General features: G+C 47.4%; 7 protein-coding genes, 1 long non-coding RNA gene and 1 other non-coding gene across 20 annotated transcripts in view; 8 read left to right on the top strand and 1 right to left on the bottom strand.

Annotated features, from left to right (window-relative positions):
• SLC9B2 (solute carrier family 9 member B2) overlaps nucleotides 1–23,760 on the top strand; it is a 70,588-nt gene extending 46,828 nt beyond the window's left edge. For 4 of the 5 annotated variants that reach the window (XM_049709493.1, XM_049709492.1, XM_033427841.2 and 1 more), the window contains one exon: nucleotides 792–5,342. In XM_049709493.1, coding sequence (XP_049565450.1) covers nucleotides 792–1,013 — 222 coding nt within the window. In that variant the 3' untranslated portion in view covers nucleotides 1,014–5,342. Of the gene's footprint in view, nucleotides 1–791; nucleotides 5,343–23,690 lie in introns of those variants that run through there. The other variant, XM_033427842.2, reaches the window with a different exon arrangement.
• Nucleotides 1–71,207, top strand: part of SLC9B1 (solute carrier family 9 member B1) — a 73,353-nt gene extending 2,146 nt beyond the window's left edge. Inside the window, exons 1-12 of one of the 4 annotated variants that reach the window (XM_049709494.1) lie at nucleotides 7,133–7,259; nucleotides 23,691–23,760; nucleotides 26,088–26,226; nucleotides 42,952–43,122; nucleotides 44,318–44,460; nucleotides 45,534–45,661; nucleotides 59,085–59,260; nucleotides 63,525–63,631; nucleotides 64,517–64,666; nucleotides 67,931–68,039; nucleotides 68,590–68,726; nucleotides 70,808–71,207. In XM_049709494.1, the coding sequence (XP_049565451.1) occupies nucleotides 7,246–7,259; nucleotides 23,691–23,760; nucleotides 26,088–26,226; nucleotides 42,952–43,122; nucleotides 44,318–44,460; nucleotides 45,534–45,661; nucleotides 59,085–59,260; nucleotides 63,525–63,631; nucleotides 64,517–64,666; nucleotides 67,931–68,039; nucleotides 68,590–68,726; nucleotides 70,808–71,020 (1,557 nt within the window). In that variant the 5' untranslated portion in view covers nucleotides 7,133–7,245 and the 3' untranslated portion in view covers nucleotides 71,021–71,207. Of the gene's footprint in view, nucleotides 1–7,132; nucleotides 7,264–23,690; nucleotides 23,761–26,087; nucleotides 26,227–42,042; nucleotides 42,063–42,951; nucleotides 43,123–44,317; nucleotides 44,461–45,533; nucleotides 45,662–59,084; nucleotides 59,261–63,524; nucleotides 63,632–64,516; nucleotides 64,667–67,930; nucleotides 68,040–68,589; nucleotides 68,727–70,807 lie in introns of those variants that run through there. The other 3 variants (XM_004269687.4, XM_033427844.2, XM_033427845.2) reach the window with 3 other exon arrangements.
• A 4,638-nt stretch (nucleotides 71,208–75,845) lies between these two features.
• LOC117201220 (uncharacterized) lies at nucleotides 75,846–99,218 on the bottom strand. The gene is made up of 11 exons (XM_033427846.2): nucleotides 99,084–99,218; nucleotides 96,812–96,891; nucleotides 95,686–95,809; nucleotides 93,536–93,662; nucleotides 89,959–90,017; nucleotides 86,219–86,287; nucleotides 85,980–86,088; nucleotides 82,958–83,161; nucleotides 82,176–82,267; nucleotides 79,630–79,759; nucleotides 75,846–77,211 (listed from the first exon to the last, which is right to left on the bottom strand). The coding sequence occupies exons 1-11, from the start codon at nucleotides 99,150–99,152 to the stop codon at nucleotides 77,207–77,209; spliced, it is 1,068 nt and encodes a 355-aa protein (XP_033283737.2). The 5' UTR covers nucleotides 99,153–99,218; the 3' UTR covers nucleotides 75,846–77,206.
• Nucleotides 99,219–122,796: 23,578 nt separating this feature from the next.
• LOC101273854 (janus kinase and microtubule-interacting protein 1) lies at nucleotides 122,797–224,201 on the top strand. 3 transcript variants are annotated; one of them, XM_033427849.2, is made up of 13 exons: nucleotides 122,797–123,125; nucleotides 180,498–180,762; nucleotides 188,212–188,706; nucleotides 197,156–197,278; nucleotides 198,166–198,285; nucleotides 201,327–201,473; nucleotides 202,403–202,543; nucleotides 204,245–204,304; nucleotides 215,917–216,045; nucleotides 217,232–217,360; nucleotides 218,741–218,824; nucleotides 221,879–221,941; nucleotides 223,818–224,201. In XM_033427849.2, the coding sequence occupies exons 2-13, from the start codon at nucleotides 180,634–180,636 to the stop codon at nucleotides 223,989–223,991; spliced, it is 1,794 nt and encodes a 597-aa protein (XP_033283740.1). In that variant the 5' UTR covers nucleotides 122,797–123,125; nucleotides 180,498–180,633; the 3' UTR covers nucleotides 223,992–224,201. The 3 variants fall into 3 exon arrangements, with proteins under 3 accessions (XP_033283740.1, XP_033283738.1, XP_033283739.1); XM_033427847.2 differs by having other exon boundaries at nucleotides 122,798–123,125; nucleotides 197,156–197,365; XM_033427848.2 differs by lacking the exon at nucleotides 122,797–123,125 and adding an exon at nucleotides 132,343–133,786 and having other exon boundaries at nucleotides 197,156–197,365.
• A 2,291-nt stretch (nucleotides 224,202–226,492) lies between these two features.
• Nucleotides 226,493–228,519, top strand: LOC117201221 (uncharacterized). Its single transcript, XR_004483204.2, has 3 exons — nucleotides 226,493–226,594; nucleotides 227,340–227,393; nucleotides 227,925–228,519. It is a non-coding gene; the product is annotated as an uncharacterized LOC117201221 (long non-coding RNA).
• Nucleotides 228,520–233,749: 5,230 nt separating this feature from the next.
• LOC117201237 (janus kinase and microtubule-interacting protein 2-like) lies at nucleotides 233,750–254,289 on the top strand. Its single transcript, XM_049708914.1, has 5 exons — nucleotides 233,750–233,920; nucleotides 235,323–235,400; nucleotides 238,235–238,438; nucleotides 248,425–248,490; nucleotides 254,239–254,289. The coding sequence occupies exons 1-5, from the start codon at nucleotides 233,750–233,752 to the stop codon at nucleotides 254,287–254,289; spliced, it is 570 nt and encodes a 189-aa protein (XP_049564871.1).
• A 4,494-nt stretch (nucleotides 254,290–258,783) lies between these two features.
• C4H4orf50 (chromosome 4 C4orf50 homolog) lies at nucleotides 258,784–375,013 on the top strand. The gene is made up of 15 exons (XM_049708913.1): nucleotides 258,784–259,167; nucleotides 263,720–263,858; nucleotides 267,074–267,693; nucleotides 268,028–268,184; nucleotides 276,452–276,563; nucleotides 277,642–277,769; nucleotides 279,247–281,787; nucleotides 289,166–289,339; nucleotides 293,715–293,771; nucleotides 296,398–296,580; nucleotides 303,481–303,529; nucleotides 305,464–305,585; nucleotides 308,554–311,509; nucleotides 342,880–342,972; nucleotides 367,409–375,013. The coding sequence occupies exons 1-13, from the start codon at nucleotides 258,872–258,874 to the stop codon at nucleotides 308,797–308,799; spliced, it is 4,824 nt and encodes a 1,607-aa protein (XP_049564870.1). The 5' UTR covers nucleotides 258,784–258,871; the 3' UTR covers nucleotides 308,800–311,509; nucleotides 342,880–342,972; nucleotides 367,409–375,013.
• LOC117201253 (U6 spliceosomal RNA) lies at nucleotides 366,845–366,951 on the top strand. Its single transcript, XR_004483254.1, has one exon. It is a non-coding gene; the product is annotated as a U6 spliceosomal RNA (small nuclear RNA).
• A 4,121-nt stretch (nucleotides 375,014–379,134) lies between the features above and the next one.
• CRMP1 (collapsin response mediator protein 1) lies at nucleotides 379,135–447,036 on the top strand. 3 transcript variants are annotated; one of them, XM_004269623.4, is made up of 14 exons: nucleotides 379,135–379,612; nucleotides 402,985–403,073; nucleotides 408,023–408,207; nucleotides 411,812–411,976; nucleotides 417,727–417,788; nucleotides 419,701–419,781; nucleotides 425,299–425,367; nucleotides 426,655–426,775; nucleotides 429,422–429,578; nucleotides 432,466–432,607; nucleotides 433,276–433,446; nucleotides 439,218–439,397; nucleotides 442,059–442,224; nucleotides 446,040–447,036. In XM_004269623.4, exons 1-14 carry the CDS (start codon nucleotides 379,232–379,234, stop codon nucleotides 446,129–446,131), a joined length of 2,061 nt encoding a protein of 686 aa, XP_004269671.2. In that variant the 5' UTR covers nucleotides 379,135–379,231; the 3' UTR covers nucleotides 446,132–447,036. The 3 variants fall into 3 exon arrangements, with proteins under 3 accessions (XP_004269671.2, XP_012388393.3, XP_049565004.1); XM_012532939.3 differs by lacking the exon at nucleotides 379,135–379,612 and adding an exon at nucleotides 383,589–383,846; XM_049709047.1 differs by lacking the exons at nucleotides 379,135–379,612; nucleotides 402,985–403,073 and adding an exon at nucleotides 405,626–405,855.
• The last annotated feature ends 4,597 nt before the right edge of the window (nucleotides 447,037–451,633 follow it).

Raw genomic sequence — 451,633 nt, 5'->3', positions numbered from 1 at the left:
GATATTTGTGGGCAATGAGTCGTCTCTGCCATTGTGTCTCATCCACACTGATATTTTCTCTTCTGTTTCATTGCTATGTTCTGTGCCAATAAGAGGATAACCAGATTGATTAATGTATTTTCCCCATGTGCACTGATAATATTGCATTTTGTCTCTAAGAGTTTTCATAATACTTCCCAGTAGATAAATTTTAAACAAAACATTTCACCAACTCCTAAGGCAAAGAGTTCATCAAATTCCTAATAAGGTTAACTTCAAGTTTCAAAGGTACCTACCACTTTCAAGTTTCTTGATGTTTAACAATTAGCTTAGGCTCTACAGCAATATTCTTATGTTTTTTCATGTAAAATTTCACCATCTTCCAGTAAGTATCACTGCATTTTTTCATCTTGTCCTTTCTTAATTCCAAATTCCTAAAGACAAAAGAATGAGATGACCATTCAGTAACTTTCAACTTTACTCAGGAGGAATTTAGTATATAGAATCTTGTTATAGTTAATTAATATCCTAAGTCTGTATTTGCCTTGTGTTCTGAAATATATTTGCCTGATATTTTTGTAAGTTTACCTTATGCAAATAGGTACATATGAATCATCATTCTTTCCCTATGCAAGGGCAGGGAGAGCTTTTAGATCATTAAAATCAACTGTAGTACACTTTGAAAGAAGACTAATAGAACTTTGTCAGTTGAGCAGAAGAACAAGAAATTTGTTTTTGCAAATGATAAAATAACCGTTTTTTCTATGTGCTTGTCTTATCATGCTTCCAACTTTACCTTTAAACTTTTATAGGCTGCAATAGGATCTGTGGCTTTGGACACAGCAAGATCACATGGCGAGAAACAGTTAGAAGGATATGGAATGGATGTGTTGACAGTGGCATTTTTGGCCATCCTCATCACAGCCCCAATTGGAAGTCTACTTATTGGTTTGCTAGGCCCCAGACTTCTCCAGAAAGCTGAACATCAAAATAAAGATGAAGAAGATGAAGGAGAGACTTCTATACAGGTTTAGAGGTGAAAAGAGAGAATGCCGAATATAGTCATCAGAAAGCTGCTCTCGGAGGCAACTTTTATCCATATGGATATTGACATATGTACTGTTTAAGCTTAAAATGTACTAGAACCAAGAGTGGCTGTTTCTCTAAACAGCATTTTTAGCCATTACCCTTTCCATCTGGGGGGGATGGGGGTAATGTTCTACATCTCCAACCTGATCTCTGCCTTTTTTTTTCTTTCACACACTATTCATCATTATATCTTAATTTTTATAGGGACATATACACTTGAATGTACTACCACAATTTAATTGCAGTGTCCTGTTCTGCTAACCAACAGCTTGCTCTGACTTACTATTACCATCACAGTTTCACGGTTCATGGTCACCTGGCCTCTCATGCCTTGAATTGCTTTGGGCTCCTCTTTTCTTTTTTTAAAATACCATAACACAATCCCTCTTCAATTTCTATCAATCTCTACACCAGCCTCATGAATATCATATTAATCAGGGTCAGGTAAGCTGCTATAATGAAGAAACGAAAAATGAAGTACTTAAATAGAGAAATTTATTTCCCTCTTATGAAACCAGCTGACAGTGTTACTCTGCTCATGCAGTCTACTCAGAGACCCATGTCCTTCTGTCTTGAGGCTGTGCCATGCCCTAGCTTAGGACAAAGGTTAAAGATGTCTGTCCCCTTTCTAGTCCTCAGGAAGAAGGAAAAAAAAAGTCCAAGGCAAGCAATTTATTTTTAAGGACATGCTGTGGAGTTGGACACATCTTTCCTCTTACATAATGTTAGTGAAGCCCACACCCCACTGTGAGGAGGCTGAGAAAGTGTCTCTCACTAAGCATTCACATCCTGGGAGATGGGAAGATCAGATTGGAGAGCCAGAAGTACCAATGTGTTGGGTGTTGCCATCACCTAATAGCATCTTCTTACAGGTTAACAAGGACCATGTAAAGTTTGTAACTTTAACCAAAAGAGTGACTTCTGTGGCAGGAATTTCAGGGATTGCAACATGCTAGTAGAGAAGATAAGAAGAAAGGCTTATCTGCAAAAGTCACATTTTATCCCACTTGATCAACAGAACGTCTCTGCTTTTGTGTGTCACCCATTAAGTTCCTCTACTCTAGGTCAACTCCTGCCTAGTTGTTAGAATAATCATGTTTAAATAAACATGTCATTAGACTACCTAAGGGTCTGATTTATTAGCAGACAAACATATGAGCAAACTGTAAAAAGGGATATAAGTGCTCTGACAGAAGTGCGAATAGGGTACATACACCCTTCATTTAGTTGTTAGGCTAACATCTCATATTGAACTAATCTTATCATTAGACTACTGTTGCAGCCCCTTCCACCATGACATTCACCTCTGTTCAAAACTAGCTTAATTTTTATTAAGCTAACATATTACGAAGCCATAGAATCTTCACTTTTATGTCAGCCTGACTCTGGTTACTTTCTGGGACTGTATTCCCTTAGTGTTTATGTTCTCAATTTGGACTGGATTAATGTATACCAAAGTTCAGATGGATGAACTTCCTTGGCCAGGTGCACCTTGGGGGTAGCACCATAAACTTAATGCTCACCTGGTCCTCTACTTTCACAAGCTCTGAAACTAGATTCATCCAACAAATACTTACTGAAAGCCTTTGGTGACCCAGGCACATCATGAAGACTAATATTGTTTCCATCTTTAAGGATCTGACAGTCTGATAGAGGAGAGCAACCACTAAACAAGAGATTGCAAAACAGTATGATACGTGCCATGATGCAGGAAGTAGAGGGGCGCCAGGGAGGTCGTAGCAGGAGCACCTTATCAATCCAGGGGGAGGTGCAGTTTAGACACAGCCTCCAGAGAAAGTAGGACTAGGGTTAGGACATGGGGGATGATTAGGACTTAGCAAAAGGCATGTGAGGCCCAAGGGTGCTGCAGTCAGTGCTGGTTCCCATGTTCACCAGTAGCTCTTCTCCATGTAACAGGCTTTGAATACTTTTTAACTAATACAAAATACAGTTAGTATAAGTAAATAAGAATGTTGTTATAAATATTCAAGGCCCCAAAGAAGAATTAGAAATGGAAATTTACAGAATGTAGAAATAGTTGAAGAGCACAGTAAGCCACTGTCATAGCCTATGCCATTTTCAGAGCATGCGGCTACTTCCTACCTCTACTCTACACCCAAGTCTCTCTGGCTGTCTGTCCAGTATTGGTCTCTGCAGGGCTCACCATGAAGTCTCAGGTTTGTCACCACATTGTAAGTCACAGCTCTTGACTTGGCTGGTGAACTCAGAGTTAATTTGATACAGTGTTGACTCAAGCCAACCAAACTTACTCCACCCACCCAACCACAGATAGGAACCATTACTCTAACCTCTAGGTGCCTGAAAGAACGGTGTATGTACACTATACATACTTCTGTCATAGTACTTATAGTCCTTTTTTCAGTTTGTTTATATGTTTGTCTCCTATTAAATTAACCCCTGAGGGGTGGGAACCTTATCTTGGTCATCTTTGAATCCTCAGCAGTTTGCACAGGGCATGGAGCACGGTGGGCATTTAGTAAATTTTTATTAACTGAGTCAGTGAGGAGATTCTCTTTCAGTATCAGAAAACTACCTGCCACATAACAGTTTAGATGTTAGGCTGCTTAGTCTATCTTAGTCTGCTTGGGCTACTGCAACAAAATACCATAGAACTGAGTGGCTTAAACAACAGATACTTATTTTCTCACAGTTCTGGAGGCTGGAAGTCAAACGTGAAAGTTGCCAGCCTGATCAGGCTCTAATGAGGGCTCTCTTCGTAGCATGCTAATAACCTCCTTCTCGCTGGGTCCTCACAGGGTGGGGTGAAAAAATGGGGATGGAAGAGAGTGTGCAAGCTCTCTGGTGTCTCTTCTTATAAAGGCACTAATCCCACCATGAGGGCTCTACCCTCATGATCTTATCCAATCTAATTACCTCTTAAAGTCCCCATCTCCAAATGCCATCACATTGGGGGGTTATGGCTTCAACTTATGAATTTGGTGGGGGGATACAATTCAGTGCACAGCAAGGGTGTCATACTTCCAAGGACAGTGCTAAACAAACACTATAAATTCATGTTCTTCAAGATGCCTATTTTTCCTAGGGTTGGTACCATCATTCTCCCTTTGAGAAGTGTTTGTTTATTGTCTGTTTGTTTGTCTTTAGGCAGACTGATTAGGCTTCAGCTCTTCAAGTTATTTTCACAGTCCAGTGTTTTTCTCTCTGGTATTAACTCCATAACATTGATTGGACTTTAATGTTCTCAAAATGTCCTCAGTCTTATGTTTGCAAGTGATCTCATCCATTACATTCTTTAAAAATGGTACTGATTATTTTTGTCTGATTACAAAATAATACACTTTCATTGCAGAAAATTTAGAACACAGAAAAGAACAATAAAGAAAACTGAAACTAATGTAAACACCCATTTTATTTTGATTCTTTTAAATTTTACTCTTAATGTAAACACCCATTTTATTTTGATTCTTTTAAATTTTACTCTTGCAGTTCTGGGGGTTGTCTTATTTTCAGAACGATATATCATCCACCAAATTCATTGGGTGAAAGCCAACATAAATACATTTGACCTCTGGGAAGGCATATAGATTGAAGAATTTTTGTTGTATACGATGAATCCTAAGCCTTCCAAAAAATAATTTATTCATCTGGTAATATTCAGATATTCATTTTGCAATGAATAAAACAGATAAATCCCTGCCTTTATGGAGTTATGTTCTAAAATCCATTCATTCACTCACTCAGAATACACTTGTAACTTGGCTAACTATGTGCCAGTTTTGCTAGGTGCTGGGAAATACAGTGATGAAGAAGATATTCAAGGGTTCTGTTTAATGGAACTTGAATTCTAGTGGGAGATTGACTCTGAGGGGAATACAAATGTGAATAAGATACTTGCCTTCAAGAACCTTACAAGGCAGCAAGATGTGTACAAATAGCTGTAATCCAAATGAATGATTCAAAACTGTTCTCAGTGAGGAAAACTTCTTAAAGGAGGTGATACTTGAACCGGACTTTGAAGAAAGGGTATGATTTGGATTGATGAGTTGATATTAGGGAGTAAAGCGAAGAAGGGAACAGCTAGGTACAGGGCTGGCATATTAGCCAAGTGTGAAAACAGTAAAGCCTGGGGTAAACGGCCGACACTTAAGGTTGATAACGGGAATTAGTGAGAGGTAAGACTGGAAAAGAAAATTGGCACTTAAATCATACCAAATAGATCATTGGCCAAATTTCTATTTTTATTGAAGTGCTTTCAGAAGTACAGAAGATAGTTTTGAAACTTTATACAGAAACTTTATACTTTATACAGAAGATATTTTTGAAACTACTTTCATATCCAATTTAGTAAAAACTGCTGTAATGAATAAGGTTCTCTTTGTTCCTCAAAAGTTTTTTTTTTTTTGCTTTTAATGGCATTGTTGCAAATATAACCAATTTAATTGCTATGAACTTACTATTGACTTTTTTTACCAAAAAAGCTTCAGATGTTTCTTTAGCTGCTTTTTAAGTGATTATTAAGTTTGTATTATATTGTCTTTAAATAAATGAAGGACATTATTTTTGAAATGTTTCAGGACATTATATTTCTATATGAATAATTTAGTTCTCTGTTAACAGATGGGAATTTCTTCGTGCCATTTTGGGAGCAAGTGATATCACATGCTTTAGTTGACTAACTCAAATTAAATATGGCCTGAGCCCTCTGACCTGGTGAGAATTCTGAAACTCTGTTGATGTGCCCTCCATCTTCCTTAAATTGACCCTAAAGCATTTGACCTCCAGCAGTCCATTGCATCTGGGGCACAGAATAGTGTCCTGGAGGCCAGCAGATTCCTCTCAAAGGTCCTTCTTCCCAGCTCTACCATTTGTTCTTCATCCCAGTATCCTTGGGGATCTCCTTGCTTTTTCCTTCCATACCATGAGAACAAAGCATTTCCTTAGCCGTATAATCACAAAAGACCTTGTCTACTCTCCTAAAACAGGAAGAAAATGACTTTAAATCCTTGCTGAGCTGTCTACGCCATGCTGAAAGTGGGAAGGGGTTACAATAAAAAGAGAATTTTTACTCAGTCGCCCCAAAAAGAGTTGTAATTTGAATGAGATCTTAAATGATAAGTAAGAAAAGGAGAGAGGGAACACTCCGCATAGACGAAATGACTTTAGAAAAAACATGGGGTCAAAAAGGAATACAGCGTGTGCAGGAGAAAAAGTTGTTTGGAGTATCAGGAGAAAAAAAAACAGGAAAGGTCAGTTTGTCTTTCTAAGAAGTTTAGACTTTCTCCAATAACAGTTGTTTTCGTCTATATAATAGGAAGCTTGGGGATTCCATAGAGGAAACTTGAAGTCCACCTTTGGCACTGAGAACCCAAAGCTTCTGGGCCCACCTTAAACCAGAGCAGTTCTGCTTTCATTGTTTCATATGAAGATTTCCACATAAGATTTCATGGTGCCGGGGACAAAACTAAACAAAGGTTTTACACTGATAACAGAATATCGTCTGTTTACTTTGTATCAAGCCCTGTTGCAGACACTTACCATGCATCAATTCATTTAGTCTCACACCACCACCACATCCTTTACAGATAAGAAAACCCAAAACTCAGGGAGATTATGTATTTGCCTGTGGTCCCAAAGCTACAAAGTGGCAGTGCTGAAATTTGAGCGCAGTCCTGACCCCAGAGACTATGTTATTTTAAGACTGCACTATATTTAAGTTTACGTAAGAGGAAATATGATCTGAGTTTTGACAAGTTACTTCTGGCACGCGCAGACCCTGGCGCTGCTTTTTGGCTAATGCCCCTCCGAAGTCAACTCCGTCCCTTGACTTTACAACACAATAGGTCAGTGTTCTCAGACATGGAAAGGAAAGGGTTGAACAGACTGAAAACACACCGGGCGGTCGCGGAGAACACCAGAACCCTACGGCTCCGGGACCTGGAGAAACCAGGACGCCACTTAGATGCGTCAGCCCCGCCCCGCCGCCGCCAGCCCCGCCCCGCCGCCGTCAGCCCCCACTCGTTGCCATTAGCCCAGCCTCGTTGCCATTAGCCCCGCCCCGCCGTCGTCAGCCCCGCCCAGAAGCCGCTGTCGCGCAGCCCACTGCGGTCTCCGAGGTTCCGCCACCTGTACCCCAGAGCTGCGCGTGGGCTTTGCGGCGGTTGCTGGGCGCCAGGGCCGCTCCCGGGGCAGCGGCGGATGCTAAAGGAATTGTATGTACGGCCTATTTGTCTTTACTGTCCCCTTTGGCACTAGTCCCCTGTCTCCCGCGGTCTTTCCTCTCTGGTAGCCCCCAGGAACGCCTTTCCGTCCCCTTCAGTTCTAGGGAGCGTAGTTCTAGGGGGCTTCTTTGCCTGGCGCTGGGGAAACAGTCACAGACCTCTTTCTCTCCTCTCCCTGACTCGTGTCTTTACTCCCTCACCCCACATCTCTCTTCTTTATTCTCTCCCTTCCTCCTGCGTTTCTTTCGTTTTACAGGTACTCGCAAGTAAGAAAATGTCTGTCAGTCAGGACTGACTGAAAAATTAATTTTATTAAGCGCAGACTACTGTACAAATGGTGCATATCGGCAAATGAACGTTCGTAAGCTCCTGTGATTGGAGATGTGTTCCAGGATTGGTTGCTGATCCTGGGAAGGCTCACCTCCCTCCTCCCACGCCCCTCACTCCGCCTGTTCTATCACAGTGGACAAGCCCTTTAGATCAGTGCTTTTGAAGGATTAAGGACAGTTGTTGCACAGGTACCACGTGTCAGGCATATCATGTAGGAGTCCTTATAAGAGCTCTGCAGGCCCATAACTGGTCACTGATGCCCCTCTGTGTGTGTCCTGTAGTCTATGAAAGATCAGATGGGGTGATGGAGAGGGAAGATTGGCTTGGGTGGCACTGAGAGAGGTCACACCTCACTCTGTCATTTTTCATAGGTGTAAATAGTATTGTTATTTGTTATTGTTATTCTGTTACTGCAACAGAAGTGTGGGAAAGTGACACTTATTACTATCACATTTAAGAATTCATGCACCAGACATTTTAGACACTATCTGCCTATGAAATGGATATTCATATTTATGACCTTCTGTGAGTACTAGAATTTGTACTACTGGTTTTGTCAGTTGACTCTCTGTTGTCATAAACTCCTGGCCAGTACCAGACAAAAGGAAAGAGGCAGGTGTAACAATAGCAATATATAAAGTAATATTTTATAGCACTTCTCATTTTGTATATTATTTTCATACTCATCCTGTTTATATAGCCTATGAGATAGAGTTGGTTAACAAAACTCCATTTTACTGAAGAAGGAACTAAACACTGAGATTGAGCAGTATGTGGAACATAGTACAATATACATTCAGTAAATATGAGAAAAGGGATAAATGGATGAGATTTTCAAGAAGCCATGTCTTATTCACTTTTGTATTCTCCAAACCCAGAGGTAAGACTGGCAACAGTAAGCCCACAGATGTGGGTTAGAGAGGTCGAGTGACTCGCTCAGGGACAGGAATGCATCACATATTTTTAGGGCATCTACTGTTTTGCCAGACACTGTGAATACGATGGTTAAAAAGACGCAAGATTCCTGTTCTCATGGAGCTTAAATTGTAATGAAGATAGAAAATAAACAGGTAAACAATATGTGAACAAAGAAATCTTGGATAATGGTGAGTGCAGTGAAGAAGTAAAACAGTGTGAGGTGAGAGGACCTCAGGGAGGGGTTACTTGAGATTGATTGGTTAGGGAAGGCCTCCCTGAAGAGCTGACATTTGTGCTGAGACCTCAGTGATATAAAATAGACAGCCATGGAAATATTTGGGACCAGAGCAATGCAGGTAAAGGAAACTTCAACTACAGAAGCCCAAGGTAGGAAAGAACTTGACTCTTTCAAAGAATATCATAAAGAATGCTGTAGCTGGGATGTAGAGAAAGTGGGACAAGATGAGCTTGGAGAGATAGTTAGGAGCCAAAGCATAGATAGGGGCCAAAGGGCTTTGAATCAGCCATGGGGCTCTACCCATGGGACAGGTTAGGAATTTATTTAAAGTATGATAAGAAACCAGTAGGGGGTTTTTTGGAAGGGAGTAATATAATCTGATTTATTGTATAAAGGTTTGTTCCGCCTGTTACATGGTGAATGGGTCATAGGGAATGGAAAGCAGCATTAGGAGAAGACCCTTGTGGTAATCCAGGAAGGAATGACCATAGTTTTGGCTAAAGTGGTATAAACATGGATGGATGTGAGATATATTTGGTGGCAGAGGCTACAGACTTGGTGATGTTTGAAATATAGGGGTGAGAAAAAGAGAGAAGCTCCTAGTGGATGGTTTTGCCATTTACCAAATGGAAAAGACCGGAGAAGAAAATGTGTAGAGGGGGGACTGTTTTTATTTTGCTCACCTTATGTTTGGTCTGCTTACTAAAAATCTAAAGTAAGCTCTGAGTCTTGAGTTCTGTGTATGGAACCAAAGATATAAAGTTGAGAGACATCAGGATGTAGATAAAACTACCTAGGGATAGTGTGTTCATAGAAAGCATTCCAATGATTAGAGGTAAAGCAGAGGAAAAGAAGCAAGCAGAGGAGATGGAGAAAGAGTAGCCAGTGAAGTAGGAAGAAAGTCCGAAGTGTGTGGTGACTTAAAAAGCCAAGACTACAAAGCATGGCCAGTGGTACTGAAATGTGGTGAGAGGTGAGGTAAAATAAAAAAATCTGACTTGAATTTTGACAAGCATAGTGAAGAGTAAATGTGATGTGAAGAAATGGACATAACACTGTAGACATCTCAAGATATTTCACTGTGAAGAAGAACTGAGAAATGGAGGTTATAGAAGAATATATGGGGTCGAAGTAGGATTCTTAAAGATGGGGATACTTAAGTATGTTTTTAGCCTAATGGAAATGACCCAGTATAGAGGGGAAAAATATAGTATAAGAGAGAAAACGTATATCTCAGGAGTGGAATCTTTGAGAAAGTGAGAGGGGATGGGATCCAGGGAATATGTAGAAATGTATGTTGGCTCAGGAACATGAACATAAAATTTATAGTAACGGGAAGAAAGAGAGTATAGGTAGAGATGCAGATACATGAGTAGATTCAGTGATCAGAAGATGAGAGAGTTTCTGCCTGAAGTTAATTCTCTTTTTCTCAATGAGCATAAAGAAAGTATGAGGCAGGATCAGTAGAAGAGAGGTGGAATGTTTGGATAAGAGGCTAAGGGGTGAAGAAAAGACATAAACTAGTCATTTCGAAGATAGAAGGCAGTCATACTTGTCTTAGTCCGTTCAGGCTGCTATAACCAATAAAAAAAACATAGTCTGGGTGTCTTATAAACAGATTTTTTTTCTCACAGTTCTAGAGGCTGGGAAGTTCAATATCAAGGTGCCAGCAGATTCAGTTTCTGGTGAGGGCCCAGTTCTTGGTTTATAGATGGCTAAAAGAGGCAAGAGAGCTCTCTGGGTCTCATATAAGGGCACTAATCCCATTCGTGAGTGCTCTGTCCTCATGAACTAATCACCTACCAAAGGCCCACCTTCTAATACCATCACATTGGGGGTTAAGATATCCACATATGGAATTTGAGGAGTTACAAATATTCAGTCTGTAGCAATACTAGAGAAACATAGTAGCATAGCTGGGCAGAATTGAGTGGCCATTTCATATTTGTGGCCTTGTGAGTGAGTAGCTGAGATAGGGTGGAAAAAAGATCAAAGGAGCCAAGGAGATCAAGGAACTGAAAGTCCAAAGTGGTGGGTGGGTAGACTACCTGGGTATAAGTGATTAAGTTAGTAGCTAAACTAGTCCTTGAACTCAGATACCCTGACTTTCCAGCTCAATGGGTTACTATTTTACTGAGAAATGGCTCAGATCATTACTCTTTTGTGCCACCTACCCTTCCAGTTAACATTTTTTTAAAAATTGTGGTCTGATGGTTTTTGGCCAATACATTTAAATTCTAGACTTTCATAGGCTAGTGTTTCTGACTCTCTTGTCCCTTTAATATTTAGTTGTTAAATATTTTGGCTGTTTGTGTGTGTGTGTGTGTGTGTGTGTGTGTGTGTGTGTGTTTTGTTTTTGTTTTAACTCAGATTTTTTGAGATATAATTCACATACCATACCATACATACCAAATTCACCTATTTAAAGTATACAGTTCAGTGCTTTCGGTGTATTCACAGATATATATAACCATCACTACAGTTTTAGAATATTTAGAATATCTAGAATATTTAGAATATTTTCAATATTTTCACCCCTTACCCTAAGCAACTACTAATCTACTTTCTGTCTCTATAGATTTCCCTATACTGTACTTTCACATAAATGGAAGCATATAGTATGTGATCTTTTGTGATTGACTTTTTTCACTTAGCATTATGTTTTCAAGGTTTATCACAGCATGTATCAGTACTTCATTCTTTTTATGGCTGAATAATATTCCATTGTATGGATATACCACATTTTGCTTATCCATTCATCCGTTGATGAATATTTGGGTTGTTTCCACGTTTTGGCTATTATGAATAATGCTACTATAAATATTTGTGTACAAATTTCTGTGTGGACATATGTTTTCTTGAGAATATACTTAAGAGTAGAATTGCTGGGTCATATGGTAACTATGTTAAATCATTTGAGAAACTGTCAGCCTGTTTTCCAAAGTGGCTGTACCATGTTACATTATCACCAGCAGTATACGAGGGTCCCATTTCTCCAAATCCTTGTCAACACTTGTTATCTGACTTTTTTTTTAAGTGAGGTATAGTTGATATACAATATTACATAAGCTTCAGGTGTACAACATAGTGATTCACAATTTTTAAAGGTTATACTCTATTTATAGCTATTGTAAAATATTGGCTGTATTCCCTGTGCAGTACAATATATTTCTGTAGCTTATTTATTTTATACATAGTAGTTTGTACCTCTTAATCTCCCACCCCTATACTGGTGCCCCTTCCCTCTCGCCACTGGTAACCACTAGTTTGTTCTCTCTATCTGTGAGTTTGTTTCTTTTTTGTTATATTCACTAGCTTGTTTTATTTTTTAGATTCCACATATAAGTGAAATCATATAGTATTTGTCTTTTGTTTTTGTTTTTTTAAACATTTTCATGAGTACGTGTTTATTAAAGTACAAAAGCCTACCTTTTAAATAGTAAAGGGAAGATGAAGGATGAGATTTGGAACTCCTGTTGCCTATAGAGCTGGGATGACAAGTAACAGGGAGACCTGATCTGTAGTCACCCTAATAACAATAATAATAATTGCATTTGGATACCCCTTTATATTTTATGTTATGCTTTTATTTTCTCTTATCTCATTTGATTTTGTAACTACCTTTTTCAGATGAGAAAACTGAGACTTGGAGAGGTTAAGTGTCTTGACTAAGGACACATACCTAGAAAGTGGCAGAATTACTAACCATGGTGTTCTGACAATAAGTCCCATATCTTTCACTATAGTAGTTTGCCTCTTCACTTTTTACACTCCATTATATCCAAAATGATAACAAAGAAAAGCTCTGCTAAGTAGAAAGTAATGGCTGGCTGGAGTCCACTTACAATGTGAGAATGTTTTGTATATGTTTAAAATCCAACAGTTAATGGGATTAGATATTTATCTACCACCTATGGTGTTAGGTAATTCAAAGAACCCAGAAATGATTATGAAATCAGCACTGATTCAATCTACCAGGAAAATAAATGGAAATGCGAGTCACTGAGAAGCATTTCTTGGACCCCATGTACCATACGTGCTTCCACAATACCCTATAGTGACTAAATTCTATATAAAGAATACAGTACCGGTTACATAGTGCACTCTCAATTAATATTTGTCAAGTAAAAGAATGATGGTAGTTAAACAAGCACTTACCATACTGGGGTGGATGCTGCAATAAGAATGCATACTGAAGGGAGCTTCTACAAGAATGACTCCTTAAACTATGTAGAATTAGCTGGGAAAAAAGCAGGGGTGTTGGGTGAGGAGGCAACATACAGAATGTATAAAGTCTTGGGGATGTGCGGCATGACAAGTTTGAAGAACTACAGTTTAGTACGGTTGAAGTTTAGAATGCCAAGTGAAGAATGAGGAGATACACAGGGACAAGATTAGCCCTTATAACAGAGGGCTCTGTAAGCTGAGTTTGAGGAGTTTGGACGTTTCTCTTCTATGGGATGCCATTGAAGAATATTAAGCAGGAACTTGCTGTAATCACTGTACATTTTAGAAGATGCATTATGGAAATTACAGGGGGGAGTACCAAGGCTGGACATGGAGAAAACAGTTGGAAAGACCATTATAGTGTTTAGAGGGAAAGGTGCTTATGGCCTGGACTGGGATAGTGGCAATTTATATGGAGAAAAGTGGGCAAAATTTTTTAATATTTAGGAGCTTGTGTTATCATGATTTAGTAACTCACCAGATGTCAGCAGGAAAGAAAAAGAGGGGAGAAGGAATGACTCCTCAGTTTCTAATTTGAGCAACTAAGTAGATGGTAGCTTCATTCTCTGAGATAGGAAATTCTCTGAAGAAGGAATAGATTTGGTGGGGAAAGGTCTTGGGTTCAGTTGTACATACATTGAGCTTAGCTTAATATGCTTATAAAGGTGATCAAGTAGAGATATTCAATATTTAGGTAAATATACTAGTTAGAATCTCTAGGTCTTCTCTAGGCCAGGCTCATCAGCTTATTGGTCATTGGTAGTAAAATAAATGTCTTAAAAAATAGAGAGAGAGTGACAAGAAAAAAGGGCAGAAGGCAGAATCCCAAGGAACCTCAACATTTAAGGGACAGATAAAGGAAAGGAAGCTTGTAAAGAAGGCCAAGGATAGACAACTAGAGAGGGAGAAGGAAGGTAGAGCAAGTGACAGAATGATGTGAGAATTCAAAAGGGAAGATGACTTCCAGTTTGGGGTATACCTTGCAGGAAGCTTTTCCTGGAATACCCTTAAGCAACAGATATAATTTGCAAAGAAGAGATGCAGTGGGAAGGTATTCCAAGCAAATAAGAGAAAACAAATAATGCATAGGAGAGCAGTTAACAGTTTAATTTGACTGAAATACAGGGTCAAGAGAGCTACAGAGGAAGCTGACAAGATGGTTTGATGCCATGTTGTGGAAAACCTTGGATTCTGGACAAGTTGTTAGTAACTTTATTCTATGGGTGAGAAAAGCCATTGTGTTTGGTACTAAGAAAAAGACAGGAATATAAAACATGCTCCGAATCGTGGAATACCTTACCATTTTATTGTGGAAACAAAATCTAGGCACCTGAAAGGAATAAAAGTTCAAGATAATATCTGATTAATGAGAACAAACACTAAATACTATAGTAATGTTAATAGTGGCAGAGTCCATTTGAATTGGAGTAGTAGTGTCCAGATTTGTATTGTCCTAATTAAATAGTAATGTCAGCTAGTCATTGTCTTAAAAAAAAAAAAGTGGGGCTTCCCTGGTGGCGCAGTGGTTGAGGATCCGCCTGCTGATGCAGGGCACACGGGTTCGTGCCCCGGTCCGGGAAGATCCCACATGCCACGGAGTGGCTGGGCCCGTGAGCCATAGCCGCTGAGCCTGCGCGTCTGGAGCCTGTGCTCCGCAACGGGAGAGGCCACAACAGTGAGAGGCCCGAGGACCGCAAAAAAAAAAAAAAAAATACAGTATCTGAAATAAAACATTCACTGGATGGACTCAATAGCAGAATGGAAATGAACTAGGAAGGAATCAATGAACTTGATGATAGATAAATAGAAATCATTCTCACTGAAAAACAGAGTCAAAAAAAGACTGAAAACTAAAATGCACAGAGCCTCAAGGACCTGTGGGACACTATTATGGAGTCTACAGCCTAATGAGACAAACACAGTAAACAGTCACTCTAATCAATACATGACTACAAACTGAGAAAACTGCTGTGAAAAAAATGATCAACATTCTATAAGAACATAAAAAACTGGACCTTACTTAGTCTATGGGCAGTGGTGGTGTCATAAATATTTCTCTGAGGTCCTTGAGCTGAGGGATTAAAAAGGAGTTAGCCAAATGAAGGGGAGGTTGGTGGAGAGTATTTCAGTTGGAGGGAAAAGCAAGTATTAAGGCTCTGCAGAAGGAATCTAGCAATTTCAAGGACCTGTAAGAACATCAGAGTGGCTAGGAATGGAAAAAATGAATGGGGAATGGTATGAAATTAGGCTTGAGAGAGACCCATGGACTACATTGTGCAGAATCCTGTAGGATTATCATTGCAATTAACTGGATGTTTATTCATATGTTGATATCTTAATCCCCAAAATGATGGTATTAGGAGGTAGGACCTTTGGAAGATAATTAGGTCATGATGGTAGAGTCCTTATAAAAGGGATTAGTACCCTTATAAAAGGGACTCCAGAGAGCTCTCTAGCTGTCTCTTTGTCATATGAGGATACAATGAGAAGTCAGCAGTCTGCAACCCAAAAGAGGGCCTTCACCAGCCATGCTGGGACGCTGATCTTGGGACATCCAGTTTCCAGAACTGTGAGGAATACATTTCTGTTGTTTATAAGCCACCCAGGATTTGGTACTTCGTTGTAGTAGTTTGAACACAGCCATGTTAAATATTTTTGTCTTTATCCTAAAGCCAGTAAGGAGTATTGGGGCACTGAACCAGTGAACTGAAGTGAGGATTGAGGGCAGAACCTTCCTGACCCCCAACTTTTAGCAGTTGATGAGAGAAAATGAGTCTGCAAAGAAGACAGGAAAGGAATAAGAAGAAAGATGAGGGGTGGGGTAAGAGAGTGGTTTAATAAGAGTGAAAAGAAGAATGTTTCATCATGTCTTATGTTCACTTGTGGATTACTTATGACCTTAAGTAGAATACTTTGTGGAGTGAAAGGAGTAGAACCTCAAGTGGTAAGTATTGCTGAGTGAGTGGTTTGTGAGGAAAAGAAGACTGTGGTGAGAACCACCAACTCTGCAAAAAGTTTACTAGTAAAGGGAAGGAGCAGCTGAATGGGGATGTGGGTTTCTAGGAAACTTTTATTAAGATGAACTCATTTAAACGTCATTGGGAAGGATCTAGTTGAAAGGAAGTGGGAGAGGAGGAATAGTTGATAACAGGCAGAGAAGGATCATTGATGATGTAAAATTCTTGAGAATACAAGAAGGAATATAATCCAAAGTACAAGTGCTCTGCTTGCCTTAGGAGGAAGGACACTTCCTTTAATGTAAGAGGGAGAGAAAGATTTGTAATGGAAGTTGGAGGTAAGGTTATCTACTGAGAATGAGGGGTTATATGTGGAGCCACGGTAGTAAATGCATTACCCAAGTGTATGTTTAAGACTCAGAAGGATTACAAACTTGGGAGTCAGCTGTTCATGTCTTTGGTGAATAATGGAAAGGAACCAAGATAAGGTCAGTAAATAACAGTGACTGGAAGAGGGAGAAAGCGGTATTGCCAAACTATACAAGCTTCAAAGAGGCAAGGTTTTTAAAAAGTAATGTATATAAATAGCAGTTGTCAGAAGGAAGTAAGCAAATAAATAGCTATTATGAAAGAGGACTGTAGGGGAAGTAGTATGCTTAAGGGAAGGGCTTGGTAAACAGCTATTATGAAAGAGGACTGTAGGGGAAGTAGTATGCTTAAGGGAAGGGCTTGGTTTCAGATAAGACACAGAATTTGAGAGAATGTTCTGAAGAGGTTGAGAGTTTGATAATTCTAGCAGAAGTTCCAGAGTGCTCAGTGAAAGGGGTTGGAGGGTAAGAGGCCCGTAGAGGGATCTTAACACCTTTATAATTGATTTCCAATGAGCTATTTCTAAATAATCGTAGCCTTCTCTGACTTATTCATTATTTACACCCTATTTTCAAGTTTTTCCTAAGGCCCTTATTTTTAATACTTTCTTTTCTAAAATAGACAAACCAAAAAGTTAGATAGATACTTGATAGATTTTCTCTTCTTTTTTTTAAAACAGATTTAAGTTATAATGGCCATTTTCTAAACGTTAGCATCTAAACCCTGTGAGAGCTTTGTCTATGTCTGACATAGTGTCTGATATATTATAAGCACTTTAGTTTTAAGAGTGTGGGCTCTGGAGCCAAACTGCCTGATTTTGGCCCCAGCTCCTTTATTTATACCTTTGTGACCTCGGAAAAAGCACAGACAGTGGGAGTGAACCAAGGGGAAATAATGTATCTCTGACCTGGGAAAAATGAGTGAGGTTATCGTAATTTGTCGGGGGCATCATCTAAGGCAAAATTCCTAGAGAACTATTCCCTAGGAACCAGAACAAATTGAGATAAAACTGAGTGTTACAAATCTACCTCAACTGAGCTCAGTCTCTGATTTCCTTAAAGTGATTAGCACTCCCCCCCACCACACATTTCTTTCTGGAAGAAGATAACATTTGGAGACTGTACCATTTCTTATACATGTCAAGTTTTCAATAAAATTATTAGCCATGCTAGCTTTTAGACAATCCTTTATGACCACACACCAAGACAGAAAATTGAAAATAGAAACATGTTCAAAGATGACCCAGATTTTTGAGTTAGGAGACGAAGATGTTAAGATGACTATGATTGTAAGACCTCAAACTATAAAAGTCTTTGAAGAAAAAATAGGAGGAAAGCTTCATGACTTTGGATTTGGCAATGATTTCTTGAATGTTACACTCAAAGTACAGGCAAAAAGAAAAACTAGATGAATTGGACAACATCAAAATTAAAAACTTTTGCACATGGAAGGACACTATCAACAGAGTGGAAAGGCAGCCCACAGAATGAAAGAAAGTATTTGCAAACAGATAAGTGATTAATAGCCATAGTATTTAAAGAACCCCTACAACTCAACAACAAAAAACAATCTAGTTTTAAAATGGGCAAAGGACTTGAATTGGCATTTCTCCAGAGGAGATATATGAATGGCCAATAAACACAAGAAAAGATTCTCAACATCACTAATCATTAGGGAAATGCAAATCAAAACACCACATTGAGATACCGTTTCATACCCATTAAGATGGCTATTAACAAAAAACCAAAATAACAGGTGTCAACAAGTGTGTGGGGAAATTGGAACCCTTGCGCATGGCTGGTGTGAATATAAAATGGTATAGTCACTGTGGAAAACAGTATGGCAGGTCCTCAAAAAATTAAACGTAGAATTACCATATGATCTAGCAGTTCTCCTTTGTACATATGTATGAGAATTGAAAGCAGACTTTGAACAGTTATTTGTACATCCATGTTTACAGCAGCATTATTCACAGTAGCCCCAAAGGTGAAAACAACCCAAATGTCCACCAACAAACGAAGGGATTAAATTCATAGCTTTTGCCCAGTCCTAAGGTAGAATTCCATGATTCCATTGCATTCTGGTACTTGGATGTGACCAGTGGCTTCAAACTCATCATCTTCCCCTGCCACTGAGCAGTCCTGGCTTCATCTCTCTCTAGTTGTATGACCCTGGGAAAGCCACTGACCCTCCAGTCCTCAGAGTCCTCATCTGTTCAATGGGGGGAGGTGGGTAGTGATATGAGGGAAGCAGACACATACCATGTATGTAGTACCTATCTCGGGGTCTGGTACATTGTAAGCACTAAATATATGATTGTACTTATTCATTCAGCATCTGTTCATTCATCAGCACTGGTTTTAATTAATTCCACAATAGGAAGCATGGATGTAGTCCTAACCCACTACTTGCAGGCTAATTTTCCAGGAAAACGATCATCTCCCACTAAATCGAGTAAATAAGATGCTACAGTATGGCTGTTTCCTTTGCATTTTATGTTGGTGTATTGCCATCTAGTGGACAATGCACAAGTTACAAGCAAAAGAGGAAAAGGGCGCGCAGAGAAAGGCGATAATCCTAAAAGAAATGTTTACCGTGCAGATTGCTCCAGAGCATTGTTGGATTTCAACAACTATCTGAAAAACATAAATAACAAGTTGTGTTCTGAATAGAAAATAAATTGTAAATGAACACTATAGTATGTTACCAGCTTATAATCTTACAATCTCTAACTTGTTCTAAGCAAAATAAAAAATAAAAGAATCAGCATTCTTTCCTGCAACTGACCGCTTTTCTCCATTTGAATTCTCCGTGCCACATATTGGATGGGAATCTAAATCATAAGGAAGCCACTCAACCAGGGGTTAGACCTCCTGACTTCTCTACCTTTAACTAGCTAAGCAACTCTGTTTTCCTTTCTGAGTATGTTACCATTATGGAGTGCTTACCATATGCTTGGGACTATGCTGAATATTTTATTTGCATTATCTCACTTAATCATTAAATTATTAATAGTGAACCACTAAAAAAAAGAGACAGATGAAGGGGGTAAACAAAATATGGTATATACATCAATGGAATATTATTCAGCCTTAAAAAGGAAGGAAATTCTGATAAATGTTACAAAATGGATAAATTTTGGAGACATTATACTAAGTGAAATAGGCCAGATGCAAAAGGACAAATATTGTATGATTCCATTTATATGAGGTACCTGGGGTAGTCAAATCATAGAGACAGAAGGTAGAATGGTGGTTACCAGGGGGTTTCAGGAGGGGAGAATAGAGAGTTATTGTTTAATGGATACAGAGTTTCAGTTTGGGATGATGAAAAAATTCTGGAGATGGGTGGTGGTGATGGTAGCTTAACAATGTGAATGCACTTAATACCACTGAAATGCACACTTTAAAGTGATGGATTTTATGTCATGCATATTTTATCAAAAGAAAATTTTTTTTAGTGACTATAATATCAGTCAAAGAGAGGGAAAATATATTATCTTCAAAGGAGTCATGGTAAGAATGATAATTAAAGTCTTAACAGAAATCATGGGAGCCAGAATGCAATGGAACATTTTTTAAATGCTTACAGAAAATAACTTCTAGACTAGAATTCTGTATCCAGTGAGAATACCCTTCAAAAGTGAAGGTGAAATTAGCACATTTCAGACAAATAAATAATGAAAGGGTTTATTGTCAACAGATCTATAGTAAAAGAAATACTGAAAACGGACAATACCGAGGTCATCAAGGATATTGAGCAACTATAAAGACAGGTTACAACCAGTGCAGTAAAGAAAGAAAAGGAGATTAAATGCATAAATAAAACTTGTATACTTACTTGTATACTTAGAAAATCCAAAAGAATCTACAGACTATTAGAATAAAGTGAACTTATTAAGGCCTGCATATAAAATAAATAAACAAAAATTACTTGTATTTCTGTATATCAGCAAAAACAAATAATGAATTTTTTAAATGATACTATTTTGGTAACATCCAGAAAAGCATCAATGCCTAGAAATAAGCCTACCTAGAAATAAGCCTAATGAAAGATGTGCAAGACCTCTAAATTCTGTTTAGAGTTTTACAAAACGTTATTAAAATAAAGAAAATCTAAGTAAGTGGAAGGATATACAGTGTTCAAGGACTGACATACTATTAAGATATCACGTTCTCCCCAAACTGATCTGTAGATTCAGTACAATTTCAGACAAAATTCCAGCAGGTTTTGTGTGTGTGTGTGTGTGTGTGTGTGTATTTGTGAATTGACAACTTGATTCTAAAATTCATATGGAAATACAAAAAGCCAAAGAGTCAGTCCAACTCTATCAACACCTATTATATAAGCACTAATGTGGTGTTGGCATAAGGATAGAAAAATAGGCCAGTGGACCAGAATAGAATCCAAAAATAAATTCACATATATGTGGTCACCTTATTTACAACAAAGGTGACCCTGAAGTGCAATGGGTAAAGGATGGTCTTTTTAAATTAATGGTGCTGAGTCAATTAGATATCATATGGGAAAAAAAATCAGTTTTTATCTTTTTCTCACACTATACATAAAAATCAATTCCAGATGGATCATAGACTTAAATGTAAAAGGCAAAACTAATGCTTCCAGAAGAATATGTAAAGAGATATCTTTATGATCTTTATGATCTCAGGGTTGGCAAAGATTTCTAAAACAATAAAAACTCCAGCCATAAAGGAAGAAGAGAACAAATTGGACTAAATTAAAGTAAAAACTTCTGTTCATTCAAAGACATCATCAGAGTGAAAATGCAAGCCACAGAGTAGGAAATGATATTGGCTATTTATATATTCAAGAAAAGATCCATTCTAGAATAGATAAAGAACTCCCAACCAATCAATTAGAACAATACAGGCAATACATTTTTTTAATGGGCAAGAGAGTTAAACAGATACTTTACTAAAAAAGATATTTAAATGGCCAATAAATATATGAAATATATTAGTCATCAAGAAAATGCAACTTAAATCCATAATGCAGTATCACCAGAACAACTAAAAGGAAAAAGACAGATGATGCCAAGGTTAATAAGAATTTGAATAATACTAAAGAGTATTTGGTTCAAATTCCAACTATGCTACTTGCCAGCTGTGTGACTTTGGGAAAATTACTTAAAATTCCTGGGTCTCAGCTTCAACATCTGTAAAATAAAGATAATAATAGTAAATAATTCGTAGAGTTGTGAGAATCGAATGAGATAATTCCTGTTAAGTGTTTAACAGTCCAAGTTGTGTCAGCTGTTATTATATCATTTAATCCTCACAATAACCAATAAATTAAGCAATATTATATCATTATTTTACAGATAAGGAAATTGAGGCCTAGGGAAATAAATCACTTCTATCTCGGCTTCAAAGTTCTTGCTTTTAGTTACTATGCTAATTGGTAGTTACCACCTACCAATTCCACTTTTGGCAAATATATAAAGAGAGTTTTGAGTAATTGCCAGGCACAAATATTGCTTGACACAGTATCAAGCTTCTCTTATAGCTCCTAACCTATTAAATTTATTATTCAGACCCCTTATCTAGGTTTTCAAGCTCTAATGCACTGTTTGCTCCCCTGTATCCCAAGTCCTGCCATCCTAATCATGACATAGTTGCAGATCTTAAAATAAGCTGCTTGGTTTCTTGATATCTCTCCTTGTATGATTCTTTTTTTTTTTTGCGGTACGCGGGCCCCTCACTATTGTGGCCTCTCCCATTGCGAAGCACAAGCTCCGGACACGCAGGCTCAGCGGCCATGGCTCACGGGCCCAGCCGCTCCGCGGCATGTGGGATCTTCCCGGACCGGGGTACGAACCCGTGTCCCCTGCATCGGCAGGCGGACTCCCAACCACTGCGCCACCAGCGAAGCCCCTTGTATGATTCTTGATGTTATGTTTGCATGCCCCTAGTCCATCTGCCTAGTTATGGGTCACAATTTGTCCTCATTCAAGTCACAGTTGAAATGTCCCCTTGACCACTGTGACATGCTGGTTTATTTTCTTCAGTATTTAATTGCAGTCTGAAAATATTGTTTATTGTCTTTCCCTTCCCCCCTACAAGAATATAAGCTCCATGAGAGTAAAAACCTATATTCCCGTTTTGTTTTGCTGCTTTTATCTTCAGAGTCCAGAAGAGTAGGCATTCAGAACTTACTGAGTGGGTGAACTTTGTGCCCTGACTCTTGTGTACTGGAGTTCAGATTTTTTAATGGTGCTAACCCTCAGCCTGTCCCTTGAGAACCTGAAACAACTTACGTGATTCACCCACATTCCTCGTTCATAGGGCTTACTAACACTTAGCTACTGGTCTAACAGCTAACAGGTAGTCATTCTAATAATTCTGATATTCCCTTTAACTAACATGGAGTTTTACTTTAAAAGGACTTAGAGATCTCATTTTTTCATCAAATTTTAAAAAATAACTATTATTTTCTGTTTTAATATCATAAATTCAGTTATGATTCCTTATAGGATTTTACACAGTAATATTTTACTTCGTAAAGTGAGACAATATAGGTAAGCACCCAGCATATGGTAGGTACTCAGATGTTAATGTACCTTTTCATTAAAAACTTTCATTATTAAAATTGCTTGCCTTTAAAAAATATATATAGATACTTGAAGCACATTATTATCAAATACTTAAAAATTAAAACTTGAAATCTTTTTGTCTTCAACAGTAACTCAAGAATTGAAAGATATTTTTAAGGCAAAGATACTCTCCCTCTACTCAAAGGCAGCAAAGATCACAGAGAAGGTAGAAACAACAGATATTTTAAAATAAATGTTTCCAGAACTAATTCTCCTCTTGATATGGTTCTAGTTCACTGTTTTTTCCTAGTTCATTCTTATTCAAAATAAAACCTATTTTATTTTGCTTAATGTTGAACCCACAGACATTTCTAATGGACCATGTATAAAGACAGCATGCTTATAAGATGTAGGTTTTAATGTAGTTGATCACATTTCATTTAAAATTTTTTTAGAGTCTTTTATTCAGGAGTTGACTGACTAGAGTAAATCAATGATGGAAATTAGCTCAAACATATTATTTCAGTGCATGAAATAAAGAACTAAGTTTTCTGATATATGCTTTTAATATACGGCCCAGGATTATGAACTACTGAGAAGTATTAAATTGTTTTGTGATAATGATTTTTAAAATTTATGCACATGACTTTGGTTAATAACTTTAAAATGAATATTTGGACTATTTTTACTATAAAGATATCTGACTTGACTGTGGTGAAACTTTATGCTAAAAAATTATTTAAAAATTAATCCCACTTAACCGTGTTTGTTTTCAGATGGATTTATAGTCCTTTTTTCTTTCTTTCTTTCAAATTACTTTTAAACATTAGCATGTACACCACAGATCCAAAAAATGAACATTTGGAGGATAAAAACATCCAATCATCTACAACTCCTCAGGTAAAAAATTAAAACTATATTGTAACATATGACATGAAAACAATCTGATGTTAAAATTTATTTTTGAAGTTTACTTAATAGGTTTTTATATATGTTTGGTTTAAAAGTGATAAGTGGTCATTTTATACTATGAAACCATAGAAAATGAATTCATAGCCCTATACTTATTGAATGTGAAAGATATCCATGACATATTGTTAAGTAAAAAAGCAGATTATGGAACACTAGTATATTTACATTTTTATTAATCAATAACACACATACTCTCTCTCCCTTTCTCAGTCTCCCTCTCTCTTTTACATACATGCACACATTTCTAGATAAATATATATCAATATGTTAGCAATGGTTAACTCTGAATAGTGGGATTTGGAATGACTTTATTTTTTTCTGCTTATCTATATTTTTTGTTTTTCTAGCATGATCATGTGTTACCTGGGTATTTAAAAAATAAATGATTCAGGCTAAAAAAAAAAAAAAAAGAAGTGGTCATTTTAAAATAGCTAGTTTTAATATGTCCCAAGAAATGGGCAAAAGGAATGAAAACATGGAAGGGGTGACTATAGATTATTTTGGAACCAAAGAGGCAGATTTTAGGAATAATGAAAATTTGGCTTACTATTTCTTGCCATGTCCAGAATAAAGTTAGTAGTTTAGAGTAAAAGAGGTAAAGAAAAATCTAAATTAATTAAAATGTGCTGTACATTCGAAGGAGACCCAGGTTTTTATTTTTGCAAGTATGTAGAGTAAGTCATTAGACCTTTTGTTGACCTAGTTTTACTAAATATTAATTGCTCATAATTAGAATTATAAATTGTTTATTTTTATTATTTTTTCTCTTTTTTTTTTTTCGGTACACGGGCCTCCCAATGCCGTGGCCTCTCCCGCTGCGGAGCACAGGCTCTGGACAAGCAGGCCCAGCGGCCACGGCTCACGGGCCCAGCCGCTCCGCGGCATGCAGGATCCTCCCGGACCCGGGTACGAACCCGCACCTCCTGCATCGGCAGACGGACTCCCAACCACTGTGCCACCAGGGAGGCCCCTAAATTGTTTATTTTTTAAATAGAGGTTTCTACAGTTCTTAAGGGCCAAAAAAGTCCTTTTTAAAAAATGTTTAAAATATTCACCATTGATCCTAATTACTTTATCTGTAAAGACTTCATCTTACTCTATGTAAATTTATTATAAATTCTGAAATAATAAAACTTAAAATAATATGGTTTTATTGTATATGACCTTTCACCCACCCTAATCAAAACTCACCTTTGTGTCTTTACCCTGAACCTTTTGTATAGTGACAGACTTTCCAGAAAAAGGTCTCTATATCAGAACTCCAACAGATTAATCATGATCCGGTTTAAAGAACTTTGATTTTAAAGAGCTACATAATTCGTTTACACCAGCTTCTATGGTGCCTCTGTCTCCCTAGTCATTAAATGCTTCCTCTTCCTTTCCTTATTCTGTCCAAGCTCTCTAGCCTTTGTTACCATTTCTTGTGACAATGTGATGTTCTCTCTCCACTGCACTCAAAAATATTATCAATACACTCAAAGCATTGGCCTGCATGTCCACACACGTACATGCATACGCACACACACATGCATCATGATAACAGCAAGGATGTTTGAATATCGCTATTCCATGGTTAACTATTCTGTTCTGTTTCTTTTTAATCTTTTGTTTTGGTTTGGTTTTTACCTTGGGAGAAGCCTTTCAATATTCTCACAAACTAAAGGTGTCTTTTTCCCTCCTAAATCAGCAGTTTCATTATTAGACTAATTACCATTAAATACTGGAAGATTGAGGTATACCCATAAACCATCTAAATATGTTATCTATAAATAGTAGTGGAAAAAGCATGAACACTGAATTTCTGAAAGCTTGATCTGTTTTCTTCTCATTTTTCTTTGTTATATAATTTTTCAGATGAAATGAATCCAAGTTAAATTATATTTCACCTCCTTTCCAATTTAGTTGCATTTTAATTCTACAAAAGTTTTGCTGAATGATGTTTGGGAGTTAGACTAAGTAGGGACAGTTTTAATTATTCTGCCTGCACTATAGGCGTACTTATTCAGTATACATAAATCACAAATGAATATGGCAGGGAGGCAGCTCTACAAAAGGCTAAATCAAGGTGCCCTACAAAATACACTGTTGTTACCTCCCCAAATACCTATTGATATAGAGCATGAATATTATTTTCTATGTATAATTCTCCATGTTCACAGTAATAATATGAATTTAATTATTAAATTTGGTTGTCTCCTACATTCATAAAATTGTACAAGTATATTTCTTAAAAGACTTTCTTGTTTTTACTTCAGATCCTCAAAGCTAGTGATACTAATGAACATGAAGAAACTAAGGAAACTGTCTTGTCAAAAACAGAGGAAACAAAACCACAGATGGAAAAGAAGTGTTCTTGTCCTCCACAAGGAACACTGAATGAAACTATTACAAATGGTATGTGAAATAAGATATGTAAATGGATAGAAAATGAGAAATATATTTGATAAGTATTAAAATACAAGCCAACAAAGACACTGCTTAATCTATACACTCCAGATCAGATGAGCAGCCCTGTTTACAAGCAATATGTGGACAAAGAAGAAATAGTTCCTTAAATCTGTCAAAAATAATAATTGCTTAACAGATCTATATTTTAATGTTTTTCATGACTTTTTATGTTAAATTTTGGAAATTAGAAACAGAAGTGATAGAAAGATTTTTATTTAAAACCTACTTTTGACATTTAGTTTTAAGTAGCTAGAAGGAACATTATATTTCTGCCAATATTAAGGTTCTTATTTAAATTAAGCCCCAAATTTTATGCTGTCTTAAAGAGTTGTGTAGAACTTGCTTTCCCACTAAAATTTTAAAGCATCTCATTGTCACCAAATATTTATAGAAGGTTTTTTCCCCTAGATTTCTATATGATTAAACTTGAGAGAGAGCGAGAGAGCGTTTGACCTCTAGAAGTACAGATCTCACAGAAAACAAAAATTAGATTAAAATATGATGAAGGATTAGTATTTGAAGTTTACATTGTTTTTCTTTGCTGCTTGCTAACTTTAAACTGAAAATTTTATTAATTGATGTAGTAAATTCATTTAGGAAAAGTTGCTTTTTAATTAAAATCAGTATTCTTAAGGCCCTGAATCTAAAGTAAACTTGAACATCTGCCAATGTAAGTGACTGGACTCCTTTCTGCACATAGGTCTCACATACACATCCCCATGACTTTATTTAGGGGGCAGTTTCTATACAGCAGTTGTTAGAAGTAGGGCCGGTGCATGTGGAAGAGAGGGAAATGTATTGGTCACCAAAGATTATCCATTGAGGTTGAGGACTGTGGTTTGCTCAGGAACTAGTTGAGGAGTTTCATAACAACAAACTTTGATACTTATAACTGGTTTCCCCCTTTGTTTTCCTTCATTTTTGATTTTGCAAATTTAGAGAAATTCATAGGAAAAAGGAGCTTCATGTTTCTATCTTGGGGGTCTATATTCTTGTACTCTCTTTTTCAATCTGTCTCTCTCTCTCCCTCTCACATACACACCCTATTTTCAAACTAAACAAACTCTTAAAAGAGTGTATACTCTGGATAATAGAAAGAAATAGAGCTGCGGTTTGTCAACAAGTCATGTTTAATTCAGCAATCCTGCAGTGCACACAGGTTAAATTAAATAAGAAATCTAAACTTTCAACCACATGTAGAAATCAGTCTCATCACTTTTAATCACACTGTTTATATCTTACTTGGAGGTTGGCTTCCCTAATCACAAAGAAATGGATACTCTAGGGCAATAAGTTTAGGTTTTAGGCTATTGCTCCTTTTTGTTTCTTTTTAGTTTACTTTGAATAAAGGTACTAACTTATTTCCATTATTTTTCCTTTAAATAAATGAAAGGGTAGCTTTATTATACATCCAACTATGATTTTCAAATAATCTTGGAACCAAATTTCTCCATTAAAATCTTACCACTAGTTTCATAAAGTAAGCAGTCTTGGTAGTTTAGAGCTCAAAAATAATATCCCAGACAATTCCAGTTTCTGATCCAGCATCATCACTCCATCCTTGCAACAAATAAAGAGCTGAACAAACTGAAAAATCATCAACTCTTCTTAGTTCTGTCAAAGAAGTGAGGTCACAGGGCAAATTACTGCCCCCCAAATTAGAGACAGGTTGATACAGAGAATCATAAGTTAGAGCAGAAACCTCTGCGGGAACCAATAGTGAGGGTAGGAAATTTGTCAATTAGCTGGAAGCTCAGTGTGGGCAAGTCTGAGAGTTAAAAACTATAGTAGGAGCCCAGTCATGGTGTTGGGGGACATCCTTTTGTGAGTTGTACCTCCAAGAGCCATCTGTCAGGGAGAGAGGAACGGTAACCACTGTGAAATACAACAGAGATCCTGTTCTTAATAAAACCTGCCTTCAAGAGAAACTGTAATATCAGAGTATAACCTGTGGGGACTTTATTAGCCTAACCAACTAAGGAGAAGAGAAATACCCAACTCCAGCCCTCTCTAGCCATACCATACAACCTAAGGGGGTGAAAAAAGAAAAAAAAACCCTGAAAAGAACTTGTGAAATTTACATACAGGCTCACTAAAAGACTGAGGCCTAATCATAGGACTATAGAACTCTTCTTCTTCCCCTACAGCTTACCGTCACATTACCATAGGTCCTTTTACCAGCACATCATGTTCCCCTTTAAACAAAAATATATAAAATGTATTAAAAGGCACAAAACACGTTTTGAAGAGACAGAGAAAGCATCAGAACCAGACCCAGATATGGCAAGGGAGTTGGAATTATGAGACCATGAATTTAAAACAGCTCTAATATACTAAAGACTCCAGTGGAAAGGTAGACAACATGTAAGAACAGATGGGTAATGTAAACAGAGAGAGGGAAACTCTAGAAATCAAAAACACTGTAACAGAAATGAATGCCTTCAATGGGTTCATTAGGAGACTATGCACTGAGGAAAGAATCTGAGCTTGGGGATTTGTCAACATAAACTTTCAGACCACAATGGACTTAAAAGTATGATTTATTAACAGAAAGGCAGCTAGAAAATCCCAGAATACTTGGAGATTAAACAATATACTTGTAAATACACATGGGTCAAAAAAGAAACCTCAAGAGACATTTTTAAATATTTTGAATCAAATGAAAATACAAGCTATCAAAGTTTGTGAGATGCACTGAAAGCAGCACTTAGAGGGAAAATTATAGCATTGAATGCATATATTAGAAAAGAAGAAAGGTATAAAGTCAGTTATCCAAGCTTCCACCTTAGGAAACTAGAAAAAGAAGCAAAATAAATTCAAAGTAAGCAAAGGAAAAGAAATAATAAAAATTAGAGCAGATATCAATAAAATTGAAAACAAGAAACAGAGAAAATCAATGAAACCAAAGGCTTGTTCTTTGAAAAGATCAGTAAAATTGATTGCCTCCAGCTAAGCTAACTAAGAAAAAAGAAAACATAAATCACATATCAGAAATGAGAGCGGGAACATCACTACAGATTCCATGGGCATTAAAATGATAATAAAGGAACATCATAAACAACTCTATGTCCACAAATCTGATAGTTTAGAAGAAGTGGACCAATTCCTTGAAAGACCCAATCTACCAAAATGCACACAAGAAGAAATAGATAACCTGAATAAGACTATACCAGTAAAAGAAATTGAATCAACCATTAATAACCTCCCAAAACAGAAAGTATCAGACTCAGATGATTTCACTTGTGAATTCTACTAACTATTTAAGAAAGAAATTATACCAATTTTCTACAATCTCTTCCAGAAGATAGAAGCAGAGGGAAGCCTGCCAACTCATTTTATGAGTCTAGTATTACTTTCATACCAAAACTAAAGACATTAGAAGGGGAAAACGAACCAATATCTCTGATGAACATAGATGCAGAAATTCTCAATTTGTTGTAATTCTCTATATTAGCAAATAGAACTCAACAACATATAAAAAGAAGTATACTTTACAACCTTGTGGGATTTATCCTTGATATGCAAGGTTGGCTCACATTTGAAAATGAATTAATGTATTCCATCACATCAACAAACTAAAGAAGAAAAATCACATGATTATATCAACAGATGCAGGAAAAGCATTTGACAAAATCCAATACTCATTCATGATAAAAACTTCAGCAAATTACAAGTTCTTTGTCAACTTGACAAAGAACATCAATTAAAAATCTATAGCTGCCATCATACTTAATTGTGAGGGAATAGCTTTCCCAGTAAGATCAGGGACAAGAACATGATGCCCTCTCTCGCCGCTCCTTTTCAGTATTGTACTGGAAGTCCTAGCTAATATAGTAAGACAAGAAAAGGGTATAAAAGGCATACAGACCGGGAAAGAAGATATAAAACTGTCTTTATTCACACATGACATGATTGTCTATGTAGAAAATCTAAAGAATCTAGGGGAAAAAATCTCCTGCAACAACTAAAAAGTGAGTATAATAAGGTTGCAGGATACAAGGTTAGTATACAAAAGTCAGGGTTTTTTTTCCTATTTACCAACAATGAACAAATGGAATTTGAAATGAAAAACGTATCACCATTTACACTAGTACTCCCCAAATGAAATACCTTCATATAAATCTAACAAAATATGTACAATATCTACATGAGGAAAACTGCAAAATTCTGAAGAAAGAAATTTAAAAACTAAATAAGTGTATAGATTTTACACGTTCATGGAAGACTCAATATTGTCAAGAAATTAGTTCATCTCAACTCGATCTATAGATTCAATGCAACTCCAATTAAAATCCCCACATGTTGTTTCATGGTGTCGACAAATTCATTCTAAAGTTTATATAGATATTGCAAAGACCAAGAATAACTAACACAATATTGAAGGAGAAAAATTCAAAATTGAAGAACTGACACTACTCCCCTACAAGACTTACTATAAACCTACAATAATCAAGAGAGTATAATTTGGTGAACAGGATGTAAATATATTAATGGAACAGAATAGAGAGCTCAGAAATAGATAAACATAGTCAGCTGAGCTTTGACAAAGGAGCAAAGGCAACCCAATGGAAGAAAGATAGTCTGGTGCTAGATCTACTGGATATACACATGCAAAACAAATTAATCTAGATCAGACCTTATGCCCTTCATAAAAATTAACTCAAAGTGGAACATAGACCTAAGTGTAAAATGCAAAACTGTGAAACTCATAGAAGTTAACATAGGAGAAAATCTAGATGACCTTAGTTATGGTGATTACTTAAAAACAAAACAAAACAGGGAAGGCACAATCCATGAAAGAAATAATTGATTAGCTGAACTTATTTAACATTAAAAACTTCCACTCTGTGAAAGACAATGTCAAGAGAATGAGCACACAAGCCACAAACTGGGAGAAACTTTTACAAAACACACAACTGATAAAGAACTATCCAAAATATACCAAGAACTTTTAGAACTCAACAATAAGAAAACAGACAACCTGATTAAAAATGGGCAAAAGACCTTAAAAGGCACTTCACTGAAGAAAATATACAGATGGCAAATAAGCATATAAAAATGTTCTCAACATCATATGTCATTAGGGAATTGCAAATTAAAACAACAAAGTACCACTGCATATCCATTAGAATGGCCAGAAGTCCCAAACACTGACACCAGATGCTGGTGAAGATTTGGAGCAACAGGAACTCTCATTCATTGCTGCTAAGAATACAAAATAGTACAGCCAATTTGGAAGACAGTTTGGCAGTTTCTTACAAAACTAAATATACTCTAACCATGTGATTCAGTAGTCACTCTCCTTGATATTATTTACACAAATGGGCTAAAAATTTATGCCCACAAAAACCTGCACACAAATGTTTATAGCAGCTTTGTCCATAACTGCCAAAATTGGGGGGCGGGGGGTGCTTACACTGTTGGTTGTATCATACTCCTGTTTTTTTCCCAAACTCTCCATCATCTCCTAAAATTTTTGTTGTTAATAGTACTTTATTGAATTATAGTCAACATACCACAAAGTACAAAGATCTTAAGTGTACACAGCTCAATGAATGTAGACAAATGTATACATTTGTCGAAAACCATTGCTCACATCAAGATAACATAGAAAGGTCTTGCAACAGTATGACTTTCTTTATCCCTCTTCTGCCCTTGTGCTAGATTTATCATATATTTTACTTCTACATTCTTATTATTTTTGCTTTAAAAAAACAAAAGTCTTTGTTTTAAGTTTAAAAAAAATTCCCTTATATTTGTTCACATGTTTACATTCTCTAGTTCTCTACATTTCTTTCTGGCAATCTGGGCTTCCATGTGGGATTCTTTCCCTTCAGCCTAAAAAACTTCCTTTAATGTTTCTTGTTGTGTAATTGTGCTAGTAATTAATTCTCTCAGCTTTTATTTGTCTGAAAATGTCTAATTTGGCCTTTTTAAAAATTGAAGTACATTTGACATATAACAGTTTCAGGTGCATAACATAATGATTTGATATTTGTAAATATTGCAAAATGATCACCACAATAAGTCAATCATTCATGGTTAAAAATTTTTTGTGTGATGAGAGCTTTTAAGATCTACTCTTAGCAACTTTCAAATATACAATACAGTGTTCCTAACTATAGTCACCATGCTGTACATTACTTCCTCATGACTTATTTTGTAACTGCAAGTTTGAACCTTTTGACCCCTTCACCCATTTACCCACCCTCTTACCCTCTGCCTCTGGCAACCGTCAGTCTGTTCTCTACATCCATGAACTTGATTTTTTTTTTAATTCCACATATAAGAGAGATTATATGGTATTTGTCTTTCTCTGTCTGACTTATTTCTCTTAGCATAGTGCCCTCAAGGTCAGTCCATCTATGTTGTAGCAAATGTCAAGATTTTCCTCCTTTTTTGTGGCTGAATAGTATTTCATTATATATACATATATATACTATATATAGTACTATATATATATGTATATGTATCTACCATTTTTAATCCACTTATTCATTGATGAACATTTAAGGTGTTTCCATATCTTGGCTGTTGTAAATAATGTTGCTATGGACAGGGGGATGCTTACATCTTTTTGAATTAGTGTTTTCTTTGGAAAAATACCCAGAAGTAGAATTACTGGATCATATGGTAGTTCTAGTTTTAATTTTCAAGGAACCTCCATTCTGTTTTCCATAGTGGCTACATCAATATACATTCCCACTGACAGTGCATGAGGGTTCCTTTTTCTCCACATCCTTGCTAACATTTATTACTTGTGGTCTTTTTGACTATAGCCTTTCTAACAGGTGTGAGGTGTTATCTCATTGGGTTTTTTTTTTTTTTTTTTTTTTTTTTTTGCGGTCCGTGGGCCTCTCACTCTTGTGGCCTCTCCCGTTGAGGAGCACAGGCTCCGGACGCGCAGGCTCAGCGGCCATGGCTCACGAGCCTAGCCGCTTCGCGGCATGTGGGATCTTCCCGGACCGGGGCACAAACCCATGTCCCCTGCATTGGCAGGCGGACTCTCAACCACTGAACCACCAGGGAAGCCCCTCATTGGGGTTTTGATTTGCATTTCCCTGATGATTAGTGATGCTGAGCATCTTTTCGTGTACCTGTTTGCCATCTGTATGTCTTCTTTGGAAAAATGCCTATTCGGATCCTCTGCCCAATTTTTAATCGAATTGTTTGGGGTTTTTTTGCTATTGAGTTGTATGAGTTCATTGTATATTATGAACACTAACCACTTATCATATATATGGTATGCAAATATTTTCCATTTGGTAGGTCGCCTTTTCACTTTGTTGATGGTTTCCTTTGGTGTGCAGAAGCTTTTTAGTTTGATGTAGTCCACTCCCCACCACCTGCCCTTTTTTTTTTTACTTCTGCTGGCTTTGCTTTTGGTGTCAAATCCAAAAATTCATCACCAATATCAACACTTAATACCTATGTTTTCTTCCAAAAGTTTTATGATTTCAGTTCTTATCTTCAAGTCTTTAATCCATTTTGAGTTAATTTTTATGTATAGTGTAGATAGAGGTCCAGCTTCCTTCTTTTGCATGTGACTGTTCAATTTTCCAAATACCATTTATTGAAAAGATTGTCCTTTCCCCATTGTATATTCTTGGCTCCTTTGTCATAAATTAGTTGACCATATATCAGTTTATTTCTGGACTCCAGAATAACAAATGACCCAGTGATCTGTGTCTGTTTTTATGCTAATACCATACTATTTGATTACAATAACTTTGTAATATAGTTTGAAATCAGCACACATGATACCTCCTTTGTTCTTCTTTCTGACCTTTATTTTTGAAGTATATTTTTTGTTGGGTATAGACTTCAAGTTCACAGGCCCTGTTTCCTTTAAGCCCTTTAAAGCTGTTCTTTCATTCTCTTTTGGCTTCCTTTATTTCCAATGACAAGCCAGCATAATTCTTATTGTTGTCCCTCTAAATGTAATTTGACTATATTTTCTGGATGATTTAAACTTTTTCTTTTCATCTTTGATTTCTACAGTTTAATTATAATGTGACTAGGCATACTGTTCCTTGTATTTATCCTGCTTGGGCTTCACTAGACTTTTTGGACCTGTGTATTGTCTTTCATCAATTTTGAAAAGTCATCTTCTCTTCAAATATTTATACTGCTCCATTCTCTCTCTCCTCTTCTTCTGGGACTTCAATTATACATATGTCACACCATTTCATATTGTTTCATAGGTTTTTTTTTTTAAATTAATAGCATTTTAAAGCAATTTTTTTAGATTTACCTAAAATATGAGTGGTAAGTACAGAGAGTTTCCATTTAACCCTTTACCCCCTCATACACACATACAGTCTCCCCTATCACTAACACCTTACATTAGTGTGGTATATTTGTTACAATTGATAAACCAATATTATACATTATTATTAAAGTCCATAAATTACATTAGCGTTCACTCTTTGTGTTCTGCGGGTTTTGACATATTTATAATGATATGCATCCACCATTACAGTATCATACAGAATAGTTTCAGTGCCCTAAAAATTTCCTGTGCTCTAGCTATTCATTCCTCCCTCCTCCTGGAATCCCCTGGCAATCACTGATTTTTTTTTTTTTTTTTTTACTGTCTTCATAGTTTTATAAACTTTAAGAAGTCCTCTTTATTCCTGGAGACTTTCCTCCCAGAGACATCCTTTTCTGCTTCCACCTATGTGGCTGTTTTCTAGGTCTGTGGAAGACTGTCATCCTAGAGCTTCCTTTCAATGCCCTCTTGGTTTGGATCTACTGTTTCCAAGATTAAAATCCTTCATCTTTCCTGGTTTCCTCCTGGTTTTGCTAGCATACATCCTCAAGTAAGTGCCAAAAAAAAAGGATACATGACAGCTAAACTTTCAGAGACCTCACATATATGAAAATGTTTTTATTCTGCTCTCACATTTGATTAGTTGGGTATATAATTCTAGATTAGAAATAATTTTTCATAGAATTTTGGAAGGGTTTATCTGCTGTCTTCTAGTATCTAGAGTTGCTGCTAAGAAATAGTATATAAATCTGTTTATGATTCATTTGGAAATGGCTTTTTTCAAGGTATCTAGAAGATTTTAGCATCTTCTCTATGTCTTTGCTTTTGCAACATTTTACAGTGATAAGTGTAGGTATGGATCTTTTTTCATGCTTTGTATTGAGCATTTAGTTGACCTTTTCAACCTGAACACTAAGAAAGTTGCATATTATTTCCTTGATAATTTCCCCCCTCCCCTCCTTTTTTTTTCTTTATTCTCTTTTCTGGTCAGATATTGGATGACCTGGATTGGTTTTTATCTCATATTTACCACCACTTTATGCTGCTTTCTGTTCTAGGAGATTTCTTTACTTCATTTTCAGTTTTTCATTTTTCCAGTTTTTCATTTCAGCAATCATATTTATTTTATGTCCAAGAACGCTTTTTTGTTCTCTAATTGTTCCTTTCATATGGTATTCTATTCTTATTTTATGTAAATTCTCAGATCTCTGAGAATATAATTTAAAATTTTTGTTTTATTTCATTCTGGTCCCTAAATTATCGGTTTCTTCTGAGGAAAGTTTTTCAGTTTGTTTTGCTTGACTTTTCCTTTTCTTGCTGCTGGGTTTTGTTTTATGTTAATGATCCTCAGTTGTCTGATACTTAAGAAGGAAGGTCTCAATAGCTTATGCAGATATACTATGCTGTTGTGATGGTAGGACCTGTTGTCAGGTCCCCCCTCTGAGACCATCTTCTGCCTGGGACAGGGCAGGACAAAGCTTTATTGACCGATGGGCTTTAGTTTGTGGTGAATGGACATAGAGCTGACTATGAAGTTGTGGGCTTTTCACATGCCAGAATGAGTTGTTTTCACTCTGGAACTCCAACAATCACTCTTAAAGCTTTAGCTGTCCCTTAGGTAATCCATTCAATGACTAAAAGTATGATAAATGTTAGCAGTTTCTAAGCACAGGAATGGAGAGAGGAGTAGAGCTGCTGACTGATGCTGTTGTACCACGTACAAACCCTTGATTAATTTCCCTTTTTTAGGCCCCTTTTCTCACTCCTTCCTTTAGCTGTATACTATTTCTAAGCTCAGATTTTCCTCCAGTTTCTATTGTCAAATGGATTTCTTTTGTAGGTACCTCGCATATTTAAGGCTGCAGCTTTCTCTACCTGTTTCCATCCTTCAACCTGGTCCTATCTGCTTTCACCTCCCAGAAGTGTGTGACAACAACTATCTCTTCTCCCTTAATTCTCTTCATGGTGATATGTTTTTTCCTTTTTATATTTCTATACTTTTATTTCAGTTAAGCTTTATATGCCCTGTCTGCCATCTTGAACTAGCTTGGTTTTGTTCTTATGTCCTTTTCTTCCTTCACTTAATCAAAACTCTCATTCATTTAGTTTATCAGCTCTCAGGTTGGTGTTGGGCAAGACAGCAAAAAGATTAATTTCAAACAATGTGCTTATTTATGCTAATAAATATCTGGTTAGTAAAATTTCATGAAATATTACTAACTTTAGGAAAAAATATATGAGGCAGAGAAAAATTTTGTAGCATTGCTGGAAGAAAGATGTTAGGAAGACTAGAACCCAAGAAATCATCATAGGTCCCTTACAGTAATTTTCTGCCTGAAGCAGTCTCCTCTTCACTTACATCCAGGTATAATTTTTTATTTCAGCTGTTAAAATGGGAGCTGGGAAACTACAGCCCATAGACCAAATCCAGTCCCCTACTTGTTTTATAAAGTTCTATTGTGCTAAAATGGCAAAGTTGGGTATTTGTAACAGAGGCCATATGACTCACAATGCCGAAAATATTTACTGTCTGATCCTTTACTGAAAAAAAATTTTGATCCATCTCCTAGAAGATCATTCCTGTACTATACCCCCTTTATTTCCTCTTTCAGGAATTGAGCTGCAATTTCATGAGTAACCTTACAGCCCAAATTTCTCTATCACCTCAGATATAATCTGGGTGGACACCATAAAATCAAAGAATCTTTGTACCTTAAATCAACTGAATTCCATCTTATTTTACTCCCTCTTCCCAGTAACATAGTAACTAAACTTGTTCTGTATACAGCACTCTTATTTTTTAAATAGCAAACATTTGATATTGGTCTATTTGGATTTTTCCTTCCTTCTTGAATCAGTTTTGGTAATTTATGTCTTTCTAGGAGTTTGTTTATTTCATCTAAGTTGTCTAATTTTTTAGCTTGAAGTTGTTTATAATATTTCCTTAACATTCTTTTAATTTCTGTAGGGTCTATAGTGATGTTTCCTCTTTCATTTCTGATTTTGGTGGTTTGTGTCTTCTCTCACTTTTCTTGGTCACTCTAGCTAAAAATTTATCCATTTTGTTGACTTTCTCAAATAATCAATTTTTTGTTTCATTGATTTTCTTTAGTGTTTTACTATTTTCTATTTTATTATTTTCTACTCCAATCTTTTTAATTTCATACATCCTGCTTACTTTTGATTTGGCTTTCTTATCTTTTTCTAACTTTCTAAGATAGATGTTGTGATTGTCAATTTTAGATTATTTATTTCCTTCTAATATATTTTTAAACCTATAAATTTCCCTCTACACACATCGCATTCCTTTAACATTGATATATTCTGTTTTCATTTTTATTCACTTTAAGACATGTTGTAATCCCCTTGTGTTTACCTCTTTGATTCATGATTACCATTTACATGATATATATATTTTATCCTTTTATTTTTAGCCTGTTCATTTCACCTGAAGTGTGTTTCTTATAGACGCCATATCGTTGGATATTTTTTTAATCCACTATGACAATCTTTGCCTTTTGATTTTAGTCCATTCACATTTAACATAATTACTGATATGGTTAGACTTATGTCTACCATTGCATTATTTCTTATTTGTCATATCTTTTTATTTTTCTCTTCTTATTCTACTGCTTCTTTTGTTTTAACCAAGTATTTTTAGTGTATTATTTTAATTTCTCTGTTAATATTTTAGCTGTATTTTAGAGGCTTTAGTGTGAATGGTTTCTCTAGGAATTACCATAATCACCTTCAACTTTTTATAGCCTACTTCAGTTTAATATTGACATAATTTGGTATTATATAGCAGCTTTGAGCCAATATACCTCTATATACTATAAACTCAACAATATTTTGTTATTCTTATTGCTTTTAAAAATCTTAAGCTTTTTTAAAAAAAGTTGAGATGAAATGAGAAAAACATATACACAATCTTTTATACTTAGACATTTATTTATCATTTTCAGTGCCCTTTATTCTTTCTTATTGGTTCAAATTACCTTGTGTCATTTCCTTTCAACTTAAAGATTTTCTTTAGTATTTCTTCAGCAAAGATGAATTTTCTTTCTTTCTTTCTTTATTTGTCTGAGAATGTCTTTATTTAAGCTTCATTTTGAAGGATGGTTTTACTGGGTATAGGATTCTTGATTGACAGTTTTTTTTTTTTCTGTACTTCTGAAATGCCACTTTACTGCCTTCTGGCCTCCGTTTTTCCTGATGAAAATGTTGCTATTAATTGTATTATTGTCCCCATATGTAATAAGTCATTTCTCTTGCCACTCGCAAGATTTTTGCTTTGTCTTTGGCTGTCTCTGGTTTCATTAAATTTGGAAACTTGGACATTATATTTTCAAATATTTTCTCCCCCTTTATCTCTCTTCTCCTCCTGGGACTCCCCTTATGCATATGTTAATACTCTTGATGGTATTCCATTGCTATCTGAGGCTCTGTTTATGTTTTTCTTCATTCCTTTTTTCTTGTTGTTCTTCAGATTGATTAATCTCTATTGATCTATTTTCAAGTTTGTTGATATTTTCTTTCACAAGCTCAAATATGCTGTTGAGCCTCTCCAGTGAATTTTTCATTTCAGTTGTTGTATGTTTCAATTCTAGATTTTCTTTTATTAAAAAAATGGAAGTTGGCCTGCCTAAAGTTATGGAGCTGCATTAGATAATCTCTTATAATTTTTTAAATTCAATTTATTTAAACTAAAAACAAAAACAGTTCACCCATTTCTCCCATGCCCATTTTCATTTTAAAGTAAATTTTATCTCTTTATTGATATTCTCTATTAAATGGCACCTTTTTATCGTATTTTAATTGTTTATACATATTTATAATAGCTGTTTTGAACACTTTGTAAATCCAACACCTGGACTCACTCAATATCTCTTGATTGCTTTTTTCCTGAGTATATATCATACTTTCATGTTTCTTTGCACATCTAGTAAATTTGGTTGAAAATTAAACATTTTAATTACACATTATTGCAACTTTGAATTCAGTTTTACTTTTTAGGGTTTTTGTTGTTATTATTATTGTTGTTTTGGTAATTCACATGTACTTAAACTGTGGATTTTAACCTGCCCCATGGTTTGCAGCAGCCAATGGTTCTTATCAGTTTTTTGTTTGTTTATTTTTTTGTTGTTAGCCTACCTTCCTAGCGGTTTCCCTTTTGTCTGCATAGCTTAGTAGTCACCTAATGATTTTCGAGTGACATAGTGTTCAGGCCAATAAGTCTTCCACCCTCTGCCAGGTGATCTGTAGGTGGGTTGAAGAATGCATTTAAAGTTCCTGCTAGTACTCAGATCTCACATCATTTTTCTCTTTTTGCCATACTCCTTGAGTCTTCCCTGCATTTGCATACTTGCCCAACTAGCCATGGATATGTAGAGAACTTATTTCAACCATTCAATACCTCTTTCATATCCAATATCTCCCAGTCACATTTTTGGCTGGTCTGCCACTTGCCTCAACTTGGACTGCAACCTCAAACTAGCAAAACTGCATGTTTTCTCTGTCCATTCCCAAACCAGTCTGCCACTTTTAGCCAGCAAGGTCATGGGTTTTCAGCCTCCACTCCATATCAAATCCACTCCACCTCCTCTGGCAGGAAAGCTGCTGGTTTTTACTTCCAACTCCATGCTGGTATAACTAGTTTTTCCCAACTGACCTGAAGTGGGGGAGAAGGGTGAGAAGAATGGTAGCAATCCCAAGCAGGAAGGCCTCAGACTTTCAGTGATCCTACCCAAAACTCTAGCATTTTTTTCAAGAATAACTGCTTCTCAATTTGATAACTGCCTTTGGTCAGTTTTCAAGGTCCTGAAATGGTTGCTTTTATTATTTTATACAGTTTTATATGTAGACTTTTTTATTGAAATAAACTGTCAACTTCTTCATGTTATCATTGTTGGAAATCCCATATCCAAGTTATTTTTATATCCCCTGATTTAGCAATTTTGATTGGGTATTTGTTATACAATCAAACACTTGTTTAGACCAACCTACATGTTTACAATTCTTTTTGTTCATTTTTCCTTCCTTTATAGTCCTATGTCCTTATTCCTAAAGCATATCTTCTAATAGTTTCTCTGCCAGTAAAAATGGAATATATTCTTAGATATATTTGCTTGACAATATCTTTCATTTGTCCTTTTCTTGAATGATAGTTTAACTTGCTGCAGAATTCAACATTGGATATTTTATCTCTGTACTTTGAAGGCCTTATTTCATTATCTTCCAGCTTCTGTTGTTGCTGTTGAGAATTGAGAATCTGCTGTAATGTTTATTTCTTTATGACTAATCTATATTTTTCCCTCTAGATTCTTTAAGGCATTATTTTTGTTTTTGCTGATCTGTAGTTTCTCAACATTGTGTCTAAGTATCTATTTATTTTTATTTAATCCTGGTGAGAATTTATTTTACTTCCTGTGTCCAAATCAATACAGAATTGATTATGATTTTAATCAATTCTATAAATTTGTTAAGCCAATTTTCTTCTCAAATATTGTCTCTTTTTCACTCTTTCTATTCTGTTTCTGAAATTACTATTAGATATATTTTACATCTTTTCCAAAATCTAAATATCTCATATTTTCCATCTCATTTTTCTTGTTATGCTACATTCTAGGTAATTTCCTCATATCTACCAGTTTACCATATTTCTCTTTTCAGTTGTATCTAGCCTGCTGTTTAAGGTATCTAGTGATTTTTTAAATTTCAGTAATTATTTATGGTTTCTTTCTAAATGTTGTATTTGAGTCTTTTACAATGCTTCCAGGTATTTCTTTTCTTATGTCTTAAGTATTTTTTTAATTGTGTTGAGTTTCTTTGAAAATACATATTTTATATTGTCTATCTACTGGTTCTGTTAGCTGAAGTTTTTGGATATCTAAGCCCATTCTTTGTTGTATCTATCAACTTTTGTTCATGGGGATTACTTCTTATTTTGTAAGTTTTTATTATAAATTCAGATTCAGTGGGGTTTTGTCTTTGAGACTTTATGCAGTCTGGAATCAAGAGTGTCTATTAGGGATATTTTGAACTAGCATCTACCAAGTGCCCTAGGGATAAGTTCCATGCGAAGGTACACTTTATGCCAAATTCAGGGTTTGGGGGTTCCTAAACCATACAAATCATGTAAATTTGAGCCCCAAACATAAGTTAGTTGAGGCCTGTATGAATTCTCAGAAGTGATTTTGCCACCCAGAGACCAGCTAAGACAAACAATCTGCTTTGTCTTCTCCCTTTGTCAGTAGAATGATAATTTCTGGTTCATTCTTTTAGTAAGAGTTCAGTCCTTTAAGTATTCCAATTTTGTGGAGTGGTTACAGTCAGAGAGGAGGGGACAAGAATCTTATTTCTAACTTCCTGCCTTGAGTTTGTCAAAATTCTCCTCTTTTACCCTTGACAGATTGGTGCCACCAAAAAGGAGTCACAGCTAAAGAATACACTTAAGCTGTTTCAAGGACCTGAAAAAAACATTACAAATTATGATTCATAGTAAATGAAGGTAGCTATTTAATTTGCAGATGGCAGTTTGCAGTATCACCTTCTGTCCTTTATAGAAATCTATGAATTCCCTCTGTGAGTCGGGACTTTCCTTAGTACCTAGTTGACAGAAATAATATGTCTACTACCTTACCATTACTCATCCTGTCCACCTCTACTTCCTATACATAATCTAAGATACTTTTCATTCTCTCAAAGACCAGGTTTACTTTTTTCTCAGCCTTTGTCCCCTTTAATAATTTACACCCAAACATCAACTGAGTTATCCTTTCAATACAAATACTTAGTCTGCTGCCATTAAAAAATGTGGCACACTGTTTGTGACCACCTAGAGGTGTGGGATAGGGAGGGTAGGAGGGAGGGAGACGCAAGTGGGAAGAGATATGGGGACATATGTATATGTATAACCGATTCACTTTGTTATAAAGCAGAAACTAACACACCATTGTAAAGCAATTATACTCCAATAAAGATGTTAAAAAAAAATGTGGCACACTTCCACTATGATCTTCAATAAATTTGAGAACTCATCACAACAAATCATATTCCTGGTGAAAAATCTACTTTAAAATATAAAATGAAGTAAATCTCTTCATATTGCCATGACATTTAAAAAATGTCATATATTATGAGAAAGCTTAGCACTTTAAAGGATTCACATATAGTTTAAAACTATTTTTTAATAAAAATACTTTTTTTTAGATTGACAAGGACTTTGGAATATATGTTAAACAGACATTTCTTTAACCACACTAGCAAGCAACATTAGTGTACATTATGTATCATTATATAGGATTGGCTATTAATATATTCGATGAAATCAAATTCCTCTCACATGTATATATCTATGTCTAGGTAGATATATAGACATGCACTTTTTTATATTTCAGGAGCTATACTTTTTATGGTATGGTGTGTAACCTGGTCATTCTCAGGCCCTGAAGTTCTTCCTGGTGGAAGTTTATTTGGACTGTTAATTATCTTTTATGGTGCTGTTATTGGTGGGAAACTTTTGGAAAACATTAGAATACCTTCAGTGCCTCAACTTCCCCCTGTTCTTGGTAAGTGAATAATTAGCTCTCCTTTTTTTGTCATTGACCACATGTAAATTATGACTATATTGTAGTCAGAGTAGATATAATTTAGAACTATTTCAATGTAATATGATCTATATAGCTTTTTTATATGTGTACTTATTATATATGTGTAAATATAGCTTGTTTATAGAAGTATTTATTCTCTATACACACACAGATTTTTCCTGAAATATATTTTAAAATACTTTAAATATACTCAGTATATGATTCTTGGTGCTTTATCATTTAATAGGACATTTTTTACTTAACTTTACATATATTGTAGAAAAGGAAAAATTTGAAAAAAACTGAATTTTTCTGTAGATAACCTAATTCAAATACAATTACAAGGTTCAAATGTTATAGTGACTAGGGCACCAAAAGGTTTATAGTTTTGGGGTGAGCTGTTTGAGCATCTCCACTATGTATATTCATCAGTGCATCATCTGCCTAAACAATGGTACCCCCTATTTCTTCATCACCATTATTATAATTCTCCAGGTAGAGGAAAATTAGTGGAAGAACTTCTATCAGAGGTGTATTATATCTTCTAAGTATTCAATACATTCAAATATTTAGTTACTGTCAATAGAGGTAATCACTCTCGCTTATCTCTAACACCCTTTCTGTGTTCATAACACCCATTCAGCACCTGCCAAGTATTTACTGAATCTTTTCTCCTCCTCTCCAAAACTTCCACTTTTGTCCTAGCTCAGCCTCTTTGTTTCTAACCATTCCATGCACTATGGCAGAGCCTTCTATCTGGTCTCTCCTTCAGTTTTATGTCTATCTAATTTGCCAAGACCATCACATAGAAAATACAAGACTCATTATCTCACTTCCTGCCTAGAACTTTCCCATGGTGCCTTACTCTGCCAAAACAGGGGAGGGTAGAGGGTAGGGGTAGCTTTCCATGATCTGGCCCCTCCAGCCCATTCCCCACTCCCATCCTAGTCCTTTATGTTCCAGCAATACGGAATTACTTGTTGCACCCCATTGCCATATATCATTTCTTATATCCATTCCTTCATTTATGCTGTTTCCTCTACTTGCATGTAACCTGCCCTTCACCAAAGTAGCGAGAGACATAGTGTGTTTGAAGAAGGGAAATTAAACATTTCTGTTTTCTCTCTTGGGAAAATGAACTGAATCAGACATGGTTTATTTTCTTTCTTCTAAGGGATGTTACTGGCTGGTTTTACCGTTAGGAATGTTCCATTCCTCAGTGATCACGTCTGTATTAGTAGCACAATGTCTTCAACTTTAAGAAACACTGCCCTTACCATTATTCTAGTGCAAGCTGGGCTTGGACTCGATCCACAGGTAGATTTCCAATTATACCTTGAGTATAGTTATTTTCTATATTAGAGGCTGGTGGAAAAGAAAAAGAGGCAGAATTTTTCTTACAGCTGTTCCAGGTAGAGCAAAGCTAAGACAAAGAACAAAGATTTTGCAGAAACATTGACACCTTAATTTCTACTGCTGGATATATTACTGATATGAAGATAAATCTCTGTGATATAAGATCTCTATTGGAAATAATCTTTAATTATTTACATAGAGATAAATGTCCCGTATGCAACATTTGTATCATTTGAGAGTTGTGGCTCTTCTGTGGAGAACTGTTTATTTTTCTGTTAACAAAGGATAAGGTCATCCTGTAAAAGGTTATTGCTTTTGTTTTGTTTTCTCAGAATGATTAAGAATTTCAATAATATTATTGTTTCATGAATTTTTCCCACAGAACTTGTTCCTGATTATCTTTACATTTTTGTAAAAGCTAATCTTTTCAAATATTTCTTTAAATATTACTGTCTAGGGATCATAAATCTATTGGGGTTTTTAAAGATGGATATTCATGAATATACCAGCTATTCAGGATATAACAAATGTGGCAAATATATAAGACTGGTGGAAGTATCTTAAGAGCATAAATAATTATAGACAGTGATAATTTATTGTATTATCCGGTAGAAAATTTGAACCAATAAGAAAATTTAAAAGTTTTCCCTTTCAGTTAATTATGCAGTTTTTAAGTGATTTTCTCTTTTGGCATAATTATTACCGCTAATCAAACAGTTCATCCCTACAAGTTAACTGATGGAGATCCCTAAGATTCTACAGGATACTTTCATTATACTATTTACTAGGAAGATTAAGGGAGGTAGAAATAGTTATTTAATCACAGAGAAATGGGTCTTTTTTAATAATTAAAATACAAGTGTTTTATAAACTATGAAATAGTTTATAATCCAATATATGATGACATATAAAATGAGCTGCATTAGCATTTAAAGCCCAATGTGATATCTGGAATGTATTTCAATATTTGCTTAAAATAATTTTCTTATTGGCCAATATAGGTTTGTCTAAATGTGACTATGTTTATATTTCAGGCTTTGAAGCATTTGAAAGGAGTTTGTTTAAGATTGTCTATGGGTCCATGCCTCATAGAGGCATGTTCAACTGCTGTTGTTTCCCACTTCCTTATGAATTTTCCCTGGCAATGGGGATTTCTATTAGGGTAACTTTTTCTCATTTTTCTCTATGAAAATATTCAGTTAAAATTCTTGGTTTTAAATTATTGAAATATTCAGAATATTGTATAGACAAGCTTATCATTAAAATTATTTTCACAATGGTAGAAAATCTTGGAAATCAGTTGGTCAGAAACAGAGCCATGTCCTATATCTACTATATCCTTAACAAATATTCATAGTCTCTAAATGCTTAATGCCAAGATAGTTCACGTTATCAGTTTATTTTTTCCTCCTATACTGTAATCTATCTCTATTTTTAACCTATCTAATGACTTCTTCCTTATATACCATATGTACATAGATATAAAATCTGTATCTATAGTATGTAATATATGTATTATATATGAAAGATATTTTGTATAGATATAGATATTATAACAAAAAACAGCAAACACTATTTTCCTAGATCCAATGTCCCGACTATTATTATCCACCATCCATTTCCCTTCATGTCCAAATTCCTCAGAATAATAGTCTATAATCATTATCTCTATATCCTGAGCTTCTTTTCATTTTTCAATCCATTTAACTTTTGCCTCCACTTATCCATTCCAGTGGATGCCATGTGCATTTCTAAAAGATAAGGGCATTCTCTAACTAAATTAACAACAATTTCTTATTATCCTTAGGTGATTTTTAAAAAAATTTTGATCTACTCAATATTTGGTGGAATCTTTGAATCAGTCAAAGGATTGTGTATCCATTTTTTGTCCAGGTCTTGAATATATCTTTTATCTCTCCTCAGTTTTCTTTTATTATGTCCTTTTGTAACTCCCCCCTCCATATCTATTAAGTTTTTCTTTATACTTCTCATCTGCTTGCCTTTGCAGTACACACTGGAAAATTTTCTCTGCTCAGTTCTCTAGCTTATTAACTCACTCTACAGTTATGTCCCTATCACCTATTTATTTATTTAACTTTGGCAATTAATTGTTTATTTCTAAGGACAATAGTTAAATGTTATGAACAGATAGAGTATACTTTCATGATTCTGAGGATATTTAGTTATTCTGAAGTCATGTTCTTGTTGTTCTCTTTTTAATATATCTCTTTCCTTGGGTATAAATTATTCCATTTGATGAACATGGTGCCTCAATTCAAAGTGTTGGCTTTCCCCAAATATTTGGTGATACTTTAATGGGTACTCATTTTTTTAATTGAAACTTCCTATTAACCTGTGCTTTGTTTTATCTGTTTGCTATTGCCTTCTTGCAGGAAATAGGCCAGTCATGCTACCAAGCAAGTTTCCTTAGAAGCTGAGGCTGAGATTAAGATTTTTCTTTGGCCACACCTCGTGGCTTGTGGGATCTTAGTTCCCCACCCAGAAATTGAACCTGGGCCACAGCAGTGAAAGTGCCAAGTCCTAACCACTGGACTCCCAGGGAATTCCCTAAGATTCTTATGCAAATGATTTATTAAGGGAGCTCTCAGTAGAAACCTCTGAGTGAAGAAAGACAGATAGCAGTGTGGGAAAAGTCAGTGGTTCCAAAACTTTGCTACCCATTAAAATCACTTGGGGAGTTTTTGAAAATCCCAGAAATTAGAGGAGTGATGTCAGCAAGATGGCAGAATAGGAAACTCCAGGCTCACTTTCCCACATGGAGACACTCTCATAACAATATGAGGACCAGATTACCTTTATGGTAACTCCAGAACCACTTTAGAGGTTATATATAGCATTCCATGCAAGCACAGTGCCAAGAAGAGGCACAATGGAGCAATTAGAACATTCCATTGCACTTACCCCCCATACCCCATGTCCCTCCTACAGAACAAGGGCAATCAGGAGGAAACTCCCAACTTTTGAGTTCTCCCTCAGGAGGAAAAGAAAAAGCTGGAACATGCGTCTTATATTCTGGCTTTTAAAGAGGCTGCCCAAGGCACTGGTTTCTGTCTCATCTGACTTGGAACATTGACAGAAAAGAGAGTGGCACATTTTAGATGCCCGAGGTCCACTGAGAACAAAGGTGAGTCTTGTGCATTGCTTTACTCCAGAGATATTGATTGCAGTACTGCTGATAGATACCTGGGGTTACTCTGGAGTAGGAAAAAGCCAAAGTCCAGCTGGAGATAAATGCACCAAAGCCTGGAGAAGACACATTCCAGAAAGGTTTGAGAGACTCCCAGAATCGTTAGCTGGGATGATTGGTCTTTCCCTAGTGAAGAATTTCATAAAGACCAGGCGAGGTGGCTGTTTTTTCAAATATCCAATTTCCAACAAAAGATAACAAGGCATACAAAGAAACAGGGACTCAGGGCTCAATCAAAGGAACAAAATAAAATTCCAGAAACCAACCCTAAACAAATGGAAACGTATTACTCAACAAAGAATTCAAAATAACCATCATAAAGATGCTCAGTGAGCTCAAAGATGTTGCAGACATCTAAAAGAAACCAGGAAAATGATGCATGAACAAAGTGAGAATACCAACAAGGACATAGAAGCTATGAAAAAAAGAACCAAAAATAAATGCTGGAGCTGTAGAATATGATAACTTGAAAAATTGACTAGAGGGGATCAATAGGAGACTGGATTGGCTGAAAAAAAAGAATCTGAACTTGAAGACAGGTTATTTGAAATTATAGAATCATTGGAGCAAAAAAAAAGCAAGGAAAGTGAAGAGATCCTAAGGGACTTGTGGGATGCCATTTAATGGGCCAACCTATGCATTATGGGAGTTTCAGAAAGAGAAGAGAGAAATAAATGGTCAGAAATCCTATTTGAAGAAATAATGGGCCAAAACCTCCAAATTTGAGGAAGGAAATGGACATACAAATTCAAGATGATCAAAAAACTCCCATTAAGATAAAACCAAAGAAACCTACACTGAAACACATTGTACTCAAGCTGTCAAAAGTCACAGAAAGTGAGAATCTTAAAAACAACAAGAGAAAAGCAAGAGCTCCCTGAAGATAATAGTTGGATTTTTCAGTGGAAACCTTGCAGGCCAGAAGGGAATGGGATGATACATCCAAAATGCTGAAAGGAAAAAAAATGGCCAACCAAGAATACTATATCTAGCAAACCACATGTAAAAACTTCATGACGTTGAATTTGACAATGATTTCTTGGATATGACACTAAAAGCATAGGCAACAAAAGCAAAACTAGGTGGGACTGCATAAAACTTAAAAACTTCTGCACAGCAAAGGAAACAATTAACAAAGTGAAAAGGCAACACACAGAATGGGAGAAAATAATTGCAAACCATATATCTGAAAAGAGATCAATATTCAGAGTATGTAAAGAACTCCTACAACTCAACAAATTTTAAAAAATAACTAAATATTGGGCAAGGGATTTGAATAGACATTTCTATAAAGGACATATACAAATGGCCAAAAAGCATCTGAAAGTACTCAACATTTATAATCATTAGAAAAATGCAAATCAAAACCACAATGAGATAACACCTCATACCCATTAGGATGGTTACTATTTTTTAAAAAGCTAGAAAATAACAAGTGTTGACACAGACGTGGAGAAATTGGAACATTCATGCACTGCTTTTGGGAACATAAAATGGACAGCTGCTATGGAAAATAGTTGGGAGTTTCCTCAAAAAACTGAAAGTAAAATTACCATTTAATCCAATAATGCCACTTCTGTGTATATATCCAAAACAACTGAAAGTAGGATCTCAAAGAGATATTTGCATGCCCATGTTCATTGCAACATAATTCACAATAGCCAAGAGGTAGAGGCAGCCCAAATATCCATGGACAGATGAATGGATAAAGAAAATGTGGGATACACACACACACACACACACACACACAGAGAGAGAGAGAGAGAGGAATATTATTCAGCTGTAAAAAAGAAGGAAATCCTGTCTCATTCTACAGCATGGATAAACCTTGAGGACATTATGTTGAGTGAAATAAGCCAGGACAAATACTGTATGATTCCACTGATATGTCTAGAGTAGTCAAAATCATGTTAACAGAAAGTAGAATGGTGGTTGTCAGGGGCTTGGGTGAGGGGGAAAAGGGCGTTGCTCAATGAGTATAGAGTTTCGGTTTTGCAAGATGAAAAAGTTCTAAGTATATGTTACACAACAATGTGAATATCATTTGCACTACTGAACTGTACACTTAAAAATAAAGTTAATTTTATATTATGTATTTTTTACAACAATTAAAAAACTTTACAATATCCCAGTATTCATGTCAAACTTCATTCTAGATCAGATCAGAATGTCTTGGAATGTGAATCCAGGCATCCATATTTTTTAAAGATCCCAAGTACATGGTAAGATCACTGTCAGTGATCCCTGCTTTCTGATATTTAAACTTCTGTTTAAATGTGGGCTGGACTTACTGACTTGCTTCCAATGGACAGAATACCGCAGAAGTGATAGGATATTTCTTCTAAGAAGATTAGGTCATAAGAAGACAATGACTTCTGTCTTCCTTGTTCTCTCTTGCACTCTCTTTAATTGCTTGTCTTGGGGGAAGACAGCTGCCATGTTGCGAGCAGCCTTGCAGAGAAGCCCTCATGGCAAGAGGCTGAACCTATCAACGGCCATGTGAGTAAACTTGAAAGCAGATCTTCTCCCATCCACCTCATGAGAGACCTTGGGTAGGAAGAGGCATACAGCTAAGCCATACCCAGACTCCTGACCCACAGAAGTTGTGAGATAATAAATGTGTGTTGTTTTAAGCTTCTAAGTTTGGGCATGATTTGTTAAGCAGCAACAGATAAATAGGTGGTTCCAATGTGCAGTAAAGTTCAGGAACCACTGAACTGGGCAAATATGTGTTTTCAGAGAATTCTAGGTTCTTCTTGAGTCCCTAGGGAAATCTTGATTATAAACTGCACCAGAGAGGTTGTACAGCCAGAGGCATAGAAGCTAAACTGTTAGACCCTCACATCAGTCAGTCATTGGCAGGAGCTGTCTGGAAGGGGGAAGTGGTGAACTTCCTTAGCATCCACAGGTAAGCTCTTGTTATCAGGGCAAGGCTCCCAGAAAGCTGCAGTTGTCAGTGGTTAGCAGGCAACAAGCAGCAGCTGGGGCACAGGTACACTGGCCTGGCAAATGGGTTCTGGTGGGGACCACGCGCATCACTACTGCAGCATTTAGAAGGTGAATGTGGAAGAGACAAGGCAACGTTCTGGATGGGATATACGAACAGAAGGTATTCTGAGCAGGAATTTCCCCATTCCTCAGGGGTGTCATCAACCACCCCAGAAATTTTCTCATTTGCCTTTGTGACTTAGGTGCCCACACTCATTTTTCCTTCTTTTGGGCAGATGTCTTCCTTACTGACTTGTTCAAGAGGTAGGAATGGTGTGGAGACTACATCTGACGGGCCATTCTTATGGTGGTACTCTAAGTAATTACCATTTGAATTCCTCAGAGGTGCCTCCTACTCCCAGGATCTGCCTTCTGGGCTTGGGACATTTTTAGGAGTACACCATATCTTCTGTAGCAATCTTATACGCTTTTTGGCTTATGATTTCCTTTCTCAATCCTAAACCGTCTGTCTCTAATCTTCCTGTATACACTTAGTTTCTTGTCCATTGAGGATTCCTCTTTTGTCTTCTAGCTAGGTTATGGATTTTCCTATTATTTTCTTTTCTTTTTTAAAAATAATATATATTTAATAAAATTAGGGTTATATCATACATGCTGGGGTTTTTTGTTTGAATTTCAAAATTGTATTAAATATCACAATTCTAATAATTAAATATTAAAAATGACAAAATTAAATAGGAAATAATTTTGAATCTTAAATAGTAGTCCACGTTTACTTAGAGGAGGATGAGGAGGTAGTTTGAATTTTTTTTTCCCACCCCCCCACGGCTTTCCCCCCTTGGTGTCCATACGTTTGTTCTCTACATCTGTGTCTCAACTTCTGCCCTGCAAACCGGTTCATCTGTGCCATTTTTCTAGGTTCCACATACATACGTTAATATACGATATTTGGTTCTTTCTTTATGACTTACTTCACTCTGTTTGAGTCTCTAGATCCATCCATGTCTCAACAAATGATCCAATTTCATTCCTTTTTATAGCTGAGTAATATTCCATTGTATATATGTACCACATCTTCTTTATTCATTCATCTGTCGATGGGCATTTAGGTTGCTTCCATGACCTGGCTATTATAGATAGTGCTGCAATGAACAATGGGGTGCATGTGTCTTTTTGAATTATGGTTTTCTCTGGGTATATGCCCAGTAGTGGGATTGCTGGATCATATGGTAATTCAATTTTTAGCTTTTTAAGGAACCTCCATACTGTTCTCCATAGTGGCTGTATCAATTTACATTCTCACCAACAGTGCAAGAGGGTTCCCTTTTCTCCACACCCTCTCCATCATTTGTTGTTTGTAGATTTTCTGATGATGCCTATTCTAACTGGTGTGAGGTGATATCTCATTGTAGTTTTGATTTGCATTTCTCTAATAATTAGTGATGTTGAGCAGCTTTTCATGTGCTTCTTGGCCATCTGTATGTCTTCTTTGGAGAAATGTCTATTTAAGTCTTCTGCCCATTTTTGGATTGGGTTGTTTGTTTCTTTAATATTGAGCTGCATGAGCTGTTTATATATTTTGGAGATTAATCCTTTGTCCGTTGATTTGTTTGCAAATATTTTCTCCCATTCTGAGGGTTGTCTTTTTTTTTTTAACATCTTTATTGCAGTATAATTGCTTTACAATGGCGTGTTAGTTTCTGCTTTATAACAAAGTGAATCAGTTATACATATACATATGTTCCCATACCTCTTCCCTCTTGCGTTTCCCTCCCTCCCACCCCTCTAGGTGGTCACAAACCACCTAGCTGATCTCCATGTGCTATGTGGCTACTTCCCACTAGCTACCTATTTTACGTTTGGTAGTGCATATATGTCCATGCCACTCTCTCACTTTGTCACAGCTTACCCTTCCCCCTCCCCATATCCTCAAGTCCATGCTCTAGTAGGCCTGTGTCTTTATTCCTTCTTACCCCTAGGTTCTTCATGACCTTTTTTTTTTTTCTTAGATTCCATACATATGTGTTAGCATACGGTATTTGGTTTTCTCTTTCTGACTTACTTCACTCTGTATGACAGACTCTAGGTCCATCCACTCCACTACAAATAACTCAATTTCGTTTCTTTTTATGGCTGAGTAATATTCCATTGTATATATGTGCCACATCTTCTTTATCCATTCATCTGTTGATGGACAGTTAGGTTGCTTCCATATCCTGGCTGTTGTAAGTAGAGCTGCAATGAACATTTTGGTACATGACTCTTTTTCAATTATGGTTTTCTCAGGGTATATGCCCAGTAGTGGGATTGCTGGGTCGTATGATAGTTCTATTTGTAGTTTTTTAAGGAACCTCCATACTGTTCTCCATAGTGGCTGTATCAATTTACATTCCCACCGATAGTGCAAGAGTGTTCCCTTTTCTCCACACCCTCTCTAGCATTTATTGTTTCTAGATTTTTTGATGATGGCCATTCTGACCGGTGTGAGATGATATCTCATTGTAGTTTTGATTTGCATTTCTCTAATGATTAATGATGTTGAGCATTCTTTCATGTGTTTGTTGGCAATCTGTATATCTTCTTCAGAGAAATGTCTATTTAGGTCTTCTGCCCATTTTTGGATTGGGTTGTTTGTTTTTTTGTTATTGAGCTGCATGAGCTGCTTGTAAATTTTGTAGATTAATCCTTTGTCAGTTGCTTCATTTGCAAATATTTTCTCCCATTCTGAGGGTTGTCTTTTGGTCTTGTTTATTTTTGTTTTTATTTCCATTTCTCTAGGAAGTGGGTCAAAAAGGATCTTGCTGTGATTTATGTCATAGAGTGTTCTGCCTATGTTTTCCTCTAAGAGCTTGATAGTGTCTGACCTTACATTTAGGTCTTTAATCCATTTTGAGTTTATTTTTATATATGGTGTTAGGGAGTGTTCTAATTTCAGCCTTTTACATGTAGCTGTCCAGTTTTCCCAGCACCACTTATTGAAGAGACTGTCTTTTCTCCATTGTATATCCTTGCCTCCTTTGTCATAGATTAGTTGACCATAGGTGTGTGGGTTTCTCTGGGCTTTCTATCTTATTCCATTGATCTCTGTTTCTGTTTTTGTGCCAGTACCATATTGTCTTGATTACTGTAGCTTTGTAGTATAGTCTGAAGTCAGGGAGTCTGATTCCTCCAGCTCCGTTTTTTCCCCTCAAGACTGCTTTGGCTATTCGGGGTCTTTTGTGTCTCCATACAAATTTTAAGATTTTTTGCTCTAGTTCCATAAAAACTGCTATTGGTAATTTGATAGGGATTGCATTGAATCCGTAGATTGCTTTGGGTAGTATAGTCATTTTCACAATATTGATTCTTCCAATCCAAGAACATGGTATATCTCTCCATCTGTTGGTATCATCTTTACTTTCTTTCATCAGTGTCTTAAAGTTTTCTGCATACAGGTCTTTTGTCTCCCTAGATAGGTTTACTCCTAGGTATTTTATTCTTTTTGTTGCAGTGGTAAATGGGAGTGTTTCCTTAATTTCTCTTTCAGATTTTTCATCATTACTGTATAGGAATGCAAGAGATTTCTGTGCATTAATTTGCATTCTGCAACTTTACCAAATTCATTGATTAGCTCTAGTAGTTTTCTGGTGGCATCTTTAGGATTCTCTATGTATATTATCATGTCATCTGCAAACAGTGACAGTTTTACTTCTTCTTTTCCAATTTGTATTCCTTTTATTTCTTTGTCTTCTCTGATTGCCGTGGCTAGGACTTCCAAAACTATGTTGAATAATAGTGGTGAGAGTGGACATCCTTGTCTTGTTCCTGATCTTAGAGGAAATGCTTTCAGTTTTTCACCATTGAGAATGATGTTTGCTAAGGGTTTGTCTTATATGGCCTTTATTATGTTGAGGTAGCTTCCCTCTATGCCCACTTTCTGGAGAGTTTTTATCATAAATGGGTGTTGAATTTTCTCAAAAGCTTTTTCTGCATCTATTGAGATGATCATATGGTTTTTATTCTTCAATTTGTTAATATGATATATCACACTGATTGATTTACATATATTGAAGAATCCTTGCATCCCTGGAATAAATCCCACTTGATCATGGTGTATGATCCTTTTAATGTGTTGTTGGATTCTGTTTGCTAGTATTCTGTTGAGGATTTTTGCATCTATATTCATCAGTGATATTGGTCTGTAATTTTCTTTTTTTGTAGTATCTTTGTCTGGTTTTGGTATCAGGGTGATGGTGGCCTCATAGAATGAGTTTGGGAGTGTTCCTTCCTCTGCAGTGTTTTGAAAGAGTTTGAGAAGGATGGGTGTTAGCTGTTCTCTAAATGTTTGATAGAATTCACCTGTGAAGCCATCTGGTCCTGGACTTCTGTTTGTTGGAAGATTTTTAATCACAGTTTCAATTTCATTACTTGTGATTGGTTTGTTTACATTTTCTATTTCTTTCTGTTTCTGTGTTGGAAGGTTATACCTTTCTAAGAATTTGTCCATTTCTTCCAGGTTGTCCACCTTATTGGCATAGAGTTGCTTGTAGTAGTCTCTTAGGATGCTTTGTATTTCTGCAGTGTCTGTTGTAACTTCTCCTTTTTTATTTCTAATTTTATTGATTTGGGTCCTCTCCCTCTTTTTCTTGATGAGTCTGGCTAATGATTTATCAATTTTGTTTATCTTCTTAAAGAACCAGCTTTTAGTTTTATTGATCTTTGCTATTGTTTTCTTTGTTTCTATTTCATTTGTTTCTGCTCTGATCTTTATAATTTCTTTCCTTCTGCTAACTTTGGGTTTTGTTTGTTCTTCTTTCTCTAGTTCCTTTAGGTGTAAATTTAGATTGTTTATATGAAATTTTTCTTGTTTCTTGAGGTAGGCTTTCATAGCTATAAACTTCCCTCTTAGAACTGCTTTTGGTGCATCGCATAGGTTTTGGATCATCGTGTTTTCATTGTCATTTGTCTCTAGGCATTTTTTGATTTCCTCTTTGATTTCTTCAGTGATCTCTTGGTTATTTAGTAACGTATTGTTTAGCCTCCATGTGTTTGTGTTTTTCTACATTTTTTTCCCTGTAATCTATTTCTAATATCATAGCGTTGTGGTCAGAAAAGATACTTGATATGATTTCAATTTTCTTAAATTTACTGAGACTTGATTTGTGACCCAAGATGTGATCTATCCTGGAGAATGTTTCGTGCACACTTGAGAAGAAAGTGTAATCTGCTGTTTTTGGATGGAATGTCCTATAAATATCAATTAAATCTGTCTGGTCTATTGTGTCATTTAAAGCTTCTGTTTCCTTATTTGATTTCATTTTGGATGATCTGTCCATTGGTGTAAGTGAGGTGTTAAAGTCCCCCACTATTATTGTGTTACTGTCGATTTCCTCTTTTAGAGCTGTTAGCAGTTGCCTTATGTACTGAGGTGCTCCTATGTTGGGTGCATATATATTTATAATTGTTATATTTTCTTCTTGGATTGATCCCTTGATCATTATGTAGTGTCCTTCCTTGTCTGTTGTAACATTCTTTATTGTAAAGTCTATTTTATCTGATATGAGTATTGCTACTCCAGCTTTCTTTTGATTTCCATTTGCATGGAATATCTTTTTCCATCCCCTCACTTTCAGTCTGTATGTATCCCTAGGTCTGAAGTGGGTCTCTTGTAGACAGCATATATATGGGTCTTGTTTTTGTATCCATTCAGCAGGCCTGTGTCTTTTGGTTGGAGCATTTAATCCATTCACATTTAAGGTAATTATCGATATGTATGTTCCTATGACCATTTTCTTAATTGTTTTGGGTTTGTTTTTGTAGGTCCTTTTCTTTTCTTGTTTCCTACTTAGAGAAGTTCCTTATCATTTGTTATAGAGCTGGTTTGGTGGTGCTGAATTCTCTTAGCTTTTGCTTGTCTGTAAAGCTTTTGATTTCTCCATTGAGTCTGAATGAGTTCCTTGCCGGGTAGAGTAATCTTGGTTGTACGTTCTTCCCTTTCATCACTTTAAGTATATCATGCCACTCCCTTCTGACTTGTAGAGTTTCTGCTGAGAAATCAGCTGTTAACCTTATGAGAGTTCCCTTGTATGTGATTTGTCATTTTTCCCTTGCTGCTTTCAATAATTTTTCTTTGTCTTTAATTTTTGCCTATTTGATTACTATGTGTCTCAGCGTGTTTCTCCTTGGGTTTATCCTGTATGGGACTCACTGTGCTTCCTGGACTTGGGTGGCTATTTCCTTTCCCATGTTAGGGAAGTTTTCTACTATAATCTCTTCAAATATTTCCTCTGGTCCTTTCTCTCTCTCTTCTCCTTCTGGGACCCCTATAATGTGAATGTTGTTGCATTTAAAGTTGTCCCAGAGGTCTCTTAGGCTGTCTTCATTTATTTTCATTCTGTTTTCTTGATTCTGTTCTGCAGCAGTGAATTCCACCATTCTGTCTTCTAGGTCACTTATCCATTCTTCTGCCTCAGTTATTCTGCTATTGATTCCTTCTAATGTAGTTTTCATTTCAGTTATTGTATTGTTCATCTCTGTTTGTTTGTTGTTTAATTATTCTAGGTCTTTGTTAAGCATTTCTTTCATCTTCTGGATCTTTGCCTCCATTCTTTTTCCGAGGTCCTGGATCATCTTCACTATCATTATTCTGAATTCTTTTTCTGTAAGGTTGCCTATCTCCACTTCATTTAGTTGTTTTTCCAGGGTTTTATCTTGTTCCTTCATCTGGTACATAGCCCTCTGCCTTTTCATCTTGTCTATCTTTCTTTGAATGTGGTTTTTGTTCCACAGGCTGCAGGAATGTAGTTCTTCTTGCTTCTGTTCTCTGCCCTCTGGTGGATGAGGCTATCTAAGAGGCTTGTATAAGTTTCCTGATGGGAGGGACTGGTGGTGGGTAGAGCTGACTGTTACTCTGGTGGGCAGAGCTCAGTAAAACTTTAATCCACTTGACTGTTGATGGGTGGGGCTGGGTTCCCTCCCTGTTGGTTGTTTGGCCTGAGGCAACCCAACACTGGAGCCTACCTGGGCTCTTTGCTGGTGCTAATGACAGAATCTGGGAGGGCTTACACCAAGGAGTACTTCCCAGAACTTCTGCTGCCAGTGTCCTTGTCCCCACGGTGAGCCACAGCCACCGGCCGCCTCTGCAGGAGACCCTCCAACACTAGCAGGTAGATCTGGTTCAGTCTCCCCTGAGGTCACTGCTCCTTCCCCTGGGTCCCGATGCACACACTACTTTCTGTGTGCCCTCCAAGAATGGAGTCTCTGTTTCCCCCAGTCCTGTTGAAGTCCTGCAGTCAAATCCCACTAGGCTTCAAAGTCTGATTCTCTAGGAATTCCTCCTCCCATTGCCAGACCCCCAGGTTGGGAAGCCTGACGTGGGGCTCAGAACCTTCACTCCAGTGGGTGGACTTCTGTGGTATAAGGGTTCTCCAGTCTGTGAGTCACCCACCCAGCAGTTATGGGATTTGATTTTACTGTGATTGCGCCCCTCCTACCGTTTCATTGTGGCTTCTCCTTTGTATTTGGATGTGGGGTACCTTTTTTGGTGAGTTCCAGTGTCTTCCTGTCAATGTTGTCCCAGCTAGTTGTGATTCTGGTGTTCTCACAAGAGGGAGTGAGAGCATGTCCTTCTACTCCGTCATCTTGGTTCCTCCCTCTCCTATTATTTTCATGTCTTCATTTCAAATGGTTTTGAGATGGAGGTAAAGGCTGCAATTTGTGCTTGACCCAACATCTTGAATGAAATTTCTCTAGAGTTTTAACCAGCACTAAAGAATGTGTGAACATTTTTACCACCATTAAATGACATTCACTCAAGAGCAGAATTTTTGCATTCAAAGTCATTGTAAAGAGAAGATGTGGTACATATATATAATGGAATATTACTCAGCCATAAAAAGGAATGAAACTGGGTCATTTGTAGAGATGTGGATGGACCTAGAGTCTGTCATACAGAGTGAAGTAAGTCAGAAAGAGAAAAACAAATATCGTATATTAACACACATATGTGGGATCTAGAAAAATGGTACAGATGAACCTATTTCCAGGGTAGGAATAGAGACACAGATATAGAGAACAGACATGTGGACACAGATGGGGAAAGGGAGGGTGGGACAAACTGGGAGATTAGGGTTGACATATATACACTATCTAGTGTAAAATAGATAGCTAGTGGGAACCTGCTGTGTTGCACAGGGAGCTCAGCTCGGTGCTCTGTGATGACCTAGATGGGTGGGAAGGGGGGTGAGGGAGGTCCAAGAGGGAGGGAATATATGTATACATATAGCTGATTCACTTCGCTGTACAGCAGAAACTAACACAACATTGTAAAGCAATTATACTCCAATAAAAAAGTCATTGTAAAGGTTAATACATTTATTGTACAATTTACTATAAAACACTTTTGTTAAAAGGATGTTTTTAAGTTGGTTTTCAAAGATTTTTCTCTCAGTTTTGTAGTCAGTGCTGTCTCTCCTGCTGTTGTTGTCCCTTCCATGCTACGTTTGCAAGAAAAGGGATATGGTTTTGAGAAAGGCATTCCAACCTTATTAATAGCTGCCAGCAGTTTGGATGACATCGTGGCTATCAGTGGATTCAATACATGCTTGAGCATAGTCTTCTCCTCAGGTAAACAAAAAAATACAACAGCTACCATATAATTCATTGCTTTTTTTGTTCTTTAAACAAGGTTTGTGTCTTTGCCTCTGCATTTATTAATGAAGACTTTTCTATGTAACATCTTTTTATTCTTCATAGACAGCTCATTCTAGACCAGAGAAGGAATTTCAATGGGTTAAGATACCACTACTTAACACAAATGATTTCCTTTTAATAACTAAATATTCCAATTAATTTGATAACCCATATTATTACCATTTATCTGCTCTTGTTGCTTTGGAATTTTGTCACAGTTTTCAATAGAAAAATTTAGGCAGCAATATTATTAGTACTACTAATATATTGAATAGATATTTTGGAGATGTACCTTTCTGGCCATCATTATAAATAACTGGTTGCTCTGTTACTAAGCCAACTTAAATATATAGAGTGTGGACAAGTGTGTGTCTTTTTGGTAGTGATGGGACAAGATCCTGCAACAATTCTAAATCCCAAGGTGATATTTGGTCTTGAATGTCACTTTGCAGAAATTGTGAAAGTAAACACTCCACATTTAATAATGCATTAATTATCTGCCAGTGTTCGAAGTTCAATATTCTGTATTATTAAAGCACCAAAACATTTTAAGGCTGAGAAGTTATATATATATAGTTTCTCTTAAAATCATAAGATATAAATGAATAAGAAGGAAAAAAGGGAAAATATAGAAATAAAGTATGTAATAGTTATACCCCCAGGAATAATAATTGTGAATCTTTTGATGTAAATTCACCCAGACTTCTCCTTTTCTCCCCCATCCCCATCTATCTCTAGCTCTTTCTCTCCCTCCCAATATTCTTATAAAATTATTGAATAGTAACCATACTTTCTTATAACCTGAGTTGTTTTGCATTTACCTGTGTATTGCAAACATGTTCCTTTTCAGTAAATATTTCTATGACATTTGAGATGGTTGCATAGTATTCGATTGGCTGCATCATGGTTACTTAACATGTTGAAAATTGAAATTGACACCAGTATTTACTATTAAAATAATGCTTGGTTGAACAGCTAAATAGTTGTACTTAATCTTAATATTTTCTTAATCTTTTTTAATACTTTTTAAAAAAGTTTTATTCTTTGCTGTGTTGGGTCATTTTTGTGCACAAACTTTTCTCTAGTTGTGGCGAGTGGGGGCTACTCTTCATTGCGGTGCGTGGGCTTCTCATTGAGGTGCCTTCTCTTGTTGCAGAGCATGGGCTCTAGGCACCTGCGCTTCAGTAGCTGTGGCTCGAAGGCTCAGTAGTTGTGGCACACGGGCTTAGTTGCTCTGCAGCATGTGGGATCTTCCTGGACCAGGGACTGAACGCGTGTCCCCTGCTTTGGCAGGCAGATTCTTAACCACTGCACCACGAGGGAAGTCCCAATATTTTCTTAATCTTAAAAGAGAAATTATTGAGTTAAAAAGTATATAACATTCTAAGATTTTTGAAATATATTGCCACAATATCTTGTCCTACCAGGGTGCACAAGCATGCCACTTTCTCTTCACCTTCTTCAAAATTAGGTATTTACTAGTCCTTTTTAGCTTAGCTAATTTGACAGGTGAAGAGTGAAGTCTCTTTAAATGAAGTACTTTGAATACTAGTGATGTTAAACAAATGTTCGTGTTTATTGGCCATTAGCATTTTGGAATGTTTAATAGATTGCTTTTCTTGAAATATTTTGCCTATATCCTATAGGTGTGTTCATCATTTGTTCTTTTGATTTGTTAAGATTCTGCACAAAATTAAGAATGATAACCATTTGTTTTATATGCTATGGTTTTTGTAATTTGACTTTTAACTTTATCTCTTTTCTGCCATTCAGAAGTCCTAAATTTTTTATTGTCAGATCTGGCCACCTTTTCCTTCATGACTGGTATCAGTCATTCTTTCAAAAAATATTTTTTGTGCTCCTCTTCCATTGTACCAGCTACTGTATTAAACACTGAGGATCAACAGTGAACAACAATATTAGTTTTTATTGAGTAATTGCTTTGTACTTGCTGTAAGTTCTGTAGATGTTTTGACTCAACAGTCACAATAGTGCTATGCTCATTTTGCAGATAAGGAAACTAAGGAACAGAGGTTAAGTAATGTGCTCAAAGTCACAGATCTAATAAGTAGGGGAACCAAGATGCAAACCTAGCAGCCTGACCCCAGGCCCACACTTTTAACTACTATTCTATCCTGCCTCCCGACACAGCAGACAGAGAAGACCACGTGGTCAATGGTCTCAAGGGGTTTATATTAAACAAATAATTACAGATGTAATAAATATTACATAGCATAAGATGCTAGGGGAACATTCTACAGGAGACCAAACCTAATTTGAAGAGGACTGAAAAAGTGGAAACCAAGCAGGTACATGCTTAAAAATCCTCTTCCACCACATAACTACGTAAACTGTCTCTTAAAAGTTTAAGGACTTTTAAAGTTATATTTTACACATTAGATCTTCAAAGCATCTATATTTTGGAATATAGTAGATATTGAGATCTACCTTACCTTCCAGGTCAATTGGCCCTTTTACCATTATGTAATGTCCTTCTTTACGTCTTGTGACAGTATTTGACCTAAAGTCTATTTGTCTGATATAAGTATGACCACCCCTGCTCTCTTTGGGGTACCATTTGCATGGAATATCTTTTTCCATCCTTAAAGTTTATAGCAATCTGTTTTAAAATGACAACAACTTCAATTGCATTCAAAAGCTCTACTCCTCTACTCCTTTACCTCTCAGCCTCCTCACTTTATGTTATCATTGTCACAAATTACATTTTTTATATTATGTATCCATTAACATAGTTTTACAGTTATCTTTTGTGCTTTTTTTTGGCGGTACGTGGTTGCTTTTTTTTTTTTTTTTTTTTTGCGGTTCGCGGGCCTCTCACTGTTGTGGCCTCTCCCGTTGCGGAGCACAGGCTCCGGGCGCGCAGGCTCAGCGGCCATGGCTCACGGGCCCAGCCGCTCTGCGGCATGTGGGATCCTCCCGTACCGGGGCACGAACCCGTGTCCCCTGCATCGGCAGGTGGACTCTCAACCATTGCACCACCAGGGAAGCCCTGTGCTTTTATCTTAAATTCCAAAATAGAATTAAAAGTGATTTCCTTACCACCATTAAGGTATTACAGGATTCTGAATTCATCTATTTACCTTTACTGGAGGTTTATATTTAATGCTTTTGTGTTGCTGTCTAACATCCTTTTATTTCCACTTTAAGGATTCCCTTTAACATTTCTTGTTACGCAGGTCTAGTGGTGATGAACTCCATCAGCCTTTGTTTACCTGAGGAAGTCTTAATTTTGCCTTCACTTTGAAGGACAATTTTGTGGGATAGTATTCTTGGGTGGCATTTTTTTTTCAACATTTTGAATATATCATCCTACCTTCTTATAAGGTTCCTGCTGTGTAAGCCTCTGATAATTTTATGGGCGCTCTCTTATATATGATGTGTTGCTTTTCTCTTGCTGTAATATTTTAAATGAGCAGAAAGCCTTTCGGACTGTATATTGTTGTCAAATGGGTGTCTCTGTAGGGGATCAAGGTTCCGGGCTTCCCATTCTACCTTCTTACTGTTGTCACGCTCCACTTCTATTATTTTTAATGGGAAAATAGTTCTAAAATATGTATATTTACATACCTTATTGAGTTGAATACACAGAGCATAGCTGAACTTTTTTGTGTGACTCTGGACATTTTTTAAAACATATTACAACAAACTACATGTATCCATGAGACATTATATTGAAAAATCAGTTGATCCTTGAATATTCCTAGGATTGACCCTGGGTTAAATCTTTTTTTTATGCTGTTGTTGTTGTTATTAAATTGTCCTTTTTATGTTTAAATCATTTGTTTATCATAATATCAGAGGAAAACATTACCAACCTTGTGCTAGGTGCCAGAGGTTCTCCTTTGCCAGTCTCTGTGCGTTCTTCTACCTCACCTGGTCTTTTAGGTTGGGTGTGTAAAAGGAGCACATTGTGGCTTATTACTGCTTTGTTTTCTGGCCTATTTATTCAATGAACATTTCTGAGTTATATGTATTAAATCATTGGAGAGTACATATTCAATTTATCAAGTAGAAGTGTATATGTTTTCATGTGTTGGAACCTTAAAGGTCCATTTTGGTATATTTATTCTATGATACATACCTTTCTTTATGAATCACCTACATTTGATTTTCCGATGTGTTGGGTATGTGAAAATACTTCTCTATGAAATGTTTTTCTTATTGTGTGCCCTTACAGGTGGTGTACTTAACAACCTCCTGTCTGCTTTTCGGGATGTACTTGTTGGTGTGCTGGTAGGAATTGTTTTGGGAATGTTTACTCGATATTTTCCAAGTAGAGATCAGGTAAATAAAAAATAATCTATTGTTTGGAAGTACAGTATTTCTTTCAAAAGACATTTCTTTCAAAAATTTGAACTTTTAGAAGATCCATGAAATAATAAATTTAATATTTAGTTCTCTTTCTCCAAAAGAGGCCTCCAGTGCCTACTCTGCTTAAAACTGAGCACAGTTGTGATTGATCCAGGTCAGTGGCCCTAACCGAAGTCCCTGCTTCCTGATTAGGCAAATAAGGAATATCAGAAAAATGTACTTAATCCAGAGTACCTTCTCCATTCCATCCCACTCCTTTCTTCATTAAATTGCCTGTTGACTCCTGACATTTAAAAAAAAGTCTTTTTCCCTCAAACTTTACGTTGAACATTTTTGGAGAAATATATTCCCATTTATCTCTGCATATTTTCTGACTTAAATTCACTCCCTCTCCCTTTGACCAAGGACACACTATCAAACTCAACCCTTTCCTGCCCTAAAGGATATGCCATCACTCTTAGACTTCTGTAACTTCCATCTTAATTTCCCTGCAGTTATTGTCTTAGCTAAAAAGATATTCAGACATTTATCTTTAAGAATTCTTTGGATATGTTATATGGGACTACAGGTTATATGGGTCTCTTTTCTTTCCTTCTTCTCTTACAGTTAAAGTATTATAACCATTTTACTGATGTTAGTATCAGAGATATGGCAGAAGATGAAACTCAGTAATTGCAAATTTTGTCACTTGATACCAAGTTTGCTAAAATATGTGGTGAGAAAGTCAAAATTTTAGACATTATTCTATACAACATATGAAGACATGGTATCAAAGGGTCAATAATAAATGATAGATGATATGATAATTGTATTATATATTTAACATAAATTAATTTCCAAATATCTATCAAATTCTAGGGAGAGCTTGCAGTGAAGAGAGCGTTTCTTATCTTGAGTATGTGCGTTTCTGCTGTCTTAGGCAGCCATCGCATTGGTTTGCATACAGCTGGAGGATTATGCACACTAGTATTGAGTTTCATTGCAGGGACAAGTTGGTCCAAAGAAAAGGTGAATATTTTTAATACACCATTTTTTAAAAGATAAAATAACTGCATTTTTCTTACATCTATAATGGACATTTTAGGAAATCGCACTCTAGTTGGAAGATGTTCCATAAGTTTGTATCTTCAAGGAAGTGAATGAATCAGTCAAGGAAATAAAATACTTAGAAGAAGGACTACAACGCAATCAGAAGTTGAGTTATCACATCAGGCCTTTCTCTTTTTCCCAAGTTTAATGCAATAGGATTATATAACTTTTATTGATTTAATTATTTTATTTATTAAAATTTTAGTTATACAATTAATACATGCAAATATGCTCATAAAATATTAAAACAGTAAGAAGGGGACTTCCCTGGTGGCGCAGTGGTTAAGAATCCGTCTGCTAATGCAGGGGACATGGATTCGAGCCCTGGTCCGGGAAGATCCCACATGCTGCAGAGCAACAAAGCCCATGCGCCACAACTGCTGAGCCTGTGCTCTAGAGCCTGCGAGCCACAACTACTGAAGCCCGCGCACCTAGAGCCTGTGCTCCGCAACAGGAGAAGCCACCGCAATGAGAAGCCTGCTCACCGCAATGAAGAGTAGCACCCGCTCACCTCAACTAAAAGAAAGCCCGCACGCAGCAAGGAAGACCCAATGCAACCAAATATAAATAAATAAATTAATTTATTTTAAAAATAATAATTAAAAAAATAAATAAAACAGTATGAAGGCCCACATATGGAATACAATGTAAAAGACTCCCTTTCCCCCACCATTGCCAAATATCAAATCCCCTTCCCAGATCATTTCCTCTAATCACTCCTCTATCTGTAGACATCACTTCCATGTTTTGTTATTACAAACAGTACTTCCATGAACAATCCAATTCATGTGTGGTTTTGCAAATGTATAAGTACTTCTGAAGGAATAGATTTCTAGAAGTGGAATGGCTGGATTTAGAAATTGTACATTTCTATTTTGATGGGTACTGCCAAATTATCCCTAAAAAGGATTTTATTTACACTGTTTACTACCAGCGGTGTAGGAGAGTATCTAATACCTAAACCCATCAACAATCTTGGGTATTATCAATTGTTTTTTTTTTTTAACAATCTGATGGGTAAGAAACTATATTACATTGTTATTCTTTATTTATATTTCTCTGATTAGTAGTGGAGTAAGCTTCTATCCATATATTCTTTTATAACTACTTATTCATATTCTTTGCCCATTTTTAAATTGGTTTATTAGCCTTTTTGTTCCTAATTTATAGAGTTTCTTTATATGTTAGGGCTACTAATTCTTTGTTGTCTATATGTTGCGTGTAATTTTTGCTTATCTTCAACTTTTTTTTTGATGTCTTTTGTATGGCAGTAAAATTTCCTATAGTCAAATCTGTCAGTTTTTCCTTTTTGGTTTGGGTTCTGCATCTTGTTTAAGAAAAATTTTTTCATCCAAGATTATGAGATTATAAACATTATAACATCTTATATATTATCATCTAATACTTTGGTCGTTTGTTTTGTTTTTCATTTAGTTCTTTAATCCCTCTGGAATCTATTTTTGTGAATGATGTGAAGTAAGGATGTACATGTGTGTGTTTATATATATGTATTCATAGACATACATATATATATACACATACATATATATATGCATATGAATTGTATCGTCTATTTTTGCCAAAGTATTTATTGATTAATCCATCAATTATGCAATGACTTTTTAAGTGTCTCTTTTAACATGTGCTAAACTCCTATATATATATATGTATATATAAATTTACTTCTGGAATCTATTTAAACTTATCTATTTCTATGCCAATACCACTCTATTATTTTTTTTTTTTTTGGCGGTACGTGGGCCTCTCACTGTTGTGGCCTCTCCCGTTGCGGAGCACAGGCTCCGGGCGCGCAGGCTCAGCGGCCATGGCTCACGGGCCCAGCCGCTCCGTGGCATGTGGGATCTTCCCGGACCAGGGCACGAACCCGCGTCCCCTGCATCGGCAGGCGGACTCTCAACCACTGTGCCACCAGGGAAGCCCAATACCACTCTATTTTAAATCACTGTAGTTTTATGTCTCAAAATCTATATAGGAGATTCCCTCTTATTATACCTATTTTTAAATTATTTCTTGGCTGTTCCTGCCCATATTCTTTCTTAGATAAATTTTAGAATCAGCTTGAGAACTTCCCTATCCAAAAATCATATGGGCATTTTGTTTAGCATTCTGATAAATTCATAATTATAAGAGAAATTAAATCACTAATAATAAATTACAAATAAATGAAAACTACTGGTTTGTTTACATGATAAAGGAAATCAAATAGTAAAGAATAAATAGATTTTAAAGATTAAAAGTAAAAACTAGGATAATGTGCTACAAAGAAGAAAGAGTAATATTGATTTTCTTTTGTTACTTCCTTTTTTAAACTTACTTTTATAAATGGCAACCAGAAAACCTAGTCATAAGGGGAGTAGTTATGAAGATAGTTTATGCCTCAAACAAAGGATATTAAAGTTTTATGTATCTCCACCTGTAAAAAAAGATAAACCCAGACTGAGACTAAAATCTCTTCATCCAAATTCCTGGAAAAGAGCCAGAGTACTGTTATGTCACTAAGGGCATTTCCTATAACCATGTAATTGTGGAAGCAGCACTGGGGGGATTCATTCCCAGAAAGGGAAGCCAGGCAGGCAATCAAGTTAGAATCTATTAAATGTTTTGGTTTGGTTTTAAGGAGAAAGTAACTTTGATGTTTTCAATATGGCTCCTTTGGAAGCAGGCCTAACAGATTACCAGAATTTTTTTCCTAGTTGTTTAGGACGTATCAGGATTCACTTTCATGGGATTTGGTCCCAGGATAATTTTTAGTGGAGGTCTTCCCAACTCATTTTTGAGAGCTGAAATGTCTGAATGATCTTGAGTATGTTCTCATCAGGCATGATGTAGTTCTATCTCTGTTCAGTTGCCTTACAAACCAAAGATAGAACTCTTACTGTACCATCAGAACATGTGTGGAACTTCAAAGACCTTACTTGTTCCATGACAGAATTAACTAAATAATATTTTTATTTTATTGCTTTGTAGATTTCTTTTAATCAAATTCTACCTAGGTGTTTGTATAAAAGAATTAACCTACTCATTTAATTTTTATTGTTTTAACATTTCTTCTACAAATAAAATATCTTAAGTTTATTAAATGTTAAGAGAGACTTTAAACTTCTGAAATGCAAATAATTATATGTGTCACAATAACTGAAAATTTATTACCCTTTTCTACAGATTAGAGTCCAAAAAATTATTCGAACTGCATGGAATATTTTTCAACCTCTTCTTTTCGGTTTGGTTGGAGCGGAAGTATCTGTCACATCTCTTAAACCAAATGCTATTGGTAAGAATGATTAGAGGCACAAAAATATAAGATTTGAAAATATTTAAGAAAACTTTGAATAATTTTTATTTACAACATGTCTTTGAATGCTACAAGGACCTTCTTCAGAAGTACATGTGTAACATACATTTGTTCTTCCTTTATCCTGTATGCTCTTTGTAACCAAAGACAACCCTGAATATCTTCCCTGAGTGATCTGAGGAAATGGAGATTAGAAATTTTTCTGAGGGGAAATATTGGATACCATTAGCATCTTTTGAATACTTTCATTTATAGTAAAAGTTCAACATCTGTTAGCTCAGAATTAAATAAATGTAATTTATCTTATTTTTCACCATACCTCCACCATCATATTATCTCTTGCACTTTACATAGAAGCCTCAATCATATTTGTATTTTTATGATTATTGTTTTTACTTTAAAAAATAAAGATATACAGAGACACTAGCCCCAAAATGCTTTCAACCCATTTACAAATCATATCTCTAGGCATAAAGAACCACTATTTCCCAAATATTGTGTTATTCATGTTTGTTTTTATCTGTTGTAGGCATTTGTGTTGTTACACTGAGTTTGGCATTATTGGTTCGAATTTCTTTTACATTTGTATTGATGTCTTTTGCTGGTTTTAATTTTAAGGAGAAAATATTTATTGCTTTATCGTGGATGCCCAAAGCTACAGTCCAAGTAAGAACATATTAAGTCATTCTAATTATTTTAATGTTGATTTTTTTTTAAAAATTCTAAATGAAAAAAACATCCAGTCACAAAATATGGGCCATTAATCTTACTTTTAAAATGTTTGATTGATCGTAACTACTCATTAAAATTAATGTAATCTTTAAGAAACTCACTTTTAAAAGCAATTTTTCTGAAATTGAAAACTGTGCTTTTAATGACAAATACTTCCTAAACTTACAAAAACATTTTTCTATTTTCCCAAGATATAAAATAAGAGTATATCTGAATGCGCTGAAAAGGGCACATCATTACTTCTGGGCGTTCCTGCCAAATACACATAACGTCAATCTTATCATGAGAAAACATTAGACAAAAGCAAAGTGAGAGACAGTGTGCAAAATTGACCAGTACTCTTCAAAAGTGTCAAGGTCATGTAAGACAAAGACAGACTAAGGATCTGTCTCCCATAAAAGGAGACCAAGGAAACACTTACTAAATGCAGTGGATTTAGTTCAGGCATGGTCCAAAAAAAAGGACATTAGTTGGACAGTTGTTGAAATTTGAATGAGGTCTCTAGATTAGTGTATGTGTGTGTGTATATATATAATATATATTATATCAGTGTTAATTTTCTGATTTTTGGTTATTGTACTGTGGTCATACAAGAGTTAACATTTGGGAAATCTGGATGAAGGGTATATAGAAAGTCTTTGTATTACTTTTACAACTTATTTGTGAGTCCAAAATCACATAAGAAGCCCCAGAAAGTGAATGAACTTGGGAGTGGGGGGTAGGGAGCAGCAACTCTATGCATGGGGAGGAGCTGGTTGTGGGGCTGTAGGATGCTCTGAGGAGTGCTTTTCCTTTAGGTATCAGAGTGTGAGGTGTCAGATTTGTATTATATTTAAATCATTGTTTAAACACCTTTTTTTGATTATTAAAAAAAAGAGTATATCTGAAAATTGGAATTTTTGCATTTTGCTGAATATTTTAGAGCTAAGTGTTACGATTTTAAACTAGAGACATGTTGATTCTTTTTAAAATATATCTTTCCTATGCCTGCCACCCACTCTACCATACATGAATGCACATATATTATTTTTAATTATATATTTAATTTGTATGACTATTTGATTGATGACTGAATCTCCCCACTAGATTATATAGGAAGGATAGGAACAGTGCTTGTTTTTTCTGTTATTCTTTTTCCCTAGCACTTAACACAGTGCCTAACATGCAGGAGGTACACAATAAATAAGCATTGCATGCCTACAAGAATGAATGATGAATGAATGAAAGAGAGAGAAAAGCCAGACCTTGTAGTTTTGCTCTCGGATTCAGTGATAAGGTATTGCTACTTATTGTCAGACTGTTTAACCTGGCAATATAACGTCTTGATTTCCTGAGATTTTCTCCATTGTTATTCCAAAACAGAAGCTTGTGAGTTTCCATGCAACAAAACTCTCTATATGTCATGGTTAGAAAAGCAGGTCCTTGGGACCAGGCTGCCTATTTTGAATACCATGTTACTTGCCTATAACCTTAGGCAAGTTACTTTGTAACGTCTCAGTGCCCAGTGTATAGATTCCAAACCTCTTGTCAGTTTTACTGTATCACACTGCCTCCCAGTAGTAAGAACAAGAAGACAGACAACAAAATCCTAAAGAACCGTAAGAAACCTTAGCATTTTGTGTTGTCTCATTGTAGCCAGGAACCTAGTGGTACATGGTAAAGGCAAATATGCAAAGCTCTGGTTTAGGTGAAACTCCTAAGGTTCTGAAAATAATGTGAGCACTCAAAAAATATATTTAAACAGGGGAAAGCTGAGATGACAAGAAAACAAAAACAGCCCCCAAATGTCTGCACACTGGTTTGTCACTTTTTCACTCTCCTTCCAGATATATTTGCTAGGAAGAACACAGGATTGATGAGTAATTTATGAAAATTCTTCAACACTTTGTCTTGTCTCTTTTCTAGTAGTCTAGTGCTAGGTGTTATTTGTTTTAACAGGGCTATTTACTTTTATTATATGTTAACTCCATTTAACATTTTTCTTTATGCCTCATCTTTTTCTCCTCTAAATGTAGGCTGTTTTAGGTCCTCTGGCTCTAGAAAGAGCAAGAATCAGTGCACCCCATTTGGAACCATATTCGAAGGATGTGATGACAATAGCTTTTCTAGCCATCTTGATCACAGCTCCAAATGGAGCTCTAATTATTGGCATTCTGGGACCTAAAGTACTTACTCGCCATGATCCAAACAAAATGAAAGTGGAATTAGCAGGATTAGAACTTCATTAAAAAGTTGATTTGCCACCACCTGCCTGCTTCTCTTAATGAATTCTCTTACATGAGAGAAAAATTAAAAAGTACAAATATGTGGAGACTACACAGAACCAAGGAGTTACTAAATATATGATTTCACTACAGGTGTTTCCTATGACTTTTTATTCCAAAGTTAATTTAATAAAAATAATATAAAATAGAATGCCTTGTTAGTATTTATGTATTTCAAGAACAAAGTAAATTTATAAATACCCTAGGAAAGTTGAAAGGACTCTATCAGGTTGGATTTACTGTCACAATACAAACTAAGCATAATAAAAAATTAAATGAACCTAATGACAGAAAGATAAGATAGTATAAGTCTCTAAATAGGAGTAGAACTCTCCATCAGGTTAGTAATTCAGTTAAAAAGATTACCAGAAAAAAGAAATAAAAATGACAAGAATAAAACACACCAAATTTAAGTGGGTCAACTGAATGCATTTTAAATTCTGGTTTCACTAGTTTATACAGTGCTTTTCACCTGCATCCCATCACTTGGCTACATAATTTGTGGGGCCCAGTGAAAAATAAACAATGTGGGACCCCTTGTTTCAAAAACAGGGAAAAAGTGCAGTTAAAAGAATTAAAGTGTTTCCCTTTAGACTATTTTATTATGCACACAATATCATAAGAACAATAGTGACACATGACATGACAACATACACTTACAAATTGTAAAAATAAACTTTTGGTGTCATAATGTATATAATACAACAAATAATAGCTTATTAACATGATAGCTTGGTGCTAAGATTTTCCTGGCTGCTTCTGTGCAAATTTGTGTATTAGGTTCATCAAAATTTATACTTTTAGCCACTCATTTTCAATCGATATGATGGAAAGTGACATCAGTTGCTCTTGACAAAGGCACGATCACAAAACATTTTTGATAATTTTTCATTTTGAGAAGGAACTTTCTGCTGATACAACCATGATTGGAGCTGTTAAGAGTATTTTACAAGCTGTGATCACATCGGGATACATTTCTGATAAATTATTTTGAAATACAAATTCTAGTACATCTACAGCTGATGATTCTTGCAGAACGCTTTTTTCTAAAAAGATTTAACTCTTCATACAAATCAGTTTCATGTAAGCCTGAATTTAGTTTTAAATGTAAATGTGTACACTGATACATTGTAAATGTATCAGTGTATACAATGATATTTTAATGTTTACTGTCGGACATTTCCTGTAACTTCTGGAGGTTATACCAGAAACCAAAAGTGGCTTCATGACTTGTATATAGTTCAATCACCTATTTATGCATTCTTTCGCTATACCTTGAATTACAAGGGAAATTTATTTTTAAATTGTCTTCCTCTTTAATCATTGGTTCATCAAAGCTTTATATGGATATAGTGTTTTTTACCATCAAATGTGACAACATTTACATTTAATTTCTATTTATAAGCCTTTGGATATTCGTAGCATTACAATAGCTTTCAAAACCAGAGATTCTAAGTTCACTGACGAGTTCTAATAACTCCTGGCATGCTGTATTGCAATGTCCATGTGTTTACTTCAATTCTGTAATAATTTACTGACAAAGTTTACTGCCTGAGCCCCTGCAGTTCCTACCCTGGCCCTCAGGCCAGAGAGTTAATGTTTATGTAGGTCCCCCCCAGGACAGGCTCCAGGGATAGAGTTCCTCATCTCTCCTAGTGTCTCTCACTGATGCCACCATCACCACCAGCAACCCAGGCCCAGGTCCCAGCCCCGGTCACCCCCTATCCAGGACCCCACAGTGCCCCAGGCCACCCCAGGCATATGTGTATGTGTGTAGCCCAGCAACCAAGCTAACTGCTTGGAGCACTGCCCACTGTGCCTGTGTGCACTGCAACCTGGCACATCCCATGTGCATACTGTGTTGTCCTGCCAGACGTCAATTACAAAGCACAAGTTCAAAGAAAAAATTACTGACTTTCAAGATGGCAACAGCAAAGCATTAAACGAAGTCCTTCTGAGAGTGGGACTCTGAGACTTCAGAGGTTGCACACCTGTGAAGCCAGCCATGATGACCATCCTGGCTAATATTTACTGAACTCCCCACATGCCAGACCTGGTGTAGGAGTCCATGTAATCCTCACAACGATCCGATGAGGTCCTGCTATCACCCCCATTTTACAGATGGGGAAACTGAGCGTCCTGAAGGTAAAGTGACTTACTCAGGGTCACACAGCTAGCAAGTGGCAGTGTCTGCACACCCAGTCTGGCTCCAGAGCCAGTGCTCCTAACAGCTCAGCTGTACTTCTACTTCATTCTACAGTGGGAGGATTATCAACCACCTCTACTCTCAGAGTTCTCAGTGTCTCATCCACCACAGCCCATCCCTGCAGGCAGGCAGAGCTAGATGCCCAGCCCAGGTTTCTTGCCTCCCAGAGTGAACAGAGGAAAGAGTTCAGGCCAGGACTCCAACCTGCTCAGTCATAGATTCCGGTAATTGTACCTAAGGGGCCTGCAGTGAGGATGCCCAAGAAAGATTTATTTCACTGTAGCCATGACCTATTAGGAAGTCCTGAAATCAATTTGGTGGGCTGTGCCCAACAGTTTTAAAATATGAAATAGAAAAGAAGACAAAGTGTCAGAGTGTACCCCTGAAGTAGCGTGACTATCGTTTTGCATGGGTTCAGTTTTAACTCTATTTGTGTGTGCTGGGTCACACATCAATTCTATTTCTTTCTGTGCCTCCTTGAACACAAGTCCAGCTCAGATAATTACGTTTCAGCTCTGCTGGCCAGGGGGCATACCCAGTACAGTTGTCACTCCTGCAGTCTGAGGGCACCGTGGTCTCGTTGTGAGCCCCATCACCCCCAGTGATTTGGTTTCCCTGGGGTACTTCATGCAGAGGCTGGGCCCGGGCCTGTGGAGGCACCCCTCCTGGAGGGCCTCAGTGACTGGATCTGGAGGAAGTCAGATTTCTGGGCCAAGACTTGGGTTGAGGAGGGCGGGGCACCTAGAAGGAGGCTCCACTGAGCTCCTGCATCTGGACCTCTCTGCATCTGGACTACCCCAATAGCATCATCCCCCACCCAGCCCCGCATCCCATCTAGGACAGTGGCATGGGGTCCTGCACTGCCAGCGCCCTGGAGGGGCGTGAGAAACATAAACCCAAGCCAGACCCCATGGTGCCTGGTGAATGGAGTCACTTCAGCAAAGAGGCTCGGCCGTGGGGACGAGCATGAGACAGGCGACACACTCAGCACTTGTCAGGTGGTCGATCAAGGTCTTATTGTCACCATGAGTCCCAGAACGGATCCTGGCAGAGCGGTTGTCAGGGACAACAGGCACATCCACGTCCAGAGCCCCTGCAGCTTGCAGGCCCTGTGCAGGGTGCCTTATAAGGCATAGCTCCTTGGTGCTGGCATTGACCCCACCAGGTGTTGACATTCCCGTTTTACAGAGCAGAAAACTGAGGCTCAAGGAGGAAACGCCTTGCTCAGAATCCCGCAGCTGCTAAGTGGAGATAATACACGTCAGGGTGCATCTGGGCATTCAGACTTGAAGTGTTAGACCCGGGCTAGTCCAGCTCCCTTGCAGCAAGTGGGGAAACAGAAATGAAAGGATGGGCTCCAGGCCCCGCAGGGTTTTGGAAGCAGAGCTGAGGCTAGACTCAACCTTGCCCACCATCCATGGGTAAAGTTTCCACCTGCACCCGAGGAGGCCCGCCCTGCCTCTCTTAGGACCTGCCATCGCCTGCTTCTCTTGCTTTGGTGAAAAAGTCAGGGCCTCGGATCCTGGGACCTGGATATAGTTCAGGGGCCACCACCAATGTGCTGTGCAGCCTCCTGGGAAAAATCCACATGTTTTCCTGCCGATAAAATGAAGGGGCTGAGCTTGGTGAGTTACACAGCCAGCGAGGCATGCGTGTTAGGGCTGTCAGATAAAATATGTGTCCAGTTAAAATTTTCTGAACGATTTTTCAGTATGTCCTCAATACTGCATGGGACATACTTATACTAAAAGTCATTGTTTATCTGAATCCAAATTTAACTAGTGTCCTGTATTTTTATTTGCTAAATCTGGCAGTCTTCTTCGTGGTCTAATTTGGATAATCTGGGTGTTCTTATTCAGCAAGATTCAGGGAGTGTGACTTTGAGCTGTAGGTAAATGTGGGACAGGGTAACTAGGGAGGGAGGGACTGAGTTGTTTGGAAAGAGGCAGATGACCTTCCTCCTGCAAAGCAGCTACCAGTCCTGTAGGCCAATGCGGTTAAAGCAAAGAGCTGAACTTCCATAGGATACAGTTGTGATGGAAACCAAATCTGGCCCCCTTGCCAACAGCATCTCATCTCGGGCCAATTACTGGGCTCCTGTCTTTCCATAAGTAGGTAAGTGGCTCAAGCAGAGCTGCCTTGCGAGGGCACTGGGTGCATTAAGTGAAATGTGTACAAAGCACCAGGTACAGAGCAGGCTTTCAACAGCACGAGAGCAGCAGCTATCACCCCGGCTGAATGCTGCCATAAACAGGCTCGGAGACACTCCATCATCATCTGCTGAGCAGAGAGACGCTGGGCTCCTCCACAAGGACGCCGGCCAGACTGCACACAGACCTCCACAGGATCACGACAAGCTGGCTTCCTCCTCTAGAAATGGTGTCCACTGGGGCTTGCCCTCTGCCCTCCCATTTCTTCTCTAACTCCTTTTTCCTCACTAACCCAAACCAACTTTGCTCTGGGTGGTCCTGTTTTCACCTAAAATACATTTCCCAGCCTCCCTTGCAGCTGTCTTGGCCAAATGCCGCCATCTTGGTTCCTGAGATACCCGTGGAAGTTGCTTTCTGAAAACTCTTCTAGAAAGTGGGGCTTTCTGGAAGCTCTTTGTAAAAGGAGGCTGACCATCTGGAGCCTCCCTTTTGCCCTGCCCTTTGCCCCCAGCATGCCTGGAGTACAGAAGCAACGCTGGAGGTTGGAGAGCTGCCCTGGGGGCAAGGGATATACGCACAAGAGCCAGCGCTGGAGGGAACTGAGTAGAAAGAGGTGCCTGGGCCCCTCTGGGAAGCTGCTGTCCCTGTCCCTGCTGCTCACTGCTGGACCTTTTGTTATGTGGTGAAGCCACTGTGGTCGGGTCTTTGCTTCAGGCAGGCAGACCTAGTCCCTGATGTCTACACCCATGTGTGTACAGGACCCACCATGCCCCCTGCCCCCATTTTGTAGCTGTATATCAATTAATAGCCTATAAAGCCCTACAACAGCCCCATAACAGACACTGCTGGTGCCCTACCCACATCCCTTGTCCTTGCCACCCCAGGGGGCACACTGGCCAGCCTTCCAACTGCAGGGTCCATTTTCCTGCTCAAGGCTCTTCTGGCCTCCTGTGCCCCACCCCCCTTGTCACCTGCACAGCAGGCTGGAAGGAAAAGGAATTGACCCTTCCTGGAAGCCATCCTCCAGCACCGATGGAAGGGAGTTGGTGGATAAATACCCCACCTTCCAGGCCACTGCGTGGGAAGCTCTCAGGTATGGGTCCTACCCTGGCTCCCAGAATTTCCCTGGGGGTTCAGCCACAGTTTCTTGCTGACACAGTGCACCCTCTCATGTCTGTCCTCCCCTGCCTGTTTCAGTTCCCCACTCCCCTACTTGGATCACCTCCCAAACTACCTGCTTCGTGCAGGTCCTGATCTCAAGGTCAGCTTCCAGGGGACCTAAATGCATACAAGATGATTGTGTTACTCCATCTTCATCCCATCCCTTGAGGCTGATGGGCAGCAGTACTGTCTTTATAATTCAGTAGAGGAAACCGAAGTGTCCAAGAGGCTGAGGAGAGGGGCTGCTCAAAGTGCGCCAGAGACTCAGGGCTGCCGGGCACAGTGTGCCCTGCGAGCAGGTACGCACTGCACTCACCCTCTATGCTTGCAGAGGCAGACACACTCCACCAACATTTTCCCACATTAAAGCTGCTCAACTTTTAGTCCGTAGAGGGAACACTTACAGAGCAGACACTGCCAAGCCCCAGACAAAAGACAGATTGCGTCTGTTGTGCAAACACACATGCACAATTTATTTTTTCCTGGGTCAGTAGAGCCGTCCTGGCTGTCCCATCCGCAGGACCCCAGGATCTTCCACTCTTCCTCCACTGAGGGAAATACACCTTTAGAAGCTGACTCCCGTGTGTCCAGAATGCGTCCTGGGGTTCCGTCGGTGCGGGGGTGGGCACTGCTTTATGCTGCAGAGTTGGAAAGGGAGAGCAGACAGTTTACTGCCAGGAGAAAGCTATGGAGCCCAAGGGCTCCTTCAGATGAAGCACGATCCATGCTTGCTCTGCTCATCTCAGACATGCCTGCAGAGACAACTGTGCACTGGTCCCGGACAGAGAACTCGGACAGGGTCCTGGAGAAAGGGGTCTGAGAGGAGGGCCCACCTGGTGCTCCACTGGACACAACTCAGGCTTAGGCAGGATGGCTGGGTCACATCATCAGCCCCAATTTATTCCCCAGTGTCACCGTCTGAGACTTGGAGCTCTCTGAGGTCATAAAATGTCTCCTGGAATTTCTGGCTTCCCAGCACCGAGCCCAGGGCTCGGAGGATGTCTCTGGATGGAGTGAACCAAGTGAGTGGGCTGAGGGGAACCACAGGAAACAGAGGGTGGTGGGAGGAGAGAAGGAGCTGAACCTGCAAAACCACTTTCTGGACATTACTTGACACCAGATGCATTGATAAATTTGGAGCCAGTGATCAGTAAATGTTTTCTAAAAGCTGGGTTTCCTTTACATTATACTGTCCAGGCACCACATCCAATGCCTTCCATCATGCCTTCCCTGGGAAGGACACCCACGTGAGAACACGTGGACATCAACCAACCCCCAGAGCATCCTTCGTCTGCTCCCCAGAGCTGCTGCTGTCATGACTGCAGTAAATGGATCCAATTCACAAGAAAAGAAAAAGGCCACAGGGAGGGAGAGAGAGCCGGGGCCCATGGGCTTATCAACACTGGAGAACACACCTCCTACCTGCTTCCCACATCCAGTAGGAACCTGAGCCTGTGTAATCCTCCTTTCTTAGGAGCGCTCAAGCCTGGCCCGTTGCGGAGCACAGGCTCCGGACGCACAGGCTCAGCGGCCATGGCTCACGGGCCCAGCCGCTCCGCGGCATTTGGGATCTTCCCGGACCGGGGCACGAACCCGTGTCCCCTGCATCGGCAGGCGGACTCTCAACCACTGCACCACCAGGGAAGCCCCACTTACACTATGTAAGGATAAAAATTCACATGGAATCTGGCCAGGGCAAATGCTCTCAAGCGAGGATGGTGAGGAGAGGGCACGGGAGGGAAAGAGGCCAAGTCTCCAAATTTCCAAAGCAGCAGGACCTGCTCCATCCGCCTCACCGCCAGGGCCCTTGGCCTTGAGGCGTCGCTACTAATAGAGCAGGGATGCTCCACCCTGTGCCCAGATGTGATGTGTTCTGGAGTCACTGCTTCACCGCGATGTGAAACCCCAAGTGTCCCACCCAGCGTGAATCAGCAGGGGACTGGGGTGCTGTCCCATTCGTAGCAAACAGACAAGCTGTCAGTGAACAAATCCGTCTGATTCTCGCCTGCACAGGGCTGGTGGCCAGCCAGTAATGCACCAGTGAGGCTACGCCAGGTCTGAGAGTACTGACATCTGCCAGACTGATTGGTAAACAGCCACTGCCCATGAGCTGCCCAATCCAGCAGCCAAGGGGGTCAAGGCCTGGTCCAGCAGGAGCCCCAGGGACCCTGCTCTCAGCTCACGGCCAGCCATGTCTCAAGAAATTCCTGTTGTTAGTGATTTTTGACACTACCCCATTCATAAACAGATAGAAGACGGCTGGAAGGAAGGAGATGCAGGAAGAGGCGAGCAGTAAAAGCTTCTAGGGAGGGCTGGGAAGGGATCCGGCAGGGGAGTGGGGAGTGAAGGGGAATGGTCACGTTTTATGTTTCTCCAAAAGGTCACATTTAAATATTTTACCATGAAATGGTATTCATGATTTTTTTCTTCAAAGAGGAGTGTTTGCACCAGGCCTGCACAGGACACAGCCACGTATGTGCTCTATGCCCTCCCTCACCTCCTTGGTGCCAGGGTGCGGGGCTCCCTGCCTGCTGTGCCTCTGGCCCCTTCTTTGCCTCAGGAGTTTGGGACTGTCCTCTTGGGTCCTTCCTCTTTCAAGTCCTTCTAGAAGCCCACCTCCCATAGATAGAGAACTGCCTCCCAACTGAGTGCCCACAGCACCTTGTCCATGGAGGGAAGCTCTCCGCTGGGACACTGCACGCCGACAGTCTAGTGACTCAGGATCTGTCCACCTGATTAGAGCTTGAGGCCAGGGGCTTCTCCACCTCTTCATCCCCTGGCAGTGCCCAGCTCAGGGCCTGGCACCCAGTGGGTGCTGGATTTAGGATCACAGTATCATCGTTCATCTCCGTACATCCCCCAGCACCCAGCAGCAAACCTGGACGCACTGGCCATGTGGGAAGCATGCTGAGTAAAGATGTGGGGGACGCAGGCATGAATAAATGAATGGACAGGAACCTCTGGGCCTCGGTTTTATAGACCAGCGAGGACCTGGAGGGAGCATGCGTGTGGCCTGGGGAGAGGGGGAAAGGGACTGCCCCGGACGGCTGGCTCACTCGTGTCTATTACTCGCAGGCCGAAGTGGGACAGCATCAGGACCATGTTCAGGTTCTCAAACTCCTTCTCCAGGACGACCCCATAGGTCTTCAGGCCGGCCAGCTCCACCTCCAGCCTCTGCCGCCGGTTCTAAAAGAACAGCAAAGGGTTCAGGCAGCTAGCTCCAAGACTTTCCAAGGGAATGAATGAAAGAATGAATGAATGAACAAATGAACAAGTGACTAAATAAGTATATAAATATGTATATAAGTAAATGAACAAATAAATAATTAAAAGTAAATAAGTAAATAGGCCCCAAGTAGATAAATAATCAAATAAATAAACAATTAAACAAAGAGGGTCTTGCAGCTGCTCTCAGAATCCATGAACATAGTCAATCTCCCTTCCCCACACCTCCAGTAAGTAAAAGAGCTACCCCACTGACACAGCCTCCACTTGTCAAAAATCCTATTACTTCGTGCTGGACCCTTTATATCACTCAGTATCTCACCCTCCTGCTGAGGATGCGTCCCCGCCTGGGAAGCGAGGTTCCGGGGTGTCAGTGGCCTGCCCCAGCCCCATGACCACGGACGGGAGCCCAGACCCACAGCTGGGCCTGATTTCTGAGCCAGCCCTTCTCATGCTGCCATCTACAGGGCCCTGGGGGCCAGGATGACATGGGGCAGCCCCAGGGCAAGGGCTGTGTGTGCAGTGGGTGGGCTCCCACCCTGGAGAAGGCTTGACTGTGTGTCCCGCCCTCGGCCCCTCCCAGCATCCCTGGCAGGCAGGTGTGGTGGTCCTCCTCTAAGATGTGGGCTGGGAGTTCAGTGAGATGCCTTGCTAAGGAGGTCCGGGACAGTAAGGGACACCCCTCCCCACCCCGGCACACACTCTCCCTGCCGCCCAGGCTGCTAAGCGAGGAGCCCTGGCAGGGCTGATTTCCAGGGACCTATGTCAGGGGGGTCATTGCACGATGGCTTCAGATAACTGGGGTATTTCCTTTTTTTTTTTTCTAAACATTCACTGTTCTTCAAAATTCTGTAACAAAACTACACTCAAAGGAAACAGGAATTGCAGTGGAACTTTGTGGTGCACAGAAGTGTGGGATGAAGGATCTGCTGGAGGCACTGGAGGGGACAGCCCCAGAGGGCGATGCCATGACGCCCACTGGTACCCTGCCAGGTGGATCAGTTCATGTAATCGCTCACAACCACCCCATGGGGCGGACCTACTGTTCCCCCCAGTGGTGCATGGAGAGACTGATAACCGGGGAGGTGAAGAAATGAAGCGGGGAGCCCGAGGCACACAGCTGGGGGAAGAGCCTGGATTCCAACCCCGAGAGCCTGTGCTCGGGACCACAGCAGATGCCACGTCCTTTCTGGACCTCTTTAAGGCTTGTGCTTTTTAAGTAAGCACCAGACTTCTAGGAACCCCTCCCCAGGGAGCTCAAGGATGAGTGTAAACACTGACAAGAGGGTTCACAGTGTTATTATAATATAATGATTGGATGTAGCCGAAATGTCCACCAACTGGGAAACGGGAATCCATTATGGTTCATCCACATAATGACATATTTTGCAGTCATGAGAGGCAATTCTTACAAGGACATCGGAGGAGATGAAAAGGCTTACTTACTATGGAATGAAATGGCACCCGTAGGAATCAAACTGTGTGGGTTTTATTCCAATTTTTCCTTTGTCTCTGTCTCTCTTCCTACCTACCTACCTATCTCTACCTATTTAGATAAATACAGAGATACATAAATATATAGATAATATACAAATATATCTACGTAAACAGATTTAGGTATTTGTGGAAAACAAGACTAGAAGATGCTACACAAATGTTAATGATGCTTCTCTAATGATTGGATTTCATTTTTCTGAAAAATTTCAAAATGTCTTCTGAAATTTCAAAATTTTCTTTCAGGAATATAACTTAATTTTGTATTCAGAATAAAATAACACATTTAAAAATTGAGACTTTTTGCACGGTTTCACCACATCTTCTCTTTGCTTTCATCAAAACAGGTACCACCCATCAAGCATAAATGTGCACACACTTGCCAACTGAAAATTATTCCCAATCCACACCAGGCAACCCTCCTTGTGGTATGTGGTCCAGACCTCCTCTCATGGAACAGGATGCGAGCAAGGACGCTCGTCACACCCTAAGCTGTGGTCACGGAAGCTGGTGCAAACCGGGGCCCCCAACGGGGGGAGTGGGCCAGGGACGTGCAGTGGGTAGAGAAGTAACAGGCCGGATGCCACGGGGCAGCGTGGATGAACACGGAGCCTTGAGTGAAGCAAGCACGCAGCACAAGAAGGCTCACAGCACAATTTCTCTACGTCGGAAACACAAACACTCTGTATTTTACAAGAATGTATAACAAGTGTGCTCTAGCAGGAATGGTGGGGAGGCGAGTGGCACCTTGGTTTGTGATGCGTTATTTCAATCGGGCCACATGGTCTTCTTCCCCTGCCTCCCGACCCCACCAGGTAGGGCCCTGAGCTGAGCAATGGGGCTACAGAGATGGGACTGGGCACTTCCCTCCCGAGAGCCTCACCTGAAACTCCAGCAGCTGCCTCTGCAGGGCCTCCTGCTCTACTTGAGCTCTTTCTAAAGTCTTCCTCAGCTCTCTGAGCTCAAATTCTTTGACTGGGAGGAAAGGGGAGAGAAGGCTGTCTTTATCTGTTCTTTCCATCAAAAACCTCCCCTTCTCTTTGAACCGCACCTCACACAGGCAACAGCTGGGACCCTGACATGTACAGGGCATCCTCAAAACCCTTTTTAATATTGCCTATTTCATTCTCTGATAATATAAAGGACACCTATCCATTGAGGGAAATAAGAAAGGAATAAAGAAAAACAGCACCTTCCTCTTGCCTGCCAGAGGTAACCACTGTTAACATTTGCACAGATTCACATATGCATAATTTTATAAATACAGTTGAGATCATAGGGAAGTTATGAAGAACATGGGTCTTGGAACCCATCCCATCTCAGCTCACTATCTATACAACCATGGGCAAGTTACTTAACCTCTCCGTGCTGCACTTTTCTCATCTTTAAAAGGAGGTGATACTATAACCGACCTCACAATTAAAAGGTAATTTGTATAAACTTCTTAGACCTGTGCCTGGCTTCCCGGAAGCCCTCGGTTATTTCCCATCTGATTATTATCTTTACTTATTGTTATTCTCGTAGTTGCAACCTTTCCTTTTTGTTTTTTTTTTTGTTTTTTTGTTCCACTTAATATTATAACCTATTATGTAGGTTGCTCTTACTAGGATTATAAAACCCTCGGCCACCAAAGTTACTAGGGAGTTGTAGAACTTGACTACTCACTTTTCAGAAGTTTAAAGATGAACTCTTGCAAGAAACGTAAGTCAAGTGAAGCAAAACTCGTCTCTGGAATCAGGCCTCTGAGTGGAAGTGGATCAGGACACTCAGCTTCCTCCTCTGAGTCCCCTTTGTTCAAATTCTGACCTACCTCTCCCTCCAGAGGCTCCAGATGCTTCAAGCACTCAGCAGAATCTTTTTCAAATTCCCCTAAAAAGCAAAGAAATCCCGTGTCAAAGGTCAGCCCCTTGAGCATAAGATGAGTGGCTCCTCTGGGTCTGGCCCTCTGTCCAGATATGGGCAAGCCCGTCCCTTCCGAACCCCAGTCCCTGCGCCAGGTCCCCAGATGTACAAGAAGAATGTACTGGGACCAGTGCCAGATGGAGGGCAGCAAGGGAGGCTTCCTGGAAGAGGGGGTCCTTGACTGAGATGGGTATCTTTTTTCCAAACCACTTCATTGAGATCTAAATCACATACCATACAATTTACCCATTAAAAGTATAAAATTAAATGGTTTTTAGTATATTCAGATATGTGCAGTCACCACCACAATCATTTTTAGAACATATTCATCACCTCCCCAAGAAAACCCTGGTTCCATTTAGCCATCACCCCCCATCCCCCACCCTCCCTCAGCCTCAGGCAACCACTAACCTGCTTTCTGTCTCTACAGATTTCCCTATTCTGGACATTTCATATACACGAAATCGTACAATCGGTGGTCCTTTGTGACTGGGCTTTTAACTTACCATGTTTGTTTTCAAGGTTCATGTACATTACAGTACATATCAGTGCCTCACTCCTCTTCAGGCTGAATATATTCCACTGCACGAATGGACCATATTTTATCTATTTATCAGTTGATAGATGTTTGGGTTGTTTCCACTTTGGGGCTACTATGAATAATGTCGTCATGTACATTCATAATATTGTGTGAACATATATATCTTGTTCTCTTGGGTACATACCTAGGAGTGGAATTGCTGGGTCATATGGTAACTTTAAATTTTTGAGGAACTGCCAGACTGTTCAAAAGTGGCTGCCACATTTGATATTCCCACCAGCAGTGCATCAGGATGTGATTCCTCCATATCCTCCCCAGCACTTGCTATTATTCACCTTTTTGATAGGGTTTTGAAGGATGAATAGGAGTGAGACCCAGTACACAGAGGTGGGAAGGCCATTCCTATAGAAGGGCAGCTTGATGAAAAGAAATTACAGAGCAGGGAGCTACAGGGAACCATTAGCAGTTTGAGATTCCTGGAAAGTAAGTGGGGAGGTAGGGAGTTGCTTATCCGCTAAAGCCCCCAAGCTCATAATAATTACACAGTGGACACCCAGAGTGTGCCAGGCATCCCAGGATTAATTCATTTCCTTACGACAGCCCTGTGAGGTCAGTATTATTATCATTATTCCCAATTTTGCCCTTGAAAAAATGAAGGCAGTGGGCAGAGAGTTCAGCAAGGGTGATAAAGGCAGTAAGTGGCAGAGCAGGGATTCAAACTCAGGTCCTTAATGGTGACAGGGCGCTGCCCACCTAAGATGTCACCAAGGCGGGGATGACTGTTGTTGCCACAGAAAGGAGACATCAAGTATTAAACTACCAGAGCCTCCTATGGAGGCAGAGGGCACCCTAGTGGCTGCCCAGGACCATTCCTGCTCACGGGGATGGGTTCTGTTGCGGTGATGAAAATGTTGTAAACTTAATTGCAGTGGTGGCTGCACATGTCTGTGAATATACTGAAAACTACTCTCCGTGGGTGAGTTTTATGGTGTGCGAATTAGATCCCAATAACACTGTAAAAACAAAGAGCTCTGGGACCTTGCCCCACACCTGCTTCCCACCCTGGTTTTGCTGAGAGGGAGTGGAGAGCTGGGGAGGGGACCGCTCAGGTTCTTCTGGGGCGGTGACAGCAGAAGCAGGCGACTCCTGGGCTCACTCTCGTCTCAAGGGGTTGGCGGGATCCCAGGCAACGAGAGCCACATGAGATCCTGCTCCGAAAGGATGAGTGGCTAATGCCCCCTCCCATCAGGACCGAGACTCAGAGACCCAGAGACTCAGATACTGCAGCGGCTCAAAGCCCTGCTTTCCAACAATATCACAGCAATTAAGGCAGACATGGAAACGCTCTTGAGAGCCTGACTGTTAACATAAAACTGGTAGGCGGTTTAGGGAGAAGACGAAGCAAGGTGTGCCCATGTCTGTTTCCCTTTAAATAACTGCAAAGGCCCTCAGAGAGTTACATGGAATCAGAGCCACATGTATCTACGGCCTCATGGTCCCCTAGCACATGATTTTATAGATTTTGAAACGAGCCGTAATCCTCTCCAGCGGGTAATTTACACAGTAGAACTCTAGGCATATGGAGTGCACACATTATACTCAATTTCAGGTAATGAGATTCATTTTTACTTTCATTGCCATTATTCACCTTCAACAAGACATTACTGAAGACACTTGATTTCCTTACAAACCCCAGACAAAGGTGGGCCTCCTGTACATTTGTGCATTCCCTCAGCAAATGTCTATTGCAACTCTACTATGGGCAAGAGATATGTCCTAAACCACATGGCTCCTTCCTTCCAGGAGAGCAGACGTGTGTGTGTATGTGTGTGTGTGTGTGTGTGTGTGTGCGCGCGCACGCGCACACGCATGCACGCACAGTCATGACTGTGTGTGAGCGTGTCTTGTGTCTCTGCATGTATGTGCACACACACATGTTGCAGGGTGATGGTGACAGTAGCAGGGGATGATAATTACTAAGCAAAGGGTACATGTCACACCCTCAGGAGCCCCCCACCCCATGTCTGAAACCAGGAAAGACTTCCTGGAGGAGGTGACATCTCAGCTGAACCAGGCCTGCACACGGCTCTGATATCCATCTTCAGAAGAGCCCTGTGAGGCGGGTGATTTCAACCTTACTTTACAGATGAGGTAGTGGAAGCACAGAGAGGTTAAGTAACTGGCCCCAGCCCACTCAGCAAGCACGGTGCTGAGAAGGGGCTGCACTGACCAGAGGCTGGTTACCTGTGAGGTTCTGCAGGTGCTGCTTCCCCAGCAGGTGCTCCCGCTTGTTATGCAGGGAACTGAAGAACTGCCTGCAGGTCCGACAGTACAGGTCATCGTTCTCATCCCCCTGCGGACGGAGACGGTTTCTGGTGAGCAGGGAGGAGGCGGGATCCCGCCTTCTCTGAACATAAAATTAGCTTAAAACGGCAGATGGGCTTCAGCGAGGCCAGGCTGGGTCTTGCTAGTCCTTTTTTCACCTGTGAGATCGCTTGCCGGGTTGAGGCTTTTCTGAGCACAGCTGAGAATTTCAACTCATCCCAAGGCCTCTGTCACCGAGTGAGAGAGAAAGTGTTAGGAATGTGGCAAAGAGGGTACGACAGGGAGGTTTTGAGAATTGGTGGTGTTGTCTGAGTCCACAACCAATTCTGAGTTTTTCATATTTTCAAAGAGCTTGCTTTGAAAACATGAACAAAATGAACTCTGTGACTAAATGACAAAGATGTGTCCTTTTGTCAAAATACATATGTACTAACCTGTAGGTGCTCATATATCCATGGACTATTCTGGAAGAAGCACTAGAAACTGGTCAGAGTGGATGCCTTGGGATGCAGGTATGGGGCGGGGGAGTGAGGGACTGGGGCTCTGGGCACAGAACCCCCCTCCCATTGTAAACCTTTGTGCACTGTTTGCATTTATTTTTTTTTTTTTACCATGCACGTATGTTATTATTATTTTTTGTGTGTGTGGTACGCGGGCCTCTCACTGCTGTGGCCTCTCTCCTCGCGGAGCACAGGCTCCAGACGTGCAGGCTCAGCGGCCATGGCTCACCGGCCCAGCCGCTCCGCGGCACGTGGGATCCTCCCGGACCGGGGCACGAACCCGCGTCCCCTGCATCGGCAGGCAGACTCCCAACCACTGCGCCACCAGGGAAGCCCACGTATGTTATTTTTAAAAGAAAAACAGTTAATTTAAAAAAACATAGAGCTGTATGTATTTGCTTACATTTAGTTCAGAGACGTAAAAACTCCCCAAGCTCTGACAAGAGATGGTTCCTGTCACAGACTTGAAGTGTCCCCTGCTGCCTCGAGAGCTGGCGGGGAACTGACCATGCTCAGGACACTTTGCCACTCACTCTGCTTCTCAGGGATCCTCTCCCGCATCAGAGGGGCACTCCTTCAGCCCAGAGATGTGCCCCCAACTGGAAGAGTGTCTGTAGGGTTTCTTCCACACCCTCTGTGAGGCTTGCCTCTGCCTCTCACTAAATGAGCGGCAAGACGGGCTAAGAGAGGCCGGGAGCGAGGGGGCCCCAGGGAGCTCCACAGCGGGAAGATGAGGGCTGGCAGAGGGAGGGGGACTCGTCAGGAGGGAGCTTCATGGAGGAGAGAGAGGCCACTGCCGAGAAAGGGCCCCAAATGCTCACCGAGGCCAAGACATCAGAGCAAACATCCAAGCTGCACGTACACCTCAACAAAAAATTCCATCCTCTCACTTTTGCTTATAGAAATACGTCATTATTGTACGGGGCTTCCCTGGTGGCGCAGTGGTTGAGAGTCCTCCTGCCGATGCAGGGGACATGGGTTCGTGTCCCGGTCCGGGAAGATCCCACATGCCGCGGAGCGGCTGGGCCCGTGAGCCATGGCCGCTGAGTCTGCGCGTCCGGAGCCTGTGCTCCGCAACGGGAGAGGCCATAACAGTGAGAGGCCCGCGTACCGCAAAAAAAAAAAAGAAAAAAAAATATGTCATTATTGTAAAATTAATCGCACATAGCCCAGGGTGGTGGGGCTGAGCCTTTTAGGTTTGGTGACCTTTTGAACAATTATGGGAGGGACCCAAAACTCATTCAGGTAATCCCTAGTACAAATCCTTTCACAACCTGAAGCCAAGACTAGGAACCACTGTCAAGAGATAATGAATCACAAGGCACCCAAGAAAAAGTGTCCAAGAAAAACAATAGCCAGGAACCATTTATCCTATTTCTCCATTAAAGTGCGAGGTCTTCATCTATGAGAATCAGTGCATGTTTTTCTGCAAATTCAACTAGAGCAGCTGCACTTTCATTGGGTACCAGGCACTGAGCTACTGGCCCTTGGCCTCTTGGCTTCGTGCCCCTGCATTACCAGGCATTAACAGGGCAGCCCCATAAAGAGTGTGACACACGGTCCCACCTACGCTGGTGGACAGAGATATGAGACATGAAACAATAACAGTGACTAATATATTCCAGCCAGGCATGGACACTGCATGACTGACAGCTCTTACATCGTTCACAGTCATGTTCTGAGCTATATTTTGTTATGAGGAAGGCCAGCCTCAGACTTAAAGGTGTTTGACTAAGGTCACAGGATGGGTGAGGAAGAAAGGCAAGGATCTAAAAAAGCATGGTGCCTGCTGGCATCCCTCCATGGTGGGTGGGGGACATGGTGAGTAGGGAGATGGACGCCAGGTCATGGAAGGCAATGGGGAGCCAGCGCAGGCTCCAGGGAGAGGATGGTTGGGTTGGTGGGAGAGTAGCTGGCTGCGCAGAGCAGACCCCTTCAGGCGGAGGGGCTGCCGGCGGGAACTCCACTCATGTGGCTCCTTTCATAGCGGCTCCAGCCTGGGCCACAGAGGGCTGACCTTTCATGTGGACAATGGACCCAGGAAGTCCTTTGCCCTCTGTCTCAAATCATTTTCTAATGATAAAAGGTGGTGTACTTCAAACAATGTTTAAAGCTATTACAAATGCGTGTTGAAAGTAACAGAAAAGGGGGGGGTGTAAAGTGAAAAGTAAAAGGTACCCAGCTCCCACTTCTACTCACTACTACAAGAGCTTCTTGTGTAGTCTTCCAGAACGTTTCCATGTAAACACATCTGCCCCTTAAGAGTCACTTTCAATTGTTCTTCATTTGTTAAATATATACATTTCATCATCAATTAACTTCAAAGGGAAAACACCTACAAATTACACCTTAGCTCAGACCACCTGACAAGCCTGGTCCCCACTGCCCTGTCTTCGTCCCCATCCGCATACTGTCTGCTCCAGGCATCCTGAACTGCTCAGAGCCACACACACACACTGGGCTGCTTCCCATCCCCGGGCCTTTGCAATTCTTGTTTCCCCAGCCTAGAGCTCCCTCTGTGCTTCATTTCCACCTGGCCAGCATTTCCTCTAGGAATTTCCCATCTCTTCTTCACGAGCATCATCTCAGAATCACCTGCCTTGAGACTGACTCGCCCAGAGTCAGGGGCCGCTCTCACCGTGCACGTGTCTCCATCACAGCAGATCCTGGTGTGAAGTGTTGCACGCTTGCCAGTTTCCCCTGAACAGGAGCCGTGAGGCTGTGCTTCACCCACCTCCGCATCCTCAGCCTGGTCTCCCACCTCCCACTGAGCTGGGCTCAGTACATACTTGTCCAAGGAACACACAAAGAGAGGCCTCCATAAGGGACTGACGTGTGAGCCACACTCCAGCAATGCATGAAATCCTGTGCCCCGATGCTGTGGTTTCCTGGGGCTGCCATAACCAACTACCACGAACTGGATGGCTTAAAACAACAGAGGTTTATTCTCTCATAGTTCCGGAGGCGAGAAGTCTGAAATCAGCCTTACTAGACCAAAATTAAGGTGTGGGCAGGGCTTAGGTCCCTCTGGAGGTTCTGGGGAGAATCTGTTCTTGCCTCTTCCAGCCTCTTCTGGTGGCTGATGGCTTCCTTAGCTTGTGGCCGCACACTCCAATCTCTGCCAGTGGTCACATGGCTTCCTCCTCTTCTGTGTCAAGTGTCCCTCTCCCTTCCTCTTGTAGGGACACTTGTGACTGCATAATTTCCCTCCCTCAAGATCTTAACTTAGATCACAACTTCAAAGACCGACCGGTTTTTTGCCATATAAGGTAGCATTCACAGGCCCCAAGGATTAGGACCCAGATATCCTTTAGGAGGGACCATTTCTCAGCCGCCCACACCAAACGAGGGTGATTATTTTAAAACCACATCCCCCTGCCCCTCCAGCGAATACTTACGTCAATTGCTGAGAAGTCAAGGCCCTCACTCTCAAACTCACATCCTAGTGTACCTGTTCCTGATGGAGAAAAAAACAGCATCATTTTACAAAGCATCTGTCTCAGAAAAGGCCTCAGCCTTATTGCAGAAGCATCAACTCAAGGGTCAGAAGAGCCTTCTGAGGCTGAAAAGATTTATCCTAAGAGGTCTCCATGCTTCCTGCTGGAGGATCAGTGCTTGACTTCAGCTGCTCAATTTCAGTAGAGGTCTGAAAATCCCTTATTATAAACCAAGAGGAAAAACCGGATACCTCTGACCTCAGTTTATAAACACCTGGCCAGGTACGGAATGAAGATGAGAGAGAAACAAGGAAAAACACGAACAATTCATTTTTTATTAGCATGGCAGAATCTAGTGGTATTTTTAAAAACTATTAGAATTATTATATTTTTATATAGTAAACTTTTAAATTTTACTGTGTTTTAAATAAGACAGAAATACATCTTATTTAAAAACCAAGCTCTCTTGGGGCGGCCTTTCTTTGTAACACGCCAGCTTGTCACATGATGACAATCTACAAATAATCACAAAAATAAGAAGGCAGCAGAACTCCAGCATGGCTGAAGGATTAAGCACGATGCGGTGTTCTCTGCAAAGTCTGACATAGCATTCTTTTTCTTTTTTTTTTGCGGTACGCGGGCCTCTCACTGTTGTGGCCTCTCCCGTTGCGGAGCACAGGCACCGGACGCACTGGCTCAGCGGCCACGGCTCACGGGCCCAGCCGCTCCGCGGCATGTGGGATCCTCCCGGACCGGGGCACAAACCCGTGTCCCCTGCATCGGCAGGCGGACTCTCAACCACTGCGCCACCAGGGAAGCCCTGACATAGCATTCTTAGGGAGAAAAATATGAACAGGGAATGACAGCTGCTCATGGGGAGACCCTTAGCCAGAGTTCTCAGGGCACAATCGGCTTAGCTTTCACATTCACATGAGGACCAGAGGCCTCACAGCTCCCTCAGAACTATCCGACACCCCACTCTGCTAATACTAATTATATGCTAGACCAGTGGTTTTCAATGGATTATTTTTATCTGCAGGTGCTTGACTGAAAACAAATGTTAAGTGGAAACCCAAGAAATACAATGCGCCGGAGTGGAGCTGCCTGTGGACCAACTCAGCCCTCTGCTTGTTTTTTTTTTTTCTTTTTTGCGGTACGTGGGCCTCTCACTGTTGTGGCCTCTCCCGTTGCAGAGCACAGGCTCCGGACGCACAGGCTCGGTGGCCATGACTCACGGGCCCAGCCGCTCCGCGGCATGTGGGATCTTCCCAGGCCGGGGCACGAACCCGTGTCCCCTGCATCGGCAGGCGGACTCTCAACCACTGCGCCACCAGGGAAGCCCCTCTACTTGCTTTTGTAATTAAGTTTTATTGGCATGCAGCCTCACCCATTCATTAACATATTGTCTATGGCTGCTTTCCTGCTACAACCACAGAGTTGAGTGGTTGCGACATAGACTACAGGGTCCACAGAGAGTACAGTATTATCTAGTCCTTTACAGAAGTTTGCAGATACTCTCTCTGGATGAAGCTGTGGCAGAGGGGGGAGGCTCTTGCCCCAGTGCAGAGGGTATGAAGCACGAATTCTCACTGAACTCGCTGTGTGCCAGGCACTGAGCACCAAGCGCCTATGGTTTAACTCGTTTGATCCGCACCAGGCCCTGTGCAGGAGATCCTATTACAGCCCGACTTCCTATATGAGGAAACTGAGGCACTAAATGCTTTAGTGATTTGTGCAAGGTGGCAGAGCCAGGATTTGGACCCAGGCATTTGGACCGCTGAGCTCACACCTGACCACTGTGGAGGCGGCGCTCAGCCAGGCCCAGGCGGGAGTGAGAAGCGGCAAAGCGGAGAGCTGATGGGCTCTGCCGGGATGCCGGTCAGCCCCCAGCATGGGGAGGGCAGGAAGAACCCTCAGGATGGACAGTGACGGACCCCGCACCACTGGTGAGGACACCCCACGCTGCCCTGAGGCCATGTGCCCCTTGGAGGGGAATGTGCCACAGCTGGGGTGGCAGCCCTGAGTCTGAATGTAAACTGGGCCTCTGGTGGGCACTGCAGTTGATACAGCTTCCAGTGAGGATGGTAAAGACGGTGAACGAGAAGCGACCTCCCTGGTGAAGGCAGGGTCAGCAGACAATAAATGGAGTTCGCATCTCTGCCTTAGGCCTGCACCCCCAGAGGCACACTCTGAGACAAGGATTTTGCTGCAAGCGGGGGTTTTTTTGGACAGTGATCTCGGGAAATGCTGGTAGAGGAGTGGGGAAGTGGGTCGGGAAGGGGAGAAAGCCAGTATGGGGGGCCTTGCTGAGCAGAGGCCACTACAGTCAATAGGGTGCAGTCCCACCAGGAGCCTCGAGGGGGCGCATGGGACACATCTCAGCATGGCGGGTTGCGGGAGTTGGGGTGTTTACCTGCCATTCTTGCCATTCCTGTGCGCACTGGTTTAGGGATGCTCAGTGTGTTGATTCCTGATACATCAGGCCTGACTCCAGTTGGGCAATGCCGGGGCCTGCAGTAGGATGCTGTTGGCACGTGGGGACGTGCCACGTAGATGCTATGGGGAAGTGGACCCCCAACGTAATCAGAGTGTGGTCCCTGCACCAGCAGCCTCGGCAGCGCCAGGGGCGTGTTGGAAATGCTGACCCCAGACCTGCTGGGTCAGAACCTGCATTTTAACAAGACTCCCGGTGATCCAGGGTACTTTCGAGTTTGAGAAGCAGTGAGTTCCATAACTGCGGGTTCCTTTCCTCTTTCTAAGGACTAAAATGTAATCACTGGCCCAGCGCTACCTGACCGTTCTCTGACGTTCCTGAGAAGGAGGGAATGAGATGCCTCCTCATTAATCAGGTACAAGATGTGTCTCAACCCGGCCAGAAGAGCCGCAAAGGGAGACCGTGATGCCAGCGGCTTTGTTCGGGGCGTGGCTCTTCCCCCTCCCCCAGTTTTGTGGAGGTATAATTGACACGTTTAAAAATGTATACACTTAAAGTGTTCAAAGAGGATCTACTCAGTGAATTCAATACACAATAGCGAAAGGATAGTCTCTTCAATAAATGATGTTGGGAAAACTGGATAACCACATGCAAAAGAATGAAGTTGAACACTTATTTTACACCATACACAAAAACGAACTTGAAATGGATTAAAGACTTAAATGTAAGACCTGAAACTGAAAAAACTCCTAGAAGAAAATGTAAGGAAAAAGCTCCTAGACGCCAGTTTTGGCAACAGTGCTTTGGATATGACACCAAAAGCACAGCCACAAAAGCAAAAATAAACAAGTGGGACTACATCAAACTAAAAAGCTTCAGCAGCAGTCAGCAAAATGCAAAGGCAACCTACAAAACGGGAGGAGATACCTGCAAACAGTATATCTGACAAGGGGTTAGTATCCATAATACATAAGGATGTGAATGCTGACCAAGGCTGAGACTAACACAGAGCGTTTTTCAAATGTGCCTTCTGCTGTAAAACATCCCATAGCCTCAGGCCTGGGAGGCAGAAGCTGCAGCCCACCCCAGCCAGGCCCCACTCACCGCACAGCGCCTGCACTTTGTGCGCTGCCCGCCTGCGCAGGAAGGCTCGGTAGGCCTTGGAGCTCTGGTAGGCCTGCAGCTCTCGGATGTAGCGCTGCTTGTCTTCAACGGCCTCATACACATACCTCTGGAAGAAGGAGCACAGAGATTCTGAGACTCTCCTAATCCAGGGGAGGGGGGGCGGCTGGAGGTGTCCTCTTGTCCAACTTGCCTCAGTCTTTCTAGGATGGTCCCAAGAAGCTATTGCTCATCTTCTACTTGCACACCTCCTGGGATGAGAACCTCACTACCTAACAGCAAGTTCATTCCTTACTTGAATGATGCAGACCCCAGAACGTTTCCCTTCCAATCAGCTGGAATCTGCCTCCCTGTGGCTTTTACCATTCTGCTAGGTGTGGTCTGATGACTGTAGAGGAGGGTAGCACTCAGCTCCCCTCCCCGCCTTGAGGGACCTTACACTTCTATTCAATTATCACACAAGCAAACATCAGTGCTTAACTCTGTGCAGGGTCCTGGGTGGGGCACTAGTGATAGAGACGAATCAGACCCAGCCCCAAGCTACCCCATCTGCTACTGTTTTCCCTCCATCAGTTAACACCTGTCTCAACCTTCCTCCCCGGGCCAAATCTTACTAATCCTTCATGATCTATCACAGAACATTTACCTCCTCGAGCATCTTTCTCTGATGCCCCCAGGTTGACTCAGGGCACTCCCACACTGGTTTAGGTGCCTCCTGGAGACCCCCTGCCCCTGGCATAGACCTCTGTCCCAGGCACCCCTCACCATGGAATGTATGCGTCCACTTCGGAGGTCCCGACAGCCTAGACAGTGAGTTCCTTGAAGGCAGGGACTTGGATTCATCTCCAGCCACCGAGGCTGGCACCAGCTGGTGTAACCCAGGGACAACTAGTGTGTGTGTGTGTGTGTGTGTGTGGGGGGGGGTTATCTAAGGGTAAATTGGGAGCCAGAACCAGAGATGCTTGGTGGAGCCCCGCCTCTCTCCTCCCCGCAAGACCTAGCTCCAGCAGACAGCCAGGGCCCCAGTCTGCTCTTAGCCAGAGTCGGGGGGCCTGCCCAGACTGGGACAGCCAGGGCTCTTGCAGTTGTCTGACTGGCTACTGGATCTACTTCCTGAGTGTTTGCAAACCTGAGTAGCAAGGAGAGGAATGTTACTAGTTGACACCACGCCCCCAAAGTAGGATTTCTCTGAAACACGGGGTTGGCCAAAAAGTTCGTTCGTGTTCTTCCGTAAGATGATATGGAAAAACCGAAATGAAGTTTTTGGCCAACCCAATAGTTAATTTGAAGCGAGGGTTTTCTACAGCCAAAAAGTTGCAAGTGCAGGGGTTTAAAGAAGCTCATCTCAGAGTCTTTGCGTTTAACCCAAAGAAAGGACACTCCGGAGGCAGCAGGCAGTTCTGGGAGAAGTATGGGCTCTGGGGTCAGACATACTTAGAAGGAGTTTGGGAGGGATTTCGTAGGAAGCGATGCTGAAGCAGGCGTGTCTTGATCAGTGTGACTGGCATGTGGGGTGGGCTGGTGGCAGTTGACATTGGACATGAATGCCATGATAAAGGCATGACTGTATCCCCTACGTTAGTGTTTCTTCCCCTGTGACCCCAGAACATACTTCCCTAGGAGGCTAACAGGTGCTCTGTGTATAAGGGGTTCCATGGTGGAATTAGTTTGAGAAAGCCTCACAGGAGAGAGGACAGAGATTCTCACACCCCTAGAGTGCTCTGCTCCGTCTCTCCTTCCACATCTCATTCCAGGAGAGCACGGACCTCGCCTGAAATATTTTTAAGTGAGTAAAATTATATTAAAATGCTCCAAAAAAAATTCCTGCAGGGGGAAAAAAAGATCTGTTTCACTTGATTTACTCCAGAATTTCCTAAACTTATTGGACCATTTAGCCACGTTTCATGGATTCGCCCTTCCTCCTGACACAGTTTGGGAGATGGTGGACGCCAAAGCCACAGAGACCAGTCATTGCTTTGAAGGGGTGGGGCGAGAGGCACCTCCCACCCGCCTTCTGGCAAGTTCCCTCTGGCTCCAGTGTGAAGAGGCGGACCAGGAGGGAACAGCCCCTAATCAAGGCTGCAGACAGCTAGGCCCACTCCTCTGCGCATTCCACGCAGAAAAGGACTTACTTGCTTTTCCTCTTGGGGCAGCTGAGCCCACTGAGCGGCCAGCATCTTCGTGATTTCCGTGAAAGGCAGATCTGGGTGCCTGGCCCTCAGGGGGCTCCTCTGCTCATTTAGGAATATCACGTACCTGCACCAGGAACGGAACAAACACAACAGCTCTGAGCTACCGGCTGGAGCGGAGGCCGCGGGGCCTGCTGCAGCTACTTCCACTTTCAGGTTTTCATAAAAATAAACAGTCATGGGTTTGCCCATATTTTTCAATCTAACCAGTGAAATGGAGGTTAATCAAAAAGGGGAAAATATTTGAATGGCTGGCTTATCCAGAGACTGATGGAAGACCTAAGGGGGAGCCCCCCCCGATGGGAGGGGCATGAAGACTGAGTGGGCAACTCACTCAACCCACCTGAGCCTCAGTTTTCCCCTCTGTGTAATGGATATAACACCACCTGCTCATGAGGTTGTTGTGCGGCCCAAATGCTCCAGGTACAGGCCACCCTCCTGATCAGGGATTCGGGTCGAGGGAGAGGGAGAGAGGCTGTGGGCATTGGGGTGAGACAAACCCGTCTTTGGAACAAAAGCCACGTCCCCAGGAATTACAGGAAAACTGAGAAAAGACCTTCACCCTTAGAAATGTGCGGACCCTGAGGATAAAAGAGAAAAGCGCACAAGCTTCCAGAGGAGCAAAGTGACCCTCAGAGCAGTGGGAAGTGACTGGCCTGGGGCCTCTCTTCTGCAGCCTCCGATGGCAGGGGACAAGGGACGGACGGTCTCAGTGCAGTTGGTGGGGGAGGGGGCATTTTGAGCCTTGATGAAGGTTAACTAGCTCCCCTGAGGCCGTGGAGCAAGCCTGAAAGGGAAACCAGACCTGCTGGCCTCACAGCCACCCGCTTTCCCGTCTGTGAGCCAAGCCCAGCTCTCCTTTGAGCATCAGAACCTTATTCTAGCTTAAAGAACTAAGCAACCCTCCCTCACTCCCTGGCGTGTGAGGCCCCGTAACGATCAAGGGCCCTGAAAAACAGACAAAGGCTGAGATGGGATAAGAGGCCATCCAGGCCTGGCACACAGCAGAGGCCACAGGGTGAGCCCAAAATGTTACCTTAACATCAGTCAGGTAATCTCCCCATCTTACCCTGTCCTAGGAGCGCGGGGAACAGGAGGGTCCCTCGGGGGTTTCCTTTTCTTGCCTTTAGGCCAGCCCCCTTTCCTTTTCTGAAAGAGTAATACACAGAGGAAAACCTCAGGATTGTCAACAATGATTTACCATATTCGAATCACAGCCTACAATACGGCAACATACGAAAGTGTCCTCGTCACACTTCACCCACGCGGCTTCTGACCTCCCGGCAGCTCTGCAGCGTAGCAATAATCGTGCCCTGAAGATGAAAGAACCGAGGCTTGGAGGACATCATCGCTGCCCTGGTGTCCCTAGAAGGCGGGGGAGCTGGGGACATTCCCTCCCATTGTGTTACGACTGCACGCGCACATTGGGCACAATCAAGGAGGCAACGTGAGGTTTCTGTAACTCACTTCACAGTGGGTGGGGCCCGGCCTCAGCACTGGGGACAGGGTGTAAACATCTGAGCTTGCCTGGTGCTCAGCCCGGGCTCCCATCTCAGCTCTGCCACTTACCTGTTATGCAGCCTCAGGTAAATTAGTAACATCCCCATCCCTCCGTTTCCCCACTTGTAAAATGGGGATCACAAAAGTCTGAACCTTGTGGGTTGCAGTGAGGATTAAATGTGGAAATATTCATGTATTTCTTAGAACGGAGCCAGGCACCTAGTAAGTGCTCACTAAATGCAGGCTGCCACAATCGAATGCAGACCCCTCCCGTGGCAGCCAGCTCTCGGGAGGGAGACCCAAGCTGCCCCTCCCTCTTCTGTTCACTGCGTTTCTTGGGTCATTACAGTGCCTGTGCCCTTGCTGCCACTGAGGCCCTGTGCCATGTTCGGAGGATAGAGGGCTGAGTAAGACGCAGACCTGGCCCTCAAGCAGCCCAGTCTGATGCAGGAGGTCTGATGCATGTAAATAATGGCAACAATTCATTACAGGGATAACAGTTACAGAATGACAGCCTGGACACCCTTCCATTCACGTCTCAGTTTCAAATTTTCCTAAACCAAACACACACACACACACACACACGCCACTAATGGTGGAGAGCAATCAAAACGTGGCCTTAAAAACCTCTGTTTCAACTGTTTCAGCTTTCCAGTTTTCAAAACTCCCTCCCAGACATGCCCATTTTGGCCTTTCCAGGGCCAGGAGACATGCAGTTGGTCAGTGGCCCAGAAGGCTGGCTGGGTGAGGATCTGGCGCTGCCGCAGCCAGGCCACATGTGCTGGGGACCAAAGGACATAGGAGGTCAGGGCAGCACCTGGCATGGGGACTTGAGGAACAGGAGGGTAGAGCTCGGGCCAGGCAGAGGCAAAGAGCCAGGCTAGTAGCCACGTGTGTTAGAGAGAGACTGCTGCAGAACACCTAGCAAGGTGCTGGGCCTGCTGTAGGTGCACGACAGAAACGACACTCAGAAATGACAAGATATGACACTCTCCCTTGTTCACATCCTTGCTGATCCCTGGAGTCTGAAAGTGAAGGACAAGCCTTTCAGGACCCTGGACAGCTCCCGGGTCCCGCGGTCAGCTCTGATTCCATGCAAGAAAAACTCAAACCGTTTCTACAGTCCGGTTCACTGGGAGCTTTCCAACACACATGTTCCTGAATTCGAGTCTCACGTTCCCCACCAGAAGCAAATACTTCAATCACCCCGTGCCACAGGAAGACACTCAGAAAGATGAATGACTTGGCGGCTTCTGTTAGAGCCGTGCCTTCTGAGGGAGACCCCACAGCTGCCTGCAGTCACGTGGGATGTGGATCGGCTTGCCCAGCCGAGCATCACAGCTGCCACCTCCTGTCTGCCTGCTCAGTTCCTCTGCCGCAGCACACAGGGGAAGTTGTTTGTTTGTTTTTAATTGGAGGAACCACGTTCATTTATTGATATTTATTGTACTTCTTCTCTATATTCTAGTTTCATAAGTCAAAACTAAAACTAAAAACGCTTATCATTTTACTGCCATCTTTGGTCCTTTGTTTCAGTTTCTTTATTAAAAGAAAATCCTTCCTGAGTGTTTTCTTCGTTTGCCTGGAAACCATAGTTACGGAGACAAAGGCACTTGGGAAGGCTGCAGGGATACTTTTCTCTGAAGCTTTTTGTTCTCGCTGAATTTCTCACACAAGATTTATACCAAATTGACTCTGCCCTAAATAGAGCCACGTACACAGTGAGCTGATCATTAGCACAAGGTGTTACTACAGGGAGAGCATTTCCCACACACTGGAGTACATTAGTTTCAAAGGAAAAGCAGAAGTAGAACATGATTGAGCAAGGAAAGACTGATTACCAAAAAAGCGTAGTCAGCAGGAGAGCAGGAAATCCGTGGATTGGCAAAATTCAAGGGGAAAAGATCCATTTCAATTGGATTCTTGACCAGCACAGAACTCTCATGTTCAGACTGTAACAGACGGTGAATTTTGGATATCTGGTTTTATACACAGAATTTTCTTTTACAAAGAATATGTCCATTGGGAGTCAGCAGGGTGTAGCAGAAGGTATGAGGGGCTTGAGTGACAGATATGGGCTCACTCCCTGGCTCTGACACGCTGTAAGCCTGAGCCCCCATTACCTCTGCAGCTCCCAACTGTGACACAACAAAAGGCAGCACTGGGGTGGCTTTGTAGAGGGCCAGCACAGTCCCGGCACATAGCAAGGCTCAATGCAGGTATGTTCCTTCTCTCTATTGATAAGGTAAAAAAACTCAAGAACATACCAATGAACAGGATTCTACAAGGCAACTACGCAGATCTCAAGGAGAAAAATATTTCCGTTTATGCAACTAATCACGTCAATCATTTGGGAACCAGATCAAAGCTCAGATGATGATTATAATCATGGTTGGGAAAAGGATCTTGGCCCCAGTGGTTTTACAATCAACTCCCCCAGCAAAGTCCAGGTCCTGGTTTATTTTCCCACTTAGCCACACTGTGCACTCCACTCCACTCCTCACCAGCTGCTTTTCCTGCACAGAGAATGAACGGGGGTCATCTCCCAGGTGAGAACTGCTCACCTCATCCCAGAACCTTCACCAGAAACCCTAAGTTTCCTGGAATAGTTAGTTAGGCCCAGGAGCCAAGCTCTTTGAGATCGAATCCTGCTCTGCCATTTACTGTGTGACCCTGGGCAAGTTCCTTGACTTCTCTGTGCCTCACAGGGTTGAGAGGGTTTGAAGAGACAATGCCCAGGAGTGCCAGCCTAGAGCTCGGAGCACAGAACACACTAAACACGCGGGTGTTATCACTCATGTCACGATGCCAATGCAGCACGTGAGGCCCTCTGTGCCTGCCCTGGACCGCACTTGCCTTTCGCTCCTCTGCGTCCTGCTCCTTCGGGTCCCCCGGTTTAGCCAGCACAATGTGCTGAGTGGGCTGAGACACCAGGTCCCAGCAGCATGTCTGGATCACGGAGCTCCCAGGTAGTAGGCTGCCTGTCCCACTTGGAGATGGGAGAAGGAATTCTATGGGCGCTAGAACAACAAGAAACAGCACATAAGGTCAGAGACATTGAAATCGCCACCACCTCTGGAGTCCATCCAACACTCCAGGCACTCTGTGATATGCCATTTGCGTTTTCAAATGCCCACAAGTGACAGCAAATGCCTAAAACCTGAGCTGGTGGTCATTTCTCCGGGGCACAGATGGTAAGGACAGGGGAGGTGCTACACAGAAACAAGTCACTCCCTGTGAGCAGGGCAACCGAGCTGGCCCTCAGGTCCTGCTCTGTTGGACCTGCCTCACGGACCCTCGCCCAGGGGAGCATCGTGGTTAGAAGTGTGGGCTCTGGACTCAGACCGTTGGGGTTCAGCCCCCAGGTCCCATGAGTCAGCTTCACGCCAGCAGCAACACACTTCACTTGCTGGGACCGTGGCTTCCTCTTCACAATGTTAGAGCAAACTTCAGACCAACTTCATGGAGTTGTTGAAATGCCTGTTCACACCCCAGGTATTTACAGGATGCCTGCAATATGCTGGACACGGCAGACAACAGCGCATAGAACAGACAGATATCCAGTCCCCCCGGAGTTTACATTCTAAGGGTGGGAGATTACACTAAAACTTGTAGGGTCCTCAGAGCAGCACACAGCCCTCAGTAGGTTCTCAGTAATGTCACTGTTATTTTAGTGGCATTATAAATTGGTGCATTTACAGAAAACTATCCTTTGAGAATGTCAAGAAGGTTATCTGCGGTCAAATTATCCCCTGATCCCCTATGAAGTAGGCGGGATGGTAATTATGATCCCATTTTACAGATGGGAGAGAGGTGGGAATGGGACAATACATAGCTCAGATCTATTAAATGTATGCACGACCTACACACACACACACACACACACACACACACACACACACACACACACACACACACACACACACACACACACACACACACCTGTTTGTAGATGGAGAAACTGAGGTGCCTGGAAGCAAAGTGATTCCAGAGAGAAGCCTAGAATCACACAGGTGGGAAAAGTCAGGTGAGATCTTGAACCCAGGTCTCCTGGTTCCCAGCCCAGCGGTCTGTCCTCCTCCTCTAACCTGCACCCGCTATGGTTCCTCGTGCGGAGGGGAAGGTAATAACTTTCAAGTGACCATGCTCAAGAGTGACCCCATCAGTAGCCCATTAAGAACTACTTAACAATCACAATGCAGGCCCCCTGCCAAACAGCTCCAGACGCTGACTTGTCTTAGAGTGAGGATAGACAGGAAGGAATCCACTGACTTCCCTCTCAGCTTCCTGGGAAGGGGAAGTGCGGCAAATAGTGATGACAAAACCCAGCATTCTGGAATTTTCTTTGGCTTGTATCCACATGGCCAAGCCTGGTCCAGGCCTTGTAAGCCATCACTAGGACTGTTCTTGTTTTTTTAAATGGTATTTCTGTTTTGAACCATAACTCATGGGTATGGCTCAGAAATGGGGGGAGGGTACCGAAGGGTGATGGTAAAGGGTAGACAGTGCCCCTCCCTGGTCCTCCAGCACCAAGTCCCCTCCCTGGAGGCTACCGGCTAGGGGGCTCTTCACATGCCCTTCCAGAGCTAGTCTGTTCATTTACAAACACTCCTGTCCCCCACACAATGGCAAACTAGTTGCACTGCACTAAATTTACTCCTTTCATTTACTATGTCTTTGAGTTCTTTCTGCACCAGCCCATTTACAGCCGCTGCATTTTCTGGTGAACGGGCCACAGAGCAGTTAGCGGCCCCTAGTAACAGATGCAGGATACTCCTGGTTTGCACACATAGCTTGCATGCAGTGGGCTCTCTAGAAATCGGGTTGCTGGGTCAAAGGGCATGTGTGCTTGTAATTCAGATGGACGCTGGCTGGCACATACCCCTCCACAGGCTGGACCCACTTCACGCCCACCAGCAGCATAGGACCTGGCTTCCTCCTGAGGATCCCTGCCTCTGGGTCCACAGGTGAAAATCTCACCACCTCCCTCTCTGCTCATATCACTCTATGGCTCCCCCTGACTTCGGCATGGAGTCCAGGCCCCCTAGCCTGGTATCTGAAGCTCCAGGAGGCTGGGCCCTAATGACTCATCCAGCTGCACGCTCATCCAACTGATACAACTGACTCCAAAAGGTGGTGATGAAAATGTACAATAAGCAGACGCTTTATGCATATTATCCCGTTTAATCTTCAGCATGACTCTGATTACCATGGCAATATCCACAGATGGAGAAAGAAGTTCAGAGAGGTCAGTGACCTTCCCAAGTGTCCACAGCGGGGCAGGGCAGATGCGACCCCCCACCTTGGGTTGCCTGCTCTTCCCATCTCCCCAGCCATCTCACCAACAAGCAGAAATCCTCTCCCATCTAGTACAGCCCGACTGCTGATGCCCTGAGCCCACTGAGCGCAGCCCCAAATCTCCCCTGCCTTGCCTTCACCCTTTTCCAAGGATCCAGGAACAGCAGGAAGGAACCCATTTGGAGGACAGCTCTCAGTCGATTCATTCATTCAGTGGACAGACATTAGGACCAGTGCCAGGCCGCAGGCAGCGGCTGCAGAAACAGCAGTGGCTGACAATGCAGAGTGTAGGGAGCTCTAGGTCAATACCAAGTCCTAGTTCCTTGGAGGGCAAAAGCCATGGTGATTGCCTAATGCTGAGACTGTGGAACAGTCTATGACTTGCTCAAGCCCTTCAATCCAGAGACAAGTGGTGCCTGCCCTGGGGTACTGGCCTCCCCACTTACTGGACAGTGCAGTGGTCACCCCTATGCCTCAACCAAAACGTCTGGCCTCAGAGCCAGCGCTGCCACCTATTAGGCACATCATCTCTCGTTCCTCAGTTTTCTCAACTGTAAGATGGGACTACGAAGAGGTGGCATGGTTATTACAGTGCCTGGCTCCCAGATAGCAGGCTACAGCCAAGAACTGGTAGTATTCTAACGTCGTCAGAGTCTGCGTTGGAACGTGAGAATACAGTCTTCAGAGTTCAACTTTAGGCTCGAATGCCACCTGCCCGCAGGTGACAGAAACACATCAGCCAGGAGCAAATTACGGGATTTTCACTAAATTATCATACAAGGTCGGGAAACGGGATTTTCTGCCTAAAGGGAAGGTTCTGGACAGAAACCTGAATCTTTCCAGCGTCAGTTTCAACATTTGCATGGTAGACGCTGAAGCTCTGACACCCACCGACCTGGACTCGAATCCTGGTTACTCCCCTAACTACCCGAGGCGCTCGTTCAAGTCACTGAAAGCCCTCTGTGGAGCACAGTCCCTGCCCCCAGGTCGCCAGGGCGTTACACGGGACAGGTGAGTACAGGTTCTCTGAGCCGAGCGCGCGGCCCGAGCGCCGCACAACGCAACAGCTCTCCTGACCAGAGTCGCCCCCTGACGCGCACGCGTCCGCCCCCAGCAGCGACTGGTGACCGTGGCGGCGGGCCGGGATCGCAGGCCGGTTCCGGAGCCAGGGCCGCCCCTGCTTCAGTACTGGCGGCCGCGGACGGCGCCGGACCCGCTCTCGGGCGGGGGGTCTCAGGGACGGGGAAGAGGTCACCAGAGCGGGGACTGGGGCGGCGGGGGAACAGACGGGCACCTGCGCCGAGGGACGCGCGGGGAACGGACCGGCCCGGCGCAGGCCCCAGTCACGTGCCAGGGCCTGGGCACCGCCCCGGGCATTCACACCCGCGCCGCTGGGCTGGGCTGCACCGGGACGCGCCCACCCCGTCCCGGGGACAACCCCCCCCCCACTCCCGGGGAGTGGGGCGCGCGCGGCAGAGGGGAGGGGCCGCAAGTCCAGCCACTGACCCGCAGCCTGGCCGCTGTCCCGCTGCATGTCGCCCGCCCGCCGGGGCCACCACCCCGCGCCGGCGGCTCCGGGCTCGGCCCACCCGGTGCGCCAGCCCAGCGCCTGCCGCTCCGCCCCGCGCCCTCGGCTCCGTTTCCGCCCCGCCCCGCACGCCGTGGGCGGGCTCTCTGGAGCCGTCGTTCCCCGCGCTGTTGCCCGTCACAGGGGCGCGGGCTTTGTCCGCCTTGGACTGCGTCTGGCCGCTGAGACGTGGGCGGGCGCGTGGGTCGAGAGTCCCAGCCGCGCGGGGGAGCTCCGGGCTCCAGGCTTTCGGAGTAACCGGGGTCTGGGCGGGGCCAGAGCGGGAGGGGCGGAGGACAGGGCAGCCCCGCCCCGCGGCCGAAACCCCGCTTTGAGGCTGCGGGTCCCTCCACCCGCCCCGTCAGTTACGTAAGTGCCCCTATTTATACGTCTCAATATTTTCAAGGCACACAAGAATGCATGATACATTAGCACTGTGGCGAAATTAGAAAATCCAGAGCAGCCAGCCCCTCTCGCGGAATCCAGCACCTCAAAGCCAACCACCTGTAAACCCATTGGAGGGCCTCCTTTACGTTAAAAAAAATTTCAAAATGCACTTTAAAAGATAATTCTAAACATTTAGAGATAGCCACGAGCTCCACCCGCCTTCCAGTGGCAACACTTCCACGTTCGCATATCTCCTTTCGGTTTGTGGCAGGTGACCCGAAGGCAGTCATGGGCTCCACACACTCTCTGTGTGTAATTTAGAGGTTACCTATAGGAAGGAACGGTCCCTGGAGCCACACGGTCTGAGTCCACCAGCCTACCTCTGCTGGGTGACCTTGGGCTGGTTACTTCACCTCTCTGGGCCTCACTCTCTTCATCTGAGAAGTGGGGATAATAGTAGTGCCCATTAGATAGGACGGTTGTAGGATCAGTGACCTAATACTCCTAAAGTACATCAGAGGCAGTCAAGAAATGTGTCAGTTATTGTTTCTGAGGTTTTCTGCATGTATCGAGGGTAATGATCAGTAATCATGTAAATACATAATTTGGTCTTTTCATACTCCCCACAGCTCCCCACTCCTTTCCCTTGTTTTTATTTTTAACCAACCAATGGCTTCAACAAATAAGCCACTAAAGGTCTCTGTTCCTCAGTTTCTTCCTCTGTAGAATAAAGATAATATTAATAGCATCACAGGGATGTTTGAAGATTAAATGAGATGCTGTGAGAGGTGAATGTATAGAATTGTTGAGTACCACACCTGGTGCCTGGTGTGTATTTCGCGGCTAATGACATAAATAGCTGCTCTTACCACTGGTGTTGTCCATGCCCACAGGGAAGCCCCAGGGCTTAGTCAACCTGGACTGGGACTCCAGAGAAGGAAAGGATCCCAGGAATCCTGAGTACCAGCCCTTTTTTTTTGCCAGTGGAGGAAACTGAGTCCTGGAGAGGGAGAGTTGCTTGCCCAAAGGAAGCTCCTTCTACCTCCCCATGCAGCTTCTCAATTCAGTCTAATTATATGCAGCAAATACAGGAGGAGATCTCCTCCTTGCAAAACTGAGTAAAAAATATTCTCTTAAAATAAATCCTTGAGATTAGCTAGGAAAATTGTGAAAGAGAAGAATATTCAAGTGAGACTTGTATTTTCTTACATCAGCCTGTACATAAAGCCACTGGAATCTAATCAGTAAGGTGCTGATAGAGGAATGGATGAATACATGAGTGTAACAGAAGATGGAACCAAAATTAAATCCCAGAATACGTGTTAGTTAATTTTTATGACAAACATAATAGCTTAATTCAGAAAAAAGAAGAGAATGAATTATTAATCAATACTGCTAACTGGCTACCCACCTGAGAAGAAAAAGGATGGACTCCAATCTAATTTCAAATACAAAAGTAAATTCTAGATGGATTACAGACCTAAAGTAATAAAGGAAACAATAAAAATAATACAAGACATTGGGATCCCAATATCATGCTCAGCTAGATAGCTCAACTGGACCACCCTCTCAGATCAAAGTACAGAGATGGGAGATTGTTTACAACAAACTTAAAATGCCCTGCTGAACCCACGGGGAAATATCCCACACATAAAAAGAATAATCACACCTCCCACACACAAAAAAGAATAATCAGCCCAAAACAGAGTGGGTGTTAACACAGAAATCTGAGCTCCACAGGATACAACCACCTATAACATGAACTTCAAGTTTTAGGGACTCATGCTGGTTCAGTGGACCAATGAAGAAAACCTGCTCATACCTGCTGCCTCTGGGTGGAAAAACCACAAATGATATAAATAAATAGTTTCTCCTGAGAATTTGTAGCCAGAGGACTACTCCCATGTGTGTCTGGGGTTCAAATTTGCACTGCCCCCAAAGTAAACTCACCCATCAAACTGAATTAAAATAGTTGCAGGTTAGTATCGCCCCCTGGAGCCCAGAATAAGCAGATGCAAATGTTCTCTGGAGAAAAAGTATCTTCAATCCAGGCCCATCACCGTATACCATATATGAGCTCATAATAAAAATTACCACAGGCACGAAGAAATAATGCAATATAAGTGAGATTCTGAAGAGTAACATTAATTTAAATACTGAAGTATTTCTGATAGTAGACACATAATCCACAGACTAAAATTAATCATGTATAAACAAAAAATGTTAAAAGAAAAAATGGAATAAAAAGAGTTCAAAGAACAAAAGTCAAACAAAATAACCAGGAACATTTGAAAAAGAATCAACTAAAACATCTTGAAATAAGAAATATAATCACTGAAATAAAAACCTCAGTTGATGGGTCATATAGCAGATCAATTATCTGAAGAGAAAATCAGTTAACTGAAGGACAGATTTGAGGATATTACCCAAATGCAACTCAAAGTGACAAGGAAATAACAAATAGGAGAGAGAGCTTTGGAGGCACACATGATAGAATATGAAAGTCTAACGTCTGTCTAGTTAGAGTTCCACAAGATGAAAATAGAGAAAGTGGAGGAGAAGCTATACTTAGATGATGACTGAGAATTTTTCACAATAGTTCGAAGTTGCCAAATTTCAGATCTAGGAAGAACAACGTATAGTAAGCAGCATAAATAAAAAGAATCACACATAAACATATCAGATGGAACAAGAAGACATCAAAGATAGAGAAGTAAAAGACAGATATTCAACGGTTACCATATTTCATCAATTCTAAGTTGCATATTTTCTCACCATTTAACATGCATGACGTTGGGACCAATCTTATTGATAGAGTATTACGATTCTAATTGACAAATTGACAGAGTATTTCTTACTGGTAATAAAATATTGGTGGATCATATACTCAGTGATGTCTTAGAGTGAGTGAAATATGGTAGACTGGCCACAGACATGTCAACAGCAACAACGGAAACCCAAAGACAGAGACATGGTAAATTCAAGGTTCTGAGAGAAAATAAAAATAAAAACAGCATTTAGATGGCTGTTTCTGTCCCTGGGGAAAACTGGACAAACTATATGAAAAAATTGTTTTCAGATATTGGACAACAGACAGAGCAGAGCTCTGATCCCTGAAGGAAAAGAAGCAAATAAGGAAACTCTATAACCTGGCTTCCCGTCTGGAGGTACTTCCCCAAGTGCAGTGCAAGGAAGAGGAATCAGAGCAGGGCACACATTTGCTGAGTTGAGGAGAGAGAGAGAGAAGAGAGGGAAGCCAAGGCAGCTGGGACTTCAGAGGCAGAGAACCAGACATGAGAGGACTATGGGGAGAAAGATCTAGGACTCTACAGAGGGCTTCTCTCGTGTCTATGGATGAATAGTAAGCCAAGAATATATCAGATGAAACTTCTTGAGCTAAAAATCGAATAACTACTAGATCTCTCAAAGGGCTGGGAGACATTTGAAGTTTAATCAGTCAGAGCGGAAAGACTTTGTTGAATACCCCAGGGCATTGAGTAGAGACCCCAGAATGGCCATGCCTTAGGAATAGGGCCCACCTAGCGCTAATGTGAAAGCAAGCCTAGGACCCGATCTAACAGATAGTAAAACTAAACTTCAAAAGTATCAGACTGATCTGCAAGTAAATTAACTGTCTGACAGAAGAAAGCCAATCATTCTTTAAAGGAAGAAAACAAGGTCTTCCCTGGTGGCGCAGTGGTTGAGAGTCCACCTGCCGATGCAGGGGACACGGGTTCGTGCCCCGGTCCGGGAAGATCCCACATGCTGTGGAGCGGCTGGGCCCGTGAGCCATGGCTGCTGAGCCTGTGTGTCCGGAGCCTGTGCTCCGCAACGGGAGAGGCCAGAACAGTGAGAGGCCCGCGTACCGCAAAAAAAAAAAAAAAAAAAAAAAAGGAAGAAAACAAAAACTAAACACTCAGCAACATAACATTCACAGTGTTCAGCATCCAGTCAAAAATTACTAGACAAATGAAGAACCATGAAGATGTGAACATAACTAGAAAAAAAAAGTCAATAGAAAAAGATCCAGATATGACAGATGATGGAACTGGCATTCAAGGGCTTACAAGAAGCTATTATTAATATGCTTAAGGATGTAGAGAAAAACATGAAACCAATTAAGAGATACAGTAAGATGAAACAGAGAACCAAATGAAACTTCTAGAACTGAAACATGTAATGTCAGAAATTAAAATTCATTGGATAAGTTTCAGAGAAGATTATACCCTACAGAAAACGAATAGTGAATATGGAAACATAGTAATAGAAGTGATTCAAACTAAAGTACAGGAAAAAAAGCTGAAAAATGAATAATCCTCAGTGACTTATGGGATATCAAATGGCTATATAATTAGAGTATTAGAAGAAGTATAGCAGGAACTAATATTTAAAGAAATAATGAACAAAAAATCTAAATTTGATGAAAATTATAAACGCAAAAATCCAAAAAGCTCAACAAATCCCAAGCAGCACACACACACACACACACACACACACACCCAATGCACGTCTGAAATTGCTGAAATACGGGAATAAAAGAGAGAATCTTAAGAGCAGCCAGAGAAAATAGTACATCAAAAGAAGAGCAAAGGTCTAAGACCTACACTACCTGGCTTTTCAAGATTCAGTATGAAGTCTTATAACTGTGGTATTGGCATCAAAGATAGACAAATAGGTCAATGGAACAGAATAGACTCCAGACAGACCCACACATTATGTGGTCGATTGATTTTTGACAAAGGTGTAAAGAAAATTCTGTAGAGAAAGGACAGTCTTTTCAACAAATGGTGCTAGAACAATTGGCTATCTATATAAAAATGAATTTTGATCCATACCTTGAACCATATATGGCAATTATCTCAAAATGGTCATAGACCTAAATAAAAATAAAAATTATAAAAATTCCAGGAGAAAACATAGGAGAAAATTGTTGTGATTTGGGGTTGGACATAGATCTTAGGTACAGTACCCAAAGCATAAGACATTGATAAAACAGTGAAAAGGCAAACTATGGACTGGGAGAAATTATATGATTATATAAATAAATGTGAATGTGTGTGTGTGTATCAACTCCCACAATAAAACAAACAAACCCATTTAAAATTGTCAAAAGATTTGAATAGACACTTTACTAAGAAGATATACAGATAGCAAATAGGTACATGAAAAGATGTCAGAGCGTTAATCATGTAAATAAAAATGAAAATTAGAAGTACAATGACCTACCACTACATACTTATAAGAATGTCTAAAATTAAAAAGGCAGACCATACGAGGTTTTGGCGAGGTTGTGCAGGAACTGGAGCTCTCACGTGTACTGCTGGTGGGAATGTAAAATGGTACGACCACTTTGGAAAAGTTTGTCAGTTCTTAAAAAGTTAAACATACATTTGCTACCTGACCTGGATTTTACACTCTTAGGTATATACCCAAAAGAAATGAGGGTATATGTCCACACAAAGACTTATATACAAGTGTTTATAGCAGCTTTATTTGTAATAGCTGAAAACTGGAAGCAATCCAAATGTCCATTAACATGAGAACGGACAAGCAAATGGTGGTATATCAATCCAACAGGATACTTCTGAGCAAGAAAAGGAGTGAACTATTGGGCTTTCCTGGTGGCGCAGTGGTTGAGAGTCCGCCTGCCGATGCAGGGGACATGGGTTCGTGTCCCGGTCCGCGAAGATCCCACATGCCACGGAGCGGCTGGGCCCGTGAGCCATGGCCACTGAGCCTGCGTGTCCGGAGCCTGTGCTCTGCAATGGGAGAGGCCACAACAGTGAGAGGCCTGCATACCGCAAAAAAAAAAAAAAAAAAAAAAAAAGGAGTGAACTATTGACCAGTGCAACAACCTTGATGAATCTCAAAGTAACTGTCTAGTGAAACAAGACCAGGAAAGCGCCAGGGATGAGAGGTGGGTGTTGGGGAAGGGGAGAGGCAAGAAGGAGGCCTCACAAAACAGGTCCAGGAAGCCTTCGAAGGATGAATAGGTTCACTGTCTTGATTTGTGGTGATGGCTACACAGGCGTCTACACGTGTCAAGATTTATCTTCACTTTATATACGTGCAGCTTATTCTGTACTAATTTTCCTTCAATAAAGTTGTTACAAAAATAAAAACTATAATTGACAGTTTTAAGCAAAAATAATTACACTTTTCAATTTATAAGAAGTATAGAAGTAAAATAATGGGCAATAGCACAAAGGAAAGGATGGGAGAAGATTGAAGTATAAGGTTAAAAGTTCACACATTACATGGGAAGTGGTATGTGTTATTTGAACTAGACTGGGATAAAGATGCATATTATAAATTCTAAAATCAGCCAGTAAAAAAGTAAAATAGAGGAATGGCTAATAAGTTAATAGAGGATAGAAAATGGAATACTAAAAACACTTAATTTAAAATAAAGACGCAAAAGGGGAATAAATAACAAGTGGGAAAAATAAAAAGCAAATACCAAGATGGCAGACTTCAGCCCACCCGTATTCACAATGACATTAAAAATGGATGGATAACAACTCCATAGAAGAGGCAGATTGTCAACTAAATAAATAAGAAGACCCAGTGATATTCTGTTTATAAGAAACCGTTTTTAAACATGAAGAAAGATGGGCTGAAAGTAAAAGGCAGGAAAACAATAGACCATTCAATATTCTTAAGGATCAGGAATTTCACAAGGCTATATAAATAACAGAAAAACCCAGACTTTACAACAAGGAATGTTACCAGAGAGGTTGCATAATGATAGAAGGGTTAGTTCATGAAGAAGACGCGACAACCTTAATTATGGATATATGTAATAATAAAGCTTCAGAAAATAAATGGATCAAAAAGTGACAGAGCTGAAAGGAGAAATGGACAAATTCACAATTATAGTTGTAGATGTTTTTTGACCCCACTCACTCTCTTGATAATTGACAAAAATCAGTTGATACATAAGAAGATCTGAACAGCGCTATCAACCAACTTGACCTCACTGACATTCATAGAATCCTCTACCCAATAAAAGCAGATATTGCCTCTCTCCAAGTGCAGATGGAAAATTCACCAAGATAGATCCTGTGCTAGACCATAAAATACGTCTCAATAGGGCTTCCCTGGTGGCGCAGTGGTTGAGAGTCCGCCTGCCGATGCAGGGGATACGGGTTCGTGCCCCGGTCTGGGATGATCCCATATGCCGCGGAGCGGCTGGGCCCGTGAGCCATGGCCGCTGAGCCTGCGCGTCCGGAGTCTGTGCTCCGCAAAGGGAGAGGCTGCAACAGTGAGAGGCCCGCGTACCGCCAAAAAAAAAAAAAAAAAAAAAAATACGTCTCAATAAATTTAAAAGGGCCAAAACCATACAGAGTATCATCTTTGACAACAGGAGTATTAAAGCAGAATTCAGTAGCAAGAAGATGTATATAAAATCTTCCAACTATTAAGAAATTAAGCTACACATTTCTAATTAATACATAGGTCAAAAAAGAAATCAAGGGATTGACTGGAAACCAGGGGAAACAGAAAATATTTAAAACTGGATGATAATACATACTGTGTATATAAAATTAGTGATCTACTTAATAGGGTTAAAAAAAAGTAGAAGCCAGAATTAAAATACTGGACAAAAACTGTGTAACCTGAGAGAGAAGTGACTGAGGTTAAAGTACTATTGTTTGAGATGATGATTTAAGATTTTGATTAATTTAGGCTTTGCAAAATAAATATGGTAAAACTTCCAGGTGAATCACTGAAAAGATGGAAATAAATGATAACTTTCAAACAGAGGAAAATGGAATAAGAAAAAATCTCATGTCATCTAAAGAAGAAACAAAGAGAGAAAAGGGGGAAGAAAAAAAAAAAAAGCAAGACAAAATCAGTTGGGTAGAAATAGCTCCAAAGAGATCTATACTCACGGTCTGCCTAGATGAAGAAGCTGGCTGGGTAAGGATGGAGCGTTACGTTGTAAAAATTCAAAACCCAAGTATACAAGACACACCTAAAGTGTGAGAAGGACACAGGAAGGTTGGAAGTCAAAGGATGAAATAAAATCCATGAAGTAAAAGAAAGCTGCAGTAGCTTTTACTATTGGACAAAATAAACATTAGATTAAATCATCATTAGGATAGAGAGGATTACTACCAAATAATGAATTCGCTAGCAAGAGATCACAATCTACAACTGCACGCATGGTATATGAAACACAAATATATGAAAAAAGACGGAGAGAACTGGAAGGGGATATTGACAATTCCACTATCTTAGTGGGGCAGTTCAACATACCACTTTTTAAAATTTAATTTATTGTGGTGAAATATACATAACATAAAGTTTACCATTTTAACAGTACAGTTCAGTGATATTAAGAACATTCACGTTGACGTTGTGCAGCCATCACCACCATCCGCGTCCAGAACATTTTCATCACCCCAAACTGAAGCTTTGTCCCCATTAAACAATAACTTCCCATTTTTCATTCTCCCCAGTCCCTGATAACCACCATTCTACTTTCCGTCTCTATGAACTTGACTACTGTAGGGACCACATGTAAGTGCAATCACACGGTATTTGTCCTGTCATGACTGGCTTACCTCACTTAGCATAATGTCATCCACGTTGTAACATATGCCAAAATTTCCTTCTTTTATTGAGAGTCAATACTATTCTGGGGTGTGTGTGTATCACACATTATTTAACCATTTATCTGTTGATGGATACTGGGGTTGCTTCCACTATTTGGCTATTGAGATGAATGCTGCTATGAACATGAGTGTACAAATATCTGTTCAAGGTCCTGCTTTCACTTCTTTTGGGTATATACCCAGATGTGAAGTTATTGAATCATGTGGTAATTCTGTGTTTAATTTTTTGAGGAATCACCATACCATTTCCCACGTGGCTGCACCATTTTACATTCCCACCAACAGTGCACAAGGGTTCCAGTTTCTTCACATCTTCTCCAACACCTGTTATTTTCTGTTTTTTTGATAGTAGCCATCCAAATGAATGTGAAGTGTCAACATACCACTTAATAATTTATAAGCCAAAGAGTTAAAAGCTGATAAGGATAGAGAAGACCTGAACAACACAACTATAATCAGCTTTATTTAATGAACACATAGAGAATCCTCAACTTATCATATAAAGAACATTTATCATTTTAAGATACCATTTACAAGGACTTCCCTGGTTATCCGGTGGATAAGACTGCACACTCCCAATGCAGGGGGCCCGGGTTCGATCCCTGGGTGGGGAACTAGATCCCACATGCATGCCGCAACTAAGAGTCAGCATGCTGCAACTAAGAGCACTCATGCCACAACTAAAAAGATCCCGCATGCCACAACTAAACATGCCGCAACGAAGATCCCACGTGCTGCAACTAAGACCCAGCACAGCCAAAATGAATAAATAAATGATTTTTTTAAAAAAGATACCATTTACAATAGCAAAACAAAATGAGAAATACATTTATTGACAGATATGCAAGACTTTAACAGAGCAAATTGCAATTCCATATTGAAGGATGTTTAAGAAGACCCAAATAAATAGTGGGATTCATCAATAGAAGGACTTGATATAAGATGTCATATCTCTCCAAATTGTGTGGTAGATTTAATGCAGTTCCGAATACAATCCCCATAAGGTTCTTCGCAAAATTTGCAAAGCTAATTCCAAAATGTATATGGAAGAGCAAAGGGCTAAGAATAGCTTAAATGCTCCTGAAAAAGATGAACAAGTGAGGGGGGGAAGTGACAGATATTAAGACAGAACAAGTGACAGATATTAAGACTTACTCTAAAGTTAAAGTAATTATGACTGTGTGATATTGACACAGAGTTAGACAGATAGACAAATGGGACAGAATAAGCAGACCATGAATACATGGAAACTTGATAAATATCACAGGTGGCATTGCAGTTCACTGTGAGGAAGGATGGAGTTTTAAATAAGTGACGATGGGACAATTGGCTCTTCCCGTGAGGGAAGAAAATGAAATAGGACCTCTAGCTCACAGTGCACACAAAACCCCATTCCAGGGGCATTAATTCTTAAAACTAAAAAGTAAAACTTTAAAACATTTAGAAGGGAATATGGGAGAATATTTTGAGTGCTTCAAGATATGGAAGAACTTCTTCAACAAAATGGAAAAAGCAGAAATCATAAATGCAAATATTGAAAAAACAACTATATTAAAATTAATATTTTTATTCACCCAAAGGAAACCAAAGTAATGAGAAATGACAAGCCCTTAACTGAAAGAAGCTATGTGCAAAACACAGGCCCAGCAAAACATTAGTATATAGAAAATATCAACAATCCCTGAAAATAATATGAGAAAGACAACCCAATAGAAAAATAGGCAAGATACATGGAGAGGCATGTTCATTGATACAAAATGTGAGTAGCCAGAAATACACAAAGAGTTGCTGTCAGAGAAATTCACAATTCATTGACTCTGAGACACCACTTTACTCTCACCAGATTGGCAACAACTTAACATCCAGCCAATAGTACATGTTGGCAAAGATGAGGAGGAACTGGCTTTCTTGCAGACTGTTGGTTGGAAAATTAATTAGCATGAACATTTTGGAAAACTATCTGGCAGTTATCTTGTTAAGGTGAGGATATTCGTGACCTAGCAATTCCGTTCCTATGGTGTATACTCTGGAATAGAGGTTCTGTCTGTGAAACCAAGTTTTTTGTACATGCAAGAAAATCTAGGAAACTGCCTGTGGAGTCTAGGTGTCTTGGAGACTTTCTGACCACAAAAAAACCCTCAGAAACTATATAAAGAAAGAAAAAGAAAGTGAGAGCCGTTTACATGTTTGACTATATAAAAAGTTCGTTGTTGTGTGGCAAAGATGCCACAGGTGAAGAACTTGAGAGATGAAGTCTGGATCTGGAAAAAGTGCCTGAACAGTCATGACAGGCCGAGAGGTAACAGCTCGACTGAGCAATCTTAAAAACTGACAAAGGAAAAAACCCCAACTAAAAATGGGCAAAGCGTATGAACAGTTATCAAAAGAGCAGATCTAAAGTTATGTATATATTCAAATTCTGTCAAATTTCCCAATAGACAGAGAAACGCAAACTAGGATAACAAGGACATATCACTTTACATCCATCAGAATGGCAACAATTACAGCTCGCTGTATCGTCCGCATTGGTTGATGATGGGAAATAAACACATTGAGGTAGAAGGGTGAGGGGCCACAGAGTCTTGGGAAGTTGACCTCTCAACATCTACTAAAATAAAAGTTTAAACCTTCAAACCAGCAAGTCCATGCCTGGGAATCCATTTGTAGGATGATATGTGAGGACATGCGTGCAAGAGTATTTACTGTCCACTGTCCTAAGCTGACAAGGACAAAGAGGATGCCTACATCATGGAAGCCATCAGCCTTCCAACCTTTCAAAAGGATGAATCTAGTTCCCTCTAGATGCTAGTAGGGATTTTCGCCAGGTGTTGATGAGCATGAAAAGTAAGAAGCAGATAAATATGATTAGGATGGATTCATTTTGTAAAACAATGACCCCCGCAAACCCCTGTATGTGTGTGTGTATGTAGGCGTGTATGTATACAGTATATACTTTCAAGCATCCATAATAAAAATGTGGTGCATAAAAGGAGTCCATTCATGTAAGTCATTTGTATGTATCTGCACTGGAGGAGATGCATGAAGGCCTGGTCACCCGAGGGCCCATGGGGGTTACCCTGTGCAGCAAGATTCAAGGTGACCTTTGTTTTCCTTTTTGTATCTGCCTGTACTGTTTGAATTCTTTACAATGAGCATGTATTATTCATAGAACCAGAAATAGCCCACAGAAAACCGTTTTCATTGGAAGGTGGACAGGAGATGAAAGAAGCCTGTCTTGGCACAGGGACCTTGCTGCTGAGAAGGCTGGATGCCTCCACGCTGGAGGTGGTAGAGAACTTGGGTGTTCTGCCTGCCCCACCCGCGTCAAGGCTGCTCCACCCTGTTTCTGGAGGACAATTCCCCCCTCCTCCCGGTTCCATCTCCCTGTCCCAGGGAAGAATGCTGTCTGGTGCAAGAGCCTTGGTCAGCTATCTTAACGGTTACCACTGTCTTTTAAAACAACTTTTTATTTTGAGATAATTATAAATTCACATGCAGTTGTAAGAAAAAATACACAGCGACTCATTATACTCGTCACCCAATTACCCCCACTGGTAACACTTTGCAAAACTATAGCACAACATCACAGACCAGACAATCAATGTTGATACCAGCCATCCACCTTATTCAGCTTTCCCTGGGTTTATATGGACTCGTGTGTGCGTGTGCATGTGCGTGTGCGTGTTTAGAGCTCTGTGTGCCACCTCCACGGTCAAGATACAGAACAGTTCCAGACAAGGACCCCTCCTGCTAACCCTTTATAGTCACAGCCCCCTCCGCGACTCCTGGCAACCACGAATCAGTTCTCTATTTCTAGAGTTTTGTCATTTTGATAAAGTTATATAAATGGAATCATACAGCTGTTCTCACTCCCCATCATCCCCATCCTTTGCATTTGAAAGTGAATTGTTGGAGAAAATGGCCTTGGGGTCATAGAGACCTGGCTGTAATTTCCAGATCCTTTTTGTCAGAGTGACTTGGCCTCTCTGAGTTTCCACTGTCTCATCTAGAAAATGGGAATCACAGCACCTGCCCTGCAGGGATGGAAGGAGGTAAGCTTTTCAGCTATGTTTACCAGCAGTGTTACCGAGTACATTTAATAGCCCCGACCCCCTTTTAGGTGTGTCTTGATCGGAATCTATTTAAATAGGCAAAGCAGCCTGTGAAGTAGGTTCTGTTCCCATTACTCAGATGAGGGAACTGAGGTTCAAGGTAACCTAGGGACCAGATGGTGGACCCAGGATTCACATCCCAGACCATCTGGCAAGTGTGTGGTATGGCAGCCCTAGGAAACCAATAGAGATTCATATATATTAACTCATTTAATCCCCACCCAAAGCTAGGAGGTTATTACTATCATAAGCTCCACTTTACAGATGGGGAAACTGAGGAAAGTAAAAGGGCAATAACTTGCCTAAGGTCACCAGCTAGTAAGTGACAGAGTCGGGATCCAATGCAGGCAGCCAGGCTCCTGTGGTGGTGGGTACAAGCCTCAGGTTCACCCCGGCAGAATCCCCTCTCCAATGCTCTCATAAGTTCACAGCCTTCACAGCCAAGGGAGCTACAACTTCTTGGAGCAGCATCTCTGATGAGAGCCTTTGTCCTCATGATGCTGAGCTGAAACCTACCTCCCTGTGATGTCCAGGCCTGGGTCACACACCAAAAGTCCCACGTGCCAGGGAGGCCGCTTTGGAGGAGAGGGATGGGCTCTTGGCCCCCACGTTACTGCTTCCTGTGTCTGGGCCCTGGGGCCCCCTCATCCCTAGTGAGGAAGTAGTGATGGAACCTGACTTGTAGGCTTGTCCTGGGGGTGTGCAGTGAGCACACAGTGGCAGTAGGCGTGGATTCCCTGCAAAGTAAGGAGGGTAAAGCTGCAGGCTCCTCCAAGGCTGGGGAGGGCCTGAGCTCTGGGTTCAGGTGGTCACATAGTTTTGACAATTTTGCAAATGTGAGATATTTTAGCCACAGTTGGTCAAGCCCACTGCTAGGGCTGCCATAACAAAGTACCATAGACTATATGGCACAGAACTTATTTTCTCACGATTCTGGAGGCTATAAGTCCATGATCAAGGTGTGGGCAAGGTTGGTTTCCTCTGAGGCCTCTCTCCTTGGCTTGCAGATGGCCGTCTCCTCCCTGTGTCCTCACATGGCCTTCCTGTTGTGTGTGTGTGTGTCTTAATCTCCTCTTCTTACAAGGACACCAGTCATGTCAGATTAGGAAACATCCTAAAGACCTCATTTACCTTAATTAGCTCATTAAAGACCTTGTCTTTAAATACAGCCAGTGTTCGAGGTGCTGGGGCCTAGGACTACAACATATGAATTTGGGGGACACAGTTCAGCCCATAACACCACCGTCTCTTTCCCACTGGTTTCCCATCATCATACTCCTCATGTTGGGAGGTGCTGGCGTGGCTGAAGGCATTTTGGGGATGTAGCTGAAGGGAAGTTGAGTGGAGGATGTCTTGATGTGAGTTTAGTGGGCTATGTTTATATGGTCCTCAGCCAATCTGTGTAGGCCAAGTTATTGCTCCCTGAGCAGGTACGATGGCTTCCAGGTGTGCCCTTCCCCACACTGTGCCAATCCAGGGCCACCTGATGTCTGAGTAAGTGGGTAGAGGAGGAACGAGGTTTAAAAGGTAATTTTTCCAATGGGGAGACCTGGATTTGCAAACCTTCAGAGTCAGAAAGCAACCTTGGAATCACCTAATCCAGGGCCTCTCAGGCCTCAGCAGACATTGGAATCATGGGGGCACTTAGTAAAATACCGATTCCTGGGCCCTGCTATTCCAAGGCCCCACTTCAGAAAGATGTGGAGGAGCCCAGGCATCTGAATTTTTATATGTTTCCACATGTGCCTGTGAGGGGCACCAAGGTTTTGGAACTGCTGGCAGAGTCATCTTCTGGAAGATTTGTACAATTTCCAGAAGACTTATTTGAATCTGTACAATTGCCTTTTGTCCCCCAAATTAATAAAATCACAATGAGGAAACTGAAAAAAAAAGCAAGTCTTCCAAATCCTAGTGTTCATTTATGAAACAATGATAGAGGTCTTCCCAAATTTGACAACAATCCCAACAATGTACATGAATACTAATAATGAGTTATGAAGCTGAAAGAAAGTTTTCTAATTAACGTTTTATAAAAATCCATCATTAGGGACTTCCCTGGTGGTCCAGTGGTTAAGACTCCATGCTCCCAATGCAGGGGGCCTGGGTTCAATCCCTGGTCAGGGAACTAGATCCTGCATGCTGCAACTAAAAGATCCCACATGCTGCAACGAAGATCCCATGTGCTGCAACTAAGACCCGGAGCAGCCAAATAAATAAATATATTTTTTAAAAAATCCATCATTAGAGGAGTACTATGAATAACTCTCTATTTTCTCCATAGAAAAAAATATTGCGAAATTATTGTCCTATGAAGAGACAATCCCAAAAGATGAAAAAGCCAAAACAATGTAGAGAAAGATATTATAAAGGTGGATATCAGTTAATTAAAACATATTATTTTTCTGGATTTTTTAAATGCTTGTGATATCTGACAACTTGAAACGTTTAAACATTTGTTGTGATGTTTAAAATTATTCTAAATACATATTCACTTTTGTACTTAATTTTGTATTGTAATTTTAAAATTTCTTTTTCTTAAAGAGGACCTCCCAAATTGCGGAAGCTCCAGGTCCTGTGAAACCTGGTCCACCCCTGCTAGTTGCCAGCTCGAAATCCATTCTCCCCTCTTGCTCACCAACAGAACCCTGATTTAGTTTCAGGCAACAATGAACCCTCCTTACTTTTTTGTTTTTTAAATTTCTATGAAGCCAGGGGTGGCCATGTGACACTAACTTGGTTCAAGAACAGAGGTCTCTGGGAAGAGTTTCCAGGAAAGTGGTTAAAGGGAGCCAACTCAGTTGAGTTATGCCTTTTGCCCTTCTCTTTCTTTTTTTTCCTTAAAGATTATTTATTTATTTATTTATTTATTTTTGGCTGCATCAGGTCTTCGTTGTGGCATGCAGGATCTTTTGTTGTGGCGCGCGGACTCTTCCTTGCAGCGTGCAGACTTCTCTCTAATTGTGGCATATGGTTTTTCTCTTCTCTAGTTGTGGCGCGCAGGCTCCAGGGCGGGTGGACTCTGTAGTTGTGGCTCGCGGGTTCCAGAGTGTGTGGGCTCTGTAGTTTGTGGCACACAGGCTCTCTTGTTGAGGCGCGTGAGCTTGGTAGTTGTGGCACACGGGTTTAGTTGCCCCCTGGCATGTGGGATCTTAGTTCCCTGACCAGGGATCGAGTCCATGTCCCCTGAATTAGAAGGTGGATTCTTTACCACTGGACCACCAGGGAAGTCCCTTCCCTTTCTTCTTGACTGGTATAGTGATGAGATGCTGGGGTAAGGGCGACCATCTTGCCACCATGAGGCTATAATGAAGAAGAAAATTGTATGCTGAGGATGAAGCAGTGCAAACAGATAAAAGAAGGGATGGCTTACCTTTGGGTTTCTTGTTGAGTGAGAAAAAAAAATTTGTTTAGGCCACTGTATAGTTGGCATTTTGATTACTCACAGCCAAATATAATCCCTAACTATTGAAATATGCATGTATCAACGTACCCCAAACTGAGTGGCTTAAACAAGAGAAATTTATTGTTTTTCAGTTCTGGAAGCTAGAAGTCTGAGATCAAGGTATCAGCATGGCCATGCACCCTCTGAAGGCGCCAGGGAAAGGTCTGTTCCAGGGCTCTCTCCTAGCTTCTGGGGGTTTGCTGGCAATCTTTGGCATTCATTGGCTTACTGATGCATCACTCTGGTTTCTGCCTTCGTGTTCTCATAGCATTCTCCCTGTGTGTGTCTCTGTGTCTAAATCTCCCCTTTTTATAAGGACACCAGACATATTAGATTAAGGCCCACCTCACTCCAGTACAACTTCACCTTAACTAATTAATATGCAATGACCCTATTTCCAAAAAAGGTCACATTCTGAGATATGGGAGTTAAGACCTCAACATTTGATTTTTTTTGGAATTCAAGTCAACCCATATCACCAGGGCCATCCCTGATGCCTCTTCTCTCTGGGTGCCTCCTGTCTAAGCCTTGATCAAGTCTTGCCAATTTGATGCTTGACCCTCTCTGATGCTCCTCTTCCCTTGCCACCAAAGCCACGCCCACCCACCTCTGTGATCCATACTTGCCTTCTTCTTCAGTCCACAGTCCATAGGCAGCCAGTGCATCTGTTAATGAGAGTCTTATCTGTTCACAGATATTCCAGTTCTTCTCATCTACTGGGAACACGGGAGGTCTGCACTTCTCACCCTGATTCAAGTCAGGAATGGCCATGTGACTTGCTTTGGCCAATGAGCCATGAGGGGAAGTGATGTGTCTCTTCCAAGTGGAAACTTTAAAAGCCGGTACAATTTGCCACCTTTCATTCAAACTGCCAAAAATATTGTGGGTACAATACCCAGTTTCAGATACAGCCTCCATCAGCTTGGGCTCCTGATTCACTAGAGCAACCAGAGCCCCCTGTTGGCCCAGGTGGGATGTGTAGCATGAGCAAGATGGTGAGATTTGAGTTTGTTTGTTCCTGGGGCTTTACATAGCTCATCCTGACATGTACATTTTAAAAATATGAATCTGACAGTGCTCCTATAGACCACCTTCCCTAGTGAGACAGTCTCAGGATAAATTCCAAATTCTTTCCCATAGCCTATGAGAGCTTACATGTGCTGGCCTCTGGCCACCTTCCCAGCCTCAACTTTCCCCACTCTCCCGCTTACCTCTTTGTGACACAGACACCCACTTTTTTTTTATATTCTCAAATATGCCACATTTTCCTCCAGTCAAGGGGTTTAACACGTGCTGTTCCCTTTATGTGGACGCTCTTTCCTCCCTTCTCTTTGCTAGAATGTAAGCTTCAGGAGGGCAGCTGTTTGCTTTCTGTTTTTTCACTGCGGTATCTCTAGATCTTAATGGCTATCTGGTACATAGGACACATACCGGTACATAGGATATGTACCTGGTACAATAAATATTTGTGAAATGAGACTGAATGAATGAATCTTTGCCTAGCTAAATGCTACCCTTCCTTCAAGCCTCAGCTGGACATCACATCGTTCATTTTACTATTGTTTGGTGATGCTGTTTTGCCTAGTAGTGAAGCCTCTGGGCTCAGGAGTAAGACTCCTGGCTCTGCCATTAGCTGGTTGTGTTACCTTCAACATATTCATTTAACCTCTGACTTTCAAATTGTTATCTATACAAAGGGGGAAACATAGTACCATGGTGGTTGTGTCTTCTGGACCACGGATGGCCCAGGATGGCCACAGTCTCAGGTTATAAATATCAATACACTCTCTCCAAACTGGGTGTGAGTCCCCTGAGGGCAGGAACGAGCTTCCTGGGGCCCTTAGCTTTAGATGGAGCCGTCAGAGTCAGCCTCGACCCAGCGCTGGGCAGAGCGGCTAGGCTGATGGAGCTCAGCAGTAGGTCCCCCAGCCCCTCCCTGGCACGAGCCGCTGGGCCCACTGCGCACGCTCAGGCCTCCCCTAAACTCCTCTCGAAGCAGCAGAACAGCTCCCGGCCTCGGCCGCTGGCGGGGGCGGGGCAAGCGCCGGGGCCCACCCCTCCGACTGGCAGGAGGACGGACCAACCGGAGGGGCGCCCCGGGTGAGGGGCGGGGCTGCGCTGCGAGCCGGGCGCCGGGCTGCCGCGGGAGCTGCAGCCGGGAGTTTGCGGCACGCGCTGACCGGCTGCCCTAAGCACGGTCACCCGCGTCGCTGCATCTCAACCCCCGCCCCGCCGGGCCGCGCGCGCACATCAGCCCGTCTTCCTCATTTGCTTCTTACGATTTTTTTTTTTTTTTGCATGCATCCTTTTTCTGTTCCGTTTTGTCCTTTTTAAGGCGGGGGCGGCGGCAGCGTAAGCTCTGGGCGGGGAGGGGGGCGGCCGGAGGATGCGGTGCGGGGCTGCGCTCGCTACGCCCGCTGCTGCTGCTGCCCGGCTCGGGCCTGAGCACCGAGCAGGTGGGTACAGGTGCGCCGGGGGGGGGGGGGGGGAGGCGCGCGATGGCCAAAGGGGAGCCGCGGACTCCACGACCGATGGGCTGACCCATTGGCAAGGGACGCAGTGACCAGTGCCGCCCCGCCCCGTCTCCCACCTTCCCCGCCCCTCTTCCAGCCTTCGCGCCCCCATTTGATTACACTGCCACTCTTGCATCTCACCTCTGAGGTCCCGCACCCGCACCTTTCCGTTCCCATCCCCCAATCCCCTCCAAATCCCCCTGCAGTCTCCCAGACGGAGGACTCTGCGTCGCCTTCCTACATACACCCTCTCCTTCTCCCGCCCCCAGCCCTCTCTTTCTTATGCCACCCCCATTTCCACTCCTCTCCCCATTCCGTCTCCAAGCTAAGGAGGGGGAGGGGGATCCACCGGGTGCCTCCCGGGAGTGGCGCGGGGGGCGTGGCCGGCCGGTTCTTTCTGGGTCCCACCCCCTGAGTAGGTCTGGGTCCCACGGATCTCTGCCGAGGTGGTACAGAGGATGGAGCCCCGGGCCGCGCCGTGGAGGCAGAGGGCCGGGAGGGCGAGGCCGCCCCACCCCACGCACAGCACACGCTGCCGCGGCCTCTGCCACGCACACCCCCACGCTGCTCCGCCCACGTGGGCGCCGGGGAGGAGGCTGGAGAAATGCGAAGAAAGGCTGGTACCCACCCTCCTGCCTGGCCGGCGCGCCCTGGGCGTACTCTGTCTCCGGAGATGGCGCACAGAGATTGGCTCCCGCGGGGCCGGGCACCTTGCCGGACGCCCTGCGTTCAGGCTAGCGGCCGCTCGGGCCTGCCGCGCCTTCGCCACCAGCCGCCTGACTCCATCGCTCCATCACTCCACCCTCCTGGCTTCGGGCTCCTGAGCCGGCCTCGTCATCCCTGATAGAGGCTGCCTCCCAGGCTGGAGCCTTTCGCCTAAAGACACCCCCCTCGCCCCCGCACACACATACACCACCACCACCACCTCCCCTCGCCACACACTCTAGTCTACCCTTCTGACTACCTTCCGCCGGCCTCTGCCCAGCTCTCTAAGCTCCAGAGATACTGTATCTAACCCTGGTCCTCCTCCGCCCCCCCACACCCCTTCCATGCACACTCACAGGCACACTCTCCTTGGCCTTTGCTCGTGCTCTTCCCTCTCCGGGAACTCCCCTCCTTTAACTGGACAGCTCCTTCTAGAACAAGGCAGGGAGAGCCTCGTGCCCCACCTGAGCTTTCCTGTATGGCAGAGCTGGACATACTGCTGCCCTGTCTGATGGCCTCCGCCTCCCAGACCAGACTAAGAGGTTCTGGCGGAGGGCGGAGGAGCCTAAGCCCCTCGCAGAGGGATCCACCCAGAGTACATATCCGGCCTAAGTGGGGGGGCCTTCCCCCAACTCAGGGTGACCTGGTATGGGGCGGGGCTGTGGAAGGAGTTGGCTTCTTCTCCAGGGCCTTGGGCAGGTGGGTGGCTCTTCCATGAGCCCGGATGTACGAAGAAGAGGGACAGGTTTGGGGATGGGGTGGGATGGTCAGCACTCCCCCACTTCCCGTCCCCAGGATGCTTGCCCAGCAGGGCATTGTCAACTCCCAGAGACCTGCTGGTCTGAGCAAACTTTTCGTTTTGTACAACCCGATGGAGGTTTATGGATGGTTGCACAGTTTTTGTTGTTGAGACGCCTGCATGTGGTCTGTAATGCTGAACATCTCTGCTCAGAGTCTGGGGGCAGCTCTTGCCTTGAGTCTTATCACAGCAAGAAGCCCCTCAAAGGGTCAGAGTGTGGGTCCCACAAATGAGCTCATTGCCATTTTCATCCTTCACCAACCATCCATGGCTCCCACTGCCTCCATGACCTCACAAGTTCCTCACATCCCGGCTTCCCTGGCCCACCTCTTCCTCTCCCCACCACAATCTCAGCGACACATGCCAACTCTGTGTCCCCAGATGCATCTTCCCACTTAGGTTTTCCCCACGTGCTGTGTTTTCTCCCAGAAATGATCCCCTCCTTTGTCTGTCTGGAGAACTCCTATTCATATGACAAGGCCCAGCTCTCATGTTACTTCTGCCAAACAGATTGTGTAGTTCTCTCCCAGAACCTTATATCTGTACGTTGTATAGTATTTGTGTCATTTTTCCTTAAGCAGACCTTGCCCACCAGAGACTAGGAGCACAGTGAAGTCTGAGAGGCAGCCCCTCTTTGGTGGGGCTCCATCTTCCTGGGGAGGCCTTCACACTGGCATTGGTACTGCCAGCGCTGGAAGAGAGACATGCACAGAGGGAGAGAGCATGACAGCTGCCTTCCCCCGACCTGGAGGCTTCATGAGGAGGAGGCACGATGGAGCCCGCTGTCTTAGCACAGAGCAAGTTGGGGCTGGAGCGGAGGGAGGAACAGTTTCTGAGGAAGGCATAAACCAGCAGTGATTGCCGCCGTGTGCTATGCCTGTTTACCTCCCCGAGGACGGGCCCTCCCTCTCTCCAGGCTGTAGAGCCAGACTGCCTGGGTTCCCCTTCGGGCCCTGCCCCTTACTCATCTGCGACTGGGCAAGTGCTTCCCACCTGGGCTTTCTAACTAAAATGGGGTGCCTTCCTCAGAGAGATTGGGGGTGACTGCAGTGTATCCTGGTTCTTCTCTGTCGGCCTCCTTCCCCACTGTGGTTGGGTCAACCTGCAGGGCTTCTGAAGCTGGACTCACCTGTGCCTGTTCCTTATGGCTGTGTGATCTTGGGCAAGAGGATTAACCTCTCTGAACCTCCATATCCTGTACAAATGAGGGCAGTGGTCTGTCTTTGGCTGAGTTGGTGTGAGATCAGAAGTGTAGTCTCTGGGCATTGGAAGGACTTAAATAAGTGGTCATGACAAGGAAGGAGGGTGTCATAAGTGATTTGAAAAAGATAAATCCTTTAGCTTTGTCACAGAGCAAATGGCCTGGTTGGAGGCCCTCTTTGTCCTTCGCAAGCTAACAACGTCACGCCAATAAGCTAAATATTCAATAAGCAGGAATGAAAGATGAAAGGGGTGGGTGCCGTGTTGACTAATCCCAACTGTGCAGACTTGTGTGAGAAGGTGCTGAGAGCTACATGCAGGAATCCTGAACTCAGAGTCCACTGGTCCCAGAACAGTTCCTTCAATGCCTCTTTCATCTAGACTTTCTCCCTGCTCAGTGTTGGGGTACAGCAGTTACAATAATTTCCACCCAATTCTTAGGAAAACTCGTTAAAAAAATTTTTTTTTATTGAAAGATAGTTGATTTATAATGTTGTGTTAGTTTCAGTTGTACAGCAAAGAGATTTAGTTATATATATATTTCAGATTCTTTTCCATTATAGGTTATTACATATTATTGAGTATAGTTCCCTGTGCTATGCAGTAGGTCCTTGTTGGTTATCTATTTTAAGGAAAACTCTTAATGGAACTAGTGATCATGAGCAGTGGCCACCAGCTAGGTGAGGTGGGCTGGGAGGGAACAGGGCTGGGTTAGAGGAGCTGCATTGAGAACCACCTCACCCCTACTGGCTGTGTGACTTTGGGCAAGTCACTTAACCTCTCTGTGCCCAGTCCCTTTTCCTGTGATGTTCACATAGGGAAAATAGCTCTCTATTGTTGCTTAAACTCCCACTCCTGCCATGAATTATCTCATTTAAACTGCACAGCACCAGGCAGGGTAAGGATTGTGTGAGGCCCTGACAAGCAGGGGCTGTGTCTGGAGGTGGAGGCAGAGGTGGAATTAAGCAGTGTGTGTGTGTGTGTGTGTGTGTGTGTGTGTGTGTGTGGGCGGGGGGTGGGGGGGGTGTCTCTCACTCCGGAGCTTAGATGTTGTTCCATGAAGCATGCTGATTCCAGTAATGGAAAGAAAACCTTCCTACAGGGCTAGTGTGAGAAATCAATCAGAGGAGCCTTCTCAGTGCTTTTAATAGAAACATGTTACCTTAAAGGCAGTAGTAGCTATTGGTGTTGCTGTAGCCTGAGGTTCAGAAAAAAACCCCAAGGCAGGCTAGCAGTGGGACCTTGGCTTGCCACTCTAGCCCTGAATGCCTTCTGAAAATGTTTTCTTTGCTTATGCCTTTCCAAAGCCAGATGGACAGCCCAGGGACCATGGGCCAGCAGGGAGGGGCAAGGACAAGGAAGGGGGCGCTGAGGGCCTCATGGTGTGAAGGGCAGGGGTCAGGAGCCCCTCCTGTGGGAGGTGGGAGGGGCACCAGTGCTTGCAGAGAGTAGCCCAGGAGGTAATTAACATGCTGGTTCTGAATCAACCTGAAAGCAGCAGAGAGAGGGCGCAGGGGTGCTCAGGGTGAGGGAGGGGCCAGCTCCCCAGTGGGGACAGTGGCTCTGTTCTTGTCTTTGGTGATAGTATTTATTTTCAGAACCGCAACAAGGAGTACTGTGCCTTTCATTGGTCTACAGAAATGAATTGAGATAAATGCTGTTTTTCTTAATTGTAACAGTTAACATTGGCTGAGCACTTACCAAGCGCCAGGGTGTCTGCAAGCTACTGCTCATCGGCCCGCTGCTTGATTTTGTAAAGAAAGTCTTACTGGTACACAGCCATGTCCATTTGTATACCTACTGTCTATGGCTGCTTCGGCCCTGTACTGGCAGAGTTGGGCAGTTGGAGAAGACACCAGTAAAGCCAGAAACATTTACTACCTGGCCCTTTGCAGAAGTTTGCCACCCCCTGGTCTGTGCTCTCTCCCTGGTTTGAGTTCATTCAGTCCTGAACACAACCCCAGAGGGAGAAGCCCTGCATTTCCCATTTTACAGGTGGACACAGAGAGGCTGTGAAGCCTACCCAGGGTCACAGAACTGGTAACTGGGGAAGCAGGGATTTTTTCCAGCAGGGGAAGAATTTATATTTTTTATTAGCTTCTAACAGAATCTTACCATGTTCAGAGAATGTGGTCTGTATGATATCTATTTTTTTAAAATTTGTTGATAGTTTCTTTATGTCCTAGTACCTGACCAATTCTTAAAATATCTTTGTTTCAAATATATATACTATTTAATATTAACCATTTCTGAGGATATAGTTCAGTGGCATTAAGTACATTCGCATTGTTGGGCAACCATCACCGCTATCCATCTCCAGAACTTTTCCGTCATCCCAAACCGGCGGCCCATGTTCTTAACCATGACTCCGTCCTGCCTTGTGGGAGTTTTGTAGAAAAAAGCAAACATCAGCAGCAGCATAATTTAGCACAGGAGGCGGTGATGGCAGCCTTGGGTTTGAACGCCGGCTCTGCCGTATGCTGACCGTGGAGGATCGCCTGTACCCTTTGAACCCTCCACAGCTCAGTGTCCTCATTTGTGAAATGGGAATAACCCCAGTCCCCATCCTTGCCGTCCACGTGGGTGTAAGGCTGAAATAAAGAACAGAGGTGGGGCTTCCCTGGTGGCGCAGTGGTTGAGAGTCCGCCTGCCGATGCAGGGGACGCAGGTTCGTGCCCCGGTCCGGGGGGATCCCACATGCCGCGGAGCGGCGGGGCCCATGAGCCACGGCCGCTGAGCCTGCGCGTCCGGAGCCTGTGCTCCGCAACGGGAGAGGCCACGACAGTGAGAGGCCCGCGTACGGCAAAAAAAAAAGAACAGAGGTGAAGACCCAGCCTTGTGTGGTGGACAGTCGCTGTGATGCTGTTCCCTGGAATAGCCACACCCTTAATCAGTCGTTAGGTCGGTCTGTCCTCTCCGTGTGGCTCGTGGTGTCCCCTTTATCCTTTCCAGGTCTTGGAACCATCCTCAGGACCCGTCATGTGTCCTAAAGCCCCCAGCTGGACCTCAGAGGACCCATGTGCTGTGTGGAGGCAGGCTTCCTGCTGTGCTTTCTCCCCTGTGGCCCAGAGTTGGCTGAAGGGCCACTTTAGGGAATGAAAGGAGGTTCTGTTGTGGCCATCCCGGGGCTGCCAAGGGCTGCCCATTGTAGCAGTAATGCCCTTGTGTGTGCCAGGTCAGGGGATGCGCTGGCTCAGCCTGCTGGCCCCCAAGCCTCCACCTCGGCTGCATTTTGATTCAGGAGCCCTGGACTGGCCCCTCGTCCCTTCCTTAGGGCTGGTAGGGGTGGGACATACCACTGAGGAGAGTCCTGCTTCCTATGGAGGACAGGAAGACCGTGAGTATCACAGGCGTCGATAGTGGAGGTGAGAGGGATCTGGGAAAGTATCAATAGCTTTCTGCTTCTTTTAACGTTGGAAAGTCCGTCTTCTCTCTTTTCCTTTTCTATTCTGGTACTTCTGGAGGCTGATCACTCCTATCTGCTTTCTGAGACACGGGGTTTTATTTTATTTAACAGGATCATGACCTGACCGTTCTGTTGAAACAATTCTTTTTTCCTCCCCTTCCCCTTTTTTAAAAAATTGAGCTGAAATTCACACAATGTAAGATTAACCATTTTAAAGAATACAATTCAGTGGCATTTAGTACATTCACAGTGTTGTACAGCCAACACCTCTGTCTAGCTTTAAAACACTTTCATCATCCCCGAGGAGAACTCCCTCCTCGTGGAACACTCACTCCCCCTCCCCGTCCCTCAGCCCCTGGCAACCACCCATCTGCCTTCTGTCTCTGTGATTTCCCTGTTCTGGAATTTCATATACATGGGCTTATATAATATGTGGCCTTTTGTGTCTGGCTTCTTTCGTTCAGCATCATATCCTCAAGGTTCACCCAGGTCGTAGCATGTATCCGTACTTCAGTCCTTTTTGAGGCTGAATAATATTCCATTGTAAGGATGGACCACATTTTGTTATCCCTTCATTTGTTGATGGACTCTTGGGTGGTTTCTACCTTTTGGCTATTGTGCAGAGTGTTTGAGGCGTAGCTTCAAGTGTTAAAGCTTTCTTCTTGGGGCCTTGGCTACCAGGCTTCTGTTGTGGTGCTTCCACTCTCTCCTCCCACTGCTCTCTGATTCATCGGTTCAGCCACTCAGCAGATAGCTATGAATGTGCCCTCCTTGCCAGGCTCTGTGCTGGGAACCTCCAGCCTTCACTTGCTCTTGACATCCGGAGAATGGTTTGTAGATTTCTCATTTTCCAAGCCAGAGTGTGGGAGCGCCCTGAGGCAGGGAGGCCCGCCAGGGGCCAACCCGGTGGCCCAGAGAGGCAGCTGGCGCAGCATAGGGGGCCTTTCTGATGGTTCCTGGAATGCACTGGACTCTCCTGCCCAGAGTGTTGTGTCTGCTTCTTGCCGCCTGGCCCATTCATCTCCTGCCCTCACCGGAACTGGCTTCTTCTCACCCTTCATGTCTCAGCTTAAATGTCCCCTCTTTGGAGAGGTCTTCCCTGCCCTTCTCAGGTAGATGCCCGCCTTCCCGCTCCACTGTTATTCTCCCCTCTGGCACCCGTTTCTTCTGAAATCATCATGATCTGAAATGCGTTTTGTTTCCCCATTTGTGATCATTCCCCTGGTCCTCCTGAGCTAGAATGAAAGCACCGTGAGGGCAGGAACCTCGACTGGCATGTTTTCTATCTCTCAGCACAAGACGCTGGCGTGAAGTAGGTGCCCAAGGAATAATTGTTGTTTTGCTTAGAGCCAGATGTGCGTTAATTTCCTAACTCCACCTTGGTAGCTCGGTGATCTGGAGCGTGTTACTTCATCTTTCCAAGCTTCCCTTTTTTCTTCCGTTCAGTATGGAGAAGGTTCAGTGTCCCTAGCTCTTGGGGTTGGTGTGAAGGTCAGAAATAACTGTGCAGACGTCCCAGAGCATGTTGGTGTACAGGAGGTATGTGTCAGGTGGTGCTGCTGACACTGGCGGTTCCAGAAGTACTGGTCATAATGCTTGTGAACGGGCCGCCTAAGTCATATGTTCACTTGCCCTGGGGAATGGAAAACACACACTGGATTTCAAAGACTTTGTAGGAAAAAGAGAATGAGAAAGATCTCAGTAATAACTTTAACACTGATGACTTGTTGAAACAAAACCGTTTTGGATATGCCGGGCTAAATGAAATGTATCATTGAAATTAGTTTCGCTGGTTTCTTTTTACTTTTTTTTAACGTGGCTGCTAGAAAATTTAAATTTTTACCTGGGATTCACATTGTATTTTGGGGGGCAGTGGTGCTCTAGACGCTATGCTCCTCAGGGGCAGAGACCAGGCCCAGAGGATGGTGGCTCTGCCTTCTGTGAAGTATGTGGCCCTGGGCAAGTGAGTTACATTCTCCCATGTTTCAGTTTCCTCCTCTGTAAACAAGGCACTCAGTCTGATAACAAAGAGTGACAGTGCACATCTGTGGGCCTCCTGTGTGCCCCCGGAAGGAACTAGAGCCCCAGGAAGACCAGGCGCGGCAAGGTCCCTGCCCATGGCAGCTTTCATTCTGAGAGAGGGGAGACCCACAAATAAAACACAAACCCCATCACCAAGACTGTGACTGTTACCTGGAGAATATGAGTAAGGAGACTTGGTAAACAATCGCAGGGCGGTGAGAGCTGGGTCTCTAGCTGGGAGCCCTGAGGGCAGACCTCGTGAGGGGAACAGGCTGGATCCACATACAGCCTGGTGCGTGGTAGCCTCTCTGTAACTGGCGGCAACAGGATTAGGATGAAGAGCGTTGGGACCCTCTTCTGAGTCGCCTCCACTCAATGGCTCTAGCGTTTTTACTCCCTCCGCATAGAGTAACCGCACCAGAATTCTTCTGTCCTCTGAAGAGTTTGCATGTTCATTTCCCATGGTCTCTGAAGGCGGAGATCTCTCCATGCTTCTCAGAGCAGTGGGCAGGGCTGCCCAATGGCCAGAGCTGATTGCTCGAGGGAAGCTGATTCTCAGGGCCTGGCAAGGCCACCTCCATGTTTTGCGCATCTCCTCTGCTCCAGACCATCTGCTTTCTGCCAGACCTGGGAGGGAGTCTGGGTTGAACTCCACTCCCCACCCAGCCAGGAGCCTCGAGGGAGACAAAGCACATCACCCCTGGGAGTTCTGGTGTCCTGGGGGGTCACACCCCTCTCCCCAACCCAGGGTGCCATGTGTTCCACGTGGAGAGATGCCCGTGAAGGGCTTTGTCCAGGTTTTGCAGGGGTCAGCGGATATTGTCCTCCTTGTCTTCTCCATGCACACCTGCCTGCGAGTTGCTGGCCTTCTGCTGCTGCTCGGGTGGGGACTGAGGAGTGGATCGTGCTGACGTGTAAGTGGAAGTGGGTTACTGAGGGTTACAGCGAGTCTTCCTCTCCAGGCCCTGTTGGGCCCGTACCACCTCATTGGTGAAGAATGAATGACTTATTACCTGAGATTGCCCAGGTAGAAATGGCAGTGATGGGGGTCAGACCTCTGGCTACTCCAGTTGCTGATTACTTATGAAAAGAGTGCGGCCAGCTTAGCCTGTGTTCAGGGACCCCATGGCCTGCTCCCAACTCAATTCCCATGTTTCCCCTGGTGAATTGTACCCCCCTCCTAAGCACTGTCCCTTCTTCCAGACCCTTGCTTGCCAGCTCCCTCTGCCAGGAATACCTCCCTCCCTCACCCCCCCACCTGTGAATCCCTGCAGGTTCCATGGCCCGGCTTGGATGGTGGAGCCTAGGAGAGACCTGTTTGCTTACTCTACAAGTGAAGATACAGTGGATGAGGTCACCAGGGCTGGATTAAGATAGGAACAGCCCGGAGGCAGAGAGGCGGACTAAACAGGCTTCCGGCACTCTCCTGATCTTGCCAGGGTGGCGTGGCCTGCCCCTGCCTCTCTCCTCCCAGGCCTTCAGTAGAGCATGTTTCCAGCTGTACCATCTGCCTGCCATTCCTGACTGAGCCGGGCCTTTGCACATGCTGTTCCCTCTGGCAGATCTGCCCATTAGCCTTTCCTGCCCCCATTCACCCAGTTGAACATCCTCCACGTGTGCTTAAGATCCACCATCAGCCTTATTTCCTCCAGAAAACCTTCCTTGACAATCCTTCCGCATCCGCAGGCCAGGTCAGCTATGTCCCCAGGGTTCCCGGTGCTCCGAGCATCCCTCTGTCACTGCCCTGGATTCCGTATTCCAGCTGCCAGTGACTTGTCCGACTCTCCCACTAGACAGAAGGTTCTGGGAAAGTAGGGATGCTGCCTGGTTCACAGTGGGATTCCCAGCACCCAGCACAGGGTGAGGGGCACAGTAGGTGGTCAATCACTTTTGGGCTTTAGCCTTAATATTTGCTGTTTATAGTGTTATGACTGAATTGTTTTCACTTCTGGGCCAAGAAAGGAAAAAGGAATATGTTTCATATTCCTATAATGTTCGTGATGGGAGGGACTGTAACCGGGTGCCGTAGGTTCTTCTCTCTGTTGTTTGCATCAGGTCCACTCTGCCCTCAATAAGCCCCACTCCTTTCTCTGTAGCAGCCTCCTCTAGTGACATCAATTCTCCAAACCTCCGACCCCTCAGTACTCGTGGTTGAAACACCCCTGGTGGTTCTATCAGCCCAGAGATGACATTTGTGAAGTTTCTGTAGAACTCAGTAAAGCTACCCTTCCCCTGCGCACGGGGATTTCACAGCCTTGCAGTGCAGTCTGCGTTTTAGTTAAGGGCAAAAAAAAAAATGTTAGACAGCTGTTCTTCAGAATCCAAACCATGTTCTTGTGTTCACAGGTCATATTTCTTGTTAAACTGGTCTGATGTTTCCATTTCTCCCAAGCTGCACCTCAGAATACGCTTTGGAAGACACATCTTCTTTTTGGAAGTTGGCGGGGCTGCTTTGTGGGCCAGGGCAGCTGGGTGAGTGAGCTCATTAAGCCTGGCGGTAATTGAGTTTCTGCGGCAAGTCTTGGAGCCTTTCAGGATCAGGGCTGGAAGAGGTTCTTTTGCCAACCAGACACCTTATTTTAAACAAGGGCCCGGATGCCCCCAAATTATGTCTAATCTGTTTAAACTATTGGGCAAATGGGCACTTTACTTTTAGTATCTATCTCTCCCTGGAAGTGTACCAGATACCCAGGATGAGCCCAGTTTATGAGCGCCTGGGCATTGCAGATCCCCTGAGTTTTCTATAGGCATGGCTAAAGGTGAATGCAAGACACTTCATACCAAATACGCAAACAAGTCCTGTTGCTGGATAGGATATCGGAAATTGGGAGTGTTCCAGTCAGAAGATGGGGGAGGGGTGCTGGGTGCCCCAAACCTCAGGTGTTCACAACATAAATTGTGAACTGGGGATTTCACAATTCACAAGCTCCCAGATTGTAGTTTCCCTTCATATTTGTTGATGAACAGAGGGCATTGTAGGTAGGTCAACTAAGAGGTCAAGTGACAAGGAGATGGGGGGCGGGTATGAAATCACTCCCTGGAAGGGATGTGGGCTGATCAGTTTGTGGTGTCTCACCTGTTCATCGTAGCTGGTATAGAAAACCCCTCCGCTCACCAGATCTTTGTTAGCATCTGTGCCAGGTTCTGTGAAAGCAGTGCCGCAGCTCTTGAAAATATCCATGCTATGGACTCTGTCGTGAATTCCAACCATCCTTTCCCACCTTGGTCTGAAGCACTGAACTGTTATGACACTTTGTATCATCCCATGTCATGAAGGTGGTCCTCAAAACACCGTGAATGGCCCCATGCCTCCTCTTTGTGGGAAGGTCAAGTTCTAGCCTCAAATTGTCCAACCCAGGAATCTGGTAATGGACATTATTATAGATGATGTTCTATGACTATTGGGTGAATAATTCATTTGCTCCTGTTTACTGGAACCAGAGAGAAAAAAATCATGGTCGATTAGAAAATGAACCATTTTAAGAAACTAAAAATTGCTGGAGAGGTGATTTTGTTATCTGAATTAAAAAGAATAAGCTCTTTGAAGTTCTTGCTGTGACATATGCCCGATTCATTTAATGCAAAAGAACACGGTAAAGGAGGAATAGAGGAAGTAAACTGACATGAGACATGTAGAAAACAAAAAGTAAAATGGCAGAGGTAAACTCAACTGTATAAATAATAACATTAAATGTGAATGGATTAAACAACCCAATCAGGGACTTCCCTGGTCGTCCAGTGGTTAAGAACCTGCCTTCCAATGCAGGGGATGCAGGTTCGACCCCTGGACGGGGAACTGAGATCCCACATGCCGCGGGGCAACTAAGCCTGCATGCCGCAACTACTGAGCCTGCACGCCGCAACTACAGAGCCCACGCGCTCTGGAGCCCGTGTGCTACAACTAAAGAGAAGCCTGCGTGCCGCAACGAAGATCCCGCGTACCACAACTAAGGCACAATGCAGCCAAAAATAAATAAATAAATATTTTAAAAAACCCAACCCAATCAAAAGGCAGAGATTGTTACAGTATATTAAAAATGATCTAACTATATGCTGTCTACAGGTGACATACTTCTTTAGGCTCAAAGATACAAATAGGTTGAAAGTAAAAGGATGGAAAAAGATACATCATGCAAAGAGCAACCATAAAAAAGCTAGAGTGACTACACTGATATCATACCTATAGATTTAAAATAAAAAATAGAGATAAAGGGCTTCCCTGGTGGCACAGTGGTTGAGAGTCTGCCTGCCGATGCAGGGAACACGGATTCGTGCCCCGGTCCGGGAAGATCCCATATGCTGCAGAGCGGCTGGGCCCGTGAGCCATGGCCACTGAGCCTGTGCGTCCAGAGCCTGTGCTCCGCAACGGGAGAGGCCACAACAGTGAGAGGCCCACGTACCCCAAAAAATAAATAAATAAATAGAGATAAAGAAGGACATTTTATAATGACATTTAATAACATTTTACAATGATAAAAGGGTCAATCCATTAGGAAGATATAACAACTATAAACACACATGCATCTAACAACAGAACACCAAAATATCAATATTTGAAGCAAAAACTGATCTAAAAGAAGGGAGAAGTAAATAATTCAGCAATAATATTTGGATACTTCAATACCCTACTTTCAATAATGGATAGAACAACTAGACAGAAGATCAGTAAAGAAATAGAAAACTTGAAGGACACTATAAACCAACCAGACTTAACAGACACCTAGAGAATACTCCACCAACATAAGAATATACATATACACATATATATGTAGCATTGAGGTATAATTGATATAAACCATTATATTAGTTTCAGGTGTATAACATAATAATTTGATATTTGTATACATTGTGAAGTGATCACCAAAATAAGTCTAGTTAACATCCATTGCCACATATAGTTAGCAAAAATTTTTTCTTGTGATGAAAACTTTGAAGATCTACTCTCTTAGCAAGTTTCAGATATACAATATGGTATTACTAACTGTAGTCACCATGCTGTATATTGCATTCCCATGAATTGTGTATTTTATAACTGGAAGTTTGCGCTTGGTGACCTTATCCCATTTTGCCCATCTCCTGTCCCCCACCTCTGACAGCCACCAATCTGTTCTCTGTATCTATGAGGCTGGTTTTTGTTGTTGTTTTTTAAGGTTCTACATATAAGTGAGATCATGTGGTATTTTTCTTTCTCTGTCTGATTTATTTCACTTGGCATAATGCCCTCAAGGTCCATCCATGTCTCACGAATAGCAAGATTTCATTCTTTTTTTGTGGCTGAATCATACTCCATTTTATATCTATCTATTTCATAGTTTCTTTATCCATTCATCCGCTGATGGACACTTAGGTTCTTTTAATTTCTTGGCCATTGTAAATAATGCTACAATGAACACGGGGGGGTGTTTATCTTTTCAAGTTAGTGTTTTCATCTTCTCTGGGTAAATACCCAGAAATGCTGGATCATGTGGTGGTTCTATTTTTAATTTTTTGAGGAACCTCCATACTATTTTCCATAGTGGCTACACCAATTTACATTCCCACCCAACAGTGCACAGAGGTTCCCTTTTCTCCGTGTCCTCACCAAGAATATATATTCTTCTCAAGGGCACGTGGATCGTTCTCCAGGATAGACCATATGCTCAGCCATAAAACAACCTCGATAAACTTGAAAGGATAGAAATAATACAAAGTGTGTTCTCTGACCACAATGCAATGAAATGAGAGATCAATAGCAGCAAAGACAGGGCCTGGTCCATAGCTGATGTTCAGTTCCACCCTTGTAAGCCTGATTTCTACAGCCCCCGCTTTTTCCTCCCACCTCATCCTGCACCTCATTACTCCTAGCCACCTCTTTGACCCCAGTGAACTACTGACTTCCTTACCCACTGTTTCCAGATTCCATGTGTTTGCTGCCCCAGTCCCTGGAATGCCTGTTCCTCTGCCTTCCCCCATCCTTGCTGTCGTAGGAGGACCTACCTATCCGGGCTTATGGGACCACCTGCCCTAATGAGTCACAGTAAGCAGAGTTTGTAAAGAGTAGATTAGAGCAGTGGTTCTCCAAGTAGGGTCCTGGGCCAGCAGCATCAACGTCACCTGGGAGCATTTTAGTAGCGCACGTTCTCAGGCCCCACCTTGAGGGGCTGAGTCAGAAATACTGGGTCAGGGTGTAGCAGTCTGGCAATAGTTTATTTTCATATTTATTTTATGACTCTAAACTTATAGTGCTTCACGTCACGTCAGTCCATGAGAACAGTGAGGTTGCCTTGATGCATGTAACTTTCAAAATGAAAAGTTTGGGGTGACAGTAGTATTCTTAACAGCCATGGCACCCTGAGTGTTAATTGGGCTTTGTTGTGGTTGTGAAAATATTCTGTTCTCAGAATCTTTACCTACCACATTTGCAATCGGTAAGGTTTTTGTCAACAACTTGTCTTCTAGTTTCAGGATCCGTTTTGCTGGAGATGACAGGAGAGTCTCAACCCCAAGACGTGTATAAAACTGAGTATTCACCTGGCAACCCAGGTCCATGCAGTGGCGTCTACAGAGGGTCGACATTTGATGTGCAGCTCATTTGAGCTTGTATGCCGTGTTTGTAGTTTAAAATGATTCTACCTATAAAAAATAGAACCAAACATTTCTTGCTCCAGAACCCTGATCTCTGATACCCCTGAGCCTCTTCAGGGTGGACCAGGGCTCCATGGAATGTGGTTTGAAATCCAGGCCTGGTCACCATCTCCCAGTGCCCCAAAGTTCTGATGGTTCTGCTCTGTTTTAGGTACTGGCCACCATCCCTTTGCAGACACCTGTGTCTCTGTGTTGTCATGTGCCCATCAGTATCACATTGGTTCTGTCTCAACCTCCAAGTATCCTCATGTTCCTAAGACTGGGCCCTGGGAAGGAGGAGCCTCCAGGACTGTCACTGACTGAACTGAGCTGGGCTGGAGAAAGAGCTGCATTAGGACCAGCACTTGCTTCACCCCAGGTCTCTGTGAACAGACCTTGAGGGTCCAGTGCTCTCCGAGGACAGTCTGAAGGATCTGCCCACCCACTCCTTCCTCAGAATGGCTCTTGAGTTATTGGGAGTATTTGGGAAGACAAACAGTCATACCAAGAAAGGCTGATATCTTTCAGAAACCACACCTGGCTGTGTCACCCCTCTGCTCGATGGACTCCGCCGGTCCTGGGATGAAGCACACACTCCTTGTCACCACATCTGTGACCTCATCTCTCGATGCTCTTGCTTTTACCAATTATCTTAGTCTGCTTTGGCTGCTATAACAAAAAATGCCATAGACTGGGCGGCTTACATAACAGAAATTTATCTCTCACAGGTCTAGAGCTGGGAAGTATAAAATCAAGGTGGTGGCTGATTCTGTTTCTGGTGAGAGTTCTCTTCCTGGCTTGCAGATGACTATCTTCTCACTGTGTGCTCAGGAGGTGGACAGAGAGAGGAAGTAAGCTCTCTTGTGTGTCTTCTTATAAGGATGCTAATCCCGTCATGAGGGCGTAATCACCTCCTGAAAGCCTCATCTCCAAATACCATCACATTGGGGATTGGGGTTTCAACATATGAATTTGGGGGGGGGGGACACAGACATTCAGTCCATAACACTGTCCCCTACCATATGGAAGAGTCTGCCTTCCTTGAACCTGCCCTCCGTTCCTCCTGTCTTTGCACATCTGTACCCTCTCTGTAGCGCGCCCTTTCTGCCGCCTCTAGAGGTGGCCTAGGCTCATATCCTCGGGTACTTCCCTGACTCCCCAAGCCTTGCACATCTTTCTGTCCCAGCTTTGGCCATACTGTGGGACTGTTGTCTTTCACAGTTTTTCTTCCCCACTGGCTGGAGCTCAGGGCCTGGCTGGGATTCGTGTCTGAAGCCCCTGTGCACAGCACAGGGCCTGGTATTGGGCAGGCACCGGGATGTTGATTGAATGTGGTTCTCCGCTGCTCTCCCTGCCTAAATGCCATTCAACCTTCCTTAGACCCCTATTCCCTTGTCTGCATGTCCACATTTCACCCCTGCCAGGGCCCACTTCAGATGTCTCTTTTGTCACACCCTACTGGGACCCACAGCCCTGGTCTGCACTTAACACCTGGGTGTGCTGCACTCTGTTCCCTTGCCTGCCTCCCTGACTTGACGGGAACTCCTCACGCATGTGGGGGAACCATTGGGACACCCAGCCCTGGGCCAGCACATTCGAGGGATTCGGCAAATGTCTGCACCTCATGAAATCATCCTTAACCATCTTCCTTCCCGATGGTGGTAGTAACCTGGTAGTAAATAACCTGGCAGTAAGTTCATCTTGGTCCGAGCACCCGAGCCCTGTAATTAGTGTTCCGATTTGAGCCCCTTGTCTCTCCCTGCTTGCTTCAGCCTTGCCACCCTTTCCCCTGTCCTCCAGTTCTGGAGTCATTCGTAAGTGTCTGTTGAGGAGTGCCCTAGGCATATCGGACGACATTGAGTGGCTGGTGGAGAAAGGATGTGGAAACCACAAAAGAAGTTGCTCTTGGCTTGAAAGTCACGAGTCACACTGCTTGTTCTTAGTGGTGTGATTATGTGACTCATTTCAGGAGCGGTGGGACAGAAACAGCCTAATGGCTGAGACCTTTTCTGGGACTCCTTAAGGGGCCCTTGCACATCAATAAAGGGGAGATTACAAAATGGTGCAGGGGGTTTGCGAAGAGTCAGCACGTAGTAGCAGAAAGCAAAGGCTTTGTATTCAGGTGGGGACTCGAGCAAGTCCTTTACTTACTTTCAGCTGAAATTTTGTCCCTATAAAATGAGGAAAATAACATGTGCCTCTCCAGGACCTCGTGAGCACCAGGATTATGCGTGTAAGGACCTGGTGCGTTTTGGCTGCCTAAGGGATAGCAGCCATCTACCCCCAGGTATGCAGAATGGCTGAGGCTTCGTCAGTCTTATAAATGTATTTACTTTGGCATTTTGTGGATGAGGCAGTCCCTGGGCCACCCTAGTGGCTCTATCTTCACATTCTGGCTGGCAGAATGTCATAGGGCTGTGGAATAATAGAGAATCTGGAAAGTTTGGAACAGTTTCTAGTACAGAGAGACTGCTGTATAAGCAGGGACTGTTATTCCTGTTAACTTGGTGCACGTTGGTTGAATTGTATTGAATTCTGTCTGATGGAAGAGGAGTACGGGTGCTGCCACGATGCTTTGTTTTTCTTGCCGCACAGTTATTGTTCCCATTGCTCATCCCCACCTCAAAGTTTCTCTCCTGTTCAGCACCTGGTAAGATTTTACAGTGAAAAGCTAAAGAAAAAAGAAGACGTCACATGCACAGAATATTCCAAAGGAAGTGTCATCATGTTCTTGTAACTGTTGATAAACAACTATCGTTCCTCTATTTGATGAGAATTTTGTTATGGGGGTCCTGCATACGAGTAGCAATTTTATCAGATTGTGTTTGTGGGTGTGTTTGGTGTTTTGGTTTGGTAGGTGGTTTTCTGATGATATTGGAAGTTTTTCATGATTGAAAAAGTTTTACTGTTTTACAGAAGTTTTACTGTTTTATATATGTCACTCACTCAGTGACATTTGATTTGCTGTCAATATGCCTGGTTCTTGGAAGGTGATGGCATGATGTGCAGGAAGGAGCCTGGCTGTTCATTCCTAAAAATGTTCTTGGGTGCCTTCTAAGAGCATTCATGGTGCTGGGTCCTGAGGATAGAAAACAAAATTGACACTTCTTTGGGCACCTGGGAAGTGGCCTTAGAGTCAGACATACCTGGGTTCAGTCCTGGCTTTGCCACTTACAAGCCATGGACCTTGGGCAGGTGACTTCACCTCTCTGAGCCTCAGTTTCCTTATCTGTCAAATGGGGATAATACTGTTACTTGTTTCACAGGGACGGATGGACTGAGGATGGATTGAGATGGGTAGGCCCAGCACATCGCCTGGCACAGAGTAGGCTCTCATGAGTGGCAGCTCTTGGTTTAACTGCTGCTTTTAGGGCCCAGAGGAAGGAGTCCTGCCCCAAGAGTCCCATGCAGCCTGACTCGGGGCCACCCTGGGCCACTCCCTTTCTCTTGTTCTCCGGCTGGCAGGATGGGTAGGGTCACCTTTTGCAGAGGAGGTGGCTGTGTGTGGGGGTGAGAGGCCTGGTTTCCTGTGGGTTTGCGGCAGTATCCCATCAGGGTCTCCCAGGAGAGCACGGCCAGCGACCACCCCCCCCTCCCCCTTGGCCTCTGCCTTCCTGTCCAGCTCTATCCAGTCGGCCTCTCAGCAGTGGTATTTACTGAGTGTCCCCTGGGCAGGTGCTTTCTGCTTCTCTCTGGGCCCCTCAACCACCGTGTAAGAAGGTAGGAGGGCACAGGAGGCCCTGGGAGGTTACACAGTCATTGAACCGTCGAGAGCCTTGTCCTCTCTCCACCCACGCTGGCGCTTTCTGGGTGGGCTCAGAAAAGGTGGCTTAAGAGGCTGAGGTTTGGGTGTGGGTCCTTCCAAGAGCAGCTTCATGTGGACTGCCCAACAAGATTTCATTTCATGAAAAAAAGCAAAAACTGTTTGAAAAGCACCTCTAATCTTTATTCTTTTTTGCCCGCTGAACATATATGCTAGTTTTGTATTTTACTGGGGTCATACTGAACCAACTTTGTAGCCTGCCCTTCTTTTTAAATGGAGCAATCGAGGCTGAAGACTTCCCCAGGGCGTGGTTCCTTTGGGGCGGGGACAGGAAGCAGGCTGTGGGCGTGGCTAATGAGGTGGGCTGGGGACCGGAAGCGTAAGGGAAAGAGTCAGGCTCCACTTTAAAAGTCCGTGGCAGGAAGTGACGCAGGACTGGCCGGAAGTGGAAGGGGCAGGAATCGGAGTTGTCAGCTTCGGGTTAACGTCAGGGCTTTACTGAACAAACTTGCCTTTGGAGTTGAGGAGGCTTGGCATGGGGAGAGGAGAGGTGACCAGGCAGAGGGATGAGGGATGGCCTGCAGCGTGTGAGAGGCCCCGTGGCAGGACGGGGTCAGGTGCTTCCCAGGCCACAGAGAAGATGGTGGCTCTGACGTAGGTAGTGGCATTGGAGGGGAGCAGAGTCTGTGGCACTGACATTAAAGGGAACACAGCTGTTATTGTATGGCTGTTCTTTGGGCCCATCCGTGGAAGTCTAGACTCTGCAGGGGTCTTCTTAATTCATGTAATCCTTACAACATTCTCAGGAGGCAGAGTTTTCTTTCGTTCAGGTGACATGACTTGATTTAGGTCCTACAGGAAATAAGGGATGGAGCCAGGATTCAACTCTGGGTCTGACAGTGAAGTCCAGGCTTTTTTGGGAGGCCCAGGTTTTCAGGGGCAGGAGCCTTGGCAGTCATGGAGGACTTCCTGGAGCCGGTGGTGATGTGGCTTATACACCTTTACCAGGCTATGTATGAGGTAAGGGTAAGGAGAGCAGAGGATTGGGTTCAAATCCTGCCTCCCTGTACATTTGCATTAGACACACCATCTCTGGGCTCCATGTTCCATCTGTACAATGGGGAGGTGGGACCAGATGGCCTTTCTCAACATCCCTTCTAAGTCTCGGGCTCACTCCTTCTCTACAGCGATGTTTGCTAAATATTTTCCTCTTGGGGAAGCCTGACATCTGACTACCAACACTGTCTCTCTTCCTGAGCTCCCTTTCTGGTTCCAGGATGCCAGTGGGTGCCCAGGTAGGTGTTCCTGTTCACGACAACAAGGGCTGTGCCCTGCCCGCCATTTTGAAAGGCTCCAACTCTTTCTGGCCACCTGGGCTATCAGTGCTGCTAGGAGGTTCACCTGCTGGGTGACGCCATGAAGCAGGCCCTGGGGCCTGACAGATCTGTGTTCAAATCCCAGTCTTCTTGCATGTTCGGTGGAACCTTAGGCCAGTCCCTCTGCCTCTGAGAGCCTCCATTTCCCTATTTGTAAACATGGAGGTATTATCTCCCTTATCTCCCTTAGTCTCCTGACCTCCCTCCCCCATCCCCCCACCCTTGGTTTTCACCCTGAGGGCAGCGGGAAGCCAAGGGTGAGGTGAAGCAGGGCTGCTTCACATTTCTGCAGAAAAGCAGCCCTGTGGTAGGAATGATAAGGAGCTTGGTGAACCGTTTGACGAGATTTAAAAATAGATTAAAATGTAAAATACAGCTTAATTCAAGCTTTAGGAAATCTTCTTTGTCCCTCTCCTCCTATCGGTTTTGCCTCCTGAAATATTCACATCCGTGGCTCACCTCAGGCCTCTTCGTCCCCTACCAGGTGAGGACATAGCCTCAGCACTGTGCCTCTGGGGGCCCCCTCCAGGCAGCCCTCCGTGTTGACCCTGAGCAAGTGGTCTGAACTGCATGGGTATCTGACCTTTTCCTCCCAGGCATAAACCTTAACCAGTGGCTCCCTGCTGTGCTCAAGGTCACGTACTAGCCCTCTAGGGATTTATTGTGCTTCCTCCTACACGAAGAGCCTGTAATCACTCCAGGGCAGCACTGCGTCTTGTTCATCTCTATACCATCAGTGTCTGGGAAAGTATCTGACACTTAGTAGATTCTCAGTCAGTGGTAATGATGCTGCCTGTCTACTGAGCAGGGTACCTCCTCCACTGTTAAGAGTTTCAGTTACAGCCCTGTGGATGCCAGTATTATTATCTCTTATATGGATGAAGAAGCTGAAGTTCAGAGGATAATGGGTCTTGATGGGATTCAAAATGATCATTAAATAAATATATGGTTACTCTCTTAAGCTCTTTAAAGGGAGCCATGAGGCATCTATTACTTCAATTGGACAAAAAAAACCCTGAAGTCTTCCAGGTGCAGAGAGAGCCCAGGATAGGCAGGCATGCTGCAGATGTGGGTAGGGTCATGGGCTAGGGCAGCGTCCACCTGCCTGGGCAGAGCTCAGGGGGAAATCCTACCTGTGCCAGCCACACTGAGGTGAGTTCCCAGCTGAAATCAGGCCACCAGGTTTATCTCCTGTGCATAGCATATCAGCTATATCAGCATATAGTGACACTGAGATGCTTGTGGAATTCTTCATCACTTAGCGCCTGCCAATTTCTAGCCACTTTTATTTTTCCACTGTGAAAATTTTACACCATACAAAATTAATGGAAGTATTGCATAAAGAAAAAACACACCAGCATCCACCTCTATTCCTAGCACCCTCTGAACCACTGTTGTAATGTCCTTTCCAGCACTGTCCAGAGGCAGTGTGCATGTAGAGACCTGCATCGATGAAACATTTTGCCTTTAATGTGGGATGAAGGGATCTGGCTTGGAGCTCACTTCTTTGTGCCTTGGTTCTATCACTCCTGAGCTGTTGAACTAGGGAAAGTTTGTCAACCTCTCTGGGACTCCATGGCCTTAGCAGTCTGTCCCGTAGAGAATGCCATTGCTGGTCAGGGCCGCTGCTTTCTGACGTTGGTTGGGATGGCGGGTGAGGGGAGTCCGAGGGGATCTGTGGTAAGGGGGAGGTGGGGAACAGACGAGGAAGGGCTTTATCCAAGCCAGGGAGTTTGGTTTTCCCCCTGAGGCCAGTGGAGAGCCAAGGGCAGTCTACGAGTATATTTTACTATTTCTGACTCTTAGAAAAGTAGTGGTAGACACCCGGATCAAGAGGGCCTGCATCAGAACTCTGCGGCGCTCAGGGTGGCCGTGGACGTGGGGGCAGTTGGGGCTGCATGGAGTGGGGCAGGGGGTGAGGAAGTGGCCAGATCCCATCCCTACAGATGGGAAAACTGAGGCCCACAGCGGCTGTGTGACTTCTCCAAAGTGACTCAGCAGTTGAGGGGTGGGAGCCCAGGTCCCCTGCTTTTCTGCGCCATGGCCCACCTGGCCCACGCTGCCAAAGCCCAAGGACAGAAGGACCCCACTGTCCTGCCTGAGAGCGTGTGGTTTGTGTTTTCTTAGACACAGAGCTAAGGACCAGGGCTGGCATCGGCTGAGGGGTGATTTGAGACTGATCCTCGTTTATCGCTGTGCCCAGAACCCCTTCCAGCTGCCCTGCCCTGTTGTCAAAGATTATTCTGTACTTAATGATGTTTATTATTCTTGATTGTTATGTTTTACTTTTCCACTTGATTATTTGGGAAAGTTTGTTTGTGGTTTGGAGTACCTCTGACAGAGACACAGCTGCATCCTGCCAACAACTGCTATTTAATAAGTGCTGCGTGAAGAAAAAGCATCATTTTGCTACATAGGACATCATTGCAACAGTTGGTGACATTGGAATATGAAATGTATCAATGATAAAATTTCCTGGTTTTGATAATTGTGTTATGATTTCATGATGTCTTTGGCGGTAAGGGATGAAAGCGACAGCACTGAGCGTGAGATGTCATGATGTCTGCAATATACTTTCAAATGATTCATAAAAATAGACGTTTATATATAGAAATTATCTTTATAAAGTAGCTGTGGGAAAATGTGAACAATTGGTGAGTTTAGGTGAAGGTATGAGGAGTTCATTATACTATTCTTGGGACTTTTCTGTAGTTTCAAAACTTTGCAAATTGAAAAGTTTGTGAAAAATACTCCTAGCGGGAGAGGTGTGGTGAGGCTCGCCTGTGTCCACCTGTCCACCCTGGTGTCTCTGGCCTCTTCTGTGTCTCATTTGCCTCTAGGTGGAGAGATCTGCTCACCCCACAGTTCGAGTCTGATCAACCCCTTGGGGGCCAGTCTTGAAATAGAGGCACAGCCTTTTGACAAAATTCATTCTTCCCTCTATAGAGAATTCATTAGATTTTCAGAATCTTTGCTTTTGGGTCAACTTCCCCTAAAATTTTCATTTCCCTCCTTCCCTTACATTTTTTAAAAAGTTGTGTTGCCTTCCAAAATTACTAAAGTAGTATTTGTTATTTTAATTATTCAAACAGAGAAGAGAATAAAGAAATGAATAGACTCTATTTTTCTCCATCCAGTGTGGGGTAACCAGTGGTAGGTGGAACCCCCAGAACTTTCTCCCATGCTCGTGGGAACACATAGAAATGCACACACACATCTAGTAGGGCTTGGTGTCTTCTTTTCATTTTTTATCCTTTGTTAACCTGGGCTTCCTGCCTCTCCTTGAAGACATGACCTAGGGGCCACCTCCTCCAGAAAGCCCCCCAGACTCTGAGCGCTGACCTTACTTCATTGCAGTCATCTGATTACAAGCCGCCTCCCCTGCAGATCGTGGGTAATGCAAAGGCAGCAGCTGTTCCCATTTCATCGTCTGCACTCGAGCCAGGAGCCCAGGAGATGTACAGTCGGTGTTTGTAGAGTGAACAGAGGGCAGGGCAGGCATCCTGGGCGAGGAAGCCACATGACCAGAGCCTTGCAGGTAAGAGAAGCCTTCTCGTTCAAACACTCCTAGCCCCTGGGAAGAGAGTCCCAGGCCCCTGGGCATCTGGGGTTGGAAAGTCACTTTGGGGAACATGGTCACTGCCGCCCTGAGGCTCCCATGCCCGGGCTGATTCTGTCCTGTCACTAATGCCCTATGTGGGCCAGGCTGGTGAGATGGCCATGAGCAACCAAGGGCGGGCAGGGCTGGATCCTCTCTTCCATCCCAAGCCCCGTACAGGCTTGGCCCACTGGGAGTCTCAGGGGCGACAGGAAGAAGCCCAGGCCAGGGCTGGAGCAGCACAGGATTTAGACGTGAGCCTGGCCTAGTCTTGTTATCTTGCCATAATCCCGACTGCTTCCTCATTAGAGGCACTGCTTTCTGCATCTGGGATTTATTAATCTTATCTGCAGGTCGTCCGATTGGTGCCAAGGGACCAGGTCACTGCAAGCTGGAGGAAGTTAAAAATTTCAGCAGGATGTAAAGCTGAGGGGCTGGCTTCTCAGCCAGTGTGCTTGGGTAGTGCAGAGAAGAGCATCCCTTGTTCTGGGCAGCTGTCCCAAGCTTGCCCGCCAGTTCAGGCTGGAGGGGCCCTGGCTTATCTGATGGCGGGACTGTAGACATTAGAGCACTGGACCAAGATTTTAGACGATTTAGGTTACTGGAAGAGAGTGCGCTGCGAATTCCCTGGTGGGATGGTGTGCGCATGTGTCCTGGGAAGAGCGGTCATGGTCAGTGTCAATTGGGGAGCCTGTTAGAAATTAGAAATTCAGCTTTTCTGTTAGTTTTGATTATTAAATTATTAAATAGTTATTCAGTATTAATAGTGCTTGACTATTAAATGTCTTCATAGCTTTGTAGGAATATATACTTCAGCAGCTTTGAAATTAGCATTTTCCCTGTTTAATGGAGGCATAAGCTGAGTGGGAAAGTGACTTTGGAAAGTCAGGTCTTGTGGACTCATTCCTGATGCCATGCCAGGCCCCGGACCGAGAGTCGACAGTCGGAGATGAAAGAAGCACAGTCCTAACCTCACCTAGTCTAGGTGGTTTTTAGGTTTGTCCACCAGCGTGCAGGGCATGTAAAGCTTCCTCTTCTGTCTCCCACGCCCGTCACTATTTTGTATTCATTCCCATGGCGTTTAGTTCTGAACAGGTGCTGAAGTGAATTGAGTTGGGCTACATGACAGCAGGTTCTACATCCTTCTCTCCCTCTCAGTTTCTTGTCTGCTCGTCCACATAGGCTGACATTCTTTGATGGCTGGAACTGTACTGTGAATACCCAGTGGTGGTGCTGGTGGGGTGGTGGGGAGGGTGGTGACAGTGATGATGGTGCTGGTGGTGGCAATGGTGACGGTAGTGGTGGTGGGGAGGGTGGCAATGGTGACGGTATTGGTGGTGGCGGTGGCAGTGGTGGTACTGATAATGGTGTTGGTGGTAATTGTGATGGTGATGGAGGTGGTGGTGGTGAGGATGGTAACAGTGATGATGGTGCTGGTAGTGGTGATGGTGACGGTATTGGCGGCGGGGAGGGTGGTGATGGTGACAGTATTGGTGATGGCGGTGGTGTTGAGGGTGATGGTGGTGGTGTGTTGGTGGTGGTGAACGATGGTGATGGTGGTGGTGGTGGTGGCAGTGGTGATGGTATTGATTGATGGTGGTGGTGGTGAGGATGGTGGTGGTGGGGAAGGTGATGGTGGTGGTGAAGCTGATGTGGCAGTGGGGATGGAGGTGGCTGTGGTGGTGGTGGTGGTGTTTACTAAACTTAAAATTATGGGCCTGTCCGTACTAGGCACTCTTGTAAGCACTTTAGTTGTCTGAATCTGTTGCCTGCTCATAACAATCTATGAGGTTGTAACCATTGCTAGGCCCATTTGCCAGGTGAGATGATTGAGGCACAGGGACACACAGTTAGTGCATGCTAAAGTTGGATTCAAACCCAGATAGACTGGCTTCAGAGCCCACACTAAATCAGTTACCCAAGGATGATCCTGGGATCTCCAGCATCACATCACTTGGGAGCTCTGTGGAAATGCTGACTCATGGGCCCCGACTCATGGGATCAGCATCACTGGGGAGGGGCCAGCTAAGGGACATTCAAGGAGCTTGTCATTCTCATGCACGTTAAAGTTTGAGAATCACTGCATTAAACTGTCACCGAGTCCTGCTCTCAGTGGCTGAGTCAGCTTGTAACCAGGCTCATGTGACTCTGACCTTGTTACTTAGAGTAGCCTGCGTGCAGCACAGTAGCAACTTAAACAGGACCTGGGCCTCACCCCTGGCTGGATGAGAGCTTCTAATCCAAAGTGGGGGGAGGGGCAGGGAGAGGAGAAGAAGGGAGGGTCTTCTCACTCCTTACTGTGTGCTTAAATCACCTGGGCATCTTGTTAAAATGCAGGTCTGATTCAGTGGGTCTGGCGGGGGGCGGGGAGAGCTGAGACTATCTCTCGCAAGATCCAGTGATGCTGACGCTGCCAGCCTGTGGACCCACTTTGAGTTGCAAGGCCCTAGGCAAGAGATTCTCACACTTAAACTAGCATCAATGGCACCTGGAGGACTAGCTAAACTCACCCCCAAGTTTCAGATTCAGCAGGTCTGGGGTGGGCCTGAAATCTTGCATTTCTAACAAGCTACCTGGTGGAGCCAGTGCTCTGGACCTGGAGGCCACATCTGGAGCAGGCAGGGCCCGAAGCCAGCGACTTCAGCTTGGACTGCACGTTGGAATTACCTGAGGACCTTATAAAACCACTGAGGACTTAAAAAACCCCACTCCAAGACGCTGAGTCACTAGGACTGAGAGGGGCCTGGGCGCTGGGAATTCTCAGCCAATGTTGAGAACTGCTGCTCAAGCCTTTTTTTTTTTTTTTTTTTTTAACCCTAGTTGCCTGGGGAGGTGAGAATATAATACCATCTTGCCCCTGGAGAGTTCTCATTCTGTGGCCAGGTGGAGCCAGGCAGGGGCATGAACAATAAATTCTCCAGACTTTTCCGGTGGGCAGTGTGGCTGAGAACAGCTGCCCCGGACCTAGAGCTTGTGCCTGGCCCCTCGAGGCTTTTCTGCTGCCGGCAATAGGTCCTGAGGGCCAGCCTTGCATTCCTAGCCTCTAATTCCTTACCTTGGTGAGGTGAAGCACCTTGAAGTCAGAGACCTACACAGAGACTCCGCTTCTCCTGCTCCCCGCTGGGCTGTGTGACCTCCGGGAACTTACTTAACCTCTCTTGAAGTCTGTCTTCATCTATAACATGGGGGAAATAAATTATTTGCTCCAAAGAGTTGCCTGAGAAATAATGTTTATAAGCAGCTTGCACAGCACCCGACACCCGGGAGTCCCCCTCAAGATCAGTAGCTGCGTATATGTGGGTAGTACTGTTTATCAAGTACAGCAGCTCTCCAGCGTGGGGGGCAGGAGAATCACAGGGGGACTTTAGGAGCTGGGCCTCTGTGACCTTTATTAGCCCTCCAGGGCTTTTGGTGCACAGCAGTTTGAAAACCACTGATGTTATAATAATCTGGTGGCTATTATTAGCTAGTAGCTAAGAAGCACACCCAGATTTCTGGCCTGGGAGTCTGGTGGGGTCTTCTCTGGGCTGAGGAACATGGTAGAAGCACAGATGTGAAGGAGGGAGATGGGGAGCCCAGTTCTGGGCTACTTAGTATGAGGCATCTGGGGGTCAGCCAGGGGAGGTACAGATGGCAGTTGGGGACATAGGTCTGAAACGCATGAGAGAGTCCTATGCTGTATTCCTACCATCTCTGAGGAAAGGCTCTGGTTCTTCAGGACCTAGAGCTTCTTGCATTGCACTGTGACATTAGCAGTCGGTCGTACAAGCGAGATCCATTTGTGGGATCTATGGGGATGCTCTATGCCATGAACTGGCTCTGGGTCTCACTCACTGTCTGCCTTGTCCCTCAGGCTGTGGCTCTCAGCACTCTGACCACTGCCTCCCACGTGCTTTGTCAACCCCTGGCCTCAATTTCTTTGCCCTTCCTCCCCCGACACCCCCTCTGAGGCTGCCTCTCTGAGGCCATGGTTAATGGTTTAATGTCTCTGGTCAGATCTGGTCACAGCTGTCCTTTGCAGGCTCTGGGCATCGACATGGCGTCTCTCAGCCTTGAGAGTTTTGTTTGTTTCACTTGCCTAATGGTTAAAAGTCAGTTTAAAAATAAATCATATATGCTCAACAATGCTAATTGTTAGAGAAGTGCAGATCAAAACTACAATGAGGTACCACCTCACACCGGTCAGAATGGCCATCATCAAAAAGTCTACAAATAGGGACTTCCCTGGTGGTCCAGTGGTTAAAACTCCAAGCTTCCAATTCAGGGGGCGTGGGTTCAATCCCTGGTCAGGGAATTAAGATCCCATATGCTGTGGGACGTGGCCAAAAAAAAAAATCTACAAATAAATGCTGGAGATGGTATGGAGAAAAGAAGACCCTCCTATACTGTTCTTGGGAATGTAAATTTGTGCTGCCACTATGGAGAACAGTATGGGGGTTCCTTAAAAAACTGAAAAAAGTTACCATATGATCCAGGAATCCCACTCCTGGGCATATATTTGGAGAAAACCATAATTCAAAAAGACACATGCACCCCAATATTCATTGCAGCACTATTTACAGTAGCCAAGACATGGAAGCACCCTAAATGTCCATCAACAGATGAATGGATAAAGAAGATGTGGTACATATATACAATGGAATACTACTCAGCCATAAAAAAGAATGAAATATTGCCATTTGCAGCAATGTGGAAGGACCTAGAGATTGTCGTACTGAGTGAAGTAAGTCAGACCGAGAAAGGCAGATATCATGGTATCACTTGTATGTGGAATCTAAAAAAGAATACAAATGAATTTACTTACAAAACAGAAATAGACTCACAGACATAGAAAATAAATTTATGGTTACCAAAGGAGAAAGCGGGGAGGGATAAGTTAGGAGTATGGAATTAATAGATACACACTACTATATGTAAAACAGGTAACAGGATTTACTGTATAGCACAGGGAACTATGCTCAATATCTTGTAATAACCTGTAATGGAAAAGAATCTGAAATATATATATATATATATAAAACTGAATCACTTTTCTGTACACCTGAAACTAACACAATATTGAAAATCAACTATACTTCAATTAAAAAAAAAAAGGAAAACATCATGTATATATGTGTGCACACATACACAGAGTTTCCCAGGGCTGCTGTAACAAAGTACCACAAGCTGGGTAGCTTAAAACAGATATTTATTCTCTAGTGGGTTTAAAGTGCTGTCTCATTGTGGTTTTGATTTTCCTTAATGACTAGTGATGTTGTGCATCTTTTCATCTGCCTATTGGCTATTTGTATATATTTTCTTTGGAAAAATATCTATTCAAATCTTTTGCCTATTTAAAAATGAGGTTGTTTGTCTTTTCATTGTTGAATTATAAGAGTTCTTTATATAGAGTTCTGGATATAGGCCCCTTATTGGATATACGACTTGCAGATATTTTCTACTGTGGGTTTTCTTTTCATTTTCTTCATGCTCTCTGTATTAATTTCCTGGGGCTGCTGTATAACCACAAACTGGGTGGGATTTTCTTAAAACAACAGAAATCTATCCTCTCACAATTCTGGAGGCCAGAAGTCTGAAATCAAGGTGTCAGCAGGGTCATGTTCCCTCTGAAGTCTCGTCCTGGCTCTCCCAGCTTCTGGTGGCCCCAGGCATTCCTTGGCTTGTGGCCACATCAATCCAATCTCTACCACTGTTTTCACACAGCCTTCTTCCCTGAGTGCCTTTCTGGTGTCCTCTTCTCTTCTTATAAAGACACCAGATCCAGAATGATCTCATCTCGAGATCCTTAACTAATTATGTCTGCACATACCCTATTACCAAATAAGGACACATTCTGAGGTTCTGGTGGACATGAATTTTTGAAGGACACTATTCAAACCACTACAGTATCCTTCGAATTTAAAAATTTTGGTCAACTCCAATTTATCTATTTTTTTCTTTTCCATTTATGCTTTGGGTATCTTATCTAAGAAACCATTGCCTGATCCAAGGTCATGAAGATTTATTCCTATGTTTTCTTCTAAGAGTTTTATAGTTTTAGTTATTGCATTTAGGTTTTTGATCCATTTTGAGTTAATTTTTGTATATGGTGTGAAGTTCATTCTTTTGCTTGTGGATATCTAATTGCCCAAGCACCATTAGCTGAAAAGACTATTCTTTCTTTCTTTATCAACTTGTCTTGGTACTGTTGTTAAAAATCAAATGACCACAATGTAAACATTTATTTTTAAATTCTCAATGCTATTCCATTTATTTATACGTCTGTCCTTAGGCCAGTATCGTATTATCTTGATCACTGCGGCTTTGTGGTGAGTTTTGAAATCAAGAAGTCTGTGTCCTCAAACTTTTTGTTTGTTTTCAAGGTTGTTCATGTTGAAATGTGAATGTCAATGTGAATTTTAGGATCAGCTTCTTAAAGAAGTCAGCTGGGATTTTGTTAAGAATTGTGTTGAATCAGTGGGTAAATTTGGTCTTAACCATATTAAGTCTTCTGATCCATGAACATAGGATGCCTTTCCATTTATTAAGGTCATCTTTAATTTCTTTCAACAATATTTTGTATTTTTCAGTTTTTTACTTCTTTTGCTAAGTTTATTCCTGAACATTTTATTCTTTTACATCTTGTTTATTTTTAAAAGTTGTCCTAAAAGCAAAATTCCTCAGTGGAAAAGACTCCTCCAGTTTGAGAAATGATTGTTTCCCTCCTTTGAGTGGTGCTTCTGCTGAGAATTTTCCTTCTAAGCCGAGCCCAAGAATTGAGGCCAGCCCCAGGCATCAGGGGATTGTTCCATAAAGTCCTAGAAGCTCAGGTTGGAAGGATCTTATGGACCCCCTGGACCAAACTCTGCTTGGGCTCTAAATCCTCTATTGAAGTTCTGAGTTGAACTGAGAAGTTTTTCATTATCCCTCTGTTTATCCATGCATCCATGCATCCATCCACTCTCCCACCGCTTTAACCCCACCACCAGGGTATCCCATGTGCACCCTGTGCTGAGGGATAGAGACTAAGATGACTTAGACCCAGTCCCTGCCCTCCAGAAGCTCACAGTCTGCAGGAAATTAGGAGGCAATCCAGATGACAGCCTCAATGACTGTGGCAAAGCAGAGAGAGGCAGAGGTTAGGGGTGTTGGGGACAGAGGGAAGTCTTTATTTTAATGGGAATGACCCAAGTATATAAAGCTGACAGTGAGGTGCCCTGGAGGGAGGTGACACTGCAGCAACTGGGAGAAAGAAGGGAGGTTTGGGAAAAGATGGGGATGATAAGGTGTCCAGGGCCAGAGAAGAAGGGGGTGTTGATTTGGGGGCGTGGGGTTGAGGGTGACCCTGTCTGATTCTCAGTTCAGCTTGCTCTCTCCTTTATAGAAAAGTACCGTTTTCTTCTCTCTCCTGAACAGTCTGTGCTGTTCATTCCTAACTCCTTTTGTTTCAGTTATAAATGGAATCTTCCAGTTTTATCCACAAATTGGTTATTGCTGGTATATAGGAAAGAAGGCTATTTTTTGGGTCACTTAGCCCTATCCAACTACTTTGGGGAATTCTAGAAGTCCCATTAGTATATTTCAGACTGGACGTTTGACTTTCATCTTCTCAGTGCCATTGTGGCTTCTCTCCAGCCTAATTTCTTCTCCCTCTCTTTTTCTTGGCCTAAACCTAGCCCACCCCCACTCCATTTCCTGGTTCTTTTCTCCCTCCCTGCCCCTGATAGGAGCCTTCCACCTTCTCTTTCTAAGAATCCTCTTTGTTCACACAGCCTCCTTCCCCTGCCCCTAAATGGAAATACTTTCTTGGCTTATCCTACTCGTTAGGGCTGTGATGTCAGCGAGTGTCTCAATGTGGGGTTTTTCCCCTGAGAAACGGGATCACCCCGTTTGTGACCAGCTTTTCTCACATACACGGGTATACAGAAATCTTGCCGTGGCCTCTGCGGCTTGGACGTATTATGATTTATTTAACAAGTCCCTTATTATTCCCATCTTTATGGATTATCCCCTTGTCTGATTGTTCCCTTAGGAAAGATTCTAGAAGTGAAGCTACTGAGTGAAAGCAATCCATGTTTAAAAAGGTTGACAGAATTGCCAAATGGCACTCCAGAAGAGTTGCGTCAATTTGCACCCACCAGGGATGAATGAGAATAGCAGCTTCCCAGAACCTTGCCAGCAATGGATATTGCAGATCTTTGCCAGCGTGATAAATGAGAGTTCTCAGCCCTATTCTCACTCCTCTGATTGCAGTGAGGCTGAGCATCTTGTGGTCTGTGTACTGGCCACGTGCTTGTCTTCTCTGGAGAACTGCTTCTTCATTATTTATACTAATTGTTCTATTGATGTGTTGCTTAAAGCAGTTTTGATTTGTAAAGTCTCTTCACTAAAAGGGATATTAACCTGTGGTCCTTAATATGTTACAGATATTTTTTCCCAGCTTTTGGTCTGATGTTTTTGCTCTGTGATGCTTTTCCCCTCCGGAAGTTTAACAGTGGTGCCTTCCGTGGACGCTTAGACTGTTTGCCTCCTTTAATACTTGTTTTTAGGAGATTCCTTTGTTTTGTGTTTCTTTGGTTTTTTTAAACAAGTGTATTTTTAAATTGAAGTATAGTTGATTTACAATGTTTCAGGTGTACAACAAAGTGATTAGGCTACATACGTATATGTATATATATATGTATGTATGTGTATATATATATATATATATATACACACACACACACACATACACCTATTCTTTCAGATTCTTTACCATTATAGGTTATTACAAGATACTGAGTATAGTTTCCTGTGCTGTACAGTAGGACCTTGCTGCTTATCTGTTTTATATTTAGTAGTGTGTATCTGTGAATCCCAAATTCCTAATTTATACCCCCCTTTCCCCTTTGGTAACCATAAGTTTGTTTTCTAAGTCTGTGAGTCTGTTCCTGTTTTGTAAATAAGCTCGTTTGTATTATTTTTTTAGATTCCACATATAAGTGATATCATATGTATTTGTCTTTCTCTGTCCAACTTACTTCACTTAGTATGATAATCTCTAGGTCCATCATCTCTAGGTCCACGTTGCTGTAAATGACATTATTTCATTCTTTTTTAAGGCTGAGTAGTATTCCATTGTGTGTGTATGTATATATATACATACACACACACATATATATATATATATATACCACATCTTCTTTATCATTCATCTGTCAACGGATCTTTGTCTTTATTTCAATTTGTAATCCACTTGAAAGTTGTTTTACTGTAAGGATCTAGGTAGATACCCAGTTTTATTTGTTCCCAAATGGCTAGTCCTTTATCCCAATCCACTTGTAGTGCATGAGCTGTTCTCTGTCCCCATTTGTGTGTGTTAAATTCCTGTGTCCATCCTTGGATCTGTTTTTGGACTGTCTCTGCCATCTCACTGATCTGTTGAGCAGCCCACGTTTTACCCCTAAGGAGAGAGACACAAACTCCCAGTTTGAAGTTTTCAAACCAGATTTTTCTTTGCTAACTGAAAAAGATGGACTTCCTGTCTGAGAATGACAGCTGTTATCTGAAGGAACCCAAAAGATCGTCTGTGGGTGACCAGCCATATACCCCAGCCCCTCTAGAATGTTCTTATACCTTCTTTCTCCCTAATCATATCTCACCCGGGGCTCCAACACTAAACCTTTACTTAACCTACAGACATTGCTTGCCACCTCCTCTGCCAGGCCCTGTGCCGGGGCAGCCACACGAGTTAAGCAGGGGCTTCAGAAACCATGACCCCTGGTGCCTTTCTTCACCCACCACGAAGCCTTTGTGGACCTGTGTTCATTCGCAGCATCTCTGACATTCCTACTTGGAAGCAGGCAGGCAGGCAGACACCACCACCCCACTGCTGTCCCTATGCTGGAAGGCTCTTGGCCTTCAAGTGCTTTGTGTTCGAGCCTGTGGGAAGCTGGAACGTGCGTGGGGAAAGCTGGGATGTCTGGAGCACTCGCTCTGTGCTGGCCTTTATCTGTCCTCAGTTCTGACAGCATCCCTGTGAGGTGGTCCATTCTCATCATCCTCACTCTGTTGAGGCTTGGAGACAGTGAGAAGAGGGCAGAATAACCTGGCCAGGGTCCCACACAGGGGAAGGGGCGGAGCCAGCCTACAGCTGGGGCTCTGCCGTGTCGCACTGTTCTCCGTTCCTCTAGCCCTGGAAATGTGGCCCAAATAACTCTTCTGAAGTTGTGGAAGCTTAGTTAGCTCTTGCTCTTTGGGGGAGTAAAATGCTCCATAGAAGGAAAGCTGAGCTAACCCAGTGCTGTTGCTCTAAATGAAGACGTCATGCGAGTAGCTCTCCTCCCCAGAGGCACTGCAGGAGGGGGCTCTGTGCCTGGTGCTTTACAGAGAGGTGGATCTAACTGTGCAGGGAATGGGAAAACTAGACAGTTAGCCCCAGTTTACACACGAGGAGATGGAGGCTCAGAGAGCTTAGGTGACGTGTCCAGGGCAGCACAGGGAGACAGTGCTGGGATTCTGGCCCCAGTTCCTGGCTCTTAGCTGCTGTGATGGTTTGTGCCACTGACTCACGAAAAGGTCTGGGCAATGATGGATTTCAATCAAAAAAAAAAAGGCAAGTGTTACGATGGAAAGTAGGTGCTGAAGTTTTCCTGAAAGTTTGAGGATTTCTACTCATTTGTGTCTCCTAAATGTCACGAATTACCTTGTATAGAAATTGCTGCTATTCAGAGAATTTTCAAATGAATCTCGTTTGGTTCTCAGAACAACGCTGTGTAGTGGGCCGGATTCCCATCCCCAAGCCCTTCTTGCAGATGAGAGTAACCTGCCTAGGGTGTCCGACTTTCATCTAGCCGTGGGACCTGTTAAAGGACATGCAGGGCTGTAGAGCACTGGCCAAAGGGTGCCGGTCCTCTGAGTGCTGAGAGGTCACAAGAGGACCAACAGCTGTTGTGGACAGACCACGTGCCAGGCCGAACATCCAGGGGCGACGGGGCTGGGATGAACCCGAGTCTGGGCCAGAAGCACCCTCTGGCCCATCCTGCGGCCTCCAAGAATGTAGAGAAACCCTCCAGCCGATGCTGTCAGAAGTTTCCCAGGTGAAGACAGTTGAACAAGCCTGTCATTTGCATCAGATCTTGGTTTTGCATCTCAGCAGCAAAGGGTTGGATGACCAGGAGTACTGGGGGCTGCAGCCACAGGCTTAGGACAGATGGCATTGGATTAATTCTTGAAAATCATGAGAAAGGGGATGCACAGCAATCTGTTAGCTGTGTTGGCATCCGACTTTAATTTTTTAAAATCAGAATTATGTACTCAGTTCCCGTATTTTAATAAATCTAAGATGACAGCAATTGAGAGATGGCATCATTATCTTTGTACCACTAAGGAAGGGGAAGAAACAACGCTGCCAGCTAAACCATGACAGAGTTAGGTTGTAGGACACATTCTGATTTCAGAAATGTTAAAAAGTGAAAGGACGTGCAACTCAGAATCAATGCAGACGGCAGTGTTCATGTGTTTATGTGTTCATGTGCTGGTGGACCGCGTCCGAGGGCTGGTTCTGTGCTGGGTACAACAGGGTAACAAGATGTTCACAGGCCCTGCTCCTCAGAGGCACACAGATTGGTCAGTTATTTAGACCTGCCAACAGAGCATTGCAGAATAGTTTGTTGATTGATGTGTTCATTCAGTCACCAAATATTTCTCGAGCACCTGCCGTGTGCCAGGCACTGTTCTAGGCACTGGGGACCCTGTGGTGAACAGAACTACTCGCGGAGCTCACCCTTTCCATGGCATAAATATTCATCCCCAGCAGTGGTTCTCAAACATTACCATGCAGAAAACTCTACATGTAAAGATTCTGATTGCCAGGTCCCACTTCCAGACATTGTGTTTCATGAGGTCTAGGAGGGACCCAGGAATCCACATTTTCACACACACCCTGGGAGCTCCAGGGGCAGGAGGACTTCAAACCGAAATGTGATAAATAGAGTTTATGACTCTGTTAGCATGTTAACGACTTCATAGCATCCCACTGCGTAAATGCTCCTCAGTAGTTCAGGACGTTTGCTAATATTTGGATGTTTAGCAAATACTTAGTCGTTTCTTGTTTTCCTGTTAGAAACAACACATCCATGAATATCCCTGCAGCTAAATCCTTGCGTAACTCTCCCGTGGTTTCTTTAGGGTAAATTGGGCAGCGGTACTTGGGCTAACTTTCTAAGGGTGAGGTATGGGTCTGCCGTAGTTCTCCCAGCCCGTCCACCTGGGTTCCTTTGCCACTTGTTAGCTGGGCACTTTTGAGCAACTTCCTGAACCTTGCCATATTTTCTCATCCCTAAAACGGGACAATAATAGTGCCTACATTTTAGGGCTATTGTAGGGATTCGATGTAGGTGCTTAGAGCGGGACTGGTAAATGGTAACCAGGCTGTGTTATGTGCATATTAGCTGCAGTGCTGGTTGTGATACTGCCTGGCAGGTAGAGGGGCCCTGCTTTCTCTGCACGGTGTCTGGGCACAGCAGTGACTCTGGAAGGATGCTCTGGATACAAGCAGTCAAGCACATATGATTTGATGCTGGAGACTCACTTCGTCATCACGGATCCAGTTTCAGCCTGTCTCCCACATTGTCACCAGAAATTTTCTACCACGCTCGTCTGGAAGTGTTTCTCTGCTTGTGTCTCCTCCCTGACTTCCCACACTGCCTGAGGATGAACTGTAAATTCCTTACACACCGGACAAGGAAGGAAGGCCCTTTAGAACTTGGCCCCAGCCCCATGGAACAGCCCCCCGGACCCCGCCCTGCCCCGTGTGCTCTGTGCTGCTCTGTGAAGGGAGAGATTCTATGAGGGGAGACTTCCTGTGGGGGGTGATGGTTGAACTTGACCATCATTCCTGGGCCTTTGAGGAATGAATAGGAGTTTTCCAGGTGGAGAAGGAAGGAAGGGCTGTCCTGGCTGATGAACCGGCACATGCAAAGGTGTAGCTGAATGTTTGGGGTGATGTCAGTAGATCATTGCGGCTGGGTATGGGGTGTTGGGATGGGGCTCATAATCTAAATTGAGAAAGAGGCAGCTGGGGGCTGGGTTGGAAGGGGCTCCAGTTGCCGGGCTGCAGAGTCGGGCAGTGGTTCCTGCACGCGATGGACCCGGCATGGCAGGGCTCTTGAAGTCATGCTAAGGTTCCCCGTCTACCTTTTCAATAGGGCCTTTTTCTAGGCTGCAATCCACCTCCCCATTCATTCTCTATTTCTATTTTTTAGAGGACTGTAAACATCTGACAAACTCCTTGCCTAGTTGCTAAGGGCACAGAAGGCTTCCCTTCAGTTATTTAGCTCGTCGCAATACTGGGACTTGGAAGGCTACCAGTCCCTCTTTGCACTCTTTGTGGTAAATCCCTTCTGGGAATGCAGATGCGACATCTTGGAGGGCTTTTCTTGCAAAAGGTTTTGATGTGAAAGCGACCGAGTTATTAAAATAACTTAGTGGGCTGAAAAAATGCAGGCAGAGGACGGAGAATTAGGAGTAGCTCTCCCAAACGTAGCCTTTGCACTTTCACCGCTTTGTTTCTCTTCTGCATCCACCTGGTTTCCTGCTTGGCTCTGCTTCTGGTCCCCTCTCCCTCTGGGGTGGCCGTTTCTCTGAATGCAGCATTTATCAGCTCCGAGGAATGTAAGCTGGCTGCTTCCCGCTGCAGGTGGTGGAACTCAGTCAGGTTGGTCAGAGATGGAAAGGAGATGGACCGTGGATTGTCCCTCGTGTTCAGCAGCCAGTATTTAGTAAGTGCTTGCTGTATACAGGGCACCGGGCTAGACTCAGTGACAAGTGAGATGTGGAATCCAGACTTTCAGAGCTAAAGGGGCCTCGGGAGGGAGTGGTCACTTCATTAAGTATTTCTCCATGGGGCATGCATGGCTTTGTAGGTACGTGAGAAGATTTGGGGTGGCACTTGGACGTTTTATTTTAATAGGAATTATTTCCGCGTGTATTAGAGAAAGTATACCTAGCGCATTAAGCCTGTCATTTTGTGGCTATCATTGCTTAGAATAAAGCTGAAGCAGTGTATGTTTTTAAAAAGTCAGTCGTTTTAAAGGAAAATATTAAGCAAATAAAGGTAAGTTGCAAAGGGGTGTGAGGGAACTTCTGGGGGTTCCCCCAAACGTTTTCTATCTCAATTGCCAAAACCCTTTGAGCTTCCACTTAAAGTTGATTTTTAAAAAGTAGTACTTGTTATATGTATTTTATGCAGAAATTACAGCAGCTGCAACCGGATGACTGAAACACTGTCCAGCCCAAATGTACATTTTTCAAAGGATGAAACTGAGGCCCAGAGAGAGGCGAGACGTGGCCCGAGGTCACACAGTGCACTGAGGGAAGAATGGGGATCAAAACCCAGGGCTGGCGGCGCTCAACTCAAGATCCACCCCAGATCCAGCCTGCGACCAAGGCCTGTGTTAACAGGAGGCCGGGGTGCGGCAAGGTCTGGAGCTGAGGCGGCCGTGGCGGGGGAATCTGAGTGCTGGTGACGTGCAACAGGTGTTCGGGCCAGGTGCACGAAGGTCTGGGTGGGGCTTGAGTTTGAGGCCTTGTGGCTGGATTTGCCTGCTGAGTTGTCAAGGAAGGTGGGAGTGGTGGACATGCCTGGTTGTGGCTTGTTACAGCAAAGCAGATGGTCCTCGGGTTAGCAGGTCGGCGCTGTGGGTTACTAGAGTTGCTAAGGAATACCCACTCCTGGGACAATATTCTGAAGACATCCCCATGGCAAGAGTGAGGGTTTAGAAGTTTCAGGATCAAAGAAGGAGAGTTTAGGTTAACTTAGGGGTTAAAGCATCGTGTAAACACTCCTAGGTGTCCGATGTTATGGTTCTCTCTTGTTGACTGCCTGCATTCTGAGGGCTGACCCAGCTCCTCCGATGCCTGGTCTTACCTTTATGTTCACACGCAGAGAAGCTGCAAGATTCCTCAGCAGGTTGGTGGGGGTGGGGGGGTGGGGCGCTGGGAGCAGAGGCTCCAGGCTCAGGTAATGCAGCCTCCGCCAAAGAAGATGAAAGTCGGGCTTGGGTAAGTTAGGACAGTTCATCAAAGCCGCTGTGGGGTGTCGTGGCCAGAATTCGAAGAGATGTGGCTCTTTTGCTCCCATTTAGGGCATTGTCTGTCGATTATGCAGTTTTATTCCAAGTAGATTCATTGGCCTTTTTCTTTCTTCCTCCTTCCCTTCCTCCCTCCCTTAAGTGGCTTACAGTGTATCAGGAAGAGTGGTGAGGACTGTAGTCGCTACCGAGCCAACACAGGAACATCAGCTTATGTTTAGTGAGCGTATATCAGGTGCCCAGCACTCCGTTAAGCTTTTACTTATATTATCTCATTTACTTCTCGCAACAACACTGTGAGTTAGGTATGGTTGTTTAATAATCCCATTTTCCAGTTGTGTGTCCCCTGAGCTCGCCGGTGGACCACGTGCTTCAGGTGTAGAAGTGGGTGTCTTCTGTCTGGAGGCATGACTGTCCTGCTAAAACGGAGGAACCCCAGACGGGTGTAGGCAAATCATACCCGTTCTTTAACCGTCATGGTCTAGGAAGGTGATTTTAGAGACCTGCATTTCCAAAGGTGCTTTTCAAAGAGTTTGCTTCCTATCAGCAGCATCAGGGCCATTTTGGGGGCCCAGGTGGAGTCTGTCGGGTTTCAGGGAGGAAGACAGGCAGACGCTGATGCAGATGCTGCCGGCTCCCTGGGCTGTTCATCACGATGGAGAGGCCGTTTCAGGGAACACTGCTCAGAAGCCGAGAGTGGAAGCATGTGTCTATTCCTGGACGCGGAAACCACTCAGTTCAGCAAGCAGGGCCGTGTCCCTGCTGTGTCAGGCCGGAGACAGGGCCCTGGGGATGCAGAGGTGGATGAGCTGCAGACACTGCCCTTGAAGTTCAGGGCACAATAGTCAAGGTTTAGGTAGATTGAACCCTGATGGGTGGGTGCCGCTTCCCAGCCCGTGATCTTGGGTAGGTCACTTAATTTCTCTGGGTCATGGTTTCCCCTTCTCTGAAATGGGGGTGGGGTGGGGAGGGTGACAGCATCTCTTTCAAAGAATCATGACGATCACCGAGCACATAGCATGAGTCTGCTCTTGAGAGCTGCTCCTCTCTCTCTCTAGAATGTTCTGTGCTGTAGGAGCAGGGTGGGGACACTACCTGTCTCATTCACCTTTCACTCACAGAGCTTGGCATACAGCAAACTTTGTGGCATGTTTGTTGGAAGAATGAATGTGACAATGGCCTTGGAGAATTTGGAGTTTAGGCAAGTGGAGACCTGGGAAGGCGGGTCAGTGTTCTGGGCAAGCAGGGGCACAGAAGGAGCAGAGGTGCAGAGGAGGGGAGGCCGGAGGCCTGGGCAGGGGTGAGGAGAACGGCCCGGCTGGAGGGCGGGTTTCTGTAGTGAGAGTTGGCAGTGGGACGGGAGAGGTCAGCAGGGCTGTGCTGCAGATCCTGACCACCAGGCGGATGCTGTCACTGAGGTTCTGAGGCTGTCTTTTGGGTGTGGGTAAGAGATGTTTGGCCTCGTCTTCTCCAGCCTGGTGGCAAATGGAGGCCTGCTCTGTGCTGTTCGGGAGCTGAGAGGTACAGCCCTCCCCGCTCTTGGAGCTTACAGCCTGGTCAGGAGAAAAAGACACTGCAGGTGCAATGAGAACTTGATATAATTTGGACTTTGTGAGCAGATATAAATATTGATGTACAGCAGAAACTAACACAGCATTGTAAAGCTATTCTCCAATAAAGATATTAAAAAATAATGAATTTTAAGTTAGGTAATTTTTTGCCCTATTTTTTTAATCTTTGGAGGAGAGATGAACTTTCCTTCCATCTTGAGCACATGTGGCACAAACTGTGATTTGCAGTCAGATCTGGTTTCAGATCCTGGACTCAGTATTTCTTACCTGGGTGGCCTTGGGCCATGTCACTTGATTTCACAGAAACTCTCTTTTCGTGTCTATAAAGTGTGAGAGTCCTTCTTCAAACATAAGACTTGAGGGTCGACTGGGATGGTCTCACAGAGCTGGGCCTGGACTAAGTGCCCGCTCACTGCTGGGCCTTTCCTTCTGGGAAGAAAGGTTGCAAAGACGCCATGTGTTGGGTGTGGGGTGTGGGATTGTAAATTAATTTTGTTTTCTTTTCTGAACCCCTCAAATTTTTTCTTTGCTTAGCATGATTTTACTTTTATAATTAAGAATATGACTTATAAAGAAAAGCCTCAACAAGCAATCTGCTCATTTGGGTCCTTGCCTCTGCAGACTGGCCTTGTGCCCACCGGCGGCAGGTGCGGGACTCAGGAGCCCCATGCCCGTGGTGGGTGGATGCCATGTGCTGCTCCAAAGCTTTGAAACTTCCCAGGCAGCCAGAGAAAGGGAGATACTTGGACCCTGGTGCATTTGCAAAACCATTCGCTTACATGCTCATATGCATTTCCTGCAGTCCAGAAGCTGAAGCTTGAAATCCTCATTTGTTTAGGAAGAAACAAATGCAAAATGTCACCAGTCCTCTGCTCCAGAAAATCTGCTAGGTGTGAGCCAGCACTGGGGACTGTAAGTCAATCAGCTGCATGGAGCATCTCATCAGGAAATGCACCTGCCCCGCTCTTGGTCTGAAACTGACGCACCGTAGCCATCGCATCATAGCACTCCAGCTGGCATTCAGCTTGGAATATGCCAGAGTTCAGTTAGCATGTACTGTTACCCAACCCACAACAGTTCCAGAAAGCCATTCTGCAATGGAAATCCTGCTTGACTTTCATTCTGTCACCCACTATTCTCTGAGCACCTACTCAGCCCCAGGCACTGTGGTAGATCCCGGAGCACAAAGCTGACCTGACCAGGTCCTGGCACCTAAGGAGTGAATGTTCAGAGGAGGTCAGCTCTGGGAGGGCAAGGACTTCTGTCTGTCGGGTGGTCCCAGTGCTGAGAATTGTGTTCTTCAGAGTGGAGGCTCGATAAGCCTTTGTCAACTGGATGAATTATTGCGTGGGAACAAGTCAGTAGGTGATGCCAGCCCAGCATAGCCAGGGTAGCCCTGTCAGGAGGAAGTACGGGAGCTGTGGGTACCCTGAAGCGGATTATGGAATCTTCTGGGGGAGGAGCCTTGTGAGCTGAGAAGAAGACTGTGTCCAGACTGAGAACAGGGCCTCTGGTCAGAGGGAGGCAAGGAGGCAGAACCCACATTGTTAGCAATCATGCCAGTCCAGTGAGATGCACAAATACACCTGTGTCTTCTGGGCCGTAGCTGGGTGTTTTCTTAATTGTATTTTCCCATTGTTCATTCCTAGTGTATAGAAATGCAATCAATTGTTGTATACTAATCTTGTATCCTGCCACCTTGCTGAATTTGTTTATTAGTTCTAATAGTTCTGTGGGTTTTTTTTTTTGGAGGGGGGGGCGTCGATTCCTTAGGGTTTTCTATACAAAAGTTCATGTCATCTGCAAGTAGGGGTAGTTTTACCTCTTCTTTTCTGATATGGATGCCTTTTATTTCTTTCTTCTGGCCTTATTGCACTGGATAAATCTATAGTATAATGTTGAGTAGAAGTGATGAGAATAGACATCCTTGACTTGTTCTGAACTTAGAGGGAAAGCTTTCAGTCTTTTACCATTGAGTATGATTTAGCTGTGGGTTTTTGGTAGGTTTTTTTATTTGGTTTTTTATTTTTTTATTTGGTTTTTTTATTTGGTTGAGGAAGTTCCCTTCTGTTCCTGGTTTGTTGAGTGTTTTAACCATGGTAAGGTGATATGCCTTTTCTGCACTGAGATGGTCCTGAGGATTTTGTACTTTGTTCTATTAATATAGTATATTAAACAAATTCATTTTGGATGTTAAATCAACTTTGCATTCCTAGGATTAATCCCACTTGGTCACGGTGTACAGTTCTTCTTATATGTTGCTTGTTTGTTTTTCTAGTATTTTGTTGAGGATTTTTGCATCTATTTTCATAAAGGATATTAGTTTGTAGTTTTCTTATAATGTCTTTGCCTGGTTTTGGTATCAGGGTAATGCTGTCCTCATATAATGAACTGGGAAGTATTCACTCCTCTTCTACTTTTTTGGAAGAGTTTAGCATTGATTCTTCTTTAATGTTGGGTAGAACTCACCCATGAAGCCATCTAGGCCTGGGCTTTCTTTGTATCTAGCTGTAAAGTTTGTTTAATACATAACAGTTTTCATCTCTGTTGTGGCATTACAGTTTTACCTGGATTGGAAAGGAATGGCTAACAGGGCCAGGGCTTTTAAAGGATAAATTTACATCAGATTTGCACCCTTTTTTTTTTTTTTTGCGGTACGTGGGCCTCTCACTGTTGTGGCCTCTCCCGTTGCAGAGCACAGGCTCTGGACGCGCAGGCTCAGCGGCCATGGCTCACGGGCCCAGCCGCTCCATGGCATGTGGAATCTTCCCGGACCGGGGCACGAACCCATGTGCCCTGCATCGGCAGGCGGACTCTCAACCACTGCGCCACCAGGGAAGCCCCTGCACCCTTTTGATATAAGGATGCATAGGCAGGAATGGTAGATTTTTTTTTCTCCCCAAAATCAGACCTTTGGCAGCATCATGACAAAGCTCCTTCCTTTCTAACCCGTCTACCCACACCAGCCTTTGTGCTGAGCCTGGGTCAGCATCTCCCCTTTAATCTCATGGATGCTGTGAGGTGATTCTGTGGTCCCCTGTTCCAGATGAGGAGACTGGGGAGAAGGGAAGGTGCTCACCCAGAGCCATTAGCCAGTAAGTAGTGGGGGAGCGGACTAGCCTGGCCCCAGGCCCCGCAGGCCTTCCGTTGTCCCCTGATGACCAGAGAGAGTCACTGTGGGACTATTCTTTTTCTTCTCCATTTAAATAAAAAGCCGTGCTCCAGAGCAGCATGCATTAGGACCAGCTGGAGGACTTGTTAAACCTCGCGTTGGTGGGCGCACCCCCAGTTTCTGATTCGGTAGGTCGGAGTCGGGGCCAAAGGCTTTTAATTTCTAACAGGCTCCCCACTGGAGCTGATGCTACTGGTCCAAGGACCACACTTTGAGAACTGCTGTTCTAGGGGAGGCATCCAGACTAAGTTAAAATTTAAAAAAACCCAATTATCCAGAGGCTGTAGGTGAAGCTATAAGAGACTGAATGGGACCTGGGGTGGATACAGCAGCCCTGCTTCTTGTCTTCGTTTTGGAGTGTGAGGGGGCCCATGCTGGCCTCAGAGGGGACCTGGTCACTCTGATGAGCCCGTGTTCAGAGAGGGCCACAGAATGAGTCTATGGCAGCTGAGCCTTAAGCCTTGGTGATGGCAAAAGGAGGTCTCCCACTTCCAGATCAAAATTCGGACAGGGGGCCACAAAGCCCCTAAGTCTGTTCAGAAAGCTTTCAGAACATATCCAAAGGAAAACAAAAACGGGATAATAAAGGGTTAACGTTTTCTGCGAACTCTGCCAGGTGTCAGGTGCTGTGCAAAGTGCTTTACATGTGTTAAGTCATCTAATCCTCACAGGTGAAAGCTGTCATTGTCTCTACAGATGGGACGCTAAGGCTCAGAGAGGTCCAGTAACTTGCCCAGAGTCACCCAGCCAGGCAGGACCAGAGTGTGTGCTGAACCTGAGTCTCCCAGAGCCCCTGGAAGGCATCAGGGTAGTTTTTCTCTTTATGTAGATAGTGTAGTTGGAAACAAGAGGCTGTACACACGTGCATACGTGCATACACACACACACACAGTGCTGGACTAGGGAACCAGGATTCCAGGTTAACCTCTGTCATTTCCAACTGTGTCATTTAACTTTTCCATCCTTAGTTTCCTCATCTGTGGACAATGAGGTTGAGTTATTATCTCCGAGGTCACTGAAAACCCCACGATATCATTTGTCACTTCTTAGAAACCTTGCAAACAGCACTGGGAGTATTTAGATGAGTGTGTCTCTTGGTGGTTCAGTCGTATGATAATCTCAGCCCCTGTGGACTGCATGCTGATTGCGGCCAGGCCCTGTGCTAGGAGCTTTCCATCTTTGTCTCATGGAATCCTACATCAGACTCCAGAAGCCATGAACTTGACCCCTCTGCTAGCTGCCTCTTGAGTCTGAGAGCAGTGACTCCAGATATATTTTAAGATTCAAGATTGGAATGCAGATAGTACGTTTTGATATGTTAGCTTAAAAAATACCACTAATATGAAACAGAATCAAAATATACAGCTTTTGAATATCACCGAGTCTACTTAGAACTTTTATTGTGTGACAAATCAGCAGTGCTGTGGCTGAAGGTGCAAAAAAAAAAAAATGTCATTAGGAAGCACTAGTCTCAGAAAAAGCAGAATCTGAGAAGCTACCATTATGAAAACATAGGACTCCTGGGTTGGGCCGGCTAACCTTGCCTGTGCAGGTCTAAATGGGTACAAGCCCCTTGGAAAGTTTGTGAGGTTTGGCCAGTGAACCCACTCCTGGGAAGGGAATAATTCTAAATATGCATAAAAGTGCCTGCAAAGCGAGGGTCAGTACAGCTGAAAAAACGTTCATGTTTGTTCTACCCCCTCCAGTCTTTTTTCTCTCTGTGTGGATGAAATGGTTCCCTTCAAAAATTGCGACAATATTTTATATGCCGTTCCCATTACTTAGTAAATATACTGCATTAGTTTCCCATGGCTGCTGGATGAAGGGACCACAGACTGCGTGGCTGAAATGACAGAAAATTATTCTCTCGCAGTTCTGGAGGGTGGAAGTCTGAGGCAGGGTTGGTTCCTTCTAAGGCTGTGAAGGGGGATCTGTTTGAGGCCTCTCCCCCAGCTCCTGGGGGTTTTCTGGCCCTTCTTAGGGTTCCTTGGCTTCTAGCTGCATGCCTCTGATCTCTGTCTTCACACAGTGTTCTCCCTGTGCGCATGTCTGTCTCCAAATGTCCCCTTTTTATAAGGACACCAGTCATATTGGATTAGGGCCCATCCTGATGGCCTCACTTTAACCTGATTACTTTGGTAAAGACCTTATCTCCAAATAAGGTCACATTCTGAGGTACTGGAGGTTAAGACTTCAACATGTAGCTTTTTATAGGAGGGCGAGGAATTTAACCTATAACATATCAAGAACATTTTTCAATATCATTGAAATTTTCTTCTGACATTGTGGCTTTCAAATGTTTTTCAGCTGGCGTGGAATCCTTTTAACAAATGAAATCTTGAAGTCCATGTGAAACCCTCAAGTGCAGGTTAAAGTTGGGGAGGGAGAGTGGTGCCCAGGCTTTAGAGGAGTTCAGAGGAGAGCAGGGCTGGCCCCTGCTGTTGTGTGTGTGTGTGCATGCATGTGTGTATATGTCCGGGTATGTGTCAATGAGTATTAATTATTAATATTAATTAATGGGATGGGTAATAGTTAATAATTATCCCCACTGTTCCCAGAGGGGTGGGGAAATAAGTGATTTTTAATCTCATCTTTATCTGTCTTGTTCACATTTTCCATAATGAGCATGTAATACTTATTAATTAATTATATGTACTCATTAATGTTAATAACATTAATTAATAATTAAATTATGACTTAACAAGTTAATGCAACTCATGCTGTACTCACAACAACCCAGCCCTGTGAGGTAGGTGTTATTATTTTCATCATTTTCCCAGGTGGAGAAACTGAAGGCCAGAGAGGACAGGTAACCTGCCCAGAGACACACAGCTAATGAGGGGCAGCTAGCTCAGTCTGATGCCACAGTCAGCCCTTGAGAACCCTCCACTCCACTGCCATTTCTGAGCTTCTGGACTGAGAAATTCCATCAGTGGAGTGTAGGTGAGGCAGGCTCTGTTTGTGCTGAGCGTGAACAAAGTATTGGGTTTTGTGCTGTGTGATTTAACATTGTGTGTCCCCCTTTCATTTCAACTCAGGTTTCTGGGGCACCGCCTTTTTTTTTTTTTTTTTTTTTTTTGCAGTACGCGGGCCTCTCACCACTGCAGCCTCTCCTGCTGCGGAGCACAGGCTCCGGACACGCAGGCCCAGCGGCCATGGCTCACGGGCCCAGCCGCTCCGCGGCATGTGGGATCCTCCCGGACCGGGGCACGAACCCACGCCCCCTGCATCGGCAGGCGGACTCTCAACCACTGCACCACCAGGGAAGCCCTGGGGCACCCCCATTTTAATCTGTGTTCAGTTGCAGACAACAGAAGCCACTCTCTTGGGTTCCTTTAAACAGAGGGGTGTCGCACAGGGAAGCAGGTGCTGACAGCATGCTTGGAAGGTGGAGGAGTGGGGTTTGGGCTGGGCCTCAGGGTACCACCCCAGAGTTGCCCTCTGGGGAGCTGGGGGGTTAGAAGCCACTGTCCCAGGGCTACAGCTGCAAGCAGAGAGGTGGCCAGACCCCAGGAGCACCAGAGCATCCCATATCCTCCAGGCCCACACCAGCAGATGGGCGCCTGGCACCAGCACCTGGTTGCCCATTTATCCTGGAGTCAAACCTTGTGTTTATGAATGATTGAATGAATTGAATGAAGGATGGAGTGTGAGTCCCATGTGAAACGCTAGCCCCGATGGAGCTGAGAAGTGTAGATTTCAGCTTGCCAGCCTCCGCAGTTGACGTTGGCACGTTTGTCCCCCTAGAGGGTCATTTCCTCAGGGTATGAGAAAGTATGGCCAGACTTCTAAAGAGAATTTTGAAGAGCTCCTGCCTCTAACCTTTGAATGAATCACTGATGTCCTGGAGCAAAGGACTTGAAGGGTTCGTACTTGACACGCAGCATGTGCTGTTTCCCGGAGTGTGAGTCAACTTCGCAGGAACTGGAGCAGGTGTGTGGCGGTGATGGCTCCACAGGGCAGAGCCTTGTGCATTTCCTGAATCCCAGCGAAGACACAAGAAGTGCAGCCTAAAGCTGCTCTGGGCCCTGTTAGGAGAACAGCGACAACACGCTGTCTCTCAGCAGAGATGGGTGAGCCCACAGGACGGGCACTGAGAACACATGCAAAGCACCTGTCTGTTCACATGGAGGAGCGTGGAAGAGGCGGGGCTGCACGGGCTGTGTTCTGGGGCATAAGATGGGGAGTGCCCCAGGCAAGGCGACAAGCAGCCCCTTACTCTGAAAGTGTGGAGTCGGGTGGGAGGTGGGGGGAGAAGCAGTTATCCCTTCCTTGGGAGGGGAGAAGGGCCACAGAGTGGAGCAGAGGAGGCCGGAGGGAGCAGGCTGCGGAGTCAGGCCCGGTGGGATCGAGGCCCCCATTTCACCTCCTTGAGCCTCAGTTTCCTCAGCTGTAAAATGGGTAGTCAACTGAATTCCATGAGCTTGTTATGGAGTTTCAGTACAAAACTGTTTAAATGCTGAGTGGCTACATGGTTTGTTGCTGTTGTTTTGTTTCTGCAGGCTGTTCACAGAACAGAGCTTTCTGGATGCAGAGGACCTGCTGCCATGTGGGTTCTGGTCAGCTGATTTCTTTGTTTTTTCCTGGGCCGGCCATTTGTTTACCTTAGTTTGGCTCTTAACTAGTACTAAGTTTCATCAAAAGTAAGAAAAGCAAGCAAGAAAGGGCTAAGAGTAGGGGTGGGGTGGGGACGGCAGGGGCCCTTTCTGGCTGTGTGAGCATGGGCAGCGGCTCAGCCTCTCTGTGCTTCAGTTGTCTAATGTGCAAAGTATGCCAGATGAGCCTCCCTGTCAGGAGCTCGAGAGGGTTAGCGAGATGACTCTATGCAGACACTTAGCACGTTCTAATAGGTCCCTAATTGGTGCTTCCCTCATTCCTGCTCCTGGAGGGAAATATTACCACTGGGGTGCTGAAATAGGATCTTTCCAAAAGTGCTTAAATATTCTCACGGTTATTTGGGTTTAAACAGACCAAAATATGGATTCATAGATGCCTGCAGGAAACCAGAGCACTTCCATAAACATTGAAGGAATGGTCCATTCACTGTGTAATTTTCCACCTCCCACTATTTCTTAATTCCCAGGACACCAGTCTCTATCACGGTGTTAGGTGATGATTTGAAAACGTTTGTAAGAATTTCTGTGACAGCTAGCAGTTCTACTGGGCAGTGCTTTGGGAAGGAACCAGTGGACTGGGCTTTCAAAGGTTTGGGTTCAGGTCCAGGCAGAGGTGGGACTTCAAACATTCAATTACTGCTTCAGATATTTCTTGCGTTCCTTTCTCTGTTTCTTCTCTCTTCTCCTCTCATTATGCATATGTTACAGCTTTTGTAATTATCCCACAGTTCTGGGATATTCTATTCTGTTTATCTCAGAGTTGGTTTTTTTTTAATTTGCTGTTTACTTTGGAAAGTTTGTATTGATGTATCTTCAAACTCACTGATTCTTCAGCCATGTCCAGTCTACTAATGAGCCCATCAAAGGCATTCTTCATTTCTGTTACAGTGTTTTTGACCTCCAGCATTTTTTGCTCCTTTCTTAGAATTTCCGTGTCTGCTGACATTAGCCATCTATTCTTGCATGTTGTCTACTTTTTCCATTAGTGCCCTTAGCGTATTGATCAGAGTTATTTAAGGTTTCAGTCTTATAATTCCAGTATCACTGCTATATCTTAGTCTGGTTCTGATGCTTGTTCTGTCTTTTCAAACTTTTTCTGTTTGGTTGTTTTTTGTTTGTTTGTTTATTTTTGCCTTTTAGTATACCTTGTAACTTGTTGTTGTTGTTGAAAGCTGGCCAGGAAGTATTTGGTAAAAGGATTCTAAACCGGTTCCCACAGAGGTTTCTACTCCTGGGTTTCTGCTGTGTTATGTTGTTCTCTGTATCTGCCTGTCTGCAGTGGTTTGCCTCATGACCTCGGTTCTCTGACGGATATAAGAAAAGTTACTGATTTTCAGTTTGTTCAGCTCTTGTCTTGTGATGACTCCCAACTTCCTTACACACCAGACCAGAAACCAGAAGTTTGATTCCATTCTTTCTGTGTTCTCCATTCTCCCTCCTTCCTTCCCTTTTTCCTTCCCTCCCTCCCTTGTTTTTTTCTTCCATTTTTCCTCCCTTCCTTCCTCCTGTGTAGGGGTCCCCTCTTTTTCACTGGGCGGAACTTTGCCAAAGTGGCCACAGGGCAGGTAACTGCACAGTGTTGCCCTATTTGGGTTTCTCTGTTTTTTTTGGCAGGGGAGGGGAGCTGGCATCCATGAGTGCAGGTGTGGCCTCTGTGGGTCCTTGACTATGAGTCCTGGTGTTTCAGAGTCTGCAAATTCAGAGAGGCCTCCTGTCCCTGAACTTGGCTGTACTCTACTTCTTTGGGACATATCAAGATGGGCATGCTAGGACCAGGTGATGGAGGCTGTCCAAAGATCCCTGGGCTCTCCTGCTCCTGTTGAAGGGGGGTCCTCAGGGTCCAGCTGTTGCTTATGTCAGCTCCAGCCATTCACATGGTCTTGACCTCAGAGGTGACGATGCTGATTCTGTGACTGGGGTGACAATGGCAGGGGACGATGGCAGGTGATGCTGCCATCAAAAGGAGGGGGTGTTCTGACCTCCTAATACTTTTCTAGGGATTGAAGGGTGGTGGTCCTTGGAGAAATCTCACTACACCCTTCTTACAGCAGTTTTAAGGTGCAAAGGGCAGGTCTCCTCCGCAGCTGTGTATGGAGATACAGAAAAGAGCAAGGGAGCAGGGGTCTGAGAGGAGGGAGCGTTGGGCTGGAGAGGCCGTCAGCATCCCGAGGTGGGGGCGGGCTGGGGCGGGGCTACTCAGTGCCGTGGTCCAGTGCCCAGCGCAGTGCCTGCATGCAGGAAGTGAGCGGTGTGCTTGCGCTGAACAGATGAGGGAATGACGTGTTCATTCGGCTGAGCTCCTCTCTGCAACCAGCTACCCAAGGGCAAGGCCAAAGTCTTTGATGCTCATATCTTGTCATTTTGCTGAGGGCCACATTTGACTATGGGGGGTACCCATCTGGCACGGCAAGGGGGCCAGCTTGCAAGTGAGCCAGACCCACTATCCCGGGCACTCGCGTCTCTGTCCACACAGAAGTCAGTTCTTACGTAGTGATGCTCGGCTTCATGGTTGGGGGATTATTTTTACCAAGGACTCAGGAATCCTGCATCCCTTGAAGGATCTCTTGTGTCCTTCTGCCTGAACTTTGTAATTGTAAAGACACCGTGGGCTGGGTATGAAAGAAGGGTATGTGATGCTTTCACAGATGAGCAGATGTCCGGGAGGGGCCCTGATGTCGCCAAGCACCTGCTCTGGGCAGGCACTTTGCTTGATACTGGAGAGTCAAGTGAGTAGCTGAGAATCCGGCAGGGCAAGCAGACAAGGAGACGCGGCAATGGGGCAAGACGGCAGGGGCCTCGCAAGGCATCCTCGTTGATGTGCGGACTTTCCCCTGAGGCAGTGGGACCACAGCAGGTTGACGTGTTGTTTGATTCTTACTGTTGTTGTTTTGATTATTTTCTAGGCAGGGGTGCAATGTGGGCTGACTCCTGCTTCAGGAGGCTTCCTCTTGGTGGCTGTAGCTGGGTGACTGGAGTCGGGGGGCCAGGGAGACTGCTTGGTAGTCTGCCAGGCTGCAGGTGGCAGGTGCGGGGAAAGGGAAGGACGCTAGAGGGAATCTGACAGGTGGCACCGTGGGTTTGGGCATTGCCCGTGAGGGGCAGGCAGCAAAGTCAATGGTGGGAGGAGCGGCCCATGCCTGTGTGTCCCCCTGAGCTGGGGTTTGTCCAGTATATGAGTCCATTCTTTTCTCTCCACTTGCGGAAGCAAGTTTGCCACCAGCCGGGTTCCCCACTGTGGGGACGAACTCCCAGGCCCCAGGCTTCCCTTCACCCCCTCCTCTTTCTCTGTCCCTCTGAGCTCCATCCACCACACCATCCGCAGTGCCTGGCTCCGGGGGGTAGAGTGCTATGTCCTCACGTTTGGAAAAACACACCCACAGGAAACCGGTGCTGGCCGGCCCTGTCCCCATGGAGAGATGTCCCGTGCTGAGTACCTACTGTCTAGGACCTTCTCAACAGTGACAGCTCCACTTCACAGATGGGAAGACCGAGGCCCAGGGAACTCAGATCACAGACCGCAGACCAGAGTGACTGACTGGGATTTGCATCCAGGTCTGCCTGCCTCTTTTCTAACTGCATGCCCGCCTCGATTTGGGGCCTCAATTCCTCCATCCACAAGATGGGGGCAACAGTAGCACCTGCATCACAGTCATTGGGAGGCTTAGATGGATTTGTCCTGTAAGAGGCTGACCGTGGTGCCTGATGAGGGGCATGTGCCTTGCTCTTCTTATGCCTCGTCCCCTGGAGGAGAGGAAGGTGGGGGAGTGTGATGGGCATCTTCAGGCTCTAAAGGGCCTTCTTTGTGGCGGGGGAGTGGGCTTGTTTGGGGCAGCTTCCAGGTGCTGGAAGGCACTAACAGCAGAAGTCCTAAGGAAGCCCTTTTAATTTGTGTGTCTGCGTGTTTTGGGCTTGAAATAGGAAGTGCTTTCTAAAGTAGGGATGCCCTGGAGAGCAGACGTTCCCATTGTGGTGGTGTCTTCCTGTCCCTGGAAGGACTTTCAAGAGAGGCTGGAAGGCCACGTGTGGCAGCTCCCGCAGGGGAATGGCCAGGAGGAGGTGACCTGTGGGGCCTCTGGGTCCCAGGGTCCCTGCTCACTGACCTTGTCTTTGTTTGCGTTATTTTTTCATCACACATTGAAAAGCCCTGTTTCTGGGCCACTTCATGGCCTTCCAAGTACTGTCATAGCCATTGTCCCAGTTGGCCCTTACCAGTGTGCCGGTGGGGTCGTGCTAGTGACCTGACCAGTGGGAGTCAGAGGCTGCCCGCCGAGCTTCCCCTGCCAGGGCCCGCAGTCTCTGCCCTGCCACCCCAGGCCACAGCCCACACCCCCTTTCTCCTCTGCTTACCCCCATCCTTCCACAACAACCAGCTTTTCAGCAAACCCAGATGTGTGGCTTTTTAGTGTGTGTGTGTCTGTGTGTGTGTGTGTGTGTGTGAGCCTCAATTTCCTCATCTCTTAATCGGGAGAACAACCTTTGCTCTGCCTGCCCCTGGGTCACTCTGTGGTTTGGCCGCAGTGAGGTGGGCCATGGCGGGCAGCTGGTAAACCAGACTCAGATGGGGCTCGCCTGCAGTGACTTGGGTGCTCTGAACCCCTCTGAGCCCAGTTCCCTCGGTGGAACGATGGGAATGATGATCCTGTCAGCCTGTGGGCCTGCTGTGAGCGCACCTGCTCAGAGCCTGCCGATTCTGTGCTTGCCTTTGTTGTTGGTAACAGGAATTCTGAAGCACCCAGGCCTTCCCGAGTCATTGGAGGCTCCGAGGAGCCTTCACAAGACGCTCAGGACCCCTTCTGGGGAATCCCGACATGGAGGCTGGAGAGGCAGGTCTGCGCGTCTCAGAAAGGCTTTCCTTGGACATTCGGGGCCTCCCCATCCTCGTTGGAAATGCTGACCTAGTGCGTGTGGCGTGTATGGGATGTGTGTTGTGTTTGGAGGGTATGTGTGTGGTGAGTTTGTGGTGTTTGGTGTGCATCTGTGTGTGTGTGTGTGGTGTTTGATGCCTGTGGTGTGGTATGTGTGTCTTCGTCAGCTTGGGCTGCTATAACTGAACTCCATAGACTGCATGGCTTAAACAACAGGCATTTATTTCTCACAGTTGTAGAGGCTAGAAGTCCAAGATCACGGTGCCAGGATGCTCAGGTTCTTATGGGAGCCCTCTTCCTGGCTTGTAGACAGCTGCCTTCTTGCTGAGTCCTCACAAGGCAGAGACTACAAAGGCACTAATCCCATTCACGAGGACTCCACCCTCACGATCTAACTTTTTCCCAAAGGCACACCTCCTAATACCATCGCATCGGACATTAGAATTTCGACATACGAATTTTGGAGAGAGACATTCAGTCCTTAGCAGTGCGTATGTGTACTCACTTCTCTGTGGTGTATATGTGTGGTGTGTGCATTGTGTGTGTGCTTCTGTATGATGTGTGCATTGTGGTGTGTGTGCGTTTGTGTGGTGTGTGGTGTATGTAGAATATTAACAGAAGCCACCCCTCCCTGTCACTAGAGGGACCCTCAGATGTTTGTTGGGTGCAAAATGTATAACCTGAACTAGAAAAGGAGGTCAGCACAGCGCAGGCCCTGTGGTTGCAGAGTCCGTGGCTGGGAGACTTGGCAGCAGGGGGCTTGAGTCCCAGCTCAGTGGGAACGGGTGGCCCTCGGTGTAGGGAGGAGCTAGGCAGGGTCTTGGCTCCGGTGGCCCCTGGGATGAGAGGGTCCTAGGTGAGGGGTCAGCCAGCCCAGGCAGGGGAGCCCAGCTGCTGTGATGAATGACATCATTGGCCCGGCGGTGGGGGCCATGGGAGCCGAGGGCACCCCAGTGAGCTGGGGCTGGGCCCGTGGGGTCCGTGTGGGGTGGTGCCCACCCCACAGCCTCTACAGCTCAAGGCAAGCTCTGCCGACTGCCAGGTGGGCTCAGGGGAGTGGTGAGTTCTCCTCTCCCCACTGGGCCCCCCTCCCTGTGACCCCAGGCAGGCCTCCGATCTGTCTGGGCCTCAGTTTCCCCATCGGTAAAATGATTCTGTCTCCTGTGGCAGCCCCAACCCTGCTGGACTCGTGGCCCTGGATGGTGGCTGAGAGTCAGTCTGGTGAGGCTCGGGCTGCAGGGACACCCTGACCCTGCCTGTGGGGCGGAGAGGGCTGCCGGAGGAGGTGTGGCCGGAGTCGCGTGCTGGGCACAGTTAGGAGGTGGCCCTGTCAGGCAGGGAGAGGCACGGGCTGAGGACGGCAGGGGACGGCAGGTGTGGCACACGGGGGCCACCACTGGTTCAGGCCGGGCAGTGGATCAGGGCCCAGCACAGCGGGCTGCTTTCTGTGGCCATGGGCACTGTCCCCTGCAGGTTGTCAGCAGGGAGTGGCGAGGAGGGTCATCCCACTGCCCCTGGAGCCTGGGGGGGCAGGCAGTGTGCAGGCCAGGAGACAGGGAAGGCCACAGTCAGGCCAGCGGGACGGCCAGAGCCTTGGGAGGAGGGGACACCTCTGAGAACTGGTGGGAACAAGGCTTGGTGGCCGGACACTGATGGTCAGGAGCCCCGGAGTCAAGGTGAGGACCGAGCCGCCACACAGAGAGCTTGGAGCAGGGCCCAGGGAGCCGAGCGCTGCCAGATGTGCTGTTCTGTCATCATTTCTAAGACGTGGCAGCTCCGGGCTGCTGGGGTCTGTCACGGGACGCAGAGGCCCCGGCACCGTGGCCGCAGGCAGCCTGCTCTGGGGTTAGCCGTGGTGGCAGCCCTGGCGCCCACACCACCCCTGCGCGGCCCGCTCCACTCCATGGCTCGAGAGTCCTGGGTGAGGAGAGCGCAGAGGTTGGTGGCGGAGCTGGGCTGAGCGACTGAGCCCAGCTCCTTCTGGGTCCTCTTTATAGCCCTGAGCCCCGGAGCCCAGGATGTGTGTTAGGAAAACCCGACTCAGCTGACTTTATTTATTACATCTCATGAACTTTTTTTTTTAAACTCCCACTGACTCTCTTGCACCAACACTGTATAAGAAGAGTATGGACAGGTAGCACCTTATTAATTTGCTGTAATTGGAGAATGAGGTGTCCTAAGAATGTTAATATTTTAGGCCTTGCAGGCTTTTTACGTATTAAAGGTAATACGGAAGGTAATAAAAGTAATTATTATTTTACTCTCTTAAGTTTTGGGGGGGAAGGTATGGTAGAAAAATCTTTGCTCTCTTTTCATTCTCCTATCTGCGTGTTTGCCTTTTGCAGAACACCGTCTGCCGGTTTTTAGTTTCCTTCTGCTCTGGGCTGGGAGAACAGACAGCACAGCTTGCTAGCACTGTGTGTAAATCACGAGATAGTAGGCTCTGAGTGAGGGACAGGGGATTTGCCTGTGGTGTGGCGTGAGCTGGCTTATTACTGATGGGAAAGGAAGCAGGGAAAGAAGCAGGGCTCAGTGCTGAGAAGCTGGCTATCTTAAGTCATTCAACAAAGTGCTGAATGTGTCCCACGAGCGTTTTTCCCTTCATGCCCAGTGTATTCCTTTCCGGTGTCTGCCATAAAGAATTTCCACAAGTGGAGAGGCTTAAAACGACAGAAATTTACTTTCTTACAGCTTTGGAGGCCAGAGTCCAAAATCTGGCGGTGTCAGTGGTGTCGGCGGGGTGCTGCTCATTCTGGAGGCTCTAGGAGAGGACCCCCCGACCTCCTCCAGCTGCATCACTCCAATCCCCCCTCTCTCTTCACACGGCCTTCCCTTCTGCGTGCTCTCTGCTCTGTGTCTCTTTCAAGGGCGCATGTCACTGAATTTAAGACTCGCCCTCATCGTGGATGATCTCATCTTGGGATCTTTAACTTGATTACATCTGCAAAGACCCTTTTTCCAAATAAGGGCATATTCCCAGGTTCCGGGGAATAGGATGTGAACATGTCTTTTGGGGACCATCATTCAGCCCACTGTGGTCCTCATCAGCTAAAAGCTGACCCCTGTTGCTCGGGACCTGCTGCCCAACCAAGCATCCTCAGAGTTGCGCTTAAATTCTGTCCGGGGCCAGCATCGCCGGTGCATGGTATGGTTGTAGAGGCCGTCAGGGGGCTTCACTCTTGGTTTAATGCTCAGTGTCGTGGTCATGAAAAGCTGAATAGCTTTTGAAACAAGACCCTCGCATTTCCATTTTGCACTGGGCTGCACATTCTGTACCTGGCCTTGACTCTGTCCATGTCTCTAGGCCCCATGTGGTTGGGCAGTTTACTCCCCTTGTCTCCCTCTGCCAGTGACTTGGGTAATATTTGATAGAGGTCTCAAATACCCTGTTTACTATTTCTTTCCAACGCCAATCCCAATCCAGAGTTATTGTATGTATTCATTTCCGTAGTCGTCTCCCTGGCTAGAAAGTTCTATGATGGCTGGGACGCTGTCTGGCCCTCCATCGCATCCCAGGGCTAGCACAGGGCCGGCGCTGAGTATAACTTCTGGAGCGCACCTTCTCGGCTCTTCTCTCCCCGTGGTGTGGCATCGAGCAGTCACATCTCCTTGCTGAGACTCTCGGGCTTCTTTGTCAACACTGTGCTGTGCCGTGTTCTGTGGGGTGACAATACACAGTGCTACTAGCTGTCACTAGGGCCTGATTTTAATGGCTTTGGCTTTGACACCGTGTGGGCTGTGAGGGCAGCCCTACCAAATGGAAGGTCTGGGGTCCCCCAGGGAAATGTGAGTGTGGGAGGGGCCGTTAGCTTATCAGGGCATCCCGTTGGCCCCCTGACCAGCTCAGGCCTGGCCAGGCAGGCACAGAGGCCTGGAGGACTGCAGAGCACCATGCTTGGCTGTCACCTCCTCCAGGGACTGTGCTACTCCCCCAGGCTGGCTTGGGCACCAAAACTGGGCCCAGAGCTAGCAGTTCTGGGCAACCAGTGCTGTGCTAGTCCTTGGGGTGGGGAGGGAACCACTAACCTTTAGGGAGTCTAAAAGCCCAGTTTTCAGAGTGCGGTCCTTAGACTCTGCTCCTGAATCACCTGGGTGTGTGGATGAGACATCCAGGTCCCCCGGGCCCCTCCCCACAGGCCTCAAGCTTTGAGCTCTGTGGTCCCCCAGAATCCTGCCTTTGAATCAAGCACCAGGGTGACTGAGGCCCAGTCACACTTGCAGATCGAGGTCTATAGTTGCTTAGATGGCATGGTCTCATCTTGATGAGGCCAGGACTGGACCAGACAGAGCCACTCAATGAGGGGTGGTCACCTGGGAGACATGCAAATCAGATTCCTGGGGGTGGGCCCAGGACTCCGTCTTAACAAGCTTCCGAGTGATTCTGATGCGGCCCCTGTTGGAGAAGCCCTAGGTCAGTGTTGTGAATGGTGGGGCATCTTCGGGGTGAGTAGGTGCCCGGATCAGGGAGGGAGGCCTCAGCAAACGCTGCCTGCCATCGTGTTTGCGTGCCCCAGGCGAGGGGGCACCGGCCCCTCTCTCTCTGCTGACCTGGCTTCCTTCCTCCCCCAGGATCCCAAGTGATGGTGGTTTACGCACAGGGGGAGCTGAGCCCTGTGAGACTGATTAGCGCGGTGGAGCTGGGAGCGGCGCCTGCTGGCTGGCGGGAGTGAACACAGGATCTCAGCGTCTCAACCTGAGAGGAAGCATGTCTAAGAAAGGCCGGAGCAAGGGCGAGAAGCCTGAGATGGAGGTGGACGCGGTGCAGATGGCCAACGAGGAGCTGCGGGCCAAGTTGACCAGCGTTCAGATCGAGTTCCAGCAGGAAAAGAGCAAGGTGGGAGGGACAAGGGCCTCCTGGCTCAAGTGAGGGGTGGGCTGTGAACTCCCGGGGGACAGACTGCCCCCGAGGGAAGTGTGAAGGGTGTGTCCCAGGGCTGGGGTGGGGTTGGGCGCTCCACCTCTCTGAGCCTCAGCTTGCCTCACTTTAAAATGGGTATAACATCAGTGGTGGTACAGAGACCACCTGGATGCGAATCCTGTCCGCTACCCATCCCCCACCGACCCTCCCCGACATTTGGCTCTGATCTCGGACAAGGTACTTCACTCTCCACACCGTAATTTCCCTCACCTGCAAGATGGGATCATAACAGTACTACCTGATGGGCCAGTGGGCAGGAGTAAGGATGTAAATACGTATATCAATACGTAAAGCAGCGGTCCCCAACCTTTCTGGCACCAGGGACCGGTTTCGTGGAAGACGGGTTTTGCATGGACAGGGTCAGGGGTAGGGTACAGGCGGTAACGCGAGCAGTGGGGAGCCGCCACGGGGAGCGCCAGCTGAAGCTTCGCTCGCTCGCCCGCCGCTCACCTCCTGCTGTGCGGCCCGGTTCCTAACAGGCTGCGGACCGGTACCGGTCCACGGCCTGGGGGTTGGGGACCCCTGACATAAAGGGCTTGATTTGGAGCCTGGCTCTGTGATGGGAGCTGTTTTGCTCTCGTAAGGCAGGTATGAGCTTTGGAGCCAGTCAGTACGATGCCCCGTTGGGTGCCAATCAAAGTGTCGGCGTGATGGAGCCAGTCACAGTGGGAGGAGCCCAGGCTTCCTAATCATGCAGACCTGGCTTCAGACCTCACCTTGACCCCCGACTGGCTTCACGATCTTAGACAAGTGACATAAAGCCTCTGAACCTCCGTTTTCTCACGTGTAACATGGCATCACGATAACCACCCAGTTTAAGGTTGTCTTAAAGATCTTAGGTAATGTAAGCAAGAAAAGCCCATCCGGTGCCTGGGCGCTGCCCCAGTCCTCCTTGTTGGTGTGGTTCTGACTGGGTGGTTTGAGGGCAGAAGCAGGCGGGGTTGAGGTGCTCTCCTAGCAGGATGGAGCCGCCATTCGTGTGAGAAGAGAAGGAGGACGGGGTTAGGGCTTGCTCCTGGGGGGCCCGACGGAGGGGCTGGCCTTATACCCCAAGCCGTGCAGGTACCCTCCGGCCCTGCCCAGAGCACCTGAGGGAGGGGAGGGACTGTTTGGGGGATGGCAGCAGGTGTCTGGTTGAGAGCTGCAGTGCTGAGCGGGGTCCATCTCCCGGGTGGGGAGGGGGCTGGGGCTTGGTCCTTGGCTCTGACCCCAGCTCAAGACAGCTACATGGAGACCAGAGGCAGAGCCCCCGACCTGGGGCGATGAAGACTGGGCTCCTGGAGCTTGGGGACACATGTGCTGCCTCCCATCCCCAGACACTCAGAGTTCCAGGGCCAGTGCAGCCAAGGTGTTTCAGCACAGTTGCTGGTGGTGCCAGCCTGTCCACATCCTGTCCAGCTCAGGAAGGATTTGCCTGCCAGGATCCCCTGGGTTGTCAGCTGCACAGCTGGGCCTAGAGGGGCTGACCAGGCAGTAGCAGCAGCAGCTGTGGTTATGGGGAAAGCCGCACAGCCAACGTCATTCGGCCAGGTCTCCGTCCCACCTCCACCACCTAACTCGCCTTGAGGCCTTGGGGCAAGCCCGGTAGCTGCCTTATGCCTCAGTTTCCCTATCTGTTAAATGGGAACATCTGATGTGTCTGCTTCCCTGGGTTCTTTAAGGAATAAACGAGAGAGTCATATCCGGAGCCTGGGCACTGCCTGTCACATGTAGTTACTCAGCGGTTGGCAGACACGTGTCTGCTACACAGGCCACACCAGGTACCTTTGAGGGCCTCCTGACCCTCATAGTGACCTGTGAGGTCAGATGTGGCTTTCCCCACTTTATAGGTGGGCAAACTGAGGGTTGGAGAGGAGAGGTGGCTGGGCTGCTGTAACAAAGTACCACAGACCAGGGTAGGGGTTCAACAACAGAGATTTATTTCCTCACAGTCCTGGAGGCTGGGAGTCTGAGATCAAGGGGTGGGCAGGGTTGGTTTTTCCTGAGGCCTCTCTCCTTGGCTTATAGACGGCCGCCCTCTCCCTGTGTCCTCACATGCTCTTCTCTGTGTGTGTCTGTGTCCTAATCTCTTCTTGTCAGGGCACCAGTTGTATTGAATCAGGACCCACCCCCATGACCTCATTTAACTTAGTAACCTCTTTTAAGACTGTCTCCAAATACAGTCACATTCTGAGGGTCTGGGGGTTAGGACGGCCACTCAGGAATTTGGGGGGACACAGTTCAGCCCATCACAGCAGGTGTGCACAGTCACAGATCACACAGGTGTTGGCACTGGGTTGGAAGCCAGGCCTACAAGAAACCCAGTCTGTGCCTCCCCAGGCACCTCCTGCCTCTACGTGCCCTGGCTGCCCGTTTGCTCAGTCCAGCCACCCCATGGCCCTGCCGGGGGGCTTATCCAGGCCGCCACTGGGAGAGTTTCTGTTCTCAGAGAATTCAGCAATGTGCTTACTGGCTGGTATGAGAAACATAAGTGTAAACTTTGTGATTGCGTTTAACTGCTGTTTCTATATGATCTCATGATAACTGTTGCTGATGTATTTATAGTGTTGTTACTTTAGCAGAGGAGTCCCCATTGAACACCGCAGGGCGAGGGCATGTGGGGAACTTACCTGTTGGTTCATCCACACATTCATTGAGCCCCCAGCCCCCCGCCCCGTGCCTGTGCTCTGGGCCTGTGCTGGGCGTTTGGAAGTGACTCAGAAACGGCCCGCCCTCAGGCAGGCTGGGTGCTCAGATACTCAGGGAGCTAGCCGGATGACAGTACTTGGCATGTTGCACCAGAGATTTTAGGAAGCCATGCAATGGTCAGAGTGGCCCGAGAAAGCTTTGCAGGGGTGGTCTGGAGCTGGCTCTGAAGGATTTTGCTGGCTGGCCCAAAAGGTAGCAGGGCTCACACCGTTCCAAGTGTCTGGCATCACCTGGGAGTATGCGCAGCACCAATCAGGGTGCCAAGGCCACTGGGGCAGAGACCCTGACTTGTTGAGGCCCATGGCCTGGAGTGGGTGGGGGCAGAGAGGGCAGTGGTCAGCACATGGGCCCAAGCCAGGCCATGAAGGTTCCGGCTGCTGCCCAGCGCTCACCGAGCTGGTGATTCATTCGTTCTTGCAATGAGCAGCCCACCCTGGTCTGGATCTACACTGGGCCAGGGACTAGTCCAGCTACAGAAGTGAATCAGGCTTCATCTTGCCCTGCAGGGGCTGCCGGCTGCAGTGGGTAGGCCGGGAGAGTTGGAATTTGGGTGTGATGTGTGTGGTGATGGAGGGAATAATGCAGGGCTCTGGGAGCCCAGGGGAGGCCCTGACCCAGTCGGGGAAGCCTTCCAGGTCTCCTGGAGAATGGAGGGAAGGTGAGGCACAGGGACCAGGCAGAGGGACCAGCTAGCCTAGGAGCCGGCACCCACGTGGGGGCAGGGGGAAGGCCAGTGCCCCAGAACCGCGGTCACCCTCATGCCCCAGGGAGTGGATGCTGTCATTCATTCTTTACAAAACTGCCAGGCCCCTCAGCCTTTCATTCTTTCCTTTGCTCAGTCCGTGGCTAGTTATTGAGCACCTACTGTGTGCCATGTTGTGTCCCAGAAGCTGGGTTGCCCTGGAGGTCCTCTCCTGGAGCTAGTATCTAATGGGGGAGGCAGGGAACGAAGGCCAGGAGATTAACGTGTAATATTTATTCCATAGTGAAAAGTGCCAAGAAAGTAAGGCAGCAGAAGCTGGTGGAGAGTCGTGGGGCTGCAGTGGGGGTGGCTCTTTTGGGAGGTGGTCAGCAAAGGGGTGCTGCAGGGGGTGGGAGGGCAGGTCCTGCAGAGGCCTGGCTGGGAGCATTCCAGGCAGAAGGGCCGGCTTGGGGAAAGGCCGCAGGCGGGAAGGTGCCTGCGTGTCTGAGGTGCAGCAGCCAGGGACGTGGCTTGAGCTGGGTGGTCAGGGAGGAGGACCGGAGAGCCATCAGCCGGGGTCAGTCCTGTGGGCCGGGGAGGACGTGGGCTCGTATGCTGGATGCCACAGAGCCCTCGAGGGTGTTTTTGGTTTTCTTTCGTATTTTTACGTGTATCAGTTCAGTCATTTATATCACTATGAACACTATTTTACACTTCGGCTTATAATCCAAAAGTACTTTATTTTGTTGCTCAGACTGTTCTAGCTTTGGCCACGGGAATCTCTTTCAGTTGACCCCTGTGTTCCTTTGCACCCCATCATTGTGGCATTTATTTATTAATTTATTCTTGGGTACACCCTTACTTTCCAGTCCTGTAAGGTGCTCCAGGTTCGTCTTGTATATTCCCTGCCCCAGTCCTAGAGCCACTCATTTCTCCAAGGAGCCCTGGTCCCACTTATTAGAGAATGGCATGAGAAACCAGGATCTGGGCACTGGGTGTGCTCACCACTGCTGGCATGTCGTTGCTTCTAGGCTTAGCTGACAGAGCAAGGAGGTGTATGCGTATATACTAACCGTGTATGTGTACATATCTAAAATATTTCTAAATGTAGCATCTATATGTATATTAAGTTAAACATGAGTTCTTACCGATGTCCCCAGGCTAATCCACTAGCACCTGGATCCTCTGGCCTTCTCCCCTCGCTCATCCGTCCTCCCTCCAGCGGGGAGGGCCTGACCCCACCACCCATTTACTTAGTTATTCAGCACTCTAGTGGTTTCAGAACGGTTAACCCTCACCCCGTGGATTCAGAGGGAAGTAGAGGGAAACCTTCTAACGTGTGTGTTCAGAGGCCTATGCTGGCTGCTGGGAAGGACTAAAGGGCGAGTGTGCGGGGGCAGAGGCAGGGCGATGGGTGAGAAGGTGACTGCCACGGTCTGGCAGAGGGCTGCTGCCTCTGGCTTGGACCAGGGTGGTCGCAGGGAACGGGGAAAAGTGGTCTAGGCCTGGAAGTGGAGACCCGGCGCTGACAGATGGGCTGAGGAGTTGGGGAAGGAGCCAAGTGGAGGCTGACTTCACTGTGCCCACGGGCACTGGCGGTGCTGCCACAGAGTTCTCCAGGCCAGCCCCTCCCACCTAGATGCCTGCCCTTTGTTGGTCACTTTGCTCTTGCCACATTTAGAGCCCAGGCGCTGAGGCAAGGCTGGTAAGGGCCCCTCTCTCCTGCTGCACCTCTGGACTTGGGGGCGGGGCACAGCTTGGAGGCAGCTGGCGAGTCAAGTGGCACATGACTTTCGTAGACCTGCTCCACTCAATGGAGTAAGGAGCGGGTGCTCTGTGCCCACCAGGGGCCACCCCCGCCTCACTGTGCCACACCTGGCTCATGGCGCCTGGGCTCGGCCCTCAGCTTTTCTAGGCAGAGCTGGTGGGACCCAGCAGGGCCTTCTCCCGCAGCCCATCCACTGTTAGCCTCCCTGCCCTACACACGGGTGTCACCTGGCCCATCTCAGCTGGCCCCCTCTGCCCCTCCCAGGGGCAGGCCCGGCCTCACCCAGGCTGCCCTGCACACGCCTCTGCTCACGCTGGCCACATTCCTCCTTCCTTTACTGCCTGGGACCAAACTCCCCTTTATCCGCTCATCCGCTTTCAGCTTTCCTCCTCCCAACAGTCTTTGAGGGGCAGCTGTTGGTAGCCTTGTTTCCCAGGGAAGGGTCAGGAAGCTCTGGGAGGTCTGTATAGTCAGGGTTCTTCAGAGAGAAGAAGAACCAGTAGGAGAGAGAGATGGAGGGGGATTCGGTGTTTTTCAAGAAGGTGGCTCACATGGTCGTGGAGGCTGACAAATCTGAAATCGGCGGGGCAGATAGGCTGGAAATTCGAGGGAGCGTTGATCTCACAGTGATGAGGCAGAATTCCTTCCTCATTGGGGGACCTCAGTCTTTTCTCTGAAGGTCTTCAACTGACTTGGTGAGGCCCACCCACATTATACAGGGTCATCTGCTTTACTCCAGGTCTACTGATTTAAATGTTAATCACATCCTTAAAAATTCCTTCACAGCAACATCTAGACTGGTGTTTGGCCGAATGACCTGGTGCCACAGCCCTGCCCAGTTGACACGTAACATTAACCATCTCGAGGTTAAGTAGTTTGCAGAGGGAAATGCACTCGTCAGTGCAGATTCGGATTCCGACAAGATCCCATCCCTTTGACTTCAAATCACCGTCAGCATCCCAGAAAGTTAGAACAGTGTTGCCTCCTTAGAAGGAGAATGCCAAAAGCATTTAGTTCCTCCCTGGGGAGATCATGTTAAATATTTAAAGTTCTGGCTTCCTGGCACTCAACCCCTTAGGAAGAGGCCAATTCTAGCTCTTGGGTGAGATGAGCCCTCTGACAGGTCCGGTCCTTGTTTTATTTCTGTGATTATGCGTGTTTGATGTAAGGAGACATTGATCTTGTATCTTTGCCTGGCCAGGTTTATTTGCTCCTTTCCCTGATGTTATGAGTAAGGATTTATCAACCCGAGTGACATCGTAAAACTCCTCACCTAAAATTAATTTCAGCATGTTGGTGTTCTGTAGACTGTGGTCTGGGGGAAATGTTGCCACCTTGGAAGCAGCTCATCCATGAGAGACACATTGGTTTCTGTTCTTCGGAGATTGCTGTAATTTAGAAAACGAATGGGTTCCTGTGGAATGTGTGTAATTGTGTGATATTTGAAATAAAAAGATCGAATAAAGCCTTTTGGAGTGTTTGAAGAAGACACTCCCTTGGCATATTTTACAAATAATGTTTTTTTTTGCTGAATAGACGAATACCTTCTGGTGGGGTTAGCAGCCTGGCACCCGCAGAGCACTGGCCCTGGGGCCGGGCTCCTGGGGGTGAAGCCTGGCTCTGCCCCTTGGCAGCCCCTCATCCCAGGCAGGTCACCAGCGGCGCATCTCTGATGCTCGGCTGCCTTGTGGCAAAGCAGTTACCTCCTTCCTGGCTGCTGTGAGAGCTTCATGTGGGGGGGAGGGTCACAGAAGCCCCCAGCCCGGGCAGGAGAGCCACTCAGCAGTGAGGGCACCTCCACCCCTGCCCCTCTCTACGTCCACCTGCTCGGCCTCCTCTAACTCCAGAGTTCAGGGCATGGGCACTGGAAATGTGTTTCTGGTTTACAATCTGTTCTGCTCTGATGAGACAGATGATTTCTGCGTGGCATATTTTGTGACTGATAAACTGTCCTTCCTCGTAAATCTCCAAATTGGAAGGGATGTTAAAGCCTTACTCTCCTCTCCAACACCCTCAGATGTTTTTCCACGGCTGGGAACATCTCAACAAAATAGTAGGGAAGACTCTGCGTGGGACTGATGGAGGTGGCAGGAGGGGGAACTGGAGAGCGGGGACCGGGGGAGGGTCTCAGGGGCCTGTCACACACGAAGGGACACGGGGAGGTGGCGGCAGGCTTGGCTGGCTCCCCCAGCCCGGACCCTGACTGGCTCTCCCCCCACGGCTGCAGGTGGGCAAACTGCGCGAGCGGCTGCAGGAGGCCAAGCTGGAGCGCGAGCAGGAGCAGCGGCGACACACGGCCTACATCTCGGAGCTCAGGGCCAAGCTGCACGAGGAGAAGACCAAGGAGCTGCAGGCGCTGCGCGAGGTGCTTATCCGCCAGCACGAGCAGGAGGCAGCGCGCACGGCCAAGATCAAGGAGGGTGAGCTGCAGCGGCTGCAGGCCACGCTGAACGTGCTGCGCGATGGTGCAGCCGACAAGGTCAAGACGGCGCTGCTGGCCGAGGCGCGTGAAGAGGCGCGCAGGGCCTTCGACGGCGAGCGCCTGCGGCTGCAGCAGGAGATCCTGGAGCTCAAGGCGGCACGCAAGCAGGCGGAGGAGGCACTCAGCAACTGCATGCAGGCCGACAAGGCCAAGGCGGCCGACCTGCGCGCTGCCTACCAGGCGCACCAGGACGAGGTGCACCGCATCAAGCGCGAGTGCGAGCGCGACATCCGCCGGCTGGTAAGTGCGCTGCCCTCTCCCCCCCACCGGCTCGAGTGCGTACCTGACCTTCCGCACACGCAGCCCATCCTCCCTGCACACATGCAAGCCCTCCTGCACACACGCAGCCAATCCTCCCTGCACACACGCACCCTGCTCCCTCTTACGCACAAGCAACTTGTCCTCCCTGCACACATGCAAGCCCTCCTTCCGCACACACGCAGCCCATCCTTCCATGACGCATGCGCCGTGTCCTCTCCACAAGCAAGTGCCCCAGTCCTCCCTCACGGAGCAGTAAATGCCGAGTTTTGGGGACCCACTGTGCTCCAGGTATGGTTCTAGACCCTGGGGTTCCAACAAAGCCCCTGCCATCCTGGGCGTGGAATGGAAGCTTTGACAGGTCTCTCCTGTCTCTGGAAGACACCTAAGAAATTTAAGGACTGGAGGCAGAAGGACCAGGTGTTCTTTTTGGAGCCCTGGTCCAGCTGTCCATCCTAGACTGGTCACCAGTCAGTGACAGAGCATCAGTTCACAGCTTAACAAGCCAGTACCGAGAATGGCAGAAGAGATGCACTGATTTTAAATGTCTAATGTATAGAAAATCTAAGCACATACCGATACTAAGTTCTCAGAAGTATTCCCCAGCCCCTTTTCCCTTTGTGTGTGTAGGGGCGGCGTTATCACATAATAGGAAGAGAAGGCTTTGGAGAAAGTCTCTTCTGGGTGTGAATCCAGACTCCCTCACTCGTTAGCTGTGTGAGCCCAAGCAAGTTGCTTACGGTCCCTAAGCCTCTGGTGCCTCACCTACAAAAGGAGAAATAATCACGTATCTGTTACCGCATTACGAGAATTAAGTTAACTAAAGCATCTATCCGCAGCTTGTAGATTGTGTAATAGGAGACATGTAAAATATGTTCCTCTGTTACAGGAAATGTATATTTAAGGTAAATAAAATGGGGAAAAAACAAGTATTTGCACAAGAGACAGACTGAGCTTAATTTAAAACGAACCAAGGACTTGGTGTCTGTTTCCATTTCAGTGCCAAACAGAAGTATCCCCAGCTCAGGTAGTCTCAGTGTGTGGGGGCCACTTAGGAGAATAGAGTGAAAAGAATAAATGTCTATTTCTCCAGTTCTCCACGCATTTGATAAATGTCCCTTGTCAGACAGGCCTCTTGGCAATGTGTTCAGAAAGTGGCCTGCGTTTTGTTTCTTTGTCAGCTGGATTGGATTAGAAATGCAAAAGGCTTCCAGGCTTCCACTTACACATTTAACATGCCTCTTAAGAAACAGTCAAGAAGAAAAGGCAATTATGGTCAACGTGGGGCTATTGGACACATTCTTTAGACCAGTTAGGATTAGGTCTGAGAAGACTCCCCCCAATACACAGGGGCTTAAAATCTGGAAGTTATTTCTCTTTCATATACAAAATCTGTAAAGTGCTCCACAGAGTAGGGTAGGCCACAGGGCCTCTTACCTCTTCTCTCAGAAGGGGCTCTGGGATGTGGCCATGGTCCTCATGGCCCCTCATGCCATGGAGTGCCAGCCATCACATCTGCATCCCAGGTTGGCAATAGGAGGGCAGATGAAGGAGGGTATGGTCTTCATTTAAAAGCACTTTTCTTTCTGGAGGTTCTATATACCTCCACTTCCGTCTCTTTGGCCGGAAGTTACTTGCTCAGCCTCACCCAGCTGCAAGGGGAGCTGGGAAATGCATGGCAGCTCCTAATAAATCCTGGTATGGCACTCTGTTCATTTCCTAGGGCTGCTATAACAAACTCCATGGCTTATAACAACAGGAATTTATTCTCTCGCAGCTCTGGAGTCTAGAAGTCTGAAAACAAGGTGTCAGCAGGGCTGTGCCCCTCTGAGGGCTCCAGGGAAGAACCTTTTGTTTGCCTCTTCCAGGCTTGGGTGGTTGCCGGGAATCCTTGGTGTTCCTCGGCTTGCAGCTGCATGACTCCAGCCTCTGCCTCCACATGGCCTTCTCTTCCCCACGTGGCTGTGTCTTGTCGTCTTCTTATAAGGACACCAGTTACTGGATCTAGGGCCCACCGCCATCTGTTATGATTTCATCTTAGTTATATCTGTAAAGACCCTATTTCTAATAGGATCACATTCTGATTTTCCTAATAGACATGAAATTTGAGGGGGACACCATTCACCCAACTACAGGTACCAAGGAGGAGACGAGAATGGATCTTGGGGTAGCAGCTTCTTTTTCATTCTTTGATGCTCCAAACTTTGCAAATGAAGTGGAACTAACATTTATTCACAAATTGGTGGGTTCGTTGGGAGCTGACTAAACTGAGGTTTTCACTGAGACGAGTGTCCTGATGGATGTGACTGCTGAGAAATGCTTAGATTCTGTGCCTCTGGGGCTGAGAAAGGGCATAGTGAGGGCTTTGCAGGGGCTGACCCGAGTCTGAATCATGGATCTGCTTCTGACTAGTGTGTGGGCACATTCACCTCTCAGGGCCTCAAGCTTATCTGTAAGATGGAGTAAATAATGTCTACTTTGAGGGTCTTTTGAAGACTGAGAGAGAGAGTGTCTCTTAGGTACCAGTGTAGTCCTGAGCTCACACTAGCACGTAAGTAAAAAGTGATAGACGTCATCCAGACTGTTGTTCTTTCCCTAACTGTATGTCAGCTAGAATCTTATGGTTGCAAGGGACAGAAATTCCACCTCACACTAGCTTAAACCATGAGTCTGCCGGCTCTCATGACTGAAGTAGCAGGACTAGCCTCAGGCATAGCCCCAGTGGCACTAATGATGTCACCCCGGACCCAGGTTTCCCAGGCTCTGCTGTGTCCCCTGATGCATCATTCTCAGGCTCTGAGCTCTCAGTGTGCTGGTGAGATGCCACCACTGTGCCAGACCCCACATCCTCACAGGAAACAGCCCAGTTGATTTACAATGTTGTGTTAGTTTCTGCTCTACAGCAAAGTGAAGCTGTTATACATATACATATATCCACTCTTTCTTAGATTCTTTTCCCATATAGGTCATTACAGAGTATTGAGTAGAGTTCTCTGTGCTATACAGTAGGTTGTTATTAGTTATCTATTTTATATATAGTAGTGTGTATATGTCAATCCCAATCTCCCAAGTTATCCCTCCCCCCCTTTCCCCCTTGGTAACCATAAGTTTATTTTCTACATCTGTGACTCTATTTCTGTTTTGTAAATAAGATCATTTGTACCATTTTTTTTAGATTCCACATATAAGTGATATCATATATTTGTCTTTCTCTGTCTGACTTACTTCACTCAGTATGACAATCTCTAGATCCATCCATGTCACTGCAAATGACATTATTTCATTCCTTTTAATGGCTGAGTAATATTCCATTGTATATATGTACCACATCTTCTTTATCCATACCTCTGTCAAAGGACATTTAGGCTGCTTCCATGTCCTAGCTATTGTAAATAGTGCTGCAGTGAACACTGGGGTGTGAGAGAAGCTCTTTCTTAGCTCCTAAGGAGAAACAGGAGGGGCCTAGCAACACCCTCTTCAGGCCTGTTGGCTCTGATTGGGTCATGTATCCACCCCTGAACCAGTTACTATTAGGTGGCAGAGCCATGCAGGTGATGTGAGCCAATCAGGGCCTGCCCTGGGAACTTGGAGTGATTTCAGCCCCACCCCTCTCCTGAACCACATGGTGAGAGTGGGAGTGTGGGAGAAGGGGAAATGGATGCTGGGAGGCAACCCAGGAATGTCCAGCACACTCAGGTGTTGGGGTTTGGGGAAGCTTGAGAAGCTCATTGTCAGAGGTTTACACTGCCTCAGGTCCTCAGGGCAGGGGGCAAGATCACTAAGGGCCCAGCCTGGGGGCCAGACCAGAGTCGACAAATAGTGAGAGTAGCTGTGTGAGCTGGCAGGTCTCCTGACCTCTGCAGCCTCAGGACTCTGGCTGGGGAAATGTGACAACCTAGAAAATGTTGGCTCCACAATCTATTCCACATTGTCCATCCATTCCTGGATGCCATCTCCACTAGTGGAGACTGTTTTCTGGGAACCTTTCCCACATGATGGGGTGTAAGTCCTCTGCTCATTTTCTAGGATAAATGGGGAATCTGTGCTCTTCCAGGCTGAGAATTTGGATTTCCAGAGATGTCTTGCTTAAGATGCTGTTCTTTCTTGTGGGAGGAACTAGTGTAATGCAGTGGTGGAGACAGCGCTTCTGGGCTCCAGTGCAAAGCCAGGAGTGTGCAGCTGGGATGCTGAGGGGGACGGACTGGAGCCCTACCTGTTAACTTGTAACACCTCCCCAACTGGCACCACTGATTCCCCTCGATTTATCTTTTTCTCCTAGCATTAATCATGCTCTGATCTACTCCATGTTGACTTTTTTATTCTGTTTTCAGCTACCCTCCCCTCTGGAATGGAAGCTCTGAGGGCGGGGACTCTGTTTTGCTCATCAGTGTTTCCCAGCACCTGCTGATGGCACTCAATTCAGTATTTGTTGAATTAATTAAAGCATGTTTAAGTGGTTTCAATTAATGAACTTTCACTGGTTCACATTGCTTCTGGATTGAACCCTGCAGTGGCAACAGTGTTTTCTGCATCATCAAGTGCTCTTCCCTACAGCGGGGAGGTGTTCCCACCTCCGGCTCTGAAGAGCGGGGAGCTGCGGGTGACCGCCACCAGGGGGAGCAGCAGGCACATTCTGCAGCTGCTGCAGGAGAAGCTGCACCGGGCACACCCTTGGCTGGAGTTCCAGGAAACTGTCATGGGGAGGTGGTTGGGGAGTATCCTTTTTTCTTCTAAAGAAAGGCCACTCAAAGAGCTTGTCAGAGCTCTGGGACTTTGCTTGAAAGCCTCAGTCTGGAGGTTGGGGGTACCATTTGCTGCCTTCTGTAAACTGTATTTTGTAAGTTTTTCATGGTCTGCTGTTTAAATCAGATAGCCTTCTGTTATGCAGGAGCTAAAGTAGATTACTAGTGGCCGCTAACATTGATTGTGTGCTTGTAAGATGCCAGGCTCTGTGCTAAATTCTTCCCGTGGTTGAAGTCTCCCCCCAGTTGGACGGGGTGTTCTCAGTGTCCCCACATTACCGAAGCTGAGGCTAAGAGGGGTGGCCCAGTCTGCCCAGAGTCACACAGCAGGTAGGGGCGGGGATTTGAGCTAGCTTCTGTCTGCCCTCAGGGCAGGGCTCCTAACTAGCATTCTCTGCTGTAGCGATGTTTCAAGTTACAATCAGCTTTAGTTTGTTACCCTCTGAGAGTGTGATGAGTGAGAAGGGCATTTGTATTAGTTTCCTGGGGCTGCCTTAACAAATGGCCACAAACTCAGTGGCTTAAAACAACGGAAGTTTACTCTCTCACTGCTCTGGACTCCAGAAGTCCAAACTCAAGGTGTCAGCTGGGCTGTGCCCCACTGAAGGCTCTCGGGGAAGACCCGTCCTTGCCCTTACAGCTTCTGATGGCTCCAAGAGTTCCTGGGCCTGTGGCTGCACCACTCCAATCTCTGCCTCCCTCTTACATGGTGATAAATGGAATATTTCCTGCCATACCAATAAACAAAGGATGTCACAGTCATCAATGACTGCAGCCCTTCAACGTGAGCCGGTGAGCTCTGAGGAAACTCAAGGCTGACAAGAATACCTGCCATCTAGCAGCCCTCAGACTGCAGCCACTCCCTGCAGCGGTGAGCCCTGAGGAAACTCAGGGTGTGAAAATACAGGATACTGGCCCCAGGTAGCTGAGGTGCATATCAAAGGAATGATTTCAGTGAGCCCAGACTCTTGCATCTTCCCATACATAGGAAAGCACTAAATTCCTTTACTTGAGATATCTGGTTTTCTTTAATTAACAATCATCTTTTGACGTTCCCTACTACTTTGCCTTTGTCGCAAAAACTCCTCTATATCCTGGCTCCTCCCCTCGCCTCCTCCGAGCAGTTTCTCAGAGTTGCCTGAAACGCTGTCTCCTGGGCTGCGGTCCTCATTTTGCCCCCAATAAAACTTAACTCGCAACTCTCACATTGTGCTTTTTTTTTTAAGTCAGCAATGGCCTCCCCTCTGTTTTTTTTCTTTGGTCTGCGTCTTCTCTTTGTCCTATGAAGACACTTGTCATTGGATTTAGGACCCAGCCAGTTAATCCAGGACGATTTCCTCATCTTAAGATCCTTAATTACGCCTGCAAAGACCGTTTTCCCAAAAAAGGTCCCATTCACAGATATCTGAAGTTAGGATGTGGACATGTCTGTTTAGGAACCACAATTCAAACAACTGCAATATTCATTCATTCATTTCCTCAATATTTGCACACCTAATGGAAACAAAAGTCTAGGAAAGACAGGAACTACTATTTATTGAGACCTACTATGTACATGCAGCAATTATAATTAGAGCTAATGTTTATTTTATGCCTACTGCGTGCCAGGCAGTTTTTATGTGTTAATGTATTTCATCCTCAAAACATCCCTATTATTAGCCCCATTTCACAGATGGAAAACTGAGGCTTAGGAAGAAATCAAGTAACTAAACCGAGGTGACAGAGCCAATAAGTGGTGGCATCAGGGCTAGAACCCAGGCAGTCTGGACCCAGTGGCCTTGCTCCTAAGCAGCCTGCCTGTCTCTGCTGTACCCTTCAGCCCTCACAGCTCCCCTTCCAGGTGGATGTTCCTACATCCCCATTTTACAGGTGAGGAGCCTGAAGCTTAGAGAGGTTGAGTGACTTGCCAGAGGTCACACAGCTTGCCAGTGGGGATTAGTCTCCAGTTAATACTTTTTTACTCCATGCACAGTGCTTTTTCCTCTGTGCCACGTTGTTTTATATCAGTTGGCTTTAACCTTTACGTTGGGTAATCAAGGTAGTATCCACGTTACACTGCCTTACATACAGGCCCGCTCGTGGCGGGCACTCACAGGTATGTGTTAAATAAAGCCACATCATATAGACTTTATCCAGATTTCGTTGAAACCATCCTTACTAAAGCATTAGTATTCTTTTCAGAACTTTTTAATGTACCTTATCTCAAATAGAATTTATTCCTAAGTCCCATGATGATAGTAATCACTGTAGCCGAAACTCTTATGGTTTTTGTCAATTAATGAAACTCTAGTACTTGGGAAATTTTCTCTTTTAACACCTGTATTAGTTTCCTAGGGCTGCTGTTACAAAGTACCATGAACTGGGTGGCTTAAACAACAGAAATTTATTCACTCAGAGTTTTGGAAGCTAGAGGTCTGAAATCAAGGTGTCAGAGGACCATGTTTTCTGAAGGCTATAGGGGAGGATCCTTCCTGCTTCTTCCGGCTTCTGGAGGCTCCAGGCGTTCCTTGGCTTGTGACCACATCACTCCAGTCTCTGCCTCCATCTTCTCCCTGTGTGTCTCTCCTCTTATAAGGACACCAGTCGTTAGGGCCCACCCGACTCCACTGTGACCTCATCTTAACTAATTATATCCGCAAAGACCCTATTTCCAAATGAGGTCACATTCTCAGGTTGTAGGAAGGACATGGATTTAGGGGAGGGGCACCCCAGTATAGCACCCTTACTGGGGCAGTTTCCCAGCTGTTGGCTTTGTGTTCAGAAACAATCGAAGTGTATGGCCCGGGGCAGAAGCTCCCTCCTCCGTAAGTTTCTTTCTGCTTGGTTTCCTCTAGGGAATGTGGGGCGAGGCTGGGCTGGGGGAGCTGGGGCTCACGCTGAGGCTCGAATGTGGGGAGGCTGAGGTGCTTTGGAGGCCCCAGAAGCATCCAGTCGGCTCTCTGACCGCGGGACCCTGAGAGACGTCAGGGCGGAGGGAGGAGGTTGGAGTGTCAGCTGCACACGGGGAGTTAGCATGGGTGAGGATGCGGCTGGCTGAGGAGAGGATACAGACTGGGAAGAGAGCCAAGCCTTGGAAACTACAGATTTCGATGGTGACCAGGGCAGGGCGAGAAGAAGATGGAAACAGTGAAGTCCCACAGAGGGCGTGAGGGTGGGAGCAGTTCACGTAGCTGGAGTGGGCGACAGTGTCAGACGGGGTGAGAAGGAGAGAGGATGGAAAATTGTTCAGTGAGTTTGCAGGCCAGGAGAGCGTTGGAGACGTTAGCAAGAGCCGTTTACTGGAGGGGTGGGGACGTGGCCAGACAGGAGTGGGAGAGAGGACGACCAACTCTGTGAAGAAGCTGAGCTGCTGGAGGGCCAGGGGGTGATGGCTGGAGGGCCCTGGCAGGTCAGGATTTGACTTTATTTCATTAAGGGGAGAGAGACACGAGCACTGATCAGTTTCGAGGGTAAGTGTCTGGGTTGACCATCGTTGAACCCACAGCTCTGTGCTCCTCTGTGCTGGGGGTGGTGACGGCGGAGCAGGGCCTGGGCTGTGCACTATGGTGTCTCTCTGTCCTGTGTTGCTGAGTTCAGCTGCCCCAGGTCCATGGACCTGCTGAACCTTTCCCTGGGCCTAAGGCCAGCAAAAGAGAGCTTTCCCTGGTCACGAGCCCCTACAGTTGAATGCTTATTCTTTCTCTTTCCAGATGGATGAGATCAAGGGAAAAGATCGTGTGATTCTGGCCTTGGAGAAGGAACTCGGTGTGCAGACTGGGCAGACCCAGAAGCTGCTTCTTCAGAAAGAGGCTTTGGATGAGCAGTTGGTTCAGGTCAGAGAGGCTGAGCGGTACCACGGTAGTCCAAAGAGAGAGCTCCCACCTGGCATAGGGGACATGACCGAGCTCATGGGTGTCCAGGTGAGGGGCTCATGCAAGCACTGGGGCCTCAGAGCTGACCACCTACCTGTCCTTCCTCCTACTGGTCATTCTTCTGGCGAACTTGCCTGCCTGCCTGCCTTTCCCCCACCCCTCCCCCTTCCCTCCCATCCATCTGTGCGTCCTTCCTTCCCTCCCTTACCCCTTCCTCCCCAAACGTGGAGCTCAGTTGAAAAGAAATGAAAACATGAGTGCCGAGTATACAGTGAGAGCTCAGAAAGGGACCCAGTCAGATCAGTACATGACTTAAAGGCAGAGCTCTGCCCATGAGGAGAGCTCAGCCAGCAGAGAGGGCACCTGGGGCCACAGCTTGGTACTTATCAGGCACAGAGGAGGCCAAAGCTGCATTCATTCATTCATTCCCTCATTCATTCATTCACTAAATACTCAAGTGTCTGTTGAGTGTGCTGTGTGCAGACACCACGTGAGGTGCTGGCGTCTCAGCGGTGAGTGAGGTGGGCACAGTGCCTGCCCTTGAGGAGCGTCCTGGAACTCTGTGATTGTGCCTTTGTCAGAGATGCTTGGCGGGCAGGGGTTGGGACGGGAAGGTCCCCAGATACCACGTTCAGATGTCAGGCAGCCTCTGGAGGGTTTGAGGTCTTGTCGCCTTTGAGATGAAGTCTTTCCACATGTTGCTTGATTTGGGGGAGCCCCAGCATGGCGCATGGTCCTCCTAGTGAGGAGCTCACCTTTGCCCTCAGAGTTTTCCACAAAGGGTCCACAGAGCGCTTTGACTCAGTTAAGCTTTTTCAAAGTATGTTTGTATCTTGCTTCTTTTTTAGGATCAGCATATGGACGAGCGAGATGTGCGGCGATTTCAGCTAAAAATTGCTGAACTGAATTCGGTGATACGGAAGCTGGAAGACAGAAATACCCTCTTGGCAGACGAGAGGAATGAACTGGTAATCAGCCCCCAAGAGGCAGATGGCGCCTTGGGATGCAGGAAAGCAGCCCCGGGGCCACAAACCACGCCCTAAACAGGAAGTTAACGCACAGGCCATCTGCTTTTCTCTACTTTCCTTCTCATTTCTTCCTGATTAAAAATCTAACACTCGCTTGTTGAGGAAACCTGTTAGTGCCCTTGATTCTGTAGGAATTTATCCTGAGCTGACAATCAGAGAAGTTCAGTGAGGGGTGTGGACAGGGTTTTCACTGCAGTGTTGTTTATAGTAGCAACCAAAACCGAACCAAAACAAAACCAAGCCCCACCTAAGTATTGATCAAAATAATTATGGAACATCTATGCAGTGAGTTTCGTGCAGTCATTAAGAATGATGTTATAGGTCACATTTATTTGCCATAGAAATTCGTTCACGATGAATTAAATGATAAAAGCAGTCTACAGAACAAAAATACATTGTCATCATCCTGGATTTTGGAAGTTGTTTTAGGTGGTGTGATTATGGATAATTTTTATTTTTTGCTTATCTATTTACTTTCTTTTGCATAAAAGTTCACATATTTCTAATTTTAAAAGTAGTGAATGTGAACTTCTGGTTAAAAAAAATAAATCTCTAGTAAGAATAGCAATTTCTTGAATATGTTTAAGTTTGCTGGATAAACAATTAACCTAATTTTTATGTAGTGGTAGTCAACACGTGCAAATGTCTTGACAAGTGTCTCGTAATATTTCTCTTTATTCTAAATTTTATTATGAAAGTAAGTGTATCAATATATTTGAAAAACATGGGAGATGAAAAGTGTTAAAAAGTGTCACCTCTTCACAATTTTAACAGGATCAGAATAAATTCATTTCCTTCCAGTATTTTTAAAGGCATATTTTTATATAGTGTTCATCAGACTGTACATCTAATATTATGTCTCCACTTTTCATTTAAATATTCATGAGCTTAAAAAAAAAAATCCCTCATGAGAGGCAAAATAGTTTACTAAGTGGATTAGAAAAAAAAATATCTTGCTTGAAACAATGCAAACCTTCTGAAGTGTTTGAAGTAAGAATCAATAAGCTGGCCAGCACTGGGACCTTAAAATCATGGGGTGACTTCTGGTAACAGTTCGAGGTGATTCTCACGTGTTTTTAACGCTTATGCAAATATTTTGGCACCCACGAAGAGCCTTTTTTTATTGTTCTGTGGTTACAAACGGGACGTTTTCCCTGTGTAATATTGTCCCGCAGCTTGCTTTTTTCGCTCCCCAGATGCGTGAGATCCACCTTTGTCTTTGTAACAGCTGCATCATACTCTGTTGTGTAGCCAAACCATGGGTTATTCAACCATTCCTCTACTGGTGCAGATTTAGGCCGTTGCGCGTTTCCTTGCTGTTGTAAACAGTGCCTCACAGAAGATGCATTTCCGTCTTTACCGACTTGAACCTTTATTTCCGCAGGATAGATTTCTAGAGGTACAATGTATGAGTCAAGGTACATGTTATACTTTAATGGCTACCATCAGTGTTTTATCTTAACTTTCACAGCCTGGTAACCAAAAGCAGGGGTGTGCAGTCAGTCCCTCGTGTTTGGTTCTTGGTCCTGGCACTTTCTACGTGGTACATCACCCCACCTCTTTGTAGCCAGGTTCTTTGTCTGTGGAATGGGGATGGGGATGGGCCCCCTCCTAGGGTGGTGGTGAGGGCTAAATGAGAGGGGATGCCTGGAAGGTCCGAACATCGTTTTGGACACATGGCGAGTACTTGATAGATGCAGTGGTTCTTGTGATTGTCGTGATACTGATAAATATTTTAAATTGTTTATAATTTTCATCCATTAAAATGACCCTGCGAAGACTCTCACTATGCATTTAGTTCTCATAACAAGTCTCTGAGGCAGATACTACCATTATTCCCATCTTATAGAAGAGGGAACTGAGGCTGAAAACTCGGCCGTGGTCATGCAGCTAGTGTGTATGTCACGGAGGACACTGTACTCAGAAGGAAAAAGAGTGGGTGCCTCTAATGGAGCAGCCTCCCAGTCCCAGCTCCCCCTCCCCCTCCCCTGTCATCTCTCATGTCTCTGTCTCGCTGGACTGGCCTCCACACAGCAGTCAGAGTGATGGATTGTTCTAGAAGGCATTCCTGACCACAGAGTGCTCCTGCCTCAAAGCCCTGGGTGCGGCAGGAGTGTGGCTGCAGGTGGAAACAAATGGCAGAGCTCTCAGCTCCCTAAATCAGACCTCACCATGCCCGCCCCTTCTCTGCCCATCCCGCAAACTCCTTGCTCCCGCTGCACTCAGCGACGCGCCGTCTTCTTGTCCGTTCTGAACCCCTGGATGTGTGGTTCCCCGGCCTGGCGTGTCCACCGGCGCCTGTCTCACTGTGTTCTTACCTCTGTTACCGTCTTTGTCCTCTTCTCTCGTCTGTTGGACGGTCACCCCATCGTGTCATCCCTTTGACCCAGCTCCCAGCACAGGGCCCGGGCCCAAGAGGGGCTCCTCAGATGCTGATGGGATGAGAGAGACTGGAAGGACACCTCGTCAGTCATAGGGACTGTGCTCAGAGGACTCAGGGCGTGGCTCCAGGGCTGGATGGAGCCCTGAGCATTGAGGCTGGCATTGAGCAGGGCCAAGGGATCGTCTGTTGTCTGAAAAGTGTTGAGCTTTCGGCTAGGTCTCTACCTGGAGAGGAATGGTGGCCAGGAGGAGCTAGGTAGCTGGAATGACCTTTATGCATGTGACCCATGACCTCTGGGGGTTATGCCCAGAGGTAAAGGAAGTGTGGAAGAGGCTCAGGCCGCTTGCCGGCGGGGACGACCTGAGGGAGGTCTCTGGGCCTCCGTGTTGGGCTGCACCCCCTCCTGTTGCCCTGCCCGAGGCCCTCTCAGGCTCAGGTGGGAGCCTGCATTTGGAAGCCAGGTGTCTGTGGGCTCTTCGTGGTGTTTGCACCACCCAGGAGATGTGGTCCCAAGCAGCGGCAGCTCCAGGCCAGGGGGCATCTCCACTGGCCTCTGAGGTTGGCTCTTACAGCTGCTGCCCTCTCTGTCTGGCCGCAGCTGAAACGCTCCCGTGAGACCGAGGTCCAGCTGAAGCCCCTGGTGGAGAAGAACAAGCGAATGAACAAGAAGAACGAGGACTTGCTGCAGAGCATCCAGAGGATGGAGGAGAAGATCAAGAATCTCACGCGGGAAAACGTGGAGATGGTAAGTCATCGTCTTGGAGGCCTTGTCTCTGCCCGGGCTCCTCCAGCTCCTGGCCCTCACCGTACACGTTCCCTGGGGCCACCTCCTACCCACCTTCCCCAGGAAGCCTGCCGAGCGGTCTCAGTCTGCACCCGTCCCTCCTGCCTCTGTTCTCCACAGTTCACAGCACTGTGGGCATCTGTGCCTGACAGAGAGCCCGGGGCAGTCAGACAGTGGGTCTCCACCCAGGGTCCTTAGGCCCAGCCCTCATTCTCTCAGCTTCCTCATCTGTGAACTGGGAAGGAAAATATCAGTGCTGTGGGTTTAAGGAGAGGATGAGTGATGGCGTAAAACATTCTCACAGAAAACCCGGTGCACTGACGAAGCTCAGTACGTGAATGATTACAATTTTGCTCTGAGTGCTTTGAATTTGGGCCTTTTATTTGCTCCAACAAGAATGACTGGTCTTTGTGGTCAGGGTGGTGTCTTGCAGTTGATGGTTTAAGGAATACTCTGAGGTTCATTGTCTAAACTAGTGTCAGTCATGCCCATTTTACAGCTGAGAAGACTGAGGCTCCGGGAGACAGAACACCCTTCTCCCTCGCCCTGGCAGGTCCAGGTGTGAGTGTGTGTCGTTACCATGTGTTCCGTGCTCTCTTTCCCCAGCGACCAAGCTTTCCAGGCTTGGTGCAGACACCCACCTCTCCCCACCCCAGTGCCCACCCAGCCCTTCCTGTCAGCGTCGGGCACAGTCAGCCACACCTCGGGCCTGACTCTGGTCTGCAGCTGTCCACTCCTCCAGCTTGACGACCTGGGGGCTCTCATCCCTCCCTCCATTCTTCCATCCCATATCCCCAAGCCCACACTCCATGCCCTGACGCGCACCGTGGCTTCCTATCAAGTGTTGTGGATGAGTGGCCCTGCAGTGCCCTCTCTTCCCTTGGCTGCAGAAAGAGAAGCTGTCGGCACAGGCGTCCCTGAAGAGGCACACTTCCTTGAATGACCTCAGTTTGACGAGGGACGAGCAGGAAATCGAGTTCCTGCGCCTGCAGGTGCTGGAGCAGCAGCATGTCATCGACGATCTCTCGCTGGTATGTCTGCATGAGCGTGAGCGACAGCCCTCCGTGGGGCGCATGAGACCCAGGCCCCGGGAATGGCAGCAGGGCTGCAGGGCGATGCTGCTGGCAGGGTGGGATCTCACAGAGCTCCTCCTGGTGATGGGCACCTTCCCCCTTTGTTCTTCCAGAAAGCAGCCTCCACTTGTTTATATGACATCACTGGTATCTGGGAGTGGTTTTCATGGCTACTCTTTTTCTCAAATCTTATCCCTAGTTTGCTGCCATTGAGAAGCAGCATCAGTTTTTTAAAAAGAGCCTTCTGGCCTCTACAGAGTGGGCATGATCTGTCCCCAAGAAATCTATTTTCTTTTCTTCTAGCCTAGTTGTTGCAGACTGTGAACTTGAAAACTGGAACCTTGTGATCAGAGCAGAATTTGAAGGACTTGTTAAGACTCTGTGTGTGTGTGTGTGTGTGTGTGTGTGTGTGTGTGTGTGCGGGGCATCATTAAGGGGGTTGTATGTCTTAAGTAGGTGGAGTGTTACACCCAGAGAATTCTGCACCTCTTTGTGGAAGGAGCTTAGGAACCAGGAAGGGAGCATCTATAGTGAGCTTTAGTTGCATCTTAGAAGCAAAGTGTGTTCTGCTTGCCCAAGGGGGTATGTGATGCTTCCGTTAGTGGATCTTCAAAAAGTAGAAAAGCCAGTGATCAAAATTATAGAAAAGGCTTTGACTGTAATTGTCCAATTCATTTTGCTTTCCTATCTCTCTATCTCTACTCCTTCCTTCTCTCCTTCCACTCACCCATCCATCCTCCCTCCCATCCCTCCATCCATCTTCCCATCGTCCCCTTCCTCCACCCATCCCTTCTTCCCTCCATCCCACCTTCATTCCAACCATCATCTAATCATTTATCCTTCCATTCATCTTTGCTTCATTACACGAAAGTCTTTATGCCACATAAGATGAAAAAAACACACTCAACAAAACAATGATAGAGTTGAAAGAGGAAGATTAACAGATAAGACTAGAGAAAATGAAGATAGCAGCATCAGTTAAGATCAGCAGGGACACATGGGTGGACCATATGGGCTGTGGCCAAGCACCAGATTTGTCTCTGGGTTTCCTGGCAGCCAAAGAGAATAGGAACATTTGATTAGGAAGGAGAGAATTTACTGGTTTTATCTGGGGCAGAATGCTGCTACTCCTGCTACTACTCGATGGGTGCCATTTCTACTGACAAGAACCACAGGTACCCACAGTCTCTGAAGGGCGTGTTCCAGTCCATATAGCAAAGGAAGAACCTGAGAGTCAGAGAAATGAGGTGTGTCACCTGACCAGGAGGAGGCCCCATGGGGACTTGGCCCCAGCTCCGTCTGAGATCAAAGCTGCAAGCTTTTTTATTTTCTGCTGGGATCACTGACAGCTGATGTCTAGTCAACACTGCCTAAAGTTTTATAGCTTACAGCCCCAGAGACAGACAGGCTGGAGTTTTACAAGACTGGCACATCTTGGCATTTTTTCTGGGATGGTCCAAGTCCAGTTAACGGCATGGCTCTGTAGCTGTCAGTTCTGAGAAGCAGCCATGCCTTGGGTGTTCAGAACCTGGACTGACCCAGGCCTGGTGCAGACAGGTAGGCACAGCAGCATTGTAAGTTATGCCCTCTGAAGTCAGCTGGGTTGGTGGATGTGATGTGCGGCTGGCTGAAAATCCCAACAGTTGTGTTTCCTTCTAGGAGAGAGAACGGCTCTTGCGCTCCAGAAGACATCGTGGGAAGGGCCTGAAGCCACCCAAGGTGAGCGTGCGAGGGCGCAGCTGCCCTGCTTTGGCTCCATGCCAGCGTCTGCAGGGCGGATGGTCCAGGCATAGGGGGAGAAGCGAGCAATCCATAGAGGAGCCCTAAAGGCAGACACACTCACATCTCTGCATATTCGATGGTGAAAAACCTGTTATAACTACCTCTCAAAGCAACGTGGGGCTGCTTACTGTAATTTATTCATGGAAAATTTACAGATGAATTCTGTATTTAGGCCTCAGGGGACGCTCACCCCAAATTAAAAACTTAAATACTTAGACCTTTTGAAGGATTTAAAAGACACTTAGTCTTGGTGTATAACATCTATATCCTGTTTTGAAAACTCAGGAGCTTTGGGCTTTTTTGGAATGATACAGGATGCGTTCTTTTTGGAAAATGTGGTTTTGCCCATTTTATAGAGATGGTGTCCAAACGTCCAGTGAAGAGAGCAGAGCTGGGTTTGGAAAACTCGGATGCCCACAGGGACCAAGCTGGAAAGTAAAAGAACAAATTGGTATTTAAAAAGGACTTAGTTTGCATTAATACCCGTAAACATTTTTCACTTCCATGAAGCTGTGGGCCTGTTCTCCTTTTTATTGAACCAGATGCCCCTCGTGGTTTATCTTTGGGTAGAGATATGGTTGTAGAGAAATATTTCTCTCCTATAAAGAAAACAGCAGTGCAGATGTCTTACTGAATGATCACAGATATATGGCTTTCGTGTCAGGGTGACAATAGGGAGTGGTGGGGACTGTGGAAAACTGGGCCCAGACTATCAGCTGCTATAAGAAAGTGAGCCAGGTGGTATCAGATATTCCAGTCATTCAAGAGAAGTGGGACTCCTTATGCATTAGTTTCCTAGGGCTTTTGTAACAAAGTACCACAAACTGGGTAGCTTAGAACAACAGAAATGTGTTATCTCAAGGTTTTGGAGTCTAAAAGTCTAAAATCAAGGTGTTAGTGCCGTGCTCCCTCTGAAACCTGTAGGGGATCCTTCCTTGCCTCGTCTGAGCTTCTGGTGATTTACTGGCAATCTTTGGCTTTCCTTGTCTAAAAGCTGCATAACCACAATCTCTACTTTTGTTGTCACGTGCCATTTTCCCTGTATGTCTCTGTATCTCGTGGCTATCTTCTTATAGGGACACCAGTCACATAGGGGTCCACGCCACTACAGTGTGCCCTCATATTATTGCAATGACCTTATTTCCAATTGAAGTCACATTCTGAAGTACTGGGGGGTTAGGACTTTAACATATCTTTTTTGGGGGACTCAGTTCAACCCGTAACACCTTTATGTAAAATCTAAGGGTTGTAAATATTGGTGCAAATTGTTTATAGTATACTCTGTGGGCCAAATAAAATATATCTGTGGACCGAATTTGGACACATGCATAAGTGGTTATTTATACCATCTCATTTAATCTTCATAGCAACCCTGTGAGACTGGTGTTATTTTTTTTCATTTTAAAGTTACAGGAAGTATATAGATATAAAATTTAGAAATGAGTCAAAGAGGTAAAGTAATTGACAAGGCTGACCTTCAGCCTCAAGTCTTGGGCTCCAAGGCCCAAGCTCGTGCCACCAAGTGAAGTTGAATGAGATACAAATCTCTATGCACTGACATTAGAAACTCAGGAAAGGGAAGTGGTTCAGCAGAACTTGGTTATTTTTAAATATATATATTTTATTATGGAAGTAGTATAGCCACATTGTAGACTATCTGGGAGACAAGGGGTCCATCACAGCGGTACCTCCCCAGTGCAATCAATGTTGGCATTTTAACACAATCTCCGCTCCCCCCATCCTCATTCTGCTTCCATTTTTTTAAATAATGTAACTGTAGGGCTTCCCTGGTGGCGCAGTGGTTGAGAGTCCGCCTGCCGATGCAGGGGACACGGGTTAGTGCCCTGGTCCGGGAGGATCCCACGTGCCGCGGAGCGGCTGGGCCCGTGAGCCATGGCCGTTGAGCCTGCGTGTCCGGAGCCTGTGCTCCGCAATGGGAGAGGCCACAACAGTGAGAGGCCCATATACCACAAAATAAATAAATAAATAATGTAACTGTAATTGTAGAATACACTTTTGCACCCTGGGTGTTTACTTACTACTATGCTATAAAGCATTTATCCATGTTATGATGCTGTCATCATAAATGTGAATGTTCATGGCTACATAATCCATGGAGTGGATGGGCTATAGATCTGTTTACTGTCCTGTGTCTGCCGGGCATGTTTGCTTCCAGCTCCTCACGGTTGTGAATAATGCTGCAATAAATGTGTCTATGCTGAGCAGACCACTCTTCACGGGCCAGTTCTGCTGGATTCCCTGAGTGCTGAACATCTCATTGGGTGACCACCCTTTCCATCTTCCTGGACTTCCTTCTTCTGTAAATGTCGCCACAGCGAACTCTTTTTGTCCAGAAAACTGTGTCCATAGTCTGGATCGTTCCCGTGGGTAGATTCCCAGAAGTCAAAACGTGGGTCAGAGGGTGTGAAGGCTTCAGTCAAGAACATTCGCCCCCAGCCCCCAACCCCTGCTTTATAGAAGGGTTGCGTCATTTTGCACAGTTGCCAGTAATGTACACCAATGCCATTTTCACCACAGGACATATGTTTAAAAAGCAACAATCTAAAGGTGTTCAGTTTGTTGCACGAACTGGATGTGCTGCGGGCTCATATATCCCAGAAAGGTTTTCAGGAAACCCACTTTGGAGCCGTAACTATATTTTTCAAACCTTATCAGAATGCCTGGAATAAGAGAAGATTATGTTTCCCCTTTTCCTGTTTCTGAATGTGTCTATGGGAAGGAACTTTACAGGGGCCTAGAATGGGCTTGGGATTTGCTAGGCTTGCATGTACAGCCGGCAAGGAGGGCAGCACCTGTGTCCTGCTCACCACGTCCTGGTCACTGCCTGGCACAGAGTGGGTGGCCCTAAATAGCTGTTGACTCAATAAACAAATTGCTTTTACTGGAATGATACATTTGCCTGACACTGGGTCTTCTCAGGATGGGGATGTTTGGTCACTGTAATTGCAATAGTTTTATGCCACTGGAAGGTGGAGTTTGGGAACTTCTGTGGGAAATTTCCTGACCTGATTCAGGGTCTTTCCCACTTACTATGACCCACCAGCATCTTTCTTTTTCTCAAGGTTCAGTGTACAGCTGTTTCCCTTATGCTACTGCTCAATCCCAGCTTGTCGGGGCTGGATGGGATGTTATCTGGGTCCATCGGGGACCCGGTTAGGTTTTTAATTCTGCAGGGCTGCCTCTCAAGCTGGGCAACTTCCCTTCCTCCTCTCCACAGGCCGCAGGGATTCAGTACTTTCTTTTCTCTCCTTAAATGCCTCCATCGCACCCTGTCCCTTATGCATCCACGCACTTTACCGCTTTGTCCGGGTCCTTGCATGACACAGTGTCATGGTGAGCGCATTGAAGTTTCCAGAATTTTCTGGAAGTCTGACAGCCATCCCTGCTCTCTGGCTGTTGCAAGCCTCCCTGGACTCTGCAGTTCCCCCGAAGGGGCTCCTCTAATTCCACACCCACAGCCCAGTTGCTGCAGAAGTGCTGAGGGCAGAGCAGTGATGCCAGCCCTCATCTTCCAGGGGGCCATCCTGTCCCCGAGGGCTGCTGACCTGTCTCATGGGTCTTCTGGGGACAAGACTGGTGTTGGCTGTCCCTGCCCGGGGACCCTGCTAGTTCAGCCCCGGGTGGAGGTTGCAGGAGAATGACCCTGAGCGGTTCCTCGGGCCCTAGCCAGGGAGGGGGACTTGCTCTGCAGAAGGTCTGATCAGGGCCTAACTGGAATCAGAGCCCCGCCATGGAGTGGCGGGTGGTAGGGGGTCAGCTCGTGAGACCTGGCAGCAGAGAGCTGTGTCTTAGGAGAGAGCTGGGTGCGTGAAGAATGGCTAAAATTAGTACAGTTTGCTCACGCACCTTGAAAGGGGGGCTGGGATCTTGGATGAGGCTCAGAAACCGTAGCCTGGAACAGCGTGGGGGTCACACCGGCTCCTAGCTGTGTGGCCTTGAACTCTGGGAACCTCGGTTTCCTGGTTCTTACAATGAACATCACACCCATGAGATTAAAGGTAGCTTCTGGCTCCATGCCTGTTGTGTCGTCAGGGATCAGTAAATTATAATTTCTCTTTCTCCCTTCATCTTAAATCAGTAGCTTTCTTTTGGAGGGCCTTTTAGATGCAGGTTCCCAGGCCCTGCCCCTCCTCTCCCCCCCACTCTAATTCACGTCACCATCTTTTAGATAGAGACAGTCTCAGGTAGCAGTGAGGTGACATCTCGATGCCCTGTAGACAGCAGCCATCCTTTGAGGGGAGGTTGGGAAACATCAAAGCACCACCTGAGAATAGGCCCTTCCTTGGGTTCAAGCATCTGTTCTGTGGTCCCTTCTCCCAAATGGACCAGGGGTCTGCTGTCACCAGGACACAGTTCACACCTGGGGAGCTTCTGATACGTCACTTCTGGTCAGTGGCTCCTGCATCCATTCTGATAGGACACCTAGGGCCTATCCAAACTTGAGCTTGTGCCTCCAAGACCAAGCCTGCGGCCTTGTGGAGGGAAGGACCAGGGTCCCAGCAGCTGCTCTGGCACAGAAGCCAGGGTGCCGCACCTTAGCCTAGCTGGATGCCAGGCACTTTCCATCACGTGAATACATTTCCCATTTTTAAGTAGCCAAAGGAATCTTTTTTCCCCTTTCTGGTTGTTTCCACTTGACTTTGTTCCTGTACAACCCTTCCCCATGGCTCTGTCATCAGCCTTTGAGTGTGGAGAGGGCTGGATCCTGCCTCGTTCGTCCAGTTATGAGCAGCTCCCAGCACAGCACCCGGCCCACACAGTGGGGCTCGATCACATGGACTAAGTGAGCTATACTTCCTTTCAGTCCTGCTGGTCTGTGAGGCTCCCCGCGTGGCAACGTGCAGCCGAGGGCTTTCGCTGGGTGTTTCCTTCCCTGGACGGGACAAAGGCTTGTCCCTTCCAGGCTGGGCAGCACCCCTGTCACCCGACCTGGGGCAGCATTGCAGGTTGCTGGGCAATGGAGGGAGGAGAAAAAGCAGAGCTGCGGGCCTGACCTGGCTGCAGAGCCTGCCCAGGGCACCTCATCCCGCATAGCAACGCCCATGGGGACATCCAGGCCATACCTGAAGACTTTGGAATAGATAGGAGGTGATGGTGGTTCTAGGCAATGTATTCTAGCAGGGCAGGAAACCCCAACACGGGGAGTGAGCATGGGGGTGAGCCTCAGTCTTCGGAGAGGAGCCAACTGAAAGGCGGGTCTGCAGCTCCTGGCCTCCTGCCTGGTGTTAGGAGGGGATCCCAGACCCAGTGCTGAGGGGCTTGAGGCAAAGCTCCCTGATTCCAGACCCTCCTCTCTAGGCCTCTGCTTCCTCATCTGTCTCCACCATCTTCCTTTGGGCCCTCATCTGCTGTCCTGGGGTTATTGCCACAGCTCCCTGGCTGCTCCCCTGCTTCCAGCATCTTCCTCCCCCGAGAGCTGTTCAGAACGATCTTTTTATGGCACAAGTCTGACCCTGCCACCTTCTTCTTAGAAACCCTCCACTGGTTCCCCATTTCTTCTGGGCGCTTGCCTCCTGCCCAAGGCCTATGGTGGCTCGTGTCCTCAGTGGGCTAGGTGGTGAAGGCCAAGGTGGTGCAGCTCTCAGCCCTTCCCCTCCCCCCATCTCTCTCGCCATTGCTCCATCATCCGTGGAGCACCTGCCTTGGGCACAGCACAGTGTCAGGTGATGGGTGCAGAGGGGTGCCTCTGCTCTTGAGGAGCTTCCAGCAAAGGTGGGTCTAAGTAGGTCCAGGAGGCAGCCCCACTGGACATGTGTCATGGTGTCCACAGAGCCAGGAATCTGCTTGCAAGGCAAAGGTTGTCTTTCATTTTTCTTGAGGGTTCAGGTGTAGAGCAGCTCAGAGAGAAATCAGCCTTTAGGCTTATCGCAGAACTCCACAGTTTGCAGATGACTTGATTTCTAGGATTATCTCCCTCTTCCCCATTAGCCAAGATTTTTTCTATTGCTAGCGCCAAAAACTCAAAGTCATTTAAACAAAGAAAAAAATTTGTATAACTGAGAAGTTTAGAATGGTTTCAGGCACGGCTGGATCCAGATGCTCACACGATATTGCCAGGTACCTATCTCCATCTTTCAAATGTACTTTCCTCTGGACTGGCCTCTTTCTCAAGCAGGCTCTCCCATGTGGTGGCCCAAACAGCTTTAGCAGCTTCAGGCTGGCATTATACCTGTCTAGCAACCTTTGTGGTCAGAGGGTGTCTCTCCTTAGTGGTTCCAGCAAAAGTCCCAGAGCTGGTGCTCCTTAGCTCAGCCTGGTCACAGGCCCATGCCTGAACCAGTCCCAACTCTGCCTGGGTGGCAGCTCATTTGGAAGGATGACTTAAAGACTTAGCACTAAGTTGCATAGTATGACATGGTTACGTAGCTCATATCATGGCTACTTTGAAAGGAGCAGAGTATCAAACATTATTGAAGTTAAAATATGTATGAACTTGGCTATGTATATTTTTTCTTTTGTGAATTAATGTTGCTTTACTACCTTTTAATGTTGCTTTACTACCTTTCAAATTACAGAAGTTTTACTTTTTAATGGTAAGATGCCCTTTTTTAAACCCTCCATTAGGAGGGTTTTTTTCTTTTGATCTTATGCTTAGAGAAGTCTGCAAGAAACGCAAGGCCCTCGTAGGTGCCACATGGTGGGAAACTGAAGACCTCTCTAGTTGCAGTTTTTCTGTTGGATGATGGTTTCTTTCGGTTCGTATAAATGATAAAAGCAAATACTTACAGAAGAATTGCTGAGAACCCATGAGTTTAACTAGTCCGGGGCGTGTACAGGGTGGACGGGGATCAATAGAGAAATTTCCCAAGCCTCCCCGTTTTGGGCTCTGGTCATGAAGAAGCCTCTCTCAGCTTCATGGTTGCTAGCGCTGTTCCCGGGGGCCCTTGTGATCATCCAGGGACCCGGGCCCATGGAATGGCCCCGACAGCAGGGCGGCTCAGGGAACCTGGGGTCTGCGAGGAAAGCCCCCAGAGAATAAGCCAGACTGGAGGCCGTCCTCTGTGACTGACACGCCCAGGCCCGGCCCCTGGAAACCGGCTCCTCTCAGCCCACGGATCTGCCCCAGAGCTGGCATCCCTTTTAATAAAGGTGCATCTTCCGGAGTATCTTCATTCTCAGAGCTCTGCAGCAGAGAAGGAAGACGGTGGGCTTGTGTGGTCGAGGGAAGGAGAATGCTCTGGGGAAGAATCGGTGCTTCCTCCTAGGACTTGAGAGAGACCTAGAAATTGATGGCAATGATATGGCTTTCGGCTCCCTCGACACACACGGCTAGTGGGTCCTGCAGCCCCTCCCCACCATGGAGTATATCCTCTTTGTGCTGTACTTCTCCTTTTTCCTCTGTCTCTGCGCCCTGGTGTGCCTCTACTTTTCTGGCTGCCAGGAGATGACCTATAAGCATGACGGTGAGTGGCCAGCTTTGGGGGATAGGTTGTGGCCATGTGAAAGTAAGTGGCTATGATCGGGGAGCTCCTTCCTGTGACCACGATTGTTGGGAATGACACAGATGAGGAGAGAGGAGGCTGAGAGAGGCTGGAGTCAGTTGAAGGGTTGTTTATTTGGGGGGTGCCTCGCCTTTTCCTCTCCATCCCATGTGATCTGCTAAGAATGAGCGTCTATTCAGCACGTAAATGGAGAAGAAATGTTTATTTTTCTGTCAGTTTTTGCCCAAACTGCATTTCAAGCATTTGGATTAGTTAGTAAAAAGGTGTCAGCAAGGCAAGACTTTGGTAGTAAAGAAAATAGAAGTCTGGAGGAGTGCGCCCCTTTTATACAGAAAATGCACTTGGAATGGGCAAAGATGGAAATTTTATGCTCCTGAAGTGTCTTTTCATAAGAAATTCCCAGAGAATTTTTGAACAATGGAGGCTCCAAAAAATCGATGGTTTCTTTCATGCTTGACTTTTTAAAAGCCCATTATGAGCCGAGCATTTGAGGAAACAGTATTTGCAGGTGATTTTCCTCTCATTCCTTGGAGGCTGGTGTGGTATTTTGTGTATATGAAAATGCAGTGGAAGGCAGTGTTGCTTAGCCTCCAAGAAGACAGCCACCAGATTTTCACTTGAAATATTAAAATGTCTTTTTCTATCTTGTTGTTTTATTAATAAAGGCATAAATATACATAGTACATTCTGGCTTCCCATATAATACAGTCACTTAAAAAAACTAACCCTCAGAGGAAACAAACTAACCTCACCCATAAGTTATACAAGGTGGGGGGCAGGTCATAGTCAGCTCACTGCTGCCCTGGAAATTGTCTGTGCTGTGTATTTGCGGATTCATCTCCTTTCTGATTATGGGGGTATAATTTGATCCTTTTGTGTTTGATCCCCACTCTCAGAGCCGCTTCCTCCTTCCCTCACTGCAGCATGCTAACTAGGGTTCTTGGTCTCTGGGGCCACATGATACTTCAGGGGCTCCACTTGAGTCTGGGCAGGTCTGCTTTAAATGCGCGGCTGCGGCGTCTGTAGTTAATACACTGTACTAGGGCTCAGTAATTGAGTACTTAACTCGCAGTGCCTCAAGTTTTCAAAAAGCAGGTTGTCCTAGGTAATGGAACACAGAGTCATCACCTCCCAGCATGGCCCACGACACCTGCAGTGAGTGACCACCACTCAGCATTGCGTCCTGGTCGTGCGGAGACAGTGAGGCTTGCTGTTTCCTGGGGCTCCATCGGTGTGCCAGGCAGGACCCTCCCCGCATCACGGCTCGCTGCCACTCAGCACAACAGGCCTGTCCCCAGAGGCCTAGCAATTAGCAGTGTTTACAAGAAATGAGGTCAGCTGAGTGGCTGCCCAGAAAAATACGGAGCCTGAGGCTCGGGTGAACTGCGTGTGCGCAGAGGAGCTGAGCGCTGTAAATGCTTCCGCCATCAGATGTCATAGCCACAGCTCCCTGGAGATGGAACGTCTGGAACATCGCTGACACTTGAACTCAGGTGGGGTTTCTCAACCCAGGGGCAGGGGGGATTTGAGTGTAGGATTGTCTCCTCCAACCTCCACTCAGAAAGGAGCCTAATAGGGTCTCACATTCCTACCTGGTGGACTCACCTGGGGTGCACAGTCAGGTGGAGGCCCAGCTGATGCTGGCTGTATGAATGAGGGAAGGGAGGTCACGTGCAAACCCGACACTATTTGTGGGTAAACAGGTTTGTTTGGCATTGAGTTCATTGCAAATACTCATTGAACAACCGATATTTCTTGAGTGTGTCAGGTCCTGGGCTACAGTGGGGAAGAGAAGAGCCCAAATCCTTGCTCTCATGGAGCAAAATCCCTGTCCTCATAGGGCCTATATTCTAGAGGAGAAAGACAGCTAATAGACACATAAGCAAAATATGTCTTATGTTAGGTAGCGATGAGCACTATGGAGAAAAATAAAGGAAGGGGAACAGAGGTTGGGGTGGGGATAGGTTAGTCAGGACTTTGATGTGGTGGTCAGGGAGGTCTTTTTTAATGTTACATTTGTGCAAAGACTTGAGGGAAGGGAGGGAGAGAGCCTTGTGCATTCTGGTGAAAAGCATCTAGGCAGTGCAAAGGCCCTGTGGCAGGCATGTGGAAGGTGCAGGGGTGTGCTTGGCAGTGTGGCTGGAGCCCAGTGGTGAAGGGCATGAGGCCAGAGCAGAGTAGGAGGCAGGTCCTGCAGGGCCTGTGGACTGCAGTGTGGATTGACTTTTACTGAGGTATGGTGCAGAGCCGGTGGGCTTTGAGCAAAGGACCAACACGACCTGACTCTTATTTCAAAATAGTTCATCTGACCACCAGGGTTTGGGACAAGGGCAGGAGCCGGAAGGACAGTAGGAGGCAGTTTTTTAAATTTCAGTGAGAGACGATGGTGGCTTGAGCCAGGAGGGAGGCGCTGGTTCCTGGAGGATTGGATTCCGGGCTGAAGATGGAGCCAACAGGATTTCTCCCAGAGGCGTGGAACATGGGGGGCGGGGCGGGGCGGGGAACCTAGGTTTTTGGCCTGAGGAACTAAAAGTATGGAGCTGCCGGTGACAAGCACATTAGACTGTGGGAACAGTTGGTTTGGGGGTGCCCACTAGCCACCCATGGAGCTGTTGAGGAGATTATTTGGGAGTTCACGGGGCAGTACCTGCCCCTCCTGTATTAAATAAACAAAAAGGAGCGCAGGGTGAAAGCAGTTTGCAGAAACACGAATGCCAAATGCAAAGCCATTGTGGGTGACAGCGGTGGTCAGGTGCCTCCAGCACAGCCTCTTGAGAGACACTTACCGCACGAGATGACAAAGGAGCCCCTTCTTCTCCCTTCCCGATTCTGAATTATTTCCTAATCACGTTATTGATTGTGGTACCAACCGCATTTTTCTTACATCTGGGCACATGAGATTGTACACAAGCATTAGCTCCAACAGAGTGGGAGGCGCCCTGCGCATGTGGGGAGCGCCCTGACCCCTCCCTCTGTGTGTTGCGGGGGGACGGGCGGGGAGCGGGATCTGGGAGGAGTCGGTTCAGATGAACGGGTAGGAGCCTGGGCTTGGCTCTGGATTTAGTTATAGTTCTTTCTTCATGGTCAAGAGTATTCATTGATTGTAAAAACAAATGAAAATCCTTCTTTGAGGCTATTTTGGGGAAGAAAAGCGCCAGTGTTTCTGGACAAGGGATGTTGATCTGGTGATTGTGAGTTGACATCTGCAGCCCCAGGGGACAGAAGCTCTTTGTGGTAGCGACCAGGCCTGGTTTTGGTCTAGTTGTAGCCCCCAGGCCCAACCTAGTGTCTGACCCATAGAAGGCGCTCAGTCAGGTGTTTGCTGAATGAATGAATGAGTGAATGAGTGAATGAAGCCCCATCTCCTGTGATATTTGGGGTGGGAGAAGTGCTGGGCAGGGTAACCGGGAGGCCAGCACACACAGCATTTAAAATTGCCTCTGAATCTGAATATTGGATGTATGTGGGTCTGTTACGCTCTTCCTTCTCATTTTGTAAGTGTTCCAAGTTTTCCATGACAGACGGTTAAACTAAAATTGCCTCACGGGGAACGTCTGGTGAGGATCTGGGGCCCACATTTGTCCAGCTGGAGTCCCAGGGTCCACCCGTGGACAGTCTGCCTCACCACCTTCCCCTGTGCCTGGTCTAGAACACCACGTCTCACGTGGCTCCCCTCCCCTCCCCCTCCTCAGTACAGCAAGGATGCTGCTCACTCATACTGCCCTGGGCGTGGTGCTTGGTGACCTCACTTTGTGCCCACAGGTGAGGTGGGGGGTCCCATGTCTGTCCGATGGAGAAAGTAGCTGGCGCTCAGAAGGGCCAAGGGGCTGACTTGCAAAAGGTCATCAGCTCATGCGCCTGGAGCCAGGGTTGGGCCAGCACGCTCTGCGGCAACCCTCCACCCTCTGACCACCTTTGGCGCCCCCTTTCTCCCCCAGCCAATCCCAGACAGACCCTACGACCCACCTCCTGGGATGCCCCGTTGGCCCAGATGCCCATCGTAGCCCCCTCTGCCCCGGGGAAGACGGGATGGAGGATCCAGGTGATTGAGTCCCCTCCTCATGTCATGCAAATTGCCTTTTACAGAAGCATGTTGTGGAGACATTTTTTGGATTTGACGAGGAGTCTGTGGACTCGGAAACATTGTCAGAGACGTCCTGCAACACAGACAGGACGGACAGGGCTCCGGCCACGCCCGAGGAGGACTTGGACGACGTAAGCGGACCTCACCCTGGGGATGCTTGTACGGCGCCTCCCGCCTCTGGCCGCTGCAGGCATTGCTCCCTCACTGTGAGGCACGAACCCTGCAGGACCTGTGTGATCACAGTCCAGTGTCCAGGAAAGGTGGTCCCCACTTTCACAGGTTCCGAGAATGGTGATGGGGGCACTGGCAGCACGTGGGGGCCCCTTCCTTCCCCAGCACGGCTTTCACACAGGAGATCCTTGGCCACTGCGTTGTTGCTTAGCCTTTGTCATTGAAACTGCTGAGTGCCGGGCTGTTCCTCGTCCCCCTGTGCTCACACACGCACATGCGTGCACACGCACACAGACACACACACCACCCATGTATATGAAGACGGCATATCATTGTAGGAGAGGATCCAAGCAGCACTGAGAAGGGTAGAGAGCAGAGTGAAAGCCACCTGGATCCTCTCATCGTGGCTCAGCGCCCTCACGCTTTCCTGACTCTCCATCTGTGCACGCCCGCGTCCGTGACCGTGGCTCTGGTGAGCTGGAGCCACAAGGGAGGGAAGAGCAGCTTCACTTTCCCCCACCTCCCCCACCTGGTGGGGTTCACTCAGGAAACCCCATGAAACATGATCACGTCAGACACATGCTTTTTGATTTGCTCTTTTCACCAAGAATGTGTAACAGGCATCTTTCGACACCAAACACTGTGTTGCACATCACCCTCTGTCACGAGCAGATCCTCATGGATCTGCACGTGCCTCTAACCTAACAGGCCTCGATGAGAGGTGTTACACGGATTCCAGTTTCTCACAACTGCGGCGATGCTCTTTGAGTGGTTGTTTCCTTAGGAGAAACTCCCAGAATGAGGAGGGCTCCTTGTGCTGGGTGGGAGGGGCGCCCTTTACAACGTAGATACTCACCCAAGCAGTCGTGCAGTCGGGGCGGGCTCACCCTTGCTCGCCTGCACGTGACTGAGTGATTCCCGGGGTTCAGGGAGCTCCTGGGAAGGGCGCTGACGGCAGAGAAGGCATCTTGTCCCCGAGCCCTTCACTCCAGAGTTCCAGTTAGGTCCTGGCAGTGACCGGGTCATTATGTAACTGTTGGCAGCAGTCGTGAGATCTGGACATGCGCTTTGCCTGACTTGACCCTGGCATCGCAGTTCACGTCAAGTCACGCACTTCCTTGTGCTTTTCTTTTCCATGACGTTAAGACTACAACCCGAGAAGAGGCTGACCTGAGGTTCTGCCAGCTGACCAGGGAGTACCAGGCCCTGCAGCGAGCCTACGCCCTCCTTCAGGAGCAGGTGGGGGGGACGCTGGACGCCGAGCGAGAGGCCCGGGTAGGTGCGGCGGGCGGGGCGGCGAGCGTCTGGGCAGAGGCCGGGTGGCTCGTGCCCTTTCCGGCATCGGGATTCCATAGGGGTGCTGAGCGAGGATGGGGACGCCTAACAGCTTCCGCCGTGGCAACATTCCAGTGTTTAGCAAACCGGACGGGGACTATCTGCCCATCCTCAGTGTGACAGGGGAACTCGCAGAAGAAACGCTGCCGTTGCACACGTATCATGTGCGCCGTCCATTGGCAAGAACGGTTTCAGAACTTAAGACTCAGTGATGAAATCAGGCTCACTGTTAAACAGACTTCCCTCTCTCCTGGCTGAGGAGCCCTCAAGCCTGTCCGTAAGGAGCCCAGGCAGAGACGGTCGGGGTGTCCCAGCCCACACGGCGCTCTGCTGGACACCCAGGTCCGGGCCACGCCAGCCCTCGTGCTGGGCTGAGCTCTGCCTTGTAGTAATGTCCACTCACTGGCCATCACCCCACCTTCAGGAGTCACACAGACCAGGGTCTGCTGGCCCTTCCTTCTGAAGGCAAGGGGGACTCCCAGGGAGCACACCCGCTGGGGCCAACGTTTCACCCCAGCGCGTCCCCGTTTCATTCCCACAACAGCCCCGTGAGATGGGAGGTGGCGAGTGAGGCTGGGGGAAGGAAGCTTCTAGTGCTACAGTAGCGTTCCACCTGTAACCGATAGATTGGAGGAGGTATACTGCTGGAAGTGGTTTGGGCTGAATCGTGGTTTTCATTAAAAATTTCATCTACTTGCAGCATTTAAAAGTCAGGAGATTTCACATAGAAATCCCAATTCCTGGCTTCTCTCGAGGCCTCAGAACACCTGGCAGAACGGGGCTTCCCGTTCCACATAGTCCCATTTGGCCGCAACCACTGGGTGGCACTCCCCCTGAGATGGGACATGTGCCTCTGGTTTGCCACAGTCCCCACCACTCCCTATTACCCCACACACAGTTGGCTTCGTTCTTTATAGTAGCTGCCTGGTCCTTGGGGTATTTTGGAATTCAGCCCTTGTTCTAGGTGGCAAAGGCCCACGAGACGGGCTAAGCAATCATGAAAGTGTTGCTGGCATTCGTGATGCAGCCACTGCACTTGGTCAGCTGGGCTGGGACCTGACGTGAGTGAAGAATCTGGCCCCTTCTCCAGTCTGCAGACTTATTTCTAAACTGAGGCGGTAGCACTGACAGCCTCTCAAGGCCTTGCAGTTCTTACACACGTCACACCTGTAGGTGACAGAGGAACCAAGCAGGCCAGTTTGCACGTGTGCTCCTAAAAAAGGACCCGTTTCTTAGGACTGGATCCTGCAGCCTGGTCCTTTCCACTCTCCTGTCACCATCCAGGGTGACATGCTCACTTCCTGGTCTTTTTCATTTCAGACTCGGGAACAGCTCCAAGCTGATCTGCTGAGGTGTCAGGCCAAAATCGAAGATCTGGAGAAGTTACTGGTTGAGAAGGGACAGGTGAGCAGAAACGGTCATGTGTTCTGTGGCTGTTTACATTTCTGTTCCCTCGGTGGTGGCCCTGGGGCCTTGGTGCCAAGGGGACTATTCTGTGGATCTGCATCGTTCACTGCGGAGACAAGAGAAAAAAACACTAGCCGAGACCAGGCGAGAATATCCCAGCTCACGTGCCTCTTTACCAAGTTTTTAAAAATCAGACACGTTATGAGATCCTGACTTGGCTTTTTCTTTGTTTGTTTGTGAAATGCACAAGAATAGGAGACAATTCCAAAAGTAAAGTGGTCACCAAAATCTTTTCTGACTTGAATCTGGAAGAAAAGCTGGCATTGCCTATGAGGATTCAGTTGTGGAAAAGAACTGGTACCTGCAGCTAGCTCTGAGTGATGGCAGGCAGAGGCGGCCTCGGGATTCCATGCGGTGATTGCCACATAAAGACCTGGGCCCCGAGCTTCTCAGATTAAAGTCACCTCCGTTTGCGCTTTCTCTGAATTTGGTTAGGCATGAATTCTCTGAATTTGAATTCGTTGCATATGTTGACAGCAGGACACAGTCGAGAGGCAAAACCTGGGCCCAGACCCATCCCCTGGGGTGGGGGGACCCTGAGGGGCTCTGGGTGGAGGTCCAGCCTCTCAGAGGGTAGCATCTAAAAGCAACATGAACCCAGGGGTCAGTACGGGTGGGCCATGCTCTCCACGTCAGAACTCTCTGTGGAAAGAGATAACCGGGACTTCTCAGTGGCTTACCACGAGGTTTCTGTCCTGCTTGACGCGCTGCATGTCCTCCTGTAGGCAGAGGGTCTCCGCTCCATGTGGTCACTCAGGGATCCAGCACTGGAGGCAGCGCCATCTTGTACTGGCCTATCCCTAGCACATCCTCCTCGACAGGGGCCAGGAGAGGCTGTTCAGTGCCTCAGCCTAAACAGGCACACTTCCTGCCTCTTGTGAGGGTGCCAGGGAGTGTGTGGGCAGGTGGAGTGTGTGGTGGCACCACTGCCCCAACCCCAGGGCAGGAGGTGACATGAGGAGGTCTGGCATGGGCTACTAGAGGCCCTACGGTGGGACAAGGGAGTGGGGAGGTGGGTGTAAGGGAAGGGGTTGTAAGAGGCTCCAGGAGGGTTAACGGGGGCTCAGGAAGAGCTACAGAGCAGATGGCTTAGAACTAAGTCTGGTGTCCAGTCAGTGGGATGAGGGCTCAGGTTGTGACTGACATTCAAATGGAGGCAGCTGGCTAGTAACCAGAACTCAAGCCTGCACAGAGCAGTTCACTGTGGCAGCATTTATGCAGGACTGACTGGGCACAGGGTAGCAGCCAGCCCTTGGGAGCTGGTCACGTAACCATGGTCCAGAATCCTCTGCGGAGGCAGGAGTGCAGTGCAGGGCACACGCTGCAGCAAACCCACCACATTCCAGCCCCACCACTGACCTGTTGCACAGCCTTGGGGAAGTTACGTGGTCTCTTGTGCCTCAGGTTCCTCATCTTTAAAATGGGGCTAATAATAGTACTTAACACATAGGGGAAGGGGAGACTCAGCAGCAGCTGGGCGGAGTCCAGGTGAGAGATGAAGCTGTTTTCAGACTCCTGTCCTAACCGGCCGTTGACCTCAGCTTCCCTCTTCCAGGCTGAGCTCACAGATTGTAACTTACCCGACCACAGTCTACGAATAAGTTAACCTCCTACCTGAGGGTGCTAGACCCTGTTTGCGGGCCCACTCTGCCCTCAGTTCCTACTAAATGAAGAGGCCAGTTTGGGACAGAGCACATGGCCATTCATTTGGTGAGCACTTACCAGAGCCCTTGCCCTGCGCCAGGCTCTGGGCTTGGTGTGTGGGATAATGTATCAGTTAGCTATCGCCGCCTAACAAATCACCCCCAAACTTAGTTGTTTACAACAACTAAAATTTTATTTGGCTACAGTTTTATGGGTCAGCAGTTTGGGTTGGGCTCAGCTGGTGGTTCTGCTGCTGGTCTCACCTGGGGTCATTCTAGAGGCTTCATTGTTGGTAGATCAATTGGGGATAGATGGCCCCAGTGGCCTCTCTGTCCTGTCTTTGCATTGGTGCCAGCTGTTGGCCAGATTCTTATGGTCTCTCATCCTTAAGGAAGCTACCCTGGCTCCTTTACCTGGTGGTCTGGGGGCAGGAAGAAAAGGCAGGCCCCAAAGCACAAGTACATGCCACGCCTCTGCCTGTGTCACATTCACTAATATCCCAGTCACCAAAGCACGCTGCAGGCACGCCCAGCCTCGAGGTTGCAGGAAGAGATGCATCTCTCCATGGAAGGAGCTGCAGAGTCACGTTGCAAAGGGGCACAGAGATGGAAGGGACGTTGCCAACAACCTCCCACAGGAAAAAAGATGAATGGAACTGGCTCTGTCCTCACAGGGACTCAGCCTCGTGGGACCTACACGTGTGTCAACCCAGGGATGGCGCAGGGTGATAACGTTGGGTAGAAGGAAGGGAGGAAGAAAGTTCCCTCGTGTACTCCTTCATCCATCCCCTGGTGTTTATTGAGCACCAGCTGTGTGCCAAGCACCATGCTAGGCACTCAGGATGCTGGTGTAAAGACAGACTTAGCGCCTTGTGCTCCTGGAACTTTCCTGGACAAGACTTGTCCAGGCAAAGAGACTTGCTTAGGGCGTCACGGGCAGAGGGTCTAGGATGAGCAGAAATGTGTTACTGTAATGACTGCAGGTGTGTTGAGTGTGGGCAGACTCTTGGGGTGCGGCCTGGACGCTGGCCTGCGGGCCGCAGAGAACAAGCCAGGGGAGGGTCTGTTGGGGCCGCTCAGTCGCTGTACAGGTGCTTTTCTGTCAGTGATACAGACGCGCTCCCTGTGCTTTAAGGAACGTGAGAGGTGGAGGAGGGATGCGTCACGGACCCGCTGGTTCTCTTTTTCAGGTTTTGAGGGATGAAGCGATCGTTCTAACTGCTGTCCTTTTCTCTGACGTTTTCATAGAAAGTTTCATACGAAGTGACCTTTCCCACTGCCCCTTTATTTGTTATTTAACTGTCTGTTTGCTTCAAAGAGTGTGAACATATTTAGTACTTTTCCTTAGGATTCCAAATGGGTGGAAGAGAAGCAGCTGCTCATCAGGACAAACCAAGACCTGCTGGAAAAGGTATGTGCCGCAGACACCCTGACGCCTCCGCAGGGGGTCACCCTGACGCCTCCGCAGGGGGTCGTGGTATGTGCCGCAGACACCCTGACGCCTCCGCAGGGGGTCACGGAGCCCCATGGACTTCAGAGCCCTGCTCTGGCTGCGGGGGTCGGACCCGCGCCCCTCCCGGGGGCCCCTGGCCTGGGTTAGAGCACAGAACTGGGTTAGAGCACACTGCAGACATGACTGGGGCTGCCCATTCTTCTGATGCTGGGCTTCCAGGCCACCTCTGCCATTGCCCTGGGTTCCAGACCTCCTCCCCCGCCTGCTCCCCGTGCATGGGCCCGAGGCACTGGTTGGCAAGCAGGCCCTTGGCGGTCATAGTCCAATTCATGGACCGGAGGCCGTGGCGCTGGCAGAGCTGAGCCTGGCCTTCCCTCTCTGGTCATGGAACTTTCTGGTCAAGGAACTTGCCAGAGCTCTCTCAAGGAGTCAGCTTGGCGAGTAGATCTATAGCTTCGGGACAAGACTTTAGCTTTATTTTTTTCTTATTTGTGAACAATTAGTGCTTTTTTTTTTTTAAGTAAATTTACTGAGTCATGCAACCATCCCCTCAATGCCATTTTTATCTTTTAAAAAATTTTTTGGCTGTGCTGCACGGCATGCAGGATCTTAGTTCCCCAACCAGGGATCAAACCCGTGCCCCCTGTAGTGGAAGTGTGGAGTCTTAACCACTGGACCGCCAGGGAAGTCCCGCCACCATGCAATTTTTAGAACTTTTTCAGCCTCCCGTAAAGATCCCTCGTGCTCATTTGTAGTCTCTCCCCATCTCTCACCCTGCAGTCCCTGGCAACCTACTTTCTGTCCCGATAGATTTGCTTGTTCTGCACCTCCCGTACTAGTGGAATTGGACCTGGGTTAGGCCGTAGCTTCTAAGCATCCTAGAATGCCCCAACTGTATGAGCCCAGCCTTGCCCCCTTGGGTGGGGGGCCGCGGCCCTGTCCCAGCTCTGCACTGGCCCGCTGTGTGGCCATCCATTGTCCCATGTCTCTCCACAGTATCTGGGGCATTGGGACAGGACTGGTCATTGTCCTGCGAGGCAGCCCCGTGCGTTGGGAGAGATTTTGTATCCTTGGTCCTGCTCGCTATATTGGGAGACACGGAAAGCTCTCACAGTGTTTCCAAATGTCTCCCGGGGGTGGGGCGGTACCACCCCAGTAGAGACAGGAGGGAGTAAAGGTGACCGTGACGCACCGGGGCCCTCGTTTCCATGCATTGTCGTAGTCTCATTGCAGGCAGCCTAGTGGGGGTGGGGGGGCTGCTGTTTGCCTCTAAGGTACCGACAGCTATGTAGCTGGCCCAGGGTCTCCCAGGGGGGTTGGGACCCAGGCCATCCCCCTCCCAGACTGTGCTTTGGGGAGATCTGCTACCATTCGGGCTCCCCATAGGAGCACTCTGGGGAGTACAGGGTGCCTTCCTGCCGGACTCTGGGTGGGCTGACTGGGGGGCCGGGTCGGAAGGAACTCAGACAAGCTCAGGGATCACTGTTGCTTCCCCCACGACTGACCTTGGGGACGGGACTTAATCGCTTCATGCCTCGGTTTCCCTACCATTCGTGTATTCAGCAAACATCTGGCCCCCGTGCTGGGCCAGGCTCGGGGCCGCAGGGGCGCAGCAGGCGCGGCCTCCGTCTGTGCCATCCCCAGCTCCCGGAGCAGAAAAGGCCTTCTTCACCCACTCGCTGAAAGCCTCCCCTTCCCACCCGCCCCCTGGTGACAGCCCCTGTGTCCTCAGGCCAACACCGAGGGGGTCTGTGATCGAGGGACACATTCTCATGGCCCCTGGTGAGAGACAGTGGTTCTCCCACCCGTTAACCCACAGGTATTTCTGCTCCAGATTTACAGGCTGGAAATGGAAGAGAACCAGCTGAAGAACGAAATGCAAGACGCGAAGGATCAGAATGAGCTGTTAGAGTTCAGAGTGCTAGAGCTCGAAGTAAGAGACTCTATCTGTTGTAAACTCTCAAACGGAGCAGACATTCTCTTTGAGCCCAAACTGAAATTCATGTAAAGTCCCAGATGTTTTCAAGCATGTGTAAGGGGACGCGTGACACTTGCTTTCTTTTCTTTTTTTTTTTAAATCTGTATGTTCAGAATAATTTCACTGCCTTAATATGTTCTGGAGAGAATGCTCACCGAAGTCTTTGGACATGTACCAGAGCTAATATATTTATTGCCTACGGCTTGTTTTTGCACTTAATAAAATAATTTGTTTTTGCAATATTTTGCCTTTTTTATTTGTGTTTCATTTCCATAACTACTTCCTTCTTGCATGCATAGTCACCTGGTATGCATTCTGCAAACCCGGACAGAAGCACTGTTGCAATTAATAACACACCTTTTTAAGTGACCTTGCATGCATGAATCTCACCTTTTGAGAGAGCGGGGTCTGACCTGGCCCGCAGCTGACTCTATAATGTGTTTACTGCTAGTTTGGCCCATTTTCTATTTGCCAAGGTAAACACAAGGTAAGTAAACAGGGTGAAAGGAGGTATTTGCATAGGCGGTTGAGAAAGCTTGTAATGTTCCAACTCCTTGATGCAGTGAATACAGACATGGCAAGCAGGATTGGACTAACACAATTGTTGTTTGTAACTCAAATGGCAACTCAGAATGACTCTTTAGCGTGAAGGGAGATTGAATGTTGTTCACAGGTAGAAATCTTGTCCCAAATCTTCAGTGACTTCCCACATACACGGAGTTGGACCCAGTGTGAGGGATATCGATGGGATTATTGCTTCCTACTTGCCTTGCCTCGGGTGTGTTACTGTATTGCCTTGCTACCACTTCATACTCCTTTTTTGTTTGTTTCCATTTCAAAATCATCGACCTGTGAGACATCACCTGAGTTTGTGACTAGTTTTCTCTAAGCATCTGTGGTGACACGGCTCTGCTGTCCCTCCGCTGAAGCCTTTGCATGTCCAGAACCCTCAGTAAAAGCGAGCTCCTTGGCAATGTTGGTGTTTCTCTGATTTTGTTTTCTCCTCCCAGCCTCAGTTAAAATTCTGCTTGCACTGGAACTTCCCATCTTGTTCTTTGTTGTGCTGACATGGACCGTGGCCTGAATATCTCAGAACCAAGTGTTGCCGTGCGACTCAGCTCTTGCTTGAACCTGAACTGAGTCCTTCCTTCGTTCATGCAGCAGAAGTAGAAGTTAGGAAAGGTCATGGTTAATACTACTGCCACTGTTAGAAAACCTTTCACGTCTCTTTGTGTCTTTCTCATGAGAATTCCATAAGCATCGGTCGCTTTACTAGAACTTTCTTTGAGTGTCTCCACCATCCTTTGGAGCCATTGGAAACCAGTCTTTTGCCTTTTGTTCATAGAAAACATGAGCTTTCTTTTGTCACCTTTTCTGTGGAGACCCCATTTAAGTAAGCATTACAGGTAGGAAAGGCATCTGTAGCATGGAACCATTGTGAATTGTGGTGTTCTTGTCTAATAAGGTTTTCTATCTAAACCGATTCAAACCAGGTTAGGCAGATTGGGGCTTGGTGGAAATTAATTGAATTGATGGCCCCACCCTTCCTCTCTCCTTTAGAGCATCTGCTTAAGACCTGCCATCTGGTGCTCATCTTGGCTACATTTCTTAGCTGAACGGCTAAAGAAGCCCATTGGTTCTGTAGCTAGGTTCTGCAGGCATGGTCCAAGGCAAGCTTACTTACCATAATTTTGAGAAAATAAAAGCAGTTTGATTTCAAGGTATCATTTGGGAAAGGTCTTCTCTGCTGGCTGACCTGTCCATTGCTCAGGGTTTAAAGGCAGCTCTGTGTAGAAAACACATTTGAGACCAGAGTACTATTCTGCTGCTGTATTTTATTTCTGTAAGTAATTGGGCTTCTCCTGTCCTTTTTAAAAACTTGTCACTTTACACATGATTAATGTACTGCTTCTGGGAAAATGCTTGCTCTCCTTCCTGAGTAGTTGAGATTTGACTGTTAATCTAAGGCAGAGGTAGAATGATCATTGCAGTGTTAGTGCGGTTCAAAAACAAATTGTGAACAAAGTCAGCAGATTATATTGAAAAAGATGTGAAGCCAGGGTCAGGGTCCTGGCCCTGCCACTCACTCATGTGGGACCTCGGGGGGTCTCTGCCTCCCCAGCCTCCTTCTCTTTCTCCACAAAACGGAAGCAGTCATGGCTGCCTCGTGGGGTTGTGTGAGGATGAAATGAGATAACGATGATTTCTGCTGAAATTTCACGCGCTTGTTCTTCCCGAGTATTTCATGATGATAGTGTGACTTCCTGAGCTTCCATCAGCAGGTTAACTCAGGACACTCTGCTAACCACTTCTTCCCAGCTGATTAGATTAAGAAGTAACCCCGTGTCCACAGGAGATCCACTGTGGTGCAGACAGGACACAGTCTCCATCAAGATTGTAGCCTGAATGCGTGCTTTCTAGTAACACCTTTGCCAACTGGAATTCGTTGGTTTTTGCTGAGTAACGTGGGAAAATGGCAAGTGGTAAATAATCCAATAAAGTTCTGTTTTTAAACCAAATCTTTTCCCCAGGAGAGAGAGCGGAGGTCGCCAGCATTTAACCTCCAAATCAGCACCTTCCCCGAGAACAACAGCAGCGCCCTCCAGCTGTTCTGTCACCAGGAAGGAGTTAAGGTAGCGTGCCTGGGGGGTGCCCCCGCTCTACTACGGCCACAGCCTGCTCAAACGCTAGGCTCTGCTGGAAAGGGGATCGTGTGCCGGTGCCAGGGGTAGAAATGATTTTAACAAGATACCCCCGTCCCTCCACTATATTTTGAAAGTCAGAGTTCATTATTCCAGCGGGTCACCAAATGTTACTCTACTTGTACTCATGTTAAAAGAGCAGAGCCTTGGGATGCAGCCTTGAAGGTAACAGCTTGGCTACTTCCCAGCTCTGGCCTGTAACCTCTCTGACCCTCAGTCTCTTCATCTAGGAGAGCTGAGTGGCAACACCCACACCGTGAAGTGGGTGTGACAGTTAAATTAGATAGTGAACATGAAGGGCTCAGTGCAGTGCCCAGAGCGTGCTGAGTATTCTAGAGACAGTAGCTGTGGTCGTTCTAGCAGCTCAGTGTTTGCCGTGACCCTGGAGTCCCGCTAGGCCCGCGGGCACAGAGGGGTCCTTCTGACCCACAGGATTCCGTGAGCCTTTCTAGAAAGCGGTGTTTGTGCTGGCGTAAAACTCAGCCAATACGCAGCAGTTACCAGTCCTCCCTCCCTCCCTGAAGGAACTGCTAAGAGTAACTCTCTGCCCGGCCTTAGGCTCTAAGAGACGAGAAAGGGAGAGGTGTCTTATCGAGGACTGAGGGCTGAGGCCCTAGAGGTTGGTGTGCATGGTCTTTGTAGCTCACACAAAATGAACGTTGGACATCTTTTCCAGGATGTGAATATTTCTGAACTTATGAAGAAATTAGATATCCTTGGCGATAATGGGGTAACTATGAGCGATCGGTTTCCGGTTTCGTGTTCTTGTTTTGATTCGGGTGTACTCTGTGTGGCTTTTGTTTCGTTTCGTTTTAATTTCTTCCTAATTTAAGAGATCTACTAAGTACAATGTAAGGCTTTTGTATGGCCACATTCCTGCGTGGGTGGCTGGGTCCACATCCATCAGAAGTGGGGTTCTGAAGTTAGATCGTCCTAATAGCCCGTGAGTGATGAGGGGGGGAGAAAGCCTAAAAATGAATGTCCAGGAAGAAAGTGGAATCAGTCGAGGTTTCTGAAATCAGAAAGTGAGACTTCTGCCTTCTCAAAAGATCAGCTTGAGCAAGGCCCTATTTCTAAAAGGCTCAGTGCCACTACATGAGACATTCCCACCCCGAGGGCCAGTCCTCAGATATGTCACATCTGGTCCCGTCAGTGAGTGGGGCTGACCCTGGGGAGGCCGCTGTCAGCGTTGTGTAGGGCTGACTGTCTGCACGTGATGTGAGATCAGTGTAAAATGCCCTTGCCCATTTTTGTGTTTTAGAATTTGAGAAATGAAGAACAGGTTGCAATAATCCAGGCTGGAACTGTGCTTGCCCTGTGTGAAAAGGTAGAGCCCAGCGGCATTTCTGTCCATACACCGTGTCTGAGCTTCCCGGCACCATACAAGAAACTGTACATTGGCGTCTCGCTTTGTTCTGGAAGCATGGTTCTGGTCCGTCTGTGTCTGCATGCGCACGTGCATGCCTTTTTGTTTTCTGATTGAACGTCACTCATACTTATGGTAGAAAACTTAGAGACCGTGGAAGGAAATCGAAACCCCCTTCAAGGAAACCATCTGCGACAGTTGGGCTATTTCCTTCCAGTTTTTTCCCACGCCCTTTTAAAAAACTTGGTCAGGATCATACTTGAGTTTTTAATCCTGCTTCATAAGCTTCCACCATGAGAATGAACGGCCCTGCATCATTCCACCTGTAGCCACACGCTCGGTGCTGATTCTTTCTCTGTTAAGATATTGAGGGCGTTTCTGCTCTTTTTTCTATTTACCATCATGCAGCGATGAGCGTCTTTACCCATAAGTTTCTATCTACATATTAAAACACTTCTACAGGATAGAGTCTAGAAGTGGACTCACTGGGCTGATGGGTAAGAGAGTTTTTAAGAGCTTTCATGCTGTCAAATGTTTTCCAGAAAAGTGGTACCAATTCCCCTCCACCTGAGTGTTACCGCTGCCGGTTTCTTGTTCAACAAGGCATATATCACCACTAAGAACTCTGCTGATAGGATAGGCAGAAATTATATGATGTCATTATTTTAATTTTCATTTATTTGAGTGCTAGTGATAATGGATTTTTGTGTATTATCCATTTTCTTCTTTCTTGTGAATCGTAATTCCATTCCATTGCCCTTGTTTGTTACTTATTCATTCATACATTAATTCAATCATGCATTCATCTATTCACTTACTTAATACGTATTTGGTCATAACTATGGTTTTTCTTACCGACTTACCTATGTGCTTTACATACTAAATATAATAACTTACTGCTGTATTTATTAAAAATATATCCTGGTTTGCCTTTTCCATTAATTTAGGGTGTTTTAGGCATATCCAACTTGTTAATGTAGTCTGGTCTATAGATCTTTTTCTTTGAAAGCACTTGAGTTAAACTTTAAAGTGCTACTTATATCTTGATGAAGTCTTCATGATCTTAATCAGGATTCCTTCCAGAATCTTTGGAAGGGCATTTAAAATATAGTTTTCTTCCCTGAGCACCTGTCCATCCTTCCCTGAGTACAGGGCACTAGACGTTGGTAACAGACTTATGGCAAACCCTTGCTGAGGTCACACAGGTGGTTAAGTGGCGATACCCACATCACTGCTACTGTCACCTGGCTGAGTCTGTGTCCTCAGGTGGGCTGGGAGATGAGGATGACTCATACCTGGCTGGCTGGTGGCCCCTCAGATACAGGTGATGGTAAGTGTGCATTAGTAAACATCCCTCTCACCAGGAGAGCCAAATGCGACAGTGTAGCCTCCAGGGGGTCACGCAGAGAGCCAGCAGACACTTCCAGTTTATTCCTCGTTCACGCCAACGTGCACTGAGAACGAGCCTCCCAGCGCCCAGCACGCCCGGAGGACGTGGCGATGCCAGACCCAGGCCTCCTTCCTTATCCCCCGGAGGCCCCTCCTGGGCTGGCTCTTAGCCCCCCGCAACCCGCCAACTGCAGGGGCTGCTGCAGGCCAGCGCCTTCATCCCTCTGAGCCGCGAGCCTTGGAGAGTTAGTGTCAGGACCCCAGGACACGGCACTTCTAAATGGGACCGAGCCTCGCTGCCGAGCACCTGGGGCAAGGCTGGGGACTGAGAGGTGTTTGAGCGATGGTTGTGGTCAGTGAGCAAAGAGCAGCGACTGCCAGGGACTCGGGGTGGGGCTGGGGCAGTGGGCCTGGGGAGGGGGCTCTCCCTCTCTCCTGCCCCCAGAGCCTCCTGGAGGGGGGCAGACTGTCGGGAATCCCCAGCCCTCTGCCAGTTACCAAGTTCTCCCGCCCCGGGCCCTTCCCGACACTCTCCTCCCCACACCAGGTTCCAGACCCACGGCCTTGGCCCCAGCTCAGGCTTTCAGGGCTCCTCTTCTTCTCCACAACTGTGCAAGGTTAGCAGCACGGGTCCCTGGACACAGGACACGGGGCCTGCCTGGCATGCGGCTGCTGTCTGCTTTCACCCTGTCGCCCACCCCGTGCCCACCTGTACCAGCCCCTGCCGGCTGCTGCCTGTCTGCCAATGACCACAGAGCCCTGCCAAGCTGGCTGGCTGGCGCTACGCTCTGCACCCTAAACGCAGAGAGCTGTGCCGGCTGCCCTGGCCTGCCAGCTCCTCCCGAAATCCCACAAGGGTGGTGGCAGGAGAGGTGGTGCCCGGCGCTGGCCTTTAGAGGCCCGACTCTGGACCAGGTGAGAGGGGCCCAGTTCCCCATTTGGGACAGTCTGTGGGGACTGGACTTAGACTGGTGTTGCCTCATATCCTCAGGGACACTAGCTCTGCCGCGTGTCTGTGAGTGAAGGCCCAGTGTTTGGGAGGTGCTGTGTCTCCCCCATGGAGAGAACTCGGTGCTGAGTGCACTCCCGGAAGAAAAGTGGGTCAACGGGACTCCCCTGGGAGCACCTACAGGACAGCCAGGGTGTCCGACTGTCCGGTTTCCCCAGGATGCATGGGACTTTCAGTGCCGAAACGGGGACAGTTCCAGGCAAACGGGGGCGAGTTGGTCACCCCGGGGCTGATGGGTGCGAAGAAAATCTCGCAGTGGGGCTCAGAGGCCCCTGCGACGTCCTCAGTCAACCCCCCTCAACCAAGTTATACCTCATTTAAAAAATCGCGATTCAGTACTGGTATCTGACTGGCGGTACTGAGGTCCACTTCCATTTTCTATTTAGGAGCACAAGGCTCCTTTCACAGCCTGTGAGTGAAGTGCGACTCAAACTAGTTCGCATGTCCCTTGGCATTCCTGCTGCAAATGGCATCTTGCCCTGGGCGCTTGCCCTCCTCCCATCGCCACCTGGGGAAGCCCTGCTCTGTCTGGAAGGTTCAGAGAAACACATGCCGGCCCATCTCAGCGCCCTCCAGACCCGCCTCTGGTTAGCGGAGTCCAAGATTGGGGACGTCGCCTTGCTGCCTCAACCCAAACACACAGCACACATGGTGAGCAGAGAACATGGGGCGTCAGGGGGACTTACAAGTGATCACGAGTCATGCCTCTGCTCCCTCGAGTTCACGATCAATCAGAAAGATGGAAGTTTTTAAAAATCCACGCTCTCACTGGTAACAACAGATGAGAAGAGGCAGCTTAGGCCACAGGCAAGCTTTCTAATAGTTGGCCCAGCGTCAAGGCCTTAGGACCCTTCTCTGAAGGGAGGGTTGAGTGTTAGAGGGGGGAGGTCCCCCATTCCCCAGCTCTGAGATCAGGGTCCTGCACCTGTGGGCAAAGTGCCGGTTGGGGCGGAGGTGCACCCGCCACACCTCCCACGAGAGTCCTCTTCCCGTGCCCTGTGGGCTGACTCACTTCTCCCTGAGGGTTTGGGGGCAGGCAGGCACCCTGTCTCCACTCCCCAGGTTCTCACCCCGGAGCGAGGCCCCATAGACATCTGGCCGGACTCCGATAAGAAATCCATGCCCTCACACGCCCAGGAGGCCCAGGGCCAGCATTTTCTGTTCTCACTTTACTCTCCCAGTGGCTGAAGAGGACCTGTCAAGTTTTTTCTTTATGTGCATAATATGCCTGTCAAATCTTTGTTTTTTAACAATGAGAAAAAACTGGACATTTTGTTCTACAAAACCTAAGAGCAGCTTGTAGTGATTCAAAACTGGAATTTTTTTTCCATTTTATTTTATTTATTTTATGACTGCTTGCATTAGGATAGTAAAAAATGAAATATTTTTCATTCCTTGTCAAAAATATGCTTACCTGTCTCTAAGACATTGCACACCGGCTCAGCACCGTCTAAAGCAATGCTGCATTGGGTGCCTGCTTCTGCGGCTGGCTCTGGGGCCGCTCTTGGGGGCCATGCTAACATGGACTTTAGCGGGGAGGCTCTGTGGGCGGAGCTTTATCTAGGCTTGTTCCCACTATGGAGCCAGAACACACCCCACAGACCTCCAGACCCCTGCATCCTCCTTCCCTAAGCAAACATCTATTAGGTGCTTGCCTCATGCCAGGCCCTGTGCAGGGTAAGGAAATTTAACAGAACACATCCCATGTCGTGGGAAAAGGGAAACAGCAATCTGTCAGGTGAGTGCTGTGACAGGGGATCCATGGAGGGCACCAGGCCCCACAGACTCAGGAAGCCGGGCAGGCTTCCTGGAGGAGGCGACAGCTAACTCAGGTCCAGAGGCGGAGTAGGTAAAAAGGCCTGGGGCTGAAGCTGGGGATGGGAGAGGTGGTGATGTTCCAGGCAGAGAGAGCAGCATGTGCAAAGGCCCTGAGGTGAGGGAAGGCATGGCTGGTCCCCCAGCCATTGTCAGGAGCGATGGGATCTCCTTGGGGAGGCTTTCAGTGGGAGCAGGGAAGGTCCATGAGAGATGCTAAGTGTTTGGAGAGAACACGCTGGCTGGTAGGCAGAAGGGGATTTGGGGTCCGACGTGAGCCTGAGGGCTGAGAGGGGGCCTGCGCTGGGTGGTGGTGGTGGAGTGTGGTGGGTGGGGTTTTGAAACGGGAGGGGGTAGAACCAACGTTTGGGAAGTGAAGGGGGAGGAGCCGTGGCTGCTCCCAGTTCCCCAGTCAGGGTGAGCTGGGGCTTTTCCCATTCGAGGGAAGCCCTTTCTCAGGGAGCTTGAGGCATCGGGGTGTGGGGGGCAGATCTGGGCTGGAGGGGGACATTTCAGAGAGGGAGAGAGCATAGGGGAGGGTGGAACCCCCAGGGGAGTGCTGAGGAGAGGGGATGGGCAAGGGTGGGGCCTTTGAAAAGGGTGCCAAGAGTCCAGGACGGGCAGCCGCAGCCAGAGGAGGAGGAGGAAGGGTCTGGGCCGTCGGGAAGGGGCGCGTCCACAGGTGGGCAGCAGGCAGGCCCACGGCAGGGAGGTCGTCCGATGGCTTTAGCAACGAGGAGGTTGAATATACACATTTATACATGTTGTCAAACTGACACCCCTAAAACCTAAAACATCCCCACAGGGCATTAGCCAGGTGTGTGGACCTCCCACTGTGTCTCAGGTGGGCTTCTCGTAAAGAGACACCCACGTGCCTACACCTGAGGAACAGCGGCTCGCCTCCTGCTCACCCCCTCCCAGACCTGAGGACAGGCAGACGGACCCCCATCACCAGCCCATGGCAGGTGCCCCCGCCTGTGCTCTCAGGCCCTCACACCCTGCACGGCCAGACCCCCTTTCACGCCTGCACCCCGTGGTGCCCCCAGCTGCTCAGACACGCCCCAGTGGCTGCAGGGGTGCAGTCCCGCAGGCTGGGTTCGAAATCCCCACTTCTCACCTGTGTGACCTTGGACAAGTGACTTAACTCAGCTGCCATGTCTTCACCTGCTAAATGGGGAGATGCTGCCTTCTCCATGGGGTGGTCACGAGGGGGCCGGACGAGGTCCCAGGCGTGAAGCCGCCAGCACAGCGCTCGGCAGGGTAGAACCCAGGGAGGCTCGCCCGCCCGGCTGCGGGGATCCCAGGGCACACACTCGCAGCCTTCCACATGTATCCACCACGCACACCCACAACCTCCCCCACTTACAGGCTTGCCTGGGCTCACACCCCACACCTACCTGCATGCACGTACGCACGTGTGTGTACCCACGATCCCTGTGCTAACATCTGTCGAAGCTGAAACATCGGGATGGACTTGGAAATTCCATTTCGAGGACCACCTTGGGACATGACGGGGACCCTCTCCGGGCCAGGAGCCTCCTCTTGGAGGACGGCCCCCAGGGAGCTCTTGTTCTCACTAGCTGCGCGCTCTGTCCCTGCTGTTTTCCAGTGGCTGAAGCAAATAGAGGGAACGGAGGCGGCCCTGACCCAGAAGATGCTAGACTTGGAGAAAGAGAAGGTAAGAGATGCAACCCCCTAGGAGGGAGGGGGGTTGGCAGCTCAGAGAATTCGCTTCCCAGGAAGGCTTGGCGTGTGTTTCGTATTGATTTGCAATGCATTTCTAAATTTCGCTTTTGCTCTCGTGGCTGTTCTGTGTAAGTATCATCCATTCACTCAGTTATTCACTTGATACATATTTTTGGAGCCTCTGCTATCCTGGACACTATGTCAGGATTAGGGGTTCAGTAATGAATAGCGGGGTCCCTGCCTTGTCTAGCCTGCAAGCCCTTGGGGGTGTATGTGCGGGAGCTGGCAGCGGCAGCGTCGTGTGGGAACATTAGGGGAGGCACTTTGGTGGTAGGCAGGCACATGGACCAGGGGCTCAGGCACACCAAGGTGGAGCTCCAGGCTTCACTTGCCCCGTCTTGGCCATGAGTTTGGGAGAGACACACTAGACTTTGCTTCCTCATTGCTAATGGGGTTTCCTATCTCCGCCTCGCTGGGCCATAGGGATGAGAGATACTGGACACATGGCCCGTTTTCACGCTGTGCTTGGCACACGCGGTACCTGATAAACAGTGATGCCAGCTCTTCACCAGGTGCCGTGAGTGTACAGCGGGATCCATCTTCCCCAGCCTGGGGATGTCAGAGAAGTCTTCCCAGAAGAGATGGTTCTTGAGCCTTCAAAGACCAAATCGAGTTTTCTAAGTAGAAATGAGAGGGGAAGGACCAAGGAAGAGCCTAAGGCCTGGAAGCAGCGTGTTGGGCGGGAAGAGCCCTGGGCTGAATCACCAGGCCTGGGTGTCTAGTCCCACCTCTGTCACCAGTGAACTGTGGCATCTAGGGCAAGGCTCTGGTCCCCTCTGGCCCTCTGTTTCCTCCTCTATAAAATCAAGTGGCTGCAACTGCTGAGCTCTAAACCTGAAACCCTCCGATCAGTAATAAAAAAGGGATTTGGGTTTCGGAGAGATCACGCTTTCAGGGACTGAGTGACCAGAGGGTGGGGAGGATGCGTGCAGCAGTGAGAATAATCAGGAGGTGGGTGATGCCACTGGTGTGGGGAGGAAGAGCCACATCTGAGAACCAGCCGCATCCAGGGTCCCCCGGGATGTGACAAGAGGAATCGAGAAGGATTCCTGTAGCCCGGGGCGTGGGAACCAGGTCAGACACCTGAGAGGAAGGAAGCTGGGAGGAGTTGGGACAGGCTTGATCAAGGCTCCTGGGCCAGCGAGGCTCCTGCTGGGGATTCACGCAGGAGCAAGCAGGGCAGACCTGACATCCCTTCTCACCCAAGCACCTGGCAGGTCCCCAACTCGGTGGGACCGTCACTGTCCATCAAATGTGAGAAGGTTGGCTCTGAAGAGCTGCCCGGTGATGGGTTCTCACACTGACCTCGACCTTGGGCACCTGCTCTTTTTCAGGACCTATTCAGCAGGCAGAAGGGCTACCTGGAGGAGGAGCTAGACTACCGGAAGCAAGCCCTCGACCAGGCTTACCTGGTAGGACCGGAAGTGGGTTGCATGTTCTGATTCTTTAGACTCAGCATTACCGGCTGCTCTTCCTTTTGGGGCTGACGGCACATTTGGGGTCCTTGAAATGCCGCGTGGCGCGATACCGATGCCATCTCCACATTTCGACTGGTTTCAACCCGAATGACCATACAGATGAATTGTCACTTTTTCCAAATCAGTCATGATTTTTCAAAAGCATTTAGTTAGCTTGGTGGTTTCTTTGGGCATACTTATTCAGTTCTAGTAATCATTTGAGATGAAGGAAAAGAAACTTTCTGCTTATTAATATTTCTTATTAATATTTATTTATGCTTAAAGCCCAGAGCAAGTTTTCCCGTAAATAGCAAAAAGAGACAGTCACAGAGGAACAAAGGTAAAGCCATGAGTGGAGGGTGGGTGACGATCAGAACAAGAATTACTTGTTGTGAGGTCCTGTGCAGCATTGCGCCTGGGTCACAGAACTGGTTCTGGACTTACTGGTGATGAACATGAGGTGGGACCATGCTCAGGTTCATATGGCTTTGAGGGGGCATTTCCAGGATGTCCCCACAGCAGAGCGCACTTGGAGTTCAACACCGCTCTTGCAGGAAGAAGCAGTGAGTATATAGAGTCTGGAGCAAGGCTTTGCTCAGGTCATTTGTAGCTAACATCATTTTACAGAGTGGGTTTGTACCTAAGCAATGCAGAATCAATAACTAAAAGTCCCCGTCTCCATGAAGACAGAGAGTAGGACGCTGGGCTTAGCACAGGTGGGAGATTCTGGACTTGAAGGCTGGTCCACCTCACTGCGACCCTCGAGCCTTTGTATCCAGGCTCTGAGGCTTGAATCCCCAGGGCAGGGGGCAGCAGATGGAGAAGGTCAGGACGGTTTGGGCCTCATCAAGAAGTGGCATTTCCCCATTCAGTTCTTACTTCTGGGCACGTGCTGTTAAGGGCAATTTAGAAATGAAAACATACTCATCCTTTTCTTCCCTCTTTCACTTTTTTGGGTTTTCCTTGATTCTGTACATTCTCCATCCTTTTGCAAGTGCCCTTTGCCGCTGCACTATACACCACCTCTGTCCTTCCCTGGCCTTCCCCAGAAAGTTCTGAGGAATATGATTTCAGGAGATAACGTAGAAACGCATGGCCCCAAAAGGAGGGAGAGGCTGCCGGAGAGTAAGTTTGGAAAACTCTGAGGACTTCTTGGGTCCTAAAGGATGGGCTGAGACTTCAAGAGGAACAGAGCAAGCCATGTCCAAGTTCAGTGGTTCTTGGGGCCCTCTTTCAAGGGACATCTCGCAAGACGGGTGTTTCCCAACGCACTTTGGAAAACTTGGTGTCCGCCTTTGGCTCTCTAAGTGCCATGTGCAGAAAGGCCCTTGGGGACCCTGAGTCCAGGTTCCACAGAGGAGGCCCCTGGGCGTGCTGATCCTGCCACTGGGTAGAAATGACATTCTTACCCAAAGAATATTCCAAAGCCTCAAGTGGGCTTTCAGGCACATGACGAGATTGGAGCTGTGATCAGTGCTCGGCTGATCTGAACGGTCAGGGAAGAAAAGTCTCCAGAGGGTGGCAGTGCCGTGGCCGCGGGCAGAAGGGAGGACAGCAGGTGCCAAAGTCACACCTGTGTTCCTTTGTCGTTGAGCTGAGTGAGATGGTGCAAGGCCACAGTGGAGCTTCCAGAATTGGGTGGTGGGGTCCTGGCTGGAAGCTGGCCACATGCGGGTCTCCTAGGAGCCCAGCTGCTGCAGGGGGAGGGGGTGGCCAGCAGGCACAGGCAAGCTCCGGCTCCACGTGGATCCCTTGGCTGTGTCAGTGGACAGATTCCCACCTTCTAGTTTCCCAGGGGCGACGACTAGGGTCAGGACAGGGGAATTTGATGCCTGCTGGCTAAGATCGGTCTGATGGGCCTGGAATTCCCTTGCGGGGGAGGTTAGCACAGCCATGCTGAAGCCGGGGAGGCTGCAGGAGCAGGTGGCCACAGGCACAGAGGGCCACCCGTGTGGACCCACTGCTTCAAACCTCCTCCTGCGGCTTCATAGCAATTACCATTAAAATGGGCGATTGGTCTATAGCGTCTTTGGGAGAGAAAGAGCTGTTCCTAGCAAGGGACGTGGGCGGGGATTTAGGATGGCAGAGAAGGAGATACTTCTCTCTTCTGTCCCTACATATTCCCATGAGGTAAATGTATTTAAGTGTCTCGCCGTGAGGCTGAAAAGAAATAACTTCCTCTCATGATGAAAACTCTGAGCTTTCACAAGGATCTCCTCCCCTGGCTACTAGTCTCTCATGTGCTCTGCTAACCAGGGGTGTCTTGCTTTTCAGAGGGAGGAGAGAGCAATAAGGACACTGTCCCCATTTGCTTGGGGTTGAAATTGCTTTTCTAATTAGGCAGCTGAATGCCAAGTGCGTGCCATTTGGGACACATTTTCCACGCTACTCGAGATAAAAGGCGAGATTTGTTCCCAAGCTGGGGACAGTAAATTGGAAGCCAAAGACAAAAATAAAGACCAGTTGAGTCAAACCTCTCTTTGAATCACACATCTTAAGGGGCGGTTATGACTATTTCTTCTTATTGCCCTAGTCCCCTCCTGTACAGAGCACGGTGTCTTGATTGAACAGAGTTAAGAAATGTTCTCAAAACCGTGTGCACAGGGCTGAAAGGGGCTCCCTCGCCCCCATGCCCACCCCCGAGGCCGCTGGCCGCTCTGCTCGGCCCCTGCATTCCTCCCCTCCCTGCCCAAGATCCCCCAGCTGGGCCTCGCTCGGCTGCAGTGTCCTAGGGGTTCCCGTCCACCCACCTGTGACCTCCCACTGTCTGTGTGATTTGGGCCGCTCAGAAAATCCAGGAGCTGGAGGCCACGCTGTACGATGCACTGCAGCAGGAGCCGGGGCGGCGGGCCAGCGAGGCGCTGAGCGAGGGCCAGCGGGAGGACCTGCAGGCCGCCGTGGAGAAGCTGCGCAGGCAGATCCTGCGGCAGAGCCGGGAGTTTGACAGCCAGATCCTGCGGGAGCGCATGGAGCTGCTGCAGCAGGCCCAGCAGGTAGGGGCAGGGGCCCAGCTGGGCGCCACTGGCCACCATTGGCCACCATCCCCGCTCCTCCACCCCTCCTGTCCCCTGTCGGCACACTGACACCTCTGACGGGCACAGTCGTTGGAGAGCTAGCAGGAAATCAAGTTTCCGTGAAGCAGGGAGGTCTTCCCGTGGACGCCCTCATAGCCCACAGGTGAATCCTCAGTGATGGGGAGACGCGGGGCTCTCGGGCCCACTATACCGCCAACTGTTTCTGATCACACACTTAAACAACACAGTCCCCGCCCCAGCTAAATGGTAACACAAACCAAAGCAAGGCATCCCCTCTTCCTCCGGCATTTGTGTTCTGTTTAAACTCAGGTTCTTGTAACCAGGAGGCGCGGGCTGGACGGTTTGCTTTGGGGCTGATCTTGTGATGACGGCTACTTTGAGGACTGGACCTGTAGGCTGTATTAGTTGTCACCTCTGTATTCCTAAATGTGTTTGGGGTCCTGTGCGAACGTTATGTGCTGCCGAGCGCACGGGGACCAGCTTCCCGGGACTCGTGAGGGGGACAAAGATGAGGATGCAGCCGTCGCTCTGGCATTCATTGGGCACGCACTGTTTTAGATCCTTTACCTCACGGCACTCCTGCAGGTGGGATGATTATGTCCATTTTCCTGGTGAGAAAACTGAGGCTCAGGAAGGTTTACTCACGTGCCTAAAGGTCACACAGCTCATAAGGAATCCTGTCTGTGAGGAAGGATCTAGATAACCAGTGGGGGTCGGTGTCACAGAAGGAGAGAGACAGAGACAGAGAATTGGAAGAAGGAGCAGGTAGAGAGCTGTGTCCGAAGCAGCAGAAGCCCCCATTAGGACTGAGAAGCCAAGATCCCCGGTGGGTTTGGAAGGGGTGTGGGGGGCACAGCCGACTGCATTCGGTTGAGGACTGAAAGGTCCGTGATGAAGGGGGAAAGGGTAACTGGAGGTTATGACGGCGAACTCTTCATTCCACACTTGATTTGGGTGAGAGGACTTCGGGCATCCCCCACGACCCTCCACCTGGGCTCCCGCACTGCCCCGTCTGTGCCAGTGTGATCTGCTCGCCAGCTCCCGAGTGACCTGGCTCCGATGGGCATAGCTCCTGAGCTGGTATGATGTCTGGCACATGCTAGGAATGCTGGGGACACCAGGAGGGAGAGGATGGAGATGGAGGGGAGAGAAGGGAAAAGCATGGAGGGGGTGTGACAAGGACACTGTCACTGAACCATCTCTGTTATGGTCACATCGCTAGTGAAAAGTCCCCTGAGGTGGCTGCACCCCAGCGGGACAGATCCCGAGCATCTAGCGTGACTGGGGCTCTTCAGTCGGTGCACACAGAGTGCTGGGGGTATGGGGAGGTCCCTTCCCAGGGCAAGCTGTGAAGGTTCCGATGGAGGGCTCAGCTGAGCCAGGTTTTGAAGGTAAATAGGAAGAAGCCAGGTGGCCATTGGGGGAGCAGTGTTTCAGGCAGCAGCAGAGCAGGGGTGGTCAGCTGGAGTAGCAGTGGTTTAAAAAACAGACCCTGGGACAAGACAGCCTGGCTTTGAACCCTGTTTTCCCACTTATTGGCTGTGTGGCTTTGGACAAGTGACTTAACCTCTCTGGGTCTCACTTTCCTGAGATGGTAATAATGCCTACTCACTGGGATGCTGTAAGGTTTAAGTGAACTATTACATGGAAAGTGCTCTCAGTAAGTGTAGGCAGCGTTATTATTGCCAAGTGTAGGCTGTGAGTAGGTGTAGCAGGACCAGGACCAGACCAGGCTAAGAGCTGGATGCTGGATTAGCTAATGCCCAGCACTGGGTGTCGTTTGCAGGACTTGTCAACTGAGTGTGAATGAAGGGGTTGATTTCATGTTCAGCAAATCCAGCTCAAAGCAGAGCATTTGTGTATTTGAACCAAAAAGTCATTACCCACCTGAGGATCCAGATCTCACGAAGGTGCTGGTTACAGTCTAAGTCCAGAAAGTGTGATGGAGGGGCCAGTGAGCACACCCAAAACACAAAGGGCAATGCCACATGTGGCCGTGACTCCCTGAAAAGCACCATGTCCCACATACTAAGAGAAAAAGGGACTCAGGTGATTAAAAAAAAAGCAGCAGAAAGCAAGCCATGCTGGCTGTGTGGTCGATTGAGGACTAGTCTCCCTTAAAGAAGAAAATCATTTCAAATACAAGTGTTTTGGAGTGTTTGTGTAAGATCGTATGGGACCAATCACTTCATTTTACATTTCTCTTGACCTACCTAGTAAATTGCATGTACCTAAGCATGGGGAAAGTTGACTAAGAGCTTGACCCAGGGCTGGGAGCTGCTTTTCCTTTATCTCTGGAACATTTTCAAATCAGTTGAGAATTCTGCTGAGGGTAAATGGTAGATACCCTTCCTCCCACCGAAAATGCCCTCACTCTCATTAATATGCACTGATAGGCGTCTGTCAGCCAATACCAATGACAGATGATATATCACTCTGAGGCATTAGTGAGGTAGGACATGCAAATCAGTTAGTGAGCGCCTGGTGCCTGGGAGGTGTCTAGTAAAAGGAGGACTCTCTTTATATAATTACAAACATGGATGTTGACACCCGAGGCCGCGTTCTGTTCTGTCCACCCTGGCTACTCAAAGTGTGGTCCGTGGAGCATCTCCTGGGAGCTCTTAGAAATGCAGACTCTCAGTGCCCACCCCAGACCTACTGAATAGGATTCTGTGTCTACAAGATTCCCAGGAGATTTCTGTGCAAGTTAAGTTGTTAAATGCTAGTTAGTCTGAGAGATACATGGCTGTGAGTTAGAGAGGGGTGTAAGTGTCTGTATTAGTTTACTTGGGCTGCCATAACAAAATACTACAGACTGCATGGCTTAAACAACAGAGGTTAGATGTCCAAAATCAAGGCCTGGCTGATTGGGTTGCTGGGGAAGGCTCTTTTCCTGGTTTGCAGACAGCCACCTTCTCTCTGTGACCCCCACATGGCAAGGGGGATGCGGGGGGCAGATTGGGGCAAAGATGAGAGGGAGAGAGATTGTCCTTTTGTTATAAGACCACCAATCCTACCAGATTAGGGTCCCACCTATGACCTTATTAGGGCTTCAACATAAGAATTTAGAGGGGTCACAATTCTGTCCATAGCAGGTTTCCCGTTACATTTTTGGCTTTGTAAGGAAATGAGTTCTCATGCCTTCTTCCCTGACTCAGCTCAGGTGAGCCCCTCCTCCATCACATCATGCCACAGAATCCAGGGGAAAGCTTCCACCTCCTCCCTTCTCTGGGCTCAGCTCCGGAACTGTCAGCAAGGCTACGCCCTCCTGACCTCCTGTTCTTCGTGGGTGGTTCGGAGCAACTCTAGCTCCAGGCTTTGTCTTAAGGGTCCTGTGTCACCCTGTAGGCAGAAATGCTTGGCCAAACTCTCCCAGTGTGGCACAGATGTAACCGATGATGCCATGACATTCACAGATTCTTGCTCCCCCCTCTCCCAGCCCAGCATCACACGTGTAATAGCAGCAGGAAGCAGGAGCCCAGGCAGCATCTCAGGGCCTTTGCAAAAGATGCTCAGAGTTCAGAGTACATCTGTTTTACTGGGTGTTTCCTTTAAAGGGATGGGCTGGATTTGGTTCATCCAGGTGATGCCTGGGTAGAGAGACTTTCCTTACAACCAGCCCCGTGACAGCGTGATGCTGGGGACAGAGAGACCCTCCTGTCTCAAGCTTTCATTCAACAGCATATCACTGGGCACCAGTCATGTGCTGGGCACAGGTCTGGCCGCTGGAGATGCAGCAGTGGGCAAAGTTCCTGCTTTCCTGGGGGGTGTCTTTTCATATCTCACTGAGGGGAAACAGGCAACATGCATGTAGATATCAGAAACGGTGAGACTTGAGGCTAAAATGATGTGAGAGGTGAGCCATTCAGCTATTTGAAGAGAGAACAGCAAGTACAAAGACCCTGAGGTGGGAACAGGCTTATTATGCTGGAGAAAATGTTTACATTGTTCATCAGCTGTAGTTTTCAAAAGCAGTTCCCACCACATACAGAATTTTTAAAAGAGACCATCAACCCGAAACAATAGTTGTAATGAGCATTGTTAAAACCCCAGTTTGTAGAGTATCACATGACTTGTAAAACTCTTGGCTATCTAAGTGTTTGACCCAGTTTAATTGATGGGAAACAGAGGCCCAGGGGCCAAAACAACTTGATTAAGGCCAACCCACCTTTAGGAAGCAGTGGCCATTGCGCTAGGGGCCAGTTCTGAGTTCACATCATACTAATTCCCTGAGGTTTACTACTTGTTTTTGGCAAGTGTTTGTCCTGAATTTGATAGAGTCTCCAGAAATCTGGCATTAAAAAAAAATAGTTTAGAAGAAGCCACATTTCCAATGGGAGAAGGGCGTTAGGAGCCTGAGAATTTCAAACGTGCATCCCAGTGATTTTTTTTTCCCTCCAGGAACATAAAAAACAGCATTTTAAAGCTTCGAATGGAGAGCTACGATGTGGCATTAGTAGCACAGGGTCTTGGGTCAGACAGGTCTGGATTCAAATCCCCCCGGCCCCGCCCAGCGTAACCTGAGACAAGGTACTTCAGCTCTGTGATCCTCTCGTGGGTGTCCTCATCTGCAGAATGGGGACACTGCCAGCACACATCTCAAGGGTTGAGGTCAATGGAGAATTTCTGTGAAGCATTTGGAAGAGAACCCACCATGAATTAAGCCCTGGACAGGTGTCAGCTCCTACCCGCTGCCCTGGGCCTTTCCCACCCAGCCTGGCCTCCACTGTAGGTTCTGTCACTCACAGTAACAAGACCCCTGCTGGAGTCCCCAGCACATGCTGATCAGGCAAGTGCGGTCCAGGCTGTGCTCCAGGACTGGGAAGAGGGAGAGTGAGATGCCCTTGGCCTTGTAGAGCTCACATCTGGTATAGTGAACACAGAGGCAGGCCCTGGGCAGGGGGTGGCCGTGACGGGGGTTGGGGGGTGCTGGGAGCCAGGGAGAGACCTGCTGGTGGGGGGGGACCTCGACATGTACACCTGAGGGTAGGAAGGAATGGGCCCTGCCCAAAACCCCCCAAGTCTTCCCTTCATTCTTGGAAGAAGATCCCAGGTGCGTGCGCTCTGGCCCCGTGTCACCCCAGCCCTTGTGCCCAGATCCAGCCTTGCATCTGCTGTCCCCCTGCTGGGGACACATTCCTCAAATGTCACCCGAGAGCGGCTGCCCCATGGTCTTGCTTAACCAGCTGCTCCCCTGATTGACTTTTCTTCCTGTCACTTCTCACTACTTGGTCTTTGCTGACTGTCTCCCCACGAGGCTCTGAGGGCAGGGGAGCTGCCATGTCCCAGTGCCCAGAACAATGCTGAGTGCAAGCACAGCACAGAGGCACAACACAGCACGCACAACACACAGCACACACAGCACAGCACACACAATGCACAACACAGTAAATATAACACACAACTCACAGCACACACAACATGGCACAGCACACACAATGCACAACACAGTACATATGGCACACACAACACAACACAGCACACACAACACAACACGGCACAGCACACACAATGCACAACACAGTACATATAACACACAGCACACACAACACAACACAACACACAACTTTCAGAACACAGCACAGCACACACAACACAGCACACACAGCACAACACACACAACACAACACAGTACAGCACACACAACACAACATAGTACAACACACACACAACACAACACAGCACAGCACTGCCAGGCATTCTGGCAGCACTGAGCTGCATCTGACCCGGCCTGGAGCACCAGCTGCCTGCGTTGATGGGAAGAATGCGTCCCAGTTTGCCCTGGATGGCCCCTGTCCGTTTTGCCTGCATTTGGCCCATGGGATGCAGTGATGTGACATCATCAGCCTGGCCCCAGCGGACATTTCAGTTTTCAAGCCCTATTAAGTAAGGGGAAAAGTGGGTGCAGGAAAAAAATCAATCAGCCCATGGTACCTTTCCCAACAGAACGATTCTGCATATTTGCAAAATGTTCTCTCGGCGTGAAGATTGGAGTCGATCCACTCATATAAACTTGCTTTGTCCTCTCCCTCCCCAGGCTTTACTCCCCAGCACCAGCTGGCCTGCACCACAGATACCTGCTGGGACCACAAGCAATTGCAGTACCACCCTCACCCCTCACTGCCCCTCCCTGCCAATCCATCCACTGCACCGCAGAAGCCTTCCTAACACGGCATAGCGCCACCCCTCCCCAAAGACCCTCCCTGGCTCCCCCGTGGCCAGAAGATGAAGTCTGGGTTGCTTAGCCTCGCACCCTGAGCCCCTGGGCCCTGTGCTCACCTCTACAAATGCACTGGCTGCCTCTCTCATGAGCTTCTCCTGCTCCATGTCACACCATTTTCATTTGCAATTTTTCTAACGTCTACATACCAGGCTCTGTTCTAGGTGCTGGGGATAGAGCACTTGCTCTCATGAAGCTTATATTCCAGTGCAGGGAGACAGATCAGTGATGGCACATAGAAGGGGCTCCATAAATGTTGGTTCACTGATGGTCACACCAACCCTCTGAGTGGGAACCACTGATGCAGTTTCACAGGTGAGGTGAGTGAGTTCTCAGAGAGGGTAAGCAACTTGCCCAAGGTCACACAGCCAGGAAGTAGCAGAGCTGCAATGTGAACCCATGTCATGAGATGACAAAGCTCTTAAGCACTGCCCCTTCCAGCCTCCCATGCCTGGATGAGAGACTGACCCTAGTTATTAAAAAAATTCAGGAAAGACTAGAATGAGAATCAGCTTCTCAGGCTGAGTTTTTTTAAATAAAAATATTTATTTACTTTTTTTTCACTTAATCTTTTTAAAAAAAAATTTATATTGGGGCATAGTTGATTTACAATGTTGTATTAGTTTCAGGTGTACAGCAAAGTGATTCAATTATACATATGCATATATCCATTTTTTTCAGATTCTTTTCCCATATAGGTTATTACAGAATATTGAGTAGAGTTCCCTGTGCTATACAGTAGATCCTTGTTGATGATCTATTACATATATATTAGTGTGTATATGTTAATCCCAAACTCCTAATTTATCCCCCCCCCATCTTTCCCTTTTGGTAACCGTAAGTTTGTTTTCAAAGTCTGTGAATCTGTTTCTCTTTTGTAAATAAGTGCAAAAAATGGGCAGAAGATCTAAATAGACATTTCTCCAAAGAAGACATACAGATGGTCAAAAAGCACATGAAAAGATGCTTAACATCACTAATTATTAGAGAAATGCAAATCAAAACTACAATGAGGTATCACCTCACACTGGTCAGAATGGCCATCATTAAAAAGTCTACAAACAGTAAATGCTGGAGAGGGTGTGGAGAAAAGGGAGCCCTCCTGCACTGTTAGTGGGAATGTAAATTGTACAGCCACTATGGAGAACAGTATGGAGGTTCCTCAAAAAAACTAAAAAGAGAGCTACCATATGATCCAGCAATCCCACTCCTGGGCATATATCCAGAGAAAACCATACTTTGAAAAGATACATGCACCCCAGTGTCTATTCATAGAAGCACTGTTTACAATAGCCAAGACATGGAAGCAACCTAAATGTCCATCAACTGATGAATGGATAAAGAAGATGTGGTACATATGTACAATGGAATATTACTCAGCCATAAAAAAGAATGAAATAATGCCATTTGCAGCAAGAAGGATGAACCTAGAGATTATCATACTATGTCAGTCAGAGAAAAACAAATATTATATGATATCACTTATATTTGGAATCTAAAAAATGATACAAATGAACTCAGGCTGATTTTTAAAGCCCAGAAGTTGTTCCTGGGAGATTTTTGCAAATCCTTCGAAAGCTGTAAAGCATTGTCCTCCCTCCACGTGGCATTGTGATTTGCAAGGCACTTTACCCCAGGTCCCCATTTCACCCCCAGGATTACAGGGTCACTGTGCAGTTATTACAGAAGAGGTGTTCCACACAGAGAGATTGTTTGATTACATGACTCTCCAAAGTCCACCCTCTGGTAAATTGGGGACCCGGGATCCAAGCAAGGGTCTAGCTGAGTTCTGTGCTCATTCTCAGATGCTCTCTGCCTGCCCGCCTTGCAAGGGGGTCTCTGGAGGGCGGTCACAGTCTCCCTCAGGTGGAAGAGAATTAGAAACATACTGGGTTTCTCGTCCTTTATAGAGCAGGTACTCTCTGCTGACTTTGCTATAAGTACTTTGCACAGATTCACTTGCTAAATCCTCAGATGTGGGCAGCACTATTACCCCCAATTTACAGATAAGGAAACCAAGGCCAGAGAGGCTGAACTACTTGCCCAAGGTCACATATCTGAGAGCAGAAGTATTTTTCATCTCTCTTCCGTGCCAATCCATCTTCTGTTTTGCTGCCAGTGTGATCTTTCCAGAATCAAAATCTCATTATTTCCTTACTTGAAATCCTTCATGAGTTCTCCATGACACCCCCAAATCTTCAAGTTCCTCATCGGGACATTCCAGACCCTCTGAGCTCTGCCCCCCAGCACTCCCAGCTCCCTGCACACACACACAACATTCCTTCTGCCTGGAGTTCCCTTCCCTCTTTGGCGTCTGGAAAACCACAGTGGGCTGGCTTTTGTGTTTCCTCTGGACCCCCCAGCCCACACTTCAACTCCTTACACCCCTCACCTCTGCTCAAGTGTGATCTTCCCTGAGCACCCCTATGAAATAGCACCCCATTCCTTCCTTACCTCTGCTCGACTTTCTCCATGACATCTGTATTCATCCAGGGCACCATCTATGTATTTGCGTAACACCATCGTCTGAACCTGACGGGACCACAAACTCGAGGCCCCGGGCATACTGAGCCATATTGGCCGAGTGGGTGAATGTGCCCACAGTGGTGGTTCTCAGAGTGGGGTCCCCCGACCAGCAGCAACCGCATCACCTGGGGACCTGTGAGGAATACAGCTTCTCAGGTCCCACCTTGAACTGCTGAGTCAGAAACCCTGGGGAAGGGCTCCTGGGACCCACAGGGCCTCCAGGTGATGCCGATCTGAGTTTGAGAATCTGGACAGAAGGCTTCTACGGACTGATGATGGTCCACATGCTTAATTCGGGCTGACCTGAGTCGCCGCCCTTCAGCCCGACAGCGTTCTCCAGAGGAGTGAGGTCTCCGTGTACATTCAGGGTTGGCAAGGCTGTAGCCAGCTAAGCAGCTGTCCGGGGGTATCAGCCCTTGAGGGGTATTGAAGTGCTACTGGACACATGACAATCTGGAAAAGGCTGTACTTGCCAGACCCCCTGGGTGGGATGCTGTGTGGAACTGGAAGGAACAGATGGATAAACCACCGAGGCTTGGCGTGCACCCCTAGGGGCATTCAGCAGGCGCAGAGCCAGGTAGGTGACCAACTGTCCCTGTCTCCCCGGGACTGATGAGTTTCTCAGGACTCTGGACTTTCAGTGCTAAAACCAGGAAAGTCCCAGGCAAATGGGACAGTTTGTCATCCTAAAACCTAGCACTACGTGGGCTTCTGAGAATCTGAGTGGACGCTACAGCCACGCCTACCACTGGCACTCATCTCTGCACCAGCTCTGAGGCTCCAGCTAAATGAATCTTGGACAAGTCATTTGGTGCTACTTCAAATCCGTGATCTCTATTAACCTGCCCAAGGCACCTCCATGTCCTGGTCTAGTCTTGATGTTTATGTTTTGAGAAGAGTACGCGCTGTATAATTCCATTACGGTGCATTTCAAGAAGAGGCAAAATCTACTTTTAGGGACAGAGGTCAGAATGGAGTCCCCTGGGGGCCTGAGGGAGCCTCCTGGGTGCTGGGGAAGCCCTCAGTCTTGATTCACGGGGTGGAGAGACAGGCCTGCACACGTATAAAAGTTAGTCGAGCTGCCCACTTATTATTTGTATGTGTCACTGCTTATACGCCACACCACGATAAACAACGAACAGTAAGGTTTGAACCTGGAAATTTTACTTTTTCTGATACAGAACTTAATGTGTTGCAGAGAATCCGAGAATTGGAGGATAAACTGGAGGTCCAGAAGCGACATCTGAAAGAGCTGGAGGAAAAGGTGAGTGGTGTGAGCTCAGACCACCCCCTGGGCTTCTCTCCATGAGTCGTTCACATGGAATATTCTCTTCTCCTGTCAGTTTCATGAAACCCAAGGAATGGGCTCTGTCTCCAGCCCTCCCTTCTCTGCCCATGTCCCCCAAACTGGCAGTCCAAGAAGTAGGTAGCCCCATCAAGTACTTTTCTAGGGAAGAAAAGCACAGTCCGGGGGCTTCCCTGGTGGCGCAGTGGTTGAGAGTCCACCTGCCGATGCAGGGGACATGGGTTTGGGCCCCGGTCCGGGAAGATCCCACATGACACGTAGCGGCTGGGCCCATGAGCCATGGCCGCTGAGCCTGCGCATCCGGAGCCTGTGCTCCGCAACGGGAGAGGCCACAACAGTGAGAGGCCCGCGTACCGCAAAAAAAGAAAAAAAAGAAAAGTACAGTCTGGGATCAACTTTGTGTGAGGGAGGAGGAGGGTGTCTATTTTTTTTTCCACCAAAGACCTTCAGGTGAACCCCTCTGACACTACCTCACCTTCTTTTGTGAGCCGTAAACCAGCCACAGACGTTGGACTCATTCACCTTGAACGACATATATGCCAAAAACCAGTGAGCGTTCTTAGAAGTCTCCTCCCTCCAGCAGAAAGTATGGCTGACACCCAGCCCCATTGTCTCCCTACGGCTATCACCATTTTAAGAGTGAGAACGTTGAGCCTGAGAAAGATTCAGACACTTGTCCATGATCCCACAGCTGGAAAGTGATACCCGGGGTCTCCAGGGATGTCACACCAGTGCCCCCGCCACACGTTGTTGGTCCAGACGGACAAATGAGTCCACACATGCGGCATCTTTGTCAGGGCACTTACCACTTCCTGTCCATCCACTAGCTTTTATTCATCTCTTTATCCAAGACAGTTCTTGCCACAGAATAGGGCATCATCAAGTGTTTGCAGAATGAGTAATAGATGAGTAGAGAGAAAACCTACAACTGCACATTTTATATCGCAGAGGTATGCTCACATGTGGGAACAGGTGAAGGGCTCTGACCCCATCGGGCTGGTCCGTTGGGGACAATGTGCCCCAGGAAGCTTGAAGGGTGATGTGCCGTCACCCCGGGGAAGCAGTTGGAGAAAGGGCATTTCTGGGCTTCGGGTATCTGAGGCTGGCCTTTGGAGAGAGGAAGCCGTCTCATTCCATGGACAGAGTGAGGCCAAAGTCACGAAAGCCACCAGAGAGCAGATTCAGGGCTATCTACAAATGGGATGACAGCCCGCTCTGTCTAGAGGGAATCAAATACAATGGCCCAAAGAGACAGAACAGCTCTTCAGATGGTACACCAGCTTCTCTCCTGGGAGTCAGCTATTACACAGGTTAATTCACCTTCTTGGCATCTTCCCATCTGCACCTGGAGCCCTGGGGCCTACCAGCCTGCACAACCAGCAGCGGGGCAGCAGAGGGTCATGGCTGGAGGATTTGGGCCAGTTCTCCTGTCGGCGCCCTGGAAATCCCATGGAAATTCAATTTAAGCAGATTCCTAGAGTCCCCATCTGCTGCGTGCCATCCCCCCTCCCCAGCTTCCAAGGTTATTTTGAGGAGCTGAGGGGATCTCAAGGATACTTCAAGGATTTCCCCACGGGCACTACTGGCCTGGGCTGGTAGAAAAATAACTCCAGCCACCATGGTCAGTGGTCAGGAACTCTGTCCCTGCCATACTCCGCAGGCTGGTCTTGGCAAGGACCTCCCCTACCCCGGGCCTCAGTTTCCTCATGTAGAATATGAAGAGCTAGGTGATTCTAAATGCCCCTTCTAGCTCTAACTTCCAGTGATTCTAAATTTTGTTTAAAATTTGTTGGCTGTCTGTTTGGATTTTCATTTTTTCAATAACAATTTAGGAAAAAAATAATGAATTCTTTTCAAAAGCCCTGGATAATGTTCAGACGTTTCACCTACTCACCAGCAATTCTTTTTGAATAACGCAAGTAATAAATAAACTAAGGGAAAAAACTCTACTCTCAAACTGACCTGTATAATTTTTCATTCCCTTAAAGTCATTTTTTTCTGCAAATTTTTTCTTTTTAAAGTAGACTAATCAAATGGTAAAAAGATTTTAAACAGTGGAATCTCTTGGGAGAGGGGGCCCTGGCAGGGATGGTATAGGGGCCGGTCCGCAGGTCGGACTGGATGACCTGTGACCTGGGTGGAATCTTCCTTGATCCTTGTACACATGTCATGCCTGGCCTTTGGTGGGACCATCAGCTAGGACTATTGGAGAGGTCTTCCTCTATATATGCTGTCCTGCCAGGTTCTTCAAGAAAGTCACACCTCTGCACCAAAAAGCCCTGGTCCATGGTGTACATCTCCCCTGTCTAAATTAGCCAGATGTTTGGGGACTGTGTAGGGACAACCCACCCTGGGTGACACATCCCACAGGATGGGTTTCTCCGGTGAAATCCATTCCTACAGCCCACTGACTTCCTGTTTCTCTTTCCAAACCCAACCCCGGTGGTGTAGTTCTTGTGAAATGCTGTCATTGAGTTCCATACTACATATCTTACATCTTTTTTTCTTTTCTTTTTTTCCCCCTCATTTTCTTTTGGTCTTATTTTATAGTTTTTGTTCCTTTTTTTGTTTTTCTCACTAGCATTCATTCTGTGGCCTTGATGACGTCAGTGAGCCAGGAACTCGGGTTGGTATCCTTTCATTTTCACTGATAAAAATGATTTTTCTAAAAAGGAGATTTCCTCCCAGCTCTGACTGTAACATTCCTTTAGGTGCCATGGAAAGTGGCCTTGTGGTAGATTGCCCCTGGTCAGGCTCACTGGCCCCGGGGCATCCAGGGGTCACTGGCGAGTTCCACCCCTGAGAGGAAGATCAGGGAGCGCTCTGTGAATAGGATTGGACAATGGGGACCTGGTTGTCCCCCTGTTGTATTTTATCTTGAGAAGGCGGTTGTGGCTTTTCCCCAAGGTTCTTTCTATTTTGGCTTTGGTTTTGGGTGCTCTCTATTGCCTGTGGGACAGTAAATTCACCGTAGGGTCCAGACCAGGGTGGGCTTCTGGGATCAGGGGTCTGCAGGAGTAGGAGGCTGATGGGCAAGTCCATGACCTGCATACAAAATGCCCAGGAAGCCTGTGTAAAGAGCCCAAGCTCCTTGCCTCTCCCCCACCACCTGCCCTGGACCCCAGGCCTGGTTTTGATGCCATCCCGGCAGCTGGTCCTTCTCTGATCGTTGGACCCTGAGTGTGTCTCATCCTGAGTTCCTTCTTTGGCACCCAGGCCTCCCCCGTTCTCCCTGTTCTGAGTGTCCACCATGGACTGGGGTCTGCCAGGGCCCCTAGAGTCTAGAATTCCGCTGCTGAATCCAGCCCAGGTGAGGGCCCTGTGAATTCTGAGGATGCCCACAGCCTACTAGCCGCCTGGACCCCCAGGCTGAGCTCTGACACCTGTCCCTGCCTGATACTGTGGATACCCTGAGCCCAATCCCTGCACACAGGGCTCTTCCTTGGACCCTCTGTGCCCTGGTCCTAGGACAGCGCTTGGCACATGGTTGATGCTCATGCCGTGCTTGTGCAGCAAATAAAGGAATGATCCCAGGTCTGAGCAGACTGGGAGTGGGGGTTGCCATAGCGGGTTGGGGGTGGGTGCTGGGAGACAGGCCATCTGAACCCTATTTCCTCGCTCCCTGGATTGTCGGGGAAGGTCCCTCAGTGGGCTCAGCTGGAGAGTTCAGGACAGTGATGGGAACAGGTGAGGGCAGATAGCCAGGGGCTTCCCCAGCCATTCTCCCCCTTGGTTCTTGTGTCATGTCAAATTATTTTTTAATTTTCCAGGATAGAAAAAGAGCTTATGGAATAAACTGAGTCCTATGGCAAACCCAACCCCACTCAAACCAAAATTCAACAGCAAAACAAGCTATTCCAAGCCCAGAAACTGAAACCAGAATTCACAGATACTACACGACAGCTTGAACGGGAGGCATTTAGGATCTATGGCTGGGTCCTGGCTGGGCCAAGCTGTAGGAGCTCTGCAAGGATGATGGGGAATTTGTCAAGCTCAGGGCCACATCCAAGTCCCCACTGTGGCACCTTCAAGAGCCCGAGGGGCAGAGACCTGAATACCAGGAAACCAAGTGCAATTACTAGAAATGGATTGATTGGAGAGCCACTGCACTGTCTGGGGACAGACTGCATCCTTGTCCCTGCACAGCATGCCTCCCCTAGCTGTGGTGTGTGTGCCCGGCTAGACACTGACTGTGTACATATGTCTCCATGAACTGTGCCATGTGAATCCTGGAGTCTATCAGCCAGAGTGACTTGCAAATGTCCCTGTGATCTGAACCCAAAGTCAAGCCCCAGTCAACAAAACCCTCCAGATCTGTGTGCAGCTGAAATCAGCAGCTGTTGGCCAGAGAGAGAGGACTGGAGCCTTGCCCACTGTGGACGGTGGACCCCAGGACCTCGGATTTACAAGGGGGAGGCCACAGGCTCCATCACTCTTGAGGGTGAAAGTTCCAGAGCTTGACTGCACCTGGGCCATTGTAGATCAAGGATTGAGAGGTGGACAGCATCCCCGCCTAGACCACACTCGGGCTGTCTCACATCTGGGTGGTAATTTGCAAGGGGCTGGCCAGGAAGAAATGCTGGGTTGTGGAGTGATCCCTGGAGCACCCGCAGGAAATGAGGCTCCTTCCGCAGTGGTCTGAGACCAGGTCCACTTTCTTACAACCTCAGCCATTCCTGATCCCAGCAGACCTGCCTCTGCACCACGCCTCCCAGGAGAACGATGGATTGGGTGGGGCTGCCGAGGAGGCCAGGACACCAGCTGGTGGAAGTCAAGCCCAGGAGCAAATCCTGGAGAAGAGAAGTTACTTTCGGATGTTGTTGCTGTTGTTATTCTAGGGTGAGCAGGTGGGTGGGGGAGCATCTCCAGGAAAAGGCACCTGCTCATATGACTGATCCCTCCCAAACTTTTGGAAGGAAGACGTTGGGAATCAAAGTAGATCAAGTGAAATGGAAGGTAGTGAATGTGAAGCAAAGGACAGCTGCATCTTGTTGGAAGGAGCAGCTGAAGGCAAGGATGGGTTGATCCCAAGGATGGAAAGATTCATTGCTCTGTGTTTGTTGGGCTGCAAGAGCAATCCTATAATTTCTAGTGAGAATAACCTTTGGAGAAAACTAAAATGACTGAAATGCAGGCTACCAAAGGAGTCAAGGAGGGCAGGGAATCCAACAGAGGAGCTGAAAGTTCTCAGAAGGATAAACCCAAGGATGGAGAAGGACATGGAGCTCAGCACAGAAGGGGCACCCAACCAGATGGAGAGGGATACTCAAACCAAACCAAAGGATTAGGGGGCTCTAAGAAAACACACACCCAAGATAGCCGAGAAGTGATCATTCTCTTTTGAAATCTAAACCCAAAGCACCACCACAGCAGCCCCCATGACTTTCCCACATCTGATAACCAAAAGCAAATGAACTGATGTCTTTGCTTGAAAAAAGCAGGCATCTGAGAACTCCAGGCAGCAATGGGAATGTGGAACCATGCAGCAACTGAAAATGAAAAGCACGTCTGCTTTCTCTGGGGCCAGAGAAACACAGAGAAGCCTTGCTTTGCTAACTTAGTGGCAGAAGTCCAGGAGGTGTGCAAGGTCTCTGGGAAGCTAGTCCCACAGCACAGAGTGTCCATCCCTCCCTGCTGCAGGAGTGTGGGCCTCATGCCCTACTGCCCCGCGCTTCTGTCTTCTCAGCTCTCCCACTCGGACAACAGGATGCCAATGGCAGTGGCTTTGAAGTCAGACCCATCCAGGTCCACTCCTAGACCAGCCACTCCCCTGCAGTGGACACTGGCAAAGTACTTGCCACTCAGAGTCTTAATTTCTTCATCTGTGGAATGGTGGGTGATAGTTCCCACATAGCACCTCACAAGAGGTCTTCTTTGGGCACAGCTAGACAGTTAGACCCAAAGACTCTCCGATACTGGCAGGAGATGCAGCAGGCAGCATCTGATGCACCCCTGTGGAAGTCGTCCTCCAAGGAGACCATACGGCCCACAGGGGACCAGGGGCCAGTCTCTTTGGCCCCCAGGAGACAGTTCAGGTGCGAGCCAGTGAGGCTCATACAGGCAGGTGCAGGGAGCCAACAATGGGTCGGCATTTCTTGTGACGGTCCCAGGCATCGCTTCCAAGGCTCCTGCCAGGGACAGGCCCAGTCACAAGAGCCACAGGGGGCCTCCGAGTTCTGGCGGCCCACCAGGTGCGTACTCGTGTACTCATACGTCATCCTCTGCCCTCTGCGCCCAGATGAGACACACAGCTCAGAGCTGCCGTTGTGCTTGTCACCTAGTAATGCAACTGACCTTCTGCCCAGATGAGGTTTCCAGGTGGTAGAGCTACAGACACAAGGGAACCCAAGTCAGTTTCTCACACAGAAAGGAGAAGGGTTGGGTCCACCCTTTACCACCAGCCTCCTCACAGATCTACTTGGGGGGTGAAGGGAGAGCCCAGGTCAAGTTCCTGACACAGGGACGCCATGCTATGCCACTTAAATGTGCTGTTTCCCACTCCCCTCACATCTCACCCCTCCCCTCCCCTCACACCTCATACTTCATTCCTCCCCTCCCCTCCCTCCCCCCCCCCCATCATATCCCTCAGCCCTCTACAGGCAGTGGAAACCAGTGAGGGGCAGGGTAGAAAAGTCCAGGGGGCAGACCGTGCCCCGCCGCCACCGTCTGGCCGCGGTGTGGGCCCGGAGACCAGCCCTGCGGGTGACCAGCCATCCGGTTTGCCCAGGTCAGGACTTCCAGTTCTAAAATGGGGAAGTCCCGGGCACACTGGGCACTTTCCCCCCCGCTGCACGTACTGAGTTGGAGTCGGGTGAAATGCAACAGGCGGGCGTGTGCGGTAGCTGAAGCTTCTAGAGTCTGCTCACCCTAGAGGTCCCAGGCGCACTGACTCGGTGCCCAGGGCCCTGTGGGCGGAGGGTGGGGCGGGGCTGGAGGGGGCGGGGGCGGGGGGAGGGTGGAGGCACCGCAGGTGCACTGCGCACGCGCAGGCCCTGGTCAGGGGCCCTGGTCACCTGGAGAGCTGGACTCTGCGATTTAGCGCCCACTCAGCACCTTTCTCGGTGAATTCATCATTCTCTCTCCTTCCATTGGCCAGCCCTCCTTCCCTCTTTCTGGATTCTCGCGTTCCGCGAGAGTTGAGCCTCAGGGTCCGGGTCTCCCGCTCTCCCCTCACCTTCCAGAACCTGCTTGTGAAGAGCTGATAAGCGGGAATCCCACCTGCCGCTTCCAGTACAGAAAAGCACGTTTGTTTCTCTTTTCTCACATTTAACCAGGACCTGATAGAGGCCTGCCAAATTGGGGATCCCAACCAGCCGATTTGGGGTGCCCTCCAGGTTGTCTGAGAAGCCTTGGGGACTCCTGCAGATCCCGCACCGTGACCCTGGTTCCAGCTGAGGGGCAGAGCTGCCGGTCCCCAGAAGCCTGGCCTCCTCCCGCCCCCTCCCCACCATCTCTCTGGGGCTGCCATTTCATCTGAAGTGGGGACCCCTGCGTCCTGCCCTCAGCCAAGCTCTGTGTCCTTCCTGTGGTCGCCGTCTGCCTTGGGGAACCTCACCCAGGCTGCGAACGATGCAGGGCCACGTCCTTACAGCAGTTCCACGGCCATCTGTCCCCTTTCCTCAGGTCTCCAGCCCTGAGAAGCCCGCAGGGGTGATAATGTACGGGCAAGCTGCGTTCCTGTCCTTCTCCCTCAGACGCAGACGGTTCATTCCAAATGAAGCCCACAGTCTTAGTCATTTATCCAAAAAAAGTCTGAAGACACTTCCCCAGGCAGAGGCCCTGGGGCTCAAATGCCCTTTACCTGTCCCGGCTGCACCTTTCCTCTAGGCTGCTCCCCTAAGAAAGGTCTAGAATACTGGCTTCCTCCTCCTTGCAGGCCTGGCACATGATTTTTCAGGTGGTCACTTGGCCCCCGTCGGCTATCAATTAATCCTTCTGCTCGAGGATGCTCCTGGCAGCTAAGGTCCCTGTGGGCTCGCTGTGCCAGGCAGAGCACCAGGCACTTGAGAGCTAAGTGACTCGTGCAACAGCAGGGAGGGGACTGCTGTTCATCTCATTTCGCAGGGAGCTGGGTTAAGTGCCTAGATCTTGGCGCATAAGAGGCAGAGCTGGACACAGCCCAGGCAGGTGATCTGAACTACATGTTGCTTCTGCCTGTCACGCACCGCCTGCACGCTGCATTCACTGTGTGCCCGGCGCTGTGCACTGCCTACCCTACAGCCACTAATTTATGCCTAAACAGCTCTTGATATGGGTACTATTTTCACTACCCACGCCCACCTTTTATGAGAAGTTAAGTGATTTGTCCAAGATTCCATCTAAGAAACACCAGAGATCTGAGTTGCCCCACTGCGCCCCCTCTTGGCCGATACCCCGCCCTGCTGCCTCTGACCGCTCTGTGTCTATTGCAAGCCCCCTGCACCACCCTACACAGCCACTTTTGAGGAAGTAGATTTTAATTTTTTTCCTTTGCATTATGGCTTATTACAGGATATTCAATATAGTTCCCTGTAGTCTATAATAGGACCTCGTTGGGTTTAAAAAAATCTTTTTTCCATTATGGTTGGGAAATACACTCTAAAACAAAATTTTCTCCCGACCGAGACAATCTCTTCACTAAGGTAGACAAGAAAGAAAACAATTTTATTATCGAAAGAGCATCAAACCAGAATGTGATGTGCATCACAGACCATCCGCTAAGAGATTTGCAAAGACAGAAAAGAATCTCACTTCTTGTTAGCCAAGGAGATACAGCCCAATTCGTACAGGTCCTTGGGATAAACAATAATTTGTTGTCACGTAAGAGAACTTGGCAGCACTATTTATTACATATAGGTCACCCTAAATCCACCTGGCCATTGGAGTGACCCTCTGTGTTTGTTCATTTGTTTCGTACAAAGAAAGGTGGAATTTCTCCTATCTCTATGACAGGAGGTGGTTTTGCAACTTGGAGCCGGGAGACCAGGAAGTTAGGCTCCGACCCTCCCACAGGAACTGGGAGACAGGGTTCTATTTTCCTTGGGTGTTTGCATGCCAAAGAGATGGCTCCCAGGATCTTCAGAAACACGTTCCTGGGTCAAAAAGCAGCAAAGGGCCTACATAGCTTTTAAAAGAATCAACATATATTTCAAAGAGATGAAGAAAGAATGACAAGTTTTCTAAAGTAGGAGCTCTCAGAAAAGGGTGGGGGAAGTCTCTTCCATCATTTTTCACAGGGAGGATTAAGTCCTGTAGTTTAAGTTTCTACTTATTCCTGCACCACTCTGCATCAGGCCTATTTATTGCACTCTTCCCTGGCCAGCTCCTTCCGTTCTCGCCTCCTGCAGCCCCCTCGGTACCCCATCCTCAGAGATCTGACCAGGACCCTCCTTGGCTCTAAACACTCCAGGGACCCCCTCACTTCCCACACAGAGATGCCACGTCCTGGAGTCCAAGGCCCACAGGGATATGGCTTCAAGTCACCTTCTGTCCTGGGTCCTCACTTCCCCCTTCAGGGTGTGCACTGGGCCAGCCACACCTGACCACTCCCACTCCCTCACCTGTCCTGACTCTGTCCTTGGGCTAATGTCCTGAGACTCCCTCCACCTGGAGGAGCCTTCTTCCCACCTCTGCCATCTGCGATGGGTCATTCCTTGGCCACCTATACAGCCTCAGTCTCCTCCACAGCAGGATGTGTTTCCTCCTGTTCGGGGTCTGGGTTCATCCCTTACCCCATGAGTTTTGGAGTCAGACTTGGATTTGAATCCTGACTCTGCCACTGCCCATCTGTGGGGCCTGGCCAGCTCCCCCAGCTTCCAGAGCCTCTGCTTCAGCATTTGTAAAATGGTTATGAAAATGCCCATCTCCTGGGGTTTCCAGGAGAATCGGACTAGGTAAGGTGAGATGACCCAGTGCAGTGCTAGTTTCCCTTCCCCTTCCCCTAGTAAACTCCAAGCCTGTGATAAATGTTTGCTGGACTCAGAAAGGAGGTTTAGAACTTCATGTATTACCTGGTGAAAACCTGAGCCTCACTGCTGAGAATTTATAACATTCTGATGGTCCTGCCTAGAAATCTTATTTTCGCTCTTTGTACACATTATTAAGTTTTTAGTTCCAAGTGGCTTTTCTGCTTTGGGTGACTGCCGGCATGCTGGCTTGTAAAACGAGAGGCTTTCATTCATATTGTATGACATTTCTGCAGGTGTAACCCAAGTCCCCCACTCATAAATAATCCACCTGTTCTTGCCCTCCTCAAAGGGTATTTTCCTGCACAATCTGAAGGCACCGCAGCCACCTTGAAATCTACAGAAAGTCCATGTTGCAGATTCACTTAATTGTATTAAGTCTTGGCCCATGAACTATGTCTGGGACGGAGCCGACAGCTAAAGGACGGACCGAAAAAAGTTTCAGCTACGTTGTCAGAGCCCCCAGCAGCGATGGGTTTGATATAATGAACGTCAATGTGAAGATTGACACGTCCTGGATCTTCCAGGATGTAGAGGAGACTGGTGAGGAGCCGGGATGTCTTCCAGAAGAAGCAGCTAGAAGCCCAGACATGGACACGGGAACACTCAGGAAGCAACTGGAATCCTCAGAACAGAAGCTGTTGGTAGCTGTGGACAAGTACGTGATGTCAGAGTCTGGGCTGAGGAGCAGGTAAATATACCATTTGGACCTCTTCTTTGTGTATGTCTGAATCCTGGGGCATCCTAATTGTGTCAGGATGGAGTGTTGAATCATTTCTGTGACTGAGGATGCAGGCAAAACAGTCAGTGTTCCATAACCCGCCACAGCAGTCCCTGCTCCTTCTCTGTCTTTCCCTTCCTCTGCTCCGTATCATAGGGGCTGAGCCTATTTCCCAGGCTCCCTCGCTCACTGGCTTCCATCTGGGTCCAGCCAATGGGAGACGCTGAAGGGAGGACGACGGGAGAAGCCAGGGTGTTCTCCCCTTCTCTTCTGCTCTGGGTGACGTCTCTCACTATGGCTGCCATTCAGTCATGCTTTCGGCTTCCTCTGTGGTCCTGCTTCTGGGCCCCAGTATCATCACCTCCTCCCTGTCTACCCCTCCAGCCCCAGGGGCAGAAGTGGCTCCCAGCAGCTGCTAACCTCTGGGTTGCCTGTCATCTCTGTCTGGCCTTTCGTCTCTTCCATCCCTATGTTTGTTTGATTCTCGCTGCTGAACCTTCTGGTGTAGACTCTGTTTTCCTGATGGAACCGACATGGTCCAGAGGTGGGGCATTTGAATCCAGGTCTTTCTCCAAAGCCCATGCTCTGTTTTGATACCTAGGCCAGTAGAATGAGCTGGGGTCTTGCATACATATCAAAGGAGAAACCAGCATGGAAATGCAGTACGGTTATGGCTGGGGTCTGACAGGTTTACCAATATGTCAACAGCCAAGTGTCTTAAATTTGTCTGACTTCACGCTTTTGGTGTGTTTTCCTTCATTTTAGTAAGGGCAAGTCAGTAAACGTGTATTTACATGATCTTTACTTTTTCTCCTCTTTGTAAAACTTTTCACGTGAAAAAATTCACATATGAGAAAAATTATTCTGTCACCTTCAGTATCAGTCTATGTGATTGTCCATTCACTCATTCATCCATTTATTCATTCATTCCCTCATTCATTTCCTCATTCTACAACGTGCACTCAGCCCTCGGGAATCACATACTGTTTGTTGTATGAGTCTGCTGGGGCTGCCATAACAGCACCACAGACTGGGGGGCTTAAACTGGGGGGCTTAAACAAAGCACCACAGACTGGGGGGCTTTATTTTCTCATAGTCCTGGTGGATGGAAGTAAAAGATCAAAGTGTGGACAAGGTTGTTTCCTTCTGAGACCTCTCTCCTTGGCTTGGTGATATCTGCCTTCTCTCTGTGTCTTCCTGTGGTCTTCCTTCTGTGCGTGTCTGTGTCCTAATCTCCTCTTCTTATAAGGACACCAGTCATAGTGGATCAGGGCCCACCCTAATGACCTCATTTTAACTAAATTACCTCTTTAAAAACCCTATCTCCAAATACAGTCACATTCTGAGGTACTAGGGTTAGCTAACTTCAACATATGAATTTGGGAGGACATATTCAGCCCAAAACATGAGTTCTAGGGGTTGAGAGCTGGAAAGGCAGGGCCCCAGCCCTGGAGAGATAGAAGTATAGCTCACGCAAGGTTGTACATGGCAGTGAAAACCAGATGGTCACAAGGCCTGGGAAAGATGGGTGGGAAACCTCTGCCAGAGGAGACGCCTCTATGTGAGGGAGAGACAGGCAGCCTGGAGGCACCATGAGTGGCGGAGAGGAGGGGCCTCTGTGGCTGGGGCCGGGGGTGAAGCCATCCTGGAGGCGGTGTCCTGGACCTGCCTGTGGGGAAATGTGGGCTGTGTCCTTAGTTCTCTGAAGGTGGGATGCACCATCCTGTAGAAGCAGGGCTTCGGGAGGGGAGGCCCGATCTGCAGCAGGGGTTGGGAGAAAAAAGAGTTAAGGCTTACCAAGAGCCTGTGGTGCAGGGCACAGGGCTGACCTCCCCCCACCATGCCTCCCTCGCTGCTCCCTTGAACCCTGTGGCACATAGAGTGATATGATCCCCTTTTCCAGATGAGGAAACTGAGGCTCAGTGGATGAAATACATTACTCAGTGTCATGGAGAGCTGAAGCCAGGGTCTGAATGCACAACTGTGAATATAGATTTCAGGCTAATTTCACCATGGGTTTGCTCTAAGTAGGGGATAGTAAAAGATTGATAATGTACATTGGATTTCACTTCAGTTAAAGAGTTAATATTTAAAAGTATTTATTGCAAAACTAATGCAACCACGATGTTAGAAATTTGAGAACGAGAACCCCACTCCCACCTCTGTAACACTATCATTGCTGCAAATTCATTTACAATCTAAATGCAACAAAATTAATAATAGCTGAACACTTGTTGAGTGTTTCCTCTGGGCTAGGCACTATTTACATGCTTGACGCGTATTAACAGACTTAATCCCTAAAAATAAATTACTAGAAATGAAGTAATAGCAATATCTTCAATTTCTAGATGGGGAAATTAAGGTGCTGGCTTAAGTAACTTCTCCGTGGTCACACACCCGGCTACATGCGGGCGCTGGGACCACCCAGGCTGCCTGCCCGATTTATCCTGGTGGATATTCCCTGATGGAGTCTCCCAGTTCCGTAGCACTCTTTGCAGCTCTACACTGTAATATGTATATTTTTAACTTGTCATTAATCAGTGGAAAATGGTACTTCATTGCCTAGTTCCTGTTTATGTGTGTATATGTTTCCTATGGCTGCTAAAACAAATTACTGCAAACGTGCTGCCTTCAAACAACACACATTCATTGCCTTTCAGCTCTGGAGGCAGAAGTCCTAAAGCAGTCTCACTGGGCTACAGTCATGGTGTCCGCAGGGCTGTGCTCTCTCCAGAAGCTGTAGGGGAAACCTGTGTCTGCCTTTTCCAGCATCTATAGCTGCATTCCTTGGCTTCTAGCCCCTCCCCGTCTTCAAGCCAGCAGGGTAGCATCTTGCTTCAGTGGTCACATGGCCTCCCCTTCTGCCCCCCTCTCATGAGGACAGTCGTAATTGCGGTTAAGCCCACCCAGATAATCCAGGATAATCTCTCCGTCTCAAACTCCTTAACTGAACCACATCTGCAGTCTCTTTTGCATCTTAAGGTAACATTCATTAAGTTTTGGGAAGCAGGGCATGGATATATTTGGGGGCTCTTATTCAGCCTGCCACCATGAAAGTAGTCATTTTCTGCCTAGTTTAAGTATAGGGATAATACCAGAATTAAATATTGTCCCAGATTTAACGTTTCAGATTGGTCTCAAAAACTAAAAAGTTAAACTTTTCTTTTCCCATTCAGATATCACCACGTTTTATAATCAATCAGAAGGCACTCCACCCAAGCCTCTGACTGATGAATGTGCGGCCACTCCTCTGGTTCATTTTGGAAGGAACTTAATTTTAATCTACACAAGAGGGCCCCCTCCCTTCTGTCACTTTAGAGACCCTCCCCCAGGGCCTCAAAACTAGAGCAGGAGAGGGGACTCTTGGCCCTATTATTAATAAGAGTAACTCACTTTATTTAATCTTCACAATAACCCTCTGAGTAAGGTGCAATTACCTGTTTTACGGATGAAGATACTGAGGGTCATAGTGGTGAATGAGCCCAGTTAAGACCTCATGGCAGGTAAGTGGCAGAGCCAGGAGGCAAAGCTAAGTCCTCACCCAGGGAAGCAGAGTCTGTCCTGGATGAGCAGGTCACCTGGTGTGGAGCTGGGTAAAGGAGTGAGGCTGTGCAGAGCTTGTCCATGTAGGCTGAGAATGCACTTGCCACGTGTTTCATGGTCTTCTATTATAGAAGTAAGATTGGCACATTGAGGGGACTTGGATACTAGGTACGAGCAGGAGACAGACAAGTGAGTCTATGTGGCTCCTCCGCCCCTCATGGGACCACTAGGCAGATGTTCCTTCTGGCTTCCCTCCATTCACACGTGCTCCTCCTTTCTATGTAGCTGAGGTCAGGGTTCGCTTCCAGCCCGGGTATTACTTTGCATATTGCACAACTTCAGCACTTGCTGAAGTGCTGAAGACTTCAGGTGGCTTAGCCATCCCTAACTGGTTGGTCATTTCCAACGTCTCACTTTTGTAATCCAGAGATTAATTTTTTAAATTGCAGAAACCTTTTTTCTGCATTTCAGTCATTTCCTTAGAAAAGATTTGCAATAATTTAGCTTAAATAGGAGGCAACAGAGCACAGGGTTAAAGCATGAGTTTGGGAGCCATGCAGCCTGGACTCTATAATGCTCTGTGACCTGGGGCAAGTTGCCCGGCCTCTCTGATCCTGTTTTCTCATGTGCGAAGTAGGGGGAAGGGAATCCACCTGTAAGGATTAATTGAGACAATGCAGATGTATGGTTCAGATGTTTGGTTCAGTCCTTTTTCATTGGTATGACCTGAACTGGGGATTACTGGTTTAGGGATGAGAACATTGTTAAGATTCCCAGTGACTTACTATGCAAAAGAGGTCTCTGAAGTATTTTAGATCATCTTCAAAAAGATAGGTATGAATGTTTTACAAAATGTCATTTTGTCAGAATATCAAATTGGCCAAATAACAGAAGAAACAAAGAAGATCCTGGTGTCTGTGAAAAGCTTAGGCCACGCTTACAGCATCCTGAGTAAACGCCTTACTGCTTCAATGCGCAGAATTCAGGAGCTGGAGCTGTCGGAGAGGAAACTCCTCCAGAAGGTGGACCAGCTGAGCGCCCTCGTGTTCCAGGAGAGAAGTGCCTCTCTCCGGGCCCAGGAGCAGCTGGAGGCGCTGCAGGGGGAGCTCGCCAGCCAGGTACCGAGTCCCTCCTCCTTCTTTCCAGTACTTGTTTCTTGTCCCAGCAGAGTCACCCCATAGGTTTGGACGTGGTAGCAGCTGCCCTTGAACATAGACAGTGGGGCGGGCCTGGAGAGCCTAGACAGGAGGGGTAAGAGAGGTCCCAATTCTAACAGTGCAGGCAGGGGCCGCTGGACCTGGGCACGGTCACGTGGCCTCCCTGGGCCTCGGCTGCCCCATCTGTAAAACGGGGCTCCCATCCTGTCCTGCCTGCCTCACAGGGCTCTGGCTGGGATCCACTGGGTGGCATGCGGGGGCTGTGCACTTGCTGGGAGCTCTGGCCAGAGGTTCCTTTCTGTGGACTTGGTGCCTGTCAGGGGAGCCGGCTCTGGCCTAAGGACAAGGAGAGGACTGATGCGGGGTCTCTGCCCTCAGGAGCTGGCTTGCGGGCAGGGACACAGATGGGAAACAAGTAACTCCAAAGCTGGATGCTGGGAGCCGTGGGGAATGTGGTGTGTGGTGGGGAGACAGAGTTGGTGAGGCAAGAGGGTTGCAGGGAGGACAGGTCGCCAGGGCCCTGGCATGACCCAAATTCTGGAGGCAAGGGGGAGCAGGACTTAGGGGGGCCTTAGCAGGAGAGGCTCATAGTCAGGGTTTTGGGGGATATCACTCTAACTGCATGGGAGAGAGAGGCGGCAGGGGCAGGGGGCAAGTTAGAGCGTGATTGGAGAGGGAGTGGGTGGTTAAGAGGATAGGCTCTGGAAGCAGATGCCTGGAGCCAAACCCTGGCTCTGCTACTCATGAGCTGTGTGATCTAGGCCAAATGACTTAACCTCTCTGGACCTCAGTTTCCTCATCTGTGAAATGGGAATGATACAGTACCAACCCTGTTCAATTGTTGTGTGGGTAAAGGAAGGTAATACGTGTAAAACACTCACAACGGTAGGCATTTGGATAGCCCTAGCTGCCTTTGTAATTACTAGTCTTTACTGAAATATTCCAGGGGAGAGATGACGAAGGCTGGAGGGCAGAGACTTGGCAGGCAGAGACCCAAAGATCCCGAGAGGCATCGGTTTCAGTAAATTGCTACTCACGGGGCAGCACAGCGACTGTTAAATTGCAGGTTGACACCCGTAAGTGGGTTGTGAAATCAATTCCGTAACTCACAACCAGCAATTTTAAAAATGGAATTGACTAGGAATTATGAAAGGGCATCACGTGTACGAAGGGGAGTGCTGTTTCCTGAAACTTCTGTTTCAGTTGTCAACACGTGCATATGTATAACGGGGCACGTTCTTAAATGTATTTTTTACCATGGGAAGTAGTCCAGAATGTTTGAAAAACACCAGATTGATTAACTTTCAACTGAAATAGAAGTGAAGCATGGAAAGCTAAGAAGTTCCATTAAATTGAAATTAGTCTCTGAGATGCCAGGGAGACATGCAAGTGCCACTTTTCCCCTTTGCATTGAACTTCAGGTGCAGAAAGTTGAGTTCATCCTCCTTGGTTCACAGCACATCATTGTCAGGGTCCGGGAGTTTTTAACCCGAGGTATAGTAGTGTTACGTGGGATCCCACCATCAAGAATATAATCTCTCCATGGAAAATCCTGAAATTAATATTTTTTGTCATGCCTTATATACATATAGGGTTTCCCAAGTGAATAGACACAGTCCTGCAATCACCAGAGGTTCCTAGTATGATGGGGAGACAGAGGATGAGGGTGACAAGCAAGCGAAATGACATGAGCGAGCTCGGGGCACTGCAGGACCCGCAGTTATGTGGCCCACACACATTTCTTCATTGCATTCTCTTGTAGTCTGTATGCTCCTGGGAATGTCCTGTCACAAAACCGCATTTCCAGATGAAGGGCAAGATTTCAGAGAGGTGAGGGGTCTGGCTTGGGTCCCCTCGGAGACCACTTGGCCCAGCTTCAACCCAGCCCAGACACTAACCCTCGATCTCTCCCCGGAGCTATCTGCATTTCAGAGCATATTTTGCAGGAGTGCATGAACTCTGCCCTTTGTACCTGATATCTGCCAAATGGCAATTTGCCCCATTGTTGTCAATATTTGCAGTAAGCATTTGCATACAAAGACACCTCACTTCTGTGGTGACCCGTGGTCATTCCCAAAGGTGATAAATGTAGACCCATCCAGGTGATGGGGCACCGTCCACCTAGCATCACCGAGTACAGGATTCATACCATCGGGAAGACCCCGAGCAATTTTCCTCGCAGGGAATCTAACTCCGGTTTTATCTGCCCAAATTCCCCCCAAAACACGCTGTCAAACAAAGCCTGCCGGGCTGTTCCCAAGTTTCCTCTTTCACATTTGCTCTTGCTTGTTTGTTTTGTCTTCTGCAAGCTCTCGTGGCTGTGACTGAGTATGAGCAGCAGGGACTAGCAGTTGACAGAGAGCTTAACATGAAGGCAGTTCTATCCATTTGCATCAATTAATTCTGAAAATTGGGCAAGGACGCCCATTTTTGCAGTGCATGGGTCACCCCAGTCCAGCCTACAGCTCATGCGTGGGGGGAGGGCAAGGTTTAAGAACAGGGAGATGTGTTCCTTGGACAGGCAGCGGGCCAAGCGGAAAAAGGAAAGGTCTTGAGTCAAGTACATGGCGGTTCAGTGACTTTTAGTCGTGTGACATTGTGCAGGTCACTTCTGAGTAGCTCCACAGGGCGTATTCACAGGAAGGAACAACTGCTGTGACACTGGTGGTCCTGTCTCACCAGCCAGAAGCCATGGTCAGCTGATCCTTATTGGTTCAGGCATTAACCCTGTAGGCACTGGGAAATGGAGAGGTCTGGGAAGTTCTGCAAGTGAGGAAGTGGGGACACTCAGGGGGTTCCAGGTGGCAGCTCTTTACAAACTGGTGTGGGGGAATCACATGTTGGAACCACTGGCTCTCCCAGTGTGCACCAGCCCATCCCCCTCCTGCCCGTTGCACAGTTTCCTTCCAAGAACTCGGGGAGCTCACGGGTGTGCAGGGCCCACACTAGGGGGAGGTAAGGTGCTCGTCTCCTGGGCAAACTTTAAGGGGGCGCCAAAAAACAGTCATCGAGATCAATAATATTTTGCAGCAATGTTTTAATGCAAAAATTAATGCAAAAAGAAAAGGCGCGCTTAACAACAAAATATCGAAGTTTCAAATAAAGACAGGCTCAATGCGAGCTACGGTGCGTCCCCGGCCGCCTTCCTGACGCCCTCCTCCACCGCCAACCCGTAGGTTCAGGAGAAGGAGCGCGCGGCCCGGCGGCAGCGGTGGTGGCTGCGGCGGCTGCGGGAGCGGCTGCGGCGCAAAGACGAGGCGCTGGGGCTGCAGGCGGCGGCCCTGGAGCGCGGCCGGCGGCTCCAGCGGCGCCAGCTGCGACTGGTGCGCGAGCAGGAGCGCATCCTGCGAGCGCAGGTGCAGCGGCTGGAGTTGGACGTGCGGCGCCTCTGCCACGCCGCGGGCCTCCTGCTGGCCGAACTGGACGCCCCGAACCAGGGTGGCCCCCGACCCCCGGGCCCGACCAGTCCCCGAGGCGCTCCCGAGGAGGCCGCGGAGCCGCGCGCGCTGCGGGCCAGGGCCGAGCGCGGCGAGCGCGAGCGGGACCAGGCGGCGCGCCGGCTGCGGGAGCAGCGCGCCACCGAGCGGCTGCTCCGCGGGCAGCTGGAGGAACTGCGCTGCTGCATCTATGGGCTGAAGCTGTCGGAGATCGGCCTGCAGGGCCAGGTGGAGGAGCTCGCCCAGCAAAACAGGTGCCTGCGAGAGGAGCTGGGAGCCCAGGCCCCCCGAGAGAGAGCGCTCAGCACGGCTCCTGCTGGTCACGGTAGCCTGGTAAGTGGCCGCAACCCAGAGCACGAGTGATTTTCTGCTTTTCTCTAACTTTCTGCCGCTTGGTCAAGTCACGGGCTCCGTCATTCCCCCGTTTTCCTCTTCAACCACCCCTGCAACCCACCAGCCCCCTTCACCCACCCTTCATTCCATCCGCGCATCTACCCACCTGGTGGTGCCCATCCACCCCTACAGCTTCACTCACCCGTTCACCAAGCCAGCCACCTCCCCACCACCTGTCCACCTGCTCAGCCACCTGTCCATGCCCTCATGCACCGTCTTGTCTACCCACCCACCCACCCCTCTACCCACACTCCATCATCTCTTTCACCCGACCATCTGCTTGTCCATCTCTCCTTGCAGCCACTCTCCAGGCAGCCATCCAGTTACCCTTCACCCCTCCTCGTCTGTTTCCTCCTGTCCGTCCATCTATCTGACATTTGATGGGTCCCTGCCTGTGCCAGGCCCCGTGCTGGGCGAGCTCCTCCACGTGCAGTATGACATTAACTGTCATGGTCTCGTGACTTCCACCCCGATCCGCCCCTCCCTGGGAAAGCCATCACCCTTTCCAACCTCCCTCACAGCTCCAAAGGTGACCACGGTCCCCAGCGTGCCGGTGCTGTACGTGCATCTTCATTTCTCCTTCTTTAGACTGTGAGCCCCTTGAGGGCAGGTCAGATGGCTTCTGTAGCAGCTGCCCCAGCAGCAGCACACAGGAGGCCCTCAGGACTGTGCAGTAGAGCACATGCAGGGTTCAGCTCCTTTCCAGTTCTCCTATTTGCTAGCTGTGACCCCAAGCAAGTTTCTTAAGTTCTGGAGCCGAGAGCAGGCTGGGCACTGATGTTATCACCTAACTGATAGACGAGCAAAAACTTAATGTTTAATATACTCCTGCCATGTGCTTGGCACCCTACGGTGTTTTCAAAGGCATCATTTAATGCTCATAAAACTGTAAAGCAGGTACTATTAATGTCCGCACTCCACAGAGAGGAGGCTGAGGCTCAGAGAGGCAGTGCACTGACCTGTTGTCACACAGCTCAGAAGAGGCAGAAGTAGAATTGGATCCAAATTGGATGTGAGTCCAGAGTACTTTGTGTCTCCTGCACCAAGCTGCCTCCCTGAAAAGGGAGAGTTAACTCAGCTCCCTCCAAGACATCAAGATCCCACTGGGTTAATTTGCATTTAAGGAAAAATAAGGGAGACACTTTAGCCCAAAGAAGATGACTCATTAAAAAAAAAATTAAATTTATCTTTGGACCTGGACAACCTATTTCAAATTAACTGGAACTTTAGTCTTCTCAAGATAATGAAGTGTATCCTGCCTAGATCATTTTAATACTGAGTTTATCTGTGGTTATATTTTATCTTTTTAGTACTTCATTCTACTCATGTTACTTCTGCGTGTCCTGTTCGTTCTTCCTCCATTATGTTCATCAGGTAAAAGGAATACAGTGTACCTTTAATATTGGCACCTTGTTGTAATTTCAGAAAATAAATCGTGCAGAGATGGAAATTGTCATTTAGAATCCTTTCTGTAATTTTTCTAAACGTAAGATTTTAATTTAGGCTGTCGGCTTACATCCTTATTCTCCCAATCTTTCTGCCTTCCCGTGCACTGCTACTCTTTCTTTTATCTAAGGAAAAGGGTGGATACCTAAATATTTTAGAGATGCCTCCTAATGTTTTGTACGTTTTGTGTTCTCTCATTTAATCTTTAGTACAGCCTTGCAAGCCAGGTGCTATTATCCCACTGACTAGATGGAGAAACTGAGACCCAGGAGGTTAAGTGACTTGACCACAGGCATGCAGCTCCAAAGTATTAGGGCCAGCAAGGGGACATGGGCCAGATCAAGGCTGTGACTCCAAGAGGCTGTCCTTACCTTAAGATGCTGGGGCCAGCGTTGGTTCTTGCGGAGTTTGGGGCAGTGTCAGTGGCTGCGTTTGGCGGCTTGTGTGATCAGTTATAAGCCCCTTGTTGACATGCATCTGTGACCTTCTCGATGTTTCATGTCTTATCATTTAAAAGACCCAGTGCCCAAGGAGAACTGCATGCTCTCAAGACCTTCCTGGAGGCTGCTGTGCACAGTCAAAAGTCTCTCAAAAATTCCCTAAATTTCCCATAAAGTGTGGTCCCCAGCCAATTCTGCCTCTATAGCATCCGGAGAAGCCAGCCTGTTATCAGATGAGTAGCAGAGGAAGCAGGGGCCCGTGGAATAGAAAATGTTGATCCTTAAACATGGGAGCCATACACACTGGGGTGACATGCTCATGCTCTAAGATGGCAGGTGGGACCCGGAGTGGACAGAGGCGGTGGATTCCGCTGGGTGAAGGGGTAGTAGCACTTGCTGTCTTCTGAGTGTGTCAGAGTGAAGAGCCCATGGGAGCGTGAATGCAAGAGCCCTTTAAAGATGGAACAAATGTCAGTTACCGTTTCAGCATAGAGTGTCATGGGACGGTCACTGATCCTGGCTTTTAGCAATCTAAATGGCGGCCTGGGAGCATCCGGGCTGGGAGAGTGATATTAGCAAGGGCTTGCTTTGGCCGTCGGCGTCCATGTCATCGTGGTTTGTGCATTTCCTGTGTGGCTTGCTCTCACTTCCGGGAAGTGGCTCCCATCCCCTTGCTCATGATCTCTCCACGGGGGGCTCGGCACCAGGGCGACCAGCTTCTTGCTCCAGCCAGATGTTAGCAGTTCTCCCAGATGGAGACAAGCAGGGCCGAGTCCCCCCAGCTGGTGGGCCTGGAGCCTGGCCCTGCCTTCTAGGAGCCCCGGGAGCCTTGCCAGTCATCTTATTTCTATGCCTTAATATCTTTATTGAGCAAATAGAAATGTAGGTACTCAGAGAGTTTCCTGGGGCTACCCTAGCAAAGAACCACAAACTGTGTGGTTTCAACAATAGTCCTGGAGGCTGGAAGCCCGAGATCGAGGTGTCGGCAGGGTCGTTCCTTCCAAGGCCTGTGAATGAAGATCTGTTCCGGGCCTCTCTCCTTAGCTTGTGGGCGGCTGTCTTCTCCCTGTGTCTCATTGTCTTCCTTCTATGCATCTCTGTGTCCAAACGTCCCCCTTTTATAAGGACACCAGTCATGTTGGATTAGGGCCCACCCGAATGACCCCATCTTAATTGAATCAGTTGTGTCTCTATTTCCAAATCAGGTCACGTTCTGAGGTCCTGGGGGTTAAGAGTCAACTTAGGAAGTTTGCGGGGGGGACACAATTGAACTCATAACAAGTGCCCTCCTGGATGCACCGTTATGAGGCCCCGTGAAACAGTAGAACTGTCGGTTCTAATTCCTTGATGTGCTTCTTCGCCGGCTTCATGGGGGTACAAAACGATTCCTATATTTATGAGGGAGTCTTTGCACTAGACGCCATCCCTCGTGCTCTGCATCTGTTGTCCACTCATTTTGTCCCTCAACGACCTTCAAGGGAGGCACTATTTTACCCCCATTTTACAGATGAGGAAGTGAAGGCCCGGAGAGTCCCAGGGTCCCACAGATAGTAAGTGGTGGGGCAGGATTTGCGTCCCGGCTGGGAAATAAGACAAGACCCCTGCCTGCACGGGATGACAAGACTGCCTGGAGAAAGAGGGTGCAGACAGAGGAAGGGGGAAGGGGCCTGACAATCTGTGGGTCACTGTTGGGGATCTTGGTGTTTGGAATGGGGAATGGACCATTCCCCATGACAGGGCCACAGGGTATGTCAGAGTCTTCCAAACTGTCCTACTCTCAGCGGGCACTGACAGCCCTGACTCTGAGCACCTTGGAGTCGAAAAGGGCCACCTTGAAAGGAAGAAATCCTCCGGAGAGCGCGCTGGAGAGATGGGAAATGCCAGCCAGTCACCAGGTCACGGGGCAGCATGGCTTGCAATTTTAAAGTTAAAATGCTAGAATCTATTGATAACAACACTGTAAAGCCAGATGGTGTCCCTCAGGTCTTGGTCTGGCCTGTGGCCATGGCTGTGCACGTATGAGATTGTACTCAGTGTTCTGAGAGCATTGCATGCATGCATGCATGATTTCCCAAGGCTGACAGTGCATTTCCAAAGGGGCAGGACCCAGAATGGTTAAGAGCCACGCGGCAGATCTTCAGCACCCTTCTCTGGATAGCGGTGTAACCCCCAAATGATCTCTTTTCATAAGCCCCCAGCAGCTCCATCGCCTTGGGATCCAGCTCCACTTCCTAACCTCGGCATTCAAGGCCCCAGCTGCTCTAGCCGCTGCCTCCAGGCTCACTGCCCACCCCTTCCTCCCACCCTGTGGTCCTGCAGGTCCCTAAATATGCCAGACTCCTCCAGCCTGCTTACCTTTCCTGTGTCTAGAGACTTCTACCGTCTGCTCCCCATGGCCCCTTGGTAAACCCCTGCTTCTTTCTCTCCATTTGGTGAGAATGTCTCTTCCTCCAAGAAGACTTTCCTGATTTTACGCCAGCTCCTTCCCTCCTTGGTGCCCCCATTATGATATGACCCACCTCTGGCGACCCTAATTCTCACTGTGCTGGGCCTGGCTGCCCACCCCCCCGTAGCTGTTCCTTCATCGTCATCACCAACTGGGTCTGATTCAGCCATAAATCCCAGCCCCTGTCCACAGGCTGTGGAATACTTGGTGAGGAAGTGACTCAGTGAATAAATGGCCAAAAGAAGGTATTTGCTCCATTGCCCATGGGAAATGGAAACTTCCAGACGAAGGGACCAGCCTGAGATGGCAATGCTGGGAAGTGAGGTGTAGAAATTGGGAAACGAGAGGGAGGTCTAGCCCCAGGGAAGTGTGTATCACATTGAAAATCATTGCAAATTATTAGGGTGCCTCCAACCCAAACCAGCCCCTTGGTTACATCTGATGTGTGTCATGGTGTGATTTATGGTGAGGGTAATCGTTATGAGAAGATATTTTGATTCTTATTTACACAGCGCTTCCCCAAACAGGATCTCCTTGATGCTGGGAGGTAGCCAGGCAGAGATCAGTGATTTTGTCCCCAGCCCCACAGAGGAGGCACATGCCTTGCCCAGGATCACACAGTTTATAGTTTCGAGAACAAGTTGCTTGGAGCCCAGGTCCCCACAGGAATAGCCATTGCGAGGACAAGCGCCCAGCTTGGGGAGGAGTTTGGGGAGGGGGTTTCTGGTCAGAATCCCAGGTGAAAGAAAATTTAAGAGGACTCTGGTTTGCAAGAGAAGCAAAGCCTCTCTGCAGATGTGTCCAGATGCTTTTTAGCAAGCGTGCACTGGGCATCCTGTATGTTCCAGGCACCGTGCCGACCACTGGGGCTGGGGAGGCGATCCTTCTCTTCAAAAGTTTATAGGGGAGATAGACACAGGGGCAGAAAGGGCAATTTGGGTGATGACCACTACAGCAGGGGACACCCTGGGGCAGTGGCCTGGCCTGGAGGGTATCAAGGAGGCTCGTATAAAGAGATTAAAAGTCACTGTCTTATGATGTCAGTGTCAGGCTGTCATCCCAGAGCTGCGACCCCGCTCCTTGTGACAGTGGCCTCAGGAATGCGGGCTGCTCAGGCCAGCTTCTCGACCCCGGCGATCTGAGTAGAGCGACGCCTGGTGGCGAGTATGAGAATGTCTTGATTGTTTCCTGAGTCCAGGCAGCCCGTTCCTGCTCACAGCTTGCACCTGAGCAGAAGTGCCCGTTACTTTTTTGTAACTTGTCACTCACTCCTGCAAGCGAGCAAGGGCTTTAAAACAGTTTCGATAATGTCAAAAAACAAAACATAGGCAAAAGCCACGAACATACAAATAACGTAAAAAGGAAATACAGATGGCCCGTGGTCTTACAAAAAAGGTCCATTACTTAAAAACAAAATACGAATGAGCAAAACCTCACGATTCCACTCTATTCTGAATATTTGTCATATATTAAAGGTACCTCAATACTGTTTATAGTTGGTAAAAATTGGAAACAACCTAAATGTCTGATCAGAGGGACCTGATTTGGTAAGTGAAGGCATTCCTTACGTCAGAGATCATTCGGCAGCCCTAAAACACCACATTACAGAAGAAGTTGTGGAGAAATGATCCTTCGATACCATCACATGAAAAATGCACAAAGCGAAAGTCAACATTTTGTAGAAACAGACTTTTGGAAGAATTTAAATGTCTCTGCACAGAAAAAAAGCCCAGAGGGATATATTCTCATACATTCGTAATATTTGTGTTTGGATATCACTGTATTCCTCATTTTCTTCTTTCAAAATAATTACACGTTAAAACTAAAGCCAAGTAAAGTTACAGGCAAATGCTCCTGTGAGTGTTGAAAAGCAGGGAGGGCTGGCAACACTGAGCAGAGGGGGGCAGGAAGCGGGAGAGAAGGCCCGGATCAAGTTCGGAGACCTGAGTTCAGGTCCTGTTCTCCCACTGTGTGTGCTGTGTGACCTTGGACAAGTCACTGTCCCTCTCTGAGTATTGATTTCATCACTTGTGACATGAAGCGGGTATAGCATCATCTTGGAAGTCCTCCCCTGGATGTTAGCTCCTCGAGGCAGGGGTCTGTGTGTGTCACCCATGGCTGTGTCCCAGCCCCAGGACAAAGCCTGCCACATAGTAGGTGCTCAGAAAGTATTTGTTGAACTGAATGGAAGTAAACTTGGTACTGGAGCAAAATCCAAATAGAAATGAACAGCAGAACAGTGGTGGCCTTCGACACTGCCCTCCGCCTCCCCTTCATCTGTTCCCTCCTCCTTCCTTCTGCTTCTCTCTCTTGCTTGCTCTCATGTCTTTGAATTTCTGTCTCCCTTCTTGCATCCTATTTCCTCTCTTTTTTTTCTTTCTCATTTGCCTTCTCTCTCTTCCTTTCTCTTGTGCCTTCTCTCTCTCTCCATTTTCTCATCTCCACCTCCTTCCAATAGTGATTTTAAGTTCTTGACAAGAGTGTTTAATTCTGATCGAGTGGGAAGCTAGTGGAGAAAACCGTGAGGTACCCCAAGGTCTGTGGGCAGAAGGCACCTGTGGCAGGTTGTCCGGGCCCATCTGGATGCAGAGCAGGGCTGTGCCCAGACCCCTCTGGTTTTCACTGGTCTTGGCTGGGGCCCTGTTCTGGTACTTGTTAAAAGCTTCTGGGTGATCCTAAGGTGTGGCCAGGGCCTGGTCTCCCCTGGTCTCTGAGGAGAACTGGACAAGACACAAACTGTCGCACAGTAACTGGAAGGTCACAACCTTGGGGTATGAGGAGAAGATGCTGCAGTGAGGGAGGGGCTTCATTTGGGGGAGGCTCAGGGAGGCCTCATTAAGGATCTGGCCTTTAAGTTAAGCCCAGAAGGGAGCAGCTGGGCCAGGCAGAAGGGTGGGGAGGAGAGGTGTAGGCAGCAGGCACAAGGGGTGCGAGGCCCCAAGGCAGGAGGGAGAAGGGTCCATCCAAAGAGCAGAGATGGGTGTGGTGAGGCCGCACAGGCAGGGGTTTTATCTTTCAGGGCAGTGGGAAGCATGAAAGGGTTGGAAACAGGAGGGCAACCTGAGCCTGTTTCCATTTCAGTGCAATTGCTCGGCTGCCAAAGGGTGTGGAAAGGAGGGGCAGAGAGCCAGGGGCAGGGAGGGCTTTGCAAGAAGCAGCCTGCAACCAGTACCCTTCCCAGGAGGGTGCACCAGGCAGGCAGGAAGAACCGCACGTGCGGAGGCCAGCAGGAGCCAGCGTGGGGGAACAGGGAGGCACTGTGAGAGGAAGCCAGGACCAGGAGCGTCAGGGGCTGCGGTGACAGCCCTGGACGGCCTCCGTGCCTGACCGCAGCCCAGGAGCTGATCCCGTGGACTGAGTGGGGGAGGTGAGGGCGGACTTGCAGGTCAGAGGGTCCCTGGCAGCTGCGGGCAGGACGGGAGGGGAAGCAGGAGGCCCAGTTAGTGGCCAACGCAGGGGTCTGCTGAGAGCAGGTGAGGACCTGGGGACGGGCACGGGGCATGACCTGTCCATTTCCGTTTCTCCCTCCCCTAGAAGAGCACCTGACCCACAGTAGGAGCTTAATAAACGTTTGCTGAATTAATGCACGGCGAGTCCGAAATGTCTGCCTTTCTGCAGGCTCTGTCTATCCATCCAACTGTCAAACCTTTATTAAGCACCTACTGTGTGCCAGGCTGGAGTGTCAGTGCGGACCGAATGAAGGCCAGTTTCCTTCCTGAACGACCTCAGGTCTAGTGTGGGAGCAGGTGGGAAGCAAACAGCGCCCCTTAGAACCGGGCTAGGCGTACCCGGGGCAGTGGGAACCTGCAGGACACTTGTGCCCTGGCCCCTCATGGGTGGTGGCTGGAGCCGCAGTCAAGGTGCTGCCTCTAACGTGCTCTGCGGGGCGGGGGGTGGGCGTTGGGTTAGGGAAGCTCCTTGCTGCAGCCCAGCTTGCCTTTTGGGGTGAGATCCAGAGGAGGAGGGTGCCGCCCGGAGATGCCTGGCTGCGGCGTTTGGGGCCTGTGGACAGTTGAGGGACAGGACTGCCCAGAGGGACAGGCTCCCACCTCGGGTGGATACAGAGGGAACTTCCGCACCGGAAGGAAAGGGGACTGGAGCCTTTGGTGCCACCTTGGGGGGCCCAGAAAAATCTTGGCTGAAGGGACAAGCCCCCCATTGTCTGCTAAATGCTTGCTGGGTGCTCACAGGAGGCAGTTTGGTTGGCAGGACCGAGAACGCAGGACCAGGGCCCTATGGCCAGGCCACTGCCCTCTGCTGTCCTCACCTGGGGAGGGGATGCAACTCCCTCCAGGGGTCCTTGGGAGGGACTTGGCTGGGACAGGCTTGGAGGGTCCCTTGCAACCAGGGACACTCACAGCTGTCTTGTCTTCTTGTGTTTTTTTCCTCAAGGAGGCCCTGGGCTGTGTTCAGGATGAATCGCTGCCCCTGCCCTGGGAGGAGGCTCCGGATGCCTGCGGAAACCGAGGCCCTGACGGGGCCCCTGGACCAAGGGGCTCGGCAGGTGCGTGGGGGGCCCCGCGTGGACATCCGCTGATGGGCCAGCTCTCTTACGACATCCTGATGACGCAGCAGGGTGGCGGTCCCTGCTCTACAGTCAGGAAGCTGAGGCTCAGAGAGGTAGTGTTGCTTGCTTGTTGCCACACAGCTGGGAGAGGTAGGATCAGAGTCCACAATGCCCACGGCAAGGTCTGTGACCTAGGCCCAGCCCGACATTCAGGCTCAGCCCTCAGCCCTCAGAAGGTGCCAACCAGGCGACGCCCGTGCCAGCCTCGGGCAGCAGGGGTCCCTTCAGGGGGATTTGTCTTCGCAGAAGACCGTGTCATGACCGGGAGCTGTTCTATTCCCCGCCCCCGCCCCAGTGACAGCTCAGGTGTGAGACAAGTGTGCAGCCTGGGAGTTGCTGGGACCCCCTTATCCCTAAGTTGTCCCTAACGGGAACCAATATCTCTGCTAATATTCTCGGGTGCAGCTTCCAGGGTCCCTGCTGCAAAAGCCACTGCACGCAGGGAGCCCCAAAGCCATGGTGTCCAACTGGCCATCTGTGGTTTATGTAGTTTTCCAAGGTGAAATTCAACTTAAGGATGAGGGGGTCAGTTATACCCAGCGGGGCTGTTGACCAGCAAAGCTGACCTTTCCCCTCCATCCCATTTCTGGGGAACAGAGCTGACAGGTCAAACGAGGTCAGGTTTGTCCTTGGGGAAGGGGGCAGGGCGTGTCTGGCAAAGCCTGGGCATCAACTCCCCTGTCTACGTGCTGACCATGAGGGGCTGGGGGCCAGGGATCATGACCCTGTGTGACCATGACGGTGTGGGGCCAGGGAGATGTCGTGGGCTTTGTGGTCAGAAGAGGTGGCTTCCAGACCCGATTCTGCTGCTCATCAGTGAATGTCATTCCCCATCCCTGAGCCTTGGTTTCTCACCTGACAGGCAGTGGTGGCCAGCAGGCCACTTGTGGAGGCTCAAAGGCCCTGAGTCATGAGAAGTGCTGTCTCATCCTAACAGCAGATGGCACTGCTGGCGGCAATCATGGGAAAGCTCCTAGGAGGGTCTTCTTAACTCTCCGGTCCTGTCATTTCCCAGGCCAGCCCTCCGAGGGGCCCCGCGCCTGGGACTGCATCGGGGCTGGACAAAGCACTGCTGTCTTGATCCCAGGCCCGGAGACCACGGACAAGCTCCCAGGAGACCTCGCAGGATCTGCCCGTGGACAGGTGAGGCCAGAGGCTTTCTGCGTGCCTGGGGTGCCAGCTGGGTCTGATCAGCCCTACTGTGTGTGCTGCACAGTGTGGCCACCACGCAGAAGAGGGGAGAAGAAGGTAAAGAAGCTTGGGGTTTGGAAGAACCTCCTGGAAATAATTGAGAGGGAGATTTGAGCCCTGAGTGGGGAGTGGGCAGGAAGGCTGTGTGCCCCAGCTGTGTGCCCAGACCCAGCTGCCACGTAGCAAACTTCATCTCATTGAAACCTCCCCGCCAGCGATGGGGCAGGAGCCATGACCCCCCCGCTTCTGCATATGAGGAAGTCGTGATTTCCCAAGGCTTCACAGCCCTCTAGGGGACTGGGGTCCTCACGTCTCCATAGCCCACACTCTGCACCACACTCTGCCCTACGGTTCAGGAGCCTGGCTCCAGCCGGCCCTGATGCGGTTCTGTGGTTCTAAAGAGGGGGCCTTCCTTGCTCACCTACTTTCATTCATTCACCTCCTGCTCTGAGCCACTGCGTGGTGTGCTGTGTCACACCCAAAGTGGGAAAAGAGCAGAGCAGCCCCTGGGGTGGGGAGAGCTTCACAGAGAAGCTGGGGAAGTAGTTAGACAGACAGGAAACCAGGGATGGACAGCGAAAGGGCAGGCCAGGTAGGAAGACCCGGCAGGTAAAGGTGGTGAGGCTGGGAGCGCTGCGAGGTGCGAGTGGGGTCGTGGTCGCATGTGAGCCGAGGGCTCCTCTGAGCCTGGATGAAGCCAAGTTTCCTCTCCCGGGCCTCAGCCCAGCCCGGGTTTGTTCTGAGTCAGGCCAGTCCTCCTCTCTGGTTAAGCTCATTGAATAAGTAAATATAAAAAGATATTCAAAAATATCTATGAAACCCCTCCTGTGTGCCCGGGACTATTCTAGGCAGATGGTCTACACCGTGCTGTCCACTAGAGCCTTCCACAGCGCTGGCAATATTCCGCACCTGTGCGGTCCAGTGTAGGAGCTGTGAACCACGCGTGGTTTCTGAGCACTTGAAACGTGGCTGGTGTGACTGCAGAACTGAGTGTTAACTTTCACTGAATTGCTTTAAATTGGAAGAGCCCCGTGTGGCCTGTGCGGCTACCGTATTGGACAGTGCAGGGCTATGGGAGGAGTTAAACAATTACACACACACATATCCTGCATGATGTGAGTGAGGGGAGGGCGCCACAGAGCGAGGGAAAGGGGGTGAATGGACAGACAGTGGTGGAAGTGGTCAGCAAGGCCTTTTTGAGGAAGTAACGTTTGAGCTGAGATGTCGATGAAGCCAGAGGGTGAGCCATGGCAGGGGGGGTGGGGGGCGGGCAGAGGGAAGGGCAGGGGCAGAGGCCCTGGAGTGCTAACAGACCCGGGGTATTTGGAAGACCGGTATGGCTGGGTGAGGAGATGAACTCAGAGAGACGGGGAGAGGCTCTATGGGGGAAGGGGCTGCTTCACCCCTTCTCTTCTCTTCCCTCCCCTAGTTTACTCCGGCTGAGCCCAGCTTGGGCGAACAGACTCTCCTTCTCATCTGTGGCTGCCCCCCGGGGCAGGACATGGACGGCTCACTCCTCCCGGTGGAGCTGGCCTGGATTTCAGAGCAGAACCTAGCAGCCACCCTGGCCCAGGTGTCCTTCCTCCCAGTGCAGACATGCACACGCCCTCCCTGGGGGCAGGCTGGGGACTCGGCTCCCCTGCCACTACTGCAGCTGCTCCTGGAAGATTCCCCAGAAGAACTGCAAGCCCAACAGCTGCTGGAGGCCAGGCCTCCGCCTGCTTCCTCCGCTGTAGGACACCCCAGCCGGGATCATCGCCCGGCAAGGAGCCACGATGCCTCCCTCTGCCGGGAGTCCCCATGCATTTCAAATCACCGATTTCCCAGGAGAGGCCCCAAGGACCTAAAAGACTCTTGCAAGGAGGGAGGAGGAACCCCAGGGCGGAGACCGGAGATGCGGGAGGCGAGGAGGACCGGCGGCAGGAAGGAGGACGACCTCGGTGCCAGGGCTCAGTCAAGTCAGGAAAGCCGTGAGAACCTGAGCCTGGAGGCTGGTGTCAGGGCCCCAGAGGGTGTATGGAATGAGCACGGGGCTTCCGAACCCCCGGCTGCAACCTCCTGCCCTGGGCCCAGGCGGGAGCTTCCACGGCCCCTTCTTCAGGGGGAGGCCTCAGTGTCAACGGAGGGTCCTGAATCCCTGAGCAGGAGGGGGTGGGGGGTAAGGCATGTCTGGAGCCCCCAAGAAGGAGGAGAAGGGGGAGAAGGGGGAGGAGGGCTTTCATCATCAGAGGAGGAAGAGGCCCCCACAGCCGCCTTCTCCAGGGCCCACGGCACCAATGGGCCGCCTCCGGCAGGTGCTCCAACCCTTGCAGAGCAGGGCAGAGCCATCAGGAGAGTTCTGGGCAAGGAGGAAGACTGCGTGTGGTCTGGAAATGCTCTGCTTCTCCCAGAGGAAAGCCCTGAGGACAAAGGACAGGAAGAGGAGGTGGAATTGTCGCATCTCCAAGGGTCCAGCCCGGGCCACAGGGATGTCCGGGAGGAGCCTGGCTCCGAGGACTGTGAAGCCAAGGAAATGCTTTTCCTACTGCAGGAGGGAGGTTTGCCACCATCTCCTGGATTGGCTTTATGGCCCGAGGGGGCCCGACCTACCAGTCACCCCTGGGCTCCGAGCAAAGGCCGTGAGGGATCTGCGTTAAAAATAGAGGAATTTGAAGAGGAGATGGAGGCTTGTTTCCAGCAACTCTCCATCCTGAAGCCTGGGAGTGGGGGGCATGGCCGGAAAGCTTCCTCGTTGGCAGGAGAGAACTGGAGCTTTGCTCGGAGATGGTACAGCTGCCAGGAGGACGCGTATCCTCAGCAGGCTTTGGCAAACCAGGATCTCGATATTTGTTATGCCAAGGAAGCGAACCCCGAGGAGCCTGATGAAGACGTTAAGCGGGGAGAGAATGAGGCCGTAGGCACTGGCGAAGTTCTTCCAGGGCCGGTGCTGGATTTGGTCAGCCTGAGCCCGGGCCCGCCAGAGGGGCCCTCTGAGTGGGGTCGGAACCAGCTCTCTCAGCAGCCGAGGGCCCTCGAGAGAGCGAGGACGAGGTTTCGTCAGCTCATTTCTGGATTGAAGACGGAGAGAAGCAGAGTTTTACGTGACAACGCCAAGCTTCAGGTAGATCAGGAACGATGCCACAGAAAACTGCGTGTCCTGGAAAAAGAGAGGGAGAGAAATGTGAAAAAAATATCTGCGCTCAAACAGGATAACGGCGTGCTGTTAGGAGACATCTCTCACGTAAAGAGGGAGCTGGACCAGTACGTGCAGGTCATTTCTGACCTTGAAGACTGTAACAGGAAAAGTTACTGCAAAATTTCTGAGCTCGAAGAGGAAAACGAGAGATTGAAAGGGCACCTTGGGCAGCTCCGGAAAGCCATGTCTGCGAGCATCCGAAAATCCAAAGGCGTGATGGAGTGCATCACCCTGGAAAACTGGGAGCTCAGTGCACTGATTTCGGAGCTTGGGGTCAGTTATAAAGAGCTGATAAAGGATATAGTGCTGGGAATAGAAGACATGATCCAAGCCTTCAGGGGGGAGAATGAACACCTTCTACAAAGGATCCAAGTCCTGGAGGGGGAAGTCGTGTGGGGGAGCAGCACAGATGTGGGACCTTTGGTGAGAGCAGAGGAGTATCTCCAGGGAAAAAACATGATGGCGGTGGACCAGGTGAACGCTGTAGAAAGGGGGGTGCAGGTGACTGAGCTTCCAGGGCAACTGACTGCAAGAGGCCCTAGGCCACCCTCGGAGCAGGAAATGGGTCTGGCTGGAGTGTGGACGGAACCTTGTTTAGGCCTGGAGAATTCCAGGTGCAGTGCTGATTCTCCTGCTACATCACTGGTCTGGGGAAACGCCGCAGGATCCAGTGCCCTGCAAGGAAACACCGATGGGGCAGGAGTGAACGAAGCACATTTGGAGAAGGACGACAAAAGACCACGGTGTTCTGCAGACCAAGGGCGAGCTCTGAAGTCCCCACGCAGTGGCCCCCGGGTAGGTTGACTCTGCATGGTTGTTTAATCATCTTGCTGACTTATAGCACTGACCACACCCTTTACTACCGTGTCCTCCAGCAGCCCTGGGAGGGAGGAACAGTCACCACCCCCATTTCCCAGATGAGAAAACATAGGCACAGAGAAGTTAAGTGACTTGCCCAGAGTCACACAGCTAGGAGGGGTTGAGCCCAGACTCCACCTGGGCAGTCAGGCTCCAGAGTCTTTATTCTTACCCTGGACAAGATAATGCGAGTCTGCCCCTCTGCTCAGGCTGTTCAAATTGGTATCTGGTGGGACATGCAGTGGGTGTTTACACTTCAATATTAGAGATTTTACTTTCAGACCAAGGAGTTTTTCAAGCACCTCAAGTTATAATTCTGCACATTGAGTCTTTTTTTTTTTGTTGGTATTTATGTATTTATATTGAGACATAATTGATATCTAACACTGTGTAAGTTTAAGATGTGCAATGTGTTGAGTTGATACATTTCTATATTGCAATCTGATTACCACCATAGCTTTAGCCAACACCTCTGTCACACTGAACACTGGGTCTTGAAAGGAGAGAGCAGTGGGCTTTAGAATTCAGTCAAACAGGGTTCAAACCCAGGTCTGTGCTGACTACATCCGTGACTTCTCTGAGTTGTTTTCCTCATCTGTGGACAGTATTCGACATTCAGGACTGCTAGGATGAAATTTATTTTTCCAGTGGTCTTGAATGTGTCTGTAGGATATTTAGTGTTGAGTCCTTTGTATATATTCATATCCGATCTCTCTGCGTCTCTGTCTCTGTCTCTCTGTCTCTGTCGCTCTCTCTTTCTCTCCAATTTTATCAGTCATTTCACAGGATCATTTTTTGGTTTTATTGATGTTCTTTATTGTATGTCTGTATTTTATTTCATTGGTTTCTTCTAATATCTTCATGGTTTCCTTTCTTCTACTTTCTTTTGGTTTCATTGGCTGTTCTTTTTCAGGCTTCCTGTGTTGAAAGTTTGGATCATTGATTTTCAACTGTTCTTCTTTTGTGATTTATGCATTTAAATCTATGCATTTCTCTCTAAGCACTGTTTCAAGTACAACCCACACATTTTGATAAGTTGTACTTTTTATGTCTGTTCAGTTCAAAGTTTAGCTTTTAATTTCTATTGTAATTTCTTCCTTGACCCATGGGTCATCTAGAAGTGTGTTGTTGAATTTCCAAGCATCTGTAGAATTTTTTAGTTATATTTTTGCTATTGATGTCTAGTTTTATTTCATTGTTGTCAGAAAACATACACTATATTATTTTATTTTTTATTTTTTTTATTATTATTGTTTTTTTCTGTATGGGGGCCTCTACTGTTGTGGCCTCTCCCTCTGCGGAGCACAGGCTCCAGACGCGCAGGCCCAGCGGTCATGGCTCACGGGCCCAGCCGCTCCGCGGCATGTGGGATCTTCCCGGACCGGGGCATGAACCCGTGTCCCCCGCATTGGCAGGAGAACTCTCAACCACTGCGCCACCAGGGAAGCCCCACTATATTATTTTAATCTTGAAATTTGTTGAGATTTTTTTCATTGACCATGTTATGGTCTATTTTGGTAAATATTCTATGTGCCCTTGCAAAGAATGAATATTCTGCAGTTGCTGGGTATTAATTAGCCCAAGCAGATTAATTATGCTGATCAAATCTTCAGTATCATTACTGATGTATGGTCTATTCGTTTTGTCATCTACCGAGATGGCTTTTTTTTTTTTTTTTTTTTTTTTTTTTGCGGTACGCGGGCCTCTCACTGTTGTGGCCTCTCCCGTTGTGGAGCACAGCCTCCGGACGCACAGGCTCAGTGGCCATAGCTCACGAGCCTAGCCACTCCGCAGCATGTGGGATCTTCCCAGACCGGGGCACGAACCCGTGTCCCCTGCATCGGCAGGCGGACTCTCAACCACTGCGCCACCAGGGAAGCCCTGAGATGGCTTTTGAAATCTCCAACTCTGAGTGTGCATTTGTTTATTTCCTATTTTTGTTATGTTAGTTTTAATTCATATGTTTTGAAATTATTTATTAGATACGCATTGATGTAGGATTATGATGTATTCCTGGTGAATTGACTCTTATCATGATGAAATATCTGTCATTATCTCTCACATTTCTTGCCCTAAGGTTGACTTTGTCTGATATTAAAGTACAACATCAGTTTCTTTTCATTAGTATTTTCATGGTATATAAATTTTTTACACCATCCATCTTTTTGCTTTTGAGCTATCAGTATCTTTAAAATATGTTTCTTAGAAACAACATATGGCTGTTTTTGTTTTTTTTTTAAACTTAGTTCAGTTTGACATCCTCTGCTTTTTAGTTGGAGTGTTTGGTCCATTTACATTTCACATACATAATTGTGTAATTGGCTCTATGTTTACCTTCTTGCTGTTTCTTCTGTTTGACTGTTCTGTTCTCTTTTCTTTTATTCCTTCTTTCTGCCTTTGTTTTTGGTATTAGTAAACTATTTTCTATTATTCCATTTTCTTCTCTATTAGCTTATTTTGATACACATTTTAGTGTCATTCTTTTAGTGGTTACCCTAGAAATTTCAAATTGTAGGTATTAATTATTAAAATTTACTTTAAATTAGTACTTTTACCATGTCTCAAATAATTCAAAAATCTTTTAATAGTTTACTCCATTTATTCCTTTTCATCCTTTTCATTGTTTATTTTTGTCAACTATGTTACTTCTACGTATATATACCTTACAAAGTGCTATTACTGTTGTTGTTTTAAACACTCAATAATCTTTTATGTTTATTCATATCTCTCTACATTCTTGTGCTGTTCATTCTGTCTTCTACTTGTGTGGGTCTGTTTTACACCCACCTGAAGAACTTTGTTATTTTTCGCTGGTGATGAATCCCCTCAAATTTCTTTTTATGAAAACAATTTTTCAATTCCACTTTTAAAAGATTTTTTTCACTCTGGATTCACAATTTTAGATAGGAAGATATGTTTCCCTCTTTTGACACTTTAAAGATCTCATTTCATTGTCTTCTGGCTCCCACAGTTTCTGTTCAGAAATGGAATAATTTATCTTTTTTCCCCTGAAAGAAATGCGTCATTTTACCTCAGACTATTTTAAAGGTTTGCTTTTCATCTTTGGGTTCTGGCAGTTAGACTATGATGTGCTTACATGAAGTGTTATTTATGTTTATCCTGCTTGGTTTTTCTGAGCCTCTTGAAACTGTGGAGTCATACCTTTAATCAGATTTGGAAAATTCTTGGCCATTAGTTCTTCAAATATTTTGTTCCTTTCTATTTTCCTCTCCTCTCCTAAAAACCTAGACTGTTTTTTCACTTTATCCCACATCTTTTGGAACTGTTCTATTTTTTTCTCTTTGTGTTATCAGTTTGAATTTTCTATTGACCTGTCTTTTAGTTCACTAAAAGTTCTGCTGTTCAGTTCTGCTGTGTCCTGTCTTCTAATACACCCATCCATTAGTTCTTAATTTCATTTACTGTATTTTGCAGTAGCATATCCATTTTATCCTTTTTAAAGAGATTCTGATTCTCTGTTGAAATACTCCACATTTTCATTCATTTTGTCTGTCTTTTCCTATGTTGTTAAAAAATAGAATCATAGTTATTTTGAAGGTCTTGTCTTCTAACCCCAATATCTAGATTATCTCTGAGTCTATTTCTATTGGCTATTTTATTTCTTGGTTAAGGCCCACTTTTCTGCTTCTTCATGTGACTAGTAATTTTTTTTTAAATGTTGGACGTTATGTGGAACATGTAGAGATTCCTGCTTATTAGCTTCCTCTAAAGCATGTTGTAAGTTTTGCTCTGGTAGGTAGCTGAATGATCAGCAGACCATTATTCCTGTGCAGGTCTACTTCAGTTTTCCCCTCAGTACCAGGGCTTGATTTTACTCCTCAAGGGTGGTCCTTGCTTCTAGGGCATGGCCTTTCAGTGGTATCAACTGAGTTCCCAGAGCATTCACCAAAGACTCTCCACTTCGGCTACGCCAGAACTTTGCTATCTTTGTAGCAGTGCGTGACCTCCAAAACCTCTTTAGCAATTGATCTCCCAGCTGCTGTTCTCTGCTAGGCCTCAGAGTCTTACACTATGTTGCACCACGTATGATTCAGCCCAGGACCCAAGGGTATTTCTAGGACAGTGTCTGGATTTCTTCTCTGCGGCTCACCTCTCTCTGCTGCTTTGTCCCACAAACCCCAGCTGTCATAGCATCCCTGAACCCCAGTCTCTGATTCCACTTAGCAGGACCACCGTGCTCAGCATGGGATCTATTTCCCTGAACCATGGTTTGGAAAATGTTCAGGGACGATGTAGAGCTCACCTTGTTGTGCTTCCTTTTTCTCAGGGATTGTAGCCCTGCATTGGCTGCCATTTAATGCCTGCAAAGAATTGTTTTTATGTAGTTCCCTCATATCTTGTCAAATCCCACCTAGTAAGACCTGGTGGGAACTAAAACTCTGAGAAGGTGAATTTCAAGCTGAGAGTCTCAAGGTTTGAAAGGAGCAGCGAAGGAAGAACATTCCAGGCAGAGGGAGAAGCAAGTGGCCAGCCCCTGAGGCAGGAATGAGCCTAGCTTGCTGAAAAGCAGAAAGTAGCCAGTGTGGCTGGATCACGGTGGGCATGGGTGCGGCGTGGTATGAGATGAGGATGGAAAAGTTGTCATGAGAAAGGTCACGGGAGGCCTTGTAGGCTCTGGTTATGATCACTTCCAAATGCAGTGGGAGACTATTGGAGGGTTTTCAGCAGGACAACATGATTAAATTTCTGTCGTAAAATGATGTGATCTTTGATGCTGTAAAGACACAGAGAAGACACAGGGAGAAGAGTCAAGAGGATTTTTGCCAAGAGATGATGCTAGAATAGAGGATTTTTTTTAAAAAAAAGAGAGGAGTCCAGGTAAAAACTAGAGTTAGAATCAATGGGATTTGTTGATGGGCAGGAGGCAGAGGGTGAAGAAAGCTTCCTGTTTCCCTCGTCCCAGGTTACAAACCTGATCTTGTTTTTATTTGCTTAAAATAAAAACCTTAAACCCTCTGGGTCTTCCTGTCACACTTGGTATGAAGTCCAAACTCCTTTTGGTGAGTTATAAACTGGCCCCTGGGGAGCTTCAGCCGTTGCTAGATACATTCCCTAGTCTCTGCGCTCCTAGTTCCTCAACCCGGCCCTCCCACACCCCAGCTTTCTCCTGAGAACTGCTGCTCACCATCTAGGTCTCATTTTAGGGCATCTCCTCCCAATCTCCCGGGATGGATTCGGTGCAGAGGCAACTCAGGCACGTCTCTCCCCAGCTCTGCTTTCCATGGTGCCATTTTGGTAGCTTGCAGTTGGCCACGATGGTATTTAAACCACGGAAATCAGCACATGCTACACATCCGTGTGCCTCTCCCTCCCTGGAGAGCGGTTGTTACGCATTCACCACACACTGCTGGGTGGCAGTGGACGCCTTTGATTTAGTGCTTCCCTGGGGCTCCGGCGGCCTCCTGGCTTCTCCTCACCGCCCTGTGCTAGTGGCTTATCTCTGCGTCAACCTCCCCCACCGGACAGAGCTCCCCGAGGGCCGTGTTCCCCAGGGCTCCCAGCCCAAGTGCAGCCTGTGGCTGGAGCACGTGCCTCTGAGGTCTCTTAGGGAGCAAGTGAGTCATGGGTCGTTCACAAGGGTCACTGAGTGGGGCGGTCCCACGTGGCAGGCAGGGCCGGCCTCCACCCCACACTTTTATTCTCTTTAGAATAATGTCCTGTGGATGCTGTCTTAGGACCCTGGGGATGAAGCCCAAATCACCACAAAGGAGAGAGGCAGCAAAGGCACCAAACTTCCCGGAAAGGCCAAGTCGTTTTGCAAATCTTGGAGCTGGATCTTACGGAACCATTCGGAGCACCCATCTGTTTTTGACAGGGCCCAGCCTGTGAATCTCAGGCCCACAATCTGTGAATTTCTATTAACTAAGAAAAACAAAACAACACATTCTGCTTTCGTATTCCTTGCTTACAACGGAGAGGCCTGATGGGCCACCGAGTCGCCTTGACTCTGCTGTCTCTGTCTCCCTTCCATCCTCTCTCTCCTGCCCCTCCTGCCATCTCACACCCAGGTCAGGAACACGTGGAAGAGATGATCTCTGTGGGCTTTCCATTCCCGGGGTGGCTGCTTTCAATGAAAGCTAGACTGCCAGGGCCGGGAGCAAAGGCATTTGAGACATCTCTGAGTTTCTGGGACCCTGGACACATTGCAATTGGAACGTTTACTATTAGCAGGGCTGCTCTTGCCCAAGGCCACCTTAGTAGCATGAATCAAGAGCTTAATGATGCTCAGGGCCTTGACATAGAAATTCCCCTCTGATGATCTCAGGGGAAGAAACAGAGGTGTGTCAGATAAGGCTTTCTATCTCAGCCCCAATTATAGCATCAGTATATTAGAATAATCTGAGCGTTCACCATGCCACAGAATACTGCATAGATACTAGCAACAGGGTTTTCGACATTATTTAATGATATGGAAAAATGACCATGACATGGTATTAAGGGAGGAAAACAGAATACAAAAGATATCTATGGCATATAAACGTATATAGAAAAAAATATGTGGGGATGTATGTGTGTGTGTGTGTGTGTGTGTATATATATACGCATATATGCATATATATGCATGTTTATGTATATGTATGTATACGTTATTAAAAAATAAAAATTTAGAGTCCAGAACCAGTGGGGGCAGTGGCATCACTGCCATTTGACCACACTTCCCATGATGATACATCAGCCCCTTTTTTCTCACTTTCTGCCCTCCCAGAAATTCCCTATTTGATGTTCATATGAAACCCACTCGTGTTTGACCCAAGAAGGGTGAGAGGCTATTTTGTACTGATTTAAGAAGAGTGTTTTGGGAAAGTGCAGTATATTCTGTTCCATAGAAATACATGAAGGTTTAGTGTAATAAGCATCTCATAATTGGACTTGAACACTAAATTTCATTCATCATACTGTGTTTCAGTATAATGGTGACTGATGTCTATTAAAACAGACTCTGGAATACCATGCCATTTCACATATTTTTCATGTGTGAAAAAAATATTTTTTTTTAAATAACGCTCTAGAATGCTATTCTGTGATTCCCTAGACCCTCTCCAACTCTCCCATTCAAGGGTAAGGGCACCTGGGTAAGGGCATAGCAGAAAGACTGAAAATATAAGATAATATATGGATAATAATGATGTTTATGCTGGCTAATAGTTTTTGGAGTGATCTCTGTTACTTTATTTTGTGGAATTTATTGTAAGCAGGAGAACAAATTAAGAAGGAAAACGGGTACTGTCTGTTGGCTAAGGCCAATTACTTGGAAGATTACCTAAGAATTACAGTCAAATCTGTGATTCTACAGCTCCAGGACCCTGAAGCTGAGGCTTCCAAGGAGGACCTCAGGCTGTGCGTCAGACAACTGCGTCACCAAGTGCTGACCCTGCAGTGCCAGCTCCGAGACCAAGGGTCTGCACACCAGGAGCTGCAGGCTTCTCGGGATGAGGCTGCCCGTCTCCGGTGTGAGCTCAAGGACAAGGTAGGCTGGGCCAACGCTTCCCTTTCCCTCCTGAAAACCAAGGTTCCCTCACTTGGGAAAGTTTTGAGAGTAGAAAAAAGAAGTAGGTAAGATCTCACTGGCCCTTTCCCGCAGTTTGTAAGTATTTATTAGATTTTGAAAGTGCAGAGCAGTATAGGGAAGAAAAACCAGCCTGTAATCCCTCCATCCAGGTAACCTTTGTTAGGTCTAAAAATAATAATACATGTGTATGGCTTTTTAAAAAATCAAACAGTTTTTTTTTTAAATAAGTCCATCTGCATTTTATTTGGGGATAGATTATGAGGAAGGCATTTGATTACCTTTTTCTCCAAGTAGATAACCAAATATAACTTCATTCTTTTCAGAAGGCATATTTCCTCCATGGATTGACATGTCCTCCTTTTTGTCAAACAGTTTTTTAAATGTTACATAAATAAAAGTCCTTTCTCTGTAAGGAGGAAGTGCGTGTGAATATAAAAGAGCAACAGGAGAGGTCCTTGTGGAGTTGGAACGGTTCAGTATCTTGTCTGTGGTGGTGGAGACACAAGCCTACACAGGTGATAAAATTGTACAGAACTTGGAACACACACACACACACACACACACACACACACACACACACACACACAAACGTACACAGGAGAGATCCGAGTAAGAATGGTGGATTGGGATTAGCAGATGCAAACCATTATATATAGGATGGATAAACAAGGTCCTCCTGTATAGCTCAGGGAACTATATTCAATATCCTGTGATAAACCATAATGGAAAAGAATACAAAAAATAATATATATATATATACACATATATATATATATATATCTGCATCACTTTGCTGTATAGCAGAAATTAACACAACATTGTAAATCAACTATACTTCAATAAAATAAACCTTTAAAAAAAGAATGGTGGGGCTTCCCTGGTGGCGCAGTGGTTGAGAGTCCGCCTGCCGATGCAGGGGACACGGGTTCGTGCCCTGGTCCGGGAAGATCCCGCATGCCGCGGAATGGCTGGGCCCGTAAGCCATGGCCGCTGGGCCTGCGCGTCCGGAGCCTGTGCTCCGCAACGGGAGAGGCCGCAACAGTGAGAGGCCCGCATACCACAAAAAAAAAAAAAAAAAAAAAAAAAAAAAGAATGGTGGATTGTATCCACATCAATACCTTGTTGTAATATTCTATAGTTTTGCACAATGTTCCCATTAGAGGAAACCAGGCAAAGTACACAAGGGATCTCTCTGTATTATTTTTTTAAACTGTATGTAAATCTAAAATTATCTCAACCTTTAAAAAATGCAGAAAAATATAGTCCTTTCTCCCCCTCAACCCCAACTCCTTCTAACTTCCTTTATTTTAACCCTATCTACCCACATTCAGTACGTGTGTGTACATATATGAAATCATACCATAAGAAACATTCTGCATCTTGCTATTATCATTTAATAAAAAATTTTGGTGATATTTCCGTATCAATACATGCAAACTGAACTTCATTATTTTAAACTCTTGCATATTATTTTTCAAGAGACCAAACCATAACTTCCTTAACCAATTCTTGGTTTATGGAAATCTAAATTGTTTCTGTTACTTTCCTTTACAAACGAACATTTTATACATCTGTCTTGGGATATGTTTCTGCTACATCCTAGTGAAAGAGTTACTGGGTCAAAGGCTATGTACATAATTAACTTTGATCGATAATGGCAAATAACCCTCCAAAATGTTGCATCATGTATACTCCCACCATAAATAAATGAGTGTATTTGTTTGGCTACAACTTGTTACCCTGAATCATATCACACTTTACATGTTTTTGGCAAAGCGATGGGTGAAAATACACTATCAACATTTTGGAGTGATTTCCGACTCCTTCTTATGCATTCTTTGTATAATCGAATACACTGTACATGGAGTTTTATGTCCTCTGTCCATGTTGCTTCATAGCCTTTTTGTCCCTTATTTTTTGGACTGTGCAGTAATCTATGGGGTGGATGTGATTTCTGTTCCCCTACTGTTGGATCTATAGTTATTTCCATTAATTTATATATCGTTGTTTATATACAATAGTTCAGAGAACTGGGATTACTGGTTTAAGGAGAAGAAACAGTGTTCATTCTAAATACATATTGCAAATTTGCTTTCCAAAGTATTGGCACCTACCTCCAAAGCCAAGGCAATTAATGAAGGTATATTTGTCACTGTGCCCTCAACCAGCGTAGGAGGTATGATGACGTTTTTGTCCTGTCTGTCACTGACCTGTGAAAAATAGAACTCCAGTTACACACGTTAGACCTTTTTACCCTATCCAATATATGTTTAAGTCTATTTTTTATTCTTTTCATTCTTTTTGTCTTTCTCTGCTTCAGTTTGGATATTTCTTTCTAATCCATCTTCCAGTTATGTAATACTCTTTAGGTGAGTCGAATTTGCTCTTAAACTCATTATTTTAGTTCTTCATTTCAGGTATTGTATTTTGCAGTCTTAGAATTTCCATTTGACTAATTTTTTATAGCTTCCAGTTCTCTGATGAAATTCTTGTAATATAATTATTAAACATTTCAATCAAAGTTATTTTCAGGTCTGTCTCTGATAGCTCCATTTTATTCCCACTAACAATGGATGAAGGTCCCAACTTCTCCACATTCTCACATTTGCTACTGTCTGTCTTTCTGTTGCTAACCATCCTAGTGGGTGTGAAGTGGTTATTCTCACTGTGGTTTTGACTTGCATTTCCTTAATGGCTAATAGTGTTGAGCATCTTTTCATGTGTTTATTTGCAATTCATATATCTTTTTTGGAGAAATGTCTATTCAGATCCTTTGTCCACTTTGTGATTGGGTCGTTTCTTTTTTTGTTGTTGAGTTGTAAGAATTTGATATATATTCTAGATACAGTCCCTTACTAGCTATAGGGTGTGCAAAATTTTCTCCCATTCTGTTGTCTTTTCACTTTCTTCTCGTCTGTTTTTTAATTGCAAATGCCCCAATACACAGCTCACAGAAACATATTCATGCTATTTCTTAAACTGAAGTAGAGAGAAGATTTCACCCAAGCCTGCAAATATTATCGTGTACCTTCCAAATAGAGGACAGTCTGCTTGGAGCTGGCGTTTTACTCTTCAAATATATTCAGAAACGTGTGCCAAAATAGGAATATAGAAATGTTCATTAAAGCCTTTTTGTAAAGCAAAAAAACGGAAACAATATACATTTTCATAAACAAAGAATTGGTTAAATAAATTTTGTTTCAACCTCATGATTAACTAATATGCAAGATTTTAAAAGAATGTGATCGGTTTGTATGTAATAACATGGAATTAACACCACGATTTTATATTAAATGACAAAAGCAAGCTGTAATACATTTTGTATAGTATAGTTTCATGTGTGTATGTGTGTGTGTGTGTATATACACATGTGAATTCTGATTATGGGTATGTAAGGTTGAAAATAGTATTAGAGGTCAGAAGAGCTCAAGGGGAGAGGAAGAAGTACATTTATTTATCTAGCTTTCTTGTACTGACTACAGAGGGAATCAGAGAGTGAGTGAGAAGAATTCACAGAGCCCCTGTCGTATTGTAGCTTATTACTGTGTGCCTTTTGAATAGAAGACAGTCTGCTTGGAGCCGGCCTTTTACTCTTCAAATATATTCAGAAATGTGTGCCGAAATAGATGCATAGACATGTTCATTTTGTGGAACAGGAATTTAAGCAGGACTTGGCTGGGCAATTCTGCTCTGCAAAGCATCAGTGGGGATCCCTTGGTGGTAGTCAGCTGGATGCTGGGCTGGGCTGGAAGGTACAAGGTGGCTTCACACATGTGCCTGCCACAGAGAGTAATAATGATGTATATTCATCAAATGTTGACCAGATGCCAGGCCTTGTCTAAGCACTTTACAGGAATCGATTCACAGAGTCCTTATCCAATCCTCACCGTTAGGTGGACACTAGTACTAACCCCACTTTACAGATGAGAAAGCTGAGGCAGAGGAAGACTTGAGTTGCACGGGGTCACAGTTCTAGTGAGTGGCTGGGCTGGGGTTAGGGTGTCTGGCTAGGGAACCTACAGGTTTAACACCACACCAAAGAACGCTGGCCCCTCTGCATGGGGAATGGGGAAGGCTTCCCTCCTGAAGTACGAAGCAACAGAACTGGCCCTGGCAACTGCAGTCTGGCAGAGCTCATTCTCCAGTGCTCAGAGCATCCTTCCTCCTCGGATCCGGCCTAGGAGCTGATGGGAAAGGTCCCTGTTCCCACCGAGAGCTCCTGTGGGGAAAGAGGGGCATAAGAGCCAACCTCTCTGAGCATGGCTCGCCTGTGGACGCACCGAGCTGTGTAATCCACGGCTCAACGTTTTCAAAGATCTCGGTTCTCTTTCAGCTTGATGCACTTCAGAAAAAGCACCAGGAAGCAAATTTGGCTGTGACTCCTCTGAAGGTAATACGTGTGTGAAATCAGTATGAAACGTCCCTTTCAAAAGAAAAAAGAGCTTAGTATTTTTCCCATTAGGAGGTAGTCCATTTCTATTGTGTAAAAACACTGGAAAGAAGAAGGAAAGGGGCAAGTGGCACCCCAAGTCCCTATCTGAATCTAGCATTTGCATGTATTTTCTTCCCGTATATTTTCCATGCGTCTGAGGTCCTACCATACCTGTACGTCTGTGTCTGGCTTTTTCCACTTGGGAGTATAACCCATATAGGGGCTGTCCTTGTCTTCACCAGCCTTTGAAGCTGCTGTTCATGCCGCAGTCTAAAGCAGGAGCCACCGCAGTTCTTAAGCTGCCAGACCCTTTCGGGTGTTCAAATCCCTCTGTCCACTCTCCTTCCCTCCCTCCCTCCCTCCCTCTCTCTTTTGCATTAATTGCACGTAAACACCATGGTGCACATTTTTTATTAGAAACGTTTTCCCCACACATCTGGACGTTTCTTGAGGACAGATTCCCAGAAATGACGTGACTGGCTCACAGGGTTTAACGTGCTCATTGAAAGTGTGGTTTGGTTGAGGTGACACATGTCACCTCAAATATGACCCTTGGATTTGGGCAGTGGACCTGGAGGGCTGCTTTTTCTTTCCACTCTCTGGGCAGGGTGGGCTAGGAGGGGCTCTGGCTGGGAGTTAGAAGGACATGGTTGAGCCCCGGGACCCCACTGACTTGCCAAATCCCACTCACTCTGAAATAACAGTAATTCTGCTCGGCTGCTCTCACAGCTTCTTCAGACCCTCCATGGATGGTGTCCATGGAAAAATGGAGAACAAAGTGTAAAGCTCTTGGAAATGGGAGGCTTTCTTGCTCCTTCATTATTTTCATCATTTGCTATATGCCATTTACTTAAATGAGGACCGTAACCCCTTGTACACGACAAAGCGCTTTACAAACTCAAGGTGGAAAGGGAAACGGTATCAGCACCACGTCATTCACACGAGGCAAGGCCTAAGCAGAAGAGGTCAGACTGGAGGGAGGAGCCATAGCGATCTGGGTTCAAGATCCAGCCCCTCCCCAGGGGCGGCGTTCCCCGCTGGGGGCTCAGTTTTCTCATCTGCAGATGGGAACTGTGATTCGTAACCTGGCGTGGGAGGTTTTGTAAGGATTCTAATGACGATGGCCACTCTCTGTTGAATGCTTGCCATGTGCCAGGTACTCCAGACATATTTTCTCAATAGCACAGTTTCTCAGCATGTCAGGAACGTGTCAGGAACACGAACGCTACTCTATGGATAGGGAAACTGAGGCTCAGAGAGATGCAGTGCCTTTCCCATAGTCACACAGAGCTACTCAGTGGCAGAACCAAGATTTAACCCACTTCTGTCTGATGCCAAAGGCTGCAACCTTCCCCTTGGCCTCGCTGTCTCTCCAAGAGCCCAGTGGAGTCATTGTCACCATCAACAATGGCCTCTTTCTTGGGAGAGCTGCACATAGTAGGTGTTCAGCTGATGCTGACTGAATGAAGAGGCCCCGATGTTTTAAGGATGTGATTCAGGGGGCCTGGGGCACCCCAGCGTCCACGTCAGACCACCCTCCTGTGCTGCCTGCCTGCAGTACTGGGCACCCAGACATCACTGCCTAGAAACTGATGTGCAAAGGTCCATGACCCTCTGGGATGGGCTTAGAAGGGAGTTCTGGCAAGAAGGGGTCATCACCTCCTCCGATGGAGCAGGAGATGGCGAGAGTCTATCAGTCCCTCCAGACATGCACAAATGTGGGAGGTCATTTCATGGTGGGAGGGTCACGAACTCGCATCACTCATGTAACACATCTCTCCCATGGGCCATGCTGTGCCCAGCCACGGCGTAGGGATGGTGCCGGCGATCCAGGGGAGTGTCAGTCTTGACCTTGAGGATCCCCCAGGCTATGTGGGAGACAGACCCAGAGATACAAAGATTAACTGCTGGGACAGAAGGAAGCCAGGAGCCTGGGCACAGAGAGACCCAAGTCCTGAGCATGAGGGAAGCCTGCCTGGGGAGACGATGCCCAGTCTGGCCTCTGAATGGATCTGTGCAAGGCTTTTCTGGGCTCGGGACATGAGCTAAAAAGGAGTGATGAGGAAGTTCTGGGGCACCAGGGTTGGGGAGTGGACCAGTGTGTCCGGAAAAAGAGGAGTGAGAAGGAGGGTGGTCGTGATCGGGCTGGAGAGGCACAGGGACAGGTCTGACCTTTTGTGCATGAGGGCCTGGCTGGGCTGGCCCCGTGTGCGTGCTTTGCCTGCACCATCTCCTTTGGTCCTGGTGCCCTGATGATGCCCAGGGTACAGATGAGCAAGTCGAGGGCTAGAGAGGAGTTTGTCTCATAGCTGGCTGAAGCCCACGCCGCCTACCCACCCAGAAGACATCCAGACAGCAGTGAAGGGCCCCTGGGTGGTGGGCAGCAGTGCAGCCCATTGTTTTCAAAGCTGCCTCTAGCTTCGGGGTGGAGGGAGGGATTGCAGGGAGGAGGCTGAGCTAAGGCAGGGCTGCGGGATGCAGAGCAGGGAGCCGATGCCCTGCCCCCCAGCTCAGTCATCCAGCCCCCCTGGGAGTCCTGCATGCATGGACCCACCTGACTGTGTCTTCCCTCCCACCCTTTCAGGCTAAGCTGGCTTCCCTGGTCCAGAAGTGTCGGGAGAGGAACCACCTGATCACACACCTGCTCCAGGAGCTGCACAGACACGGGGTGGAGAACCACCAGCTCTCCGAGACGGCAAGCAACATGGTGAATGACGCGGCGCTGGCTGAGTACGCGGCCACCTTCCTGGCTCCGGGGGTCCCACAGGTAGATTCCCACAGAAAGCCCTGCCCTCTTCCCGTTGGGGCTGTGAGCTCAGCAACCTACCCTCCACCTGCCTGCCCTGCCCTGTGTCAATTCAGCATCAGACAAGCACCGTGGCGTTTATTTCACTAGATGGGTCTTTCACGTGTGCCTCAGGACCTTAGCACTTACTGCTTCCTCTGGCAGAGTTTTTTGTCTGTCCTGTAGCCCTCCCATCCATCCTTCAGGGCACAGTTCGGGTGTGACCTTGCCCAGGAGTCTGCTCTAAATTCCACGGGCCACAGGATTAGCCACACGCCCCTCCGTCCTTCATTGTACGTGGATATGACTGACCTGGGACATTCGAGGGATTTGCCCCCTACTGTTAGGGGAGTTTTGTCAGCGTTTCTCTGTTGAAACCAGAGCTGCTTCATATCCATTTCTGTCTCCCTAGTGCCTGGCACAGAAAAGCTGCTCAGGTAATATTTGTTGAATGAATGAAGCAACGAAGTAAATGAATGAGCATCTCCTCTCCTAATGGTCTACAGAAGAGGGAGGAAACAGGCTCAGAGAGGTTGGAAGTCTCTCTTGAGGTCACACAGCTACGAGGTAGTGCAGATGGTGATGGATACCAGTTCTGACCCAGGTCTAGTAAACATGCTCCCGGGTCTCCGCCTGGCTCTCAACAGTGGTACCTGGGTGTCTGTGTGCGTGCAGCACCCTCAGGTGCTCAGCTGAGTCTGCCCATGAGCATGCGTGCACACACGCACATGCACAAACACACACGCAAGCGCGCATACGTACTCAGGCGCACAGCCCCATTCCTGGGGACCAGCCAGCTGTGCCCCCACCAGACTAGCACAGCTCCTGATGATGCGAGGGCGAAATGCAGCTACTGCTGTGCACACAGCCAGCCCTGTTTTCCATCTGCCCTCAGGGGGGCCTGCTTTGGGCAGTGTAGCCCCAGGCCTGCGTCACCTTCCTCAGCCTTCCCAGCCCAGCCTCTGCAGGCCGACCCTCCCTGTCCCTTCCTTCCCCCACAGCCTTCAGGGTTTTAGATGTCCTCTCGTCCAAATTGCCACACAGCGGACATGGACACCAGGAGGCCAGGGAGCCTGCTCAGGGCCATGGCGACTTGGTTCAGAGCCAGAATTTGAATCCAGAGCCCCAGACTCCCGGTCCAGTGCTCATCCCTTTGCCCGAGGGTTTCAAGCCTCTTCAGAGGCAGAATAAGGATGGGGAGAGACGTCAGCATCTTGTCAAGGGACCAGGCACAGTCCCTGTGTGCAGAGTTCCAGAGAAGATGTTGGATGCGGCAGGTGTCACCTGGGAGGGAGGCTGGCTGTGTGCTGAGAAGCCATCATTGCAGTGAGGGCCCCACCCTCCAAGGGCTGCTCTCAGTCTGGCAGGCTCTGAAATTAGACCTGATTTGTTCCCTGGGATTAAACAGGCTGACTTACATTGACCAAATTCACAGAGACTGAGGTATAAACCTGAACACTAACTTAATAATTTCCCATGAGAGATCGAACTATGTGCAGGATGAAATATTGGATGGATGAAAAAATAATCAGCATATTCTCTCCCTATAGTGGAGTTATCTAGAAAGTCAAGTTCATTCATTCATTTGTTCATTTGTAAGTCAATATATATTTATAGTCAGAAGGTTATTCAATGAGAACAGAGAGTGTTAATGGTGTCATCAGCCTGATGCGTTAGTTTCCTGAAGGATGTGCTCTGCATGCCTCCCCTGGGGCCAGGGTGTCTCCCCACCCAGACCTTTTGAAAGACTATGGGCAATAATAAGCTTCTACTTCCTCCTTTTAAGGTGACTTTGAATCCTCCATTTTGCATTATTTTGCAGTTCAGCTCACCAAGAACACCCCCACTTTCGTGATCTGGGGGGTGGCTCACTGATCCCTCCACAAACCACAAAAGCCTGGCTCTGCCATTTTATTCCACAAATATTTATTGAGCACCTGTTGCCACAAGTCAGGCATGGTGCTTGGGGTTGGGGAGAAATGGTGAACCAAACAGGCCAAAACGTGCATGCAGTCAAGGAGAGAAATAATCATAAATTATAGCAAGTGTCAAGAAGGAAGGGCTTAGACAGAGACTGTGTGTGTGTCTTTGGAAAAGACCTTAATTGCTCTGAGCCTCAGTTTGCTCATCTGTAAAATGGGAATATTACGACCTACTTGGCAGAATGGACATGAAGACAGATGGAGATCATGAAGCACCTGGTGCAGGGATGTCCCACGAGTTAGGAACCTGGTCTTCGGGTGGGCAGTTGCCAAGGGGGCGGGTTCTGGCACCCAGGAGCCCTGGCTTCAAATCTTAGCTCTGCCGCTGTCTAGCTCTGTGGGCTTAGGAGGGGACACTGACGTGTATCACTTACTGTGGGGGCTTTATGTAACTGACTCAGGTAGTCCTTCCGCGGGGGAGGTGCTATTATTATCCCCCTTTCCAGACTGGAAAACTGAGGCTCAAAGGGGTTACAAGTCGTGCCCAAAGACACACATCTAGGGCTTCCCTGGTGGCGCAGTGGTTGAGAGTCCGCCTGCCGATGCAGGGGACACGGGTTCGTGCCCCGGTCTGGGAAGATCCCACATGCCGCGGAGCGGCTGGGCCCGTGAGCCATGGCTGCTGAGCCTGCGCGTCCGGAGCCTGTGCTCCGCAACGGGAGAGGCCACAACAGTGAGAGGCCCATGTACCGCAAAAAAAAAAAAAAAAAAAAAAAAGACACACATCTATAGCAGCTTTCTAGCTCACCTTTTTGTGTGTTAAATCGTTTGCCTGAGAGCAGCTGGGATTTGAACCTGGCCGTGGGATTCTGTGCACTGAAGCTGCGACCCCTATGCGAAGGGGGATGTGTTGGGTGTCTTGCAGGGCTGTGGGGCATGTGGGCAGCAGCACGGGCTCTGGCACATACAGACTAGGCCTTCAGCGAGTCTGTCCCTCTTGTCGCTGGAAGGCCAATCCTCAGTGCACAGATAAAAGGCAGTGGGAAAAAAAACCCTGTGATGTGTTTGAGAAGCAAAGAGGGCTCCAGGCTGGCTGGAGTGAGGGATCCCAAGTGGAGGAGTTCTGAGAGGCTGGATGGGAGGTCACGGACACCTGACTGCCCGCAGGGGTGTTTGCATTTGGTTCTTCAGTGAATGGGGAGCTGCTGAAGGGGTGGAACAGGATCGCTGTGCTTCGGGAAGAGGAACCCTGCAGGCCTGTGGGCTGGACTGAGCTGCCGAGTCCCAGGCAGGCCATGCACACGGCAGCCAGTTGGCTCCGGCCGGGAACACCCAAGGCCCAGGCAGCCGAGCAGAGCTCTGGGGGCACAGAGACCCTGGTGGCTGCGGTGGCAGCTCCTCCTGCTGGCAGCTGGGCAGGACGTGGGTTTTACGGGTGCCGATTCTCGTTTCAGAGAACACAGATGGAATTCCTGCTGGGGACATTGGGCTCAGAGCCCGGGAGGGCTGCCCGGCTGGCTGGGGTGGGGGGGACACTCACGGGCTTGCGGAGGGGATGTGCCAGAGCGGAGAAGCAGGGGAGCCCCAGAAGCACTTGGGCCCCGGGAAGCTCATGTGCACTGGCCCCTGCCCTTGGGAGGGAGCCCACACTAACCACAGACACCTGAGAGAGGACGGGGTGTGGGGAGCCCACCCGGACAGGCTGCCGTTCATTTATTCCCTGGAAGCGGTGATGACGGCTGAGACCCACAGAGCCTCCTCTGAGCCAGCACTTTCTGTGGTTCACTCACCTCATCCTCCCAACATCCCACTTTGTCAAGGAGGAGACTGAGGCCCAGGGTGGTCAGAGAGCCGGTCGAGGTCACAAGCAGGGGTGGCGGGCTGGGGGTTCAGAGCTGGGGTCCGTCTGAGCTCCTACCCTTTCAGGAAGAGGGTGCTCACCCCACAGCGGTGGCTCAGGGTCGTTCACCGCCTCCCATTGACTTCCTTTTCTTGCCCTGGTTGGGTGGGAGATAGAAATTGAGCCTCGGCCGGCTCAGCATCTGTGTCCTTTCTTCGGGGCTGCATCTAAGTATCTTAGTCTGTTGGGACTAATTTAACAAAAATACCACAGACTGGGCAGCTTAAACAGCAAACATTCATTTCTCATGGTTCTGGAGACTGAAAGCTGGGGATCAAGGTGCTGCACGGTGGTGGGGGCTCTCTTCCTGGGGGAGCAGATGGCCACCTTCTCACTGTGTCCTCACATGGTGAACAGAGAGGCCGGCTCTCTCACACCTTTTCTTATAAGGGTACCGATTCCATCCTGAGGACTCTGTCTTTATGACCTGATAACCTCCCCAAGACCCCACCTCCAAATACCCACTGAGGGACCAGGACAGGTGCATGGGTGGATGGGGGCTACCCGGCGCTCAGAGCTGCCATCTCCCTGAGCTGGTGTATTGTCCATCCCTTAGAATCTCGGCTACCACTGTCCACAGGTTGGCCTTGCATCCGCCCTGGTGTCCTTCTTCTAGCTCTGCTGGTTCTCTTCAGCTCGGGCATTGGTCCTGAAGCAGGAGGATTCCATGAGGCTAGCTTGGCCAGCTCTCCTACTGTCTTCCATCTGGGAACATGGGATCTTGCCACCTCCCTGGCTTTAGCTGAGATGGGAGCACGGGGAGGGCGGGTTCTTCCATTCTTGGACTCCTAAATGGAAACAGGGGGTTCTCAGTTCCACCCCATCCCCCAAACTGGTTTGACTGGGCAGGGCTCAGGGCACCTTCTCAGGGCCCCTTAAGTTCCTACCCCCCTCTCCAGTCCCAGGCCACCTATTTTTTCTGGATTTCACCAGGACCTAGGCTATTGACATTCCCAAGCCAAGAGTGAGACACCTTCTTTGTTGCTTGTACTCAGGTGTCATCCCCTTCTTGGAGGCAGATGCCTGGGTGCCAGGGGGAAGTGGTTCAGGGGTGCCCTCCTGCCCATGCTTGCAGGGTCCAGCCTGGGGTCAGCTCAACAAATGGAAGGTCCATCAGAGACCTGGATGGGTTCGCCCTACCTGACTCCCTGCAGTTCCTGGGACGTGAGGATTATTGCCCTCTCTTCAGACACCAAGTTTCACCTGGCAGATAAAGACACCCCAGATCCGGAAGAACTGCCACTCTGTGACAGTCCTCTGTGCCAAGCCACTCGGTGCTCGTCCTTCACCTCCCCAAGCCGCCTGCTCTCTTAGGCCTTGGAAGCAAGGGGCAGGGGTTGCTGACTTCTTGTAAGGCTCTGTGAGGGTTGAACAAGATCCTACCTGAAATTCCCCTCACAGTGCTGTCACATAAAGACACTCACAGAGGATGTAGGGTCCCTTCAAGCAGAACCAAAGTATTGCTCCACTGGGGGAGGTCAGGGGATTGGTGTACTAACACCTGAGGGTCATGGAGACCCCAGCCTCGGAGAGATGCAAGCCACCTGGCAAGGAGGCTGCTAATTCCACTTCCTCCTGCCCTGCTTTTTCCTCTTTTTTCCATGTCCTGGAAACATCTTGCTCTCCTCTGGGCATTGGTCAACAAGATCTATATATGGGCCTTTGGAAATGGAATCTCATCTTGAAAGAAGCAGTGAGACTGAGAGTCCTAAACTCCCTTAATTCATTAAATCAATGACCCCCCGAGCCTGGGCCCCCAAGGATCCAGGCAATTATTTTCTCTTGATGTCCTACCTTTTATGAAGTTGAGAATATTCCCCCAAAAGTTTACCTGGGGAGAGAGGTGGGGGAGTGGAGTGTGTAGGGTGAGTCTTTATCTGTCTGCTACTGTATGTGGAACATTTAGCAGATGTTCATTCTTATTTCACTCCGACAAAACCCTGCAAGTACCATATTAGTGGCTCCACTCTGCAGATGGAGAGGACAAGGCTCAGAGAGTTCAGCTGACTTGGCCAAGACCATGGAGCCCGTAAGCAGCAGAGCCAGGATTCAACCTGAGGCTGCCTGGCTCTAAGCCTCGCCAGGCCTATGGGATAAATGAGGAGCAGAGAGCAGGGGAAAGATCTATAGATCTCTGATCAGGTACTGAATGCAGTGGCTGCAGAAGCAGTTCAGTGCCTGTGAGGCTACTCTGTGGACACAGAAGTCAATGAAACCTCAGTATCACTTTGAAGAAGTCTGTGTCTAGTAAGACTAGCTCCAAACCCAAGTGTGAACAAAAGCATTCACTTGCAACACAGCAGTGAGCAGAGAGAAGGAGACTTATTTGGGAATATAATCCCTGGAGAAGGAAGCACACAAAATAGGCCTTGAAGGATTAAAAAAAGAAGAGTTTTAGTAGCTGGAAGGATGGAGGGAAGGCCCTCTAGGCTGGGAGACCTGCGTGAGCAAAGGCACTGGGGTGTGAAGGGTCATGGTACTCAAAGACACACAGTTTTAGGGGATGTAAGTGAAGTGCTCTCAGAGCAGAGTTCCCATTGCCGCTTCACCTCTTCCTGTGTGCATGTGGGGTCCAGGAGGACTAGTCCACCAGGGGGTGGTGCAGGGACTCAGGTCCAGCCCGACCTGGTTTCCTGGGTGACTCAGTCAGGAGTCCCCCGTGCAGCTCAGCAATCAGCTCTCACAAGGTGTCGAAGGGACTTCCACGCAGAGAGAGTATTTCTCCTGGAGACTCTGCCGTCCGGCTGTCCTCATTTTCTCCCTTTTAACAGCTTTTAAAATGCGGTCATCAGTTTCCCTCTGGAGATTCAATTTGAGTAAAGGAAGCGGAAGCTTTTCCTTGCACCTGTATCCCTGGGAGCAAATCCTGGACCCCTCTGAGGATTGTAGGCAGAAGGGAGGTCCCGCCTGTACTTTTGCTCACACAGGGAGGAGTGGATCTGGTCATAGAATGCACTTTCTGCAGCGGTGAGGGGGCTGATTTTTCCAGTTGCAGTTGTCTGTAGAAGGCTTTTCCAGCTGTGTCATGAAGAATAACTGCTGAGATGTCTTTTCTTGCAGACGAGCCATCACCTGGACGTCGAGTCTGAGAAGACAACAGTTGTCAGAGGTCAGTGTGATTTTCAGTTAGGAATAGTCTGCAGGCTCAGACACAGTCCACACCGGCAGGACAATCTGACAGGTGGGCCAGGGTGGAGAAAAGCCCACGGTCAAGTGCAGACGACTAAAGGAAACCCGACCCCACTATCTTGCACTCTCTTCCCTACTGACTCTGCCTTTTCATTTCACTACTTAAGGAGAACGCATTAGAAAAATACTGCCACTTGGGCAAATTCTGCAGCCCTGTAGTTTCAGTCCCGGAAATTTATCCTAAGTAAATAATTCTATATGTGGAAAAGCTCAATGGACAGGCATATTCATGCCAGGGTATTTAGAACAGTGAAAAACTGTGGAGAAAAACTCCAGTATTGTTAATTAACCCATATTCACTGAGTATGAAGTGCTAGTCACTAAAGTGGTGCTGATAAGGACCATGGGATAGCATGGGAATTAGGATATCCTACTAAGTTCAAAAAGGATACAAAATGGAATGTATCGGATGACTACAATGATACAATTGTACGTGAACATCTGTGAATGATTGGCAACTTAGGCTAGAAGATAAACTAAAATACCAACAGTGGTTACTTAGATGGTAACATGGGTGGGGTTATTCTTATTGTTAACAAGAAAATTAAGATGCTATCTGGCCAGAGAGAATTTCCCTGGGCCTTGTTTTACAAGTGCAGTGTACTATCGGCACTGGGGGAGGGGTGTTCCTAAGGGTTTGTTTAGGGTTACTTTGTTTTCAGGTGCTCAATATAAAAGTGAAGAAAGTATGGATAGAGTTACCCTTTAGGCAACTGAGCTGCTCTTGATAACTGTTCACTTAGCAATTCTTATTACTAGATGCTGTTCTTAAAGCTGTGTGATCTTGGATGAGTTAATTAACCTCTCTGAGCCCCAGACGCCTATCTTTAAAAGGAGGATAACATGATCTTTTTTAGAAGTGTTAGTGCCTGACACACTGCAGGGCACCAACAAACAAGAAGAGGTACCTGGCTTCAGTTTTTAGCTGGTCAGGATGGGCCTGCCCTTCTGTACCTTTGTCTTCTATCCCTATAGTCTGAGTTGGCATCTGTTTTCACAGTTGGAGGCGCATAAATTCTAGCTGGTCCTGCTTCTGCCACTAGTTTATGCAAGTGTCGTCCCTTCTCTGGGCTCGGTTCCTCACCTTTAAAAGAAGGAAATATACTAGATTAATTTAGTTACTTATTCATTCAGCATATCTAGAAGGCTGCCGTGTGCCAGATCTCTGATAGGTGTTGTAGGGCTTACAAAAATGAGTCAGCTTCAAAGGCGGTGATCCTTGTGCTGAAGGAGCTTACAGCCTGGTAGTGGACAGTGAAGCAGGCAGGCAATTTTCTAGGATATCCCAAGACCGTGGCAGTACCATCAGAGGGCTGTGAATGTGGCACTCAGAGTTCAAATGCACCCAAGAGGGCCTCTGTTGTGGGGTGAAGGAATCTGGGAATGAAAGACAATGAAAAAGCTCAGAGACTTGTTGATTTTTTTTTAAGGTTATTTTATGACATATAGGGTGTTTCTTAATTTATTCATTTGTTTATTCATTTTTGGCTGCGTTGGGTCTTTGTTGCTGCGCGTGGGCTTTCTCTAGTTGCGGTGCGCAGGGGCTACTCTTTGTTGCGGTGCTCAGTCTTCTCTTTGTGGCAGATCACGGGCTCTAGGCACGCAGGCTTCAGTAGTTGTGGCACGCAGGCTCAGTAGTTGTGGCTTGCAGGCTCTAGAGCACAGACTCAGTAGTTGTGGTGCATGGGCTTAGTTGCTCTGGGGCATGTGGGATCTTCCCGGACCAGGGCTTAAACCCGTGTCCCCTGCACTGGGAGGCGGATTCTTAATCACTGCGCCACCAGGGAAGTCTGACTTGTTGATTTTTAGAATAGACTTCTGAACTGAGGCTTGACTGAGAACATTCTCTTCTAGCTCAGAAATACCTCCTGAATCCTGAAATGGACAGTGTCCTCCAAAGACCTTTGCATTCAGAGTCCTGGCCTATTCCAGAGGCTGAGTGGCCAGCACAGACAGCTCAACTGGGTTCTTTGAAGGTGAGAGGATGTCAGTCACTTAATTTCTCAAATAAATGTTTTTATTGAAAGTATAACTCACATACAGGAAAGGGTACAACTTGGAAATGTACAGCTCAATGAATTGTCATGGAGTGGTATGTGCCCATAAAGCCATCACCAGGTCCAGAACTAGAAAGTGACCACAAAGCACCCCTCTGTTTTCCCCTTCTAGTCTCTTTTTATTATCTGTTTTTAAATTTTGTGTTTTGGGTCATATCATGTGTTCTGTGTCTTGTTATTTTTCACTGAGTGCTAGACATCATGTGTGAAAATGTGAAGATGTAATTTAATAGTGTCTTCATCCAGACAGGACTTCCTTTGTTCTGCACATCAGAACCGATTCAGAGATAATTTTAGTACTTATGAGATCTGTTTTATTTCTTGCTCACTCTTACTCTCAGGGCATAGCCTTTCATGGTTCCAAGCAAAAACCTGTAATGTTTATCAGTGTCCTTCCCCAGCCACTTCCCACTCCATGAGGCTGTCAAAATCTCTACTTAGCTTTCTATCTCTCAGCCATCACAATCACACACAGGCTTCACCTTCACTTGGAGGGAAATACAGCCTTCAGTCTGGGCCAACTACTCTTGGCTTCTGTCCTATCTTGAATTTTAGTCCCACAAATCCTCACAGTCTTTGTAGCTCTCAGATGGTTTCAAATAGATCTTTTGCTATATTTTGTCCAGCTTTCCTAGATGCTCTTACTGGAGGTTTGGTCCAAAATGTCCTCATCAGTCAGAACCAGAGAAGCACTCTGTTTTCCCAGAGAAAACCTACTTTACTTATGATATTTGGAGTCTGACAGGCCTGAGTTCAAATCTCAGCTATAATTCAGTGTGATGTTGGGCGGATTACTTACTTTGTCTGTGCTTAAATCTCCTCATCTGTAAAATGGGGATAATGCTGCCTACTGCTGATGTGAGGATAAAATCAGATAAGCAGAGTTGAATATGTCTCTGGAAAATAAGAGATGCTCAAAAAAGAAAAAAAAAAGCAGCCATTACTTAGGAGGAAACTGATCTTATTCTTGGCATTTTATTTCAACTTATTATTATTGTTTTTCTTCTTCCTTTTATTCCTGTGGCTTCTCTCTTGCCTTCATGCTCATATTAATTTTTTTAATCTAACAAATGGAGCTAATATTTACTTCTCGGGGTCTTTGGGACAATTCAATGAAATCATGCACATAACATAATTATTGTACTGCCTGCCACAGGGCGGTGTTCAATAAAAGACAGCTGGTGTTATTGATTGACCTTAAACTTTTTTTTTCTAACTGGTGACTTTCATTTCAAATTACTTATCTGCAGGCTTATTATCTAGTAATGAGAACTTCTTTCCAGCTTTGATCTTTTTCTAGGAAAATTACATCTGACTTTTGATCTTTGACCTACCTTATTACAAGCAGGTAGAAGGCATTTTAGGCAAAGGGAATGATACCTGCAAAGACAGAGGGGCGAATGCTCCTGAAGCATTGGGGGATTGGTAAGCAATTAAATGAGGCCGCAGCATAAAGGAGAGAGGAGTCTAGGAGATCATAATGACGATGTTGATAAGAACAACAATGAGAAAGAAAACCCCTGCTTCCATCTCTTGAATGGTTACTATGTGCAATGCATCAGCTTTTCCAGTACTCACTATAGGCCCACAAAATAGATCTTGACATTCACTCCACTTCACCTGTGAGAAAAGGTGAGGCACAGAGAGGGTAAGTAGCCAGCCCCAGGTCACACAGCTAAAGAGTTGGGGTTCCAACACAGGCAGTCTGGCTCTAGAGCTGATGCTCTGGTCATTATGTATCCAGATTGTGCTGGGCCTTCACTGGGGGGATGAGAGTTGTCTCTCCTGCCCCCCCTTGAGGTTACAATCTGGAGTTCCATGTGAGAAAAAAACCCTCCAATGTCTGCACTCAGTGATACTGGCCAGAAACTGATAGCAAAGCTTTGGAGGAAATAGTTGGAGCATAAATTGAATGAATGCATGAACCCAAGAGCATCTTAATACTCTTATGGTTCCAAGTTTCTCAAGTGTTCCTCAACCTTCTTCAGAGTTCTCACCACACTGTAGAATGCTGCTGGATAAAATCTCCTCCTTTATTGGACATAATTTCAAGGCCACAGGATAATTTTGTTTCTTTATAGCCAGAGGACAGAATAGTCCATGTAAATGTCTTTGTTCGAGTGCTTTACACAGTACCCGGTCCACAGGAGGCCTTGTTGGGTAGATTTGGATGAAGAGTGAGGCGGTGGGAGGAGGCTGTTGGGCTCTTTCTCTAGAAGCTCATGCAGGCACCTTGTCCTTAGCCCCAGTATTGCATTTTGCCCACAGCCTTGGTTCTGTTCAGCTGTAACAGGCATTGGGGAGCAGAGCTCTCTGCCCTAGGAAAAACAGATTGCAAGCCGTCTCTCTGGGCTGGCTTTTGGTACGAGCTTCCTATGGTGAAAACGAACTCTAAACGACACCAGGGCATTAGTGACCTAGAAGGAAAATGAGGTCATTTTTGAAGGGAAGTAACCAGATTTGTCATATGTCACAATTATTTTATGGTTGAGCTTAGAGGGAAAAAAAAACAAAAACAGGGGAGTAGGAGGTTGGCATCTAGTGGATATTGCTTTCCTTTTAATGGAAAGGTCATCATCTCTTGTCACCGTAAACAACAAAATTTACAGAGGACATGACTCTATGGAGATACCGTCAGTGATCGTCTCTTGTCAGGCCTTTAGATGGCCTGGGCTTCGAGCCTTCCCCACCCCAATCCCCACTGCCTCGTCTATAACTCAGTGCTGATGGCGTGTGCCTCACTGACATGTAATAGCAGCTTGGCACAGAAAGTGCTCAATAAATGTTTGTTATTGTTGCCATCTCTTCCTTGGATAAACTGTGGGACCAAAGGGGCTTTTATGGACGTGTGAAAGTAGAGACCATTTCGTTGTGCTCTTGCCTCCAGCTTCCCTGGCCCTCGGGGCCGATGCCCGACCCTGGAATGTGCCAGGCTTCCATCGCTGTGGAACCAGGGCTCCCTGTACAACGTCTGCAAGAAAAAGGTGGAATGTCCTGGCCTGGCCTCCAAGCTGAGCACCTCCTGCCATCCCCCGAGCTCCTGAGCCCCGCAAGGATCCTGGCTTTGCATCAAGAACTTCGACAAAGCATCTGCAGCACTTCCCAGGTCAATAAGTCACCGTTGGAGTTATAAATGGAATAGGACCACTTACTCTCTGGGGCCATTTCCTAGACTCCGTAAATATCTGAAGCAGAACTTTCAGAGAACGTCTTAAGAAATTGGTGGCAATCAAAACCCTCATTCAGTGGCAAGTGGCTTTGCCTGTGGCTTGGGGATCTGTGTTGATTGTCAGAGCTCAAGAGAAATACTGGACTTGCAAATTCTTAGGAGTCCAGCTTTGCAAATATCTAGGCGGCAAAGGGAATATTTTCTGTTCCAAAACCTACCGAGTGACCGGCCCAGTGGCTCTCCACTGGGTACGATCCCCCCATCCCGCAGGGCAAAATTTGACAACGTCTGGAGAAATTATTTGTTGTCACAGCTGGGAAGCTGCCACTGGCATCTAGTGGGTAGAGGCCAGGGATGCTGCTAAACACCTACAGTGCACAGGACAACCTTCTAGAACAAAAAATTGTCCAGCCCAAATGTCAGCAGTGCCGGGGTTGGGAGACTCTGCCCTGATCTAATAGCTCCTAACATTGTCAGCTGCAGAGAACTGTTTTGTTATTTTCCTGCCTGGGGCCCTTCCCCATGTTTTAAAAGATTTTTTTTCTACCAAAGGAGACAATTTAAGTAATTATCTCTTTCACATTTTAAAACCTTAAAACCAGTCAGAACTTTCTGATAAGTCCATTCATTCAACAGACATTTGTGGACATCTAATATACACCAGGCAATATGATATGAGGGAGAAAGAGGTGAGTCCACATTGGCCCCTGCCCCAGGGGCTCACAGGGCAGCAGAGGCACACAGGTAAACAACTGACCGTGCCGTCATGGTTAAGTGTGCCGTGAGATGTGAGACAAAGGGCTTTGAAGCCAGTTCTGCCTGGCTTTGGGGAATGGGAGGTCATTCCAGAAGGAATGGCTGAGCAGAGCCCATAGACCCAACGAGGTAAGGTGTTCAGTACATGGGTGAGGTGGGGAAGGAGGGAACAGCGTGGGCAAAGGCTCTGAGGATGAAACTGAACTTCGGTGTGCCACCAGAGGGGGGCTGTGCAGAGTAGCCCTTTGCCAAGCCAGGTGCAAAGAGTCACTGCCTCATCCCTACCCAGCACCACTTACTTCCTCCGGGAACAGGACCCTGCCCTGACCCAGGTGTGGGACCCAGAGGTAGAAGAAGAGTCAAGGGGGCTTGGGCCACAGGTGCCCAGATCCTGTGCCCGGGCTCACCGATCAGAGACATCATCTCTCTCCTTAGGAGGGGCTGGTGACGGGCTTGTCACATAAGGACAAGGAAGGACCAGGACAAGAAACCGAGGGCTCCCGGGGCAGTAGGCAAAGCATATTGATTTTATTTTAATGTATTTTAGCTTTGTATGTGGAAATGAAAAGCGCAAAGAGTTCCCACACACCCTCACCCAGCTTCCCCTGACGTTAACACCTTACGTACCTAACCATAGCCCAAGGACAGAAATGAATGCATTTATTTTGAGGAAAACTGTGGGGGGGTGGGAAACAAGGCATAAGAAAAGCACATCCATGAGCGAGCATCAGCTCATCAAGCCGCCACCATCTTCATTAGCCCATGGGACTGTCATGGGTCATCACGTCCGTCCACAGTCCCCTGGATTAGGTTACCAATGGACCCACCCATTCATTTGTTCATTAAGCATTTAATTTAACTGCCATGTGAGCTCCGGAACCTCGGGTAGGTGCTGGGAAACAAGAATCCAGAAGATGCCCATCTCCATCCTCCAGAACCTGTGAGCCCTGTGGCCCCATCACACACCAAGGAGTCCCCAGGTTGGAAACCAATGCAGTCATCACTTTCACGGTTTGAATCAGCACCGCCACCCCATAACTGCCATTGTGCGGTGTCCTGCAGAGCTGATCTGTACGCTGGTTTGCGCTCACCTCTTCTGCCCTCTCCTCCCTTTTTCCTGGGACAATGCCATCAGCTTTGAGCACCGGGACTACGCGGAAGACAGGCTATGAACCAGCTGATGTCAGGGTGAGCGGCCAGCTAAGCCACAGGGCTGAGCCTGCCGGAGGCAGTCAAAGCCATTTCTGGTCCCCAGATTCTCCCACCAGGTTCAGACATCCGTGTTCTGTCCCTTAAATTCTCCCTCCCGCCTCTGCTCACATGCTGGGCTTCAGCAGAAAGGCCACCGGGGAAAATCCATTAAAGAAGCCGCGGCAATCTTTGCAGCGTGGCCCGATGATTCCATAATAAATCACGTTCTGAAGCCAGGAGCCACTTCTTATTAACCTGAGCCGTGAATCCGCCTGGGGCGGCACTTTGGATTTCCTCAAGCTGGGTCACTGCTTTGTGCTGTGATTCCTCCTGGTGACACGTTTGCGATGGTGGATGGTAGACTGCGGCACTTTCCTTGCCTCGACCGAAGACTCCCATCCTTGGAAGGGGCCCCGTGTTCCCCTGCTGCCCCCTTGGTGGGCCTGATGGGGCCAGGGCCCAGCCTGGTCAGATGCTCCCAGGCGAGGGACAGGACCTGCTCGGGCGACCGAGTGGCGACAGGCAGGAACCCAGCCCGCAGGAGCTGGCTCGGGCCGCCCCTCCCACCACGAGTGACCCAAGGCCTCTGGAGATCAGCCAGATGGACCAGCCCAGCTGCCTCTGCAGAAAACAATTTGTCACACGGGGCTGTCAGCAAGCAGCAGTGGACGCCTTCTTGGGGGCGCCTGGCCGAGCTACGCAGAGAAGGAGCCCTGAACACAGTGAGGTAAATGCACCCCCCGCCCCCGCTGCTGCGAACCACCTGGGCTTTTAGGCAAATCGGATGAGAGGGCTGGCTTAACCCCTGGCCAAGCGGTTCAGGTGCTCAGTGCAGCCTCTCCCTGCGCCTGATTCACTGCCATTCACTGCCATGCCCTTCTGGGAGGCATTTTGCTCCTACAGCAAAGCGGTCTGTTCAGCAAAAATTTCCCTGAGAACCTGCCGGGGCAGATGAGGCACTGGGGGGCTGGGTCTCAGGGGTCTCACTCCAGGTCCCCAACCTCCAGGCTCCTGCGGGGACGGATGTGCAGATAGCTGGAGACCGAGTGGCATAAGCAGGGTGCAGCAGGGAGAATGCAGGGTCCAGGGGCACAAAGCAGTGGCTGACCAGCGAGGGAGGCGTCAGGGAGGGGTCAGTGGTGACTGAGGTGGGCCCCACAGATGAGCAGGGCTCAGCCAGGGAGAGAGTCCTTGCGGGCGGGGGCAAAAACACAGGCACAGGCTTGGGGTGGTGTTGGGGGTAGGAAACCAGAGGTGGATGGATACACATGTGGTTCTATAATCCCCCGGTGGAAGGTGCTGCCTTTTTGTGCAATCCCACCGTGACTTTCCTGTTTGATTTTACATGTGTCTTTAGTGTAGGGAAGACATTTTCATGCTTCAAGATTCAGAAGGCACAGAAATCTATATGGTGCAAGCCTCCTTCCCAGCCCTGTTCCCGGTTCCCCTCCCCAGAGGCAAACATGACCCCAGTTCCTTATGACTCCTTCCAGAGATACCCTGTGTATTCTAAGCAGTCACACACCCGCACACACACACACCCGTTTTACCTCGATGCCTGTGCTCTGGTTTTTTCAGTTCATTTATCTCGGTGATCATTCCCCATCAGAACATAAATTTTGTTCATTCCGTTTTTAAACACTTGCACTGTTTTCCATTGTGTGGGTTTTACTAGCTCCCTTTCAACAGACGTTCGCATTGTTTCTGATCTTTTGCTGTTAAAACCGGTGCTGTCATGAAGATGCTTGTACATACATCCCTTCACTCACGTGTGAATTCATCTGAGGGCAGATTCCTAGAAGAGGAATTTCTGGGTCAGAGCACAGAAGCCTTTGTCACTTTGAGAGCCCTGTCCACACCCACTCCCCGCCCCACTTTGAGACTGTACAGTTTTCGCTCCCCCTCACGATGCTTGGGGGTCCCCGCCATCATGCACCCTAGGATGTGCTGATTCAATTCAACATTTATTTTTTGAGCCTCACCCATGGACCAGCGTGGTTTGAAGCGGTGAACTAGACATATGGGGCCCTGCCCTCAGGAGGAGGGGATACATCAGACTGGGGAGACGGCTCAGTGAACAGGACCCCAGCGAGGGACCGTCCGTGTTTCCATCCTGCAGGCACTGACCGCCTGGACAGGAGGGTGATGCGTGGGCATAAGTGACCTCAGTGCAGGGAAGCTGGGATCTGGCCACCAGGAACGGACAGCTGATAAGGCTCTGAGGAATTTGGAGGCCAAGGGGGAGGAGAGAAGGTCGCGTCTGGGCTGAGCCATGATGGGCGATATTGTCCTGAGAGCAGAAGTGGTGGCCTGGGTGGAGGCCAGTCAGGAAGGGACCTAGGGCTTCTGAGCTACGCTTATGCCAGACACTGTGCTCAGTGGTGGACACTCCAGCCCGGGTTTCCCCCAGATGTAGAAGCCTGGCTAGGGCAGAGGAAGCCGGAGGAGGGCTGGCAGGGGCCAGGGCAGAGGAGGCACGGGCGGACGGTCCCACGTGGCAGTTGGTACCCGGGCCGGCTCTCCCGAGCAGGTGGATGGGGTGTGGACCCTGAACACAGAGTCCTGCCTTCACATCCCAGCCCCACCATGCTCCCCACCTGTGGGCCTTGAGCCAAGGCCCCTGCAGGCTTGGCTTCCTCCTGAGAAAATGGAAATAACAGCATCATAACCTCGTCTTACCTCACTGGCATCTCACAGGAGATGCCCCATGACCAGCACCTCGCCCATGGCCCTCCCAGCCCAGGTGCGCATTCCTCCTTCTTTCCCTCTAATGCTGGGAGGCAGGTGGCCCAGGAGCTGAGCACACATGCCCTGCCTGGGTTTGGGCTCTGGCTCCTCTCCTCACCTCTCCTCTCTGTGCCTCAGTTTTTTAATCTGTACAATGGGGGTGCCTACAGCCTAGGGTGGTTTGTGAGGAGTGAGTGAGTAAAAGCACTAAAGAGAGGCCCTGGGATATGATGAGAGCTGTGGGAATGCTGCCATTGTTTCCTCTTGACGCATGTGATGTTAAAAAGCAGAAGATGAAGAATCGGTGAAGTCCAGGGTGTAAGGAGAGGGCGCGGATCGCTGGTGGTACAGATGGAGACAGAGCTTAGGACCAAAAAGCCTCCCTGAGGAGAGGCAGGTGTAAAGATATTGGGGGAAGTGATGGTGCTGTGTCGGGTCTGTGGGTGATGATGCAGCCAAGCTCATCCAGGGCTTTTCAACACTTAACAGTCACAGGAGCTCAATCCCTGTGCAGCTTTGCGCTGACCCTCCCCACCCGGCTCAAACTGCTGCAGTTCCCTCCAGGGTCTTTGGTCCTCTTCCTTGGTCTGCCTCTTCCTGGAAAGCCTTCCCACGGATTCAAGAGTGTCTAGGCCTTCAGGAGGTGGTCTGGGCTGGTGTCTCCCATTTCCTAAAAGCCCCTGTTTAACATCCATGAGGATGCTCGTTTCCACTGCTTGGGCCAGGCCTTCTCACTTCATTTGACCCTTGTTAAAATGAACAAACCTAACACAGGTGGTAGAGTATACGCTGTGCAGCTGCTCTAACATCCAGCTCTGCCACCATCAGCTGTGTGACCTTGAGCAAGCTGCTTACCCTCTCTGTGCCTCAGTTTCCTCCCCTGGAAAAATGATGCAAATAACAGACCCACCTCCCAAAGTGTATCTATCTCAGAAGGGTTAAGGAGAGGCTAAATGCCTGCCTCTTGGCCATTTGCAGTGTTGATGTTAGCTTCAAGTACAACTTGCCACCATGCCTTCAAGTAGAAAGCCAGTATCCCCTGCCATCCAGAAAAAGCGTTTTCAAAAACACAGAAATTACTGTTAGGCATGGAAAATAATTTCCTGAGCTACTTCCTCCTCCCTTTGAGTTCAAGTCTACAGGATGCAGCCCAGCCCCAGGCACTGGCCTTCAGCCCCTCAGGGATCTGACGGACAAGCCCCTCCAGCTTCATCCCCCCCACCCCTACTCTAGCCACAGGGTGACCAAGCACGGCCACGGGGCCCGGCCTCTTCTGTCCCCTCTGCCTGGCCTGTCGACCTTGAGAGCAGTTACAGGATGCAACAAAGCAGGCTCTGGCCTCAAATTCTGCCCGCCATTTCCTTTCCGTATGACACTGGACCCCCTCTGGGCCTCGGTGTTCTCATCTGTAAAATGGGGACACGACCTCATATCTTAGGAAGACAATTCAGTGAGGCATGGAGCACGGAGCCTGGCTCACCGTGCAAGCTATTATTATTGTTGTTGTTGCTGTTACATTCGCCACCTGCTAAAGTCAGGGCTCAGCATGTCTTCCCATTTCCGGAGTTGTATAAAATATAGTGCCCCCACTGGCCAAATAACAGCCGTCGTCGCCCCAGGCATTGGGCATGCATGGCTTTATCACAGTGTGTCTCTGAAATTCCTCGCTGACTAGCCTGTGAGGGGTGGGGGTTTATCCCATTTTACAGCTGAGAAAACTGAGGCTCACAGATGCCCAGACTGATAGAGCCAGGATTTGAGCCCCAGTCTCTCTGGCTCTGACTCTGAAATCAATTTTTCCTCCATTGGAGCTCAGATCCCAGTACCTGACACACGGGTCCTCACACCTGTACCCGTGTAATCCACCCCCCAGGCATGCTATATATGTCCCTACCTACTTCCAAGAAGGAGTTAAAGAGACTTAAAATAAAAGACATGGATACAATAAAAAGAATCTGTATTACAGAGAGTGAAAACTTAGGGTCAGATAATAACTGATGGTAGGAGAGAATAATTATACCCGGCACTAAGGCTATGGGCAGCTATGACAGTTGAATGGAAAAATGAGGTCTGAGCTTCCTGGTAGTCAAGGCAAAAAGGGGAATAACATGGGTTTGACGGCATTGAATTGCCAATAAAAGGAAGCAGCTCTGGAGATCTTTTCCTCCAGCTCTGAGCTCTGAGGGGAATCATCCTGCAGGTTTCTGTACAGTGAATGGGGGATAAATGGTGACTTGTGTCCCTGGTAGCACAGCTCCCCAACCTTGAAAGTGGGAAGGAACATCTGATAGAAGCTGCTTCCTGCCTCTGCCTGTGCCAGGGGTCCACACCTGCCTTCATGGGGTTCTCACAGCTCCTTGGGCTCAGCATCATTACTTGTCCTTTACAGACAAGAACGCATAGAGAGGCCTCGACTCCCACGTAAGTTTTCTTGGTTTGTGGGGGACAGGAATCTCAGAACCGGCGCAGGCCTGCCGTGCTCCTAAGCTCTTTCCCCTCTGCTGCACTGCCCAGCTCAGGGAGGCCCTGCCGCTTGGATTATTGCCCAGAGCTAATCCCCCCCCATTACTCCTCCCAAGCCCTTCCCCTTCCCCTTCCTGCTCTCCCCTCACACACCCCTCCCCCATCCCTCTGCATGCCTCCCCAGCGCACATCAATTCTCCCCTTTGCTAAAATCTCAGCCAAATGCTCCCTACGGCCCCCAAGCCTTCCAGGGCTCAGCTCCAAGACTAGCAGCTCTGTCTGCTGGCAGCTGAGAGTAATTTAGCAACGGGAAGCAGGTGTGAGGCTGGAGGGGGGGCGGGGCTGGGTCTCACTGCCTCCAGCTGCTGTTGCTTCCGCCATCCCCATCTCCATCCCTGGGACTGGGACACCCTGGTGTTTGCCTCACACCAGACCAGACCCCAGAGTCAATATCCTCTACCACACACACAAGGGGAAGACTGCAGACAGAAGCTGATGGGTTAAGTCCTAGTGGCCTCAATGGACAACTCCCTATTGTTCCTGACGGTTTATTCATGAGACACAGGTCCACACTGAGGGCCTGCTGTGCCCCGGTGCTATCCTGGGTGCGATCAGCAGAGCAGGATCTGAGCACACCTGCTGAGGGTGTGCGTGGGGTAGTCGGGTCCGTGGTCAGGCAGCAGGAGGCGAACAGACAACCTCCTCGCTCTTCCAGGGCTGCCGGTCTGGTTGTTCACATTGTGTACTGAACAAAGTATATGGTCCAGAGGCAAAAGGGGGTTAAATCCCCCAGCTCTGTCCTTGCCGGGAGACCGTGCCTGGCTGGAGGAGGTGGTGCCTTTTACAAGTTCACCCAGAGACCTGTGGGCTGCAGCCACCTGGAGTGGGCATCTTTCTGTGATTCCACACAAACGCTCCAGACTAGCTTCAGCACCTTATTTTTGCCGACTCAGACCCAGAAGTGCCAAGTCAGCAGGCTGAGGTCAGCAGGTCTTAGAGGAGTCAGGGAGCCCCCAAGGCCTTCCCAGTGCGGCCCTCCTGTTTGCCAAGGGCTGGACAAATAAGCAACTAAGCCCGTGCACAATAACTACCGAGCCTGCGCTCTAGAGCCCGCAAGCCACAGCTACGGAACCTGCGTGCCACAACTACTGAAGCCCGCGTGCCTAGAGCCCGTGCTCCGCAACAAGGGATGCCACCACAATGAGAAGCCCGCACGCCGCAACAAAGAGTAGCCCCCGCTCGCCGCAACTAGAGAAAGCCCGCGTGCAGCAGCAAAGACCCAATGCAGCCAAAATTAAAATAAATAAATAAGTTTTAAAAAATTTTAAAAAGAAAATTCACGTGCTCTCAGCAGAGTAAGGGGCCAAGGGCCCGGTGGCGCAGAGCACGGTCACCCTTCACGGTCAGAGCACCCAGCTGAAGGGCCCGCTCAGTTTTCCGGCTCCTCTGACATCTCCTTCCTCCCCACTCTGCCTCCTGGAAACACCTGGCTTTCCTTCTGACTTCTCCAAACACATCTAAACCAAGACATCCAGAAAAGAGTGATCAAATCAAGTCCATCCTCAAAGGGGCCAGGCACTACTTTTTCCTTCAGCCCCTGATTACGCAGGAAGTTTGGAATATTTTCCCCAAAGTTCCCTCAAGGAAGGGAAGTGGAGTGCGAACAGATGGCTTCCTGAAGTCCCAGGCCTGGGACCTGCTTCCCACTGGCAGCCAGGGGCTGGGAGGTGGTCTCCTGGCTGAGCAGCCCCGGGGGCAGTGACCCCAGCACCCAGCTGCTTTCTGTACAGATTTCAGTCCTCCTGTATTTAGTCCTGCTCTGCCTTTCCACACTCAGAGGTGTCCCGGGCCCGTTGCCAGCCTTTTCAGTATTCTGAGGTGTGATTTTGCTGCTTCCTGCAGGAATTCAGTAGAGCAAAGAAAGCTGCAAAGTGAGCTTAACTTCTATGCTCTCTTTCTTCTCTTCTTCCTCCTCCTTCTCTTGCCCTGTGTGTGTGTGTCCGTCCGCAGGTCAGCAAATCCTCAGCTCTACCGTTAGAATATATCCAAGATCTGTCCACTTCTTATGGCCCCCAACACTTTTTTTTTTCAGCCCCATCCCCAGTGCCTAGAACTGTGCCTGGTTTCCACGAGGGGCTCAATAAATGTTTGTTGAATGAATGCATAGGTTAGTTGCTCAATTTTCTTTTAATGGTGCTCCAAGCTCCCATTTTACTATATCTGGTTGTCTCTAGTACAGATCCTGCTGGATGAGAAAATATTACTATCCTTTTCATTTTTGCTTGGGGGGACAGGAAGGAAGTGATTCAGCAGAAGGGAGAGCTGAATTCTAACCCAGCTCCCCTCCCCACCCCATTCCTCCTGCACCGAGAGTTTTGCCATCAGCTGCTGAAGGAGTCAAGGGCCCAGGCATTGCTAGGGGTCTGGGATGCAAGGAAGGTGGGTCAGAGAGTGGAGACGTCACAGGCAGGGATTGAGAAGGAGGTGGAGGTTGGGAGGGTGGGAAAGAAGGGAGATTTCAGACTCACTCCTCATCCTTGGAATTTTTCCCTTGGAAGGACTGGTATTTATTATGCACTGTCTGTCTTACTCCATTTGATACAGATGCTTTATCTGTGCCATTATTATTAGGACCATGAATTTTTCTTTTACTTTTTATTGGAGTATCGTTGCTTTACAATGTTGTGTTAGCCTCCGCTGCAACAAAATGAATCCTCCATACACATACAGATATCCCCTCCCTTTTGGACATCCCTCCCATTTAGGTCACCACTGTGCATTAGGTAGAGTTCCCTGTGCTGTACAGTGTGCTCAGTTGTCTATTTTATACATAGTATCAATAGTGTATATGTGTCAATCCCAGTCTCCCAGTTCCTCCCACCCCACCCCTTTCCCCCTTGGTATCCATACATTTGTTCTCTACATCTGTGTCTCTATTTCTGCTTTGCAAATAAGATCATCTATACCATTTTTCTAGATTCCACATAAATGCGTTATTATACGATATTTGCTTTTCTCTTTCTGAGTTACTTCACTCTGTATGACACTCACTAGGTCCATCCAGGTCTCTACAGATGACCCAATTTCATTCCTTTTTATGGCTGAGTAATATTCCATTGTATATATGTACCACATCTTCTTTATCCATTCCTCTGTTGATGGACATTTAAGTGGCTTCCATGTCCTGGCTATTGTAAATATTAGGACCATAAATGTCACCTTATAGATAAGGTGACATCTTTTCTCAGCTTTATATTTGTATTTCTTGTATCATGAAGAGTTTCTCCAAGTGTTGGTTTGCAGGGTAGTGGACAGCAACTTGGAATGACACAGACTGGAATACCAGTACCGGATCTGTCACTAGCTAGCGATGGGACCTACAGAGACATATTCTCTTTGAGTCTCAGTTTCTCATTCCACAGTTTCCCTTGCTTCATAACCATAACCCTCCTCCCTCCATCAGAACAATCCTTCCAATGCATTCAGTACAGGTGGCTTTACCGTCCTGTTATTAGGAAAGTCATCTTGTTTAACTATTTCATACTATGTGATGAATGACTGATAGTTTCTAGGGACATTTGTATTTTGTGAAGAAGATACTCACTAGCACAGGGGAAATTTCAGTTGGCAGATCTGGGGGCAGAGAGATAGAATGAACTGATGCCTTAGAGTGCCCTTGCTTTATAGATGAGGGTATCAAGGCTCAGAGAAGAGGAGAATGGCTCCCTTTGTCACACAGGAAGTCAGAGATAGAGCTGAGCATGGGGCCTGGGACTTCTGATTCCCACACTGTCTGGTACTCTTTCTATGCATTGAATGCAGGGGAAAGTTTTCCATGGGGTATGGGCCTGTGTCATGTAAACTGTATGTCTGCATTGATACAACATGGAGAGAACATCATAATTCCTCCTCCAACAATGATCCCTTAGCATGTGCAGTCTTATTTTTTATTTTGTCAGCCATGTTAATTTGAGTCTTATTCAACCCAAACAACAAATCACTCCTCTTGGGAATAATGAGAAAATGAGTGATCAGGGGTTTTCAAAAAGAGGGAGTCTGAGGGACCAGCAGCAGGAATAAGGGGATGGAAATGATATCATTCGTTACATGGAAGCTTCTGGAGGCCAGAGACAGCCCCTCTTCCTGCCCCTGAGAGGAAGGATGGGCTGGATGAGTATAAGAAAGGCTTGATTTGACAGGAAGTTTTCAGGGGCAGGGCCTGAACTGTAAGCACTGAGTACTGGGAGGACGGGGGGAGAAAAAAAATCAGGGTAGTTGATATAAAAGGAACTCAGATTTTTTTCCACTTCAAGCTTCCAAGTCCCCCTGTGACCCTGAGACCAGTGGGTCCTAACATGCAGGGGAGGCTGTTTCAATTAAAAATGGATCTGGCTGCATCTAATGAAGTCCCAAATAATAATGGCTTAAATGAAATAGAAGTTTCTTTATGTACCTCAGGGCTGAGCATCCAGGCATCTCATGGGGGAGCCATGGCATCATGCTCCTTCTTTATTCTGTAAGATCTCAGCTCAAAACTTCCATTCTCAAAGTCACCTCATGATCCAAGATGGCTGCAGAAGTGTCAGCCATCAAGTCCAAGTTCCAGGAAACAGAAAATGTTATTGTTGGTAGTGGAGTGGTGGGAGAACTGACCCCCTAAGGAACCCTTTAGGCATTTTCCACTGATATTTTCCAAAGTCTAGAACCTAGTCATATGGCCATACTTAGCTGCAAAGGAAATTGGGAATATAGACTGTTAGTTGGACACATGGCAACCCCAACCGAAATCAGTGTACCGTTATAAAAAGCAAGTGGAAGATGATCATGAGATTGGCCTCTATGGGCTCGGCCTCAACTAGCATCAACTCTTCAGTTATAAAACCAGGAAGGCATTGAGCCTTTGGATTCAAAATCGAATACACCAGGCATGGCCTCACCATTCATGCTATTAGCAAAACAGAGCAAATTCATTGGCATCTTGATGAAAATTTAAGGAAGAAAGAACCTGAAAAGTTTCTGTTGAACAAGGGGATAAAATGCTCTCCATCCTTCCCCCCGATGTTTCATCAGTGTTTTCTGCATATCATATTTCCTCACCATTCTCTTTATTCTCTGAGAACTCTGTCTATGGACCTTTATAGGTTCACTCACAACCTTTTTTCTCCTGTGAAGCCTCAAATTCTTCCACCACCGATCTTCTCACCTGGGCCACTGTTAGGAGCCTGACCCTTTCAGGTGAAGAGGGGCCCCTGCGTCTGCTCTCATCCAAGGTGTAGCCTGCTCTCATTTAAACCCTAAGGCTTTTACCACGTCGTCCAATAGGATTAATTTCATTTCTTACTAAGTCATCCCCCACCTTTCTTCTGAGCTGCTTTAATCGTCAGCCTCCTCTAGCATCACATTTCTCACTGGGGGGGTTGCGAGTGGCCTCCCCACACTGTTGTACTGTAGGATCAAATGTTTTGTCCATGTCATAGTCCCAAAGAACCAGAACTCTAGAGGGGCTCTCTAGTTCTAGTCAAAAGACAGCCAGTTTCCTCAAAAAGTTGAAAATAGAACCATCATATAATCCAGCCATCCCATCTCTGGGTATACGTCCAAAAGAACTGAGATCACCATCTCAAAGAGAGATCTTCACTCCCATGTTCACTGCAGCATTATTCTCCATAGCCAAGATGTGGAAGCAGCCCAGGTGTCCATCAACGGATGAATGGAAAAGAAAGAGCCGTCTATCCCTACGATGGGATAGGATTCAGCCTCAAAAGGAAGGACATTCTGACACATGCTATAATGTGAATGAATCTTGAGGACATTGTGTTAAGTGAAATAAGGCAGTCACAACAGCACAAATACTGTGTGATTTAGGTACTACTTATATGGGGTAAGTAGAGGAGACAAATTCATAGAGACAGGGAGTAGAATGGTGGTTGGTGGGGACAGGGGATGGCTGTTCATTGGATGGAAGTTTCAGTTTTGCAAGTTGAAGAAGTCCTAGAGAGCTGTTGTACAACAGTATACAAGTCTATAGATGGTTAAGATGGTAAATATTATGTTATGTGTTTTTTTATCACACACATACACACACACAGAATCATTCACCCAGGAGTTGTGGGTTCAGGAAGATAAAGTGCAAGAAAGGCAGGTGTTGCTTTTAAGATGGAGAGAAGAAAAGGGAAATATGCAGTGATCAGTGAGCATCTATTCTCCTCTGGGTCTTGGGCTGAAAGCTTCATCTCACTCATGCTCATACTGACCTGGCGGGGCTGTTGTTATCTCCTTAATTCTACAGATGATTCATGCATTCACTCATTCGAGCAATCCTTACCGATCATCTCTTATGTGCCGGGCATGCTCCTTGATGTAGGAGATGCAGCTATGAACAAGTCAGAGGGGAGAGGAAGGCTATACCCAGACTCATGCGTGGTGTAATTTCAAGTCATGATTGATGAAGTGGAAGAAGAGGGGGAGAAGGGGGTAGGAAAGGAGGAGGGTGCTCTTATACATAATATCCTCCCAGGCTGCTCAGAGCAGGTGATGCTTTGAGGAGAAAACTTCTTGAAGAAGGAATGCAGGAGAGAGGTGAAGTAGCGTGCCCAAGAGGACCCAGCTAGTAAAAGACAGGACTGAGATTTAACCTCGTCTTGGAAAACATTTTACTGTGAACGAATTCAAACAGTTACAAAAGTAGACAGAATAATAGAAGTCCCCATGTAGATGTCACTCAGCTTCAAAAATTACCAATTCAAGGACAATCTTGTTTCATCTGTACAACACCCTTCCCCCCACACATATTATTTTGAAGTAAAACTAGACAACTCATCGCTTAATTCGTACATAGTTTTTGAAGCCATCATACCATCACCATACCTCAAGCAATTCCTTAATTTCATCAAATATCCAATCCGTGTTCCAGTTTCTCATTATCTTATAAATTTAGAGTTAACTTTTTTTGCAGTCTGTTTGAATCAGGATCTAAATAAGGTCTTCACACCGTGATTGACTGGTGTGTCTTTCTTGGTGGCCAGCTACATATGGCCAGGTACATATCATAAAATGTACCTTTTTAACCAATATGTATGTTCACATTGTTATGCAGCCATCACCACCATCATCTCCAGAACGTCTTCATCTTCCCAAACTGAAACTCTGTCCCCATTAAACACCCCGCCCAGCCCCTGGCGACCACCATTCTACTTTCTGTCTCTAAGTACCTCATTGAAACGGAATTGTACAACGTCTGTGCTACTGTGACTGACTTACTTCACTCAGCGTACTGTCCTCAAGGTTCATGTCTGGAGGTTGGATAGAGCTGCTTCCTCATCCCACAAACCAGGTCCTGGCAGGAGAGAGGAGACACCCCCAAAAAAGGGTGACTGAAGAGGGTGTACTTGCTATGGGGGGGGCAGGGTGAGGAGGGGACAGAGGATGGCCAGAAGGGAAGCAGGTGCCTGCCCCGGGCTGCAGGGCCAGGAGAGGGCGCTGCTACCCCCGAGGCTGCCGAGAGCTGGGCCGTAGTAGAGACACTCAGCCACTGCAGACCTGCTCTCAATGGAGTGGAGAACAAATTCTAGAACCTTCTATCCCGCCTCCCTCCAGACTCCTCCTCGTGCCTCTAATTGGCTGAACCAAACTGGAAGCCAGAGATCAAACGAGAGGTCAGCCTTGGGGTCAGCTTCCTGGGGTTGTCCTTAGGGGTCAGGCTTCTTGGGGCCCAGAAAACGGACAGAGCTCGTGGCCTGGAGGACAGCAAGGTGTATGAAAACAGAGAGGAAACTCAGCTGGCAACTGTCAATCAGAGCCTAGCTCAGGGCCCAGCACATGGCGGACACTCAAGAAAAATTCAAGTCTCCCTCAAATGATGAACAGAAGCCGCTGAGATGGAGAGCAAGAGGCTTCTTAAGGAGTCAGGAGGCCAGGCAAGTCTGAGCTGTGTCTCCTAGGGCGGCAGCTCCGAAGCACCCCCAGTCCTGCTCACCGGGGCCCCCCAGTGAATCACTGATGCACAGATGCTCGGAGCTCATGATCACGAAGCACGGCCGGGAATACAATGTAGGGCTTTCCCTCCCCTGGAGCTCCAGCAGGCTAATCAGTGCTGCGGAAGAGGACATGGAGGAAAATGAAGTGAGTCCCCGAGGTCTGGCCTTAGGGGGACCTGGAAGCAGCAGCCGCTCAGCCCCTGGGAAATCCGTGCGCCAGGCTGAGTCGGGAACAGCCCCTCAAGGAGGATTGATGAAGATGTCGTGCTGTTGCCGGGCTGTCTAATCAGAATGCTGCTTGCTAAGGGAGACCCTCCGCTCTCTGCCTGGGCTCCCCTAATGCAGTGGGAGCTGGGGCTCTGAGGACCCAGCCAGATCCTCTGCTTCACCGGAAGGGCTTTAGAATTCTCATCGCAGAGCACCTCCCTGTGCAGATCAAGTGATGGAGTCTTTTATCAAGATTTATTCTATAAATCCGAGGACACGCCATGGGGCCAGATGTGCCAGGTGCTGTTACCGACCTGGGTTCCTGGACTCTTTAATCAATAGAAATTGATAGGAGACCAGATGAGAAATCCAGGCAAGGCTTTACTGGGGCTCGGGCTGTCGCAGGAGGGACGAAAACAAGTAACAGCTTCCCTTGCTCACTCCCTGAAGGGGGATAAGCTGGTTCCTTAAATGGGGTGAGGCTGGGGGTGGACTGGTGGGTCCGGCCTGAGGGGTGGCTTAGGGGGTCTGCCCCCTGCCTCCACCTGCGTGGTGCTGTGTGCAGGGATCGTGCGCGGGACCCTGCTTTCGCTCCCGGCACCTTGGAAGTGGCAGTTGGGTTTTGGCTTTCTGGTGCCTTGTTCGCAATTGTCCATGTGTGCGGTTATTTTTAGTCCCTGATAGTTTCTTTGTGTTCTGTTGCTTGAAGAGATGTTTGTTCAGGTGCAAGCACTGCAGCAAAGGGGCCCAGGCCCCAGCCTCTCTCAGTGTGAATTCCAGCCACACCTCTTACCAACTACGGGGCCTTGGACAGGTGTTCTCTAGGAGCTGTACTTCAGTTTCCCTCCCTGTAAGACATTTTTATGAGGCATGAGTGAATCAGGGCAGGGTGCCTGGCCTATATTCAGTTCTTAGAAAGTGTTAGCCCTCCCCTTTCTTACCTCCCAGTCCCTAGAAGTCTTCCCAGACCCTGGACCCCCTGCCCCTGGGCTTCCCAGACTCCCATTTCCCACTGCACCCAGCAGCCCTGTCCCAGATGCCTTGCTCTTTGCTGTCTTGTCACTTGCCTGTCTCCCCGCCAAGCTCTGTGCTCCTCAAAGACAGACCTGCCTTCTCATCTCTCTCCTCCAGCCCAGCACAGCCTGGGAGGGCGGAGGCTCCAGAAGGTTCTCCAGGATATGAGCTCTGCTCACGGGTCTGAGCGGAGGCTGTGTGGGGCTGCTCCGGGTCATGCTTTCTGTCTTGCTGCTCTGTCTTCCACTCCACCCCTTTGTTCAGTCACTCCTTCATTCCATAGAGGTTCACCTAGCATCTCCGAGGTGCCGGGGAGCAGAGAAGAGGAGAAAGAACTCCTGGAGGAGAGAGAGACGGCCCTGTAAACAGGCTATCCCCCTGCAGTGAGCCGTGGGGGCAGCAGGGGGTCCGACCCCACTGGGGGTCAGGGAGGAGCTCCCCAGGGAGAGCCCAGGACAGGCTGAGAACCCAGTCTCAGAGCTGAAGGGAACTCGGAGGCTGTGCCCTGTGACCGTCCAGGAGGCAGGGGAGGGACCTAAGAACCAGTGACGTGCGGTGACCAGAGTGTGGGTCTTGTGCCTTCCTGTCCAGGGCTGTGTCCCATCGGCCAAGACACAGTCTGTCAGAGATGCTGGCAGGAGAGATATGGAGTTCAAAGAGCTGCTTGCAGAGGCCTCCGGAAGAGACAGCTGTTCTCACCCTCCCCGGGGCTGTCGGGTGCGTGGCGGGGGAGTCTCTGACCCGCTGTCTAACCGTGTCCTCTGAGAATCCACTTTCATATTTAGACCGCTATAGGGTCTACATAACATCTAAATATCTAAATACCTTCACTTTCAAAAAGAACTCACGGGAAGCCTGATTCCTCCACCTCCATTTTTGTTTCTCAAGATGGCTTTGGCTATTCGAGGTCTTTTGTGTTTCCATACAAATTATAAAATGTTTTGTTCTAGTTCTGTGAAAAATGCCGTTGGTAATTTGATAGGGATTGCATTGAATCTGTAGATTGCTTTGGGTAGTATAGTCATTTTCACAATGTTGATTCTTCCAATCCAAGAACATGGTATATCTCGCCATCTGCTTGTGTTGCCTTGCTTTCTTGCATTGGTATCTTATAGTTTTCTACGTACAGGTCTTTTGCCTCCTTAGGTAGGTTTATTCCTAGGTATTTTATTCTTTTTGTTGCAGTGGTAAATGGGATTGTTTCCTTAATTTCTGTTTCTGATCTTTCGCTGTTAGTGCATAGGAATGCAAGAGATTTCTGTGCATTAATTTTGTATCCTGCAACTTTACTAAATTCATTGATTAGCTCTAGTAGTTTTCTGGTGGCATCTTTAGGATTTTCTATGTAGAGTATCATGTCATCAGCAAACAGTGATAGTTTTACTTCTTCTTTTCCAACTTGTATTCCTTTTATTTCTTTTTCTTCTCTGATTGCCATGTCTAGGACTTCCAAAACTATGTTGAATAATAGTGGTGACAGTGGGCAACCTTGTCTTCTTCCTGATCTTAAAGGAAATGCTTTCAGTTTTTCACCATTGAGAATGATGTTTGTTGTGCGTTTGTCATATATGGCCTTTATTATGTTGAGGTATATTCCCTCAATACCTACCTTCTGGAGAGTATTTTATCATAAATTGGTGTTGAATTTTGTCGAAAGCTTTTTCTGCATCTAAAAATTGGTACAGACGATCTTATTTACAAAGCAGAAATAGAGACACAGATGTAGAGAACAAATGTATGAATACCAAGGGGGAAGCGGGGGTAGGATGAATTGGGAGATTGGGATTGACATATACAGACTATTGATACTATGTATAAAATAGATAACTAATGAGGACCCTCTGTATAGTAGAGGGAACTCTACTCAATACTCTTTGGTGACCTAAATGAGAAGGAAATCCAAAAAAGAGGTGATATATGTATACATATAGCTGATTCACTTTGCTGTACAGTATAAACTAACACAATATTGTAAAGCAACTATACTCCACTAAAAATTAAAAAAAAATCCACAGTCTGAGAAATAAACTTCTGATAGTGTAATATTATATAGGGAAGTGAACTTGAATGAAACGTAATTACCTGAGTTGCCAGGGATTATTGTCAGGTTCTCAATTTCCTGTCTGTTTTCCATCCACTGTGTGCTCAGTGTTGTCTCAGTCCATCCAGGTGGCTAAAATAAAATCCCACAAACTGGGGTCTTATAAACAGCATAAATTTATTTCTCACAGTTCTGGAAGTCTGAGTTCAGGGTGCCAGCATGGTTGGGTTCTGGAAGGCGGGACATCTTCTTCTGGGTTACAGACAGCTGACTCCTTGTTGTGTCCTCACATGGCAGAAGGAAGCTCTGTGGCGTCCTTTTACGAGGCCACTAATCCCATTCATGGGGACTCCACCCTCATGACCTAAGCACTTCTCAAAGACCCCACCTCCTAATACTGTCACATTGAGCATTAGGATTTCAACATATAAAATTTGGGGGGACACAAATGTTCAGACCATAGCAAGTGGCTTAGAGGCTGCGTGGCTTCCTCTAGGTATTTCCCACCTCTTGTTTCTGGATGGAACTTTAAAGTTTTCAAAGTATTTCCTTGTGTGTGCTCTTGTTTGAGTCTCCTGACAACCATACCAGGGATAAAGAAGAGGATAGCATTTTACAGATCAGGAAACTGAAGTTTTTATGCATCTGCTCAAGGTCACAGAGCTGGGGTGAAGGGCAGAGGGTGGCTTTACTCCTACCTCCCTGCTTCCCATGGAATGGAAAGAACACCGCATATACCTCCATATTACCCCAGATTCCACCTGCTGGTGCCTGGACATCAACCCAGAGGTGCCCCCACAGTAAAATCCCAAAATTAAGTTCAGGGATCCAAAATATGAACTGGGAAAACTTGGGAGCTTATCTTCAGAGTGAATGTAAAGAAACAAAATCAGTAAGCTATTGTTTGGTTCTGTTGCCTTCATAACAGTTTTAGGGCCCACTTTAGGAAGAAGCATGCCATGGGTGCTTTGTGGGACACTAGAAATAGCTGTTGCTCCTGAGAGGAAAGAGGATAAACATGTATTGAGTATCTATTCTGTGTCAAGCTAGAAACTTTCCAGATAGTGCCTGAAAACCCAGGATAATATAATATCCTTAAAGATATGCACAGTGCCTAACCAAGCCTGGCATAGTAGCTACTAAGAAACATTTTAAATAACGATTTTTTCCCTGCTTCTAAAAATTGATTATGTTTATTTCAGTAAGTTTGGAAAATACAAAAAATAAATAAACAAAAACACATGGAATCCCACCATTAGGAGATGTTCACTTTCAACATTTTGACGTTCATCGGATGCAGCCAGACTTTTTTCAACCTGAGATCATATTGTGTATTATATTTACTAGTATCTCCCATTCAGCCTTGCACTGTCATCATATTATTTTATTGGGGCTGGAGAGCGTGTTGGTTAAGATTGTGGATTCTGGAGCTGGCCTCTCAGGCCACTTATTAGCTGTGGGTAAATGGACTTAATCCCTCTGTGCCTCCATTGCCTCAAATGAAAAGCAGTGAGCATAGCACCTGTCATATATTTGTAGGAGGAACTGAACCAAATATGTAATGTGCTTAAAACAGGGATTGGCATACAAGTCCTCACTAAATATTGGATAGTATTATTATTTTGGGTAAAATTATTGAAGCCCCACATGCTACTAAATTTATGCTGGGCATCTTTCAAGGCCTTTTCACACATGTTGCTACATTTAATTTGTGTAATGATGCCAAGAAATCGGTATTGTCTCCCATTTTGCAGATGTTGAAACTGAGACTTGGAGCAGACAAGTCACTGTCCAAGTCGTACAGCGATCGGCACAGGCGAGATTCCAACTGCTTTGGGTCCAATAGGACCCTCAAGCCCCTGGTCTGTTCTCGGACCGCCCCGTGCCTGATCTTAGCTCTGAGCAAACCAGATGGGTGCAATAGATGCTATTATTGATTTGGCTGGCATTGGTTGTTGCTGCTCCCTGGGGTGGGGTGTGTGGAAAGGGAGACCTTTTCAGTCCATATGGAACCCACGCTCCACCCCATATTATTTCAAGCCAGCAGCCACCTCTTCTGCAGTTTTCTTAAGCAGCTGGACCGGGATTCCCCCTGAGCTCCATCCCCTTACCCAGTGCCTGGCAGATGCCCCGCACTCCATAAATGTGCACACAATTGAGCTGAAATCAAGTCTTAAAAATAAACATTGGTGAACAAGAGGTTCTTGGGATTGAAACCAAAACATAAGAAGGACAAAGAAGGGAAATGGGGTCTTTAGTTTGGAGAAGACTTGGAGGACATCCATCCTCAAGGAGCTGTGGGTGGCAGAAGGTCTCATGGTGAATTGGGGAAAGCCTAGGTCTGGGGTCAGGACACCCTGGGTCCCAAGCCCTAGGTGACCTTGAGTGAGTGTCCTTATTCCCCTCAGCCTCATCTGTAAGAGGGGGATGGTGCTGTCTATCTCATGATGCTGCTGTGAGGATCCCCTGAGGGAATGTGCTAAGAGTGGTTGTATGTGCTAGGCACGGGTTTAGACTTTAAGAGCAGAGGTCTGGTCTACTGTGTTCTAGAAATCGGTATCCTTAATTTCTAGAAGAGTATTGGGCGCCCAGCAGGTGTGGTGCATGTTATTGTGTAAATGAATACTCAGTAGACAAATGTGAGTTCTTCCTTCCGTGTCATTCTATGCAGGCCCCAGAGGGAAGTTACCAGGAGGTGGGGAGGGAATGGGGGGTTGCCGGGCGGGGGGGAGAATTTCAGGATGAGAGAGAAGTAGTGTGGGCAGTGGCAAAGGATGTAGGAATTGGGGCCAGCATACCGGAGTTCCGGTTCCCACTCCACTACCTGCTTGCTCTGCGGCCTTATGCAAATTGCCTCATCTCTTGGGGCCTCAGTCTCCTTGTTAGCAATGAGAGTCCTTAACTCATAGCATTGTTGTAAGAACATAAGAGCTTTAAACTTGTAAAACACTTAGAGCCCAGCACAGAGGAAGCACCCAGTTAACATAAATCATCATCGTCATCAGAACACTTCATATAATTGGCAGAAGGAAGGCTCATTAGTTAGATATTGTTGAGTAATAAACCACTCCCAAAGCTTACTGATTAAAACCATTACTGTTTCATTTGTTCACCTATATTGCTGAGGAGTTTGGATTGGCGTGACAGGTAGTTTTTTTGCTTATCTCACCTGGGTCATTCATGTGGCCATGCTCATCCGACAGTTTGAGTGGGGTTGGGTTGTCTAAGATGGCCTCAAACCTGGTGGTTGGCTCCAGCCAGCAGTCAGCTGTTCTGTTCGGGTAGGATGCTCATCTCTGCTCCAGGAGGCTTCTCATCCTCCAGGAGGCTAGCTCAAGCTCCTGCACCTGGTGGTCCCAAGGCAGCGTTCCAAAAGAGAGAGAGCAGGTGCTTTAAGAGTTTCAGAGACCCAGGCTCAGAAAACCCACAACGGTCACTTCTGCCCCTCTCTATTGCTCCAACCATGTGACAAGGCGGGGGAATCACATTACAAATGCATATGCACACAGAGGAGGGAGGGATTCTTTTGACCAGCTTTGCAAACAGTCCTCCACAGAAGCAGCTAACATTTTTGAGGCCAGGTGCATTGGCTTCCATAGCCATTATCCACACAGGAAAATTAGCTTCAAGGACTTCACTATACTAGGAACATTCCAGCCACGTCTGCAGACCCCTTAAAATGACTGAGATGTTGGGATCCAGGCTGCAGACTAGGAGCTGGGAGGAGGGCACTAGGGCTTTTTCTGTCACTGAGAAATGCAGGAGTTGAATAAAATGCAGAATAGCCAACTGAGTTACAGATGAGAGGTAAGATTTCTTTTGAGGGGTCAGATGGCAAAGTCATGTTGATTTTGTTGATGAGAAACATGTTAATATCAGCAGAGGTGTGTAGTTCTCCCTAGGCACTAAGGAAGAGAGAGGTGCATGGTTTTTGAGGGGCCTGAATTGACAGGGGGAATAGAATGACCTAGCCACAATCTGTCTTGCGGGAGCTCTTGGTCAGGTCACTTTCCGATGTCCTGGACACATAGTTCAGGGTACTTTGGACACAGCACTTCTTCCACAAGCTCATTGCTCCTGCCTCTGGACTTCTGAAGCCAGCAAGTTCGGGGTTAAAAAATGAGCTGCAGTCCTGGATAGGATGGAGTTGTTAGCAGACAACCACTCCTGCCAAGAACAATGAGAAAGTCTGTTTTATATAAAATATAAAAGTTATCCGTTTAAATCCTCAGGGAGCCGCTGAAACAGTGAGAACTAGAGGCAGCCAGGCTCTGGAGAGGGGAGAACCGTGGAGGGCCAGCTGCTGCTTTTTCTCTGGGGTCTTTTGCTACCTGGGGGCAAGGCCATGAGCCCAGGCCTGGTAGATTGGGTGCTGCTGCTAGGTACAGAGAGATGCCCACTCATGGGGCCAGATAGACAGAATTAGAGACGGGGGTAGGGGAGTCAAATACCCGGTTCATTTTCTCCTCCAGACATTTGCCAGATTCTAAAGCTGTGCAGGGCGGGGAGTAGATAAACCAAGAAGAAAGCCTTTGAACAATAGAGCAGAGTTTTCCATAGTCTAGATCCTCAGAAGAAAAGGATCCCCATTCAGGCTTTGCCAGGGAAGGGACCCATTGAGCATGCTGCTGGGCTGCTGTAGGGATTTGAGCTTGTGGCTCCCTTGCAGCCATAGGGGAGCTTCCAGCAGGGGGATGACTTTGTGTGTTTAGGAAGACCATTCTGGACCCAGTGTGGAGAAAAGATCGGAGGGGAGAGAACCGTGGAGACAGGACGGTGTGAGGATGCTGCCTGGCTGTGGACGATGACTGAGGGGCTGCGTGATGACTGGTTTGGTCTATTTCTTTCATGAATCAATGAAGCAGATAAACATGAATGGGCCGTCTGTCTCAACAGCCAACTTGGGAAGGTTAAGGTGAAGGCAAGCCGAAAGAGGCGTCATTTGTCTGAAATGATAAGAAAGAGAAGAAAACTGACATTATATTGTGAAAGGGATTTGACAGGTTTTTACAGTGAGAAAGAATTTGTCTTGATCCGTGTGATATTTAGCAGTAGTGAAACTGGGGATAATCTAAATTAAGCTTAAAAAATAAAGCAGTTATCTGAGACTTGGGGATAAATCGGTTCAACTATCTCATCTGAGGAAACTGAAGCCCAGGGAGAAAAATGGCTTGCTTAGGGGACCCAGTAAATGGATTACAAAACCCCCCTAATATCTTTTTTACTTGTGGGGACTTGCTCTATTTCCAAGATTATGATTACTTCTTGCAAATGTTCCACGTGTGTTTGAAAATGAAATGTATTGAGTTATTATTACTTTCAGACTCCTATATATATCATTGTATCAAGCTTGTTAACTGTGTTCTTCAAATGTGATTTGTCCTGACTGGTGCTTTTGTATGCTTGATCTGTCAAGGTCTGAGGAAGGTGTGTTTAAACATCCAACTATTGTGTAGATTTAGCGATTTCTCTTTCTAATTTTCTTAAGTTTTGCTTTGCGTATTTTGAGGCTATATTATTCAATGCATTTAAGTCTAATATTTTTCTAGCATGCTATCAATCTTTGTTTTACAGTTAGGTAGTGACCCTCCTTATCCTTATAACATTTTGTGTTTTCAGGTCTATTTTGTTTAAAGTTAAATAGCTATATTGAGTTTCTTTTGGTGGTTAGTATTTGCTTGGTACAACTTTTCCTATTCTTTTAAAAGTCAATCTTTCTCTGTCCATATATTTTAGGTGTGTCTCTGGTAACAGCATGTAGCTTTATTTTAGAAATCCAATGGATGTTCCCTGATCTCTAATGGAGAGTTTAGTCCATTTATAATTATTATAATAACTGATATATACATTTGATTTCCATCATCTTGTTTTGTGCCTATTATTTACCCTGTCTTTGCTATGATTCTTATTTTTCTCCTTTCTTGCTTTCTGTAAAACTGATTGTTTTCTTTGTTTCACATTTTACCCCAGGTATACATTATATTTCTACTCTTTTAGTGACTACTCTTTAATGTTTCAATGTGCGTCTTTGGATTAATATCTCTATCTTCCACCTGTACACAGGATCTTAGAAGACTTTAATTATGATATATCTTTTTGCATCTTTCATATTGTCCAATAATATATTTCCACTCTGTTTTTATACATCTCAAATTAGTCATTATTAGTTTATATAGTCATTACTTGTTTAGATTTACCAATTTCTTTGCCTACCATTCCCTCTTGTATTTTATGTTTTCCTTTTGGGTTCAGTTTAGTTCTCCCAGGAGCCTGTTGATTGCTAGCATTTTATCAACAAGGCACCTTAGCAGTTAGCCTTCTCAGTTTTTGCCTGAAAATGTCTTTATTTTGCTTTCACTATTGAGTGATCATTTAGCTGGATATAGAATTCTAGATCCTCAGTTATTTCTTCTTGGTAATATGACGATGTTATTCCATTGTCTTCTGGTTTCTGTCAAAACACCTGCTATTGGTGTAATTGCTGTATATTTTTAGGTAATCTGTCACTTTCTCTCTGGTTGCTTTTAGGATCTTCTCTTTCTCTTGGGATTATAAAGTTCTGCTGTAAGACATTTATTTTTATCTATCCCACTTGGAACATAACTCTTGAATCTGAGAATTTATATTTTTCAGTATTTCTGTAAAATTCTGTCATTATGTATTTGACTATTACCCTCCTTCCTTTTTCCTTTCTTTCCTTCTGGAACTCATATTAGTATTGTTGGACTACCTTATTTTTCCTCAGCTCATAACCTCTCTTTCATGTTTTCTAAGTCTATCTCTCTAAGTAACATTCTAGTTAATTTCCTCAGATGAATCTTCAAGGTTGCTGTATTTTTCTGCAGCAGGAAGTCTCTGTATTCAGACTACTGGGGTTCAAATTTAGATCCTGTGATCTTTCTGTACGTCAGTGTTATCATCTTTAAAGTGGAAGTTACAATAACACCTAACTCCCTAAAATTATTTTGAGGTTAAATGAGTCAATATATTAACAAAAACTCTTAGAGCAGTACCTGACCCATAATAAGTGCTATATAAAAGTTAGACGTTATTTTTAGGATCTACTTTATGGTCTCTATCCAATAGTTCTACTATTTGATGATCTTGGGGAACTTAACTCTGCTGATTATGTCTTAGGTCTCCATTCATGAAAAACTTGCTTTCTTGGGTGTTCTGTAATCTTGGTCTGTGGGGCTTTACTGGTGTGAGTCCTGGGTGTCTCAGCTGCAGCCATAACAGTATTATAGGCTCAACGATATCAGGGGCATTACTGGCCCAGGAATTTCTGGAATATCACTGGCCTGTGGGTGTTAGGAATATTAGGAGAATAATAACCAGAGTTTCACTGGCTCAGAAAACCTTTTCCTGTTTATTTGCTCACTGGAGATTTATGGGCCATTTGGACGGTATGAGTTCAACCCCACATTCCCATGAGATACAGGCCTGTGGTCACATGTTCTCAAGGGAGATATTTTTTCCTCACCTAGAGCTCTGGCTGAGAAAGACAAGCATTCCTGTGATCTTTTGTGCTAAAGGTAGAATTTCTCCATCTGATCTATTCTTTTGCTGAGGGACCATTCCTTCAAGGGTCCTAGCTTATGTGGTGGTCTCAGTTCCAGGGTCATGACTGTCTCTGCATAAGTGTTAAATCCCATTCCCCTAATTTACAGAGAACAGCACAGCCTTCCCAGGGCAGCATCTATCAGGTAGATTTCCGGGCTTGTGAGTTCAACCCTTCATGCAGAAGATGCCTTAAGTGCTTTATCCAGCAGGAAATTAGGCCATCTGCCATACTGGGGGAGACCAAAGTCTTCCTTGGTCTTCTTCACAACTTCACAACCTCACACCTTGCATGGAGCCCAGATCAAGCTTGGACTCAAGAAATATTTGTCGAATGGACAGACTGGATGACTGGACACCTAAGAGCCCAGGCCTTGGCCACCACCTGGAACCACATCTCCATCCGCTCAGGAATCTGGTCCTAAGCACAGGAGACCATGCCTGGGAGGAGGACAGCAGGAATTTAATTGGAGGGTATGATATTCTTCCTGAGGTCAGTTAACAAATGTTTCTTGTTCAGCCTGATGCTCTCCATGCCCCGAGCACAGCAGTAACTAAGGTAGCCATTGCCTTACAGGACAGTGAATGCGTGTCCCGCTGGGCACTCAGAGGTCAGAGTGCACACGATCACCTGGGGGTCTTGTCAACAAGCAGTCAAGGCCATAGGTATGGGTCTGATTCTGCGTTTCCAGCAAGTTCCAGTGATCACAAATTGATCCTGTGGAAACATGACAGCAAAACTCCAGTCAATGCTGGCAATGCGGAGAAGACGTGAGCTCAGGCCTCAGGGTTAAACAAACGGGTCGAATCTGAATCCCGTGTGGCTCTTTCCCCCCATTCCAGATTGTTTCTCACCTCCGTGAGCCTTGGCTCCCTCTTCTGCAAAACGCTTTCCTTATAGAGCTGCTGGGTGGAAAAAAATAACGACCTTTAATAACAGCAGTCATGAGTCTAGAGCTTCTCTGTGCCAAGCACTGCTTTCAGCATTCATGTGTATTAACTCAGGCATCACAGCAGTCATATACGCACACAATTACTAACCCTGTGTTACAGCTGGGAAAATGAGGCACAGCACTGTCACCCGGGGCACAGCTCTGGTCATCCAGCCAGAAAGTGGGGAGCTAGATCTGAACCTAGGTGGTCTAGGTCCAAATGCAGGCTATTAAGCTGACACTGTGCTGCCTCCCAGGCTATGAGAAGATGCTTTGCATGGTCTTTGGTCCATAAACATGGTTATACAACAGTGGCCATTAGCATTATTATTATAAATGTATTATTGTTATTACTACCACTATTATTGTTATTGTTATTATTTACAAGTAAATCCTGTTCCCAGGCCCTAGGATCTCATGGCCCGGGACCCCCAGATCCACATATGGAAGGAATGCTTGCTTCTCCCAGCCTGGCTGCAGAAGTGACATATGAGATGAGGATGAGTTTAGAATTTGGGAGGTTGGGTGGCTGAGATGTGGCAGGTGATTTGAAGCTAAGGCATGGGCAAGGCATGTGCCAGTGATCGGTGTGGCTGGGATGAGCTTTCACAGAGCAGCAGCAGGACACAGAGCAAAGGCTGATTGGACCAGATCTCAGAGGATGCTGGAGGCCAGACAAGGAAGAGGAATTCTCCTGTAGGAAATGAAGAGCTGAGAAAGTTCTTGTGTAGGGGAGTGGCAAATGATTTTTTTTTTTAAGTTCAATTCTGTGTTGAGTTTTCCCATAAAAGGAAACTTGCTGAAAATTTTGAATTGATGATATTTGGACAGAAAGATAATAAAGACAGTGGTGGAGTGGAAAGGATCAATACGTTTGAATGATGCCTGATTTTTAAGAATAACAGCTGAGACTTCCTGTGCGCTCACTAGGTGCCAGGCACTCATTACTATTCAGTCTTTTAATCTTCACAGCCACCCTGTGGAGTCCTGCGCTTTATTTAATTAAAAAAAATTGAGGGGGCTTCCGTCATGGTGCAGTGGTTGAGAGTCCGCCTGCCGATGCAGGGGACGCGGGTTCGTGCCCCGGTCCGGGAGGATCCCACATGCCGCGGAGCGGCTGTGCCCGTGAGCCATGGCCGCTGAGCCTGCGCGTCCGGAGCCTGTGCTCCGCAACGGGAGAGGCCACAACAGTGAGAGGCCCACGTACCGCAGAAAAAAAAAAAAAAAAAATTTTAATTGAAGTATAGTTGATTTACAATGTTGTGTTAATTACTGCTATACAGCAAAGTGATTCAGTTGAACATATATATACATTTTTTTAAATATGTAAAAAAATGGTTTTCCACTATGGTTTATCATAGGATATTTAATATAGTTCTCTGTGCTATGCAGTAGGCCTTGTTGTTTATCCATTCCATATATAAAAGTTTACATGTGCTAACCCAAACCTCCCACTCCATCCCTCTCTTAACCGCCTCCCCCTTAGCAACCACCAGTCTGTTCTCTACGTCCCTGAGTCTGTTTCTGTTTCATACATAGGTTCTTTTGTGTCATATTTTAGATTCCACATATAAGTGATATCATATGGTATTTGTCTTTCTGACTCACTTCACTTAGTATGATAATCTTTAGATCCATCCATGTTGCTTCAAGTGGCATTATTTCATGCTTTTCTTACGGTTGAGTAGTATTCCATTGTATACATGTACCACATCTTCTTTATCCATTCCGCTGTTGATGGACATTTAGGTTGTTTCCATGTCTTGGCTGTTGCAAAGAGTGCTGCTATGAACATAGGAGGTGCATGTATCTTTTGAATTATAGTTTTGTCTGGATATATGCCCAGGAGTGGGATTGCTGGATCATATGGTAATTCTGTTTTTAGTTTTCTGAGGAACTTCCATACTGTTCTCCATAGTGGCTGCACCAACTTACATTCCCATCAACAGTGTAGGAGGGTGCCCTTTTCTCCACACCCTCTCCAGCATTTGTCATGTGTAGATTTTTGTTTGATTATCCCTTCTTACAAATGAGGAAACTGAGGCATGGAGCGGTTAAGTGGTGGCTCAGGTGGTGAGTGGCTGGTCCTGGAGTCCGCTTTCAACCTGTATACCACTTGACCTCTCCAGTTATTTTGTTTTTGTTTTTATTTTTGTTTTTTTGCGGTACGCGGGCCTCTCACTGTTGTGGCCTCTCCCGCTGCGGAACACAGGCTCCGGACGCGCAGGCTCAGCGACCATGGCTCACAGGCCCAGCCGCTCCGTGGCATGTGGGATCTTCCCGGACCGGGGCACGAACCCGTGTCCCCTGCATCCACAGGCGGACTCCCAACCACTGCGCCACCAGGGAAGCCCCCTGTCCAGTTTTAAAAGAAAGAGGGGGAGGCAGGCCTGTTCCCTGTCCTCCTCTGCTCCCCCTTTCTCTCCCCTCTCCTTCTCCTCTGACCTGCTCCTCCCACCCCTCCCCACTGCAGCCACATCGCCAGGATCCAGTGCTTTGGCTTTTCTCTGTCCTGAAGGGGGCTGACCTCCATGCCTCCCAGGGCTGCCTGAGCACCGGCCTCAAGAATGGGTCCTCCGTGTGGGCCCAGGCCAGAGAGGACCTTGCTGCTGCCCCGGCCTGTTTCCCACAAGCGGCTAAGCACTGCAGGGAGAAGCCACCATAGGACAGGACAAAAACAGCCCGTGCCTCAGACAGCCCTCTACCCGCTTCTTTCCTGCAGCAGACATTTAGCAAGTCTGGGCTGGCCGAGTGCTGGTGTTGGGGACACGGCGTTGAGCGAGACAGCGCCTGCCCTCGGGGACTCTGGTCACATGAGCAAGTAATTGGAGTGTAGCCTGATGTGATGGATGCTCGTCGGGAGAGGTCAGGGAGGTTCCCGCCCGCGACAGATGGAGGATATGGGGGTGGGAATGGGAGGAGGCAGGCAGGAACTGCCATTCAGAGAGGCTGGAGAAGTAGAAAAAGCCCCAGTCACAAAGTTCTGGGAATGGTAGCCTCGGGAATTTGGATCTCCTCCCAGAATCAGTAGGGAGCCATCCGGAGTTTTTCAGTGGGGCAGTCACAGCATATATTTGTATTCTGCGAAGTGAATTTTAAAGAACACTTTTAAAAAGCGTTTTCATGTGCCTCACTGCATCGGACCCTTCCTCCGCCCTCTGTGAGAGAGGAGGGCAGGTCCGACAATCTCCATTTTACAGATGGGAAAACTGAGCAGCAGAAGGACTAATGGTCTCAAGAACGTGCTGGGTTGCTTACAATCCGTGCAGCAAACCCGAGCTCTTCTCACCCCAGTGTTCCTCCAGATCCCTGGTTTGTGGGGTAGCTCTTCTAAAAGGAGACTTATCTACAAAAGCTGTAGGGCAGAGATGGTAACATTTAACAATAATGATAATGATGTGTGCGCCGTTTATTGAGTGCCCAGGAGGAGCTGGGCTGCATGTCATCATTAATGCATCATCTATACCAGTCTGTGAACTAGTGATATTCTCATCTTGCAGCAAAGGAAACTGAGGTTCCAAAGAGTTACTCTCTATCTGGTGGCAGATCTGGGAGTTAAACGCTGCTCTTCGATGGTTGGATTCTCTAAAGGAGCCCAGCTTCACTGCTCATGTGGGGGCTCCATAAATGGACCAAGGACGGAAGGTGCTAGAGTGAAAATGATACCCTCTCTGCTCTACGGGGCGTTCAGTCAAGTCCTGTGGGCGTGGTCCACGTGCCTGTGTAGACAGGTGGCCACTGGGCTAATTCCTGTTACTAAGTTACACCTGCCGTCCTGACCAGGAGGATGGGCCGAAATCCAAATATTGTGCAGAAATGAGGCCCCATAAAGCGGCAGGTGTTAGAAAGAGCTGAGTGTCTGGGAGTCATGTGGCAACTCTCTCTAAATTCACTGAGTGAACATACAGTCACATGGCTTCTGATCTAGCTTTCTGTATGGCTTTGCACAATTGGACTTCCCAGCCTCAGTCTCCTTTCCTCTAGGCGCTCTGTAAATTTTCTTGAATAAATGAATAGAGGGAGGAAATGACATCGAAGACAAGTACAACACAGGGTGGTGAATTCTGTGTTAAAGCCCAAAGGAAGAGACCTGGTCCGGCCAGGGGATGAGTGGGTGGATGGGGGGAGCAGGCATGCCTAATCGGAGAAGACTTCCTGGAGGAGGTGGATACGAGGAATCCTCCTGCTGAGAAAGTGGAGCAGGGTCATCTTAGGAGCAGGGGAGGCCTTCTGTGTTAGGATGGAGAGAATAAGGGCAAAGCCAGAGCATGGTGTTTGGAGAGTGGACTCAGGGTCAAAATGGGCAGGTTTTTAGTTCTGCTTGGCCTCTTAAGAGCTGCAGGGTAAATAGCTCTTTGTTCCTAAGTCTTTTTTCTCCTCCATGAAGTAAGAATCCTGGTCAATTATTCTATCTCTCCATTGGGAGATTAACAGTGGAAAATCTTCACCAACGTGAGGGTGTGTTCTTCTACGCAGGAGACCAAATATGCCTCCTCCTGGAAACCCTCTTAGAGCCGCTTCTGTTTTTCTCCTTCCTTTGCCCTGGCTACAAACCCCCGAGGTCATGGGAACACACCAGCCAAGTGCCTGGATGGTGAGGCCCTGGGGGTTCATTGTGGGGTGTTACCAGCTCAGTCCCAGACTCTGGGAATGTCTTTTCAGCTGGGCCTGACAGAGACGGATTCCAGTGACCTGTGAAATCCCGGGCACCGTGCTTTCATCCTAGTCTCCTTGGAACAGACCCAGGAGAACAGATCTCACTTCATTGCGAGGTTGCCAGTCGGGCTGAACTGTTTGCTCACTAAGCATGAGGCATTGATGCCATCCTGCCCGGGGCAGTCCCCCATCCCCCTTTCCTTCCTTTGTCCCCTCCCCACCTCTCTCCTTCCACCTATGCGTTTCAACATTTTTTGGAGCATCTCCCAGGCCTGGACCCAGCACCATGAATGGCAGGTTTGAATCTAAACGTGGTCCCTGCCCTCAGGGGACTCACGTGCTCCCAGGGGAGACGGAAACTGGAGCTGATTGCACCCCTATTGGAAGGGTGACCCAGGCTCTGGAGGAGAGATCTGACCTCCTCAGGTGGTCTGGGCTTGGGGGGCTCCGTGCACCCCATTACAAAGCTGCCACACCTGTCCACACAGTGTGACACTGGGGACAGGCCACTCAGATACGTATGCGCTGATTAAAATGATTAAAATTGTCTATTATTTCACAGTTTATGAAACCTCAATGTTTTGCCTCTCGGGTAGCCCTAGGAGGTGGTCAACTGAAAAAAAAAATGGTCAGAGGAATTTGAAGATGGTTTGAGCTAACACTTGAAGCCAGAGTCAGTCTGAGGTGATAGAAAGGAGAGCTTGGGATGGGACCGGGGTGGCAAGGGTTGGTCCCGTAGAGCTTTTGAGACCCTTGGCACGTAGTAAACACCCAATAATGTTGGCTCTTATCACTAGTTGATATTTTCAAAGAAATGGAAGGCGCACAGAGACCATCCAATCTAAGGTCCTCACTGAAGGGGGATGAATCTGGGGCCAGGGAGAGGCAGCGCCTTGACCAAGGACCCAAAGCAAGTCAGTGCTAGAGTGTCACAGCATTCAGAGCCCAGGTTCCCAGATTTTCAGTCCTGCACCCATCCCCCAATACAGACAGCCTCTGCCAGGACCTAGTGATATCCATACAACACCTGGTTGTCATCATGCCTGGAGGTGTCATCTGAGTCTATGAACACAGGAGCAGATGTTAAAGGTCATACACATTCATGAGGCTATAAACCTCTCCTGTGAAAACCACAGTAAACAGCGCTCAGTAAACTTCAGTGGCTGTGGGATGTCTGATATTTGAAGCTGCTTGTTATCACAACAGCCCTTAATGATCTAGTGTCTTCAACACTTCATCACATTTTATTAGATGATAGCAGAATTAGGTAGCTGGATCAGGCACTTGAACTTTTAACTCTCTCCCAATTTTACAGTGGTCTCTCCTGATGGAGGCTCTGGGTTTGGCTCAAACAGAGCTCCGGGCAGCTTCTGGCTTTTTGCTGCCACTGTATTTATTCAAGACGTGCTTAAGGGACAGAGGATTCATTTCCCTGAGTTTCTCCCTTTTATTTTTTCTGTTTATGAGAAGTAACTTGTAAATTTCCCATCTCCTTTCCTTCCATCCTTTGGCTTTCAATGCAAGTCACTGTTATTAAAATACAATTCCCATCAGAGTCAGTTCTCTTGGACTTCTCGAAAGTATGTATTTCATATTGGCATTCATGTCAAGAAAATGCAATGTTATTCCTAAAGGAGAATGCACTTGCTTTTGCAAAACAAAATGTAAATTCTAGCTACCTTGGTGTTGGGTTTGGGATAAAGGAATATTTACCCAACTTCCAATCTTTAATATAAGGCAGATATTGGCTTGAAAAAAATGTCTGCTGGCAGATGAGCCAGCAGCCTGAAAATTATTCACACCCTTTGACTGGGTAAACCCCTTTTAGGGCATTCTCTACTTGGTTGATCATTGACACACAGATATAATATGCACAATTTATCACAGAATGATTTATAACAGCCGGTCTGTAGAAACAACCTCAACGTCCAACGGCAGGAAATGGTTAAGTAAATGGCAGTATATCCCATCAATGAAATATTGGCCATTTAGCCTTCCTGTGACACATAGCGATACTTATTAAGTGCCTACTGTGTACCAAGGACAGGGTTAGGAGGTGGGTATACAAAGATAAAACGGCAGATTTACAGCTGTTTACAACAGCTGCTACAAACATTATGCTTTGAGGAAATCTTATAATGCTAAGTCAGAATGCTTGTGAAATTTTATAATCTTGATTCTGTTGAAAACACACACAAATGTATTTTCTGGGAAGCTGACTAATTTTTTGTGTTTATTTCCCCAAATACATTTGTTTTTTATCTATTTTCCCAAAAAGCACTAAGATGCACATAAAAATTATAGAGTAGGGAAAAAGAAATTTTTAAAAAGCATTTTGACATATTAATTTGGAGGTGTCACTCTTAGGAATTGTATGTCAGAAGTCACTGCCCCTTTGGAAATGACAGGAGGTGTCCTCCATGGTAAGAACAGCTCATAGCCCCTGGGAGATGTTTTATCACTGGGAGGTGCGGGGTGTTTGTGCCTCCAGTTAATGCTATGCCCACACCTCTTCCTCCAGAAGCTCATGGAGAATCTCACCTTCTCCATTTTTGTCCTGTCCCCGTGGACCTGCCGGCTGCTTCCCTACAGCTCCCAGTGAGAACAAACAAAGGTACTTTATCATAGGCTCCCTGCACTCCCTGGTGACTGAGAACTGCTGCTGTCTCAGGTAGCTGTCCGTGTGTGTGTGTGCGCGCGCGCGCGCGCACGTGTGTGTGTGTGTGTGTGTGTGTGTGTGTGTGTGTGTGTGTCTATGAAAGGGAGAGAGAGCCAGCCCACCTGCCAAAGAGCTTTGTTTATTGTTTACTGCTTTTGTCTTTGACCTTGTAAGATTAAATACTCTACAGTTCTTATTCCTTCACTCAATGAATATGAAATGAATTAAGACACATTGTTCAGGGAAATTTTGTGAAAGATTTTTATTTCTACTTTTGACTTAATAAGCTCTATCTCAATGAAATTATCAGGTGTATTATGAACATTTAATGTTTATAGAAGACTATAAACTTTATGTTCCTTAATATTGCAAGTTCTGTGTATTAATTTCGTTCCATATTTGCAGACCTCTCCACCTAGCTGGAACTGGGTCACAGAGATGACAGTCAGGTCTCTGGTCCTGGCAGAGCTCAGGGTCCATTCAGGGACACACGGCTGAAATCAAACAATAGTGACGCTGTGTGATCAGTGCTGAGAGCCAGAGGTGGTGCCTGACCCTGGATCGGCAGTATAGTTGAGGAAGGCTTCCTGGAGGAGGCCACGTCTAAGCTGAAACACGAAGATCGGAAAAGTTACCAGGCAGAGGGCAGGCGTAGAAAGCAGGAAAGTTCTAGGCAAAGGAAACAAAATGGACAAGGGCCAGAAGCTAGAACAACGGCGAGGCGTTGAGTGTGGCTGCAGGGGGGCGTGGTCAGTGATGGGCTGGAGAAGGCGACAGGGTCTGGAGGGACTCCCGGCCCTTGAGGCACGGGAGGCCCAGTGGTGACCCTAGACACGTGCAGCCAACTCATCTGTTGCCACGAGACCTGCTTTTGAGGCCCTGTTACCAAGTCACCTCTGAATGACCCGTCCTTTGGCTCCAAGGCACAGCTGGCTGCAGGAGAGGCTGCACACCAGTCCTCTCCCCACCCCTGACCCTCCTGGGTGGCTTCACAGCGCTCATGGCCATTGACCATGTGCATCGGCTCCTGGGCTGCCTTCCCCTCCACAGCTGAGATCTGAGAGGGCGGCACCGCCATGCATTTCACCTGAAATGTGGGCACAGGGAGAGCGCCCATAAAATACTTACTGAATGAATGAGTGGGTAAATGAGTGAAACTGAATGGGCGATGGAGGCACTGTGGTTCTTCCTAAGGCCCGTGAGCAGGCATCCTGGCAGGGTGGGAAACAGGGAATGAATGGTCATGGGGTGTGAGTGTGTGACATTTGCTACTTATAAATCAGTTTATTTCTTTTTTTTAATTTATTTATTTTCTTTATTTTTTGGCTGTGTCGGGTCTTAGTGGAGGCCTGAGGGATCTTTCATTGTGGCGTGGGCTCTTTGTTGTGGCTCGCCGGCTTCTCTCTAGTTGTGATATGCAGATTTTCTCTCTCTAGTTGTGGTGCGCGGGCTCCAGGGCACGTGGGCTCTGTAGTTAGTGGCACGCAGGCTCTCTCACTGAGGTGCGCGAGCTTAGTAGTTGTGGCTTGCGGGCTTAGTTGCCCTGAGGCATGTGGGATCTTAGTTCCCCGCCCAGGGATCGGACCCGCATCCCCTGCATTGGAAGTTGGATTCTTTACCGCTGGACCACCAGGGAAGTCCCTAAACTGGTTTATTTCCATCAGCATATTTAGCTCTTCCTCTGGATCAGACATGTGGTCTCCAGGTCAAAGGGTACAGGTGCTCTGCTGGGTCATCCTTTTTTTTTTTTTAAATGGAGGTAAATAATGTAAAATTCATCTTTCTAATCATTTTAACGTTTACAATTCAGTGGCTTTTAGTGCATTCCCAATATCGAACAGCCAACACCACTCTCTGATTTCAGAACATTTTCATCATCCAAGAAACAAACTCCATACCCAGTAAGCAGACAATCCCCATTCCCTCCCCTCCCAGCTCCCGGTAACCACTCATCTTACCGTCTCTATGGATTTGCCGCTTCCGGACAATTCATGTAAATGGAATCGTAGCGTATTTGGCCTTTCGTGTCCGGCTTCTTTCACTCAGCATGTGGTTTCAAGGTTCCTCCACGTTGTAGCATCAGCACTTCCTTCCTCTTTACGGCTGGATAATAATCCACTGTGTGGCTGTGCCACCCTTTGCTTATCCAGTCATCAGTTGATGGGCATTTGGGAGGTTCCCATTTTTTGACTCTTATGAATATTTAAGTTACCAAATTAATACAGGTTCCTTATAAAAGTGTAAACCTGACAGAAATACATACATATGGTAAAGGGAAATTTTCCTTGAGGCCCACATCACCACAACCACACCATCACCTTACCGTCTTCCCTGTCTCCTCTTCGAGTTCTTCTCTCTATTGCTGAGAACTTTCCCTGGGCTGCCCCTCTTCCCAGCTCCCTCAGGCCCCAGCTTCCTTTGCCTCACTAACTCCAGCTCACTTTCAACTCTTATTAGGTATTGCCACCTCTGGAAGTCATCCCTGGTTCCCGAGGAGGAGTCCGGTGTTGGCCTCAGTTTCCCCAGCGCCGTCCTCATCCTAAACCCAGGTGGAGTGTCTGTCTCTCTTCAGCCTCCCCGACAAGACCACGGCTTTCCAGGGCCGAGACCACACCTCCTTGTCTCTGAGAATGCAGAGCCCGTGCTCAGAAAGTGCTTTGCTGGAGCTAAATGTTTGAGGGATATGCAGGTCGGAGGCAGGTTGCCATAGAAACCCAATTTGGGGATGCCTAGGAGAGGGACCCATCTCTGATGCAGCCACCCATCTGTCAATGTTTCCAGTGACAGACTGGTTGCCTACGGGGTCACTCGGCCCTTCCAGAACCTCCGTGGTTACAGCCCACCCCACGGGGTGACCATTGGCCTGCCTGGCCCTGTAGCTTTGGGTCAAGTTTGTTTATATTCTAGCTCTCAGGCTGCAGAAGAAATGGTGACCACTTCCTACACAATCCCCTGTGCTCCCCAGACCCTCTCTGCCTGGAATAGTTCTCCACAAAGAATATGGGACCCTGAGTCTTGGAGGTCACCAACACCCCTCCCCAATGTACTTCATTTTCTTGCAGTTCCAAAGGAAGGGGGCTCCCTCTCTGCCACTTCTGCCCCTGCCCTGTGCCTCCTCTTAGAATGCCCGCCATCAGCTGTTCCTGTCAAGCACCCCCAAACCCCTGGTTTTTTGCCTCAGGCTAAGCACAGACGAAACTGACAAGTCCCTGCTTTCCTCCGCGTGTCCTCTCTGCCGCTCCCCAGTCTGTGTTTGCAGCTCCTGCCGCTTCCTGGCTCGCCCGGCCCTCCACTCACTCTGCCCGGCTGCTGCCCACCCCACGCCGCTCCCTGCCCCACTCATCAGACACCACTGCCCCCAGGTCTCCATCTGGGCAGCTCCGAGGCCACCTGCTGGTCTTTGTGTACTTGATCTCTCAGCCCACTCTGCGCAGAATTCTCTCCCTGGGCCCGGGCGCCGCCCTCTCCCGCTCTCCTTCCTGCCTGTGGAATCCCCAGCCTCTTCCTGCCCGCTGATGCTCTCTTCCCCAGGGTATGCTCCTTGGCCTGGCGTCTGGCTCCAGCCCAGACCTCCCTCCGGACCTTACAACCTTCCTGTTCCTTCATCAACCTCCTTCCTAATCCCGCTCAGATGACCCACAGCACCTGAAACTCAAGCGGGTCCAAGGTGGGGGGAGCGTGTTATCCTCATCAGTAACGCTGCCCCTCTGACGCTGTTTAAACTGTGGCAAGCGGACACCCCCGTCCCTGCCTCCCACCTCACGTTTACACAGAACCTCTGGTTCCAGATTGCTGGCTGGACGCAGCCTCTGCCTTTCCTCCCTGAGGGAGGAGACCCGGCCAGTCAGATGGGCTGTGGTTTGGGGGCCAGGGCCTGCCCTCGTGCTGGTGGACGCCCCTTTAGGCCCTGCGGTGGGTTCTTGCTCGCCTTTCCCACATGCCCCTCTTACTGGCCCTGGGTCCTGTGACCCTCGGAGGCCGTTTCCTCCTCTATCCCAAAGGGGTGACAATTAATCTCCACCGTTGGGCTGCCGAGGAGCTGGGCAGCCCCTGGCTCGTCATCATAGCCCCCCTGAAACTCCAGACCCTACCAAACCCAGGAGCACCCACCGGTGTGCCCCCAGCCTCTGCAGCGCAGTTTCTCCGCCTTGGGCTTCTCATCCAGAAGCTCCTTCTTTCCATTTATACTTAGCTGGAAAGTCATGGCCTCCTGGAACTTTCTTCTTAACCCTGCCGCATGCCAAGCGGGCCACTCCAGCCTCTGCCTCCACGGCCATGCACACTCCATCCTCTCACCCCAGCTGTTCCCAGGGTCCCCACCAAAGACCACCAAGAACTCCCCAGCCGCTGACCAAGTTGGGTCCATTGCTTGGTGAGATGAAAGGACACACACCACTGGGAATGTGGGGCGTCCAGTTAGAACATGCTAGAGAGGCCTGATTGCAAGACGTGGGCTTCTAGGACGTGGATTGGGGCAGGTTTCAGGGAGGAAGGGCTTTGTTCTGCATTGGATGCTGTCAGGAAGCAGGGCTCATCCTGCAACTTGGCGTCGCGTTAAATCTCGTCTCAAAGCAGGGAAGCCTCGATTGAGCAAAGGCACAGATGCACGGGTGGAGCAACAGCCCTCACTCATATTAGCCAGTGTGCAGGCAGAATAATGTTCCCCAAACACGTCCCAGCACCTGTGAACATATTATGGTCCACGGCAAGGGGAACGAACGTGGCAAATCAGCTGACCTTCGGATACAGAGGCCACCCTGGGTTATCCAGGTGGGCCCAGTGTCATCACGAGGTCCTTAAAAGTAGACAAGGAAGGCAGAAGAATACACGTGTCAGAGTGAGACAGAATGAGAAGGACTCAACCCACCATGGCTGGCTTTGAAGATGGAGGAAGGGGCCACAAGCCAAGGAATGTGGCAGCTTTTAGGAGCTGGAAAAGGCAAGGGAATGGGTTCTCCCCTGGAGCCTCCAGGATGGAACACATCCCTGCAGACACTTAATTTTAGCCACTGAGGCCCATTTCAGGCTTCTGACCTTCAGAACAGTAGGAGAACACAGTAGTGTTGTGTCAAGGCACTATGTTTGCGGTAATTTGTTGGAGCAGCCGTAGGAAATAAAGGCAGCCAGCGTAGGGGGTGTTTGGTCATTTCTGTGCTTTGCACCTACCCTGTTTAGCCTGTTCTTAAGGAAGGTAGCAGAATGTTCTTGTTTTGGGTCTCACTTCCTCTCAGGCCCAGAGAGGCCTGGTCTGATATTGATGTTCCGCAAGGTGGAATTCACCTCCACCAAGGCGGAGGACACCTGGGCTGTGAGTGTTGCCAGCTGCCGGCACCAGCCACTGACAGCCCCTGGCCAGCTCCAGCTCCCAGGGACGCCCTTCTCTTCCTCACTGCCTTGTAAATATTTATATGCCTGTTTACTTGCTTTGGTGCGCCCCTTTCTGTGGAGAGACCGACCCCACCCCCGCCCGCCCCAGCACGGAACTGTTATATCCTGGATGTTTAGCTTTTTGCCCCTTTAACCTGGACATCTCTGGCAACAGGGAGCTCAGTATTGCCCCAGGCTGCCTAGTCCATCTTGAATTCTTAGAAAAATCTTCATTCTTCAGAGCTGAAGTCATCCTTTTTAGGGTCCATGAGAATAAGTATTTTAAAACAAAATTCAAATACTATCAAGTCTAAAGGTACATTTCATTTATGCTTCTTGGGAGGAAGTCTCCCGATGTCCGGTTCATTTGTATTTTCCATACATTGTCGCCGTGCTGCATACTGAGCCCTAAACTGGTAGCACAAAGCATTTAACCTGGAGCTACTCAATGCCTGTGAAGCATCAGGTAATGGCCCCCATCACCTTCCCTGAAATACACAATCCGCAGTGCATCTGACCCGCTGAAAGAAGCACCACGGATAACAATAGTAGCTACCCTATGGGATTGTCAGGAGTATTAAATTAGTGTTGAGTATTAAGTTAACACTCAATGAGTATTAAATTGACTATTAATTTAATAAAACACATGACGTGCCAGGCTCAGTGCTTGGCCCAGAGTTAGCACTCAGCAAACGCCCACCACCACCACCATCATCATCATCATCATCCTCGTCATGTTTGTTGTCATTATTTCTAGACTTGGAATCAGACAGAACCAGGTTTGAATCCCAACTCGCTTGCTGTGCACCCTTGGGGACAATGCTTGACTTCTCTGAGTATCAGTTTCTCATGTGCAAAATAGGAATTATAATTGCCTGGCATTGTTGCTGAGATAATTAAATAAGCTACATGTGTAAAAGAAAAGATAATAACAGCATGTGGAAGGCAAGCAGCGCATGAGGACACAGGTAAAACATCGCTTCCCTTCTCTCCCGTGACACGGAAAATCACGAACACCCTCGGTAAAGTTGATCATTGTCCAGCCCTTCAGAGCTGCATGAGATCCCAGGGAGAATAATGTGTGGAGAGTGGTTTGGAAATGCTAAAGTGCTATAAACATGTTGATAATGATTAGGACTGATTAAAATTTAGGGCAGCCAGGAGAGACGCATGGTGTGTGATGAAACTCTATCCTCCTGCCTTCAGGGGGTCGTTTAGAGACTCAGTGAGAAAACATAACCAATTAAGAGCTTGTGAGGGGCGTGTTACTTGGAGCGTGGAGACTGATGACCACCAAACTCCCTGGGTCCCTCCACACCTTCAGCTCCTGTGTATCCATCCCTCCCTCCATTCAATAAACACATGATAGATCCACCCTGTGCCCGGAACTGCCGTGGGTACTGGCGCTGGCAGACAGCCCTGCTCCTGCCCTCAAGTGCCAACAGTCCACGCGTGAGCCAGGAAAGTGATGTGTAAGTCAGAACTCTCCCCCTGTGACCTCTTCTATGGAGTTACCCGTCATGTGCAGTGCCAGTCCTTTTGTGGGTTCATTCCCCTCACCCCGGCCCCCAGACTATAAGTTCCTTGAGGCCAAGGACTCTTGTCTTGTCCCCTGCGTTTCCCCAACACCCAGCACAGGACCAGGCATCTGGAAGATGTGGATGGATGAGTGTTGAGTTGAACTAACTTCATAAAAGACAGTCTCTAGGCACTCAGGGACCAGACATGCATTACTCCGACCCACAAGGTTATTCATTTGTCTTCCGACAGTGCTCACGTCTGAGCTGGGCAGTCACCCTGAGATCTTTCTATTTGCATTTTCTCTGGGTTCCTGTCACTTCCGCCCTTTGCAGAAACCAGTGCGCTGGGGATCAAGCGCTGGGCTATCGCTGCTCCAGTTACCGGTTCCTACAGGGACGTCCAAGTGGGATCAGAGAGCTGCTCAGTTGCCTTTTGTGTCTGATGGAGGAGCTGAGCTCTTCTCCGCCTTCCACCACCAGCACCCTCAGACCAGCTCCCCCGTCCCCATTTTCTCACCTCTCTGTACCAGCCAACAGACTGCTCTTTCTTTCAAAGAGCAGCACTTTTTATATCACTCCAGTGTGCAAAAATAGTTCTTGAATCTATCTCACTGTTATCTGCAGGGAAAAGTCCAAATTCCTAAACTCGGCATTGGTAGCCTTTGCCACTCTCCCCAGTTCTCCCTCCTGCTCCTCTATCTCCAGCCCCACCTGCCAACACACCCAACCCTATGGCTCCTCGAGAGACACATGCTGCCTTTCCCCACCCCATGTCCTTCTCACAGCTTATGCCACACCTAAACCCTCCCGCCCTTGGACGCTGCCTCAAAAGCAACTTCTTCCTCGAAGGCTTCGGCAGTTTCCATCAGCTGGAAGCAACCTCTAACCCACATTCCACTTGATCTGCACCGTCTTACGGCATTCATCCCTTTCCCTGTGTGTGCACATGAAGACACGTACCTTCATATACATTACACAGACACACACGTATGTATATTTCCCAGATGGCATGTATCCCAGGGCTCAGGCTCCTGTGTCCATGGGAGCCATATTTTATTTCCCCAGCTCACTGCTCAACTGGGATGAGCCCTTGGCTTCTCTCTGAGACCCCAAAGAATCCCCTTACCCAGGCAGTACTGAGCAATGCAGAACTGCCTGAAGAGTAAGTACAGGAGCCTACTTACCTCCATCACCTACTCTACAGCAAGCAATCTCACAGCCCCACCGGGACATTTCTCTTCTCCTGGGATCCCCCCAAGATGGAAGAGACCAGAAATGGATGGATGGGGTCCTTTTGACCCCCACCCCAGCAGCTAGCCCAGGGCTAGAGGTATGAGCCAAATCAGCAGGCCACATCCCACAGTTACCCTGACTTGTGGTCCAAGGGTCACTCGTGGTCATGGGGCACAAACTGAGACTTCCTAGTGGTTCAGCCTCTCTGCCCACAGGGACCAATTTTTACTCACCTGCAGAACTAACATCACATCTTTCTTGCTGATCAGAACAAAGTTGTCTACTTTTGCTCTACTATCATAGTACTTGCAATTAAAACTCAAATTCACTATTTATTCGCCTGCCCTCATCACACAAGCTGAAACAATGGTCACAACTGTTATAGACTGAGTGTTTGTACCCCTGCAAATTCATATGTTGAAGCCCTAACCCCCAATGTGATGGTATTAGGAGGTGGAGCCTTTGGGAGGTGTTTAGGTCATGAGGGTGGGACCCTCACGAACAGGATTAGCGCCCTGATTAAAGAAGCCTCAGAGAGCTCCCTCACCTCTTCTGCCCTGTGAGGACACAGAGAAAAGTTGGAAGTCTGCAAGCTGGAAGAGGGCTCTAAGCAGAACACGATCATGCTGGCATCCTGATCTTGGGCCTCCAGCCTCCAGAATTGCAAGCAGTACATTTCTGTGGTTTATAAGCCACCCAGCCTATGCTACTTTTTATAGCAGCCTGAATGGATTAAGACAGCAGCTAACACATAAGTGCTTATAATGCTCCAGGCTGTTTTAGAAGCATTTTGCACACATCAACTCACTCCATCATCACAGCCAAGGCTGTGAAGTAGATATTATTATCATGCCTCTTTATAGATGTGGAAACAGAGAGGTTAACTGATTTGCCCATGATCACAGTGCAGTGAGTGCAGAGGCGGGAAGCGAACTGGTAAGGCTGGCTCCGTGGCCAAGCTTCTAACAGCTCTGCAACACATGGTGATGACTAGGGCGTGAGCATTCCTTCTCTACCCACCTCCATTCCAGCAGCGATTTCACCTGCTGTGGTCCTTCTGGAGTCCCCTGAGCACCAAGCAGTGTCCCCGTCTTGCTCACAGCAGCAAACCCTGCAAAGGGGCTTCTGCTCAGCGCTGTGTTCACTGACCCTGGTTTCAGGAAAGATACAAAGGAGGCTCTTGGAGACAGAGCAGCCATCCTCACTGTCCATGCTTCTGTGACTTGTCCCCAGGGAATGTTCCAGGGAACGTCCTGAGCCCAGCCGCCTGGCAGGGGCTCAGTAGGGCTGCTGGAGGAACTGAGGCAGATAAGCCCCCCCAAGAAGGGATATGCCCCCCACCCCTACCCCATCTGCACCTGCCTCAGTCCACAACTTATGAGGAGTGAGCAGGGCAGACTTGATGTGTCATCCCCAGTTAGCCCAGCCAGACTTCCAGAACCTGCCTGAGCTGCGATATCCACCAAAACTGCACACTAGATCTGCTAACTTGAAGAGCTAGGGCTTCCTCTGAGCTGAAAATAGGCCCCAGAGTCGGCAGCAGCACCTCCAGCTCTGGAAAAGGCACAGCCAAGGGACCCGAACGAGAAAGAGGAGCCCTGAGAGCTGCCATCAGCCCCGCCCTGCAGCTCACTGGCAACGTCCTCACCTGAGAAACACAGACTATTAGCTGTTCCGACAGAGGCCGTATTAACAAGTTCTCTTTGAAAACCACCAGGCCAGGGCTTCCCTGGTGGCGCAGTGGTTAAGAATCCGCCTTCCAATGCAGGGGACATGGGTTTGAGCCCTGGTCCGGGAAGATCCCATATGCTGCGGAGCAACTAAGCCCGTGCATCACAACTACTGAGCCTGCACTCTAGAGCCTGCAAGCCAAAACTACTGAGCCTGTGCGCCAGAACTATTGAAGCCTGAGCACCTAGAACCCGTGCTCTGCAACAAGAGAAGCCACGGCAATAAAAAGCCCGCGCACTGCAGCGAAGAGTAGACTCCGCCCGCGGCAACTAGAGAAAAGCCCGGGCACAGCGACGAAGACCCAACGTAGCCAAAAATAAAAATAAATGTAAAAATTTTAAAGAAGGAAACCACCAGGCCCCATGGGCCCTTGAGTTAGCCCTCGGCATCTCCAGGCCCCAGTCTCTCCATCTGCCTGGAGAGGAATGTGGTCTGGGTCAGGATTCCAGCCATGGCTGCACATTAGAGACACCCAGAGGAGTTTTGAATGACTGTGATGCCTGGTCCCCAGGCCCAGAGACTCCCTCCACTTGGTTTGGGAGGGGTCCAGGGATTGACACTTCTGAAAGCTTCCAGCCGGTTTTGACATGAAGTCCGGGCCCAGGAGACCCCCGGGGTGGCCCACTTGGCCAGGCAGGAGCTTCTAGGGCTGCTTGCAGAAGAGACTAACTAAATTCAGAAGGGCCACAGACGCGGTCATTTTCCCTAAAATGCCTTTGAGAGGTGGCTGAGGGGAAAGTCGATTTACCAGCAAGCAGCTAAGATGTGATTTGCTCTCACGTTCCCCTGAAGCTTCCTTCTGAGATCACGTGCTGTGTCCAGGCCAGGCCCAGCCCTGACTCGCCTCCTCTTTGCGGCGCCAGCCTCTGGGGGCCCAGCACGAAGCAGGAGACAAGTTCATTACCGATGACCTTGACTGCTGGTAAAGACTTGGCTGCGCAAAGAGATTGGGTTGCTTTTTTTCTTTCCAAAGGTGGTGATGTGAGTGGTCAGGAACGTGGCTCAGGACCCAAACTGCCCAGATTTGGCCTCCAGAACACTGCTTTCTAGGCGGGTCACCTTGGGCAAGGCATTCAGCACCCATGACTCCCTTTGCTCATCCGTGACATGGGAGGGAGGTGAGGGCAGTGCTCCACCCTGGGGTGGCTGTGAGGATGAGCTGAGTCCAGCTCTCAACACAGCACACCCTAAATACTGCGTGATGATGACCATTATGATTATAAGATCATTTCTTGTTTTTTTTTTTTTTTTTGCTGTACGTGGGCCTCTCACTCTTGTGGCCTCTCCCGTTGCGGAGCACAGGCTCCGGACACACAGGCTCAGCGGCCATGGCTCACGGGCCCAGCCGCTCCACGGCATGTGGGATCTTCCCGGACCGGGGCACGAACCCGTGTCCCCTGCATCGGCAGGCGGACTCTCAACCACTGCACCACCAGGGAAGCCCTAGATCATTTCTTAAAGGAGAGAGAAACACTGGTGTTCATTGTCAGTGAAGGGTGCAAAATTCTTTTTATTTTATTTTGTTTCGGCTTTTTGGTTTCTCTGAAAAGAAAGATGACTAAACATTAAAGCCCAAATGTGAATGAAGAATAGGCAACTCCTTTGAAGGTCTTTTAACCCAGGATAACATGTTATCTGTCCAGGATAGGTGACATTTATCTCTTTATTAAACATTTTATTTATCAAATATTTATTAAATACCTCTGATGTGCCAGGGCTTGGTGTGGGAGCTTCAGCCAGGAGTGAGACAGACACACCATCCTAGCCACACACAACTTAAAGCAGACTGAAATGGTACATAAATGATTCATTTCTTACATGAGAAATAAATCAGTTTCAATTCTTATAATCGCTATGAAGAGGGACATGGGGGCCATGACAGGGGCCTCTGGGTGGGGAAACTTCCAGAGGAAGTAACAGCTAAGCTAAGATCTGGAGGATGAGTGGAGGCCCTCTAGGTATTGTGGGGAAGAGCATCACAGCAGAGGGAACAGCATGTGTAAGTCCTGAGGCAAGAAAGAACCTGGAGACTCAAGGGACGGCGTGAAGGCCAGCGTCCCTGGAGGGCACTGAGTACGGGAATCAGTGTTGGGAGATGTGGTCAGGGAGGCTGGCCATTCAGGAGGCTGGAAGGGGGGGCACTTTGCATTTTCTTCTGAGTGCTGCTGGAGAGTCTTTAAGCAGGGGTGTGACCTGCCCTGGCATTGGTTCACTGTCTCTGCTGGTTTGGAAGGTTGATTGCAGGGTCACAGGTGAAGGGGAGAAAGACCAGTGAGGGGGCCCCAGGGAGCTGAGCATCATGATGAGCTGAAAAGTTCAAATGACAAAATCATCACCTTCAGACAGAATTGGGGCTCGGGGCGATGGTTGGGGAAGGAGGGACGAGAAAGAAGCCACCAGTGATTGGACACATGCTGTGTGTCAGGGTCACCTGCGTTGCTTCATGTGAATTTTCACACAAGACATGAAAAAGATTCTAACCCAGAGCCGACCACCCTTTCTGCTCTGTGATACCCGATGATTGACACCCTTGCTGTGGTGGAGGGGGTCGTGCCAGGGAACCCCTCCTCATCTTTTGCTTCTTGCTGTTGAATTTTTGGGGTCTCCTGTCTCTGGGGGTTTCTTCTTGGAGCTTCCTGAAGACAGAAGTGACACTGTGGTTTCTTTGTCTAACGTTGCCCTTTCACTCCATGCCTCACCCTCGGCCCTGGCATCATCATTTTTCTGAGTCATCATTTGCGTCCATCCAGTCCCTGGATCTCTGATGAATGACTGCGGCATCTCATTGCACTCTGAGCTGATTGCACCTCCTGGCCCTGGGCCTCTGCTTGGCTCACGATGAGTTACAGGCATCCGAGGCTGGATGTCTCCGGATGACCTGTGCATACTGAGACCTGAGGCGACCACTGCAGCACTAGAGAGCTCGACAAGGAAATGTCCTCTGGGGTTGGGGTTGTGCCCCAAGACTCAAGGTAGAAACAGAGGAACTGAAACCCACAAACTTCCCTGCATCCTGGCCCACCGTTGTTATTCCTATTACTTTTTGTTGTTAAGATCACTGAGATTTTTCGGTTGTACATTTCTGCATGTTTTAATTTTCTTTTGGGTACGTGCTAAAAATGTCCAGCTTTTGCAACCCAGGCTAGCTGAGCAGGGCTGTGTGAATGAGGTCACCGTCTCAGAGACTCTCAGGCACTGGCTTTCCCTTTGCGCTGAACCTTTCTGGGGACAGCAAGGTGCTGTGTGAGAATCTGGGCTTCGTGGACTAAGGCAGCTCTGGATTCGAACGCCAGTTTTGCCACTTTCCAGCTGGGTGGCTTTGGACAAGTTACTTGACATCTCTGAGTCTTAGTTCTGTCTTCTTTAACATGGGGACGAGGAGACAGTAACGTTAGGATTACAGAATTTCATCCAAAATAATGTTTGGGGCATCTGGTAGGGTAGGCACCATGTAGGTGGTCTGGAAATCTTGGGTCCACTTTTTAAAAAATTTTATTGAAGTATAGTTTATCTACAGTGTGTTCATTTCTGCTCTACAGCCAAGTGATTCAGTTATACATATATGTGTATTCTTTTTCATATTATTTTTCACTATGGTTTATCACAGGATATTGAACATAGTTCCCTGTGCTATACAGGAGGACCTTGTTGTCTGGGTCCACTTTTTTTGGCCAAATCTTTACTTAGGTCAGGCTAGCTCTGTACTGAACCAAGGACCCTTCTAACGTCTAAGAAAAGGCAGCTCTGGAATTACACCCTCCTCTGTCTGTGTAGCAGACATGTTTGGGCCCTGATATGACATCTCCAAGCCTGTCTCTTCTCTCAGCTGCAGTGACTCATTCCAGGGCGCTCAGACCACGTTGTGCCCACCTCAAGCACGGGCTCCCATCCTCTAAGCAGGAAAGGGACTTCTGTGTGCTTCTTAGAAGCCTCAGGCTGTGCTTTTGGGGACACCCAAACCAAGACGGTTTTTATGAACATGCCGAATAATGGCTTTTGCCCTTGGGTAACTTATGCTGCTTTAGGGTGACCGGTTCTGTGTACTGGGGAAGGTGGGCAGGGGCTGTGGTGTGAGGGACACCAACCTATCACCCGGGGTCCAGCTGAGCACAGAGCCTGCTCCACACCAGCCCTGCAGTGGGTAGAACGTATGTGGCTTTGCTCCACCCCCTCATTGTTGATTGGCCCACAGCTAGACACCTGACCCAAGCAGACCAATCAGAATTCTAGGATTTTTCACTCTGAAACTGAGAACCATTCTCTCCGGGTACGGGTTCCACAGTAACTTCAGGAGTTGTCAGTGTGTCAGTTCCCTGTCACCGTGAAGGAAGCCATTGCAGAGTAAGAAAGAAAAAAGTCACAGCCAAGGAGAAACAGAAAGGTGGTGAGAGCTTCCTGGCGATGCCTGTGTTGCTGGTGACAGCTGTGTGTGGAAACCACTACGTCCCTGCAGATGGGAGGGATCCTTTCCATGAGGTCCCATTTTTGCCTCAGCCACTTCAACTTCATTTCTGTCACAGGCAGTCAAATCATGTATACAGATACACAACCTGGTATTTCTCAGTAAAATTTACAATTTGGGGTACAGTGTATTCCCAACAGGTGAGTAAGTTGGCCCAAAAGGGATACTAAGGAGGAAGAGAGAGGAGAATAACATGGATTGACCTTCTAGAATGTTCCAGGCACTGAAGTCACCACTTTGTGTACATTTCCTAATGTGAGGCAAGAGTGAGTCTGGTAGGAGAAATGTAGCTGCAAGCAACAGAACCCCTTATTCACTCTTCAAGGAGTCAGAGCTGCATGGCCTCAAGGCTGGTCTGGCATCTCAGTGATACCAGTAACCACTCAGCTGCTTTCCCTCCTTCAGATCCACTGTCTGCTGCTTGTTGGTGTTTCTTCCTGCTGATAATTGCCTCATGGTCACAGCGGGACTGCTCCAGCTTCAGGCTTCACATCTATGTCCTAAGAGGAAAGGGGAAGGCAAACCTTTCCCAGATGCCTCCAGCAGACTTTGTTTTGTACTTCATTGGCCAAATCTGCCCATAAATATGTCCCATGGCCATTCCTACCTGAGAGCCAATTTCCACCTTTCCCACCTCTAGGCTGGGAGGTGACAAAAGAAAAAGGGTTTGGGAAAAGCTGTGGGTTGGCCAACAACTTGTGTCTTTCCCTAGTAGTATGAGCACCAATAATATGCTGTGTCTCGGAATGGTAGGAACTGGATGTGAGTGGCCCTTAGAGGGTGGGGGGAAAGGATGCTAACAGGCAAGATGGAGGAGGACCTGACATGCCCATGGGAGCCACTGAAGATGCTTAAGCCAGGTGGAGAAGTGTCAGGACCAGAGTTACATTCTAGAAAGATCACCCTGGCTATTACCTGGACGGTGGCTTGGAGGGGAATTGGACTGAAAGCACGTTAGAGGTGTTCCCAGTGCCCATCCTGTGGATTGAACATAGTATTTACAGGCATAGAATTTAGAGTAACTCCTTCCTGAGCTATTTATTGGATCAAGGAAGTGACTGGACAGAAAAATGAGACTAAACAAAAACTCTTGAGAAATACAGAAGAATTTATCCTAGTGGAGAAAGAGACTATGATCTGGCGCCTACATCTGATTTTTCAGATGATGGAAGTGGCTCTTCTTTGCATTTCTGTGTGCGTAAGCAAATTCCAGGCCACATTAAGTTACTGACTCTGCCACATAAAACGAACTCAAGGTTGCATCCATGGGAGAGTGAGTGCAAATCACATTAACACTATAGAATAGGACGTTAGACTAAGTATTTCCAACAAGCGAAAAATGGAAAATACTGTTGTACATGTTCCTTCATATAGATCTGCTGGCCGCATTAGAAAGGCTATAGTGTACTTACATGTACTATTAAAAAATTCAAATTGTAAAGATTAATTTCAAGTGATGTACGCTTATTACAAAAAATGTATTAAATGGAGAAAAATTGTTAAGAAGAAAACATCAAAAACCATAAAAACAAATCACTGTTGCTATTTTGGCCCATGTCTTTTCTATCCCTATGGGTAAGTTTCCCTACGATATTCATAATCATAATCAATGTACAATTTTATATGCTGCTTTTTTCGTTTGTTTTTTCGCGGTACGCAGGGCTCTCACTGTTGTGGCCTCTCCCGCTGTGGAGCACAGGCTCCGGACGCGCAGGCTCAGTGGCCATGGCTCACGGGCCCAGCCACTCCACGGCATGTGGGATCCTCTCGGACCGGGGCACGAACCCGTGTCCCCTGCATCGGCAGGCAGACTCCCAGCCACCATGCCACCAGGGAAGCCCTATGCTGCTTTTATCTAATCTCCTCTTGTAGGCTTTTTCCCCGTGCTAACATAGTTTTTGTAAACTTCACTTCTCATGGTTACATAACACGAAACTTTCTTGACCCTGTTATTGATCATTTGAGTGGCTTCCTTTTCTCTTCATAATAAATAATGTGATGCTTATGATTGTGTATAAAATTTTGTCTTCATAGAAAACTATTTCTTGGATATTGATTCTCGGAAATGGGATTACTATCTCAAAGGGAACAAATATTTTTAAAGCCATTGATACCTACTGCTGATTCAGAAATTCAAACTCGTGATAAAAGTTCAGTTAAAGACAGATGATGCAGTGAGGAAACCTGCCTCTGTATTCTCTCCCTTGGCAGTGGGTTTGGTCATTATGTCTGTGGACAATTTATTGCCTTATTTCTAAAAAGAATCAATATGCCCAGAAGACCTAGTATAATGAAATTCAGCAGGGTCTCAGCTCATGTAGGAATCCATCAATGAGATCAGAATGCTAAGAACAGTGAAAGTGAAAATAGTCCCAGTGAATCTTGATATTGAAGCACAGATTAGGGCATTTTGGGGGGAAAAAAGCATTTTATCTTTATCTATATTTTTTGTATCCCGTACAATTAGGAAGCTCATGGAAAATGAATAGAGGTTGTTTCATAGTGTATGCTCTTTCCACATTACACACTAGCATGCTGACCCCCACTACCCTTACTCCAAATTTATTTCAAGAAGAATCATTGCACATCTGCCATTTTCCAGGAATTGTGCAGGCTGCGGGGGGTATACTCATCCTCTAGGATGTAGCCTGCACCTCAGTTCTTTGCCCAGGCTCAGATGCTAGCTCTGCCGTTTGGTAAGGCCTCTGCTTGGTGCCCTCGTCATACTAGCCCTGTGATGGGTATTATTGCCCTCATTTACAGATGGGGAGACTTAGAGAGAGGTTAAGTATCGTGCCCAAGGTCACAGAGGTAGTGACCTCTGCACTTTGTCATCATGGCCCTTTATGAAAAAACAGGCATGATTCTTTGAAAGTAATTTGGAAAAGCTGTTTAAGATGCTTTTTACACTGATCCTGGCCTATTTTATTTGTAAAGTCTATTTACTGCAGTTATAAAAACATCCCATTCATTCCAGTTCTCTCCTATCACTTTTGCAGAATTGGTATCTCTCGCTGTTTCATTCATTCATGCATTCTTTATGCATCCACTCTCCCCAAATACACACACACACACACACAGTGGTGTGCTGGCGCTGGCTCCTCCTGGCTGGCCAGAGCTGCTTGTGAACATTGTCTACCAACTCCTCAGTGACATTATGATTTATAAAAAGAAATGTATATTTCATCTCCATCCACTGTTCCTGGCACATAGCTCCTAAAACGCTTGAAATTTCCTAACTGTTAAGATAAAGATGGTTGTGTTATGTTAATGAAATGATTTGGGGGAAGCCCCCAGGTAACCTGAAGGTGGGGGCTGGTTGCCAGGGGAAGCAACCACGTGATTAGAGGGTTGGAACTTTCAGTCCCACCCCAGAGACCTGGGGAGGAGAGAGGGCCTGGAGATTCAGTTCTATCACCAAGGGCCAATGATTTAATCAATCATGCCTATAAAATAAGCCTGTTAAAAAACACAATTCGACTGAGTAAAGTTAAAGATCCAATTGGCTTTATTCAAGGATTCATGAATCAGGCAGCATCACATCTAGCAAGTAGAAATGAGCTCCAAGGAGCTATACAAAGTAGAAGGCTTTTACAGACAGAGGGGGCAAGGGCAAGGAAAAACTGGATTGCCTCATCTTTTGGGGGAGGGATGAAGGGGTCTATCAGGGGGATTACCTCACTACTGCTGATCAGGAAATTCCAGACTGACTGGTTAAGACTACATTACTGGGAGAGGCTGAGACTGCAGTCAGGCTAGGTATGTTGTCTTGGTTTGCTGACATGGGGCTTAGCACAAGTGACTCCATTTGGGGCCTGTTGTTTCTTTATAACAAGGCTTTATAAAAAAAAAGATGGGTTCACAGAGCTTCCAGGTTGGTGAACCAGAACTCATCCATGTGCCTGGAGGACTGTGCACACCAAACTCCATGGGGACAGACGCTCCTACACTGGGGACCCTTCTGAACCCAGCCCTATGTACCCCTTCATCTGTATCCTTTACAACACCCTTTATAATAAACTGGTAAACATAAGTAAATGTTTCTCTGAGTTCTGTGAGCCCCTCTGGCAAATTAATCAAACATAAGGAAGGGGTCATAGGAACTTCCAATTTATAGCCAATTGGTCAGAAGCACAGGTAACGACATAGATTTGCAATTGGCATCTGAAGTGGGAGCAGTACTGTGGGACTAAGCCCTTAACATGTGGGATCTGATGCTATGTTAAGGGTTAAGGGACGTGGTACTGCTTTCAAGTTCAATAAGGAGGCACCAAAAAAGAAAAAAATAATGTGAGCAGCTTGAGGGAAGGGACTTTATTTCATTTTTCCTCTGACACCACAATAGGTTCTTGCCCAGTGCCAGGCACCTAGAAGTTTCTGGATCAACGAGGGCATTAGTTAGGGGACTGGGAAGCTAGTGCAAGCTCACCCTTATCGATCAAGTTGCGTGATTACTGCGGGGTCACTTTGTCTCTGGAGGTCTGTTTCCTCAAGTAATTATACAAGGCTTATTTTAGATGACTTCTTGAGAATAACTAGTATTCTAACTAAAACACCATGATTCACACCAAACCTGTTTATAGCATAATGTGTATCACAAACAGACATCATTTAAAGTACAAAAATTAACGGCCAGCTGGAGCAGATTGAGAAGGTTCTTAAATGTTGAAGACTTCTGTTTGAAAAAAAAATCATGAATTTTGCATTCAATTCCATTTACCTGCAAGAAAATGCTGAATATTCCCTGAGGAAATATGTTGGAACCGGTTTGCATTCAATGAGAATCACATTAAGTTGATCCACATTTAATCTGTTCCTTGTCAGCATCTGCTCTGTTCAGCCACAGTTTCTTATCTGCTTGGGCCATTTCACATGCCTTTCTCTGTGGGCCCTGGAGTCTGATAGGTCTTGTTTAAAATCCCAGCCCCACCACTTACCTGCTATAGAATCTTGGGGAAATTTCTCTCTAAGCCTCTCGATGTCCTCCTCTGTAAATGGGGAAAATGATAAACATGGATCATGGGGAGTTGTGAGGATTCAGTGTGGTGATACCTGTCAAGGGCTCAGGGCAGTAGCTGACACATAGTAGGTGTGATCCAGGATTGCTCTCCTTGTAACTCTTGGATTATCAAGTTCTGTCCCTGCTGGTCCTCCTACCTGGAGCACTGGCTCCCCAGGGAAGAGGCCCCCACAAAACCCTCCTCACCTCCATTTCCACAGACTCCCTCCTTCCTGGTCCTGACTGTCTTGTAGGGGCTGCAGTTCCTTCTGTCTTGTCCTGCAAGCTCCTGAGAGCACAAACTTTGCATTTGTGGAAATCTAGAGCATTCAACCCACTGTCTAGCATGTCCAGGGAGCTGAGCACCTGCTTAATTGACCAAGCTGGACTTGACATTCAGATGAGAGACACTAGAAAAAGGGAAGCGATTTCTGGCCCAGGAACTCCTCCTGATGAAGCGTTGGTGGAATGGAAGCTCCTATTCCCCAAATACCCAGAGGAGAATAGAGTTGAAGGGAGAACCCACTGAACGTGCCCATCAGTGCCAGGAGCACTTGCCATCAAGCACCTACTCATTCGTTCAAACCCTAGGCACCTAACACTGAGACAAGCACACTCGGTGTGCAAAGAGTTTGTGTGGCTGCTGGGTGAAGTGGAAGGGTTTGCCTTTCGACAGATGAGCTAAGACAGGTGGGGCTCGACATTACAGTGTCCTGGAAGTCTTGCTAAGGAGCTTGGTTTTATCCTAAGAGCAGAGAAAGACAGGGAGTGGAAGCAAGGGAGTGATGTGACCAGCTTTCTAGTAATTCTGGCTGCTGTTTAGAGAGTGGATTGGGGTGGGGCCAGCCTGGCGGCAGGGAGCCTGGTTAGGAAGCTGTTTCAGTGATTCAGGTAAGAGATGGTGGTGGTCTGGGCTGGGGGAGAGGAGGAGAGGGAACAGCGAATACCAGTTCTGTACTTTCCAAGTGTCTTTAACCTGTGAAGTAGGTCAATTCAGCACTGCTTTTATTTACAGATCACAGCAAGAGAAAGGGCAGTGACACAGTGGTCCCTGAGTATGACTTTCTCATCTCATCTATACATCCCCCTAAAAAAGGCTGCATGACCTTGGGTGTTAAGTGAATGGTGTCAAGGACAGTCATGTCTGTGTGGGCCCCTCTTGTCAGAGTGCATTCTCTCATTGAGGAGCTCTTGTCTTCACAAAGGTCTGGAACTAAGTAGGGCATGGACTAGTGTCCCCATTTTTGCCCTCATTTTCTTATACCCAAGGGCTTCCCCTCTCCCCATCATGTGGTTGTCTCCCTGCCTGGGATCTCCACCATTATCTGCTCAGACATTTGCTTCCCCCAACGGACTAGGAGGTGAAGCTGCAGCCTAGTCCTCTCCAACTCCTCTGGGCATGTAAATGCCTGCTGTTGTTTTATAGAATCATCGATTCTAGGATTGGAAGGGAACTTAGAGTCTGCTGGTTAAGTGTTCCTCCAAGTGCAGTAGTTCCCTCTGATATCCACACATCTGCAGTGCATTGAGCACACTCTTCCCCCAAGAGGCAGTCCTGGCATCTCAGGTGGATCACCTTTGTGACTCCTTTCTCTGACTCTCCACAGCCACTGATATTTCTGTGAAGCCAGCATTTCATTCTGTCTGACCTTACAGTTTACCTGTCTGTTTTGCTCACTCAACTGTGAGGCCTTTGAGGACTAAGATGCATGTGTTTTATTCATCTCAACATTCCCCATAGCCTTGTACACAGTGTCTGGCATAGAGTAGGTACTGATAACAAGTAAATGACTGAATGAATGGACAAATGAGTAAATGAACGAGTGAGTGAGTGGTTAGCTTTCAGTGTTAGAAAGTTCTTCTTTACCCTCAGCTGAAACAGGTTTCCTGCTAACCACCACTTTCTGAGCTGAAGTTCGTGCCACACAGGATCACACTTTCCTCTTCCCCATGGTGGCTTCTCACCTGGTGGAACCACAGCAACCTGCTTATGTTCTTCAAACATACCAACCTCTTCCTGATAAGCTTTTTCCCCACTTTAAGCATTTTATACATCTGCCCTTTCTGCCTAGGACACTTGACTCTCATTTCTTTAATGGCCTTCTTGTCATTTGGGTCTTAGCTCAAATATCACCTCCTCAAAAAGACCATTTCTAACCACTCAATCTAGAGTAACTCCCTTTGCCCCTTCACCTCTTTATCTCTCTGTGCTGAATTTGGGGTGATTTCCTCTGATTCATCTTCCAGTTCACTAAATCTCTCTTCATCTGTGTCTGTCTAACCTGCTGATTGAGGTCTTATATCAGTTACTCTACTTTCATTCATAGAACGTATATGTGAATATTGTAAGCATTCTTATTTTAAAATCCTTTTTAGAATCTCTGTGTAATGCCCCAATAGAGATTTCTCCAATTTATTGTATCTGATCATCTCTCAGGAGTTGAGTATTTTTGTAATTGTTGTAATTTTTAAGATGTAACTTTATCAGGAATTATCATCTATGAGTGAGCCACATGTGTTACAGAGGCGACCTACCATGTTCATGAATCCTGGAAGAGTTGTTAATTTCTTTTTATTTATTTATTTAATTTTTGGCTGTGTTGAGTCTTCGTTGCTGTGCATGGGCTTTCTCTAGTTGCAGTGAGCAGAGCTACTCTTTGTTGTGGTGCGTGGGCTTCTCACTGCGGTGGCTTCTCTTGTTGTGGATCACAGGCTCTAGGTGCATGAGCTTCAGTAGTTGTGGCACGCAGGCTCAGTAGTTGTGGCTCATGGGCTCTAGGGTGCAGGCTCATTAGCTGTGGCACACGGGCTTTGTTGCTCTGAGGCATGTGGGATCTTCAGGGACCAGGGCTCGAACCCATGTCCCCTGCACTGGCAGGCGGATTCTTAACCACTGAGCCACCGAGGAAGCCCTACATTAATTTCTTGATGAATGCAAGATCAGTGCAAGAATTTGGGCACCAACCTTGTGCATGATGTAGGTAAGAGATGATGATTTCTTATGTTTGGTCTCCGTCACCTGATTCCAGCGACATTAACTTTACATGTCTGCTTTGTCCTCAGACTGGAGCATCACCCAGTTCAGTGATACCCAGATGCCAGTTCTTAATGCATGTACTTACTGTATAAAAACCACCCAGCTAAATGCATGAGCATGGGACTCAGTGAAAACACAGATTTCTGAGATTCATTTCCTGGGTACTGATTACATAATTCTGGGCTTGAGCCTGGGAATATGAATTTTTATACAGCTTTCCATATGATTCTGAGGTATAGTGAAGTTTCGGTACCAGTGGTCCTATAAGCTTTAAGGATTGTAGTTGAATTTATTTTTGTCTTGTTTATTTCCTTTAAATAAAAGGATTGAAAGCAGCTTACAAGATATATGTAAATACATTTTGAAAAGCAGACTTAAAAACCACCTACACAAAAAAATAACCTAAGCAAGTGAGATCTGACTTTGCCCCAAGACCGGAGACACACAGGGTAACGCTGTGGTTGGCGTCCTCACCAACATCCTCATCTTGGATGTGGCTGTGAGCGATGTGTGAGCCATTATTATCCATCTCTAGAGACCCTCAACATTAAAAGCCCAACTCAGTGAAATCAATTATGGAAGTAACAATAGAACTGCAAAGGGATGCTGCTCTTTGATAGGGTTTTAATGTTTCTGGGGTCCCCTTCTGCAAACTGTCAGATTGCTCAAATACACCTATTGGTCTGGCAACACCCAAGAAGACTCCTCCTGGCAAACTGATCTGCCTTGCTGAGTCCTCCCAGCCCATGTTCACCCAGAAGCCAAGACACCTCTTGGCTTCTGCCCAAGCTGTTTCCTCTGCCCAGAGGCAGTCCTCCTCCACCTTCTTCATTTCCTTCCTTCCTTTTGTCCTTCATTAATTAAGCCCTTATCATGTCCCAGCACTACACCGGAGCCCCCCAACTTCCCTCCATCCCAGTGTCTGCCACACTGCAGACCTTCCCAGCCTCATCTCCTGTGATGCTTCCCCTCACTTCCCTGGTCTGTCCACGCTGGCTTCCTGTGCTCCCTTCCTCTCTCTGCAGGACCTTTGCACAGGCTGTGTCAGTCTTCTGCCTGGAATGCTCCTCTCCCCTCACATTCCTGCTGTCCCCCACCTAAATTGTTCCTTCCTGGCACCCTGCAGTTGTCTTACTCGGCCCTCCTTCACATCTGGGACATAACATTTCTTTTGTGATTCCTAGGTTGCCCTCTGTCTCCTTGACCACAAGAGAGCAAGCACTGTAACCTCAATGCCTAGCACCGAGCCTGACATACAGCAGGTGCCTGATAACTTTGTGAAATGGGTGAAGGAAGGCAGCCTTGAGAACCTCAATCTCTCTCTTCCTTTGGATCAAGTCGTTCTTAAACTTCTTTTGGCCATTGGCCCCTTTGAGAGTCTCACGAAACCTAGAAACCCTCTCTGTACAGATATACATGAATACTTCTTCACATAAAACTCCCATATTGTTTCAAGGTTCAAAAACACCCCAGATTAAGTGCTTGCTTCGGCAGCACATATACTAAAATTGGAACAATACAGAGTAGATTAGCATGGCCCCTGCACAGAGATGACATGCAAATTAATGAAGTGTTCCATATTTCTGTTTGGGATTAGCAGAAACAAACTATTATACATAGGATGGATAAACAACAAGGCCCTACTGTATAGCACAGGAAACTATATTCAGTATCCTGTGATAAACCATAATGGAAAAGAATATGAAAATGTGTATATATGTGTAACTGAATCACTTTGCTGTATGGCAGAAATTAACACAACATTGTAAAGCAACTATACTTCAATAAAATATTTTTAAAATTCCAGATAAAGAGGGCATTGTTTATTAATTCCAAGCTAAGGTACTTTTCTAGAGAGAGCAGCTTATGAATTGTATACACGTATCATGATTTAAACCCAATACAACTTGAGATGAATGTGAGACTCCCAGCATCTTAAAAGCTTATGTGTTCAGATGGCTTCATGTAGATACCATGCTGGTTGGTGTGTTCCCTTTAAGAACTCATCTCCCTGGGGGTTTTTTTTGTTGTTGTTGTTGCAGGAAAGAAGACAGCACAGAGGCAAGCACACCAAACTGGAAAATATTTACATCCCTCCCAACTGACTAGCGGAGCCGAGGTGGCCCCATGATTTGCGATCCCTTCCAGGGAGCTGAGCTACAAGCCAAATGACCATCTTCCTATTTCAAGTCACTCTTGACAACGTCTCTACTCTGTATAATACCAACCAGGGAACCAAAGAGATGGCTGTTAACTGTCAGAAGCCCGTACGTATTGGCACAGAGTGGCGGAAGGAGCCGGGGGCTGGAGTCCCAAGGTCCTGGCTGGCTCAGCCACTCCTAAGCTTTGTTCCTGCACGGATTACTAACCTTCTTAGAATTTCCACTTCTTCATCGGTTTGAGGGGCCTAAAGCCTACTTGAGAGTTTTGTTCCGACAACCTAATGAGCTCGTGGCTGCGACAGTGCCCTGAACACTAAGGTGCTTCCCATGTGTCAGGGATCATTGTCGTTGGTAAAGTGTGATTCCATCCTCTCTCACTCATGCACTGACGTCTGCTCAGGAGGGCTGTCTGCCGTAAGTACTCATCACAGTTCTACGTAGCTGCCACCCAAGATGGGTGATGTGAGGCCTGGCAGCATGATGGTTTAAGAGACATCTGAGTAGTCATCTTGCTATTCTAGAGCTCCTGCTGGGCTAGCCTGTGCAAAACATTGTATGTGTGTGAGCACTTTCCTAGGGAGAGAGGCCATGGATTTCACTAGATTCTCAAATGAGACTGGGACCCCCAAGCGTCAAGCACTGCTAGTCTAGGGGGGAAGGACTCTTATTAAGGAACCTGGAGACCCAGCTCTGCCTCTAACTGGCCAGTGACTTTGAGGCCATCCCTTGGCATCTCTGGGCCTCAGTTCCTCATCTGTGAAATGGGTATGACCGCGTGCCCTCTAGCATCCCTCCCTGCTTGGACCTCTGATGAGTCTGTAGGCCCTCCGTGCGTTGAGTCCTCCGTCAGAGGAGGCTCGTCCCGCTGCAGCAAACATCATCTGGGTCCTTTCTGTGGGGTAGCCTCTGGTCAGCTGGGAAGGTCCTGAACCCCGCCTCTTTGCTTCCAGAATAAGCGGAGATTTCTTCTTTCCTAAACATAAGTCACTTCAGGCCACTGTGTCCATGAATTTCCCACTCCCCACAAATAACCAAAGCACCCCAAAGTGCCCGAAGTACTGCAGCCCTGTTTCTGCTCGTCTGGCCCAGCAGTTAAAGAGCATTGTGGCCCAGTGGCTGTGCTCAGACCGAGAGGGTTTGCCCCTTCTTAAAGACTTCCCTGTAAACTGCAGGGCTGTGAGGTCACCTCATCCAGCAACCAAGGGGCTAACAGGGACAGCTGAAACCTTAGCACCCCGAGAAAGGCCGAATGAAAAGCAGGCTGTGCATGGTGCAACCTGATTGGCTGAGTTCTTTCTTGAGGCAGAGGTTGACGGCAGGAAGGCAGCTGGTGGGGGTGGGGTCTGCCCTCACGTCTGGGACCTCAGCAGAACCACGGCTGGGCTCACACAGCTCCCACGACCCATAGGACAGACCTCAGAGAGTTCCTAGTCTATAGTCCTCAGGCCAGATCTGGCTCACAGACATGTCTTGTTTAGCTTATGTTTTTTGTTTTGTTTTTTAATTGAGGTTAAAACATGTGTAGCATAAAATTTACTGTCTTAACCATTTTTAAGTGCCCAGTTCACTGGCATTAAATGCATTCACGTCATTGTGTAACCATCACCACCATCCGTCTCCAGAAGATTTCCATCTCCCCAGTTTGAAACTCTGTCCCCATTAAACACTGATCCCCTATTTTCCCCTTCCCCAACCCCTAGCAAGCTCCCTTCTACTTTCTGTCTCTATGAGTTTGTTGACTCCAGGGACCTCATATAAGTGGAATCACACAGAATTTTTTCTTCTGGGGCTGATTTATTTCACTCAGCGTAATGTCCTCAGGTTTCATCCACGTGGTAGCATGTGTCAGAATTTCCTTCCTTTTCAAGGCTAAGTAATACTCCATTGTGTGGGTAGATCACATTTTGCTTATCCATCTACCTGTTGGTGGACAATTGGGTTGCTTCCCTCTCTTGGCTATTGTGAATAATGCCATGAACATGGGGGTACAAATACCTATGTTGTATTTGTTAATATTGGAATTAGCAAATAACATGTAAAAGCCAAGAGATTTCTCATTAATATCTGGATTTCTGGCTTCTTTTGGAAAAATAGTGAATGGCAACTCAGGGCTTCTAGCTTCCTGGCCACACTCAGAGCTGAATGAGGCCAGCCACTCCCTCCCCTACCGACAGGCACACAGCCTGGGGTGCCTCAGGTCCCCAATCCCTCCTGGTCTCCTCCTCGCTCCCCACCTCACCTGCCTGGTCTGCCCAGCACCCTCCAGTTATGGGTAGAAACAGAGACCAGAGAGGCACAGTGAGCTGTGCCCAAGGTCTCATGGGTGGGATTGTGATGTGACTGCTGTCATCCAGGAAGGCTTGGACTGGAGTCTGGTTCCAGCTCTGCCACTTGCCTGCCCCTGTGACCTTGACCTTTCTGAGCCTAAGATTCCTCTTTCGGAGGGAAATGGGAGAGACGGAACCTTCTCCGACATCCTTACGGGATCGTTGAGACAGAAAGAAGGGGATGCGTGGTGACTGGAATGTGGGGTTGGGATATGAGGGGCTTATTAACAGCACAGACGGGGCAGGCAGCTTAGGGTTTGGGGGTCTGTTTCTTCATCTGCAAAATGGGAAAAGGGACCATGCCTCCCCCACGGGCTTATTCTGAGGAGTAACTGAGACAGGGAAGGTTAGAGCCCCAGCAGAGGGCTTGGCACACAGCAGGTGCTTCACACGGGTTACTTTGGAACAGGTGAGGGCTGCGTTCAAGGGCTCCAAATCCCCACGGCAGCAGAGCAACACCCAGCAAGAGATGTGATGTCCTGGTGTCACCGGGACAGCCTGGCTGCCGAGTCCTTCAGCCTGATTTCAGAGCCTACCCTCTGCCTTTTACCTTCTGGGGGCCCTGGCAGGTCAGCCGCCTCTCTGAGCTGCAGACCCCCAGCACAAGGTGGGTGAGAAACGTAAGGTGCTTGGCACAGAGTCGATGCTCAATAGAGTTTAGTTTCCCTCCTTCCCTTCCCAAGCAGAAGTCTCTCTCTCAGGTGAAAAGTATGGCATGTTTTCCGAATATTTCCAAAAAAAAAAAGAGGAAGAAGTGTAGTTTCTAGCCTCCCACTGGAGCTCTCCCGGGTTCGTGTGTTCTTGGGGTTGAGGTGTGTCGCTCACTGGGGCTCCTTCCTTCATCCAACCAGCATAAGTGCCAGGGACCGCTACAGACCTGGAGTTACAGCAGGGAACAAACAGACCGAATTCCTGTTCCCGTGGGCAGGTTTTATATCAGTCAATAGGTTAGTTGGCCGATCATCGCTCATGAAGTGCTTCTTCTGAGCTGGCTTTACGAGGGGCCCTGGCTTCACCCTCAAGGCTCATCTCTGTTGCTGCATGTGCTTTGCCCCAGAAGGCATGCTTGTCCTGAGCCCCTACTGTCACCCACTACTGGGTCTTTCTACCCACCGTGCTGTTTCTGTTACCTCGGTCCATCTCAGAGTCCCTGCCAGGGGCCTCTGAGTCACTTCAGGGCCAGTGAGACCCTCCTGAGGGGAGCCGTCCATCCCACTGTACCTGGGAAACCTAAGAGGCCAGGTGTGGCCCCGGCAGAGCCTCACCTATTTACCTTTAGGCTTTGGATGGGTGAAACGGGAAGGTGGATGGAAAAAGCCCTTGGTCAGCTCTTAAGTTCTGCATAAATATATAGGATTTGACCTTCACGTGATGGAGAGATGAGAGACTACCTGGTGTAGGAGAGAGATTCGGGTTTAAAACAGAATCACTGGTCTGGAGTCAGGGTTCTGCAACCTCTTAGCTCCGAGATCATGGGAACTTCACTTCCCCTCCTCAGTTTACTCACTTGGCAAATGGAGCAATAAAATACCTGCCTTAGCACCTGCTGGGAGCGTTAATAGATACACTGCATTATGGGAAAGCACTTTGCAGACTTCAGTGTGGTGCATACACTTTCATGTCATTAATTCACATCATTAGTTAAATGCACACCCATTATGTACCTACTGTGTGCTATTATGAACAAGGTGGTCTGTCTTATGACAGTTTGGAAGAGGTATCCAGGCTAAGGAAGAAGAGAATTGCTTGTCAGATGGTTGTACTGCACATTCATAGATCGTGATTAGCAACAGCCAGCGAGTTGGCATGGCAACATTTCCCCATGAACTGCTAGGCAGTGTACTTAAAATAGGTTCACTAGAGGTGTGGCAGAAGCGAAGACACACAGAGTCCACGTGGTCTGATGGCTCTGCCCTTCCCAGGCAGGCCAGTAGTGCAGTAATTAAAATAACAGATCTGGAAGCGTCCATTGTTAGAGCTAGAGACTTTAGCAGTAGCACCTTGCCTTTTCCCATTTGATAGGTGAGGAAACTGAAGCCCAGAGAGGTTAAGTGAACACCCATAGTCACACAGTCTCTTGATGGCATATGGAGCCGAATCTGGTTGTGATATTTCATACAGGGTTCTCCAGCTGTGCCATGATGCCCGTTCTTCTGATTTGGAATTTTAGATCTGGGTCTGATGCAACTAATTTTCTAATGATTACAATCCACATGTCATCACTTACCAACATTTATTCTATCAAAGAATTTTCCCCATGTTTCACCCTGGGGAAGCCCTGAATCCCAAGATATCACGAAAACTCACTTACTTCTTAGCTAGGCTGAGATGATTGTAGTTTAAATCCACCCCTTCACAGCCTTCCCTACCTTAGTTTCCCAGTGTGAAAATGAAGCAGCATCGTTGATCAAAAGTTTATGAATCTCTCTGTGATGAGATTACTGTATGAGCTTACTCATCCATCATTGCAGAGGACGGGGAGCCCAAATCCTTTAAAAGATGAGTTTCTTTCTTTCTATTTGTGTTACTCAGCAATTTGTTGAGTAAACTTCCAGACTCGAGTGTGGCTTTTTACATTCAGGCTGGTAAGCTATTTTTTAAGAGATTCACAGCTCTTGTTTAATTCCAGGGTGAAGTTCCAGGTCTGGAATGAGAAACTTCTTGAGAACTCAGTCCACATCGGAAAATAGGGTGCTAGACATTTCTGACATATTTTAGACATCAGCCTCTTTTTCTGTATTCAGACAGTGCCTTGCAGATGGAGGGGCTCTGGGCTGGGAGTCAGGGGACAGGTGTGGCATGAACCCTGCCACGCCCCCTCTCTAGGCTACCAGTAGAAGATTGCCCTCTGTAGTGATCATTCTTCACCCTGGTTGCATGTTGGACTCACCTGGAGAGCAGTTAGAAGTCCGATACCCAGCTCCCTCTCCAGGCCACCTAAGTCAGGTTGTCTTGCGTGGGTCCCAGGCAGAGATCTTTAAAGAGCCCCCCAGTGATTCTAATGGGCAGCCAGGGAGAGAACCACAACGCTATAGCCTCACAGTCCCTTTTCGTTCTCCCATCCCGTGTGTTAATTAAATTCCCAGATGCCATCGTGTGTTTCTTTTGTGTCAGACTCATTTATTTTTGTTCCTTGCTAGGAAAGAGATGTATCCTCAGAGTTGACAGGAAGATAGTTCTCATCTTTGGAATATTTTGGACCATGCGTCAGCGTGGTAACTTCACCTTTTAAGCAGCTAGCGGACCTATGAAAATGAAATGCGTAGCATGCTGTAGCATTCAACTCCACTGAGAGCAGAGCTGGATGCCAAGCACTTGGGGGCTGATCAGGGCATGGTTACGCGAAAGTTCAGATTATACAATTGAGCGATGCAATAGGTACACAAAGGAGATTTCTTGGGTACAGTTGCTTGAATCCTGAAATCTTCCAGAAGTAGATATTCTAAGTCCAGTGTGATATATAAATTGACCAGTTGTGTAAGCAAATAGAAACAGATTTCTATTCGGCGTTTGCACCAATGGCCAGCTGGGTTCCTACCTGGCTCTGAAATAAATTTTTTGGAAATTCTCTGGTACTTTAATGGGCAGAGAAGAAGAAAGCCCTGGGGTTTGTGGATGTATTAGGTCCTCTTTCCTGTTTTGTGAGAGTTTCTAGAAAAAGATAGTATATGCCTTGGATCTAAAACTGCTTTTAAAAAGTCAGTAGGCTTAGGATGGAAGGATTGGGCTTGCTTTATCCCGTTTCTCTAAATCCTACTCTGGTTTCAGCAAGCACAGCTCCCGTCCAATCTGACGTCTGCATCCTTGGCATAAAGGTATTACATAGAGTCGTGGGAAGACTAATGCGGGAATTGACACCATCAAAATAAGGTTTGCTTTAATAACGATTTTTTTTGTCTTTGAAAAACATCATCAGGCTATGCCCAAAGGTAGACTGATGATACCTTTATATGGTGGTAGAATAAGGGAAGAGAAAGACGAATGTGCTGAAAACTCGGTATCAACTCTATCAATATTTTCTTTTTAAAGTAAAGTGATATAACACATTGTTTGCAAATAGGACATTGAAAGTGATGGGGACAATAAATATCTATGCAGCAATGTTATAACTATTAACTCTTAGACTTTACATCGGGACAAGGACAAGTTCTGCCTGTCACAGACATTGGAGAATGGGTTATGGGCCAGATACCTGGGGTTCGAACTATGACTCTGCCACCAACTGGTTGTGCAAGCTTGAATGGAATACTTACCTCTCGCAGTCTCAATGTCCTCCAGGGAAACATTAGGGAAGGTGTGAGCCTTAATGAGAGAGCACAGGTTTTTTTTTAAAAGCACTCAGCACATATTAGTGCTCTGTGAACATTGAGAACCTTCCCTCAACATTTTGAAAATGGTCCAGACACATTTCAGTGCCACGGTGGGACATGCACCACCAACCTCAGCTGGGTGTCTGAGATGATCTCCCAACGTTCAGATTTGCACAACCAACTTTTCTGGTGAAGCAGGAAAGGGACTTGGGTGTCACTGGCAAAGGTGACGAATGTGGCTCGTGAGTTCATTCTGGCAGAACCTCCCCGGTCTCCTCACTCTTCCAGGTTGAATCCTGGGCAGATATCACATGAAAGCTGTGAAGCACAGACATCAGTTTGGAAACTGTGTACTTTCCTCCTGGATCCCAAATGCACAATAACTAGACACCTTGCAATTGCATGAATCTAAAAGGACTCCTATATTATACATCTCTATTACTCAACACCGGGTCAGAATTTTGGCAGTCCATGCTCTGCCCCTCCCCTCGGTTAGAAGCATTGGTTCACATGGAAGTGGTCTGGCAACATAGGCGGACCCCACTTCCTTTTGGATGTTCTGCCGTGGGACCCTCCCTTGGGTCCTGGAGCAGTGGCTGTCCCCAAACTCCTGCCTGCAGTGAAATGAACAGAGCAATCAGTCCTCGGAGATGCCCATCAGATTCCTGACCAGTTGTGAATCGGACTCAATACCCATTTCTGTGTTTTCAAGATTTGTAATGATTGCTCAATCTTGTGTAAAATAGGCTGGCATTTTCTCTTGTTACCAAGATGTATTTTTCTATGTTAGTTAAATGTATAATTTGTGTAATTTTGTACATTAAAATGTATCCTTTTTCACAGTTAAAGTTGTTTTTTTCTTTTTTGAATGTTTAACTTATTGATGGTTCCTTACATAGTGTTGTCGACCCTAACACAATACAAAAAGGCAACGAACCCAAGACTCTTCATTTTTGGTGGGGAATAAATGATCTTCCCAGAAGTCAAATCCACTTCTCACAAGTAATCGAGGGATGTCCTGTACGATCCGTTATATGCCTGCATTGGTTTACCATTTTTGCTGTAACAAATTTCCATGAACCTAGGGGCTTAAAACAACACATATTTAATATCTTACAGTTATGGAGAAGAGAGGTCCGGAATGGGTCTCACTGGGTTATAAATCAAGGTATTGGCAGGCTGTGTTCTTACTGGAGACTGTAGGGAAGAATTGGCTTCCTTGTCTTTTCCAGATTCTGTAAGCTGCCAGCATTCTGGGGCTCGGGCTCCCTTCCTCCGTCTTCAAAGCCAACAGCATTGCATCTGCAAATCTTGCTGTGGCTGTGGCACCTGCTTCTGTTGTCACATCTCCTTCTCTGACTCTGACCCTCCTGTCTCCTTCCCTCTTTCACTTATTACGGACTCTTGTGATTACATTAGGCCAACCTGGATAAACCAGGATAATCTCCCCATCTCAAGATCCTGAACTTTATCACATCTGCAAGTTACCTTTTGCAATGTAAGGTAACATATATACAGGTTCTGGGATTAGGAGGTAAACGTCTTTGTGAAAAGGGCATCATTATTCTGCCCACCACAATCCCCTATGAACTGATTTGGAGGCAGCAGAGGAAAACAAACATTTTAGAATCAGACAGGCCTGCATTTGAACTGGATCCCTGCCACTTTCTGGCCATATAACTTTAGGGAGGTTGCTTTACTTCTCTGAACCTTTTTCCTTATTTCCACAATGAGTGCGCTAATCCATTACTTGCCTCACAGATTTGCTGAGTGTTATGCACCTAACAATAAACTACAATTCCCTTTTTCTCATTTTTATAACTTATGAGGTTTTTTAAAAAATCTTTTTTTGTGTGTGTGCTTGCCAAAAAAGTCCTGACGGATCAGAGCTGAGTGGCATCTCCTGTCCTCTCCCTGCCCACTCTGTTCGCTGCCCTCACCCCGAAGCCTTCCTGATCTGACAGGATGAGCCGGAGGCCTGTCCTTCACCAGATGTCATGGTTTAATCCACTTATGAGCACTCCTTCCCTGGAGGACTGAGAGCCATCAGAGGGCAGGAGGGGAAGGTGACAGCCATCCTCTGGACCAAGTGCAGTTTGCTCAGGTCTCCTGGGCTTTCCTCTATTGGCCTCTGACAGACGCTGCTCCCCTTGGTCTCCCTGCAGGCTGGTGGGTGCATTTCCTAACTTATACCCTGGCTTTTTTTCCTGCCTCCCTTCTTCTGTTACACTGGGTTTACTGGTCTTGAGATGAGGAGATGTTGTAGAAAGAACTCAGACAAGCCTGAGTTGGAATCCCAGCATGGTCACTTCCTGGAGGTTAACTTGAGAAGTAGGTTGAAGCTTTGTCATCCCCAGCATTCCAGCCTAGAAACGGAGGGGACAACATCTCCCAAGGGGGCTGCTGAAAGCACGATGTAATGTGTGGAAATAAACAGTGTGTTCATAGACCCTGACCTATGGTAGGAGCTCAATAAAAGTCAGATCCCCCTTCTCTAGTAAAGTCAGGAGGAAAATAAAGGCAGTGACACAGTGGGTGCCCAAGATGTGTGTTGGATGAATGTGGAATCATTAGTTGCCCAAGGTTGCATGGAGGACAAGATTCAAACTCAAAAATCTAGTCTCTTCTAACTATGCCAGGTTCATGCCTTTGTCTCCCCTTTCCCAGTGGGAGCTCTTCAGCCAGGCTTCTTGGGGGAGGGAAAATGATACTGGTTAAGATGCAGACTCTGGGACCAGACTACTGTGTTTCAATTCAAAGTGGCATCATTTACCAGCTGTGACCCTAGACAAGGTACTTATCTCCCTGAGACTCAGTTTTCTCATTTGTTAAAGGTGGCTAAAACGGTACATATCTCAAAGGTCGCTGTGAGCCTTAAAAGAGTAACTGTATGTAAAAAGTCTACAATGGTCCTTGGCATGTAGTAAACTCTGTAGGTGGGAATTATTCTTATACTTTCTTGCTTCTGCACAAAGACAACTCTTTCTCTCCTCCCTCTGTGTTACTCCCTCCTAATCTTGACAACTGCCTAGCCCTTTCTCCCAATGAAAAGGGTTTTCCTGGAAAGTAGTGAGATCTCCATCACCAGCGGTATTTAAGCAAAGCTGGAGAGACAGTCTCCTCAAGATGTGAGAGCAGATTCAGGCAACCCAGTACGAGGATTGACCTCAAAAGTTTCATCTAACTCAGATTCTTGGTTTCTCTGATGTTTCTATGAGTTTGGTCACCACAAATAGTTTTGGAGCTTTAGAAGTTTCTATGTGGTCTTCAACAGGAAATTTCCTTGCCTGGAATGTGCTGGGAACAGTATTTCACAGGACAGATAGAAGGTTTCATTAAAAACACACTTGCCCTGCACCCCAGAGTCTTGCAGAGTCTGGGACTCCTGGAACCGGTGAGGCCGGGTACTGAAGGGACAGTTCCCAGCACGGGAAGCTGGCAGGGTGAGAGGTGGGGTGCAGCACAAGGCACTGAAGTTTCCAGCTGGGTCCCCACCCAGCCTGTTGCCGCATGTCTGAACTTGCTCGAGGAGTGGGTCGGCAGCTGGTGATTCCACCCATCCAGAAAGAGCAGCTGGGACCACCATGTCCCTGGAGACTCTTAGGACTCTCTGCCTGATAATGATCAGGGAGAAATGAGCAAGGGTATCTAGGGAAGGCACATGGCACCTGGCTTTGAAGAGGGGTAGAGGGGAGCCCCAGCAGAGTGACCCCCAGGCCCCTCGCCCTTCACCCTGGCCCTAGTCAGAGGAAGCCTGGGACTCCCAGGCTGCAAGCTCCTAGCTCAGCAGGGGTATGCTGCATCATGGGTCATGGGAAGTGACCCTGGAATGGGGAATATTTGTCTGGGTGACTGACAGGAGTGTGTGCACGTGTGTGAGATGATCTATCTCTTTGTGTGTCTTTTTCTGGAGCGTTTCTATTTAAGCTCCCGACTGCCCATATTTCTGGTGTGGATTTGTGTGTGGGCGTCCTGTCGGGGTTTATGCGTGTGGAGTCATCTTGTGAGTTTGCCTTCGGCGTGAAAATCTCTTTGTTGTGTGGATGTTGCAGGCATGAGCCTCGTGTACATGTGTGAGTCGTTGGTTCACATGTAAGTGTGTTCTTCTGTTGTCTGTCAGTGTGAATGTGGACCCAGCACAGGAAAGAATCCCTCTTTCTTTGCTGTTTCATCCTTCCTGGTGTGCAGCACTGCCCGGTACACTATGTGTCTGTTTGTCTCTTTCCTCCTTAGGATGTCAGCTCCCAGAGGGCAGAACTCGGTCTATTTTGTTCACAGTACTGTCCCCAGTGCCAACAACGTGCCAGGCACCAGCAGAGCACTCAATGTAATAGTGCTGAGTGAATGAATGCAGTGTCCAGTGTGTGAGAGTCTCTCTCTGGCTGTGCAATCAATCTCAGTGTGTTTCTGTCTATGCGTTGGGTTGCGTGACTGAGAATTTCTAGTGTGTGTGTGTGTGTGTGTGTTTGTGTGTGTCTGACTAGGAATATGTACAAGCATGTATGTGTGTGCAAAATTGTCTCTGATGTGCGTGAAAGAGCCTACATATGTCTAGGGAGTGTGTAGTGTAATCGACTCTTGTGTGTGCCAGCATGTTTGTGCAATTCTCACGTGTTTGTATGGCATAATTGTCTGGTGTGCTAGTACCAACCTGTGTGTGCCCCGGGAGCGTGTGTGTGTGCGTGCTCGCGGTGAGCAACCCTCGCACTCCTCGCGTCCCGCGCTCAGCCTGGGGGCGGGGAGCGGGGTGGGCGGCGAGGGCACTGCGGTTCTGCTGCCCGCCCTCGGCGCTGCGGCGAGGGCTCGTCACGGTCCCTCCCCGCCCTCGCTGCGGTCCCCGCCTCCCGGTCCTTTGTAGCCTGCCGCTGCGCTCTCAGACAGCCGCCCGGAGGCCCCGCCCCTGCCCCGCCCCGCCTCGCGTCCCGCCCCGCCCCGCCCCTCCCCTCCTCGGGCCGCAGTCTCGCCTGGGCAGACTCGGCCCTCACGGAACGCTGAGCTCGGCACACAGCGGTGGCTAGGGCCGCGGGTGGGCGGGAGCGCGGGCGGGCTGCCGGCCTTGGACCGGTATGGCGGATCGGCGGCGCGCGTGGAACACGGAGGACGACCTGCCCGTGTACCTGGCGCGGCCGGGCAGCGCGGCGCAGACCCCGCGCCAGAAGTACGGCGGCATGTTCGCGGCGGTGGAGGGCGCCTACGAGAATAAGACCATCGACTTCGACGCGTACAGCGTGGGCCGCCGAGGCTCCGCGCGCACACCGCGCAGTGCTGGCCGGCTCGACGCGGTCGGCCTGCCGGGGCCCGGAGGCAGCGAGGACACGGCCAGCGACGTGAGCGATCCCTCGGGCTCGGCAGTCAGTTCGCCGGGCGAGCGCAACGAGCGACCAACTGCGCTGCGCATCCGCTGCCCCGCGCCCCGCGACCTGCCACTCGGCCGGGACAATGGCCAGGTACCCTCGGGGCGCGCGTGGGCCGGACGGAGGGGACGGGACCCTCGGGTCGCTGGGCGTGGGGCCGCCCGAGGGCAGTGCCCGGGCAGGAGTGCTGGGGCCACTGCGGCCAGGCTTGGGAGAGCTACGGAACGCCCCTCCCCCACCCCATCATTCAGGAGGTTCGGAGAGGTTGTGCGACTCGGTCAGTGTTGGCCAGCATAGTCCGTGAGACTCCAAAGGGTCTTTCGAGATCCAGCACCCCCGCTCCTCCACTGCAGAAAGGGAGAGCGAGGTTCTGAGAGGGAAGTAAGTTGGCTAAAGCCGCCACATGGTCCCTTAAAGCGCAGAGGGACCTCTGGGGTTAATTTCATCCAAGGATCCTCATTTTCTGCTTTACGAAAAGACAGGGAGCTCTGTTCCGCATTCATCCCTTCATGTATTCACTCACTCATGAGGAATTATAGAGCACCTACTATGTACCAGGCGCTGGGAGAGGTTCAGTGAAATGCCTGTGGTCACATGGCTTAAAGCTTAAGCCATTCCTGAGTGCTCCCTCTGTATTTTCCGGGGCAAGGATTTGGTTAAAGATTTAGATCGTGGGGCAGACAGAACTGGAAACCGCCAGCCGCAATCACCATCTTCAGAGGATGCTCCTGAGTCCCACAGCACAACGCCTCTGTGCTCACTTCACAGAGCAAGTTGGAGGCAGAGAGGGGGTTTGAACCGGGGTCAGTAGCCTCCTAGACTTGGAGGTTCCCCCCCCCCCCACGAAAGTGGGGAAACATCAGGGAGAGGGAACGCCAGACCGTGGGCCCTATGGCTCATCTCCCTTTAGCTGGGGTCGCCAGAGCATTGGGGGAAGATGGGTAGACGACCCAGCTTTGGGATATATGGGTGAGGTGCTTGGAAAACGGAAGTTGGAGCACCTGAGGGCCGACGAGCTGTAGCCTTACCCCAGAACTCCATGTCTGAGCACAGCTCAGGTCCCAGGCCCCTGATAGGTGCTGGGTTCCCTGTTTAGCACTCCGGCCCCACCCTAGGTCAGGGTGGGTAACAAATTCATTGTGAAAATTAAATCAGTTAATGCCGCTAGGTAGTGAGCATACAATAAGTGTTTGTTGTTTATTTGAGTTTGATCCTTATCATCATTTTTATTAACCCTTCTCCCCTTAAATGCTCTGAGAGGCATACAGTGGGCCCGGAGGAGGCAGAGTTTGATCTGGACAGAAATCTGGGAGGGCTTCCTGGAGGAGTGGGGGGGGGCTGGGCTGGCCTGTGGCTGCTACGACCCAATAGTGGGTCTCCTCCTGCCCCCACCCCCACGCCCCGGGTCTTCAGTCTCGGTAGCTCGGGAACTCTCCGTGGTCCTGAATCCTGAGCCTCGCGAGATGAAAGTCTACAGTGAGGGTGTGTGTGTCTGTGGGGGTGTGTGTGCAAGGAATGGAGATATCGAGAGGATCCCGTCTCCTTGTCCCTATCCCTTCTATATCTTGCCCTGCCCACCTCCTTCCCTAGTGTCCGACCTCGCTTGGGATCCAGGCTTCACAGCCCGAGCGGGAGGCTTCGGGGCCGCGGACCAAGAAGCCGGGGCCAATACCGGAGAATCCTAGTTTCCAGTCAAGGCTCTGCGTCCTCTTGAGCCTCAGCTTCTTCATCTGTGAAATGGGGGTGGCATCTCCCAGCCTCTCTCAAGGCGTGGTGGAGTATCAGGGAGGCGAGAGAGCTTTGTGCACGGCCGGGAGCTGTGCAAGAGCGTCCCTGATGGACCTGCAGTCAATGTCACCAAAGCCAGCATCGCCCCTGGGCTCTGTCTGGGACGGCTCCGCAGCCGCGCCTCGGCCCTTGGGGACGCTGATCCCTTCACCTCTCCCACTCCTCTTTCTTCTCCCCCTCTAGCCTTCTCCCCTTTCTCCATGGCTTCTCGGGTACTGGACAAAAGGCAGCGCCTCCGGCGCGCCAAGGGCTCCAGGAGCACGCGAGGTTCGGAACTGTGGAGCCTAGGTGCTCGCGGTCTCCCTTGTGGGGGAGAGTTTTACTTTCTGCTGACCGAGCAGCCACGGGGTTCGGGTTCGGGGGCCGGCGGGCCTCGCTGCTCCTGAGCTTTGCAGAGGGTGCCGGGGCCCTTCCCCCGCGCCCGTAAAGCTCTTTCCCGGGGAGGGAGGAGGGGTTTCTGCGGCGCAGGCGCAGCGTTTGCCGAGGCCCGAGGCTGTGCGACTGCGGCGCTTTGTACCCGGGAAGTCCACTTGGGAGCGGTGGTCTGTTTGGCCAATAGCAGACGAGTGCCCCTCCCCCTATACGCAGGAGGTCTCCTCTCCAATCCTGGAGCTTCCCTGCCCAAACTGAAGCCTGGGCGGGGCCCTGGTTCGTGGAACCTAGCCCTTAGCAACGCTGAGGAAGGGGATGTAGTGTCAGAGAGAGGGAGACCTGCAATTTCCGGTCAGCAACAAGAATTTAGGACCCAACTCAGAGCCAAGAGTGAGCTCTAGACAAGTTGTGCAGGAACCTGGCTTCCAGATACTGCTCTGCTGCAGCTCACATGCTTTGTATCTAAGATTTCATTCTATCTCTGTAAGCCTCAATTTCGCCCCTGTGAAATGGGAAACTTATGGCCTAGTGTTCCTGGAATACTAAGCCGTTTCTATTTTGTGAACATAAAACCCTATCTCCACTTTAAGGCCCAGGCGTCTCTGGCCTTCTGTCCTGGACTGGAGGACTGGCCTCCAGGTGGCAGTGGAGGTAAAGGCTTCAGGCCCTAACCTGAGTGGCGGGAGCTTCACCAGGGCTGGCACCCCGCCCTCTGTGTGGCAGCTGGAAGTAAAGAAGGTGGGGTCTTTTGACCGAGCCTGTGGGTTTGGGTTTTATAGGCAGAAAGTAGAAGGTTGGCATTTTAATCTGCCTGGATTTGGGAGGCACCTGTCTAGCCCTATGGGGGCTTACTAGGGCTCCCCCGCTTTCCCCCTCTTCCCTCTTTCCTCTTCTGTCAAGAAGTTAATCAAGCTAGCCCAGGACTCCTGCCCACCTCTCCCCAAAGCAACACCTGGATTATGGGCGCTGGGGCTGGTGTCCACTCTCCACTGGGAACCAGGACATCCTTTTCCCCCTCCTGACCGCTAGCCTGTCCTAGGGGCTCTGGGCTCCTTAGTGCCAACGGTCTGGCTCTGCAATCAGCAATCACTGTCTGGTAGACAAGGCTCTGGGGATAAGCCGGTGGCCCCAATGGCAGGGGGCCCTGTGATGAGAGAGGGGCTGCAGGCAGTAGAGCAGGTCAGTCACTAATTAGGCCTTTGTCTCTGGGGTCCCTGCAGCAGGGAGGGAGGGAGGCTGGTTCAATGAAGGGGGTGGGAGGAGTGGCAGGGAAAGGTTTCATGGAGAAGCCCTAGGAGGTGAGTCTGGGAGAATAGATAGACTTCTGTCTGAGGTAAGATATTCAGAGAGAGGACACAGTTTGAATAAAGGCTTGGACTTGGGGCTGGAGATGTGCTCGGTCTATTCAGGGAGTGGCGCAGCGGAGGGACTAACGCAGGCTGTGGAACGAGAGGCCTGGGCTGGATCCTGGAGGGCCTCGAGCGCACCAGCAGCCGGGGCGGGTTCTGGGCACCCGGCCCACACTCCCTCCCCCACGCAGATGTTCGGGGAGGCCTGCAGATGCACTGCTGCACACCTGTGGCGCTGCCCACGGCCTCTGCCTGCGCACCCGAAGTTCATCTCTGGCTTTTAAAGGAGCCCTGAAAACCAGACCTACCCAATCCGAGAGCGAGGCCGGGGCCCAGCAGAGGGCGTGTGCGCGGGGTGGGGGTCGGCGGGGCTGGGCGTTCGGGGAGGGGCGGGGACGGGGGGCGGAGTGGGGGAGATCTGAAGGGAAGCGCTTCCTGGTTCGAGCCGAGAGGGGCGAATCGGGCTCGGCTGCGCGCCGCCGGGAGGAGCTGTCTGTCTGCAGCCCCCTCCTCCCGCCCTCGCCTCTCCCTCCTCCTCCCGCCCTCCTCGCGGAGCCGGGCGGTGCTGGCAGCCGGAGCGGCAGCGGCGGCGGGCGGGCCGAGCAGCCGGGGCAGCCGGGCGCGTGGGCAGCCGCGGGCGCCGAGCCTCCGTCCCTCTCTTCACTGATCCCGGGCCTTTGTCACCGCGCCCGCGGGGAGCGGGACCGAGAGACAGCCAGACAGGGCGAAAGCCAGCCCCACAGGTCCACCGGCCGGGCGGAGGGCGCCAGAGGGGGGCCATGTCTTACCAGGGCAAGAAGAGCATTCCGCATATCACGGTAAGCTGGGCCCCCGCCCTGGCCCCGCCGCTCTTGGCGAGGTGGTGGTGGTCGCCGCCGGGGTCGGGATCCGCAGGGGGACCTAACGGGCGGCCCCCGAGGGGCTTTCCTGCGTCGCGGCGGGTGGGGCGGGGCCGGTCTCGGCCTTGCAGCCTCCTCCCCCCAGCCTCTGGGGACAATGCGGGGGAGGGCAGGCCGGCGTGGCGGGGCGGGGCGGGAGCCTCGGGTCCCTCTCCCCGCGGGCTTGCAGCGGATGGCTTGGACCCGGAGGATGCGGAGCTGAACAAAAGAGGGAGGGGCTCGGTGTCCGAACCCCCTCCCTCCGGCCCTGGAGCTGAGCCTCCAGCGGGCGCCCTTTGCACAGTCTAGCTGTTGCACCTCGCGGCAGCGTTTCTTCCCCGCCAGAGTAAGGAAAATGATCGACCACCGCCCCTCCCCCACTCCCCCCCGCCACTCCCCGCCCAAACCGATGAAGTGGAAGTCTGGACCTAGAGACAGCGCCATGATGGAGGAGCCCCTCCCATTCCTCACTGCAGCTAAAAATAACCTGATGGGGCGGCCCTGGCGGCTGTGTCCCGGGAAGGGTTAACACTGGGGGGTGGGAATGGTGGCGGTGGCTGAGCAGTTCTCGGTGTCTCTGGGTGTGGCCGGAAACAAAGGATCCCTGGTCTTTATGCTTTGTCTCAGGGTGGGGAGCTGAGGACACAGCGGGTCCAGAGACCTGGCCTCCGCCTCATTCCCTGTCTGGCACCAGAGTTGAACCAAACCATTCCTGAGGGATGTGGACCACAGGTGCTGGTGAAACCCATGGGCCTTGGGTGGCTGATATCTGAGCAGCCAGGTGCTGGAAGGCATGATGGAATCCTCCAGGGCGATGCTTGAGGTTTGAGGGCAGGAGACCTAGCATCCTCCTTTATCCAGAATCCAGGCTCAAGGATGGTCCCAGAACACCTTGGCGAGGGCAGCCGTGGGTAGGGGTGAAGAAGCTGACATTTCCCACTTGCCTGCCCAGTGTATTGTGGATCTTGTTTTCTTGAATCTTCTCAATAAATCTTTTGAAGGAGGCATTGTCCACATAAAGTTCTCAGAGGCTGGAGCACTGGTTGGGGCGGCAATTGAGAGGAAGGTTGGGAAAGAACTGGGACCCCTTGCCTCCCCAGAACAGCCCTGCATTCTGCCCAATTCTGGATTGAGTCTCTCTTAGAAAACTCTTCCGCCCAGCTTCAGGTCTTGTCAGCAGACCTTTGCTGAGTTACCGTCCAGAGACGTGCCCCCTGAGGGTGGGGACCACCTCTTGCCCATCCCTAATCCTTGCCGTCTGAGACACAGCAGTATAAGTGACCAATCCCTTAACACTGTAGTCGGCTAAGAATCAATGGAAGGGATGTGGTTGCCCTGGGCTAGGCAGTGTGGGAGGAACGAACTGGATATTTGCACTAGCCGGTTCGGGCTTTCCTCCTCTCCAACCCTGACCCCAGGGGAACTGAGGCAGGAGATGGAGGTAGAGGGGATGCAGTGACTGATGAGTCAGAAACCCAGGGTACCTTTGTGACTATTGCCCATAGCAGGTCTGTGCCCCATTCAGGATCCTGGTTTCCAAGAAGCATGTTTAGCCAGATGGTCTTTGAGGCAGGTGTATGGGAACAGTGCCTCCGGAGTTGTGTAGTTCTGCCTGCACAGCCGCAGCGGTCACCCTGCCTGCAGGCTGTGGCCCTCTGGAGTGGAGATAAACTGCTCAGGCTTTTGCAGCAGACGGATCTGGGTGTGCATCTCTGCTCTGCCTCCTTTCTGAGCCTCCGTGCTCTTATATCCAAAGTGGGCTTAGCACTGGCCATTTCACAGGACCCTTGAGCATCTGAGAGGACACTGGCAAAGTGCTTAGTGTTTCGTAGGCACACAGTAAGGGCTTCAGAACTGCTGGCTGATCCTTCTGCTTTAGTCCTTTGTACGAAGCAGGTAGTCAACGCATGTGTAAAAGAGAATCACATGGGGGCTTCCCTGGTGGCGCAGTGGTTGAGAGTCCACCTGCCGATGCAGGGGACACGGGTTCGTGCCCCGGTCCGGGAGGATCCCACATGCCGCGGAGCGGCTGGGCCCGTGAGCCATGGCCGCTGAGCCTGCGTGTCCGGAGCCTGTGCTCCGCAACGGGAGAGGCCACACACAGTGAGAGGCGCGTGTACCACACACACAAAAAAAGAGAATCACATGGAGTGGATCCCACAGCTTCAATAGCATGGGGAGGAGAGATGCTGAAAATGCCCCTTATTTCCTGGGAAAGCTGTCCTTGATGAAACATTTGTGTTTAATTTGGCCCACATAGTCCGCTCCAGCTAGAAAAATGTGTGGTTTAAGGGAGAAGCCAGAGAGGATGGACTTGGATGGAGCTCCTTTGTAGGACCCACAGCTTCCTGAGGACCTTTTGCTGATAATGTACGTGGTCTGACAGGAACCAGAACGCCATTAAATGAATGGATAGGCATTGTGGCTTTCCACATGCTGCACCCTTAACCTGTTCAATCAATGGAACTCATTTGGTAAGTTAATAATAAGCACCTGGTCTGTGCCTGCCACTGTCTGGGTGCTAAGGAAAGTGGGCATGAGATGGGCATGCCCTTTGCCTTCACAGAGTTTAGCAAAGACTGACATTTCAGCCTGAAATAGCCACAAAATGTTGGTGGGGGGGGTGTTATAAGGAGAAGTACAGGAGGCTGAGGAGACCACAGCAGGGACACCCAGCCTAGTCCTGGTGGGTGAGGAGGGAGGGGTTCTGTGGCAAAAGAGTGTGGCCCGTTGGGGAAACTGAAGGAAAGTCAGCATTGCAGGAGCCTGACCTCTGTGACCAAGTGTGGCTTCTCTGTGCAGTTAGAGCAAATCCTGGAGACGGTTAAGATGTTTTTGGCAGCCACGGTATGTGTGGCCTGTGGAGGGACCCAGTGGGGCTTAAGAAAGGACCAAGATACAGCTGTCAGCTGCATCTCCGGGTCCCCACCTGCTTGATGTTGGGTCACTCCTCCTGTGAGCCTCAGTTTGCTCATCTGAACAAAGGGGGTAAGGTCTCAGATTCAGCAGTGAAATTAGAGATAGGAGAGAGAGTATGTGAGCAGAGGAGGAAAAGGGACACTCCAGACAGGGCACAGTGTGGACAGAGGCAGGGGCACGGCTGAATCACAAAAATGCTCTACTCATGTTGACTATGGTGTCTTTTCCTCTTTTCTCTGCCTCAGCCTTTTTCTGAGATGCTAGAATAGCCTGCTAGAGAAGAGGGAAGAAGCCAAAACACTTGGCTTCAGCCCCCAAGGATTGTTTAAAACATTAATAAAGCTCTCTTTCATGTATGGCTTTTTTTTCAAAAACTAATGGCATAGCCGGGATTAATTTAGTTAAAATGGTTTTTCGGTGCCCACTGCGGTGGTTAAGTGAGTAGGGGCATCCTGGGCGTGGCTCTGAGCAAACAAAGGCACAGGGCTCGTGGCCCTGCAGAAGCAGCTGTCCCAACGGAGCCACTGAAGGGGGAGGCAGGAGTGTCCACCACCATGGTTATGAAGTATTGTTATTACAGAGAAGACATCATGAGTTTGCAGACCATTACAGCATTCAGAAGGATTTCCGTGATCTTTCATTGGGTTTTCAGAACAGTCCTGTGAGGAAGGCAGCCTGTTTCCCAAAGAGTAAACAGGATTATAGAGACTTGGAAGCTTCTTCAATGGCTTGTGGAGGAATGAAGAGGTCCTGTTCAAGCAGGGAGGGTAGATGGGCTGGTCTGCCTGGTAAGAGAGTCACTGATTGAAATCTGTGTGTTTGCGTGTGTGTGTGTGTGTGTGTGTGTGTGTGTGTGTGTGTGTGTGTTAGATCAAACAGTAAAACAGTAAAGATGAGCAGAGAAGAGATTATTAAATAAAAATTACATCGGACTGAATTAGTTATTCTAATGGACAAATATGCAAAAAACTTGCTTCTTCCTGAGGATAGCATTCAGCCTACCTTATAAGTATCTAGTTTATCTCATCGCCTTTTTTTTTTTTTTTTTTTCTCGGTACGCTGGCTTCTCACCGCTGTGGCCTCTCCCATTGCGGAGCACAGGCTCCAGACGTGCAGGCCCAGCGGCCATGGCTCATGGGCTTAGCCGCTCCGCGGCATGTGGGATCTTCCCGGACCGGGGCACGAACCCGTGTCCCCTGCATCGGCAGGCGGACTCTCAACCACTGCGCCACCAGGGAAGCCCTCATTGCATTTTTATGCAAAGGATTTGAGATGCCTAGAGTGATTTATCCTGCATATAGTGAAATCAGAGGGAAGTAGAATAGCAAGACTGAGGCTCAAGGAAAAGCAGAGACCAAACCTGCCAGTGATTTGGACCACTGGGGCTGTGCTTCTGGACATATGGTCCTGATTCAGAGCTTCTGTCATCCAGGGCAGAGAAGCAGACATTCTCAGGTCAAGTTCATGATCAGACAGAAAGAAGTGGGCCATTTTCTTTGGGGAAGAATTATTTTAAATTACATTCTTAAAAAGTGTTTGTGAGCATACAAGTGATACTGAGTTGTGACATCTTCTATAACATAACGATGCCAACTGAGCCCTGATTGCCTGTGTCTTGTAATGAACTTGGCCAAGACTGAATACCCAGAAACACATGATATGACATATGTGAATGTACCAGGCACATAGTAAGCGGCTAACAGATAGACGATAGTTCCCTTCCCCGAACTTAGGCTCTCTTTGAGGAGATGAAAATTCAGAATGGCAGGTAATCAACGACTGTTAACTGCATATCTTAACCGTTTTGTTCCTTGAGCTGTGCAAGGTGTCATGAGCAGTTAAAAAATACGTATTTCAGGCTTCCCTGGTGGCGCAGTGGTTGGGAGTCTGCCTGCTGATGCAGGGGACATGGGTTCGTGCCCCGGTCCGGGAGGATCCCACATGCCGCGGAGCGGCTGGGCCCGCGAGCCATGGCCGCTGAGCCTGCGTGTCCGGAGCCTGTGCTCCGCAACGGGAGAGGCCACAACAGTGAGAGGCCCGCGTACCGCAAAAAAAAAAAAAAAAAAAGTATTTCATGATCCTGACCTTTCCATCTAAGTGAAAAATTGCACATACATGGAACGACTTAAAAATGACCAAAGGGTAAGTGTGGAATAGAGCACAGGTGTTAGAGAAGTTCAGGGAAGGGAGGGCTCAGCATTGGCAGAAGCAAGAAGAGGTGCCCTCTTGGGGCTTAGGGGATGGCATGAGCTAGGTGTTGAGGGATTTGATTGGTGGAGACAAAGGAAGAACATGCAAGGCAGGTGGAACAGCAGGGTCGAGACCTGGGCTGGGGAGTGAATGTTGTCAGAAGAGAATAAGAGTTTTACATAGCTAAATCCGAGGGTGAGGATCTTGAAATAAATTTGAATGGCTGGGGGATTGGGGAATTCTACAAGGCTTTGGAAGTCAGGCAGAATGCACCCAAAGTGATGGAAATAGCCCATGGGTTCTAAGTCTGGCTTAAATGCAAATGGGGTGTTTGATCTTGGACAAGTCAGTTCTCTAGGTCTCAGATTCCTTTTCTTTACAGAGTTAGATTAGATAATTCAGCTCCTAGTTATAGGATATTCTGACTTGATTCTGTGGGTAATAGGAGGCCTCTGGAAGTTCTTGAACTGGGAGGATGGTATAATGAAGGCAACATGGAAGAATGTGGATTCTGAAGCCAGACTATTGGGATTTGAATCCTAGCTGCTCCACTTACTTGCTGTGTAATTTTGGCGAATCACTTATGTTCTCTATGCAGCCATTTTCTAATTTGTAAAGTGGTAATAATAGTAATACTCCATAGGGGTTTTTTTCCCTTGAGAATTAAATGACTTAATATATGTGAGATATTTGGAATAGTACCTGCACATAGTACATGCTCAATGGGTTAGCGGTTATTATTCTTACTGCAAGATGGTGTATTAGTTAGCTTTGTTCCATAGCAAACAATCCGAAGTCTCAGTGGTTTTCAGCAACATACATTTATTTCTTGCCCATGTTACATGAGGACCTGGATTGGCTGTGGCTTTGCCCCTGGCTGTTGCGAGCAATGGGTCTGCCCCTTGGATCTCCTCACCTTGAGACACAGGCTGAAGGAGCAGAGGCTTGAAGCACAAATACCTTTAAGAAGTCCTGCTCAGCTATGGTGCATTTCATATCTGCTCATAACCATTGGCCAAAGCAAGTTGCATGATCAAGGCCTAAACTGATGGCAAAGAGCCCAGTGTTAGTCTTTCTAGAGCAGATATATGAGGATTAAATGTGAACATCGTGGCCCATCGGAGATGCTAATAAACACCTGTTGGAGCTGATACCGAGGTGGTCAGGAAGTTTAAGGGGTGAGTTTGAAAGAAAAGGCCTGCATCGTTTCCTAGGCTGAATTAGAGTTAGGAATGATCACCAAAGTGAGGCGTCTCACTGGGCAATTAGAAACACAGAACGGCATGGGGGTGAGAGGCAAGGCCCAGAAATAGAGATTAAGGACCCATGTACAAGAGGCGCTGGTGGAAGATAGGAACATGCAAGATATTCCAGCAACCAGTGGTTCTCAGCCCATGTGCTGTGAGCACAGTGGTGTACTGAAAAAATCCTGTGTAGATGTGCTGCTAAATTTTGATCAGCATTTAAAGTTTATGTTTACTACAACCAAGTCTAAAAATTGTTCTAGTAACATCTATCAGGTAGATCCCTGAGCACTCACGAACGGAACAGTATGGAATAGTGTCTAATTTTTTTGTGAGGAAAAGGAAGCTCTTGTAATGGAAAGGGGACATCAGAAGACTTTGCCCCTTGAGCATATAAGAGAATAGGGTCAGGGCAGTGGACAGCGCAGCACCATGGTGCTGAAGAGTAAGCAAGTTCAATTAAGGAGACACGAAAGGCCCTCTGAGATGGACACAGTCACACTGTAGTTGGGATGACATGGTAGTGATTGCTGCTGACTCATTTGGTGGTGTTTTATGTCTTTAATCCCTTCAAGACTGCTGCAAATTTTTATACCATTTGTAACTATGTCCTGAACACAGGAAGGTTGAGATTCATTGCCGTAGAGAGATGCAAAGACCAAATTCTAAGTTTGCTCTTAGTGAGAAAAGACAACTCTGAATGGGTGGCTTAGGAAATGGAATGGGATCTAGGATACTTCACAGAGAGGCTGGTCTAGAAAACAAGAGTAAACAGGTAATAGGAGGGAAGTGATGGCTATGGACGTATGAAGTTTCAGCTTCCTACTCCTTCCTTGGGCCTGTGCCCCAGGTGCACTCCCACTTGGGTAACTTTGGTTTGTCCACTTGACTGTGCACACTTGGAGGATCGGGACAACATCTACTTTTCCTCAGCATCTCCTCAGGAGCACTCTTATGCATTGGTGACTCATAGCAGGGACTCCATATTCTGTGAGTGGATGAATAAAAACTAGATTGCAGGGCTTCCCTGGTGGCGCAGTGGTTGGGAGTCCGCCTGCCGATGCGGGGGACGCGGGTTCGTGCCCTGGTCCGGGAGGATCCCACATGGCCGCGGAGCGGCTGGGCCCGTGAGCCGTGGCCGCTGGGCCTGCGTGTCCGGAGCCTGTGCTCCGCGACGGGAGAGGCTACAACAGTGAGAGGCCCGCGTACCGCAAAACAAACAAACAAAAACCACTAGATTGCAAGCTTTGCATCTTTGCTGAGTGAGGTCTTAAGACACTCTTGCATTTGACCTTAACAAATGTCCTATCCACGGATTTAGCATTTAGGTAGTTACCATCCAGAAGGAGATGAGGGTGGCGTGAAGGGTTTTTGGAGGTAAAAAATAAAGACTTCCCAAGTGGTACTTTGGCAGTGGGGAGAAGGCAGGCCTGGCATATTAATGGGCTTCACTGCATTTCACACTGAAAGCAAGCTTTTACAAGAGGAATCTTCCATATATATATGTTGAATCATTAAAGTACACATTTCCCCAGGGTCTTGACCGAATAACTGCTTGGCGTTAGAACTTGGGGTCAATTCCATGGGAAAACTCCATGGTTCTGATGCAGAATTGCATAAAGCAAAGAGGTGGCTGTTCGAGATTTTGTACCTGTCCCCAAATTATGCTGCCGTGTACTTTATATCAGACCATATTCATAGCCCCTTAGGGTTTAAATCCGAAGCAAATATTTGACTTATACAACCTCGAAGTTGAAAGGAACCTTTTAAATTATGTAAATTTTTCTGTGTTTGTGCATTTGAGGCGGCAGAAAGGAGTGTCCATTGCTTCTTCCCCACCCCCAGTCTCCCCTCTAGTGTAGGAATTGCAAGTACCCACTCCTTGCCCACCTCCAGTGGCAGGGAGATCTCACCACTTCACACAGCAGCCTGCTTTACTCTTGGACAGCTGTGTTGTTGGAAAGTCTTTTGCATGTAGAAGGGAGAGTCTACCTTTTGCCCTCAGAATTTTCCACAGGTTTCTTCCTCTTCCACACGGATATTCCTAGAGGCTCTGGACAATATTTCTCAGTTACTTAGGACCTTCTCTTTTCCAAAATAGCCCCAGTTCTTTACTGCAATTTCCAAGTACAGTGTTTGGATTTTTCTCTCCTTTTTTCCCTTCTTTTCTGCTTTTTTTCTTTTTGCTGTCCTTTATTTCTGAGCATGTAGAACAAAATGGATCCAAAATAAAACTTTAATTATTGGGCACTTTTTAAACTGGTTTAAATACTTTCAGGGTCCATAGACTCCTTTGAGAAACTGATAAAAGCAATGGAAGCTTTTCCCAGCTTCCTCAAATGCACAGCCACACAACATTCAGCATAGAGCACTGGGCTTCATAGCCTGGTATTCATTGTGTCGTGAACTTTTACTTATCTTAAGTAATCCTGTGAGTTGGGTACTTTGATTAGCTCCACTAATAGAAAAAAAACAAAAAACAACGGAAACACAGAGATTAAGTTATTGCCGCAGGTCACCCAGCTAAGAAGCTGTGTGGGAACAAGCTGTAGTCTCTGGTGTGAAGGATCTCATAGTCTCATGCGGGAAATGGACATATAAAGATGAGCCAATAGGCGAAGTTCTGTGCAGTTGGGAAACAATGCTAATAAGGGTGCAAGCCTTACACTTTAGGAACTCCAGGAGGTAAGCACATGTTCCTGGAAGCTGGACACTGCCCCTGACAAGGTGAGTTGCAAGAAATCCAGGTAGCAGATGCCACAGACAAAGGCACAGGGTGTGAAAGTGCAGCTCAGAGAGCCAGCATATAGTGTGAGTATACGAGTATAGCACAAGGCCAGGAGAGGGCAGGGGTCAGGCCAGAGCCTGGGAGGGCATACTTTGTCCTGCATGTGAGGACAAGCTGGTGAAGGGTTTAAGGAGAGGCACGCCATAGTTGCATTTGTGACCAGAAAGGTCACTGGCTGTCGTGTGGAGGGGACAAGGCAGGCAGCAGGGAGACAGGTGGGGAGGGCTGACCTGGAGCAGGTGCTGTGGGAGGTGGAAATCAGCAGGGGGGTATGAGAACAATGGAGCAGATGCAGCAAGGTCTACAAAAGAGTTGGGTTTGGGGTGTGAGAGGTTAGAGAGAAGCTGAAGATGGAACTGGGCATTTGAATGAGATTTATCTCCCCACAATGGGGAGACTTTAAAAATCAGGCACTGAGCTCTGTCCACGCATTAATTCATTTTACTTTCAAAACCACGCTCTGCATTATAGATGGAACACTGAAGCACAGAGAGGTCAACGTGCCTAAGGCACAAGGGTAGTAAGTGCGGGACCCGATTAGAGCTCAGGTGTTCTGGCCTCTACTGCCATGTCCTTAACCAGCAGACAGCGCTGCCTCTTTGTTAAATGAGTATTGAATGAGATAATAGTTGTAGAAGCATCTGGCTTACAGGAGGCGTTGTCAGTGTTTATCAGGTGAACAGGGCTCTGCCTTGAATGTCTTAATACTGGAGAGCCCTTTCCAACTTCCAGAGCCCTTTAATCTGCCTTACTCCCTTTTGGCCACAGTCACAACAATCCTGTCAGAAGGACCGGTGAGGTGCATGGCATTGGGAATGGGCTTGAGATGTATGGTCTATTCCTGCTTATTCCCGTTTTTCAAAGGAAGGAACTGAGGCTCAGACATCTTAACTAGGTAGAGTGAGGAGAACACCGGGATAACTACCACGGGATGCTGGGCCGTCACTTTGTAGGTACCAGGTGACTAGGTTCACATCTGACTCCACCGTCTCCTGGCTGTGTGACCTTGGGCAGAATCACTTCCCTTCTCTGAGTTTCCTTATTTGTAGCAATAATACCCACTTCTTAAGGTGACTTCAGAATTAAACATGAAAACCCATGTAATGCAGAAGTGATACTTAGTGTGTACTCAGGAATGTGGTTTTCTTGAAGGCCAAGGATTCCTGTTCAGATTGCTTTATATAAGGTAAAAGGCAGAGATGAAAAAATGCAGAAATGGGTCTACACGTATATACAGATTTAGCTAGCATCATCCTTCTATAGGGAGCCTGAAGACCTTGCCCACTCCTGGGGTCATGACAGAGGTGTGTTATGTTAATGCCAGATACTCCATCAGGGAATATTTCCTGAATGTCTGTCAGGTACAATGGAGCTTGAAATCTCGCTGTTAAAATTGCAGTTGTCATGGAAATGGGCCTCAGCTCACAGAAAAGGCCTGCAATCCATGGAGACCTCCTGTATTTCTTTGTTTTTTTTTGTTGTTGTTGTTTTTTGCTGTACGCGGGCCTCTCACCGTTGTGGCCTCTCCCGCTGCGGAGCACAGGCTCCGGACGCGCAGGCTCAGCGGCCATGGCTCACGGGTCCAGCCGCTCTGCGGCACGTGGGATGTTCCCGGACCGGGGCACGAACCCGTGTCCCCTGCATCGGCAGGCGGACTCCCAACCACTGCGCCACCAGGGAAGCCCGACCTCCTGTATTTCTGATTCATGAAGGAGGAAAATGCCACTGTGTCCTTGACCCATGCGGGTGGGAACAAATGTGTGCTCGTTATATTCAATCTCAGGCCTGTTGCTGCTTCCAGGGTTGCTTTCCTGAAAAGTGTGGCAAAGCACCACCGGCTGACAGGCCGTCCCCTGAGGCAGAATCAAAGGCAAATGGACTGGGTTTCTGTGAATAAATAATAAGAGTGTGCAGCTGCACTGCAGGCAGCACTTGCCACCGCAAGGAGTCTGGTTGGGCGATCTGTGAGCGGAGCCAGGGAGGAAGGGGGCTCTGGTCATGAAAGGAAGGAACAGAGTCCTGGGTTTATGAAGTATTTGAGCTGGAAAATCTCTCAGACAGCGATCACTGTGGCTGTGACTCCCAGCACAGATTTTGGATGGTGTATCAATTCGTTTTGATGCAATAATGCCACGTAACAAACAACCTTGTAGTTCTGTGGCTTACAGTAACAAATAGTTGTTTGTTTTTCGCAGGTCTGCGGGTGGCAGAGACTTAGGAGGGCTTAGCTAGATTTATCTTCAGGCTTCTTTTTGGGTCAGGCATGCTCCTCATAGCATCTCATACTGGGACTCAGACTGAAGGAGACACCATTCCTTGGGTCTTGTGGTTTTCATGGTGGAGGATGGACTCTCAAGAAATGGAGCTGGAACCCACGTGCCTCTTAAAAGCTCGTGCTCAGACTGGTGCAGTCACATCCACTCTCATTCTGTTGGTCAAAGCAACTCAGGTAGGCACACCCGCAGTCAGTGCGGCGGGGAGAGCCCTGCACCCACATTGGAGCATGGCAAGTGTGGGAAGGCAGGAAGGATTGTGAAAGAAATAACACAATCTACCACCGAGGGTCTCCATCAAGATTATCCTACATGTTTGTTAATAACAAATTCCTGGCCCATAAACTAGACCTGGCAAATGAAAATCTTGACAAAAACACCTGGATTGGAGTTTTTAGCAGACAATCCCAGTGGATTTTCAGGATTAATCTAGGCTCTGGTGACATGTTGTGAGTTGTACTTGCATGAGTGAGGGGTGTGCCTACCTGTCCTATTGAATGTTTGAGTTGCAGCGTGAGCCTTAGTGTCAGTGACTTGTAGAGTCTGAAGGACTAATAACTTTCAGAACTCACCTTGACATCTCCTTGCCTTACGAGAAAACCGTTTCACCTGCACTCAATGCATGGGCAAGCACATTTCTACCAAATGCGGCTTCCCTTATCTTTTTGAGACTCGTTTTCACACTTGCCCTTTGGAGAGGAAGATATTCTTCATCTTTCCAGGAGTAACTTTTCATTTAATTTCTCTGAGCCCCTTCCCACGGATACATCAGGCAGCCTCATGAGAATCTGTGTGCCCCTGCAGCCCCGGGATGGAGCTGCCCTTTTCGTGTGAAAGCCAGACCTCTGAGATCCGTTTTTGGCACTCATTCATTCACTGACCCCAGATTCCGATGTGTGTATTAGTGAAGAATTGTAGGAGAGGGGACATGGGAGTGTCACATGCCCTCCCCGCAACTTTCTGGGTGGGATAATTAAAGTATTGATAGGGTGGCACTCAGAGTGAAATGTATTTGAAACCAACTACATACCTTGTGAAACATAATCTATGATTGTTTTTGTTCCGTGGCAATGTAAAGATTACAGATATGCCTGTGAGCTGAGAAAGAAAAGCAGTGAGGGACTCCAAGCCTGGGTGAGGTAGGAGGGAGAGGGACAGGGTCCCAGGGTTTGGAGAAACCTCGCTGTCCCAGTGCCCAGTGGTGTTTCAGGACCACGGACAGCACGACATTCCCCTTTGCTTTCCTCGTTTACAGCGTGGAACCTGGAAACTGCAGAACACTGCTGTGTATATACTATTTATTTTGCTGGACTGTTCTCCTTCTCCTCCATTTTTCGGCTTCATGAACTTCTCCTATTTCAGAACCCAGATCAAACATCTTCTCCTTGATGATAAAGTTACTGCCTTTCTCTGTCTCTGTAATAACAGCTTTTGTTCTCTACAGTTTTTCAGAGAGCCAAGGTTGCTAAACTAGTGACTTGGGGGTAAGTTGTTGGTTTGATGAGAGTAGCACCTCTTTTTTCTTCCGAGGCTCCGCAGACCGTAATGAGTTTTCTACTCCTCTGACTTTGGATTGGAAACGACCGACTTTATTCCCACCATGCAGGAAAGGAGGGAGAACAGAATGCAGGGAGGCGTCATGCTTCGCTCAGGGACAGACAGTGATGCAAAAGGTGCACTGTGATCCAGACCTCCCCTCCTGGTTGAGGCTGACTGTTGTTTATTTTGCTGTTGTGTGGGTAAGAATGTCTGAAGCTTTAAAGGTTCATTTTTGTAAGCGGCACTCAACATAGCAGTTAATGTTTGTGAAGAGAGCAAAGGCATCCCGCCAACACCAGCTCTTTCCTCCCGGTTGGGCTGGAGTGGAGATTAACGGTAGGTTTGGAGAAGGCCTTCCCTTCTCTGGGATACTCCTCTGACTCCCAGGATATTTGGCAATAGAGAAGTGGTGAGGTTTAGGTGGGCCCCTTGTGAGAAGGCCTTCCAGCCTCATCTGTATTAGACAGGCTTTGCATTAAGCAGGCTTCTGTTCCCAAGCCACAGGGTTAGGCTTTCAGGGAATTCTAAAAGCAGAGAAGAGAGGTTTCTGATCTGTCAGTCTACTCTTTCCTCCTTCTTCCTTTATTTCTCCCCTCCCCCTTTCCTCCCTTTCGTTCTTCCCTCTTTCCTTCATATTCCCTTCCCTTTTATCACTCCTTTATCTCACTTTCCTCTTCTACCCTCACTCCCTCTGTCATTTCAAACACTCTTTTTCTCCCTCCCTCTCTCCTTGCCTCCTGGCTATCACCCGCTCTCCTTCCACTCAGCAAACACTTGCTAAACACTGTGTAAGGTTTATGCCTGGTCCCTGGGGATTTGGAGATGACTCACACAGGGCTGTCCTGGCCGTGGAGGGGTGTCCAGCCCAGCAGGAGATGGGCACTTGAACAGTGACCATGGTGTGATGAGTATTGTTGGGGAGGTGTGTGCAAGGGGCCACGGGGACATAGGGAGGCACCTCAGGTCAAGAACTACCAGAAAGATCTACCTTGTGGAGAGTTTGGTATTTTGCTTTCCCACCTAACATTTTATTGTCTAGTTCTGTTATTTATCCTTAAATATTCCTGGAGAATATTTTAGTAGCTGTATGTCACCCCATTAGTGGTGTGGTTGCAAGATGGTCCGTAATTCTGGTTCACCTCTTTGTGTATAATTCTTTGACTCTGTTTGGGATATTTTCCTGAAGACAAATTTTCAGCATTAGATTTCTAGGTCAAAAGTCGTGAACAAGAGCTTCCCTGGTGGCGCAGTGGTTGAGAGTCCGCCTGCCGATGCAGGGGACACGGGTTCGTGCCCCGGTCCGGGAAGATCCCACATGCCACGGAGTGGCTGGGCCCGTAAGCCATGGCCGCTGAGCCTGCGCGTCCGGAGCCTGTGCTCTGCAGCGGGAGAGGCCGCGACAGTGAGAGGCCCGCGTACCGAAAAAAAAAAAAAAAAAAAAAAAGTCGTGAACAATTTTAAGACTCTTCATACATTTTGTAAACGCGGCTGGCGCCTACTCTTATTGAGAAATCCCCGCTTGGAGGAAAATGTAAAGGTTATCAGTGTCTCTTGTTCCACTTCTGCCCAGTTTTTGGACGATGCTTCAGTTCAGAAACTTTTGTAGGTTTGAGTTCTTCCGTGATGAAAGCCCTTTCATTAGCATCGACACCAGCCTAGCCTTGCCCCAGCTCGTGGCATTAGAGTCCCCATGAGCCAGCACCTGCTTGCCCCTCCAGCCTGCCCACCCTGAGGTCGTACTTCAGCCAGGGAAACCACTTACAGACCCCCAAGCACACCAGGCTCCCCTGAACCCCGTACCTTTGCCCCACCATTCCCTCTCTCTGCAGTCTCTTCTCTCCTTTGCCATGTGGCTAATTCCTACTCATTCTTCAAGCTCAGAATAGGCATGATTCCCCTGGAAGGGCTGGAGTGGAGGCCTCCTCTGCTCCCACCACCCCTCTGTCCCAGCCCTTCCCACACTGGAGTGCAAAGGTCTGGTTATGACTCAGTCTCCCCCACTGGCCTATTTCTTTTAGCTGCACATATTCTTTCCTTAAGCAAATATTGATTGTAGTTCCTGCTACAGAAAATGGCACAGAATAAACAACGTGTAACTCTGCTGAGTGGTCACCACTGGTGGGCGTGGGCAAAGTGCTTTATATATGTACCCCGTGGGGTTCTCCCACAGCCCTGCGAGGCAGGGACAGTTATCCCCAATTTATAGATGAGGAAACTGAGGCTTGGAGAGGTTAAGTCATGTGGCTAGCAAATGGGCAAGAATCGGAAGCTGCATCTGTCTGACTCTGGGCATTTTATTGTTGTACAGCACTGATCCGAGGACGTGAGCCATGCTGAGCATAAGTCTCTTTAGGTCACTGCTGTCACCCTGGAAGGAACGGGCGGTCTCTGGCCTACCCTTGCTGTTTGATTTCTGTTGAGTTTTTAATGCGGTAGTTCATTTTCTTTCAAGGTATTTAAACGATGAATTTTGTACGGAGTTCGTCACTGTTCATATCTGTCGACTATTTGCTCCTCTTGGTAATCCTGGGAGAGGCAGGGTATTGTCTTTTTTCTTTTAAAGGTGTGACTTTTATTAAATTCTTAAAAGTTATGTATCATAAAATTCACTGTTTGGGGAGGGGATGGTTCTTTAGGCTTTCACACTCACACTTCCTGCATGAAGAAAGGGAATCCTGGAGAGCTAGGTCCTCAGGTTCTTTCTAAATTGCATCTGATTATGGGGTGTCATGGATTCTACAGGGTGAACGTGTTTAAAAACGTGACAGAAGTGTGTTTGCTGGAGCGAATGCTGGACAGGAAGTCAGGAAACCTTGGGTCTAACCTCCACGCCTGTTGGTTGTGTGAATTTGAGAGTTCAGCTCATCTCGAGCCCCATTTCCATCTGAGGTTGACTAGACCTCACATTCCACAAGAACCACTCAGCACAACCAGGCGTGGAGAGCGTCACTGTCGTAAATCACATTTCTTAGGGTGTCTTCTGAGGAGGAGTCCCTTTGTCAAATGTCTCGCAAAATGAAGGGTCTAAATTTGGAAGAGATCAAACTCAGTTCCCCTCTTGAATGTTCACATTACACATCAGCAGAGTAAAGGATCTGGGAATTCCTGACATAAAAACGATCTTTGCTTCTGTTTAACCCAGAATTTTCTAAACTCACTACACCTGGGAATCTCCTTTGGGCTCAGCCTCTAACAAAACCCCTCTGGGCTGGAGTTCCAAAGAACACGGTTTTGAAAGTGCCAGTTAAAAGGCAAACACAGTACTAACTGTAAGGAAGAAAAGAAAAAAGTCACATCAGCTCTTGCCTTCTGGTGGGCTTATTTTTTAGAAACATGCTGGCCCCTGAGAACAGAAAGAGCCGGGACCCCGGTGGTAGCTGCCCACAGTATCTGCTGGTAGTTGGTAGGGAGGGGGCGTGGATTTGAACGTCTGATTCTGGGAAGGGCAGAGCAAGGCGGGGCTGATCTTCTGGCGTGCAGCGCATTAAATACCACCTTTCAGGACTAGCCTGAAAAGCCCTCTATTAAATGTGACAAGGCAGAAGGCTGCCTGTGGGAGGCCATGTTCCAGAAGCCAAGCACCAGCTGCCGATGAATCACGGTTTCCTGCTTTCTGGTGTCCGGGGAAACCTGCACACCAGCGTGTCTCTGCTTCTGGATATGCAGGGCCCATGCCTCTTTCCCTAGGTCCTGGCTTCAGTCTTACGGCTAAGAGGGAGGTTGTCGGCCCTGGGAGTGACTGAGCTTGAAGCCCCTTCCTCCAGAGACCCCTCTCCTCGAGAACAGGACATACTTCTCTTGCTTGGCTCGCGGCTCATAGTTCTTTGTCTTACGGCTGTGATGCCTTTTCTCTCCATCTTCACCCATTCATCCTTCAAGAATCAGTTCAGGCATCCATCCATCCATCCATCCATCCATCCATCCATCCATCCTGCCAGGCTGTGTCCAAAGTATCAGAGATGCAACAATGAAGAAAATAGATGAAATCTCTGCCCCCATGGAGCTAAGTCTCTTAAGAAACTGCAGGGGCAACTCTAGGTGGTACCATCCATCCACAGCAACGTGTCTATGATTGGCCCCCTGTGAGTTGTGCCTGACACAGCCAGTGGGGTAACACACCACAGTTCTGATGTCAGTGGGACAAGTCACATTTTTAAACAAACATGTAAATAGAGACTATGTCAGATATACTATATTAAGTACCATGTAAACATAAAGTGGGTAAGAGGTGAGGGGTCTGCAGGCAGGGCAGCGGTGTAAGGTGTTCCAAACAGGGCAGCCAAGGGGAGGGCTGTCAGGTAAGTGACACTGAGCACAGACCTGAATCAAATGAGAGAGTGAATTTTGCCTACATAGTAGGATTCCAGGTTAAATAGGGTCTGGCTGACCTGGCTTTCACTCTGGGGGAAAATATACCGCGACAAGAACCCACTGGAGGGCTCTGCGCAGCAGGCTGCGTGCTCTGTGTCTGCTCAGCAAGCCTTGCCTGACTCCTGAGTTTGGGTGAAGCCCTCCTTTTCCAGGCTTGCGCAGCATCCTCTGCCTTCCTCTCGTGGTCAATGCTTTGGGACCACCGGCACGGATCTGAGGCACATTCTGTGATAGAGGGTTCCTAAGAGTGTCCCGGCGGGATCGAGCCCCAGTTGCTCACAGTGTTAGCCAGATCAGTGCCTGCCTCCCTCACTCCGCTTCGTGGAGTAACCTCCCAGAATCACTGCTTGCCTCTCAATCCTTGTCTCAGGTTCTGCCTCCAGGGGAACCCATGCAAGACACTCCTTCTGAGGTGGCTACCCTGAATCGTTGCTGTCTGTTTCCTGTCTGTCTTCCTGACCAAAGGGTGGGGCTTAAGGGCAGAAGCTGTGTTTTATCCATCACCCCATCTCCCGCTAGGAGATAATACAAATAGTAAATATGCACGTGGCAAAAAAAATTCTCAGCCTCCAAGAAATGCAGATTAACAAATATTAATGATAACCAAGGGTGTTTTGGTGGTCTTGGGATGGCAAATTGGGGAGGTACTTTTGGAAAGCAATCTGGTCATATTTATCAAGGGCTGAGCGCAAGGTTTATACTGTTTGACTCAGTTGTTACATTTCTGAGAATTTAGCCTAACAAATAGTACAAATTCAGGGAAAAGCTTTGTGCATAAAGATGTTCATTATAGCAATATGTATCATTGTGAAACATTAGAAAGAACAATGGGGGAAATTAACCATCTATTGTGCATCCACAAAATGGAATCTTTTGCAGCCACTTAAAAACTATGGTTATGGTAAAATGCAAAAAGGACACGATCCTGTTTTCTTTTTAGCTCCTAGAATTTGCTACCTCCCTTGCTGCCTCTGGGACCTGGCACACCATTTCTCTGCCCAGACACCCAGCACTCACCGTACTGGCCTTCTCCCCCACCCTTTGTTTGGTTCAGCTTATCTAGAATTATTTTCTCGATCTGAGCTTGCCTTACCTGACCTTTAATAAGGTTGGCAGCCCTTTTACTTTGTGGCCACGGTGGGCACCCTATACTTCTCCCCTTTTGGAACCCCACCTGCTCCCAGGATTTGTTAAACTTCTGTCTCTCCCTCATCAGCTCCACGAGAGCTCATTCTACCCTGGCTCATCAGGGCCTGGCCCCGGGCTTGGAGCCGAGGCAATCGGCTGGTATCTAATGGGTGCATGGCTGAGTGAATGGCTGTGTGTGCCAGAATCACAAGTATGGAAAGTAGAGGGAAATGGGAGAAAAACATCAGAACGTTGATTGGAGTTTTTCTGGGGGAGTTGCATTCATTTTTTGATCATTTCACTGTCTCTTAAAATGCCTCTAAATTGAGTTTTATTATATTCAACAGTTAGAGATTATGGACTAAAGTATTTATAGGTGAAATTATATGATATTTGGGATTTGCTTTATAATACCTCAGCAAAAACAAAGCCAAAGTGTTTGGAGGGGAAAGAGGTGAAAGGAGAATGGTGAAGCATTTAAAGAATCTGGGTGAAGGTTCACAGGGGGCTTTTTAATACCATTACTTTAGAAAAGAGTTGAAAATTTTTATGTTAAAAGTTAGAAAGAAAAAAAACATTTCCTGGCTCTTCTCTAATAACATTTACTACTTTGCTTGGCTTTTCAGAGTGACCGACTCCTCATCAAGGGTGGACGAATCATCAACGATGACCAGTCCTTCTATGCCGATGTCTACCTGGAAGATGGACTCATAAAGTGGGTTGACCAAACAGACCTTTTAAGAAGCCCGTCTCCCTAGGCTGCCTGGCCCTTAGAGGGACTGGAAGGCTGGTGTTCCGCCCCAGAATGAATGTGCGAGCTCTTGTGACTCTCAGGGATGGAGAGATGTGGGGAGGTGCAAACCATGGCTGTAGAAGGGGCTCGTGTTTGTTGAGCGCCCCGTGACCGCACCAGGCTCCCTGCCACGGCGCTCACGCAGGCCACGATGCCCACAGAGGCTGTGAAGTACACACGCTGGCCCCTCTTCTGTTCTAGGGAGGGGGGGCCATGGGGTTAAGTGGCTGCCCCACGTTGCAGAATGAGTTAGGGTCAAGGCCTCGAATCCAACGTAGCTCATCTGACTGATTCACAGCTCTTTTTTCTCCCTGCCCAGAATTTCTGGAATTGGGTGGAGGGGGCTGGGAGAGAAGGAGTCATGTTTAGCCCCCAGGCAGAGCCTTGGCATTTAAAGGGAAGACATGCCTTGGGACTGGAGCTCTCCTTTGCCTCCTCCCCATTGGCTGCCCCTTCAGCCCTGCTAGGACCTCCCAAGTGTGTTAGTCTGTCTGGGCTGCCATAACACAATACCCCAGATGGCATGGCCTACACAACAGAAATTTATTTCTCCCAGTTCTGGAGGCTGAAGGCCAGGATCAAGGTGCCAGCAGGATGGTTCCTCCTGAGGCCTCTCTCCCTGGCTTGCAGACAGCCGTCTTCTTGCTGTGTGCTCACGTGGCCTTTGCTCTTCTCTTCCTCTTGTAAGGACATCAGCCCTATTGCATTAGGACCCCCGACCTAGCAGCCTCATTTTAACTTAATTACCTGTTCAAACACCTTATTTCCAAGCACAGTCACATTCGGAGGTATTGGGGCTTCAGTATGTGGATTTGGGGGACACAGTTCAGTCCATTAAACACCAGACAGTGGTTTTTACGTGGTTTCCACATTTTACCATCTGCTGCTCGGCCTCTTCTTCTGGAGTCTGGGAAGGTAGAGTCAGAGACCATCTCAGGATCCAGTTTGGGCAGCTGGCACTGGAAGGAAAGGCAGAGGGGGTGTGAGGAAGGCCACGCTCAAACAGGAGTGGGGTCTGTTGGTGGGCCCATCCTGGGGCCATGTATGCGCTGATGACGATGATGATTATGGTGAGGAGGGGAGAGAAGGAGGCTGTGGGTTGTCATGATCATTAAGAGACCGTCTGTGCAAAGACCCTGTGAAGAGTAGGTGCTCAGGGCAGCATTGAGCCCTCCCCTGCCTCCCTCTGCCTGCCCCCACCCCTAGTCCTGGATGGATCTGACCATTTCTGGGCCAGCTCAGGCCTCACCTCCTCCAGTTCATTCCCGCCGCTGCCCAGCTCACTCTTTCCAGCCCCACTGAAAACTTGATGTTTGCAGAACTTGCCAAGCACTCTCGCCTGGGAACAACCTTGCACCCATAAATTCTCTGCCTGAAATGCCTTGCCCCTCCCCCCATTCTCGTTTCATGCCCCTGCCCCACAAGGCCTGTTTGTCCTATGGGCCCAGCTTGTGTGGCTCCTCCTCCAGGAAGCCTTCCGGAGCCCAGGCTCTTCCTCTGTACTGGCTACCGCTCCCCCTGTGCTGGCCCCCTGTCCCCGCTGGTTGTGCATTTGCCCCTGACGAGGGGTCTTGCCTTATTGCCTCCCAGCCAGGGACCTGGCACAATGCCAAGGATGGATGGGACCCTGGAGTGTTGAAGTGAGTGTAACATACAAACACTGACACATCAGATGGTGGGGACCTCGATCTCAGCCAGGGTACAGCCTGGAACCAGAAAGGAGATAAAGGCAGGGGGTGGGGTGGGGTGTGGTGAGATGCATGATAAAGTGAGGTTTCTAAGTCACCACTGCTTAGATAAGGCACAACCAGTCGGCACCGAGTTCCCCACTTACGCGGGGCCTCTGGAGTCCTGGGGACAAAGAGACGCGGAGAACCCTGTCATGGGACCACCATTCCCAGCAGCGACACAGAGTTGGAGGTTGGAAGGCTGTGTGAACACCTGGAGACTTAGGACTTAGGCCACCCAGGGTATTCAGGAAATAGGCGGTTTCCGTAAATTCAATATTTGTCCGCTCCTCTTAGTGGGAGATGCTTTTTACTTTTAACCTTGTTGCTGAAAAGCTTTCTAAGCACTGGGGCTGCTTTTCCTGCCTTATTAAGCAGAGCGAGTGTCTGTGTCTGAATGTCTTGCAGGGTCTTCAGATGGTCACGTGGGGCACGGGTCCCCGCTGACTGAGAAGGAGGTGTGGAAGGGGGGAGAGCCTGAGGGACCGCTTGGCATGAGGAGGCTCGGTTATTTCCCTTCACTTTGATTAAACCCCAAGAATCCTTTCATTTTGCGGCCATTCGCCAAGTTTTACTGAAAGCTGTTCAGCCGGGTTTGTGCAGAATCCGTTATGATTCATCGAGGGCTCCATCCAATTGGCTAAGCATTGGAGAATCAGATGCTGATGGCGCAGGACTTTTTTCTGAGTGATGGTGAGGGTGACGCTGGGGTAAGGGCAGGGGTCTGCTTCTCCGGCTTCCTTCCTCTCTTCCCTTTCCTTCCATGCACACTGCCGCTGAGAACCATTCCGGGAGTCTTCCTCCTAATTCATGGGGGGCGGGGTTCCATTTGGTTTACTCCCAGTTCGGGGAGAATCTGCTGCTTCTGCAGAAGGGAAGCAAGGAGACAGCCGAGCTTGGTGGGCAGAGCCTGATACTAGACTTGGGGACAATGGGCTTGAATCCAGATCCAGCGCTGACTTGCTGCGTGGCCTTCGGTAAGTCACCGCCCCGCCCCGGCTTCCGTTTTCCTCTTTTGCAGAATGTGAATTCTTCCTCCCCCACAGGTTGTTGGCAGGGGATTAGAGAGGGTTTGTTAGTAGGCGATGATCTGCCTGCTAAGAGCGGCCCTGAGCCGTAGAGCTTTTGGCACCGCGGTGTGGCGGCTGAGTCACAGACCGGGATCGGATTGGGCTGTGCCGAGTGTCTGCGCATGCCCATTCTCATTGGGCTGAGCCCGTTCCTTTGCCAGTGCTACGCATTCTGAACATCACCCCGTCTTCTTTAGAAGCTAGTGTGAGCGCAAGTGAGACCGTCGGTGAAGGGCTTATTAGAAGAGAATCCTATAGTTGGTGCTCAATAGCGGGTCACTGCTCTTGGTGTAAAGCTTGGGGGTGACTTCTCTGAACCCCATTCCCTTCAGCTCCTGGCACATGGCCGTGAGCTTGGAGATGGACGGTGAGAAGATTGGACCAGGCAGGATTCTGTACATGACGATGGGAATTACGGAGGGAGTGGGGTGGCGATTAGAAGCAGCAGCGGCCGCAGTTGTAGTGCTGGTGGAATTGGCAGAAATGCTGACATTTCCTGGGGCTCGCCATGGCCCTGGCACTGCGCTTGGACTAGACCAGTTTCTGGTTTCAGGGTAGACAGTGTGCGATGCTCCAGTTCTGTGGAAGAGCCCCAGGTAGAGCCCCGTCACTTCTGTGCCCCGATGTGCCTGGACCAGCCGGCCCAGGAGTCCAGAAAAGCAAGGAGCTTTCGCACCTGCAAGTGGATTCTGTTTGGGGCCTGACATTGCGGTCACTGAAGGAATATTTTCCTATGTCTTCATTACTGGTGTTTTTAGGTAACTTAGAAAAACCAATATTGGGGCCACATCCCAAGAGTTTAGAACAACTGGATTTCTTTTTTAAATAAAAATTGCTCGTGGTCAGATGTAGTGCTGTCAGCCGGGCACTGACCGTGGAGCTGTTGAATCTGTCCTGGTCTGGCTCAGCCTCCCTCACCCCACCCTGGTGAGGGATACGTCACCTGACTCTGGTTCCAACACATAAGACACAGTGGACACCGCAGGGGCAAGGCTTTGAAATTCCCAGGCTCTTCTTCCTCGTTTCCCAGCTTTTGGAATTTGCCCTCCTTCTAGAGGAAGTTTCCAGGCACCAAGCACGTAGGGAAACAAAAGTGTTGGTCAGCCTGCCTAGGAGAGCTCTGCCACCCGCCGTGTGATTCCCTCGTGGCAGGTTTTACGGGGACTTAAGAAGCTTTCCCGAGGCTGGTGCTCGTGACTGTTGCAAATGAGAACCCAGGTTGCCTGTCAGTATCAGTTTGCGGGGGCTGACATAACAAAGTCCACAGACTCGGAGGTTTAAACAACAGATACTTGTTTCTCACAGTTCTGAAGGCTGGATGTCTGAGGTCAGGGTGTGGGCAGGTTGGTTTCTTCTGAGGCCTCTCTCCTTGGCTTATAGACGGCCGTCTTCTCCCTGTGTCCTCACATGGTCCTCTCTCTGCATGTCTGTGTCCTAATCTCCTCTCCTCATAAAGACACCAGTCAGATTGGGTCAGGGTCCACCCTAGCAGCCTCGTTTTAAGGTAATGACCCCTTTAAAGGCCTTCTCTCCAAATTCAGTCACATTGTGAAGGGCTAGGGGGTTAGGACTTCAAAATATAGACTTTGGGGCGTCACAGTTCACTTCACGGCCCTGTCTCTGAAGACTTGCAGAGCTAAGGGGACTTTTCACTGCTTTCCCCCCATCGCTCACCTCTGTGTCCCCGAAGCAGTTGCCAAAAGTGTGTGAAGTGCTCTGGAGTGTCGGGCTGTTCAGAGAACCCGATGCTGGTCTCACTGCTGTTGGATTCAGCTCTGCCACTGCCTCCCCCTGGAAGCCCTCCCAGATAACCAGGCTGGTGAAATGGCCCACCTTGCGCTCCCCACACCCTGTATGAACTGGATTGTAACCATCTGCTTTACATGCCTTTCCTCCTCGTTAGGCTGTGAGCCCCTGGAGGGCAGGGACCCTGCCTCAGTTATCTCTGTTCACCCAGTGGCCTGCATAGGACCTGCCTCAGAAATGTTTATCTAATGGAACTGAAGCTGCACGGTTGACAGCCATTTTGTTTTTCTTTTAAGAACCAAAGTCCGTCTCTGTTGTTTGTGCCCAGGCAAATAGGAGAGAACTTAATTGTTCCCGGTGGAGTGAAGACCATTGAGGCCAATGGGCGGATGGTTATTCCCGGAGGTATCGATGTCAACACGTACCTGCAGAAGCCCTCCCAGGGGATGACGGCCGCTGATGACTTCTTCCAAGGGACCAAGGCAGCACTGGCAGGAGGGACCACGATGATCAGTGAGTCGTACCCCTGCCTTAGGGCATAGGCTGTGACAGCTCTAATGCATCCTCAGCATCTTGAGTAACACCAGGCACTTTGCTCAGGGTACCTGGTGTGCAGGTGGCTAAAGTTTTGGAACCAGTGATGTAGATGTTGTTATGACAGATGGGGCTGTAAGGGCTCAGAGAAGTGAGATAAGTTGCTGAAGGTTACGCAGCTGGGAAGTGGTTGTGTTAGACAGTGTTGCTGCTGTAATGCTATGATAATGCTGCATAACAAACAGTCCCCAAACTTCAAGCAAACACTTGTTTTTCTTATTCAAGGGTCCACAGGAATAGGAGCAGGACTGGTGTGGGTCTGCTTTAGGCTGTGGGTTGGCTTTGGGGTGGGGGTACCATGGCTCTCCCATTCTGGAACCAATGATCAACTCAACCGTGCTCTTCTCCAAGTGGAAGGCAGAAGTGCAGGCAGTGTCTGGCAGAAACTTGCTCCTCCTCTTACCACCTCATTTCTTCACCTACACACTGTGACTTCAGCCCTCTGTTCTGTTGGCCAAAGCAAATCACACGGCCAAGCGCAAAGTCCCTGAAATTGCATTCTGTCCACAGTGAACCATGGTGAGGGTGGGAAGGGAAAGAATTGTGGACAAATAACGCCATCTACCACAGTGGTCTGTCTGGGTTGCTGGACTCTTCCTCTACTGCCCTTTGCAGCCAGATTGTTGTATTTTTTTTTTTAATCCAACAGAGCTTTTGTTTGGATTCCATTTTAATGAGCAATTTTGATTAAATAGGTAGCAGTGTATTTGAAATATTCTTTCAATAGTTAGACTCCACATCTAGGTGGCTTGTCCCTGAGCTGGTCCCAACCCTGCCCATCTCTCCCCATCAAAGAGTTCCTCTGGAGGTGCACGCTGACTGGAGTTGGCCACTGTGAGCGGAGCTCATGTATCAGAGTTCCCGTCCCCCTGAGCCAGGAGGGTATGGCCCAGCTCAAGCACCGTTCTGATCCCTTTTCCAAAAAGCAGCCCTGTGTCTGCTGGTTAGGAACGTGGGAGGAGCCCAGATTTGGGACTTGGATCCTAGCTGCCAGGGTTTGCACTGGTCACGGCCACTCAGCAGCTGCACCACTGGGCAGTATTAAGCCTCTGTGAGCCTCAGCTTCCTCGTCAGTAACATGGACTTTGTAATGTGCCCCCAGCCCATACATGTGGCTCCTTAACATGGTGCATGGCATATGGTGGTAAGTGCTTTGGGAACAGGAGCTGGGATATTCTGAGAGCTGGAGATGGAAGCTCCAGGCTCAGGGGACCTGTGTGAGGTAGAGGACAGAGCCCTGGATGAAGAATCGGGATCCCTGGAGTTCCCCTTGGCTCTTTTCCCATCACCAGCTGTGAAACCCCTGGGGGACCCCTCCACCAACCCCATGGGCCTCATCTTCCCCATCTACACAAGAGTGGTTTTCAAAGTATGTTTCATGGAGCACCAAGAGCCTATGAAGTCACCGTGAGAACCACAGTTAGGAGGTGTGGGGGGTGGCAGGGAGGTTCTGAGTCCCCACCCCATTTCTTCATTTAACAGATATTTATTGAGGCTTGCTCCGCACCAGGCACTGTGCTAGGTGGTGGGGAAGAGAAGGAACAAAGCAGCCATGATGCTTATTCTCCAGGGCCTCGCAGTCCATGGGGAGTCACTAACCACCCACACAAATGACTATACGCGGATTAGTTCTACAGAAGAAAGGGGCACAGTGCTTTGAGCTGTGCTCGGGGAGGCTTCCCTGAAGAAGTGGCATTTGTGCATCGATCTGAAGGATGAGTGGGAGTTAACTGGGTGAAGAGGGTGTAGGGGAGCAGAGCTCCAGGAAGAGGGAACAGCACATGCAAAGGCCCTGTGGTGGGGGAACACATCTTGTGTTTAAGAAATTGAAAGAAGGCCTAGGAGGCAAAGGTGCGGAGATTGAGGGCTGGAATCCTGTGAGATACGGCTGGGAGGAGAGGATGGTACTGGGCCTTGATGGCCAAGGTCAGGATTTTGGTCTTTTTCATATGGGTGATGAGCGGCCATTGAGGGATGTTAAGCAAGGGAGTGATGTGATCTGTTTTAAAGAGACCTGAGTAGAGTGGCCTAGGTTGAATGTGACTAGACCAGTGGGAGGTGGTTGCAGTCTTTCAGCTGAGAGTTGAGGGTGGCTTGGACTAGGAGTGTGACCAGGAGGTGGACAGATGTGGGCAGCTCCGGTGACATATCAGAGGGAAATCAGCAGTGGTGATGGATCCGCAATGGAGGTGCGTGAGGGAAGCGAAGGGTCAAGAGTAACCCCTTGGCTTCTAGCTTTTGGAATGGGGCGGGGGTGGGGGACCAGCTTTGCCAGTGGGGTCGGGGCGGGGACGATGTGGCATGAGGTCCTGGACGTTCTCATCTTGAGGAGCTCTTGAGTCATCCTAGTGGAGAGTTCAGAATGCTGTGGCTGAGAGGGGGGGATACATTTGAATGAGCAGCCACGTAGAAAGAAAGTTCTAGGGCCCAGTCGTAAGGAGTTTGATCACTTAATGGTCAAGCAGAGGAGGAAGAGTCTTCAAGGAAAAAATGGCCACAGAAGTGGGACAAAAAGCCAGAAAGCCGTTGCCATGGAAGCCAGGGAGGAGCGAGTTTAAAGAAGGAGGGAGTGATTCACTGGTTTCTGAGAGGTCAAGTAGAGTGAGGACTGGAAGGTCGAATTAGCAAAGGCTGATGCTCTCGGTGGGTGGAGGAGTGAGCGGGAGTGGGGGGCAGAGACTGCTCTTTACAGACATCTGGCCGTGAAGGGTGGATGTTAGAAAAAGTGTGGGAGCTAGAGGGATGTGCGAAGCCCGGTGAGGTTTAAAAGACAGTTGTCTCCCCTTTGATCTGCTTTACATTTAAGACTTTATTGGAAAAGGGGATGATGAAGTTCATATTCTTTTAGGTCCTTTTCGCCTTGGCGTTCTGTGCCCATGAAGGCAGCATGGAGTAGCGGGAAAGGGTCCAGACTCTGCAGCTGACAGGACTCTGGGAATCTTCTCCGTACTGCTTACTAGTTGTGTGACCCTGGACAAGTTTTTCACCCTCTTTGAGCCTAAGTTTCCTCATCTGTCAGAAGGGGATATTTTTATTCTCCTCACAGGGTAGTTGCGAGGATTTAATGAGATAATTTATATAAAGCCCTTGTGGCGGTATCTGACACATCAGAAACATTCAATAAACAGTCATGATGATGATGGCGATGGTGACGACGAGGAGGAGGATGAAACGACAGTAACAGTGGTGGGGACAGTGGTGGTAATGAAGACTAAAGATGGTGGTGACCACGTCACTGCTGATGGCTATGATGATGGTGACAGCGATGGCAGTATTGATGTTGATGATGGTGGGAATGATGATGAAAAGGATGGTGATGACGAGGATGCTCATCTTGATGATGTAAGTGGTGGTGATGATGATAATGGTCACGGTGATGGTGGTGATGGGGGGGATAGGGAAGGTCACGACGATTACGCTAACATTGGAGATAATGATGGTGATGACGGCAGTGAAGAGGCTACCGCTGGGTTGACTTGGGTCCTCAGCATCTTGGAATGTGACACATATGTTTCTGTCCCAGTTGACCATGTTGTCCCTGAACCTGGGTCCAGCCTGCTGACCTCCTTCGAGAAATGGCATGAAGCGGCAGACACTAAATCCTGCTGCGACTACTCCCTGCACGTGGACATCACCAGCTGGCATGACGGTGTTAGGGAAGAGCTCGAGGTGCTGGTGCAGGACAAAGGTCAGTTAAAGCCCCAGAAAGGGGGCACAGTTCTGGAATCCCCGTTTTGTTTGTGGGTCTGATTTGTGGAGTTAGAATCCCTTTATCTGCATCTGTTACGAGCCCAACTGTGAGCTGTGCCCTGCCCCATAAACAGTGGAAAAATTGGACCCTCCTTAAGGAGTCTGTCTTCCTCTCCTTCAGGCCCTTTGGAGGTTCCCCCTGTTTATAGAAGAGAGCCCGATTTCCTTAGCCTGGCGCACAAGGCCCCCACTGATCTAGCCTCACTTTTCTTTCTCTGCCATAAACTCATCTGGGCGCTTATTATCCTGGACACCATCCCCTGAAACCTGCTGCTCCGCTGGGCCTTTGCTGTTGCATTCTCCACACCCACTACCAGGGATGCCCTTTCTTCTACTCTGCTTCCCAGCTCAATTATCCCAGTTTCCCCAATCAGAACTTCAGAACTGCTTCATCCCTTGATTATCCATAGGAGGTTACTTGGGCCTCTTTGGGGTCACCTTCTCCATTATTTTTGGATTACGGGACACTGGTGGTCTGTCTGGCTCTTCTGTTAAACCCTGAGCTTACGAGGGAGGGGATTATGTCTGTGCATCTCTGTATCCCACCCTCTCTCCCCTCTGTGTGAGCTCAAACCAGACATCTCTGCACAGTGTGGGTACTTTACTGTGTGCCTTACACCAGATGGAGGTGAATTGAACTGAACACCCACAGAAACACAGAGCAAGAGAACAGAATAAACCAGGCGTGAGGGGTCCCTCGGAAAGAGGCCGTTCTGAGGCTCTCTGAGGAAGCACCATCGAATGAATGAGATGCTTCACGGAGAGATGGGGGGTGTTTTCAAGTTTTTAAATATATATACTGTGTTTTCTCGTAAAAGTATCATCGCCCAAATACAAAAAAAAGTCAGAAAATCAAGAGAAGGAAAAAGTTTTTCCCTCTGGTCTTACCCCCCAGTTGCCACTTACCATTAATATTAAGGATTATTGCTTTCTGTTCCCCATCTATTTAGACAGTTTTCTCCATATATAGTTATACGATAGCAGTTATTTGGAATCCGTTTTTCACCTAACGTTTTATGAGTAATCATTACTCTTCATTAATTACTTTTTAATGGCTCGTAATACACAATGTAATGGTTAATTTGCGTAGCTATTTCCTTTTTATTGGGCATTTAGGTTTTCTGTTTGGTTTACTGTAAATCGTGTTTGGTGAACATCTTTGTAATGCCATCCAGAGATGGCATTACGGGGGTCAAGGTTTTAACATTTTTCAAAATCATGACACTTACCGCCAAATTGCTTTCCCCAGAAATGCACCCACTTGCATGCCCACAGCCCATGTCTCTCACTCCGTGCATGTTTGCACCATTGGGTGTTATTGTATGAAATCCTTGCTAATTTGATGAATAAAAGTCAGTCTACCATTGAACATTGCAGTTCTTTAACTGTTAATTACCTTAAACATTTTGCTTACATTTTGCCTTTGTGTGAATGTCCGATTGTGTTCTTTGCCCATTTACCAGTTTGGGTCTCGTAAGTCTGAGCTTCTATATCCAGATGGTTTTATCCCTTTATTGAAGTTGCTGTGAATCACACTCTTGTTTTGTACAGAATCATAGTCCAGGTTGTAGAAAGATCCCAGCAGTTGTGCTGCCTGAATCTGAATCCTGCCCTCACACTTCTTGGCCTTGTGACACTGGGCAAGTCACCAAGCTGACCTCTCTGAGGCTCGCCCACTGACTCCCCATACATAGTGTCAGAGCTCTGGTACCAGGCGTGAGACTCCTGGTCTGAACTCAGTGTTAATTCTCCAGTCAAAAGAAGGAAACAACCCATATGTCCATTAAAGGATGATTGGATAAACAAAATGTGGTCCATCCTTACAGTGGAATGTCATTCAGCTTTGAAAAGGAAGGAAATTCTGACACCTGCTACGACACGGATGAACCTTGAGAACATTACATCAAGTGAAATAAGCCAGTCACAGAAAAGACAAATGCTGTACGACTGTGCTCATGTGAGATGCCTAGAATTGTCCAGTTCATAGAGCGACACAGAGTAGAATGGTGGTTGCCAGGGGCTGGGGGAGGGGCAACGTGGAATTAGTGTTTAATGGGGACAGAGTTCAGTTTTGCCAAGGTGAAGCGTTCTGGAGATGGAAGCACAACAATGTGAACGTACTTAATGCCCCTGCACTTGCAAATGGCTCCAATGGTAAATTTCATGTGAGGTATATTTTACCACAACTAATGAAAAGCAGCAGTTATTTCTTTGCTCACAGCTCTGTGGAAAGGCACTTTGGTTTGGGCTCAGCTGGGCGGTTCTGCCCACCGTGGCTCACTCATGCCTTGCGCCCCAGCTGGGAGGATGGGGCAGGTGCGACCGCTCTCTACACCCTCCCTTCCCCAGCAGGCTCTCGTGGGCTTCTTCCCTTGGTGGCTCCGCAAGGGTGAGTGGAGCTGCAAGCCCTCTGAGGCCCAGGCTTGGAATGTGTCCATTGACACTTCCGCTTCGTTCTGCTGGGCGGAGCCAGTCTTGAGAGCAGCCCACGCTCAAGGAGTGAAGAAATAGGTTCTACCTCTTGAGAAGGGTCACTGCAAATGTTTTGTGAAACTGTAAACTATTATCAGCCAGTTTAGTCTCTTTCTGCCTCCTACTTCTACATGAAATTATCTTATTTGTTTGTTTATTCATTGCTTATTTCCACTAGAATGTAGACAGGTATCCTTCCTACCTCGTTCACAGCTGTATCTCTAGCTTCTAGAAAGGTGCTTGTACATAGTAAGTACTCAGTGAATATTTGATGAGTGAGAAAATAAATATTCCATGAAAAAGGACTTCTGGGGTCTCATAAGTTTTGGAAATGCTCCCTGTTTATTCTATTCTTGAATATTCTTTTATTTACTTTTTAACATCTTTATTGGAGTATAATTGCTTTACAATGGTGTGTTAGTTTCTGCTGTATCACAAAGTGAATCAGCTATACGTATACATATATCCCCATATCTCCCTCTTGCGTATCCCTCCCTCCCACCCTCCCTATCCTACCCCTCTAGGTCGTCACAAAGCACCGAGCTGATCTCCCTGTGCTATGCGGCTGCTTCCCACTAGCTATCTATTTTACATTTGGTAGTGTATATCTGTCCATGCCACTCTCTCACTTCGTCCCAGCTTACCCTTCCCCCTCCCTGTGCCCTCAAGTCCACTCTCTAGTAGGTCTAGGTCTGCATCTTTATTCCCGTCTTGCCCCTAGGTTCTTCATGACCTTTTTTTTTAGATTTCATATGTATGTGTTAGCATACGGTATTTGTTTTTCTCTTTCCGACTTACTTCACTCTGTATGACAGACTGTAGGTCCATCCACCTCACTACAAATAACTCGATTTCGTTTCTTTTTATGGCTGAGTAATATTCCATTGTATATATGTTCCACATTTTCTTTATCCATTCATCTGTCGATGGACACTTCGGTTGCTTCCATGTCCTGGATATTGTAAATAGAGCTGCAATGAACATTGTGGTACTTGACTCTTTTTGAATTATGGTTTTCTCAGAGTATATGCCCAGTAGTGGAATTGCTGGGTCGTATGGTAGTGGTACAGTACTGAGGTTTTCATCTGAATTACTTTGATTCCAAATGAGACCAAATCTTATTCTCACCTTTATTTGTTAGGCATTTAAAAAAAACTGGCTAAAAATTCTGTTTGCCTTTTTTGCTTCATTGTTTTTATTTTAAGCATTTTTAAATATAAAACAAAACATACAGAAAACCACACAAGGAAAAAATGTGGCTTTGTGAATTATGAGATTACCCTTTCCAGGTAAGAAATAGAACTTTGCCCCAAACAAAGACCCCCAACAAACGCCTCATGGCCCCCCATTGTAGCCACAACTCCTTCCTCCCCCCAAAAGTAACCACTGTCTGGTGTTTTTTAAATAAGAGGTTTTTGGGGGGTTTTTTTTGTTTGTTTTTTGTTTTGTTTTTTTGCGGTATGCGGACCTCTCATTGTTGTGGCCTCTCCTATTGCGGAGCACAGGCTCCGGACACACAGGCTCAGCGGCCATGGCTCACGGGCCTAGCCGCTCCGCGGCATGTGGGATCCTCCCGGACCGGGGCACGAACCTGTGTCCCCTGCATCGGCAGGCGGACTCTCAACCACTGTGCCACCAGGGAAGCCCTAAATAAGAGGTTTTTTTAAAAAAACCTTTGTTAAATTTGTTGCAGATATGTTCACCATGTTGGTTGTTTGCTTTTTATTTTGAATTTTTAAGAAATAACTTACAGAAAGTTTCCATTTATAACAAGTCAAATCTATCATGATTTGGAGGAAAGCTTCTAATCTGAGATAGCTTTACCCCATCCACCCACCCACAAGAACCAGTTCTAGGGCATATTTATCAATTCTGCCAATTCATTATTTCTGCTTTTATTTGTATTGTTTACTTCTAATTTCTGGTGAATTTCCATTTTCTTCTTTTAAAGATTCTTATCATAGAAGCTTACTCAGTTGATGTATGCTCCCTCTCTCCTTCAAAAAATAATGAGGCATTTAAGGCTATGAATTTACCTCTCACTGTGGATTTACCTGTTTTACCCAGTGATGGTTCTTCTGCGTCTGTGTATATAACTGGGTTTTTGTTTTTGTATGTAAGTATACTTGATTAAATAGAGACTGATACTTTTATGTTAATCTCTGAATATTATTTTTTCTTTTAATTTTTCTTAATCTTTTGGGAAAAGAAATTTTTGTTGCCAAGGTTTTCTAGACCAGAAACGATTTTTGGCTTGTCTTCACTGTTGCTTAGTGGAAAAGAAGTCTCAATCTCATTTAGTACTTTTGCCTGAATTTCTTCTTTTTCTTATCCAAAGGATTCCTGATTCCATCCACAAACATTAATGGCACAGCACATGTTGTGGATGTGCAAGATGAAATAATACATAAGATGTGGTCCCTGTCCTCAACCACTTGAAGGCATATTAAGAAACAGTCCTCCCCCCACCTCCTCTGCTCCCCGCTGGCTGCACAATAAGCCCTGTCATTTCAACCTTTTTGCATCCTCCCGCTCAGAGCCTCAGCCCACCCGTCTCTTTTGCCTTCAGCATCCTCCAACTCTATTTCTCCATTTCTCCCTGCTGTTCTGCACACCCATCCTCCTTCCAGAACTGTCCTTCTGAGACAAAGTCTGATCGTGTCATTCCCTTGCTTTAAAAGCACGTGTTCTACGAGATAGTAGTGATGGCTGCACAACATGGTGAATGCTCTAAATGCCACTGAATTGTACACTTTAAAAACGGTTGTGATGGTAAATTTTGTTATGTGTATTTTACCGTAATAAAAAAAAGTGATTTTTTTTTTTTTAAGCACATGCTCCTTTTTGCTTCAGCCACAGGACACTTTCCAGTACCCGCATCCTAATGTCTTTTTATCCTCCTTGCTGTCCTTGCCATGCATACCCATCCCTCTCAGCCCAGATAATTGCCTTCCCCCGGCTCCTCCCCCACCCCTTCTTCCTTTCTCCTCTCCTCTTCCTTCTCCTTCAGACTCAGCTGACATGTCACCTTCCCTGGAGGCCTCCTCGGACCCTCACCCACACCCCCAGGCTGGCTTAGGTGCCCCTGCTGTGAATTCTGGTGGCACCCTTCTGTCTTGGTTGTTACCACCCTGTGCAGTGCTTATCGATTTACTGGAAAGACATGTCCTTTCCTCTTAAACGCATTTTTCTACTCTCTTTTTTATCTTGAAACAGGTGTCAATTCCTTCCAAGTCTACATGGCCTATAAGGATCTCTACCAAATGTCCGACAGCCAGGTAGGTCCTTGCACACCCCCCACCTCCCCTGGGCAGGAATAGGCCTGCCTTGTCAGGCAAAGCGGCACAGGGCAGGGGAGATGTCAGAGCGGGCCAGGGAGGGCTCTGGGTTCAAGTCCTGGTTCTGACGCTGAGCTGTCAGTCATCGCCCTTCCCTGGACCTGCATTCCTTTCTGCCTGTACGAGTGGCGTGGAGCAGGGATCCCCTGCTTGGTGGTTCCCGAACTCGGCTCATCTTCAGCCTCATCTAAAGAGCTCACTAAATACACAGACTCATATTCCATCACATATGCTCGGGGGTAAGGTTCAGGAGTCTGAACTTTCTTAAACCTCTGCAGCTGATTCTGGGGCTCAAGCGAGTTTGGGGACCATTACCTTAGCTCTGACCTGGAGGAGAGCCCTGGCTGTCCCTCCAGCCAATTGCAAGTCACGTCCTTTCTCAGTTTTCTCATCTATACGACGTGATCATCTCTGGCCCTGACAACCTCAAACAGCTGTTCTGTGGATGAGATGAGTCAAGGAAGAAGGTGGTCTAAGGAGTACAGGTGTAGGGGGTACAATTTATCAGGCACTTGGCCTTCTTAACACCACTGGGACTCTTGGTTTGGTTTTATTATTATTGCCCTGCCCTCTGCTTGTTAAAAAGGTGGGACAGTGTGGTGGCAAAGGGCACGGCTGCTGGAGCCAGGCTGCTTGGCAGCAAGCCCTGACTTTGCTGTGCAGCCTGGGGCAGATTTCCTAACCTCTCTGTGCTTTGGGCCCTTCATGGCACTTGCCTCCGAGAAGATGTCGGAGGATTAAGTGATTTAATACAAGTAAAGCTCTAGGGCAGTGCCTGGCACACAGCAGGCATACGAGTGTTAATAAGCTGGTTTTCATTATCCCCGTGGGGTCTCATGTGCAATGGAAGAAGCACCCATGTCTTACCTTTCAAAATAGACCCTTGGAGTTACATAATATAACTTACCCCGAGATGGCCTGGAAACCAAAAGCTGAAAGTTTGTTCAGTTTCATGGAAACAATAGCATGTGTCTCTCTAGTGTGATTGAAATTTTCACCTGTTTCATTCTAATGTCTGTTTCACTGAAGCCCTGGTTAGAGTCGGAGTTGAGCAGACTCTGGGTGTGGGTCCTCAAAAGGGCTTCATGCCTCCAAGTGCCTCCCCCACCTGCTGTCTACATCTAAAAGCACACATCCTGGACAAGGGAGGCGTTATCTTATATGCAAGGAGGGCAAAGTTGAGATTCAGGAGTCCCCGGGGAGGGAACCTGTGGCTTTGGTCCTCAGCAGGTGCAAGTGTCTGATTGCAGATCCTTTACAGGTGGGAAGAGGGCACTGGACAGTGGACAGGGCCTGGATTGGCGAAATAAGGTGATGCTTGGCAGGATACATGTTATCTGAGTATTAAAGTTATTGGAGGACTTGGTCTCTCGACCCCAATTGGTCTATAAAATGACAGGAGTTGGAATTTTTGTAAAGATGTACACATGTCCTATGATTGGTGGTGGCTAAGGTACAGGCATAGCAGGTTTAGTTATACAATTTCAGTAAAACCGAAGACAGCTTCTCAGCTGCAGTTGTCACCATTAACAACGTCACGCTCCAGGGGAGCAAAGCCACAAAGAAAGCAAAGGCTCGCGTGGGTATAACTGTGGGTATAATCACGCCTTGGTGTCACTTCTATCAGCTATGCGCCTCTCCCCAACCCAGACTTTCTGCTCTTGGATCTGGAGGGTGTCAGGGTCAAGGGAAAATCTTTTCCAGTTCTTACTTGTTGAGCGACGCATTCCGTTGATGTGGATGGAGCATCCTGGCAGGCGGATGACTGTGTGTTAGTAGTAAGAGCAGTCTTTGCAAATGCTCGTGCTGTGATATCTTTATCTCACCCCAACCCCCCTTTATCCCTCCTTAGCTCTACGAAGCCTTCACCTTCCTTAAGGGGCTGGGAGCTGTGATCTTGGTCCACGCAGAAAATGGAGATTTGATAGCTCAGGTGAGTGGTGTGAGTTTCCACCCCTTCCGCCTCAGTCTCCTTCTCCTTGTAAAAGATACGAGAAAAGGGGGTGGAGGCATTGGTCAGCCAGCTCACCAGACAATGAAGGGTCAAGCCAAGAACCGGATGGCATGTCAGGCGCTCCAGGTGTGAGTCACGCACACACTATCTGCAGCGTGGCCTTTGGCAGGTCATAATTGCCTCCTCCTTGCGAACCTTGATTTTCTCACCTGTACAATGGGGGTACTATTACTGCCCTGTGAACCATGGCGGGTTTGCATGAGCAACAAATAAGGATCTGAAAGAAAATGCTTGGAAGCTGGGGTTGCTCATCATCCTCCACGACTTGAGAGCGGGGCTAATGGACAGAGCTCAGGCCGGGAGCAGGTGTTCCAGTCTGGCCTCCTGACATTGGGCGAGGAACTCTACCCCACGAAGCCTCCTGTGCTTCATTTAGAAGCGTCTGCCTTGCAGTGTGGTTGTGAGGATTAAATGATATCTTGTATGTGTCGAGCAATGTCGGACATGTAACAGGCTGTAGCCATTCAGAAGTTTTGGGTAGCGTGAGACGTGAACCCATTTTGATCATTCTGGCTATAGGGTGGATAATTTGATGGGAATAGAATAAAGTCAGCTAGGTTTTGCTCCAGCAATTCTCATAGGAAATGGAGAGAGGAGACAGAGCGGAGGTGGAAGAGGCGAGAATATGATAGGGAAGGTGCACAATCTACAGGACTCCTCGATTGATTGGATGGGGGAAGAAGGAGAGGAAGTCAAGGATGGCTGCTTGGTCCCTGTGCAGGGTGGATCACGATGCCACGAATCAAGATCAGGCATATAGGTTTGGATGCATCCAATGAAAGTAGTTAATGCCGTGCGTGACGCTAAGGAGTATGTACATCCTCATTTCATAGGTAGGGAAACTGAGGCTTAGATAGTAATAACTTGCCCACTGTTATATGGGGCATCGGAGCCAGGATGTGAATACAGTTCCATCTGGTTCCAAAGCCCAGTGGAATTGCAGCATGACGGTTAAGGGCATGAGATCTGAAGCTTCACTCTTAAGGTCAGCTATTGTCTTTATTTCTTACTATTTGTGTTCTTGCAGTTTTTCTGTAAAATTGAAATTCTTTCAAATTCAAAATAAAAAAAACAACAACTCAGTACCATCACACAGCAGTATTCTGGTCATTGGCAAGAGGTCACTAAATCCAGCCCTCACCCCAAAAGATGGGATGGTACAAAGGTATGAATGCTGGGAAATGAGGGTCACTGGGAGCCGTATCAGAGGTTGTCTGCCAGCCTCTCCTCTGGCCCCCCAGTGATTGATGACCCTCTCACATGCAAAACGCATTCATTCCTTTCCAGGGTCCTCCAAACTCTCACCTCATTACACCATCAAAGACTGGAATCATCTAAGCCAGGTCTAGGTGTGGATGAGGCTTCTTGGGTCTAGTCCCTACAATCTGTAGGTCTTTGAAGAAAATAGGCAAGTTATCTCTCCCCGGCCCCCCCCCCCCCTCAAGACACAACATATAGTGGTGGAGTGGGCATTCCTATTGAAAAAGGGACAGTGGAAAACACCAGGAGTCATTGGTCCATAGCAGTTCTGAAATCCAGTTAGACAAGTGTTGGCAGTTCCTTGATTAGGTCTTGAAGCCTGAGAATAATTCTCCATGGCTCTTGGCTCCACCTTCTGGGCTATTGGTCCCATCCTTCCTTTTCATGAAAGGTAGCCCATGCTTGCAGCTGAGGAGTTTTCTCAGCCTGCTTCCTGCACAGTAGAATTTTAGGAGTCCAACTGCCTCCATTCATTTTGTATGTCTTATCCCGTCCAGTCCAGGCTGCTGGTGTTTTGCTAAGATAATCTTCCCAAAACCTTTGTGGGCCTCCTCTGAATCTCACTGGAATTCACCCCATGAGACAAAAGATACCCACAGATTTCTTTTCAATAAGCCCTCCTCCTCCTGGTCAGACAGCCAAGAGGTACATCCTTGAGTTTCCTAGAGGCCTTAACTTGATTGAGAGGATCTGTGGGCACACCCTCAATTATCTGTCCCTCTCACATTTTACTATTTACTATGAGCAGCAAGAAGAAGCCAGGCGGTACCTTGACAATTTGCTGGGGACTCTCCTCAGCTAGATCCCCGAGTTCATTAGACACATTTGCCCCTTGCCACATCACTACAGGTGACAGTGTTGCCAAGCTTTCTGCTACTACATAACAAGATTCCCCTTCCTCCAGTTTTCAATAACAGACGCCTCATTTCCTTTAGAGCTCTCACTAGCAAGGTCCTCAAAGTCCATATTTCTACTAACAGTCCATTTGAGACCAGCTTTCTCTAAGACATGCCTTGAAATTCTTCCAGCCTCCATTCACTGCCCGCTCCCAAAGCCACTCCCACATTTTTAGTTAATTGCTGTGGCAGCACCCTACTTCTGAATACCAAAATCTGTTTCAGTTCTCTGTGGCTGCATAACAAATTACCCCCTAAATTTAGCATCGTCAAACAAAAAACGTTTTCCGCGTCATGGTCCTGTGGGTCCGGAGTCCAGGTGTGGCTTGGCTGGGTTTTCGGGCTCAGGGTCTCTCGCTGGCTGCCGTGAAGGTGTCAGGCAGGGCTGCAGTCATCTCAGGGCTGGTCTGGGGCAGGATTCCTTTCCAGAGGGTTGCAGGATTCCCACTCAGAGGGTTGCTTCTAGGATTCAGTTCCTTGCACGCTATCACACTGTTGTCCTTTATTCTTTGATGGCTGTTAGACAGAGGCCCCCTTGGTCCTCTGCCACATGGGCAGCTACAGCATGGTGACCTGTTTCCTTCCAAGTGAGAGAGCAGGAGAGGGTGAGCAAGGGAGAAGCGGGAGTCCCTTTGTAACCTAACCTCAGAAATGACATCCCATCTCTTTCCTTGCGTTCTGCTCATTGGAAGCAGGGTGCCAGGTCCAGCGCATGTGCAAGCAGAGGCAGGCTCACTGCGAACCTCTCAAAAGCTGCCCAACACATGTATCATAGGTTTGCCTGGTTTTGAACTTCATAAACATGAAACCACACAGTAGGTACTCTTTTACATCCGGCTTCTTTTTTTTTTTTTTTCCTGCGGTACGCGGACCTCTCACTGTTGTGGCCTCTCCCGTTGCGGAGCACAGGTTCCGGACGCGCAGGCTCAGCGGCCATGGCTCACGGGCCTAGCCGCTCCGCGGCATGTGGGATCTTCCCGGACCGGGGCACGAACCCGTGTCCCCTGCATCGGCAGGCGGACTCTCAACCACTGCGCCACCAGGGAAGCCCTACATCTGGCTTCTTTTGATCAAAACTAAGTTTGTGAGATTCATCCCTATTGTTACCTGAAGCAATAGTATTCTCTCTGTCATCATGGTGTAGAATTCCACTGCAGGGATAGGTCACAATTTGTTCTTCAGTTGATAGATGTTTGGATAGTTTCAAATTTAGGATTACTGTGTATAAAGTATCCTTAAACATTCTTGTTCAGTCTTTTGTTAAACATATGTTCCCATTTCTGTTGGTAAGTACGTAGGAGGGGGATTTCTGGGTCGTGGGTGTGCACATATTCAGGTCTTACAGTTACTGCTACCCTGTTTTCCAGGGTGTACCAACCTATATCCCACCAAATGTGTGTGAAAAGTTGAGTTTGGAGTCCCCAGTTCTTAAGCTTTACATCAGAGAATTCTTAGCTTTCCTCGCTGCCAACTTAAGATTAAGTTTTCTCAGCTCCAATAAATCTGTTACCTTTTGTACATCTGCTTCCCAGCTTCCAAAATTTTGTTTCTGTTATCTTCTCTGCATTCTCTTGGTTCTTGTGTACCATTTCTGTCACTTTAGCAGAGTTTCAGGGTGGAGTAAAAATAATGTGTGTGCTCAGCCCATGAATTTTGACTAGAAACCCTACTCTAGTCTTTTGTGATCTGTGTTTTTCCCCCACTACATCATCTTTTGTCCTCCCTCCTTTTTTCTCCTCCTTCCTTCCTTCCTTCCAACAGAAATAGTAACTGACATTTAAATAATCTTCCAGAGGGATGTCTCCCTATCATAAATCTTGTTGTAAACAGTTTACAAAAATGCCTTGTAAACACCCTCTTCAAGAGCTGACATTATTCCATTCTTTACTTAAATCCACCCCAGCTGTTAGATCTTGAAACTGTTTCCAGCTTATGTTCTTATAATAAACTCGAGCTTAATAACCATAAATGCACAGTTGAAATTATGATTGTTTTATGGTTGATAGGGCCTGGGGCTCCTCGTAGGGCTGTGTTCCAGAATGATGTTACAGAAACTGCGGAAGTTAAAATTAGCAGCACAGCTGACACCTGGGCAACGTAAAAATATTAGTTTTGAGATACTACAGTATTCCTAAGGAGGGGGCACCTTGGAGCCTTGGAGCAAATGGATTTGTATCTGGGCTACAATGGCTCAGGGAACCATTTCATTTATATGATAAGCTTCAGGTAGAGTTGTCCTGCTAGAAAGACAGGTACCAGGAAGAGGAAACTACAGTAGAGAAAATGAGAGCTGGCTGACCATCAACGAGCCCTTACTATACACCAGGTATCGTGCGAGCATTTCACATCTGCCACCTCAGTGATGTATTATAGCAACTCCGGTGTGTAGGTGCTGTTGTTTCCAATGTAAAGAAGAGAAGATTAATGAAATAATGCCATTTGCAGCGACATGGATGGACCTAGAGATTATCATACTGAGACAGAGACAAATATGTGATATCGCTTATATGTGGAATCTAAAAAAATGATACAAATGAGCTTATTTACAAAACAGAAACAGACTCACAGGCATAGAAAACAAACTTATGGTTACCACAGGAGAAGCGGAGGAGGGATAAATTAGGAGTTTGGGATTAACATATACACACTACTATATATAAAATAGAGAACCAACAAGGACCAACTGTATAGCACAGGGAACTACTCAATATTTTGTAAACCTGTAAGGGAAAAATATCTGAAAGGAATATATATATGAGTGTGTGTGTATAACTGAATCACTTTGCTGCACACCTGAAACTAACACAACATTGTAGGTCAGCTACACTTCAATTTTAAAAAAAAGAAGAGAACCTTGAGGCTCAGAACCGACAGAGACGGTCGGTTCCGGAGCTGGATGCCCAGTTTGATTTCTGCATCCATGTCATACCGAAACACCACTCATCTTCCTTCTCTCTTACCCTGCAGCAGAGACTTGGAAGTTGGAAGAGCGCTGGGTGGCCTTTAAGGCTAATTTCGTATAACCCTACTTCCTCTCACTGGTCCCGTGGTGTTGAATAGAGCAGGTGTGGACGGGGATATCCAGGGTTGCAAAGGGGGAAGCGGGGCAGGGGTAGTGGAGGGAGCAAAGAAGCTGTGGATCGCCGCAGCCCGTTAGACCCCATGCAGACCACTCGCTGTCCTGGGCTCAGCTGCCCCATCTGTCTAACGGGGCTGGAGGATTGGCCTCTCCCGGCTCTGACATTCCGTAATCACTGACTCATTCGTTCTTGTCTTGTAGGAACAAAAGCGGATCTTAGAGATGGGCATCACGGGTCCTGAGGGCCACGCTCTGAGCAGACCTGAAGAGGTAAAGGAGCCTCCACTGGGTGTGACTCTGACATAGCTGAGAGCTCACCCCGATGCTGTTCCACCTGGAACAGCCCGGCTAGAGCCCCCGTCTCCGTCTCATTTCCCCTGCGTGAGCACCCCAGCATGTGTGGTCCTCTCCGGGTCTGCCCTCGGGCTTGGGAGCCCTGGGGCCTGCAGGTCGATCAGAGGAGCGGGGAAAGGTTCTGCCTCTCCCAGGGCCCGGGAACTTCACACCATAGTCCTATAGACACTTCAGAATCCCTACTGAGGACAAGGTGTATTTGATGACAGGAAAGTGGAGCCCCACGTCCCAGGCAGAGGACTTCAAAACAACTGCCCTTGCGCGGACCTCCTATCCGCTGTGCTCTAAGACTCGACAAGGGACGAATCCCCTGGGAGTGATACGGCACATGTGTGGTGGGACACGGCGGGTAGAAGGAAGGCAAGCAGGTTGGGCATGGAACAGGACGGACATCCAGTATTTTCTGGTGTCTCATGAGATCATTAGTAGTCTTCCCGGACCTCCGCTCTAGGCCAGCCTGTGCCGGACATGGGACCCAACACACGAGTACACAGACTCCTTACCCGCAGGTTCCCAATCGGGCCCAGTGCTCCAGACGTGAGCTCCACACCCACGAGCTGGGTTCCCAGTCCCTGGTGAGACCAGGACAGACCTGAGACAGTGTCTACAAACCCTTATAGCACGTGGACGTTGCCACCACCTTCAGGCATGTGAGCAGCCTAGGGACCCTTCTGGGTGTGGCTGGACTCCTGGCACGTGGCTGTGGCTTCCTGCCAGCCACTAGCAGCTCGGCAGACCGGAAATTAAAACAATACCTCACAGGTCCTACTGTCTGCTCTAGCGGGGGCAGAGGCCAAACCCAGCAGCAGGTGGTTTCACTTGGTTATTGAACAAATGAAGGAAGGAATGCATGTTGGACACCTGTATTCCCTGATGTCAGGCATTTTATAGGTAACCGACCACTTTATGGGCCTTTTGATGACTCTACTGCCCAGGCGATCTCCTTCTAACAGAGCGTGCAGAATACTTCCAAGCAAAGGAAAAACATAATTCTGCCTTCCAGCCCTCTAGCCAGATACATTCTTAGTTTTTCCTTCCTTTTGAAAAATCTAAGTATTTTCCTCTCCTGATGCAGTAGATTTCCCTCTGACCACACTTAAGGAGAATCACAGAAGCCTGGTCAGGGAGAGGCCCTAGGAACTCAGGGTGGGTGCTGCCTCCCACCTCTTCCTCCTGTGACCCATGTATTTGCTGTGTCTGCAGCTGGAGGCCGAGGCCGTGTTCCGAGCCATCACCATCGCGGGTCGGATCAACTGCCCTGTGTACATCACCAAGGTGATGAGCAGGAGTGCGGCGGACATCATCACCCTGGCCAGGAAGAAGGGTATGCAGCCCAGCGCGTGGGCCTCCTGTGGGAAGCTGCGGGGTGAGGAAGGGGCGTGTCCAACAGGCTCAAGTTCACTGACGGAGCCACTCCCCGGGGCAGAGACATTCTGCCAGTTGCCTGCAGCCTGGGCCCAGTAGACCAGGTTGAAAAGGGAGCTTGGGATGGTGGGCAGGCACAAGATGTGCAGGCGTTTTCAGGTTTGATTCCTGGGGTGCCATGGGCCCCGGGTGTGACCTTGGGTAAGTGGTCTGAGCTTCGGTTTCCCCATTTGTAGCTAAGGTAATTATCCCCTCCTTGTGGGTCACATGAGACCGTGTATCTTAAAAATCTGTGAAGAGTTCCAAGTTCTCCCCTGGGTTTCACATCAAAGAAGTGATGGAGCCAGGGCTGCATCAGCTCTTGGTCCCTGCCCGCCCCCTTTCTGGTCCTCTCTCTGGGCCCTTCATCCTGGGTCCCCTATCCGGGGCCTCTTAGCGGGTGCCTGCACCCAGGCTCCACTGTGGGGCCCACACAGAGTCTCAGCTGCAGGTTGGGAAGGAGGAAGGTGTTCTTCCAGAGCCAGAGGGTCTGGGGACAGCCCCGTGCTGGACATCAAGGGAGTGTGGCAGGAAGGCAGCCTCCAGCTCTAAGACTTGGACGCACTACTTAACCTCTCTGAGCTACTGTTGTTTCATCTCGAAACGGACCCGATGGGCTCACAGGTGTGAAGTTCCAGCCAAGTCCTTGGCGGGTCCCGAGGGCTCCTGAGGACCCTGGGGCACAGGCGCCACTGGTGCTCTGAGCGGCTCTGACCTGTGTGGTGGCCATTCCCCAGGAGACTCAGAGGAACCGCCCGAGTGTGGTCCCCAGGCCTTCTTGACTGAGGCCCACAGTCCCCAGCACCCACCAGATAGAGAATGAAGGTTGCCCAAAGCAGCCTTCCTTCCCTAATTCAGGGTGAGAGAGAGAGAGAGAATGACAGAGCGGGTAGCACACGTCACACGAAGACAGTCGCTAGAATCCTTTCGTCCTGTGGACATTCACCAAGGATGTTCACCACCCGGACAAGGTCCACCCGTCTACTTTCTGGGAGTCGTATGAGGTTGACCGGCAGCTTTGGGTCGGAGGGGGCAGCCGGGTGGAAATCCACAACAGCCACACAGCCCTGACTGCATCCACCACCCTCATGCAAGATGCCCCTCCTTTCTTACAGGAACCCTTTATGGGAAGTGTAAGTGGCTCTATTCTTAAAAATCTTTAATTATGTATTTTATTTCACCTAATATATCCAGAATATTCATTCCAAGTGTAATCAGTGTAAACGGATTAAGATATTTTGCATTATTTTTCTGTACTGTCCTTGAAATCCAGTGTGTATTTCACCCTTACAGCACATCTCGACTCAGACCAAATGCCTGAAAGCCACACGTGGCAGGTGGTTTCCGTGTGGGACAGAGCAGCGGTGAACCCCAAACACCTAGTTGTAGTATTTTTGAGGGCAAGCTGACGAGTAGAGGCATTGTACAGAGAGTGATCTAGGTTAGCACAGCTTGCTGAGGACCAGCCCCAGGTTACAGATGAGGAAACTGCCGCTCAGAGAGGTAACAAGAATCTGGAAGCAGCGGTAAGCGTGCCGGCGAGCTAAGCCTGCAGGTCCTGGAGCTGCCGAGAAATAAAGCGACCACCACCCTCTAGTGGCTATTTCAATTTAAGTAAAGTTAAGTACACTTTTTCAGTTGGCTCCTCAGTCGCGTTAGCCCTGTTTCTTACGCTCCAGGGCCACGTGAGGCTGGTGGCTGCTGTCTTGGGCAGAACCGTCCAGAGCAGTCCCAGCACCGCTGTGCTGTTGGGAGTTGCCGTCCCAGAGCCAGGCTGCTGGAACCCAAAGCCTACCTCTCGCTTGTCAGCAGGGTGGCCTCGGACCGATGCCACAGAACCCTGGGCCCACGTCGTCCCCTTGGCACTCTCTCTGCTGCGGGGATTCTCACTTGGGACTTTGCCCCTGGGGTTTTGTTCCGGCAGAAACACATGTGGCCCACTCCCTGGAAGGCAAACTGGACTTTCATGAAAGCGAATGCTCAGAAAGGAGCCCTCCCGTAGTGGGTTGGTGGCCGCACGTCCTGGCCCCTTCGCTCCTGTGGCGTGGGATGGCTCTGAGGCTCCCGGGGTCCCCAGTGCACTGAGCTGCGCGTGCCCAAGGCCATGACTCGGTGATAACTCATCTTTCCTTGGCTTCTGTCTCTGCCTTGTGTCACTTCCTCAGTCCCCACCGAGTTGTTTCCCGGAATCACCTCCGAATAAAACTCTTGAACGCGATTTTTCATTTGAAGATCTGCTTTTGGCGGAATCCAAACTGAGACATCAGGTCTCTGTGCTTTGGTTGAGCATCGTAAAAAGAGATAATATAGTCAAAAACAGTCAAATCCAAATGCTACAAGCATTCACAGTCCAGAAGGTTGCTGAGCAGGACAGCGGGGCGCTGAGTGCCTGGTGGCCGAGGAGCTGGGGCTCTGGGGGGGGGTGTGTGTGGTGGAGCCTGGGGGAAGGATGGGCGACTTATCCCCAGTCTCATTCTCCAGCCTCGAGATTCTACTTTCCTGCGCCCGCATCTCCCATGAGAGACCATTCGGTCTCAACCACGCGTGTTTGTGTTTGCCTCCCAAGGCCCCATCGTTTTCGGCGAGCCCATCGCTGCCAGTCTGGGGACGGATGGTACCCATTACTGGAGCAAGAACTGGGCCAAGGCGGCGGCCTTCGTGACCTCCCCTCCCCTGAGCCCGGACCCTACCACGCCCGACTACCTGACCTCCCTGCTGGCCTGGTGAGAGCCCCGGGGGTGACGGGCTCGTGGGCCTGGGCAGCGGGGCAGGACTTTTGGGAGCGGAGGGTTGAAGGATAGGAAATCGCAGCTGGTTCAGACACACTTGGGAAGGGGCCTTGGGTTGGCGCCCGGGAGACCTCAGGACAAAACCCCGGGTTGCTTACAGCAGGCCTTTGGGCCTTTGAGTCAGTAACCGCTCCATTCATGTCTATAGGTCACCTCCCATTCATTCAGCGGTATTTAAGCACCTTCTGTGTGCCTGGCACTGTGGTGTGTTGGGAAACACCCAGAATTAGGAATGTGAGACCAGGATCCAATCCTGCCTCAACCCCTAATGGGCTGTGTCACCCTAGCCATGTCACATAACCTGTAATGTCTCTGCCTCAGTTGACGCATCGGCAAAGTGGGGAGAATACAGTACCTACTGCAGAGGCGGGTGTGAGACGGCGTAGGTAAAAGGCCTGGAATTCAGGGCTCACGGCGGCCACTGCATTACACTCTGCTTCCTGCACACAGTAGACGCACAGCTACTTTAACCCCTTCTCTGCCATCAGCCAGTGTGAGGGAAGAACACTTAAGGCCATGGGAGAAGGCTAAGCGGTGAGGTGTGCAGGCTGCTCTGGAAGCGGAGATGCAAGCTTGGAAGGCTTTCTGGAGGAAGTGACATCAGGCCCAGAGCCAGGGGATGCATAAGAGTTTTCCTGAGGGGCGAGAATAAGGTGGGACTTCTAATCAGAAAGAACTGTAAGGGGGTGAGGGTGTGTTCTCCTTTTCCCTAAATGCTGCAGCAGCTCATGACACACCTGGCGTCTGCAGCCCGATGGCTGGTGGGCAGCTCCAAGTCCAAAACAAACCCCCCATCTTCCCCCATGAAGCTGCTGCTCCCACAGTCTTGCCCATCTCGGGAGACGGCAGGACACGGACCAAAGGCCCTGGCATCTGGCCGCTTCTCGCCCCCTTGGCTGCAGCCATCCTGGCTCAGGGGCCATCATTTCTCACCTCCTGACAAGGCTCTCTATTTCCATACTGCCCCTTCCACACCCTTATCGCATCACAATCTGTTCTCAAAAGACACTCAGATATTTTAAAACCGAAACCAGACCAAGCCAGCCCTCTGCCAGGAGACCTCCAGGGTCCTTTCCTCTCAAAGAGAAACACAAGTTCCCACAATGTCCCTCAAGGCTGAGCCTGATCTTGCCCTCGCTCCTCACTAACCTCGCCTGGTCCTCTTCCCCCCTTGGCTCCCTCGGTCCATCCCACTGGTGTCGTGCTAACTAGACCCCAGGCAGGATGGTGCCACAGGGCCTTTGCACTCACCCTACCCCTGCCTAGCACTTTTCTTTGTCATCTTGCGGTTTGCTCTTTGCCAACTTCAGATCTTTGCGGGAAGATTTCTTCTCAGTGAGATAGTTCTGATCATCTTCTTAAAAACGGCAGTCCCAGCGCTACCCCATCACCCCCCCAACTCACCCTGCACTCTCATTCTCCTGACTGTATGTTCCTGACTCCCACCCCCCGCTCACCCTGCACTGGAATGTCAGCTAATGAACACAGGAATTTGTCTCTTTCTGCTTATAGATGCATCCCCATTGCCTAAGACCATGGCAGACACAGGAAGTGTGCAACACACCTTTGTTGAATAAATGAGTGAATGTCACATCCAAATATATTTCTGTACGTCTACATGATTGCTAACATGCCCTGGGGCCCCGAAATGGAGGCTGGCCCCTCGTTGAAAATCACAAAATAAAGCTCCACTTATTCCATTAATTCAGATGCCAGTTAGGGGCTCATCATATAGCCCCAGAGTATTTTCTCTCCAAAGCCTGAGTGACAGAAAAGCAAACCCAGTGAGCTTGTATCACTTTGCTACAACCAATGAATAGCATTTTGTCCTCCCGGCACAGCACAGAAACATTAGCCAGACCTTACATCAACAGCCTTACAGAGGGAGACCAAGGTCAGCACATTATGGTTTCCCATGTGACCTGGCGGAGACACGAGGCCAGGGACATGACCATCCTTCCAGCACGAACATCCATGACTCTGTGAGACACACAGGCACGTGCTGGAGGCTGGGTTTTATTCACTCACTTATTTATATATTCATTCAGTCACTCATCCATTCATTCATTGGCTCCACTCAGCTTTTTTTCTTCTTTTTTAAACATTGAGATAAAATTCACGTAGCATAAAATTCACCGAGCACTCGATTTTAAAGAGAAGAGGTGGAGGATGGAGAGAGGAGCGAGGGAGTTGGCATCTTTGGCGCCTGCCGTGCGCCAGGCAAGTAGCTCATTGTCTCCTCAGGGTGATCCGGGATGGAAGGTTCCATTCTCTTTTCCATTTTACGCATGAAGAAAAGGAGTGACTAGCCGGGCCAGGAGGTGGCAGTTCTGGGATTTAAAAGCAGACCTGCTGGATTTGCAAAGTCAGATTGCATCAGGGGCTGTTCACGGGTCTAGTGAGATGCATGGAAGCAGAGTCACTCTGTTGGCCTCTAGCATCTTCTGTTCTCAGCAAGTCTCTCCTCACAGATGCCTGCAGCATCTTGAGGCCTTGTGGGCTCTCTGGGGGGTGAAAGAACAGACCCACTGCCCCAGGATCAGAGCGTTTTAGGGCAGGAGGAGGCTGACCCGGAGAGCCTTACCTGGACCAGCTGGAGCCCACACTCGAACAGAACCCTCTCCCGATGCACAGGCCTCTTTCCCGTCTTCAACAAGACACCAAAGGCCACAGGGCCTTCCGGTGTCACTCAGTAAGGCCTGTGATGTGCCCCAGATCTCTGTGGGGTTTGAGTTTCACAGCCTCCTTGGGCGTCTGAAGTCAGGGTCCGCTCCTCACCATGAGCTCAGGTCTGAACCCCACCCTGTTCTGTCTTTGCCAGTGGAGACCTGCAGGTCACAGGCAGCGGCCACTGTCCCTACAGCACTGCCCAGAAGGCGGTGGGCAAGGACAACTTCACTCTGATCCCTGAGGGCGTCAACGGGATAGAGGAGCGGATGACCGTGGTCTGGGACAAGGCAGTGGTAAGGTGGCGCCGTCTCCCTCCTGGAATATTCTAGAAACACCCCTCCTGCCCATCAAAGCCATGCATTATGCACTTCTGGTTCTTAAAATTCCCTTCTTACTTTGAGGCAGAAGCAGAATGCACTAGGAGGGCACACGGAAAACACGTGACCCTTAAGAACGCAGCGCGAGTCCTGTGGTGTCCTTTGCATTTGCAGATGTGACAGCAGCTGTCCTTTAGTCTTTGAGGATGAAAGTGTTCTGTTTTGTTTTGAACCACATCTTTGTCCACGTAAAGATGACTTTGTAAACTGTGTGTGTTCGGGTTTAGGGTTGAGAGTGGGTATGGAGGCTTCCTGTTGCGTAAGGAATCCCCAGGTCACACCTTGATCACTCACTTGGAAACAGTAGATTTTTATTTTCTGTTAAACTTGGGCCCAATGAAACCGACCAGATGTCAGGGTGGCCGTTGTGGAAATGTCATCACACCTCTGAACGGTTAATTACGTTTCCGCTCTGATGAAGCCAGGCCTCTGGCACTCTTTCAGGGTGGCCTGGTTTCAGCAGGGAGAGGAGAAAACTCCAGAGTCCTTGTAAGGACTCCTGTTGGCTGGTTTCGATCTGTGCCTGTCTGCCCCTTCTGGTCCTGTTATGAGATGCTCTTTTCACCAATGGATCTTGTCTTCAGGCTACTGGCAAGATGGATGAGAACCAGTTTGTTGCTGTTACCAGCACGAATGCAGCCAAGATCTTTAACCTGTACCCCAGAAAAGGGCGGATTGCCGTGGGCTCAGACGCCGACGTGGTCATCTGGGACCCTGACAAGGTGAAGACCATAACGGCCAAGAGTCACAAGTCGGTAAGTCCTGGTTTATCAGTGACACTCCTGGCTTGGGTGAGCAATTCTTGCTCTGCAATCATTTTAGAAGCCTCTGGTTAAAAATGACTTAACAAATTTTCCAACTAGAATGTAATCTGATATCTGGCATGACTCGGTCTTTCAGATTTCTCCTCCAGTTGGAGAGATTGGGAGAAGGGTTTGGAGCAGGCTCAACTAAGCTGTTCTTGCATGTGTCTCTCCCACGTCTCTCTCTCTCTCGCTCTCTCTCTCTCTCTCTCTCTGGGGCTCCTGTGTACAGATGCATGCATTCTTAAACAGCTGACTCTGCTCCTAATTCCATGGAGCAAGCCATCAGGCTCAGAGAGGGGACGCATAAGGTCCAAGATTCTTTCTCCAATTTACCTATCAAGCTGGAGAGGGTCTGATCTGCTATATCAGAAACCCACTTCAGTTTGGGGCCGGGCTCGCAGTCATCAAAGGAAAGGATTGGACTGACTCGTGCACACTCTCCCGGGCTCCAAGCCCCAAGCTTATGGGTGTGGGTTTTCTCTGCCCTTCGTGTCTTACATGCCCTTGATTTCTTCACTCATCCATCAAACCTCTAAGGATGCAGAGAGACACAGGACATCTTTCCCTCCCTGAGTGCTTGCTTCAGACCCACTCTGCATGGTCAGCAGCAGTCTTGGGTCCAGATCAATGTTCACACTCACAAGACACAGAGTCCTCAGCCTGGTCCCTGGTTCACCAAAGTCTGTTACAGGGCGTGGGCTGGGAGGCAGAGCATGTGCACACAGCATCAGTCTGCGATGGGAGTCCTCACCCCCCTCGGCTGCCATTCCCCAGCCCAGTGGTCACTTGCTGGTGAGGGGCGAGACCACGTGCATGGGGACAGAACACCAGGCACAAGGAAGCCTCAAGAGAAAGTGACAAGGACCACTTGTAGCAGCTCATGAGTGTGGCCCCCAGGTCCCCCTCGGCCACAAGACCCATGGCCTGGGGACAGAGAGGTCTGTCCAGCTTATCAACCAGTGGTCATTCTTAACATAACCAGAGCTCCCTGATGACAGGCTGGCTTCCCTCACCCCCCTCCCTGGGGACAGGTCAGGAGGAAATGAGCCTGAGGTAGCCTCCCCTGGAGAAAGGTGTATGCTGTTCTCCACACTCACCGCCCAGCAGACACACGACTCCGTTTTAATTACTATGGACGCGGTGATGTGCACAGACCAGGTGGGCTCTGGGAAGGCAGGAGAGGCACGCTGCCCCCCAGTGGTGTCAGCTCACAAGGCCGTTGTGGTCCAGGGAAGAAGAGGACACTGGGTCAAGGAGCAGGGGTTCCAATTGTTATCAAATTCCAAATATTATCAAATATTATCTTGTAGTTACTCTGTGCTTACATTTTCCACACATCATCTCACTTAATACAATAACCTTCTAACTTAGGTATGTTATTATTTATGAATAAGTAAGAAAATGGACAGAGAGAGGATACATGTATGAGTCTCCTGGGGCTGCTGTCACAAAGTACCACAAACTGGTGGCTTGAAACAACAGAAATTGACTTTCTCACAGTTCCGGAGGCCTGAAGTCTGAAATCAAGATGTCCGCAGGGCCGGGCTCCCCTGAAGGCTCTTGGAGAGAATCTGTTCCATGCCCTTCTCCTGGCTTTTGGTGTCGCTGGCCATCCTTGGTCTGTAGATGCGTCACTCCGATCTCTGGCTGTCTCCCTATGTCTTATCATCTTATAAGGACACCAGTCATTGGATTTAGCGCCCACTCTACCCCAGTGTGACCTCATCTTAACTAATTACATCTGCAATGACCCTATTTCCAAATACAGTCACATTCTGAAGTACTGGGGGTGAAGACTTCAACATACCTTTTTGGGGACAATTGAACCTATAATAATAAGTCACAGACCTGAGATTACCCATGTGAGAAGGAATGTTTCAGATTCGTTATACTTGAAAAGCGTGCCCTCTCTGTCCCAAGCCAGATTTGAATTATTTTCATAATAAGAAGAGGACAATTCAGGATGCCATGAGACCAGTTGGCCACAGCATTTTTTCTGTTCCATTTTCTCTGTTTAAAGCAATGCAATTCACATAGTACAAGAAACAAATGTTTTTCAGAACGTGGATCGAAAAATGCTGTCTTAGAGGTTGGTTTTATTTTTTCAGTTTTTTTTTTGTTTTTTTTTTTTTTTGTGGTACGCGGGCCTCTCGCTGTTATGGCCTCTCCCGTTGCGGAGCACAGGCTCCGGATGCGCAGGCTCAGCGGCCATGGCTCACGGGCCCAGCCGCTCCGCGGCATGTGGGATCTTCCCGGACCGGGGCACGAACCCGCGTCCCCTGCATCAGCAGGCGGACTCTCAACCCCTGTGCCACCAGGGAAGCCCCAGGCTATCTTTTATAGGACATAAAAGACTGAGGAACAGTAGTTGCTTCCTGGGAGAGGTACTGGGGAACTGGGGCTCCAGGATGGGAGACACAACAGTTTTTTAAATCATAGTCTTTTGTATTATTTGAGTTTTTACATTGTTCGTAAGTACCTTTAGAAATAAACCAATTAGCTTTTATTTATTTTTTTTTACATTTTTATTGGAGTATAATTGCTTTACAATGGTGTGTTAGTTTCTGCTTTATAACAAAGTGAATCAGCTATACATGTACATATATCCCCGTGGGATAGGGAGGGTGGGAGGGAGACGCAAGAAACAATTCGCTTTTAAAACTCTATGTGGTTGTGGGACTTCCCTGGCAGTCCAGTGGTTAGGACTCTGTGCTCTCACTGCCAAGGGTGCGGGTTCGATCCCTGGTAGGACCCTGGTCGGGGAACTGAGATCCCACAAGCCATGCGGTGTGGACAGAAATAGAAAAATTAAACAAACAACAACAGCCAAAAACTCCATGTAGTTGTGAAATGTAGAATGTGACATGTGTGGGTAGTATAAGCTGAGCCTCATAAGAATTCCCCAATTGAGGAATGCCACTGTGGCGTGTAATGTGTCCTTCCTCTAAGAAGACAACTAACAGACCATGCTGGGCTGAATGAGGGGCAGTTGTCTAGTTTTGACTGCGAGGTAGGTGATTTGCTTCTTGTACTGCCTTTCAGTATTTACAGTGGACACTTGGGCTTCAGCAAAATTGTAAATTACTGCCTAGCGGGGTCACTTCAGGGTGACTCAGGAAGTGCTAGATGAGCAGATGTTAAAACTGAAAACAGATCTTCTGCCTGGGGCCTGGGAGGCAGCGGCCACAAAGAGTCTAAAGCATGGTATTAGCAGCTGTTTGTAAAAAATCAGCATCGAAGCCCTGAGTACGCACCTAAAAACCATCAAAAACAATAAGAGAATCCATCAGCTGATTCCAAATCAATATAAAGAATTGATACCTTTTCTATGAGATAATTAAAGAGCACTTTGAAAAACAGAATGGAAATCAAAACCCTGTTTCTAATAACAATCAAAACTAAAGAGTTCCATAAGCGCAAGTCCTTTTATGCTAAAAACATTCAACAGAGTAAAAATATCAGTTCTTTCTAATTTATAAAGTTGAAGTCATCGCATCAGAAAATGGAATGGAATTGTTTTTTAACTAGAAAAACAGAGTTCCTAGATAGACAATTTGAGAATAGCCAAAACATTTCTAAGAAAACGAAAACTAAAGAGAGCGCTAATCATCCCAGTTATTAAAGCATATTATAAAGCTACAATGATTGAGGCAGATTGGTATTAGCAGAAGAGAAAAGAGAGCCAGGCAATAGACCGACCGCATATATGAGAGTTTGGTTTCAACAAAGGAGACTGTTAAAATTACACAGACAGTTATTCAACCAATTGTGTTTGAATACCCGGCTCATAGGGCTAGGCGGCTGCTGTACTCTTGACCACAAAACTAATTCAAAACTAATTCAAAATGGGTTGAAGATTGAAATAAAATAAAGTTATAAAAGGACTAGAATAAAACACATTTTTTAAAATGATCATTTTGAAGGGGAGAAGACCTTTCTGAGCAAGACACAAAACCTAGAAAATACAAAGGAGAAGATTGGTCTGTTTGACCACTGACTACATACAAATTAAACCAAGAAAAAAAAACCCCTCTACATTGCAGCAAATGATAATTAATACTTTATGAGATCAAAAGGCAGAGGACAGACAGGGAAGTTTGGTAATACACAGTATTGGCAATACACAGGACAAACAAAGGGAGAGATTTTTTAACATTGAATATGTCCTTAGAAACCATTAAGGAAAATACCAAGAACCTAATAGAACAGGGTGCAGAAACACAGTGACAGAAGAAAAAATATACAAAGGGTTTCTATTCATTTAAAAACAGATCTGATCTCAAATACAAATCACTGCAGTGAGATGCTGTTTTTACTTGTGCCAGTGTCTGAGATGCCGGGGTTTAATAGGATGGAGCTGAGGTGGGACTAGCATGCCGACAAACTCATGGAGTTTTGTCGGGAATGGAAATCAGCGCTGCCTTTTTTGGAAGGCAAATCTGTCAAAGTTAAAATTTGTTTACGCTTTGGCCCAAAGTCCACATCTACGAAGATACTCACACGTGCCGGTGTGGACACTCAAGTGTGTTTATTTTGCAAAAGCAGGGCAAAGACCCACATGCTTGTCCTTGAGAATTGGATGAGTAAATGATAGTATGTCCCTGGGGTGGAATCCAGTGCAGCAGTTTAAGGAATATCAAAACATTTTTAACCCACGACATGGGAACATTCGCTGATGGGGAGCATTCTGTGAGGTAAGGAGAAAAACAAAGGTGAAACTGTCCAGAGCGCTTGGAACATGAGAAAGTTACTCACGCACAGAAAATATATGGGGCTCCAGAAAGGTCACTGTGGGGCAGACATCTCGGTCTGAGGTCAAAGAGAGACCTGCTTTTTAAAGTTACGTATCTTGGGCTTCCCTGGTGGCGCAGTGGTTGAGAGTCCGCCTGCGGATGCAGAGGACACGGGTTCATGCCCCGGTCCGGGAAGATCCCACATGCCGCGGAGCGGCTGGGCCCGTGAGCCATGGCCGTTGAGCCTGCGCGTCCGGAGCCTGTGATCCGCAACGGGAGAGGCCACAGCAGTGAGAGGCCCGCGTACCGCAAAAAAAAGTTACATATCTTTTGTACCGTTTGAATTTTTACCGTATTTTTACCCTACTTTTTGAATAATCAAAGAGTTTGGCTGGTGGTAGTTATATTCACTTTAGGACTAATGAAAGGAATGCATATTTTCTAGGAAATGTTTTGTCTTTCAAATGAGTAAATAAATAAATATGACCTTACCTGGTGCTGGAGGTCATTTCATAGACATGAAATTACGAAATATTCCCCCGCTGCCCATGTCGCGTCAATTGGTCCGATGCCTTCAGAAAATAATTTGGCAGTCTTTCAAAAGCTCATATCCTTTGACCCAGTAATTTAGTTTTAGGAAAAATGAAAGAAAATGTTTTTAAAAGAAGACCAAAAATGTTCAGTTATAGTCAGAGGGGCTTCATTGCCTAACTCCAGGAGCCCCATTCACTTTCACGATGCCCCAGACGATATTAGTTAGATTATATAAAACCACCAGCCACGTAAACGCCCGACAGTGAGGGGCTGATTATGCAAATGAAAGTGTACACAGGAACATTACACAGTCCTAAAGGTGTTTTCCAGACAGAGCAAGCATTGGAAAGTGCCTGTGATAGGATGTGTAGCAGGATCACCATTAGGATGCCAGGGCTGATGCGGAGAAAAGCCCCGGAAGCTGGATAGAAGCCCGTGGTTCTCGCTGTGCAGGCTGTGGAGTACAACATCTTCGAAGGCATGGAGTGCCACGGCTCCCCGCTGGTGGTCATCAGCCAGGGCAAGATCGTCTTTGAGGACGGCAGCATCAACGTCAACAAGGGCGCAGGCCGCTTCATCCCGAGGAAGCCCTTCCCCGAGTACCTCTACCAGCGCGTCAGGATCAGGAACAAGGTATGTGGAGCCAGGGTCTGTCGTGTACAGAGCGAGCAAATGTCACAGCTGCACGAGCCCCCCCTTCCTCACGTGTCAGATGAGCTGGGACGTGACCCGCCTGCGTCTCAGGCTGGAGTGAGGACCAGACGAGACCGACGAGGTGCCAGGGATGTGCCAACTGTAAAGGGCTGTGCATGTGGGGCGATGGGAGGAGTCCTGGGAGTACACCAGCCAGGACGCACATCCTGCATCATCCTGGGGGGGTCTTCACCACCCCCTCTTTTAGGTGTCATGACCTTCCTTCTGTAGATCAGAACCCTGGCGCTCAAGGCAGTGCAGGACTGCCCAGCATCACACAGCTGGGAGAGCTCTGAAGCCCTTAGTACCGTTTGGTAAAAATAAACCTCCCTAGCCCACTTGAGGGGTGGCAGAACTGCCTCTAGACTCCCTTCAATCTGCCCTCTTTTCTCCTTCTCCTTGCTCCCCTTCCATTCTGCATCCTCCTTCCCCCCTTTTTCTTGAGGAGTCTTAGCATGGACTCAGGAGGTCAAAGGGCATGGAGTAGGCACAGGCTCTGTCCCGTCCCCAGTCCAGTTCAGAGGAGGAAGTTTGCTCGTGCTTCAGAAAGACTCCCATCTGTGATCAATCATCTTCCCTAATTAGGTCCCTCCCATCACCATGACAACCTGCTTCCCGCACTAAAACGGCTCATGTCTGCCAGAAAGCCCAGCTTTATTTGTGTATGTGCACGGGTGTATGTGTATATGCATGGGGTGCTCCTGTGTGTATGTGCTCCTGTGCTCGCTTATGTGTTTGTATGTGTTTGTATATGTGTGCATGTGTGCCCACCTGTGTATGGTCCCACTCTTCCTGTGCTTCCAATTTAGATGCAAGAGCCCAGAGGGCTCCTGGCATTCCCAGACTCCCAGGCCAACCATCAGAATGCTCTATGTCTGTTTACTGTCCCTCTCCACGCCTTAAAGTGTAGCATCCCAGGTCAAGGATACCAAATTGCACAGATGTTATGCGTCAGATGGGGAAATGATGGACATGGAGAATTGGCAAGTTAGATCCGAAAGATGGCCAGGGATAGCGATGTGGCCACAGCAGGCTGAAAGACAAAGGGACTCGTGTAAACTCCTGTTTGGGACACCCACCAAGGGGGCAGAAACACACCTTGGCTGGCTTCATTCCCTCTAAATCAGTTTGAACCTGAGGTCTGTGGTTAACAGTCAGCATCTGTGAGAGGTGGATGCCTGACCTCGATGCCAAGACGTGATCTGCAGTGGCCAGGCGGACAGGTCCCCTGGCACAGGGCCACCCTCCCCGCATACCTGAGGGCAGAGCATGGAGGCCAGGCCAGGTGGGGGACGGGCCCTGCCCCAGAACCTATGTCTGGCCAAGCTGAGTTCAGAGGTCACTGAAGGGAACTGGGGGGCAGGAACACAGGCCTGGAACGGGCTGGAACCAGGGAAGCCCAGAGGCGCAGGAAGCAGGTATTGAGAGGGATGGGGCAGAGACAATGAGGTCCCAGGGCGTCAGGGGAGCAGGGCTCCTGGGGGCGGAGGATGGGTTATCACCAAGCAGTGCTGGGCCCTTGATATTGGTGCTGAAAAAGGACCCCTTTGTTGTAGAGGAGGGAGCCTAGGGCTGGGGTCGGGCGCTGTCACCTGTGCAGGGGAAGAGGGACGTGAAGCTGGGGTCAGGGCACTGTCACTGACTCACAGTGGGAACCTGCACGTGTTCCTGGCCACACTCTGTCTCCCAGGGCCTGGGACGGACGCCCACACTCCCCTGGCCGGCTCAGAGCTCACCAGCAGGCTCCCAGCCTCCCACCGGAGCCCCTGTAGCTTTTGGCTTCTCTACCTCATGGCTCTCTCTCCCAGGACAACTCTCCACCCACGGGGATGGAGGCTGTGCGCTGTGTCCCGTCCAGGAGGTTTGCCCCCTGCAGTAGCCCTGAGCCAGGTGCCCTCAGAGGCGGCCTTCTCGTTCTCTCTCCCTGTGGTGGGTGTTCTCCCTCTTCTCTCCCTCCTCCTTTGCGGGATCACCTTCCAAAATCCCTGCCCCCAAATCCACGATGAAGACGACCCCCTGATGCCACCAGTCCCCGAGTCCTTGTCAGGGTGTCAGGGAAGTGTTTTCCTCTTGGAAATAGCTTTGGAGTCCTCCTGCACGAAGCTGTGTATGTGTCTGTGCTTGTGTGTGTATGTATATGTGTGTGTGCATGTGAGTGTGCACTTGCCTTTTTATGAATGTGTGTTGGATTGTATGTGTGTGTGATGTGTGTGTTATATACGTTAGTGTGTATATCAAACGGTGTGTATGCAGGCATGTATGTGCACGTACATGTATGAATTGTGTGTATGCATGTGATTGTGTACTCTGCATATTAGTGTGTGCAGGCATGTGTGTGCACGCACATGTGTGAATTATGTGTATGTGGAGTGTGTGGGGTGTGCATGCATATGTATGTGTGTGTGCATGTTTGTGCGCATGCATATATGTATGCCTGTGCACGTGTGTGAGCGGGTGCCTTGTGTGGTGTGTGTACGAGCACATGTGTGCATGTTTGTGCATACGTGTGTGTATCCCCGAGGAGACCATGGTCACTCTCCTGCACACGGGAATGCGTACATGCATCTTGTCAATCAGTTGCTCTTCTTGTCCTCTGTTTAGGTTTCTGGGTTGCAGGGGGTTCCCAGGGGCATGTATGACGGTCCTGTGTACGAGGTGCCAGCCACACCCAAATATGCAACCCCTGCTCCTTCTGTCAAATCTTCGCCTTCCAAACACCAGCCTCCACCAATCAGAAACCTCCACCAGTCCAACTTCAGTTTATCAGGTACGAAACTACAGCGGCCAAGGTTCCCCACCCCACAGCGGCTCCCGGAGCCCTGAACTCCTGAGAAATGAATCCACGGCCTCCGGCACTCGATCAGGAGCCGAAGATGGGAGTGTGGGTTCCCCTCCCCTCCCGGGGTTGGGCAGAGAGGGCTGGGGGAGGTCAGAGAGCAGAGAGGGAGCAGCACAGAGATACCTGACCCTGATTTATGAAGAGTCTGCCTGAAAATTGGCCTTATGCTCTTCCTTAACACTCTTGGGGACATTTTACACTCTTACCCATGAAGCTAAGTGTGGAGAGGGGAATCAGAGTAGCTGCCTTTGCTGGATGTACGTTCTGGGTCGGGTCTTCAGCCATCCATGGCAGTACAGCACACATTCTCATAACTCATGACTGTTCCATCTTCACAACAGCCCTGTGTGTAGAGTGGTGTTATTCTTAAGGCTCTAAGACATTCAGCGTCAAAATGCCAGGACTTGGTGCTCAACAAATGTGTGCAGACAAAATCAAAAGTCACGTGCTCCTTCAGACTTTCTGAAGGCTCCTGGGCCATGTGTCTGCAGTTTCATCAGATCGCCACACAAGGGCAGGTGTGCACATGTTGGGACATTGCCTTGGAATTTCGAATATTTGAGGTGTTAGCATGAGTTGTATGCTGTGCTAGGTGCCAGGAATACGGCGATGAATAAGACACAGCTGGGCAGGCTCAGTCTATTCTAGAGGTCAGCAAACTTTTTCTTAAAAGGCCAGGTAGTAATTTTAAGCTTTGTGAGCCAAGAGGCAATATCTAAGACCATTTGAAATGGAACCATTTAAAAACGCAAAAAACTATTCTTAGCTCATGGGCTGTAAAAACAGGGCTGAGGGCTTCCCTGGTGGCGCAGTGGTTGAGAGTCCGCCTGCCGATGCAGGGGACATGGGTTCGTGCCCCGGTCCGGGAAGATCCCACATGCCACGGAGCGGCTGGGCCCGTGAGCCATGGCCACTGAGCCTGCACGTCCGGAGCCTGTGCTCTGCAACGGGAGAGGCCACAACAGTGAGAGGCCCACGTACCGCAAAAACAAACAAACAAAAAAAAAACAGGGCTGAGTTTTCTCAACGGGCTGACTTGTGGTCCAGCAGGAGTGAAGGACATTTAAACAGAAAAGGCGATGTAGTTGGCAAAAGAGAGAATGAAAGGGGCAGAGAGAAGATGAAATACTAGTTTAAATTGCAGGGGTGACAACCTACCATCCGTTCAGGGATTACGCAGTGGGGAGCATGAATCAGAGGGTCCCCCAGTCCAGTCCATCTCACTTTCCCTGAGCCTGTCATGGAAGAGTTTCTCCCACACCGTGTGATCCAGTGTCTAAAGAAAACTAATATTTTTGCACAGGTGGACCCTAAACACAACTGGAATATTTCCTCTGATGCTCAGTCAGCAGAACAGGGATTGGTTGCAATGCTTGGAAAACTGTCTGTGTGTGACAACACACAACCTCTCAGGGAGTTTGCACACTGGATCTCTGGTCTCATGTTATGCAATTCACGATTGCAATTAAATGCTGAGAGACATTCCCTCCCTTTTAGAACAACAAAAAAACAATGAAATGGAAAGTCTGCAGGAAGTGTCCCCCAACCATCCTTCTTCTCCCTGCTCAGCACCCACTTCTCTCTAAAGCCCCAGCACTGCCTTTGACCAGCCCCTCAGCAGTTTCACAGGTGACTCCATTGGATACCAACCGCACAGACACTTTCAAACATCAGGATGGACTTCACAGATGTCCTTTTAATTAATTAATTTATTTATTTATTTATTTTTGGCTGTGTTGGGTCTTTGTTTCTGTGCGTGGGCTTTCTCTAGTTGCGGTGAGCGGGGGCCACTCTTCATTGCGGTGTGCGGGCCTCTCACTGCTGTGGCCTCTCCCGTTGCAGAGCACAGGCTCCGGATGCGCAGGCTCAGCGGCCATGGCTCACGGGCCTAGTTGCTCTGCAGCATGTGGGATCTTCCCAGAGCAGGGCTCGAACCCGTGTCCCCTGCATTGGCAGGCAGATTCTCAACCACTGCGCCACCAGGGAAGCCCCACAGATGTCCTTTTAAATATCTGAGTGAGGTTACATCATAAAGACATAGCATGGTTTATTGAAGTACTGTCCTTTTGTACAACAGGTATTTTCAAAGTACCTGGCATGTAACCAAGCAAGGTACAGATGCTTATGAGGTAGAAAGATATTAAGCACTTGGCCTGATTTCTGGGTCTAGGAAGACACACTGTCTATCAATGAAACAATGAGAGAAAATCAGTCAGTACTCTAAACCAAATTCGTTGTGGCTTACACAGATCGTATAAAGTCAGAGGTAGAAAGACCTCATCTAGTTATTTTTGTCGTCATTTTCATTGAAGTCTTAATTGGTAAATCTTTGATTCCTTATGAGGGTCAGCGTTTTTCATGTGTTTATTTTAAATTTCCTCTTTGGTGAAATCATTGGGAGTGATGGTGAGAGGGGATAACCCAGTTTCCACCTCCTGGTTCCTGGGAACAAGACATCGAATATCGGGCATTGGTTCAGTACACATATTGTACCCTGGGAGGCAGCGCCTGACCCTAGCGGGCAGCCTAGCAGAGCTCTCAATGTAGACCATCCCAACTTCGTATCAGGCCAGCATCTTCCGATCAATGAGGTTCACGGTGAATCCAGTGAATCCTGTTGTCGTGTGCTCATTGTTACACCTGCTTTGCCCTAAAATTGATCCTGTGGTTTGAGGCAATAGAGTACACAATACCGTGGATCGGAGTTGGCTTTTATTTTACAGAAAAGGAAATGAGGCCGGGAGAGGGGAGTGTCTGATTCCAACTTACCCAAATTCCAGGCACCCTTTGTGCTGGAAGTGAAGTCTCCCGACTGGACCCGTCTCCACAACATCCCTCCTTCCCAGCATTATCCGTCATTCAGTCTTCGTTTAATACATATTCACTGAGCGCCAGGCACTGAGCTTAGTGCTCCAATTTTAAATCTTTCTTTAACTGCAAGAGAATGCGTGAGGTTGGCGTGGATGGCTGGCTTTGCAGATTTAAAACAAAAAAGGCCGCCCCCCACCCCCGCCCATGCAGACCTGCCCACTGCAAACAGGGTGGGTAAACCCAGCTCCAAGTGTTCACACACAGCGTGCACGCATGCACACACATGCACAGATACACACGTGCATGCACGCAATATACAAATGCACATACGTGTGCTCCGGTGCATAGCGCATAAAACACCCTGGGAACAATGGACACTGCCAAGTGTTGTTGTGAGTGTGTGGTAGGAGCTGGGGCTTTGGGGACAAACCAGTGGGGCTACGATCCTGGCTTCCCTGCCCTCTAGTGGTGCCCCCTAAAATGCGTGACCCAGGCCTCAAATTCCTCATCTGTAAACTGGGGCTAAAACAACGCTCCCTTCATAGGGTTGCTGTGAGCCCTGAATTCGACAGCATATGTTAAAGCACCAAGTCTGTGTCTGCACGCAGTAGGCACTCAATAAGTGTTTGCCCACTCGTCTCAAGAACATGAAGCCAGACAAGAAGGAGCACAGCGTGGTCAGGGCTGCAGGAGGGTGGCCCCGGGGCCTGGGGGGCATAGAAGAGGGAGCAACGGACCCCGTGGAGGTCAGGGAGCCTTCCCAGAGGTCAGCCTGGACTGAAGGATGGTGAGGAAGGAAGGCGTGTTGAGACGAGGGCTCGGCGTCCCAGAGGCTGGGGGACATGACATGAGAGGGCACCCAGCCCGCAGGAGCAGCACATGGAGCTGGTGTCAGCAGATCTCGCTGGAGTGACTGGCTCTGTCTCTTCCAGGTGCCCAGATAGATGACAACAACCCCCGGCGCACCGGCCACCGCATCGTGGCGCCCCCTGGTGGCCGCTCCAACATCACCAGCCTCGGGTGAAGGCAACTCGTGGATGAGCAAGCGTGAAGGATTCTGGGAAGGATGTCCATCCCTTGCCCTGTCAGTGTTTGGAAACCCACAGTATCGTTTGGTACTGATGGGGGGAAAATGGAATGATGTTCTTTCCTTTTTGGTTTAGGAAGAAGTGGTACTAGTGTGGTGTGTTTGCTTGGAAATCCCTTGCCCACAGTCGTGTGTTCATCTGAGTCCACCTCAGAGCATGGTGTCTCCAGGCCCCTCCTTAGTGAACACAGGTTCCAGCCTCGTCTTGTACTGTCCCTCCCACTTCTGACGCCACGGGCTCCACGATTCTCTGAGTGGTTCCCTTGCACCCCTGTAGCTGTTCTAGGATAGTTGATGCATGTTACTAAGTTATGTCTGCGAGTCTGTGAGTGCGTCCGACAGAAGACAGCCGAGGCCCTACATAGACACAAAGGCCAGACCTCAAGCCCTCGGGGGCAGCTCCAAAACTCACAGCAGGAAGATGTGTCCTCATCGTCTCCTCCCCCAGGTCTACACGAGAAGGAAGCCCGCCCCACCGCCAGAGAAGCATCACTCTCGTCCTGTGTCAGGAACCCTGGTCTCCGTGGCACCTGTAACTCGCCATGACGTCTTTCCGGTCTGTGTGTGTCCTTCCATCCCGCTCCAGACTGCAGGCCTAGCCAGGTTCACACTCAGAAAGGGGTCTCCCACTCTCATTCAGGGCTGACCACGGTGTGGCCACAGCTGCTCCCGGCGCCCATGTCCTGGTCCCTCCCAGGTGGATGACGAGGCCGTCAGATTTTTAAAGTTTTGTACATAGTTTTCCTTTGTAATCACCCTCATTTTTACTTAACAACTGACTTATTGTGACTCTTATTTCTGAATTCAAAGCTTGTGAAAAAATAAAGAAAATAAATGGCCCACTCCCTGACTGGGGTGTTTGCGTTTAAGGGATGGCTGCTCAGATGCTCATGCTTTGTGCTCCCCTTTGTAGTAACGGGACAGCGGTGCTTGCTTCCACAGGACCCGCTCTTGTTAGGTAGCCGGGGGAGCGGAGAAGGGAGAAGAGGGAGCCAGTCATGATTTGGGGAGTGTTAGGTCATGAGAACAAGGATGAGAAGAGGACGATGGCTGGCCAAGGGCTTCTGTGAAATAGGTTGAAATCACATCATGTCCCTTCCCTCCTGCCCAGCATTTCCTTGGTGTGCTGTCTCTTCCTGTGTGTTATGTGGGTCAGACTGCCTCAGATTGGAAGTGACCAGCTCCTGAGCTTCACATTTCTGACCTCCAGTCCCACGGGAGGTATACATTCTAAGGAGGAGTAAAACCTCAAAGTTGTATGTCTTGATTACCAGTTAGTAGTGATGGTGATGCTGCTGATGCTGATGCTGATGGTGATGGTGGTGATGATGGTGATGATGATGCTGATGATGCTGATGCTGTTGGTGATGGTGGTGATGATGCTGATGGTGATGTCACGTGATGCTGCTGCTGGTGATGATGGTGATGCTGATGCTGATGGTGGTGATGATGCTGATGGTGATGTCACGTGATGGTGATGATGGTGATGGTGATGATGGTGGTGGTGGTCGTGGTGATAATGATGGCGGCATTATCTGTACAGCACATGCTACATGTCAGGTGCTCTGTAAGGTAGGCACTATTATTAACATCATTTACAGATGAGTCCTAGAGAGGTCAATAATTCATCTAAGATCACACAGGAAGTGGCACAGCCAGTATTTAAATCCGGGACCCACATGTCCAAAGCTCCTTGCTTCTAACTGCTAAGCTTCGTCATTTGAGGCAGGATGGCTTTGGATGGGTATACGTCTACTTTATGCTTTTAGTGTCTTCTCCCCCCACCCTCACTGGGTTAGGATACTTTAAGGTCCAGAGAGGTGGTGGCTTAGGGTCAGTTACGGATTTTCTTGAAACAAAGCTAAATACTAAGAAAGATCAAGAATGGAGGGTAATGACTTGATATTTGGCCTTGGCCCATTGGGACTACTAGAGGACATCACAGAAACTTCCAGAAGAGTAAAGTTGGCAACAATAAGTTACCCACCCTGCTCTCTGGAAAGCACTTCCTCTCTCCCGCATCACCTCCCCCAGCCTATCAGGGAGCAGAAGCTGAAGTGGAAGCAGCCTTAACATCCTCCCTCTAGGACCGACTCTGATGGGGCGTTTGCCCGGCTGCCAAGTCACCAGACCACTGCCCAGTCAGCATCACCTGCTGAGGTTGCCAGCACCCCTGTCCTACATTAGCTTCCCAAGAGGCACAGACACAGGGGTCCTGGCAGCTGCAAGACAGACAAGCCTTAATTCTAGGAGGCTGAGCTGCAGCATTCCTTTTTTTTTTTTTTTGCGGTACGCGGGCCTCCCACTGTTGTGGCCTCTCCCGTTGTGGAGCACAGGCTCCGGACACGCAGGCTTAGCGGCCATGGCTCATGGGCCCAGCCCCTCCGCGGTACATGGGATCTTCCCGGACCGGGGCACGAACCTGTGTCCCCTGGCATCGGCAGGTGGACTCTCAACCATTGCGCCACCAGGGAAGCCCTGCAGCATTCCTTTTAAGTAACGTTCTTTTCATTCATCTCTTGAAATGGTAGGAGGAGGTGGGGAACTTTAGGGGAAGGCTGTCTATTCTCCTGTTCATTCATCTGCACCCTTACTTCCCCTTTGCAGAGAGCATAGCACAGTCACAGTTTCCAGGAATTAGCATGTGGAAGTCTTGGGGAGGGGGCACTGTTCTGCTACCACAATAGTCTTCTGAGTTTCCTTCTAGAAGTTTTATCTTTCACATTTAGATCTATGACCCATCTCTCATTCATCTTTGTACACAGTGTAAAACAAGGCTCAAGGCTTGCTCTTTTTCCATATAGAATCCTATCGACCCAGTGCCATTTATTGAAAAGACCATCCTTTCCCTCATTAAGCTGCAGCAGAGCCTTGGTTGTAGACCAGGGTGACCATAGTGCATGGGCTTCTAACCCAGTGGTCCTGAGGTGCACTGCTAAATAAACATTGGACACTGAGCTTGGCTGGACTGGGGTGGGAGCCCCAGTTTGTAGTGTCTGCTAACTTCTATGGTGCCAATACTCTCACTGTAGCCAATTTCAAGCTACCAACATGAAGCCAGGGAGCTTTCAATCCATGCAATGTAAGTCGGGTCTGGTGTCCCAGTAAATGCCAGTACATTTGGTGTCATTGGCTTCAAGGTTTCCTTCAGTGACGTCAATTCATGGAGCAAGAGAGCAAGAGAATTCCTGAACCAAAAGGGCTTCTACCAAAATGAAATTTCCCTCCTCCCTCCTTCCCTACATTTTTCCTTCCACCAGTGTACGAGGAGTGCCTGTTTAGTACTAGGCATCGTCCTAGGAGGGGAAAGCAATGGGTATATATTCCAGGGGGAAGGTCAGATATTAACCAAATTATTACCCAAAGCATCTAATTACACACCATGCTAAATGCTATAAAGGAAGCATTTTGCAGGGAGTGGAGAATGCTTATCTCCCATTCTTCATGTCCCCCAGAGAGAGGCGTCCGCTCTCCGGGGGAGAAATGTGGAGGCTCTCCTGGCCTCTGTCTCACTCATTCTTCCCCAGCAGAGGGAAACCACCTGATTTTTCAGAACTGAGAGTGCTAAGTAGCTCCCTTCCTCCCTCCACGGAGATGACCGGCCTCAGGACACACTTCCTCGGATGCAAATTTACCATGAAGTTAGTGATGCTCGTCAGCTGACACTGGGAGGCCATGGGGGTATCTGGGATCTGGGTTAGGGCAGACTGAGTTGGGTTCAGTGGGGATGGGCACGTGTCAAGTGGACGTAATTCCAGCCAGCCCGGGCACAAATGGCCACCCCCTGTGCCAACTCCCCTGCATCGTGACACGGAGCGCAGGCCAGGGGACACGACACAAATGCATCCCGTGGCACCTGGCACCAGAAGTGCGCCCAGACCGGAAGTGCGCCCAGACCGGAAGTGTGCCCAGCAACGAGGAGAGGGAGCACTGAGGCAAGTGTGCAGAGCCAGAAACCGGTCCATGGAAATCTAGCCATCCGATGCACACAACAGTGAGTGGAGAAATGTTAGAACAAAGTATTACAGAAGTGGGTTAGGCAATTCATTGACTTAAAAAATTATATTTTTGTATTTGTGATTTTGTGGAATTCATCAGGTTCTAAAAATATTTGTTCTGCTCTCCTCTCTCATTCTAAACATATATTCTCTTTTATACCTTTGTAACTTTATTGGCTTTTTATGAAACTCTCCTTGCCCAAATGTACAAGTTCCAGACACCCTCCCATCCTCCCACCCCACCCTAACCCCCCCACCAAATCTGGGCCCCCTCGCCACTCCTCTCAATGTGTTTTGGGGGTGTCCCCATGGTAGAAGCCTGTGACTGGGGCTACGTCTATGTCTGTGTTGGGGGCGGGCAAGTCTAGTTCAGGGGTAAGTATGAGCAGGCTCTTTGTGGACACAGAGTCCCCCAGTTTGGCCTCATCAGTTATAGAGCTGATATGCAGATCTCTGTGGCTGCTCTGCCTCTATCTCAACCGGTTCCAAACTTGGATGAGAAATAAAGGAATGTATCTACCATCCCCTCCCCCATCCCAGCAACAAAATATACAGACAGTTCTTTTTTTTTTTTTTTTTGCGGTACGCAGGCCTCTCACCGTTGTGGCCTCTCCCGTTGCGGAGCACAGGCTCCGGATGCGCAGGCTCAGCGGCCATGGCTCACGGGCCCAGCCGCTCCGCGGCATGTGGGATCTTCCCGGACCGGGGCACAAACCCGTTTCCCTTGCATCGGCAGGCGGACTCTCAACCACTGCGCCACCAGGGAAGCCCTATACAGACAGTTTTTAAGAGCGAAAAAGGGGAGTCTGATCTTATCAAGGTGGGCAGGGGTGGCTCTTGAAGTCGTGAGTGAGCCCTGTTGAGATGTGAACAATGGCTAGGAGCTAATGAGGCAAAGGGGATGGGAGGAGGCAGAAGGGTTCCAGACAGAAGACTGTCATGTGCCAAGGCCCTGTGGTAGGCAGGGGGTGTGGCACATATGAGGCCGTGAGAGGAGACAGAGGCTGGGTGGGGGCAGCGGCATCAGCTGGGCTGGAGGGGTGGCGGATACCAGACCTCGCAAGGCCCCGTGGTCCATGTTAAAGAGTTTGCTTTTTCTCCTAAGAGCAAGGGAACGCCACTAAAGAGCAGCAGTCAGATCTGTGTTTTAAGAAGTGTGGACAGATAAGAGGAGGGTGGGGCAGGGCAGGAGCAGGAGCAGTTAGGAGGCTTCTGCAGCAGCAGCAATATCAGCCCCCGAGTGATGACGGCAAGACAAAGCCCAGGTCGGCTGGAGACTCTGCTGACCTTACATACCACACTGGCTTCATCCTAGCAGCTCAGACCAGATCAGAGAGGCTAACTCTGCATAAAAGTTAGTCCATTAAACTCTTCAATATATCATCATTCATGAACCCCTTCTATTTTTACCTCCTTCCATCACAGCCCATAATAAGAACTG

This window comes from Orcinus orca, chromosome 4, assembly GCF_937001465.1.
Source record: "Orcinus orca chromosome 4, mOrcOrc1.1, whole genome shotgun sequence".
Taxonomy (NCBI): Eukaryota; Metazoa; Chordata; class Mammalia; order Artiodactyla; family Delphinidae; genus Orcinus; species Orcinus orca.
Note: the sequence above shows the minus strand (reverse complement) of the source record. Positions and strands in the feature narration are given on the sequence as shown.

Bases quoted from the DNA above. Each gene is read 5' to 3' on its own strand.
- C4H4orf50 (XM_049708913.1), top strand. From the start codon at position 258,872: ATGTCTGGGACGGAGCCGACAGCTAAAGGACGGACCGAAAAAAGTTTC. The intron at 267,694-268,027 runs GTGATTTTCTGC...CTCTCCTTGCAG, and splicing joins GGCCGCAACCCAGAGCACGA to CCACTCTCCAGGCAGCCATC. The intron at 276,564-277,641 runs GTGCGTGGGGGG...GTCATTTCCCAG, and splicing joins TGGACCAAGGGGCTCGGCAG to GCCAGCCCTCCGAGGGGCCC.
- LOC117201220 (XM_033427846.2), bottom strand. From the start codon at position 99,152: ATGGATCTTTTCCCCTTGAATTTTGCCAATCCACGGATTTCCTGCTCT. The intron at 95,810-96,811 runs GTAAGATGGGGA...TTCCTGGTGCAG, and splicing joins CCCCGCGCTCCTAGGACAGG to GTACGTGATATTCCTAAATG. The intron at 83,162-85,979 runs GTAACCAGCCTC...TTTGCTTTTTAG, and splicing joins GCACCTGCAGAACCTCACAG to GGGAATTTGAAAAAGATTCT.
- CRMP1 (XM_004269623.4), top strand. From the start codon at position 379,232: ATGGCGGATCGGCGGCGCGCGTGGAACACGGAGGACGACCTGCCCGTG. The intron at 411,977-417,726 runs GTCAGTTAAAGC...ATCTTGAAACAG, and splicing joins GGTGCTGGTGCAGGACAAAG to GTGTCAATTCCTTCCAAGTC. The intron at 442,225-446,039 runs GTACGAAACTAC...TGTCTCTTCCAG, and splicing joins GTCCAACTTCAGTTTATCAG to GTGCCCAGATAGATGACAAC.
- LOC117201237 (XM_049708914.1), top strand. From the start codon at position 233,750: ATGACGGGGACCCTCTCCGGGCCAGGAGCCTCCTCTTGGAGGACGGCC. The intron at 235,401-238,234 runs GTAGGACCGGAA...TGGGCCGCTCAG, and splicing joins CCCTCGACCAGGCTTACCTG to AAAATCCAGGAGCTGGAGGC. The intron at 238,439-248,424 runs GTAGGGGCAGGG...AATGTGTTGCAG, and splicing joins TGCTGCAGCAGGCCCAGCAG to AGAATCCGAGAATTGGAGGA.
- LOC101273854 (XM_033427847.2), top strand. From the start codon at position 180,634: ATGTCTAAGAAAGGCCGGAGCAAGGGCGAGAAGCCTGAGATGGAGGTG. The intron at 218,825-221,878 runs GTGAGCAGAAAC...ACTTTTCCTTAG, and splicing joins TACTGGTTGAGAAGGGACAG to GATTCCAAATGGGTGGAAGA. The intron at 221,942-223,817 runs GTATGTGCCGCA...TTTCTGCTCCAG, and splicing joins ACCAAGACCTGCTGGAAAAG to ATTTACAGGCTGGAAATGGA.